The sequence below is a fragment of the Natator depressus genome, chromosome 23 (assembly GCF_965152275.1).
Source record: "Natator depressus isolate rNatDep1 chromosome 23, rNatDep2.hap1, whole genome shotgun sequence".
Taxonomy (NCBI): Eukaryota; Metazoa; Chordata; order Testudines; family Cheloniidae; genus Natator; species Natator depressus.
Window position 1 is genome coordinate 9,994,710 of NC_134256.1, and position 576,716 is coordinate 10,571,425.

The following is a 576,716-nucleotide window of genomic DNA, read 5'->3' on the forward strand; positions in this document are numbered from 1 at the left end:
CCCTGGGTGTTTCTAAGAAGCAATACTTCCTGTCTTGCAAGCACTGAGTCTGTGTGCGACAAAAGAAATATTTTATTAAGGAGAGAAGGAAGAATGGCATTAATTTGAGAAAACATGACAACAATGACTCAAACGTATGCAAACAACAAGTAAATCCCTGGCCCCAAGTGGAGCAGTGGCTTTGCCTCAGTTTCCCCCTTTCTGAAAGACCAGCGGACAAATGTCCCGTTAACACACCACTCCCCTTTCTGTCCATGACACCGCACTCTTAGTTTGCTGTCCACCTTAAGTGAAGTCCTAGGGTCTAGGGGTGCCGTTAGGTGCATTCAGCTCCAGCCTTAGGGGAGGAATGCAGGAAAATCAAATGATGCCTCTGCCCACTCCGGTCACTGCCCACTCTGCCACTGCACACTGCTGTCACCTTCTGAAGTTTCTGCACTGGTCCAGTCCCAAGTGTTCTCAGCTCTTAGGTTATGGCTACATTGCAAAAAATACCAGCAGCCACAAATCTCAAAGCCCAGGTCTACAGACTGGGGCTCTCATTATGGTACAAAAAATAGCCATGTAGTTGTTCCTACTGGGACTGGAGCCCAGGTTTCGGAGCCTGAGTAGGAATGTCTACACAGCCATTGTTAGGGCCGAAGCACAAGCCTGAGTCTGTAGACAAACCCTCAGTGATTTCACTGGGTAGTGCAGAGCTCCAGCTGCTGCTGCCGTTTCTGCACTGTCTGGACAGCAATTCTGTCCAACAATAACGAAGGCTCAGCCCTTAATCTAGCTTCTCTCAGACCAAATCATCACTGAGCAAAACCAAAAGCCCCGTTGATCACTATCAAGTGTTTCTCAAAACACCAGAGGAAAAGAATCACAATTTTCCAAAACCCTAGAAGGAGGGATCACACCACCACACTGACGGAGCGAATTAGGTTCATCTTAAGGTGACCACATCTCTTAGGGAATAGTACATACAGTGCTGCTGGCCTCTAGTCACACTGTGTATTGTGGGCCTAGCATAGTCATGGATTAGAAACACAGACCATGTGCGCACAGTGACTGATTCTGCACTGCATAGAGAAAAAACGTAACCCCTAGAGAACTGCAAATTCAACATAAGCAACTGCTTAGGTGTAACCCTTCTGCCGGGGGGAGTCAGCAGCAACCAGGGCTGGGTTCCTTTTGACAACACAACACAGAACCAGCTCGAGTCCACACCCAGTAATCTGAAAAAAATTACACCCCCCACTTGGTACCTCTAAGAGCCAGTACTTCTCCTCTCACAAGCACTAAGTACATGTATAGAAGAGAAAACTTTGAATAAAAGGGGAAAGGAACCTGGCATTACTTGGGAAAACACCACAAGCATGATTTGAAAACATCTGACCATGAATAAAACACCCACCCCAGAGTACATTGGCAGCATCCGTTTCCTCAGTCTCTCACCTTGCAGTGTGACAGTCCGACAAACAAATGTCCCTTTAACATGCCAGTCCTCTCTCCCTCCACCGCACCCCACTCACAGTTGTCCTTGGTCAGTGAAAACCCAGTGTTTGGAGGTGTGTTTGCGTGAGTTAACCTCCCACCCCGGGGGGGTGGGGGAGCGGGGGGGGGCAGCACTGAGCAGTGATTCAGCAGCCGTCGCTGTGCCGCTGTTCACTCTGCATCGCTGTCTGCCTTTGTTCACTCCATAGCCGGCCACTCCACCATCATTGACTGCACCGCCAGCCACCCCCCAGTGTTCCCTCTGCCACTCTCCGGCGCTCTGCCACCAGTCACCCTGCCACGGCCCTCTCCACTGCAACCTCTGGGATGTTTTGAAGTTCCACCACTTAACTCAGCTCTCAGCAATTCCAGTGCTCAGTGATTCCAGCAGTTAGCGAGGCAACCTCGTTCACCAGAGACACTGTCCCACAACGGACCTAAGGCTTCATATTTAGACTGGGCTATCAGTGATGTCAGCTCGAGTGATCCAAACCAAGAGACTCTCAACTGGGCCTTAAGAAGCTCTGTTATTAAACAGTGCAGAGTCAAATGGCACGTAAAGCCAGATGGGCACAAATACCCTCTCACATCTCCACTGGCCTTTGGCACCCCTACCTCCTGCTTATTGAATGCAGTTAACTTGAGAGTGACCCCCTCATTCATGGCATACCAAGGCCAGTTCTGCTCCCTTTGATTCACAAAAGGATAACCACACTTTATTACCTCTGCCTCCTCAATAACAAAGCGATTTACAATCCAACACCAGACAAAAGTGATCATTTGGGCAAAGCAGCCCCATCATGTTGCTCACCTAGGCAGAGTGGGTGTGACTATTCAAACACGGTCAGTTCCTGATGTCTTCTCCCCAGCTCATCACTGGGTGTTGGGAAAGCTCATTCAGAGCCTGCTTACATAAGAACCTATAACTGCAATTTCACATAAACAGATTGAAAACTCTGCGCAATGCGTTCAAATGCATCACACATCCAATGAGGCTAACAACATTTCCTTATCCCTGGATCCAAGGGGATGCCTAGCTAGGCATGAGATAATATGATGGGTGACTTGTCCAATGAAGGGGGAGCAATAGCTGTTGATTTGGCAGAGGCAGGGGGGAACCCTTCCCCCAGGGGGAGCTGCAGAGCTTCCCAGGAGGATGCTCCTTCTCTGGGGACACACACAGAAGTCAGGCCCCGGTGACTACAGCATCGGCACTGCACCCTCCCTGGAGATTACAGTGACCATAAATCTTGAGCTGTGGGGGGAGAGTCCCAATTGCTGAGTCATTGTTTCCACCTTGTCACTCCCCCTGGGTGCCCATTTCACCCCCTGCCCCAACAGACTCTCATTCTAATCCCACAGGAAGAAACAACTCCAGTGGGCTTGAAACATCACCGACTCCAGCCAGCCTGGGGACCACACACACAGGTAAAGTGGGGCCTTGATGGGGACTCTCTGGAATCACAGATTAATGGGGTACCTTATAGATCTGGGGGAGAGAAGGGGGATCCCTTCCCCCATGGAGAGCTGCAGAGCTTCCCAGGGGGATGCTCCTTCTCTGGGGACACACAGAGAAGTCAGGGCCCAGCGACTGCAGCACCGGCACGGCACCCTCCCCAGCTGATAATATCCACTAACCCCCCTGAATATTACAGGGACCATAAATCCTGAGCTGTGGGGGGGAGAGTCCCAATTGCTGAGTCATTGTTTCCATCTTGTCACTCCCCCTGGGTGCCCATTTCACCTCCTACCCCAACAGACTCTCATTGTACTCACACAGGTAGAAACTACTCCAGTGGGCTTGAAACATCCTCGACTCCAGCCAGCCCGGGGACCCCACACACAGGTAAAGTGGGGCCTCAATGGGGACTTTGTGGAATCACAGACTAATGGGGTACCTTATAGATTTGGGGGGGGAGAGGGAGGATCCCTGCCCCTGGGAGTGCCGCAGAGCAGGGAGGCCTTTCATAGGGGGATGCTTTCCTTGGCTGCTTCTGATCTGGGGATGCATAGAGGAGTCGGGACTTAGGGGCTGCCCAGCCAGCTTCTACCTTGTCAGAGTTGCATTCATTAATAGATCAATAGGTAGGTAGGTAGGTAGGTAGGTAGGTAGAGAGATAGATAGATATGGGGCAATGGATCAGAACCCATCTCTGACCCCACTGCCGTCACGAGGTAACTCCAGATTTTTACTGGCAGAACTGAGATCAGAATCCAGCCCAGATACTTCCAAGAACTCCACAGACCTGTGCTGTTGCTGGGTTTATAATGCAGGGAACATTAGACAAGGGGAGGCAGCTGAATGCCCTAGGGCTGGGCACAGAGAGATCAAATGACAGACAGACAGACTGAGGAGCAAGGGTATATGTCTCCCCCATAGAAGTCCTGTGTCTTTGTGCATGCAGAGTTCTATCCCAAACCCTCCATCTCTGTGAGCCCCAGGGAGGTAATGGCCATGGGGTGCACCGTGACCATCCAGTGTGAGTGTAGGTACCAGGGCTGAGGGTTGTTCTGTACAAAGGAGGAGACCACGCCACGCTGCATCACATGGAAAGTCCTGCAGACATGACTGCGTTTCCCATCCGCAGTGTTATACAGGATGACAACAGGAGCTACACCTGATTTTATGGCAGCACATCACAAGCCTTCATCTGGTCAGATCCCAGTGACCCTGTGGAGCTGGTGGTGAGAGGTGAGGGGCCTGGTTTGGAGTCCCCGCTCTCAGCCCTGTACCCAGCCCAGCCTTCATAGAGTCTATGCCCCAAGGAGATGCTCACAGCCAGGATCTGCCTGGGGCCTTACAGAGGGGATGCCCAGTGTGGGATCAGGAAATCAGTGGATTTGTCATGCAGCCGGGGGAAGCTGCAGCAGCAGCTGTTGATGTAAGGCAGAGGGAAGGGGGAACCCTGCCCCCAGGGCAAGCTGCAGAACAGTGAGGCTTTCCCCAGGGGGATGCTCCCTATCAGAGTATGCCCAGAGAAGTCAGGGCCAGCAGCTGGAGAACCAGTCCCTTCCCCAGCTGATAAAATCCACTAACCCCCTGGAGGTTAGAGTGACCATAAAGGCTGAGTCGAGGGGGGAGGGGCCCAATTGCTGAGTCGCTTTTTCTACCTCTTAGCTCCCCTGATTGCCCATTTCATCCCCTGCCCTGACAGGCTCTCATTCTAAACCTACAGGTGGAAACAACCTCACTGGGCTTGAAACATCACCATATCCAATCAGCCCGGGGACCACACGGACAGGTACCTGAGTGGGGAAATCATGCCTCAGGAATCTACTACAATGCTTTGAAGGGGTCCACAAGCATGTGGACAAGGGTGATCCAGTGGGTATAGTGTAATTAGATTTTGAGAAAGCCTTTCACAAGTTCCCTCACCAAAGGCTTTTAAGCAAAGTAAGTTCTCATGGGATAAGAGGGAAGGTCCTCTCCTGGATCAGTAACTGGTTAAGAGATAGGAAACAAAGGGTAGGAATAAATGGTCAATTATCAGAATGGAGAGAGTAAATAGTGGTGTCTCCCAGGGATGTGTACTGGGACCAATATTATTCAACATATTCATCAATGATTTGGGAAAAGGGGTAAACAGTGAGGTGGCAAAATTTGAAGATGACACAAAACGACTCAAGATAGTTAAGTCCCAAGCGGACCATTAAGAGTTACAAAGGGATCTCACAAAACTGGGTATCTGGGCAACAAAATGGCAGATGAAATTCCATGTTGAGAAATGCAAAGTAATGCTCATTGGAAAACATAATCCAAACTATACATATAAAATGGTGGGGTCTTAATTAACTGTTATCATTCAGGAAAGAGATCGTAGAGTCACTGTGGATAGTTCTTTGAAAATATCCACTCAATGTGCAGCGGCAGTCAAAAATGTGAACAGAATTTAGGGAATCATTAAGAAAGGGATAGATAATAAGACAGAAAATATCATATTGCCCCTCTATAAATCCATGGTATGCCCACATCTTGAATACTGTGTGCAGATGTAGTTGCCCCATATCAAAAAAGATATGCTGGAATTGGAAAAGGTACAGAAAAGGGCAACAAAAATGATTGGGGGGCATGGAACAGTTCCATATGAGGGAAGATTAATAAGACAGGGACTTTTCAGCTTGGAAAAGAGACAACTAACGGGGGGGGTGGTGGTAGAGGTCTGTAAAATCATGACTGGTGTGGAGAAAGTAAATAAGGCAGTGTTATTTACTCCTTCTCATAACACAAGAACCAGGGGTCACCAAATGAAATTAGTAGGCAGCGGGTTTAAAAGAAACTAAAGGAAGTACTTCTTCACACAACACACAGTCAACCTGTGGAACTCTTTGCCAGACGATGTTGTGAAGGCCAAGACTATAACAGGGTTCCAAAAAAAACCCCTAGATAAATTGATGGAGGATAGGCCCATCCATGGCTCTTAGCCAAGATGAGCAGGAATGGTGTCCCTAGCCTCTGTTTGCCAGAAGCTGGGAATGGGTGACATGGGATGGGTCACTTGTTGATTACCTGTTCTGTTCATTCCTTCTGGGGCACCTGGCATTGGCCACTGTCCGAAGACAGGTTACTGAGCTAGATGGACCTTTGGTCTTACATAGTATGGCCACTCTTATGTTCTTATGGGATGGGGACTCTGTGGAATCACAGATTAAAGGGGCAACTCTAGATCTGAGGGAGGCGGAGGCGGGATCCCTGACCCCAGGGTTAGCTGCAGAGCAGAGAGGTCTTTCAGGTCTGTTCCTGTTCTGGGGGCGCACAGAGGAGTTGGGGCTCAGAGGCTGCCCAGCTGGCCTCTTCCATCTATCCTTCATTAAATAGCTAGATGGGTAGCTAGATCCAGGGGTAATGGATCAGAATCCGGCCCTCAACCCATTGCTGTCAGAGGGTGACTCTGGATTAACCCTGGAGGAGCTGAGTTCAGAATCCAGCCCTGATACTTCCAAGAACTCCACAGACCTGTGCTGTCCTTTCACAGCCCTCACGAGGCGCCTGGATTTCACCTGGGGCAACATCCTCCGTCTGGGTCTGGTCTCCGGGGTTCTGCTGGCCCTGGTGCTGATCATGGCCGAGGCTGGTTACTGCTGGAAGGAGACTCCAGGTGACATGACCCCCCTCTCTTATCCCTTCCCCCACCCCAGGACAAGGCCCCCCAAGTCTGCCAAGCCCCTCTGAACATGGGGGTACCTCATCTGCACATAACCCTTGGGCAGCTGGCCCAGCTCCTGTACCACCTGTCAGTGGGGGGAGGAGTCAGACCAGGGTGTCCCCTGCACACACTGAGGCTGCTATGAAGGGTGTGTGATGTCCAGAGATGCCCCTTCCCACTGTGAGCTGGAGCCACCCCAATGCCTGGCCCTACCCCACTCTGAGTGCCCCAGGTGGGTAGGTCTGTGGTGGCGGGGGGGGGGGGGGGGTCAGTGCACACAGACACTAGGTCTCTTTCTGGCCAGCAGCTCCCACCTCTCCAACCCCTGGAAACCTACCCACCCTGGGCAGCTGTCTTGTCCTCCCCTCCCCTCAATCCCATCCCAGTCAGGGGGCTTGGGCCTGTGGGGTGACACTGGCCCTCTAACCCGCCGTCTCTCTGTGCTTACAGGGGAGCCTGGGTCCAGCCATGCAGAGACGAAGATCTCCTTAGGGGAAGAGCCCTATCTGCTTGGAGGGCTCCACAGGGCAGAAAAGCCACTCTCCCTTCCCCCAGGAAATCCCTGCTTCAGGGAATCTCACATTTATTCCATGGTGCTCCCAACTCAACAGCTGGACCCTTGGGAGCAAACTCTCGACCCCCGGCACCAAGCACACCAGCCCCTGTGTCACCAGCTAAGGGAGCACCTGCCAGGGCCCCAGGGGGTGGGGAAGCAGGGCCGTAGCAGAGCCCCGTGCAGGGAAGGTGCTGCCTATGTCTGTGGGAAGCCCAGGGTGGGGTGTGGGGGGCTGGGCGCTGTATAGGGCCCCCTCAGTAAATAACCTCTTCCCTGCCAGATTCCCTGCTCCTCCTGCTCCCTGCTGGGGATATGACCTGAGAAGATGAGGGAAGGCCGTTAGTGCTTCCTTAGCCAGAGCATTTGCTTCCCGACCTCAGGGGATGAGCCGGATCCCTGAGTATGCCCCGGAGCCAATGTCAGACTAGGGGGGTGGAGCAGAGCGAGATTCCCTGATCATAAGAATGGCCATACTGGGTCTGTTCAGCCCAGTGTCCTGTCTGCTGGGGGGAGTGTGGGGCAGGGGATCTGGGTGCAGGGAGATGGGGACAGGAGACACCTCGGGGACATGTTAATGCCGGGGCCATTTCTCCCCAGACTCAGGAATCGCTCTGATACCAGAAAAAAGAAAAGGAGTACTTGTGGCACCTTAGAGACTAACCAATTTCTTTAAGCATAAGCATCCGATGAAGTGAGCTGTAGCTCACGAAAGCTTATGCTCAAATAAATTGGTTAGTCTCTAAGGTGCCACAAGTCCTCCTTTTCTTTTTGCAGATACCGACTGACACGGCTGCTACTCTGAAATCTGATACCAGAAGGGATCTGCTGGCCTGAGCCCGGCACCGTCCAGCCCAACATGTGGCTCTCCGTGCACATGCAGCCAATCTGTCACCTCCAGGGAAAACAGCCACCTCGGCCAATGTGTGAGCACGACCCAGCACCCACTTGGGAATGGGATGGGGCAAAGAAGAGCCGGAGACAGCCCTTCCTGGATGGGCACCGACACTGCCATTGCAGTGCAGGGATTCCAGCACACAACCTGTCCCGCACACAGAGCACCCCAGAACCCTGTAATCCCTCCCTCCGCATTGCCAGGCTGGGCTGGGAGCCAGGACCCCAACCCCCAGGGGAGAAAAGAGCCAGGAGCCTCTGTGTACAGGGGAATTGTCTCCCCCAAAGCAGAGCAGGGTCCCAGCCAGAAGGGGTGGCTCAGAGATGTTATCTCCCAGCAGGGCAAGGCTCCCCAGCACCCCATCCTGCAGAATCCCAGCTCCTGAGATAGAGTGACCGGCCCCCTGTGCATGGAGACATGAGGTCTGGCCCCTGGCACTGAGATAAAGTCATTTACTGCTCCCCCAACCCCGGGGTGTCTGTCCTGGTCTCTCTCTGGAGCTTCAGTTCTCTGTTGCCTCAGTCCCTGCAGTAGGGTCCCCCACTTTATACATCACCCGGCTCCCTCCCCCAGCTCTCACCCCCTCCCCAGTAGCTGATCCCATCTCTGTAGGGATGGACCCTACTGTCCTGGATCCCATCTGCCCCCTTGGACCTTCTCCCCAGCTCTCCTGGCCCCTGCTGGGTCACCAGGAAGATTTTTCTCCACCCCCCCTCCATCACCTCTCCTCAGCCTGGGTGGGAGGGAGTGTCTCTCAGCACCCCAGTCTCTGAAGAGCCCCCAGAATCCTCCCAGAATTTCCAGAGCATTCTCTGCCCTATATATCCCCTGGGTGGCTCCAGCCCCTACCTATGGAGCTGCCCCTCAGGCCATCGGGGGCAGAATTGTTCTTCCCAACCCTGCTGAGCCATGGCAGCACGAGCTGGTGTGTGTGGGGGGTGATGCTCTGTACCTCGGGGGAACATCCTACACCCCCATGTTCATCCTTGTAAAATGACTGTGTGGTATCCAATCCAAAGTTTGTCAGGTCGGCTGTCTTCGGATGGAGAATCCAGTATGTCCTTTGGTCCATTGTTCCAGTGTTAATTACTCTCTCTCTTAACAAATTGTTGCTGTATTTTCAGTCTGAATTTGTTTGGCTTCAACTTCCAGCCAATGCATCTTGTTATACCTTTCAAAAGTGTTGCATTCTAATAGTTGATGTTTAACGTCCTCGCTAGGTGCAACCTGAATAGAAAGTATTTCACTATTACTGTAGGATATGGATACGTCATTCCACTGCTTCCCAAATACAGAGCAGAAATATTTGTAATACTTCTCCTTTTTCTGCATCATGATTTACAGTTGTACCATCCTCATCTCCAACTGCACTAAAACTGATTGCTAGGATATTTTGTTTTCCATATGTTTCAAGAACTCCTTATTGTCCTTATCCTAAAATGCCATAGATTTTTCATTGATATTATTAGATTTTTCTTATCAAGTGTCTACAATTCCTAACTCCTCAGTTGCACCTATTGAGATGAAGTTCCCCATTTCCTAGTTGTTTAATATTATCATTTGTTATTTCTGCTTTCACTTCCACTGATAACCAGGATGGGGGTTTAGCTGAAGAAGCCACTTTCACAATTTGCTGAATTTTGTGTTTTGGGGGCATCTGATACATCTTAAACCACGCCCCAGCATGGGTCACATTTAGGGTTGCCAACTTTCTATTTGCAGACAACCGGACCTCCCTTCCCTGCCTCTTTCCCAAAGTCCCTGCCCCTTTCCCGCCGCTTTTCACAAGACCCCGCCCCTGCCCCATCCTTTCCCTCAAGCCCCTACCCCTGTTCGCTCCTCTCCTCCCCATCCCCCCCCCCCCCCGCTGCTCTCTCTCCTCCCCCTTCCTTGTAGCTGGCCCCTCTCCTCTCCACTTCCCTTCTCCACTCCCACTGGGATCCCTCTGTCAGGGAGCTGCAGCCTGACATGAAGTCTCCTGCCTGCCCAGATGCAGGTAGGAGGCGGCCCCAGCTGAGCGGGGTCTGGCTCGGGTTGATGACCCGGCACCTCTCCCTTCCCGCCCGCAGTAACCAGACTATTGGTGTCTGGTCAGTACATCTGACTGGACACTACCAAGTCCCCTTTTTGACCGGACTTTCTGGTTGAAAATTGGGTACCTGGCAACCCTAGTCACATTTTAATCGGTCAAAACAAGGTCTAATATCCAATTACCCTGACTAGGTTGCAATATTTATTTTTATTTACTCTGGGATGAAAGATGCGAATGTAGCCCCTGATCTAACTGCAGCCGTCAGGGACTCCAGAATGACCTGAGGGGAGCTGAGATCAGAATCTAGCCCTGCTGCCTTTGCAGGCGATGAGTGACTCTGGCTTGACCCCGGGCAACCTGATCAGGGTGCAGGATATTGTTTCCATTTTGGAGTGAAGATTCAGGTCTCAGCTCCTCTTTTCCCTGACTCAGCTCCCCATTATTAATACAAACGTTCCCCCAGCCCTCTGGCCCCTTTGGTACTCAGCTCCCAGCCTCTCAAGCTGCCTGAACAGCCAACTCACCCTTGTCTCCGATCCTGCCCCACGGACACAAGTGCTGGCCTCAGACCCTCGCCCCCAGGCACAAGCTGGCACTCATGGAGAAAAAGGGCAGTGAGCTCACACGACATGATGGGACAGTGAGGGACCCCTCAGTGCTGCTCCAAATACCCCAGTCCCCAGCTCCACGGAGCCTGATGCCCCAGGAGCTCAAATGAGGAACTGAGCAGGGGGCTGCAGGCACAGGGAGCCTGTGATGCTCAGTGAGAGCAAACCAAGGTCCCTGCCACTCCCAACAAACTACATCCCCATAAACTGCTGCCCACATCTCTGTGCTGCACAGGGGACACCCAGGGGAACTGGGGGGATGAGCTGTGTTAATTCCACCAATCTGACCAGACCAGAATCTGGGTGCAAGCTGTTACCCCCAACTCTGCTGGATCTGGGACTGTAGGGGTCTGGTGGTCAGAGCATGTGTTACACTGCCAGACCAGGGATGGTTTTAAAAATGGAATTTTATTAAACTTAATGTCCAGCTCCCCAAACAAACAAACAACTCTCCCGCTGGGTCCCCCGGAGAACAACAGAAACCCTCCTGGGGCTGCAGCTTGCATCCCCACTGTTCCTCTTTAGCCTCGCTAGCAGATCTCCAAACCCTTAAAGGGACAGGGCACAGCCTTAGAGATACAGGATACAGGTATGTAGAACCCTGATATTCCCGTATCAGTGCTACACTCCTCCTGTGGAAATATAATATCCCCCAAATATTCCCATTAACAAAATATAAAACGTTCCGTCCAGCCATTTGGCTTATTAGCAGACACCTACGACTTCCACAAGCTCGTGCTTTCGGTCTCAGATGAGCTTTTGTCTTGCTCCTTTTTCATCAGATCTGGAAACTTTTGCATCTCTCTTTGGTTTAATTCACATTAAGCAGGAAGTGTCTGTGTCAAGGCTTGTTCCATTGCCCAACCAAATAGCCAGTTCTGAACAGTTTAAATCCCCAGAGATCCTCAGATCTTATGAGATACCAGCTCCCACATGGTAAGCGGTATAACCATGTAACACAAAGTCATTAGACATAAAAAACATCTACTCAAGAAACATAAAACTAACTATGTAGCGCTATCGACCCCTTTTGTAGAGCAATATCCAAACCAGAAGCCAATGTCTCTTCATTTACATTAACCTTGGAGAGAATGCAGGAGAAGATACAGGAATAGGTACGAGGTACAGCATGTAAACACAAGGATAAACCCATGGTGCATTCACCAGTAGCTGGAATTAGACACTGATGAGTAGGTTCATAGGTCAGTGTCTGGGGGGCTCTTCCCTCTCTAGTCAGAGGACCTCATGTGACAATGGGTTGTTCTCGAGATCTGTCCTCTTGTGCACTGATGGTTTCCGGGTCCATGGTCACATTTAGCCATTCATGTCTTTCATTGGCTGATGTGGATGTCACATCAGACTAGTCATCTGTCTTCAAGTTTACGAGATCAACAACACCCCCATTTCCCAGCCGTGGAAGGAATGTTTCTGCCTCTGAATTCAGAGTCACCACGCCATGGGTACCATGTTGTTTGTCTTCGCTCTCACTATCAGAATCACTGGAGTCCAAATTCTGTCCTTAGAGAGGCTTGGTCTACACTACAGCCTACTTCAGTATCACTTACGTCCCTCAGGGGTGTGATTAATCCACACCCTCTGAGTGACATAGTTATACCGACCGTAACCCCCTGTGTAGACAGTGCTCTCCCGCCGACATAGCTACTGCCTCTCGCAGGGGTGGACTTATTACGCTGACAGGAGAGCGCTCTCCCATCAGCATAGAGCATCTTCACCAGACGCGCCACAGTGGAGCAGCTGCATCGGTGCCTCTGTGCCGCTGTAGCACTTCTAGCAGAGACTCGCCCTTAGATTCCAGTTTTGCTTATTTCCCTTGATCTCTGCATCTTCTGCCGTGGCGCTGTGCAGCACAGTGTCATCTCCAAGGGCAAGAAAACCCAGAGAAGCAAAAACTTGTGGTGACAAACTCTACCACCTCCTTCTCCACCTTCTGCCTTTACTCTGTGAACTCTCCCCTTTCCTTTCATCTTCTAACATGAATTTTATCTTCCCAATAGGATGTTAGTTTGCCCGGTCCCCTTCCTGACAAGTACTCCTGTCCCCTGGCCAGAGGGCAGCACCGTACACTTTCTGACCATAATGATTCGTACCACGAATAGCAGAGTTTTGAGAACATATTGAGGCCAGTTCATAAACGTCTTTCAATTGCTGTTTCTGTGTCTCAGCATATTCTTTATGGTTCCTAGGTGCAGATTCAGAGTTCATAGGTAGAGCAAATGCAATGACAATAGACAAATGTGATTATCTTCAAGATAATAAATAGAAGGGTGGGAACTCATAGCATCATTTTGTGTACAGTTATAGGCATAGATGGTCTTATGGTCTTATTAAGGGAGTCCTTCCAGTCTGATTTTTGTTCTTCTGGCAAGGTTATCAATGTAGCCAGCAGAATTTGATTCAGCCTTTCTACTTGCCCATTGCCCTGTGGCTGGTATGGGGTTATGGGAGAAGTTTAAATCTTACTGTAGTACTCTACCCTTTGGAAAAAAAAACTATTTTCAAACTCTGCTCCTTATTGATGATGGATTCTTTTGGGGAAATCAAATCTTAAAACAAACTAATTGAAGATCTTGTCTGTCACTGTCTTTCCTGACTTTTTGGTGGTAGGGTAGACTTTGACAAACCAAGTAAAGTGATCCACCGAGGCTCAGATGTATTCCTATCTTTCTTTGCTTCTTCCTAGATGGAAGAAGCCTGTGGATACAAGTACAAATGCTTCTGTTGTAACTAAGTAAATAAGGTGCCGCCAGACTCCTTGTTGTTTTTGTGGATACAGACTAACACGGCTACCCCTGGTACTTGTTGTAACTATGGTAGTTAGATGAAATCTGGTACGCTGGTGAGGTTTCCTTTGCTTGGTGCACACACAAACTCTAGTGACACAATGTTCGATGTACAACATCCTCCTGTGTTCTCTTGGTTATTTGGTTTGTGCCCCAAAAACTTATACTGAAGCATTTTAGCAATAGCTGGATCTTTCTTCTGAGTTGCCAAAATGTCTTCTCCTGGAATAAGTTTTATGGTGGATGTAATGCCCATGAAGGAGACTTCTACTGTCAAAGGATTGGTAGTAACAACTACTAACCTGGACACCTTGCCATCAGTTTGTATATCCAAGGAGTTTGACTGCTTTAACAACACCTGTGTTCGTCTCTTCTGTGCATCCTGTCACTATCAAGGGGAATTCCTGATAAAGCGTTAGATTTCCCTAGATGATATTTAACTACAGTAGAACCTCAGAGTTACGAACACCCTGGGAAAGGAGGTTGTTCGTAACTCTGAAATGTTCGTAATGCTGAACAAAATGTTATGGTTGTTCTTTCAAAAGTTTACAACTGAGCATTGACTTAATAGAGCTTTGAAACTTTACTATGCAGAAGAAAAATCCTGCTTTCCCTTTATTTTTTTAGCAGTTTATGTTTAATACACTACTGTACTGTATTTGTTTTTTCTCTCTCTGTTGCTGCTGCCTGATTGTGTACTTCAGGTTCCAAATAAGGTGCATGGTTGGCTGGTCAGGTCATAACTCTGATGTTCATAACTCAGGTTTTCTACTGTATGAAGTTAAAGTCAGCTAATTCTGCAACCCACGGGTGCACTATGGGGTTCAGCCTGGCAGTGGTGGAGATGTAGGTTAGCACATTATTATCTCTGTTAACTGTGAAGGATTGTGCATCGCAGATTTAGTCTACTAAATAAATAAATGGTCAGTTTTCGGAGTGGAGAGAGGTAAATAGCAAGGTCCCCAGGGATCTGTACTGGGACCGGTGCTGTTCAACATATTCATCAATGATCTGGGAAAGGGGGTACACAATTTTGGCAGGCTCAGCTTAGTTTTTCACTCCAGCTAGCTCCTGAAGCTCAATCCTGGGCAAACTGCCCTGATTACAGTTTCCATTATCTCTGTCTCAGTGGTCCCCTTGGGAACACCATTTGCAATTTGATAAGCCAAACTGCTTTGGTTTAGCCTGTCCTTTTGCAGGGAGTTCCTAAACTGTCCTGTTATTTTAAAGTCTTTCTTTAACACTGGTTTTCTTTTCTGGGATGGGATTGACCGATCTTTTGCTCCTCTTTTGCTGTAGCAATGGCTTGTAAAATCGTCTCTCTTAATGCCAGCAATGTAAGACAATCCCTGATTTTCCAGCGGGTTTGGCTCTTCACTATTGAAATGAATTCTTATATATTTGGGTAAGGTCAAAGAGCTTTTGGCTGCAGTTTCACTGTGATGTGTCCCAGAAATGCCCAGGGAGTCACAGACTTCTCTTAAATGCTCATCCTTTAGCTGGTATCAGAGTCCTCCTACCTCCACTACTGGTCTTTTAACTCTCTCCCAGCCATAGCGCTTGCAACCAATGAAATCTTCCCTGGCAGCTTTCTCTGGAGCAGTCTGCAGCAGTTTGGTGGGTTCATCTCTTGGAGAGGTCAGATCATTGCAATTCAGCCTCTTCTGTCTGGGCTCACCAAATCTTACACTCCCGGAGCAGGGACGGTTTGAATAGTGGAGTCTTATTAAACTTAGTATCCACAGAACAAACAAGAGCTTCAAGCCTTTTCTGGTTCCCTTGGGAGTGCTACACTGCAGCTGAATTGAGCCGAGGGGAACGTATGGCTCCTCTCAGAGAGTGCACTAAAGACACGAAGTGATGGGGCTTGTTTCCCTTCTGGGGAGGTGCATTCACTCAGCTGGGGGGGAGGGATAGCTCAGTAGTTTGAGCATTGGTCTGCTAAACCCAGGATTGTGAGTTCAATCCTTGAGGGAGCCATTTAGGGATCTGGGGCAAAAAGTGGGGATTGGCCCTGCTTTGAGTAGGGGGTTGGACTAGATGGCCTCCTGAGGTCCCTTCCAACCCTGATATTCTATGATGCTAGAACAGGCCAGCAGGGGAGCATCTCCTCTTGTGCAGGGAGTCATCTCAGGAGAAGCACAAGGAACAGAACAGCCTTTGGACTGTACACGTCTGTCCTAGACTACACAACACCTCTTCTCTCCTCCTCGCTTCATCTTCAGTGAGCAGTATTTTCCTGCACGCCGTCTGCTCTGACCCCTTCTGTTGATACACAAAAAGTGTTCATGGGAACACTGCTGGCGCCAGCACTGCCAGGGCACTAGCGCGTGTGCACACTTAATCACCTTTGCCAGCGCTGGGCGTTTCCACAGCAACAGGCTGCGTCGGCAAGAGGTGTGTGGCTCCGGGGTCGTCATCCCAGCATCCCTCATGCCGCCATCAGGCACGTTGTCTTGTGTGGGCTTTTTGCAGTGCATTGTGGGATACGAGCACCCCTCTCAGGGAATTTTAGCGTTTAGGGTGCGGGACAGATATGGCAATGTCCTGGCACATCCTGGGTGAACCTACCTGAATTAAGTGTAAGTCACTTTGGAGTCCATTGTATTAAAAATGCAAAGTTTCTGTATTATTGGGGGTTGTCCAAAATTCCTCTAGGGGGGAAGCGTGGCCAGTGTAAACCTCCAGAAGCATTATGAGCTTCAAAGGACTATTTCAAGCAGCTCGCCAGACAAACAAAGTTACATGGGGTTCTGGGGAAATACCTGGGGGAGACAAATGCACGTTACTAGGCATGGCAGGGTGTAGAGGATTCATGCATGAGTCCCCACTGACAAAAAAAACAACCACTTTGTTGGGAGCTGTTCTTCGTTTGGTCACTGTAAGAGTTGCTTTGGCAGGAAGGACCAGAAGAGCAATGGAGGAATAACCCGGCCATGGCCGAGATAAGAAGCAAAGGCCAATGACCACAAGGGGGGTTCGAATGCAGCCATACAGAGCACAAAGGATTAGCAGTCCATCGCCTTAACCAGTCAGCCAGGCCATCAGTTAAAAGGGCTCTGGTGTCACCAGCTGTCCTTTGATCTGCTGAAGACAGTGCTGAAGCCTGTAATCATGCTAGTGTTGGGGAAGCCTCCTGCAAGATTCCCATTCTCGAGAGGTGGTTGTGAGTCCTGGCGAGTGAAAGACATGCTACGGCAATTGCTCCCTAGCTGCTGCCACCAGAACAAGGAGGAAAGGCCAGAGATAAATGTGGTGTTTGAAATCACATGGGCAGATCACAATGGAAGTGCTGGGACATCAGTTGGGGTGTGTGTGTGGCTGAGTCACATGACCGACCCCATAACATGTGCTGTGTCTCTTTCTGGAGGATGCCCCAGGGTGGCTCCCGCAGGTCCCAGCCCTGGGTTATAAATAGGCTTCGTAGAACTCAAGTTTTAATTTTTTTTCTTTATAATTTTGACAATGTCAATGTTGATTTTTAAGGGTTTTTAAATTTTTGTTATCGGTTTAAATGTCCACTATTGGTTAAAATCATGGGTTTTCGCAACGTTTTTATATTTATTGATTTATATTTCACAGTGGAGGGAATTAAAGGGGGGGTCAGACAATAATTATTTAATGGCAGTAGATGTTGAGATGCAAAAAGTTAAAGCTTTATAACCATTAAGACAAAAATTGGCATAATCACATGTCAAAATATACAGTAAATATCCCAAAATCAACCTCTAACAATGTCTCGAGCAGCATTTCTCTTACTTTGCTTATCTGCAAATGTATGATTATTATTGATGGAAATATTTTCTTGTGGGTTTGTGTGCATGCAGGGAACTTGATGTTTACTGATATTTACCAATAACCATCTCATCCTTCCAAGCCTAGTTCTAAACAGAGCCCCGCGCTGTGCTTGAGATGAGCACGGAGCGTGGGCTGTGGTTGCAGGCTGTGGTCCCTGTTCCCAGCACAGGAGTGTCTCCTCCCCCAACCCCAACCCCATCCCCTCGGCCCTGGCAGTATTTATAGACACACAGCCCCAGGGAGGGCAAGCAAACAGCACCCTTTGGGACAGGCCCACAGCTCTCTCCTGCTGGATCCGGCTCCCTCTCCCCAAGCCAGGCCCTGCAGGAATGAAAATTAAACCCTTTTGAAGTGAATGTGTCACTGCTCACACACAGGGCTGGACTCTGTCCTGGGGACAGGAGCATGATCCCAGAATGACACTGCTGCAAGCCGTGGGGTTCCTCTGTATTTACACACACACAGAGAGCAGTGTGACTGAAGAGCATTGACTGGGGTGTGTGCGGGATGGCCATTTTACATAGTCTCCTCGCAGTCTTTCCAGGACATGGGCACAGAGAGCGGGAGCTGCCATAGCAATGTTCCCTCTAATTTTTTCCATCCACGTGCAGAATAAATTTTGTTATGTGCACCGAGGTATGTGCCTATGTGTGCCATCAGTAGAAACAAAAAAACTAGATATAATACATATTTTTAAAAAGTTACCATAGGGATAATTACTCCAGCCAGGACAGGTTAGGCATTTTAGAACTCACTACTTAAAGCATTAAATTTAAGTGTAAGAGAAATGAAAAATATGAAATGCACAAACCAGTCAAAACACTAAAATCACATACTTTGAAAGAATAAAATTACAGAGAATATATGTGCATTACAGGAAGTACGAAGAAGTAACAACAACAATAATACGAGTATGTGTTGGGAGGTGAGTGTGAAAGAGACTCTGTGTGTGTGTGTGTGTGTGTGTGAGAGAGAGAGAGACAGACAATGTGAGCTGGCTGCTGGGGAAATCTCAGAAACAGTGCACTGTCCCTTTAAGAAAGGCGCTCAGTCACACTCACCGTTCAGGGCTCTGTCTTTAAGGGCTTGTCTACACTGGCACTTTACAGCGCTGCAAGTTTCTCACTCAGGGGTGTGAAAAAACACCCCCCTGAGCACTGCAAGTTTCAGCGCTGTAAAGTGCCAGTGTAGACAATGCACCAGCGCTGGGAGCCGTGCTCCTCCGTGCTATTCCCCTCGTGGAGGTGGGTTTTTTAGAGCGCTTTAACGTTGCCAGTGAAGACACGCCCTCAGATAAAGTTCAGATCTCACCACAGAGGAGCGCCTGCGGGCTGCTTCTTGGAGCTACTTCTTGTTGCCCCATGTTTATCAGTTACCCCCCCCATCTATTCTCATTAGTGAGTTACTCCCCCGGCCCCAAGTCTCATGGACACATCGCTGCACAATTATGCAGCCCACAGACCCTTCTCTAATCCCAGCCGCCCTCTGGTCTGCCCCGGTGACCCAGGAACTTCTTGGTGCCAACTGACGGAGGGCAGAGGGGTGCATAGAGTTTTATGGGATCCCTGGGACAGATATATGCACAATAGCTCACCAAAGGGTGGCCTGAGAGGTCTCTACCAAGAGCCCGTAGCCCACTGGGCATCATCATTGCTGCAAGGTGTTTGTATGGGACATAGCTTAAGAGAGATGTGAAAAGTCAGAGATTAGGCTCCAGAAGTGTTGAAGAAAAGCTCATCTCCTGCGCCATGGCAATCCCTTTGGCGGAGCCAATCAGCACACAGAACAAAGCCCAGCCGTGGAGACAGGCTATCTTCACTGTCTGGGCCAGGTGCGGGCCTGAGAATCTACAAAGGGCTTGGCTACACTTACAGTGCTGCTTAGTGAAGACGCTACCTATGAGAGAGCTCAGCGTAGGTACTCCACCTCCATGAGAGGTGGTAGCTAGGCCAAAGGGAGAAGCCCTCCTGTCGACACAGTGCTGTCTGCACTGTGGGATAGGTCAGTATAACTGCGTAGCTCAGGGATGTGGATTTTCCCCACCCTTGATCGATGTAGTTAGACTGACATACACTGATAGCCTAGGACAAAGGACCCCGAGTGTAAGTCTGCGAAGAGAGACTTCCTCTGGGAAGAGACAATGGTCTGAACCTAGAAAGAAAGAGGAGAAGGGACAAGAGCTCCCTTTCACCCAGGAGATGGCTGACAGTGTTTGTCTCAGGAACAGGAGATCACAGCCAAGCCTGGAGTAAAACCCTGGAAGGACTGTGGGGTGAGCATTGCTCTACCAGACATAAAAATATCTCGTTCAGTGAGTCTAGGCTGTAGTCAAGGTGGTTTGATTTTATTGGCCATGGAACCATTTCTTTCCAACCCTTCTCTTTGCTACTCCTCGAATCTCTACACTCTGTGAAATCACTTGTCCTTGGTGTCACTATGAAGGGATCTAGAGCTGTGCGTTGATCGGGGTGGTGATTGGAGTTGGAGCTGGTCAGCTGGGGGCCCTGTTCCTTTGGGAGCAGCGGATCTGTGACTGCTGTGAGTGCCCTGCGGGACAGGGGCTGGGTGCTGCAGGGGGATGCTCGGAGGGCTGGGGGCTGGAGTGTGCCTATTGCCAACCTGGAGAGAGATCACCCTGTGAGGCCTAGAGGGCACGGCTTGTGTGGCCTGTAGCCGGGGGAATCGGAGAGCTGATCCCTGGTGGGCACAGATAAGGCTTGATCATGCCAGGGGCAGCTGGTAGTGAAGTGCCCCACAGCCCCGGGTGCCCCCAGGGACTGTCATGGGCCCCCAGAACCTCCAAATTCCTCTTCTTACTCCTCCTCCCTGCCATTCCTCTCAGCATATGGGGGCTCTCCCCTGCCATTCCCTGCAGGCCTCTCCTGTTGCTCTGGGTCAGGCTGAGTGACAGCTCTTTTCTCCACGTTGCAGGTGATGATCCGGGCAGATGTCACGAGAAGCAGGACCAGGGTGGAGCGCAGGATCCAGACCCAGAGCAGAACAGCAGGCGCTGGAACATGGGAGAGAGCAAGGTGAGAGATCACGTGCCATGGGGCTGAGTGTGGGAGCAAATGCACAGGACAAGGCCCACTCCCCGCCTGGCTGGACGGGTCTTTGTTGAGTGCTTCCCACCCACACCACATACATGGGGTGTGTGTTGGGGGCATTTCACCCAGCAACGATGCATCCTGGACAAGCCAGGGGGAGGCCTTTGACTGACCCCAGCCCTACTGGTTAGAGGTCTCATGTAACCCTTCCTGGCTCCGCTCCTGCAAGGATCTTCCTCACTGCTTCCTCTTTGCCCCCTGGTATCCTGCCCTAGCACCTGGTCAGCTGGTGTCAGCCCCCTGCTCTGCACCCTTGGGGCCCTTTCTGAGACGCGCCGGCAACTGGAATCTGGGCTGATACATTGGGGACTGAACTGGGGACCTCCAGAGCCGAAAACATCAGCTGCCGTTTCATGAACTAAAGAACCAAGCCTCTGACATCGTCGGCTGTAACAAGCCACAGCCTCTGTGGCTAGGCAGTGAGAGAAACTTGTAACACACTCACCACTGGGTTAGGCTGTCACCCTGGGGCTGCTCCCAATTAGGACAGGCCAAAATTGTCTAATCTCAGTGCAAGGCTTCCCCCTTCTTACAGAGAAATCACACAGAACTAAAGAAAACCGGTTACCTTTGGCAGAAGCTTCCCCTCCAGAGTTGCTGGCCCCAAGTATATCTGTAGGGTAGATGTACAGTAGATTATGGTTCCCTTCAATAATCTGAAACCCGTATATAAATCAGGAGCAAAATGTCAGAAATTACCACAGAAGTACGTGGGCGTGAAAGCAATAGACTAGGGTTTCTTTCTAGGACACAGGTTTCGTAAAATCACCCCATAAATCTTAAATTCTATTCTTCAATGTCTGACTTAAGGAACATTGACATCACACAAAATTTCAGGTGTATATGCCCCCGCCTCCCAGAAAAACCCTGAAACTTTGTGTCATGTCAATGTACTAAACCTAACAACTAAGATAATGCTATATAAACATATTCCCCCTAGATGTGCAGGGGGGAGGGAGGTGCTGGGGGGGGATGGCCTGGGGGGCACTGCGAGTGCTGAGGGGCAGCCCAGGGGGTGCCATGAGTGCTGGGGGGGTGGTCTGTGGGGGCTCCGCGGGTGCTCAGTTGGGAGCAGCCCGGGACCCCCGCTGGTGATGTGGGGGGGATTGGCGGGGCTGACAGGCTCCCTACCCGGCTTCTTGGAAGTGGTGACATGTCCCTCCCTAAGCTCCTCGCTCCGCAGGCTACCAGCTCCGCAGCTCCCATTGGCTGGGAACTACGGCTAATAGGAGCTGTGGAGGCGGCGCCTGTGGGCGGAAGTAGAGCACAGAGCTAAGCGCTGAGAGAGGGAGGGACATGTTGTCGCTTCTGGGGAGCCCCCACAAGGTAAGCCCGGAGCCCTTCCCCTCTCCTATACCCCAACCCTGAGCCCCCTCCACACCCAAACTCCTGCTGCTGCCGGGCTCGGGGGGCAGTGACCCAAGACTGCCCCAGCAGCAGCTGTTGTGTCTGGCCCAGGGGCTGCCTGAGCTGCTCGGGCAGCCCTGGAGCCACCCACACCGGGCGCTGCAGAAGTCACGGCGGTAACTTCCGTGACCTCCATGACAATCTCGCAGCCTTATCTATGACATGTCTTAGATGTTGGGTTCTGAGGTGTATTGAAAACTGTGGCAGAATTGAGGTCTATCACTTTAATTTGTGAGCTAGTTCCTAGTACTGCTTGTGGGCTTGTGGGTTCCGAGGGAAGTCATATGATTTGTGACAGTCTGGATTGTAAGAGCCAGCCCAGAGTAAAGTTGTGTGAGGTGTGTCTCGCTTCCTTAGGGAGCAGCCTGCTTTGTCTCTCTCTGGTTTTGGTGGTGTCATTCTGAATTCTAAGAAATAATCATCCTATTATGCTTTAACCTTCCAACAAGAATACTGATGTTTTTATTTAACTTTTCTATGTATATGCTGGTAACATCACAGGGCAATCACCCATTTGATGGCCAGTCAGTAGGGGAGGAAGCATAGGGCATGATGTCACATGGCTTCTGGAGTTGATGGTTTAGGCAGGGACACCATCTGCCTCCACTTCTAAAGATTCATGGCCCCGCTTCCTCTGGAGTACTTTGACAATTCCACGGCACTGTCCATGGAGTTTTGTCCAATCAGGATTGATTAGGTCATCTTTTTATGACAGATTATTTACTCAATATAGTAAATGTCATGAAGAAATTGGAAGAAATCCAGAAGAATCATTCAATCTATCACTGTACATTGCTGGCTGTCTACTGGAAGTCCCAAAATATCAATCAGCCTCCATGGATCGTGTCACTTTGAGGAAAATGATCGTAAGATCTTCTGATCATGAATGGAGTAAATGGTTAAACAACAAAATTGTTGAGCACTTGATAAAAGGTCTAAGCTAAAAATCTATTAAAATTTGAAAACCACAAATATGTAAAAAAATTCAGAGCTAGAGCTGAATTCTGCAGCTTAATTATTAACACACACATTCAAGCACCCAATCTGACATTTTACACCAAAAAGGTTTACGTCCTCCAGTTTAGGGCAAGCAAACAAACAAAGAATCATAGAATCTCAGGGTTGGAAGGGACCTCAGGAGGTCATCTAGTCCAACCCCCTGCTCAAAGCAGGACCAATCCCCAATTTTTGCCCCAGATCCTTAAATGGCCCCCTCAAGGATTGAACTCACAACCCTGGGTTTAGCAGGCCAATGCTTAAACCACTGAGCTATCCCTCCCCCCAAAAAGTACTTCCTTTTGTTTGTTTGAAACCTGCTGCCTATTAATTTCATTTGGTGGTCCCTAGTTGTTGTGTTATGAGAAGGAATAAATAACACTTCCTTATCTACTTTCCCTACATCAGTCATGATTGTATACACCTCAATCATATCCCCCTTTAGTCGTCCATTTTCCAAGCTGAAAAGTCCCAGTCTTATTAATCTCTCCTCATACGGAAGCTGTTCCATACCCCTAATCATTTTTGTTGCCCTTTCTGAACTAAGTCCAATATATCTTTTCTGAGATCATAGAATCTCAGGAAGTCATTTAGTCCAATCCCCTGCTCAAAGCAGGACCAATCCCCAAATTTGCCCCAGATCCCTAAATGGCCCCCTCAAGGATTGAACTCACAACCCTGGGTTTAGGAGGCCAATGCTCAAACCACTGAGCTTTCCTTCCGCCCCCAAAGATCTCTTTGTAATCAGTAAATTAATTTCCCTTATTTTCCACTGACCTGAGTAAAAGTCAAAATAGTTGTTAAAACACCACTTTTACAGGCAAAAGAGCTTTCTTTATCTCAACACAAAGGTGGGATTTTAAATTCTCCCAGGATCCCACAAATTGTAGAGTCATCACATGTGACTGTTTGAAATCACCATATGGGGACACCAAAAAAATCAATGATCAAATAAATAAAAGAACGTCTTGTGCCACATGCAGACCAGAGGGCTCTAGCAGCTCTACTTTAACGCTTTACTGTTACTCAGAAAGTAGAAAACGGACCAGCTCCTCAGTTGGTCTGAATCTATAGAGTTCCACCAAGGTCCAGGCGAGGAAAGATGAACTCAGAGCCCAAATCCGCATGAGGTGCTGGTTTCCCTCAGCTCCAGTTGGGCCTACTGAGATTTGCAGCTGCTCAGCACCTTGCTTGATTAGTCCTTTAAGCTTTAAAGCATGTGACCAGGAAAACCACTGGTAAACTAAGGGAGTCACTGAAAAATTGAAGCTGATTTGAGAAACCCTAATGTGCTGAATTCACAGGCTATGCAACTGGTGGTGTGAACTGGACATTAGGAATACATTGTCCGGAAAACAGATACTAATTGGAACCCTACTGAACTGGATCCCAAAACTCCTATTGACTTCAGTGGGCTTTGGATCAGACTCTGAGTAATTGATATGCCTTTTTCACCTTGTGCCCGGCCTCACAAAGTAAAATATACAAAACCTAAATTTCTTCCACATGATACTGGGCAGAGACATATATATAAGGGGCTAACTCTGCTCTCACTGAAATCAATGGAAGCTTTTCTCTTGCATTCAAAGGAGTTAGGATCTAGTTGGTACTAGGACTAAAATATTTTAGCTCTATCTATTAATAGATTCATAGACATTAAAGGCCAGAAGGGACTTGATGATTTGACCTCCTGCATAACAGAAGCGATTTCTGTATCTCAAGCCCGCAACTTCTGTTGTGCTAGAACATGTCTTTTAGAAAGAGACATCGAGTCTTGCTTTAGAGACTTCAAGCCATGGAGAATCCACCACATATTAAATGAGTTCCCTGCCTGAGCACCTGTTCCCTTACCATGGAATCTCTAATGAAATAAGCCCCAGAACATAAACGAGAGAGATGGGCCAGAGCTGCAATATTCAAAGGCAGATTTTGAACTTCCTCTTTCCCAGCGCCAAGAAAAGATGGAAGGGATTTTAACTCAGGGTTTTAACCAAGGTCATTAGATAGGGGAGAATTGCAGAATATGGGTCTGGATAATGTGTGCCCAGAACTTAGAGATGCAGCCACAAGTAGTTTATAATTTAGCATCATTTCCTGCAGTGCATGTGCCCGGGGTGTTTTTCAAATGGTCACAACCCGGTGAGTTTACCCCCATCTGCTCTGAACTTCAAGCAAAGTCCATATGGACATTCCTGACAATGCACCTGACAAATTTCTCATTTAAGGATTGATCAATTTTTTGAAGAGGTTAAACCTGTTCTTCACCTGCATAAAACTCAGAAAGGGCTGGTGGAATCTTGTTCAACCATTAAATAAAATAAAACAAAACAATTAGCGTTGAGCTGGACTTCAGGAATGGAGACTTCAGCACGAGAGATGGAAGTTTTGAAACTTTTACTCTAGTTGCCACTGGCTGCTCCCACTGCGCCCCCGCTGCCTGCCCCCTGTGTGCTAAGCAGCCCTCCCTTCATTCAGCGTGTTCCCTGGTGCACTCAGGTACCGGCGGGCACTGGGGAGAGAAGTCTTCTCCTGGTTCCTGTCGTCCTTGTGCTGGTAGCGGCAGAAATACTCCCCTGGGCTCTCTGGAGACACGGGCTGGGCTGACTCAAAGATGAATTTGTTTCTGTCCTTGGGCAGCATTAAAATTTCCTTGCCGTCCTTACAGAAGATGACGCGCATCACTGAGGTGTCCATAGGGACGAAGCACAGCAGTATGATGGTGTCCCCTTGGGGGGTAGGGCCCTTGTTCAGGATCAGTGTCGGGGCAGGGAGGTCACCTTCATGGGGAGGAAACATTATTTGGTGAAACGGCTCCTCTCTCATGGAGATGACATTTGAATTATGGCAGAGACTAGCCAGGCCCTTGTGTGTCACCCTGGACTGGGCTCACCTCAGCCTGGGGCTTTATGCCATGGGGAAGAAGGGTCTCACTCTCACGAGCCGGATTTGTAAATTCAAACCCAGATGCCCCACGTAACTCAGGGGGAGCTGCCCCCTCCTGCTTTACAACCCCGTTAGCTCCCTCCAGCTCTTCTGCTTTTATCCCTCTTGGGCCAGCTCCTCATTGGGGGTAAATTGGCAAAGCTGCCCTGACTCCAACAGGGCTACGCCTGTTTACTCCAGAGCCTTCACCTAGGGAAGGGGACTGGCAGGACACAACCTGGGAAAGCAGCTGGGTGGAGTCACTAGCCTTCACTTGATGACTTATCCCCACCGGCAGCCGTGTCCCTGGGGTCTGGTTCTCCCTGCCTGGCACTTTGCACATTGCAATCCCAAGTTGTGGCTGCAGTACGTGGAGCAGACTCGCGTTGGCTTTGGTCGCACTAGCTTGAGTAGCCATAGGAGTGAAGCCACGGCAGAATGGGGTCGCTGCTTGAGGGTGAACCCAGTGTCTCAGGCTGCCGTGTTGTTACTGCTGTTGTTATCTGAACTAGCCCAGGTGTGTCTACACATGCTCTAATCACACCTCTGATTGCAGGGGGGACACGCCTTGAGTGAGGTCACTGCCATCTGTAAAATGGGTGAGAGAGATGAGCTCAGCCCCTGGTGTGTTGACCAAGGTGGTGTCCATCTTGTAAGTGGGGCTCATCCGGGAGTCAAACTGCTGGGGGCCTCCAATGCTCAGGAGAAGTTTGTTTTTATCAGAGGACTTGTGGGACCCTCTGGGGTGTGTGTGTCCTCTCTGGGCCATTCCACAGGGGGCGGAGGGTCTGTGACTTGAGCTTCAGCTTAAGATGTAAAAACTCATGCCCTGCGTTCCAAGGAACTCTGGGTCTGAAACCCAGCTGAACCCTCATTTACACACCCGTTGTCATGGCCAGAACCCCCAGGACTTCCAGAGCTGAAAGCATAAGTGAGTGAGGCTCTGACACACTCACACCCTCTGTGGACCAGGCCTGGAGTGCGGCATGTACGCACCAAGCAGGGCATTACTGAAGCATGTGGAACTCCACTTGAGTTCAGTGGGAATTGCTCCCATTACGCCGGTGGCCGAACTTGGTCCTCACCTGATGCCAAATTGGTGCAAATTCCACTGCTCTGCCGCGTACAACCTTTCATCTATTTTCAGATCAATTTACACCCGATCCCGTGTGCTGCCATTTACACTCCCATTGGATTCGGGGCCCCCACGCTCATCCCGTGGGTCTGACTCTTCTCCCACTGAAGTCACAAGGAGTCGGGCCCAATGAATCAGCGGCAGGCTTTTTTACAGTCAGTGGCAATATCCAAAGTGTCCCCCATGAGACCTGATTCCTGGTGCTCTGCCCCACCCGCCAGACACACAGGGCCTGCTTCTCATTTACACTAAAGCCCCATCCACGGGTAAAGTGAGTGTGAATTTACACCCTCTGTTAGCCTCCTTACACTGCCCAAGTGCTATTAAGAGGCCTTAGTGTGCCTGAGGATCGGGCCTCTCTGTTCTATAATTAACGTTGTTACATGGCACCGACACTCACCGGGAGAGCGGCAGATTTCCTGACTTGCAGCCAGCGCCCCTGTGCACTAAAATATAAATTCCCATCGTTAGTGCAGCCAGGTCAGTTGGGAGCTTATCAGAGCTACACAAATTTAAAATACATGGAGCTTTTGCCATTATAGTAATGAGCACACGGGGCGTCCTCCTGGTCTCGCGCTGCCGAGCGTCTCTGGTGGGAATCTCGTCCCCAGGCAGGTTTCCTCCACTACAAATTTGTTCTGTCCTCCATCAGTTCTGCCGTCTTCCTAGTCAAGCACCTGCACCTCTCCTCTCAGATCAACAGCCACGCCCACAACCCCAGCCCTTTAGTCACCCTCCTCAGATTTTCCCACTCCCGCCTCCTCTTCTCTCTGCACAGGGTCTCACTAAGGTATTTAGGGGGAAAGCTGGCACAATATGATGTGACCTTCCCACTGCTTCCTTCCTCCCCACATCCTACAGCTCTCTCCTTTTTCTCCCTTTCACAGACACAGAAGTTTCTCATCTACTCATCTCATCCCAGCTTCTAGTCGCTCATCCCCTCCCTCCCTCTTCCGCTTCATCTCTCACTCTCCTCTGGCTCTTTCCCCTCGCAGTACAAACACTCATTAACTCTCCCAATAACCCCTCTCTTGTCCCTACACTTGGGAAGAATCCCCATAAACATCCACAAAGCTACCTCAGTATCCTCCAGAGCCTGCCGTGAAACTCTCCATTGTCACGCTGCCTACAATAGACCTGACAATGAGGAGGCTGCTGGTGAGCTGAGACTGTATCGTCTCACTGGGTCCATCTACACTGCAGCTGGGCAAGAGCTTCCCAGCACGGGGAGATGGACACGCGCTCGCTCTGCTCAAACTAGACTTACAACGAATGAAAATAATCTAAGTTAATATAAAAATATAAATGCTGCAGAAATCCTGCTGTCATCAGTACTAAAACTCATCTTTCTGGGTTACATGACTGCAAACAGAACATATCAGAACAAATCAGACGTCAAGAATTATAACATTCAATAACCAGTCGGAGAACACTTCAATCTCTTTGGTCACTCGATTACAGACCTAAAAGTTCACAAAAAGAAAAGGAGTACTCGTGGCACCTTAGAGACTAACCAATTTATTTGAGCATAAGCTTTCGTGAGCTACAGCTCACTTCATCGGATGCATACTGTTGAAAATACAGAAGATGTTTTTATACACACAGACCATGAAAAAATGGGTGTTTATCACTACAAAAGGTTTTCTCTCCCCCCACCCCACTCTCCTGCTGGTAATAGCTTATCTAAAGTGATCACTCTCCTTACAATCTGTACGATAATCAAGGTGGGCCATTTCCAGCACAAATCCAGGGTTTAACAAGAACGTCTGAGGAACAGTGGGGGCGGGGGGGGGGGAAGGAATACACAAGGGGAAATAGGTTACTTTTTATAATGAATCAACCATTCCCAGTCTCTATTCACGCCTAAGTTAATTGTATCCAATTTGCAAATTAATTCCAATTCAGCAATCTCTCTTTGGTCAAACTGGACAGTCTCTACATAAAAGAATAAATGGACACAAATCAGATGTCAAGAATTATAACATTCATAAACCAGTCGGAGAACACTTCAATCTCCCTGGTCACGCGATTACAGACATGAAAGTTGCGATATTACAACAGAAAAACTTCAGAAACAGACTCCAAAGAGAGATTGCTGAATTGGAATTAATTTGCAAATTGGATACAATTAACTTAGGCTTGAATAGAGACTGGGAATGGTTGATTCATTATAAAAAGTAACCTATTTCCCCTTGTTTATTCCTTCCCCCCCACCCCCCACCCCCACTGTTCCTCAGACGTTCTTGTTAAACCCTGGATTTGTGCTGGAAATGGCCCACCTTGATTATCGTACAGATTGTAAGGAGAGTGATCACTTTAGATAAGCTATTACCAGCAGGAGAGTGGGTTTTGGGGGTGGGGTGGGGTGGGGAGAAAACCTGGATTTGCCCTGGAAATGGCCCACCTCGATTATCGTACACATTGTAAGGAGAGCAATCACTTTAGATAAGCTATTACCAGCAGGAGAGTGCGGTGGGAGGATGCAAGTTTGCAGATGACACTAAACTGGGAGGAGTGGTAGATATGCTGGAGGGTAGGGATAGTATACAGAGGGACCTGGACAAATTAGAGGATTGGGCCAAAAAGAAACTTGATGAGGTTCAAGAAGGACAAGTGCAGAGTCCTGCACTTAGGACAGAAGAATCCCATGCACCGCTACAGACTAGGGACCAAATGGCTAGGCAGCAGTTCTGCAGAAAAGGACCTCGTGGTTGCAGTCGACGAGAAGCTGGGTATGGGTCAACAGTGTGTCGTTGTTGCCAAGAAGGCTAACGGCATTTTGGGCTGTATAAGTAGGGGCATTGCCAGCAGATCGAGGGACATGATCGTTCCCCTCTATTTGAAATTGGTGAGGCCTCATGTGGAGTACTGTGACTAGTTTTGGGCCCCACACTACAAGAAGGATGTGAACAAATGGGAAAGCATCCAGTGGAAGGCAACAAAAATGATTAGGGGACTGGAACACAGGACTTATGAGGAGAGGCTGAGGGAACTGGGATTGTTTAGTCTGCAGAAGAGAAGAATGAGGGGGGATTTGATAGCTGCTTTCAACTACCTGAAAGGGGGTTGCAAAGAGGATGGATCTAGTCTGTTCTCAGTGGTGGCAGATGACAGAACAAGGCGTAATGGTCTCAAGTTGCAGTGCGGGAGGTTTAGGTTGGATATTAGGAAAAACTTTTTCACTAGGAGGGTGGTGAAGCACTGGAATGCGTTACCTAGGGAGGTGGTGGAATCTCCTTCCTTTGAGGTTTTTAAGGTCAGGCTTGACAAAACCCTGGCTGGAATGATTTAGTTGGAGATTGGTCCTGCTTTGAGCAGGGGGTTGGAATAGATAACCTGCTGAGGTCCCTTCCAACCCTGAGATTCGGTGGTTCTATCTCTAGCCATTCAGAATGTGCTTTGTGTCTGTGACCTGTGCTCGTGATTATTTACACCTCACCCTACTTTTTCAGTGATGATTTTATGTTTTTTCTGGGTGTTAATGAAAATGGTAACTAGTTTACAGCCAAGAAGTGATCCCTGTGGGACCCCACTGGAAACACTCCCACTTGATACAGGAGTTCTGAAGGAACTCAAATGTGAAATTGCAGAGCTATTAACTGTGGTATGTAACCTGTTGCTTAAATCAGACTCTGTACCAGATGATTGGAGGTTAGTTAATGTAACTCCGATTTTTTAAAAAGACTTCAAAGGTGACACTGGCAATTACAGGCTGGAAAACCTAGCTTCAGTACCAGAGAAGTAGGTTGAAACTACAGTAAAGAACGGAATTATCAGGAATGTAGATGAACATGAATTGTTGAGAAAGTGTCAACATGGGATTTGTAAAGGGAAACCATGCCTCACCAATCTATTAGAATTCTTTGAGGCGGGTCAACAAACATGTGGACAAAGGTAATCCAGTAGATATAGTGTACTTGGAGTTTCAGAAAGCCTTTCACAAGGTCCCACACCAAAGTCTACAGAGCAAAGTAAGTGGTCATGGGATAAGAGGGAAGGGCCTCTCATGGATCTCACTGGTGAAAAGATAGGAAACAAACAGTAGGAATAAATGGTCAGGTTTCAGAATGGAGAGACATAAATAGAGGTGTTCCCCACGGATTGGTATGGGGACAAGTACTGTTCAGCATATTCAGAAATGATCTGGAAAAGGGGGTAAACTCTGAGGTGGCAAAGTTTGTGTATGATACAACATTTGTCAAGATAGTTAAATCCAAAGCAGACTGCAAAGAGTTACAAAGGGATCTCACAAATATGGGTGAATGGGCAACAAAATGGTAAATGAAATTCAACGTGAATAAATGCAAAGTAATAGACATTAGAAAACATCATCTCAATGACATGTGCAAAATGATGGGATCAAAATTAGCTGTTACCACTCAAGAAAGAGATCTTGGAATTAATACAAGTTCTCTGAAAACATCTGCTCAGTGTGCAGTGGCAGTCAAAAAAGCTAACAAAATATTAGGAACAATTAGGAAAGGGATAGATAATAAGACAGAAATGATCACAAAGCCACTATATAAATATAATAAATAATATGGAACACTCAAGGACATGGAAACTCAAAAATATCACTTTATTGATCCATGGTACGCCCACATCTTAAATACTGCATGGAGTTCTGGTTATTTTATGTCAAAAAGATGTATTAATATTGGGAAAAGGATACAGAAGGACAACAAAAATGAGTAGGGGTATGGGATAGCTTCCAGATGAGCAGAAATTAAAGACTTGGACTGTTCAGTTTAGAAAAGAGATGACTATGGGGGATACGATACAGGGGTATACAATCATTAATGGTGTGGAGAAAGTGAATAGGGAAGTGTTATTTCCCCGTTCACATAACACAAGAAGCCAATGAAATGTATTGCTGTCAGGTATAAAAGAAACAAAAGGAAATACTTCTTCACACAATGCACCATCAACCTGTGGAACTCATTGCCAGGGGATGTTGTGAAAGCCAAAATTATAATGGGGTTCAAAAAACACTTAGATAAGTTCCTGGAGGACAGGTCTGTTAATGGCTCTTAGCCAATATAGCCGGTGACACAACCTCATGTTCTGGGAGTCTTTAAATCCCTGACTGCCGGATGCTGGGACTGGAAGACTGAGGATGGATCACTTGATAATTTCCCTGTTTTTTTCATTCCCTCTGAAGGATCTGGCACCAGCCACTGTCAGATGACAGGATACTGGGCTAGATGGACCATCTGACCCAGTATGGCCGTTCTTACATTCTTATCTTACCCTCCTTTAATTCTAGCCACTCCATTATCTTGCCGGGAAGCCACCTCAGACTGACAGCGCTACAGTTATCTGGGTCATCCCGTTTACCCTTTTTAATATATTGGCACATTAGCTTTCCAATGCTAAGGTCCTGTGCCCAGCCAATTCCCGGCCTTTGTATCACCCCCAACCAAAGGGAGTGCTGTCCACAGACCACGTCCTGGTGTTACCGGCATGGTCCCCGTTTTCCATGTGATGCCAGTGTCTCAGGTCCCCTTCACACGAACACCTGGGGCATGCTGGGTTTTCATTCCTTCCCTCTCCATGGCTGGGTGTTCTACAGGCACAGTGTCTGCCCGAGCCCTATGCCTGGGCCGGGCAGGCCTGGGTCAGTGTGACAGGGACGCACGGCCCCTGGGGGCAGGGCTGAGGGGGCGCAGTGAAGAGGCCAGTGGAGTGAGAGCTCACACTGCCAGAGCAGGCTGGGAGCTCAGAACAGATGTTAATGACCCCTGCGCATCATTTTGTGATAAATTCACCCCCCCACACAAAGCCCGCCCTGGCAGTGGTGCGTGCGGCAGGCTGTGGAGGGTGGAGACGCCGAGACAGACACCAGCTCACACCAACAACATGCCCTGGTGTCTCCCGTCTCAGGGGACAGCTGGAGCTAGTGGTAAAATAGTGGAAATTGTCAAGAGGAATTTGCCCTTTTCCTGGGAATGGATTTAGAAATTCACTAGTTTTGGCTCAGCAGGACTGAGCCTGTCACAGGGAGGTTCCAATGGGAAACCAGGGGGTCCAGCTCTCCCCGATGCAGAGACCAGATGTGTGTGTGTGGGGGGTGGTGAATAATGTTTCCATTCTCATCTCATGAGGGAGGGCCCCTCTGGCCACAGACACATCAGGGCCTCCCTGAGACACGCTACAAGAGCCCAGAGCCTGTACGGGCCAGAAGAAGGAAGGGAGAAGGAGGGACCTGGGGCACAGAGCCCCAGTGGCTGCTCATCAGAGATGTAGACTCGATGCTGCTGTGGGATATTCAGGCTGAGTCGCCGGCTCTCGATCACCCCATGATCCTGCTGTGACTGCTCTGTGAGTTTGCAGTGAGCTCTCTGCCCAGCGGTTTAGGGGCAGGCAGGTTTATAGGTCTGCCTGTGCTGGGGGGACATGGGGAACAGCCTGGAGGGGAAGTTATGGTAAAAATGGTTTAAACGAACAGCTGCACGTTGATGTTATACTGAGCTCTAAGCAGTTATTTCATGTTGGGTTTAAAAACTGGTTTGAAATTCATGGCCAAAGTTTCTTACTAATTTCTGAGAGAATATTTAATGCTCAGAACATTGTTTTGATATCTAGCTATTTTATTTAATATCTAATGTCCCTGTGTGTGTGTATTGTACTCACATATATATTACAACCTATGGCTGAGATTTTCAAAGCTGCCGACGGGATTTGGACACTTTGTTCAAATTCATGGCAACTGAGCATCCAAATCACCTATACAGCTCTGAAAGTCTGAGCCGGTGAGCAGATCTCTAATAGTACATAGAATGGACCTGCATTAAAAGGATGATATTGAGGTTACAAACCTGGAAATGACAGGGTTAGGACTGGCTGTGTGGGGCTTATTTCAGGGACGAGGACAAAGAGTTGAAGCTGATTAGGAAAGTAAAGACAGTGAGAAAATGTTTTGAAGATCATGAATGTTCGTGTTCTTTGTTTTCAGCAGGTTACATGGTGAGGAGTGTTTTAGTATTAGAACAAACATTAAACATTAATGGAAACTTTAATCCTGCCTTGCAAATATTCAAACTTTGTAAGATTCCCACTTGGGGCTTTCCATCGATAGCCATGGTGAGACCCAGGGCCCACAGATGGATCCAATTGTGGGATCGGGGTGTATGGCTCTTGCAACATGATCCTGAGTTGGGATTTTCTGGCTTGTCTTGGCTTAATTATTAATATTAATGTCACCCTAGTGTAGCTGGGGTGACATTAATATAGTTAGAGCTGCTGTGTCTGCCACTCACCCCCTCTCCTGTCTGGTGCAGGTGCTGGGGTCACAGGCCAGGAGCCCTGCAGCTCCCCAGGTAAGCGAGAGCACAAGAGACATGGAAGAAGGGGAGACATAGAAAGGAGTGAAACCCCCAGACAATGGCAACGGGAGGGCGGCTGGGGAGGTGTAGGAGGCGGGTGGGTGGGCAATGCCTCTTGCACGATTCCTGCCTGAAATCCTGGTAATCGCACTGTAAATGGAACTTCCCACAGTGACAGACCATAAACTTTACTGGAAGTGAAACACATCTTGGCCAAATCCTCAGCAGGCATAAATCAGAATACCTCTGTTGACTCCAATGGAGCAGGGCTGATTTACATGAGCCAGGGATCTGGCCCAGTGTCCCTGAGATACATGTTTAACAAACTTTCCATGTGTAAATCTTGGCAGAGTTGGTGCTAATAGAGGAGTGTATTGATGAGCCCAGGGCACTGCACTAGAATGAATTTGCAAAAAGAAAAGGAGTTCTTGTGGCACCTTAGAGACGAATACAGACTAACACGGCTGTTACTCTGAAACCTGTTAGAATGAATTTGTCTTAAATCTCCTGTGTTGCACTGTATTTATTTTAATTCCAACGTGAAGAGAAACGGCTCTTTCAATCAGCCAAGCGTACTTCTCACTAATCTATCACTAATGCTTCGTTCCCTGCCTGGCTCTGCCTTCACTGCAGAGCTAACTCGAGTTATCCGCACACAGTGACTCCTCTCGAGTTAGCCAAGCTCGTGCGAGAACAGGCACCCTGCTGTGCCCACATTGATTCTGCTCTCCCTCGAGTGTGGGGCTACGTACAGCTTCTTGGGGCACGGCCCACGGCTCGGAGAGCTGCAGAAAACTGAGATGTGCTATGAATTCTTTGCCAGTCTGGCGTTTCTGGGCACACGACGGGAACTGTGGGAAGGCATTGGAGGACTAGTGGTACTCGTGGTACTCAGGTGCTGCTAGCCTGTGTCCACACTACAGCGAGAGTGTCTACACTTCAATTTTAGCCCCCTTGCGTGACTCTATGAGTCTGAGTCAGTTGCCCTGTCCTCTGAGACTTGCTGTCACGTTGGGTTTTTGCCATGTAGATGTACCCTTAGTCTCTCTTTCTTGTTGCAGGTGACTTCCCTTCTCCTAAATTGTCTCTGAGCACCTCTTCAGCTCAGGTCGGGGACTCCATTTCGGCTCAGTGTCACCTTCGTCTCAAGACTTTAGCTGCTTTAGTTATTTTCTGTCAGGATGGTAAAGAAATATCAAGCCAAAAGGTCATGCCAGGCCGGTCACTGTATCGACATGACATCTCTGTGCGGAGCTCAGGCCAGTTTCGATGTATGTACCAGTACAGGAACGACCAGAACCAGGTGAAAAATTCTCGTCTCAGTCTCCCCCAGACACTGAATGTACCAGGTGAGTTGTTGGACCCCAACACAATGTGAGGAGGGGGAAGGGAACAGCTGGATGGTGTGAGGCATTTTATAATTGTGTGGGCTTCTGCCATGGAACGTGTGGATGTTGTGAAGGCCAAAAGGATAACTGGGTTGAAAAAAGTATGAGATAAGTTCCTGGAGGTTAGGTCCATCAATGGCTATTAGCCATGATCTGGGTGTTTCTAAACCTCTGACTGCCAGTAGCTGGGAGAGGATGAGAGGGGATGGATCACTCATTAATTGTCCTGTTCTGCTCATTCCCTCTGAAGCACCCGGCATTGGCCCCGGTCAGAAGACAGGATACTGGGCTAGATGGACCATTGGTCTGATCAAGTCTTGCTGTTTTTATGTTCTTATTAGATTTCTAACTCCATTTTCCAACCCCACCTCTTGGCCAGTTTCTCTGTCTCATCCACTCATGATCGTTGTGGGCAGGGATTGACATTTATCTTGTCTGTAAAGCTACCAGCTCAATGAGACCTGACCTGGATTTGACCGTCAGGTGCTAGTGCATTATGATTATTAATTATTATTACACCAGCTGGGAATCTGGCCCACTGATGTCAATGGAGCAGGGCTGATCTGCACCAGCTGGAGATCTGGCCCATTGACTCCAGTAGAGTGGGACCAATTTACCCCAGATGGGATTTGGCCCAGTGTGTCTGAGGCTCCTTTGGAGAGACATGGTCTAGGGATTTGTAGCAGCTGCGTCTCTGGGATGATCTCTGCTTGGCTGGCCACTGAACCGCTGAACGTCCCTGATGTTGTCTGTGTTTTTTGCCCAGGCCAGAAGCTGATCCCGAGCACCGGCCCCAGCCCTGAGGATCCATCGTCTCAGGAAGGTGAGTGACTAGGGTTGCCAACTTTCTAGTTTCAGAAAATTGAACATCCTTGCCCCGCCGCTGCCCCAGAGCCCCTCCCCGTACCCCATCCCTTCCCCACGGCCCCACCCCCGTCACTCCATCCCCCCTCCTCCGTCTCTCACTCTTCCCCACCCTCGCTCACTTTCACCAGGGCTGGGGCCAGAGGATTGGCATTTGTGGGGGAGTGAGGGATCCGGCTGGAGGTGTGGGCTCTGCGATGGGGCTAGGGATGAGGGGCTCAGGGTGTAGGAGGGTGCTCCAGCCTGGGGCCAAGGGGTTCGGAGTGCAGGAGGGAGCTCTGGGCTGGGGCAGGGGGTTGCAGTGTGGGGGGAAAGATGAGGGCTCCAGCTGGGGTGCGGGGTCTGGGGTGGGGCTGCGTATGAAGGGCTTGGGGTGTATGAGGGGGCTCTAGGTTGGGGCCAAGGGATTCGGCGTGTGGGAGAGGGGTGTGGAGTCCTGGAAGGAATTCGGGTGTGGGAGGGAATGTGGGGTGCAGGCTCCAGGAGGGAGTATGGGTGTGTGAGGGGGCTCTGAGTTGTTGCAGGGGGTTGGGGCCCGGGAGGGGGCTTGGAGTGCAGGCTCTGGGTGGCTCTGGCTGGTGTGGTTTGTGGGGGTCTGGGAGGCATTGATGTCAGGTGGCCCCTTAAATAGCAGCCACACCAGCACTGCCCTGGCATTTCCCGGGTGTCAGAGGCTGCTCTAACAGCCATGAATCCTGGACACCTGGCTCGGTGAGGACAAAAGTTTTTCCTGTTCTCTGGAATGTGGGGGGTGGAGAGAATTCCCCGCTAGTGACACACCCACCCCACTGCTGCCCCTGGCTCGCTGCTCCCCCAGCATAGTGCAAATCACAGCAGCTCTAGGGAGAGAGCTGATGCAGGCCCCCCTCCTCCTCCTGCCATTTCCAGTGGCCCCCAACCCCTCTCCTTCATTCTCCCCCACAGCCGGGCCACTGGCTGGGGCCTCCACATTCAGCTGCTGCCCGACTCTGTTCGGACCCGTTCCCAATGGGAGCAGCCCAATTTTACCCCATGCTTCCACGCAGCCCATTCATCCCCGGGAGGAGAGTGACCTGCCCACAGCCCCTTACCTGCTGGCCGCATGGTCCCGAGTTGAACCCAGCACAGTAGCCCCACAGGGAGCAGGTTGTGGGAGCCAGGACAGGTGGCTGACCCCTCCTCTCTCAGCTCCCAACAGCTGGGGAGCAGTGGGCCGGGTAGGGAGGGGGCTGAAGACACTTCCTAAAGGCCACAGTGCCCGCTCTGCAGGGAACCCCTGGCCACCGCAGAGGCTGCTGCTGGGGGTTAACCCTGCCGGCCCCAGCCTGCAGCCGAATGCCTTTCCCAGCCCCTCCGCTGGGATCCACCCCCTGCCAGCAGGGGCTCGCACCGCCCCCGAGCTCCACAGAGAGAGCTGCTGCAGGCCCCCTCCTCATCCCCCTGCCGCCAACCAGACTTTTAACGGCCCAGTTGGCAGTGCTGACCGGAGCCACCAGGGTCTCTTTTCGAAAGAAAAAACCGGATGCCTGGCAACCCTAAGAGTGACTGTGTTCAGGCCTAATTCCCCCAGCACTCAGCACGCTGAGATCACGGTGGGTCTGAACTCTCAAGAATCTCACCCTGAGTCCCTGACCCACAGCCCATCGGCATCCCTGGGACCCTGGCACTGAGTCCAGTGGGCCGGGCTTCTCCTATGTTCAGAACTGGGAGGAGGTGTCCTGTTCTAGGCCGGTCCTTGAGCAGCCCCTCTCCAACCTCCCCCACAGCAGGGTGTGTGGGGAGGGCAACAGCACATATAGAAGCGTCCGCACCTGAGGGAGACCCATCTGTCTCCCCACAGCCATTCCCCCCTCTCACCCTGCAGCTGGCAGCATCTCCTATTAAAGCAGCTTCTGCGTCGTTGCAGCGATGGGAGAGGAAGCAGAGATGGGACCATTTTACACCCCATGGCCAAAGCACCCGGCAGCTTGGGAAAGTGGAAAGAGCCTCCCCTGTGGGCTGGGAGCTGGGGGTGGGGAGAGTTCAGGAATCCCCGTTCTGCACTGTTACAAGAAGGAGCAACCGGGATGGAACCAGAGGACCCCCGGAGGGCAGACTGGAATCCACCCAACAGCCTCAAGAATGGGAGAACCAAAGAACAAGATAAAATCTAGCAGCACGGAGCCGTCAGGAATGTGCTATCTGCTGATTGATTCAGCAACAGCATGATGAAGCAATTCCCATAGACTGGCATAGGAAGAAATTCCAATAAAAATAGACTCTAAAAAGTGAGAACTTTGGGGTCTGATTCTGCAAACCAACTTCCAGGAGCATCAGATGAGCATCTGACAAGGCCCTGCTCCCTCCTCATGTCCAGGCCACCTGGCCAGTGGCTTGGCATGAGCAACTCTAAGGCTGGTAACTATGATAACAACCTTGCAGAACCTGTGTGTGTGTGTTTGTAGGAATGAATGTGTGACTAAATATGAGATTGAATGGAATGTTATAGCTATAACTAACTGCTTACTATGATTCTTTCTGTATTCACAATAAATGTGGTATTTTGCCTTTTTCCCTTTAATGAGATCCTGCTGGTTTTTATTTTATTCGTATAACAGCGGAAGGTCCCTGCCATGACCCCGGTGGGGAAGGACAGGCTCTAAAGCCTTGGCGAGGCCAGAGCAAGTCTGGGCTGGGGCATCCCCGGGCTGGGGAGTCACACAGTGGCTGGTCTGTGACTCGCCTGCCCATTGTGACACGCCCCTGCTGGCTGGCACAGCCTCATCCCCTCACTGCCAGGCTTGGCTCTGGCAGAGCGAGAGCTGGCACGTGCCGCTGGGGAACGCTGAGCCAGCAGTTCCAGCTCCGGCACCGGCAGCAGAAAGTGGGTGGCCCATTTACACGCAGGCTTCTGCCCACTCCTGACTCCAGGTAGGAGAATCTTCTAGTGCCCACCTCTGCTTTTCCATTGCATCGCCAACCACACCGAGCCTTCCCCGAGCTCCTGGCTGGGTGGCGCACGTCTGCCAAGTGCCCCGGTGCCGGCCGTCTAGCCTGGTGCCAGTGAGGAAGCGGGCAGCGGCATGCGCACAGGAGGGAGTCTGGGGCGGCTCGACAGAAGGGGTCGCACCAGTCGAGCCCGGAGGGGACGGAGACAAGGAGGAGGGTTTGGCAGGGCTGGTGGCACGGCACGGGAAGGCGGCACAGGTGGTTAGATGAGGCATTGGGCTGGGACCCAGGAGAGCTGTGTTCAGTTCCCCGCTCCTCTGTAAGTCTTCTGTGTGAGATCAGATGAGTCCCCGCTGCCCCGGGCCTCAGCTAACGAGGGAGAGCACGTCCCTGCTCTGCGGGGGGGTTGAGAGCCTAAATACCACAACACCCGTGTCCTAAGCCACAGGCATGATGGGGCCAGGTAAGTGCCCAGACACTGAGGTTGCCGGGGGAACAGGCATTCTCCGGTTGCCTGGAGCCATTGTTCCATTCACCAGGACAGTCCGATGCCAGGCCAGTCCCCCTGAGCTCTGGAGAGGACTAGAGGTGCCTTAGGACGCCTGCCGTGCAGCTGCTGGGGAGTCAGCAGGAGACACTGGGTGAGGAATGGAGCCCCCCAGGGCACGGGCCATTCAGGAGACCCAGCATGGGGGGAATCAGGCCTGCGATTCTCTGCAGCGGCTGCTCCCACACAGACCTTGGAGAGAGGAGCTGTGAAACCCCCACAAAGCGCTGCCCCGGCACAGAGCTCTGTAGCACTGGGACCCCGTACGCGTGAGCCGCAATCCAGCAGGGCCTTGGGCCAGACCCACCCTCTCCCATTGCCCCGCTCTGGGAGGCCAGGGCACAGTTCACAATTTAGCACGGACCAGCTGCAAGGATCCTGGCAGGCCCTGGTATGGTTGGAGCAGCATTTTCAATGTTCGGGAAGAGCGAGATCTGTGCAATAGGCAACGTAGCTCCATCTGGGCACCAGCCAGCTCCTGTGCCCCAGAGAGCTCCCACAGCTCCCACAGAACCAGGGACGAAGGGGGCAGGAGGTTGGAAGACAAGGTGCCATCCTGGAACCCAGGAGACCCATGTTCATTTCCCAGCTCTGCCACAGATGCTCTGTTTGTCTTCGAGCAAGTCCCTTCTTCCCTCTGTGCTGTAGTTCCCTGTCTGTACAGTGGGGGTAGCTGCCAGACCCTGCCCTGAAGGGGGCAGTTAGAATAAATGCTATTGAGGTTGGGTAGTGCTCGGATGCCAGGGGGATGAGGGCCAGGATGGTGCCTAAGACAGACCGAAAGCAAGGGGGAGCTACAGAGCCGGTGGTGAGAGGGGTTTGGCCTTTGACAATCTGCTCTGAGTGCCTGGGGTGCCAGACCCCAGACAGCCACTGGCATTGCCAGACCTCCCTGATCTACGGTGCTGCTGCTCTCCCTGCTTCTAGGAGTCACTGCCTCCCCCTGGGCCGAGACCCCCATGTCACGGAGTCCCCGGGCAATGCTCTGGAACTGCTCCCTACGAAGTCAGTCAGGACTCTGGGGAAGTCTCCTTTCTGTGAGCAGCCTGTCTGCAGGGCAAACAGCTCACACAGCTTCCACCTTCCTGGGTCTGACCTTGGAGCATTCAGCATCCTCTGCCCCTCCATGAGCTTCCCACAGTGAGTCCGCCCAGGCAGGCTCCTGGGGAAGCCAGAGGGTCCTGCACCCCAACTCCGCCGTCAGACGGGACTCTCAGCCAGCCAGTAAAACAGAAGGTTTATTAGACGACAGGAACATGGTCTAATACAGAGCTTGTAGGTGCAGAGAACCGGACTCCTCAGCTGGGTCCATTTTTGGGGGCAGTGAGCCAGACAACCACGTCTGCCCTTCACTCCATGTCTCCAGCCAGCCCCAAACTGAAACTCCCTCCAGCCCCCCCTCCTCTGGGCTTTGTTCCTTTCCCTGGCCAGGAGGTCACCTGATTCCTTTCTTCTCCAATCCTTTAGCTCTCACCTTGCAGGGGGGAAGGGCCAGGCCATCAGCCCCCAGGAAACAGGGTGTCGGCCATTATCTGTGTCCAGACTCCTGCACATAGCTGCCCTCTTGGGCTCTGCAGTGATCATACACCCTTACCCCACCACCTAGAGACTTAAGAACTGCCTAGGGGAAACTGAGGCACCCCCACACTATTCAGAGGAAACATTAAGAACAGTCCCACTTCGTCACATGCCACAGCAATCATCTCCTGGGGCTGTCATGGCACTGAGCATTAGCAAGATCTGAGACTCAGTTGGGTGGGGGGGGGCAGGGGGGGGTTGCTATTAAAGCAGCTTCTGCGTCATTGCAGTGGTGGGAGAGGAAGCAGAGATGGGACCATTTTACACCCCATGGCCAAAGCACCCGGCAGCTTGGGAAAGTGGAAAGAGCCTCCCATGTGGGCTGGGAGCTGGGGGTGGGGAGAGTTCATGAATCCCCGTTACGAGAAGGAGGAACCGGGATGGAACTGATTCTCCAACTCGGGGATCCAGAGACCCCCTGGCTCCAATAGCATGGACGCAGGGAGGAGCTCTGGCCTGGGGTCTGCAGGAGCTGGGACTAGAGGAGCCCAGCGGTCCCTTCCGGCCTCACGTCTGTGACTGTGGGGAGCGGAAGGTCCCTGCCATGACCCCGGTGGGGAAGGACAGGCTCTAAAGCCTTGGCGAGGCCAGAGCAAGTCTGGGCTGGGGCATCCCATGGCTGGGGAGTCACACAGTGGCTGGTCTGTGACTCGCCTGCCCATTGTGACACGCCCCTGCTGGCTGGCACAGCCTCATCCCCTCACTGCCAGGCTTGGCTCTGGCAGAGCGAGAGCTGGCACGTGCCGCTGGGGAACGCTGAGCCAGCAGTTCCAGCTCCGGCACCGGCAGCAGAAAGTGGGTGGCCCATTTACACGCAGGCTTCTGCCCACTCCTGACTCCAGGTAGGAGAATCTTCTAGTGCCCACCTCTGCTTTTCCATTGCATCGCCAACCACACCGAGCCTTCCCCGAGCTCCTGGCTGGGCGGCACACGTCTGCCAAGCACCCCGGTGCCGGCCGTCTAGTCTGGTGCCAGTCAGGAAGTGGGCAGCAGCATGCGCACAGGAGGGAGCCCGGGGCGGCTCGACAGAAGGGGTCGCACCAGTCGAGCCCGGAGGGGACGGAGACAAGGAGGAGGGTTTGGCAGGGCTGGTGGGAAGGCACGGGAAGGTGGCACAGGTTATTAGATGAGGCATTGGGCTGGGACCCAGGAGAGCTGTGTTCAGTTCCCCGCTCCTCTGTAAGTCTTCTGTGTGAGATCAGATGAGTCCCCGCTGCCCCGGGCCTCAGCTAACGAGGGAGAGCACGTCCCTGCTCTGCGGGGGGGTTGAGAGCCTAAATACCACAACACGTGTGTGCTCAGCCACTGGCATGGTGGGGCCAGGTAAGTGCCCAGACCTGGAGGTAGCTGGTGGCCCTGTCCCTCGTCCTACTCCAGCCCTGCTCTCGCTCCAGCCTCGCTCCACCTACGCCCTGGCCTCCTGAGTCCAGCTCCAACCTCGAGGCCTGACCACCTCCAGCACCTTTGCTGACACCATCACTTCCAGAGGGAATGGCACTGAGGTTGCCGGGGGAACAGGCATTCTCCGGCTGCCCGGAGCCATTGGTCCATTCACCAGGACAGTCCGATGCCAGGCCAGTCCCCCTGAGCTCTGGAGAGGACTAGAGGTGCCTTAGGACACCTGCCGTGCAGCTGCTGGAGAGTCAGCAGGAGACACTGGGTGAGGAATGGAGCCCCCCAGGGCAGGGGCCATTCAGGAGACCCAGCGTGGGGGGAATCAGGCCTGGGATTCTCTGCAGCAGCTGCTGCCACACAGGCCTTGGAGAGACGAGCTGTGAAATCGCCACAAAGCTCTGCCCCGGCACAGCCTGCCTGCCTGCCGCTCTCCCGCCTTCTGCTCCTTCCCCTTCACGGTGGTGTCAGAGCAACTCCTGCTGCTCACCAGCCCGCCCCCGCTCCCCCACCCGGCTTGCCTCCCCCACCTGGGACCTGCCACGGCCCCAAGATTCCTGGGGGAAGGGATCAGGGTAATTTCCCTGGGCAGGAAGAATCCTGAGTGGTTGGATGCAGCCTGTCTGCTGGGCAGTTTGTGAACCAGCAGAAGGAGAGGCGGGAGTGAGCCGGGGGAGGCCGTTTGGCCTGCGGGATGGGCCTGGGAGTCGGGAGACCTGGGTTCTAATCCTGCCTGTACTGCTGACTGCCTGGGTGACTTTGAGGCCATCCACTGGCTTGTTTCCCTGCTGGCTGCCTTGGCTAGTTAGAGTCTGAGCCCTACGGCCCAGGGATTGTCTGCAGCACCTGGGGCAACAGGGCCCTGATCTCAGCTGGCAGCTGTAGGCTCTGGTGGAACGGCAGTACGTGGACTGGCCCTGATGCTGAACGGGGCAGTCGCCTCTCACCCCTCACAAGCAATGCCTTGTCCTGGCTTCTTGCAGGATGGCTGAGGAAGTCCGCAAGGTCCCCTTGAAGCCCATCCGTGCCTGGGAGGAGACGAGACCTCCTCGAAGGAAGAGTCCGCGGAAGAGCCCACAGCAGCGGCAGGAGCTGTGTGTGCCTCAGCCCTTCCATGCTGGTGAGTGGGTGCCTCCTGGGTGGGCGGAGGGGGCTGCAAAAATGGCAGGGGCCATGGCCCTGCATTGCGGTGGGGCTTGGCCCCTCTGGGGGTTGGGGTTGCAAGACCAGGGTGTCAGTGGCGGGAGAAGACTCCATGACCTTTGTACAACTCTGGGCTGCCATGAGATGGAGAGACAGGAAAACCCAGGCAGGGGGGAATGGCCCCTCCTGCTGGCAGCAGCTGCAGCCCCTACATCTGATCGGGGCATTAGGGGCGGCAGCAGAAGCATCAGGTGGAGACTGACCGAATTGCCCACCCCGATCCGTCACACTGCAGGGTCGGAAGATGTTTTCCACCGGTCAAAGGGGATGCTCTGTGCACGGTGGGTTGTTAAGCCTAGGACTGCAGGGCGCCGACCAAAGCATGAGATGCCCCCTGATGTTGCAGCCCCATCTGCTGGCTCCTTTGCAAGGGGGTGACACATGGCACAGCACAGGGCATTTGGGTGGGGGGGTTGATGATGGGAGCCCAGGGCTTGCCCAGGTTACACCCCGTGGCTGTCGATGGCAGGAGAGGCAGTCAGAGGAAGCAGAACGGGCAGGCCCTGGGTCCCCGTATCCCGTGCAGACTGGGTAGCTCCTCCCTCTCCCGCAGCGGGGAGCAGACCGATTCACTGCCAGTCCCTCTGCCCCCTCCAGCAATGGCCCGCAGAGCGGGGACACCACTCATAGCCTGACATCATGCCTCCTTCCAGGTGTGGGGCTCCCCAAGTCCCCAGGCTCAGCCTGCATTCTGGGTGCGGGCGGGGAAGTGGGGTGGCCGCTGGGAACCAGGGCTCTGACTGGATCTTTGCTGGGCTGAGCAGCAAAGAGTTGGGGAAACTAGGGATGGCTGTGCCATACCCTGTTGTGCATCGGGGCTGCTACCCTGCTGGGGCGGGAGCGGGGGGCAAGGGTTTCTGCTAAGATCTCTGTCACCCAGCCTGCAGCTTGGCAGCCCCAGGTATTACCACTGCTCTCTCTTTGATCAGATTCACCATCACCTGGGAATGCCTCCTGCTTTATGGGGCCAGACTCGCAGGAGAAAGAGAGCCTAGAGCACATCAACGCCTTTCTCAAGGGCAATGAACAGGTACCAAGAGCCCTCCTCTGATCTCTCAGCTACTGCCCTGTCCACATGCACCATCCATCCTTCTCCGGATGAGGCATGGATTCTAAGGCCAGACGGGACCACTGTGACCTCCTGTATAACACAGGCCAGAGACCTGCCCCCAAATAATTCCTGTTGAAACTAGAGCATCTTAAAAACATCCTCTCTTGAGTTACAAAAGGCACCCACCATGCCCCTTGCCCACTTGTGCCCACTGGATTTGGCCAGTCCCCAGCGTGATGGGTTGCCCCCCTTTGAGGTGCCACCTGATGTACTGGCTTATCACTGATCCCGCCTGTTCTGCCAGCCTGGGCCCCCGTTACCTTGTCTTGTTGGGCTCGGCTCACAAGCCTCTTCCAGCCACACACACAGGCAGGGCCACACCCAGCTGCAGAAAGACACAGACACTGAGATCAGCTCTGGGAAGACTCAGCTGAAGGGCCTTGTCCCAGTTCTCTGGTGCCCACCTCCTTTGGAGTACAGACCCAAAGGTTTTATGACATTCGCCCCCTCCCTCGATGTGGAGAGAGGTATGAACAACTCTTTGCCCCTCCTCCCACCTACTAATTTATACTACAAACTGGGTTGTGGTGTAAACAAGAAACAAGATGATTAACTACAAGAGGTAGATTTTAAGTGGTTATAAGAGATAGCAAACAGAACAAAGCAGATTACCGTAGTATATAAACAAAACACACAAACGAAGCTTTACACACCAGATAGATAGGATAGACATTAGCAAATTCTCCCTGAGTGATAAACAGGTTGGCAGATTCTTAAGGCAGAAGCTGCCTTGGTTTTGCCGCTTGGATTTCCCGTTTTTTCTTGCACAGGCTAGGAATCTCTCTCTCTAGCCTGGGTCCATTACTTCTCATGGTTCAATCTTTGTCTCTCAGGTGTTTCCAGGTATCTTATTGCAGGGAGTCTGAGGTCCCGTCCCGTCCCCCCCGCGATGTCATTGTTCCCCTTTTATCTTCTCTTCCCACCTGCTGGAAAACTCTTTTGCTGTGACCTGGGTCCAACAGGTCCCGTTGTGTCGCGTTATCTCAGGGAGGTTTCTATTGCACGCAGTTCCTGGGGTAGCCCTAATGCTTGTGCATTTCCTCCAGGAGCCAGTGTTTGGCTTTTTTGCTGTTCTACCTGAAAGGCTGTTTTGAACCTCACAGTGTTTTTCAGGAACACATACACAGCTGAACTTCAGAACGTCACATCCAACGATAGCACATGCAATCCAATGAGACATTAATGTCTAGCAGAGAAAGACTTTTAGACTGATATCTTACAAGACATACTTGGTACCAAACATATCCTAATTATATGACAGTGGCGAATATTGGGGTGTCAGGGTGTCACACCCAGATGTTCCTCCCACTCTATCAAGCCCCCCAGTAAGACTGTCTGGCTGCTTAGCCCCCATCTTGCAGTTCCTCTTTGGACACCTACCCCGTGAGATCTGCTCCCTCTCTGGTCTGGTTTCACACAGAGCTGCCCTGCCCTCCCCACATAGTCACTCCTGTTGGGAGATGAATGGCCTTCTGGCCTTCGGCATATCAAAGCCTGAGCAGCGCTGGGCGGAAGCTTTCTGACATCTCTCCCACTGGCAGCTCCTTTCCACGCTAACCTTCCTGTTTTTGTCTAATCTCTGCGGGGCATAGGAGGAGGCCAAGAAACTTGAATTCTTGGATCGTGTCATCACCATCAGCAGGGCCGCCCTCACGAGGCACCCAGAGAGAAACCTGGCAGCTTTTCTCGGCAAAGCCCTCCTTGTGGAGAAGATAAAGGTGAGAAAAACACACACTCGGGCTATGTTACTTGGCGGGTTTAGTGATTGGCCTGGAGAGCTCTGCAGATTTGTCTACCTTCAACTGCCAATCGCTGGATCGTGTTGGACGTTTGTCTGTTAGACTGAAGAGCCCATTATCAAGCGTTTGCTCCCTGTGTAGGTACTTACACACTGTCATCAAGGCACCCTGTAACCTTCTCTTTGTGAAGCTGAACTGATTGATTTCTGGAGTCTCTCACTATAAGGCATGTTTCCCAGTCCTTCAGTCACTCTTGTGGCTCTTCTCTGACCCCTCTCCAATTTATCAACATTCTCCTTGAATTGTGGGCACCAGACCTGGACAGAGGATCCCAGCAGAGGTCACACCAGTGCCAAATACCGAGGGAAAATAACCTCTCTAACAACTGGAGATTGCCCTGTTTGTACAGCCCAGGATGGCATAATCCCTTTTGGCCCCAGCCTCGCACTGGGTGCTCCTGGTCAGCTGATTACCATGCCTGCCAAGTCTTTTCCAGAGTCACCGCTTCCCAGGTTAGAGCCCCCCATGCTGTGAGTGCGGCCTGCGTTCTTTGGTCCTGAACATGTCACTGTATTGAAACGTAGATTGTTCCCTTGCACCCAGCTTCCCAAGTCACCGGGTCGCTCTGTATACACCAGTCTCCCTGCACAGAGCCCCAGCACTGCGCAGTCAGTGCCCACTAGGGAACTAGCAACAAATCTGCTCTGTAGATTTGGAAAGTCTTTGCTCTGCGGCACTGCAGAAAGCTTTCCGGAGCTTACCTCCCTTCCCTGAACGTGGGACAGCGTGTGCTGGTGGGTGGTCCAGTGGGCTGGGGCCCAGTTCCTCAGTGAGACCTTTGGGCAAATCACTTCCCCCTCTGTGCCTCAGTTTCCCTCCCATGCCTTGTCTCGTCCAGTTCGCTCGTGAGTTCTCTGGGGCAGGGACTGGCTCTCACCGTGTGTGTGCAGCACCTGGCACAAGGAGCCTGGTCTCAGGTGGAGTCCCTGGGTGCTAATGCTGATGGAGCCTTTGCAGTGCACTGGTGCGTGACGCTGGGGCACTGACCACAGGCCCTGCACTGTGCTCCCCAGCTGGAGCCCTGGACACCGTCAGCCCACAGTAGGACGACCTGTCTGCCGAGGCCACGTGTTGCAGGCCCTGCGTTTTGCTCCCCAGTCGGAGCCTTATGGGAGCTCGGAGCCCGGCTGGCACTTCCCCACATTGTCTCCCCAGGAGCTGATTGATCTTGAGTCCGTCGACTCCCTGACCAGCGGGGTGCGTCAGCAAGCGATGCTCGCCATCATGGAGCTGAGGTACCCGGCCTGCCCGCGCAGCCCCAGCTAGTGCTGTGTGCAGCCAGACACGCCAGCCTCTTGGCATGGCCAGTTCTCCAGGGCATTCCCCCCTCTGCTCCTCCCCGTCTTCTGATTCCCCCGGGCACGTGGCACCAGGCCATGGTGCTGGTGCATGTGCGCTGGCACCCGTGGGTTGGTGGTGGAGGATCCTTCGGTGCCTGGCGACCTCTCCAAGTGGCCGTGTGAAGATGTGGGGGAGGGAGCGAGGGGGTGGGACCGGTCCCCTCTGGGACCCGCAGGCGATGGCTCCGGGGGGAGAGGGGCAGTTGGGCACTGCTGGAGCGGCGCCACCGGAGTCGCTGCCAGCTGTGCCAGCTGCATCACACTGGCAGCTCAGCGACTCCCTGTGGCTCAGAGGCTGGGCAGGCTGAGCCCTGGCTCGTGGCACAGCCTGCGCCATGGGGGGCTCTCTCTCAGTGCTGCTGGCACCCTGCTCTCAGCTTCCCAGAAGCCTGCCCGTCATGTCCTGGGAGCCTGAGGCCAACATCAGTGCATCAGTCTCGCCTCAGCCCTCCAATCCGCGCGTGTCTCTTCTCTTAGCAAAGTCAAGCCACTGCTGCGGGGAATGGAGCTATCCAGCCTGCTCAACCTCTGCTTTTCCAGCACCTTCTCCCTGCCTCCAGCAGAGACCAACCAGGGCGTGGAGGCTGCTCTATACAACAACGTAAGCCCCAAACTAGCCATGAGGAGCTGCCCCAAACCGAGAGGGAATCCTGCAAGTCACTTGTGTCCCTGCCCCCTGGGTTACCTGGCGCGGGCATAAGAGTGTAATGATCACAGCTCCTTGGCAGCGCTTCAGCTCAGGACCTGCAGTACCAAAGCACAAGCCCCACCGCCGCAGATAAAGGAGTAACTCCCTCATAGGGTAGCAGTAGTAGGCATTTATCCTTCACAGGCACCAGCAATTAGTGGGGAACAGACACTCCCTTCCCAAGCACATTCATCCCCAGTGCATGGCTGGGGGCACAGGCCTGAGATCGGTTGCTTGAGATGCACACAGGCCAGGGGAAGTGAAGCTTGGCTGGAAATCTCCCCTCCCCCTCAAATGCGGAGTCCTTCCTGACTCTTCTAATGCGTTAGACTGTGTGCAGTGTCCTCCCTGGGGACAGCAAAAGCGGGTGGGGTCCTGTTGCCAGGAGGAGTTTGCAGTAGGTCCCCTGCAGGTACAAGTGAGTGGGTGAGCTGGAATAGCAGGGGCTGCCGTGGCCTGGGGCGTGTCACACGCCAGGGCATTGGTTCGTGGCCTGGCTGGATAACGCCACTTGCTGTGGTTTCTCCTCTGCTCTGCACACAGACTCTGAACACCATGGATGAGCTGCTGAAGGCCTTGGTGTGTGAGGATGAGAAGCCCAACCTTGTGGTGCTGCAAAACATCGTGGAGGTGTGGAGGCATGGGGGCAGGAAGGGGACGAGTCTTGTAGCTGGGGTGGGGCTCTGGGACCAAGGCTCCATTTAATCCCAAGCATGGGACTTCTGCTCCTCAGAGTATGTTTTATAAAAAGGTTCTTGGGCTGGAGGACCAAGTGCCCCCGCTATATCTGAAAAACGTCTGCATGGGGCGGAAGTGGAGGAGTGCGGGATCTGCCGTGTTCTCCACTGAGCCTCATCTGAGCCCGGGATTCATTTGTGTTCACCATGGGCCCCACCAATACTGGCCACAGCCCAGAGCTAGATTCCCCCAATGTTCTAGTTCTGGGGCCACAGGAAGTCGATTCTGTGGGTGGTTTGTGCTCCAAAAAGAGGGAAATGTCCTCGGCAGATATTCAGTCTACTGAATATTCAGATACTGAATATTCTGAATATTCAGTATATTCAGATACTCAGTATCAGTATATTCAGATATTCAGATACTCAGATGTCCCTTGCCAGTTAGAACTCATTTTTGCCTTAGCCTTTCTGATTTTCACTCTATGTGCTTGTGCTATTTTTTGGTACTTCTCCTTCGCAATTTGTCCCAATCTGTTTCTCTCAGGTCCTGCTCCCCTGGACCGCATCCAAGGAGGTGCATGTGCGGCTGAGGGCAGTGGGAAGAATCACCTGGCTGACCAAATTCATCTCTGGTCAACACCAATTCAAGGTGAGCAGCCTGTGACTCTGGCCGTCTCCTAACTGCACTGAGCAGCCTCGCGGTGCAGCGCTCCCTGGCAGGGAAAACCCGGGCCTGGAATAGTGACTCAGCAAGATCCTCGGTAGGAGTCCAATCTAATGAGCCCTGATGTGGACGGTCTGTCCTCTGACTCCAGTGGGCCTTGGGTGGAGCCCCATAATTCTATCTCCAAGGACTCTCCCCGCTGTTCCCCTAGGACCAAAGTCTGCTCCGCAGGGTCAGCGGATTTACACAGGATCGCCCTGAGAGCACCCTCTGAATGCAGGTGTCTGTTCAGCCCCTTTGTCAGTTGCCCCCGGGATGCTTTGGCATCAGCTCCTGCCAGGCTGCCAGATGAACACCCCCTGCTCTGGGTGCTCAGGGCCATTGAGCTGCTCCAGCTGCTCCATCCCTCCTGTGGCAGGGCCTCCCCTCCAGCAGCTGGAGGGGGGCGCTTGGATGATATGCCCCCAGAGGCTGGGGCAGCAGAAGAGAAGGAGGGAGGTGGGAGGGGACACAGTGAAAGGGATGGGAGGGGCCAAAGGAGCCAGAGCAATGGGGAGTGGGTCAGGGGAGGCCGTGCAGACCCCAGGAGAGGAGGGCAAGGGGCTTGGTGCGACGTAGGGAAGAGCAGGGAGCGAGCGCAGGGGCTGCAGGAGGGGCAAGGGAAGGTCTGGCAGGAGGGGGAGGCTAGAGGACGAGGCTGCAGGAGAGAGCCGGCAGGCTGGGTGCGGCGCAGAAAGTGGGGGCTGTGGGGAGCTCCAGGATGGAGTGAGAGAGGTGGAATGCAGAGAAGAGGAGTCCAAGGTGACCTCACGCTCCTGGACCTGAGGTCAGTGGAGGGAGGGGGATGGGAGAAGGGGCTGGGATTAGGAGCTTGCCCTTGAGATGGAGACTGGACGTTAGTTCATTCCTTACCCAGGTCCCCACCTGAGGGCAACATTTGCTGACTTTGCTACCCAGACTTCCCGTCCCTGCTTAGCTTCCCTCAGTCCCTGGTGATGGGCCCCATGGCTCCTCCTGCTCTCATTGTCCCCAGTCTCTCTGCGCTGGGCTCTGCCTCCCCCGGTTCTAGCCCCTTGCTAGTGCAATGCCAGGGGGACATGCTGCGCTGGGCCTGCAGGGGCGAGTGACTCCCCTTGCTCCCTCTCTCCGTCAGGGACTGGAGGAGTTCAGAGTCCTGGGCCAGCTGGTGGGCTGTCTCACTCTGCGCTGTGCTGAGCAGGAGCAGGAGATCTGCCGATCGGCTATGGAGGGACTTCACCACCTCTACGCCTTCCTGCTGTGGCAAAAACGTAAGAGCACTGGAGACCCTTGTCCTTCCTAAATACATTGACATGGGGTTTCCAAACATGGGAAACATATTTATTGAACACTTCTGCCTTTTCTGCATCCTTTTAAACAGTCTCCATCTAGTAATGAGTCTACACCATTGCTAGGATTTCTTTTGTTCCTAATACACTTTTTGAAAAAACCTCCTTAGTGTCCATAGTCCTTCAAGCCATGGAGTTTCCCCTGATGTCTTTAGCTTCCCCTGTCCATATTCTACTCTTCATAACTCACATAAGAATGGACATACTGACTCAGCCCAGTTCATCTAGCCCAGTATTGGGTCTTCTGATAACGGCCAGTGCCTCATGCTTCAGAGAGAATGAACTGAAAAGGGAAATTTGGAGTGATCCATCCCCTCTCATCCAGTCCCAGCTTCTGGTAGTCAGAGGTTTAGGGACATGCAGAGTCTGGGGTTGCATGGCCTAATTATCTTGAACCCAATTATCCTTTTAGGCTTCACAACATCCCACGGCAACAATTGCCACAGGTTGCCTGTGCATTGTGTGCAGAGATACCTTCTTTTCTTTGCTTTTAACTTGCTGCCTATTAATTTCAGAAAGTGACCCCTAGTTCCCGTGTTATGTGCAGGGGTAAATAACACTTCCCTATTCACTTTCTCCACACCAGTCATGATTTTATAGACCTCTGTCATCTCCCCCCTTAGTCAGCTCTGTTCTAAACTAAATGGTCCCAGGTCTACACTGCAGACCTATATTGTTATCACTCCATTGCTCAGGGGTGTGAAAAATCCACACCCCTGTTGGCAGAAGCACCCTCCCACTGACATAGCTAGCGCCTCTCCGGGAGGTGGATTCAGAGCTTGTTGGCAGAGGACCATCTTCTCTTCAACGCGACAGCGCCGGTGCAGCTATGGCGATAGAGTGGTTTAAGTGTAGACTTGCCCCCAGTCTTTTTAATCTTTCCTCAAATGGAAGCTCTTCCATACCCCTAATCATTTTTGTCGCCCTTCTCTGCACCTTTTACAAGTCTGGTATATCTGTTTTGAGATGGGGCGACCAGAACTACACGCGGTATTCAAGGTGTGGGCGCACATTGGATTTGTATCGAGGCATTCTGACATTTTTCTGGTTTATTATCTATCCCTTTCCTAATGGTTCCCAACATTCTGTTGGCTTTTTTAACTGCCACTGCACGGTGAGCGGATGTTTTCGGAGAACTCTTTACGATGACTCCAAAATCTCTTTCTTGAGTGGTAATTTAAACCCCATAATTGTGTATGTATAGTTGGGATTGTGGTGTCCAGTTTGCATTTATCAATATTGAATGTCATCTGCCATTTTGTTGCCCAGTCCCCCAGTTTTGTGAGATCCCTTTGTAGCTCTTCGCAGTCTGCTTTGGATTTAACTATCTTGAGTCATTTTGTATCATCTGCAAATTTTGCTACCTCACTGGTTACCCCTTTTTCTGGATCATTGATGACTATGTTGAACTACACTGGTGTCAACACAGATCCTTGGGGTGCCCCGCTCTTTACCTCTCTCCACTGTGAAAACTGACCATTTATCCCTCTTGTTTGCTTCCTATCTTTTAACCACTGACCCATGAGAGAACCTTCCCTCTTATCCCATGACAGCTTACTTTGGTTGGATTGGTGAGGCATGAGTTCCCTTTACAAAAGCCATGTTGACTCTGCCCCAACAAATTGTGTTCACCTATGTGTCTGATAATTCTGTTCTTTCCTATCATTTCAACAAGTTGCCTGGTGCTGAAGTCAGGCTTGCCAGGGATCACATCTGGAGACTTTTATAAACTTCACTGTCACATTCGCTATCTCGTACAGAGGCCGATTTAAACATTAGCTTACATACCACAGCACTGCACATAAGTTTGTTTGGATGTCTCGTGAGAGCTGCAACCTTTGCACCAGGCAGGCAATTTACCATGCGGTTCTCCCACTCATCACAAACCCAACTGCTTATATGTTTATTGATTGAATCCCCCATTACTATTACCTGGCTTTTCTTTGTAACTGGGCTTCCCGCCTCAGGAGGGGCAGCCTCAGTGTGAGAGGATATCCTGACTTCATCTGGCAGGTGGGTCCCAACTATGGGATCGTCTCCCTCTGCTCCAGCTCGATGTTCTCCTTCCCAGAAACTTTCACCCTCCTCAGCAGCACAGAGGCTGTCAGACTGGGGGTGGGACCACTCTACTGCATCCCTAAAAGTCTCCTCTATGTACCTCGCTGTCTCCCTTGGCTCCACCAGTTCAGATCCTCTGGCCTCCTGGTCTCCGAGGGCAGTAGCTCCTTGGGCCAAATGCCCAGATGTGCTACCTGCCCACAGGGCTGGTAATCCTACATGCTGCATTCAGTGCAATCCACTGGAGAGCCTCACAATGCTGCTGCACTTCTGCCTGGTTTATTTTGACTCTTCCAGGGGGGTTAGTTTGTTTAGTTTTGTTCGGGGGTGGGGGGAGTTTATTGGCCTGAATTTACAGTATGTTTCTTAGACGTACTTGTCTGTAAACTTCCTTGCAAAACTCCCGTTTCCAAAGCTAACCTCTGATTTCTATTGCCTGCTGTCTGTTTCCCCTCCCTGGTTCAGGCACCATGCTGGCAAAGCAGAGTGCAGAGTATCTGCAGGTCTTCAGGGAGTGGCGAGCGGAGAACACCTTCTGGGTCACCTGGTTCACCAACACCAGCAATATCGCCATGGTAACTACTTTCAATGCTTCCTGGGATTGTTGTGCCCAGAGTCCTCAGGAGAGAGAAATTAACACCCTAGGAGTCAGGGGGAAGGGACAGACCCAGGCGTGTGACTGACCCCACCCAGCTGGGCCGGAGCCCTGCCTATGGCCCACTCCACCTCATAGAATCATAGACCTCAGGAGGTATCTAATCCAATCCCCTTCTCATAGCAGGACCAACCCCAACTAAATCATCCCAGCCAGGGCTTTGTCAAGCCTGACCTTAAAAATCTCGAAGGATGGAGATTCCCCACCTCCTTAGGTAACCCTTTCCAATGCTTCACCACCCTCCTAGTGAAATAGTGTTTCCTCATATCCAACCTGGACCTCCCCCACTGCAACTTGAGACCATTGATGCTTGTTCTGTCACCTGCCACCACTGAGAACAGCCGAGCTCCAGCCTCTTTGGAACCCGCCCCCCTGCCCTCCGACCCCAGCAGGTAGTTGAAGGCTGCTATCAAATCCCCCCTCACTCTTCTCTTCTGCAGACTAAATAAGCCCACTTCCCTCAGTCTCTCCTCATAATTCATGTGCTTCAGCCCCCTAATCATTTTCGTTACCCTCTGCTGGACTCTCTCCGATTTCTCCACATCCTTGGGGGGCCAGATGTGACCTCACCAGTGCCGAATAGAGGGGAATAATCACTTCTCTCGATCTGCTGGCAAGGCTTCTACTATGGAGGGCCAATATGCCTCCTTCTGTGCCACATCCCAAGATGCACTGGGTCTCATCCAAACCTGATCCCAGCTCCTTGTCAGGTGTGGTGGGAGCTTCCCCAGAGATTAATGCTCTCCAAGGCATCATTGCGTCCACGCACCAGTGCCAGTCCCTGCTGAGCACTAGAGAGTGTATCCGTGCTGTGCAGTATTGTGCCCCCGTGCACTGCCACGCCGGCCTCTGCCATGTACGACAGCTCCTGATTGCTGGCTGGGTACTGTGCATCCCAGGTGCAGTAACCCAGCCCTGTCCCGGCAGAGCGGGCTTTGCCTGCACTCCTGGCTGGGCCACTCCTGGCTGCTCGGTCCGACTGGAACCGCACTGGGCAGCAAAAGGGGTTTCACTGGCAGGTTTCTTTCAGATGTTTGGGAAGTACTTCAACCCCTCCGAGCGCATGGACTTCCTCCTCACGGCTATCGAGGGCATGAAAGACACCAGCGTCCATGACTCGGTGGCGGCCAGGCACATGCTGCATGTGATCCTGTGGGTCCCCAGCCCAAGCTTGGAGAGGGTAAGAGCTGCAGTGAGAACAGCCTGCTGGGGGAGCCCATCCGTGGGAGACTCTGTCTCTGGGCGCTCGGCATTACTGGGGGGCAGGTCCTGTGCAATGCGGGGGGTCAGTCTAGGTGATCTCCATGGCCGCTTGTGGTCTTGCAGTCTATGAATCGATAGGCCGGGAATTGGCCCTGTGTTCTAGGCCTGGAGCTGGAGAAGAGGATGTGGGAGGGCAGATGGCTCTCAGGTACGGCAGCTCCCTGGCACCCCAGATCAATAGCAGCACGAGGAAGCCAAAGCCCCCATCTCCCCATTTCCCTTCCAGGTGTCGGAGGCTGTGACGAGCATATACCACAACCTGGACTCCATCAGCGAGCCGCTGGCCCAGCAGCAGCTGCTCAAGGCCCTTGTCGTGCTGGGCCACCAGTACAGCGAGGAGGTGGTCACAACCCTGCTGGGCTGCTCGCTGTCATGTGACAGGTACGGGGCTGGGGCTGCTGCCGCTTGCGCTCCGGCTGCCCCGGACTGGTCCCGCTGCCAGGGTCAGGAGCGTGCAGAACCTTCCAGAGACCTCCTGCTCCCTGCAGAGCTTCTGCTTCTTCTGGAGGGTTTTGCAGGCTGACATGCCGTGGAGACAGGCCAGCCTGCAAAACCCCAGATGGCAGCCCTTGACCTCCCCCGGGGCTGACACTCAGACCCGGCCCCCATGCAACCTGCGCCAGGCAGTGGGGGCCCTTGCTGCATCTGGAGGGCAACAAAGGGCCGGCCGGTGGCGGGAGACCCAGCAAGGTGCGGGTGGCGGTGGGTGCAGGAGGCTGGCGGGGCTCTGGCCAGGTGAAATCGGCTCTCTCCCTTTGCAGCATTGCTGTGGAGATGTGGAGGGTGCTGACATCCCACCCCAAGACCGCAGGAAAGGTCCTACGGGAGCTGATCAACACGCTGCAGGAGCGACCGCTGCATCTTCATCACGACGTCTCTCAGCAAGAGGTTGGTGTCGCCCCCTTGGCCATAAGTTCCAGCCCCTGCAGCAAGGGAAGGAGCGCTGTGTTTCCCCTCCACGGCCTGAGGGTGTCTCTTAGTCTCCCACTGGGTATCGTCATTGGGCCGAAGAGAGAGAGCGTGACTCTAGCCAGCGCTATAGTCGAGGCAGAACACACCAAAACCCTCTCCTGGTGCTCTGGGACATCTCTCATTGAACCGCAGGGTGAGAAGGGATCGCAAGGTCAGCTTGTCCAGCCCCCTGCCAAGATGCAGGATTTGTTGTGTCTATCCCAGCCCAGACAGATGGCTCCAGCCTCCTTCTATAAACCTCCAGCACAGGGGCTTCCACAAGCTCCCTAGTTGTCTGTCCCATTGTCCTACTCTTCTTACAGTTAGGAAGGTTTTCCTGAGATTTAATCTAAATCTGCAGTGCTGTCTTTTGAACCCATCACCTCTTGTCCTGCCCTCTGTGGCAAGAGAGAACAACTTTTCGCCATCTTTTTTTTGGCAGCCTTCGAAGAATCTGAAGACCATTAGCACGTCCCCCCTTAATCTCCTCTTTTCCAAACTAAACATAACCAGTTCCTTCAACCTTTGCTCGTATGGCTTGTGTTCCATCCCTCTGATCATCTTTGTCACTCGCCTCTGGATCCATTACAGTTCTCCACATCTTTTGTAGACATTGGTGACCAAAACTGGACACCGTACTCCAGCTGAGGCCTAACCAGCACTGAGTAGAGTGGTACTATCACCTCCCATGACTTGCAGGCTATACCTCTGCTAATGCAACCTAAAATTGCATTTGCTTTTTTTTTTTTTTTTTTTTTGCAACAGCATCGCTTTGCTGACTCATGCTGAGGCTGTGATCCACCGCAGCTCCCAGATCCTTCTCAGCAGTACAACCGGTTATCCCCCATTCTGTTTCTGTGCATTTGCTTTTTCTTCTCTAAATGTAGCACCTCACTTTTGTCTTGGGTGAGTTTGATTTTGTTGTCTAGAGCCCAGTCCTCCAATTTACCATGATCCCTCTGAATTTGAGCTCTTTCCTTCAAAGTCTTGGCAACTCCTTCATCAGGGAGCTGATGCAGGGCTGGGGTCATTGAAAGCTTCCCAGGGGACCTGGCCGTGGCCTGGAGTCAGGAGCCCTGGTTTCTAGTCCTGGCTCTGCCACTGACCTGCTGGGTGACCTTGGGCAAGTCCCTGCCTGGCTTTTGTCTGTTGTTCTGCAGGGCAGGGCCTGGCTCCTGCAGGGTGCGTCTCTGGCTGTGTGATCCAAAGAACCCTAGCACTAGAGTAGCAGCAGAGCTGTGGACTCTAGACCTCCAGGGAATGCTGGTGACACCAGTGATCCGGGACGCCCGGAAAGAGCCATTTTGCTTCAATTGGAACCATTTTTTCCTACGAATCCCCTTTTTGAGCCTTGTAGGTTTTAACTGTTGACGTCACAGCTCTGTCCCGCAGCACTCGCTCCTCTGAAGAGCTCGAGAAGGGCCTTTTGCTGCTCAGACCTCATACCAAGTGTGATAGACACAGCATAGTGAAGGCAGAGAAAACCCTTGGGACTTAAATACACAGATCTGGCAGCCTGGTCAAAGAGGAGACAATCTGAAGGCAACTCTCCCTAATGATAATTTACTTCCCCTGAGAATAGCAGGTGAGTCCGGTTTATTAAACCCGGACGATGAATCGATCAGACATGGAGAGGGCATGACTGTAATTCTCTTTGTTATCCACCATTCCCATTGTTCCATGTCCTCAGCCTGGTTTTCACTTGCTTGTGTTTTATTTTTCCTTCCGGAACCGGTAAGCCTGTATTGGACACTTTTTCCCCTGATCCCGGTTGAGGTTTTGTGGGGCTGTCTTTGAACAGTTCAAAAGCCAAATACAGAAATGATTGAATCTGGCTTTTAGTAACAACCAACCCTACAAAATCGGCTCCCTCGCCGAGGCTGGGCTGTAAGGCCCGGGACTCAGGAGAACCCAAGTTCAGTTTCGGGCTCTGCCAGACTCCCCGGGTGACCATGGGTGAGTCACGTCGCCTCTCTGTGCCTGAGTTCCATGTCTGTACAATGGGGATAGAAATCCTTCCTTTGTGTGTCTAGCCTGTAAGCTCTAGGCCAGGGAATGTCTCTTTCTGTGCCTGGAAAGGCCCCAGCACATGCCCTGATTGCAGATAGGCGCTGGAGGTGCTATTCTAACCCTTATAAGAAGAATACACTTGATTTGTTTGGGGTCAAGGTGTTGTGCAGAGAAGTTTCCACAGATGATACCTGCTAATAAATACCACCCCCTGAGATCGGGGGTACAAGGAAGCAGCTGCTTATGTTGCAGGTAGCCGGCCCCGCTGCCTGCGATCCTAGCTGGGGCTGTGCAAGGGCTTTGAGGCTCTAACATGTCATCTGGAGGAGGGGCGCTAGAAGACTTTTGATAGTGGAGGTGCTGAGCACCCTCTTACACCTGTGCACACACCCCACCACCCCTAGAGCTGGGGTCAGGAGCAGGGCCATGGCTCCAGGGGGGCGGGAGATGGATGGGGCAAGGGGGCCGAGGCTGGGGCCACAGCTGGGAGTTGGCGCAGGGCCGGCAGCTGGGACCTTGTGTGTGGGGCCAGGAGCAGAGCCCCGCGTAAAACCTTGGAGTGCTGCAGCACGCCCTGCACTCCTAGTTCCCGTGGCTCTCTCTGCAGGGGAGGCAGACGTTGTTTTGGAAATGGCTTGTTGGGTCACCGGAGGGTGTTTCGTAAAGCAGCTCCTCCTTTCACACAGATAGGGAAACTCCAGCGCCAACTCCCAGTCGTCGTGGAGCGGCTACACGAGGCAGACAGGGACATCATCTCCAATGCCATCACGGTGCTGAGAGACATCCTCGCTGGCATGGACAGGCAGAGCGCCAGCCCCGTGGCTGTGCAAGTGGCTGAGAAACTCCTGCCCTTCTTTCACGATGTAAGGCCTGGCGGCCCACGGGAGACCCTTCAAGCCACAGACGTGTGAATGGGGGCTGGCGGGTGGGCTAGCGGGACCTATGCTATGGCCCTAGCCAGAAAAAGGATTGTCGTAAATGACATGAACCCATTCCCGCCTTCTTCTGCTACCCCATTGTCCATCAGAGCATATGGCAGTAAGGGTGGGAACCCTGGTGTCCTGCAGGCCTGCTGACAAGGATCAGGGCAGCCTGGGGACGAGGCTCCCCTTGAGGGAAGGACATGCATTCCTGAGCCTGCATGCAGCGAGGGGGCCTCTGCAGCACAGGGTGCCGCAATGCTCCTCCTGGCTTCCAGGGTAACAAGTGATGGTACCCTGGTGAAAATCCTGCCCCTCCCTTCCCTGGCCAGGAATCCCACAGCTGGCCTGTCAGCTCCATAAGGAAACGGCTCCATCTGTAGGTTCTGCAGCTACCGCCCTTTCCTCTCCCCTTCGTTCTCATGGCAGGGCAGCATCAAAGGAGGGGCTAGTTCTCCCCAGGCCTTTTGTAACCACAAACGCCAGCATGTTTGTAACTCCCGCCAGCATGTTCACCAGACTGATGTTCAGTCCCCCACTGCACGGCGAGAGCCAGCAAAGTGGGCGGGAGAAAGGGACCCATCCATTACTGCCTTCCAGGGGTAACGTCCCAGTGGGGGCTCCTGGAGGGACCACCCTCCTCCCCAGCTCTCACAAGGCTAAATCCTACCCTCAGCCCTCCCGAACTCTGCTGGGACCCGGCCGCTCTTTATTTAGTAGTGGCACAGGCCCAGCTAAAGCTGTTCCCAGGGTCTCCTGGATCCCCAGCTGACCGAAGGGACAGGGCAGCCCAGACCGAAGATGCAGGATCTCGCCCTGGGGTGAGCCTTTAAACGAGAACCCTGTGGGGCCCGGGGGGAACAGAACAGGTTTTCTGGCCAAGAAGATACCAGGCCAGACCCTCAGTTGGTGGAAACCTGCATCTCTATTGCCTTCAGTGGCGCTATGCCCATGAGACTCTGGCCCCCAGCTGTGCCTGTATGACTGGGGGTGAGTTAGCAATACCCCCTGCAGGGCAGACATCTCTGTCACAGTGCGCGCTCACCCCGCTGAGTGAGCACGACCGTCACAGCCTCTCCTCCCCACATCCTCTCTTGCAGGAGTCCAGCAAACTCCGGGTGCTCTCCATCGCCCTCTTTAAACACCTGCTGGAGCTTGTAAGGGGGCCCAGCAGGAGGAAGATGAAGGAGCACGTCCTCCGGAGCCTGGTCCCGCTGCTCCTCCTCCTGCATGATGAGCGTCCCAATGTGTCCCAGGTGAGGCCACGAGCTGGAGCCTGCAGCTGAGATCGTTACAGAGTGACCAGTAATTTGTTGGGGGGGGCCAACATGTGACACCCCCCTTTCAAGGGTCTGGCCGGCAGAGGGCAGGTGCTCAGTGCTGTGACAATCAGGTGCTCAAAATCACTTGAACGTTGAGTCCAGTAGCGCCATGACCATGGCGCCCCACCCAACTGCTGAGTCTTCCCTGCCTCCTCTGAGGCCAACACTCCCCCCCTGCAGCCAGGCTGAGAGAATGGGTGGGCGGAGGGGTCAGCTCACCTCTCCTACAGCCACTGGCCTCCGCACATTCCCCTGGCTGTGCTGGTGGGAAGAGCACAACCCTGGCCATGGTCCCTACCCGGAGCAGAGCTACCCAGCCTCCGGATGGTGCCCAAGACCCAATGTACCCTTGGCCAAGCAGCCCGGACAGCTCTTACTAGCCATGACATGCCCAAGCCCCCCCTCCGCCCCGCCCCAGGTGCCTGTGCCCACGCTCGCTCTCATGGTCCCCATCACTTGGGAGCCAAATGCTCCCAGCAGTAATGAATTCACCCTCCTACCCCCCAGGAGGTGGGGAACTAACGCACAGCGTGAGGCCTAGTGCCTCAAAAGTATTGAATGCCCATGGGCATTAGGCACCTAAATCCCTTTGTAGCCCTGGGCCGAAGCAACTTGCCTGAGTTCCTTCAGGAAGAGCTGGGAATTGAGTCAGGTCTCCAGCCATTGCCTTAGCCACACCTCCGCCCTTCCGCAAGCAGTCGCGGGCCGGGAACCGTTCAGCACACACGGCCTCCAGTAACTGTGTTAGTGGCTTCCAGCTGGGCTGTCCCTAGCCATTTGGGTGCCCTATCCAGCCCCCCCGCAGTGGGGCTGTGTGGGGTCCCAGGCCTCCCCCTCCCCCCCACCAGGGTCTGGGAGGCAGGAGCTGTGTGGGGCCACTTTTGGGGGGCCCACAGGCCAGAGTGGCCTGGGGGATTAGCGGAGAACTGGGAGTAGCCCGCTCTGCTTCCCTCGCCCCGGCTCCAGCCGTGTCGCTCGAGGGAGGGGCTTTGGGGAAAGGGATCCCTCCCACACACACACTCACTGACAGCAGCGGGAAGCGGAGCAGCCTGGCCCCAGCCCGCTCTACTCTGCCAGCTCCCAGCCGTGGCACTCTGCTCCCCACCGCCGGTGAGTGCGGGGGGCAATCCTTTGGAGTAAAGCGGGCTGGGACCGGGTTGCTCCACTTCCTGCCACTGCCAGTGAATGTGGGGTCGCTGGGGGAAGAGGCTTGCAGAGAAGAGGTGGAATGGGGGCGGGCTGGGGACGGAGCAGGGGGGAAGGGGAAGAGGCAGGGTGGAGGGAGTTGTCCAGGCCCCCCCAGGGACGGCCCTGCCCTTTGTAGTGGGCGCAGCCCGCGGCGGGGCTGGCCGAGGTATAGGGCGGGTCGCTGGTGCTGGTGCTGCTGCATGTGCAGCATGCAGCCGCCTAGTGGCACCATGAAATTTAGGGCAATTTGGTGCCCCAAATTTCGTGATCCCCTATGCAGCCGCGTATGCCGAGGGACGGCCCTGGCTTCCAGCTCCCGTAACCGTGGCCGGCTCGCCCCGGCCCCTCTTGTTTTGCAGGTGTGTTGGGACACCCTCAGGAGTGCTCTGGAATTCCTCAGTTGGAGCCAGCTCGGTGCTCTCGTCCAGAAGAAGGAGCTTTGGCGAGGCTGTGACTGCCTGGTGAGGGAGTCCTCCATTGCCCGGCTCCGTGCCCACACCGAGCCCCAGCCCCGGGACCACACCTGGCCCTGGCTGTAGTCCCTCTGCATGATCCCCCCGGCACAGGAAAGAGGGCTGAAAGCAGGACACTCCACAGATCTGGAACCTGGCCTGCAGGATGGAAAGGCCTTTAATAACCTTGTGCTCCCTTGTTCTGGCTCCTAGGTGGCGTGCTACAAGGGAAGGGCAGAAACCTTCCTCTGCCAGGCCATGGCCTTTCTGGAAGACCCACAGGATCCCATTAGAGAAGCGGCCATCAGGTTTCTAGGTAACCACAGAGCAGAGGGGTCCCTTAAGCAGAGGGGCTGGATCCAGTCCCAGGCTCTCCTCAGTCCCTGCCGGCAGCGAGAAGTAACCCCTGGGCTCCTGATTGCCGAATGAAGGCTCAGGGGGGTCAGAAACCCGCAGGAGCAAGCTCACCCCAAACTGCCCTGATCGGCTGATGGGCCCCCTCCAACCCCACTGCTCCCCATGCGGTCCCCATCCCCCCCACCCCCACCCCACCATGGGTTCTTGGTAGTGGAACCTCAAGGCGCTATGCTCTCCTTTGGCAACCAGCCCCACAGCCATTCCTGGGGACTCGCCCTTTCCCCTGGGGACTCAGGAGTGCGTCCTGGACAACAAGGGGCAGGGGAAAGCCCCACTGCTTGGAGGGTGACAGAGGCTTTGACACCCTCTCTGGGGACGCAGGGATGTAATGAGCTGTTTGTGTGTGTAGGGCTGACTGCCCGGCAGCTGGACCAGCAGAGCCAGGAGAAGTTAGACGCCATCTGCAATGGTGAGTGGTATCTGCCTTGAGCACTGAGCGCTAGAGGGACGAATGGCCGAGGGCCACGGGCTGGGTTCAATCTCCGACGCCAGCAATGTGATCTTGGGCGAGAGCCACAAAGGGTTGCAAAATGTAGATCCCCAAACCCCCGATCAGCTTCCCCCTCACCCTGTGGTGTCTGCTGGTTGGCATGTGCCCAGGCACTTAGCCCTGACCTCAGAGCTGTGGCCTGGCAAATCCCCAAACTGGGCCTGAGCTGGCTGGCTTTCGCAGACGATTGCCCCCCCCCCCCGCCCCCGCAACACAGCAAGGGTGGGGTCCTGCCTCCCCCCCTTGCACTCACTAGCCCAGGGTTTCTTGCAGTCACCTTCAGGTGGGGTGCCTGGTGTCAAGCCACTGCTCCAAAGGAGACTGAGGTGACGTCCGGTCATCTACCTCCCTGCTGCATGCCCGGACCCCTGGGCCAGCGCAGGGCAGAGCAGCGTCTCCTCCACATTTGTTGGGGAAAAGGGGGACGGGGGGGGTGACATAGCTCAGGCTCCTCACTCCCAGAGCAGTTTCACAGCTGGGCCCCAACCAGAGCTAGAGAATGGCAGAGCTCCCTCCTCGGCATTTCCTGGAGAGCAGCAGGGCACCAGAAGTTAGGCATAGCCTAACAATGCCCAAGCCCCCTTTGTGAATCTCCCCCTCTCTGGGCTTGAGTGCCCATCTGTGCACTGGGGGGAAGGGGGAGCGTAAATACAGGCAGGGATGAGGCCATCAGATCCTGCAGGGACGGGGCAGTCCTGGAAATAGTGAGTGAATGGGGTTCATTGTGACTTCTTGCCTGTGTCTGGGGGCTCCCCCAGCTATGGAAGGCAGTGGGGATGTTAAGTGAGGGTTGGTGGTTGTTCCTGCTAGTCCCCTGCCTCCCGCCTCCCAGCCTGCTGCCTTCTTGTCACGGGCTGAGAGGTACAGCCCTGGCTTGGTGTGCCAGGGCTTTCCAGAGCACCATGGCTCTGACCTCCATTTCCTTCCTTTCAATCTTAGTCCTCAAAGGCTTGCAGCAGGACAGCAAGTCCTCTGTCAGATGCCTGGCTTTGCAGACAATGCTCATCCTCAATGCCTGCAAGAAACATCGTCCAGCCCGCACCAGCCTACGGACACTCTTGCACAGGATGAGACTGATGCATACAAGGGAGAACCCAGTCATTGAAGCTGCCCAGCTGCCTGAGTAAAAGCCAGCCTCCCTACTCTGGGGGTTTGGTGCACCAGAGCCCGCCTGGAGCAGGGTGGAACACATCGTGCCGGACCATGGCTTTCTCCCCATTGGCCGCCTGCCCTGCCCAGCCACGTGAGTAGTTAACCGCTCAATAGCTTTTATCACCATGTACTTTTTGACAGGTTTCCATGCCCCGTGTAGAGTTTACGTCCCGCCCTCCGTCCCCGTTTCCGGTCGTGTACATTTTTGGCACCATCGGCCCTTCTGAACATTTATTTTGTATTATTTTTCTGTGTTTGGCCGGGGGAAGGTTGCGTGCTTGTGCTACAGTCAGGCAGGCAGAGCAGCAGAAGGTCGATTTGCCTGGCCCTTGATCAGGGCGGGGCAGCGATCAAGTAGGCTGCCACTCCTGACGGTGGGGTGGCGGGGATAGGGGAACCCAGGTCCTCCCGCTCCACAGCGTCCCCGCCCAGGGCCCTAACAGCGTGCTGTGTTTTGACATATTTAGAGAAAAAGTATGAAAGAGTAGAAAGAGAGGCTGTAGGGGGTTCGCGGCTCCCTCCCCATCTGTCTGGGCGGGAGACCACGCCCCTCGCTACGATACTTCCGGGGTACCTTGGTTCAGGGGAAATAGCTCAGTGTTCATGGTTCTGGCCTGCAGTCAGGCCGACCAATGGTAGAGAGTCTGTTTGCCCGGGGTCCTCATTCAGGACAGGGCTGCTGTCGAGTAGGGGCTCTGGCCTACAGTCAGGCAGGCAGAGCAGCAGAAGGTCCATTTGCCTGGCCCTTCATCAGGGCGGGGCAGCAATCAAGTAGCGGGGCTCTGGCCTACAGTCCGGCAGAGCCGTCGCAGACTGGGGGAGGTTAGCTCTCTGGTGGGAGAGTCAGCACAACCGTCTGGCATCCTGATTCAGGCGGGTGCCAGACCAATCAGGCCTCCTGACAACCAAGTGGGGAGGCTGCTACTCCTGACGGTGGGGTGGCAGTGGTAGGGGAACCCAGGCCCTCTCGCTCCACTGCGTCCCAGCCCAGGGCCCTAACAGCCGTGGAGCGGTCCGCCACTGCGTCAGTGGGGAAAATCCGACAGCAACACGCTGGCCGGCTTGTAGTCAATATCACAGCTGAACCCAATTCGGCTGTCCTGGGCTCCTTGCTACACGTCATTCCGTGTGTACATGGGTTCAGGGGTGGCAGGTTTGTAGAAATTTTGGTGGTGCACAGAACCCGCCCCTACTTCGCCCCCCACCTGCCCAAGGCTCCAGGAGAGAGTTTGGGTGAGAAAGGACGTCTGGGGTGCAGGCCCTAGGCTTAGGCAGAGTATTGGGGTGCAGGCTGCAGGCTCTGGGAGGGAGTTTGGGGATGGGAGGGGGTGCAGAGGGAGGGGGTGCAGGGCTGAGGGGTTTGGGAGGGGCTCAGGGCAAGAGTCGGGGTGTAGGGGGTGAGGGTTCTGTTTGGGGCTGGGAGGTTTGGGGGGTTAGAGAGGCTCAGGGCTGGGGCAGGGGGTTGGAATGTAGGGAGTGGCAGCCGGTGTCAAGTGGAGTCCCCCAGGGGTCGGTCCTGGGGCCGGTTTTGTTCAATATCTTCATAAATGATCTGGAGGATGGTGTGGATTGCACCCTCAGCAAATTTGCGGATGATACTAAACTAGGAGGAGTGGTAGATATGCTGGAGGGCAGGGATAGGTTACAGAGGGACCTAGACAAATTGGAGGATTGGGCCAAAAGAAATCTGATGAGGTTCAATAAGGATAAGTGCAGGGTCCTGCACTTAGGACGGAAGAACCCAATGCACCGCTACAGACTAGGGACTGAATGGCTAGGCAGCAGTTCTGCAGAAAAGGACCTAGGGGTGACAGTGGACGAGAAGCTGGATATGAGTCAGCAGTGTGCCCTTGTTGCCAAGAAGGCCAATGGCATTTTGGGATGTATAAGTAGGGGCATAGCGAGCAGATCGAGGGACGTGATCGTTCCCCTCTATTCGACATTGGTGAGGCCTCATCTGGAGTACTGTGTCCAGTTTTGGGCCCCACACTACAAGAAGGATGTGGATAAATTGGAGAGAGTCCAGCAAAGGGCAACAAAAATGATTAGGGGTCTGGAACACATGACTTATGAGAAGAGGCTGAGGGAACTGGGATTGTTTAGTCTGCAGAAGAGAAGAATGAGGGGGGATTTGATAGCTGCTTTCAACTACCTGAGAGGTGGTTCCAGAGAGGATGGTTCTAGACTATTCTCAGTGGTAGAAGAGGACAGGACAAGGAGTAATGGTCTCAAGTTGCAGTGGGGGAGGTTTAGGTTGGATATTAGGAAAACCTTTTTCACCAAGAGGGTGGTGAAACACTGGAATGTGTTACCTAAGGAGGTGGTAGAATCTCCTTCCTTAGAAGTTTTTAAGGTCAGGCTTGACAAAGCCCTGGCTGGGATGATTTAATTGGGGATTGGTCCTGCTTTGAGCAGCGGGTTGGACTAGATGACCTCCTGAGGTCCCTTCCAACCCTGATATTCTATGATTCTATGAGATGGGGTCTCTGTCTAGGGCTGGAGATGAGGGGTTTGTGGTGTTGGAGGGGGCTCAGGGCTGGGGCAGAGGGTTGAGGTATGGGGGGATGAGGGCTCTGGCTAGGACTGGGGATAAGGTGTTTGGGGTGTTGGAGGGGCTCAGGGCGAGGGTTGAGGGTGTGGTGGAGAGGTGAAAGCTCTGGCTGGGGGTGTGGGCTCTGGGGTGGGGCAGGGCTGGGGATGAGTTGGGGTGCAGGCAGGCTGCTCCGGGATAGGGGCCAGAGAGGAGGACTCCCCCCAGCCCTTTCCCTGCCGGCAACAGCGAGCTTTGGGGGAGGACAGTGAGTGGCAGCCCCAACAGCTTCTCAGTGTCCCTGGCATCTGGCAGCCCCTCTGGGTCTCTGTCAGGATAGCGCTCTCCGTTAGGTCTGTGCTTCCACAGTGGGGAAGAGACATGCTGCTCATCTGGCAGCTCTCTCCCATCTGAGCTGGAGGCCCGGCCTTTTATAAGGAACTCATTCCTCCAGGTCACACTGCAGTCACTCACAGAGATGGTGCAGCGAGGTAAATCTAGCCATGTACCAATCAGAGGCTAGACTAACCTCCTTGTTCAAATAAGAACAATAACTTAGGTGCACCATTTCTTATTGGAACCCTCCGTGAAGTCCTGCCTGAAATACTCCTTGATGTAAAGCCACCCCCTTTGCTGATTTTAGCTCCCTGAAGCCAACCCTGTAAGCCGTGTCGTCAGTAGCCCCTCCCTCTGTCACAGCAACGGCAGAGAATTGTTCCGCGCCTTTTTTCTGTGCGGACGCCATACCAAGGCAAGCATGGAGGCCGCTCAGCTCACTTTGGCAATTAGGAGCAAATTAAATACCACACGCATTATCCAGCACTATATGCAGCACCAGAACCTGGCAGAGCGATACCGGGCGAGGAGGCGACGTCAGCACGGTCGCGTGAGTGATCAGGACATGGACACAGATTTCTCTGAAAGCATGGGCCGTGCCAATGCATGCATCATGGTGCTAATGGGGCAGGTTCATGCTGTGGAAGGCCGATTCTGTGCTCAGGAAACAAGCACAGACTGGTGGGACCGCATAGTGTTGCAGGTCTGGGACGATTCCCAGTGGCTGCGAAACTTTCGCATGCGTAAGGGCACTTTCATGGAACTTTGTGACTTGCTTTCCCCTGCCCTGAAGCGCATGAATACCAAGATGAGAGCAGCCCTCACAGTTGAGAAGCGAGTGGCGATAGCCCTGTGGAAGCTTGCAACGCCAGACAGCTACCGGTCAGTTGGGAATCAATTTGGAGTGGGCAAATCTACTGTGGGGGCTGCTGTGATGCAAGTAGCCCACGCAATCAAAGATCTGCTAATATCAAGGGTAGTGACCCTGGGAAATGTGCAGGTCATAGTGGATGGCTTTGCTGCAATGGGATTCCCTAACTGTGGTGGGGCCATAGACGGAACCCATATCCCTATCTTGGCACCGGAGCACCAAGCCGCCGAGTACATAAACCGCAAGGGGTACTTTTCAATAGCGCTGCAAGCTCTGGTGGATCACAAGGGACATTTCACCAACATCAGCGTGGGATGGCCGGGAAAGGTACATGACGCTCGCATCTTCAGGAACTCTGGTCTGTTTCAAAAGCTGCAGGAAGGGACTTTATTCCCAGACCAGAAAATAACTGTTGGGGACGTTGAAATGACTATATGTATCCTTGGGGACCCAGCCTACCCCTTAATGCCATGGCTCATGAAGCCGTACACAGGCAGCCTGGACAGTAGTCAGGAGCTGTTCAACTACAGGCTGAGCAAGTGCAGAATGGTGATAGAATGTGCATTTGGACGTTTAAAGGCGCGCTGGCGCAGTTTACTGACTCACTTAGACCTCAGCGAAACCAATATTCCCACTGTTATTACTGCTTGCTGTGTGCTCCACAATATCTGTGAGAGTAAGGGGGAGACGTTTATGGCGGGGTGGGAGGTTGAGGCAAATTGCCTGGCTGCTGGTTACACGCAGCCAGACACCAGGGCGGTTAGAAGAGCACAGGAGGGCGCGGTACGCATCAGAGAAGCGTTGAAAACCAGTTTCATGACTGGCCAGGCTACGGTGTGAAAGTTCTCTTTGTTTCTCCTTGATGAAACCCCCCGCCCCTTGGTTCACTCTACTTCCCTGTAAGCTAACCACTCTCCCCTCCTCCCTTCGATCACCGCTTGCAGAGGCAATAAAGTCATTGTTGCTTCACATTCATACATTCTTTATTCATTCATCATACAAATAGGGGGATGACTACCAAGGTAGCCCATGAGGGGTGGTGGAGGAGGGAAGGAAAATGCCACACAGCACTTTAGGCACAGCACTTTAAAAGTTTACAACTTTAAAATTTATTGAATGCCAGCCTTCTTTTTTGGGGGCAATCCTCTGTGGTGGAGTGGCTGGTTGGCCGGTGGCCCCCCCACCGTGTTCTTGAGCATCTGGGTGTGGAGGCTATGGAACTGGGGGAGGAGGGCGGTTGGTCGCACAGGGTCTGTAGTGGCAGTCTGTGCTCCAGCTGCCTTTGCTGCAGCTCAGCCATACACTGGAGCATACTGGTTTGATCCTCCAGCAGCCTCAGCATTGAATCCTGCCTCCTCTCATCACGCTGTCGCCACCTTTCAGCTTCAGCCCTGTCTTCAGCCAACCACTTACTCTCTTCAGCCTGCCACTTACTCTCTTCAGCCCGCCACCTCTCCTCCCAGTCATTTTGTGCTTTCCTGCACTCTGACATTTTTTGCCTCCACGCATTCGTCTGTGCTCTGTCAGTGTGGGAGGACCGCATGAGCTCAGAGAACATTTCATCATGAGTGCGTTTTTTTTTCTTTCTAATCTTCACTAGCCTCTGGGAAGGAGAAGATCCTGTGATCACTGAAACACAAGCAGCTCGTGGAGAAAAAAAAAGGGACAGCGGTATTTAAAAAGACACATTTTAGAAAACAGTGGCTACAGTCTTTCAGGGTAAACCTTGCTGTTAACATTACATACATAGCACGTGTGCTTTCGTTACAAGGTCGCATTTTGCCTCCCCCCACCGTGTGGCTACCCCCTCAACCCTCCCCCCTCCCCGTGGCTAACAGCGGGGAACATTTCTGTTCAGCAGCAGGCAAACAGCCCAGCAGGAACGGGCTCCTCTGAGTGTCCCCTGAAGAAAAGCACCCTATTTCAACCACGTGACCATGAATGATATCTCACTCTCCTGAGGATAACACAGAGAGATAAAGAACGGATGTTGTCTGAACGCCAGCAAACATACACTGCAATGCTTTGTTGTACAATGATTCCCGAGTACGTGTTACTGGCCTGGAGTGGTAAAGTGTCCTACCATGAAGGACGCAATAAGGCTGCCCTCCCCAGAAACCTTTTGCAAAGGCTTTGGGAGTACATCCAGGAGAGCCGCGAATGCCAGGGCAAATTAATCCTTTCACATGCTTGCTTTTAAACCATGTATAGTATTTTAAAAGGTACACTCACCGGAGGTCCCTTCTCCGCCTGCCGGGTCCAGGAGGCAGCCTTGGGTGGGTTCGGGGGGTACTGGCTCCAGGTCCAGAGTGAGAAACAGTTCCTGGCTGTCGGGAAAACCAGTTTCTCCGCTTGCTTGCTGTGGGCTATCTACAACCTCATCATCATCATCATCATCATCATCTTCTTCGTCCCCAAAACCTGCTTCCGTGTTGCCTCCATCTCCATTGAAGGAGTCAAAGAACACGGCTGGGGTAGTGGTGGCTGAACCCCCTAAAATGGCAGGCAGCTCATCATAGAAGCGGCATGTTTGGGGCTCTGACCCGGAGCGGCCGTTCGCCTCTCTGGTTTTCTGGTAGGCTTGCCTCAGCTCCTTAAGTTTCACACGGCACTGCTTCGGGTCCCTGTTATGGCCTCTGTCCTTCATGCCCTGGGAGATTTTGACAAAGGTTTTGGCATTTTGAAAACTGGAATGGAGTTCTGATAGCACGGATTCCTCTCCTCATACAGCGATCAGATCCCGTACCTCCCGTTCGGTCCATGCTGGAGCTCTTTTGCGATTCTGGGACTCCATCATGGTCACCTCTGCTGATGAGCTCTGCATGGTCACCTGCAGCTTCCCACGCTGGCCAAACAGGAAATGAGATTCAAAAGTTCGCAGTTCTTTTCCTGTCTACCTGGCCAGTGCATCTGAGTTGAGAGTGCTGTCCAGAGCGGAGCACTCTGGGATAGCTCCCGGAGGCCAATACCATCGAATTGTGTCCACAGTACCCCAAATTCGACCCGGCAAGGCCAATTTAAGCGCTAATCCACTTGTCAGGGGTGGAGTACGGAAATCAATTTTAAGAGCCCTTTAAGTCGAAATAAAGGGCTTCATCGTGTGGACGGGTGCAGGTTTACATCGATTTAATGCTGCTAAATTCGACCTAAAGTCCTAGTGTAGACCAGGGCTCAGAGAAGGAGAGTATAGAAAACAGGAAGAGATCCTTTTTGGTTAGTGAGACAAGGAAAGTATAAAGAAAAGAGTCCTTGTGGCACCTTAGAGACTAACAAATTTATCTGAGCATAAGCTTTCATGAGCATCCGATGAAGTGAGCTGTAGCCCACGAAAGCTTATGCTCAAATAAATACATTGGTCTCTAAGGTGCCACAAGTCCTCCTTTTCTTTTTGCGAATACAGACTAACACAGCTGCTACTCTGAAACCTGTCATTATGCAAGGAAAGTATAGCAAGCTGCAGGGGGAGCGGAGGGGAGGGGGAAGAGAACGTACCCTTCATAGAATCATTGAATCATAGAATATCAGGGTTGGAAGGGACCTCAGGAGGTCATCTAGTCCAACCCCCTGCTCAAAGGAGGACCGATCCCCAATTAAATCATCCCAGCCAGGGCTTTGTCAAGCCTGACCTTAAAAACTTCTAAGGAAGGAGATTCCACCACCTCCCTAGGTAACACATTCCAGTGTTTCACCACCCTCTTGGTGAAAAAGTTTTTCCTAATATCCAACCTAAATCTCCCCCACTGCAACTTGAGACCATTACTCCTTGTTCTGTCATCTCCTACCACTGAGAACAGTCTAGAGCCATCCTCTTTGGAACCCGCTTTCAGGTAGTTGAAAGCAGCTATCAAATCCCCCCTCATTCTTCTCTTCCGTAGACTAAACATCCCCAGTTCCCGCAGCCTCTCCTCAAAAGTCATGTGTTCCAGTCCCCTAATCATTTTTGTTGCCCTCCGCTGGACTCTTTCCAATTTTTCCACATCCTTCTTGTAGTGTGGAGCCCAAAACTGGACACAGTACTCCAGATGAGGCCTCACCAATGTCGAATAGAGGGGAACGATCACGTCCCTCGATCTGCTGGCAATGCCCCTACTTATACATCCCAAAATGCCATTGGCCTTCTTGGCAACAAGGGCACGTTGCTGACTCATATCCAGCTTCTCGTCCACTGTAACCCCTAGGTCCTTTTCTGCAGAACTGCTGCCGAGCCATTTGGTCCCTAGTCTGTAGCGGTGCATTGGATTCTTCCATCCTAAGTGCAGGACTCTGCACTTGTCCTTGCTGAACCTCATCAGATTTCTTTTGGCCCAATCCTCCAATTTGTCTAGGGCCCTCTGTATCCTATCCCTACCCTCCAGCGTATCTACCTCTCCTCCCAGTTTAGTGTCATCTGCAAACTTGCTGAGGGTGCAATCCACACCATCCTCCAGATCATTTATGAAGATATTGAACAAAACCGGCCCCAGGACCCACCCTTGGGGCACTCCACTTGACACCGGCTGCCAACTAGACATGGAGCCATTGAGCACTACCCGTTGAGCCCCACAATCTAGCCAGCTTTCTATCCACATTATAGTCCATTCATCCAGCCCATACTTCTTTCACTTGCTGGCAACAATACTGTGGGAGACAGTGTCAAAAGCTTTGCTAAAGTCAAGGAACAACACGTCCACCACTTTCCCCTCATCCACAGAGCCAGTTATCGCATCATAGAAGGCAATTAGATTAGTCATGCATGACTTGCCCTTGGTGAATCCATGCTGACTGTTCCTGATCACTTTCCTTTCCTCTCCTCTAAGTGCTTCAGAATTGATTCCTTGAGGACCTGCTCCACGATTTTTCCAGGGACTGAGGTGAGGCTGACTGGCCTGTAGTTCCCAGGATCCTCCTTCTTCCCTTTTTTAAAGATGGGCACTACATTAGTCTTTTTTCTGTCGTCCAGGAGTTCCCCCTATCACCATGAGTTTTCAAAGATAATGGCCAATGGCTCTGCAATCACATCCGCCAACTCCTTTAGGACTCTCGGATGCAACGCATCCGGCCCCATGGACTTGTGCTCGTCCAGCTTTGCTAAATAGTCCCGAACCACTTCTTTCTCCACAGAGGGCTGGTCACCTCCTCCCCATGCTGTCCTGCCCAGTGCAGTAGTCTAGGAGCTGACCTTGTTCGTGAAGAGAGAGGCAAAAAAAGCATTGAGTACATTAGCTTTTTCCACATCCTCTGTCACTAGGTTGCCTTCCTCATTCAGTAAGGGGCCCACACTTTCCTTGACTTTCTTCTTGTTGCTAACATACCTTAAGAAACCCTTCTTGTTACTCTTAACATCTCTCGCTAGCTGCAACTCCAGGTGTGATTTGGCCTTCCTGATTTCACTCCTGCATGCCCAAGCAATATTTTTATACTCCTCCCTGGTCATTTGTCCAATCTTCCACTTCTTGTAAGCTTCTTTTTTGTATTTAAGATTAGCAAGGATTTCACTGTTAAGCCAAGCTGGTCGCCTGCCATATTTACTATTCTTTCTACACATCGGGACGGTTTGTCCCTGTAGCCTCAATAAGGATTCTTTAAAATACAGCCAGCTCTCCTGGACTCCTTTCCCCCTCATGTTATTCTTCCAGGGGATCTTGCCCATCAGTTCCCTGAGGGAGTCAAAGTCTGCTTTTCTGAAGTCCAGGGTCTGTATTCTGCTGCTTTCCTTTCATCCTTGTGTCAGGATCCTGAACTCGACCATCTCATGGTCACTGCCTCCCAGGTTCCCATCCACTTTTGCTTCCCCTACTAATTCTTCCCTTGAGGCTGCCCCCGGGAAAAGAGGGAGCTCCCAAGGCTCACAGCCCCCAGCATGGTTATCTCTGCCTCTCGGGCGGACCAATCAGAAACTGTTCGACAGCTGCATCATACAATGCATTTTCCTGAACCAATCCTATCAACCCAAGATTTTTAAAGAAGAGCCCTCTCCCTCCCCTCCCCGCCCCTCCCCTCACTACCCACCCCTTTAACTGCCTTATTCTTATCTAAAAAAACAGGCCCCAAGCACCTTTCCCACTAGATAGATAGATAGATAGATAACCCCATTGGCTTTAAGGCCTTTTAAATTTTATGGGACTTTTCCCACTGGGGCTGACAAACAACAAAAATAAGTTTAGGGGTTTTTAGAGAGTGTTCCCTATTTTAAAATTTCACACTTTAATTAGGGCTTGTCTACACTGCCACTTACAGCCCTGAAACTTGCACTGCTCAGGGGTGTGAAAAAACACCCTCCTGAGCTGGAGCCGCGAGGACACTGCCACCTTAAAGCGTTGTCGCGGCAGCGATTTAACGTGGGCAGTGTCGACACCTTCTTAAGAGTTTAAACCAGTTTGTGTTACAAAGGGGCCTCTTTATTTCACTACAGAACAAGGGAGTTCATTTCAAGGGTTACAAATGTGTTAAATAGATTGTGAATGGTAATATTGCTTTCTCTTTACCATTAACGTTCCTGTAAACAGGTGTTGATCTTACTTGTGTTCAGTAAAACTTGGCAGCCCTTTAGGTTTACATTTAGTTTTGATCCTCTGCCTTTGCTGCAAAAGAAATTTAAAAACAGAAGGGCCTGCTTCAAATAGGTCAAATTTGGCCTTTGGTTTACACTTAAAAAATCACTAGAAAAGAAAAATGTGTTTGGGGCGGGCGGGGGGGGCCGGGAAGGGTGGGGACAAATACCTTATCTCTGGTTTAAAAAAAAAAGCTAACTGGTTCACATAAGCTGCTTTTTCTTGTGTTTTGTAGAAATCCATACTTTCAAAACGTGAGGTTTTTAACTGTACCCTGATTTTTAAAGCTTTCTTTACAATTTCAAGGTAACAAAAAAAAAAAAAACCCAACTTTCTCTTTTTGCATTCTTTGATATATTAAGTCCATTTAAACAGTTAAAAAAGAGCTTGTACCTGGGTCTCAGCACACGGACTGCAAACATTTAGAAGCAAAGACAGTCTGATAATGCAACAAACAATCATACTAAAATCCCTAAGTCAATAAAAACTTAATTTAACTTTAACAAATTACTTTTGTAAACTGCCTGTGGTTTTAACCCCGAGATGCTTCTTTATTTTACACTCTTAATAAGTTCAAAGGGTGTCTTTTGAAAAGCAATCTGCTGTGGGTTCTTGTTTGTTTTAAATTCATACATGTTCTGGCCATCTTTACAGTGAAACAACTTTGGTCACAGGACATGCGAGCTAAACAGGGGAAGGGAGCTATTTTTAAATCCTGCTTCATGCAGATTTTATATAACAGGCCTAAAGCAAACTTGTTTGTCCTGGTTTACATTTCAAAAAAACATGAGAAAAGAAGAAGAACGTATGTGTGTGTATGTTGGGAACAGAACAAGCCCCTTATTTCTGTCAGAACTTTTTCACATCAGCTGCTTTTTCTTCTTTTTTCTCTAAATCCAAACCTTAACAACATGAGGGTTTTAACAGTACCCTGATTTTTAAAGCTTTCTTTATAATTTAAAGGTAAAACTGTTTTGGTTTGGGTCTCTTTTTGTATTCTTTTATATAGTAAGTTTATTTAAAGAGTTAATAAAAAGATTTTGTAAATGGTGATCTGGCCATTCCCATTTCTGTAACCAGGAGGCTTTGAAATCTACATGCCTGTTTCCTTTAATTAACGTTACGGCCCTGGCTTTTGCTTAATGGTAACTAGACATCTTTTGAAAACAAACTGGCTAATTCAAAAATGCCCCTGTCAAACTTATTACTAAAATGTTTTTTGTCTTCTTAGAAACACAAAGTACAAATGAAAAAGCCTTTTTGTTTTTATAAAGCATTACTTTTACTACAGCTTCTAGACCCAAAACAAACACAGAAGCATGTATCTATGTCTCAGCCCGTGGGCTGCAAACATTTAAGAACAAAAGCATTCTGATAATGCAACAAAAATCTAAAATGTTTAATAAGCTTAATATAACTTTCATCATGTGTTAAAACTGTTACAGCATTTTTAAAACGTACATTTTTATTCCACTCCAAAACACATCCTTGTTTTTTTCCGGTAAACAGGAGGTTTAAAGTCATGGCACTGTTTCCTTAGGTCCTGTCTACGCTGGCAAGTTGCTGCGGGGTAAAGCAGCTTTCTGCGCTGCAACTGGTGAGGTGTACGCACGGCCACGTCACTCAGGGCGTGGAAACAGGGCAGTTGCAGAGCTTTAAAAAAAGCACTGCACAGTTTAAAAAACTTTCTGCACCGGGGCTACAGGGCTGCGGTGCCAGTGTAGACACCGAGGTCGATTACGGCGCTGCGATTGGCCTCCGGGAGGTGTCCCACAATGCCTGCTCTCGCCTCTCTGGTCATCGGTTTGAACTCTACTGCCCGGCCCTCAGGTGACCATCCATCATCCCCACTCCGTAAACTCCTTTGCCATTTTGAAAGTCCCCTTCCTGTTTGCTCGGTGATGCGTGCAGCGCATCTTTCCAGGTGGCCAGGCCTGCTCCACGCACCAGGCGATCCACCTGCTTGGAGCTCTGCTGAGCTGCTGGACCTCATCAGCATTTGGGGAGAGGAGGCTGTACAGTCCCAGCTACACTCTGGACGTAGCAATTATGATACCTCCTGTGACGTTATTGACTTGAACTGGGACCATATAGATCATTGTTGCAACCAAGGTCCTGTAGTGGCACCAAATCTTCTATAAAGGGGGGTCAAATAAGGTGTCTAAGGGAAGGTTATGGTTTGCTGGTTCTGACTGTGCTATCTATATGCTTGTGTCATTTTTGTATTTTAAGTTATAAGTATTGACTCTATACTGTCTGTGGTTCAAACTTGTACTATGCTTCTGGGTGACATCCCAGACAAGTTCAAAAGGAGGACTTGTGGCCCTTAGAGACTAACAAATTTATTTGAGCATAAGCTTTCGTGAGCTACAGCTCACTTCATCGGATGCAATGCCTAGCCTGCTTGATGGCCGATTAAGGACCATCAGCTACACAATTGACCCATTGAGAGAAGGCAGAGAAGCCTTGGGACTCAGCACGGTGTGCAGGGACCTGCCTATGGACAGAACGCTGAGGTTTTTCCAGGCCACGTGATGGACAGCTTGTCTTGGGACAAAGAAAGAAAGACCACATGGCAAGAGAATATAAAAAGCTGCTGCAGCTCCTCCATCTTGTCTTCAGTCCTGCTTCATCCCTCTGGAGGGACTTTGCTACACTGAAGCTTTGAAAGAAGAACTGAAAGATGCATCCCAGCTGAGGATGTTCTACAGAGACTTGATTTGAACCTGCAGTTTATTCTGTCACTGCTGCAAGCCTGAACCAAGAACTTGGCCATGACTGTATGTCATTGATTCCATTTCACCAATTCTAGCTCTCATCTATAGCTTTTTCCTTTTATGAACAAACCTTTAGATTTTAGATTCTAAAGGATTGGCAACAGCGTGATTTGGGACAAGATCTGATTTGTATATTGACCTGGGTCTGGGGCTTGGTCCTTTGGGATCAAGAGAGCCTTTTTTCTTTTCCTGGGGTATTGGTTTTCATAACCATTTGTCCCCATAACAATTGGTGATACTGGGAAACTGGAGCGTCTAAGGGAATTGCTTGTGTGACTTGTGGTGAGCCAGTGGGGTGAGACCAAAGTCTGCTCTGTTTGGCTGGTTTGGTTTGCCTTAGCGGTGGAAAACCCCCAGCCTTCGGCTGTAACTGCCCTGCTTGAAGGAGTTTGTCCTGAACTGGCACTCTCAGTTGGGTCCCACCAGAACCAGCATCATTACACCTACGGACAGATTTCACGATGCATGACAGAAAGGGGCGATGACCGGGACACACGGCAGTTCAGGATCAAAGTGAAGGAGCTGCGGAACGCCGACCACAGGGCGCGGGAGGCAAACCGCCACTCCGGTGCTGCGCCTATGAGCTGCCGGTTCTCCAAAGAGCTGGACATGATACTCCGCGGCTACCCCACCTCCATTGCGAACACCACTGTGGATACTTGGGTGGCTCGTGTGTCAGTCGAGAGTGGACCGAGCCAGGAGGAGGAAATCTTGGAGGAGGATGTGGAGGGGGACCCAGAGGCAGAAGATGACTCGGAGGTCAGAGATGCATGCGGCCAGGAGCTCTTTTCTACCCCGGATGTTGGCGAAGCGCAAAGAGGAGAGGAGGCCCCTGGTAAGTGGATTTGATTTTGGGACTCGCTGAAGTGGGTTGTTGGGGGCAGGAGGGTTGCAGAAAGCAGGCTTGTCTCCCACCGCATGCCACCCTGTCGGAAGCAGAGGGGCGGGACAGGAAGCGGAACTATAAAAGGCCGCCCCTCCAGCTGAGTTGGGGGAGAGCTGCTGGAGGAGCAGGACGTCTCTTCCCTGCTCCCCTAATGGAGAGCGCGATCCTGACAGAGAGCCAGAGGGGCTGCCGGAGCTGCCAGACGCCGGGGACTCCAAGGAGCTGGTGGGGCTGCCACTAGCCGTCTACCCCAGCGAAGCGAACAACAACCCTGGAACCCCTGTACCCACGGAATGGGTGTGTAGGAAGGAGCCCAGGGCAGCCGAATCGGGTTCAGCTGTGTTACTGACTACAAGCCGGCCAGCGTGTTGTGATCGGATTTTCCCCGCTGACCCAGTGGCGGACCACTCCGCTGCTGTTTAGGGCCCTGGGTGGGGACGCAGTGGAGCGGGAAGGCCTGGGTTCCCCTACCACCGCCACCCCACCGTCAGGAGTGGCAGGCTCCCCACCTGGTTGTCAGGAGGCCTGACTGGTCTGGCACCCGCCTGAATCAGGACGCCAGACGGTTGTGCTGACTCTCCCACCAGAGAGCTAACCTCCCCCCGACTGCGACGGCTCTGCCGGACTGTAGGCCAGAGCCCCCCTGCTTGATTGCTGCCCCGCCCTGATCAAGGGCCAGGCAAATGGACCTTCTGCTTCTCTGCCTGCCTGACTGTAGGTCAGAGCCCCTACTTGACTGCAGCCCTGCCCTGAATGAGGGCCCTCGCCAAACAGACTCTCTACCGTTGCTCGGCCTGACTGCAGGCCTGAACCATTAACACTGGGCTAATTTTCCCCTGAACCAAGGTACCCCGGAAGTATCGTAGCGAGGGGCATGGTCTCCCACCCTGATGGACGGGGAGGGAGCCGCGAACCCCTTACAGCCTTTCTTTCTACTTGTTAATACTTTTTCTCTAAATATGTCAAAACACAAGAACGCAACCTTCCCCCGGCCAAACACAGAAAACAATACAAAAGAAATGTTCAAAAGGGCCAACGGCGCCAAAAACGTACACGACCGGAAACGGGGACGGAGGGCGGGACATAAACCCTACACAGGGCGCGGAAACCTGTCAGAAAGTACACGGTGATGAAAGCTCTCGAGCAGTTAACTAGTCACGTGCAATCCCCCCTGTACATAGCAATCCCCCCTGTACATAGCAATCCTCTCTTTCATTTTGATGCTTTTTGATGTATTGTTCTGCTTTTATTTGATATATTAAATAACTGTATTTACAGTGATACATTGAGGTATAAACGATCTATATGCCTTGTCCTGTACAGAGCACACAGACGGCTCCCCTGGATCCCACAACCCACACAGGGAGAAAGCTGTCGCTAGCGTCGGCATCTCCAAAATCGTATCAGGGCAAGAAAAGGCACCTGCTATTTCCCACCCTTGTACAGTGTAGACACGGGGTGAGAGCGAGACTCAGTGATCCCAGTTAGTCCTGCTCCATCTTTGCCGTCTGGGTTTCCACCGACAGCTGTTCACACTCGAAACGCAGGGCAGGGTGAGGTTCGCCCATCAGCCAAAGAACCTTAATGTAAAGCAGCGCGCTCCTGCCAGTGCCCGTGGCAGATCCCCCATTCGAAGGGTATGATCATTTCCGCCCTGAGACGGACGAGACCTCGTGTCCTGGTGTTAGGGGACGCTGTGCTCTACCCCACATATCCCCCCTCTCCCTTCCCCCCAGCCTGGTGTTAAGGGATGCTGTGCTCCGGATCCTACATATTCCCCCAGCTTCCAGGCCCCCTGGCCAGCGTTAGGGGGCGCTGTGCTCTGTACCCTACACCCCCATCTCTCAGCCCCCCTGCCAGGTGTTAGAGGGCGCTGTGCTCTGTATCATATGCATTTCCCAGCCCTCCTGCCCAGCCTTAGGGGGTGCTGTGCTCTGTACCCTACACATCCCCAGCCCCCAGCCTGGTGTTAGGCAGTTTCTAGTGTCTGTGAACTTACTGCATGTACCGGAGTCTATCAGCGCATGCTGGGTGCCACACGCTGTGGGTATGGACAGGGCCCCAGACTCAGCATAGCACAGGACTTGCGGGGCACCTGCTGGCAAAGTGGCCTCAGTCCCCACCGTACAGGCAGGGGTCATTCAGCTGGTGATAGCCCTTCTCTCAAGCCCCCAAGCACCTGTGTGTCATGGCTGCCTGCAGGAGATCAGGGCCAACAACTGCCTGTGGGGAGGGAACAGGGCCTGGCTAGGCAGGGGCTCAAACCGGGGAGCGTCAGTTTGGATCCCCAGCTAGCCGTAGGGGTGCAACTTGCGGGGGGGGGGAGAAGGGGGAGATCAACTCCAGCCAGTTCATCATAAACCCTGTCTTTGAGGCCTCAGTAGAAATGGGGATGTTCCCCTGGCAGTATGCAGGTGCGAAGGACTTGAGAGGGAGGTGGCAGACGTGCCCTTTTGATGGCGGTCCCTGAGCACACGGGGAGAGCAGGGGGCAAACGTCTGTTGGCAAATGTTCGTTGGCAAACGTCTGCGACTCACGGGCCCTGGGTGCACACACCCCTACAGGGGAACGTGTACAGGCCCAGCCCAGTCTGAAGAACACCAGCTCTTGTGTAGGCGAAGTCACCGTTTTTTTCACAAGAGCGGGAAACTGACGTTGGATAAGCCAGGAACTCCTGATGGGCACTTTCGTCCCTCCGGGAGACCAACCATCTAGCACAGAGAACGGGGGGACATAAAGGCTGAGCTGAAGCTAGATTCATGCTCTCCAGGATGCTGGGGTGCCCTCATGCTTGAGCTGAAGACGGCCTGGGGGTTCCCAGCATTGCCCTCCTGCCGTTTCTCGCTGGGAGCCCTCGCCCTGCACCCTGGCCTGTGTGTTCTCAGGAGGCTGCGTGCTGCCAGGTGCACATCCCCAGTGCGGAGTCCCGGGATTAATGCCAGGGGACGGGGACTGGGAAGGAAATGTACTGCCATGCCAAGACTGGGAACGGGCTGGTGATAATGCCCTGGGGTGCCTGGCATATCAGTAAGTAGGGAGAGCAGGTCCCTGCTCTGCGGGGGAGGTTGAGAGCCTAAAGACGACAACACCCATGTGCTCAGCCACTGGCATGATGGGGCCAGGTAAGTGCCCAGACCAGGAGGTAGCTGGTGGCCAACATGGGCCATGTGGGGGTGCTGAAAGGCAAATGGGAACAAGCATGAGAGGTGAGGGAGTTGAAGAGTCTGTGGGAAACCCCCCTCTCTTGTGAAATCAAACACCCCCAGACAGTGTGGGTCCCTCGCAGGCCTGGGGGTGCTGATCCAGGCTTTGCGTGCTACCCGGAGCTCTGCTCCTGGTTCACCCCAGGAAGCTGGGAGTGTGAGTGGCGGAGCTACCGGCTCTTGGAACCTCCCTTCCCAGCACGGGATTGTCTCTGGGGGAAGTCCACCCCAGGAACTGGCATTTGTTGGCCTCTGTCACAGAGCGCTGGAGTCTCAGCCACTCCAGATCGGGGGGAGAGGCCAGCTGTGAATTGGGAGCCAGATCTGGGTTTAGATGTGAATCCTCCGGCGCTGCAGAGCATTCAGATGTGGGGAGCCAGCTCCCGCCTGCGCCAGATCACAAAGTGCCACTTCAGCCAGCCGCCTGCCAGGCTCTGGCAGCGCCCTGTGTGGAGCTGCAGCTGGGCCCTCCACAGCTGGGTGCTGCTCCTCCTCCCTGCTGGCCAGCCGGCCGCAGCTCCTCAGCACATGCCCCCTCAGCCCCACCTCAGCGCTCCTGCCTCCCCAATGTCCTCCCTGATGCTGCCCCTGGCCCCCTGCACCTGGCCTGTCAGTGCCCAGCGGGGCTGCGAGCCAAGTACCCCCTGGAGCCATGTGTCAGGCCCTGAGTCCCTCCTGTGCCGGGCTCCCGCCAATCCACAAGCCAGGAACAGGCCCGTGACTCCCGGAGCAAGTATTTCAGTCTCACAGCAGCAGCTCAGTCTGCTCAACAGGACTCCAGGGCCAGGAACTCGCTCCTGCCTGACATTAGCAACAGTCTTAGGCTGCTCCAGCCCTGCCCCTCGTCCTGCTCCAGCCCTGCTCTCGCTTCAGCCTCGCTCCACCCAAACCCCGGCCTCCTGAGTCCAGCTCCAACCACGAGGCCTGACCACCTCCAGCACCTTCGCTGACACCATCACTTCCAGAGGGAATGGCACTGAGGTTGCCGGGGGAACAGGCATTCTCCGGCTGCCCGGAGCCATTGTTCCATTTAACCAGGACAGTCCGATGCCAGGCCAGTCCCCCTGAGCTCTGGAGAGGACTAGAGGTGCCTTCGGACACCTGCCGTGCAGCTGCTGGAGAGTCAGCAGGAGACACTGGGTGAGGAATGGAGCCCCCCAGGGCAGGGGCCATTCAGGAGACCCAGCGTGGGGGGAATCAGGCCTGGGATTCTCTGCAGCGGCTGCTCCCACACAGCCTTGGAGAGAGGAGCTGCGAAACCCCCACAAAGCGCCGTCCTGGCACAGAGCTCTGTAGCACTGGTACTCCGTACGCATGAGCCGCAATCCAGCAGACCCTTGGGCCAGCCCCACCCTCTCCCATTGCCCCGCTCGGGGAGGCCAGGGCACAGTTCACAATTTAGCACAGACCAGCTGCAAGGATCCTGGCGGGCCCTGGTATGGTTGGAGCAGCATCTTCAATGTTCGGGAAAAGCGAGATCTGTGCAATAGGCAACATAGCTCCATGTGGGCACCAGCCAGCTCCTGTGCCCCAGAGAGCTCCCACAGCTCCCACTGAACCAGGGACGAAGGGGGCAGGAGGTTGAACGAGAAGGTGGCATCCTGGGACCCAGGAGACCCATGTTCATTTCCCACCTCTGCCACAGATGCTCTGTTTGGCTTCGAGCAAGTCCCTTATTCTCTCTCTGCAGCGGTTCCCTGTCTGTACAGTGGGGGTAGCAGCCAGGCCCTGCCCTGCAGGGGGCAGTTAGAATAAATGCAATCGAGGTTGGGCAGTGCTCGAATGCCAGGGGGATGAGGGCCAGGATGGTGCCTAAGACAGACCGAAAGCAAGGGGGAGCTACAGAGCCGGTGGTGAGAGGGTTTGGCCTTTGACAATCTGCTCTGAGTGCCAGGGCTGCCAGACCCCAGACAGCCACTTGCATTGCCAGACCTCCCTGATCTACAGTGCTGCTGCTCTCCCTGCTTCTAGGAGTCACTGCCTCCCCCTGGGCTGACACCCCCGTAGCAATCATCTCCTGGGGCTGCTGTGGCACTGAGCGTTAGCAAGGCCTGGGACTCAGTTGGGCGTGGGGGGGGGGGGGTCGGGGGGAAGCTGCTATTAAAGCAGCTTCTGCACCGTTGCAGCGGTGGGAGAGGAAGTAGAGACGGGACCGTTTTACACCCCATGGCCAAAGCACCGGCAGCTTGGGACCCTTGGGTTCCATAACCAGCCCTGGAAGGGGAGTAGGTGTGTTGAAGCGGGACTGTTCTTAATGTTTCCTCTGAATAGTGTGGGGTGCCTCAGTTTCCCCTAGGCAGTTCTTAAGTCTCTAGATGGTGGGATAAGGGTGTATGATGATTGCAGAGCCCTAGAGGGCAGGAGTGTGCAGGGGTCTGGACACAGAGAATGGCTGAAACCCTGTTTCCTGGCAACTGATGGCCTGGGCCCTTCCCCCCTGCAAGGTGAGAGCGAAAGGGTTGGAGAACAAAGGAATCCGGTGACCTCCTGGCCTGGGAAAGGGAGAAAGCCCAGAGGAGGGCGGGGGCTGGAGACATTGAGTGAAGTGCAGACGTGGTTCTCTGGCTCACTGCTGCCCAAAATGGATCCAGCTGAGGGGTTCTGTTCTCTGCACCTACAAGCTCTGTGTTAGATCATGTTCCTGTCGTCTAATAAACCTCTGTTTTACTGGCTGGCTGAGAGTCACATCTGACTGCGAAGCTGTGGGGCAGGACCCTCTGACTTCCCCAGGAAGTGCACAGAGGGGCAGAGGATGCTGAATGCTCCGAGGTCAGACCCAGGAAGGTGGAAGTTGTGTGAGCTGTGTGTCTTGAAGACCGGCTGCTCACAGAAAGGAGACTTCCCCAGAGTCCTGACTGGCTTCGTCTGGAGCAGTTCCAGAGCATCGCCAGGGGGCCCCATGACAGTGGGGTCTAGTGGTTAGAATGGGGGGCTGGGAGCCAGGACTCCTGGGTTCTATCCCAGCCCTGGAAAAGGGATAGGAAACCCCTACCTGGATATGTCACCATATCACAAAACCCACCACCCCTGGCTCAGATTGACCGCCCCAGCGTGGATGCTGCCTTGGATTTGCATCACCAGGGTGCCATCTCACCATTATTTTGCACCACTTGCATTTCATAGAATCACAGAATATCAGGGTTGGAAGAGACCTCAGGAGGTCATCTAGTCCAACCCCCTGCTCAAAGCAGGACTAACCCGAACTAAATCATCCCAGCCAGGGCGTTGTCAAGCCAGGCCTTAAAAACTTCTAAGGATGGAGATTCCACCACCTCCCTAGTTAACCCATTCCAGTGCTTCACCAACCTCCTAGTGAAATAGTGTTTCCTAATATCCAACCTAGATCTCCCGCACTGCAACTTGAGACCATTGCTCCTTGTTCTGTCATCTGCCACCACTGAGAACAGCCGAGCTCCATCCTCTTTGGAGCCCCCCTTCAGGTAGTTGAAGGCTGCTATCAAATCCCCCCTCGTTTTTCTCTTCTGCAGACTAAATAACCCCAGTTCCCTCAGCCTCTCCTCGTGCGTCATGTGCCCCGTTTTCATTTTCAATCATTTTCATTGCCCTCTGCTGGACTCTCTCCAATTTGTCCACATCCCTTCTGTAGTGGGGGGATCAAAACTGGACGCAATACTCCAGACGTGGCCTCACCAGTGCCGAATAGAGGGGAATAATCTCTTCCCTTGATCTGCTGGCAACACTCCTACTAATGCAGCCCAATATGCCTTTGACCTTCTTGGCAACAAGGGCACTCTGCTACTCATATCCACTGTAATCCCCAGGTCCTTTTCTGCAGAACTGCCGCTTAGCCAATCGGTCCCCAGCCTGTAGCAGTGCCTGGGATTCTTCCGTCCTAAGTGCAGGACTCTGCACTTGTCCTTGTTGAACCTCATCAGATTTCTTTTGGCCCAATCCTCCAATTTGTCTAGGTCACTCTGGACCCTATCCCTACCCTCCAGTGTATCTACCTCTTCCCCCAGCTTAGTGTCATCTGTGAGTTTGCTGAAGGTGCAATTAATCCCATTATCCAGATCATTGATAAAGATGTTGAACAAAACCGGCCCCAGGACCGACCCCTGGGGCACTCCGCTTGATACCGGCTTCCAGCTAGACATCAAGCTGTTGATCACTACCCATTGAGCCCGACAATCTAGCCAGCTTTCTATCCACCTTATAGTCCATTCATCCAATCCATACTTTTTTAACTTGCTGGCAGTAATACTTTGGGAGACCGTATCAAAAGCTTCGCTAAAGTCAAGATGTATCACAACCACCACTTTCCCCATATCCACAGAGCTAGTTATCTCATCATAGAAGGCATGACTTGCCCTTGGTGAATCCACGTTGACTGGTCCTTATCACCTTCCTCTTCTCCAAGTGGTTCAAAATGGATCCCTTGTGGACCTGCTCCATGATTTTGCTGGGGACTGAAGTGAGGCTGACCAGTCTGTAATTCCCCGGGTTCTCTTTTTTCCCTTTTTTAAAGATGGGCACTATATTTGTCTTTTTCCAATCGTCCGCGACCTCCCCCGATCACCATGAGTTTTCAAAGATAATGGCCAATGTCTCTGCAATCACATCAGCCAAGTCCCTCAGCACCCTTGGATGCATTAGATCTGGACCCATGGGCTTGTGCATGTCCCGCTTTTCTAAATAGTCCTTAATCTGTTCTTTCACCACTGAGCACTGCTCACCTCCTCCCCATACTGTGTTGCCCAGTGCAGCAGTCTGGGAGCTGACCTTGTCTGTGAAGACTGAGGCAAATAAAGCATTGAGTACTTCACCTTCTTGCACATCATGTGTCACTAGGCTGCCTCCCACTTTCAGGAAGGGGCCCACACATTCCCTGACCTTCTTCTTGTTGCTAACATACCCGTAGAAACCCTTCTTCTTACCCTTCACATCCCTTGCTAGCTGCAACTCCAGTTGTGCCTTGGCCTTCCTGATTACACCCCTGCATACCCAAGCAATATTTTTATACTCCTCCCTAGTCATCTGTCCAAATTTCCACTGCTTGTGAGCTTCCTTTTGGAGTTTAAGCACCAGCGCGTAGGGGCAGCCCAAGCAGAAATCCCCTCCCCCCCCGACACACATGAGAGAGGTGCTGGGGGCCATGCTGGGGGCGATGACAATGGGGTCAGGCATCAGGGCACGTGGCTGTTGGGTGCGTTGCTGGATTCTGGAGAGACCTCCCCTTCTGCCACCAACCTGCCCCACTGGAGCCCAGCACAGCGCCCTCTGCTACCCATGGCTGCCACCATCTCTCCGCTCCACGAAGCTCCCACGACCTGCCTGGGGCAGCGACAGACCCTCTTGCTCCCCAGTTATAACACCTGGCCCTGAGCTAGCCCCTTTCTCCAGCAGATCTCAATGCCCTTCACAAAGGAAGTTGGCATCACTATCCCCACTTTATAGATGGGGAAACTGAGGCACACAAGGGGGACGTGACTCAACCAAGGTCACTCCACAGGCCGCCCATGTCTGTATGCAAAAGCCTGAGGACTTTAACTGGACCGGTCTAGTTAAAACATTACAACACCCCCCCACCCCATCCATGGGGATGCCGTTATACCAGTACAAAGGTTTGTTGACTGGTAGAGGCCAAATTACTATCAGACCTCAGGCCAACTGGTGACCCAGACTCCCAAGATGCTTTGGGAATGCTGCTAAACTCTCACAGGCTGTGAAAAATGCCAGTTTGCTAAAATTTGTAGTCTAGCGCCCTGTTATTTGTGTTGCCACGCAACTGTGCGAGAAATGTACTAACCACAAACAAATGGAAATGTATAAATAACATAGTGATGGTAAAAGTTTATGCTTAAGCAGCAGATGTGTGATTGTGTGCTGGGAAGTCTATGATAGTTACCAGACACAAATTTTGCAGGCGACAGACTGATCCCCGTGATGTCTTTTGCCACGGTTTGCATACAGCTTGGACTACTTATAGGTAACTTAGTTCCAGCTTATCTCTTCCTCTTTCCCAATGCAAGGCTGTATGCAAGCCGTGGCAAAAGACATCACGGGGATCAGTCTGTCGTTTACGTCAACGGCTGCAAAATTTGGTTCAGCAGACTTGGTAATGGATCTGCCTTTCTGTTTGAGCGCTGTACTAATAACTAATAAATACTGGCCGGGGCTTGGGTCCTTGAGGTCTCTTTAAGTAGGAAGTAAGATCGAAGCTGAATTGGTAATAAATCTGCTTCCCTGGGGGATCCTCCAACCCAAGTTTACCGGCTGGAACCGGACCGGGCAGGGTCACAACCTCTGTGTCGGGAGTAAAGACCTAGCCGTGTGTGGAGACTCTGGCTGGGACGGTCTAGGGGCCTACAGGGGCGGGGAAAAGTTTGAAGAAGAGATGTCAGACTAGATCCAGCAAAACGTTAACTCCATCAAGAGTAAAATGCGGGCAAAGAATGGCCGAAATAGTAAAGGAGGGCTTGGATTGTTTGTAAAGAAATGTGCTGTTATGCATGGAGGATCTGGGGCCGCACCGCGTCCGGCCGGCCCGTGGGATCACACGTGTGCACTGCTTGTCTCTGAGGCTGACCAGAGAGTGGAGGGGAAAGCGTGACCCGGGGCGGCAGCTCAGCATCGGGCGCACGAGGCTTTTAATCAGAAGCTTAAGAAAGTGACAGAAAATGCTCAGAAAGGGAAGCTGCAGAATGGGGAAGTCAAGGGGCGGCTGGCGAGCGCCGCAAGGAAAGGGGAAGGCGGGCGAGGGGAAGGAGCTGAGGAGACGGTGCAGTCGTGGGGTTGTCAGAAACGGGTGGAGGATGGTGGAAGTGCTCATCATCCAGCACAGGAGCAATTGGCTGTGGAGACACTGGGAGCACCAGGGAAGTCGGCTGAGTGCAAGGAGGATCCGGAGGATGTGATGGAGCAGGACAAGCCTCATCGTTAATAATGCAGCTGAGCCGTGTCAGAAGTTAAGAAAATGAACTGCATGCTGGAAGGAAAAGGTTTGGGGGCACCCTGAGTAAGGAGGGGCGTGGGAGAGATCGGCCCAGGGACTCTAGAGAGAACTGGGGCAGGAGACTGCCAGCCGACCGGGCGGATTTGTGAAGGCCGGGTGCTGGCGTGATGGCAGAATGCTTCTTAAATGCAACGTCAAAACGTGACATTGTGACAGACCATAGCAGAAATGCCAGGCAGAGGAGAAACATGTCCAGACACTAAGTCAATGGGTTCCCCAAGGGTGCCGGACAGCACTTGGTTCCACCCACTTCTGTAGGGGGAGATGGGCCACAGACAGCAGTTTCCTCCCAGACCCTGCACAAAGCAGGTTGGACGAAGTGTGGGTATTTCCGGAGTTCATTGTATTACAAATGCAAATGGGTCTGGAGTCTGGGGGGATGGGACGTGATTCCTCTGGGGGAGACGTGACTCCAGCAAACCCTGGGAAGGGTCAGGACCATCACAGAACACTTGTAAAATGACCGACCAGCCAAGGCGGGGATGCAAATTCCCACCTCTGCCCCCAGCCTTTCGAAGCAACGCCCTGGGGAGCGAGACACTGGCTGCGAATGACCTGTTCCCAGATCGAGGGACCGGCCTGCGGCACTCACAGATTCCCAGGGGTCATGTTCGCAGCAGAAGCTGTGCTGAGCTTGGAAGCACTGAAAAGCCCGTGGGTGGCTTTGACGGGCTGCACCTCGGCCGGAGCCCTGGCTGGAGTCAGGGGAGGGATCCCTGGTAAGCCCATTAGCAGGCGGGTGGGTTCGCTGATTGGTTTAACATGTGTTCTCGGCAGTGCTGTCACCGTAAGCACCGAGGATTGTACCCCCACCGGGGCTGTAATGTGTTAACTAGCCTGGTACAGTTACACTCCTACAGCATTTGTGTGGGGGGCTGGAGCCGTGGCAATGGGGTGGGGTGGGGGCCAGCAAAGGCCTCTGTGACACCGCCCCATGCCGGCGTTATTGACACGTTTCCCTGCAGCCGGCCTGACGCCCCGCAACGAAAACCTGGCCAGAGATTTTGCTCCGTGAAATGTTTTGAGTTGGTGATGTCGGGAGATGGAAACCCAGCTGGGAATTTCCAGCAGGGCAGCGGCTCCCAGTGCTGTTCTCCTGCCCCACATCTGGGCCCACTACAGCCCTCACTCCACCCCCAGCTCTGTCCAGGTGGGGCCCTTGGTGCCTTCCATAAGGGGTGTTACACACAGCGCCACCTAATGGCCAAACAGTGCAATACAGGTTAGGGCCCCTCCATTCCAGTCCTTTTCCTCAGTGGGTCTTTAGCTCCATGGCAGAGGATTGAGCTTCTAGCTCTGATGGTCCAAGGTTCAAACCCGGGCCGGGCCAGCCACGACCCTGGGGGAGCTGCCAAGAACGATGGGGAGGGGAGGGTGCGGCCGACATGCCTGTGCAGATCTCACACTGCGCTCTGCCTGCAGCTTCCTGATTGGCGAAGATGACAGAGTCTAGGAGGGCAGAGGTTGGAGCACCATGGGGGCCCATGCCAAGAATTGGAAAAATAAGTCACTGGGAATCAGCTTCCTGGGCAGCTTCTCCAGTATGTGGTTCCCGTCTGTACGGATTTCCCTGCTAGGCCCCCAGGGGAACTAGGAAGTTCACAGCTGCTCTTGGTTCCACCACGGTGGGGCACTGGGCTGGGGCACAGGGTCAGGAAAGGGAGGGGGAGGGGGAGCGTGGCGAAGCAAATGTGTGTGTGGAGGCGGGGAGACGCATTACCAAACACAATGGTGGGGGGGGGACACTGACATGGCCAATCAAGAACGTGGCTAGAGAGTGTTTATTTACTCAGGCCACATTCACATCCCCTGAGCAGCAGCGAGGGGCCAGGGGCAGGTGTGAAATTAACAGGGGGCTGCTGGTGTCCTGCAGAAACAGCCCCTGACAACACCACCCTGACCGTTGCCAAGAGCCTGATCCAATGTGCTGTCTCCGGGGGCTTCCTGAGTGAAAGCTACACCCTGAAGGGGCATTGCGACGTGAAGTCAACCCAATGCCCTGGGGACGCCCTCTACGAGGCCATAAGCCAGTGGCCTGAGTTTGAAGCCTGAGTCCCTGCAGCCTCGGGGCAGCCCCTGCACCCATCGCTGACCCCGCCCACAGCTTCTGCCTGCTCGAGCAGCACCTCTGCCCCCCAGCAGGGGGCAGCCTCCCGCTTCTCGCCCACCTGCTGCCTCCTAGGGCCCGGAGAGCAGGGCTCTGAGAGTTGGGGTTACGCTCCCGTCTCCCCTGGGCTCTGCTGCCCCCCCCCGCGTTCCCCCGGGGCTCAGATTTCTAATGGCGCCTGGGAGCCACCTGCCTCCCCCAGGCTGCTTCCTTCGGCAGATGCCAGGCCTAGCCCCTCGCTCCCACCCACAACGGGCATGTCAGCTTGGCCCAGGTCCACACACAGCCAGGCCCAGGGTCTTACAGCGTCCAGGGGGGTGGGGCCAAGCCTCAGCCGAGCTCTGTGGCGATGGCCCTGCCAATCCCTGGGCAGCTCAGGAAACGTCGCCTCCATTCCCGTGTGAAACATCTGAGCAATTATCAATTCCAGAGTCAAATCCGCCTCTGCTCCCAGCCCCCCTGAGATCTGCAGTGAAGATTTCATCTGGAATCCCCCAGAAATCGGTCGCTATTTAACCCCCCCACAAAGGGAACCCAAGTGTCCCCGAGCCCTGACACTTGGCTCTGCCTGGCCCCCGCAGGGTCTGGCTCTCAAAGCTTTCAGCCCTCGACCCTTTCGCCCCGACAATCCATTCCCGTGAGCCTCTCTCACCGAGGGGGGCAAAGTGTTTGGATCTTCACACAGCAGGTGCCTGGGAAGTACCCGTAGGGTGGGTCTGTGACGATGTGACGCAGCAGGGAGGGGGGAGTGTTGACCTGGGAATGTGCCCTGGGGACCGGAGACCTGAGAGCCTGTCACCTGAGCCAGGAGGGGGAGGGGGAGGTGACACCTCTGCCCAGGAATGTGGATGGAGGCTGCAGCAGGGAACCTGCTCGGTGGGTTTAGTTTCAGTTTGGGGCTGGGTGGAGGAACACAGGGAACCCCAGGGCTGGGGTCTAAGCTCCCTGCTCCCCCAGAAGGACTTCACTGAGGGGTCCTGGGTGTACCCACAAGCTCTGTTTTGGACTGTGTTCCTGTTGTCCAATAAACCTTCTGTTTTACTGGCTGGCTGAGAGTCTCAGTGAATCCCAGGAAGAGGGGTGCAGGGCCTGGACTCCCCCACACTCCGTGACAGGGTCACAGAGTCCCACAAAGGGGTTTTTAATTCAAGTGCAATTTGCTTTTAACCCAGCGCCCCTGCGGCTTAGCGCTTGCTTTGCTTGGGAGCTACTGAGCAGTGAAAATAAACCAGCTTCTAGCACATGAAAAGTTGAAGCGCCGGGAATCAGTTCATCTCCTGTTAAACCATAACCACCACCACCCTGCCGCTGGGCTGGGCTGGGTGAGCTGAGAGGGTGTGATGATGGTCTGTCAGATTAGCACTAAGAGGCCCCCTTGGGCTAGGTGCTATACACACAGAACATGAGACAGACAGTCCCTGCCCTAAAGAGCTCACAGTCTAATTAGACAAAGGATGGGAGGGGAAACTGAGGCACAGGGAGGGGAAAAGGGTTTTACCCAAACTCACAGGGCCAGTTAGTGGCAGAGAGTGGAACAGATCCCACGGGTGAAGTCAAGTGCTCTGCCCACTAGGCTGTGCTGCCTCTCAATCCAGAGGGAGGAGGTGGAGCGAAACCAAGGGGGCGCTGGTTCCGCATGGCTCACACACAGTCAGGCCCGGCAGCCCTGAGATGAAGGAAGGGGAGGGGAGCTGGGGTTTGCGCCTGCTGATGGGAGCTGGGGCTGCGGCTGGAGACCGGCAGGAGGGGCCGGAGCGGAGGGAACAGCCATGCCAGGAGCAGTGTCCCAGCCCCACAGTGCCCAGGGCTGCCCGGCATGTGGGAAGGGGCAGCAGCACTGACGAGGCAGCTCTTTGTTACGAGAGTCGCTGTGGAGCAGCCCCCGAGCGAGGCTGGGAGCCCAGCACCTCAGGGCTGGATGGGCCCCGTAAACAGGAGCAACCCCTGGTGGGCTGGCAGCTGGAGGCCGCGCTGCAGAGAGTGCAGGTCTGGCCCCCCTGCAGCCCCCGGTGTCCTGCCCCAGCACAGTCCAGGTTCAGCCCAGTTATTCCTGCTTCTGAGCCGTGGACCCCAGGGGACGCGACCAGCTGGGATCCAGGCTCCCCGTTGGGAAGAGGCTAGTCTAGGCCCTGGCGGCTGGAGCTCTGGAGGGCGTGTAAAGCCCAGGACGGGGCTCAAGAGGCGCAAGCAAGAGGTTTCACCCCTGGGCCGGCCACAGCCCCACTGCAGCCCCAGAACAGACTCAGCACAATCTCCCTTCCCATCCTCCCAGTATTGTAACACCTCCCCAAGACCCTGCGGGGCTGCCACAGCCCGGGCCCCCCAAGCCACCTTGCCTGGTCCCTAGGGTGTTTTGGCTGCTGGCCCCATGGAGCTCGGCCCAGGAGGGGCGAAGGATCCTGCGAGGCCCAGGGAGGGGTTGGTTCCCTCCCCAGGGGAGGCTCTGGGTAGTCACAGCCACAGGTACTTGGCCAGGAAGGCAGCCAGGATCTTGCAGAGGTTCTCCACAGTTGGGCGGGGGGTGCAGATTCTGCTCCGTGTCCTCCATCATGTGCCAGACCCACGGGAAAGGGGTGGCGATGAGATGCAGCACCGGCACTCCTGCAGCCAGACAGACACATGGATAGTCAGCAGGGATCCAACCCAGGATCTGCATCACTGCAAGCCCAGCCTCTAAAGAGTAATTCCACTATTGTCAGCAGTAGTAGACTATTATCCCCATGTGGTCCAGCCACTAGAGGGCGACGTGTGACATTCTAAACCCACACACTGTCTCAGTAGATGGAGCCAGGCCCTCAGGCACGACCTGACCTTATATCTAGGAGCCATGTGCTCCCCTGACCTTGTAACGAGCAGCTGTCCAGGTGCATTATGGGAACCAGATTGGCCAGAGACATCAAGCGAGTCAGGGCCAAGTGGCTAGATAGCAATGATATGTTTGTAAAGTCTTTCACCCCCAAGGATCCCAGAGCCTAAGTTCAAAATGCAGCCACCTCTGGGGTGAAGTGTGCCAGGCAGGCAAACATCATCTATAAAGCATTTTACCCCTGTAAATAACACCTAGCTCTTGCATAGCCCTTGTCCTCAGGGGATCCCAAAGCAATTTACAAAGGGGGTCAGAGTGATTCCTCCCACTTCACAGATGGGGAAACTGAGGAAGAGAGCAGCAAAGTCACCCAGCAGGGCAGTGGCAAAGCCAGGATCTGAACCCAGGTCTCAGTCCCTTGCTCCACTCATGAGGCCAGGCTTGTGTGGGAGCCTGGGGGAGTCTCACCACGCTTTGACTGCACACATTCTGCCCTGGCTCCCCCGGGGAGGCCTCCCCAGTTGTCCATCCCACACTGCTCTGCGCCTGGACGCCCGGTAGCAAGGGGCAGGACAGGTACCTTTGCGAAGGAAGGGGACGTGGTCCTCTTCGACAGGCCCACAGGCAGGCTCCCGCTGGAAGTACGTCTGCTCCCGGGGGTGGGACTGCAGCAGGCCCACCCGGTGCAGACGCTTCTCTGGGCAACACAGAGAAGAGAGTGAGGAATGGGCTGGTTCCTGGGACCTGCCAGGCTGGGGGCGTGGCAGGACGAGCCCCACAGGGGGCCACACCTGGCCGCTCACACCAGAGCTCCCTGAGGACACGGAGACGCTGCCGGGGAGGGAGGGGGGATTTCAAACCTGACAAGTCGTGTTTGAGGGAAATAAAGTGTTGGTGAAAGATGCCAGGTCAACAGCCCTGGGGACTGAATCCCCAACTCCCAGCTCTGTCCCACAGCTGGGGATAGAACCCAGGAGTCCTGGTTCCCAGCCCCCCCTTGCTCTAACCACTAGACCCCACTCCCCTCCCAGAGCTGGGGCTAGAACCCAGGCACCTTTATTCATTGTCAGACAGACGCAGGACCATCAGGACTTGGGGGGGGGGGGGGGAGGAAGTAGCTGTCCCACTACAGGTGCCTGGGGGGGCAAGCCCCCTCCCACCCCTGGAAGAAAGGAAGGTTTGGTATCGATGCCAACGAGCCGGTCGAACCAGGAGGCGGTGAAGGGGAAGTGGTTCTGGATGGTCGGGTGGTGGGCCCCCAGCAGGTCCAGCAAGATAAACAGGTTCTGCAAAGAGGCAACGAGGGGTTAAATCTGTAGGGGCCCAGTCACCCCAGGAGGAGCTGAGGTAGGGATTGGTACAAGATCCAGTGCAGACAGATTGAGCCCCCAGCCTACCCCGGACAGGCACCCCCACCATCTCCCTTCGGCTGAAAGATCCCCCAGGCAGAACTCCCCAGAGGGGCAGGCGGGCGGCTCTCACCATAGCCTGGAGCTGGCTGGTGCCCGGCTGGTGCTGAGCCTTGGCCATGGACAGCCCCGTACAGGGAATCCCTCTCACTCCACTCCCCGAAGGCCTCCTTGCTGTCCAGGAACAGCAGCTGCAGCGTCACCTCAGAGCCCTGGGGAGAGACACGGGGCTCGCTCAACACCTGGCACTGCTGGACAGGTGAGGGGACTGCACCCAGGACAGCAGCAGAGCTCGGGATAGAACCCAGGAGTCCTGGCTCCCAGCTCCCCTGCTCTAACCACTAGACCCCATTCCCCTCCCAGAGCCAGAGATAGAACCCAGGAGTCCTGGCTCCCATCCCCCCCGGTTTTACACACTAGACTCCATTCCTTTCCCCAAGACAAGAGTAGAACCCCCAACCTGGGAAGCTCTCACCTGCTCCTTGGCCTTCAGCAGCTTCGCGTCCAAGGCCGTGGCCAGTTCCAGCAGGATGGCACAGGGCACGGCTGAGTCGGTGGCCCCCAGGAAGGTGCGGCCCTGTCTTTCCCAAGCTGCCACCCCACCGGGCTTGTGTAGCCAGACAGCCAGCCCCCCCCCTCAGACCAGCATTGCGGAAGCCAAAACAGGGCACTTAACATGAATTCCAGCACAGCCTTTGAAGCTGTGAGAAGCACAGGTGTGCTGCTACAATGTGCCTCTGGGAACATATACAAGGATTGGGCTCACAGCAGGCAGAGGCGCTGTGACAGACATGGCTCTTAGCCCCTACTAAATAGCATGATGCACACACACCAACATCCCAGGTGGGAAAATATTTACCCTAATAAAAGGAATGTCTGGTAGTCGAAACTTATTGTTTCTCTCCCTTGCAAGTGTGAACTACTCTTGCGAGAGCTGGCGTCGCCCAGACAGACCAGCCCCAATTTGGCATAAGAAAGGAGAAAGAGAATAAAGGAGTACAGAGGTATAAGTAGGGGACCTACAGCACCATGATTTTTGAGTGCTTTTCACTATCTATCTGCTGGTCAGATAAGTGACAGCCTCCCAAGGCTTCTGCAGCTAAGAGGGTCCCTAAGCCTTGTCCCTTATTCGTCTTTCCGCGGAATTGAGTGACCGATCCTGGTTTGGCACCGCTGGAATCGAGAGATGCAAGGAGGGTAAGAAGCACCCACACCTGATCTCCTATCTTTAGTGTACACATATTTTGAAATAGAGCTCTATACTTTGTTTTCTTTCTTTGGGATTGTAGCTTCAGTTTTGTAACTTGTTTGTGTGTGTAACATCTCTACATTTAAATAAGTAGGCACTAGCAATTTTGTAACCACATGATTAGAATCTAGTTTAATAAATTTTGGTAACCATTTGTACATAAGCCTGACTTGTTTCTCTGGTTTACTGTAAAGCAGCCAACACAATTAAAGAACCTCAGCCGTTTTGGCTATAAAGCCTGGCCATTAGGTGAGAGTACTAAGAGCCTAGCGTTGAGTTGTGCCGCCTCCACGGGGCAAACTCTTGGGGCACCTGTCAGTCAGTGTTGACTGCCTGCTGCGAAGGAGCTCTGAGCTCTAGCAGTTAAAGTCACGGGTGTGGAGAGGCTCTTAGTGCTGCCATTGGGGCACCTGTCAGTCAGTGTTGACTGCCCGCTGCGAAGGAGCTCTGAGCTCTAGCAGTTAAAGTCACGGGTGTGGAGAGGCTCTTAGTGCTGCCATTGGGGCACCTGTCAGTCAGTGTTGACTGCCCGCTGCGAAGGAGCTCTGAGCTCTAGCAGTTAAAGTCACGGGTGTGGAGAGGCTCTTAGTGCTGCCATTGGGGCACCTGTCAGTCAGTGTTGACTGCCCGCTGCGAAGGAGCTCTGAGCTCTAGCAGTTAAAGTCACGGGTGGTTAGGACCTTGGGGCATCCGTCAGCCTAGCCCGGGCTGCCCGCCGTGAAGGGACAGTGCGTCCTAGCGGTTAAAGTCACGGATGGTATAAACGGGCATAGCTGGCACCTCACCAAACATCCCTGGTGCCATCGGCTAACAGCTTGAAACATCACCAGCTCCATCCAGCCCAGGGACCACATGGACAGGTACCGGGGCTGGGATGGGGACTCTGTGGAATCTCAGATTAAAGGAGCACCTTTAGATTTGGGATGGAGGGGCTAGCTGCAGAGCAGGGAGGTCTTTCCTAAATTACCCAGGCTTACCCTGATCTGAGGCTGCACAGAGGAGGCTCCCCAGCCAGCAGCTGCCTTATCAGAACTGTGTTCATTAGATAGATAGATAGATAGATAGATAGATAGATTCAGGGTAATGTATCAGAATCTGGCCCTCACCCCATTGCACTCAGCGGGTTTCTCTCGTTTTACCCTGGGGGAGATGAGATCAGAACCCAAGACCGCCAGTTCCAAGAACTCCACAGACCTGTGTTGTCACTGGATTTATTACCAAGGGGACATTAGACAAGGGGAGGCACCAGAATACCCCTCTGTGGGACAGAATGACAGACTGAGGGGCAGGGTTTGTGTCTCCCGCTTTGAAGTCCTGTGTCTTTGTGCATGCAGAGCTCTGTGCAAAACCCACCATCTCTGTGAGCCCCAGGGCGGATGATGGCCCTGGGAGGAGCTGTGACCATCCTCTGAAAGAGTCGGTGCCAGGGCATAAGGGTTGTTCTGTAGAAAGGAGGAGATTAAACTCCTCTGCAATACATATGTAACCCTTCTTCCAGTTCCAGCTCTGGCTTCAATATATAGGGGTTCCTCTCAAAATTACAACACAACACTGGCTTGAGCTCCCACCCAGAAATCTGGGAAAACTAAACACCAGCCCTGGGTGTTTCTAAGAAGCAATACTTCCTGTCTTGCAAGCACTGAGTCTGTGTGCGACAAAAGAAATATTTTATTAAGGAGAGAAGGAAGAATGGCATTAATTTGAGAAAACATGACAACAATGACTCAAACGTATGCAAACAACAAGTAAATCCCTGGCCCCAAGTGGAGCAGTGGCTTTGCCTCAGTTTCCCCCTTTCTGAAAGACCAGCGGACAAATGTCCCGTTAACACACCACTCCCCTTTCTGTCCATGACACCGCACTCTTAGTTTGCTGTCCACCTTAAGTGAAGTCCTAGGGTCTAGGGGTGCCGTTAGGTGCATTCAGCTCCAGCCTTAGGGGAGGAATGCAGGAAAATCAAATGATGCCTCTGCCCACTCCGGTCACTGCCCACTCTGCCACTGCACACTGCTGTCACCTTCTGAAGTTTCTGCACTGGTCCAGTCCCAAGTGTTCTCAGCTCTTAGGTTATGGCTACATTGCAAAAAATACCAGCAGCCACAAATCTCAAAGCCCAGGTCTACAGACTGGGGCTCTCATTATGGTACAAAAAATAGCCATGTAGTTGTTCCTACTGGGACTGGAGCCCAGGTTTCGGAGCCTGAGTAGGAATGTCTACACAGCCATTGTTAGGGCCGAAGCACAAGCCTGAGTCTGTAGACAAACCCTCAGTGATTTCACTGGGTAGTGCAGAGCTCCAGCTGCTGCTGCCGTTTCTGCACTGTCTGGACAGCAATTCTGTCCAACAATAACGAAGGCTCAGCCCTTAATCTAGCTTCTCTCAGACCAAATCATCACTGAGCAAAACCAAAAGCCCCGTTGATCACTATCAAGTGTTTCTCAAAACACCAGAGGAAAAGAATCACAATTTTCCAAAACCCTAGAAGGAGGGATCACACCACCACACTGACGGAGCGAATTAGGTTCATCTTAAGGTGACCACATCTCTTAGGGAATAGTACATACAGTGCTGCTGGCCTCTAGTCACACTGTGTATTGTGGGCCTAGCATAGTCATGGATTAGAAACACAGACCATGTGCGCACAGTGACTGATTCTGCACTGCATAGAGAAAAAACGTAACCCCTAGAGAACTGCAAATTCAACATAAGCAACTGCTTAGGTGTAACCCTTCTGCCGGGGGGAGTCAGCAGCAACCAGGGCTGGGTTCCTTTTGACAACACAACACAGAACCAGCTCGAGTCCACACCCAGTAATCTGAAAAAAATTACACCCCCCACTTGGTACCTCTAAGAGCCAGTACTTCTCCTCTCACAAGCACTAAGTACATGTATAGAAGAGAAAACTTTGAATAAAAGGGGAAAGGAACCTGGCATTACTTGGGAAAACACCACAAGCATGATTTGAAAACATCTGACCATGAATAAAACACCCACCCCAGAGTACATTGGCAGCATCCGTTTCCTCAGTCTCTCACCTTGCAGTGTGACAGTCCGACAAACAAATGTCCCTTTAACATGCCAGTCCTCTCTCCCTCCACCGCACCCCACTCACAGTTGTCCTTGGTCAGTGAAAACCCAGTGTTTGGAGGTGTGTTTGCGTGAGTTAACCTCCCACCCCGGGGGGGTGGGGGAGCGGGGGGGGGCAGCACTGAGCAGTGATTCAGCAGCCGTCGCTGTGCCGCTGTTCACTCTGCATCGCTGTCTGCCTTTGTTCACTCCATAGCCGGCCACTCCACCATCATTGACTGCACCGCCAGCCACCCCCCAGTGTTCCCTCTGCCACTCTCCGGCGCTCTGCCACCAGTCACCCTGCCACGGCCCTCTCCACTGCAACCTCTGGGATGTTTTGAAGTTCCACCACTTAACTCAGCTCTCAGCAATTCCAATGCTCAGTGATTCCAGCAGTTAGCGAGGCAACCTCGTTCACCAGAGACACTGTCCCACAACGGACCTAAGGCTTCATATTTAGACTGGGCTATCAGTGATGTCAGCTCGAGTGATCCAAACCAAGAGACTCTCAACTGGGCCTTAAGAAGCTCTGTTATTAAACAGTGCAGAGTCAAATGGCACGTAAAGCCAGATGGGCACAAATACCCTCTCACATCTCCACTGGCCTTTGGCACCCCTACCTCCTGCTTATTGAATGCAGTTAACTTGAGAGTGACCCCCTCATTCATGGCATACCAAGGCCAGTTCTGCTCCCTTTGATTCACAAAAGGATAACCACACTTTATTACCTCTGCCTCCTCAATAACAAAGCGATTTACAATCCAACACCAGACAAAAGTGATCATTTGGGCAAAGCAGCCCCATCATGTTGCTCACCTAGGCAGAGTGGGTGTGACTATTCAAACACGGTCAGTTCCTGATGTCTTCTCCCCAGCTCATCACTGGGTGTTGGGAAAGCTCATTCAGAGCCTGCTTACATAAGAACCTATAACTGCAATTTCACATAAACAGATTGAAAACTCTGCGCAATGCGTTCAAATGCATCACACATCCAATGAGGCTAACAACATTTCCTTATCCCTGGATCCAAGGGGATGCCTAGCTAGGCATGAGATAATATGATGGGTGACTTGTCCAATGAAGGGGGAGCAATAGCTGTTGATTTGGCAGAGGCAGGGGGGAACCCTTCCCCCAGGGGGAGCTGCGGAGCTTCCCAGGAGGATGCTCCTTCTCTGGGGACACACACAGAAGTCAGGCCCCGGTGACTACAGCATCGGCACTGCACCCTCCCTGGAGATTACAGTGACCATAAATCTTGAGCTGTGGGGGGAGAGTCCCAATTGCTGAGTCATTGTTTCCACCTTGTCACTCCCCCTGGGTGCCCATTTCACCCCCTGCCCCAACAGACTCTCATTCTAATCCCACAGGAAGAAACAACTCCAGTGGGCTTGAAACATCACCGACTCCAGCCAGCCTGGGGACCACACACACAGGTAAAGTGGGGCCTTGATGGGGACTCTCTGGAATCACAGATTAATGGGGTACCTTATAGATCTGGGGGAGAGAAGGGGGATCCCTTCCCCCATGGAGAGCTGCAGAGCTTCCCAGGGGGATGCTCCTTCTCTGGGGACACACAGAGAAGTCAGGGCCCAGCGACTGCAGCACCGGCACGGCACCCTCCCCAGCTGATAATATGCACTAACCCCCCTGAATATTACAGGGACCATAAATCCTGAGCTGTGGGGGGGAGAGTCCCAATTGCTGAGTCATTGTTTCCATCTTGTCACTCCCCCTGGGTGCCCATTTCACCTCCTACCCCAACAGACTCTCATTGTACTCACACAGGTAGAAACTACTCCAGTGGGCTTGAAACATCATCGACTCCAGCCAGCCCCGGTACCACACACACAGGTAAAGTGGGGCCTCAATGGGGACTTTGTGGAATCACAGACTAATGGGGTACCTTATAGATTTTGGGGGGGAGAGGGAGGATCCCTGCCCCTGGGAGTGCCGCAGAGCAGGGAGGCCTTTCATAGGGGGATGCTTTCCTTGGCTGCTTCTGATCTGGGGATGCATAGAGGAGTCGGGACTTAGGGGCTGCCCAGCCAGCTTCTACCTTGTCAGAGTTGCATTCATTAATAGATCAATAGGTAGGTAGGTAGGTAGGTAGGTAGAGAGATAGATAGATATGGGGCAATGGATCAGAACCCATCTCTGACCCCACTGCAGTCACGAGGTAACTCCAGATTTTTACTGGCAGAACTGAGATCAGAATCCAGCCCAGATACTTCCAAGAACTCCACAGACCTGTGCTGTTGCTGGGTTTATAATGCAGGGAACATTAGACAAGGGGAGGCAGCTGAATGCCCTAGGGCTGGGCACAGAGAGATCAAATGACAGACAGACAGACTGAGGAGCAAGGGTATATGTCTCCCCCATAGAAGTCCTGTGTCTTTGTGCATGCAGAGTTCTATCCCAAACCCTCCATCTCTGTGAGCCCCAGGGAGGTAATGGCCATGGGGTGCACCGTGACCATCCAGTGTGAGTGTAGGTACCAGGGCTGAGGGTTGTTCTGTACAAAGGAGGAGACCACGCCACGCTGCATCACATGGAAAGTCCTGCAGACATGACTGCGTTTCCCATCCGCAGTGTTATACAGGATGACAACAGGAGCTACACCTGATTTTATGGCAGCACATCACAAGCCTTCATCTGGTCAGATCCCAGTGACCCTGTGGAGCTGGTGGTGAGAGGTGAGGGGCCTGGTTTGGAGTCCCCGCTCTCAGCCCTGTACCCAGCCCAGCCTTCACAGAGTCTATGCCCCAAGGAGATGCTCACAGCCAGGATCTGCCTGGGGCCTTACAGAGGGGATGCCCAGTGTGGGATCAGGAAATCAGTGGATTTGTCATGCAGCCGGGGGAAGCTGCAGCAGCAGCTGTTGATGTAAGGCAGAGGGAAGGGGGAACCCTGCCCCCAGGGCAAGCTGCAGAACAGTGAGGCTTTCCCCAGGGGGATGCTCCCTATCAGAGTATGCCCAGAGAAGTCAGGGCCAGCAGCTGCAGAACCAGTCCCTTCCCCAGCTGATAAAATCCACTAACCCCCTGGAGGTTAGAGTGACCATAAAGGCTGAGTCGAGGGGGGAGGGGCCCAATTGCTGAGTCGCTTTTTCTACCTCTTAGCTCCCCTGATTGCCCATTTCATCCCCTGCCCTGACAGGCTCTCATTCTAAACCTACAGGTGGAAACAACCTCACTGGGCTTGAAACATCACCATATCCAATCAGCCCGGGGACCACACGGACAGGTACCTGAGTGGGGAAATCATGCCTCAGGAATCTACTACAATGCTTTGAAGGGGTCCACAAGCATGTGGACAAGGGTGATCCAGTGGGTATAGTGTAATTAGATTTTGAGAAAGCCTTTCACAAGTTCCCTCACCAAAGGCTTTTAAGCAAAGTAAGTTCTCATGGGATAAGAGGGAAGGTCCTCTCCTGGATCAGTAACTGGTTAAGAGATAGGAAACAAAGGGTAGGAATAAATGGTCAATTATCAGAATGGAGAGAGTAAATAGTGGTGTCTCCCAGGGATGTGTACTGGGACCAATATTATTCAACATATTCATAGATCGTAGAGTCACTGTGGATAGTTCTTTGAAAATATCCACTCAATGTGCAGCGGCAGTCAAAAATGTGAACAGAATTTAGGGAATCATTAAGAAAGGGATAGATAATAAGACAGAAAATATCATATTGCCCCTCTATAAATCCATGGTATGCCCACATCTTGAATACTGTGTGCAGATGTCGTTGCCCCATATCAAAAAAGATATGCTGGAATTGGAAAAGGTACAGAAAAGGGCAACAAAAATGATTGGGGGGCATGGAACAGTTCCATATGAGGGAAGATTAATAAGACAGGGACTTTTCAGCTTGGAAAAGAGACAACTAACGGGGGGGTGGTGGTGGTAGAGGTCTGTAAAATCATGACTGGTGTGGAGAAAGTAAATAAGGCAGTGTTATTTACTCCTTCTCATAACACAAGAACCAGGGGTCACCAAATGAAATTAGTAGGCAGCGGGTTTAAAAGAAACAAAAGGAAGTACTTCTTCACACAACACACAGTCAACCTGTGGAATTCTTTGCCAGACGATGTTGTGAAGGCCAAGACTATAACAGGGTTCCAAAAAAAACCCCTAGATAAATTGATGGAGGATAGGCCCATCCATGGCTCTTAGCCAAGATGGGCAGGAATGGTGTCCCTAGCCTCTGTTTGCCAGAAGCTGGGAATGGGTGACATGGGATGGGTCACTTGTTGAATACCTGTTCTGTTCATTCCTTCTGGGGCACCTGGCATTGGCCACTGTCCGAAGACAGGTTACTGAGCTAGATGGACCTTTGGTCTTACATAGTATGGCCACTCTTATGTTCTTATGGGATGGGGACTCTGTGGAATCACAGATTAAAGGGGCAACTCTAGATCTGAGGGAGGCGGAGGCGGGATCCCTGACCCCAGGGTTAGCTGCAGAGCAGAGAGGTCTTTCAGGTCTGTTCCTGTTCTGGGGGCGCACAGAGGAGTTGGGGCTCAGAGGCTGCCCAGCTGGCCTCTTCCATCTATCCTTCATTAAATAGCTAGATGGGTAGCTAGATCCAGGGGTAATGGATCAGAATCCGGCCCTCAACCCATTGCTGTCAGAGGGTGACTCTGGATTAACCCTGGAGGAGCTGAGTTCAGAATCCAGCCCTGATACTTCCAAGAACTCCACAGACCTGTGCTGTCCTTTCACAGCCCTCACGAGGCGCCTGGATTTCACCTGGGGCAACATCCTCCGTCTGGGTCTGGTCTCCGGGGTTCTGCTGGCCCTGGTGCTGATCATGGCCGAGGCTGGTTACTGCTGGAAGGAGACTCCAGGTGACATGACCCCCCTCTCTTATCCCTTCCCCCACCCCAGGACAAGGCCCCCCAAGTCTGCCAAGCCCCTCTGAACATGGGGGTACCTCATCTGCACATAACCCTTGGGCAGCTGGCCCAGCTCCTGTACCACCTGTCAGTGGGGGGAGGAGTCAGACCAGGGTGTCCCCTGCACACACTGAGGCTGCTATGAAGGGTGTGTGATGTCCAGAGATGCCCCTTCCCACTGTGAGCTGGAGCCACCCCAATGCCTGGCCCTACCCCACTCTGAGTGCCCCAGGTGGGTAGGTCTGTGGTGGCGGGGGGGGTGGGGGTGGGGGTCAGTGCACACAGACACTAGGTCTCTTTCTGGCCAGCAGCTCCCACCTCTCCAACCCCTGGAAACCTACCCACCCTGGGCAGCTGTCTTGTCCTCCCCTCCCCTCAATCCCATCCCAGTCAGGGGGCTTGGGCCTGTGGGGTGACACTGGCCCTCTAACCCGCCGTCTCTCTGTGCTTACAGGGGAGCCTGGGTCCAGCCATGCAGAGACGAAGATCTCCTTAGGGGAAGAGCCCTATCTGCTTGGAGGGCTCCACAGGGCAGAAAAGCCACTCTCCCTTCCCCCAGGAAATCCCTGCTTCAGGGAATCTCACATTTATTCCATGGTGCTCCCAACTCAACAGCTGGACCCTTGGGAGCAAACTCTCGACCCCCGGCACCAAGCACACCAGCCCCTGTGTCACCAGCTAAGGGAGCACCTGCCAGGGGCCCAGGGGGTGGGGAAGCAGGGCCGTAGCAGAGCCCCGTGCAGGGAAGGTGCTGCCTATGTCTGTGGGAAGCCCAGGGTGGGGTGTGGGGGGCTGGGCGCTGTATAGGGCCCCCTCAGTAAATAACCTCTTCCCTGCCAGATTCCCTGCTCCTCCTGCTCCCTGCTGGGGATATGACCTGAGAAGATGAGGGAAGGCCGTTAGTGCTTCCTTAGCCAGAGCATTTGCTTCCCAACCTCAGGGGATGAGCCGGATCCCTGAGTATGCCCCGGAGCCAATGTCAGACTAGGGGGGTGGAGCAGAGCGAGATTCCCTGATCATAAGAATGGCCATACTGGGTCTGTTCAGCCCAGTGTCCTGTCTGCTGGGGGGAGTGTGGGGCAGGGGATCTGGGAGCAGGGAGATGGGGACAGGAGACACCTCGGGGACATGTTAATGCCGGGGCCATTTCTCCCCAGACTCAGGAATCGCTCTGATACCAGAAAAAAGAAAAGGAGTACTTGTGGCACCTTAGAGACTAACCAATTTCTTTAAGCATAAGCATCCGATGAAGTGAGCTGTAGCTCACGAAAGCTTATGCTCAAATAAATTGGTTAGTCTCTAAGGTGCCACAAGTCCTCCTTTTCTTTTTGCAGATACCGACTGACACGGCTGCTACTCTGAAATCTGATACCAGAAGGGATCTGCTGGCCTGAGCCCGGCACCGTCCAGCCCAACATGTGGCTCTCCGTGCACATGCAGCCAATCTGTCACCTCCAGGGAAAACAGTCACCTCGGCCAATGTGTGAGCACGACCCAGCACCCACTTGGGAATGGGATGGGGCAAAGAAGAGCCGGAGACAGCCCTTCCTGGATGGGCACCGACACTGCCATTGCAGTGCAGGGATTCCAGCACACAACCTGTCCCGCACACAGAGCACCCCAGAACCCTGTAATCCCTCCCTCCGCATTGCCAGGCTGGGCTGGGAGCCAGGACCCCAACCCCCAGGGGAGAAAAGAGCCAGGAGCCTCTGTGTACAGGGGAATTGTCTCCCCCAAAGCAGAGCAGGGTCCCAGCCAGAAGGGGTGGCTCAGAGATGTTATCTCCCAGCAGGGCAAGGCTCCCCAGCACCCCATCCTGCAGAATCCCAGCTCCTGAGATAGAGTGACCGGCCCCCTGTGCATGGAGACATGAGGTCTGGCCCCTGGCACTGAAATAAAGTCATTTACTGCTCCCCCAACCCCGGGGTGTCTGTCCTGGTCTCTCTCTGGAGCTTCAGTTCTCTGTTGCCTCAGTCCCTGCAGTAGGGTCCCCCACTTTATACATCACCCGGCTCCCTCCCCCAGCTCTCACCCCCTCCCCAGTAGCTGATCCCATCTCTGTAGGGATGGACCCTACTGTCCTGGATCCCATCTGCCCCCTTGGACCTTCTCCCCAGCTCTCCTGGCCCCTGCTGGGTCACCAGGAAGATTTTTCTCCACCCCCCCTCCATCACCTCTCCTCAGCCTGGGTGGGAGGGAGTGTCTCTCAGCACCCCAGTCTCTGAAGAGCCCCCAGAATCCTCCCAGAATTTCCAGAGCATTCTCTGCCCTATATATCCCCTGGGTGGCTCCAGCCCCTACCTATGGAGCTGCCCCTCAGGCCATCGGGGGCAGAATTGTTCTTCCCAACCCTGCTGAGCCATGGCAGCACGAGCTGGTGTGTGGGGGGGGTGATGCTCTGTACCTCGGAGGAACATCCTACACCCCCATGTTCATCCTTGTAAAATGACTGTGTGGTATCCAATCCAAAGTTTGTCAGGTCGGCTGTCTTCGGATGGAGAATCCAGTATGTCCTTTGGTCCATTGTTCCAGTGTTAATTACTCTCTCTCTTAACAAATTGTTGCTGTATTTTCAGTCTGAATTTGTTTGGCTTCAACTTCCAGCCAATGCATCTTGTTATACCTTTCAAAAGTGTTGCATTCTAATAGTTGATGTTTAACATCCTCGCTAGGTGCAACTGGAATAGAAAGTATTTCACTATTACTGCAGGATATGGATACGTCATTCCACTGCTTCCCAAATACAGAGCAGAAATATTTGTAATACTTCTCCTTTTTCTGCATCATGATTTACAGTTGTACCATCCTCATCTCCAACTGCACTAAAACTGACTGCTAGGATATTTTGTTTTCCATATGTTTCAAGAACTCCTTATTGTCCTTATCCTAAAATGCCATAGATTTTTCATTGATATTATTAGATTTTTCTTATCAAGTGTCTACAATTCCTAACTCCTCAGTTGCACCTATTGAGATGAAGTTCCCCATTTCCTAGTTGTTTAATATTATCATTTGTTATTTCTGCTTTCACTTCCACTGATAACCAGGATGGGGGTTTAGCTGAAGAAGCCACTTTCACAATTTGCTGAATTTTGTGTTTTGGGGGCATCTGATACATCTTAAACCACGCCCCAGCATGGGTCACATTTAGGGTTGCCAACTTTCTATTTGCAGACAACCGGACCTCCCTTCCCTGCCTCTTTCCCAAAGTCCCTGCCCCTTTCCCGCCGCTTTTCACAAGACCCCGCCCCTGCCCCATCCTTTCCCTCAAGCCCCTACCCCTGTTCGCTCCTCTCCTCCCCATCCCGCCCCCCGCTGCTCTCTCTCCTCCCCCTTCCTTGTAGCTGGCCCCTCTCCTCTCCACTTCCCTTCTCCACTCCCACTGGGATCCCTCTGTCACAGAGCTGCAGCCTGACATGAAGTCTCCTGCCTGCCCAGATGCAGGTAGGAGGCGGCCCCAGCTGAGCGGGGTCTGGCTCGGGTTGATGACCCGGCACCTCTCCCTTCCCGCCCGCAGTAACCAGACTATTGGTGTCTGGTCAGTACATCTGACTGGACACTGCCAAGTCCCCTTTTTGACCGGACTTTCTGGTTGAAAATTGGGTACCTGGCAACCCTAGTCACATTTTAATCGGTCAAAACAAGGTCTAATATCCAATTATCCTGACTAGGTTGCAATATTTATTTTTATTTACTCTGGGATGAAAGATGCGAATGTAGCCCCTGATCTAACTGCAGCCGTCAGGGACTCCAGAATGACCTGAGGGGAGCTGAGATCAGAATCTAGCCCTGCTGCCTTTGCAGGCGATGAGTGACTCTGGCTTGACCCCGGGCAACCTGATCAGGATGCAGGATATTGTTTCCATTTTGGAGTGAAGGTTCAGGTCTCAGCTCCTCTTTTCCCTGACTCAGCTCCCCATTATTAATACAAACGTTCCCCCAGCCCTCTGGCCCCTTTGGTACTCAGCTCCCAGCCTCTCAAGCTGCCTGAACAGCCAACTCACCCTTGTCTCCGATCCTGCCCCACGGACACAAGTGCTGGCCTCAGACCCTCGCCCCCAGGCACAAGCTGGCACTCATGGAGAAAAAGGGCAGTGAGCTCACACGACATGATGGGACAGTGAGGGACCCCTCAGTGCTGCTCCAAATACCCCAGTCCCCAGCTCCACGGAGCCTGATGCCCCAGGAGCTCAAATGAGGAACTGAGCAGGGGGCTGCAGGCACAGGGAGCCTGTGATGCTCAGTGAGAGCAAACCAAGGTCCCTGCCACTCCCAACAAACTACATCCCCATAAACTGCTGCCCACGTCTCTGTGCTGCACAGGGGACACCCAGGGGAACTGGGGGGATGAGCTGTGTTAATTCCACCAATCTGACCAGACCAGAATCTGGGTGCAAGCTGTTACCCCCAACTCTGCTGGATCTGGGACTGTAGGGGTCTGGTGGTCAGAGCATGTGTTACACTGCCAGACCAGGGATGGTTTTAAAAATGGAATTTTATTAAACTTAATGTCCAGCTCCCCAAACAAACAAACAACTCTCCCGCTGGGTCCCCCGGAGAACAACAGAAACCCTCCTGGGGGTGCAGCTTGCATCCCCACTGTTCCTCTTTAGCCTCGCTAGCAGATCTCCAAACCCTTAAAGGGACAGGGCACAGCCTTAGAGATACAGGATGCAGGTATGTAGAACCCTGACATTCCCGTATCAGTGCTACACTCCTCCTGTGGAGATATAATATCCCCCAAATATTCCCATTAACAAAATATAAAACATTCCGTCCAGCCATTTGGCTTATTAGCAGACACCTACGACTTCCACAAGCTCGTGCTTTCGGTCTCAGATGAGCTTTTGTCTTGCTCCTTTTTCATCAGATCTGGAAACTTTTGCATCTCTCTTTGGTTTAATTCACATTAAGCAGGAAGTGTCTGTGTCAAGGCTTGTTCCATTGCCCAACCAAATAGCCAGTTCTGAACAGTTTAAATCCCCAGAGATCCTCAGATCTTATGAGATACCAGCTCCCACATGGTAAGCGGTATAACCATGTAACACAAAGTCATTAGACATAAAAAACATCTACTCAAGAAACATAAAACTAACTATGTAGCGCTATCGACCCCTTTTGTAGAGCAATATCCAAACCAGAAGCCAATGTCTCTTCATTTACATTAACCTTGGAGAGAATGCAGGAGAAGATACAGGAATAGGTACGAGGTACAGCATGTAAACACAAGGATAAAGCCATGGTGCATTCACCAGTAGCTGGAATTAGACACTGATGAGTAGGTTCATAGGTCAGTGTCTGGGGGGCTCTTCCCTCTCTAGTCAGAGGACCTCATGTGACAATGGGTTGTTCTCGAGATCTGTCCTCTTGTGCACTGATGGTTTCCGGGTCCATGGTCACATTTAGCCATTCATGTCTTTCATTGGCTGATGTGGATGTCACATCAGACTAGTCATCTGTCTTCAAGTTTACAAGATCAACAACACCCCCATTTCCCAGCCGTGGAAGGAATGTTTCTGCCTCTGAATTCAGAGTCACCATGCCATGGGTACCATGTTGTTTGTCTTCGCTCTCACGATCACAATCACTGGAGTCCAAATTCTGTCCTTAGAGAGGCTTGGTCTACACTACAGCCTACTTCAGTATCACTTACGTCACTCAGGGGTGTGATTAATCCACACCCTCTGAGTGACATAGTTATACCGACCTTAACCCCCTGTGTAGACAGTGCTCTCCCGCCGACATAGCTACTGCCTCTCGCAGGGGTGGACTTATTACGCTGACAGGAGAGCGCTCTCCCATCAGCATAGAGCATCTTCACCAGACGCGCCACAGTGGAGCAGCTGCATCGGTGCCTCTGTGCCGCTGTAGCGCTTCTAGCAGAGACTCGCCCTTAGATTCCAGTTTTGCTTATTTCCCTTGATCTCTGCATCTTCTGCCGTGGCGCTGTGCAGCACAGTGTCATCTCCAAGGGCAAGAAAACCCAGAGAAGCAAAAACTTGTGGTGACAAACTCTACCACCTCCTTCTCCACCTTCTGCCTTTACTCTGTGAACTCTCCCCTTTCCTTTCATCTTCTAACATGAATTTTATCTTCCCAATAGGATGTTAGTTTGCCCGGTCCCCTTCCTGACAAGTACTCCTGTCCCCTGGCCAGAGGGCAGCACCGTACGCTTTCTGACCATAATGATTCGTACCACGAATAGCAGAGTTTTGAGAACATATTGAGGCCAGTTCATAAACGTCTTTCAATTGCTGTTTCTGTGTCTCAGCATATTCTTTATGCTTCCTAGGTGCAGATTCAGAGTTCATAGGTAGAGCAAATGCAATGACAATAGACAAATGTGATTATCTTCAAGATAATAAATAGAAGGGTGGGAACTCGTAGCATCATTTTGTGTACAGTTATAGGAATAGATGGTCTTACGGTCTTATTAAGGGAGTCCTTCCAGTCTGATTTTTGTTCTTCTGGAAAGGTTATCAATGTAGCCAGCAGAACTGATTCAGCCTTTCTACTTGCCCATTGCCCTGTGGGTGGTATGGGGTTATGGGAGAAGTTTAAATCTTACTGTAGTACTCTACCCTTTGGGAAAAAAAACTATTTTCAAACTCTGCTCCTTATTGATGATGGATTCTTTTGGGGAAATCAAATCTTAAAACAAACTAATTGAAGATCTTGTCTGTCACTGTCTTTCCTGAGTTTTTGGTGGTAGGGTAGACTTTGACAAACCAAGTAAAGTGATCCACCGAGGCTCAGATGTATTCATATCTTTCTTTGCTTCTTCCTAGATGGAAGAAGCCTATGGTTACAAGTACAAATGCTTCTGTTGTAACTAAGTAAGTAAGGTGCCACCAAACTCCTTGTTGTTTTTGTGGATACAGACTAACACGGCTACCCCTGGTACTCGTTGTAACTATGGTAGTTAGATGAAATCTGGTACGCTGGTGAGGTTTCTTTTGCTTGGTGCACATACAAACTCTAGTGACACAATGTTCGATGTACAACATCCTCCTGTGTTCTCTTGGTTATTTGGTTTGTGCCCCCAAAAAGTTATACTGAAGCATTTTAGCAATAGCTGGATCTTTCTTCTGAGTTGCCAAAATGGTCTTCTCCTGGAATAAGTTTTATGGTGGATGTAATGCCCATGAAGGAGACTTCTACTGTCAAAGGATTGGTAGTAATAACTACTAACCTGGACACCTTGCCATCAGTTTGTATATCCAAGGAGTTTGACTGCTTTAACAACACCTGTGTTCTCCTCTCTTCTGTGCATCTTGTCAATATCAAGGGGAATTCCTGATAAAGCGTTAGATTTCCCTAGATGATATTTAACTACAGTAGAACCTCAGAGTTACGAACACCTTGGGAAAGGAGGTTGTTCGTAACTCTGAAATGTTCGTAATGCTGAACAAAATGTTATGGCTGTTCTTTCAAAAGTTTACAACTAAGCATTGACTTAATATAGCTTTGAAACTTTACTATGCCGAAGAAAAATCCTGCTTTCCCTTTATTTTTTTAGCAGTTTATATTTAATACACTACTGTACTGTATTTGTTTTTTCTCTCTCTGTTGCTGCTGCCTGATTTTGTACTTCAGGTTCCAAATAAGGTGCATGGTTGGCTGGTCAGTGCATAACTCTGATGTTCATAACTCAGGTTTTCTACTGTATGAAGTTAAAGTCAGCTAATTCTGTAACCCACCAGTGCACTATGGGGTTCAGCCTGGCAGTGGTGGAGATGTAGGTTAGCACATTATTATCTCTGTTAACTGTGAAGGATTGTGCATCGCAGATTTAGTCTACTAAATAAATAAATGGTCAGTTTTCGGAGTGGAGAGAGGTAAATAGCAAGGTCCCCAGGGATCTGTACTGGGACCGGTGCTGTTCAGCGTATTCATCAATGATCTGGGAAAGGGGGTACACAATTTTGGCAGGCTCAGCTTAGTTTTTCACTCCAGCTAGCTCCTGAAGCTCAATCCTGGGCAAACTGCCCTGATTACAGTTTCCATTATCTCTGTCTCAGTGGTCCCCTTGGGAACACCATTTGCAATTTGATAAGCCAAACTGCTTTGGTTTAGCCTGTCCTTTTGCAGGGAGTTCCTAAACTGTCCTGTTATTTTAAAGTCTTTCTTTAACACTGGTTTTCTTTTCTGGGATGGGATTGACAGATCTTTTGCTCCTCTTTTGCTGTAGCAATGGCTTGTAAAATCTTCTCTCTTAATGCCAGCAATGTAAGACAATCCCTGATTTTCCAGCGGGTTTGACTCTTCACTATTGAAATGAATTCTTATATATTTGGGTAAGGTCAAAGAGCTTTTGGCTGCAGTTTCACTGTGATGTGTCCCAGAAATGCCCAGGGAGTCACAGACTTCTCTTAAATGCTCATCCTTTAGCTGGTATCAGAGTCCTCCTACCTCCACTACTGGTCTTTTAACTCTCTCCCAGCCATAGCGCTTGCAACCAATGAAATCTTCCCTGGCAGCTTTCTCTGGAGCAGTCTGCAGCAGTTTGGTGGGTTCATCTCTTGGAGAGGTCAGATCATTGCAATTCAGCCTCTTCTGTCTGGGCTCACCAAATCTTACACTCCCGGAGCAGGGGCGGTTTGAATAGTGGAGTCTTATTAAACTTAGTATCCACAGAACAAACAAGAGCTTCAAGCCTTTTCTGGTTCCCTTGGGAGTGCTACACTGCAGCTGACTTGAGCCGAGGCGAACGTATGGCTCCTCTCAGAGAGTGCACTAAAGACACGAAGTGATGGGGCTTGTTTCCCTTCTGGGGAGCTGCATTCACTCAGCTGGGGGGGTGGAGGGATAGCTCAGTAGTTTGAGCATTGGTCTGCTAAACCCAGGATTGTGAGTTCAATGCTTGAGGGAGCCATTTAGGGATCTGGGGCAAAAAGTGGGGATTGGCCCTGCTTTGAGCAGGGGGTTGGACTAGATGGCCTCCTGAGGTCTCTTCCAACCCTGATATTCTATGATGCTAGAACAGACCAGCAGGGGAGCATCTCCTCTTGTGCAGGGAGTCATCTCAGGAGAAGCACAAGGAACAGAACAGCCTTTGGACAGTACACATCTGTCCTAGACTACACAACACCTCTTCTCTCCTCCTCGCTTCATCTTCAGTGAGCAGTATTTTCCTGCACGCCGTCTGCTCTGACCCCTTCTGTTGATACACAAAAAGTGTTCATGGGAACACTGCTGGCGCCAGCACTGCCAGGGCACTAGCGCGTGTGCACACTTAATCACCTTTGCCAGCGCTGGGCATTTCCACAGCAACAGGCTGCGTCAGCAAGAGGTGTGTGGCTCCGGGGTCGTCATCCCAGCATCCCTCATGCCGCCATCAGGCACGATGTCTTGTGTGGGCTTTTTGCAGTGCATTGTGGGATACGAGCACCCCTCTCAGGGAATTTTAGCGTTTAGGGTGCGGGACAGATATGGCAATGTCCTGGCACATCCTGGGCGAACCTACCTGAATTAAGTGTAAGTCACTTTGGAGTCCATTGTATTAAAAATGCAAAGTTTCTGTATTATTGGGGGTTGTCCAAAATTCCTCTAGGGGGGAGGCGTGGCCAGTGTAAACCTTCAGAAGCATTATGAGCTTCAAAGGACTATTTCAAACAGCTCGCCAGACAAACAAAGTTACATGGGGTTCTGGGGAAATACCTGGGGGAGGCAAATGCATGTTACGAGGCATGGCAGGGTGTAGAGGATTCATGCATGAGTCCCCACTGACAAAAAAAAAACCACTTTGTTGGGAGCTGTTCTTCGTTTGGTCACTGTAAGAGTTGCTTTGGCAGGAAGGGGCAGAAGAGGAATGGAGGAAGGACCCAATAGCCATCACAGCCAAAACATGGAGTAAAAACAAAGGACAGATTTGTACCCACACATTCAGAACACACGAGATTACCAGTCCATTGCTTTAAGGACTTGGCTAACTCATCATGCGAAAGGACCCCACTGCCACCAGCTGTCCTTTGATCAGCCAAAGTCAGGAATAGAAGACATGGCCGTTAAAGCCTGCGGTGGTGCAGAGATATCTAGTAAGAGTCCCTGTGATAAATGAAGGTGCTGGGAGCTCCTTTTTATGGACACCCAGCCAGCCAGTTAGCTATAAAGTCCCTCTTGGTGGCTGTTCTCTGCTTGCTTTACCTGTAAAGGCTTAAAAAGTCCCCCAGGTAAAGGAAAGGGAGTGGGCAGCTAACCAAAAGAGCCAATGGGAAGGCTAGAACTTTTTAAAATGGGGAAAAAACGTCTGATTTTGTTCTCCAGGAAAGAGGGGGACGGGGAGCAGTTACGCTATGAGAAGCTTTAAGCCAGATATGATCATAGAGCATCAGATCATACCTAGAACAACTTATCTGGAACCCCCAGATGTGTAAGTAGATCAGGATGTTTAGAAAGGCACAATTAGGTTTATTTCTGTTTATATCTTATGGCTAGTGGACTCCTCTGTGCTAACCCCAGGTGCTTTTGTTTGCTTGTAACCTTTAAGCTGAACCCCCAAGAAAGCTATTTTGGGTGCTTAATTTTTGGAATTGCTCTTTTAAAATCTAGCAAAAGCCTAAGCTCCAGATGTATTTTCTTTCTTTTTGTGTCTAATAAAATTTACCTTTTTTAAGAGCAGGATTGAGTTCTTGGTGTCCTAAGAGGTTTGTGCAGGTTGTTTAATTAGCTGGGGGCAACAACTAATTTCCTTTGTTTTCTTTCTCAACTCTTCCCCGGAGTGGGTGGGGTGAAAGGGCTGGAGGGTACCCACAGGAAGGAATTCACAAGTGCGCCTTCCTGGGCTCTCAAAGGGCTTCTGCACTTGGGTGGTGGCAGCATCTATCCATCCAAGGTCAGAGAGAAGCTGGAACCTTGGGAGTTTAATACAAGCCTGGAGTGGCCAGTATTAATTTTTTGAATCCTAGCGGGCCCCCACCTTGTGCCAGAGTGGGGAATCAGCCTTGACAGTCCCAGTCTTTCAAGCAGGATTCAAGTTCCGCTTAGTACAAGCCATGCTACGGCATCCGTTTTGTTGGAAGTTTTTCTTCTGCTGTTTATTGTAAGAGTTGCTTTGGCAGGAAGGACCAGAAGAGCAATGGAGGAATAACCCGGCCATGGCCGAGATAAGGAGCAAAGGCCAATGACCACAAGGGGGGTTCGAATGCAGCCATACAGAGCACAAAGGATTAGCAGTCCATCGCCTTAACCAGTCAGCCAGGCCATCAGTTAAAAGGGCTCTGGTGTCACCAGCTGTCCTTTGATCTGCTGAAGACAGTGCTGAAGCCTGTAATCATGCTAGTGTTGGGGAAGCCTCCTGCAAGATTCCCATTCTCGAGAGGTGGTTGTGAGTCCTGGCGCGTGAAAGACATGCTACGGCAATTGCTCCCTAGCTGCTGCCACCAGAACAAGGAGGAAAGGCCAAAGATAAATGTGGTGTTTGAAATCACATGGGCAGATCACAATGGAAGTGCTGGGACATCAGTTGGGGTGTGTGTGTGGCTGAGTCACATGACTGACCCCATAACATGTGCTGTGTCTGTTTCTGGATGATGTCCCCTGGTGGCTCCCGCAGGTCCCAGCCCAGGGTTATAAATAGGCTTCTCAGAATTCAATTTTTATTATAATTTTGACACATAATGTCGATATTGATTTTAAAGGTTTTTTTTAACATTTGTTATCAATTTAAATGTTCACTATTGGTTAAAATCATGGGGTTTCGGCAACGTCTTTATATTTATTGATTTATATTTCACAGTGGAGGAAATTACAATGAGGGGTCAGACAATAATTATTTAATGACAGTAGACGTTGAGATTCAAAAAGTTAAAGCTTTATAACCATTAAAACACAAATTGTCATATATACACAGTATATATCCTTAAATCAGCCTCTAATAATGTCTCACACAGCATTTCTCTTACTTCGCTTAATTGCAGATTTCTATTAGTATCGATGGAAATATTTTCTCGTCGGTCTGTGTGCGTCCTGGGAAATTGATGTTTGCTGACATTTACCAATAAGAAGCAAATCCATCCAATCCTAGTTCTAAACAGAGCCCCCCGGGCTGTGAGGTGAGTAGAGAGACGGGCCTGTGGTTACTGGCTGTGGTCCTGTTCCCAGCGCAGGAGTCTCTCCCCCGCCCCCTGTGACTCTGTCCCCACAGCCCGGTAGTATTTATAGACACAGTCTCAGAGCGATGCTGCTCTCAAGACACAATGATCCCCCATCACTTGTCTGCCGTGCTCATTTCTGTCTCAGGGATGATTGCAGTGCTGCATTCGCAGCATGGCTGAGGGGCTGGAAGAATAACCCCCAGTCCAGCCCCTGGCAGAGCAGGTGACAGTGCGTATTGTTCAAGGTCTGGCCTGACAGAGTAAAACACCAAACCGCAGCTTATTTTCTGCAACCACTTGGAACGATTTCATATTTAGGCAACAAATATTTCAGCCTCTTTACAGCATAAACTTGTAGCGCACGCCTGTAATGCAGAGCAGAGTGGGACTCGGGGCTGTATGGAACAGGGCTTGTACTTCAATGTCTGCCCCTGTGCTACAATAACCAAGGATAGAAATCACAGCCTCTGGGGAACAGTGTGTGTGTGTGCACGCGCGTGGGGGTGTGTTCAAAGAGTTCAGCCATTGTGAAAATTCCAGCTATCACTGGGAGCTCCCAGCCCTCCCGTCTGTGTGTGTCGTACCGGAGCAGGGCCCACAGCTCTGGCCTGCTGGATCCGGCTCCCTGGCCCCAAGCCTGGCCCAGCAGGAGTGAAAATTAAACCCTTATTAAGCAAATATGTCTCTGCTCAAACACAGGGGCTGGATCCTGGCCTGGTGACATGCACGTGACCCCAGAGTAAAGCTGCTGCAGGCCATGAGGTTTTCTGGATTTACACACACACACACTGGTGTGACTGAAGGGCAGGGCAGTGTGAGGAGATGGGCCATGCTCACCACTGCTGCCCCAGGATACAGGCACAGAGAGCAGGAGCTGGCCTAGCCACCGGCCAGGGAAGAGGGGCAAATGGGTGTGTCTGGAGTTAAGCTAACTTTCATATCCCATGTAAGGGGAACTTACGGGGGCTGCTTGGTGTCACACATTTATCAGGGACCTCCCCTCCCGCCCCCCCCAAGTCTGATCAATGAGTTACTCCCCCTGAGCCTCATGGACAGGTTTCTGCACAAAAGCATAAACCACAGACCTCTCTGAAATCCCAGACAACCCTCCAACCTGCCCAGGACAGGGGAGACATCCAGAGCCATCGGTCACCTCTCCTTCCTTCTTCTCCCTGCCATTCCACCCAGAGCCCTCCGGATCGTACTGAGCGATGGCTCTTTTCCTCTGGATGCAGGTGACGATCGGGGCAGAAGTCAGCAGGAGCAGGACCAGGGCAGAGCAGAGGATCCAGACCCAGAGCGGGATAGCAGGCCCTGGGACAGGGGATGGAGCAGGGTGAGTGGTCTGAAGGTGGAGGTGAACTTGCAACGTGAGTCCTGCTCACAGACTGTCTGGAGGGGCCACTGCTGAGTGCTGGCCCTTCTGCACAGGGGACATTGCACCTGGCCTTGATACGTCCCTAACGAGCCTCGGGGAGCCTGTGAATGCCCAAGCCCAGCTGTTTAGAGACCTCATGCCTGGCTCCTAACCCCGCAGGGATCTCGCTCTGCCCTGGTTCTTTGCTGCTCTGTACCCAGCACCAAGGCAGGGGCATCTGGGGTCAGCCCCTCACCTGTGCCATGGAGCCCGTTGCAAGGGGCAGCACTGACACCATGGTCTGGGGTTACCATGTTTCAAGTTCCCAAATACAGGACACTACTGGGGGAAGGGGAAGCTGAAAGGGGAGAGAAGGTACAAAGATTCTTTCTGCTTTGAATGGGAAGGGGGCAGAGCCCTGCAGTGGGCTTAGCATTGCCTTCAGAGCAGCGCAAAAACAAGGGAGGACCAAAAGAGAGGTCATGTCCAGGGAAACCCGGATGTATGGGAACCCTGCCAGGGTCTGCTGCTGACCGGCACGGGGCAGGATCGCAGCCCGGCAGCCACTGACTCCCTGGCCAGATGTTTGTGCCTGATGCTGCCTCACAAAGCCAGAGCCCACACGGACCCTGCCTCCTTCCCAGGCCCCTGCCCCATGGACACACGTCCGTCCAGGCCATCGCTAGGGGCTCTGTGATAGGAGAACTGGCTAGTTCGTTTATCTCCTGGCTCCGCTGCCTGCGGAATCCGAACCCCTGTCTCTGCCCCCGCCAGGCTCTGCACAGCTGTGACCTCCATCGCCCTGGGGTAAGAGCCCAGCTCCCTCCACACCGCCAGCCACAGCATGGGGACATGGCAGCCCCCAGCCTCCTGGGGAGCAGACTGTAGCATGTGGGGCTGCCTGGACATTTTACATTCCCCACACGGAGGTGAGCCCCTGAGGCCTCCTGCCCCCCCCCCCCCGCAGGCACCTGCGGTGGGGTAAAGTCTCCCCATTGAGATTGGCATGTGGTCCCCCCTCATCCCAGCCCAGCCCTCCCGCTTTCCTACAGGGAAATCCCACAGCAGGGAGCAAAACCATTTACCTTGGAGCAATGTCCCCTCTCCAGAGCCGTCACCGTCTGTGGGGCAGATACACAGCGATTACACATCACTTCAAACGCCAAAAGCCTCATACCAATGAGGTGTAGAATAGCAGCCTCAAGAAGGTTTTTTTTCCAACTTTTTGATTCACTGAAAATTTTGAAAAAAATTGTTTTCAAGTGAGTCCGAAACAATTCCCCCCCACCCAATTTTTTGAAATAGCCAGTGAGCCGAAAAAATCAGTTAGTCATGCTGCTCTGTTCCGTACTTGTACTTCATGAAGGTTTTAGTAAAGTAGACCATGATGACAATAAAACTGCTGAATATCTGTGACAGTTTGTCCATTTTCACACTCTGCCCTTCAGAGAAGATCACGATCTTTTGTCTTTTAATTAGTGGGAAAAACCTGCTCTTCCCCTTGATTATCATGCACATTGTAAGGAGAGTGATCACTTTAGATAAGCTATTACCAGCAGGAGAGTGGGGTGGGGGGAGTTATTTTTTCATGCTTTGTGTGTATAAAAAGATCTTCTACACTTTCCACAGTATGCATCTGATGAAGTGAGCTGTAGCTCACGAAAGCTTATGCTCAAATAAATTGGTTAGTCTCTAAGGTGCCACAAGTCCTCCTTTTCTTTTTGCAAATACAGACTAACACGGCTGTTACTCTGAAACCTGTCAGGATGAGAGGATGGTTCTTCATCACTAAAAACATGTAACCATTGCCCCAGGGACAGAGTTCTCACCTGGGAAATGTCAGGGAACGAGGGGGAAGTTTTACATCTTAACTCTAGATATCACAGTGTGTCCCCAGCCCGTCCTGGCTCCCTGACCCTCCACACCAAGCCCACCATTAGTGCTTTGCATTACCATCCACGTGTAGGTACCGGGCGTCACTGGGGAGAAAACTGTTCTCCTGGTTGTTGTCATCCTTGAGCTGGTAGCGGCAGGAAAAGGTCCCTGCACTCTCCCTGGACACTGTATAGGGTGAGTCCCATCTTTGCAGAGGACAATGCGGGTCATGGAGGCGTCCAAAGGGACTAAACACGACAGCACGGCTGTGTCCCCTTGGCGAGCAGACAGTCTGTCCAGGAACAGCCGCGGGGCGGGGAGAGTGCCTGGGGAGCAAACACATCTCTGTTAAACACCTGGGGCCAGATCCCCCGCTGGTGTCAATCAGCAAAGCTCCATTCACTCCATTGGAGCAGGGCCAATTTACACCTGCTGGGGACCTGACTCACTCACTCCAGTGGAACGTGTCTGAACCCGAACCCTCCAATCCCTGCTGTGCTCCCAGGACCAGTCACTCACCGGGAGAGCTGCAGATTTCCTGGCTTGTGACAAGGGAGCCTGTGAAATAAACACAAAGGGTCTCAGTGCAGGAGGGGAGGTGGAACAGGGAATTATAGTGACTGGAGCTGGAAATACAGTCGCATCCTCTAAAGGAAAGTGAGCATCTCTGGCTTTCGCAGGCCCAGGCAAATCTAGCTCCAGCCAGTAGAAAGAAATTCAGTCCCAGAAAAATGATGGGCCATGTTCTGCCCCTTTGTTTATCCCCTCGCCAGGGACAGAATGAATTTGCTGTTAAGCTCCCTGGAGCCAATTTCCTCTCAGCACAGTGGGGGATTTTCACAAGCACAAAGTGCAGCTTGGTGTCCAGCTCCCAGTGTGGATCGGCCCCTGGAGGATCCCAGCTAGGGATCTGCCCCTTTTGGAGCAATGGAGCCAGGTGCATTTACACCAGCCAGGGATCTGACCCACAGTCCATAACTTGTTATTTGCCCGGGGAGAAGTCCGGGATTTGCTGGTGCGTTTCAGTCTCAGTGCGGATAACGAACGGCTCCCTGTACCAGCATGTAGAGCTCGCTGGACCCCAGACCCATGGCTGAAGGCTGGTGTGAGCATGCCAGAGACTCGCTGGAGATGGGTTAGGCCAACAGCTGACCCTGACCCCATGTCATGTTATGGGCCAGATCCTGCACGATTGGGGTCACTGAGAGCTCTCCCATTCATTCCAGTGGGAGCAGGGTCAGGGCTGACATGTCTATGGCCCTGATCCTGCAGGCCGATGATCCATCCCTTCCACTCGCATAGACATCCCTTGACTTGAATAGACTCTGGGCAGGCGTCAGGGCCTATACCAGAAAAACAATCTGCAGGATCAGGCCCATGAGCACATACACGCTGGGGAAACGCAGCTGGGAGAGTCAGTGGGAGGCTGAACACAGGTTTGTCTCCTGATCCTCAGCTCTTTAGCTCAGCAAAGAGCCAGGAGCAATTCACAGAACCCCCCGTGCAGCAGGCAGAGCTGGTATCCCCTTTGTACCGAACGGGTAAGTGACTGGCCCAGGGTCACCCAGGAAGTTTGTGGCAGAGCAGGGAATTCATCCCTCGCCTCTAAAGTCCCAACCATGGACCAGCCTTCTGGTACTGGTAATGATCACAGTGATTAATGATTAACTGCTATTTTCATAGAATAGTAGAATCAGAGAATATTTTAATTAATTTCAGCTGGGCTTTTCAGATCCCAGGGAAATCCCATCGTTACCCCATAAAATCTAATCACATTTGGCCGCATATGCGGCATTTCTGCTATTTGCGCCCGTGTGCGAGGTGAACATGTAGCATTTTCCCTTCCTGGACGTCATCTCCAGTTTAGGTTTCATCAAACGAAATGTCTGTCATCTTGAGCCAGTGATTTCATGCATGCCAAGATTTACACCTGAATCCGAGTGTGCAAAACAGCATCCCAGTGTGAAAATGGGCATCCCCTTCTGTGTCCAGCCCAGCCAGCTCGCACGGGCTAGTACCTTTTGTGTGTGCAGCGAGTGGGATGGTGCAAATCCGTTGTGCTCACAGACATCTGCACCCCATGTGCCATGCTGTGGGTGTGAAGGTGGCAAACACACCCACACGCTGGCAGTCTTGGGGTGTGAGTGCAGGGTGGTGTGTGCGGGCTCAGGGCCAGGGTGCAGCCCTTGGAAAACGACAGAGCATTTCGGGGTGACCCAACGACCTCGTTGCTGAGGTTCAGAGCTGGAATCTAACCAGCGATTTCCATCGTCCTTAACCCTGAGTCAGGTGATGCTAATTAAACATGCAGTTGCTATTATTAAATCCCTTGGAAGCTTCGGTGCGAGGTGGCAAGCTCTGATCCCATCCCGGGCAGTGTTGGCACTTTCAGGTCCACACAGCATGTGACCAGAGGGCTCAGAACCTCACAGGATTGGAGCCTAATTAAGCAAACGATCCTCTGCCCCGTGATCTCACGCTTCCAGCTAAACCCGGCCAGTGCTGGCCATACTCACAGAGAAGCCAGAGACCCAGCGTCGGGATGCTCAGGGGACAAGGTGATAACAGCATGGTCTGGCGATGCAGCAGGGAAGGCCTGTCTGTCTCTGCTCCTCAGAGTCTCAGTGAGCTTTGTCTTTCTCATCTGACCACTCCTTGGAGTTCAGGTTATGTTTTAAAAAAACAGGCCCTTTGACTGTGGATTTTTGGGTCCCAGGCATTGTGTTAAGGATTGAAAGACACACACAGGGGACACTGCACTTTACACACACTGATTGCCAGGGCAAAACCACACACCAGCAGTAACAGCTGCGCTGCCAAGTGTGTTTCATTCCAAGACTGAGGATCTCCAGTGGAGGAGGCCTGAGAATGTGAAGCCAGAATCCGAGGGGCACCGGCAGAGCTGTGGGTGGGTGGCTGGGAGCCCAGCTCTGGGACAGCAGGGCACTGACTGTTAGGGTTGAGAAGAGAAAATATAAGATGAGAAGAAATCGCAGGAAGAAAGATCAGAGCCACAAGCCACCTATAAATAAGCCCAGCCTGAGCTGTGGTCAGGAAGCGAGTTTGTGCGACTCTGGAGACACGTGCTGCTGGTGCAATGCACAAACACAGAGACCCGGCCGCAGGCCGCCCCTGGGCTGTGGTCACTGTATTACCAGAGGCATCTCCAGTGCAGAGTTCCTCCCCCCGCCCCTGCCGGGCCCAGCTTTGCTAGCAGCTCGTAGCCCTTTGTACCACGGCACTGAGGAGTATTTTTAACAACACAGACCCGGAGCGAGGCTGCTCCTGTGACACAGAGGCCCCTCCTCTGGGGTATCATAGAATCATAGAATATCAGGGTTGGAAGGGACCTCAGGACGTATCTAGTCCAACCCCCTGCTCAAAGCAGGACCAATCCCCAACTAAATCATCCCAGCCAGGGCTTTGTCAAGCCTGACCTTAAAAACTTCTAAGGAAGGAGATTCCACCACCTCCCTAGGTAACGCATTCCAGTGTTTCACCACCCTCCTAGTGAAAAAGTTTTTCCTAATATCCAACAGTAGGTGGAGCCCAGACCCTGAGTCCCTGTGATTCATTCCCTGGTGATACCTAGCCCCTGTCACTGGCTACTCACAGAAATTCCAGAGCCTCTGCCCCCCACAGGAGCAAGGTACCCCAATTTACTGGTTTTACCTTAACCACCCATGCCTGTAAACCACACAGCGCTCATGAGCACTTACAATAAAACCCAGGCAGGGTTATTTAAGAAAGGATAAAGATTGAACTAGAAACAAGAGAAAGTAATGGCAACAAATGGTTATACCAGAGAACAAAATCATAAACGACAAACCCGGGTCTACACTGATTAAGTTACCTTTCCTAGCTAATAAAGTAGGCTCCCCTTATCTGAATGGGCCATTACCGAGACATATTCTCCCCTGGTGACTAGTTTCTACTCCAAGTCTGGAAATAAATTCATTATTCCTTAAAGATTACCCGTACAAACATCTCACAATGATTATGAGTCGTGACAAGTTACTCGCTCTCTGTAGCTATCTTACACATTACTCTTTATGGATAATATCCTCTAAGATGTATGTTCAGTGTTGTGAGTTTGTCTGAGTTGAGGGTTGTTTGCAAAGAACAAGGAACCCTTTGCCCAGAAGTCTCTGTGTCTCTGCTCTGTCTTTGCCCTTTGGGGCTCTGGGTGTATCCACAGGGCTAGACTGTGAGAAAAATCAGTGTGAGAGGCAGGGTGTTCCTTTAACCTGGCTCTGTCACACCTGGGGGACCCTGTGCCTGTCACATCCAGGAGGCCCTGCCCCTGTCACTCCTGGGGGACCCTGCATCTGTCACATGGGGGAGACCCTGTGCCTGTCATATCTGCATGGAGGGGGGTGGTGGTGTCCTGCATCTGTCACATGGGGGAGACCATGCGCCTCTCATACCTGGGGGATCCTGTGTCTGTCACATCCAGGGGGGTCCTTCCCCTGTCACACCGGGGGGACCATGTGCCTGTCATACAGGTGGCCCTGCCCCTGTCACATCTGAGGGGCCCTGCCCCATCACACAGGGGGGACCCTGCCCCTATCACACCTGGGGGATCCTGTGTCTGTCACATCCAGGGGGCCTTGCCCCCTCACACCTGGGGGACCCTGTGCCTGTCATATGGGGTAGGGCTGTCTCTGGGGAAGCAGCGTGTCTGACACTCCAAGACACAGCCCATCCTGAGCCTCACAAGAGAAGCATCTGAGAGTCGTTTCCATCTTGCCTCAGTGGGGGAGGGCCCCTCTGGCCACAGACACACGTCAGGGCTGCTCCCAGACACACTGCTAGAGCCCACAGCCCATCCAGTTCCTCTGCTCCCCACCCCGTGGTGAGCCAGTCCCCAGCTGGTGGAAGTCCATGCTGATGTCGGTGCCGTGTGCCCATTTCCACCAGTCGAGGCTCAGCCCCTGTATTGTTATATTTGTATTGATATTGTCTCAATTGCAACGGTATCTGCACTGGTGTGGGGGCTCCAATGGCAGGGTTAGGGCCAATTAAGTGACTGATCTTTCAATCAAATCCACATGTCCTGTTGAAGGATTGGGGCCTACAAATCTTGCAATCTCCTTAACTTGGGGTTTTCTGGCTTTTATTTGCTTAACTATCAATGTTAACTTTGCCCCAGAGTAGCTGTGTGTATTGTCAGAGCCGCGGGGACTGCCACTCACCGCTCTCTTGCTGTCTGGTGCAGGTGCTGGGGTCACAGGCCAGGAGCCCTGCAGCTCCCCTGGTGAGTGAGAGCATAAGAGACGTGGAAGAAGGGGAGACACAGAAAGGAGTGAAACTCCTGACAATGGCAACAAGAGGGCAGATGGGAAGGTGTAGGAGGGGGATGGGTGGGGAATGCCTCTTGCATGATTGCTGCCTGAAATCCTCTTAATCAAACAGTAAATTGGACTTCTCACAGTGCCACACCATAAACATGACTGGAAATGAAGCACACTTGGGCCAGATCCTCAGCAGGTATAAATCAGCGTAGCTCTGCTGACTCCAATGGAGTGGTGCCAATTTACAGCAGCCGGGAATCTGGCCCAATGTCACTGGGATACATATCTAACAAACTTTCCATCTGTAAATCTTGGCAGGCTTGGAGCTAATACAGGAGTGTATTAATGAGACCAGGGTACTGCACTAGACTGAATTAGTCTTAAATCTCCTGCTTTGCACCATATTTATTTTAATTTCAATGAGAAGAGAGACAGCTCGTTCCGTCAGCCAAGCGTGTTTCTCATCTAATTCATCACGGATGCCTAGTTCCCTGCCTGGCAGAGTTAAGTTATTCACCTCTGGTGACTCCCCGCGAGTTAGCCGAGCTCCTGCGAGAACAGCCACACTGCTGTGCGCCCACTGGCTCTGCACTCGCTCACACGTGGGGCTGTGGATTCTGGGGGCCTGTCCCGTCGCTCTGAGCGATGAATTGTGGGAGAGCTTCTCTGTCCTTTCTGGGCACTCTAGGGGAACGGTGGGAGGGCACCGGAGGACTGGTGACACGCAAGTGGCACATGCCTGGATCCACGCTACAGAGGGGTTGGGTTGACAACTGATAAGTTGATTTCACTTGAGTTTTCCCTGTACCCCCTCTTGGACAGGCCAGCTCCAGGTAACAGCACCACCACACTTGAGTTAAGGGATTTTTATGTGGATGGGATTCAAGTTACAGGCACATCGGAGATATAACTTGAGTTAATGCTGCGGTGAAGACAAGCCCTTCGTCTCCTCTCAGAGGCATATTTCAATCTATTCTTTTTGTTGCAGGTGACTTCCCATCTCCTACACTGTCCCTGAGCACCTCTTCAGCTCAGGCGGGGGACTCCGTCTTGGCTCAGTGTTCCCTTCATCCCAACAATGTAGCTGCTCTAGTTATTTTCTGTCAGGATGGCAAACAAATCTCAAGCCAATTGACCACGTCAGGCCGGTCACTGCCTGTATTGACATGACATCTCTGTGCGGAGCTCAGGCCAGTTTAGATGTATGTACCAGTACAGGATCAACCAGAACCAGGTGAACAATTCTCATCTCAGTCTCCCCCGGACCTTGAATGTACCAGGTGAGTTGTTGGACTCCTACACAATGTGAGGAGAGGGAAGGGAACAGCTGGCTGGTGTCAGACATTTTAAAATTTTGTGGGCTTCTGCCACAGGAACCTGTTCATGGCGAGGCAGGTGGTGAGCTGTGATCATTACCGAGCTGGACTGGGATTGTGCACAGCCTGTTAAATCTGAGGGTCTGTCCCAGATCAAGGTGTCAATTGATGAGGCTTTGGATAAAATGGATAAATTAAACAGTAATAAGTCCCCAGGAGCAGATGGTCTTCACCCAAAAGTTCTGAAGAAATACAAATATGAAACTGCAGAATTACTAGCTGTGATATGTACCCTATTGCTTAAATCAGCCTCTGGACCAGATGACTGGAGGGTAGCTAATATAATGCTGATTTTTTAAAAAAGGCTCTGAAGGCGATCCTGGCAATTACAAGGTGGTAAGCCTGACTTCGGAACTAGGCCAAATGGTTGAAACTATAGTAAAGAACAGAATTATCAGACACATAGATGAACACAATATGTAGGGGAGAATCAACACAGCTTTTATAAAGGGAAATGAGGCCTCATCAATGTGTTAGAAGGTCTATAAAGTCATGAATGGTGTGAGGAAAGTGAGTAAGGAAGTGTTATTATCCCTTCACATAACAGAAGAACTAGGGGTCACAAGATGAAATTAATAGACAGCAGATTGAAAACAAACATAAAGTATTTCTTCACACAACATACAGTCAACCTGTGGAACTTGTTCCAGGGAGGTTGTGAAGGCCAAAAGGATAACTGGGTTGAAAAAAAGTATGAGATAAGTTCCCGGAGGTTAGGTCCATCAATGGCTATTAGCCATGATCTGGATGTTTCTAAACCTCTGACTGCCAGTAGCTGGGACTGGATGACGGGGGATGGATCACTCATTAATTGTCCTGTTCTGCTCATTCCCTCTGAAGCACCCGGCATTGGCCCCGGTCAGAAGACAGGATACTGGGCTAGATGGACCATTGGTCTGATCAAGTCTGGCTGTTTTTATGTTCTTATTAGATTTCTAACTCCATTTTCCAACCCCACCTCTTGGCCAGTTTCTCTTTCTCATCCACTCATGATCGTTGTGGGCAGGGATTGACATTTATCCTGTCTGTAAAGCTACCAGCTCAATGAGACCTGACCTGGATTTGACCGTCAGGTGCTAGTGCATTATGATTATTAACTATGATTACACCAGCTGGGAATCTGGCCCACTGATGTCAATGCAGCGGGGCTGATCTGCACCAGCTAGAGATCTGGCCAATTGACTCCAGTAGAGCGGGGCCAATTTACACCAGATGGGATCTGGCCCAGTGTGTCTGAGGCTCATCTGGAGAGACGTGGTCTAGGGATTTGTAGCAGCTGCGTCTCTGGGATGATCTCTGCTTGGCTGGCCACTGAACCGCTGAACGTCCCTGATGTTGTCTGTGTTTTTTGCCCAGGCCAGAAGCTGATCCCGAGCACCGGCCCCAGCCCTGAGGATCCACCATCTCAGGAAGGTGAGTGACTAGGGTTGCCAACTTTCTAGTTTCAGAAAATTGAACATCCTTGCCCCGCCGCTGCCCCGAAGCCCCTCCCCCTACCCCATCCCTTCCCCACGGCCCCACCCCCACTCACTCCATCCCCCCTCCTCCGTCTCTCACTCTTCCCCACCCTCGCTCACTTTCACCAGGGCTGGGGCAGGGGATTGGCGTTTGTGGGGGAGTGAGGGATCCGGCTGGAGGTGTGGGCTCTGGGATGGGGCTAGGGACGAGGGGCTCAGGGTGTAGGAGGGTGCTCCAGCCTGGGGCCAAGGGGTTCGGAGAGCAGGAGGGAGCTCTGGGCTGGGGCAGGGGGTTGCGGTGTGGGGGGAAAGATGAGGGCTCCAGCTGGGGTGCGGGGTCTGGGGTGGGGCTGCGTATGAAGGGCTTGGGGTGTATGAGGGGGATCTAGGTTGGGGCCAAGGGGTTCGGCGTGTGGGAGAGGAGTGTGGAGTCCTGGAAGGAATTCGGGTGTGGGAGGGAATGTGGGGTGCAGGCTCCAGGAGGGAGTATGGGTGTGTGAGGGGGCTCTGAGTTGTTGCAGGGGGTTGGGGCCCGGGAGGGGGCTTGGAGTGCAGGCTCTGGGTGGCTCTGGCTGGTGTGGTTTGTGGGGGTCTGGGAGGCATTGATGTCAGGTGGCCCCTTAAATAGCAGCCACACCAGCACTGCCCTGGCATTTCCCGGGCGTCAGAGGCTGCTCTAACAGCCATGAATCCTGGACACCTGGCTCGGTGAGGACAAAAGTTTTTCCTGTTCTCTGGAATGTGGGGAGGGGGGGAGAGAATTCCCCGCTAGTGACACACCCACCCCACTGCTGCCCCTGGCTCGCTGCTCCCCCAGCACAGTGCAAATCACAGCAGCTCTAGGGAGAGAGCTGATGCAGGCCCCCCTCCTCCTCCTGCCATTTCCAGTGGCCCCCAACCCCTCTCCGTCATTCTCCCCCACAGCCCGGCTGCTGGCTGGGGCCTCCACATTCAGCTGCTGCCCGACTCTGTTCGGACCCGTTCCCAATGGGAGCAGCCCAATTTTACCCCATGCTTCCACGCAGCCCATTCATCCCCGGGAGGAGAGTGACCTGCCCACAGCCCCTTACCTGCTGGCCGCATGGTCCCGAGTTGAACCCAGCACAGTAGCCCCACAGGGCGCAGGTTGTGGGACCCAGGACAGGTGGCTGACCCCTCCTCTCTCAGCTCCCAACAGCTGGGGAGCAGTGGGCCGGGTAGGGAGGGGGCTGAAGACACTTCCTAAAGGCCACAGTGCCCGCTCTGCAGGGAACCCCTGGCCACCGCAGAGGCTGCTGCCGGGGGTTAACCCCGCCGGCCCCAGCCTGCAGCCAAATGCCTTTCCCAGCCCCTCCGCTGGGATCCACCCCCTGCCAGCGGGGGCTCGCACTGCCCCCGAGCTCCACAGAGAGAGCTGCTGCAGGCCCCCTCCTCATCCCCCTGCCGCCAACCAGACTTTTAACGGCCCAGTTGGCAGTGCTGACCGGAGCCGCCAGGGTCTCTTTTCGAAAGAGAAAACCGGATGCCTGGCAACCCTGACAGTGACTGTGTTCAGGCCTAATTCCCCCAGCGCTCAGCACGCTGAGATCACTTTGGGTCTGAACTCTCAAGAATCTCACCCTGAGTCCCTGACCCACAGCCCATCGGCATCCCTGGGACCCTGGCACTGAGTCCAGTGGGCCGGGCTTCTCCTATGTTCAGAACTGGGAGGAGGTGTCCTGTTCTAGGCCGGTCCTTGAGCAGCCCCTCTCCAACCTCCCCCACAGCAGGGTGTGTGGGGAGGGGAACAGCACATATAGAAGCGTCCGCAGCTGAGGGAGACCCATCTGTCTTCCCACAGCCATTCCCCCCTCTCACCCTGCAGCTGGCAGCATCTCCTATTAAAGCAGCTTCTGCGTCGTTGCAGCGATGGGAGAGGAAGCAGAGATGGGACCATTTTACACCCCATGGCCAAAGCACCCGGCAGCTTGGGAAAGTGGAAAGAGCCTCCCCTGTGGGCTGGGAGCTGGGGGTGGGGAGAGTTCGTGAATCCCCGTTCTGCACTGTTACGAGAAGGAGGAACCGGGATGGAACCAGAGGACCCCCGGAGGGCAGACTGGAATCCACCCAACAGCCTCAAGAATGGGAGAACCAAAGAACAAGATAACATCTAGCAGCACGGAGCCGTCAGGAATGTGCTATCTGCTGATTGATTCAGCAACAGCACGATGAAGCAATTCCCATAGACTGGCATAGGAAGAAATTCCAATAAAAATAGACTCTAAAAAGTGAGAACTTTGGGGTCTGATTCTGCAAACCAACTTCCAGGAGCATCAGATGAGCATCTGACAAGGCCCTGCTCCCTCCTCATGTCCAGGCCACCTGGCCAGTGGCTTGGCATGAGCAACTCTAAGGTTGGTAACTATGATAAGAACCTTGCAGAACCTGTGTGTGTGTGTTTGTAGGAATGAATGTGTGAATAAATATGAGATTGAATGGAATGTTATAGCTATAACTAACTGCTTACTATGATTCTTTCTGTATTCACAATAAATGTGGTATTTTGCCTTTTTCCCTTTAATGAGATCCTGCTGGTTTTTATTTTATTGGTATAACAACGGAAGGTCCCTCCCATGACCCCGGTGGGGAAGGACAAGCTCTAAAGCCTTGGCGAGGCCAGAGCAAGTCTGGGCTGGGGCATTCCATGGCTGGGGAGTCACACACTGGCTGGTCTGTGACTCGCCTGCCTGCCCATTGTGACACGCCCCTGCTGGCTGGCACAGCCTCATCCCCTCACTGCCAGGCTTGGCTCTGGCAGAGCGAGAGCTGGCACGTGCCGCTGGGGAACGCTGAGCCAGCAGTTCCAGCTCCGCCACCGGCAGCAGAAAGTGGGTGGCCCATTTACACGCAGGCTTCTGCCCACTCCTGACTCCAGGTAGGAGAATCTTCTAGTGCCCACCTCTGCTTTTCCATTGCATCGCCAACCACCCCGAGCCTTCCCCGAGCTCCTGGCTGGGCGGCGCACGTCTGCCAAGTGCCCCGGTGCCGGCCGTCTAGCCTGGTGCCAGTCAGGAAGCGGGCAGCGGCATGCGCACAGGAGGGAGTCTGGGGCGGCTCGACAGAAGGGGTCGCACCGGTCGAGCCCAGAGGGGACGGAGACAAGGAGGAGGGTTTGGCAGGGCTGGTGGCACGGCACGGGAAGGCGGCACAGGTGGTTAGATGAGGCATTGGGCTGGGACCCAGGAGAGCTGTGTTCAGTTCCCCGCTCCTCTGTAAGTCTTCTACGTGAGATCAGGTGAGTCGCTCCGGGCCTCAGCTAACGAGGGAGAGCACGTCCCTGCTCTGCGGAGGGGGCGTTGAGAGCCTAAATACCACAACACGTGTGTGCTCAGCCACTGGCATGATGGGGCCAGGTAAGTGCCCAGACACTGAGGTTGCCGGGGGAACGGGCATTCTCCGGTTGCCTGGAGCCATTGTTCCATTCACCAGGACAGTCCGATGCCAGGACAGTCCCCCTGAGCTCCGGAGAGGACTAGAGGTGCCTTAGGACGCCTGCCGTGCAGCTGCTGGGGAGTCAGCAGGAGACACTGGGTGAGGAATGGAGCCCCCCAGGACAGGGGCCATTCAGGAGACCCAGCGTGGAGGGAATCAGGCCTGGGATTCTCTGCAGCGGCTGCTCCCACACAGCCTTGGAGAGAGGAGCTGTGAAACCCCCACAAAGCGCTGCCCCGGCACAGAGCTCTGTAGCACTGGGACCCCGTACGCGTGAGCCGCAATCCAGCAGGGCCTTGGGCCAGCCCCACCCTCTCCCATTGCCCCGCTCGGGGAGGCCAGGGCACAGTTCACAATTTAGCACGGACCAGCTGCAAGGATCCTGGCAGGTCCTGGTATGGTTGGAGCAGCATTTTCAATGTTCGGGAAGTGCGAGATCTGTGCAATAGGCAACGTAGCTCCATCTGGGCACCAGCCAGCTCCTGTGCCCCAGAGAGCTCCCAGGAGGTTGAAAGAGCAGGTGCCATCCTGGAACCCAGGAGACCCATGTTCATTTCCCAACTCTGCCACAGATGCTCTGTTTGTCTTCGAGCAAGTCCCTTCTTCCCTCTGTGCTGTAGTTCCCTGTCTGTACAGTGGGGGTAGCAGCCAGGCCCTGCCCTGCAGGGGGCAGTTAGAATAAATGCTATTGAGGTTGGGTAGTGCTCGGATGCCAGGGGGATGAGGGCCAGGATGGTGCCTAAGACAGACCGAAAGCAAGGGGGAGCTACAGAGCCGGTGGTGAGAGGGGTTTGGCCTTTGACAATCTGCTCTGAGTGCCTGGGCTGCCAGACCCCAGGCAGCCACTGGCATTGCCAGACCTCCCTGATCTACGGTGCTGCTGCTCTCCCTGCTTCTAGGAGTCACTGCCTCCCCCTGGGCCGAGACCCCCGTGTCACGGAGTCCCCGGGCGATGCTCTGGAACTGCTCCCTACGAAGTCAGTCAGGACTCTGGGGAAGTCTCCTTTCTGTGAGCAGCCTGTCTGCAGGGCAAACAGCTCACACGGCTTCCACCTTCCTGGGTCTGACCTCGGAGCATTCAGCATCCTCTGCCCCTCCGTGAGCTTCCCACAGCGAGTCCGCCCAGGCAGGCTCCTGGGGAAGCCAGAGGGTCCTGCACCCCAACTCCGCCGTCAGACGTGACTCTCAGCCAGCCAGTAAAACAGAAGGTTTATTAGATGACAGGAACATGGTCTAACACAGAGCATGTAGGTGCAGAGAACAGGACCCCTCAGCTGAGTCCATTTTGGGAGGTAGTGAGCCAGACAACCAAGTCTGTACTTCACTCCATGTCCCCAGCCAGCCTCAACTGAAACTCTCTCCAGCCCCTTCTCCTCTGGGCTTTGTCCCTTTCCCGTGCCAGGAGGTCACCTGATTCCTTTGTTCTCCAACCCTTTAGCTCTCACCTTGCAGGGGGGAAGGGCCAGGCCATCAGCACCCAGGAAACAGGGTGTCGGCCATTCTCTGTGTCCAGACCCCTGCACATACCTGCCCTCTAGGGCTCTGCAATGATCATACACCCTTACCCCACCACCTAGAGACTTAAGAACTGCCTAGGGGAAACTGAGGCACCCCCACACTATTCAGAGGAAACATTAAGAACAGTCCCACTTCCTCACACACCACAGCAATCATCTCCTGGGGCTGTCATGGCACTGAGCATTAGCAAGATCTGAGACTCAGTTGGGCGGGCGGGCGGGGGGGCTGCTATTAAAGCAGCTTCTGCGTCGTTGCAGCGATGGGAGAGGAAGCAGAGATGGGACCATTTTACACCCCATGGCCAAAGCACCCGGCAGCTTGGGAAAGTGGAAAGAGCCTCCCGTGTGGGCTGGGAGCTGGGGGTGGGGAGAGTTCATGAATCCCTGTTCTGCACTGTTACGAGAAGGAGGAACCCGGATGGAACTGATTCTCCCACTCGGGGATCCAGAGACCCCCTGGCTCCAATAGCATGGACGCAGGGAGGAGCTCTGGCCTGGGGTCTGCAGGAGCTGGGACTAGAGGAGCCCAGCGGTCCCTTCCGGCCTCACGTCTGTGACTGTGGGGAGCGGAAGGTCCCTGCCATGACCCCGGTGGGGAAGGACAGGCTCTAAAGCCTTGGCGAGGCCAGAGCAAGTCTGGGCTGGGGCATCCCAGGGCTGGGGAGTCACACAGTGGCTGGCCTGTGACTCGCCTGCCCATTGTGACACGTCCCTGCTGGCTGGCACAGCCTCATCCCCTCACTGCCAGGCTTGGCTCTGGCAGAGCGAGAGCTGGCACGTGCCGCTGGGGAACGCTGAGCCAGCAGTTCCAGCTCCGCCACCGGCAGCAGAAAGTGGGTGGCCCGTTTACACGCAGGCTTCTGCCCACTCCTGACTCCAGGTAGGAGAATCTTCTAGTGCCCACCTCTGCTTTTCCATTGCATCGCCAGCCACCCCGAGCCTTCCCCGAGCTCCTGGCTGGGCGGCGCACGTCTGCCAAGTGCCCCGGTGCCGGCTGTCTCGCCTGGTGCCAGTCAGGAAGCGGGCAGCGGCATGCGCACAGGAGGGAGCCCGGGGCGGCTCGACAGAAGGGGTCGCACCAGTCGAGCCCGGAGGGGACGGAAACAAGGAGGAGGGTTTGGCAGGGCTGGTGGGAAGGCACGGGAAGGTGGCACAGGTTATTAGATGAGGCATTGGGCTGGGACCCAGGAGAGCTGTGTTCAGTTCCCCACTCCTCTGTAAGTCTTCTGCGTGAGATCAGATGAGGGAGAGCAGGTCCTTGCTCTGCGGGGGGGTTGAGAGCCTAAATACCACAACACATGTGTGCTCAGCCACTGGCATGGGGGGCCAGGTAAGTGCCCAGACCGGGAGGTAGCTGGTGGCCCTGCCCCTCGTCCTACTCCAGCCCTGCTCTCGCTCCAGCCTCGCTCCACCCACGCCCTGGCCTCCTGAGTCCAGCTCCAACCACGAGGCCTGACCACCTCCAGCACCTTTGCTGACACCATCACTTCCAGAGGGAATGGCACTGAGGTTGCCAGGGGAACAGGCATTCTCCGACTGCCCGGAGCCATTGTTCCATTCACCAGGACAGTCCGATGCCAGGACAGTCCCCCTGAGCTCTGGAGAGGACTAGAGGTGCCTTAGGATGCCTGCCGTGCAGCTGCTGGAGAGTCAGCTGGAGACACTGGGTGAGGAATGGAGCCCCCCAGGGCAGGGGCCATTCAGGAGACCCAGCGTGGGGGGAATCAGGCCTGGGATTCTCTGCAGCAGCTGCTCCCACACAGGCCTTGGAGAGAGGAGCTGCGAATTCGCCGCAAAGCTCTGCCCTGGCACAGCGTGCCTGCCTGCCGCTCTCCCGCCTTCTGCTCCTTCCCCTTCACGGTGGTGTCAGAGCAATTCCTGCTGCTCACCAGCCCGCCCCCGCTCCCCCACCCCGCTTGCCTCCCCCACCTGGGACCTGCCACGGCCCCAAGATTCCTGGGGAAAGGGATCAGGGTAATTTCCCTGGGCAGGAAGAATCCTGAGTGGTTGGATGCAGCCTGTCTGCTGGGCAGTTTGTGAACCAGCAGAAGGAGAGGCGGGAGAGACCCGGGGGAGGCCGTTTGGCCTGCGGGATGGGCCTGGGAGTCCGGAGACCTGGGTTCTAATCCTGCCTGTACTGCTGACTGCCTGGGTGACTTTGAGCACATCCATTGGCTTGTTTCCCTGCTGGCTGCCTTGGCTAGTTAGAGTCTGAGCCCTACGGCCCAGGGATTGTCTGCAGCACCTGGGGCACCAGGGCCCTGATCTCAGCTGGCAGCTGTAGGCGCTGGTGGAATGGCAGTACGTGGACTGGCCCTGATGCTGAACGGGGCAGTCGCCTCTCACCCCTCACAAGCAATGCCTTGTCCTGGCTTCTTGCAGGATGGCTGAGGAAGTCCGCAAGGTCCCTTTGAAGCCTATCCTTGCCTGGGAGGAGACGAGACCTCCTCCAGGGAAGAGTCCACAGAAGAGCCCACAGCAGCAGCAGGAGCTGTGTGTGCCTCAGCCCTTCCATGCTGGTGAGTGGGTGCCTCCTGGGTGGGCGGAGGGGGCTGCAAAAATGGCAGGGGCCATGGCCCTGCATTGCGGTGGGGCTTGGCCCCTCTGGGGGTTGGGGTTGCAAGACCAGGGTGTCAGTGGCGGGAGAAGACTCCATCACCTTTGTACAACTCTGGGCTGCCATGAGATGGAGAGACAGGAAAACCCAGGCAGGGGGGAATGGCCCCTCCTGCTAGCAGCAGCTGCAGCCCCTACATCTGATCGGGGCATTAGGGGCGGCAGCAGAAGCATCAGGTGGAGACTGACTGAATTGCTCACCCCCATCCATCACACTGCAGGGTTGGAAGATATTTTCCAATGGTCGAAGGGGATGCTCTGTGCACGGTGGGTTGTTAAGCCTAGGATTGCTGGGCGCCGGCCAAAGCATGAGATGCCCCCTGATGTTGCAGCCCCATCTGCTGGCTCCTTTGCAGGGGGGTGACGCATGGCACAGCACAGGGCATTTGGGTGGCGGGGTTGTTGATGGGAGCCCAGGGCTTGCCCAGGTTACACCCCGTGGCTGTCGATGGCAGGAGAGGCAGTCAGAGGAAGCAGAACGGGGAGGCCCTGGGTCCCCGTATCCCACGCAGACTGGGTAGCTCCTCCCTCTCCCAGAGCTGGGAGCAGACCGATTCACTGCCAGTCCCTCTGCCCCCTCCAGCAATGGCCCGGAGAGCGGGGACACCACTCATAGCCTGACATCATGCCTCCTTCCAGGTGTGGTGCTCCCCAAGTCCCCAGGCTCAGCCTGCATGCTGGGTGCAGCGGGGAAGTGGGGTGGCCGCTGGGAACCAGGGCTCTGACTGGATCTTTGCTGGGCTGAGCAGTAAAGAGTTGGGGAAACCAGGGATGGCTGTGCCAGACCCTGTTGTGCATCGGGGCTGCTACCCTGCTGGGGTGGGAGCGGGGGGCCAGGGTTTCTGCTAAGATCTCTCTCACCCAGCCTGCAGCTTGGCAGCCTCAGGTATTACCACTGCTCTGTCTTTGATCAGATTCACCATCACGGGGGAATGCCTCCTGCTTTATGGGGCCAGACTCGCAGGAGAAAGAGACCCTAGAGTACATCAACGCCTTTCTCAACGGCAAGGAACAGGTACCAAGAGCCCTCCTCTGATCTCTCAGCTACTGCCCTGTCCACATGCACCATCCGTCCTTCTCCGCATGAGGCATGGATTCTAAGGCCAGATGGGACCACTGTGATCTCCTGTATAACACAGGCCAGAGACCTGCCCCCAAATAATTCCTGTTGAAACTAGAGCATCTTAAAAACATCCTGTGTTACAAAAGGCACCCACCATGCCCCTTGCCCACTTGTGCCCACTGGATTTGGCCAGTCCCCAGCGTGATGGGTTGCCCCCCTTTGAGGTGCCACCTGATTTACTGGCTTATCACTGAGCCCGCCTGTTCTGCCAGCCTGGGCCCCTGTTACCTTGTCTTGTTGGGCTCGGCTCACAAGCCTCTTCCAGCCATACACACAGGCAGGGCCACACCCAGCTGCAGAAAGACACAGACACTGAGATCAGCTCTGGGAAGACTCAGCTGAAGGGCCTTGTCCCAGTTCTCTGGTGCCCACCTCCTTTGGAGTACAGACCCAAAGGTTTTATGACATTCGCCCCCTCCCTCGATGTGGAGAGAGGTATGAACAACTCTTTGCCCCTCCTCCCACTTACTAATTTATACTACAAACTGGGTTGTGGTGTAAACAAGAAACAAGATGATGAACTACAAGAGGTAGATTTTAAGCAGTTATAAGAGATAGCAAATAGAACAAAGCAGATTACCGTAGTAAATAAACAAAACACACAAACAAAGCTTTACACACCAGATAGATAGGATAGACATTAGCAAATTCTCCCGGAGTGATAAACAGGTTGGCAGATTCTTAAGGCAGAAGCTGCCTTGGTTTTGCAGCTTGGATTTCCCAGGTTTTCTTGCATAGGCTAGGAATCTCTTTCTCTAGCCTGGGACCATCACTTCTCATGGTTCAATCTTTGTCTCTCGGGTGTTTCCAGGTATCTTATTGCAGGGAGTCTGAGGTCCCGTCCCATCCCCCCCGCGATGTCATTGTTCCCCTTTTATCTTCTCTTCCCACCTGCTGGAAAACTCTTTTCCTGTGACCTGGGTCCAACAGGTCCTGTTGTGTCGCCTTATCTTGGGGAGGTTTCTATTGCACGCAGTTCCTGGGGTAGCCCTAATGCTTGTGCATTTCCTCCAGGAGCCAGTGTTTGGCTTTTTTGCTGTTCTACCTGAAAGGCTGTTTTGAACCTCACAGTGTTTTTCAGGAACACATACACAGCTGAACTTCAGAACGTCACATCCAACGATAGCACATGCAATCCAATGAGACATTAATGTCTAGCAGAGAAAGACTTTTAGAATGTTACCTTACAAGACATACTTGGTACCAAACATATCCTAATTAGATGACAGTGGCGAATATTGGGGTGTCAGGGTGTCACACCCAGATGTTCCTCCCACTCTATCAAGCCCCCCAGTAAGACTGTCTGGCTGCTTCGCCCCCATCTTGCAGTTCCTCTTTCGACACCTACCCCGTGAGATCTGCTCCCTCTCTGGTCTGGTTTCACACAGAACTGCCCTGCCCTCCCCACATAGTCACTCCTCTTGGGAGATGAATGGCCTTCTGGCCTTCGGCATATCAAAGCCTGAGCAGCGCTAGGGGGAAGCTTTCTGACATCTCTCCCACTGGCAGCTCCTTTCCATGCTAACCTTCCTGTTTTTGTCTAATCTCTGCAGGGCATAGGAGGAGGCCAAGAAACTTGAATTCTTGGATTGTGTCATCACCATCAGCAGGGCCGCCCTCACGAGGCACCCAGACAGAAACCTGTCAGCTTTTCTCGGCAAAGCCCTCCTAGTGGAGAAGATAAAGGTGAGTAAAACACACACTCGGGCTATGTTACTTGGCGGGTTTAGTGATTGGCCTGGAGAGCTCTGCAGATTTGTCTACCTTCAACTGCCAATCGCTGGATCGTGTTGGACGTTTGTCTGTTAGACTGAAGAGTCCATTTTCAAGCATGTGCTCCCTGTGTAGGTACTTACAGACTGTCATCAAGGCACCCTGTAACCCTGTCTTTGTGAAGCTGAACTGATTGATTTTTGGAGTCTCTCACTATAAGGCATGTTTCCCAGTCCTTCAGTCACTCTTGTGGCTCTTCTCTGACCCCTCTCCAATTTATCAACATTCTCCTTGAATTGTGGGCACCAGACCTGGACAGAGGATCCCAGCAGAGGTCGCACCAGTGCCAAATACCGAGGGAAAATAACCTCTCTAACAACTGGAGATTGCCCTGTTTGTCCAGCCCAGGATGGCATAAGCCCTTTTGGCCCCAGCCTCGCACTGGGCGCTCCTGGTCAGCTGATTACCATGCCTGCCAAGTCTTTTCCAGAGTCACCGCTTCCCAGGTTAGAGCCCCCCATGCTGTGAGTGTGGCCTGCGTTCTTTGGTCCTGAACATGTCACTGTATTGAAATGTAGATTGTTCCCTTGCACTCAGCTTCCCAAGTCACCAGGTCGCTCTGTATACACCAGTCTCCCTGCACAGAGCCCCAACACTCCGTAGTCAGTGCCCGCTAGGGAACTAGCAACAAATCTGCTCCGTAGATTTGGAAAGTCTTTGCTCTGCGGCGCTGCAGAAAGCTTTCCGGAGCTTACCTCCCTTCCCTGAACGTGGGACAGCGTGTGCTGGTGGGTGGTCCAGTGGGCTGGGGCTCAGTTCCTCAGTAAGACCTTTGGGCAAATCACTTTCCCCTCTGTGCCTCAGTTTCCCTCCCATGCCTTGTCTCGTCCAGTTCGCTCGTGAGTTCTGTGGGGCAGGGACTGGCTCTCACTGTGTGTGTGCAGAACCTGGCACAAGGAGCTTGATCTCAGGTGGAGTCCCTGGGTGCTAATGCTGATGGAGCCTTTGCAGTGCACTGGCGCGTGACGCTGGGGCACTGACCACAGGCCCTGCCCTGCGCTCCCCAGCTGGAGCCCTGTACACCATCAAGCCCACAGTAGGACGGCCTGTCTGCCGAGGCCACGTGTTGCAGGCCCTGCGCTTAGCTCCCCAGTCGGAGCCTTATGGGAGCTCGGAGCCCGGCTGGCACTTCCCCACATTGTCTCCCCAGGAGCTGATTGATCTTGAGTCCGTCGACTCCCTGACCAGCGGGGTGCGTCAGCAAGCGATGCTCGCCATCATGGAGCTGAGGTACCCGGCCTGCCTGCCCAGCCCCAGCTAGTGCTGTGTGCAGCCAGACACGCCAGCCTCTTGGCATGGCCAGTTCTCCAGGGCATTCCCCCCTCTGCTCCTCCCCGTCTTCTGATTCCCCCGGGCACGTGGCACCAGGCCATGGTGCTGGTGCATGTGCGCTGGCACCAATGGGTTGGTGGTGGAGGATCCTTCGGTGCCTGGCGACCTCTCCAAGTGGCCGTGTGAAGATGTGGGAGAGGGAGCGAGGGGGTTGGACCGGTCCCCTCTGGGAACCGCAGGCGATGGCTCCGGGGGGAGAGGGGCAGTTGGGCACTGCTGGAGCGGAGCCACCGGAGTCGCCGCCATCTGTGCCAGCTGCATCACACCGGCAGCTCAGCGACTCCCTGTGGCTCAGAGGCTGGGCAGGCTGAGCCCTGGCTCGTGGCACAGCCTGCGCCATGGGGGGCTCTCTCTCAGTGCCGCTGGCACCCTGCTCTCAGCTTCCCAGAAGCCTGCCCGTCATGTCCTGGGAGCCTGAGGCCAACATCAGTGCATCAGTCTCGCCTCAGCCCTCCAATCCGCGCGTGTCTCTTCTCTTAGCAAAGTGAAGCCACTGCTGCGGGGAATGGAGCTATCCAGCCTGCTCAACCTCTGCTTCTCCAGCGTCTTCTCCCTGCCTCCAGCAGAGACCAACCAGGGCCTGGAGGCTGCTCTATACGACAATGTAAGCCCCAAACTAGCCATGAGGAGCTGCCCCAAACCGAGGGGGAATCCTGCAAGTCACTTGTGTCCCTGCCCCCTGGGTTACCTGGCGCTGGCATAAGAGTGTAATGATCACAGCTCCTTGGCAGCGCTTCAGCTCAGGACCTGCAGTACCAAAGCACAAGCCCCACCGCCGCAGATAAAGGAGTAACTCCCTCATAGGGTAGCAGTAGTAGGCATTTATCCTTCACAGGCACCGGCAATTAGTGGGGAACAGACACTCCCTTCCCAAGCACATTCACCCCAGTGCATGGCTGGGGGCACAGGCCTGAGATCGGCTGCTTGAGATGCACACAGGCCAGGGGAAGTGAAGCTTGGCTGGAAATCTCCCCTCCCCCTCAAATGCGGAGTCCTTCCTCACTCTTCTAATGCATTAGACTGTGTGCAGTGTCCTCCCTGGGGACAGCAAAAGCGGGTGGGGTCCTGTTGCCAGGAGGAGTTTGCAGTAGGTCCCCTGCGGGTACAAGTGAGTGGGTGAGCTGGAATAGCAGGGGCTGCCGTGGCCTGGGGCATGTCACACGCCAGGGCATTGGTTCGTGGCCTGGCTGGGTAACGCCACTTGCTGTGGTTTCTCCTCTGCTCTGCACACAGACTCTGAACACCATGGATGAGCTGCTGAAGGCCTTGGTGTGCGAGGAGGAGAAGCCCAACCTTGTGGTGCTGCAAAACATCGTAGAGGTGTGGAGGCATGGGGGCAGGAAGGGGACGAGTCCTGTAGCTGGGGTGGGGCTCTGGAACCAAGGCTCCATTTAATCCCAAGCATGGGACACCCCTGTGCCTTCTGCTTCTCAGAGTACGTTCTATACAAAGGTTCTTGGGCTGGAGGACCAAGTGCCCCTGCTATATCTGAAAAACGTCTGCATGGGGTGGGAGTGGAGGAATGCGGGATCTGCCGTGTTCTCCACTGAGCCTCATCTGAGCCTGGGATTCATTTGTGTTCACCATGGGCCCCACCAATACTGGCCACAGCCCAGAGCTAGATTCCCCCAACGTTCTAGTTCTGGGGCCACAGGAAGTTGATTCTGTGGGTGGTTTGTGCTCCAAAAAGAGGGAAATATCCTCGGCAGATATTCGGTCTTCTCGATCCCAGAGCTTGGGAAGAGGGAATCACAGAAGTGCAGGGCTGGAAGGGATCTCAAGAGGTCATCTACTCCACCCCCTGCACTGAGGCAGGGCCAGGCATTCCTCGACCGTCCCTGAGGAGTGTTTGTTCAGCCTGTTTTTTAAAAACGTCCATGATGGGGAGTCCACCACTTCCCTAGGTTCCAGTGCTTAGCCACCCTTAGACTTTTTCCGAATATTTAACCTCAATCTCCCTTGCTGCAGATTAAGCCCATTTCTTCTTGTCCTACCTTCAGGGGACGTGGAGAACATAGAATCATAGAATCATAGAATATCAGGGTTGGAAGGGACCTCAGAAGGTCATCTAGTCCAACCCCCTGCTCGAAGCAGGACCAAGTCCCAGTTAAATCATCCCAGCCAGGGCTTTGTCAAGCCTGATCTTAAAAACCTCTAAGGAAGGAGATTCTACCACCTCCCTAGGTAACGCATTCCAGTGTTTCACCACCCTCTTAGTGAAAAAGTCACCATCCTCTGTAAAAGAGCCCTTAACGTATTGGAGCCCTCCCAGTTTGCCAGCGAGTCAGTGATAACTCCTCTTTGAGGATTGCCTTTCCATCAGTTGTGCGCCCACTTTAGAGTAGTCTCATCTGGAGCATATTGGCTTAGTTTGCTTATGAGAATGTCTTATGGACCTGTGTCAAAAGCCTTACGAAACTTCATATACATCATCATATACTGCCTCCCTCCATCCACTAGGCAAGTAACCCGGTCAAAGAAGGAAGTTACATTTGTTTGGCATGGTTTGTTGTGGACAAGTCCATGGTGCTATTCCTTATCACCCTATTATCTCCTCTAGGTTCTTACAAACTGTTTAATAATTTGTTCAATAATCTTTCTGGGTACCAAAGATAGGCTGACAGGTGGATAATTCCTTGGGGCCTCCTTGTTCTCCTTTCTGAAGATAGGCTCTGTGGCTGCCCTTCTCCAGTCCTCTGGGACCTCAGCCCTCCGAAAGGTTCAGAGATTGCTTTGTCGAGCTCCATCTCGTGTGAATATCATGAGGCTCTGCCAACTTGAATACATCTAACTGACCTAAATTGTCTTTTATCTGTTCTCTCCCTAGGCTGGCCTGTATTCCTTCCCCCTTGTTGTTAATATTGTCTTCATCATCTAGTCGCCATTAACCTTTTTAGTGAAAACTGAAGCAAAAAAGGCATTAAACACCTTGGCTTTGTCTGTATCATCCATTATTTGCTCTGCTTCCCTGCTGAGTAGTCGCCCCACACTTTCCTTTGTCTTTCTCTTGCTCCTAATGCATTTACAGAGCTGCTTCTGATTGCCTTTTATGTCCCTTGCCAGTTAGAACTCATTTTTGCCTTAGCCTTTCTGATTTTCACTCTATGTGCTTGTGCTATTTTTTGGTACTTCTCCTTCGCAATTTGTCCCAATCTGTTTCTCTCAGGTCCTGCTCCCCTGGACTGCATCCAAGGAGGTGCATGTGCGGCTGAGGGCAGTGGGAAGAATCACCTGGCTGACCAAATTCATCTCTGGTCAACACAAATTCAAGGTGAGCAGCCTGTGATTCTGGCCGTCTCCTAACTGCACTGAGCAGCCTCGCGGTGCAGCGCTCCCTGGCAGGGAAAACCCGGGCCTGGAATAGTGACTCAGCAAGATCCTCGGTAGGAGTCCAATCTAATGAGCCCTGATGTGGACAGGTCTGTCCTCTGACTCCAGTGGGCCTTGGGTGGAGCCCCATAATTCTATCTCCAAGGAATCTCCCCGCTGTTCCCCTAGGACCAAAGTCTGCTCCGCAGGGTCAGCGGATTTACAGAGGATCGCTCTGAGAGCACCCTCTGAACCCAGGTGTCTCTTCACCCCCTTTGTCAGTTGCCCCCGGGATGCTTTGGCATCAGCTCCTGCCAGGCTGCCAGATGAACACCCCCTGCTCTGGGTGCTCAGGGCCATTGAGCTGCTCCAGCTGCTCCATCCCCCCTGTGGCAGGGCCTCCCCTCCGGCAGCTGGAGGGGGGCGCTTGGATGATATGCCCCCAGAGGCTAGGGCAGCAGAAGAGAAGGAGGGAGGTGGGAGGGGACACAGTGAAAGGGATGGGAGGGGCCAAAGGAGCCAGAGCAATGGGGAGTGGGTCAGGGGAGGCTGTGCAGACCCCAGGAGAGGAGGGCAAGGGGCTTGGTGCGATGTGGGGAAGAGCAGGGAGCGAGCGCAGGGGCTGCAGGAGGGGCAAGGGAAGGTCTGGCAGGAGGGGGAGGCTAGAGGGGGAGGCTGCAGGAGCGAGCCGGCAGGAGAGAGCCGGCAGGCTGGGTGCGGTGCAGAAAGTGGGGGTTGTGGGGAGCTCCAGGATGGAGTGAGAGAGGCGCAATGCAGAGAAGAGGAGTCCAAGGTGACCTCACGCTCCTGGACCTGAGGTCAGTGGAGGGAGGGGGATGGGAGAAGGGGCTGGGATTAGGAGCTTGCCCTTGAGATGGAGACTGGACGTTAGTTCATTCCTTATCCAGGTCCCCACTCGAGGGCAACGTTTGCTGACTTTGCTACCCAGACTTCCCATCCCTGCTGAGCTTCCCTCAGTCCCTGGTGATGGGCCCCATGGCTCCTCCTGCTCTCATTGTCCCCAGTCTCTCTGCGCTGGGCTCTGCCTCCCCCGGTTCTAGCCCCTTGCTAGTGCAATGCCAGGGGGACATGCTGCGCTGGGCCTGCAGGGGCGAGTGACTCCCCTTGCTCCCTCTCTCCGTCAGGGACTGGAGGAGTTCAGAGTCCTGGGCCAGCTGGTGGGCTGTCTCACTCTGCTCTGTGCTGAGCAGGAGCAGGAAATCTGCCGATCGGCTATGGAGGGACTTCACCACCTCTACGCCTTCCTGCTGTGGCAAAAACGTAAGAGCACTGGAGACCCTTGTCCTTCCTAAATACATTGACATGGGGTTTCCAAACATGGGAAACATATTTATTGAACACTTCTGCCTTTTCTGCATCCTTTTAAACAGTCTCCATCTAGTAATGAGTCTACACCATTGCTAGGATTTCTTTTGTTCCTAATACACTTTTTGAAAAAACCTCCTTAGTATCCATAGTCCTTCAAGCCATGGAGTTTCCCCTGATGTCTTTAGCTTCCCCTGTCCACATTCTACTCTTCATAACTCACATAAGAATGGACATACTGACTCAGATCAGTTCATCTAGCCCAGTATTGGGTCTTCTGATAACGGCCAGTGCCTCATGCTTCAGAGAGAATGAACTGAAAAGGGAAATTTGGAGTGATCCATCCCCTCTCATCCAGTCCCAGCTTCTGGTAGTCAGAGGTTTAGGGACATGCAGAGTCTGGGGTTGCATGGCCTAATTATCTTGAACCCAATTATCCTTTTAGGCTTCACAACATCCCACGGCAACAATTTCCACAGGTTGCCTGTGCATTGTGTGCAGAGATACCTTCTTTTCTTTGCTTTTAACTTGCTGCCTATTAATTTCAGAAAGTGACCCCTAGTTCCCGTGTTATGTGCAGGGGTAAATTACACTTCCCTAGTCACTTTCTCCACACCAGTCATGATTTTATAGACCTTTGTCATCTCCCCCCTTAGTCAGCTCTTTTCTAAACTAAATGGTCCCAGGTCTACACTGCAGACCTATATTGTTGTCACTCCATTGCTCAGGGCTGTGAAAAATCCACACCCCTGTTGGCAGAAGCACCCCTCCCACTGACATAGCTAGCGCCTCTCCGGGAGGTGGATTAAGAGCTTGTTGGCAGAGGACCATCTTCTCTTCAATGCTACAGCGCCGGTGCAGCTATGGCGATAGAGTGGTTTAAGTGTAGACTTGCCCCCAGTCTTTTTAATCTTTCCTCATATGGAAGCTCTTCCATACCCCTAATCATTTTTGTCGCCCTTCTCTGCACCTTTTACAAGTCTGGTATATCTGTTTTGAGATGGGGCGACCAGAACTACATGCGGTATTCAAGATGTGGGCGCGCACACTGGATTTGTATCGAGGCATTCTGACATTTGTCTGGTTTATTATCTATCCCTTTCCTAATGGTTCCCAACATTCTGCTGGCTTTTTTAACTGCCACTGCACGGTGAGCGGATGTTTTCCAAGAACTCTTTACGATGACACCAAAATTTCTTTCTTGAGTGGTAATTTAAACCCTATAATTGTGTATGTATAGTCGGGATTGTGGTGTCCAGTTTGCATTTATCAATATTGAATGTCATCTGCCATTTTGTTGCCCAGTCCCCCAGTTTTGTGAGATCCCTTTGGAGCTCTTCGCAGTCTGCTTTGGATTTAACTATCTTGAGTCATTTTGTATCATCTGCAAATTTTGCTACCTCACTGGTTACCCCTTTTTCTGGATCATTGATGACTATGTTGAACTACACTGGTGTCAACACAGATCCTTGGGGTGCCCCGCTCTTTACCTCTCTCCACTGTGAAAACTGACCATTTATCCCTCTTCTTTGCTTCCTATCTTTTAACCACTGACCCATGAGAGAACCTTCCCTCTTATCCCATGACAGCTTACTTTGGTTAAGAGCCTTTGGTGAGGGACCCTCTCAAAGGCTTTCTGAAAGTCCAAGTACACTATATCCACTGGATCACCCTTCTCCACATTCTTGTTGACCCCCTTCAAAGAATTCTAGTAGATTGGTGAGGCATGATTTCCCTTTACAAAAGCCATGTTGACTCTGCCCCCAACAAATTGTGTTCACCTATGTGTCTGATAATTCTGTTCTTTCCTATCATTTCAACAAGTTGCCTGGTACTGAAGTCAGGCTTGCCAGGGATCACATCTGGAGACTTTTATAAACTTCACTGTCACATTCACTATCTCGTACAGAGGCCGATTTAAACATTAGCTTACATACCACAGCACTGCACAGAAGTTTGTTTGGATGTCTCGTGAGAGCTGCAACCTTTGCACCAGGCAGGCAATTTACCATGCGGTTCTCCCACTCATCACAAACCCAACTGCTTATATGTCTATTGATTGAATCCCCCATTACTATTACCTGGCTTTTCTTTGTAACTTGGCTTCCCGCCTCAGGAGGGGCAGCCTCAGTGTGAGAGGATATCCTGACTTCATCTGGAAGGTGGGTCCCAACTATGGGATCGTCTCCCTCTGCTCCAGCTCGATGTTCTCCTTCCCAGAAACTTTCACCCTCCTCAGCAGCACAAAGGCTGTCAGACGGGGGGTGGGACCACTCTACTGCATCCCTAAAAGTCTCCTCTATGTACCTCGCTGTCTCCCTTGGCTCCACCAGTTCAGATCCTCTGGCCTCCTGGTCTCCGAGGGCAGTAGCTCCTTGGGCCAAATGCCCAGATGTGCTACCTGCCCACAGGGCTGGTAATCCTACATGCTGCATTCAGTGCAATCAACTGGAGAGCCTCACACTGCTGCTGCACTTCTGCCTGGTTTATTTTGACTCTTCAAGGGGGGTTAGTTTGTTTAGTTTTGTTGGGGGGGGAGTTTATTGGCCTGAATTTACAGTGTGTTTCTTAGATGTACTTGTCTCTAAACTTCCTTGCAAAACTCCCGTTTCCAAAGCTAACCTCTGATTTCTATTGCCTGCTGTCTGTTTCCCCTCCCTGGTTCAGGCACCACGCTGGCAAAGCAGAGTGCAGAGTATCTGCAGGTCTTCAGGGAGTGGCGAGCGGAGAACACCTTCTGGGTCACCTGGTTCACCAACACCAGCAATATCGCCATGGTAACTACTTTCAATGCTTTCTGGGATTGTTGTGCCCAGAGTTCTCAGGAGAGAGAAATTAACACCTTAGTCAGGGGGAAGGGACAGACCCAGGCGTGTGACTGACCCCATCCAGCTGGGCCGGAGCCCTGCCTATGGCCCACTCCACCTCATAGAATCATAGACCTCAGGAGGTATCTAATCCAACCCCCTTCTCATAGCAGGACCAACTCCAACTAAATCATCCCAGCCAGGGCTTTGTCAAGCCTGACCTTAAAAATCTCTAGGGATGGAGATTCCCCACCTCCCTAGGTAACCCTTTCCAGGGCTTCACCACCCTCCTAGAGAAATAGTTTCAGAGTAACAGCCGTGTTAGTCTGTATTCGCAAAAAGAAAAGGAGTACTTGTGGCACCTTAGAGACTAACCAATTTATTTGAGCTTAAGCTTTTGTGAGCTACAGCTCACTTCACGAAAGCTTATGCTCAAATAAATTGGTTAGTCTCTAAGGTGCCACAAGTACTCCTTTTCTTCTAGTGAAATAGTGTTTCCTCATATCCAACATTGGACCTCCCCCACTGCAACTTGAGACCATTGATGCTTGTTCTGTCACCTGCCACCACTAAGAACAGCGGAGCTCCAGCCTCTTTAGAACCCGCCCCCCGGCCCCCGCAGGTAGTTGAAGGCTGCTATCAAATCCCCCCTCACTCTTCTCTTCTGCAGACTAAATAAGCCCACTTCCCTCAGTCTCTCCTCATAATTCATGTGCTTCAGCCTGCTAATCATTTTCATTAGCCTCTGCTGGACTGTCTCCGATTTGTCCACATCCTTTCTCTTGTGGGGGGCCAGATGTGACCTCACCAGTGCCGAATAGAGGGGAATAATCACTTCCCTCGATCTGCTGGCAAGGCTTCTACTATTGCGGGCCAATATGCCTCCCTACATGCCACATCCCAAGATGCACTTGGTCTCATCCAAACCTGATCCCAGCACTGGGTCTCATCCAAACCTGATCCCAGCTCCTTGTCAGGTGCTGTGCAGTATTGTGCCTCCGTGCACTGCCACGCCGGCCTCTGCCATGCACAACAGCTCCTGATTGCTGGCTGGGTACTGTGCATCCCAGGTGCAGTAACCCAGCCCTGTCCCGGCAGAGCGGGCTTTACCTGCACTTCTGGCTGCTCGGTCCGACTGGAACTGCACTGGGCAGCAAAAGGGGTTTCACTGGCAGGTTTCTTTCAGATGTTTGGGAAGTACTTCAACCCATCCGAGCGCATGGACTTCCTCCTCACTGCTATCGAGGGCATGAGAGACACCAGCGTCCATGACTCGGTGGCGGCCAGGCACATGCTGCATGTGATCCTGTGGGTCCCCAGCCCAAGCTTGGAGAGGGTAAGAGCCGCAGTGAGAACAGCCTGCTGGGGGAGCCCATCCGTGGGAGACTCTGCCTCTGGGCGCTCGGCATTACTGGGGGGCAGGTCCTGTGCAATGCGGGGGGTCAGTCTAGGTGATCTCCATGGCCGTTTGTGGTCTTGCAGTCTATGAATCGATAGGCCGGGAATTGGCCCTGTGTTCTAGGCCTGGAGCTGGAGAAGAGGATGTGGGAGGGCAGATGGCTCTCAGGTACGGCAGCTCCCTGGCACCCCAGATCAATAGCAGCGCGAGGAAGCCAAAGCCCCCATCTCCCCATTTCTCTTCCAGGTGTCGGAGGCTGTGACCAGTATATACCACAACCTGGACTCCATCAGCGAGCCGCTGGCCCAGCAGCAGCTGCTCAAGGCCCTTGTCGTGCTGGGCCACCAGTACAGCGAGGAGGTGGTCACAACCCTGCTGGGCTGCTCGCTGTCATGTGACAGGTACGGGGCTGGGGCTGCTGCCGCTTGCGCTCCGGGTCCCCCGGACTGGTCCCGCTGCCAGGGTCAGGGGCGTGCAGAACCTTCCAGAGACCTCCTGCTCCCTGCAGAGCTTCTGCTTCTTCTGGAGGGTTTTGCAGGCTGACATGCCGTGGAGACAGGCCAGCCTGCAAAACCCCAGATGGCAGCCCTCGGCCTCCCCCGGGGCTGACACTCAGACCCGGCCCCCATGCAGCCTGCCCCAGGCAGTGGGGGCCCTTGCTGCAGCAGGAGGGCAACAAAGGGCTGGCCGGTGGCGGGAGACCCAGCAGGGTGCGGGTGGCGGTGGGTGCAGGAGGCTGGCGGGGCTCTGGCCAGGTGATATCGGCTCTCTCCCTTTGCAGCGTTGCTGTGGAGATGTGGAGGGTGCTGACATCCCACCCCAAGACCTCAGGAAAGGTCCTACGGGAGCTGCTCGACAGGCTGCAGGAGCAACCGCTGCCCCAGCATCACGACGTCTCTCAGCAAGAGGCTGGCGTCGCCCCCTTGGCCGTAAGTTCCAGCCCCTGCAGCAAGGGAAGGAGCGCCGTGTTCCCCCTCCACGGCCTCAGGGTGTCTCTCAGTCTCCCACTGGGTATCGCCATTGGGCCGAAGAGAGAGAGCGTGACTCTAGCCAGCGCTATGGTCGAGGCAGAACACACCCAAACCCTCTCCTGGTGCTCTGGGACAGCTCTCATAGAACCGCAGGGTGAGAAGGGATCGCAAGGTCAGCTTGTCCAGCCCCCTGCCAAGATGCAGGATTTGTTGTGTCTATCCCAGCCCAGACAGATGGCTCCAGCCTCCTTCTATAAACCTCCCGCAAAGGGGCTTCCACAAGCTCCCTAGTCGTCTGTCCCATTGTCCTACTCTTCTTACCGTCAGGAAGGTTTTCCTGAGATTTAATATAAATCTGCCATGCTGTCGTTTGAACCCATCCCCTCTTGTCCTGCCCTCTGTGGCAAGAGAGAACAACTTTTCGCCATCTTTTTTTTGGCAGCCTTCGAAGAATCTGAAGACCATTAGCACGTCCCCCCTTAATCTCCTCTTTTCCAAACTAAACATCGCCAGTTCCTTCAACCTTTGCTCCTATGGCTTGTGTTCCATCCCTCTGATCATCTTTGTCACTCGCCTCTGGATCCATTACAGTTTCTCCACATCTTTTGTAGACATTGGTGACCAAAACTGGACACCGTACTCCAGCTGAGGCCTAACCAGCACAGAGTAGAGTGGTACTATCACCTCCCATGACTTGCAGGCTATACCTCTGTTAATGCAACCTAAGATTGCATTTGCTTTTTTTTTTTTTTGCAACAGCATCGCTTTGCTGACTCATGCTGAGGCTGTGATCCACCGCAGCTCCCTCTCAGATCCTTCTCAGCAGTTCAACCGGTTCTCCCCCATTCTGTTTCTGTGCATTTGCTTTTTCTTCTCTAAATGTAGCACCTCACTTTTGTCTTGGGTGAGTTTCATTTTGTTGTCTATAGCCCAGTCCTCCAATTTACCATGATCCCTCTGAATTTGAGCTCTTTCCTTCAAAGTCTTGGCAACTCCTTCATCAGGGAGCTGATGCAGGGCTGGGGTCATTGAAAGCTTCCCAGGGGACCTGGCCGTGGCCTGGAGTCAGGAGCCCTGGTTTCTAGTCCTGGCTCTGCCACTGACCTGCTGGGTGACCTTGGGCAAGTCCCTGCCTGTCTTTTGTCTGTTGTTCTGCAAGGCAGGGCCTGGCTCCTGCAGGGTGCGTCTCTGGGTGTGTGATCCAAAGAACCCTAGCACTAGAGTAGCAGCAGAGCTGTGGACTCTAGAGCTCCAGGAATTGCTGGTGACACCAGTGATCCGGGACGCCCGGACAGAGCCATTTTGCTTCAATTGGAACCATTTTTTCCTACAAATCCCCTTTTTGAGCCTCGTAGGTTTTAACTGTTGACGTCACAGCTCTGTCCCACAGCACTCGCTCCTCTGAAGAGCTCGAGAAGGGCCTTTTGCTGCTCAGACCTCATACCAAGTGTGATAGACACAGTCTAGTGAAGGCAGAGAAAACCCTTGGGACTTAAATACACAGATCTGGCAGCCTGGTCAAAGAGGAGACAATCTGAAGGCAACTCTCCCTAATGATAATTTACTTCCCCTGAGAATAGCAGGTCAGTCCGGTTTATTAAACCCGGACGATGAATCGATCAGACATGGAGAGGGCATGACTCTAATTCTCTTTGTTATCCACCATTCCCATTGTTCCATGTCCTCAGCCTGGTTTTCACTTGCTTGTGTTTTATTTTTCCTTCCGGAACCGGTAAGCCTGTATTGGACACTTTTCCCCCTGATCCCGGTTGAGGTTTTGTGGGGCTGTCTTTGAACAGTTCAAAAGCCAAATACAGAAATGATTGAATCTGGCTTTTAGTAAAAGACCAACCCTACAACTCGTACAAAATCGGCTCCCTCGCCCAGGCTGGGCTGTAAGGCCCGGGACTCAGGAGAACCCAAGTTCAGTTTCGGGCTCTGCCAGACTCCCTGGGTGACCATGGGTGAGTCACGTCGCCTCTCTGTGCCTGAGTTCCATGTCTGTACAACGGGGATAGAAATCCTTCCTTTGTGTGTCTAGCCTGTAAGCTCTAGGCCAGGGAATGTCTCTTTCTGTGCCTGGGAAGCCCCCAGCACACGCCCTGATTGCAGATAGGCGCTGGAGGTGCTATTCTAAGCCTTATAAGAAGAATACACTTGATTTGTTTGGGGTCAAGGTGTTGTGCAGAGAAGTTTCCACAGATGATACCTGCTAATAAATACCACCCCCTGAGATCGGGGGTACAAGGAAGCAGCTGCTTATGTTGCAGGTAGCCGGCCCCGCTGCCTGCGATCCTAGCTGGGGCTGTGCAAGGGCTTTGAGGCTCTAACATGTCATCTGGAGGAGGGGCGCTAGAAGACTTTTTATTGTGGAGGTGCTGAGCACCCCCTTACACCTGTCCACACACCCCACCACCCCTAGAGCTGGGGTCAGGAGCACGGCCATGGCTCCAGGGGGGCGGGAGAGGGATGGGGCAAGGGGGCCGAGGCTGGGGCCACAGCTGGGAATTGGCGCAGGGCCGGCAGCTGAGACCTTGTGTGTGAGGCCAGGAGCAGAGCCCCGCGTAAAACCTTGGAGTGCTGCAGCACGCCCTGCACTCCTAGTTCCCGTGGCTCTGTCTGCAGGGGAGGCAGACGTTGTTTTGGAAATGGCTTGTTGGGTCACCGGAGGGTGTTTCATAAAGCAGCTCCTCCTTTCACACAGGTGGGGAAACTCCAGCGTCAGCAGCCAGTCATTGTGGAGCGGCTACACGAGGCAGACAGGGGCGTCATCTCCAATGCCATCACCGTGCTGAGAGACATCCTCGCCGGCATGGACAGGCAGAGCGCCAGCCCTGTGGCTGTGCAAGTGGCTGAGAAACTCCTCCCCTTCCTTCATGATGTAAGGCCTGGCGGCCCGCGGGAGACCCTTCACGCCACAGACGTGTGAATGGGGGCTGGCGGGGGGGCTAGTGGGAACTATGCTATGGCCCCAGCCAGAAAAAGGATTGTCGTAAATGACATGAACCCATTCCCGCCTTCTTCTGCTAGCCCATTCTCCATCAGAGCATATGGCAGTAAGAGTGGGAACCCTGGTGTCCTGCAGGCCTGCTGACAAGGATCAGGGCAGCCTGGGGACGAGGCTCCCCTTGAGGGAAGGACATGCATTCCTGAGCCTGCATGCAGCGAGGGGGCCTCTGCAACACAGGGTGCTGCAATGTTCCTGCTGGCTTCCAGGGTAACAAGTGATGGTACCCTGGTGAAAATCCTGCCCCTCCCCTCCCTGGCCAGGAATCCCACAGCTGGCCTGTCAGCTCCATAAGGAAACGGCTCCGTCTATAGGTTCTGCAGCTACCGCCCTTTCCTCTCCCCTTCGTTCTCATGGCAGGGCAGCATCAAAGGAGGGGCTAGTTCTCCCCAGGCCTTTTGTAACCACAAATGAGCCCCCGCCAGCGTGTTCACCAGACTGATGTTCAGTCCCCCACTGCACGGCGAGAGCCAGCAAAGTGGGTGGGAGAAAGGGACCCATCCATTACTACCTTCCAGGGGTAACGCCCCAGTGGGGGCTCCTGGAGGGACCACTCACCTCCCCAGCTCTCACAACGCTAAATCGTACCCTCAGCCCTCCCAAACTCTGCTGGGACCCGGCCGCTCTTGATTTAGCAGTGGCACAGGCCCAGCTAAAGATCAACACCAAGAGCAGCTCCTGCATCTAGTCCAGCACCCGCTCCTGATGGAAAGACAACTGAGAACTACTGTTCCAAGAACCTGTCTCCAAAGTGGCCAGACAGGAGAGCGCAGCCAAATAGATAAACAGACTAAAAGAACTTATGAACACTTTTACAACAGATGTCACTCAGAGAACTGCCTGGTCTAGAACCTGGTGCCCAGAGGCGACACGTAACTGCTGGTTGGGGGGGCACCATTTAAAGGTTCAACCACTCTCAGAACAGCTCAAGTCAACCCGCCCCCCCAGGCTGCCCCCCCTTACCCTCAGCCTCACCTCCCAGAAAGCAGTGGCCCCTCCCTACAGCCCCCAGCTATTGCTCCTGTTTCTCCCTGCTGGGCACAGCTCGCCCGGCCTCCCAGGTCACTGGACTGGTCCGGCTCTGCCAGCTGCCATGCAGCGAGGGGGCATCATGTGACCAAGTGGGGCCGACCCTGAGTTAACAAGAAACCCATGTGTAGGAGTGGGGCAGCCCTTGCTGAACCCCAAGCCCCTGGAGGCTGGGTGGTTTCCAGTCATGGCTTCCAAGGCCCCCTATCTGGGAGCTCCTGCACATTTACCACCCCTTGCTCCTGCTTAAATCCCCCCCAGGTCCCTGCGCATGGCCCGAACAAACAGCAGTGTAGGAATTTGCCCCCCATGCCTGGCCCCCTTGGCCTCGCTAGAGGGTTGCTGTGGGTGAGCACCAGTGTGAGTGGGGTACGCAAAGCGGGAGGACAAAGTACACACATCCCTTCGCTCTTTGAATCTTTCCTCATCGCTCCCTCTCTGCCGCCCCTGTCCTGGTGCTGCTCTGCCCTGAGCGTTTCCCCTTGGCTTGACAGGCGGGTGCTGATGTCAGTGTGCCCAGAGCTGGCTATGAGATCCCAGGGGCTGTCTCACCCCACCTTACTGCTCTCTCTGGCCAAGAAGTTGCCAGGCCATCCCCTAAGCTGGTGGAAACCTGCATCTCTATTGCCTTCAATGGCGCTATGCCCATGAGACTCTGGCCCCCAGCTGTGCCTGTATGACTGGGGGTGAGTTAGCAATACCCCCTGCTGGGCAAACATCTCTGTCACAGTGAGCGCTCACCCCGCTGAGTGAGCACGACCCTCACAGCGTCTCCTCCCCACATCCTCTCTTGCAGGAGTCCAGCAAACTCCGGGTGCTCTCCATCGCCCTCTTTAAACACCTGCTGGAGCTTGTAAGGGAGCCCAACAGAAAAAAGATGAAGGAGCTCGTCCTCCGGAGCCTGGTCCCGCTGCTCCTCCTGCTGCACGATGAGTGTCCCAATGTGTCCCAGGTGAGGCCACGAGCTGGAGCCTGCAGCTGAGATTGTTACAGTGACCAGGAATTTGTTGGGGGGGGCCAACATGTGACACCCCCCTTTAAAAGGTCTGGCCGGCAGAGGGCAGGTGCTCAGTGCTGTGACAATCAGGTGCTCAAAATCACTTGAACGTTGAGTCCAGTAGCGCCATGACCATGGTACCCCACCCAACTGCTGAGTCTTCCCTGCCTCCTCTGAGCCCAACACTCCCCCCCTGCAGCCAGGCTGAAAGAATGGGTGGGCGGAGGGGTCAGCTCACCTCTCCTACAGCCACTGGCCTCTGCACATTCCCCTGGCTGTGCTGGTGGGAAGAGCACAACCCTGGCCATGGTCCCTACCCGGAGCAGAGCTACCCAGCCTCTGGATGGTGCCCAAGACCCAATGTGCCCTTGGCCAAGCAGCCTGGACAGCTCTTACTAGCCATGACATGCCCAAGCCCCCCCTCCGCCCCGCCCCAGGTGCCTGTGCCCACGCTCGCTCTCATGGCCCCCATCACTTGGGAGCCAAATGCTCCCAGCAGTAATGAATTCACCCTCCTACCCCCCATGAGGTGGGGAACTAAGGCACAGCGTGAGGCCTAGCGCCTCAGAAGTATTGAATGCCCATGGGCATTAGGCACCTAAATCCCTTTGTAGCCCTGGGCCGAAGCAACTTGCCTGAGTTCCTGCAGGAAGAGCTGGGAATTGAGTCAGGTCTCCAGCCATTGCCTTAGCCACACCTCCGCCCTTCCGCGAGCAGCCGCGGGCCGGGAACCGTTCCGCACACACGGCCTCCGGTAACTAGGCTAGTGGCTTTCAGCCAGGCCGTCCCTAGCCATTCGGGTGCCCTATCCAGCCCCCCCACAATGGGGCTGTGTGGGGTCCCAGGCCTCCCCCTCCCCCCCACCAGGGTCTGGGAGGCAGGACCTGCGTGGGGCCACTTTTGGGGGGCCCACAGGCCCAGAGTGGCCTGGGGGATTAGCAGAGAGCTGGGAGTAGCCCGCTCTGCTTCCCTCGCCCCGGCTCCAGCCGTGTCGCTCAAGGGAGGGACTTTGGGGAAAGGGATCCCTCCCACACACACACTCACTGACAGCAGCGGGAAGCGGAGCAGCCTGGTCCCAGCCCGCTCTACTCTGCCAGCTCCCAGCCACGGCACTCCGCTTCCCACCGCCGGTGAGTGCGGGGGGCAATCCTTTGGAGTAGAGCGGGCTGGGACCGGGTTGCTCCACTTCCTGCCACTGCCGGTGAGTGTGGGGTTGCTGGGGGAAGACGCTTTCGGAGAAGAGGTGGAATGGGGGTGGGCCAGGGGCGTAGCAGGGGGGAAAGGGAAGAGGCAGGGCGGAGGGAGTTGTCCGGGCCCCCCCCAGGGACGGCCCTGCCCTTTGTAGTGGGCGCAGCCAGCGGCGGGGCTGGCCGAGGTATAGGGCGGGTCACTGGGGCTGGGGCTGCTGCATGTGCAGCATGCAGCCGCCTAGTGGCACCATGAAATTTGGGGCAATTTGGTGCCCCATATTTCGTGGTCCCCTATGCAGCCGCCTATGCCGAGGGACGGCCCTGGCTTCCACCTCCTGTAACCGTGGCCGGCTCGCCCTGGCCCCTCTTGTTTTGCAGGTGTGTTGGGACGCCCTCAGCCGTGCTGTGGAATTCCTAAGGTGGAGCCAGCTCAGTGCTCTCGTCCAGCGAAAGGAACTTTGGCGAGGCTGTGACTGCCTGGTGAGGGAGCCCTCCATTGCCTGGCTCCGTGCCCACACCGAGCCCCAGCCCCGGAACCACACCTGGCCCTGGGTGTAGTCCCGCTGCGTGATCCCCCCGGCAGAGGAAGGAGGGGGGAAAGCAGGACACTCCACAGATCTGGAACCTGGCCTGCAGGATGGAAAGGCCTTTAATAACCTTGTGCTCCCTTCTTCTGGCTCCTAGGTGGCGTGCTACAAGGAGAGGGCAGAAACCTTCCTCTGCCAGGCCATGGCCTTTCTGAAAAACCCGCAGGCTCCCATTCGAGAAGCGGCCATCAGGTTTCTAGGTAACCATAGAGCAGAGGGGTCCCTTAAGCAGGGGGGCTGGATCCAGTTTCAGGCTCTCCTCAGTCCCTGCCGGCAGCGAGAAGTAACCCCTGGGCTCCTGATTGCCGAATGAAGGCTCAGGGGTGTCAGAAACCCGCAAGAGCAAGCTCACCCCAAACTGCCCTGATCGGCTGATGGGCCCCCTCTAACCCCACTGCTCCCCATGCAGTCCCCATCCCCCCTCCCCCCACCCCACCATGGGCTCTTGGGAGTAGAACCTCAAGGCGCTATGCTCTCCTTTGGCAACCAGCCCCACAGCCATCCCTGGGGACTCGCCCTTTCCCTGGGGACTCAGGAGTCCGTCCTAGGCAGCAAGGGGCAGGGGAAAGCCCCGCTGCTTGGAGGGTGACAGACTCTTTGACACCCTCACTGGGGATGCAGGGATGTGATGAGCTGTTTGTGTGTGTAGGGCTCACTGCCCGGCAGCTGGACCAGAAGACTCAGGAGAAGTTGGATTCCATCTTCAACGTTTAGTAGTACCCGCTTTGAGCCCTGAGCGCTAGAGGGATGAATGGCCCAGGTCTGCGGGCTGTGTTCAATCTCCGACACCAGCAATGTGATCTTGGGCAAGAGCCACAAAGGGTTGCAAAATGTAGATCCCCAAACCCCTGATCAGCTTCCCCCTCACCCTGTGGTGTCTGCTGGTTGGCATGTGCCCAGGCACTTAGCCCTGACCTCAGAGCTGTGGCCTGGCAAATCCCCAAACTGGGCCGAAGCTGGCTGGCCTTCGCAGATGATTTCCCCCCGCCCCCCAACACAGCAAAGGTTTGGTCCTGCCTCCCCCCCTTGCACTCACTAGCCCAGGGTTTGTTGCAGTCACCTCCAGGTGGGGTGCCTGGTGTCAAGCCACTGCTCCAAAGGAGACTGAGGTGACATCCGGTCATCTACCTCCCTGCTGCGTGCCCGGACCCCTGGGCCAGCGCAGGGCAGAGCAGCGTCTCCTCCACATTTGTTGGGGAAAAGGGGGCGGGGGGGTGACATAGCTCAGGCTCCTCACTCCCAGAGCAGGTTCACAGCTGGGCCCCAACCAGAGCTAGGGAATGGCAGAGCTCCCTCCTCGGCATTTCCTGGAGGGCAGCAGGGCACCGGAAGTTAGGCATAGCCTAACAATGCCCAGCCCCCTTTGTGAATCTCCCCCTGTCTGGGCTTAAGTGCCCATCTGTGCACTGGGGGGAAGGGGGAGCTTAAATACAGGCAGGGATGAGGCCATCAGATACTGCAGGGGTGGGGCAGTCCTAGAAATAGTGAGTGAATGGGGTTCATTGTGGCTTGGTCTGCCAGGGCTTTCCAGAGCACCATGGCTCTGACCTCCATTTCCTTCCTTTCAATCTTAGTCCTCAAAGGCTTGCAGGAGGACAGCAAGTCCTCTGTCAGGTGCCTGGCTTTGCAGACCACGCTAATCCTCAATGCCTGCAAGAAACACCGTCCAGCCCGTGCCAGCCTACGAACACTCTTGCAAAGGATGAGACTGATGTGCACAAGGGAGAGCCCAGTCATTGAAGCTGCCCAGCTGTCCGAGTAAAAGCCAGCCTCCCTACTCTGGGGGTTTGGTGCACCAGAGCCCGCCTGGAGCAGGGTGGAACACATCGTGCCGGACCATGGCTTCCTCCCCATTGGCCGCCTGCCCTGCCCCGCCACGTGAGTAGTTAACCACTCAATAGCTTTTATCACCATGTACTTTTTGACAGGTTTCCATGCCCCATGTAGCGTTTACGTCCCGCCCTCCGTCCCCGTTTCCGGTCGTGTACATTTTTGGCACCATCGGCCCTTTTGAACATTTATTTTGTATTATTTTTCTGTGTCTGGCCGGGGGAAGGTTGCGTGCATGTGCTACAGTCAGGCAGGCAGAGCAGCAGAAGGCCTCCTGACGACCACATCGGGAGGCTGCCACTCCTGACGGAGGTGTGGCGGGGATAGGGGAACCCAGGTCCTCCCGCTCCACAGCGTCCCCGCCCAGGGCCCTAACAGCGTGCTGTGTTTTGACATATTTAGAGAAAAAGAATGAACGAGTAGAAAGAGAGGCTGTAGGGCGTTCGCGGCTCCCTCCCCATCCATCTGGGCGGGAGACCATGCCCCTTGCTACGATACTTCCGGGGTACCTTGGTTCAGGGGAAATAGCTCAGTGTTCATGGTTCTGGCCTGCAGTCAGGCCGACCAACGGTCAAGAGTCTGTTTCCCCAGGGACTTCATTCAGGGGGAGCTGCTGTCGAGTAGGGGCTCTGGCCTACAGTCAGGCAGGCAGAGAAGCAGAAGGTCCATTTGCCTGGCCCTTGATCAGGGTGGGGCAGCAATCAAGTAGGGGGGCTCTGGTCTACAGTCCGGCAGAGCCGTCGCAGTCTGGGGGAGGTTAGCTCTCTGGTGGGAGAGTCAGCACAACCGTCTGGCGTCCTGATTCAGGCGGGTGCCAGACCAATCAGGCCTCCTGACAACCAAGTGGGGAGGCTGCTACTCCTGACGGTGGGGTGGCGGTGGTAGGGGAACCCAGGCCCTCCCGCTCCACTGCGTCCCAGCCCAGGGCCCTAACAGCCGTGGAGCGATCCGCCACTGCGTCAGTGGGGAAAATCCGACCGCAACACGCTGGCCGGCTTGTAGTCAATAACACAGCTGAACCCCATTCGGCTGCCCTGGGCTCCTTGCTACACACCCATTCTGTGTGTACATGGGTTCAGGGGTGGCAGGTTTGTAGAAATTTTGCTGCTGCCCAGAACCCGCCCCTACTTTGCCCCCCCACCTGCCCAAGGCTCCAGGAGGGAGTTTGGGTGGGGAAGGACGTCTGGGGTGCAGGCCCTAGGCTTAGGCAGAGTATTGGGGTGCAGGCTGCAGGCTCTGGGAGGGAGTTTGGGGATGGAAGGGGGTGCAGAGGGAGGGGGTGCAGGGCTGAGGGGTTTGGGAGGGGCTCAGGGCAAGAGTAGGGGTGTAGAGGGTGAGGGTTCTGTTTGGGGCTGGGGGGGTTGGGGGGTTAGAGAGGCTCAGGGCTGGGGCAGAGGGTTGGAGTTCAGGAGGATGAGGGCTCTGTCTAGGGCTGGAGATGAGGGGTTTGTGGTGTTGGAGGGGGCTCAGGGCTGGGGCAGAGGGTTGGGGTATGGGGGGGGATGAGGGCTCTGTCTAGGGCTGGAGATGAGGGGTTTGTGGTGTTGGAGGGGGCTCAGGGCTGGGGCAGAAGGTTGGGGTGTGGGGGGATGAGGCCTCTGGCTAGGACTGGGGATAAGGTGTTTGGGGTGTTGGAGGGGCTCAGGGCGAGGGTTGAGGGTGCGGTGGGAGGTGAAAGCTCTGGCTGGGGGTGTGGGCTCTGGGGTGGGGCAGGGCTGGGGATGAGTTGGGGTGCAGGCAGGCTGCTCCGGGATAGGGGCCAGAGAGGAGGACTCCCCCCAGCCCTTTCCCTGCCGGCAACAGCGAGCTTTGGGGGAGGACAGTGAGTGGCAGCCCCAACAGCTTCTCAGTGTCCCTGGCATCTGGCAGCCCCTCTGGGTCTCTGTCAGGATAACGCTCTCCGTTAGCTCTGTCCTTCCGCAGCAGGGAAGAGACATGCTGCTCATCTGGCAGCTCTCTCCCATCTGAGCTGGAGGGCCGGCCTTTTATAGTGCCGCTTCCTGCCCCGCCCCTCTGCTGCCATGGGTGTCCCGGTTCTGCCCACCAGGGGGCGTTCGCGGCTCCCTCCCAGCCTGTCAGGGCAGGAGACCATGCCCCCTCGCGACAGAGGCCTTAAAGGAAAGGAGTTTTAACAAAAGAAAAATTGCTTAGCCTCAGAAGAAAAAAGGAAAGAAAGGTTATTTTAAATAGAAGGAAGAGGGGAAACTATAGAAAGCAACAAGAGAGAGGAGTGTTTTTGATAGATTAGTAAGAATGTGATAAAAGGTTATTTTTGTTGGGACTAAAAAATAATAAGAGTAAAAAAATTGAAATATATTTTAAAAAGCAAAGGCTCATTAAAGAAAAGAGGAAACTCTAAAGGAAGGTTGAGAAGGTCGGGTGAAAGAAATCACACGGCCGAAAAATGAGCTAGAGATCCTGTGTCAGTGACACAGGGCTGTGTAAAGTACAGAAAACAGAAAGAGAGAGAAAGATCCTTTTTTGTTAGTAAGCAGAACACAGAGCTGTGCAAAAGAGAGAAAGATCCTTTTTTTGGTTAATTAGCGAAGGAGAGTATAGAAAACAGGAAGAGATCCTTTTTGGTTGGTGAGACAAGGAAAGTATAAAGAAAAGGAGTCCTTGTGGCACCTTAGAGACTAACAAATTTATCTGAGCATAAGCTTTCGTGAGCATCCGATGAAGTGAGCTGTAGCTCACGAAAGCTTATGCTCAAATAAATGTGTTAATCTCTAAGGTGCCACAAGTCCTCCTTTTCTTTTTGCCAATACAGACTAACACGGCTGCTACTCTGAAACCTGTCATTATGCAAGGAAAGTATAGCAAGCTGCAGGGGGGCGGACGGGGAGGGGGAAGAGAACTTACCCTTGCGGCTGCCCCTGGGAAAAGAGGGAGCTCCCAAGGCTCCCAGCCCCCAGCATGGTTATCTCTGCCTCTCGGGCGGACCAATCAGAAACTGTTCGACAGCTGCATCATCGAATGCATTTTCCTGAACCAATCCTATCAACCCAAGATTTTTAAAGAAGAGCCCTCTCCCTCCCCTCCCCGCCCCTCCCCTCACTACCCATCCCCTTTAACTGCCTTATTCTTATGTAAAAAAACAGGCCCCAAGCACCTTTCCCACTAGATAGATAGATAGATAGATAGATAGATAGATAACCCCATTGGCTTTAAGCCCTTTTAAATTTTATGGGATTTTTCCCACTGGGGCTGACAGACAAACAACAAAAATGATTTCAGGGTTTTTTAGAGAGAGTTCCCTGTTTTAAAATTTCAGTTTAATTAGGGCTTGTCTACACTGCCACTTACAGCGCTGAAACTTGCACCGCTCAGGGGTGTGAAAAAACACCCTCCTGAGCTGGAGCCGCGAGGACACTGCCACCTTAAAGCCTTGTCGCGGCAGTGATTTAACGTGGGCAGTGTAGACACCTTCTGAACAGTTTATACCAGTTAGTATTAAAAGGGGGCCTCTTTATTTCACTACAGAACAAGGGAGTTCATTTCAAGGGTTCAAAAGGTGTTAAATAGACCGTGAATGGTAATATTGCTATGTCTTTACCATTAACGTTCCTGTAAACAGGTGTTGATCTTATTAGTCTTCAGTAAAACTTGGCAGCCCTTTAGTTTTAATCCTCTGCCTTTGCTGCAAAAAATTTTGAAAAGCAGAAGGGCCTGCTTCAAATAGGTCAAATCTCTTAGAAACTTTATTTGATATGATTAAACACTGTATGTTTAGCAAGTGTTAAGTGGCGGGGGAAAGGTCAGGAAAGGGGTGGGGTGGGGGTTTTCCAAAATCACCGGCAGGCAGGCCGGTGGCCTCATCACTGTGTGCTGGAAAACAAGTGTACCTAGTCAGAGGGCTGTTTCTTGTGCCTATCTGCTACCAGTAGATATAACAACTTATGACCACAGGCTATACAATGTGCTGTAGTAGGGTCCTCTCCCAGTAGAAAGCAGCATTCAGAGGAGAAGTACACACAGAATGCTGGATGCTTCTCTCCTAACAGTTGTGAAATTCGTGGGCTTGGACCATGAAAAAGTTCAAGGAGCTGAGTTTACAGAATCTAATTAAACTGTGACATTTTAAAACAGGGAACTCTCTCTAAAAACCCCCCAAATCATTTTTGTTGTTCGTCTGTGAGCCCCAGTGGGAAAAGTCCCATAAAATTTAAAAGGGATTAAAGACATTGGGGTTCTATAGACATCATGCTAAAGAGGTAAGGGGTTTAATAAAGAGTGTGAGCCTTTTTGTAGGTTTTTAAAAAATACAGCCTACAAAATTTGGTAGCCAGGATAAAAATTAGCATTCAATTCTATCAGGAGTTTAAAAAACCTCTGGAAAGGTTTCTTAAATTCATTAGGAATTTTCATAAGGGGCAGGAGCCACTGCATTGCTTGGTCACATATTCAAGAAATCATAGAAAAGTATTCGTAGGCAAATGCTTTAAAAAGAAACTAACGCTAGATTTTTGTACTCTGGTCAATTGACTTTCTCTTTTTGCATTCTTTGATATATTAAGTCCATTTAAACAGTTAAAAAAGAGCTTGTTCCTGGGTCTCAGCACACGGACTGCAAACATTTAGAAGCAAAGACAGTCTGATAATGCAACAAAAAATCATACTAAAATCCCTAAGTTAATAAAAACTTAATTTAACTTTAACAAATTACTTTTGTAAACTGCCTGTGGTTTTAACCCCGAGATGCTTCTTTATTTTACACTCTTAATAAGTTCAAAGGGTGTCTTTTGAAAAGCAATCTGCTGTGGGTTCTTGTTTGTTTTAAATTCATACATGTTCTGGCCATCTTTACAGTGAAACAACTTTGGTCACAGGACATGCGAGCTAAACAGGGGAAGGCAGCTATTTTTAAATCCTGCTCCATGCAGATTTTCTATAACAGGCCTAAAGCAAACTTGTGTGTCCTGATTTACATTTCAAAAAAACATGAGAAAAGAAGAAGAACGTATGTGTGTGTATGTTGGGAACAGAACAAGCCCCTTATCTCTGTCAGAACTTTTTCACATCAGCTGCTTTTTCTTCTTTTTTCTCTAAATCCATACTTTAAAAACATGAGGGTTTTAACTGTACCCTGATTTTTAAAGCTTTCTTTACAATTTAAAGGTAAAGCTGTTTTGGTTTGGGTCTCTTTTTGTATTCTTTTATATAGTAAGTTTATTTAAACAGTTAATAAAAAGATTTTGTAAATGGTGATGTGGCCATTCCCATTTCTGTAACCAGGAGGCTTTGAAATCTACATGCCTCTTTCCTTTAATTAACTTTATGGCCCTGGCTTTTGCTTAATGGTAGCTAGACATCTTTTGAAAACAAACTGACTAATTCAAAAATGACCCTGTCTAACTTATAACTAAAATGCTTTTTGTCTTCTTAGAAACACAAAGTACAAATGAAAAACCCTTTTTGTTTTTATAAAGCATTACTTTTACTACAGCTTCTAGACCCAAAACAAACACAGAAGCATGTATCTATGTCTCAGCCTGTGGGCTGCAAACATTTAAGAACAAAAGCAGTCTGACAATGCAACAAAAATCTAAAATGTTTAATAAGCTTAATATAACTTTCATCATGTGTTAAAACTGTTACAGCATTTTTAAAAGGTGCATTTTTATTCCACTCCAAAACACAGCCTTGCTTTTTCCGGAAAACAGGAGGTTTAAAGTCATGGCACTGTTTCCTTAGGTCCTGTCTACGCTGGCAAGTTGCTGCGCGGTAAAGCAGCTCTCTGCTCTGCAACTGGTGAGGTGTACACACGGCCACACCACTCAGGGCGCGGAAACAGGGCAGTTGCAGCGCTTTAAAAAAAGCACTGCACAGTTTAAAAAACTTTCTGCACCGGGGCTACAGGGCTGCGGTGCCAGTGTAGACACCGAGGTCGATTACGGCGCTGCGATTGGCCTCCGGGAGGTGTCCCACAATGCCTGCTCTCGCCTCTCTGGTCATCGGTTTGAACTCTACTGCCCGGCCCTCAGGTGACCATCCATCATCCCAACTCTGTAAACTCCTTTGCCATTTTGAAAGTCCCCTTCCTGTTTGCTCGGTGATGCGTGCAGCGCATCTTTCCAGGTGGCCAGGCCTGCTCCACGCACCAGGCGATCCACCTGCTTGGAGCTATGCCGAGCTGCTGGACCTCATCAGCGTTTGGGGAGAGGAGGCTGTACAGTCCCAGCTGCACTCTGGATGTAGCAATTATGATACCAACTGTGACATTATTGACTTGAACTGGGACCATATAGATCATTGTTGCAACCAAGGTCCTGTAGTGGCACCAAATCTTGTATAAAGGGGGGTCAAATAAGGTGTCTAAGGCAAGGTTATGGTTTGCTGGTTCTGACTGTGCTATCTATATGCTTGTGTCAGTTTTGTATTTTAAGTTATAAGTATTGGCTTTATACTGTCTGTGGTTCAAACTTGTACTATGTTTCTGGGTGACACCCCAGACAAGTTCAAAAGGAGGACTTGTGGCACCTTAGAGATGAACAAATTTATTTGAGCATAAGCTTTTGTGAGCTACAGCTCACTTCATCGGATGCAATGCCTAGCCTGCTTGATGGCCGATTAAGGACCATCAGCTACACAATTGACCCATTGAGAGAAGGCAGACAAGCCTTGGGACTCAGCAAGTTGTGCAGGGACCTTGTGCCTATGGACAGAACTCGGAGGTTTTTCCAGGCCACGTGATGGACAGCTTGTCTTTGGGACAAAGAAAGAAAGACCACATGGCAAGAGAATATTAAAAGCTGCTGCAGCTCCTCCATCTTGTCTTCAGTCCTGCTTCATCCCTCTGGAGGGACTTTGCTACACTGAAGCTTTGAACCAAGAACTGAAAGACGCATCCCAGCTGTGGATGTTCTCCAGAGACTTGATTTGAACCTGCAGTTTATTCTGTCGCTGCCGCAAGCCTGAACCAAGAACTTGGCCATGACTGTATGTCATTGATTCCATTTCACCAATTCTAGCTCTCTGCTATAGCTTTTTCCTTTCATGAACAAACCTTTAGATTTTAGATTCTAAAGGATTGGCAACAGCGTGATTTGGGACAAGATCTGATTTGTATATTGACCTGGGTCTGGGGCTTGGTCCTTTGGGATCAAGAGAACCTTTTTTCTTTTCCTGGGGTCTTGGTTTTCATAACCATTTGTCCCCATAAGAAGTGGTACTGTTAGGGATACTGGGAAACTGCAGTGTCTAAGGGAATTGCTTGTGTGACTTGTGGTGAGCCAGTGGGGTGAGACCAAAGTCTGCTCTGTTTGGCTGGTTTGGTTTGCCTTAGAGGTGGAAACCCCCCAGCCTTTGGCTGTAACTGCCCTGCTTGAAGCAGTTTGTCCTGAACTGGCACTCTCAGTTGGGTCCCACCAGAACCAGCCTCATTACACCTATGGACAGATTTCACGATGCATGACAGAAAGGGGCGATGACCGGGACACACGGCAGTTTAGGATCAAAGTGAAGGAGCTGCGGAACGCCGAACACAGGGCGCGGGAGGCAAACGCCACTCCGGTGCTGCGCCTATGAGCTGCCGGTTCTCCAAAGAGCTGGACATGATACTCCGCGGCGACCCCACCTCCATTGCTAACACCACTGTGGATACTTGGGTGGCTCGCGTGTCAGTTGAGAGTGGACCGAGCCAGAAGGAGGAAATCTTGGATGAGGATGTGGAGGGGGACGCAGAGGCAGAAGATGACTCGGAGGTCAGAGATGCATGCGGCCAGGAGCTCTTTTCTACCCCGGATGTTGGCGAAGCGCAAAGAGGAGAGGAGGCCCCTGGTAAGTGGATTTGATTTTGGGACTCGCTGAAGTGGGTTGTTGGGGGCAGGAGGGTTGCAGAAAGCAGGCTTGTCTCCCACCGCATGCCACCCTGCCGGAAGCAGAGGGGCGGGACAGGAAGCGGAACTATAAAAGGCCGCCCCTCCAGCTGAGTTGGGAGAGAGCTGCTGGAGGAGCAGGACGTCTCTTCCCTGCTCCCCTAATGGAGAGCGCTATCCTGACAGAGAGCCAGAGGGGCTGCCGGAGCTGCCAGACGCCGGGGACTCCAAGGAGCTGGTGGGGCTGCCACTAGCCGTCTACCCCAGCGAAGCGAACAGCAACCCTGGAACCCCTGTACCCACGGAATGGGTGTGTAGGAAGGAGCCCAGGGCAGCCGAATCGGGTTCAGCTGTTTTATTGACTACAAGCCGGCCAGCGTGTTGTGATCGGATTTTCCCCGCTGACCCAGTGGCAGACCACTCCACTGCTGTTTAGGGCCCTGGGTGGGGACTCAGTGGAGCGGGAAGGCCTGGGTTCCCCTACCACCGCCATGCCACCATCAGGAGTGGCAGGCTCCCCACCTGGTTGTCAGGAGGCCTGATTGGTCTGGCACCCCCGCCTGAATCAGGACGCCAGATGGTTGTGCTGACTCTCCCACCAGAGAGCTAAGCTCCCCTAGACGGCGACGGCTCTGCCGGACTGTAGGCCAGAGCCCCCCTACTTGATTGCTGCCCCGCCCTGATCAAGGGCCAGGCAAATGGACCATCTGCTTCTCTGCCTGCCTGACTGTAGGCCAGAGCCCCAACTTGACTGCAGCCCTGCCCTGAATGAGGGCCCTAGGCAAACAGACTCTCTACCATTGCTCGGCCTGACTACAGGCCTGAACCATTAACACTGGGCTAATTTTCCCCTGAACCAAGGTACACCGGAAGTATCGTAGCAAGGGGCGTGGTCTCCCACCCTGATGGACAGGGAGGGAGCCGCGAACCCCTTGCAGCCTTTCTTTCTACTTGTTCATACTTTTTCTCTAAATATGTCAAAACACAAGAACGCAACCTTCCCCCGGCCAAACACAGAAAACAATACAAAAGAAATGTTCAAAAGGGCCGACGGCGCCAAAAATGTACACGACCGGAAACGGGGACGGAGGGTGGGTCGTAAACCCTACACAGGGCGCGGAAACCTGTCAGAAAGTACACGGTGATGAAAGCTCTCGAGCAGTTAACTAGTCACGTGCAATCCCCCCTGTACATAGCAATCCCCCCTGTACATAGCAATCCTCTCTTTCATTTTGATGCTTTTTGATGTATTGTTCTGCTTTTATTTGATATATTAAATAACTGTATTTACAGTGATACATTGAGGTATAAACGATCTATATGCCTTGTCCTGTACAGAGCACACAGACGGCTCCCCTGGATCCCACAACCCACACAGGGAGAAAGCTGTCGCTAGCGTCGGCATCTCCAAAATCGTATCAGGGCAAGAAAAGGCACCTGCTATTTCCCACCCTTGTACAGTGTAGACACGGGGTGAGAGCGAGACTCAGTGATCCCAGTTAGTCCTGCTCCATCTTTGCCGTCTGGGTTTCCACCGACAGCTGTTCACACTCGAAACGCAGGGCAGGGTGAGGTTCGCCCATCAGCCAAAGAACCTTAATGTAAAGCAGCGCGCTCCTGCCAGTGCCCGTGGCAGATCCCCCATTCGAAGGGTGTGATCATTTCCGCCCTGAGACGGACGAGACCTCGTGTCCTGGTGTTAGGGGGCGCTGTGCTCTACCCCGCATATCCCCCCTCTCCCTGCCCCCCAGCCTGGTGTTAGGGGATGCTGTGCTCCGGATCCTACATATTCCCCCAGCTTCCAGGCCCCCTGGCCAGCGTTAGGGGGCACTGTGCTCTGTACCCTACACCCCCCATCTCTCAGCCCCCCTGCCAGGTGTTAGAGGGTGTTGTGCTCTGTATCATATGCATTTCCCAGCCCTCCTGCCCAGCCTTAGGGGGTGCTGTGCTCTGTACCCTACACATCCCCAGCCCCCAGCCTGGTGTTAGGCAGTTTCTAGTGTCTGTGAACTTACTGCATGTACCGGAGTCTATCAGCGCATGCTGGGTGCCACACGCTGTGGGTATGGACAGGGCCCCAGACTCAGCATAGCACAGGACTTGCAGGGCACCTGCTGGCAAAGTGGCCTCAGTCCCCACCGTACAGGCAGGGGTCATTCAGCTGGTGATAGCCCTTCTCTCAAGCCCCCAAGCACCTGTGTGTCATGGCTGCCTGCAGGAGATCTGGCCAACAACTGCCTGTGGGGAGGGAACAGGGCCTGGCTAGGCAGGGGCTCAAACCGGGGAGCGTCAGTTTGGATCCCCAGCTAGCCGTAGGGGTACAACTTGCGGGGGGGGGGGAGAAGGGGGAGATCAACTCCAGCCAGTTCATCATAAACCCTGTCTTTGAGGCCTCAGTAGAAATGGGGATGTTCCCCTGGCAGTATGCAGGTGCGAAGGACTTGAGAGGGAGGTGGCAGACGTGCCCTTTTGATGGCGGTCCCTGAGCACACGGGGAGAGCAGGGGGCAAACGTCTGTTGGCAAATGTTCGTTGGCAAACGTCTGCGACTCACAGGCCCTGGGTGCACACACCCCTACAGGGGAACGTGTACAGGCCCAGCCCAGTCTGAAGAACACCAGCTCTTGTGTAGGCGAAGTCACCGTTTTTTTCACAAGAGCGGGAAACTGACCTTGGATAAGCCAGGAACTCCTGATGGGCACTTTCGTCCCTCCGGGAGACCAACCATCTAGCACAGAGAACGGGGGGACATAAAGACTGAGCTGAAGCTAGATTCATGCTCTCCAGGATGCTGGGGTGCCCTCATGCTTGAGCTGAAGACGGCCTGGGGGTTCCCAGCATTGCCCTCCTGCCGTTTCTCGCTGGGAGCCCTCGCCCTGCACCCTGGCCTGTGTGTTCTCAGGAGGCTGCGTGCTGCCAGGTGCACATCCCCAGTGCGGAGTCCCGGGATTAATGCCAGGGGACGGGGACTGGGAAGGAAATGTACTGCCATGCCAAGACTGGGAACGGGCTGGTGATAATGTCCTGGGGTGCCTGACATATCAGTAACTAGGGAGAGCAGGTCCCTGCTAACTAGAGAGAGCAGGTCCCTGCTCTGCAGGGGAGGTTGAGAGCCTAAATACGATAACACCCATGTGCTCAGCCACTGGCATGATGGGGCCAGGTAAGTGCCCAGACCAGGAGGTAGCTGGTGGCCAACATGGGCCATGTGGGGGTGCTGAAAGGCAAATGGGAACAAGCATGAGAGGTGAGGGAGTTGAAGAGTCTGTGGGAAACCCCCCTCTCTTGTGAAATCAAACACCCCCAGACAGTGCGGGTCTCTCGCAGGCCTGGGGGTGCTGATCCAGGCTTTGCGTGCTACCCGGAGCTCTGCTCCTGGCTCATTCCCAGGAAGCTGGGAGTGTGAGTGGTGGAGCTGCCGGCTCTTGGAACCTCCCTTCCCAGCACGGGATTGTCTCTGGGGGAAGCCCACCCCAGGAGCTGGCATTTGTTGGCCTCTTCCACAGAGCGCTGGAGTCTCAGCCACTCCAGATCGAGGGGAGGGGCCAGCTGTGAATTGGGAGCCAGATCCGGGTTTAGATGTGAATCCGCCGGCGCTGCAGAGCGTTCGGATGTGGGGAGCCAGCTCCCGCCTGCAACAGATCACAAAGTGCCACTTCAGCCGGGCCCTCCACATCTGGGTGCTGCTCCTCCTCCCTGCTGGCCAGCCGGCCGCAGCTCCTCAGCACCTGCCCGCTCAGCCCCACCTCAGTGCTCCTGCCTCCCCAGTGTCCTCCCTGGTGCTGCGCCTGGCCCCCTGCACCTGGCCTGTCAGTGCCCAGCGGGGCCGGGAGCCAACTGCCCCCTGGAGCCATGTGTCAGGCCCTGAGTCCCTCCTGTGCCGGGCTCCCGCCAATCCACAAGCCAGGAACAGGCCCGTGACTCCCGGAGCAAGTATTTCAGTCTCACAGCAGCAGCTCAGTCTGCTCAACAGGACTCCAGGGCCAGGAACTCGCTCCTGCCTGACATTGGCAACAGTCTTAGGCTGCTCCAGCCCTGCCCCTCGTCCTGCTCCAGCCCTGCTCTCGCTCCAGCCTCGCTCCACCCAAACCCCGGCCTCCTGAGTCCAGCTCCAACCACGAGGCCTGACCACCTCCAGCACCTTCGCTGACACCATCACTTCCAGAGGGAATGGCACTGAGGTTGCCGGGGGAACAGGCATTCTCCGGCTGCCCGGAGCCATTGTTCCATTTAACCAGGACAGTCCGATGCCAGGCCAGTCCCCCTGAGCTCTGGAGAGGACTAGAGGTGCCTTCGGACACCTGCCGTGCAGCTGCTGGAGAGTCAGCAGGAGACACTGGGTGAGGAATGGAGCCCCCCAGGGCAGGGGCCATTCAGGAGACCCAGCGTGGGGGAAATCAGGCCTGAGATTCTCTGCAGCGGCTGCTCCCACACAGCCTTGGAGAGAGGAGCTGTGAAACCCCCACAAAGCGCCGTCCTGGCACAGAGCTCTGTAGCACTGGTACTCCGTACGCATGAGCCGCAATCCAGCAGACCCTTGGGCCAGCCCCACCCTCTCCCATTGCCCCGCTCGGGGAGGCCAGGGCACAGTTCACAATTTAGCACAGACCAGCTGCAAGGATCCTGGCGGGCCCTGGTATGGTTGGAGCAGCATCTTCAATGTTCGGGAAAAGCGAGATCTGTGCAATAGGCAACATAGCTCCATGTGGGCACCAGCCAGCTCCTGTGCCCCAGAGAGCTCCCACAGCTCCCACTGAACCAGGGACGAAGGGGGCAGGAGGTTGAACGAGAAGGTGGCATCCTGGGACCCAGGAGACCCATGTTCATTTCCCACCTCTGCCACAGATGCTCTGTTTGGCTTCGAGCAAGTCCCTTATTCTCTCTCTGCAGCGGTTCCCTGTCTGTACAGTGGGGGTAGCAGCCAGGCCCTGCCCTGCAGGGGGCAGTTAGAATAAATGCAATCGAGGTTGGGCAGTGCTCGAATGCCAGGGGGATGAGGGCCAGGATGGTGCCTAAGACAGACCGAAAGCAAGGGGGAGCTACAGAGCCGGTGGTGAGAGGGGTTTGGCCTTTGACAATCTGCTCTGAGTGCCAGGGCTGCCAGACCCCAGACAGCCACTTGCATTGCCAGACCTCCCTGATCTACAGTGCTGCTGCTCTCCCTGCTTCTAGGAGTCACTGCCTCCCCCTGGGCTGACACCCCCGTAGCAATCATCTCCTGGGGCTGCTGTGGCACTGAGCGTTAGCAAGGCCTGGGACTCAGTTGGGCGTGGGGGGGGGGGTCGGGGGGAAGCTGCTATTAAAGCAGCTTCTGCACCGTTGCAGCGGTGGGAGAGGAAGTAGAGACGGGACCGTTTTACACCCCATGGCCAAAGCACCGGCAGCTTGGGACCCTTGGGTTCCATAACCAGCCCTGGAAGGGGAGTAGGTGTGTTGAAGCGGGACTGTTCTTAATGTTTCCTCTGAATAGTGTGGGGTGCCTCAGTTTCCCCTAGGCAGTTCTTAAGTCTCTAGATGGTGGGATAAGGGTGTATGATGATTGCAGAGCCCTAGAGGGCAGGAGTGTGCAGGGGTCTGGACACAGAGAATGGCTGAAACCCTGTTTCCTGGCAACTGATGGCCTGGGCCCTTCCCCCCTGCAAGGTGAGAGCGAAAGGGTTGGAGAACAAAGGAATCCGGTGACCTCCTGGCCTGGGAAAGGGAGAAAGCCCAGAGGAGGGCGGGGGCTGGAGACATTGAGTGAAGTGCAGACATGGTTCTCTGGCTCACTGCTGCCCAAAATGGATCCAGCTGAGGGGTTCTGTTCTCTGCACCTACAAGCTCTGTGTTAGATCATGTTCCTGTCGTCTAATAAACCTCTGTTTTACTGGCTGGCTGAGAGTCACATCTGACTGCGAAGCTGTGGGGCAGGACCCTCTGACTTCCCCAGGAAGTGCACAGAGGGGCAGAGGATGCTGAATGCTCCGAGGTCAGACCCAGGAAGGTGGAAGTTGTGTGAGCTGTGTGTCTTGAAGACCGGCTGCTCACAGAAAGGAGACTTCCCCAGAGTCCTGACTGGCTTCGTCTGGAGCAGTTCCAGAGCATCGCCAGGGGGCCCCATGACAGTGGGGTCTAGTGGTTAGAATGGGGGGCTGGGAGCCAGGACTCCTGGGTTCTATCCCAGCCCTGGAAAAGGGATAGGAAACCCCTACCTGGATATGTCACCATATCACAAAACCCACCACCCCTGGCTCAGATTGACCGCCCCAGCGTGGATGCTGCCTTGGATTTGCATCACCAGGGTGCCATCTCACCATTATTTTGCACCACTTGCATTTCATAGAATCACAGAATATCAGGGTTGGAAGAGACCTCAGGAGGTCATCTAGTCCAACCCCCTGCTCAAAGCAGGACTAACCCGAACTAAATCATCCCAGCCAGGGCGTTGTCAAGCCAGGCCTTAAAAACTTCTAAGGATGGAGATTCCACCACCTCCCTAGTTAACCCATTCCAGTGCTTCACCAACCTCCTAGTGAAATAGTGTTTCCTAATATCCAACCTAGATCTCCCGCACTGCAACTTGAGACCATTGCTCCTTGTTCTGTCATCTGCCACCACTGAGAACAGCCGAGCTCCATCCTCTTTGGAGCCCCCCTTCAGGTAGTTGAAGGCTGCTATCAAATCCCCCCTCGTTTTTCTCTTCTGCAGACTAAATAACCCCAGTTCCCTCAGCCTCTCCTCGTGCGTCATGTGCCCCGTTTTCATTTTCAATCATTTTCATTGCCCTCTGCTGGACTCTCTCCAATTTGTCCACATCCCTTCTGTAGTGGGGGGATCAAAACTGGACGCAATACTCCAGACGTGGCCTCACCAGTGCCGAATAGAGGGGAATAATCTCTTCCCTCGATCTGCTGGCAACACTCCTACTAATGCAGCCCAATATGCCTTTGACCTTCTTGGCAACAAGGGCACTCTGCTACTCATATCCACTGTAATCCCCAGGTCCTTTTCTGCAGAACTGCCGCTTAGCCAATCGGTCCCCAGCCTGTAGCAGTGCCTGGGATTCTTCCGTTCTAAGTACAGGACTCTGCACTTGTCCTTGTTGAACCTCATCAGATTTCTTTTCGCCCAATCCTCCAATTTGTCTAGGTCACTCTGGACCCTATCCCTACCCTCCAGTGTATCTACCTCTTCCCCCAGCTTAGTGTCATCTGTGAGTTTGCTGAAGGTGCAATTAATCCCATTATCCAGATCATTGATAAAGATGTTGAACAAAACCGGCCCCAGGACCGACCCCTGGGGCACTCCGCTTGATACCGGCTTCCAGCTAGACATCAAGCTGTTGATCACTACCCATTGAGCCCGACAATCTAGCCAGCTTTCTATCCACCTTATAGTCCATTCATCCAATCCATACTTTTTTAACTTGCTGGCAGTAATACTTTGGGAGACCGTATCAAAAGCTTCGCTAAAGTCAAGATGTATCACAACCACCACTTTCCCCATATCCACAGAGCTAGTTATCTCATCATAGAAGGCATGACTTGCCCTTGGTGAATCCACGTTGACTGGTCCTTATCACCTTCCTCTTCTCCAAGTGGTTCAAAATGGATCCCTTGTGGACCTGCTCCATGATTTTGCTGGGGACTGAAGTGAGGCTGACCAGTCTGTAATTCCCCGGGTTCTCTTTTTTCCCTTTTTTAAAGATGGGCACTATATTTGTCTTTTTCCAATCGTCCGCGACCTCCCCCGATCACCATGAGTTTTCAAAGATAATGGCCAATGTCTCTGCAATCACATCAGCCAAGTCCCTCAGCACCCTTGGATGCATTAGATCTGGACCCATGGGCTTGTGCATGTCCCGCTTTTCTAAATAGTCCTTAATCTGTTCTTTCACCACTGAGCACTGCTCACCTCCTCCCCATACTGTGTTGCCCAGTGCAGCAGTCTGGGAGCTGACCTTGTCTGTGAAGACTGAGGCAAATAAAGCATTGAGTACTTCACCTTCTTGCACATCATGTGTCACTAGGCTGCCTCCCACTTTCAGGAAGGGGCCCACACATTCCCTGACCTTCTTCTTGTTGCTAACATACCCGTAGAAACCCTTCTTCTTCCCCTTCACATCCCTTGCTAGCTGCAACTCCAGTTGTGCCTTGGCCTTCCTGATTACACCCCTGCATACCCAAGCAATATTTTTATACTCCTCCCTAGTCATCTGTCCAAATTTCCACTGCTTGTGAGCTTCCTTTTGGAGTTTAAGCACCAGCGCGTAGGGGCAGCCCAAGCAGAAATCCCCTCCCCCCCCGACACACATGAGAGAGGTGCTGGGGGCCATGCTGGGGGCGATGACAATGGGGTCAGGCATCAGGGCACGTGGCTGTTGGGTGCGTTGCTGGATTCTGGAGAGACCTCCCCTTCTGCCACCAACCTGCCCCACTGGAGCCCAGCACAGCGCCCTCTGCTACCCATGGCTGCCACCATCTCTCCGCTCCACGAAGCTCCCACGACCTGCCTGGGGCAGCGACAGACCCTCTTGCTCCCCAGTTATAACACCTGGCCCTGAGCTAGCCCCTTTCTCCAGCAGATCTCAATGCCCTTCACAAAGGAAGTTGGCATCACTATCCCCACTTTATAGATGGGGAAACTGAGGCACACAAGGGGGACGTGACTCAACCAAGGTCACTCCACAGGACGCCCATGTCTGTATGCAAAAGCCTGAGGACTTTAACTGGACCGGTCTAGTTAAAACATTACAACACCCCCCCACCCCATCCATGGGGATGCCGTTATACCAGTACAAAGGTTTGTTGACTGGTAGAGGCCAAATTACTATCAGACCTCAGGCCAACTGGTGACCCAGACTCCCAAGATGCTTTGGGAATGCTGCTAAACTCTCACAGGCTGTGAAAAATGCCAGTTTGCTAAAATTTGTAGTCTAGCGCCCTGTTATTTGTGTTGCCACGCAACTGTGCGAGAAATGTACTAACCACAAACAAATGGAAATGTATAAATAACATAGTGATGGTAAAAGTTTATGCTTAAGCAGCAGATGTGTGATTGTGTGCTGGGAAGTCTATGATATTTACCAGACACAAATTTTGCAGGCGACAGACTGATCCCCGTGATGTCTTTTGCCACGGCTTGCATACAGCTTGGACTACTTATAGGTAACTTAGTTCCAGCTTATCTCTTCCTCTTTCCCAATGCAAGGCTGTATGCAAGCCGTGGCAAAAGACATCACGGGGATCAGTCTGTCGTTTACGTCAACGGCTGCAAAATTTGGTTCAGCAGACTTGGTAATGGATCTGCCTTTCTGTTTGAGCGCTGTACTAATAACTAATAAATACTGGCCAGGGCTTGGGTCCTTGAGGTCTCTTTAAGGAGGAAGTAAGATCGAAGCTGAATTGGTAATAAATCTGCTTCCCTGGGGGATCCTCCAACCCAAGTTTACCGGCTGGAACCGGACCGGGCAGGGTCACAACCTCTGTGTCGGGAGTAAAGACCTAGCCGTGTGTGGAGACTCTGGCTGGGACGGTCTAGGGGCCTACAGGGGCGGGGAAAAGTTTGAAGAAGAGATGTCAGACTAGATCCAGCAAAACGTTAACTCCATCAAGAGTAAAATGCGGGCAAAGAATGGCCGAAATAGTAAAGGAGGGCTTGGATTGTTTGTAAAGAAATGTGCTGTTATGCATGGAGGATCTGGGGCCGCACCGCGTCCGGCCGGCCCGTGGGATCACACGTGTGCACTGCTTGTCTCTGAGGCTGACCAGAGAGTGGAGGGGAAAGCGTGACCCGGGGCGGCAGCTCAGCATCGGGCGCACGAGGCTTTTAATCAGAAGCTTAAGAAAGTGACAGAAAATGCTCAGAAAGGGAAGCTGCAGAATGGGGAAGTCAAGGGGCGGCTGGCAAGCGCCGCAAGGAAAGGGGAAGGCAGGCGAGGGGAAGGAGCTGAGGAGACGGTGCAGTCGTGGGGTTGTCAGAAACGGGTGGAGGATGGTGGAAGTGCTCATCATCCAGCACAGGAGCAATTGGCTGTGGAGACACTGGGAGCACCAGGGAAGTCGGCTGAGTGCAAGGAGGATCCGGAGGATGTGATGGAGCAGGACAAGCCTCATCGTTAATAATGCAGCTGAGCCGTGTCAGAAGTTAAGAAAATGAACTGCATGCTGGAAGGAAAAGGTTTGGGGGCACCCTGAGTAAGGAGGGGCGTGGGAGAGATCGGCCCAGGGACTCTAGAGAGAACTGGGGCAGGAGACTGCCAGCCGACCGGGCGGATTTGTGAAGGCCGGGTGCTGGCGTGATGGCAGAATGCTTCTTAAATGCAACATCAAAACGTGACATTGTGACAGACCATAGCAGAAATGCCAGGCAGAGGAGAAACATGTCCAGACACTAAGTCAATGGGTTCCCCAAGGGTGCCGGACAGCACTTGGTTCCACCCACTTCTGTAGGGGGAGATGGGCCACAGACAGCAGTTTCCTCCCAGACCCTGCACAAAGCAGGTTGGACGAAGTGTGGGTATTTCCGGAGTTCATTGTATTACAAATGCAAATGGGTCTGGAGTCTGGGGGGATGGGACGTGATTCCTCTGGGGGAGACGTGACTCCAGCAAACCCTGGGAAGGGTCAGGACCATCACAGGACACTTGTAAAATGACCGACCAGCCAAGGCGGGGATGCAAATTCCCACCTCTGCCCCCAGCCTTTCGAAGCAACGCGCTGGGGAGCGAGACACTGGCTGCGAATGACCTGTTCCCAGATCGAGGGACCGGCCTGCGGCACTCACAGATTCCCAGGGGTCATGTTCGCAGCAGAAGCTGTGCTGAGCTTGGAAGCACTGAAAAGCCCGTGGGTGGCTTTGACGGGCTGCACCCCGGCCGGAGCCCTGGCTGGAGTCAGGGGAAGGATCCCTGGTAAGCCCATTAGCAGGCGGGTGGGTTCGCTGATTGGTTTAACATGTGTTCTCGGCAGTGCTGTCACCGTAAGCACCGAGGATTGTACCCCCACCGGGGCTGTAATGTGTTAACTAGCCTGGTACAGTTACACTCCTACAGCATTTGTGTGGGGGGCTGGAGCCGTGGCAATGGGGTGGGGTGGGGGCCAGCAAAGGCCTCTGTGACACCGCCCCATGCCGGCGTTATTGACACGTTTCCCTGCAGCCGGCCTGACGCCCCGCAACGAAAACCTGGCCAGAGATTTTGCTCCGTGAAATGTTTTGAGTTGGTGATGTCGGGAGATGGAAACCCAGCTGCGAATTTCCAGCAGGGCAGCGGCTCCCAGTGCTGTTCTCCTGCCCCACATCTGGGCCCGCTACAGCCCTCACTCCACCCCCAGCTCTGTCCAGGTGGGGCCCTTGGTGCCTTCCATAAGGGGTGTTACACACAGCGCCACCTAATGGCCAAACAGTGCAATACAGGTTAGGGCCCCTCCATTCCAGTCCTTTTCCTCAGTGGGTCTTTAGCTCCATGGCAGAGGATTGAGCTTCTAGCTCTGATGGTCCAAGGTTCAAAGCCGGGCCGGGCCAGCCACGACCCTGGGGGAGCTGCCAAGAACGATGGGGAGGGGAGGGTGCGGCCGACATGCCTGTGCAGATCTCACACTGCGCTCTGCCTGCAGCTTCCTGATCGGCGAAGATGACAGAGTCTAGGAGGGCAGAGGTTGGAGCACCATGGGGGCCCATGCCAAGAATTGGAAAAATAAGTCACTGGGAATCAGCTTCCTGGGCAGCTTCTCCAGTACGTGGTTCCCGTCTGTACGGATTTCCCTGCTAGGCCCCCAGGGGAACTAGGAAGTTCACAGCTGCTCTTGGTTCCACCACGGTGGGGCACTGGGCTGGGGCACAGGGTCAGGAAAGGGAGGGGGAGGGGGAGCGTGGCGAAGCAAATGTGTGTGTGGAGGCGGGGAGACGCATTACCAAACACAATGGTGGGGGGGGGACACTGACATGGCCAATCAAGAACGTGGCTAGAGAGTGTTTATTTACTCAGGCCACATTCACATCCCCTGAGCAGCAGCGAGGGGCCAGGGGCGGGTGTGAAATTAACAGGGGGCTGCTGGTGTCCTGCAGAAACAGCCCCTGACAACACCACCCTGACCGTTGCCAAGAGCCTGATCCAATGTGCTGTCTCCGGGGGCTTCCTGAGTGAAAGCTACACCCTGAAGGGGCATCGCGACGTGAAGTCAACCCAATGCCCTGGGGATGCCCTCTACGAGGCCATAAGCCAGTGGCCTGAGTTTGAAGCCTGAGTCCCTGCAGCCTCAGGGCAGCCCCTGCACCCATCGCTGACCCCGCCCACAGCTTCTGCCTGCTCGAGCAGCACCTCTGCCCCCCAGCAGGGGGCAGCCTCCCGCTTCTCGCCCACCTGCTGCCTCCTAGGGCCCGGAGAGCAGGGCTCTGAGAGTTGGGGTTACGCTCCCGTCTCCCCTGGGCTCTGCTGCCCCCCCCCCCGCGTCCCCCCGGGGCTCAGATTTCTAATGGCGCCTGGGAGCCACCTGCCTCCCCCAGGCTGCTTCCTTCGGCAGATGCCAGGCCTAGCCCCTCGCTCCCGCCCACAACGGGCATGTCAGCTTGGCCCAGGTCCACACACAGCCAGGCCCAGGGTCTTACAGCGTCCAGGGGGGTGGGGCCAAGCCTCAGCCGAGCTCTGTGGCGATGGCCCTGCCAATCCCTGGGCAGCTCAGGAAACGTCGCCTCCATTCCCGTGTGAAACGTCTGAGCAATTATCAATTCCAGAGTCAAATCCGCCTCTGCTCCCAGCCCCCCTGAGATCTGCAGCGAAGATTTCATCTGGAATCCCCCAGAAATCGGTCGCTATTTAACCCCCCCACAAAGGGAACCCAAGTGTCCCTGAGCCCTGACACTTGGCTCTGCCTGGCCCCCGCAGGGTCTGGCTCTCAAAACTTTCAGCCCTCGACCCTTTCGCCCCGACAATCCATTCCCGTGAGCCTCTCTCACCGAGGGGGGCAAAGTGTTTGGATCTTCACACAGCAGGTGCCTGGGAAGTACCCGTAGGGTGGGTCACAGAGTCCCACAAAGGGGTTTTTAATTCAAGTGCAATTTGCTTTTAACCCAGCGCCCCTGCGGCTTAGCGCTTGCTTTGCTTGGGAGCTACTGAGCAGTGAAAATAAACCAGCTTCTAGCACATGAAAAGTTGAAGCGCCGGGAATCAGTTCATCTCCTGTTAAACCATAACCACCACCACCCTGCCGCTGGGCTGGGCTGGGTGAGCTGAGAGGGTGTGATGATGGTCTGTCAGATTAGCACTAAGAGGCCCCCTTGGGCTAGGTGCTATACACACAGAACATGAGACAGACAGTCCCTGCCCTAAAGAGCTCACAGTCTAATTAGACAAAGGATGGGAGGGGAAACTGAGGCACAGGGAGGGGAAAAGGGTTTTACCCAAACTCACAGGGCCAGTTAGTGGCAGAGAGTGGAACAGATCCCATGGGTGCAGTCAAGTGCTCTGCCCACTAGGCTGTGCTGCCTCTCAATCCAGAGGGAGGAGGTGGAGCGAAACCAAGGGGGCGCTGGTTCCGCATGGCTCACACACAGTCAGGCCCGGCAGCCCTGAGATGAAGGAAGGGGAGGGGAGCTGGGGTTTGCGCCTGCTGATGGGAGCTGGGGCTGCGGCTGGAGACCGGCAGGAGGGGCCGGAGCGGAGGGAACAGCCATGCCAGGAGCAGTGTCCCAGCCCCACAGTGCCCAGGGCTGCCCGGCATGTGGGAAGGGGCAGCAGCACTGACGAGGCAGCTCTTTGTTACGAGAGTCGCTGTGGAGCAGCCCCCGAGCGAGGCTGGGAGCCCAGCACCTCAGGGCTGGATGGGCCCCGTAAACAGGAGCAACCCCTGGTGGGCTGGCAGCTGGAGGCCGCGCTGCAGAGAGTGCAGGTCTGGCCCCCCTGCAGCCCCCGGTGTCCTGCCCCAGCACAGTCCAGGTTCAGCCCAGTTATTCCTGCTTCTGAGCCGTGGACCCCAGGGGACGCGACCAGCTGGGATCCAGGCTCCCCGTTGGGAAGAGGCTAGTCTAGGCCCTGGCGGCTGGAGCTCTGGAGGGCGTATAAAGCCCAGGACGGGGCTCAAGAGGCGCAAGCAAGAGGTTTCACCCCTGGGCCGGCCACAGCCCCACTGCAGCCCCAGAACAGACTCAGCACAATCTCCCTTCCCATCCTCCCAGTATTGTAACACCTCCCCAAGACCCTGCGGGGCTGCCACAGCCCGGGCCCCCCAAGCCACCTTGCCTGGTCCGTAGGGTGTTTTGGCTGCTGGCCCCATGGAGCTCGGCCCAGGAGGGGCGAAGGATCCTGCGAGGCCCAGGGAGGGGTTGGTTCCCTCCCCAGGGGAGGCTCTGGGTAGTCACAGCCACAGGTACTTGGCCAGGAAGGCAGCCAGGATCTTGCAGAGGTTCTCCACAGTTGGGGGGTGCAGATTCTGCTCCGTGTCCTCCATCATGTGCCAGACCCACGGGAAAGGGGTGGCGATGAGATGCAGCACCGGCACTCCTGCAGCCAGACAGACACATGGATAGTCAGCAGGGATCCAACCCAGGATCTGCATCACTGCAAGCCCAGCCTCTAAAGAGTAATTCCACTATTGTCAGCAGTAGTAGACTATTATCCCCATGTGGTCCAGCCACTAGAGGGCGACGTGTGACATTCTAAACCCACACACTGTCTCAGTAGATGGAGCCAGGCCCTCAGGCACGACCTGACCTTATATCTAGGAGCCATGTGCTCCCCTGACCTTGTAACGAGCAGCTGTCCAGGTGCATTATGGGAACCAGATTGGCCAGAGACATCAAGCGAGTCAGGGCCAAGTGGCTAGATAGCAATGATATGTTTGTAAAGTCTTTCACCCCCAAGGATCCCAGAGCCTAAGTTCAAAATGCAGCCACCTCTGGGGTGAAGTGTGCCAGGCAGGCAAACATCATCTATAAAGCATTTTACCCCTGTAAATAACACCTAGCTCTTGCATAGCCCTTGTCCTCAGGGGATCCCAAAGCAATTTACAAAGGGGGTCAGAGTGATTCCTCCCACTTCACAGATGGGGAAACTGAGGAAGAGAGCAGCAAAGTCACCCAGCAGGGCAGTGGCAAAGCCAGGTTCTGAACCCAGGTCTCAGTCCCTTGCTCCACTCATGAGGCCAGGCTTGTGTGGGAGCCTGGGGGAGTCTCACCACGCTTTGACTGCACACATTCTGCCCTGGCTCCCCCGGGGAGGCCTCCCCAGCTGTCCATCCCACACTGCTCTGCGCCTGGACGCCCGGTAGCAAGGGGCAGGACAGGTACCTTTGCGAAGGAAGGGGACGTAGTCCTCTTCGACAGGCCCACAGGCAGGCTCCCGCTGGAAGTACGTCTGCTCCCGGGGGTGGGACTGCAGCAGGCCCACCCGGTGCAGACGCTTCTCTGGGCAACACAGAGAAGAGAGTGAGGAATGGGCTGGTTCCTGGGACCTGCCAGGCTGGGGGCGTGGCAGGACGAGCCCCACAGGGGGCCACACCTGGCCGCTCACACCAGAGCTCCCTGAGGACATGGAGACGCTGCCGGGGAGGGAGGGGGGATTTCAAACCTGACAAGTCGTGTTTGAGGGAAATAAAGTGTTGGTGAAAGATGCCAGGTCAACAGCCCTGGGGACTGAATCCCCAACTCCCAGCTCTGTCCCACAGCTGGGGATAGAACCCAGGAGTCCTGGTTCCCAGCCCCCCCTTGCTCTAACCACTAGACCCCACTCCCCTCCCAGAGCTGGGGCTAGAACCCAGGCACCTTTATTCATTGTCAGACAGACGCAGGACCATCAGGACTTGGCGGGGGGGGGAGGAAGTAGCTGTCCCACTACAGGTGCCTGGGGGGGCAAGCCCCCTCCCACCCCTGGAAGAAAGGAAGGTTTGGTATCGATGCCAACGAGCCAGTCGAACCAGGAGGCGGTGAAGGGGAAGTGGTTCTGGATGGTCGGGTGGTGGGCCCCCAGCAGGTCCAGCAAGATAAACAGGTTCTGCAAAGAGGCAACGAGGGGTTAAATCTGTAGGGGCCCAGTCACCCCAGGAGGAGCTGAGGTAGGGATTGGTACAAGATCCAGTGCAGACAGATTGAGCCCCCAGCCTACCCCGGACAGGCACCCCCACCATCTCCCTTCGGCTGAAAGATCCCCCAGGCAGAACTCCCCAGAGGGGCAGGCGGGCGGCTCTCACCATAGCCTGGAGCTGGCTGGTGCCCGGCTGGTGCTGAGCCTTGGCCATGGACAGCCCCGTACAGGGAATCCCTCTCACTCCACTCCCCGAAGGCTCCTTGCTGTCCAGGAACAGCAGCTGCAGCGTCACCTCAGAGCCCTGGGGAGAGACACGGGGCTCGCTCAACACCTGGCACTGCTGGACAGGTGAGGGGACTGCACCCAGGACAGCAGCAGAGCTCGGGATAGAACCCAGGAGTCCTGGCTCCCAGCTCCCCTGCTCTAACCACTAGACCCCATTCCCCTCCCAGAGCCAGAGATAGAACCCAGGAGTCCTGGCTCCCATCCCCCCCGGTTTTACACACTAGACTCCATTCCTTTCCCCAAGACAAGAGTAGAACCCCCAACCTGGGAAGCTCTCACCTGCTCCTTGGCCTTCAGCAGCTTCGCGTCCAAGGCCGTGGCCAGTTCCAGCAGGATGGCACAGGGCACGGCTGAGTCGGTGGCCCCCAGGAAGGTGCGGCCCTGTCTTTCCCAAGCTGCCACCCCACCGGGCTTGTGTAGCCAGACAGCCAGCCCCCCCCCTCAGACCAGCATTGCGGAAGCCAAAACAGGGCACTTAACATGAATTCCAGCACAGCCTTTGAAGCTGAGAGAAGCACAGGTGTGCTGCTACAATGTGCCTCTGGGAACATATACAACGATTAGGCTCACAGCAGGCAGAGGCGCTGTGACAGACATGGCTCTTAGCCCCTACTAAATAGCATGATGCACACACACCAACATCCCAGGTGGGAAAATATTTACCCTAATAAAAGGAATGTCCAGTAGTCGAAACTTATTGTTTCTCTCCCTTGCAAGTGTGAACTCCTCTTGCGAGAGCTGGCGTCACCCAGACAGACCAGCCCCAATTTGGCATAAGAAAGGAGAAAGAGAATAAAGGAGTACAGAGGTATAAGTAGGGGACCTACAGCACCATGATTTTTGAGTGCTTTTCACTATCTATCTGCTGGTCAGATAAGTGACAGCCTCCCAAGGCTTCTGCAGCTAAGAGGGTCCCTAAGCCTTGTCCCTTATTCGTCTTTCCGCGGAATTGAGTGACCGATCCTGGTTTGGCACCGCTGGAATCGAGAGATGCAAGGAGGGTAAGAAGCACCCACACCTGATCTCCTATCTTTAGTGTACACATATTTTGAAATAGAGCTCTATACTTTGTTTTCTTTCTTTGGGATTGTAGCTTCAGTTTTGTAACTTGTTTGTGTGTGTAACATCTCTACATTTAAATAAGTAGGCACTAGCAATTTTGTAACCACATGATTAGAATCTAGTTTGATAAATTTTGGTAACCATTTGTACATAAGCCTGACTTGTTTCTCTGGTTTACTGTAAAGCAGCCAACACAATTAAAGAACCTCAGCCGTTTTGGCTATAAAGCCTGGCCATTAGGTGAGAGTACTAAGAGCCTAGCGTTGAGTTGTGCCGCCTCCACGGGGCAAACTCTTGGGGCACCTGTCAGTCAGTGTTGACTGCCTGCTGCGAAGGAGCTCTGAGCTCTAGCAGTTAAAGTCACGGGTGTGGAGAGGCTCTTAGTGCTGCCATCGGGGCACCTGTCAGTCAGTGTTGACTGCCCGCTGCGAAGGAGATCTGAGCTCTAGCAGTTAAAGTCATGGGTGTGGAGAGGCTCTTAGTGCTGCCATTGGGGCACCTGTCAGTCAGTGTTGACTGCCCGCTGCGAAGGAGCTCTGAGCTCTAGCAGTTAAAGTCACGGGTGGTTAGGACCTTGGGGCATCCGTCAGCCTAGCCCGGGCTGCCCGCCGTGAAGGGACAGTGCGTCCTAGCGGTTAAAGTCACGGATGGTATAAACGGGCATAGCTGGCACCTCACCAAACATCCCTGGTGCCATCGGCTAACAGCTTGAAACATCACCAGCTCCATCCAGCCCAGGGACCACATGGACAGGTACCGGGGCTGGGATGGGGACTCTGTGGAATCTCAGATTAAAGGAGCACCTTTAGATTTGGGATGGAGGGGCTAGCTGCAGAGCAGGGAGGTCTTTCCTAAATTACCCAGGCTTACCCTGATCTGAGGCTGCACAGAGGAGGCTCCCCAGCCAGCAGCTGCCTTATCAGAACTGTGTTCATTAGATAGATAGATAGATAGATAGATAGATAGATAGATAGATAGATAGATAGATAGATAGATAGATAGATAGATTCAGGGTAATGTATCAGAATCTGGCCCTCACCCCATTGCACTCAGCGGGTTTCTCTCGTTTTACCCTGGGGGAGATGAGATCAGAACCCAAGACCGCCAGTTCCAAGAACTCCACAGACCTGTGTTGTCACTGGATTTATTACCAAGGGGACATTAGACAAGGGGAGGCATCAGAATACCCCTCTGTGGGACAGAATGACAGACTGAGGGGCAGGGTTTGTGTCTCCCGCTTTGAAGTCCTGTGTCTTTGTGCATGCAGAGCTCTGTGCAAAACCCACCATCTCTGTGAGCCCCAGGGCGGATGATGGCCCTGGGAGGAGCTGTGACCATCCTCTGAAAGCGTCGGTGCCAGGGCATAAGGGTTGTTCTGTAGAAAGGAGGAGATTAAACTCCTCTGCAATACATATGTAACCCTTCTTCCAGTTCCAGCTCTGGCTTCAATATACAGGGGTTCCTCTCAAAATTACAACACAACACTGGCTTGAGCTCCCACCCAGAAATCTGGGAAAACTAAACACCAGCCCTGGGTGTTTCTAAGAAGCAATACTTCCTGTCTTGCAAGCACTGAGTCTGTGTGCGACAAAAGAAATATTTTATTAAGGGGAGAAGGAAGAATGGCATTAATTTGAGAAAACATGACAACAATGACTCAAACGTATGCAAACAACAAGTAAATCCCTGGCCCCAAGTGGAGCAGTGGCTTTGCCTCAGTTTCCCCCTTTCTGAAAGACCAGCGGACAAATGTCCCGTTAACACACCACTCCCCTTTCTGTCCATGACACCGCACTCTTAGTTTGCTGTCCACCTTAAGTGAAGTCCTAGGGTCTAGGGGTGCCGTTAGGTGCATTCAGCTCCAGCCTTAGGGGAGGAATGCAGGAAAATCAAATGATGCCTCTGCCCACTCCGGTCACTGCCCACTCTGCCACTGCACACTGCTGTCACCTTCTGAAGTTTCTGCACTGGTCCAGTCCCAAGTGTTCTCAGCTCTTAGGTTATGGCTACATTGCAAAAAATACCAGCAGCCACAAATCTCAAAGCCCAGGTCTACAGACTGGGGCTCTCATTATGGTACAAAAAATAGCCATGTAGTTGTTCCTACTGGGACTGGAGCCCAGGTTTCGGAGCCTGAGTAGGAATGTCTACACAGCCATTGTTAGGGCCGAAGCACAAGCCTGAGTCTGTAGACAAACCCTCAGTGATTTCACTGGGTAGTGCAGAGCTCCAGCTGCTGCTGCCGTTTCTGCACTGTCTGGACAGCAATTCTGTCCAACAATAACGAAGGCTCAGCCCTTAATCTAGCTTCTCTCAGACCAAATCATCACTGAGCAAAACCAAAAGCCCCGTTGATCACTATCAAGTGTTTCTCAAAACACCAGAGGAAAAGAATCACAATTTTCCAAAACCCTAGAAGGAGGGATCACACCACCACACTGACGGAGCGAATTAGGTTCATCTTAAGGTGACCACATCTCTTAGGGAATAGTACATACAGTGCTGCTGGCCTCTAGTCACACTGTGTATTGTGGGCCTAGCATAGTCATGGATTAGAAACACAGACCATGTGCGCACAGTGACTGATTCTGCACTGCATAGAGAAAAAACGTAACCCCTAGAGAACTGCAAATTCAACATAAGCAACTGCTTAGGTGTAACCCTTCTGCCGGGGGGAGTCAGCAGCAACCAGGGCTGGGTTCCTTTTGACAACACAACACAGAACCAGCTCGAGTCCACACCCAGTAATCTGAAAAAAATTACACCCCCCACTTGGTACCTCTAAGAGCCAGTACTTCTCCTCTCACAAGCACTAAGTACATGTATAGAAGAGAAAACTTTGAATAAAAGGGGAAAGGAACCTGGCATTACTTGGGAAAACACCACAAGCATGATTTGAAAACATCTGACCATGAATAAAACACCCACCCCAGAGTACACTGGCAGCATCCGTTTCCTCAGTCTCTCACCTTGCAGTGTGACAGTCCGACAAACAAATGTCCCTTTAACACACCAGTCCTCTCTCCCTCCACCGCACCCCACTCACAGTTGTCCTTGGTCAGTGAAAACCCAGTGTTTGGAGGTGTGTTTGCGTGAGTTAACCTCCCACCCTGGGGGGAGCGGTGGGGGCAGCACTGAGCAGTGATTCAGCAGCCGTCGCTGTGCCGCTGTTCACTCTGCATCGCTGTCTGCCTTTGTTCACTCCATAGCCGGCCACTCCACCATCATTGACTGCACCGCCAGCCACCCCCCAGTGTTCCCTCTGCCACTCTCCGGCGCTCTGCCACCAGTCACCCTGCCACGGCCCTCTCCACTGCAACCTCTGGGATGTTTTGAAGTTCCACCACTTAACTCAGCTCTCAGCAATTCCAATGCTCAGTGATTCCAGCAGTTAGCGAGGCAACCTCGTTCACCAGAGACACTGTCCCACAACGGACCTAAGGCTTCATATTTAGACTGGGCTATCAGTGATGTCAGCTCGAGTGATCCAAACCAAGAGACTCTCAACTGGGCCTTAAGAAGCTCTGTTATTAAACAGTGCAGAGTCAAATGGCACGTAAAGCCAGATGGGCACAAATACCCTCTCACATCTCCACTGGCCTTTGGCACCCCTACCTCCTGCTTATTGAATGCAGTTAACTTGAGAGTGACCCCCTCATTCATGGCATACCAAGGCCAGTTCTGCTCCCTTTGATTCACAAAAGGATAACCACACTTTATTACCTCTGCCTCCTCAATAACAAAGCGATTTGCAATCCAACACCAGACAAAAGTGATCATTTGGGCAAAGCAGCCCCATCATGTTGCTCACCTAGGCAGAGTGGGTGTGACTATTCAAACACGGTCAGTTCCTGATGTCTTCTCCCCAGCTCATCACTGGGTGTTGGGAAAGCTCATTCAGAGCCTGCTTACATAAGAACCTATAACTGCAATTTCACATAAACAGATTGAAAACTCTGCGCAATGTGTTCAAATGCATCACACATCCAATGAGGCTAACAACATTTCCTTATCCCTGGATCCAAGGGGATGCCTAGCTAGGCATGAGATAATATGATGGGTGACTTGTCCAATGAAGGGGGAGCAATAGCTGTTGATTTGGCAGAGGCAGGGGGGAACCCTTCCCCCAGGGGGAGCTGCGGAGCTTCCCAGGAGGATGCACCTTCTCTGGGGACACACACAGAAGTCAGGCCCCGGTGACTACAGCATCGGCACTGCACCCTCCCTGGAGATTACAGTGACCATAAATCTTGAGCTGTGGGGGGAGAGTCCCAATTGCTGAGTCATTGTTTCCACCTTGTCACTCCCCCTGGGTGCCCATTTCACCCCCTGCCCCAACAGACTCTCATTCTAATCCCACAGGAAGAAACAACTCCAGTGGGCTTGAAACATCACCGACTCCAGCCAGCCTGGGGACCACACACACAGGTAAAGTGGGGCCTTGATGGGGACTCTCTGGAATCACAGATTAATGGGGTACCTTATAGATCTGGGGGAGAGAAGGGGGATCCCTGCCCCCATGGAGAGCTGCAGAGCTTCCCAGGGGGATGCTCCTTCTCTGGGGACACACAGAGAAGTCAGGGCCCAGCGACTGCAGCACCGGCACGGCACTCTCCCCAGCTGATAATATGCACTAACCCCCCTGAATATTACAGGGACCATAAATCCTGAGCTGTGGGGGGGAGAGTCCCAATTGCTGAGTCATTGTTTCCATCTTGTCACTCCCCCTGGGTGCCCATTTCACCTCCTACCCCAACAGACTCTCATTGTACTCACACAGGTAGAAACTACTCCAGTGGGCTTGAAACATCCTCGACTCCAGCCAGCCCGGGGACCCCACACACAGGTAAAGTGGGGCCTCAATGGGGACTTTGTGGAATCACAGACTAATGGGGTACCTTATAGATTTTGGGGGGGAGAGGGAGGATCCCTGCCCCTGGGAGTGCCGCAGAGCAGGGAGGCCTTTCATAGGGGGATGCTTTCCTTGGCTGCTTCTGATCTGGGGATGCATAGAGGAGTCGGGACTTAGGGGCTGCCCAGCCAGCTCCTACCTTGTCAGAGCTGCATTCATTAATAGATCAATAGGTAGGTAGGTAGGTAGGTAGGTAGGTAGGTAGAGAGATAGATAGATATGGGGCAAAGGATCAGAACCCATCTCTGACCCCACTGCAGTCACGAGGTAACTCCAGATTTATACTGGCAGAACTGAGATCAGAATCCAGCCCAGATGCTTCCAAGAACTCCACAGACCTGTGCTGTTGCTGGGTTTATAATGCAGGGAACATTAGACAAGGGGAGGCAGCTGAATGCCCTAGGGCTGGGCACAGAGAGATCAAATGACAGACAGACAGACTGAGGAGTAAGGGTATATGTCTCCCCCATAGAAGTCCTGTGTCTTTGTGCATGCAGAGTTCTATCCCAAACCCTCCATCTCTGTGAGCCCCAGGGAGGTAATGGCCATGGGGTGCACCGTGACCATCCAGTGTGAGTGTAGGTACCAGGGCTGAGGGTTGTTCTGTACAAAGGAGGAGACCACGCCACGCTGCATCACATGGAAAGTCCTGCAGACATGACTGCGTTTCCCATCCGCAGTGTTATACAGGATGACAACAGGAGCTACACCTGACGTTATGGCAGCACATCACAAGCCTTCATCTGGTCAGATCCCAGTGACCCTGTGGAGCTGGTGGTGAGAGGTGAGGGGCCTGGTTTGGAGTCCCCGCTCTCAGCCCTGTACCCAGCCCAGCCTTCACAGAGTCTATGCCCCAAGGAGATGCTCACAGCCAGGATCTGCCTGGGGCCTTACAGAGGGGATGCCCAGTGTGGGATCAGGAAATCAGTGGATTTGTCATGCAGCCGGGGGAAGCTGCAGCAGCAGCTGTTGATGTAAGGCAGAGGGAAGGGGGAACCCTGTCCCCAGGGCAAGCTGCAGAACAGTGAGGCCTTTCCCAGGGGGATGCTCCCTCTCAGAGTATGCCCAGAGAAGTCAGGGCCAGCAGCTGCAGAACCAGTCCCTTCCCCAGCTGATCAAATCCACTAACCCCCTGGAGGTTAGAGTGACCATAAAGGCTGAGTCGAGGGGGGAGGGGCCCAATTGCTGAGTCGCTTTTTCTACCTCTTAGCTCCCCCTCATTGCCCATTTCATCCCCTGCCCTGACAGGCTCTCATTCTAAACCTGCAGGTGGAAACAACCTCACTGGGCTTGAAACATCACCATATCCAATCAGCCCAGGGACCACACGGACAGGTACCTGAGTGGGGAAATCATGCCTCAGGAATCTACTACAATGCTTTGAAGGGTGATCCAGTGGGTATAGTGTAACTAGATTTTGAGAAAGCCTTTCACAAGTTCCCTCACCAAAGGCTTTTAAGCAAAGTAAGTTCTCATGGGATAAGAGGGAAGGTCCTCTCCTGGATCAGTAACTGGTTAAGAGATAGGAAACAAAGGGTAGGAATAAATGGTCAATTATCAGAATGGAGAGAGTAAATAGTGGTGTCTCCCAGGGATGTGTACTGGGACCAATATTATTCAACATATTCATCAATGATTTGGGAAAAGGGGTAAACAGTGAGGTGGCAAAATTTGAAGATGACACAAAACGACTCAAGATAGTTAAGTCCCAAGCGGACCATTAAGAGTTACAAAGGGATCTCACAAAACTGGGTGTCTGGGCAACAAAATGGCAGATGAAATTCCATGTTGAGAAATGCAAAGTAATGCTCATTGGAAAACATAATCCAAACTATACATATAAAATGGTGGGGTCTAAATTAGCTGTTATCATTCAGGAAAGAGATTGTAGAGTCATTGTGGATAGTTCTTTGAAAATATCCACTCAATGTGCAGCGGCAGTCAAAAATGTGAACAGAATTTAGGGAATCATTAAGAAAGGGATAGATAATAAGACAGAAAATATCATATTGCCCCTCTATAAATCCATGGTATGCCCACATCTTGAATACTGTGTGCAGATGTCGTTGTCCCATATCAAAAAAGATATGCTGGAACTGGAAAAGGTACAGAAAAGGGCAACAAAAATGATTGGGGGGCATGGAACAGTTCCATATGAGGGAAGATTAATAAGACAGGGACTTTTCAGCTTGGAAAAGAGACAACTAACGGGGTGGGGGTGGTGGTAGAGGTCTGTAAAATCATGACTGGTGTGGAGAAAGTAAATAAGGCAGTGTTATTTACTCCTTCTCATAACACAAGAACCAGGGGTCACCAAATGAAATTAGTAGGCAGCGGGTTTAAAAGAAACAAAAGGAAGTACTTCACACAACACACAGTCAACCTGTGGAACTCTTTGCCAGACGATGTTGTGAAGGCCAAGACTATAACAGGGTTCCAAAAAAACCCCCTAGATAAATTGATGGAGATAGGCCCATCCATGTCTCTTAGCCAAGATGGTCAGGAATGGTGTCCCTAGCCTCTGTTTGCCAGAAGCTGGGAATGGGTGACATGGGATGGGTCACTTGTTGATTACCTGTTCTGTTCATTCCTTCTGGGGCACCTGGCATTGGCCACTGTCCGAAGACAGGTTACTGGGCTAGATGGACCTTTGGTCTTACATAGTATGGCCACTCTTATGTTCTTATGGGATGGGGACTCTGTGGAATCACAGATGAAAGGGGCAACTCTAGATCTGAGGGAGGCGGAGGCTGGATCCCTGACCCCAGGGTTAGCTGCAGAGCAGAGAGGTCTTTCAGGTCTGTTCCTGTTCTGGGGGCGCACAGAGGAGTTGGGGCTCAGAGGCTGCCCAGCTGGCCTCTTCCATCTATCCTTCATTAAATAGCTAGATGGGTAGCTAGATCCAGGGGTAATGGATCAGAATCCGGCCCTCAACCCATTGCTGTCAGAGGGTGACTCTGGATTAACCCTGGAGGAGCTGAGTTCAGAATCCAGCCCTGATACTTCCAAGAACTCCACAGACCTGTGCTGTCCTTTCACAGCCCTCACGAGGCGCCTGGATTTCACCTGGGGCAACATCCTCCGTCTGGGTCTGGTCTCCGGGGTTCTGCTGGCCCTGGTGCTGATCATGGCCGAGGCTGGTTACTGCTGGAAGGAGACTCCAGGTGACATGACCCCCCTCTCTTATCCCTTCCCCCACCCCAGGACAAGGCCCCCCAAGTCTGCCAAGCCCCTCTGAACATGGGGGTACCTCATCTGCACATAACCCTTGGGCAGCTGGCCCAGCTCCTGTACCACCTGTCAGTGGGGGAAGGAGTCAGACCAGGGTGTCCCCTGCACACACTGAGGCTGCTATGAAGGGTGTGTGATGTCCAGAGATGCCCCTTCCCACTGTGAGCTGGAGCCACCCCAATGCCTGGCCCTACCCCACTCTGAGTGCCCCAGGTGGGTAGGTCTGTGGTGGCGGGGGGGGGGGGGCAGTGCACACAGACACTAGGTCTCTTTCTGGCCAGCAGCTCCCACCTCTCCAACCCCTGGAAACCTACCCACTCTGGGCAGCTGTCTTGTCCTCCCCTCCCCTCAATCCCATCCCAGTCAGGGGGCTTGGGCCTGTGGGGTGACACTGGCCCTCTAACCCGCCGTCTCTCTGTGCTTACAGGGGAGCCTGGATCCAGCCATGCAGAGATGAAGATCTCCTTAGGGGAAGAGCCCTATCTGCTTGGAGGGCTCCACAGGGCAGAAAAGCCACTCTCCCTTCCCCCAGGAAATCCCTGCTTCAGGGAATCTCACATTTATTCCATGGTGCTCCCAACTCAACAGCTGGACCCTTGGGAGCAAACTCTCGATCCCCGGCACCGAGCACACCAGCCCCTGTGTCACCAGCTAAGGGAGCACCTGCCAGGGCCCCAGGGGGTGGGGAAGAGGGCCGTAGCAGAGCCCCATGCAGGGAAGGTGCTGCCTATGTCTGTGGGAAGCCCAGGGTGGGGTGTGGGGGGCTGGGCGCTGTATAGGGCCCCCTCAGTAAATAACCTCTTCCCTGCCAGATTCCCTGCTCCTCCTGCTCCCTGCTGGGGATATGACCTGAGAAGATGAGGGAAGGCCGTTAGTGCTTCCTTAGCCAGAGCATTTGCTTCCCGACCTCAGGGGATGAGCCGGACCCCTGAGTATGCCCCGGAGCCAATGTCAGACTAGGGGGGTGGAGCAGAGCGAGATTCCCTGATCACAAGAATGGCCATACTGGGTCTGTTCAGCCCAGTGTCCTGTCTGCTGGGGGGCACATGGGGCAGGGGATCTGGGTGCAGGGAGATGGGGACAGGAGACACCTCGGGGACATGTTAATGCCGGGGCCATTTCTCCCCAGTCTCAGGAATCACTCTGATACCAGAAAAAAGAAAAGGAGTACTTGTGGCACCTTAGAGACTAACCAATTTATTTAAGCATAAGCATCCGATGAAGTGAGCTGTAGCTCACGAAAGCTTATGCTCAAATAAATTGGTTAGTCTCTAAGGTGCCACAAGTCCTCCTTTTCTTTTTGCAGATACCGACTGACACGGCTGCTACTCTGAAATCTGATACCAGAAGGGATCTGCTGGCCTGAGCCCGGCACCGTCCAGCCCAACATGTGGCTCTCCGTGCACATGCAGCCAATCTGTCACCTCCAGGGAAAACAGTCACCTCGGCCAATGTGTGAGCACGACCCAGCACCCACTTGGGAATGGGATGGGGCAAAGAAGAGCCGGAGACAGCCCTTCCTGGATGGGCACCGACACTGCCATTGCAGTGCAGGGATTCCAGCACACAACCTGTCCCGCACACAGAGCACCCCAGAACCCTGCAATCCCTCCCTCCGCATTGCCAGGCTGGGCTGGGAGCCAGGACCCCAACCCCCAGGGGAGAAAAGAGCCAGGAGCCTCTGTGTACAGGGGAATTGTCTCCCCCAAAGCAGAGCAGGGTCCCAGCCAGAAGGGGTGGCTCAGAGATGTTATCTCCCAGCAGGGCAAGGCTCCCCAGCACCCCATCCTGCAGAATCCCAGCTCCTGAGATAGAGTGACCGGCCCCCTGTGCATGGAGACATGAGGTCTGGCCCCTGGCACTGAGATAAAGTCATTTACTGCTCCCCCAACCCCGGGGTGTCTGTCCTGGTCTCTCTCTGGAGCTTCAGTTCTCTGTTGCCTCAGTCCCTGCAGTAGGGTCCCCCACTTTATACATCACCCGGCTCCCTCCCCCAGCTCTCACCCCCTCCCCAGTAGCTGATCCCATCTCTGTAGGGATGGACCCTACTGTCCTGGATCCCATCTGCCCCCTTGGACCTTCTCCCCAGCTCTCCTGGCCCCTGCTGGGTCACCAGGAGGATTTTTCTCCACCCCCCCTCCATCACCTCTCCTCAGCCTGGGTGGGAGGGAGTGTCTCTCAGCACCCCAGTCTCTGAAGAGCCCCCAGAATCCTCCCAGAATTTCCAGAGCATTCTCTGCCCTATATATCCCCTGGGTGGCTCCTGCCCCTACCTATGGAGCTGCCCCTCAGGCCATCGGGGGCAGAATTGTTCTTCCCAACCCTGCTGAGCCATGGCAGCACGAGCTGGTGTGTGGGGGGGGTGATGCTCTGTACCTCGGGGGAACATCCTACACCCCCATGTTCATCCTTGTAAAATGACTGTGTGGTATCCAATCCAAAGTTTGTCAGGTCGGCTGTCTTCGGATGGAGAATCCAGTATGTCCTTTGGTCCATTGTTCCAGTGTTAATTACTCTCTCTCTTAACAAATTGTTGCTGTATTTTCAGTCTGAATTTGTTTGGCTTCAACTTCCAGCCAATGCATCTTGTTATACCTTTCAAAAGTGTTGCATTCTAATAGTTGATGTTTAACATCCTCGCTAGGTGCAACTGGAATAGAAAGTATTTCACTATTACTGCAGGATATGGATACGTCATTCCACTGCTTCCCAAATACAGAGCAGAAATATTTGTAACGCTTCTCCTTTTTCTGCATCATGATTTACAGTTGTACCATCCTCATCTCCAACTGCACTAAAACTGACTGCTAGGATATTTTGTTTTCCATATGTTTCAAGAACTCCTTATTGTCCTTATCCTAAAATGCCATAGATTTTTCATTGATATTGTTAGATTTTTCTTATCAAGTGTCTACAATTCCTAACTCCTCAGTTGCACCTACTGAGATGAAATTCCCCATTTCCTAGTTGTTTAATATTATCATTTGTTATTTCTGCTTTCACTTCCACTGATAACCAGGACGGGGGTTTAGCTGAAGAAGCCACTTTCACAATTTGCTGAATTTTGTGTTTTGGGGGCATCTGATACATCTTAAACCACGCCCCAGCATGGGTCACATTTAGGGTTGCCAACTTTCTATTTGCAGACAACCGGACCTCCCTTCCCTGCCTCTTTCTCAAAGTCCCTGCCCCTTTCCCGCCGCTTTTCACAAGACCCCGCCCCTGCCCCATCCTTTCCCTCAAGCCCCTACCCCTGTTCGCTCCTCTCCTCCCCATCCCCCCCCCCCCCGCTGCTCTCTCTCCTCCCCCTTCTTTGTAGCTGGCCCCTCTCCTCTCCACTTCCCTTCTCCACTCCCACTGGGATCCCTCTGTCATGGAGCTGCAGCCTGACATGAAGTCTCCTGCCTGCCCAGATGCAGGTAGGAGGCGGCCCCAGCTGAGCGGGGTCTGGCTCGGGTTGATGACCCGGCACCTCTCCCTTCCCGCCCGCAGTAACCAGACTATTGGTGTCTGGTCAGTACATCTGACTGGACACTGCCAAGTCCCCTTTTTGACCAGACTTTCTGGTTGAAAATTGGGTACCTGGCAACCCTAGTCACATTTTAATCGGTCAAAACAAGGTCGAATATCCAATTACCCTGACTAGGTTGCAATATTTATTTTTATTTACTCTGGGATGAAAGATGCGAATGTAGCCCCTGATCTAACTGCAGCCGTCAGGGACTCCAGAATGACCTGAGGGGAGCTGAGATCAGAATCTAGCCCTGTTGCCTTTGCAGGCGATGAGTGACTCTGGCTTGACCCCGGGCAACCTGATCAGGGTGCAGGATATTGTTTCCATTTTGGAGTGAAGGTTCAGGTCTCAGCTCCTCTTTTCCCTGACTCAGCTCCCCATTATTAATACAAACGTTCCCCCAGCCCTCTGGCCCCTTTGGTACTCAGCACCCAGCCTCCCACGCTGCCTGAACAGCCAACTCACCCTTGTCTCCGATCCTGCCCCACTGACACGAGTGCTGGCCTCAGACCCTCGCCCAAGCTGGCACTCATGGAGAAAAAGGGCAGTGAGCTCACACCACATGATGGGACAGCGAGGGACCCCTCAGTGCTGCTCCAAATACCCCAGTCCCCAGCTCCACGGAGCCTGATGCCCCAGGAGCTCAAATGAGGAACTGAGCAGGGGGCTGCAGGCACAGGGAGCCTGTGATGCTCAGTGAGAGCAAACCAAGGTCCCTGCCACTCCCAACAAACCACATCCCCATAAACTGCTGCCCACGTCTCTGTGCTGCACAGGGGACACCCAGGGGAACTGGGGGGATGAGCTGTGTTAATTCCACCAATCTGACCAGACCAGAATCTGGGTGCAAGCTGTTACCCCCAACTCTGCTGGATCTGGGACTGTAGGGGTCTGGTGGTCAGAGCATGTGTTACACTGCAGACCAGGGATGGTTTTAAAAGTGGAATTTTATTAAACTTAATGTCCAACTCCCCGAACAAACGCAGGCTGCAACCCGCTGGGTCCCCCGGAGAACAACAGAAACCCTCCTGGGGGTGCAGCTTGCATCCCCACTGTTCCTCTTTAGCCTCGCTAGCAGATCTCCAAACCCTTAAAGGGACAGGGCACAGCCTTAGAGATACAGGATGCAGGTATGTAGAACCCTGACATTCCCGTATCAGTGCTACACTCCTCCTGTGGAGATATAATATCCCCCAAATATTCCCATTAACAAAATATAAAACATTCCGTCCAGCCATTTGGCTTATTAGCAGACACCTACGACTTCCACAAGCTCGTGCTTTCGGTCTCAGATGAGCTTTTGTCTTGCTCCTTTTTCATCAGATCTGGAAACTTTTGCATCTCTCTTTGGTTTAATTCACATTAAGCAGGAAATGTCTGTGTCAAGGCTTGTTCCATTGCCCAACCAAATAGCCAGTTCTGAACAGTTTAAATCCCCAGAGATCCTCAGATCTTATGAGATACCAGCTCCCACATGGTAAGCGGTATAACCATGTGACACAAAGTCATTAGACATAAAAAACATCTACTCAAGAAACATAAAACTAACTATGTAGCGCTATCGACCCCTTTTGTAGAGCAATATCCAAACCAGAAGCCAATGTCTCTTCATTTACAATAATCTTGGAGAGAATGCAGGAGACGATACAGGAATAGGTACTAGGTACAGCATGTAAACACAAGGATAAAGCCATGGTGCATTCACCAGTAGCTGGAATTAGACACTGATGAGTAGGTTCATAGGTCAGTGTCTGGGGGGCTCTTCCCTCTCTAGTCAGAGGACCTCATGTGACAATGGGTTGTTCTCGAGATCTGTCTTCTTGTGCACTGATGGTTTCCGGGTCCATGGTCACATTTTGCCATTCATGTCTTTCATTGGCTGATGTGAATGTCACATCAGACTAGTCATCTGTCTTCAAGTTTACAAGATCAACAACACCCCCATTTCCCAGCCGTGGAAGGAATGTTTCTGCCTCTGAATTCAGAGTCACCATGCCATGGGTACCATGTTGTTTGTCTTCGCTCTCACGATCACAATCACTGGAGTCCAAATTCTGTCCTTAGAGAGGCTTGGTCTACACTACAGCCTACTTCAGTATCACTTACGTCACTCAGGGGTGTGATTAATCCACACCCTCTCAGTGACATAGTTATACCGACCGTAACCCCCTGTGTAGACAGTGCTCTCCCGCCGACATAGCTACTGCCTCTCGCAGGGGTGGACTTATTACGCTGACAGGAGAGCGCTCTCCCATCAGCATAGAGCATCTTCACCAGACGCGCCACAGTGGAGCAGCTGCATCGGTGCCTCTGTGCCGCTGTAGCGCTTCTAGCAGAGACTCGCCCTTAGATTCCAGTTTTGCTTATTTCCCTTGATCTCTGCATCTTCTGCCGTGGCGCTGTGCAGCACAGTGTCATCTCCAAGGGCAAGAAAACCCAGAGAAGCAAAAACTTGTGGTGACAAACTCTACCACCTCCTTCCCCACCTTCTGCCTTTACTCTGTGAACTCTCCCCTTTCCTTTCATCTTCTAACATGAATTTTATCTTCCCAATAGGATGTTAGTTTGCCTGGTCCACTTCCTGACAAGTACTCCTGTCCCCTGGCCAGAGGGCAGCACCATACGCTTTCTGACCATAATGATTCGTACCACGAATAGCAGAGTTTTGAGAACATATTGAGGCCAGTTCATAAACGTCTTTCAATTGCTGTTTCTGTGTCTCAGCATATTCTTTATGGTTCCTAGGTGCAGATTCAGAATTCATAGGTAGAGCAAATGCAATGACAATAGACAAATGTGATTATCTTCAAGATAATAAATAGAAGGGTGGGAACTCATAGCATCATTTTGTGTACAGTTATAGGCATAGATGGTCTTATGGTCTTATTAAGGGAGTCCTTCCAGTCTGATTTTTGTTCTTCTGGCAAGGTTATCAATGTAGCCAGCAGAATTTGATTCAGCCTTTCTACTTGCCCATTGCCCTGTGGGTGGTATGGGGTTATGGGAGAAGTTTAAATCTTACTGTAGTACTCTACCCTTTGGAAAAAAAACTATTTTCAAACTCTGCTCCTTATTGATGATGGATTCTTTTGGGGAAATCAAATCTTAAAACAAACTAATTGAAGATCTTGTCTGTCACTGTCTTTCCTGACTTTTTGGTGGTAGGGTAGACTTTGACAAACCAAGTAAAGTGATCCACCGAGGCTCAGATGTATTCATATCTTTCTTTGCTTCTTCCTAGATGGAAGAAGCCTGTGGATACAAGTACAAATGCTTCTGTTGTAACTAAGTAAGTAAGGTGCCACCAGACTCCTTGTTGTTTTTGTGGATACAGACTAACACGGCTACCCCTGGTACTTGTTGTAACTATGGTAGTTAGATGAAATCTGGTACGCTGGTGAGGTTTCCTTTGCTTGGTGCACATACAAACTCTAGTGACACAATGTTCGATGTTCAACATCCTCCTGTGTTCTCTTGGTTATTTGGTTTGTGCCCCAAAAACTTATACTGAAGCATTTTAGCAATAGCTGGATCTTTCTTCTGAGTTGCCAAAATGTCTTCTCCTGGAATAAGTTTTATGGTGGATGTAATGCCCATGAAGGAGACTTCTACTGTCAAAGGATTGGTAGTAATAACTACTAACCTGGACACCTTGCCATCAGTTTGTATATCCAAGGAGTTTGACTGCTTTAACAACACCTGTGTTCGTCTCTTCTGTGCATCCTGTCACTATCAAGGGGAATTCCTGATAAAGCGTTAGATTTCCCTAGATGATATTTAACTACAGTAGAACCTCAGAGTTACGAACACCCTGGGAAAGGAGGTTGTTCGTGACTCTGAAATGTTCGTAATGCTGAACAAAATGTTATGGTTGTTCTTTCAAAAGTTTACAACTGAGCATTGACTTAATAGAGCTTTGAAACTTTACTATGCCGAAGAAAAATCCTGCTTTCCCTTTATTTTTTTAGCAGTTTATGTTTAATACACTACTGTACTGTATTTGTTTTTTCTCTCTCTGTTGCTGCTGCCTGATTGTGTACTTCAGGTTCCAAATAAGGTGCATGGTTGGCTGGTCAGGTCATAACTCTGATGTTCATAACTCAGGTTTTCTACTGTATGAAGTTAAAGTCAGCTAATTCTGCAACCCACCGGAGCACTATGGGGTTCAGCCTGGCAGCGGTGGAGATGTAGGTTAGCACATTATTATCTCTGTTAACTGTGAAGGATTGTGCATCGCAGATTTAGTCTACTAAATAAATAAATGGTCAGTTTTCGGAGTGGAGAGAGGTAAATAGCAAGGTCCCCAGGGATCTGTACTGGGACCGGTGCTGTTCAACATATTCATCAATGATCTGGGAAAGGGGGTACACAATTTTGGCAGGCTCAGCTTAGTTTTTCACTCCAGCTAGCTCCTGAAGCTCAATCCTGGGCAAATTGCCCTGATTACAGTTTCCATTATCTCTGTCTCAGTGGTCCCCTTGGGAACACCATTTGCAATTTGATAAGCCAAACTGCTTTGGTTTAGTCTGTCCTTTTGCAGGGAGTTCCTAAACTGTCCTGTTATTTTAAAGTCTTTCTTTAACACTGGTTTTCTTTTCTGGGATGGGATTGACAGATCTTTTGCTCCTCTTTTGCTGTAGCAATGGCTTGTAAAATCTTCTCTCCTAATGCCAGCAATGTAAGACAATCCCTGATTTTCCAGCGGGTTTGGCTCTTCACTATTGAAATGAATTCTTATATATTTGGGTAAGGTCAAAGAGCTTTTGGCTGCAGTTTCACTGTGATGTGTCCCAGAAATGCCCAGGGAGTCACAGACTTCTCTTAAATGCTCATCCTTTAGCTGGTATCAGAGTCCTCCTACCTCCACTACTGGTCTTTTAACTCTCTCCCAGCCATAGCGCTTGCAACCAATGAAATCTTCCCTGGCAGCTTTCTCTGGAGCAGTCTGCAGCAGTTTGGTGGGTTCATCTCTTGGAGAGGTCAGATCTCTCCTGTCTGGGCTCACCAAATCTTACACTCCCGGAGCAGGGGCGGTTTGATTAGTGAAGTCTTATTAAACTTAGTATCCACAGAACAAACAAGAGCTTCAAGCCTTTTCTGGTTCCCTTGGGAGTGCTACACTGCAGCTGAATTGAGCCGAGGCGAACGTATGGCTCCTCTCAGAGAGTGCACTAAAGACACAAAGTGATGGGGCTTGTTTCCCTTCTGGGGAGCTGCATTCACTCAGCTGGGGGGGAGGGATAGCTCAGTAGTTTGAGCATTGGTCTGCTAAACCCAGGATTGTGAGTTCAATCCTTGAGGGAGCCATTTAGGGATCTGGGGCAAAAAGTAGGGATTGGCCCTGCTTTGAGCAGGGGGTTGGACTAGATGGCCTCCTGAGGTCCCTTCCAACCCTGATATTCTATGATGCTAGAACAGGCCAGCAGGGCAGCATCTCCTCTTGTGCAGGGAGTCATCTCAGGAGAAGCACAAGGAACAGAACAGCCTTTGGACTGTACACGTCTGTCCTAGACTACACAACACCTCTTCTCTCCTCCTCGCTTCATCTTCAGTGAGCAGTATTTTCCTGCACGCCGTCTGCTCTGACCCCTTCTGTTGATACACAAAAAGTGTTCATGGGAACACTGCTGGCGCCAGCACTGCCAGGGCACTAGCACGTGTGCACACTTAATCACCTTTGCCAGCGCTGGGCGTTTCCACAGCAACAGGCTGCGTCGGCAAGAGGTGTGTGGCTCCGGGGTCGTCATCCCAGCATCTCTCATGCCGCCATCAGGCACGTTGTCTTGTGTGGGCTTTTTGCAGTGCATTGTGGGATACGAGCACCCCTCTCAGGGAATTTTAGCGTTTAGGGTGCAGGACAGATATGGCAATGTCCTGGCACATCCTGGGCGAACCTACCTGAATTAAGTGTAAGTCACTTTGGAGTCCATTGTATTAAAAATGCAAAGTTTCTGTATTATTGGGGGTTGTCCAAAATTCCTCTAGGCGGGAGGCGTGGCCAGTGTAAACCTCCAGAAGCATTATGAGCTTCAAAGGACTATTTCAAACAACTCGCCAGACAAACAAAGTTACATGGGGTTCTGGGGAAATACCTGGGGGAGGCAAATGCACGTTACGAGGCATGGCAGGGTGTAGAGGATTCATGCATGAGTCCCTACTGACAAAAAAAACAACCACTTTGTTGGGAGCTGTTCTTCGTTTGGTCACTGTAAGAGTTGCTTTGGCAGGAAGGGGCAGAAGAGGAATGGAGGAAGGACCCAATAGCCATCACAGCCAAAACATGGAGTAAAAACAAAGGACAGATTTGTACCCACACATTCAGAACATACGAGATTGCCAGTCCATTGCTTTAATGACTTGGCTAACTCATCATGCGAAAGGACCCCATTGCCATCAGCTGTCCTTTGATCAGCCAAAGTCAGGAATAGAAGATATGGCCGTTAAAGCCTGCGGTGGTGCAGAGATATCTAGTAAGAGTCCCTGTGATAAATAAAGTTGGGGGGAGCTCCTTTTTATGAACACCCAGTCAGCCAGTTAGCTATGAAGTCCCTCTTGGTGGCTGTTCTCTGCTTGCTTTACCTGTAAAGGCTTAAAAAGTCCCCCAGGGAAAGGAAAGGGAGTGGGCACCTGACCAAAAGAGCCAATGGGAAGGCTAGAACTTTTTAAAATGGGGAAAAAACGTCTGATGTTGTTCTCCAGGAAAGAGGGGGACGGGGAGCAGTTACGCTATGAGAAGCTTTCAGCCAGATATGATCATAGAGCATCAGATCATACCTAGAACAACTTATCTGGAACCCCCAGATGTGTAAGTAGATCAGGATGTTTAGAAAGACACAATTAGGTTTATTTCTGTTTATTTCTTATGGCTAGTGGACTCCTCTGTGCTAACCCCAGGTGCTTTTGTTTGCTTGTAACCTTGAAGCTGAACCCCCAAGAAAGCTATTTTGGGTGCTTACTTTTTGGAATTGCTCTTTTAAAATCTAGCAAAAGCCTAAGTTCCAGGTGTATTTTCTTTCTTTTGGTTTCTAATAAAATTTACCTTTTTTAAGAGCAGGATTGAGTTCTTGGTGTCCTAAGAGGTTTGTGCAGGTTGTTTAATTAGCTGGGGGCAACAACTAATTTCCTTTGTTTTCTTTCTCAGCTCTTCCCCGGAGTGGGGGTGAAAGGGCTGGAGGGTACCCACAGGAAGGAATTCACAAGTGCGCCTTCCTGGGCTCTCAAAGGGCTTCTGCACTTGGGTGGTGGCAGCATCTATCCATCCAAGGTCAGAGAGAAGCTGGAACCTTGGGAGTTTAATACAAGCCTGGAGTGGCCAGTATTAATTTTTTGAATCCTAGCGGGCCCCCACCTTGTGCCAGAGTGGGGAATCAGCCTTGACAGTCCCAGTCTTTCAAGCAGGATTCAAGTTCCACTTAGTACAAGCCATGCTATGGCATCCGTTTTGTTGGAAGTTTTTCTTCTGCTGTTTATTGTAAGAGTTGCTTTGGCAGGAAGGACCAGAAGAGCAATGGAGGAATAACCCGGCCATGGCCGAGATAAGGAGCAAAGGCCAGTGACCACAAGGAGGGTTCGAATGCAGCCATACAGAGCACAACGGATTAGCAGTCCATCGCCTTAACCAGTCAGCCAGGCCATCAGTTAAAAGGGCTCTGGTGTCACCAGCTGTCCTTTGATCTGCTGAAGACAGTGCTGAAGCCTGTAATCATGCTAGTGTTGGGGAAGCCTCCTGCAAGATTCCCATTCTCGAGAGGTGGTTGTGAGTCCTTGGCGAGTGAAAGACATGCTACGGCAATTGCTCCCTAGCTGCTGCCACCAGAACAAGGAGGAAAGACCAGAGATAAATGTGGTGTTTGAAATCACATGGGCAGATCACAATGGAAGTGCTGGGACATCAGTTGGGGTGTGTGTATGGCTGAGTCACATGACTGACCCCATAACATGTGCTGTGTCTGTTTCTGGAGGATGCCCCAGGGTGGCTCCCGCAGGTCCCAGCCCTGGGTTATAAATAGGCTTCGTAGAACTCAAGTTTTAATTTTTTTTCTTTATAATTTTGACAATGTCAATGTTGATTTTTAAGGGTTTTTAAATTTTTGTTAGCGGTTTAAATGTCCACTATTGGTTAAAATCATGGGTTTTCGCAACGTTTTTATATTTATTGATTTATATTTCACAGTGGAGGGAATTAAAGGGGGGGTCAGACAATAATTATTTAATGGCAGTAGATGTTGAGATGCAAAGAGTTAAAGCTTTCTAACCATTAAGACACAAATTGGCATAATCACATGTCAAAATATACAGTAAATATCCCAAAATCAACCTCTAACAATGTCTCGAGCAGCATTTCTCTTCCTTTGCTTATCTGCAAATGTATGATTATTATCGATGGATATATTTTCTTGTGGGTTTGTGTGCATGCAGGGAACTTGATGTTTACTGATATTTACCAATAACAATCTCATCCATCCAAGCCTAGTTCTAAACAGAGCCCCGCGCTGTGCTTGAGATGAGCACGGAGCGCGGGCTGTGGTTGCAGGCTGTGGTCCCTGTTCCCAGCACAGGAGTGTCTCCTCCCCCAACCCCAACCCCATCCCCTCGGCCCTGGCATATTTATAGACACACAGCCCCAGGGAGGGCAAGCAAACAGCACCCTTTGGGACAGGCCCACAGCTCTCTCCTGCTGGATCCGGCTCCCTCTCCTCAGGCCAGGCCCTGCAGGAATGAAAATTAAACCCTTTTGAAGTGAATGTGTCACTGCTCACACACGGGGCCGGACTCTGTCCTGGGGACAGGAGCATGATCCCAGAATGACACTGCTGCAAGCCGTGGGGTTCCTCTGTAGTTACACACACACACAGAGCAGTGTGACTGACAAGCAGGGACTGGGGTGTGTGCGGGAGGGCTATTTCACATAGTCTCCTCGCAGTCTCTCCAGGACATGGGCACAGAGAACGGGAGCTGCCATAGCAATGTTCCCTCTAATTTTTTCCATCTATGTGCAGAATAAATTTTGTTATGTGCACCGAGGTATGTGCCTATGTGTGCCATCAGTAGAAACAAAAAAACTAGATATAATATATATTTTAAAAAAGTTACCATAGGGATAATTACTCCAGCCAGGACAGCTTAGGCATTTTAGAACTCACTACTCAAAGCATTAAATTTAAGTGTAAGAGAAATGAAAAATATGAAATGCACAAACCAGTCAAAACACTAAAATAACACACTTTGAAAGAATAAAATTACAGAGAATATATGCGCATTACAGGAAGTACGAAGAAGTAACAACAACAATAATACGAGTATGTGTTGGGAGGTGAGTGTGAAAGAGACAGTGTGTGTGTGTGAGAGAGAGAAAGAGAGACAGACAATGTGAGCTGGCTGCTGGGGAAATCTCAGAAACAGTGCACTGTCCCTTTAAGAAAGGCACTCAGTCACACTCACCATTCAGGGCTCTGTCTTTAAGGGCTTGTCTACACTGGCACTTTACAGTGCTGCAAGTTTCTCCCTCAGGGGTGTGAAAAAACACCCCCCTGAGCACTGCAAGTTTCAGCGCTGTAAAGTGCCAGTGTAGACAGTGCACCAGCGCTGGGAGCCGTGCTCCTCCGTGCTATTCCCCTCGTGGAGGTGGTTTTATTAGAGCGCTTTAACGTTGCCAGTGAAGACACGCCCTCAGATAAAGTTCAGATCTCACCACAGAGGAGCGCCTGCGGGCTGCTTCTTGGAGCTACTTCTTGTTGCCCCATGTTTATCAGTTACCCCCCCCCCCATCTATTCTCATTAGTGAGTTACTCCCCCAGCCCCAAGTCTCATGGACACATCGCTGCACAATTACGCAGCCCACAGACCCCTCTCTAATCCCAGCCGCCCTCTGGTCTGCCCCGGTGACCCAGGAACTTCTTGGTGCCAACTGACCGAGGGCAGAGGGGTGCAGAGAGTTTTATGGGATCCCCTGGGACAGATATATGCACAATAGCTCACCAAAGGGTGGCCTGAGAGGTCTCTACCAAGAGCCCGTAGCCCACCGGGCATCATCATTGCTGCAAGGTGTTTGTATGGGACATAGCTTAAGAGAGATGTGAAAAGTAAGAGATTAGGCTCCAGAAGTGTTGAAGAAAAGCTTGTCTCCTGCGCCATGGCAATCCCTTCGGCTGAGCCAATCAGCACAAAGCACAGCTGTGGAGACAGGTTATATGCACTGTCTGGGCCAGGTGTGGGCCTGAGAATCTACAAAGGGCTTATAGATCATAGAATATCGGGGTTGGAAGGGACCTCAGGAGGTCATCTAGTCCAACCCCCTGCTCAAAGCTGGACCAATCCCCAATTTTTGCCCCAGATCCCTAAATGGCCCCCTCAAGGATTGAACTCACAACCCTGGGTTTAGCAGGCCAATGCTCAAACCACTGAGCTATCCCTCCCCCCAGCTACACTTACAGTGGCTTGGCTACACTTACAGTGCTGCTTAGAGAAGACACTACCTATGAGAGAGTTTCTCAGCGTAGGTACTCCACCTCCATGAGAGGTGGTAGCTAGGCCAAAGGGAGAAGCCCTCCTGTGGACACAGTGCTGTCTGCACTGTGGGTTAGGTCAGTATAACTGCGTAGCTCAGGGATGTGGATTTTCCCCACCCTTGATCGATGTAGTTAGACTGGCATACACGGATAGTGTAGATCAAGCCTAGGACAAAGGACCCCGAGGGTAAGTCTGCGAAGAGAGACCTCCTCTGGGAAGAGACAATGGTCTGTACCTAAAAAGAAAGAGGAGAGGGGACAAGAGCTCCCTTTCACCCAGGAGGCGGCTGACAGTGTTTGTCTCAGGAACAGGAGATCACAGCCAAGCCTGGAGTAAAACCCTGGAAGGACTGTGGGGTGAGCGTTGCTCTACCAGACAAAAAAGAATCTCGTTCAGTGAGTCTAGGCTCTAGTCAAGGTGGTTTGATTTTATTGGCCATGGAACCGTTTTTTTCCAACCCTTCTCTTTGCTACTCCTTGAATCTCTACACTCTGTGAAATCACTTGTCCTTGGTGTCACTATGAAGGGATCTAGAGCTGTGTGTTGATCAGGGCAGTGATTGGAGGTGGAGCTGGTCAGCTGGGGGCCCTGTTCCTTTGGGAGCAGCGGATCTGTGACTGCTGTGAGTGCCCTGCGGGACAGGGGCTGGGTGCTGCAGCAGGACGCTTGGAGGGCTGGGGGCTGGAGTGTGCCTATTGCCAACCTGGAGAGAGGCCACCCCACGAGGCCTAGAGGGCACGGCTTGTGTGGCCTGTAGCTAGGGGAGTCGGAAAGCTGATCCCTGGTGGGCACAGACAATGCTTCCTCATGCCAGGGGCAGCTGGTAGTGAAGTGCCTCACTGCCCCGGGTCCCCCCAGGGACCATCACGGGCCCCCAGAACCTCCAGCCTCCTCTTCTTTCTCCTCCTCCCCACCATTCCCCTCAATATATGGGGGCTCTCCCCTGCCCTTCCCCGCAGGCCTCTCCTGTCGCTCCAGGTCAGGCTGAGCGACGGCTCTTTTCTCCATGATGCAGGTGATGATCGGGGCAGACGTCACGAGGAGCAGGACCAGGGTGGAGCGCAGGATCCAGACCCAGAGCTGAACAGCAGGTGCTGGAACATGGGAGAGAGCAGGGTGAGAGGTCACGTGCCATGGGGTTGAGTATGGGGACAAATGCACAAGACAAGCCTCACTCCCTGCCTGGCTGGAGGGGTCTTTGTTGAGTGCTTCCCCCCCACACCACACACTCTGGGCGTGTGTTGGGGAATTTCACCCAGCAATGACACATCCTGGACAAGCCAGGGGGAGGCCTTTGACTGACCCTGGTCTTACTGGTTAGAGACCTCATGTAATCCTGCCTGGCCCCGCTCCTGCGAGGATCTTCCTCACTGCTTCCTCTTTGCCCCCTGGTATCCAGCCCTAGTACCTGGTCAGCTGGTGTCAGCCCCCTGCTCTGCACCCTTGGGGCCCTTTCTGAGACATGCTGGCAACTGGAATCTGGGCTGATACATTGGGGACTGAACTGGGGACCTCCAGAGCCGAAAACATCAGCTGCCGTTTCATGAACTAAAGAACCAAGCCTCTGACATCGTCGGCTGTAACAAGCCACAGCCTCTGTGGCTAGGCAGTGAGAGAAACTTGTAACACACTCACCACTGGGTTAGGCTGTCGCCCTGGGGCTGCTCCCAATTAGGACAGGCCAAAATTGTCTAATCTCAGTGCAAGGCTTCCCCCTTCTTACAGAGAAATCACACAGAACTAAAGAAAACTGGTTACCTTTGGCAGAAGCTTCCCCTCCAGAGTTGCTGGCCCCAAGTATATCTGTAGGGTAGATGTACAGATTATGGTTCCCTTTAATAATCTGAAACCCGTATATAAATCAGAAGCAAAATGTCAGAAATTACCACAGAAGTACGTGGGCGTGAAAGCAATAGACTGGGGTTTCTTTCTAGGACACAGGCTTCGTAAAATCACCCCATAAATCTTAGATTCTATTCCTCAATGTCTGACTTAAGGAACATTGACATCACACAAAATTTCAGGTGTATATGCCCCCCCCCCAAAAAAAACCTGAAACTTTGTGTCATGTCAATGTATTAAACCTAACAGCTAAGATAATGCTATATAAACATATTCCCCCTGGGTGTGCAGGGGGGACAGAGGTGCTGGGGGGAGTGTGGCCTGGAGGGCACTGCGAGTGCTGAGGGGTAGCCCAGGGGGTGCCATGAGTGCTGGGGGGGTGGTCTGTGGGGGCTCCATGGGTGCTCAGGTGGGAGCAGCCCGGGACCCCCGCTGGTTATGTGGGGGGGATTGGCGGGGCTGACAGGCTCCCTACCCGGCTTCTCGGAAGTGGTGACGTGTCCCTCTCTAAGCTCCTAGCTCCGCAGGCTACCAGCTCCGCAGCTCCCATTGGCTGGGAACTACGGCTAATAGGAGCTGTTGAGGCGGCGCCTGCGGGCGGAGGTAGAGCACAAAGCTAGGCGCTGAGAGAGGGAGGGACATATTGTCGCTTCTGGGGAGCCCCCACAAGGTAAGCCCAGAACCCTTCCCCTCTCCTGTGCCCCAACCCCAAGCCTTGAGCCCCCTCCACACCCAAACTCCTGCTGCTGCGGGGGGCGGGGGGGAGGGGGCGGTGACCCAAGACTGCCCCAGCAGCAGCTGTTGTGTCTGGCCCAGGGGCTGCCTGAGCTGCTCGGGGAGCCCTGGAGCCACCCACACCGGGCGCTGCAGAAGTCACGGCGGTAACTTCCGTGACCTCCATGACAATCTTGCAGCCTTATCTATGACATGTCTTAGATGTTGGGTTCTGAGGTGTATTGAAAATTGTGGCAGAATTGAGGGCTATCACTTTAATTTGTGAGCTAGTTCTTAGTACTGCTTGTGGGCTTGTGGGCTCCGAGGGAAGTCATTTGATTTGTGACAGTCTGGATTGTAAGAGCCAGCCCAGAGTAAAGTTGTGTGAGGTGTGTCTCGCTTCCTTAGGGAGCAGCCTGCTTTGTCTCTCTCTGGTTTTGGTGGTGTCATTCTGAATTCTAAGAAATAAAGTTGTATTATGCTTTAACCTTCCAACAAGAGTACCGATGTTTTTATTTAACTTCTCTATGTATATGCTGGTAACAACACAGGGCAATCACCCATTTGATGGCCAGTCAGTAGGGGAGGAAGCATAGAGCATGATGTCACATGGCTTCTGGAGTTGATGGTTTAGGCAGGGACACCATCTGCCTCCACTTCTAAAGATTCATGGCCCCGCTTCCTCTGGAGTACTTTGACAATTCCACGGCACTGTCCATGGAGTTTTGTCCAATCAGGATTGATTAGGTCATCTTTTTATGACAGATTATTTACTCAATATAGTAAATGTCATGAAGAAATTGGAAGAAATCCAGAAGAATCATTCAATCTATAACTGTACATTGCTGGCTGTCTACTGGAAGTCCCAAAATATCAATCAGCCTCCATGGATCATGTCACTTTGAGGAAAATGATCGTAAGATCTTCTGATCATGAATGGAGTAAATGGTTAAACAACAAAATTGTTGAGCACTTGATAAAAGGTCTAAGCTAAAAATCTATTAAAATTTGAAAACCACAAATATGTAAAAAAATTCAGAGCTAGAGCTGAATTCTGCAGCTTAATTATTAACACACACATTCAAGCACCCAATCTGACATTTTACACCAAAAAGGTTTACGTCCTCCAGTTTAGGGCAAGCAAACAAACAAAGAATCATAGAATCTCAGGGTTGGAAGGGACCCCAGGAGGTCATCTAGTCCAACCCCCTGCTCAAAGCAGGACCAATCCCCAATTTTTGCCCCAGATCCTTAAATGGCCCCCTCAAGGATTGAACTCACAACCCTGGGTTTAGCAGACCAATGCTCAAACCACTGAGCTATCCCTCCCCCCAAAAAGTACTTCCTTTTGTTTGTTTTAAACCTGCTGCCTATTAATTTCATTTGGTGGCCCCTAGTTGTTGTGTTATGAGAAGGAATAAATAACACTTCCTTATCTGCTTTCCCTACATCAGTCATGAGTGTATACACCTCAATCATATCCCCCTTTAGTCGTCTATTTTCCAAGCTGAAAAGTCCCAGTCTTATTAATCTCTCCTCATACGGAAGCTGTTCCATACCCCTAATCATTTTTGTTGCCCTTTTCTGAACTAAGTCCAATATATCTTTTCTGAGATCATAGAATCTCAGGAATTCATTTAGTCCAATCCCCTGCTCAAAGCAGGACCAATCCCCAAATTTGCCCCAGATCCCTAAATGGCCCCCTCAAGGATTGAACTCACAACCCTGGGTTTAGGAGGCCAATGCTCAAACCACTGAGCTTTCCTTCCGCCCCCAAAGATCTCTTTGTAATCAGTAAATTAATTTCCCTTATTTTCCACTGACCTGAGTAAAAATCAAAAGAGTTGTTAAAACACCACTTTTACAGGCAAAAGAGCTTTCTTTATCTCAACACAAAGGTGGGATTTTAAATTCTCCCAGGATCCCACAAATTGTAGAGTCATCACATGTGACTGTTTGAAATCATCATATGGGGACACCAAAAAAATCAATGATCAAATAAATAAAAGAACGTCTTGTGCCACATGCAGACCAGAGGGCTCTAGCAGCTCTACTTTAACGCTTTACTGTTACTCAGAAAGTAGAAAACGGACCAGCTCCTCAGTTAGTCTGAATCTGTAGAGTTCCACCAAAGTCCAGGCGAGGAAAGATGAACTCAGAGCCCAAATCCGTATGAGGTGCTGGTTTCCCTCAGCTCCAGTTGGACCTACTGAGATTTGCAGCTGCTCAGCACCTTGCTTGATTAGTCCTTTAAGCTTTAAAGCATGTGACCAGGAAAACCACTGGTAAACTAAGGGAGTCACTGAAAAATTGAAGCTGATTTGAGAAACCCTAATGTGCTGAATTCACAGGCTATGCAACTGGTGGTGTGAACTGGACATTAGGAATACATTGTCAGGAAAACAGATACTAATTGGAACCCTACTGAACTGGGTCCCAAAACTCCTATTGACTTCAATGGGCTTTGGATCAGATTCTGAGTAATTGATATGCCTTTTTCACCTTGTGCCCAGCCTCACAAAGTAAAATATACAAAACCTAAATTTCTTCCATATGATACTGGGCAGAGACATATATATAAGGGGCTAACTCTGCTCTCACTGAAATCAATGGAAGCTTTTCTCTTGCATTCAAAGGAGTTAGGATCTAGTTGGTACTAGGACTAAAATATTTTAGCTCTATCTATTAATAGATTCATAGACATTAAAGGCCAGAAGGGACTTGATGATTTGACCTCCTGCATAACAGAAGCGATTTCTGTATCTCAAGCCCGCAACTTCTGTTGTGCTAGAACATGTCTTTTAGAAAGAGACATCGAGTCTTGCTTTAGAGACCTCAAGCCATGGAGAATCCACCACATATTAAATGAGTTCCCTGCCTGAGCACCTGTTCCCTTACCATGGAGTCTCTAATGAAATAAGCCCCAGAACATAAACAAGAGAGATGGGCCAGAGCTGCAATATTCAAAGGCAGATTTTGAACTTCCTCTTTCCCAGAGCCAAGAAAAGATGGAAGGGATTTTAACTCAGGGTTTTGACCAAGGTCATTAGATAGGGGAGAATTGCAGAATATGGGTCTGGATAATGTGTGCCCAGAACTTAGAGATGCAGCCACAAGTAGTTTATAATTTAGCATCATTTCCTGCTGTGCATGTGCCCGGGGTGTTTTTCAAATGGTCACAACCCGGTTAGTTTACCCCCATCTGCTCTGAACTTCAAGCAAAGTCCATATGGACATTCCTGACAATGCACCTGACAAATTTCTCATTTAAGGATTGATCAATTTTTTGAAGAGGTTAAACCTGTTCTTCACCTGCATAAAACTCAGAAAGGGCTGGTGGAATCTTGTTCAACCATTAAATAAAATAAAACAAAACAATTAGCGTTGAGCTGGACTTCAGGAATGGAGACTTCAGCACAAGAGATGGAAGTTTTGAAACTTACTCTAGTTGCCACTGGCTGCTCCCACTGCACCCCTGCTGGCTGCCCCCTGCGTGCTAAGCAGCCCTCCCTTCATTCAGCGTGTTCCCTGGCGCACTCAGGTACCGGCGGGCACTGGGGAGAGAAGTCTTCTCTTGGTTCCTGTCGTCCTTGTGCTGGTAGCGGCAGAAATACTCCCCTGGGCTCTCTGGAGACACGGGCTGGGCTGACTCAAAGATAAATTTGTTTCTGTCCTTGGGCAGCATTAAAATTTCCTTGCCGTCCTTACAGAAGATGACACGCATCACTGAGGTGTCCATAGGGACGAAGAACAGCAGTATGATGGTGTCCCCTTTGGGGGGTAGGGCCCTTGTTCAGGATCAGTGTCGGGGCAGGGAGGTCACCTTCATGGGGAGGAAACATTATTTGGTGAAACGGCTCCTCTCTCATGGAGCTGACATTTGAATTACGGCAGAGACTAGCCAGGCCTTTGGGTGTCACCCTGGACTGGGCTCACCTCAGCCTGGGACTTTCTGCCATGGGGAAGAAGGGTCTCACTCTCACGAGCCGGATTTGTAAATTCAAACCCAGATGCCCCACGTAACTCAGGGGGAGCTGCCCCCTCCTGCTTTACAGCCCCGTCAGCTCCCTCCAGCTCTTCTGCTTTTATCCCTCTTGGGCCAGCTCCTCATTGGGGGTAAATTGGCAAAGCTGCCCTGACTCCAGCAGGGCTACGCCTGTTTACTCCAGAGCCTTCACCTAGGGAAGGGGACTGGCAGGACACAACCTGGGAAAGCAGCTGGGTGGAGTCACTAGCCTTCACTTGATGACTTATCCCCACCGGCAGCCGTGTCCCTGGGGTCTGGTTCTCCCTGCCTGGCACTTTGCACATTGCAATCCCAAGTTGTGGCTGCAGTACATGGAACAGACTCGCGTTGGCTTTGGTCGCACTAGCTTGAGTAGCCATAGGAGTGAAGCCACGGCAGAATGGGGTCGCTGCTCGAGGGTGAACCCAGTGTCTCAGGCTGCCGTGTTGTTACTGCTGTTGTTATCTGAACTAGCCCAGGTGTGTCTACACATGCTCTAATCACACCTCTGATTGCAGGGGGGACACGCCTCGAGTGAGGTCACTGCCATCTGTAAAATGGGTGAGAGAGATGAGCTCAGCCCCTGGTGTGTTGACCAAGGTGGTGTCCATCTTGTAAGTGGGGCTCATCCGGGAGTCAAACTGCTGGGGGCCTCCAATGCTCAGGAGAAGTTTGTTTTTATCAGAGGACTTGTGGGACCCTCTGGGGTGTGTGTGTCCTCTCTGGGCCATTCCACAGAGGGCGGAGGGTCTGTGACTTGAGCTTCAGCTTAAGATATAAAAACTCATGCCCTGCGTTCCAAGGAACTCTGGGTCTGAAACCCAGAGTGAGGCTCTGACACACTCACACCCTCTGTGGACCAGGCCCGGAGTGCGGCATGTACGCACCAAGCAGGGCATTACTGAAGCATGTGGAACTCCACTTGAGTTCAGTGGGAATTGCTCCCATTACGCCAGTGGCCGAACTTGGTCCTCACCTGATGCCAAATTGGTGCAAATTCCACTGCTCTGCCGCGTACAACCTTTCATCTATTTTCAGATCAATTTACACCCGTGTGCTGCCATTTACACTCCCATTGGATTCGGGGCCCCCGCACTCATCCTGTGGGTCTGACTCTTCTCCCACTGAAGTCACAAGGAGTCGGGCCCAATGAATCAGCACCAGGCTTTTTTACAGTCAGTGGCAATATCCAAAGTGTCCCCCATGAGACCTGATTCCTGGTGCTCTGCCCCACCCGCCGGACACACAGGGCCTGCTTCTCATTTACACTAAAGCCCCATCCACGGGTAAAGTGAGTGTGAATTTACACCCTCTGTTAGCCTCCTTACACTGCCCAAGTGCTATTAAGAGGCCTTAGTGTGCCTGAGGATCGGGCCCCTCTGTTCTATAATTAACGTTGTTACACGGCACCGACACTCACCGGGAGAGCGGCAGATTTCCTGACTTCCTGATTTATATTTTATTGCCCCTGTGCACTAAAATATAAATTCCCATCGTTAGTGCAACCAGGTCAGTTGGGAGCTTATCAGAACTACACAAATTTAAAATACATGGAGCTTTTGCCATTATGGTAATGAGCACACGGGGCGTCCTCCTGGTCTCGCGCTGCCGAGCGTCTCTGGTGGCAATCTCGTCCCCAGGCAGGTTTCCTCCACTACAAATTTGTTCTGTCCTCCATCAGTTCTGCCGTCTTCCTAGTCAAGCACCTGCACCTCTCCTCTCAGATCAACAGCCACGCCCACAACCCCAGCCCTTTAGTCACCCTCCTCAGATTTTCCCACTCCCGCCTCCTCTTCTCTCTGCACAGGGTCTCACTAAGGTATTTAGAGGGAAAGCTGGCACAATATGATGTGACCTTCCCACTGCTTCCTTCCTCCCCACATCCTACACCTCTCTCCTTCTTCTCCCTTTCACAAACACAGAAGTTTCTCATCTACTTATCTCATCCCAGCTTCTAATCGCTCATCCCCTCCCTCCCTCTTCCGCTTCATCTCTCACTCTCTTCTGGTTCTTTCCCCTCGCAGTACAAACACTCATTAACTCTCCCAATAACCCCTCTCTTGTCCCTATACTTGGGAAGAATCCCCATAAACATCCACAAAGCTACCTCAGTATCCTCCAGATCCTTCCGTGAAACTCTCCATTGTCACGTTGCCTACAATAGACCTGACAATGGGGAGGCTGCTGGTGAGCTGAGACTGTATCGTCTCACTGGGTCCATCTACACTGCAGCTGGGCAAGAGCTTCCGAGCACGGGGAGATGGACACGCACTCGCTCTGCTCAAACTAGACTTACAACGAATGAAAATAATCTAAGTTAATATAAAAATATAAATGCTGCAGAAATCCTGCTGTCATCAGTACTAAAACTCATCTTTCTGGGTTACATGACTGCAAACAGAACATATCAGAACAAATCAGACGTCAAGAATTATAACATTCAATAACCAGTCGGAGAACACTTCAATCTCTTTGGTCACTCGATTACAGACCTAAAAGTTCGCAAAAAGAAAAGGAGTACTCGTGGCACCTTAGAGACTAACCAATTTATTTGAGCATAAGCTTTCGTGAGCTACAGCTCACTTCATCGGATGCATACTGTGGAAAATACAGAAGATGTTTTTATACACACAGACCATGAAAAAATGGGTGTTTATCACTACAAAAGGTTTTCTCTCCCCCCACCCCACTCTCCTGCTGGTAATAGCTTATCTAAAGTGATCACTCTCCTTACAATGTGTACGATAGTCAAGGTGGGCCATTTTCAGCACAAATCCAGGGTTTAACAAGAACGTCTGAGGAACAGTGGGGGCGGGGGGGGGGGAGGAATACACAAGGGGAAATAGGTTACTTTTTATAATGAATCAACCATTCCCAGTCTCTATTCACGCCTAAGTTAATTGTATCCAATTTGCAAATTAATTCCAATTCAGCAATCTCTCTTTGGTCAAACTGGACAGCCTCTACGTAAAAGAATAAATGGACACAAATCAGATGTCAAGAATTATAACATTCATAATCCAGTCAGAGAAAACTTCAATCTCCCTGGTCACGCGATTACAGACATGAAAGTTGCGATATTACAACAGAAAAACTTCAGAAACAGACTCCAAAGAGAGATTGCTGAATTGGAATTAATTTGCAAATTGGATACAATTAACTTAGGCTTGAACAGAGACTGGGAATGGTTGATTCATTATAAAAAGTAACCTATTTCCCTTGTTTATTCCTCCCCCACCCCCCATTCCTCAGACGTTCTTGTTAAACCCTGGATTTGTGCTGGAAATGGCCCACCTTGATTATCATACACATTGTAAGGAGAGTGATCACTTTAGATAAGCTATTACCAGCAGGTGAGTATGGTGGGGGGAGAGAAAACCTTTTGTAGTGATAAACACCCATTTTTTCATGGTCTGTGTGTATAAAAACATCTTCTGTATTTTCCACAGTATGCATCCGATGAAGTGAGCTGTAGCTCATGAAAGCTTATGCTCAAATAAATTGGTTAGTCTCTAAGGTGCCACAAGTCCTCCTTTTCTTTTTGCGAATACAGACTAACACGGCTGTTACCTGAGACCTAAAAGTTGCAATTCTTCAACAAAAAAACTTCAAAAACAGACTCCAAGGAGAGACTGCTGAATTGGAATTAATTTGCAAACTGGATACAACTAACTTAGGCTTGAATAAAGACTGGGAGTGGATGGGTCATTACACAAAGCAAAACTATTTCCCCATGTTTATCCCCACCCCCAACCCAACTGTTCCTCACAGGTTCTTGTCAACTGCAGGAAATGGCCCACCTTGATTATCACTACAAAAGGTTCCCCCACCACCACCCCTGCCACTCTCCTGCTGGTAATAGCTCACCTTACCTGATCACTCTTGTTACAGTCTGTATGGTAACACCCATTGTTTCATGTTCTCTGTGTATATAAATCTCCTCACTGTATTTTCCACTGCATGCATCCGATGAAGTGAGCTGTAGCTCACGAAAGCTTGTGCTCAAATAAATTTGTTAGTCTCTGAGGCGCCACAAGTACTCCTTTTCTTAGAACATACTTGGTGGCATTTGCCTCTGAATCAAAGCCAGCAGCAGAAATATGAGTTGGAATGAAGCATTGAAATCATTTTACAGTAGCTAAACATTGTGATTATCTAGTAGTGATGCTCAGCACAGTCCAGAGAACTTCCCTGAAATAATTCCTAGAACAGATCTGTTAGAAAAATGTCCAGTCTTGATTTGAAAATTGCCAGTGATGGAGAATCCACCGCAACCCTTGGTAACACGTGTCAATGGTAATTGATGGAGCTGTGGAAGCTAAAAAGAGGAGACCTTGAACATTCCTCCTAGAAATAATTAAGTGACTCATTAGCAGTTCTCAGTCCTCCCTTAAAGCCAAGCTAAACCCAGCCAGTTGTGTCCATACTCACAGAGCAGCCAGAGGCCCAGCGGCAGGAGCATTGGGAGAAGTGGTGAGAATCGCAGCAGCCCCTCAGGGATTCCGCAGAAGGGAAGGCCTGTCTCTCTCTGTTCCTCAGTGTCTCAGAGAGAGACGTCTCTGTGGCTTTCTGATCTGACCTCTCCCCTTCTGATCTGCAGGGAGCATAGAAGCTGCAGGCACTCTCTGATCTGCCACGTGCTCCCCGCGGTTCAGAGAGAAGAAAAGCCACAGACCTTTGAGAGACATGGCCGTGTCTGCTACCGGCCTTGCTGCGGCCAGAGGGACGCTGCTCTCCCAGCTCTTGTCACAGGCCTTACGCTGAACATTGTGGTTTTAACATTGAAACCAGACCCGAGCCAGGGTCACACCGGAGAGGAATGACAGCTGGGTGGTGAACCTCTCCAGAGTTCAAGTTGCAGATGTGTCCCTGCTTAAAGCTGAATTTGGCACCTTTTTTAAACCCCTATGAAAAGTCAGAGTGGTCTGAAAATTGGTAAATCAGGTCAGGGACTGGGGTAGAGATTGTGAGAAAATTGGAAGGGAATTTAACAAGACATTCCTCAGATAGCATCCATTCCAAAGCTGCAAAGTCCTTCTAGCAGCTACTAGACAAAAATTGTCAAAACCTTGAGACTAGGGAGGGTCTGTGATGGTGAGAACTTCCACTGATGCCCATGGCCAAGCTCTCACTGGCAGCTGTCAGATCAGGCCCTTTCTTTGAAACTTAGCAGAAGCGTTCAGTGTCCCTTCAACTTCAGTAAAGTCTCACTTATGCTTAAATACTACACCCTGGGCAGCATTTCTTATTGGCATTGCACTGTGGGTTTAGCCACACATCCTTGTGTTTACAAGTTATTGAAGTCCTCTCCAATTGCTTGCCTACAGATTTAAAGTCTTTACGTGAAATGATCTTAGTGGCCTAGGAAAGAGAGAGCTCCCAAATCACTTCCCTTACGAATTTGCACTTACCAGGGCAATTCTGGGCAACTGCACCTGTATTCTCCCACTGTGGTCCATTAAGAGCACCTGCTCTAGGCTTCTGACTCCTGAACCATCACCTTTCATGCGTGGAGATCCCAGTGTCCCTCCTTGCTGCACAGTTCTCTGCCTACACTGTGCTACCCCCAGCAAGCCAGACTCCCTAAAAGGCCAATGTTTGAGCTCTGCTTTCTCTCCGAGGGCTATGGCCAGTGTCTCACCTGCAGTTACAAGTTGCCACACAGCTACTTCTAAACCACCACATTTATTCTGAAGCTGAAAGAGAGAAAACAGATTAAAACAATAAATGAACCTACACACAGGTTAAAAAGTTTAACAGAGATCAACCCCAGCTCCAAGCTAAGAAGAATATTATCAACCACCTAACTAGGGTGGTGATGGTGACTATGAAATGTTCCAGGAGATTACAGAAGGTATAAACATAGTAAACTCAATAATAATGGGGGATTTCAACTTTCCCATATTGACTGGGTGCATGTCACCTCAGAACAGGATGCAGAGATATAGTTTCTTGATACCATAAATGACTGCTTCTTGTAGCAGCTAGTTCTGGAAATCACAAGGGGAGAGGCAATTCCTCATTTTGTCCTAAGTGAAGAACAGGACCTATTATACTAGAGGACTACAGCTGAACTGCTTGGTAATAGCAACCATAATATAATTCAATTTAACATTCTTGTGTGTTGTGGGGCAGAGGGGGACACCAAAGAAACCCACCACAGTAGCATTTAACTTCAGAAAGGGGAACAATACAAAAATGAGGGAGCTAGTTAAAGGGAAATTAAAATATACAGTCGCAAATGTGGAATGCCTGCAAGCTGCACGGAAACTATGTAAAAACACTGTAATAGAGGCTCAAATTCAATGTATACACCAAATTTAAAAAAAAACATAGTAAGACCACCAGAAAAGTGCCACCGTGGCCAAACAACAAAGTAAAAGAAATGGCTAGAGGCAAAAAGACATCCTTTAAAAATTGGAAGTTCAATCCTACTGAGGAAAATAGAAAGGAGCATAAACACTGGCAGGTCAAGTGTAAGAGTAGAATTAGATAGGCCAATAAAGAATCTGAAGAGCAACTATCCAAAGATTCAAAACCTAGCAGCAATTAAGATTCCCACATCTGAGCCATTATTTTTAGGGGACAAATCTGAGGAACTGTCCCAGACTGAAGTGTCACTAGAGGAGGTATTGGAACAAATGGATAAATTAAAGAGTAACAAATCACCAGGACCAGATGATTTCACCCAAAAGTTCAGAAGTAACTCAAATGTGAAACTGCAGAACTACTAAGTGTGATCTGTAACCTGTCATTTAAATCAGCTTCTCTACCAGATGACCAGAGGATAACTAATGTGATGCCAATTTTTTAAAAAAGGCTCCAGAGCCAATACTGGCAATTACAGGCTGGTAAGCCTAATTTCACTACCAGGGAAATTGGTTGAAACTATAGGAAAGAACAGAATTGTCAGACAAGTAGACAAACGCGATTTGTTGGAGAAGAGTCAACATGGCTTTTGTAAAGGGAAATAGTGCCTCATTAGTCTATTAGAATTCTTTGAGGGGTCAAGAAAAATGTGTACAAGGGGGATCCAGTGGATATAATGTACTTGAAGTTTCAGAAAACTTTTGATAAGGTCCCTCACCAAAGGCACTTAAGCAAAGTGAGTGGTCATGGGATAAGAGGGAAAGTCCTCTCATGGATCAGGAATTGGTGAGAAGCTAGGAAACAAAGGAATGGAGAGACATAAATAGAGGTGTTCCCCTGGGATTGGGACTGGGACCAGTGCTGTTCAACATATTCATAAATGATCTAGAAAAGGGGGTGAATTGTGAGGTGGCATAATTTGCAGACAATACAAAATTACTCCGGATCGGGAAATCCAAAGCAGACTGCGAAGTGTTACAAAGGGATCTCACAAAACTGGGAAACTGGGCAAAAAAATGGAAGATAAAATTCATTGTTGATAATTGCAAAGTAATTCACATTGGAAAACTAATACCAACTATACATACAAAATGATGGAGTCTAAATTAGTCTAAATTAGAAAAAGATCTTGGAGACATTTGGATGGTTCTCTGAAATCATCTGCTCAGTGTGCAGCAGCAGTCAAAAAGGTGACCAGAATGTTGGGAACTACCAGGGAAAATATCACAATGCCTGGATATAAATCCATGGTACGCTCACATATTGAATACTGCGTGCAGTTCTGGTCATCCCATCTCAAAAAAAGATCTTTTAGAATTGGAAAAAGTACAAAAAAAGGACAACAAAAATTATTAAGAGTGTAGAACAGCTTTCATATGGGGAGAGATTAAAACGACTGGGCCTTTTCAGCTTAGACAAGAGATGACTGAGAAGGGATCTGATAAAGGTCTACAAAATCATGACTAGTGTGGAGAAAGTGAATAAGGAAATGTTATTTATTCCTTCAAATGACACAAGAACCAGGGACCACCCAATGAAATTAATAGGCAACAGGTTTAAAACAAACGAAAGGAAGTACGTCTTCACACAGCACACAGTCCATCTGTGGAACTCGTTGCCAGGGGTGTTGTGAAGGCCAAAAGTATAATGGGTTTCAAAGAATCATTAGATAAGTTCCTGGAGGATCGGTCCACCAATATTAGCCAAGATGGTCAGGGATGAAACCCGATGCTCTGTGTCTCACTAGCTTCTGACCACCAGCAGATGGGAGTGGATGACAGGGGACGTATCACTCACAAATTGCCTGCTCTGTTCAGAAAACAGGACACTGGGCTAGACGGAGCATTGTTCTGACCCAGTCTGGCTGTTCTCATGTTCTGATGTTCACCTCAGGCTGCAGAAGGTGTCAGTGCTTCCAAACTCACAACTGGATTTTCCCTGAGGTTACGAATTTTTAACTGTTTCATAACCAGAACCTAGACTGGGCAGATCAGCCTGTTTCTTTATGCAGATTGGGCCTTCGATTTCAGATTCCAGTAACAGATAATCAGTATATAATCATCTTCTCCTCAGCACGTAGATGCCACTTTCCCACCCCTCATCATCTGCTGACTCTAGTGCCCATTATATAATATAGCCGCCTGTTACAACATCCGGTTCCCTATGCTTTGGGGTTATGTATCTCCTGCCACCACCAAGCTTCACAAGTGGAAATTTTACTTGTGTCTTCCCCCACTGTTCTACCTTATCCAAGACCCCTACCCCCAGGAGTGGGATACTCGCTGATGAACATGGTAGGTGCTCTTCAAAGCCCGGGCAGAAACAGACAGTCACCATAATGCTACTCTGGGCTTGTTTAACAAACTCTTACTTGATTACTTGCACGTAAAGCCAGGAGAGAACTCAGTGACTGTCCATCTAGAGGTGCCCTCTTTACCCTCTTGAACACGGGAAAGTCTCACTGCAGATCCCAGGGCAGACGTCCTTCTCAGAAACTCCTGGGTCTTACGTCCTCAGAACTTGGTCTCAGTGCCGCCTTCCCAGTTGCCTGGACCATACAGCCCCCCATGGACTAGTCTCTGGTGTCTTGAGCATCCCTTCCTGGCACCTTCAGCCAGGCCCCAGAAAAAAACCATCTCTAGCCATCAACCCTCAACTCTCTCTTTGCACATTCCTTGCCCACCCGCTGGAACTGGCATGAACGTGCTACGGGGGCTCCTAGCAACCCAATCAACCTTTCCAGAGTCATCAGATATTAAATTGCTGTCTCTTGTCCAAACCCAGGTTTTAATTCCCACAGCTCCAGCCCCAGTAACATGAATTCACCACATTATTCGTTTGTCAGGCTTGTCAGTTCTGTGGCTGGCTTGCCCGGGTTGCCCGACTGAGGCTGCTTTTCTCTCTGGAACGGGGAGACGGCATTCTGTCTTGGCCGTGTCTAGCTAGGTGCCCTCACCGCTGTAGCATCTCAGCTCCTCCCAATCATACCTGGATTTCTCCCTCCCCACACCTCTGGCAGGCAGGGGAGAATTATTCCCATTTTATCAGGCCCAAGGAGATGACGCCACTTGCCCCAGTTCCCCCAGTCGGTAGCTGATTCTAGCAGGAATTCTCCCCCATGACAGGGGAACACAACACCTGCTCTGGGGGTGTCTGCAGAGAAGCTGCTTTAGCGGCATAGAACAGGGGAGGACACACTTGTGAGAGCTGCTTCTGGATCAGTCACTGACAAAACACGCTGGTAACGCAGGGTTCAGGGGCCCGGCGATAGCTCCTGCCCTGCCAGGGCACTGAGTCCAGCACCGCTCAGATTGTCAACCCCAGGAAATGCAAGGTTAAGGTTAACGCCCACGCACCTCACCTCTGCTCCCCTGGAGCTGGCAGCAGCCACTGGGAACCATGGGCCTGTGCTCCGGCTGCGTTCCCTGCGCTAGGTGCGGCTGTGTGAATGGTGGAGGGGTTTGTCTGAGAAGCGTGGCAGGGCTGTGATGAGCTTGGAGTCCACGGGGGACAGGTGGTGAGCGAAGGCCCAAGAGGTGTTTGTACTTGAGAGACCCAGTTTGCCCTGTGCAGCGCTGCGCTCTGCAGGCTGTGCCAGTCGCTGGGCTCGGGGGTGTTCTCGGCCCGGGGACTGTCAGCAGGGAGGTGGGGGTGGGGCTGCTCTGTGGGTTTGCTGAAGGGCGAGGGAAAGTCGAGCATTAAATGGCATCGTGCGCGTAGGAGTGAGGGGCTGGGGGAAGGGATGTAAATGTAGCAGAGGCGGAGTTCTTGGGGTGGAGCAGGCTGGGTCTGTGAGCGGAGAGCGGGTGCCTCTAGCTCCTGTTTGCTACAGCGCGAAGGCAGAGCCTGGGCGTATTGGGGCATCGATCAATGAGGGCAGAGTTAAGGTTGCACAGGCCTGACCCTTCCCTCGGTTTCCTGGTTTTAGGAAGCCTGAGTGTGAAATACCTGAACTCGGAATGTTCTGGGTTTCAGACGTGTGAGTTTGGCTGGTCTCAGCGTTCTGGACGGGAGCGAGATACCCCGGGGCAGCCTTGACTCTGTGCTAATGAAACTGTTTGTCAGAGTGTGTGTGTGTGTGTGTGTGTGTGTGTGTGAGAGAGAGATGGGGGGGAGCGGGGAGGAGGGAAAGGAGAGGGGAAGAGAGAGAGAGAGAATGTGTGCGTGTGAGAAAGAGGGAGAGTGTGTGTGTGAGTGTGTGTGTGCGTGTGTGAGAAAGAGAGATCAGGCCCTGTCCCCCTCAGTCAGAGATGTTCATGACTCTCTGTATCTGGGAGTCTCTGCGGCCCCTGTGGGGATGAGAAAACGTGGCTTGAACCGAGTCTGTGTAACCGCAAAGTTTCCGTGGGGCCCCAGCGGACTCGGGGAGGCAATTGCCGCATGTGTGTCTCACCGTAATGCCTGGCCCCAGGTGATGCTGTACGATGCTCCCAGGAGGCAGGCTGGGCAGAGAGAAGGCAAATCACTTTATTCATTGCACAGGAGCCAGCTCAGACCCAGCCTGCCAGAGACTCCTTGGGACCAGGTCTTTAAAGTGACTCAGGCACCTAACTCTCATTGACATCCATGGGAGTTAGGCACTTCAATACCATCAAAAATCTGCAGCCTTTTTCACCCTGGACATGCTCAGAGTCTCAGCCCAGACCCCAGCACATCCCCCGATAGCAACATTCCAGCGTGTCGCTGGCACAGCTACGCCCACGCAGGCATCCCCGCGCTGCCCCTCTCCCCACCCCCACCATCAGGCCGGCACCAGAGAGACTTGGCTCAGCATCTGCTTCCTGGACCCTCAGTAAATGCAGGAGCCATTTGGGTCCACATTTTGAACCCATTTGGGACCCTGCATTTGCATTTCCCACAAACAGGTGTGCATGTCAGGTGTCCCTCCACATGAACAGTCTCTGAGGGTGGGAACTTCAGCCAGGAAGGTTCTGCCATAACGAGAACAACGGGCTGTGACGCGAAGTCTAACCTTGGCCACACCCAAGAAGAGTCGGAGCTTCCCCCGTGTCATCGATTGATCCAAACACTGGTTCTTGCTGGCTGGTTAACAGGTTCCATCACCATCTCCTTCCCTGGGGCTCCAATCAGGCTGGCAGCGAGTGTGGGGCTCATGCAGGCTTGTGGGGCACTGGGAATCCTGTGGGGAAGTGAGAGGGAATCCCAGTGACCAGCTCAAATGCAGCTGCTGCCCACCCCTTCCCCAGTAGCTCCCTGAGCGCTGGGCAGGGAAGCATTCCCCAGCAATGGGCTGGGGACAGCCCTGGGCATACTGTGTTATCTGCCTGTCCCCATATCTGCAAGGAGAGCTGGGGGAGTTCCCTGCTGTTGAGCCCCCCTGCTCAGATGCTGCTCACTCCCCAGTCTGAGCCCCTGGTCTTTGGGGTTATAAAATGCTGGGGAAGAGCAGGGGCTCAGGCTCCAGGTGAGTGAGCTCTGGGGCCTGGCAGGTGGAGCCAGTGAGTGGTCTCAACACAGATCTTGGTAGCAGGTGTGGGAGATGGAAGCTCTGTGTTGGCAGGGAGGCTGGCTTAGATCCTGCACCCCCAACCAGTCCCTGCACTGGCTTTGTGGGGAGAACAACCCCCATCCCACGTGGGACTATTCACAGAGTGTCGCCCTTACCCAGTGCTACGGAGCCGTCCGGGTGTCCCGCACTTGAGAGTGACCCTTTCCTGCCACCGCGTACGTCACTGCACCATCCCCGTCCATTCTGGGCTGCTGGGACATCAATACATTTACACAGTTAAACATTTACACCCTGTTTCCAGTCTGAATTTGTCTACAAGGGAACACCAGGGAGGGAGCCCTGAGCAGGGCCCAGGGACATGGTGAAGGGGAGGGGGAGGAACAGCTCCTCCTTAGACCTGGGGCAAGGGAGCGCCATGCTCAGGAGGCTGCTGGAGCACAGGTCTTAACTTTAACCACCTGCCTCAGTCCTATTGGAATCAATGGGAGGGATGCAAGCGCTTGGAGTCCCCATAGGATCAAGGGCTCCCATCAGCTGGGGCTTCCGGGGATGAGACAAGCCATGGGTCAGTCAGGGAAACTCCCCCAGCTGAGCTGGGATGTCATCAGGGACCAACAGACAAACCCTTCTCCTTTCTTCTATTGCATGTATGGGGCCAGATCCCCAGCTGGTGTAAATCAGCATCACTCCATTGCTGTCACAGGCGTGAGGCTGATTTACACTCACTGGGGATTTGGTTCATTGACATCAACGAAGCTACAGCTGATTTACACCAGTGCGGGATCTGATCCCATTGACTCCAATGGAGCTACAGTGGTATGAAACTGGCTGGAGAATTAAACTCAGATTCTTCAATTCTTTCTTCCTTCATGCCAAGACGGTCACTATTTATTCCCCAGGGCTAGGGTCACCCCACAGCGACCCTCACTACTGGCCAGACCAGGGGTGCTGGCACTGGGATCAGCCCAGGGGGTTCCCAGGTTTAGCTGTAACTCCTGGTGCCTCTTTCCATGGGAACGTTCTGCCCAAACCTGGCAAACTGCGGGCACCGGCACGGCGACTCACCTGGTCAGCGCGGGCTCCAGTGACCACGGTGTCTGGGGGAGAGAACCGAGGTCAGTGCATCCTCACCAGCCACCCCATGCCCCGGAGAGACACTGCCCCATGTCCCCCAGGGCCCCAGACCCTGACCCCAGCAGGGCCCATTGAGGAGAGACAGCGGCGGGCACCGCAGTGTGAGCACTAACGGGCTGGCTGGCCCAATGGACACTGGGTACCCAGCTTGCTGCCCGTGTTGGATAGGGTTGCCAGGTGTCTGGTTTTCGCTTGGAACGCCCGGTTGGAAAGCGACCCTGGTGGCTCCAGTCAGAACTGCCGACCAGGACATTATAAGTCCGGTCAGTGGCACAGCAGGGCTAAGGCAGGCTCCCTACCTGCCCTGGCTCCGTGCAGCATCTGGAAGCAGCGGCATGTCCCCTCTATGACTCCTATGCATAGGGGCAGCCAGGGGGCTCCGCACGCTGCCCCTGCCCCAAGTGCCAGCTCTGCAGCTCCCATTGGCTGGGAATTGCAGCCAGTGGGAGTTGTGGGGGTGGCACCTGCAGACGGGACAATGCACAGAGCCGCCTGGCAATGCCTCCACATAGGAGCTGGAGTGGGGACATGCCACTGCTTCCGGGATCTACTTGAAGTAAGCGTCACCTGAAATCTGCATCCCTGCCCCCCTGCAAGCCCCAACCCTTTGCCCCAGCCCAGAGCCCCCTCCTATACTCTGAACCCCTCGGATCCATCCCCCAGCCCGGAGCCCCCTCTTGCAACCCTAAACCCTCATCCCCTGCCCCACCCCAGAGCCCACATGCCCTGCCAGAGCCTTCACCCCTCTCACATCCCAATCCACTGCCTCAGCCCAGAGACCCCCACTCCACCATGAACTCCTCATTTCTGGCCCCACCTTGGAGCCCGCAACCCCCAGCCAGAGCCCTCACCCCCACCCCAATCCCCCTGAGCCAGCCCAGTGAAAATGACCTAGTGAGTGAGGGTGGGGAGAGTGACAGAGGGAGCGGGGATGGACTGAGCTGGGGCGGAGCCTCGGAGAAGGGGAGGGCTTCAGAGGAGGGGCAGAGCAGGGGTGGGGCAAGGGTGTTCGGTTTTGTGTGAGTAGAAACTTGGCAACCCTAATGTTGGGGGAGAGGAGAGGAGAACTGGGCCAGGCCCCATGGATGCTGGGTGCCCAGACTGCTCCCCATATCAGCAGGGTGAGAACTGGGACAGGTCCCATGGACACTGGCTAACCACAGATAACGGGGCGATGCTGTTTGTTCCTGTCATGTGTCTCCTTTCTCCCCACACAGGGAGGTGTCTGCCCAAGTCCCTGCGCCCACCCTGCAGTTTGTGGCAGAAGCTGCCAGGCTCCAGCCAGTCCCGTTCCTGCCCACGGCCGACGGCTCCTGTCACCTTGTCATTGGGTTGGGCAGAGGCTGAGGAGACAGGGAGAACAGTCCCCATCAGGACAGGACTCTCTGGCCTGGCTACCCAGGGCCCCTTCTGGCCCCAACACCCCGGACTCTGACACCAGCCAACAGATGGACAAAAGGCAGGAGCCGAACTCCCCCCAGGGCAGTGCCGGAACAACAGGCTCTTACACTGGATCTGATCTTCAGCAGCCGGGCTGCTCCGCTCTGGGCCGGGTTCCCTGTGTGGAACGAGAGCTGCGTCAGTCCCACGTGCGGCAGCTGGGGCTGGGGCTGGGGCCCTGCTGCCGTTAGTGATGGGGCAGCAGCACCATCGCCATCACTAGGGCGGGGGGGTTACGAGGCTTCCAGAAAAGGGTCAGGCCCCGCAGAACCCCAGGAGAATTTGCACTGTGGGTAGCCGGGGGATACGGCCCAGGTCAGCTCCCCAGGGTGGAGTCCCAGACAGGGCAGCAATGGTCCCCCCCAGACCTGGGCATCACCTGGGGGAGCAACCCCAGAATGGAGCTGGGGGTCAGGGCGAGGTTCCCTCCTCCCTGTGAGTCCTGCAGCATGACACAACTACCGAGAGAAAGAAAAGAGCGTCAGGGAAGCTCAGCGCACATCACGGCCTGGGGCGACTGTCGGGGCCTGGCGGTGTGCACCTCTGCCCCCGATGTGCTGCACCTCCCCGCTGGTCTGTGGGGTCTAGCTACCCACAGAGCCCTGCAGCCGCAGATCCACGGAGGCAGCACAGGGCAGTGGTTAGTGCCGGGGACAGATGCCCAGAGACCTCAGTGCTGGGCGATCTCAGACCAGTCAGTTCTGCTCCCCGTGCCTCAGCCAGGTTACAGCTGGGTTACAGCCTCTCACTGCCATTGGAGTGAGATTTAAGATTTCAGAGCGATGCTCTGGAACAGCCGCCCATCTCAGCTCATGCTCCACCCCACCGGCACCTACCTGTCTTCATGAGAAAACAGCCCAGCAATGCCAGAGCGAGGCCGGCCATGATGGCGAGTCCCACAATGGGTCCCAGTCCTAGAAAACCATTGGAACAGCCGGGAACAGAGAGAAAAGCAAGGGATTAGGCTGGGGCAGAGGAGCCCAGGGACTGACGTGGGTGGGGCTGGGAGCATCCAGAACACAGAGGCAACACAAAAGGGATCGAGGATGACGGGTGAACCCCAGGGGTGGGGATACAGGATGGGGGAGGGGGGTGAGCCCCACGGGCAGGGATCCAGGACCAGGGATGAGCCCCACGGGCCAGGGACACTCGAACCAGGACCCCTCCTCCCTTTATGGGATCTCATTGATTAGATCTCTTACAGGGCACCAAATTTCTCCATCCCTGGTTCTGCTTTGATTCAAGGTTCCCACAGGCCTCCTTCTGTGGCCTGCGGAAGCTGCCTGTAACTTTCCCCCTTAGGAGAGGAATATTACAGCCCTTTTTCTGGGCTCTGAGCTGACATCTTGGGGAGCGAGTTCCCGTCCTGGGAGTCAGGAGTCCCACAGCCCTCGTTGCCGTGGCTGCAAGGGATCATTGAGGCCAACTTCAGCCCTCGCTCAGCTTCTCTGCGCCAGCCCCTTTTAACCCAGGCCAGCCATCTAGGATGACCAGATAGCAAGTGTGAAAAATGGGGACACTTTTTTTCCCCCCGGTGAGGGGGAGGGGGAGTATATTGGCCTATATAAAACAAAGCTCCAAATATCAGGATGGTCCTGATAATATCAGGACTTCTGGTCACCCCACATCCATCCATCTTCTCCTCCCGCCTTTGACTCCCTGGAGGCTTCTGTTATCCCAAGACTGGACTGACTTAGCCACATAGCCGACCTGGCACAGGGCTGCGATAATGTTCCCTAGCAGGGGAGAAATGCAGAGAGGGGCAGGACCAGTCACCTCATCACGGGGCCAGTCACCCTGGGACACCTGGGCTGCCATCACATTTCACAGTGAGATAACGAGTTGGCTTTAGCCATCTCCTTGTGAAACACCCTATTGCTCCTCATGGATTCTTACCCTGCAGCCCCTGCCCATCCAGGTGCCTACAGCAGGGTAATGGTCTTGCCACTGAGAGTGGTGGGTGCTCTCCTGTAATTTCAGATCAGCTCCCCCTCTCTCCTCCCCCACACACAGGGAAATCCCGCAGCCAAACCCTTTATCTTGGGGACATGCCTCCCCTCCAGAGGTGTCACTTCCCGAAGGGCTGGGTCCATCTGTGGGGCAGACACAGAGCGATCACAGATCCCCTCAAACAGCTGATACCCCAGTGTAGCATGGCAATGATTGCCAGTGAAATACGTGCGACCAGCTCTGGAGCCATCACACAGGGACATGGGAACATTCGATTAACAAAGTAATAAAGCACTCAGTAGAGTGGATAAAGCACTGGACTTGTATTCAGGAAACCCAGGTCCTATTTCAAGTTCTGCAGCTAGGTAACCTCGGGTAAATCATTTCCTCGCCCCATGCCTCAGTTTCCCCATCCGTAGAATGGGGATGATGATGCTACTGACCTACTCGGTAAAGGGCTTTGCGATCTATTCATTGAAAGAATTGATTGGCCTGAGTACAGCGCTGCGGGTGTGACATTTTTCACAGCCCTGCACGGCATAGCTAGGTCAGTCTAATATTTCAGCTTATACCAGGCCTCGAACTGCACTTGGGTCTGGGTTGATTTTCAAATGTTAAAAAAAGTGGGGGGAAACCCCAGTTTCACAAAAAAAATTCAGACTATTGATGTTTCTGTTTTACAGGATTCAAATAGAGTAATTAAAACAAATATTTCAGAACATATGCAATAGTGACACCTCGGTGGGTCGTCACCAGTGGGGCTTAAACCTGGGACCTCTTGATCTTAATGCATGAGCATGTACTGCCCTAGCTGAAAAGATAAAAGCCTGTTTACCTGCCAGGAACTAGGCCCCTCACGGTCTCGCCGGCGTGTCCACCACTAGAGGGGGACAAAGTGCCAGACCGGGCAGGCAGGGCTTACACATATTTGTTCAAATCATAGAATCATAGAATATCAGGGTTGGAAGGGACCTCAGGAGGTCATCTACTCCAACCCCCTGCTCAAAGCAGGACCAATCCCCACCTAAATCATAAATAAATAAATGCTGAATGCTTGATTTTGCATTTCCCCCCCTTTTTCTATTTCCCCCATTTTTGGTTTTGCATTTTCCCCCATTCCCCCCCCCCCATTTTTCTAATTTCAAACTTTTTCTCTTCTTTCCCCCCCTCCCCCTTTTTGCCATAGAGTGTGATAATATAAATCATGGCCAGGGTAGGATTTTTGCTTTTCTCCTCTGCTTTTTCTGGGTCCCCCCCCACACACTTCTGCTCTGTAACTTTTCAGAATGGCTCCACGTTTGGAATAGTTACCCAGGGGCCAAAGGGAAAATGAGAGTTGGGCCCAGACCCTCCAAGGTATTTAGGCACCTAACTCCCACTGAAATCACTGGGCCCTTAGCGACCACCTGTGCAGATAACCCCCTCAGCGTAGCTTCAGATATAGCGGGGGGAAGAGTGTTTCTGTCGATGTAGCTAACACTGTCTGGGGACATGGTTTCCTCCACAGGGAGAACAACTGCTTCCGTCGGTGTACGCTGTGTGTCCACGCGGAGACTATGTTGGTAATGGTTCTGTAGTGTAGCCAGAGCCACGCTTTCGTTTTCCCGTTCAGTGAGTTTGCCGGCGTTGGAGATGTTTTGAAAAGTTACAGAGCAGAAAAAAGAGAAAAATAAAAAGGTAAAAATGAAAACAAAAAACCACCCCAGTCATCACTCATTCTGCTGCACTCGGGCAAAAAAAGGGGAATAGGGAGGCAGGGGCAGGGGAAAGAAATTTCAAAAAAAGCTGTGATTTTTTAAAATGGAAATAAAAAAAAATTCCATTAGGAATGAAACATTTTTGGCTATTTTGGAAAGTTCTCATTTAAAGCAAAATAAAAATGTCAAAAATAACATTTTTCAGTGAAATTTTTTTTTATTAAATCCTATTTTTTGGGTGGAATGTTTTTCAGGAGACATACTTCCAGCAATTCTAGTTTGGCATCGGTTAGTTCACAGCTTTGTTTTCTGAACTCCAGCAAAGCACGTGCAGGAGCAGCTGAATCGCAGCCAAACTGACAAGAATCACACCTGCCACTAGCACCTGTGCAGCAACCACGCTCCGGGCGCAAAGGTTCCTCTATTTACCTGCTACGCCCCCAAAACCCCTTCGCCCTGGGACAGAGGCAAGCATGGAAAATGTCCGCACAAGAGATGGAAGTTTCCCGGAGTGAGGAGTGACTGACGACAGGGGGTTATAACAGAAAGTGATTTCCCCGATTCACCCTTGTGTGATGCCAGCTTGACACCAGGGCAACACACTGATTGCAACAGATGACTGCGATGGAGTGACACCGATGGCAATCTGTGAGGGCACAGAGGTGACCTGAGCCCCCCGACTCTAGCTGGTGCTGCATTAACGGCCACTATCTGAATCCTCGTCACTTGGGCTGAGATTCTGTGCGAGGGCCAGGACAGGGCACCGGCTCAGTCCCTCTTTGCCCCTCTGCCCAGCAGGGTCTTCACCCTTTGTTAACACTAGCTGAGAGCATTACTGGCCACGAGCACATACCGGGGCTCACTGGGGAGCAGATGGTGGCATGTGGGGCTGCCTGGACATTTTACATTCCCCACATGGAGGTGAGCCCGTGGCCTCCTGCCCACCCAGGCACCTGTGGTGGGGTAAAGTCTCCCCTCTGAGATTGGCATGTGCTCCCCCCTTATCCCAGCCCAGCCCTCCAGCTTTCCTACAGGGAAATCCCACAGCACAGAGCAAACCCATTTACCTTGGGGCGATGCGTCCCCTCCAGAGCCATCACCACCTGTGGGCCAGGTACACAGCGATTACACATCACTTCAAACAGCCAAAAGCCTCATACAAAGGAGGGGTAGAAGACCAACCTCAAGCAGGTTTTTCTCAACTTTTTGATTCACTGAAAATTTTGGGGAAAAAAATTGTTTTCAAGTCAATCTGAAACAAGTTTCCCCACCCCCGGATTTTGTGAAATAGCCAGTGAACCAAAAAAATCAGCTAGTCTTTTGCTGCTCTGTTCCGTACTTGTATTTCATGAAGGTTTTAGTAAAGTAGACCATGATGAAAAGAAGTACTTGTGGCACCTTAGAGACTAACCAATTTATCTGAGCATGAGGTTTCGAGAGCTACAGCTCACTTCATCGGATGGATACTGTGGAAACTGTGGAAACTGTCACGAAAGCTCATGCTCAAATAAATTGGTTAGTCTCTAAGGTGCCACAAGTCCTCCTTTTCTTTTTGCAAATACAGACTAACACGGCTGTTACTCTGAAACCAAATATCTGTGTATCACACTCTGCCCTTCAGAGAAGATTGCGATATTTTGTCTTTTAATTAGTGGGAAAAACATCTCTCCCTCACCATGAAGCTCAGCAATGGCTAAGAGGATGGTTCTTCGTCACCCAAAAACATGTAAACATTGCCCCAGGGACAGAGTTCTCATCTGGGAAATGTCAGAGAAGGAGAGGGAAGTTTTACATATTAACTCTAGATATCATGGTGTGACCCCAGCCCGTCCCAGCTCCCTGACCCCTCTGCACCAAGCCCACCATTAGTGCATTGCATTACCATCCACATGCAGGTCCCAGGGGTCACTGGAGAGAGAATTGTTCTCCTGGTTATTCTCATCCTTGAGCTGGTAGCGGCAGGAAAAGGTCCCTGCACTCTCCCTGGACACTGTATAGGGTGAGTCGTAGACGAGTTTGTTTCCTTCCTTGGGCTGGACAGAAATCTCCTTCCCATCTTTGCAGAAGACAATGCGGGTCATGGGGGCGTCCAAAGGGACTAAACACGACAGCACGGCCATGTCCCCTTGGTGGGCAGACAGCCTGTCCAGGAACAGCCGCGGGGCAGGGAGAGTGCCTGGGGAGCAAACACATCAGTGTTAAACACCTGGGGCCAGATCCCCCGCTGGTGTCAATCAGCAAAGCTGCATTCACTCCTTTAGAGTGGGGCCAATCAACACCAGCTGGTGATCTGGCTCCATTGACTCCAATGAAGCAATGCTGATTTACACCAGCTGGGATCTGGCCCCTTGGTGGTGTCACTCCCTGAGGCTGTGGTGTCTGGAGGAAAGGACAGGATGCACTGGGAGTGTGCAGAGATTTTAGCCTTTGTTTGTCCCACTTTGGGGCCTGATGTCTCTGTGCAGGCTTCCCTTCCATGCCAGTGCAATGCTATGGATTACAAGGGTTCAGCCAGGAGACAGGCAGAGGGGCAGAGATTGCTATTTGCCCCCATTTGGGCAATCATCTCCAGGCTGTGTGCAAGGAAAAGCAGCCACCCCCACCCCCCAAATAGCCTGTCTCTCCACCTACACTGGTGTAAATCAGCAGTAACTCCCCTCAAGCCAGTGAAGTCCCACCCAAGAAAGGGGAGTCAGGCCCCAAGACACTTACACTGATGCTGCACCGACCCCAATACTCTGAGTCCTCAGGGTCAAACCCAGCTCTGGTCTAAGCAGGACAGGCACCCGCTTACGCCAGTGGCTGAATTCAGTCCCCACTGAATACCAAATGGGTGCAATTTCCACTGCTCGGCAAGGTTTGATCTATCACCTCTTACTGGCCACCTCACGCCCCTCATGTGTCACAGTGCTGTCGACACGGCCACTGGATTTGGCCCTCATTGGTTTAAATTAGGTGCTTTAACTTGATGGAACAAATTCTCAGTTGGTGTAAATGGATGCAGCTCCTTTGACTTCAGTGGAGATGCACCTGTTTACACCAACAGAGGATTTGTTCTGATCTTGTTCCCAATGAAGTTACAAGGAATTCTGCCACAGGAAGCAGGTTTGGGCTTTGTGTGTCAGAGTTAAAAATGGAACCCAGGAGTCCTGACCCCGCAGTGATCTGCTCTAACCCACTAGACCCCACTCCCCTCGCCGAGTCCTCACTCCCAGCCCACTGCACTCCTTATTAGGCACCTTCTCTTCTTCTAATGTAGCCAACACTCACCTGGAGAGCTACAAATTTCCTGGCTTGCAGCAAGCCAACCTTTTAAATAAAAGACACCACATTCCTGTTAGTAGCGCAGACAGATGTGCTGTAGAACACTTAATTCAGTTTAAAATCAATGGACATTCTCCCAGCAAGGCAACATACAGACACAGGATGGTGACAGCTGTGGAATCCCCTCCTTTAAATCTCTCCTGTGCAATAAACTGCATTTGTTAATCGCACTCTTCCAACTAATCCCTCTCCCTTGCAACGGCTTCTCACCCACCGAACTGCACTGCTGAGTAAAGGGGTCCCTAGGCTCATGGATTCTCAGGCCAGAAGGGACTATTGTGATCATCTGGTTCTGACTTCCTGCAAAGGACTCTACAGAGAACCTGACAAGATGATTCCTGCATCTAGGCAAGCACCTGTGTTTGAGCTAGACAGCATCTCTTAGAGACACATCCACTCCTCATTTATTAACTCCAAGTGACAGACAATCTAAATGCTTCCCTTATTAATCTGATCCAATGGTAAATGAGCCACCCTCCCTACGTGGGCCTTATTCCAGTTTGAATTAGTCTGACTTCACTTTCCAGCCGTTGGCTCTCATTCAGCCTTTGTCTGATCGATTCAAGAAATCTACCTCTGCTGTCAGAAATCTCCCTGCAGAGGGGCTTCTATGCTGTAATCTAGTCACCTTTTAACTTTCTCTCCCACCAGCTAACCAGACTGAGCTCCGTCAGCCTCTCACTGTCAGGCAGCTGTTCCAGACCTCGCATCATTCCTGTAGCTCTTCCCTGAACTCTCACCTTTCCCCCACGTGTGGATCAGGTGAATGAGTGATTTAAAACGGCCCTGGCAATATTCAGTGCTGGGTCCGTGCTAGGGCCAGGGCCTGAGATCGCACAGACATTGCAGCTGCTAAAATATGTGGATTTTGCTGGAAGGGTTGAAAGTGCTTTAAATCCCCTGATATAGAAAACAATAAGCAGGGAAAAGTGACAGTGTGTGGCAGTGCTAGGGATGTACTGGAGACCAGGGGTGTGTGAGCGGGGTGGGGGGTTGGCATAGGCCTCTGTCGGGTCTAGGGCAGTGATGCTAGTCTAATAGCCCACCTGGAACATGTCTCTCAGGACTATTTAAGCAAACAATTCTCTGCCTGTCTCATCTCAGCCTTCTCCTAAAACCCAACCAGGCCCGTTGTGCCCATACTCACAGAGAAGCCATAGGCCCAGCGGCAGGATCATGGGGAGAAGCCGTGATAACCCCACAGGCTGGCAATGCCACAGCAGCATCTGCCTCTCGGGGATCCAGGCGCCATCTCTCAGGCTCTGCTCCTTAGTGTCTCAGTGAGAGAAATGCCGTGGCTCTCTGATCTGGCCTCTCCGCTGCTGATCTGCAGGGACCAGAGAAGCCGCAGGTGCTCTCTGATCTGCCACGTGCTCCCCAAGGTTCAGAGAGAAGAAAAGCCACAGCCCCTGTGAGAGACGGGGCCGTGTCTGCTACCGGCCTCGCAATGGCCAGGGACCTCACTCCCTGGTGAGAGGGGGAGGTTGTTTGCACAGCTCCTCTCTCATGGGCTGGGCAGTTTCTCTGTTGTTCCCAAATGCCGAGGATTGAGGGGTTGATACCCGATCAGACCAGCCCCTCTGAGCCCAATTCTCTACCTTTGGGGTTTGATAATGGATCAGACCAGCCCATCTGAACCCAACTCTCCACCTTTGGGGTTTGATACTGGACTAGACCAGCCCCCCTGAGCCCAACTCCCAGGCGAGCCCAGAGTGAGAATTACAGAGCAATGGTGGCTTCCCATAGTTATTGCAGCAACAAAGTTTCTGTTTAAAGCAGAATTTTAAACTTTGCCTAAAATCCACAAGACAAGTCAAATCCACCTGAAAAGTGGAAGCCTGGGTGAGTGGCTGAGGCAGAGTGTGTGAAGGAAATCTGAGGCCCTTTGAGAAAGAGGTTCTCCAGATAAAGCCCCTAAAAATGGAGCTGTTTCCACAATAACAACATTATTTTAGGGTTAGGTGTTGAAAAGGCCCCAAAGGAGTCAGGCACCGCTCACTCCTGGGCTTTCATGGCAGTCAGCGCCTCAGACACTCAAGCCCCTTTGGAAATTCCTCCCTGCATGTCCTGCGCTCACAAATGGCAGCCATCTTTACTAAGGGCAGCTTCCCTTTCACATCCCAAGGGTATAGCAACATGGCAGCTATCTGTCTAGAGGGAAGCCTGAGACTTTAATGCCATTATAGAAAAAGCCTGAAGCTGCCCATGGGGAAGATGGCTGCCATGACACTATGGCCTTGGAATGTGAAATGGAAGTTGCCCCTAGGCAGGTTGCCCCTAGTAAAGATGGCTGCCATTTTCCATTGTTTCCGCTAGGACTGAAGATGTAGGCTGCCCTCTGGGTAATGGTTATCATTTCCCTAAAGCCTTGGGAGGCTGCCCATGGCATAGATGTCCAATTTCCTCCTTGTTTTCAAATGGAAGTGAAGCCATAAGCTGCCCTCAGAGAAGATGGCCACCCATGTCCCTGATGTGGCAGAGAGGTTGCCCTAGGTAAAAATGGCCACTCTTTCTTTTTGTGGCCTGCAGGATTGAAGACTGTGGCTTCATTCCCCTTAGAAACAATGGGAAATGGTGGCCATCTTTACTTGGGGCACCCTCCCTCTCATACCCTAAGGTATCACTGACATGGCAGTGCAGCTTCCCATTGTTTCCAATGGAAGCGGTGGCCATCCTCATAATGGTGGCCTCCATGTCCCCTCATGCATGAGTACCATCTGCTCCTGCCCTCCCCCCCGAGAATTCATCCCATTCCCCAGTTTGTTCCATTTCCCCAGCAGGGCTCTCCAGGGCTCTTCATAAAGAAGCAATCACCCCCCTTCCCCCCCGCCACCGGACAATCCCCTTGTCCCTTTTCTAGCCATGTGGGGGTGACACTGTGCCCTCTCTCCACACTGCCCCCGTGCCCTGGGAGAGGCCCCTGTTGAGCGTTTGCCTCCATCTAATTGCCAGGGTGCTGGATCCAGAGCACCCCATGTCCCATCCCTCTCTGTATGCTTAGTTGCCCATGGGCAGATCACAATGGGGGTCCTGGGACATCACTTGGGGGTGTGACTGAGTCACATGACTGACCCCATAACATATGCTGTGTCTGTTTCTGGATGACGTCCCCTGGTGGCTCCTGCAGGGTTATAAATAGGCTTCTCAGAATTCAATTTTTATTATAATTTTGACACATAATGTCGATATTGATTTTAAAGGTTTTTTTAACATTTCTTATCAATTTAAATGTTCACTATTGGTTAAAATCATGGGGTTTCGGCAACATTTTTATATTTATTGATTTATATTTCACAGTGGAGGAAATTACAACGGGGGGGTCAGACAATAATTATTTAATGACAGTAGACATTGAGATTCAAAAGGTTAAAGCTTCATAACCATTAAAACACAAATTGTCATAATCTTATGTCAAAATATACACAGTAAATATCCTTAAATCAGCCTCTAATAACGTCTCACACGGCATTTCACCTCCTTTGCTTAACTGCAAATTTCTATTATTATCAATAGAAATATTTTCTTGTGGGTTTGTGTGCGTGCTGGGAAATTGATGAGACCAGGACCATCCTGATATCTGGAGCTTTGTTTTATATAGGCCAATATACTCCCCCTGCCCCCCGACCAGGGGAAAAAAAGTGTCCCCATTTTTCACACTTGCTATCTGGTCATCCTAGATGGCCGGCCTGGGTTAAAAGGGACTGGCGCAGAGAAGCTGAGCGAGGGCTGAAGTTGGCCTCAATGATCCCTTGCAGCCCCGGGAACGAGGGCTGTGGGACTCCTGACTCCCAGGAGGGGAACTCCCTCCCCAAGATGTCAGCTCAGAGCCCAGAAAGAGCCAATTAAGCTCCCTGGAGCCAATTTCCTCTCAGCACAGTGGGGGATTTTCACAAGCACAAAGTGCACCTCGGTGTCCAGCTCCCAGTGTGGATCGGCCCCTGGAGGATCCCAGCTAGGGATCTGCCCCTTTTGGAGCAATGGAGCCAGGTGCATTTACACCAGCCGGGGATCTGACCCACAGTCCATAACTTGTTATTTGCCCGGGGAGAAGTCCAGGGTTAGCTGGTGCGTTTCAGTCTCAGTGCGGATAAGGAATGGCTCCCTGTACCAGCATGTAGAGCTCGCTGGACCCCAGACCCATGGCTGAAGGCTGGTGTGAGCATGCCAGAGACTCGCTGGAGATGGGTTAGGCCAACAGCTGACCCTGACCCCATGCCGTGTTATGGGCCAGATCCTGCACGATTGGGGTCACTGAGAGCTCTCTCGTTCATTGCAGTGGGAGCAGGGTCAGGGCTGACATGTCCATGGCCCTGATCCTGCAGGCCGATGATCCGTCCCTTCCACTCCTATGGGCATCCCTTGACTTGAATAGACTCTGGGCAGGCGTCAGGGCCTATACCAGAAAAACAATGTGCAGGATCAGGCCCATGAGCACATACACGCTGGGGAAACACAGCTAGGCGAGTCAGTGGGAGGCTGAACACAGGTTTGTCTCCTGATCCTCAGATCTTTAGCTCAGCATATTTTGCATTCACCATAAATATCAGCAAAGAGCCATGAGCAATTCATAGAACCCCCCATGCAGCAGGCAGAGCTGGTATCCCCTTTGTACGGAGCGGCTAAGTGACTGGCCCAGGGTCACCCAGGAAGTTTGTGGCAGAGCAGGGAATTCAGCCCTCGCCTCTAAAGTCCCAACCATGGACCAGCCTTCTGGTACTGGTAATGATCACAGTGATTAATGATTAACTGCTATTTTCATAGAATAGTAGAATCAGAGAATATTTTAATTAATTTCAGCTGGGCTTTTCAGATCCCAGGGAAATCCCATCGTTACCTCCTAAAATTTAATCACATTTGGCCGAGTATGCGGCATTTCTGCTGTTTGCGCCCGTGTGCGAGGTGAACATGTAGCATTTTCCCTTCCTGGACGTCATCTCCAGTTTAGGTTTCATCAAACGAAATGTCTGTCATCTTGAGCCAGTGATTTCATGCATGCCAAGATTTACACCTGAATCCGAGTGTGCAAAACAGCATCCCAGTGTGAAAATGGGCATCCCCTTCTGTGTCCAGCCCAGCCAGCTCGCACGGTCTAGTACCTTTTGTGTGTGCAGCGAGTGGGATGGTGCAAATCCGTTGTGCACACAGACATCTGCACCCCCATGTGACATGCTGTGGGTGTGAAGATGGCAAACACACCCACACGCTGGCAGCCTTGGGGTGTGAGTGCAGGGTGGTGTGTGCAGGCTCAGGGCCAGGGTGCAGCCCTTGGAAAACGACAGAGCATTTCGGGGTGACGCAACAACCTCGTTGCTGAGGTTCAGAGCTGGAATCTAACCAGCGATTTCTATCGTCCTTAACCCTGAGTCAGGTGGTGGTAATTAAACATGCAGTTGCTATTATTAAATCCCTTGGAAGCTTCGGTGCGAGGTGGCAAGCTCTGATCCCATCCCGGGCAGCGTTGGCACTTTCAGGTCCACACAGCACGTTACCAGAGGGCTCAGAACCTCACAGGATTGGAGCTTAATTAAGCAAACGATCCTCTGCCCCGTGATCTCACCCTTCCAGCTAAACCCGGCCAGTGCTGGCCATACTCACAGAGAAGCCAGAGACCCAGCGTCGGGATGCTCAGGGGACAAGGTGATAACAGCATGGTCTGGCGATGCAGCAGGGAAGGCCTGTCTCTCTGCTCCTCAGAGTCTCAGTGAGCCGTGTCTCTCTCATCTGACCTCTCCCCTTCTGATCTGCAAGAAGCAGAGAGCAGAGAAGCGGCAGGCGCTCTCTAGTCTGGATCTTGGCCCTAAGATTAATGTATGAAAAGCCACAGACTCTCTGCTAAGGTGGGGCTGTGTCTGCTATGGGCCTGGCTGCGGCCAGGGGGACACTCGCTCCCTTGTGCGGGTGGAAGTTGCTCTCCCAGCTCTTCTCTCACAGGTGCTGGGCAGGCTCTCTGCTGTCCCCAAGCTCTGAGTGTTGGGGGTTTGGGTACTGGGTCAGACCAGCCCTTCTGAGCCTAGCTCCCAGCCTTTGGGGTCTGATGCTGGATCAGATCAGCCCCTCTGAGCTGAACTCCCAGCATTGCAATTTTCATACAGACTGGATTTCCTCTGTATCAGACCCCAAACCCTCCGAGAACCCCAAAGACTGGGAGCTGCGTTCAGAAGGGCTGGTTTGATCCAGGATCAGATCCCTTCAGTAATCACTGGGCCTATCAATTTATCCTACTATGGGCCCAACTCTGGGAAAGAGGATAAACGTTTATGTAGTGCCACAAGACAGGCTGATGGGAAAAGCTGAAAAGGGGACACAGGAAGATTGAATTAAGCCAAATAAAAAGGCCTAGTGACAGAATTCAAGGTCTGTATTAAGAGCATGCTTGATAAACAGGAGATGTGTGGGATGGGAAATTAATTAATCAAAATTGGTGTGTCAGAAATCAGGCCTGTTGGATAAGAATATGAGAACGGTCATACTGGGTGAGGCCAATGGTCCATCTAGCCCAGTATCGTGTCTTCTGACAGTGGCCAATGCCAGGTCCTTCAAAGGGAATGAACAGAACAGGCAATCAACGATGGATCCATCCCTTGTCATCCACTCCCAGCTTCTGGCAAGAAGCGGCTAGGGACACCCAGTGCATGGGATTGCATCCCAAACTATCTTGGCCAATAGCCATTGATAGACCTATCCTCCAGGAATGTATCTGTGTTGTTGTTTTTTTTTTTAACCCTGTAATAGTTTTGGCCTTCACAGCATCCCCTGGCAACAAGTTCCAAAGATGGACTGTGCGCTTTATGAAGAAATACTTCCTTTTGTTTGTTTTAAACTTGCTGCCTATTAATTTCATTGGGTGATTCTTGGTTCTTGTGTTATGTAAAGGAATAAATAACACTTCCTTATTCACTTTCTCCACATCATTCATAATTTTATAGACCTCTATCACGTCCCATCTTACTCTTCTCTTTTCCGAGATGAAAAGTCCCACTCTTTTTAATCTCCCCGCATATGGAAGCTGTTCCATACCCTTATTCAACTTTGTTGCCCTTCTCTGCACCTTTTCCAATTCTAATATATCTTTTTTGAGGTGGGACAACCGGAACTGCATGCAGTGTTCAAGATGTGGTCATATCATGGATTTATATAATGGCATTGTGATATTTTCTATCCCTTTCCTAATGGCTCCTAACATTCCCTTAGCTTTTTTGACTGCTGCTGCACATTGAGCAGATGTTTTAGAGAACTACCCACAATGACTCCAAGATCTCTTTCTTGAGTGATCACAGCTAATATAGACCCCATCATTTTGCATGTAGAATTGTGATTGTGTTTTCCAATGTGCATTACTTACAGAGGTGACATACAACTGTGGCTCATGGGGGAGCACAAATGAAATGTTCTGGGGGAGTCATGTGTCGTCCCCCCTGCATTTCTCAGCACACCGCTGGTGGGGATGCCTAGCAAGGAGGAGGCCGCACTCCCCCTGGCAGTGGCAGTCTCCCTGTGTCCATGCAGAGCGGGGAAGGGAGGAAGCAGCAAGGTGGCTGGCTGCTGACTGAGCCCCTCCCCTCCACATGGGGCTGCTTCATCTTCCCTGCTGCTGGAGTTCCACACCTTGCCTCTGCCTCTGCCCCCGACTCCGCGCATGGTCTGCAGAGCAGGCAGCATCGCTGGGACTCCAGCAGCGGGGAAGGAGAAGCAGCAGCTGTGAAGGGGGGGAGAACAAGGCCTAATTGGTGAACAAAATAGCGAGGGGGTGGGCTATGCTGCCCACCACACACTTTTGTGATCTTTTAAAGGCAGGGGTGGCAGGGGAGAATCAAGCTGTCTGTAGGCTACAACGCTGTCTGACGGAAGACCTGGAAGAAGCAAGCTTCACTGCTACAGCCGCTTACCCAGGGTGCCCGAAGTGGCGTGTTACTTTCGGGGACTATATGGGCCTAAAGCGTTAACATGCTGATGTGACTCGGTCACTGTTTAATATTAGAGCGTGACCGAGCCATGTCAACTCCTTGAGCCCTTTGGGCCCCTTTGCTGGAGCCCAACGCCCAGGCCATAGGCTGTGATATTGGATCACGTTAGCTCCTCTGGGCTGAGCTCTTGGGCTGTGGAATTTGAAACTGGAGAGGTGACTATTTCCAGACCAAACTGCAGCTCAGGGGCCAGCCATTTGGGGCCAGTCCCTGCAACGAACCCCACTCAGGTGCCTCCCTGGGAGCAGAGCACTGTGGAAACCCTGGCCCTGTGTCTATGGGGCAGCTCGAATAATGGCAGCGAGAATAGTTTGATCATTGGGGAATGAGCATTTTTCCATTTTCCTCCCACTCCAAAGCAGATCAGCTGTTTTTGCTCAAACTTTTATCTCTGGGCAGCGACCATGCCTGGTAATTTTCACCCCCACCGCCAAATTCTGAGCGAAGCTACAACCCCCTGAAAACAAGATTTACAGCAAAGCTGTTTTGGAAGGTACTCCTGCCGCGAGTTCTGACTGCACCGCGTCACACCTGATTGTGCAGTGTGGGAAAGTCACTGCCACCTCGTCCGTAACCAGGGCAGCTGGGGTTATAATACACTGGCAGGGCTGTATCAGATGTGCCCCTAGATTGCAGCAAAACAAGTCTAATGGGGATTCATCTCTGGAGAGGCAGCGCCTGACCCAGAAGGATGTCTATGGAGAGAGTGAGGGGGGAGAGTGGAGAGAGAGCAGGACATTTTGATGCCTTTAATAAAACATACACATGCAGCAGATGCTACCCCTTACAAATGCATCTAACCTACTGCCATGTGATGGCAGAGGGGTGCGACTGAGCTGGCATTGTATCAAAGACAGGGACTCTCAGAGTTACGGCACCTGCTTTAGCTGGAAGGAGGGTTCTTTGCTTTGATTTGGGGGGTTGGGGCTCATGTTTTGTAAATAAATAGAAATTTGGGGCTGGGTGTTAACAGGGGAGATGCTGAGAAATTTTTACTGTAGGATCAAAATATGGAATCTATAACCAGAGTTATTTTCATGATGCTGTTTTGGCAGCAGTCACCAGGTAGTGACACTACATAGTCTGACAAGTTCTTTTGCATGCAAGCTGTCCGCAGTCATTGAGGATGTGCTATATTGTTGTCAGCTTTATGATGCACGTTGCTTTGGGGTGAGCTGTGGCAAGTGGCGGGAGAATTTGCCCTTTGCCTTTATCTTTCTACATATTTGATTCTTGGAGCGGAGCTGGTCCCTGGAAACCAGGCACTGGTGTTGAACTGAGATCCCTGAAAGAAGGGTTTGTCTGTGTGCCATTTATGGCCATCTCTGTTCCAGGACTGGTGCATAGAGTGTAACTTAGCAAGCTGCACTAAGGCTCCGTACAAAGTCGACATCTCTGAATTCTCCTCCAATAAGAAACTGATATGCATGGCCCTGAGACCTGCCATCAGTTTCCAAAGGGCCACACTACGATGAAGCCTCACCGGCCAGCTGGGAATACAGTGCCCCCAATATGGAGCAATCACAGTTGGGTCACACTTGGGTCAAATCCGGAGCCTATTGAAGTCAAGGGCAAAACTCCTGTTGATTTTAATGGGGCCAAGATTTACCCCCTAGCTTTGGAGCTAGATTGCGTGCTGACTAATAGCAATGCTCTCACCAGAACCCCTCCTGATGGTGTTTAGTTGTTAGCGGGTTTTGTCAGCTGCAGATTGATGGACACCGGGGGTGCTGGAGTCACTTTAGAGGTCTCCTCTGAACTGGCAGGACTTGGAGATCAGGTTTTGTTTTAAAAAAACAGGCCCTTTGACTGTGGATTTTTGGGTCCCAGTCATTGTGTTAAGCATTGAAAGACACACACAGGGGACACTGCACTTTACACACATTGATTGCCAGGGCCAAACCACACACCAGCAGTAACAGCTGCGCTGCCAAGTGTGTTTCATTCCAAGACTGAGGATCTCCAGTGGAGGAGGCCTGAGAATGTGAAGCCAGAATCCGAGGCGCACCGGCAGAGCTGGGTGGGTGGGTGGCTGGGAGCCCAGCTCTGGGACAGCAGGGCACTGACTGTCAGGGTTGAGAAGAGAAAATATAACATGAGTAGAAATCGCAGGAAGAAAGAGCAGAGCCACAAGCCACCTATAAATAAGCCCAGCCTGAGCTGTGGTCAGGAAGCGAGTTGGTGCGACTCTGGAGACACGTGCTGCTGGTGCAATGCACAAACACAGAGACCCGGCCGCAGGCCACCCCTGGGCTGTGGTCACTGTATTACCAGAGGCATCTCCAGTGTAGAGTTGCTCCCCCCGCCCCTTCCGGGCCCGGCTTTGCTCGCAGCTCGTAGCCCTTTCTACCACGGCACTGAGGAGTATTTTTAACAACACAGACCCGGAGCGAGGCTGCTCCTGTGACACAGAGACCCCTCCTCTGGGGTATCATAGAATCATAGAATATCAGGGTTGGAAGGGACCTCAGGATGTATCTAGTCCAACCCCCTGCTCAAAGCAGGACCAATCCCCAACTAAATCATCCCAACCAGGGCTTTGTCAAGCCTGACCTTAAAAACTTCTAAGGAAGGAGATTCCACCACCTCCCTAGGTAACGCATTCCAGTGTTTCACCACCCTCCTAGTGAAAAAGTTTTTCCTAATATCCAACAGTAGGTGCAGCCCAGACCCTGAGTGATTCATTCCCTGATGATACCTAGCCCCTGTCACTGGCTACTCACAGAAATTCCAGAGCCTCTGCCCCCCACAGGAGCTAGGTACCCCAATTTACTGGTTTTACCTTAACCACCCATGCCTGTAAACCACACAGCGCTCATGAGCACTTACAATAAAACCCAGGCAGGGTTATTTAAGAAAGGATAAAGATTGAACTCGAAACAAGAGAAAGTAATGGCAACAAATGGTTATACCAGAGAACAAAATCATAAATGACAAACCCGGGTCTACACTGATTAAGTTACCTTTCCTAGCTAATAAAGTAGGCTCCCCTTATCTGAATGGGCCATTCCCGAGACATATTCTCCCCTGGTGACTAGTTTCTACTCCAAGTCTGGAAATAAATTCATTATTCCTTAAAGATTACCCGTACAAACATCTCACAATGATTATGAGTCGTGACAAGTTACTCGCTCTCTGTAGCTATCTTACACATTACTCTTTATGGATAATATCCTCTAAGATGTATGTTCAGTGTTGTGAGTTTGTCTGAGTTGAGGGTTGTTTGCAAAGAACAAGGAACCCTTTGCCCAGAAGTCTCTGTGTCTCTGCTCTGTCTTTGCCCTTTGGGGCTCTGGGTGTATCCACAGGGCTAGACTGTGAGAAAAATCAGTGTGAGAGGCAGGGTGTTCCTTTAACCTGGCTCTGTCACACCTGGGGGACCCTGTGCCTGTCACATCCAGGAGGCCCTGCCCCTGTCACTCCTGGGGGACCCTGCATCTGTCACATGGGGGAGACCCTGTGCCTGTCATATCTGCATGGAGGGGAGTGGTGGTGTCCTGCATCTGTCACATGGGGGAGACTCTGCACCTCTCATACCTGGGGGATCCTGTGTCTGTCACATCCAGGGGGGTCCTTCCCCTGTCAGACCAGGGGGACCATGTGCCTGTCATACAGGTGGCCCTGCCCCTGTCACATCTGAGGGGCCCTGCCCCATCACACATGGGGCACCCTGCCCCTATCACACCTGGGGATCCTGTGTCTGTCACATCCAGGGGGCCCTTCCCCCTCACACCTGGGGGACCCTGTGCCTGTCATATGGGGGAGGGCTGTCTCTGGGTAACCAGCGTGTCTGACACTCCAAGACACAGCCCATCCTGAGCCTCACAAGAGAAGCATCTGAGAGTCATTTCCATCTTGCCTTAGTGGGGGAGGGCCCCTCTGGCCACAGACACACGTCAGGGCTGCTCCCAGACACACTGCTAGAGCCCACAGCCCATCCAGTTCCTCTGCTCCCCACCCCGTGGTGAGCCAGTCCCCAGCTGGTGGAAGTCCATTCTGATGTCGGTGCCGTGTGCCCATTTCCACCAGTCGAGGCTCAGCCCCTGTATTGTTATATTTGTATTGATATTGTCTCAATTGCAACGGTATCTGCACTGGCGTGGGGGCTCCAATGGCAGGGTTAGGGCCAATTAAGTGACTGATCTTTCAATCAAATCCACGTGTCCTCTTGAAGGATTGGGGCCTACAAATCTTGCAATCTCCTTAACTTGGGGTTTTCTGGCTTTTATTTGCTTAACTATCAATGTTAACTTTGCCCCAGAGTAGCTGTGTGTATTGTCAGAGCCGCGGGGACTGCCACTCACCGCTCTCTTGCTGTCTGGTGCAGGTGCTGGGGTCACAGGCCAGGAGCCCTGCAGCTCCCCTGGTGAGTGACAGCTCAAGAGACGTGGAAGAAGGGGAGACACAGAAAGGAGTGAAACTCCTGACAATGGCAACAGGAGGCCAAATGGGAAGGTGTAGGAGGGGAATGGGTGGGAAATGCCTCTTGCATGATTGCTGCCTGAAATCCTCTTAATCAAACAGTAAATTGGACTTCTCACAGTGCCACACCATAAACATGACTGGAAATGAAGCACACTTGGGCCAGATCCTCAGCAGGTATAAATCAGCGTAGCTCTGCTGACTCCAATGGAGTGGTGCCGATTTACAGCAGCCGGGAATCTGGCCCAATGTCACTGGGATACATATCTAACAAACTTTCCATCTGTAAATCTTGGCAGGCTTGGAGCGAATACAGGAGTGTATTAATGAGACCAGGGTACTGCACTAGACTGAATTAGTCTTAAATCTCCTGCTTTGCACCATATTTATTTTAATTTCAATGAGAAGAGAGACAGCTCGTTCCGTCAGCCAAGCGTGTTTCTCATCTAATTCATCACGGATGCCTAGTTCCCTGCCTGGCAGAGTTAAGTTATCCACCTCTGGTGACTCCCCGCGAGTTAGCCGAGCTCCTGCGAGAACAGCCACACTGCTGTGCGCCCACTGGCTCTGCACTCGCTCGCACGTGGGGCTGTGGATTCTGGGGGCCTGTCCCGTCGCTCTGAGCGATGAATTGTGGGAGAGCTTCTCTGTCCTTTCTGGGCACTCTAGGGGAACGGTGGGAGGGCACCGGAGGACTGGTGACACGCAAGTGGCACATGCCTGGATCCACGCTACAGAGGGGTTGGGTTGACAACTGATAAGTTGATTTCACTTGAGTTTTCCCTGTACCCCCTCTTGGACAGGCCAGCTCCAGGTAACAGCACCACCACACTTGAGTTAAGGGATTTTTATGTGGATGGGATTCAAGTTACAGGCACATCGGAGATATAACTTGAGTTAATGCTGCGGTGAAGACAAGCCCTTCGTCTCCTCTCAGAGGCATATTTCAATCTATTCTTTTTGTTGCAGGTGACTTCCCATCTCCTACACTGTCCCTGAGCACCTCTTCAGCTCAGGCGGGGGACTCTGTCTTGGCTCAGTGTTCCCTTCATCCCAACAATGTAGCTGCTCTAGTTATTTTCTGTCAGGATGGCAAACAAATCTCAAGCCAATTGACCACGTCAGGCCGGTCACTGCCTGTATTGACATGACATCTCTGTGCGGAGCTCAGGCCAGTTTAGATGTATGTACCAGTACAGGATCAACCAGAACCAGGTGAACAATTCTCGTCTCAGTCTCCCCCGGACCTTGAATGTACCAGGTGAGTTGTTGGACTCCTACACAATGTGAGGAGAGGGAAGGGAACAGCTGGCTGGTGTCAGACATTTTAAAATTTTGTGGGCTTCTGCCACAGGAACCTGTTCATGGCGAGGCAGGTGGTGAGCTGTGATCATTACCGAGCTGGACTGGGATTGTGCACAGCCTGTTAAATCTGAGGGTCTGTCCCAGATCAAGGTGTCAATTGATGAGGCTTAGGATAAAATGGATAAATTAAACAGTAATAAGTCCCCAGGAGCAGATGGTCTTCACCCAAAAGTTCTGAAGAAATACAAATATGAAACTGCAGAATTACTAGCTGTGATATGTACCCTTTTGCTTAAATCAGCCTCTGGACCAGATGACTGGAGGGTAGCTAATATAATGCTGATTTTTTTAAAAAGGCTCTGAAGGCGATCCTGGCACTTACAAGGTGGTAAACCTGACTTTGGTACTAGGCCAAATGGTTGAAACTATAGTAAAGAACAGAATTATCAGACACATAGATGAACACAATATGTAGGGGAGAATCAACACAGCTTTTATAAAGGGAAATCAGGCCTCATCAATGTGTTAGAAGGTCTATAAAGTCATGAATGGTGTGAGGAAAGTGAGTAAGGAAGTGTTATTATCCCTTCACATAACAGTAGAACTAGGGGTCACAAGATGAAATTAATAGACAGCAGATTCAAAACAAACATAAAGTATTTCTCCACACAACATACAGTCAACCTGTGGAACTTGTTCCAGGGAGGTTGTGAAGGCCAAAAGGATAACTGGGTTGAAAAAAAGTATGAGATAAGTTCCCGGAGGTTAGGTCCATCAATGGCTATTAGCCATGATCTGGATGTTTCTAAACCTCTGACTGCCAGTAGCTGGGACTGGATGACGGGGGATGGATCACTCATTAATTGTCCTGTTCTGCTCATTCCCTCTGAAGCACCCGGCATTGGCCCCGGTCAGAAGACAGGATACTGGGCTAGATGGACCATTGGTCTGATCAAGTCTGGCTGTTTTTATGTTCTTATTAGATTTCTAACTCCATTTTCCAACCCCACCTCTTGGCCAGTTTCTCTTTCTCATCCACTCATGATCGTTGTGGGCAGGGATTGACATTTATCCTGTCTGTAAAGCTACCAGCTCAATGAGACCTGACCTGGATTTGACCGTCAGGTGCTAGTGCATTATGATTATTAATTATTATTAAACCAGCTGGGAATCTGGATCACTGATGTCTATGCAGTGGGGCTGATCTGCACCAGCTAGAGATCTGGCCCATTGACTCCAGTAGAGCGGGGCCAATTTACACCAGATGGGATCTGGCCCAGTGTGTCTGAGGCTCATCTGGAGAGACATGGTCTAGGGATTTGTAGCAGCTGCGTCTCTGGGATGATCTCTGCTTGGCTGGCCACTGAACCGCTGAACGTCCCTGATGTTGTCTGTGTTTTTTGCCCAGGCCAGAAGCTGATCCCGAGCACCGGCCCCAGCCCTGAGGATCCACCATCTCAGGAAGGTAAGTGACTAGGGTTGCCAACTTTCTAGTTTCAGAAAATTGAACATCCTTGACCCGCCGCTGCCCCGAAGCCCCTCCCCCTACCCCATCCCTTCCCCACGGCCCCACCCCCACTCACTCCATCCCCCCTCCTCCGGTCTCTCACTCTTCCCCACCCTCGCTCACTTTCACCAGGGCTGGGGCAGGGGATTGGCGTTTGTGGGGGAGTGAGGGATCCGGCTGGAGGTGTGGGCTCTGGGATGGGGCTAGGGACGAGGGGCTCAGGGTGTAGGAGGGTGCTCCAGCCTGGGACCAAGGGGTTCGGAGGGCAGGAGGGAGCTCTGGGCTGGAGCAGGGGGTTGCAGTGTGGGGGGAAAGATGAGGGCTCCAGCTGGGGTGCGGGGTCTGGGGTGGGGCTGCGTATGAAGGGCTTGGGGTGTATGAGGGGGCTCTAGCTTGGGGCCAAGGGGTTCGGAGTGTGGGAGAGGGGTGTGGAGTCCTGGAAGGAATTCGGGTGTGGGAGGGAATGTGGGGTGCAGGCTCCAGGAGGGAGTATGGGTGTGTGAGGGGGCTCTGAGTTGTTGCAGGGGGTTGGGGCCCGGGAGGGGGCTTGGAGTGCAGGCTCTGGGTGGCTCTGGCTGGTGTGGTTTGTGGGGGTCTGGGAGGCATTGATGTCAGGTGGCCCCTTAAATAGCAGCCACACCAGCACTGCCCTGGCATTTCCCGGGTGTCAGAGGCTGCTCTAACAGCCATGAATCCTGGACACCTGGCTCGGTGAGGACAAAAGTTTTTCCTGTTCTCTGGAATGGGGGGGGGGGGGGGGAGAGAATTCCCCGCTAGTGACACACCCACCCCACTGCTGCCCCTGGCTCGCTGCTCCCCCAGCACAGTGCAAATCACAGCAGCTCTAGGGAGAGAGCTGATGCAGGCCCCCCTCCTCCCCCTGCCATTTGCAGTGACTCCCAACCCCTCTCCTTCATTCTCCCCCACAGCCCGGCTGCTGGCTGGGGCCTCCACACTCAGCTGCTGCCCGACTCTGTTCGGACCCGTTCCCAAGCAGAGAAGCCCAATTTTACCCCATGCTTCCACGCAGCCCATTCATCCCCGGGAGGAGAGTGACCTGCCCACAGCCCCTTACCTGCTGGCCGCATGGTCCCGAGTTGAACCCAGCAGAGTAGCCCCACAGGGAGCAGGTTGTGGGACCCAGGACAGGTGGCTGACCCCTCCTCTCTCAGCTCCCAACAGCTGGGGAGCAGTGGGCCGGGTAGGGCGGGGGCTGAAGACACTTCCTAAAGGCCACAGTGCCCCCTCTGCAGGGAACCCCTGGCCACCGCAGAGGCTGCTGCCGGGGGTTAACCCCGCCGGCCCCAGCCTGCAGACAAATGCCTTTCCCAGCCTCTCCGCTGGTATCCACCCCCTGCCAGCGGGGGCTCGCACCGCCCCCGAGCTCCACAGAGAGAGCTGCTGCAGGCCCCCTCCTCATCCCCCTGCCGCCAACCAGACTTTTAACGGCCCAGTTGGCAGTGCTGACCGGAGCCGCCAGGGTCTCTTTTCGAAAGAGAACACCGGATGCCTGGCAACCCTAAGAGTGACTGTGTTCAGGCCTAATTCCCCCAGCGCTCAGCACGCTGAGATCACGTTGGGTCTGAACTCTCCAGAATCTCACCCTGATTCCCTGACCCACAGCCCATCGGCATCCCTGGGACCCTGGCACTGAGTCCAGTGGGCCGGGCTTCTCCTATGTTCAGAACTGGGAGGAGGTGTCCTGTTCTAGGCCGGTCCTTGAGCAGCCCCTCTCCAACCTCCCCCACAGCAGGGTGTGTGGGGAGGGGAACAGCACATATAGAAGCGTCCGCAGCTGAGGGAGACCCATCTGTCTTCCCACAGCCATTCCCCCCTCTCACCCTGCAGGTGGCAGGATCTCCTATTAAAGCAGCTTCTGCGTCGTTGCAGCGATGGGAGAGGAAGCAGAGATGGGACCATTTTACACCCCATGGCCAAAGCACCCGGCAGCTTGGGAAAGTGGAAAGAGCCTCCCCTGTGGGCTGGGAGCTGGGGGTGGGGAGAGTTCGTGAATCCCCGTTCTGCACTGTTACGAGAAGGAGCAACCGGGATGGAACCAGAGGACCCCCGGAGGGCAGACTGGAATCCACCCAACAGCCTCAAGAATGGGAGAACCAAAGAACAAGATAACATCTAGCAGCACGGAGCCGTCAGGAATGTGCTATCTGCTGATTGATTCAGCAACAGCATGATGAAGCAATTCCCATAGACTGGCATAGGAAGAAATTCCAATAAAAATAGACTCTAAAAAGTGAGAACTTTGGGGTCTGATTCTGCAAACCAACTTCCAGGAGCATCAGATGAGCATCTGACAAGGCCCTGCTCCCTCCTCATGTCCAGGCCACCTGGCCAGTGGCTTGGCATGAGCAACTCTAAGGCTGGTAACTATGATAACAACCTTGCAGAACCTGTGTGTGTGTGTTTGTAGGAATGAATGTGTGACTAAATATGAGATTGAATGGAATGTTATAGCTATAACTAACTGCTTACTATGATTCTTTCTGTATTCACAATAAATGTGGTATTTTGCCTTTTTCCCTTTAATGAGATCCTGCTGGTTTTTATTTTATTGGTATAACAGCAGAAGGTCCCTCCCATGACCCCGGTGGGGAAGGACAGGCTCTAAAGCCTTGGCGAGGCCAGAGCAAGTCTGGGCTGGGGCATCCCATGGCTGGGGAGTCACACAGTGGCTGGTCTGTGACTCGCCTGCCCATTGTGACACGCCCCTGCTGGCTGGCACAGCCTCATCCCCTCACTGCCAGGCTTGGCTCTGGCAGAGCGAGAGCTGGCACGTGCCGCTGGGGAACGCTGAGCCAGCAGTTCCAGCTCTGCCACCGGCAGCAGAAAGTGGGTGGGCCGTTTACACGCAGGCTTCTGCCCACTCCTGACTCCAGGTAGGAGAATCTTCTAGTGCCCACCTCTGCTTTTCCATTGCATCGCCAACCACCCCGAGCCTTCCCCAAGCTCCTGGCTGGGCGGCGCACGTCTGCCAAGCACCCCGGTGCCGGCCGTCTAGTCTGGTGCCAGTGAGGAAGTGGGCAGCAGCATGCGCACAGGAGGGAGCCCAGGGCGGCTCGACAGAAGGGGTCACACCAGTCGAGCCCAGAGGGGACGGAGACAAGGAGGAGGGTTTGGCAGGGCTGGTGGGAAGGCACGGGAAGGTGGCACAGGTTATTAGATGAGGCATTGGGCTGGGACCCAGGAGAGCTGTGTTCAGTTCCCCGCTCCTCTGTAAGTCTTCTGCGTGAGATCAGATGAGGGAGAGCAGGTCCTTGCTCTGCGGGGGGGTTGAGAGCCTAAATACCACAACACATGTGTGCTCAGCCACTGGCATGGGGGGACAGGTAAGTGCCCAGACCGGGAGGTAGTTGGTGGCCCTGCCCCTCGTCCTACTCCAGCCCTGCTCTCGCTCCAGCCTCGCTCCACCCACGCCCTGGCCTCCTGAGTCCAGCTCCAACCATGAGGCCTGACCACCTCCAGCACCTTTGCTGACACCATCACTTCCAGAGGGAATGGCACTGAGATTGCCGGGGGAACAGGAATTCTCCGACTGCCCGGAGCCATTCTTCCATTCACCAGGACAGTCCGATGCCAGGACAGTCCCCCTGAGCTCTGGAGAGGACTAGAGGTGCCTTAGGATGCCTGCCGTGCAGCTGCTGGAGAGTCAGCAGGAGACACTGGGTGAGGAATGGAGCCCCCCAGGGCAGGGGCCATTCAGGAGACCCAGCATGGGGGGAATCAGGCCTGGGATTCTCTGCAGCAGCTGCTGCCACACAGGCCTTGGAGAGAGGAGTTGCGAATTCGCCACAAAGCTCTGCCCCGGCACAGCCTGCCTGCCTGCCGCTCTCCCGCCTTCTGCTCCTTCCCCTTCACGGTGGTGTCAGAGCAACTCCTGCTGCTCACCAGGCCGCCCCCGCTCCCCCACCCCGCTTGCCTCCCCCACCTGGGACCTGCCACGGCCCCAAGATTCCTGGGGGAAGGGATCAGGGTAATTTCCCTGGGCAGGAAGAATCCTGAGTGGTTGGATGCAGCCTGTCTGCTGGGCAGTTTGTGAACCAGCAGAAGGAGAGGCGGGAGTGAGCCGGGGGAGGCCGTTTGGCCTGCGGGATGGGCCTGGGAGTCCGGAGACCTGGGTTCTAATCCTGCCTGTACTGCTGACTGCCTGGGTGACTTTGAGGCCATCCACTGGCTTGTTTCCCTGCTGGCTGCCGTGGCTAGTTAGAGTCTGAGCCCTACGGCCCAGGGATTGTCTGCAGCACCTGGGGCACCAGGGCCCTGATCTCAGCTGGCAGCTGTAGGCGCTGGTGGAATGGCAATACGTGGACTGGCCCTGATGCTGAACGGGGCAGTCGCCTCTCACCCCTCACAAGCAATGCCTTGTCCTGGCTTCTTACAGGATGGCTGAGGAAGTCCGCAAGGTCCCCTTGAAACCCATCCTTGCCTGGGAGGAGACGAGACCTCCTCGAAGGAAGAGTCCACAGAAGAGCCCACAGCAGCAGCAGGAGCTGTGTGTGCCTCAGCCCTTCCATGCTGGTGAGTGGGTGCCTCCTGGGTGGGCGGAGGGGGCTGCAAAAATGGCAGGGGCCATGGCCCTGCATTGCGGTGGGGCTTGGCCCCTCTGGGGGTTGGGGTTGCAAGACCAGGGTGTCAGTGGCGGGAGAAGACTCCATCACCTTTGTACAACTCTGGGCTGCCATGAGATGGAGAGACAGGAAAACCCAGGCAGGGGGGAATGGCCCCTCCTGCTGGCAGCAGCTGCAGCCCCTACATCTGATCGGGGCATTAGGGGCGGCAGCAGAAGCATCAGGTGGAGACTGACTGAATTGCCCACCCCGATCCGTCACACTGCAGGGTCGGAAGATGTTTCCACCGGTCGAAGGGGATGCTCTGTGCACTGTGGGTTGTTCAGCCTAGGATTGCAGGGCGCCGGCCAAAGCATGAGATGCTCCCTGATGTTGCAGCCCCATCTGCTGGCTCCTTTGCAGGGGGGTGACGCATGGCACAGCGCAGGGCATTTGGGTGGGGGGGTCGATGATGGGAAACCAGGGCCTGCCCAGGTTACACCCGGTGGCTGTCAATGGCAGGAGAGGCAGTCAGAGGAAGCAGAACGGGCAGGCCCTGGGTCCCCGTATCCCACGCAGACTGGGTAGCTCCTCCCTCTCCCACAGCGGGGAGCAGACCAATTCAGTGCCAGTCCCTCTGCCCCCTCCAGCAATGGCCCGGAGAGCAGGGACACCACTCAAAGCCTGACATCATGCCTCCTTCCAGGTGTGGCGCTCCCCAGATCCCCAGGCTCAGCCTGCATGCTGGGTGCGGGAGGGGAAGTGGGGTGGCCGCTGGGAACCAGGGCTCTGACTGGATCTTTGCTGGGCTGAGCAGCAAAGAGTTGGGGAAACCAGGGATGGCTGTGCCAGACCCTGTTGTGCATTAGGGCTGCTACCCTGCTGGGGTGGGAGCGGGGCGCAAGGGTTTCTGCTAAGATCTCTGTCATCCAGCCTGCAGCTTGGCAGCCCCAGGTATTACCACTGCTCTGTCTTTGATCAGATTCACCATCACCTGGGAATGCCTCCTGCTTTATGGGGCCAGACTCGCAGGAGAAAGAGACCCTAGAGTACATCAACACCTTTCTCAAGGGCAAGGAACAGGTACCAAGAGCCCTCCTCTGATCTCTCAGCTACTGCCCTGTCCACATGCACCATCCGTCCTTCTCCGGATGAGGCATGGATTCTAAGGCCAGACGGGACCACTGGGACCTCCTGTATAACACAGGCCAGAGACCTGCCCCCAAATAATTCCTGTTTAAATTACAGCATCTTAAAAACATCCTGTCTGGAGTTACAAAAGGCACCCACCATGCCCCTTGCCCACTTGTGCCCACTGGATTTGGCCAGTCCCCAGCGTGATGGGTTGCCCCCCTTTGAGGTGCCACCTGATTTACTGGCTTATCACTGAGCCCGCCTCTTCTGCCAGCCTGGGCCCCCGTTACCTTGTCTTGTTGGGCTCGGCTCACAAGCCTCTTCCAGCCATACACACAGGCAGGGCCACACCCAGCTGCAGAAAGACACAGACACTGAGATCAGCTCTGGGAAGACTCAGCTGAAGGGCCTTGTCCCAGTTCTCTGGTGCCCACCTCCTTTGGAGTACAGACCCAAAGGTTTTTTGACATTCACCCCCTCCCTCGACGTGGAGAGAGGTATGAACAACTCTTTGCCCCTCCTCCCACTTACTAATTTATACTACAAACTGGGTTGTGGTGTAAACAAGAAACAAGATGATTAACTACAAGAGGTAGATTTTAAGCGGTTATAAGAGATAGCAAACAGAACAAAGCAGATTACCGTAGTAAATAAACAAAACACACAAACGAAGCTTTACACACCAGATAGATAGGATAGACATTAGCAAATTCTCCCTGAGTGATAAACAGGTTGGCAGATTCTTAAGGCAGAAGCTGCCTTGGTTTTGCAGCTGGATTTCCCAGGTTTTCTTGCACAGGCTAGGAATCTCTTTCTCTAGCCTGGGACCATCACTTCTCATGGTTCAATCTTTGTCCCTCAGGTGTTTCCAGGTATCTTATTGCAGGGAGTCTGAGGTCCCGTCCCGTCCCCCCTGCGATGTCATTGTTCCCCTTTTATCTTCTCTTCCCACCTGCTGGAAAACTCTTTTGCTGTGACCTGGGTCCAACAGGTCCCGTTGTGTCGCGTTATCTCGGGGAGGTTTCTATTGCACGCAGTTCCTGGGGTAGCCCTAATGCTTGTGCATTTCCTCCAGGAGCCAGTGTTTGGCTTTTTTGCTGTTCTACCTGAAAGGCTGTTTTGAAGCTCACAGTGTTTTTCAGGAACACATACACAGCTGAACTTCAGAACGTCACATCCAACGATAGCACATGCAATCCAATGAGACATTAATGTCTAGCAGAGAAAGACTTTTAGAATGATACCTTACAAGACATACTTGGTACCAAACATATCCTAATTATATGACAGTGGCGAATATTGGGGTGCCAGGGTGTCACACCCAGATGTTCCTCCCACTCTATCAAGCCCCCCAGTAAGACTGTCTGGCTGCTTAGCCCCCATCTTGCAGTTCCTCTTTGGACACCTACCCCGTGAGATCTGCTCCCTCTCTGGTCTGGTTTCACACAGAGCTGCCCTGCCCTCCCCGCATAGTCACTCCTGTTGGGAGATGAATGGCCTTCTGGCCTTCGGCATATCAAAGCCTGAGCAGCGCTGGGGGGAAGCTTTCTGACATCTCTCCCACTGGCAGCTCCTTTCCACGCTAACCTTCCTGTTTTTGTCTAATCTCTGCGGGGCATAGGAGGAGGCCAAGAAACTTGAATTCTTGGATTGTGTCATCACCATCAGCAGGGCCGCCCTCACGAGGCGCCCAGAGAGAAACCTGGCAGCTTTTCTCGGCAAAGCCCTCCTTGTGGAGAAGATAAAGGTGAGTAAAACACACACTCGGGCTATGTTACTTGGCGGGTTTAGTGATTGGCCTGGAGAGCTCTGCAGATTTGTCTACCTTCAACTGCCAATCGCTGGATCGTGTTGGACGTTTCTCTGTTAGACTGAAGAGCCCATTTTCAAGCATTTACTCCCTGTGTAGGTACTTACAGACTGTCATCAAGGCACCCTGTAACCTTCTCTTTGTGAAGCTGAACTGATTGATTTCTGGAGTCTCTCACTATAAGGCATGTTTCCCAGTCCTTCAGTCACTCTTGCGGCTCTTCTCTGACCCCTCTCCAATTTATCAACATTCTCCTTGAATTGTGGGCACCAGACCTGGACAGAGGATCCCAGCAGAGGTCGCACCAGTGCCAAATACCAAGGGAAAATAACCTCTCTAACAACTGGAGATTTCCCTGTTTGTCCGGCCAAGGATGGCATAAGCCCCTTTGGCCCCAGCCTCGCACTGGGCGCTCCTGGTCAGCTGATTACCATGCCTGCCAAGTCTTTTCCAGAGTCACCGCTTCCCAGGTTAGAGCCCCCCATGCTGGGAGTGCGGCCTGCGTTCTTTGGTCCTGAACATGTCACTGTATTGAAACGTAGATTCTTCCCTTGCACCCAGCTTCCCAAGTCACCAGGTCGCTCTGTATACACCAGTCTCCCTGCACAGAGCCCCAGCACTGCGCAGTCAGTGCCCACTAGGGAACTAGCAACAAATCTGCTCCATAGATTTGGAAAGTCTTTGCTCTGCGGCACTGCAGAAAGCTTTCCGGAGCTTACCTCCCTTCCCTGAACGTGGGACAGCGTGTGCTGGTGGGTGATCCAGTGGGCTGGGGCTCAGTTCCTCAGTGAGACCTTTGGGCAAATCACTTCCCCCTCTGTGCCTCAGTTTCCCTCCCATGCCTTGTCTCGTCCAGTTAGCTCGTGAGTTCTGTGGGGCAGGGACTGGCTCTCACTGTGTGTGTGCAGCACCTGGCACAAGGAGCCTGATCTCAGGTGGAGTCCCTGGGTGCTAATGCTGATGGAGCCTTTGCAGTGCACTGGCGCGTGACGCTGGGGCACTGACCACAGGCCCTGCACTGCGCTCCCCAGCTGGAGCCCTGCACACCGTCAAGCCCACAGTAGGACGACCTGTCTGCCGAGGCCACGTGTTGCAGGCTCTGCGCTTTGCTCCCCAGTCGGAGCCTTACGGGAGCTCGGAGCCCGGCTGGCACTTCCCCACATTGTCTCCCCAGGAGCTGATTGATCTTGAGTCCGTCGACTCCCTGACCAGCGGGGTGCGTCAGCAAGCGATGCTCGCCATCATGGAGCTGAGGTACCCGGCCTGCCCGCGCAGCCCCAGCTAGTGCTGTGTGCAGCCAGACACGCCAGCCTCTTGGCATGGCCAGTTCTCCAGGGCATTGCCCCTCTGCTCCTCCCCGTCTTCTGATTCCCCCGGGCACGTGGCACCAGGCCATGGTGCTGGTGCATGTGCGCTGGCACCTGTGGGTTGGTGGTGGAGGATCCTTCGGTGCCTGGCGACCTCTGCAAGTGGCCATGTGAAGATGTGGGGGAGGGAGCGAGGGGGTTGGACCGGTCCCCTCTGGGACCCGCAGGCGATGGCTCCGGGGGGAGAGGGGCAGTTGGGCTCTGCTGGAGGGAGCCACCGGAGTCGCCGCCAGCTGTGCCAGCTGCATCACACCGGCAGCTCAGCGACTCCCTGCGGCTCAGAGGCTGGGCAGGCTGAGCCCTGGCACGTGGCACAGCCTGCGCCATGGGGGGCTCTCTCTCAGTGCCGCTGGCGCCCTGCTCTCAGCTTCCCAGAAGCCTGCCCAGCATGTCCTGGGAGCCTGAGGCCAACATCACTGCATCAGTCTCGCCTCAGCCCTCCAATCCGCGCGTTTCTCTTCTCTTAGCAAAGTGAAGCCACTGCTGCGGGGAATGGAACTATCCAGCCTGCTCAACCTCTGCTTTTCCAGCACCTTCTCCCTGCCTCCAGCAGAGACCAACCAGGGCATGGAGGCTGCTCTATACAACAACGTAAGCCCCAAACTAGCCATGAGGAGCTGCCCCAAACCGAGGGAGAATCCTGCAAGTTGTTCGTGTCCCTGCCCCCTGGGTTACCTGGCGCTGGCATAAGAGTGTAATGATCACAGCTCCTTGGCAGCGCTTCAGCTCAGGACCTGCAGTACCAAAGCACAAACCCCACCACCACAGATAAAGGAGTAACTCCCTCATAGGGTAGCAGTAGTAGGCATTTATCCTTCACAGGCACCGGCAATTAGTGGGGAACAGACACTCCCTTCCCAAGCACATTCATCCCCAGTGCATGGCTGGGGGCACAGGCCTGAGATCGGCTGCTTGAGACGCACACAGGCCAGGGGAAGTGAAGCTTGGCTGGAAATCTCCCCTCCCCCTCAAATGCGGAGTCCTTCCTGACTCTTCTAATTCGTTAGACTGTGTGCAGTGGCCTCCCTGGGGACAGCAAAAGCGGGTGGGGTCCTGTTGCCAGGAGGAGTTTGCAGTAGGTCCCCTGTGGGTACAGGTGAGTGGGTGAGCTGGAATAGCAGGGGCTGCCGTGGCCTGGGGCGTGTCACACGCCAGGGCATTGGTTCGTGGCCTGGCTGGATAACGCCACTTGCTGTGGTTTCTCCTCTGCTCTGCACACAGACTCTGAACACCATGGATGAGCTGCTGAAGGCCTTGGTGTGTGAGGATGAGAAGCCGAACCTTGTGGTGCTGCAAAATATCGTGGAGGTGTGGAGGCATGGGGGCAGGAAGGGGATGAGTCCTGTAGCTGGGGTGGGGCTCTGGGACCAAGGCTCCATTTAATCCCAAGCATGGGACTTCTGCTCCTCAGAGTACGTTCTATAAAAAGGTTCTTGGGCTGGAGGACCAAGTGCCCCCGCTATATCTGAAAAACGTCTGCATGGGGCGGGGGTGGAGGAGTGCGGGATCTGCCGTGTTCTCCACTGAGCCTCATCTGAGCCCGGGATTCATTTGTGTTCACCATGGGCCCCACCAATACTGGCCAGAGCCCAGAGCTAGATTCCCCCAACGTTCTAGTTCTGGGGCCACAGGAAGTCGATTCTGTGGGTGGTTTGTGCTCCAAAAAGAGGGAAATGTCTTCGGCAGATATTCGGTCTTCTCGATCCCAGAGCTTGGGAAGAGGGAATCACAGAAGTGCAGGGCTGGAAGGGATCTCAAGAGGTCATCTACTCCACCCCCTGCACTGAGGCAGGGCCAAGCATTCCTCGACCGTCCCTGAGGAGCGTTTGTTCAGCCTGTTTTTTTAAAACCTCCATGATGGGGAGTCCACCACTTCCCTAGGTCACCTGTTCCAGTGCTTAGCCACCCTTAGACTTTTTCTGAATATTTAACCTCAATCTCCCTTGCTGCAGATTAAGCCCATTACTTCTTGTCCTACCTTCATGGTACGTGGAGAACAATTAGTCACCATCCTCTGTAAAACAGCCCTTAACGTATTGGAAGAGTGTTAGGAGGTGCCCCCTCCGTCTTCTCAAGACGAAACATGCCCAGGTCATTCACCCTTTCTTCATAGGTCAGGTTTTCTAAACCGCTGATCATTTTTGTCGCTGTCCTCTGGATGGGCCCCAGTTTGTTCACATCTTTCTTAAAGCGGGGTGCCAAGAACTGGACACAGTGCTCCAAGCTAATACACCTCAGAATGACATTTCCCTCTTTCACAACAGCATCACACTCTTGATTCCTATTCAGTGTGAGATTCACGATAACCCCCAGATCCTTTTCTGCAGTCCTGCCACCTAGCCAGTTATCCTCCACTTTGTTTTTAATGCATTTCATTTTTCCTTCCTAAGTGCGTTACGTCACATTGGTTTTGACTGAATTTCATCTTGTTGACTTCAGACCAACTCTCCAATTTGGCAAGCTCATTCTGAATTCTAATCTGTCCTCCAAAGTGCTTGTAACTCTCCGCAGCTTGGTGTCATCCGCCAACTTGACAAGCATACTCTCCTCTCTGTTAACCAAGTTCTTCATGAAAATATTGAGCAGTACTGGACCCAGGCACACCCCTGGGGGACTCCACTTCAGACACCCTCCCAGTTTGCCAGTGAGTCAGTGATAACTCCTCTTTGAGGATTGCCTTTCCATCAGTTGTGCGCCCACTTTAGAGTAGTCTCATTTGGATCATATTGGCTTAGTTTGCTTATGAGAATGTCTTGTGGACCTGTGTCAAAAGCCTTACGAAACTTCATATACATCATCACATACTGCCTCCCTCCATCCACTAGGCAAGTAACCCGGTCAAAGAAGGAAGTTACATTTGTTTGGCATGGTTTGTTGTAGCCAAATCCATGGTGCTATTCCTTATCACCCTATTATCTCCTCTAGGTTCTTACAAACTGTTGAATCATTTGTTCAATGATCTTTCTGGGTACCAAAGATAGGCTGACAGGTGGATAATTCCTTGGGGCCTCCTTGTTCCCCTTTCTGAAGATAGGCTCTGTGGCTGCCCTTCTCCAGTCCTCTGGGACCTCAGCCCTCCGAAAGGTTCAGAGATTGCTTTGTCGAGCTCCATCTCATGTGAATATCATGAGGCTCTGCCAACTTGAATACATCTAACTGACCTAAATTGTCTTTTATCTGTTCTCTCCCTAGTCTGGCCTGTATTCCTTCCCCCTTGTTCTTAATATTGTGTTCAGCATCTAGTCGCCATTAACCTTTTTAGTGAAAACAGAAGCAAAAAAGGCATTAAACACCTTGGCTTTGTCTGTATCATCCATTATTTGCTCTGCTTCCCTGCTGAGTAGTGGCCCCACACTTTCCTTTGTCTTTCTCTTAATGCATTTACAGAGCTGCTTCTGATTGCCTTTTATGTCCCTTGCCAGTTAGAACTCATTTTTGCCTTAGCCTTTCTGATTTTCACTCTATGTGCTTGTGCTATTTTTTGGTACTTCTCCTTCGCAATTTGTCCCAATCTGTTTCTCTCAGGTCCTGCTCCCCTGGACCGCATCCAAGGAGGTGCATGTGCGGCTGAGGGCAGTGGGAAGAATCACCTGGCTGACAAAATTCATCTCTGGTCAACACCAATTCAAGGTGAGCAGCCTGTGACTCTGGCCGTCTCCAAACTGCACTGAGCAGCCTCGCGGTGCAGCGCTCCCTGGCAGGGAAAACCCGGGCCTGGAATAGTGACTTCAGCAAGATCCTCGGTAGGAGTCCAATCTAATGAGCCCTGATGTGGACGGGTCTGTCCTCTGACTCCAGTGGGCCTTGGGTGGAGCTCCATAATTCTATCTCCAAGGACTCTCCCCGCTGTTCCCCTAGGACCAAAGTCTGCTCCGCAGGGTCAGCGGATTTACAGAGGATGGCCCTGAGAGCACCCTCTGAACCCAGGTGTCTCTTCACCCCCTTTGTCAGTTGCCCCCGGGATGCTTTGGCATCAGCTCCTGCCAGGCTGCCAGATGAACACCCCCTGCTCTGGGTGCTCAGGGCCATTGAGCTGCTCCAGCTGCTCCATCCCCCTGTGGCAGGGCCTCCCCTCCGGCAGCTGGAGGGGGGCGCTTGGATGATATGCCCCCAGAGGCTGGGGCAGCAGAAGAGAAGGAGGGAGGTGGGAGGGGACACAGTGAAAGGGATGGGAGGGGCCAAAGGAGCCAGAGCAATGGGGAGTGGGTCAGGGGAGGCTGTGCAGACCCCAGGAGAGGAGGGCAAGGGGCTTGGTGCGACGTGGGGAAGAGCAGGGAGCGAGCGCAGGAGCTGCAGAAGGGGCAAGGGAAGGTCTGGAAGGAGGGGAAGGATAGAGGACAAGGCTGCAGGAGAGAGCCGGCAGGAGAGAGCCGGCAGGGTGGGTGCGGCGCAGAAAGTGGGGGCTGTGGGGAGCTCCAGGATGGAGTGAGAGAGGTGGAATGCAGAGAAGAGGAGTCCAAGGTGACCTCACGCTCCTGGACCTGAGGTCAGTGGAGGGAGGGGGATGGGAGAAGGGGCTGGGATTAGGAGCTTGCCCTTGAGATGGAGACTGGACGTTAGTTCATTCCTTACCCAGGTCCCCACTCGAGGGCAACGTTTGCTGACTTTGCTACCCAGACTTCCCGTCCCTGCTTAGCTTCCCTCAGTCCCTGGTGATGGGCCCCATGGCTCCTCCTGCTCTCATTGTCCCCAGTCTCTCTGCGCTGACCTCTGCCTCCCCCGGTTCTAGCCCCTTGCTAGTGCAATGCCAGGGGGACATGCTGCGCTGGGCCTGCAGGGGCGAGTGACTCCCCTTGCTCCCTCTCTCCGTCAGGGACTGGAGGAGTTCAGAGTCCTGGGCCAGCTGGTGGGCTGTCTCACTCTGCTCTGTGCTGAGCAGGAGCAGGAGATCTGCCGATCGGCTATGGAGGGACTTCACCACCTCTACGCCTTCCTGCTGTGGCAAAAACGTAAGAGCACTGGAGACCCTTGTCCTTCCTAAATACACTGACATGGGGTTTCCAAACATGGGAAACATATTTATTGAACACTTCTGCCTTTTCTGCATCCTTTTAAACAGTCTCCATCTAGTAATGAGTCTACACCATTGCTAGGATTTCTTTTGTTCCTAATACACTTTTTGAAAAAACCTCCTTAGTGTCCATAGTCCTTCAAGCCATGGAGTTTCCCCTGATGTCTTTAGCTTCCCCTGTCCATATTCTACTCTTCATAACTCACATAAGAATGGACATACTGACTCAGCTCAGTTCATCTAGCCCAGTATTGGGTCTTCTGATAACGGCCAGTGCCTCATGCTTCAGAGAGAATGAACTGAAAAGGGAAATTTGGAGTGATCCATCCCCTCTCATCCAGTCCCAGCTTCTGGTAGTCAGAGGTTTAGGGACATGCAGAGTCTGGGGTTGCATGGCCTAATTATCTTGAACCCAATTATCCCTTTAGGCTTCACAACATCCCACGGCAACAATTGCCACAGGTTGCCTGTGCATTGTGTGCAGAGATACCTTCTTTTCTTTGCTTTTAACTTGCTGCCTATTAATTTCAGAAAGTGACCCCTAGTTCCCGTGTTATGTGCAGGGGTAAATAACACTTCCCTATTCACTTTCTCCACACCAGTCATGATTTTATAGACCTCTGTCATCTCCCCCCTTAGTCAGCTCTGTTCTAAACTAAATGGTCCCAGGTCTACTCTGCAGACCTATATTGTTATCACTCCATTGCTCAGGGCTGTGAAAAATCCACACCTCTGTTGGCAGAAGCACCCTCCCACTGACATAGCTAGCGCCTCTCCGGGAGGTGGATTCAGAGCTTGTTGGCAGAGGACCATCTTCTCTTCAACGCGACAGCGCCGGTGCAGCTATGGCGATAGAGTGGTTTAAGTGTAGACTTGCCCCCAGTCTTTTTAATCTTTCCTCAAATGGAAGCTCTTCCATACCCCTAATCATTTTTGTCACCCTTCTCTGCACCTTTTACAATTCTGGTATATCTGTTTTGAGATGGGGAGACCAGAACTACACGCGGTATTCAAGGTGTGGGCGCACACATTGGATTTGTATCGAGGCATTCTGACATTTTTCTGGTTTATTATCTATCCCTTTCCTAATGGTTCCCAACATTCTGCTGGCTTTTTTAACTGCCACTGCACGGTGAGTGGAAGTTTTCCAAGAACTCTTTACGATGACTCCAAAATCTCTTTCTTGAGTGGTAATTTAAACCCCATAATTGTGTATGTATAGTTGGGATTGTGGTGTCCAGTTTGCATTTATCAATATTGAATGTCATCTGCCATTTTGTTGCCCAGTCCCCCAGTTTTGTGAGATCCCTTTGTAGCTCTTCGCAGTCTGCTTTGGATTTAACTATCTTGAGTCATTTTGTATCATCTGCAAATTTTGCTACCTCACTGGTTACCCCTTTTTCTGGATCATTGATGACTATGTTGAACTACACTGGTGTCAACACAGATCCTTGGGGTGCCCCGCTCTTTACCTCTCTCCACTGTGAAAACTGACCATTTATCCCTCTTGTTTGCTTCCTATCTTTTAACCACTGACCCATGAGAGAACCTTCCCTCTTATCCCATGACAGCTTACTTTGGTTGGATTGGTGAGGCATGACTTCCCTTTACAAAAGCCACGTTGACTCTGCCCCAACAAATTGTGTTCACCTATGTGTCTGATAATTCTCTTCTTTCCTATCATTTCAACAATTTGCCTGGTGCTGAAGTCAGGCTTGCCAGGGATCACATCTGGAGACTTTTATAAACTTCACTGTCACATTCGCTATCTCGTACAGAGGCCGATTTAAACATTAGCTTACATACCACAGCACTGCACAGAAGTTTGTTTGGATGTCTCGTGAGAGCTGCAACCTTTGCACCAGGCAGGCAATTTACCATGCGGTTCTCCCACTCATCACAAACCCAACTGCTTATATGTTTATTGATTGAATCCCCCATTACTATTACCTGGCTTTTCTTTGTAACTGGGCTTCCCGCCTCAGGAGGGGCAGCCTCAGTGTGAGAGGATATCCTGACTTCATCTGGCAGGTGGGTCCCAACTATGGGATCGTCTCCCTCTGCTCCAGCTCGATGTTCTCCTTCCCAGAAACTTTCACCCTCCTCAGCAGCACAGAGGCTGTCAGACTGGGGGTGGGACCACTCTACTGCATCCCTAAAAGTCTCCTCTATGTACCTCGCTGTCTCCCTTGGCTCCACCAGTTCAGATCCTCTGGCCTCCTGGTCTCCGAGGGCAGTAGCTCCTTGGGCCAAATGCCCAGATGTGCTACCTGCCCACAGGGCTGGTAATCCTACATGCTGCATTCAGTGCAATCCACTGGAGAGCCTCACACTGCTGCTGCACTTCTGCCTGGTTTATTTTGACTCTTCCAGGGGGGTTAGTTTGTTTAGTTTTGTTCGGGGGTGGGGGGAGTTTATTGGCCTGAATTTACAGTATGTTTCTTAGACGTACTTGTCTGTAAACTTCCTTGCAAAACTCCCGTTTCCAAAGCTAACCTCTGATTTCTATTGCCTGCTGTCTGTTTCCCCTCCCTGGTTCAGGCACCACGCTGGCAAAGCAGAGTGCAGAGTATCTGCAGGTCTTCAGGGAGTGGCGAGCGGAGAACACCTTCTGGGTCACCTGGTTCACCAACACCAGCAATATCGCCATGGTAACTACTTTCAATGCTTCCTGGGATTGTTGTGCCCAGAGTCCTCAGGAGAGAGAAATTAACACCCTAGGAGTCAGGGGGAAGGGACAGACCCAGGCGTGTGACTGACCCCACCCAGCTGGGCCGGAGCCCTGCCTATGGCCCACTCCACCTCATAGAATCATAGACCTCAGGAGGTATCTAATCCAACCCCCTTCTCATAGCAGGACCAACCCCAACTAAATCATCCCAGCCAGGGCTTTGTCAAGCCTGACCTTAAAAATCTCGAAGGATGGAGATTCCCCACCTCCTTAGGTAACCCTTTCCAGTGCTTCACCACCCTCCTAGTGAAATAGTGTTTCCTCATATCCAACCTGGACCTCCCCCACTGCAACTTGAGACCATTGATGCTTGTTCTGTCACCTGCCACCACTGAGAACAGCCGAGCTCCAGCCTCTTTGGAACCCGCCCCCCTGCCCCCCGACCCCAGCAGGTAGTTGAAGGCTGCTATCAAATCCCCCCTCACTCTTCTCTTCTGCAGACTAAATAAGCCCACTTCCCTCAGTCTCTCCTCATAATTCATGTGCTTCAGCCCCCTAATCATTTTCGTTACCCTCTGCTGGACTCTCTCCGATTTCTCCACATCCTTGGGGGGCCAGATGTGACCTCACCAGTGCCGAATAGAGGGGAATAATCACTTCTCTCGATCTGCTGGCAAGGCTTCTACTATGGAGGGCCAATATGCCTCCTTCTGTGCCACATCCCAAGATGCACTGGGTCTCATCCAAACCTGATCCCAGCTCCTTGTCAGGTGTGGTGGGAGCTTTCCCAGAGATTAATGCTCTCCAAGGCATCATTGCGTCCACGCACCAGTGCCAGCCCCTGCTGAGCACTAGAGAGTGTATCCGTGCTGTGCGGTATTGTGCCCCCGTGCACTGCCACGCCGGCCTCTGCCATGTACGACAGCTCCTGATTGCTGGCTGGGTACTGTGCATCCCAGGTGCAGTAACCCAGCCCTGTCCCGGCAGAGCTGGCTTTGCCTGCACTCCTGGCTGGGCCAGTCCTGGCTGCTCGGTCCGACTGGAACCGCACTGGGCAGCAAAAGGGGTTTCACTGGCAGGTTTCTTTCAGATGTTTGGGAAGTACTTCAACCCCTCCGAGCGCATGGACTTTCTCCTCACGGCTATCGAGGGCATGAAAGACACCAGCGTCCATGACTCGGTGGCTGCCAGGCACATGCTGCATGTGATTCTGTGGGTCCCCAGCCCAAGCTTGGAGAGGGTAAGAGTTGCAGTGAGAACAGCCTGCTGGGGGAAACCATCCGTGGGAGACTCTGTCTCTGGGCGCTCGGCATTACTGGGGGGCAGGTCCTGTGCAATGCGGGGGGTTCAGTCTAGGTGATCTCCATGGCTGCTTGTGGTCTTGCAGTCTATGAATCGATAGGCCGGGAATTGGCCCTGTGTTCTAGGCCTGGAGCTGGAGAAGAGGATGTGGGAGGGCAGATGGCTCTCAGGTACGGCAGCTCCCTGGCACCCCAGATCAATAGCAGCGCGAGGAAGCCAAAGCCCCCATCTCCCCATATCTCTTCCAGGTGTCGGAGGCTGTGACGAGTATATACCACAACCTGGACTCCATCAGCGAGCCGCTGGCCCAGCAGCAGCTGCTCAAGGCCCTTGTCGTGCTGGGCCACCAGTACAGCGAGGAGGTGGTCACAACCCTGCTGGGCTGCTCGCTGTCATGTGACAGGTACGGGGCTGGGGCTGCTGCCGCTTGCGCTCCGGCTCCCCCGGACTGGTCCCACTGCCAGGGTCAGGGGCGTGCAGAACCTTCCAGAGACCTCCTGCTCCCTGCAGAGCTGCTGCTTCTTCTGGAGGGTTTTGCAGGCTGACATGCCGTGGAGACAGGCCAGCCTGCAAAACCCCAGATGGCAGCCCTCGGCCTCCCCCAGGGCTGACACTCAGACCCGGCCCCCATGCAGCCTGCGCCAGGCAGTGGGGGCCCTTGCTGCAGCAGGAGGGCAACAAAGGGTCGGCCGGTGGCGGGAGACCCAGCAGGGTGCGGGTGGCGGTGGGTGCAGGAGGCTGGCGGGGCTCTGGCCAGGTGAAATCGGCTCTCTCCCTTTGCAGCGTTGCTGTGGAGATGTGGAGGGTGCTGACATCCCACCCCAAGACCGCAGGAAAGGTCCTACGGGAGCTGCTCAACACGCTGCAGGAGCGACCGCTGCACCCTCATCACGACGTCTCTCAGCAAGAGGTTGGCGTCGCCCCCTTGGCCGTAAGTTCCAGCCCCTGCAGCAAGGGAAGGAGCGCCGTGTTTCCCCTCCACGGCCTCAGGGTGTCTCTCAGTCTCCCACTGGGTATCGCCATTGGGCCGAAGAGAGAGAGCGTGACTTTAGCCAGCGCTATGGTCGAGGCAGAACACGCCAAAACACTCTCCTGGTGCTCTGGGACAGCTCTCATAGAACCGCAGGGTGAGAAGGGATCGCAAGGTCAGCTTGTCCAGCCCCCTGCCAAGATGCAGGATTTGTTGTGTCTATCCCAGCCCAGACAGATGGCTCCAGCCTCCTTTTATAAACCTCCAGCAAAGGGGCTTCCACAAGCTCCCTAGTCGTCTGTCCCATTGTCCTACTCTTCTTACAGTTAGGAAGGTTTTCCTGAGATTTAATCTAAATCTGCAGTGCTGTCTTTTGAACCCATCACCTCTTGTCCTGCCCTCTGTGGCAAGAGAGAACAACTTTTCGCCATCTTTTTTTTGGCAGCCTTCGAAGAATCTGAAGACCATTAGCACGTCCCCCCTTAATCTCCTCTTTTCCAAACTAAACATAGCCAGTTCCTTCAATCTTTGCTCGTATGGCTTGTGTTCCATCCCTCTGATCATCTTTGTCACTCGCCTCTGGATCCATTACAGTTTCTCCACATCTTTTGTAGACATTGGTGACCAAAAGTGGACACCGTACTCCAGCTGAGGCCTAACCAGCACTGAGTAGAGTGGTACTATCACCTCCCATGACTTGCAGGCTATACCTCTGTTAATGCAACCTAAGATTGCATTTGCTTTTTTTTTTTTTTTTTTTTTTTGCAACAGCATCGCTTTGCTGACTCATGCTGAGGCTGTGATCCACCGCAGTTCCAAGATCCTTCTCAGCAGTACAACCGGTTATCCCCCATTCTGTTTCTGTGCATTTGCTTTTTCTTCTCTAAATGTAGCACCTCACTTTTGTCTTGGGTGAGTTTCATTTTGTTGTCTAGAGCCCAGTCCTCCAATTTACCATGATCCCTCTGAATTTGAGCTCTTTCCTTCAAAGTCTTGGCAACTCCTTCATCAGGGAGCTGATGCAGGGCTGGGGTCATTGAAAGCTTCCCAGGGGACCTGGCCGTGGCCTGGAGTCAGGAGCCCTGGTTTCTAGTCCTGGCTCTGCCACTGACCTGCTGGGTGACCTTGGGCAAGTCCCTGCCTGGCTTTTGTCTGTTGTTCTGCAGGGCAGGGCCTGGCTCCTGCAGGGTGCGTCTCTGGGTGTGTGATCCAAAGAATCCTAGCACTAGAGTAGCAGCAGAGCTGTGGACTCTAGAGCTCCAGGGATTGCTGGTGACACCAGTGATCCGGGACGCCCGGACAGAGCCATTTTGCTTCAATTGGAACCATTTTTTCCTACGAATCCCCTTTTTGAGCCTCGTAGGTTTTAACTGTTGACGTCACAGCTCTGTCCCGCAGCACTCGCTCCTCGAGAAGCTCGAGAAGGGCCTTTTGCTGCTCAGACCTCATACCAAGTGTGATAGACACAGTCTAGTGAAGGCAGAGAAAACCCTTGGGACTTAAATACACAGATCTGGCAGCCTGGTCAAAGAGGAGACAATCTGAAGGCAACTCTCCCTAATGATAATTTACTTCCCCTGAGAATAGCAGGTGAGTCCGGTTTATTAAAGCCGGACGATGAATCGATCAGACATGGAGAGGGCATGACTGTAATTCTCTTTGTTATCCACCATTCCCATTGTTCCATGTCCTCAGCCTGGTTTTCACTTGCTTGTGTTTTATTTTTCCTTCCGGAACCGGTAAGCCTGTATTGGACACTTTTCCCCCTGATCCCGGTTGAGGTTTTGTGGGGCTGTCTTTGAACAGTTCAAAAGCCAAATACAGAAATGATTGAATCTGGCTTTTAGTAACAGACCAACCCTACAACTCGTGTACAAAATCGGCTCCCTCGCCAAGGCTGGGCTGTAAGGCCCGGGACTCAGGAGAACCCAAGTTCAGTTTCAGGCTCTGCCAGACTCCCCGGGTGACCATGGGTGAGTCACGTCGCCTCTCTGTGCCTGAGTTCCATGTTTGTACAATGGGGATAGAAATCCTTCCTTTGTGTGTCTAGCCTGTAAGCTCTAGGCCAGGGAAAGTCTCTTTCTGTGCCTGGAAAGGCCCCAGCACACGCCCTGATTGCAGATAGGCGCTGGAGGTGCTATTCTAACCCTTATAAGAAGAATACACTTGATTTGTTTGGGGTTAAGGTGTTGTGCAGAGAAGTTTCCACAGATGATACCTGCTAATAAATACCACGCCCTGGGATGGGGGGTACAAGGAAGCAGCTGCTTATGTTGCAGGTAGCCGGCCCCGCTGCCTGCGATCCTAGCTGGGGCTGTGCAAGGGCTTTGAGGCTCTAACATGTCATCTGGAGGCGGGGCGCTAGAAGACTTTTGATAGTGGAGGTGCTGAGCACCCCCTTACACCTGTGCACACACCCCACCACCCCTAGAGCTGGGGTCAGGAGCAGGGCCATGGCTCCAGGGGGGCGGGAGATGGATGGGGCAAGGGGGCCGAGGCTGGGGCCACAGCTGGGAGTTGGCGCAGGGCCGGCAGCTGGGACCTTGTGTGTGGGGCCAGGAGCAGAGCCCTCCGTAAAACCTTGGAGTGCTGCAGCACACCCTGCACTCCTAGTTCCCGTGGCTCTGTCTGCAGGGGAGGCAGACGTTGTTTTGGAAATGGCTTGTTGGGTCACCGGAGGGTGTTTCGTAAAGCAGCTCCTCCTTTCACACAGATAGGGAAACTCCAGCGCCAACTCCCAGTCGTCGTGGAGCGGCTACACGAGGCAGACAGGGACATCATCTCCAATGCCATCGCGGTGCTGAGAGACATCCTCGCTGGCATGGACAGGCAGAGCGCCAGCCCCGTGGCTGTGCAAGTGGCTGAGAAACTCCTGCCTTTCTTTCATGATGTAAGGCCTGGCGGCCCGCGGGAGACCCTTTAAGCCACAGACGTATGAATGGGGGCTGGCGGGTGGGCTAGCGGGACCTATGCTATGGCCCTAGCCAGAAAAAGCATTGTCGTAAATGACATGAACCCATTCCCGCCTTCTTCTGCTAGCCCATTCTCCATTAGAGCATATGGCAGTAAGAGTGGGAACCCTGGTGTCCTGCAGGCCTGCTGACAAGGATCAGGGCAGCCTGGGGACGAGGCTCCCCTTGAGGGAAGGACATGCATTCCTGAGCCTGCATGCAGCGAGGGGGCCTCTGCAGCACAGGGTGCCGCAATGCTCCTGCTGGCTTCCAGGGTAACAAGTGATGGTACCCTGGTGAAAATCCTGCTCCTCCCCTCCCTGGCCAGGAATCCCACAGCTGGCCTGTCAGCTCCATAAGGAAACGGCTCCATCTGTAGGTTCTGCAGCTACCGCCCTTTCCTCTCCCCTTCGTTCTCATGGCAGGGCAGCATCAAAGGAGGGGCTAGTTCTCCCCAGGCCTTTTGTAACCACAAACGAGCCCCCGCCAGCGTGTTCACCAGACTGATGTTCAGTCCCCCACTGCACGGCGAGAGCCAGCAAAGTGGGCGGGAGAAAGGGACCCATCCATTACTGCCTTCCAGGGGTAACGCCCCAGTGGGGGCTCCTGGAGGGACCACCCACCTCCCCAGCTCTCACAACGCTAAATCCTACCCTCAGCCCTCCCCAACTCTGCTGGGACCCGGCCACTCTTTATTTAGCAGTGGCACAGGCCCAGCTAAAGCTGTTCCCAGGGTCTCCTGGATCCCCAGCTGACCGAAGGGACAGGGCAGCCCAGACCGAAGATGCAGGATCTCGCCCTGGGGTGAGCCTTTAAACCAAAACCCTGTGGGGCCCGGGGGGAACAGAACAGGTTTTCTGGCCAAGAAGATACCAGGCCAGCCCCTCAGCTGGTGGAAACCTGCATCTCTTTTGCCTTCAGTGGCGCTATGCTCATGAGACTCTGGCCCCCAGCTGTGCCTGTATGACTGGGGGTGAGTTAGCAATACCCCCTGCAGGGCAGACATCTCTGTCACAGTGAGCGCTCACCCCGCTGAGTGAGCACGACCGTCACAGCGTCTCCTCCCCACATCCTCTCTTGCAGGAGTCCAGCAAACTCCGGGTGCTCTCCATCGCCCTCTTTAAACACCTGCTGGAGCTTGTAAGGGGGCCCAGCAGGAGGAAAATGAAGGAGCACATCATCCGGAGCCTGGTCCCGCTGCTCCTCCTCCTGCATGATGAGCGTCCCAATGTGTCCCAGGTGAGGCCACGAGCTGGAGCCTGCAGCTGAGATCGTTACAGAGTGACCAGTAATTTGTTGGGGGGGCCAACATGTGACACCCCCCTTTCAAGGGTCTGGCCGGCAGAGGGCAGGTGCTCAGTGCTGTGACAATCAGGTGCTCAAAATCACTTGAACGTTGAGTCCAGTAGCGCCATGACCATGGCGCCCCACCCAACTGCTGAGTCTTCCCTGCCTCCTCTGAGCCCAACACTCCCCCCCTGCAGCCAGGCTGAGAGAATGGGTGGGCGGAGGGGTCAGCTCACCTCTCCTACAGCCACTGGCCTCCGCACATTCCCCTGGCTGTGCTGGTGGGAAGAGCACAACCCTGGCCATGGTCCCTACCCGGAGCAGAGCTACCCAGCCTCCGGATGGTGCCCAAGACCCAATGTACCCTTGGCCAAGCAGCCCGGACAGCTCTTACTAGCCATGACATGCCCAAGCCCCCGCTCCGCCCCGCCCCAGGTGCCTGTGCCCACGCTCGCTCTCATGGTCCCCATCACTTGGGAGCCAAATGCTCCCAGCAGTAATGAATTCACCCTCCTACCCCACAGGAGGTGGGGAACTAACGCACAGCGTGAGGCCTAGTGCCTCAAAAGTATTGAATGCCCATGGGCATTAGGCACCTAAATCCCTTTGTAGCCCTGGGCCGAAGCAACTTGCCTGAGTTCCTGCAGGAAGAGCTGGGAATTGAGTCAGGTCTCCAGCCATTGCCTTAGCCACACCTCCGCCCTTCCGCAAGCAGCCGCGGGCCGGGAACCGTTCAGCACACACGGCCTCCAGTAACTATGTTAGTGGCTTCCAGCTGGGCTGTCCCTAGCCATTTGGGTGCCCTATCCAGCCCCCCCGCAGTGGGGCTGTGTGGGGTCCCAGGCCTCCCCCTCCCCCCCACCAGAGTCTGGGAGGCAGGAGCTGTGTGGGGCCACTTTTGGGGGGCCCACAGGCCAGAGTGTCCTTGGGGGATTAGCGGAGAACTGGGAGTAGCCCGCTCTGCTTCCCTCGCCCCGGCTCCAGCCGTGTCGCTCGAGGGAGGGGCTTTGGGGAAAGGGATCCCTCCCACACACACACTCACTGACAGCAGCGGGAAGCGGAGCAGCCTGGCCCCAGCCCGCTCTACTCTGCCAGCTCCCAGCCGTGGCACTCCGCTTCCCACCGCCGGTGAGTGCGGGGGGCAATCCTTTGGAGTAAAGCGGGCTGGGACCGGGTTGCTCCACTTCCTGCCACTGCCAGTGAATGTGGGGTCGCTGGGGGAAGAGGCTTGCAGAGAAGAGGTGGAATGGGGGCGGGCTGGGGACGGAGCAGGGGGGAAGGGGAAGAGGCAGGGTGGAGGGAGTTGTCCAGGCCCCCCCAGGGACGGCCCTGCCCTTTGTAGTGGGCGCAGCCCGCGGCGGGGCTGGCCGAGGTATAGGGCGGGTCGCTGGGGCTGGTGCTGCTGCATGTGCAGCATGCAGCCGCCTAGTGGCACCATGAAATTTAGGGCAATTTGGTGCCCCAAATTTCGTGATCCCCTTTGCAGCCGCGTATGCCGAGGGACGGCCCTGGCTTCCAGCTCCCGTAACCGTGGCCGGCTCGCCCCGGCCCCTCTTGTTTTGCAGGTGTGTTGGGACACCCTCAGGAGTGCTCTGGAATTCCTCAGGTGGAGCCAGCTCGGTGCTCTCGTCCAGAAGAAGGAGCTTTGGCGAGGCTGTGACTGCCTGGTGAGGGAGTCCTCCATTGCCCGGCTCCGTGTCCACACCGAGCCCCAGCCCCGGGACCACAGCTGGCCCTGGCTGTAGTCCCTCTGCATGATCCCCCCGGCACAGGAAAGAGGGCTGAAAGCAGGACACTCCACAGATCTGGAACCTGGCCTGCAGGATGGAAAGGCCTTTAATAACCTTGTGCTCCCTTGTTCTGGCTCCTAGGTGGCGTGCTACAAGGGAAGGGCAGAAACCTTCCTCTGCCAGGCCATGGCCTTTCTGGAAGACCCACAGGATCCCATTAGAGAAGCGGCCATCAGGTTTCTAGGTAACCACAGAGCAGAGGGGTCCCTTAAGCAGAGGGGCTGGATCCAGTCCCAGGCTCTCCTCAGTCCCTGCCGGCAGCGAGAAGTAACCCCTGGGCTCCTGATTGCCGAATGAAGGCTCAGGGGGGTCAGAAACCCGCAGGAGCAAGCTCACCCCAAACTGCCCTGATCGGCTGATGGGCCCCCTCCAACCCCACTGCTCCCCATGCGGTCCCCATCCCCCCCACCCCCACCCCACCATGGGTTCTTGGTAGTGGAACCTCAAGGCGCTATGCTCTCCTTTGGCAACCAGCCCCACAGCCATTCCTGGGGACTCGCCCTTTCCCCTGGGGACTCAGGAGTGCGTCCTGGACAACAAGGGGCAGGGGAAAGCCCCACTGCTTGGAGGGTGACAGAGGCTTTGACACCCTCTCTGGGGACGCAGGGATGTAATGAGCTGTTTGTGTGTGTAGGGCTGACTGCCCGGCAGCTGGACCAGCAGAGCCAGGAGAAGTTAGACGCCATCTGCAATGGTGAGTGGTATCTGTCTTGAGCACTGAGCGCTAGAGGGACGAATGGCCCAGGGCCACGGGCTGGGTTCAATCTCCGACGCCAGCAATGTGATCTTGGGTGAGAGCCACAAAGGGTTGCAAAATGTAGATCCCCAAACCCCCGATCAGCTTCCCCCTCACCCTGTGGTGTCTGCTGGTTGGCATGTGCCCAGGCACTTAGCCCTGACCTCAGAGCTGTGGCCTGGCAAATCCCCAAACTGGGCCTGAGCTGGCTGGCTTTCGCAGACGATTGCCCCCCCCCCGCCCCCGCAACACAGCAAGGGTGGGGTCCTGCCTCCCCCCCTTGCACTCACTAGCCCAGGGTTTCTTGCAGTCACCTCCAGGTGGGGTGCCTGGTGTCAAGCCACTGCTCCAAAGGAGACTGAGGTGACGTCCGGTCATCTACCTCCCTGCTGCATGCCCGGACCCCTGGGCCAGCGCAGGGCAGAGCAGCGTCTCCTCCACATTTGTTGGGGAAAAGGGGGACGGGGGGTGTGACATAGCTCAGGCTCCTCACTCCCAGAGCAGTTTCACAGCTGGGCCCCAACCAGAGCTAGAGAATGGCAGAGCTCCCTCCTCGGCATTTCCTGGAGGGCAGCAGGGCACCAGAAGTTAGGCATAGCCTAACAATGCCCAAGCCCCCTTTGTGAATCTCCCCCTCTCTGGGCTTGAGTGCCCATCTGTGCACTGGGGGGAAGGGGGAGCGTAAATATAGGCAGGGATGAGGCCATCAGATCCTGCAGGGACGGGGCAGTCCTGGAAATAGTGAGTGAATGGGGTTCATTGTGACTTCTTGCCTGTGTCTGGGGGCTCCCACAGCTATGGAAGGCAGTGGGGATGTTAAGTGAGGGTTGGTGGTTGTTCCTGCTAGTCCCCTGCCTCCCGCCTCCCAGCCTGCTGCCTTCTTGTCACGGGCTGAGAGGTACAGCCCTGGCTTGGTGTGCCAGGGCTTTCCAGAGCACCATGGCTCTGACCTCCATTTCCTTCCTTTCAATCTTAGTCCTCAAAGGCTTGCAGCAGGACAGCAAGTCCTCTGTCAGATGCCTGGCTTTGCAGACAATGCTCATCCTCAATGCCTGCAAGAAACATCGTCCAGCCCGCACCAGCCTACGGACACTCTTGCACAGGATGAGACTGATGCATACAAGGGAGAACCCAGTCATTGAAGCTGCCCAGCTGCCTGAGTAAAAGCCAGCCTCCCTACTCTGGGGGTTTGGTGCACCACAGCCCGCCTGGAGCAGGGTGGAACACATCGTGCCGGACCATGGCTTTCTCCCCATTGGCCGCCTGCCCTGCCCAGCCACGTGAGTAGTTAACCGCTCAATAGCTTTTATCACCATGTACTTTTTGACAGGTTTCCATGCCCCGTGTAGAGTTTACATCCCGCCCTCCGTCCCCGTTTCCGGTCGTGTACATTTTTGGCACCATCGGCCCTTCTGAACATTTATTTTGTATTATTTTTCTGTGTTTGGCCGGGGGAAGGTTGCGTGCTTGTGCTACAGTCAGGCAGGCAGAGCAGCAGAAGGTCGATTTGCCTGGCCCTTGATCAGGGCGGGGCAGCGATCAAGTAGGCTGCCACTCCTGACGGCGGGGTGGCGGGGATAGGGGAACCCAGGTCCTCCCGCTCCACAGCGTCCCCGCCCAGGGCCCTAACAGCGTGCTGTGTTTTGACATATTTAGAGAAAAAGTATGAAAGAGTAGAAAGAGAGGCTGTAGGGGGTTCGCGGCTCCCTCCCCATCTGTCTGGGCGGGAGACCACGCCCCTCGCTACGATACTTCCGGGGTACCTTGGTTCAGGGGAAATAGTTCAGTGTTCATGGTTCTGGCCTGCAGTCAGGCCGACCAATGGTAGAGAGTCTGTTTGCCCGGGGTCCTCATTCAGGACAGGGCTGCTGTCGAGTAGGGGCTCTGGCCTACAGTCAGGCAGGCAGAGCAGCAGAAGGTCCATTTGCCTGGCCCTTCATCAGGGCGGGGCAGCAATCAAGTAGCGGGGCTCTGGCCTACAGTCCGGCAGAGCCGTCGCAGACTGGGGGAGGTTAGCTCTCTGGTGGGAGAGTCAGCACAACCGTCTGGCATCCTGATTCAGGCGGGTGCCAGACCAATCAGGCCTCCTGACAACCAAGTGGGGAGGCTGCTACTCCTGACGGTGGGGTGGCAGTGGTAGGGGAACCCAGGCCCTCTCGCTCCACTGCGTCCCAGCCCAGGGCCCTAACAGCCGTGGAGCGGTCCGCCACTGCGTCAGTGGGGAAAATCCGACAGCAACACGCTGGCCGGCTTGTAGTCAATATCACAGCTGAACCCAATTCGGCTGTCCTGGGCTCCTTGCTACACGTCATTCCGTGTGTACATGGGTTCAGGGGTGGCAGGTTTGTAGAAATTTTGGTGGTGCCCAGAACCCGCCCCTACTTCGCCCCCCACCTGCCCAAGGCTCCAGGAGAGAGTTTGGGTGAGAAAGGACGTCTGGGGTGCAGGCCCTAGGCTTAGGCAGAGTATTGGGGTGCAGGCTGCAGGCTCTGGGAGGGAGTTTGGGGATGGGAGGGGGTGCAGAGGGAGGGGGTGCAGGGCTGAGGGGTTTGAGAGGGGCTCAGGGCAAGAGTCGGGGTGTAGGGGGTGAGGGTTCTGTTTGGGGCTGGGAGGTTTGGGGGGTTAGAGAGGCTCAGGGCTGGGGCAGGGGGTTGGAATGTAGGGAGTGGCAGCCGGTGTCAAGTGGAGTCCCCCAGGGGTCGGTCCTGGGGCCGGTTTTGTTCAATATCTTCATAAATGATCTGGAGGATGGTGTGGATTGCACCCTCAGCAAATTTGCGGATGATACTAAACTAGGAGGAGTGGTAGATATGCTGGAGGGCAGGGATAGGTTACAGAGGGACCTAGACAAATTGGAGGATTGGGCCAAAAGAAATCTGATGAGGTTCAATAAGGATAAGTGCAGGGTCCTGCACTTAGGACGGAAGAACCCAATGCACCGCTACAGACTAGGGACTGAATGGCTAGGCAGCAGTTCTGCAGAAAAGGACCTAGGGGTGACAGTGGACGAGAAGCTGGATATGAGTCAGCAGTGTGCCCTTGTTGCCAAGAAGGCCAATGGCATTTTGGGATGTATAAGTAGGGGCATAGCGAGCAGATCGAGAGACGTGATCGTTCCCCTCTATTCGACATTGGTGAGGCCTCATCTGGAGTACTGTGTCCAGTTTTGGGCCCCACACTACAAGAAGGATGTGGATAAATTGGAGAGAGTCCAGCAAAGGGCAACAAAAATGATTAGGGGTCTGGAACACATGACTTTTGAGAAGAGGCTGAGGGAACTGGGATTGTTTAGTCTGCAGAAGAGAAGAATGAGGGGGGATTTGATAGCTGCTTTCAACTACCTGAGAGGTGGTTCCAGAGAGGATGGTTCTAGACTATTCTCAGTGGTAGAAGAGGACAGGACAAGGAGTAATGGTCTCAAGTTGCAGTGGGGGAGGTTTAGGTTGGATATTAGGAAAAACTTTTTCACCAAGAGGGTGGTGAAACACTGGAATGTGTTACCTAAGGAGGTGGTAGAATCTCCTTCCTTAGAAGTTTTTAAGGTCAGGCTTGACAAAGCCCTGGCTGGGATGATTTAATTGGGGATTGGTCCTGCTTTGAGCAGGGGGTTGGACTAGATGACCTCCTGAGGTCCCTTCCAACCCTGATATTCTATGATTCTATGAGATGAGGGCTCTGTCTAGGGCTGGAGATGAGGGGTTTGTGGTGTTGGAGGGGGCTCAGGGCTGGGGCAGAGGGTTGGGGTATGGGGGGATGAGGGCTCTGGCTAGGGCTGGAGATGAGGGGTTTGTGGTGTTGGAGGGGGCTCAGGGCTGGGGCAGAGGGTTGGGGTATGGGGGGATGAGGGCTCTGTCTAGGGCTGGAGATGAGGGGTTTGTGGTGTTGGAGGGGGCTCAGGGCTGGGGCAGAGGGTTGAGGTATGGGGGGATGAGGGCTCTGGCTAGGACTGGGGATAAGGTGTTTGGGGTGTTGGAGAGGCTCAGGGCGAGGGTTGAGGGTGTGGTGGAGAGGTGAAAGCTCTGGCTGGGGGTGTGGGCTCTGGGGTGGGGCAGGGCTGGGGATGAGTTGGGGTGCAGGCAGGCTGCTCCGGGATAGGGGCCAGAGAGGAGGACTCCCCCCAGCCCTTTCCCTGCCGGCAACAGCGAGCTTTGGGGGAGGACAGTGAGTGGCAGCCCCAACAGCTTCTCAGTGTCCCTGGCATCTGGCAGCCCCTCTGGGTCTCTGTCAGGATAGCGCTCTCCGTTAGGTCTGTGCTTCCACAGCGGGGAAGAGACGTGCTGCTCATCTGGCAGCTCTCTCCCATCTGAGCTGGAGGCCCGGCCTTTTATAAGGAACTCATTCCTCCAGGTCACACTGCAGTCACTCACAGAGATGGTGCAGCGAGGTAAATCTAGCCATGTACCAATCAGAGGCTAGACTAACCTCCTTGTTCAAATAAGAACAATAACTTAGGTGCACCATTTCTTATTGGAACCCTCCGTGAAGTCCTGCCTGAAATACTCCTTGATGTAAAGCCACCCCCTTTGCTGATTTTAGCTCCCTGAAGCCAACCCTGTAAGCCGTGTCGTCAGTAGCCCCTCCTTCTGTCACAGCAACGGCAGAGAATTGTTCCGCGCCTTTTTTCTGTGCGGACGCCATACCAAGGCAAGCATGGAGGCCGCTCAGCTCACTTTGGCAATTAGGAGCAAATTAAATACCACACGCATTATCCAGCACTATATGCAGCACCAGAACCTGGCAGAGCGATACCGGGCGAGGAGGCGACGTCAGCACGGTCGCGTGAGTGATCAGGACATGGACACAGATTTCTCTGAAAGCATGGGCCGTGCCAATGCATGCATCATGGTGCTAATGGGGCAGGTTCATGCTGTGGAAGGCCGATTCTGTGCTCAGGAAACAAGCACAGACTGGTGGGACCGCATAGTGTTGCAGGTCTGGGACGATTCCCAGTGGCTGCGAAACTTTCGCATGCGTAAGGGCACTTTCATGGAACTTTGTGACTTGCTTTCCCCTGCCCTGAAGCGCATGAATACCAAGATGAGAGCAGCCCTCACAGTTGAGAAGCGAGTGGCGATAGCCCTGTGGAAGCTTGCAACGCCAGACAGCTACCGGTCAGTTGGGAATCAATTTGGAGTGGGCAAATCTACTGTGGGGGCTGCTGTGATGCAAGTAGCCCACGCAATCAAAGATCTGCTAATATCAAGGGTAGTGACCCTGGGAAATGTGCAGGTCATAGTGGATGGCTTTGCTGCAATGGGATTCCCTAACTGTGGTGGGGCCATAGACGGAAGCCATATCCCTATCTTGGCACCGGAGCACCAAGCCGGCGAGTATATAAACCTCAAGGGGTACTTTTCAATAGCGCTGCAAGCTCTGGTGGATCACAAGGGACATTTCACCAACATCAGCGTGGGATGGCCGGGAAAGGTACATGACGCTCGCATCTTCAGGAACTCTGGTCTGTTTCAAAAGCTGCAGGAAGGGACTTTATTCCCAGACCAGAAAATAACTGTTGGGGACGTTGAAATGCCTATATGTATCCTTGGGGACCCAGCCTACCCCTTAATGCCATGGCTCATGAAGCCGTACACAGGCAGCCTGGACAGTAGTCAGGAGCTGTTCAACTACAGGCTGAGCAAGTGCAGAATGGTGATAGAATGTGCATTTGGACGTTTAAAGGCGCGCTGGCGCAGTTTACTGACTCACTTAGACCTCAGCGAAACCAATATTCCCACTGTTATTACTGCTTGCTGTGTGCTCCACAATATCTGTGCGAGTAAGGGGGAGACGTTTATGGCGGGGTGGGAGGTTGAGGCAAATTGCCTGGCTGCTGGTTACGCGCAGCCAGACACCAGGGCGGTTAGAAGAGCACAGGAGGGCGCGGTACGCATCAGAGAGGCTTTGAAAACCAGTTTCATGACTGGCCAGGCTACGGTGTGAAAGTTCTCTTTGTTTCTCCTTGATGAAACCCCCCGCCCCTTGGTTCACTCTACTTCCCTGTAAGCTAACCACTCTCCCCTCCTCCCTTCGATCACCGCTTGCAGAGGCAATAAAGTCATTGTTGCTTCACATTCATGCATTCTTTATTCATTCATCACACAAATAGGGGGATGACTACCAAGGTAGCCCAGGAGGGGTGGTGGAGGAGGGAAGGAAAATGCCACACAGCACTTTAGGCACAGCACTTTAAAAGTTTACAACTTTAAAATTTATTGAATGCCAGCCTTCTTTTTTGGGGGCAATCCTCTGTGGTGGAGTGGCTGGTTGGCCGGTGGCCCCCCCACCGTGTTCTTGAGCATCTGGGTGTGGAGGCTATGGAACTGGGGGAGGAGGGCGGTTGGTCGCACAGGGTCTGTAGTGGCAGTCTGTGCTCCAGCTGCCTTTGCTGCAGCTCAGCCATACACTGGAGCATACTGGTTTGATCCTCCAGCAGCCTCAGCATTGAATCCTGCCTCCTCTCATCACGCTGCCGCCACATTTGAGCTTCAGCCCTGTCTTCAGCCCGCCACTTACTCTCTTCAGCCTGCCACTTACTCTCTTCAGCCCGCCACCTCTCCTCCCGGTCATTTTGTGCTTTCCTGCACTCTGACATTATTTGCCTCCACGCATTCGTCTGTGCTCTGTCAGTGTGGGAGGACCGCATGAGCTCAGAGAACATTTCATCATGAGTGCGTTTTTTTTTTCTTTCTAATCTTCACTAGCCTCTGGGAAGGAGAAGATCCTGTGATCATTGAAACACAAGCAGCTCGTGGAGAAAAAAAAAGGGACAGCGGTATTTAAAAAGACACATTTTAGAAAACAGTGGCTACAGTCTTTCAGGGTAAACCTTGCTGTTAACATTACATACATAGCACGTGTGCTTTCGTTACAAGGTCGCATTTTGCCTCCCCCCACCGTGTGGCTACCCCCTCAACCCTCCCCCCTCCCCGTGGCTAACAGCGGGGAACATTTCTGTTCAGCAGCAGGCAAACAGCCCAGCAGGAACGGGCTCCTCTGAGTGTCCCCTGAAGAAAAGCACCCTATTTCAACCACGTGACCATGAATGATATCTCACTCTCCTGAGGATAACACAGAGAGATAAAGAACGGATGTTGTTTGAACGCCAGCAAACATACACTGCAATGCTTTGTTGTACAATGATTCCCGAGTACGTGTTACTGGCCTGGAGTGGTAAAGTGTCCTACCATGAAGGACGCAATAAGGCTGCCCTCCCCAGAAACCTTTTGTAAAGGCTTTGGGAGTACATCCAGGAGAGCCGCGAATGCCAGGGCAAATTAATCCTTTCACATGCTTGCTTTTAAACCACGTATAGTATTTTAAAAGGTACACTCACCGGAGGTCCCTTCTCCGCCTGCTGGGTCCAGGAGGCAGCCTTGGGTGGGTTTGGGGGGTACTGGCTCCAGGTCCAGAGTGAGAAACAGTTCCTGGCTGTCGGGAAAACCGGTTTCTCCGCTTGCTTGCTGTGGGCTATCTACAACCTCATCATCATCATCATCATCTTCTTCGTCCCCAAAACCTGCTTCCGTGTTGCCTCCATCTCCATTGAGGGAGTCAAAGAACACGGCTGGGGTAGAGGTGGCTGAACCCCCTAAAATGGCATGCAGCTCATCATAGAATTGCCATGTTTGGGGCTCTGACCCGGAGCGGCCGTTCGCCCCTCTGGTTTTCTGGTAGGCTTGCCTCAGCTCCTTAAGTTTCACACGGCACTGCTTCGGGTCCCTGTTATGGCCTCTGTCCTTCATGCCCTGGGAGATTTTGACAAAGGTTTTGGCATTTCGAAAACTGGAACGGAGTTCTGATAGCACGGATTCCTCTCCCCATACAGCGATCAGATCCCGTACCTCCCGTTCAGTCCATGCTGGAGCTCTTTTGCGATTCTGGGACTCCATCATGGTCACCTCTGCTGATGAGCTCTGCATGGTCACCTGCAGCTTCCCACGCTGGCCAAACAGGAAATGAGATTCAAAAGTTCGCAGTTCTTTTCCTGTCTACCTGGCCAGTGCATCTGAGTTGAGAGTGCTGTCCAGAGCGGTCACAATGGAGCACTCTGGGATAGCTCCCGGAGGCTAATACCGTCGAATTGTGTCCACAGTACCCCAAATTCGACCCGGCAAGGCCAATTTAAGCGCTAATCCACTTGTCAGGGGTGGAGTACGGAAATCAATTTTAAGAGCCCTTTAAGTCAAAATAAAGGGCTTCATCGTGTGGACGGGTGCAGGTTTACATCGATTTAATGCTGCTAAATTCGACCTAAAGTCCGAGTGTAGACCAGGGCTCAGAGAAGGAGAGTATAGAAAACAGGAAGAGATCCTTTTTGGTTAGTGAGACAAGCAAAGTATAAAGAAAAGGAGTCCTTGTGGCACCTTAGAGACTAACAAATTTATCTGAGCATAAGCTTTCATGAGCATCCGATGAAGTGAGCTGTAGCCCACGAAAGCTTATGCTCAAATAAATACATTGGTCTCTAAGGTGCCACAAGTCCTCCTTTTCTTTTTGCGAGTACAGACTAACACAGCTGCTACTCTGAAACCTGTCATTATGCAAGGAAAGTATAGCAAGCTGCAGGGGGAGCGGAGGGGAGGGGAAAGAGAACGTACCCTTCATAGAATCATAGAATATCAGGGTTGGAAGGGACCTCAGGAGGTCATCTAGTCCAACCCCCTGCTCAAAGGAGGACCGATCCCCAATTAAATCATCCCAGCCAGGGCTTTGTCAAACCTGACCTTAAAAACTTCTAAGGAAGGAGATTCCACCACCTCCCTAGGTAACACATTCCAGTGTTTCACCACCCTCCTAGTGAAAAAGTTTTTCCTAATATCCAACCTAAATCTCCCCCACTGCAACTTGAGACCATTACTCCTTGTTCTGTCATCTGCTACCACTGAGAACAGTCTAGAGCCATCCTCTTTGGAACCCCCTTTCAGGTAGTTGAAAGCAGCTATCAAATCCCCCCTCATTCTCCTCTTCCGTAGACTAAACATCCCCAGTTCCCTCAGCCTCTCCTCAAAAGTCATGTGTTCCAGTCCCCTAATCATTTTTGTTGCCCTCCGCTGGACTCTTTCCAATTTTTCCACATCCTTCTTGTAGTGTGGAGCCCAAAACTGGACACACTATTCCAGATGAGGCCTCACCAATGTCGAATAGAGGGGAACGATCACGTCCCTCGATCTGCTGGCAATGCCCCTACTTATACATCCCAAAATGCCATTGGCCTTCTTGGCAACAAGGGCATACTGCTGACTCATATCCAGCTTCTCGTCCACTGTAACCCCTAGGTCCTTTTCTGCAGAACTGCTGCCGAGCCATTCGGTCCCTAGTCTGTAGCGGTGCATTGGATTCTTCCATCCTAAGTGCAGGACTCTGCACTTGTCCTTGCTGAACCTCATCAGATTTCTTTTGGCCCAATCCTCCAATTTGTCTAGGGCCCTCTGTATCCTATCCCTATCCTCCAGCGTATCTACCTCTCCTCCCAGTTTAGTGTCATCTGCAAACTTGCTGAGGGTGCAATCCACACCATCCTCCAGATCATTTATGAAGATATTGAACAAAACCGGCCCCAGGACCCACCCTTGGGGCACTCCACTTGACACCGGCTGCCAACTAGACATGGAGCCATTGAGCACTACCCGTTGAGCCCCACAATCTAGCCAGCTTTCTATCCACATTATAGTCCATTCATCCAGCCCATACTTCTTTAACTTGCTGGCAACAATACTGTGGGAGACAGTGTCAAAAGCTTTGCTAAAGTCAAGGAACAACACGTCCACCACTTTCCCCTCATCCACAGAGCCAGTTATCGCCTCATAGAAGGCCATTAGATTAGTCAGGCATGACTTGCCCTTGGTGAATCCATGCTGACTGTTCCTGATCACTTTCCTTTCCTCTCCTCTAAGTGCTTCAGAATTGATTCCTAGAGGACCTGCTCCACGATTTTTCCAGGGACTGAGGTGAGGCTGACTGGCCTGTAGTTCCCAGGATCCTCCTTCTTCCCTTTTTTAAAGATGGGCACTACATTAGCCTTTTTCTTGTCGTCCGGGACTTCCCCCGATCGCCATGCGTTTTCAAAGATAATGGCCAATGGCTCTGCAATCACATCCGCCAACTCCTTTAGGACTCTCGGATGCAACGCATCCGGCCCCATGGACTTGTGCTCGTCCAGCTTTTCTAAATAGTCCCGAACCACTTCTTTCTCCACAGAGGGCTGGTCACCTCCTCCCCATGCTGTGCTGCCCAGTGCAGTAGTCTAGGAGCTGACCTTGTTCGTGAAGACAGAGGCAAAAAAAGCATTGAGTACATTAGCTTTTTCCACATCCTCTGTCACTAGGTTGCCTCCCTCATTCAGTAAGGGGCCCACACTTTCCTTGACTTTCTTCTTGTTGCTAACATACCTGAAGAAACCCTTCTTGTTACTCTTAACATCTCTCGCTAGCTGCAACTCCAGGTGTGATTTGGCCTTCCTGATTTCACTCCTGCATGCCCAAGCAATATTTTTGTACTCCTCCCTGGTCATTTGTCCAATCTTCCACTTCTTGTAAGCTTCTTTTTTGTATTTAAGATTAGCAAGGATTTCACTGTTAAGCCAAGCTGGTCGCCTGCCATATTTACTATTCTTTCTACACATCGGGACGGTTTGTCCCTGTAGCCTCAATAAGGATTCTTTAAAATACAGCCAGCTCTCCTGGACTCCTTTCCCCCTCATGTTATTCTTCCAGGGGATCTTGCCCATCAGTTCCCTGAGGGAGTCAAAGTCTGCTTTTCTCAAGTCCAGGGTCCGTATTCTGCTGCTTTCCTTTCATCCTTGTGTCAGGATCCTGAACTCGACCATCTCATGGTCACTGCCTCCCAGGTTCCCATCCACTTTTGCTTCCCCTACTAATTCTTCCCTTGCGGCTGCCCCCGGGAAAAGAGGGAGCTCCCAAGGCTCACAGCCCCCAGCATGGTTATCTCTGCCTCTCGGGCGGACCAATCAGAAACTGTTCTACAGATGCATCATACAATGCATTTTCCTGAACCAATCCTATCAACCCAAGATTTTTAAACAAGAGCCCTCTCCCTCCCCTCCCCGCCCCTCCCCTCACTACCCACCCCTTTAACTGCATTATTCTTATCTAAAAAAACAGGCCCCAAGCACCTTTCCCACTAGATAGATAGATAGATAGATAGATAACCCCATTGGCTTTAAGGCCTTTTAAATTTTATGGGACTTTTCCCACTGGGGCTGACAAACAACAAAAATAAGTTTAGGGGTTTTTAGAGAGAGTTCCCTATTTTAAAATTTCACACTTTAATTAGGGCTTGTCTACACTGCCACTTACAGCGCTGAAACTTGCACCACTCAGGGGTGTGAAAAAACACCCTCCTGAGCTGGAGCCGCGAGGACACTGCCACCTTAAAGCCTTGTCGCGGCAGCGATTTAACGTGGGCAGTGTCGACACCTTCTGAAGAGTTTAAACCAGTTCGTGTTACAAAGGGGCCTCTTTATTTCACTACAGAACAAGGGAGTTCATTTCAAGGGTTACAAATGTGTTAAATAGATTGTGAATGGTAATATTGCTTTCTCTTTACCATTAACGTTCCTGTAAACAGGTGTTGATCTTACTAGTGTTCAGTAAAACTTGGCAGCCCTTTAGGTTTACATTTAGTTTTGATCCTCTGCCTTTGCTGCAAAAGAAATTTAAAAACAGAAGGGCCTGCTTCAAATAGGTCAAATTTGGCCTTTGGTTTACACTTAAAAAATCACTAGAAAAGAAAAATGTGTTGGGGGGGGGCGGGAAGGGGGGCGACAAATACCTTATCTCTGGTTTAAAAAAAAAAGCTAACTGGTTCACATAAGCTGCTTTTTTTTGTGTTTTGTAGAAATCCATACTTTCAAAACATGAGGTTTTTAACTGTACCCTGATTTTTAAAGCTTTCTTTACAATTTCAAGGTAACCAAAAAAAACCCCAACTTTCTCTTTTTGCATTCTTTGATATATTAAGTCCATTTAAACAGTTAAAAAAGAGCTTGTACCTGGGTCTCAGCACACGGACTGCAAACATTTAGAAGCAAAGACAGTCTGATAATGCAACAAACAATCATACTAAAATCCCTAAGTCAATAAAAACTTAATTTAACTTTAACAAATTACTTTTGTAAACTGCCTGTGGTTTTAACCCCGAGATGCTTCTTTATTTTACACTCTTAATAAGTTCAAAGGGTGTCTTTTGAAAAGCAATCTGCTGTGGGTTCTTGTTTGTTTTAAATTCATACATGTTCTGGCCATCTTTACAGTGAAACAACTTTGGTCACAGGACATGCGAGCTAAACAGGGGAAGGCAGCTATTTTTAAATCCTGCTTCATGCAGATTTTATATAACAGGCCTAAAGCAAATTTGTTTGTCCTGGTTTACATTTCAAAAAAACATGAGAAAAGAAGAAGAACGTATGTGTGTGTATGTTGGGAACAGAACAAGCCCCTTATCTCTGTCAGAACTTTTTCACATCAGCTGCTTTTTCTTCTTTTTTGTCTAAATCCAAACCTTAACAACATGAGGGTTTTAACAGTACCCTGATTTTTAAAGCTTTCTTTACAATTTAAAGGTAAAACTGTTTTGGTTTGGGTCTCTTTTTGTATTCTTTTATATAGTAAGTTTATTTAAAGAGTTAATAAAAAGATTTTGTAAATGGTGATCTGGCCATTCCCATTTCTGTAACCAGGAGGCTTTGAAATCTGCATGCCTCTTTCCTTTAATTAACGTTACGGCCCTGGCTTTTGCTTAATGGTAACTAGACATCTTTTGAAAACAAACTGGCTAATTCAAAAATGCCCCTGTCAAACTTATTACTAAAATGCTTTTTGTCTTCTTAGAAACACGAAGTACAAATGAAAAACCCTTTTTGTTTTTATAAAGCATTACTTTTACTACAGCTTCTAGACCCAAAACAAACAGAGAAGCATGTATCTATGTCTCAGCCCGTGGGCTGCAAACATTTAAGAACAAAAGCAGTCTGATAATGCAACAAAAATCTAAAATGTTTAATAAGCTTAATATAACTTTCATCATGTGTTAAAACTGTTACAGCATTTTTAAAAGGTGCATTTTTATTCCACTCCAAAACACATCCTTGTTTTTTTCCGGTAAACAGGAGGTTTAAAGTCATGGCACTGTTTCCTTAGGTCCTGTCTACGCTGGCAAGTTGCTGCGCGGTAAAGCAGCTTTCTGCGCTGCAACTGGTGAGGTGTACGCACGGACACGCCACTCAGGGCGCGGAAACAGGGCAGTTGCAGAGCTTTAAAAAAAGCACTGCACAGTTTAAAAAACTTTCTGCACCGGGGCTACAGGGCTGCGGTGCCAGTGTAGACACCGAGGTCGATTACGGCGCTGCAATTGGCCTCCGGGAGGTGTCCCACAATGCCTGCTCTCGCCTCTCTGGTCATCGGTTTGAACTCTACTGCCCGGCCCTCAGGTGACCATCCATCAACCCCACTCCGTAAACTCCTTTGCCATTTTGAAAGTCCCCTTCCTGTTTGCTCAGTGATGCGTGCAGTGCATCTTTCCAGGTGGCCAGGCCTGCTCCACGCACCAGGCGATCCACCTGCTTGGAGCTCTGCTGAGCTGCTGGACCTCATCAGCGTTTGGGGAGAGGAGGCTGTACAGTCCCAGCTGCACTCCGGACGTAGCAATTATGATACCTCCTGTGACGTTATTGACTTGAACTGGGACCATATAGATCATTGTTGCAACCAAGGTCCTGTAGTGGCACCAAATCTTCTATAAAGGGGGGTCAAATAAGGTGTCTAAGGCAAGGTTATGGTTTGCTGGTTATGATTATGCTTTCTATATGCTTGTGTCATTTTTGTATTTTAAGTTATAAGTATTGACTCTATACTGTCTGTGGTTCAAACTTGTACTATGCTTCTGGGTGACACCCCAGACAAGTTCAAAAGGAGGACTTGTGGCCCTTAGAGACTAACAAATTTATTTGAGCATAAGCTTTCGTGAGCTACAGCTCACTTCATCGGATGCAATGCCTAGCCTGCTTGATGGCCGATTAAGGACCATCAGCTACACAATTGACCCATTGAGAGAAGGCAGAGAAGCTTTGGGACTCAGCACGGTGTGCAGGGACCTGCCTATGGACAGAACGCTGAGGTTTTTCCAGGCCACGTGATGGACAGCTTGTCTTGGGACAAAGAAAGAAAGACCACATGGCAAGAGAATATAAAAAGCTGCTGCAGCTCCTCCATCTTGTCTTCAGTCCTGCTTCATCCCTCTGGAGGGACTTTGCTACACTGAAGCTTTGCACCAAGAACTGAAAGACGCATCCCAGCTGTGGATGTTCTCCAGAGACTTGATTTGAACCTGCAGTTTATTCTGTCACTGCCGCAAGGCTGAACCAAGAAAATGGCCATGACTGTATGTCATTGATTCCATTTCACCAGTTCTAGCTCTCATCTATAGCTTTTTCCTTTTATGAACAAACCTTTAGATTTTAGATTCTAAAGGATTGGCAACAGCGTGATTTGGGACAAGATCTGATTTGTATATTGACCTGGGTCTGGGGCTTGGTCCTTTGGGATCAAGAGAACCTTTTTTCTTTTCCTGGGGTCTTGGTTTTCGTAACCATTTGTCCCCATAACAATTGGTGATCCTGGGAAACTGGAGCGTCTAAGGGAATTGCTTGTGTGACTTGTGGTGAGCCAGTGGGGTGAGACCAAAGTCTGCTCTGTTTGGCTGGTTTGGTTTGCCTTAGAGGTGGAAAAGCCCCAGCCTTCGGCTGTAACTGCCCTGCTTGAAGGAGTTTGTCCTGAACTGGCACTCTCAGTTGGGTCCCACCAGAACCAGCATCATTACACCTACGGACAGATTTCACGATGCGTGACAGAAAGGGGCGATGACCGGGACACACGGCAGTTTAGGATCAAAGTGAAGGAGCTGCGGAACGCCGACCACAGGGCGCGGGAGGCAAACCGCCACTCCGGTGCTGCGCCTATGAGCTGCCGGTTCTCCAAAGAGCTGGACATGATACTCCGCGGCGACCCCACCTCCATTGCTAACACCACTGTGGATACTTGGGTGGCTCGCGTGTCAGTTGAGAGTGGACCGAGCCAGGAGGAGGAAATCTTGGAGGAGGATGTGGAGGGGGACCCAGAGGCAGAAGATGACTCGGAGGTCAGAGATGCATGCGGCCAGGAGCTCTTTTCTACCCCGGATGTTGGCGAAGCGCAAAGAGGAGAGGAGGCCCCTGGTAAGTGGATTTGATTTTGGGACTCGCTGAAGTGGGTTGTTGGGGGCAGGAGGGTTGCAGAAAGCAGGCTTGTCTCCCACCGCATGCCACCCTGCCGGAAGCAGAGGGGCGGGACAGGAAGCGGAACTATAAAAGGCCGCCCCTCCAGCTGAGTTGGGAGAGAGCTGCTGGAGGAGCAGGACGTCTCTTCCCTGCTCCCCTAATGGAGAGCGCTATCCTGACAGAGAGCCAGAGGGGCTGCCGGAGCTGCCAGACGCCGGGGACTCCAAGGAGCTGGTGGGGTTGCCACTAGCCATCTACCCCAGCGAAGCGAACAGCAACCCTGGAACCCCTGTACCCACGGAATGGGTGTGTAGGAAGGAGCCCAGGGCAGCCGAATCGGGTTCAGCTGTTTTATTGACTACAAGCCGGCCAGCGTGTTGTGATCGGATTTTCCCCGCTGACCCAGTGGCAGACCACTCCACTGCTGTTTAGGGCCCTGGGTGGGGACTCAGTGGAGCGGGAAGGCCTTGGTTCCCCTACCACCGCCATGCCACCATCAGGAGTGGCAGGCTCCCCACCTGGTTGTCAGGAGGCCTGATTGGTCTGGCACCCCCGCCTGAATCAGGACGCCAGATGGTTGTGCTGACTCTCCCACCAGAGAGCTAAGCTCCCCTAGACGGCGACGGCTCTGCCGGACTGTAGGCCAGAGCCCCCCTACTTGATTGCTGCCCCGCCCTGATCAAGGGCCAGGCAAATGGACCATCTGCTTCTCTGCCTGCCTGACTGTAGGCCAGAGCCCCAACTTGACTGCAGCCCTGCCCTGAATGAGGGCCCTAGGCAAACAGACTCTCTACCATTGCTCGGCCTGACTACAGGCCTGAACCATTAACACTGGGCTAATTTTCCCCTGAACCAAGGTACACCGGAAGTATCGTAGCAAGGGGCGTGGTCTCCCACCCTGATGGACAGGGAGGGAGCCGCGAACCCCTTGCAGCCTTTCTTTCTACTTGTTCATACTTTTTCTCTAAATATGTCAAAACACAAGAACGCAACCTTCCCCCGGCCAAACACAGAAAACAATACAAAAGAAATGTTCAAAAGGGCCGACGGCGCCAAAAATGTACACGACCGGAAACGGGGATGGAGGGTGGGTCGTAAACCCTACACAGGGCGCGGAAACCTGTCAGAAAGTACACGGTGATGAAAGCTCTCGAGCAGTTAACTAGTCACGTGCAATCCCCCCTGTACATAGCAATCCCCCCTGTACATAGCAATCCTCTCTTTCATTTTGATGCTTTTTGATGTATTGTTCTGCTTTTATTTGATATATTAAATAACTGTATTTACAGTGATACATTGAGGTATAAACGATCTATATGCCTTGTCCTGTACAGAGCACACAGACGGCTCCCCTGGATCCCACAACCCACACAGGGAGAAAGCTGTCGCTAGCGTCGGCATCTCCAAAATCGTATCAGGGCAAGAAAAGGCACCTGCTATTTCCCACCCTTGTACAGTGTAGACACGGGGTGAGAGCGAGACTCAGTGATCCCAGTTAGTCCTGCTCCATCTTTGCCGTCTGGGTTTCCACCGACAGCTGTTCACACTCGAAACGCAGGGCAGGGTGAGGTTCGCCCATCAGCCAAAGAACCTTAATGTAAAGCAGCGCGCTCCTGCCAGTGCCCGTGGCAGATCCCCCATTCGAAGGGTGTGATCATTTCCGCCCTGAGACGGACGAGACCTCGTGTCCTGGTGTTAGGGGGCGCTGTGCTCTACCCCGCATATCCCCCCTCTCCCTGCCCCCCAGCCTGGTGTTAGGGGATGCTGTGCTCCGGATCCTACATATTCCCCCAGCTTCCAGGCCCCCTGGCCAGCGTTAGGGGGCACTGTGCTCTGTACCCTACACCCCCCATCTCTCAGCCCCCCTGCCAGGTGTTAGAGGGTGTTGTGCTCTGTATCATATGCATTTCCCAGCCCTCCTGCCCAGCCTTAGGGGGTGCTGTGCTCTGTACCCTACACATCCCCAGCCCCCAGCCTGGTGTTAGGCAGTTTCTAGTGTCTGTGAACTTACTGCATGTACCGGAGTCTATCAGCGCATGCTGGGTGCCACACGCTGTGGGTATGGACAGGGCCCCAGACTCAGCATAGCACAGGACTTGCAGGGCACCTGCTGGCAAAGTGGCCTCAGTCCCCACCGTACAGGCAGGGGTCATTCAGCTGGTGATAGCCCTTCTCTCAAGCCCCCAAGCACCTGTGTGTCATGGCTGCCTGCAGGAGATCTGGCCAACAACTGCCTGTGGGGAGGGAACAGGGCCTGGCTAGGCAGGGGCTCAAACCGGGGAGCGTCAGTTTGGATCCCCAGCTAGCCGTAGGGGTACAACTTGCGGGGGGGGGGAGAAGGGGGAGATCAACTCCAGCCAGTTCATCATAAACCCTGTCTTTGAGGCCTCAGTAGAAATGGGGATGTTCCCCTGGCAGTATGCAGGTGCGAAGGACTTGAGAGGGAGGTGGCAGACGTGCCCTTTTGATGGCGGTCCCTGAGCACACGGGGAGAGCAGGGGGCAAACGTCTGTTGGCAAATGTTCGTTGGCAAACGTCTGCGACTCACAGGCCCTGGGTGCACACACCCCTACAGGGGAACGTGTACAGGCCCAGCCCAGTCTGAAGAACACCAGCTCTTGTGTAGGCGAAGTCACCGTTTTTTTCACAAGAGCGGGAAACTGACCTTGGATAAGCCAGGAACTCCTGATGGGCACTTTCGTCCCTCCGGGAGACCAACCATCTAGCACAGAGAACGGGGGGACATAAAGACTGAGCTGAAGCTAGATTCATGCTCTCCAGGATGCTGGGGTGCCCTCATGCTTGAGCTGAAGACGGCCTGGGGGTTCCCAGCATTGCCCTCCTGCCGTTTCTCGCTGGGAGCCCTCGCCCTGCACCCTGGCCTGTGTGTTCTCAGGAGGCTGCGTGCTGCCAGGTGCACATCCCCAGTGCGGAGTCCCGGGATTAATGCCAGGGGACGGGGACTGGGAAGGAAATGTACTGCCATGCCAAGACTGGGAACGGGCTGGTGATAATGTCCTGGGGTGCCTGACATATCAGTAACTAGGGAGAGCAGGTCCCTGCTAACTAGAGAGAGCAGGTCCCTGCTCTGCAGGGGAGGTTGAGAGCCTAAATACGATAACACCCATGTGCTCAGCCACTGGCATGATGGGGCCAGGTAAGTGCCCAGACCAGGAGGTAGCTGGTGGCCAACATGGGCCATGTGGGGGTGCTGAAAGGCAAATGGGAACAAGCATGAGAGGTGAGGGAGTTGAAGAGTCTGTGGGAAACCCCCCTCTCTTGTGAAATCAAACACCCCCAGACAGTGCGGGTCTCTCGCAGGCCTGGGGGTGCTGATCCAGGCTTTGCGTGCTACCCGGAGCTCTGCTTCTGGCTCATTCCCAGGAAGCTGGGAGTGTGAGTGGTGGAGCTGCCGGCTCTTGGAACCTCCCTTCCCAGCACGGGATTGTCTCTGGGGGAAGCCCACCCCAGGAGCTGGCATTTGTTGGCCTCTTCCACAGAGCGCTGGAGTCTCAGCCACTCCAGATCGAGGGGAGGGGCCAGCTGTGAATTGGGAGCCAGATCCGGGTTTAGATGTGAATCCGCCGGCGCTGCAGAGCGTTCGGATGTGGGGAGCCAGCTCCCGCCTGCAACAGATCACAAAGTGCCACTTCAGCCGGGCCCTCCACATCTGGGTGCTGCTCCTCCTCCCTGCTGGCCAGCCGGCCGCAGCTCCTCAGCACCTGCCCGCTCAGCCCCACCTCAGTGCTCCTGCCTCCCCAGTGTCCTCCCTGGTGCTGCGCCTGGCCCCCTGCACCTGGCCTGTCAGTGCCCAGCGGGGCCGGGAGCCAACTGCCCCCTGGAGCCATGTGTCAGGCCCTGAGTCCCTCCTGTGCCGGGCTCCCGCCAATCCACAAGCCAGGAACAGGCCCGTGACTCCCGGAGCAAGTATTTCAGTCTCACAGCAGCAGCTCAGTCTGCTCAACAGGACTCCAGGGCCAGGAACTCGCTCCTGCCTGACATTGGCAACAGTCTTAGGCTGCTCCAGCCCTGCCCCTCGTCCTGCTCCAGCCCTGCTCTCGCTCCAGCCTCGCTCCACCCAAACCCCGGCCTCCTGAGTCCAGCTCCAACCACGAGGCCTGACCACCTCCAGCACCTTCGCTGACACCATCACTTCCAGAGGGAATGGCACTGAGGTTGCCGGGGGAACAGGCATTCTCCGGCTGCCCGGAGCCATTGTTCCATTTAACCAGGACAGTCCGATGCCAGGCCAGTCCCCCTGAGCTCTGGAGAGGACTAGAGGTGCCTTCGGACACCTGCCGTGCAGCTGCTGGAGAGTCAGCAGGAGACACTGGGTGAGGAATGGAGCCCCCCAGGGCAGGGGCCATTCAGGAGACCCAGCGTGGGGGAAATCAGGCCTGAGATTCTCTGCAGCGGCTGCTCCCACACAGCCTTGGAGAGAGGAGCTGTGAAACCCCCACAAAGCGCCGTCCTGGCACAGAGCTCTGTAGCACTGGTACTCCGTACGCATGAGCCGCAATCCAGCAGACCCTTGGGCCAGCCCCACCCTCTCTCATTGCCCCGCTCGGGGAGGCCAGGGCACAGTTCACAATTTAGCACAGACCAGCTGCAAGGATCCTGGCGGGCCCTGGTATGGTTGGAGCAGCATCTTCAATGTTCGGGAAAAGCGAGATCTGTGCAATAGGCAACATAGCTCCATGTGGGCACCAGCCAGCTCCTGTGCCCCAGAGAGCTCCCACAGCTCCCACTGAACCAGGGACGAAGGGGGCAGGAGGTTGAACGAGAAGGTGGCATCCTGGGACCCAGGAGACCCATGTTCATTTCCCACCTCTGCCACAGATGCTCTGTTTGGCTTCGAGCAAGTCCCTTATTCTCTCTCTGCAGCAGTTCCCTGTCTGTACAGTGGGGGTAGCAGCCAGGCCCTGCCCTGCAGGGGGCAGTTAGAATAAATGCAATCGAGGTTGGGCAGTGCTCGAATGCCAGGGGGATGAGGGCCAGGATGGTGCCTAAGACAGACCGAAAGCAAGGGGGAGCTACAGAGCCGGTGGTGAGAGGGGTTTGGCCTTTGACAATCTGCTCTGAGTGCCAGGGCTGCCAGACCCCAGACAGCCACTTGCATTGCCAGACCTCCCTGATCTACAGTGCTGCTGCTCTCCCTGCTTCTAGGAGTCACTGCCTCCCCCTGGGCTGACACCCCCGTAGCAATCATCTCCTGGGGCTGCTGTGGCACTGAGCGTTAGCAAGGCCTGGGACTCAGTTGGGCGTGGGGGGGGGGGGTCGGGGGGAAGCTGCTATTAAAGCAGCTTCTGCACCGTTGCAGCGGTGGGAGAGGAAGTAGAGACGGGACCGTTTTACACCCCATGGCCAAAGCACCGGCAGCTTGGGACCCTTGGGTTCCATAACCAGCCCTGGAAGGGGAGTAGGTGTGTTGAAGCGGGACTGTTCTTAATGTTTCCTCTGAATAGTGTGGGGTGCCTCAGTTTCCCCTAGGCAGTTCTTAAGTCTCTAGATGGTGGGATAAGGGTGTATGATGATTGCAGAGCCCTAGAGGGCAGGAGTGTGCAGGGGTCTGGACACAGAGAATGGCTGAAACCCTGTTTCCTGGCAACTGATGGCCTGGGCCCTTCCCCCCTGCAAGGTGAGAGCGAAAGGGTTGGAGAACAAAGGAATCCGGTGACCTCCTGGCCTGGGAAAGGGAGAAAGCCCAGAGGAGGGCGGGGGCTGGAGACATTGAGTGAAGTGCAGACATGGTTCTCTGGCTCACTGCTGCCCAAAATGGATCCAGCTGAGGGGTTCTGTTCTCTGCACCTACAAGCTCTGTGTTAGATCATGTTCCTGTCGTCTAATAAACCTCTGTTTTACTGGCTGGCTGAGAGTCACATCTGACTGCGAAGCTGTGGGGCAGGACCCTCTGACTTCCCCAGGAAGTGCACAGAGGGGCAGAGGATGCTGAATGCTCCGAGGTCAGACCCAGGAAGGTGGAAGTTGTGTGAGCTGTGTGTCTTGAAGACCGGCTGCTCACAGAAAGGAGACTTCCCCAGAGTCCTGACTGGCTTCGTCTGGAGCAGTTCCAGAGCATCGCCAGGGGGCCCCATGACAGTGGGGTCTAGTGGTTAGAATGGGGGGCTGGGAGCCAGGACTCCTGGGTTCTATCCCAGCCCTGGAAAAGGGATAGGAAACCCCTACCTGGATATGTCACCATATCACAAAACCCACCACCCCTGGCTCAGATTGACCGCCCCAGCGTGGATGCTGCCTTGGATTTGCATCACCAGGGTGCCATCTCACCATTATTTTGCACCACTTGCATTTCATAGAATCACAGAATATCAGGGTTGGAAGAGACCTCAGGAGGTCATCTAGTCCAACCCCCTGCTCAAAGCAGGACTAACCCGAACTAAATCATCCCAGCCAGGGCGTTGTCAAGCCAGGCCTTAAAAACTTCTAAGGATGGAGATTCCACCACCTCCCTAGTTAACCCATTCCAGTGCTTCACCAACCTCCTAGTGAAATAGTGTTTCCTAATATCCAACCTAGATCTCCCGCACTGCAACTTGAGACCATTGCTCCTTGTTCTGTCATCTGCCACCACTGAGAACAGCCGAGCTCCATCCTCTTTGGAGCCCCCCTTCAGGTAGTTGAAGGCTGCTATCAAATCCCCCCTCGTTTTTCTCTTCTGCAGACTAAATAACCCCAGTTCCCTCAGCCTCTCCTCGTGCGTCATGTGCCCCGTTTTCATTTTCAATCATTTTCATTGCCCTCTGCTGGACTCTCTCCAATTTGTCCACATCCCTTCTGTAGTGGGGGGATCAAAACTGGACGCAATACTCCAGACGTGGCCTCACCAGTGCCGAATAGAGGGGAATAATCTCTTCCCTCGATCTGCTGGCAACACTCCTACTAATGCAGCCCAATATGCCTTTCACCTTCTTGGCAACAAGGGCACTCTGCTACTCATATCCACTGTAATCCCCAGGTCCTTTTCTGCAGAACTGCCGCTTAGCCAATCGGTCCCCAGCCTGTAGCAGTGCCTGGGATTCTTCCGTTCTAAGTACAGGACTCTGCACTTGTCCTTGTTGAACCTCATCAGATTTCTTTTCGCCCAATCCTCCAATTTGTCTAGGTCACTCTGGACCCTATCCCTACCCTCCAGTGTATCTACCTCTTCCCCCAGCTTAGTGTCATCTGTGAGTTTGCTGAAGGTGCAATTAATCCCATTATCCAGATCATTGATAAAGATGTTGAACAAAACCGGCCCCAGGACCGACCCCTGGGGCACTCCGCTTGATACCGGCTTCCAGCTAGACATCAAGCTGTTGATCACTACCCATTGAGCCCGACAATCTAGCCAGCTTTCTATCCACCTTATAGTCCATTCATCCAATCCATACTTTTTTAACTTGCTGGCAGTAATACTTTGGGAGACCGTATCAAAAGCTTCGCTAAAGTCAAGATGTATCACAACCACCACTTTCCCCATATCCACAGAGCTAGTTATCTCATCATAGAAGGCATGACTTGCCCTTGGTGAATCCACGTTGACTGGTCCTTATCACCTTCCTCTTCTCCAAGTGGTTCAAAATGGATCCCTTGTGGACCTGCTCCATGATTTTGCTGGGGACTGAAGTGAGGCTGACCAGTCTGTAATTCCCCGGGTTCTCTTTTTTCCCTTTTTTAAAGATGGGCACTATATTTGTCTTTTTCCAATCGTCCGCGACCTCCCCCGATCACCATGAGTTTTCAAAGATAATGGCCAATGTCTCTGCAATCACATCAGCCAAGTCCCTCAGCACCCTTGGATGCATTAGATCTGGACCCATGGGCTTGTGCATGTCCCGCTTTTCTAAATAGTCCTTAATCTGTTCTTTCACCACTGAGCACTGCTCACCTCCTCCCCATACTGTGTTGCCCAGTGCAGCAGTCTGGGAGCTGACCTTGTCTGTGAAGACTGAGGCAAATAAAGCATTGAGTACTTCACCTTCTTGCACATCATGTGTCACTAGGCTGCCTCCCACTTTCAGGAAGGGGCCCACACATTCCCTGACCTTCTTCTTGTTGCTAACATACCCGTAGAAACCCTTCTTCTTCCCCTTCACATCCCTTGCTAGCTGCAACTCCAGTTGTGCCTTGGCCTTCCTGATTACACCCCTGCATACCCAAGCAATATTTTTATACTCCTCCCTAGTCATCTGTCCAAATTTCCACTGCTTGTGAGCTTCCTTTTGGAGTTTAAGCACCAGCGCGTAGGGGCAGCCCAAGCAGAAATCCCCTCCCCCCCCGACACACATGAGAGAGGTGCTGGGGGCCATGCTGGGGGCGATGAAAATGGGGTCAGGCATCAGGGCACGTGGCTGTTGGGTGCGTTGCTGGATTCTGGAGAGACCTCCCCTTCTGCCACCAACCTGCCCCACTGGAGCCCAGCACAGCGCCCTCTGCTACCCATGGCTGCCACCATCTCTCCGCTCCACGAAGCTCCCACGACCTGCCTGGGGCAGCGACAGACCCTCTTGCTCCCCAGTTATAACACCTGGCCCTGAGCTAGCCCCTTTCTCCAGCAGATCTCAATGCCCTTCACAAAGGAAGTTGGCATCACTATCCCCACTTTATAGATGGGGAAACTGAGGCACACAAGGGGGACGTGACTCAACCAAGGTCACTCCACAGGCCGCCCATGTCTGTATGCAAAAGCCTGAGGACTTTAACTGGACCGGTCTAGTTAAAACATTACAACACCCCCCCACCCCATCCATGGGGATGCCGTTATACCAGTACAAAGGTTTGTTGACTGGTAGAGGCCAAATTACTATCAGACCTCAGGCCAACTGGTGACCCAGACTCCCAAGATGCTTTGGGAATGCTGCTAAACTCTCACAGGCTGTGAAAAATGCCAGTTTGCTAAAATTTGTAGTCTAGCGCCCTGTTATTTGTGTTGCCACGCAACTGTGCGAGAAATGTACTAACCACAAACAAATGGAAATGTATAAATAACATAGTGATGGTAAAAGTTTATGCTTAAGCAGCAGATGTGTGATTGTGTGCTGGGAAGTCTATGATAGTTACCAGACCCAAATTTTGCAGGCGACAGACTGATCCCCGTGATGTCTTTTGCCACGGCTTGCATACAGCTTGGACTACTTATAGGTAACTTAGTTCCAGCTTATCTCTTCCTCTTTCCCAATGCAAGGCTGTATGCAAGCCGTGGCAAAAGACATCACGGGGATCAGTCTGTCGTTTACGTCAACGGCTGCAAAATTTGGTTCAGCAGACTTGGTAATGGATCTGCCTTTCTGTTTGAGCGCTGTACTAATAACTAATAAATACTGGCCGGGGCTTGGGTCCTTGAGGTCTCTTTAAGTAGGAAGTAAGATCGAAGCTGAATTGGTAATAAATCTGCTTCCCTGGGGGATCCTCCAACCCAAGTTTACCGGCTGGAACCGGACCGGGCAGGGTCACAACCTCTGTGTCGGGAGTAAAGACCTAGCCGTGTGTGGAGACTCTGGCTGGGACGGTCTAGGGGCCTACAGGGGCGGGGAAAAGTTTGAAGAAGAGATGTCAGACTAGATCCAGCAAAACGTTAACTCCATCAAGAGTAAAATGCGGGCAAAGAATGGCCGAAATAGTAAAGGAGGGCTTGGATTGTTTGTAAAGAAATGTGCTGTTATGCATGGAGGATCTGGGGCCGCACCGCGTCCGGCCGGCCCGTGGGATCACACGTGTGCACTGCTTGTCTCTGAGGCTGACCAGAGAGTGGAGGGGAAAGCGTGACCCGGGGCGGCAGCTCAGCATCGGGCGCACGAGGCTTTTAATCAGAAGCTTAAGAAAGTGACAGAAAATGCTCAGAAAGGGAAGCTGCAGAATGGGGAAGTCAAGGGGCGGCTGGCGAGCGCCGCAAGGAAAGGGGAAGGCGGGCGAGGGGAAGGAGCTGAGGAGACGGTGCAGTCGTGGGGTTGTCAGAAACGGGTGGAGGATGGTGGAAGTGCTCATCATCCAGCACAGGAGCAATTGGCTGTGGAGACACTGGGAGCACCAGGGAAGTCGGCTGAGTGCAAGGAGGATCCGGAGGATGTGATGGAGCAGGACAAGCCTCATCGTTAATAATGCAGCTGAGCCGTGTCAGAAGTTAAGAAAATGAACTGCATGCTGGAAGGAAAAGGTTTGGGGGCACCCTGAGTAAGGAGGGGCATGGGAGAGATCGGCCCAGGGACTCTAGAGAGAACTGGGGCAGGAGACTGCCAGCCGACCGGGCGGATTTGTGAAGGCCGGGTGCTGGCGTGATGGCAGAATGCTTCTTAAATGCAACGTCAAAACGTGACATTGTGACAGGCCATAGCAGAAATGCCAGGCAGAGGAGAAACATGTCCAGACACTAAGTCAATGGGTTCCCCAAGGGTGCCGGACAGCACTTGGTTCCACCCACTTCTGTAGGGGGAGATGGGCCACAGACAGCAGTTTCCTCCCAGACCCTGCACAAAGCAGGTTGGACGAAGTGTGGGTATTTCCGGAGTTCATTGTATTACAAATGCAAATGGGTCTGGAGTCTGGGGGGATGGGACGTGATTCCTCTGGGGGAGACGTGACTCCAGCAAACCCTGGGAAGGGTCAGGACCATCACAGGACACTTGTAAAATGACCGACCAGCCAAGGCGGGGATGCAAATTCCCACCTCTGCCCCCAGCCTTTCGAAGCAACGCGCTGGGGAGCGAGACACTGGCTGCGAATGACCTGTTCCCAGATCGAGGGACCGGCCTGCGGCACTCACAGATTCCCAGGGGTCATGTTCGCAGCAGAAGCTGTGCTGAGCTTGGAAGCACTGAAAAGCCCGTGGGTGGCTTTGACGGGCTGCACCTCGGCCGGAGCCCTGGCTGGAGTCAGGGGAGGGATCCCTGGTAAGCCCATTAGCAGGCGGGTGGGTTCGCTGATTGGTTTAACATGTGTTCTCGGCAGTGCTGTCACCGTAAGCACCGAGGATTGTACCCCCACCGGGGCTGTAATGTGTTAACTAGCCTGGTACAGTTACACTCCTACAGCATTTGTGTGGGGGGCTGGAGCCGTGGCAATGGGGTGGGGTGGGGGCCAGCAAAGGCCTCTGTGACACCGCCCCATGCCGGCGTTATTGACACGTTTCCCTGCAGCCGGCCTGACGCCCCGCAACGAAAACCTGGCCAGAGATTTTGCTCCGTGAAATGTTTTGAGTTGGTGATGTCGGGAGATGGAAACCCAGCTGGGAATTTCCAGCAGGGCAGCGGCTCCCAGTGCTGTTCTCCTGCCCCACATCTGGGCCCGCTACAGCCCTCACTCCACCCCCAGCTCTGTCCAGGTGGGGCCCTTGGTGCCTTCCATAAGGGGTGTTACACACAGCGCCACCTAATGGCCAAACAGTGCAATACAGGTTAGGGCCCCTCCATTCCAGTCCTTTTCCTCAGTGGGTCTTTAGCTCCATGGCAGAGGATTGAGCTTCTAGCTCTGATGGTCCAAGGTTCAAACCCGGGCCGGGCCAGCCACGACCCTGGGGGAGCTGCCAAGAACGATGGGGAGGGGAGGGTGCGGCCGACATGCCTGTGCAGATCTCACACTGCGCTCTGCCTGCAGCTTCCTGATTGGCGAAGATGACAGAGTCTAGGAGGGCAGAGGTTGGAGCACCATGGGGGCCCATGCCAAGAATTGGAAAAATAAGTCACTGGGAATCAGCTTCCTGGGCAGCTTCTCCAGTACGTGGTTCCCGTCTGTACGGATTTCCCTGCTAGGCCCCCAGGGGAACTAGGAAGTTCACAGCTGCTCTTGGTTCCACCACGGTGGGGCACTGGGCTGGGGCACAGGGTCAGGAAAGGGAGGGGGAGGGGGAGCGTGGCGAAGCAAATGTGTGTGTGGAGGCGGGGAGACGCATTACCAAACACAATGGTGGGGGGGGGGACACTGACATGGCCAATCAAGAACGTGGCTAGAGAGTGTTTATTTACTCAGGCCACATTCACATCCCCTGAGCAGCAGCGAGGGGCCAGGGGCAGGTGTGAAATTAACAGGGGGCTGCTGGTGTCCTGCAGAAACAGCCCCTGACAACACCACCCTGACCGTTGCCAAGAGCCTGATCCAATGTGCTGTCTCCGGGGGCTTCCTGAGTGAAAGCTACACCCTGAAGGGGCATTGAGACGTGAAGTCAACCCAATGCCCTGGGAACGCCCTCTACGAGGCCATAAGCCAGTGGCCTGAGTTTGAAGCCTGAGTCCCTGCAGCCTCGGGGCAGCCCCTGCACCCATCGCTGACCCCGCCCACAGCTTCTGCCTGCTCGAGCAGCACCTCTGCCCCCCAGCAGGGGGCAGCCTCCCGCTTCTCGCCCACCTGCTGCCTCCTAGGGCCCGGAGAGCAGGGCTCTGAGAGTTGGGGTTACGCTCCCGTCTCCCCTGGGCTCTGCTGCCCCCCCCCGCGTCCCCCCGGGGCTCAGATTTCTAATGGCGCCTGGGAGCCACCTGCCTCCCCCAGGCTGCTTCCTTCGGCAGATGCCAGGCCTAGCCCCTCGCTCCCACCCACAACGGGCATGTCAGCTTGGCCCAGGTCCACACACAGCCAGGCCCAGGGTCTTACAGCGTCCAGGGGGGTGGGGCCAAGCCTCAGCCGAGCTCTGTGGCGATGGCCCTGCCAATCCCTGGGCAGCTCAGGAAACGTCGCCTCCATTCCCGTGTGAAACATCTGAGCAATTATCAATTCCAGAGTCAAATCCGCCTCTGCTCCCAGCCCCCCTGAGATCTGCAGCGAAGATTTCATCTGGAATCCCCCAGAAATCGGTCGCTATTTAACCCCCCCACAAAGGGAACCCAAGTGTCCCCGAGCCCTGACACTTGGCTCTGCCTGGCCCCCGCAGGGTCTGGCTCTCAAAGCTTTCAGCCCTCGACCCTTTCGCCCCGACAATCCATTCCCGTGAGCCTCTCTCACCGAGGGGGGCAAAGTGTTTGGATCTTCACACAGCAGGTGCCTGGGAAGTACCCGTAGGGTGGGTCACAGAGTCCCACAAAGGGGTTTTTAATTCAAGTGCAATTTGCTTTTAACCCAGCGCCCCTGCGGCTTAGCGCTTGCTTTGCTTGGGAGCTACTGAGCAGTGAAAATAAACCAGCTTCTAGCACATGAAAAGTTGAAGCGCCGGGAATCAGTTCATCTCCTGTTAAACCATAACCACCACCACCCTGCCGCTGGGCTGGGCTGGGTGAGCTGAGAGGGTGTGATGATGGTCTGTCAGATTAGCACTAAGAGGCCCCCTTGGGCTAGGTGCTATACACACAGAACATGAGACAGACAGTCCCTGCCCTAAAGAGCTCACAGTCTAATTAGACAAAGGATGGGAGGGGAAACTGAGGCACAGGGAGGGGAAAAGGGTTTTACCCAAACTCACAGGGCCAGTTAGTGGCAGAGAGTGGAACAGATCCCATGGGTGAAGTCAAGTGCTCTGCCCACTAGGCTGTGCTGCCTCTCAATCCAGAGGGAGGAGGTGGAGCGAAACCAAGGGGGCGCTGGTTCCGCATGGCTCACACACAGTCAGGCCCGGCAGCCCTGAGATGAAGGAAGGGGAGGGGAGCTGGGGTTTGCGCCTGCTGATGGGAGCTGGGGCTGCGGCTGGAGACCGGCAGGAGGGGCCGGAGCGGAGGGAACAGCCATGCCAGGAGCAGTGTCCCAGCCCCACAGTGCCCAGGGCTGCCCGGCATGTGGGAAGGGGCAGCAGCACTGACGAGGCAGCTCTTTGTTACGAGAGTCGCTGTGGAGCAGCCCCCGAGCGAGGCTGGGAGCCCAGCACCTCAGGGCTGGATGGGCCCTGTAAACAGGAGCAACCCCTGGTGGGCTGGCAGCTGGAGGCCGCGCTGCAGAGAGTGCAGGTCTGGCCCCCCTGCAGCCCCCGGTGTCCTGCCCCAGCACAGTCCAGGTTCAGCCCAGTTATTCCTGCTTCTGAGCCGTGGACCCCAGGGGACGCGACCAGCTGGGATCCAGGCTCCCCGTTGGGAAGAGGCTAGTCTAGGCCCTGGCGGCTGGAGCTCTGGAGGGCGTGTAAAGCCCAGGACGGGGCTCAAGAGGCGCAAGCAAGAGGTTTCACCCCTGGGCCGGCCACAGTCCCACTGCAGCCCCAGAACAGACTCAGCACAATCTCCCTTCCCATCCTCCCAGTATTGTAACACCTCCCCAAGACCCTGCGGGGCTGCCACAGCCCGGGCCCCCCAAGCCACCTTGCCTGGTCCCTAGGGTGTTTTGGCTGCTGGCCCCATGGAGCTCGGCCCAGGAGGGGCGAAGGATCCTGCGAGGCCCAGGGAGGGGTTGGTTCCCTCCCCAGGGGAGGCTCTGGGTAGTCACAGCCACAGGTACTTGGCCAGGAAGGCAGCCAGGATCTTGCAGAGGTTCTCCACAGTTGGGCGGGGGGTGCAGATTCTGCTCCGTGTCCTCCATCATGTGCCAGACCCACGGGAAAGGGGTGGCGATGAGATGCAGCACCGGCACTCCTGCAGCCAGACAGACACATGGATAGTCAGCAGGGATCCAACCCAGGATCTGCATCACTGCAAGCCCAGCCTCTAAAGAGTAATTCCACTATTGTCAGCAGTAGTAGACTATTATCCCCATGTGGTCCAGCCACTAGAGGGCGACGTGTGACATTCTAAACCCACACACTGTCTCAGTAGATGGAGCCAGGCCCTCAGGCACGACCTGACCTTATATCTAGGAGCCATGTGCTCCCCTGACCTTGTAACGAGCAGCTGTCCAGGTGCATTATGGGAACCAGATTGGCCAGAGACATCAAGCGAGTCAGGGCCAAGTGGCTAGATAGCAATGATATGTTTGTAAAGTCTTTCACCCCCAAGGATCCCAGAGCCTAAGTTCAAAATGCAGCCACCTCTGGGGTGAAGTGTGCCAGGCAGGCAAACATCATCTATAAAGCATTTTACCCCTGTAAATAACACCTAGCTCTTGCATAGCCCTTGTCCTCAGGGGATCCCAAAGCAATTTACAAAGGGGGTCAGAGTGATTCCTCCCACTTCACAGATGGGGAAACTGAGGAAGAGAGCAGCAAAGTCACCCAGCAGGGCAGTGGCAAAGCCAGGATCTGAACCCAGGTCTCAGTCCCTTGCTCCACTCATGAGGCCAGGCTTGTGTGGGAGCCTGGGGGAGTCTCACCACGCTTTGTCTGCACACATTCTGCCCTGGCTCCCCCGGGGAGGCCTCCCCAGCTGTCCATCCCACACTGCTCTGCGCCTGGACGCCCGGTAGCAAGGGGCAGGACAGGTACCTTTGCGAAGGAAGGGGACGTGGTCCTCTTCGACAGGCCCACAGGCAGGCTCCCGCTGGAAGTACGTCTGCTCCCGGGGGTGGGACTGCAGCAGGCCCACCCGGTGCAGACGCTTCTCTGGGCAACACAGAGAAGAGAGTGAGGAATGGGCTGGTTCCTGGGACCTGCCAGGCTGGGGGCGTGGCAGGACGAGCCCCACAGGGGGCCACACCTGGCCGCTCACACCAGAGCTCCCTGAGGACACGGAGACGCTGCCGGGGAGGGAGGGGGGATTTCAAACCTGACAAGTCGTGTTTGAGGGAAATAAAGTGTTGGTGAAAGATGCCAGGTCAACAGCCCTGGGGACTGAATCCCCAACTCCCAGCTCTGTCCCACAGCTGGGGATAGAACCCAGGAGTCCTGGTTCCCAGCCCCCCCCTGCTCTAACCACTAGACCCCACTCCCCTCCCAGAGCTGGGGCTAGAACCCAGGCACCTTTATTCATTGTCAGACAGACGCAGGACCATCAGGACTTGGGGGGGGGGGGGGGAGGAAGTAGCTGTCCCACTACAGGTGCCTGGGGGGGCAAGCCCCCTCCCACCCCTGGAAGAAAGGAAGGTTTGGTATCGATGCCAACGAGCCGGTCGAACCAGGAGGCGGTGAAGGGGAAGTGGTTCTGGATGGTCGGGTGGTGGGCCCCCAGCAGGTCCAGCAAGATAAACAGGTTCTGCAAAGAGGCAACGAGGGGTTAAATCTGTAGGGGCCCAGTCACCCCAGGAGGATCTGAGGTAGGGATTGGTACAAGATCCAGTGCAGACAGATTGAGCCCCCAGCCTACCCCGGACAGGCACCCCCACCATCTCCCTTCGGCTGAAAGATCCCCCAGGCAGAACTCCCCAGAGGGGCAGGCGGGCGGCTCTCACCATAGCCTGGAGCTGGCTGGTGCCCGGCTGGTGCTGAGCCTTGGCCATGGACAGCCCCGTACAGGGAATCCCTCTCACTCCACTCCCCGAAGGCCTCCTTGCTGTCCAGGAACAGCAGCTGCAGCGTCACCTCAGAGCCCTGGGGAGAGACACGGGGCTCGCTCAACACCTGGCACTGCTGGACAGGTGAGGGGACTGCACCCAGGACAGCAGCAGAGCTCGGGATAGAACCCAGGAGTCCTGGCTCCCAGCTCCCCTGCTCTAACCACTAGACCCCATTCCCCTCCCAGAGCCAGAGATAGAACCCAGGAGTCCTGGCTCCCATCCCCCCCGGTTTTACACACTAGACTCCATTCCTTTCCCCAAGACAAGAGTAGAACCCCCAACCTGGGAAGCTCTCACCTGCTCCTTGGCCTTCAGCAGCTTCGCGTCCAAGGCCGTGGCCAGTTCCAGCAGGATGGCACAGGGCACGGCTGAGTCGGTGGCCCCCAGGAAGGTGCGGCCCTGTCTTTCCCAAGCTGCCACCCCACCGGGCTTGAAACATCACCAGCTCCATCCAGCCCAGGGACCACATGGACAGGTACCGGGGCTGGGATGGGGACTCTGTGGAATCTCAGATTAAAGGAGCACCTTTAGATTTGGGATGGAGGGGCTAGCTGCAGAGCAGGGAGGTCTTTCCTAAATTCCCCAGGCTTACCCTGATCTTAGGCTGTACAGAGGAGGCTCCCCAGCCAGCAGCTGCCTTATCTGAACTGTGTTCATTAGATAGATAGATAGATAGATAGATAGATAGATAGATAGATAGATAGATAGATTCAGGGTAATGTATCAGAATCTGGCCCTCACCCCATTGCACTCAGCGGGTTTCTCTCGTTTTACCCTGGGGGAGATGAGATCAGAACCCAAGACCGCCAGTTCCAAGAACTCCACAGACCTGTGTTGTCACTGGATTTATTACCAAGGGGACATTAGACAAGGGGAGGCACCAGAATACCCCTCTGTGGGACAGAATGACAGACTGAGGGGCAGGGTTTGTGTCTCCCGCTTTGAAGTCCTGTGTCTTTGTGCATGCAGAGCTCTGTGCAAAACCCACCATCTCTGTGAGCCCCAGGGCGGATGATGGCCCTGGGAGGAGCTGTGACCATCCTCTGAAAGAGTCGGTGCCAGGGCATAAGGGTTGTTCTGTAGAAAGGAGGAGATTAAACTCCTCTGCAATACATATGTAACCCTTCTTCCAGTTCCAGCTCTGGCTTCAATATATAGGGGTTCCTCTCAAAATTACAACACAACACTGGCTTGAGCTCCCACCCAGAAATCTGGGAAAACTAAACACCAGCCCTGGGTGTTTCTAAGAAGCAATACTTCCTGTCTTGCAAGCACTGAGTCTGTGTGCGACAAAAGAAATATTTTATTAAGGAGAGAAGGAAGAATGGCATTAATTTGAGAAAACATGACAACAATGACTCAAACGTATGCAAACAACAAGTAAATCCCTGGCCCCAAGTGGAGCAGTGGCTTTGCCTCAGTTTCCCCCTTTCTGAAAGACCAGCAGACAAATGTCCCGTTAACACACCACTCCCCTTTCTGTCCATGACACCGCACTCTTAGTTTGCTGTCCACCTTAAGTGAAGTCCTAGGGTCTAGGGGTGCCGTTAGGTGCATTCAGCTCCAGCCTTAGGGGAGGAATGCAGGAAAATCAAATGATGCCTCTGCCCACTCCGGTCACTGCCCACTCTGCCACTGCACACTGCTGTCACCTTCTGAAGTTTCTGCACTGGTCCAGTCCCAAGTGTTCTCAGCTCTTAGGTTATGGCTACATTGCAAAAAATACCAGCAGCCACAAATCTCAAAGCCCAGGTCTACAGACTGGGGCTCTCATTATGGTACAAAAAATAGCCATGTAGTTGTTCCTACTGGGACTGGAGCCCAGGTTTCGGAGCCTGAGTAGGAATGTCTACACAGCCATTGTTAGGGCCGAAGCACAAGCCTGAGTCTGTAGACAAACCCTCAGTGATTTCACTGGGTAGTGCAGAGCTCCAGCTGCTGCTGCCGTTTCTGCACTGTCTGGACAGCAATTCTGTCCAACAATAACGAAGGCTCAGCCCTTAATCTAGCTTCTCTCAGACCAAATCATCACTGAGCAAAACCAAAAGCCCCGTTGATCACTATCAAGTGTTTCTCAAAACACCAGAGGAAAAGAATCACAATTTTCCAAAACCCTAGAAGGAGGGATCACACCACCACACTGACGGAGCGAATTAGGTTCATCTTAAGGTGACCACATCTCTTAGGGAATAGTACATACAGTGCTGCTGGCCTCTAGTCACACTGTGTATTGTGGGCCTAGCATAGTCATGGATTAGAAACACAGACCATGTGCGCACAGTGACTGATTCTGCACTGCATAGAGAAAAAACGTAACCCCTAGAGAACTGCAAATTCAACATAAGCAACTGCTTAGGTGTAACCCTTCTGCCGGGGGGAGTCAGCAGCAACCAGGGCTGGGTTCCTTTTGACAACACAACACAGAACCAGCTCGAGTCCACACCCAGTAATCTGAAAAAAATTACACCCCCCACTTGGTACCTCTAAGAGCCAGTACTTCTCCTCTCACAAGCACTAAGTACATGTATAGAAGAGAAAACTTTGAATAAAAGGGGAAAGGAACCTGGCATTACTTGGGAAAACACCACAAGCATGATTTGAAAACATCTGACCATGAATAAAACACCCACCCCAGAGTACATTGGCAGCATCCGTTTCCTCAGTCTCTCACCTTGCAGTGTGACAGTCCGACAAACAAATGTCCTTTTAACATGCCAGTCCTCTCTCCCTCCACCGCACCCCACTCACAGTTGTCCTTGGTCAGTGAAAACCCAGTGTTTGGAGGAGTGTTTGCGTGAGTTAACCTCCCACCCCGGGGGGGTGGGGGAGCGGGGGGGGGCAGCACTGAGCAGTGATTCAGCAGCCGTCGCTGTGCCGCTGTTCACTCTGCATCGCTGTCTGCCTTTGTTCACTCCATAGCCGGCCACTCCACCATCATTGACTGCACCGCCAGCCACCCCCCAGTGTTCCCTCTGCCACTCTCCGGCGCTCTGCCACCAGTCACCCTGCCACGGCCCTCTCCACTGCAACCTCTGGGATGTTTTGAAGTTCCACCACTTAACTCAGCTCTCAGCAATTCCAATGCTCAGTGATCCCAGCAGTTAGCGAGGCAACCTCGTTCACCAGAGACACTGTCCCACAACGGACCTAAGGCTTCATATTTAGACTGGGCTATCAGTGATGTCAGCTCGAGTGATCCAAACCAAGAGACTCTCAACTGGGCCTTAAGAAGCTCTGTTATTAAACAGTGCAGAGTCAAATGGCACGTAAAGCCAGATGGGCACAAATACCCTCTCACATCTCCACTGGCCTTTGGCACCCCTACCTCCTGCTTATTGAATGCAGTTAACTTGAGAGTGACCCCCTCATTCATGGCATACCAAGGCCAGTTCTGCTCCCTTTGATTCACAAAAGGATAACCACACTTTATTACCTCGGCCTCCTCAATAACAAAGCGATTTACAATCCAACACCAGACAAAAGTGATCATTTGGGCAAAGCAGCCCCATCATGTTGCTCACCTAGGCAGAGTGGGTGTGACTATTCAAACACGGTCAGTTCCTGATGTCTTCTCCCCAGCTCATCACTGGGTGTTGGGAAAGCTCATTCAGAGCCTGCTTACATAAGAACCTATAACTGCAATTTCACATAAACAGATTGAAAACTCTGCGCAATGCGTTCAAATGCATCACACATCCAATGAGGCTAACAACATTTCCTTATCCCTGGATCCAAGGGGATGCCTAGCTAGGCATGAGATAATATGATGGGTGACTTGTCCAATGAAGGGGGAGCAATAGCTGTTGATTTGGCAGAGGCAGGGGGGAACCCTTCCCCCAGGGGGAGCTGCGGAGCTTCCCAGGAGGATGCTCCTTCTCTGGGGACACACACAGAAGTCAGGCCCCGGTGACTACAGCATCGGCACTGCACCCTCCCTGGAGATTACAGTGACCATAAATCTTGAGCTGTGGGGGGAGAGTCCCAATTGCTGAGTCATTGTTTCCACCTTGTCACTCCCCCTGGGTGCCCATTTCACCCCCTGCCCCAACAGACTCTCATTCTAATCCCACAGGAAGAAACAACTCCAGTGGGCTTGAAACATCACCGACTCCAGCCAGCCTGGGGACCACACACACAGGTAAAGTGGGGCCTTGATGGGGACTCTCTGGAATCACAGATTAATGGGGTACCTTATAGATCTGGGGGAGAGAAGGGGGATCCCTTCCCCCATGGAGAGCTGCAGAGCTTCCCAGGGGGATGCTCCTTCTCTGGGGACACACAGAGAAGTCAGGGCCCAGCGACTGCAGCACCGGCACGGCACCCTCCCCAGCTGATAATATCCACTAACCCCCCTGAATATTACAGGGACCATAAATCCTGAGCTGTGGGGGGGAGAGTCCCAATTGCTGAGTCATTGTTTCCATCTTGTCACTCCCCCTGGGTGCCCATTTCACCTCCTACCCCAACAGACTCTCATTGTACTCACACAGGTAGAAACTACTCCAGTGGGCTTGAAACATCATCGACTCCAGCCAGCCCCGGTACCCCACACACAGGTAAAGTGGGGCCTCAATGGGGACTTTGTGGAATCACAGACTAATGGGGTACCTTATAGATTTTGGGGGGGAGAGGGAGGATCCCTGCCCCTGGGAGTGCCGCAGAGCAGGGAGGCCTTTCATAGGGGGATGCTTTCCTTGGCTGCTTCTGATCTGGGGATGCATAGAGGAGTCGGGACTTAGGGGCTGCCCAGCCAGCTTCTACCTTGTCAGAGTTGCATTCATTAATAGATCAATAGGTAGGTAGGTAGGTAGGTAGGTAGAGAGATAGATAGATATGGGGCAATGGATCAGAACCCATCTCTGACCCCACTGCAGTCACGAGGTAACTCCAGATTTTTACTGGCAGAACTGAGATCAGAATCCAGCCCAGATACTTCCAAGAACTCCACAGACCTGTGCTGTTGCTGGGTTTATAATGCAGGGAACATTAGACAAGGGGAGGCAGCTGAATGCCCTAGGGCTGGGCACAGAGAGATCAAATGACAGACAGACAGACTGAGGAGCAAGGGTATATGTCTCCCCCATAGAAGTCCTGTGTCTTTGTGCATGCAGAGTTCTATCCCAAACCCTCCATCTCTGTGAGCCCCAGGGAGGTAATGGCCATGGGGTGCACCGTGACCATCCAGTGTGAGTGTAGGTACCAGGGCTGAGGGTTGTTCTGTACAAAGGAGGAGACCATGCCACGCTGCATCACATGGAAAGTCCTGCAGACATGACTGCGTTTCCCATCCGCAGTGTTATACAGGATGACAACAGGAGCTACACCTGATTTTATGGCAGCACATCACAAGCCTTCATCTGGTCAGATCCCAGTGACCCTGTGGAGCTGGTGGTGAGAGGTGAGGGGCCTGGTTTGGAGTCCCCGCTCTCAGCCCTGTACCCAGCCCAGCCTTCACAGAGTCTATGCCCCAAGGAGATGCTCACAGCCAGGATCTGCCTGGGGCCTTACAGAGGGGATGCCCAGTGTGGGATCAGGAAATCAGTGGATTTGTCATGCAGCCGGGGGAAGCTGCAGCAGCAGCTGTTGATGTAAGGCAGAGGGAAGGGGGAACCCTGCCCCCAGGGCAAGCTGCAGAACAGTGAGGCTTTCCCCAGGGGGATGCTCCCTATCAGAGTATGCCCAGAGAAGTCAGGGCCAGCAGCTGGAGAACCAGTCCCTTCCCCAGCTGATAAAATCCACTAACCCCCTGGAGGTTAGAGTGACCATAAAGGCTGAGTCGAGGGGGGAGGGGCCCAATTGCTGAGTCGCTTTTTCTACCTCTTAGCTCCCCTGATTGCCCATTTCATCCCCTGCCCTGACAGGCTCTCATTCTAAACCTACAGGTGGAAACAACCTCACTGGGCTTGAAACATCACCATATCCAATCAGCCCGGGGACCACACGGACAGGTACCTGAGTGGGGAAATCATGCCTCAGGAATCTACTACAATGCTTTGAAGGGGTCCACAAGCATGTGGACAAGGGTGATCCAGTGGGTATAGTGTAATTAGATTTTGAGAAAGCCTTTCACAAGTTCCCTCACCAAAGGCTTTTAAGCAAAGTAAGTTCTCATGGGATAAGAGGGAAGGTCCTCTCCTGGATCAGTAACTGGTTAAGAGATAGGAAACAAAGGGTAGGAATAAATGGTCAATTATCAGAATGGAGAGAGTAAATAGTGGTGTCTCCCAGGGATGTGTACTGGGACCAATATTATTCAACATATTCATAAATGATTTGGGAAAAGGGGTAAACAGTGAGGTGGCAAAATTTGAAGATGACACAAAACGACTCAAGATAGTTAAGTCCCAAGCGGACCATTAAGAGTTACAAAGGGATCTCACAAAACTGGGTATCTGGGCAACAAAATGGCAGATGAAATTCCATGTTGAGAAATGCAAAGTAATGCTCATTGGAAAACATAATCCAAACTATACATATAAAATGGTGGGGTCTTAATTAACTGTTATCATTCAGGAAAGAGATCGTAGAGTCACTGTGGATAGTTCTTTGAAAATATCCACTCAATGTGCAGCGGCAGTCAAAAATGTGAACAGAATTTAGGGAATCATTAAGAAAGGGATAGATAATAAGACAGAAAATATCATATTGCCCCTCTATAAATCCATGGTATGCCCACATCTTGAATACTGTGTGCAGATGTAGTTGCCCCATATCAAAAAAGATATGCTGGAATTGGAAAAGGTACAGAAAAGGGCAACAAAAATGATTGGGGGGCATGGAACAGTTCCATATGAGGGAAGATTAATAAGACAGGGACTTTTCAGCTTGGAAAAGAGACAACTAACGGGGGGGGGGGGTGGTAGAGGTCTGTAAAATCATGACTGGTGTGGAGAAAGTAAATAAGGCAGTGTTATTTACTCCTTCTCATAACACAAGAACCAGGGGTCACCAAATGAAATTAGTAGGCAGCGGGTTTAAAAGAAACAAAAGGAAGTACTTCTTCACACAACACACAGTCAACCTGTGGAACTCTTTGCCAGACGATGTTGTGAAGGCCAAGACTATAACAGGGTTCCAAAAAAAACCCCTAGATAAATTGATGGAGGATAGGCCCATCCATGGCTCTTAGCCAAGATGGGCAGGAATGGTGTCCCTAGCCTCTGTTTGCCAGAAGCTGGGAATGGGTGACATGGGATGGGTCACTTGTTGATTACCTGTTCTGTTCATTCCTTCTGGGGCACCTGGCATTGGCCACTGTCCGAAGACAGGTTACTGGGCTAGATGGACCTTTGGTCTTACATAGTATGGCCACTCTTATGTTCTTATGGGATGGGGACTCTGTGGAATCACAGATTAAAGGGGCAACTCTAGATCTGAGGGAGGCGGAGGCGGGATCCCTGACCCCAGGGTTAGCTGCAGAGCAGAGAGGTCTTTCAGGTCTGTTCCTGTTCTGGGGGCGCACAGAGGAGTTGGGGCTCAGAGGCTGCCCAGCTGGCCTCTTCCATCTATCCTTCATTAAATAGCTAGATGGGTAGCTAGATCCAGGGGTAATGGATCAGAATCCGGCCCTCAACCCATTGCTGTCAGAGGGTGACTCTGGATTAACCCTGGAGGAGCTGAGTTCAGAATCCAGCCCTGATACTTCCAAGAACTCCACAGACCTGTGCTGTCCTTTCACAGCCCTCACGAGGCGCCTGGATTTCACCTGGGGCAACATCCTCCGTCTGGGTCTGGTCTCCGGGGTTCTGCTGGCCCTGGTGCTGATCATGGCCGAGGCTGGTTACTGCTGGAAGGAGACTCCAGGTGACATGACCCCCCTCTCTTATCCCTTCCCCCATCCCAGGACAAGGCCCCCCAAGTCTGCCAAGCCCCTCTGAACATGGGGGTACCTCATCTGCACATAACCCTTGGGCAGCTGGCCCAGCTCCTGTACCACCTGTCAGTGGGGGAAGGAGTCAGACCAGGGTGTCCCCTGCACACACTGAGGCTGCTATGAAGGGTGTGTGATGTCCAGAGATGCCCCTTCCCACTGTGAGCTGGAGCCACCCCAATGCCTGGCCCTACCCCACTCTGAGTGCCCCAGGTGGGTAGGTCTGTGGTGGCGGGGGGGGGGGTCAGTGCACACAGACACTAGGTCTCTTTCTGGCCAGCAGCTCCCACCTCTCCAACCCCTGGAAACCTACCCACCCTGGGCAGCTGTCTTGTCCTCCCCTCCCCTCAATCCCATCCCAGTCAGGGGGCTTGGGCCTGTGGGGTGACACTGGCCCTCTAACCCGCCGTCTCTCTGTGCTTACAGGGGAGCCTGGGTCCAGCCATGCAGAGACGAAGATCTCCTTAGGGGAAGAGCCCTATCTGCTTGGAGGGCTCCACAGGGCAGAAAAGCCACTCTCCCTTCCCCCAGGAAATCCCTGCTTCAGGGAATCTCACATTTATTCCATGGTGCTCCCAACTCAACAGCTGGACCCTTGGGAGCAAACTCTCGACCCCCGGCACCAAGCACACCAGCCCCTGTGTCACCAGCTAAGGGAGCACCTGCCAGGGCCCCAGGGGGTGGGGAAGCAGGGCCGTAGCAGAGCCCCGTGCAGGGAAGGTGCTGCCTATGTCTGTGGGAAGCCCAGGGTGGGGTGTGGGGGGCTGGGCGCTGTATAGGGCCCCCTCAGTAAATAACCTCTTCCCTGCCAGATTCCCTGCTCCTCCTGCTCCCTGCTGGGGATATGACCTGAGAAGATGAGGGAAGGCCGTTAGTGCTTCCTTAGCCAGAGCATTTGCTTCCCGACCTCAGGGGATGAGCCGGATCCCTGAGTATGCCCCGGAGCCAATGTCAGACTAGGGGGGTGGAGCAGAGCGAGATTCCCTGATCATAAGAATGGCCATACTGGGTCTGTTCAGCCCAGTGTCCTGTCTGCTGGGGGGAGTGTGGGGCAGGGGATCTGGGTGCAGGGAGATGGGGACAGGAGACACCTCGGGGACATGTTAATGCCGGGGCCATTTCTCCCCAGACTCAGGAATCGCTCTGATACCAGAAAAAAGAAAAGGAGTACTTGTGGCACCTTAGAGACTAACCAATTTCTTTAAGCATAAGCATCCGATGAAGTGAGCTGTAGCTCACGAAAGCTTATGCTCAAATAAATTGGTTAGTCTCTAAGGTGCCACAAGTCCTCCTTTTCTTTTTGCAGATACCGACTGACACGGCTGCTACTCTGAAATCTGATACCAGAAGGGATCTGCTGGCCTGAGCCCGGCACCGTCCAGCCCAACATGTGGCTCTCCGTGCACATGCAGCCAATCTGTCACCTCCAGGGAAAACAGCCACCTCGGCCAATGTGTGAGCACGACCCAGCACCCACTTGGGAATGGGATGGGGCAAAGAAGAGCCGGAGACAGCCCTTCCTGGATGGGCACCGACACTGCCATTGCAGTGCAGGGATTCCAGCACACAACCTGTCCCGCACACAGAGCACCCCAGAACCCTGTAATCCCTCCCTCCGCATTGCCAGGCTGGGCTGGGAGCCAGGACCCCAACCCCCAGGGGAGAAAAGAGCCAGGAGCCTCTGTGTACAGGGGAATTGTCTCCCCCAAAGCAGAGCAGGGTCCCAGCCAGAAGGGGTGGCTCAGAGATGTTATCTCCCAGCAGGGCAAGGCTCCCCAGCACCCCATCCTGCAGAATCCCAGCTCCTGAGATAGAGTGACCGGCCCCCTGTGCATGGAGACATGAGGTCTGGCCCCTGGCACTGAGATAAAGTCATTTACTGCTCCCCCAACCCCGGGGTGTCTGTCCTGGTCTCTCTCTGGAGCTTCAGTTCTCTGTTGCCTCAGTCCCTGCAGTAGGGTCCCCCACTTTATACATCACCCGGCTCCCTCCCCCAGCTCTCACCCCCTCCCCAGTAGCTGATCCCATCTCTGTAGGGATGGACCCTACTGTCCTGGATCCCATCTGCCCCCTTGGACCTTCTCCCCAGCTCTCCTGGCCCCTGCTGGGTCACCAGGAAGATTTTTCTCCACCCCCCCTCCATCACCTCTCCTCAGCCTGGGTGGGAGGGAGTGTCTCTCAGCACCCCAGTCTCTGAAGAGCCCCCAGAATCCTCCCAGAATTTCCAGAGCATTCTCTGCCCTATATATCCCCTGGGTGGCTCCAGCCCCTACCTATGGAGCTGCCCCTCAGGCCATCGGGGGCAGAATTGTTCTTCCCAACCCTGCTGAGCCATGGCAGCACGAGCTGGTGTGTGTGGGGGGTGATGCTCTGTACCTCGGGGGAACATCCTACACCCCCATGTTCATCCTTGTAAAATGACTGTGTGGTATCCAATCCAAAGTTTGTCAGGTCGGCTGTCTTCGGATGGAGAATCCAGTATGTCCTTTGGTCCATTGTTCCAGTGTTAATTACTCTCTCTCTTAACAAATTGTTGCTGTATTTTCAGTCTGAATTTGTTTGGCTTCAACTTCCAGCCAATGCATCTTGTTATACCTTTCAAAAGTGTTGCATTCTAATAGTTGATGTTTAACATCCTCGCTAGGTGCAACCTGAATAGAAAGTATTTCACTATTACTGTAGGATATGGATACGTCATTCCACTGCTTCCCAAATACAGAGCAGAAATATTTGTAATACTTCTCCTTTTTCTGCATCATGATTTACAGTTGTACCATCCTCATCTCCAACTGCACTAAAACTGATTGCTAGGATATTTTGTTTTCCATATGTTTCAAGAACTCCTTATTGTCCTTATCCTAAAATGCCATAGATTTTTCATTGATATTATTAGATTTTTCTTATCAAGTGTCTACAATTCCTAACTCCTCAGTTGCACCTATTGAGATGAAGTTCCCCATTTCCTAGTTGTTTAATATTATCATTTGTTATTTCTGCTTTCACTTCCACTGATAACCAGGATGGGGGTTTAGCTGAAGAAGCCACTTTCACAATTTGCTGAATTTTGTGTTTTGGGGGCATCTGATACATCTTAAACCACGCCCCAGCATGGGTCACATTTAGGGTTGCCAACTTTCTATTTGCAGACAACCGGACCTCCCTTCCCTGCCTCTTTCCCAAAGTCCCTGCCCCTTTCCCGCCGCTTTTCACAAGACCCCGCCCCTGCCCCATCCTTTCCCTCAAGCCCCTACCCCTGTTCGCTCCTCTCCTCCCCATCCCCCCCCCGCTGCTCTCTCTCCTCCCCCTTCCTTGTAGCTGGCCCCTCTCCTCTCCACTTCCTTTCTCCACTCCCACTGGGATCCCTCTGTCAGGGAGCTGCAGCCTGACATGAAGTCTCCTGCCTGCCCAGATGCAGGTAGGAGGCGGCCCCAGCTGAGCGGGGTCTGGCTCGGGTTGATGACCCGGCACCTCTCCCTTCCCGCCCGCAGTAACCAGACTATTGGTGTCTGGTCAGTACATCTGACTGGACACTACCAAGTCCCCTTTTTGACCGGACTTTCTGGTTGAAAATTGGGTACCTGGCAACCCTAGTCACATTTTAATCGGTCAAAACAAGGTCTAATATCCAATTACCCTGACTAGGTTGCAATATTTATTTTTATTTACTCTGGGATGAAAGATGCGAATGTAGCCCCTGATCTAACTGCAGCCGTCAGGGACTCCAGAATGACCTGAGGGGAGCTGAGATCAGAATCTAGCCCTGCTGCCTTTGCAGGCGATGAGTGACTCTGGCTTGACCCCGGGCAACCTGATCAGGGTGCAGGATATTGTTTCCATTTTGGAGTGAAGATTCAGGTCTCAGCTCCTCTTTTCCCTGACTCAGCTCCCCATTATTAATACAAACGTTCCCCCAGCCCTCTGGCCCCTTTGGTACTCAGCTCCCAGCCTCTCAAGCTGCCTGAACAGCCAACTCACCCTTGTCTCCGATCCTGCCCCACGGACACAAGTGCTGGCCTCAGACCCTCGCCCCCAGGCACAAGCTGGCACTCATGGAGAAAAAGGGCAGTGAGCTCACACGACATGATGGGACAGTGAGGGACCCCTCAGTGCTGCTCCAAATACCCCAGTCCCCAGCTCCACGGAGCCTGATGCCCCAGGAGCTCAAATGAGGAACTGAGCAGGGGGCTGCAGGCACAGGGAGCCTGTGATGCTCAGTGAGAGCAAACCAAGGTCCCTGCCACTCCCAACAAACTACATCCCCATAAACTGCTGCCCACATCTCTGTGCTGCACAGGGGACACCCAGGGGAACTGGGGGGATGAGCTGTGTTAATTCCACCAATCTGACCAGACCAGAATCTGGGTGCAAGCTGTTACCCCCAACTCTGCTGGATCTGGGACTGTAGGGGTCTGGTGGTCAGAGCATGTGTTACACTGCCAGACCAGGGATGGTTTTAAAAATGGAATTTTATTAAACTTAATGTCCAGCTCCCCAAACAAACAAACAACTCTCCCGCTGGGTCCCCCGGAGAACAACAGAAACCCTCCTTGGGCTGCAGCTTGCATCCCCACTGTTCCTCTTTAGCCTCGCTAGCAGATCTCCAAACCCTTAAAGGGACAGGGCACAGCCTTAGAGATACAGGATACAGGTATGTAGAACCCTGATATTCCCGTATCAGTGCTACACTCCTCCTGTGGAAATATAATATCCCCCAAATATTCCCATTAACAAAATATAAAACGTTCCGTCCAGCCATTTGGCTTATTAGCAGACACCTACGACTTCCACAAGCTCGTGCTTTCGGTCTCAGATGAGCTTTTGTCTTGCTCCTTTTTCATCAGATCTGGAAACTTTTGCATCTCTCTTTGGTTTAATTCACATTAAGCAGGAAGTGTCTGTGTCAAGGCTTGTTCCATTGCCCAACCAAATAGCCAGTTCTGAACAGTTTAAATCCCCAGAGATCCTCAGATCTTATGAGATACCAGCTCCCACATGGTAAGCGGTATAACCATGTAACACAAAGTCATTAGACATAAAAAACATCTACTCAAGAAACATAAAACTAACTATGTAGCGCTATCGACCCCTTTTGTAGAGCAATATCCAAACCAGAAGCCAATGTCTCTTCATTTACATTAACCTTGGAGAGAATGCAGGAGAAGATACAGGAATAGGTACGAGGTACAGCATGTAAACACAAGGATAAACCCATGGTGCATTCACCAGTAGCTGGAATTAGACACTGATGAGTAGGTTCATAGGTCAGTGTCTGGGGGGCTCTTCCCTCTCTAGTCAGAGGACCTCATGTGACAATGGGTTGTTCTCGAGATCTGTCCTCTTGTGCACTGATGGTTTCCGGGTCCATGGTCACATTTAGCCATTCATGTCTTTCATTGGCTGATGTGGATGTCACATCAGACTAGTCATCTGTCTTCAAGTTTACAAGATCAACAACACCCCCATTTCCCAGCCGTGGAAGGAATGTTTCTGCCTCTGAATTCAGAGTCACCATGCCATGGGTACCATGTTGTTTGTCTTCGCTCTCACGATCACAATCACTGGAGTCCAAATTCTGTCCTTAGAGAGGCTTGGTCTACACTACAGCCTACTTCAGTATCACTTACGTCCCTCAGGGGTGTGATTAATCCACACCCTCTGAGTGACATAGTTATACCGACCGTAACCCCCTGTGTAGACAGTGCTCTCCCGCCGACATAGCTACTGCCTCTCGCAGGGGTGGACTTATTACGCTGACAGGAGAGCGCTCTCCCATCAGCATAGAGCATCTTCACCAGACGCGCCACAGTGGAGCAGCTGCATCGGTGCCTCTGTGCCGCTGTAGCGCTTCTAGCAGAGACTCGCCCTTAGATTCCAGTTTTGCTTATTTCCCTTGATCTCTGCATCTTCTGCCGTGGCGCTGTGCAGCACAGTGTCATCTCCAAGGGCAAGAAAACCCAGAGAAGCAAAAACTTGTGGTGACAAACTCTACCACCTCCTTCCCCACCTTCTGCCTTTACTCTGTGAACTCTCCCCTTTCCTTTCATCTTCTAACATGAATTTTATCTTCCCAATAGGATGTTAGTTTGCCCGGTCCCCTTCCTGACAAGTACTCCTGTCCCCTGGCCAGAGGGCAGCACCGTACGCTTTCTGACCATAATGATTCGTACCACGAATAGCAGAGTTTTGAGAACATATTGAGGCCAGTTCATAAACATCTTTCAATTGCTGTTTCTGTGTCTCAGCATATTCTTTATGCTTCCTAGGTGCAGATTCAGAGTTCATAGGTAGAGCAAATGCAATGACAATAGACAAATGTGATTATCTTCAAGATAATAAATAGAAGGGTGGGAACTCATAGCATCATTTTGTGTACAGTTATAGGAATAGATGGTCTTACGGTCTTATTAAGGGAGTCTTTCCAGTCTGATTTTTGTTCTTCTGGAAAGGTTATCAAAGTAGCCAGCAGAACTGATTCAGCCTTTCTACTTGCCCATTGCCCTGTGGGTGGTATGGGGTTATGGGAGAAGTTTAAATCTTACTGTAGTACTCTACCCTTTGGAAAAAAAACTATTTTCAAACTCTGCTCCTTATTGATGATGGATTCTTTTGGGGAAATCAAATCTTAAAACAAACTAATTGAAGATCTTGTCTGTCACTGTCTTTCCTGAGTTTTTGGTGGTAGGGTAGACTTTGACAAACCAAGTAAAGTGATCCACCGAGGCTCAGATGTATTCATATCTTTCTTTGCTTCTTCCTAGATGGAAGAAGCCTGTGGATACAAGTACAAATGCTTCTGTTGTAACTAAGTAAGTAAGGTGCCACCAAACTCCTTGTTGTTTTTGTGGATACAGACTAACACGGCTACCCCTGGTACTCGTTGTAACTATGGTAGTTAGATGAAATCTGGTACGCTGGTGAGGTTTCTTTTGCTTGGTGCACATACAAACTCTAGTGACACAATGTTCGATGTACAACATCCTCCTGTGTTCTCTTGGTTATTTGGTTTGTGCCCCCAAAAAGTTATACTGAAGCATTTTAGCAATAGCTGGATCTTTCTTCTGAGTTGCCAAAATGGTCTTCTCCTGGAATAAGTTTTATGGTGGATGTAATGCCCATGAAGGAGACTTCTACTGTCAAAGGATTGGTAGTAATAACTACTAACCTGGACACCTTGCCATCAGTTTGTATATCCAAGGAGTTTGACTGCTTTAACAACACCTGTGTTCTCCTCTCTTCTGTGCATCTTGTCAATATCAAGGGGAATTCCTGATAAAGCGTTAGATTTCCCTAGATGATATTTAACTACAGTAGAACCTCAGAGTTACGAACACCTTGGGAAAGGAGGTTGTTCGTAACTCTGAAATGTTCGTAATGCTGAACAAAATGTTATGGTTGTTTTTTCAAAAGTTTACAACTAAGCATTGACTTAATAGAGCTTTGAAACTTTACTATGCCGAAGAAAAATTCTGCTTTCCCTTTATTTTTTTAGCAGTTTATATTTAATACACTACTGTACTGTATTTGTTTTTTCTCTCTCTGTTGCTGCTGCCTGATTTTGTGCTTCAGGTTCCAAATAAGGTGCATGGTTGGCTGGTCAGTGCATAACTCTGATGTTCATAACTCAGGTTTTCTACTGTATGAAGTTAAAGTCAGCTAATTCTGTAACCCACCAGTGCACTATGGGGTTCAGCCTGGCAGTGGTGGAGATGTAGGTTAGCACATTATTATCTCTGTTAACTGTGAAGGATTGTGCATCGCAGATTTAGTCTACTAAATAAATAAATGGTCAGTTTTCGGAGTGGAGAGAGTTAAATAGCAAGGTCCCCAGGGATCTGTACTGGGACCGGTGCTGTTCAGCGTATTCATCAATGATCTGGGAAAGGGGGTACACAATTTTGGCAGGCTCAGCTTAGTTTTTCACTCCAGCTAGCTCCTGAAGCTCAATCCTGGGCAAACTGCCCTGATTACAGTTTCCATTATCTCTGTCTCAGTGGTCCCCTTGGGAACACCATTTGCAATTTGATAAGCCAAACTGCTTTGGTTTAGCCTGTCCTTTTGCAGGGAGTTCCTAAACTGTCCTGTTATTTTAAAGTCTTTCTTTAACACTGGTTTTCTTTTCTGGGATGGGATTGACAGATCTTTTGCTCCTCTTTTGCTGTAGCAATGGCTTGTAAAATCTTCTCTCTTAATGCCAGCAATGTAAGACAATCCCTGATTTTCCAGCGGGTTTGGCTCTTCACTATTGAAATGAATTCTTATATATTTGGGTAAGGTCAAAGAGCTTTTGGCTGCAGTTTCACTGTGATGTGTCCCAGAAATGCCCAGGGAGTCACAGACTTCTCTTAAATGCTCATCCTTTAGCTGGTATCAGAGTCCTCCTACCTCCACTACTGGTCTTTTAACTCTCTCCCAGCCATAGCGCTTGCAACCAATGAAATCTTCCCTGGCAGCTTTCTCTGGAGCAGTCTGCAGCAGTTTGGTGGGTTCATCTCTTGGAGAGGTCAGATCATTGCAATTCAGCCTCTCCTGTATGGGCTCACCAAATCTTACACTCCCGGAGCAGGGGCAGTTTGAATAGTGGAGTCTTATTAAACTTAGTATCCACAGAACAAACAAGAGCTTCAAGCCTTTTCTGGTTCCCTTGGGAGTGCTACACTGCAGCTGACTTGAGCCGAGGCGAACGTATGGCTCCTCTCAGAGAGTGCACTAAAGACACGAAGTGATGGGGCTTGTTTCCCTTCTGGGGAGGTGCATTCACTCAGCTGGGGGGGAGGGATAGCTCAGTAGTTTGAGCATTGGTCTGCTAAACCCAGGATTGTGAGTTCAATGCTTGAGGGAGCCATTTAGGGATCTGGGGCAAAAAGTGGGGATTGGCCCTGCTTTGAGCAGGGGGTTGGACTAGATGGCCTCCTGAGGTCCCTTCCAACCCTGATATTCTATGATGCTAGAACAGGCCAGCAGGGGAGCATCTCCTCTTGTGCAGGGAGTCATCTCAGGAGAAGCACAAGGAACAGAACAGCCTTTGGACAGTACACATCTGTCCTAGACTACACAACACCTCTTCTCTCCTCCTCGCTTCATCTTCAGTGAGCAGTATTTTCCTGCACGCCGTCTGCTCTGACCCCTTCTGTTGATACACAAAAAGTGTTCATGGGAACACTGCTGGCGCCAGCACTGCCAGGGCACTAGCGCGTGTGCACACTTAATCACCTTTGCCAGCGCTGGGCGTTTCCACAGCAACAGGCTGCGTCGGCAAGAGGTGTGTGGCTCCGGGGTCATCATCCCAGCATCCCTCATACCGCCATCAGGCACGATGTCTTGTGTGGGCTTTTTGCAGTGCATTGTGGGATACGAGCACCCCTCTCAGGGAATTTTAGCGTTTAGGGTGTGGGACAGATATGGCAATGTCCTGGCACATCCTGGGCGAACCTACCTGAATTAAGTGTAAGTCACTTTGGAGTCCATTGTATTAAAAATGCAAAGTTTCTGTATTATTGGGGGTTGTCCAAAATTCCTCTAGGGGGGAGGCGTGGCCAGTGTAAACCTTCAGAAGCATTATGAGCTTCAAAGGACTATTTCAAACAGCTCGCCAGACAAACAAAGTTACATGGGGTTCTGGGGAAATACCTGGGGGAGGCAAATGCATGTTACGAGGCATGGCAGGGTGTAGAGGATTCATGCATGAGTCCCCACTGACAAAAAAACAACCACTTTGTTGGGAGCTGTTCTTCGTTTGGTCACTGTAAGAGTTGCTTTGGCAGGAAGGGGCAGAAGAGGAATGGAGGAAGGACCCAATAGCCATCACAGCCAAAACATGGAGTAAAAACAAAGGACAGATTTGTACCCACACATTCAGAACACACGAGATTACCAGTCCATTGCTTTAAGGACTTGGCTAACTCATCATGCGAAAGGACCCCACTGCCACCAGCTGTCCTTTGATCAGCCAAAGTCAGGAATAGAAGACATGGCCGTTAAAGCCTGCGGTGGTGCAGAGATATCTAGTAAGAGTCCCTGTGATAAATGAAGGTGCTGGGAGCTCCTTTTTATGGACACCCAGCCAGCCAGTTAGCTATAAAGTCCCTCTTGGTGGCTGTTCTCTGCTTGCTTTACCTGTAAAGGCTTAAAAAGTCCCCCAGGTAAAGGAAAGGGAGTGGGCAGCTAACCAAAAGAGCCAATGGGAAGGCTAGAACTTTTTAAAATGGGGAAAAAACGTCTGATTTTGTTCTCCAGGAAAGAGGGGGACGGGGAGCAGTTACGCTATGAGAAGCTTTAAGCCAGATATGATCATAGAGCATCAGATCATACCTAGAACAACTTATCTGGAACCCCCAGATGTGTAAGTAGATCAGGAATGTTTAGAAAGACACAATTAGGTTTATTTCTGTTTATATCTTATGGCTAGTGGACTCCTCTGTGCTAACCCCAGGTGCTTTTGTTTGCTTGTAACCTTTAAGCTGAACCCCCAAGAAAGCTATTTTGGGTGCTTAATTTTTGGAATTGCTCTTTTAAAATCTAGCAAAAGCCTAAGCTCCAGATGTATTTTCTTTCTTTTTGTGTCTAATAAAATTTACCTTTTTTAAGAGCAGGATTGAGTTCTTGGTGTCCTAAGAGGTTTGTGCATGTTGTTTAATTAGCTGGGGGCAACGACTAATTTCCTTTGTTTTCTTTCTCAACTCTTCTCCGGAGTGGGTGGGGTGAAAGGGCTTGAGGGTACCCACAGGAAGGAATTCACAAGTGCGCCTTCCTGGGCTCTCAAAGGGGTTCTGTACTAGGGTGGTGGCAGCATCTATCCATCCAAGGTCAGAGAGAAGCTGTAACCTTGGGAGTTTAATACAAGCCTGGAGTGGCCAGTATTAATTTTTTGAATCCTAGCGGGCCCCCACCTTGTGCCAGAGTGGGGAATCAGCCTTGACAGTCCCAGTCTTTTCAAGCAGGATTCAAGTTCCGCTTAGTACAAGCCATGCTATGGCATCCGTTTTGTTGGAAGTTTTTCTTCTGCTGTTTATTGTAAGAGTTGCTTTGGCAGGAAGGACCAGAAGAGCAATGGAGGAATAACCCGGCCATGGCCCAGATAAGAAGCAAAGGCCAATGACCACAAGGGGGGTTCGAATGCAGCCATACAGAGCACAACAGATTAGCAGTCCATCGCCTTAACCAGTCAGCCAGGCCATCAGTTAAAAGGGCTCTGGTGTCACCAGCTGTCCTTTGATGGCTGAAGACAGTGCTGAAGCCTGTAATCATGCTAGTGTTGGGGAAGCCTCCTGCAAGATTCCCATTCTCGAGAGTTGGTTGTGAGTCCTGGCGGGTGAAAGACATGCTACGGCAATTGCTCCCTAGCTGCTGCCACCAGAACAAGGAGGAAAGGCCAAAGATAAATGTGGTGTTTGAAATCATATGGGCAGATCACAATGGAAGTGCTGGGACATCAGTTGGGGTGTGTGTGTGGCTGAGTCACATGACTGACCCCATAACATGTGCTGTGTCTGTTTCTGGAGGATGCCCCAGGGTGGCTCCCGCAGGTCCCAGCCCTGGGTTATAAATAGGCTTCGTAGAACTCTAGTTTTAATTTTTTTTCTTTATAATTTTGACAATGTCAATGTTGATTTTTAAGGGTTTTTAAATTTTTGTTATCGGTTTAAATGTCCACTATTGGTTAAAATCATGGGTTTTCAGCAACGTTTTTATATTTATTGATTTATATTTCACAGTGGAGGGAATTAAAGGGGGGGTCAGACAATAATTATTTAATGGCAGTAGATGTTGAGATGCAAAAAGTTAAAGCTTTATAACACAAATTGGACATAATCACATTAAGACACAAATTAAGACACAAATTGGCATAATCACATATCAAAATATGCAATAAATATCCCCAAATCAACCTCTAACAATGTCTCGAGAAGCATTTCTCTTACTTTGCTTATCTGCAAATGTATGATTATTATCGATGGAAATATTTTCTTGTGGGTTTGTGTGCATGCAGGGAACTTGATGTTTACTGATATTTACCAATAACAATCTCATCCATCCAAGCCTAGCTCTAAACAGAGCCCCGCGTTGTGCTTGAGATGAGCACGGAGCGCGGGCTGTGGTTGCAGGCTGTGGTCCCTGTTCCCAGCACAGGAGTGTCTCCTCCCCCAACCCCAACCCCAACCCCATCCCCTCGGCCCTAGCAGTATTTATAGACACACAGCCACAGGGAGGGCAAGCAAACAGCACCCTTTGGGACAGGCCCACAGCTCTCTCCTGCTGGATCCGGCTCCCTCTCCCATTCCTGTTACATTACAGGAAACAGCACATATAGGAGCGTCCGCAGCTGAGGGAGACCCATCTGTCTCCCCACAGCCATTCCCCCCTCTCACCCTGCAGCTGGCAGCATCTCCTATTAAAGCAGCTTCTGCGTCGTTGCAGCGATGGGAGAGGAAGCAGAGATGGGACCATTTTACACCCCATGGCCAAAGCACCCGGCAGCTTGGGAAAGTGGAAAGAGCCTCCCCTGTGGGCTGGGAGCTGGGGGTGGGGAGAGTTCATGAATCCCCGTTCTGCACTGTTACGAGAAGAAGGAACCAGGATGGAACCAGAGGATCCCCGGAGAGCAGACTGGAATCCACCCAACAGCCTCAAGAATGGGAGAACCAAAGAACAAGATAACATCTAGCAGCAGGGAGCTGTCAGGACTGTGCTATCTGCTGATTGATTCAGCAACAGCATGATGAAGCAATTCCCATAGACTGGCATAGGAAGAAATAGACTCTAAAAAGTGAGAACTTTGGGGTCTGATTCTGCAAATCAACTTCCAGGAGCATCAGATGAACATCTGACAAGGCCCTGCTCCCTCCTCATGTCCAGGCCACCTGGCCAGTGGCTTGGCATGAGCAACTCTAAGGCTAGTAACTATGATAACAACCTTGCAGAACCTGTGTGTGTGTGTTTGTAGGAATGAATGTGTGAATAAATATGAGATTGAATGGAATGTTATAGCTATAACTAACTGCTTACTATGATTCTTTCTGTATTCACAATAAATGTGGTATTTTGCCTTTTTCCCTTTAATGAGATCCTGCTGGTTTTTATTTTATTCGTATAACAGCGGAAGGTCCCTGCCATGACCCCGGTGGGGAAGGACAGGCTCTAAAGCCTTGGCGAGGCCAGAGCAAGTCTGGGCTGGGGCATCCCCGGGCTGGGGAGTCACACAGTGGCTGGCCTGTGACTCGTCTGCCTGCCCATTGTGACACGCCCCTGCTGGCTGGCACAGCCTCATCCCCTCACTGCCAGGCTTGGCTCTGGCAGAGCGAGAGCTGGCACGTGCCGCTGGGGAACGCTGAGCCAGCAGTTCCAGCTCCGCCACCGGCAGCAGAAAGTGGGTGGCCCATTTACACGCAGGCTTCTGCCCACTCCTGACTCCAGGTAGGAGAATCTTCTAGTGCCCACCTCTGCTTTTCCATTGCATCGCCAGCCACACCGAGCCTTCCCCGAGCTCCTGGCTGGGTGGCGCACGTCTACCAAGCGCCCCGGTGCGGGCGGTCTAGTCTGGTGCCAGTCAGGAAGCGGGCAGTGGCATGCGCAAAGGAGGGAGCCCAGGGCGGCTCGACAGAAGGGGTCGCACCAGTCGAGCCCGGAGGGGACGGAGACAAGGAGGAGGGTTTGGCAGGGCTGGTGGGAAGGCACGGGAAGGTGGCACAGGTTATTAGATGAGGCATTGGGCTGGGACCCAGGAGAGCTGTGTTCAGTTCCCCGCTCCTCTGTAAGTCTTCTGTGTGAGATCAGATGAGTCCCCGCTGCCCCGGGCCTCAGCTAACGAGGGAGAGCAGGTCCTTTCTCTGCGGAGGCAGGGTTGAGAGCCTAAATACCACAACACCCGTGTGCTAAGCCACTGGCATGGGGGGCCAGGTAAGTGCCCAGACCGGGAGGTAGCTGGTGGCCCTGCCCCTCGTCCTACTCCAGCCCTGCTCTCGCTCCAGCCTCGCTCCACCCACGCCCTGGCCTCCTGAGTCCAGCTCCAACCTCGAGGCCTGACCACCTCCAGCACCTTTGCTGACACCATCACTTCCAGAGGGAATGGCACTGAGGTTGCCGGGGGAACAGGCATTCTCCGGCTGCCCGGAGCCATTGGTCCATTCACCAGGGCAGTCCGATGCCAGAACAGTCCCCCTGAGCTCTGGAGAGGACTAGAGGTGCCTTAGGACGCCTGCCGTGCAGCTGCTGGAGAGTCAGCAGGAGACACTGGGTGAGGAATGGAGCCCCCCAGGGCAGGGACCATTCAGGAGACCCAGCGTGGGGGGAATCAGGCCTGGGATTCTCTGCAGCAGCTGCTCCCACACAGGCCTTGGAGAGACGAGCTGTGAAATCGCCACAAATCGCCGTCCCGGCACAGTCTGCCTGCCTGCCGCTCTCCTGCCTTCTGCTCCTTCCCCTTCACAGTGGTGTCAGAGCAACTCCTGCTGCTCACCAGCCCGCCCCCCGCTCCCCTACCCCGCTTGCCTCCCCCACCTGGGACCTGCCACGGCCCCAAGATTCCTGGGGGAAGGGATCAGGGTAATTTCCCTGGGCAGGAAGAATCCTGAGTGGTTGGATGCAGCCTGTCTGCTGGGCAGTTTGTGAACCAGCAGAAGGAGAGGCGGGAGTGAGCCGGGGGAGGCCGTTTGGCCTGTGGGATGGGCCTGGGAGTCGGGAGACCTGGGTTCTAATCCTGCCTGTACTGCTGACTGCCTGGGTGACTTTGAGGCCATCCACTGGCTTGTTTCCCTGCTGGCTGCCGTGGCTAGTTAGAGTCTGAGCCCTACGGCCCAGGGATTGTCTGCAGCACCTGGGGCACCAGGGCCCTGATCTCAGCTGGCAGCTGTAGGCTCTGGTGGAATGGCAATACGTGGACTGGCCCTGATGCTGAACGGGGCAGTCGCCTCTCACCCCTCACAAGCAATGCCTTGTCCTGGCTTCTTGCAGGATGGCTGAGGAAGTCCGCAAGGTCCCCTTGAAACCCATCCGTGCCTGGGAGGAGACGAGACCTCCTCCAGGGAAGAGTCCACAGAAGAGCCCACAGCAGCAGCAGGAGCTGTGTGTGCCTCAGCCCTTCCATGCTGGTGAGTGGGTGCCTCCTGGGTGGGCGGAGGGGGCTGCAAAAATGGCAGAGGCCATGGCCCTGCATTGCGGTTGGGGTTGCAAGACCAGGGTGTCAGTGGCGGGAGAAGACTCCATCACCTTTGTACAACTCTGGGCTGCCATGAGATGGAGAGACAGGAAAACCCAGGCAGGGGGGAATGGCCCCTCCTGCTGGCAGCAGCTGCAGCCCCTACATCTGATCGGGGCATTAGGGGCGGCAGCAGAAGCATCAGGTGGAGACTGACCAAATTGCTCACCCCCATCCATCACACTGCAGGGTCGGAAGATATTTTCCAACAGTCGAAGGGGATGCTCTGTGCACGGTGGGTTGTTAAGCCTAGGATTGCAGGGCGCCGGCCAAAGCATGAGATGCCCCCTGATGTTGCAGCCCCATCTGCTGGCTCCTTTGCAGGGGGGTGACGCATGGCACAGCACAGGGCATTTGGGTGGGGGGGTTGATGATGGGAGCCCAGGGCTTGCCCAGGTTACACCCCGTGGCTGACGATGGCAGGAGAGGCAGTCAGAGGAAGCAGAACGGGCATGCCCTGGGTCCCCGTATCCCGCGCAGACTGGGTAGCTCCTCCCTCTCCCGCAGCGGGGAGCAGACCGATTCACTGCCAGTCCCTCTGCCCCCTTCAGCAATGGCCCGGAGAGCGGGGACACCACTCATAGCCTGACATCATGCCTCCTTCCAGCTGTGGCGCTCCCCAAGTCCCCAGGCTCAGCCTGCATGCTGGGTGCGGGCGGGGAAGTGGGGTGGCCGCTGGGAACCAGGGCTCTGACTGGATCTTTGCTGGGCTGAGCAGCAAAGAGTTGGGGAAACCAGGGATGGCTGTGCCAGACCCTGTTGTGCATCGGAGCTGCTACCCTGCTGGGGTGGGAGCAGGGGACAAGGGTTTCTGCTAAGATCTCTGTCACCCAGCCTGCAGCTTGGCAGCCCCAGGTATTACCACTGCTCTGTCTTTGATCAGATTCACCATCACCTGGGAATGCCTCCTGCTTTATGGGGCCAGACTCGCAGGAGAAAGAGACCCTAGAGTACATCAACGCCTTTCTCAAGGGCAATGAACAGGTACCAAGAGCCCTCCTCTGATCTCTCAGCTTCTGCCCTGTCCACATGCACCATCCGTCCTTCTCCGGTTGAGGCATGGATTTTAAGGCCAGACGGGACCACTGTGACCTCCTGTATAACACAGACCAGAGACCTGCCCCCACATAATTCCTGTTTAAACTACAGCATCTTAAAAACATCCTCTCTTGAGTTACAAAAGGCACCCACCATGCCCCTTGCCCACCTGTGCCCACTGGATTTGGCCAGTCCCCAGCGTGATGGGTTGCCCCCCTTTGAGGTGCCACCTGATGTACTGGCTTATCACTGAGCCCACCTGTTCTGCCAGCCTGGGCCCCCGTTACCTTGTCTTGTTGGGCTCGGCTCACAAGCCTCTTCCAGCCATACACACAGGCAGGGCCACACCCAGCTGCAGAAAGACACAGACACTGAGATCAGCTCTGGGAAGACTCAGCTGAAGGGCCTTGTCCCAGTCCTCTGGTGCCCACCTCCTTTGGAGTACAGACCCAAAGGTTTTATGACATTCGCCCCCTCCCTCAATGTGGAGAGAGGTATGAACAACTCTTTGCCCCTCCTCCCAGTTACTAATTTATACTACAAACTGGGTTGTGGTATAAACAAGAAACAAGATGATTAACTACAAGAGGTAGATTTTAAGCGGTTATAAGAGATAGCAAACAGAACAAAGCAGATTACCGTAGTAAATAAACAAAACACACAAACGAAGCTTTACACACCAGATAGATAGGATATACATTAGCAAATTCTCCCTGAGTGATAAACAGGTTGGCAGATTCTTAAGGCAGAAGCTGCCTTGGTTTTGCAGCTTGGATTTCCCGGGTTTTCTTGCACAGGCTAGGAATCTCTCTCTCTAGCCTGGGACCATCACTTCTCATGGTTCAATTTTTGTCTTTCAGGTGTTTCCAGGTATCTTATTGCAGGGAGTCTGAGGTCCCGTCCCGTCCCCCCCGCGATGTCATTGTTCCCCTTTTATCTTCTCTTCCCACCTGATGGAAAACTCTTTTGCTGTGACCTGGGTCCAACAGGTCCCGTTGTGTCGCGTTATCTCGGGGAGGTTTCTATTGCACACAGTTCCTGGGGTAGCCCTAATTCTTGTGCATTTCCTCCAGGAGCCAGTGTTTGGTTTTTTTGCTGTTCTACCTGAAAGGCTGTTTTGAAGCTCACAGTGTTTTTCAGGAACACATACACAGCTGAACTTCAGAACGTCACATACAACGATAGCACATGCAATCCAATGAGACATTAATGTCTAGCAGAGAAAGACTTTTAGAATGATACCTTACAAGACATACTTGGTACCAAACATATCCTAATTATAGGACAGTGGCGAATATTGGGGTGTCAGGGTGTCACATCCAGATGTTCCTCCCACTCTATCAAGCCCCCCAGTAAGACTGTCTGGCTGCTTAGCCCCCATCTTGCAGTTCCTCTTTGGACACCTACCCCGTGAGATCTGCTCCCTCTCTGCTCTGGTTTCACACAGAGCTGCCCTGCCCTCCCCACATAGTCACTCCTCTTGGGAGATGAATGGCCTTCTGGCCTTCGGCATATCAAAGCAAGAGCAGCGCTGGGGGGAAGCTTTCTGACATCTCTCCAACTGGCAGCTCCTTTCCACGCTAACCTTCCTGTTTTTGTCTAATCTCTGCGGGGTATAGGAGGAGGCCAAGAAACTTGAATTCTTGGATCATGTCATCACCATCAGCAGGGCCGCCCTCACGAGGCGCCCACACAGAAACCTGTCAGCTTTTCTTGGCAAAGCCCTCCTTGTGGAGAAGATAAAGGTGAGTAAAACACACACTTGGGCTATGTTACTTGGCGGGTTTAGTGGTTGGCCTGGAGAGCTCTGCAGATTTGTCTACCTTCAACTGCCAATCGCTGGATCGTGTTGGACGTTTGTCTGTTAGACTGAAGAGCCCATTATCAAGCGTTTGTCCCTGTGTAGGTACTTACCGACTGTCATCAAGGCACCCTGTAACCTTCTCTTTGTGAAGCTGAACTGATTGATTTCTGGAGTCTCTCACTATAAGGCATGTTTCCCAGTCCTTCAGTCACTCTTGTGGCTCTTCTCTGACCCCTCTCCAATTTATCAACATTCTCCTTGAATTGTGGGCACCAGACCTGGACAGAGGATCCCAGCAGAGGTCGCACCAGTGCCAAATACAGAGGGAAAATAACCTCTTTAACAACTGGAGATTGCCCTGTTTGTACAGCCCAGGATGGCATAAGCCTTTTTGGCCACAGCCTCGCACTGGGTGCTCCTGGTCAGCTGATTACCATGACTGCCAAGTCTTTTCCAGAGTCACCGCTTCCCAGGTTAGAGCCCCCCATGCTGGGAGTGCGGCCTGCGTTCTTTGGTCCTGAACATGTCACTGTATTGAAACGTAGATTGTTCCCTTGCGCCCAGCTTCCCAAGTCACCGGGTCGCTCTGTATACACCAGTCTCCCTGCACAGAGCCCCAGCACTGCGCAGTCAGTGCCCACTAGGGAACTAGCAACAAATCTGCTCCGTAGATTTGGAAAGTCTTTGCTCTGCAGCGCTGCAGAAAGCTTTCTGGAGCTTACCTCCCTTCCCTGAACGTGGGACAGCGTGTGCTGGTGGGTGGTCCAGTGGGCTGGGGCCCAGTTCCTCAGTGAGACCTTTGGGCAAATCACTTCCCCCTCTGTGCCTCAGTTTCCCTCCCATGCCTTGTCTCATCCAGTTAGCTCGTGAGTTCTGTGGGGCAGGGACTGGCTCTCACCGTGTGTGTGCAGCACCTGGCACAAGGAGCCTGGTCTCAGGTGGAGTCCCTGGGTGCTAATGCTGATGGAGCCTTTGCAGTGCACTGGCGCGTGACGCTGCAGCACTGACCACAGGCCCTGCCCTGCGCTCCCCAGCTGGAGCCCTGCACACCATCAAGCCCACAGTAGGATGACCTGTCTGCCGAGGCCACGTGTTGCAGGCCCTGCGCTTTGCTCCCCAGTCGGAGCCTTACGGGAGCTCGGAGCCCGGCTGGCACTTCCCCACATTGTCTCCCCAGGAGCTGATTGATCTTGAGTCCGTCGACTTCCTGACCAGCGGGGTGCGTCAGCAAGCGATGCTCGCCATCATGGAGCTGAGGTACCCGGCCTGCCCGCGCAGCCCCAGCTAGTGCTGTGTGCAGCCAGACACGCCAGCCTCTTGGCATGGCCAGTTCTCCAGGGCATTGCCCCCTCTGCTCCTCCCCCGTCTTCTGATTCCCCCGGGCACGTGGCATCAGGCCATGGTGCTGGTGCATGTGCGCTGGCACCCGTGGGTTGGTGGTGGAGGATCCTTCGGTGCCTGGCGACCTCTCCAAGTGGCCGTGTGAAGATGTGGGGGAGGGAGCGAGGGGGTTGGACCGGTCCCCTCTGGGACCCGCAGGCGATGGCTCCGGGGGGAGAGGGGCAGTTGGGCACTGCTGGAGGGAGGCACCGGAGTCGCCACCAGCTGTGCCAGCTGCATCACACCGGCAGCTCAGCGACTCCCTGCGGCTCAGAGGCTGGGCAGGCTGAGCCCTGGCACGTGGCACAGCCTGCGCCATGGGGGGGCTCTCTCTCAGTGCCGCTGGCACCCTGCTCTGAGCTTCTCAGAAGCCTGCCCAGCATGGCCTGGGAGCCTGAGGCCAACATCAGTGCATCAGTCTCGCCTCAGCCCTCCAATCCGCGCGTGTCTCTTCTCTTAGCAAAGTCAAGCCACTGCTGCAGGGAATGGAGCTATCCAGCCTGCTCACCGTCTGCTTCTCCAGCGTCTTCTCCCTGCCTCCAGCAGACACCAACCAGGGCTTGGAGGCTGCTCTATACAAGAACGTAAGCCCCAAACTAGCCATGAGGAGCTGCCCCAAACTGAGGGGGAATCCTGCAAGTCACTTGTGTCCCTGCCCCCTGGGTTACCTGGCGCTGGCATAAGAGTGTAATGATCACAGCTCCTTGGCAGCGCTTCAGCTCAGGACCTGCAGTACCAAAGCACAAGCCCCACCGCCACAGATAAAGCAGTAACTCCCTCATAGGGTAGCAGTAGTAAGCATTTATCCTTCACAGGCACCGGCAATTAGTGGGGAACAGACACTCCCTTCACAAGCACATTCATCCCCAGTGCATGGCTGGGGGCACAGGCCTGAGATCGGCTGCTTGAGACGCACACAGGCCAGGGGAAGTGAAGCTTGGCTGGAAATCTCCCCTCCCCCTCAAATGCGGAGTCCTTCCTGACTCTTCTAATGCGTTAGACTGTGTGCAGTGGCCTCCCTGGGAACAGCAAAAGTGGGTGGGGTCCTGTTGCCAGGAGGAGTTTGCAGTAGGTCCCCTGCAGGTACAAGTGAGTGGGTGAGCTGGAATAGCAGGGGCTGCCATGGCCTGGGGCGTGTCACACGCCAGGGCATTGGTTCGTGGCCTGGCTGGGTAACGCCACTTGCTGTGGTTTCTTCTCTGCTCTGCACGCAGACTCTGAACACCATGGATGAGCTGCTGAAGGCCTTGGTGTGTGAGGATGAGAAGCCCAACCTTGTGGTCCTGCAAAACATCGTGGAGGTGTGGAGGCATGGGGGCAGGAAGCGGACGAGTCCTGTAGCTGGGGTGGGGCTCTGGGACCAAGGCTCCATTTAATCCCAAGCATGAGACTTCTGCTCCTCAGAGTATGTTCCATACAAAGGTTCTTGGGCTGGAGGACCAAGTGCCCCCGCTATATCTGAAAAACATCTGCATGGCATGGGGGTGGAGGAGTGCGGGATCTGCCATGTTCTCCACTGAGCCTCATCTGACCCCGGGATTCATTTGTTTTCACCATGGGCCCCACCAATACTGGCCAGAGCCCAGAGCTCGATTCCCCCAACGTTCTAGTTCTGGGGCCACAGGAAATCTATTCTGTGGGTAGTTTGTGCTCCAAAAAGAGGGAAATGTCCTTGGCAGATATTCGGTCTTCTCGATCCCAGAGCTTGGGAAGAGGGAATCACAGACGTGCAGGGCTGGAAGGGATCTCAAGAGATCATCTACTCCACCCCCTGCACTGAGGCAGGGCCAAGCATTCCTCGACCATCCCTGAGGAGTGTTTGTTCAGCCTGTTTTTTTAAAACGTCCATGATGGGGAGTCCACCACTTCCCTAGGTCACCTGTTCCAGTGCTTAGCCACCCTTAGACTTTTTCCGAATATTTAACCTCAATCTCCCTTGCTGCAGATTAAGCCCATTACTTCTTGTCCTACCTTCAAGGGACGTGGAGAACAATTAGTCACCATCCTCTGTAAAACAGCCCTTAATGTATTGGAAGAGTGTTAGGAGGTGCCCCCTCTGTCTTCTCAAGACGAAACATGCCCAAGTCGTTCACCCTTTCTTCATAGGTCAGGTTTTCTAAACCGCTGATCATTTTTGTCGCTGTCCTCTGCACGGGCTCCAGTTTGTTCACATCTTTCTTAAAGCGGGGTGCCAAGAACTGGACACAGTGCTCCAAGCTAATACACCTCAGAATGTCATTTCCCTCTTTCACAACAGCATCACACTCTTGATTCCTATTCAGTGTGAGATTCACGATAACCCCCAGATCCTTTTCTGCAGTCCTGCCACCTAGCCGGTTATCCCCCACTTTGTTTTTATGCATTTGATTTTTCCTTCCTAAGTGCGTTACGTCACATTGGTTTTGACTGAATTTCAGCTTGTTGACTTCAGACCAACTCTCCAATTTGGCAAGCTCATTCTGAATTCTAATCTGTCCTCCAAAGTGCTTGTAACTCTCCCCAGCTTGGTGTCATCCGCCAACTTGACAAGCATACTCTCCTCTCTGTTAACCAAGTTCTTCATGAAAATATTGAGCAGTACTGGACCCAGGCACACCCCTGGGGGACTCCACGTCAGACACCCTCCCAGTTTGCCAGCGAGTCAGTGATAACTCCTCTTTGAGGATTGCCTTTCCATCAGTTGTGCGCCCACTTTAGAGTAGTCTTATCTGGATCCTATTGGCTTAGTTTGCTTATGAGAATGTCTTGTGGAACTGTGTCAAAAGCCTTACGAAACTTTATATACATCATCACATACTGCCTCCCTCCATCCACTAGGCAAGTAACCCGGTCAAAGAAGGAAGTTACATTTGTTTGGCATGGTTTGTTGTGGACAAATCCATGGTGCTATTCCTTATCACCCTATTATCTCCTCTAGATTCTTACAGACTGTTTAATAATTTGTTCAATAATCTTTCTGGGTACCAAAGATAGGCTGACAGGTGGATAATTCCTTGGGGCCTCCTTGTTCCCCTTTCTGAAGATAGGCTCTGTGGCTGCCCTTCTCCAGTCCTCTGGGACCTCAGCCCTCCGAAACGTTCAGAGATTGCTTTGTCGAGCTCCATCTCATGTGAATGTCATGAGACTCTGCCAACTTGAATACATCTAACTGACCTAAATTGTCTTTTATCTGTTCTCTCCCTAGTCTGGCCTGTATTCCTTCCCCCTTGTTGTTAATGTTGTGTTCATCATCTAGTCGCCATTAACCTTTTTAGTGAAAACTGAAGCAAAAAAGGCATTAAACACCATGGCTTTGTCTGTATCATCCATTATTTGCTCTGCTTCCCTGCTGAGTAGTGGCCCCACACTTTCCTTTGTCTTGCTCCTAATGCATTTACAGAGCTGCTTCTGATTGCCTTTTATGTCCCTTGCCAGTTAGAACTCATTTTTGCCTTAGCCTTTCTGATTTTCACTCTATGTGCTTGTGCTATTTTTTGGTACTTCTCCTTTGCAATTTGTCCCAATCTGTTTCTCTCAGGTCCTGCTCCCCTGGACCGCATCCAAGGAGGTGCATGTGAGGCTGAGGGCAGTGGGAAGAATCACCTGGCTGACCAAATTCATCTCCGGTCAACACAAATTCAAGGTGAGCAGCCTGTGACTCTGGCCGTCTCCTAACTGCACTGAGCAGCCTCGCGGTGCAGCGCTCCCTGGCAGGGAAAACCCGGGCCTGGAATTGTGACTCAGCAAGATCCTCGGTAGGAGTCCAATCTAATGAGCCCTGATGTGGACGGGTCTGTCCTCTGACTCCAGTGGGCCTTGGGTGGAGCCCCATAATTCTATCTCCAAGGACTCTCCCCGCTGTTCCCCTAGGACCAAAGTCTGCTCCGCAGGGTCAGCGGATTTACACAGGATCGCCCTGAGAGCACCCTCTGAACCCAGGTGTCTGTTCAGCCCCTTTGTCAGTTGCCCCCGGGATGCTTTGGCATCAGCTCCTGCCAGGCTGCCAGATGAACACCCCCTGCTCTGGGTGCTCAGGGCCATTGAGCTGCTCCAGCTGCTCCATCCCCCCTGTGTCAGGGCCTCCCCTCTGGCAGCTGGAGGGGGGCGCTTGGATGATATGCCCCCAGAGGCTGGGGCAGCAGAAGAGAAGGAGGGAGGTGGGAGGGGACACAGTGAAAGGGATGGGAGGGGCCAAAGGAGCCAGAGCAATGGGGAGTGGGTCAGGGGAGACCGTGCAGACCCCAGGAGAGGAGGGCAAGGGGCTTGGTGCGACGTGGGGAAGAGCAGGGAGCGAGCGCAGGAGCTGCAGAAGGGGAAAGGGAAGGTCTGGAAGGAGGGGAAGGATAGAGGACAAGGCTGCAGGAGAGAGCCGGCAGGAGAGAGCCGGCAGGGTGGGTGCGGCGCAGAAAGTGGGGGTTGTGGGGAGCTCCAGGATGGAGTGAGAGAGGCGGAATGCAGAGAAGAGGAGTCCAAGGTGATCTCACGCTCCTGGACCTGAGGTCAGTGGAGGGAGGGGGATGGGAGAAGGGGCTGGGATTAGGAGCTTGCCCTTGAGATGGAGACTGGACGTTAGTTCATTCCTTAACCAGGTCCCCACTCGAGGGCAACTTTTGCTGACTTTGCTACCCAGACTTCCCGTCCCTGCTGAGCTTCCCTCAGTCCCTGGTGATGGGCCCCATGGCTCCTCCTGCTCTCATTGTCCCCAGTCTCTCTGCGCTGGGCTCTGCCTCCCCCGGTTCTAGCCCCTTGCTAGTGCAATGCCAGGGGGACATGCTGCGCTGGGCCTGCAGGGGCGAGTGACTCCCCTTGCTCCCTCTCTCCGTCAGGGACTGGAGGAGTTCAGAGTCCTGGGCCAGCTGGTGGGCTGTCTCACTCTGTGCTGTGCTGAGCAGGAGCAGGAGATCCGTCGATCGGCTATGGAGGGACTTCACCACCTCTACGCCTTCCTGCTGTGGCAAAAACGTAAGAGCACTGGAGACCCTTGTCCTTCCTAAATACATTGACATGGGGTTTCCAAACATGGGAAACATATTTATTGAACACTTCTGCCTTTTCTGCATCCTTTTAAACTGTCTCCATCTAGTAATGAGCCTACACCATTGCTAGGACTTCTTTTGTTCCTAATACACTTTTTGAAAAAAAACCTCCTTAGTATCCATAGTCCTTCAAGCCATGGAGTTTCCCCTGATGTCTTTAGCTTCCCCTGTCCATATTCTACTCTTCATAACTCACATAAGAATGGACCTACTGACTCAGATCAGTTCATCTAGCCCAGTATTGTGTCTTCTGATAACGGCCAGTGCCTCATGCTTCAGAGAGAATGAACTGAAAAGGGAAATTTGGAGTGATCCATCCCCTCTCATCCAGTCCCAGCTTCTGGTAGTCAGAGGTTCAGGGACATGCAGAGTCTGGGGTTGCATGGCCTAATTATCTTGAACCCAATTATCCTTTTAGGCTTCACAACATCCCACAGCAACAATTTCCACAGATTGCCTGTGCATTGTGTGCAGAGATACCTTCTTTTCTTTGCTTTTAACTTGCTGCCTATTAATTTCAGAAAGTGACCCCTAGTTCCCGTGTTATGTGCAGGGGTAAATAACACTTCCCTATTCACTTTCTCCACACCAGTCATGATTTTATAGACCTCTGTCATCTCCCCCCTTAGTCAGCTCTTTTCTAAACTAAATGGACCCAGGTCTACACTGCAGACCTATATTGTTATCACTCCATTGCTCAGGGGTGTGAAAAATCCACACCCCTGTTGGCAGAAGCACCCCTCCCACTGACATAGCTAGCGCCTCTCCGGGAGGTGGATTAAGAGCTTGTTGGCAGAGGACCATCTTCTCTTCAACGCGACAGCGCCGGTGCAGCTATGGCGATAGAGTGTTTTAAGTGTAGACTTGCCCCCAGTCTTTTTAATCTTTCCTCATATGGAAGCTCTTCCATACCCCTAATCATTTTTGTCGCCCTTCTCTGCACCTTTTACAATTCTGGTATATCTGTTTTGAGATGGGGCGACCAGAATTACACGCGGTATTCAAGGTGTGGGCGCGCACATTGGATTTGTATCGAGGCATTATGACATTTGTCTGGTTTATTATCTATCCCTTTCCTAATGGTTCCCAACATTCTGCTGGCTTTTTTAACTGCCACTGCACGGTGAGTGGATGTTTTCGGAGAACTCTTTACGATGACTCCAAAATCTCTTTCTTGAGTGGTAATTTAAACCCCATAATTGTGTATGTATAGTTGGGATTGTGGTGTCCAGTTTGCATTTATCAATATTGAATGTCATCTGCCATTTTGTTGCCCAGTCCCCCAGTTTTGTCAGGTCCCTTTGTAGCTCTTCGCAGTCTGCTTTGGATTTAACTATCTTGAGTCATTTTGTATCATCTGCAAATTTTGCTACCTCACTGGTTACCCCTTTTTCTGGATCATTGATGACTATGTTGAACTACACTGGTGTCAACACAGATCCTTGGGGTGCCCCGCTCTTTACCTCTCTCCACTGTGAAAACTGACCGTTTATTCCTGTTGTTTGCTTCCTATCTTTTAACCACTAATCCATGAGAGAACCTTCCCTCTTATCCCATGACAGCTTACTTTGGTTAAGAGCCTTTGGTGAGGGACCCTGTCAAAGGCTTTCTGAAAGTCCAAGTACACTATATCCACTGGATCACCCTTCTCCACATTCTTCTTGACCCCCTTCAAAGAATTCTAGTAGATTGGTGAGGCATGATTTCCCTTTACAAAAGCCATGTTCACTCTGCCCCAACAAATTGTGTTCACCTCTGTGTCTGATAATTCTGTTCTTTCCTATCATTTCAACAATTTGCCTGGTACTGAAGTCAGGCTTGCCAGGGATCACATCTGGAGACTTTTATAAAATGCACTGTCACATTCGCTATCTCGTACAGAGGCCGATTTAAACATTAGCTTACATACCACTGCACTGCACATAAGTTTGTTTGGATGTCTCATGAGAGCTGCAACCTTTGCACCAGGCAGGCAATTTACCATGCGGTTCTCCCACTCATCACAAACCCAACTGCTTATATGTCTATTGATTGAATCCCCCATTACTATTACCTGGCTTTTCTTTGTAACTGGGCTTCCCGCCTCAGGAGGGGCAGCCTCAGTGTGAGAGGATATCCTGACTTCATCTGGCAGGTGGGTCCCAATTATGGGATCGTCTCCCTCTGCTCCAGCTCGATGTTCTCCTTCCCAGAAACTTTCACCCTCCTCAGCAGCACAGAGGCTGTCAGACTGGGCGTGGGACCACTCTACTGCATCCCTAAAAGTCTCCTCTATGTACCTCGCTGTCTCCCTTGGCTCCACCAGTTCAGATCCTCTGGCCTCCTGGTCTCCGAGGGCAGTAGCTCCTTGGGCCAAATGCCCAGATGTGCTACCTGCCCACAGGGCTGGTAATCCTACATGCTGCATTCAGTGCAATCAACTGGAGAGCCTCACACTGCTGCTGCACTTCTGCCTGGTTTATTTTGACTCTTCCAGGGGGGTTAGTTTGTTTAGTTTTGTTGCGGGGGGGGGGGGGGGAGTTTATTGGCCTGAATTTACAGTATGTTTCTTAGATGTACTTGTCTGTAATCTTCCTTGCAAAACTCCCGTTTCCAAAGCTAACCTCTGATTTCTATTGCCTGCTGTCTGTTTCCCCTCCCTGGTTCAGGCACCACGCTGGCAAAGCAGAGTGCAGAGTATCTGCAGGTCTTCAGGGAGTGGCGAGCGGAGAACACCTTCTGGGTCACCTGGTTCACCAACACCAGCAATATCGCCATGGTAACTACTTTCAATGCTTCCTGGGATTGTTGTGCCCAGAGTTCTCAGGAGAGAGAAATTAACACCCTAGGAGTGAGGGGGAAGGGACAGACCCAGGCGTGTGACTGACCTCATCCAGCTGGGCCGGAGCCCTGCCTATGGCCCACTCCACCTCACAGAATCATAGACCTCAGGAGGTATCTAATCCAACCCCCTTCTCATAGCAGGACCAACCCCAACTAAATCATCCCAGCCAGGGCTTTGTCAAGCCTGACCTTAAAAATCTCAAAGGATGGAGGTTCCGCACCTCCCTAGGTAACCCTTTCCAGTGCTTCACCACCCTCTGAGTGAAATAATGTTTCCTCATATCCAACCTGGACCTCCCCCACTGCAACTTGAGACCATTGATGCTTGTTCTGTCACCTGCCACCACTGAGAACAGCCGAGCTCCAGTCTCTTTGGAACCCGCCCCCCCCCGACCTCCGCAGGTAGTTGAAGGCTGCTATCAAATCCCCCCTCACTCTTCACTTCTGCAGACTAAATAAGCCCACTTCCCTCAGTCTCTCCTCATAATTCATGTGCTTCAGCCCGTTAATCATTTTCGTTACCCTCTGCTGGACTCTCTTTTGCGGGCCAATATGCCTCCCTCCATGCCACATCCCAAGATGCACTGGGTCTCATCCAAACCTGATCCCAGCTCCTTGTCAGATGTGGGGGGAGCTTCCCCAGAGATTAATGCTCTGCAAGGCATCATTGCGTCCACGCACCAGTGACAGCCCCTGCTGAGCACTAGAGAGTGTATCCGTGCTGTGCAGTATTGTGCCCCCGTGCACTGCCACGCTGGCCTCTGCCATGCACGACAGCTCCTGATTGCTGGCTGGGTACTGTGCATCCCAGGTGCAGTAACCCAGCCCTGTCCCGGCAGAGCGGGCTTTGCCTGCACTCCTGGCTGCTCGGTCCGACTGGAACCGCACTGGGCAGCAAAAGGGGTTTCACTGGCAGGTTTCTTTCAGATGTTTGGGAAGTACTTCAACCCATCCGAGCGCATGGACTTCCTCCTCACTGCTATCGAGGGCATGAGGGACACCAGCGTCCATGACTCGGTGGCGGCCAGGCACATGCTGCATGTGATCCTGTGGGTCCCCAGCCCAAGCTTGGAGAGGGTAAGAGCTGTAGTGAGAAGAGCCTGCTGGGGGAGCCCATGCGTGGGAGACTCTGTCTCTGGGCGCTCGGCATTACTGGGGGGCAGGTCCTGTGCCATGAGGGGGGTCAGTCTAGGTGATCTCCATGGCCGTTTGTGGTCTTGCAGTCTATGAATCGATAGGCCGGGAATTGGCCCTGTGTTCTAGGCCTGGAGCTGGAGAAGAGGATGTGGGAGAGCAGATGGTTCTCAGGTACGGCAGCTCCCTGGCACCCCAGATCAATAGCAAAAGCCAAGGCTCCCATCTCCCCATTTCCCTTCCAGGTGTCGGAGGCTGTGACGAGCATATACCACAACCTGGACTCCATCAGCGAGCCGCTGGCCCAGCAGCAGCTGCTCAGGGCCCTTGTCGTGCTGGGCGACCAGTACAGCGAGGAGGTGGTCACAACCCTGCTGGGCTGCTCGCTGTCATGTGACAGGTAGGGGGCTGGGGCTGCTGCCGCTTGCGCTCCGGCTCCCCTGGACTGGTCCCGCTGCCAGGGACAGGGGCGTGCAGAACCTTCCAGAGACCTCCTGCTCCCTGCAGAGCTTCTGCTTGTTCTGGAGGGTTTTGCAGGCTGACATGCCATGGAGACAGGCCAGCCTGCAAAACCCCACATGGCAGCCCTCGGCCTCCCCCGGGGCTGACACTCAGACCCGGCCCCCATGCAGCCTGCGCCAGGCAGTGGGGGCCCTTGCTGCAGCAGGAGGGCAACAAAGGGACGGCCGGTGGCGGGAGACCCAGCAGGGTGCGGGGTGGCGGTGGGTGCAGGAGGCTGGCGGGGCTCTGGCCAGGTGAAATCGGCTCTCTCCCTTTGCAGCGTTGCTGTGGAGATGTGGAGGGTGCTGACATCCCACCCCAAGACCGCAAGAAAGGTCCTATGGGAGCTGCTCAACAGGCTGCAGGAATGGCCGCTGCCCCAGCATCACGACGTCTCTCAGCAAGAGATTGGCGTCGCCCCCTTGGCCGTAAGTTCCAGCCCCTGCAGCAAGGGAAGGAGCACCGTGTGTCCCCTCCTCGGCCTGAGGGTGTCTCTCAGTCTCCCACTGGGTATCGCCATTGGGCCGAAGAGAGAGAGTGTGACTCTAGCCAGCGCTATTGTCGAGGCAGAACACGCCAAAACCCTCTCCTGGTGCTCTGGGACAGCTCTCATAGAACCGCAGGGGGAGAAGGGATCGCAAGGTCAGCTTGTCCAGCCCCCTGCCAAGATGCAGGATTTGTTGTGTCTATCCCAGCCGAGACAGATGGCTCCAGCCTCCTTCTATAAACCTCCAGCAAAGGGGCTTCCACAAGCTCCCTAGTCGTCTGTCCCATTGTCCTACTCTTCTTACAGTTAGGAAGGTTTTCCTGAGATTTAATCTAAATCTGCAGTGCTGTCTTTTGAACACATCACCTCTTGTCCTGCCCTCTGGGGCAAGAGAGAACAACTTTTCACCATCTTTTTTTTGGCAGCCTTCGAAGAATCTGAAGACCATTAGCACGTCCCCCCTTAATCTCCTCTTTTCCAAACTAAACATAGCCAGTTCCTTCAACCTTTGCTCGTATGGCTTGTGTTCCATCCCTCTGATCATCTTTGTCATTCGCCTCTGGATCCATTACAGTTTCTCCACATCTTTTGTAGACATTGGTGACCAAAAGTGGACACCGTACTCCAGCTGAGGCCTAACCAGCACTGAGTAGAGTGGTACTATCACCTCCCATGACTTGCAGGCTATACCTCTGTTAATGCAACCTAAGATTGCATTTGCTTTTTTTTTTTTTTTTTTTTTTTGCAACAGCATCGCTTTGCTGACTCATGCTGAGGCTGTGATCCACCGCAGTTCCCAGATCCTTCTCAGCAGTACAACCGGTTATCCCCCATTCTGTTTCTGTGCATTTGCTTTTTCTTCTCTAAATGTAGCACCTCACTTTTGTCTTGGGTGAGTTTCATTTTGTTGTCTAGAGCCCAGTCCTCCAATTTACCATGATCCCTCTGAATTTGAGCTCTTTCCTTCAAAGTCTTGGCAACTCCTTCATCAGGGAGCTGATGCAGGGCTGGGGTCATTGAAAGCTTCCCGGGGGACCTGGCCCTGGCCTGGAGTCAGGAGCCCTGGTTTCTATTCCTGGCTCTGCCACTGACCTGCTGGGTGACCTTGGGCAAGTCCCTGCCTGGCTTTTGTCTGTTGTTCTGCAGGGCAGGCCTGGCTCCTGCAGGGTGCGTCTCTGGGTGTGTGATCCAAAGAACCCTAGCACTAGAGTAGCAGCAGAGCTGTGGACTCTAGACCTCCAGGGATTGCTGGTGACACCAGTGATCCGGGACGCCCGGACAGAGCCATTTTGCTTCAATTGGAACCATTTTTTCCTATGAATCCCCTTTTTGAGCCTCGTAGGTTTTAACTGTTGACGTCACAGCTCTGTCCCGCAGCACTCGCTCCTCTGAAGAGCTCGAGAAGGGCCTTTTGCTGCTCAGACCTCATACCAAGTGTGATAGACACAGTATAGTGAAGGCAGAGAAAACCCTTGGGACTTAAATACACAGATCTGGCAGCCTGGTCAAAGAGGAGACAATCTGAAGGCAACTCTCCCTAATGATAATTTACTTCCCCTGAGAATAGCAGGTCAGTCCGGTTTATTAAACCCGGACGATGAATCGATCAGACATGGAGAGGGCATGACTGTAATTCTCTTTGTTATCCACCATTCCCATTGTTCCATGTCCTCAGCCTGGTTTTCACTTGCTTGTGTTTTATTTTTCCTTCCGGAACCGGTAAGCCTGTATTGGACACTTTTTCCCCTGATCCCAGTTGAGGTTTTGTGGGGCTGTCTTTGAACAGTTCAAAAGCCAAATACAGAAATGATTGAATCTGGCTTTTAGTAACAGACCAAGCCTAGAACTCGTGTACAAAATCGGCTCCCTCGCCAAGGCTGGGCTGTAAGGCCCGGGACTCAGGAGAACCCAAGTTCAGTTTCGGGCTCTGCCAGACTCCCTGGGTGCCCGTGGGTGAGTCACGTCACCTCTCTATGCCTGAGTTCCATGTCTGTACAACGGGGATAGAAATCCTTCCTTTGTGTGTCTAGCCTGTAAGCTCTAGGCCAGGGAATGTCTCTTTCTGTGCCTGGAAAGGCCCCAGCACACGCCCTGATTGCAGATAGGCGCTGGAGGTGCTATTCTAACTCTTATAACAAGAATACACTTGATTTGTTTGGGGTCAAGGTGTTGTGCAGAGAAGTTTCCACAGATTTTACCTGCTAATAAATACCACCCCCTGAGATCGGGGGTACAAGGAAGCAGCTGCTTATGTTGCAGGTAGCCGGCCCTGCTGCCTGCGATCCTAGCTGGGGCTGTGCAAGGGCTTTGAGGCTCTAACATGTCATCTGGAGGCGGGGCGCTAGAAGACTTTTGATAGTGGAGGTGCTGAGCACCCCCTTACACCTGTGCACACACCCCACCACCCCTAGAGCTGGGGTCAGGAGAAGGGCCATGGCTCCAGGGGGGCGGGAGATGGATGGGGCATGGGGGCCGAGGCTGGGACCACAGCTGGGAGTTGGCGCAGGGCTGGCAGCTGGGACCTTGTGTGTGGGGCCAGGAGCAGAGCCCCACGTAAAACCTTGGAGTGCTGCAGCACCCCCTGCACTCCTAGTTCCCGTGGCTCTGTCTGCAGGGGAGGCAGACGTTGTTTTGGAAATGGCTTATTGGGTCACCGGAGGGTGTTTCGTAAAGCAGCTCCTCCTTTCACACAGATAGGGAAACTCCAGCATCAACTGCCAGTCGTCGTGGAGCAGCTACAGGAGGCAGACAGGGACGTCATCTCCAATGCCATCACGGTGCTGAGAGACATCCTTGCCGGCATGGACAGGCAGAGCGCCAGCCCCGTGGCTGTGCAAGTGGCTGATAAACTCCTGCCGTTCTTTCATGATGTAAGGCCTGGCGGCCCGCGGGAGACCCTTCAAGCCACAGATGTGTTAATGGGTGCTGGCAGGTGGGCTAGCGGGACCTATGCTATGGCCCTAGCCAGAAAAAGGTTTGTCGTAAATGACATGAACCCATTCCCGCCTTCTTCTGCTAGCCCATTCTCCATCAGAGCATATGGCAGTAAGGGTGGGAACCCTGGTGTCCTTCAGGCCTGCTGACAAGAATCAGGGCAGCCTGGGGACGAGGCTCCCCTTGAGGGAAGGACATGCATTCCTGAGCCTGCATGCAGCGAGGGGGCCTCTGCAGCACAGGGTGCCGCAATGCTCCTGCTGGCTTCCAGGGTAACAAGTGATGGTACCCTGGTGAAAATCCTGCCCCTCCCCTCCCTGGCCAGGAATCCCACAGCTGGCCTGTCAGCTCCATAAGGAAACGGCTCCATCTGTAGCTTCTGCAGCTACCGCCCTTTCCTCTCCCCTTCGTTCTCATGGCAGGGCAGCATCAAAGGAGGGGCTAGTTCTCCCCAGGCCTTTTGTAACCACAAACGAGCCCCCGCCAGCGTGTTCACCAGACTGATGTTCAGTCCCCCACTGCACGGCGAGAGCCAGCAAAGTGGGCGGGAAAAAGGGACCCATCCATTACTGCCTTCCAGGGGTAACGCCCCAGTGGGGGCTCCTGGAGGGACCACCCACCTCCCCAGCTCTCACAACACTAAATCCTACCCTCAGCCCTCCCGAACTCTGCTGGGACCCGGCCGCTGTTTATTTAGCAGTGGCACAGGCCCAGCTAAAGATCAATACCAAGAGCAGCTCCTGCATCTAGTCCAGCACCCGCTCCTGATGGAAAGACAACTGACAACTACTGTTCCAAGAGCCTATCTCCAAAGTGACCAGACAGGAGAGCGCAGCCAAATCAGATAAACAGACTAAAAGAACTTATGAACACTTTTACAACAGACGTCACTCAGAGAACTGCCTGGTCTAGAACCTGGTGCCCAGAGGCGACACGTAACTGCTGATTGGGGGGCACCATTTAAAGGTTCAGCCACTCTCAGAACAGCTCAAGTCAACCCCCCCCCAGGCTGCCCCCCCCTTACCCTCAGCCTCACCTCCCAGAAAGCAGTGGCCCCTCCCTACAGCCCCCAGCTATTGCTCCTGGTTCTCCCTGCTGGGCACAGCTCGCCCGGCCTCCCAGGTCACTGGACTGGTCCGGCTCTGCCAGCTGCCATGCAGCGAGGGGGCATCATGTGACCAAGTGGGGCTGACCCTGAGTTAACAAGAAACCCATTTGTAGGAGTGGGGCAGCCCTTGCCGAACCCCAAGCGCCTGGAGGCTGGGTGGTTTCCAATCATGGCTTCCAAGGCCCCCTATCTGGGAGCTCCTGCACATTTACCACCCCTTGGTACTGGTTAAATCCCCCCCAGGTCCCTGTGCGTGGCCCGAACAAACAGCAGTGTAGGAATTTGCCCCCCATGCCTGGCCCCCTTGGCCTCACTAGAGGGTCGCTGTGGGTCAGCACCAGTGTGAGTCGGGCACGCTAAGCGGGAGGACAAAGTACACACATCCCTTCGCTCTTTGAATCTTCCCTCATCGCTCCCTCTCTGCCGCCCCTGTCCTGATGCTGCTCTGCCCTGAGCGTTTCTCCTTGGCTTGACAGGCGGGTGCTGATGTCAGTGTGCCCAGAGCTGGCTGTGAGATCCCAGGGGCTGTCTCACCCCACCTTACTGCTCTCTCTGGCCAAGAAGTTGCCAGGCCAGCCCCTCAGCTGGTGGAAACCTGAATCTCTATTGCCTTCAATGGCGCTAGGCCCATGAGACTCTGGCCCCCAGCTGTGCCTGTATGACTGGGGGTGAGTTAGCAATACCCCCTGCAGGGCAGACATCTCTGTCACAGTGAGCGCTCACCCTGCTGGGTGAGCACGACCGTCACAGCGTCTCCTCCCCACATCCTCTCTTGCAGGAGTCCAGCAAACTCCGGGTGCTCTCCATCGCCCTCTTTAAACACCTTCTGGAGCTTGTAAGGGAGCCCAACAGGAGAAAGATGAAGGAGCACGTTCTCCGGAGCCTGGTCCCGCTGCTCCTCCTGCTGCACGATGAGCGTCCCAATGTGTCCCAGGTGAGGCCACGAGCTGGAGCCTGCAGCTGAGATTGTTACAGAGTGACCAGGAATTTGTTGTGGGGGGCCAACATGTGACACCCCCCTTTAAGAGGTCTGGCCGGCAGAGGGCAGGTGCTCAGTGCTGTGACAATCAGGTGCTCAAGAACACTTGAACGTTGAGTCCAGTAGCGCCATGACCATGGCGCCCCACCCAACTGCTGAGTCTTCCCTGCCTCCTCTGAGGCCAACACTCCCCCCCTGCAGCCAGGCTGAGAGAATGGGTGGGCGGAGGGGTCAGCTCACCACTCCTACAGCCACTGGCCTCCGCACATTCCCCTGGGTGTGCTGGTGGGAAGAGCACAACCCTGGCCATGGTCCCTACCCGGAGCAGAGCTACCCAGCCTCCGGATGGTGCCCAAGACCCAATGTGCCCTTGGCCAAGCAGCCCGGACAGCTCTTACTAGCCATGACATGCCCAAGCCCCCCCTCCGCCCCGCCCCAGGTGCCTGTGCACACGCTCGCTCTCATGGCCCCCATCACTTGGGAGCCAAATGCCCCCCACAGTAATGAATTCACCGTCCTACCCCCCATGAGGTGGGGAACTAAGGCACAGCGTGAGGCCTAGCGCCTCAGAAGTATTGAATGCCCATGGGCATTAGGCACCTAAATCCCTTTGTAGCCTTGGGCCGAAGCAACTTGCCTGAGTTCCTGCGGAAGAGCTGGGAATTGAGTCAGGTCTCCAGCCATTGCCTTAGCCACACCTCCGCCCTTCCGCGAGCAGCCGCGGGCCGGGAACCGTTCAGCACACACGGCCTCCAGTAACTATGTTAGTGGCTTCCAGCTGGGCTGTCCCTAGCCATTTGGGTGCCCTATCCAGCCCCCCCGCAGTGGCGCTGTGTGGGGTCCCAGGCCTCCCCCTCCCCCCCACCAGGGTCTGGGAGGCAGGAGCTGTGTGGGGCCACTTTTGGGGGGCCCACAGGCCCAGAGTGGCCTGGGGGATTGGCGGAGAGCTGGGAGTAGCCCGCTCTGCTTCCCTCGCCCCGGCTCCAGCTGTGTCGCTCGAGGGAGGGGGTTTGGGGAAAGGGATCCCTCCCACACACACACTCACTGACAGCAGCGGGAAGCAGAGCAGCCTGGCCCCAGCCCGCTCTACTCTGCCAGCTCCCAGCCGCGGCACTCCGCTTCCCACTGCCGGTGAGTGCGGGGGGCAATCCTTTTGGAGTAGAGCGGGCTGGGACTGGGTTGCTCCACTTCCTGCCACTGTCAGTGAGTGTGGGGTCGCTGGGGGAAGAGGCTTGCGGAGAAGAGGTGGAATGGGGGTGGGCCAGGGGCGTAGCAGGGGGGAAAGGGAAGAGGCAGGGCGGAGGGAGTTGTCCGGGCCCCGCCCAGGGACGGCCCTGCCCTTTGTAGTGGGCGCAGCCCGCGGCGGGGCTGGCCGTGGTATAGGGCGGGTCACTGGGGCTGGGGCTGCTGCATGTGCAGCATGCAGCCGCCTAGTGGCACCATGAAATTTGGGGCAATTTGGTGCCCCAAATTTCAATGTCCCCTATGCAGCCACGTATGCCGAGGGACGGCCCTGGCTTCCAGCTCCCGTAACCGTTGCCGGCTAGCCCCGGCCCCTCTTGTTTTGCAGGTGTGTTGGGACACCCTCAGGAGTGCGGTGGAATTCCTAAGGTGGAGCCAGCTCATTGCCCTTTTCCAGAAAAAGGAGCTTTGGCGAGGCTGTGACTGCCTGGTGAGGGAGCCCTCCATTGCCCGGCTCCGTGCCCACACCGAGCCCCAGCCCTGGGACCACACCTGGCCCTGGCTGTAGCCCCTCTGCGTGATCCCCCCAGCACAGGAAAGAGGGCTGAAAGCAGGACACTCCACAGATCTGGAACCTGGCCTGCAGGATGGAAAGGCCTTTAATAACCTTGTGCTCCCTTGCTCTGGCTCCTAGGTGGCGTGCTACAAGGGGAGGGCAGAAACCTTCCTCTGCCAGGCCATGGCCTTTGTGGAAAACCCGCAGGCTCCCATTGGAGAAGCGGCCATCAGGTTTCTAGGTAACCACAGAGCAGAGGGGTCCCTTAAGCAGAGGGGCTGGATGCAGTCCCAGGCTCTCCTCAGTCCCTGCCGGTAGCGAGAAGTAACCCCTGGGCTCCTGATTGCTGAATGAAGGCTCAGGGGTGTCAGAAACCCTCAGGAGCAAGCTCACCCCAAACTGCCCTGATCGGCTGATGGGACCCCTCAAACCCCACTGCTCCCCATGCAGTACCCATCCCCCCACCTCCACCCCACCATGGGCTCTTGGTAGTGGAACCTCAAGGCGCTATGCTCTCCTTTGGCAACCAGCCCCACAGCCATCCCTGGGGACTCGCCCTTTCCCCTGGGGACTCAGGAGTGCGTCCTGGACAGCGAGGGGTAGGGGAAAGCCCCGCTGCTTGGAGGGTGACAGATGCTTTGACACCCTCGCTGGGGACGCAGGGATGTGATGAGCTGTTTGTGTGTGTAGGGCTCACTGCCCGGCAGCTGGATCAGCAGAGCCAGGAGAAATTGGATGCCATCTGCAACGGTGAGTGGTACCTGCTTTGAGCACTGAGCGCTAGAGGGACGAATGGCCCAGGGCCGCGGGCTGCGTTCAATCTCCGACGCCAGCAATGTGATCTTGGGAGATAGCCACAAAGGGTTGCAAAATGTAGATCCCCAAACCCCTGATCAGCTTCCCCCTCACCCTGTGGTGTCTGCTGGTTGGCATGTGCCCAGGCACTTAGCCCTGACCTCAGAGCTGTGGCCTGGCAAATCCCCAAACTGGGCCTGAGCTGGCTGGCCTTCGCAGATGATTGCCCCCCCCCCCGCCCCCGCAACAAAGCAAGGGTGGGGTCCTGCCTCCCCCCCTTGCACTCACTAGCCCAGGGTTTGTTGCAGTCACCTCCAGGTGGGGTGCCTGGTGTCAAGCCACTGCTCCAAAGGAGACTGAGGTGACGTCCGGTCATCTACCTCCCTGCTGCGTGCCCGGACCCCTGGGCCAGCGGAGGGCAGAGCAGCGTCTCCTCCACATTTGTTGGGGAAAAGGGGGACGGAGGGGTGACATAGCTCAGGCTCCTCACTCCCAGAGCAGGTTCACAGCTGGGACCCAACCAGAGCTAGAGAATGGCTGAGCTCCCTCCTTGGCATTTCCTGGAGGGCAGCAGGGCACCGGAAGTTAGGCGTAGCCTAACAATGCCCAAGCCCCCTTTGTGAATCTCCCCCTCTCTGGGCTTGAGTGCCCATCTGTGCACTGGGGGGAAGGGAGAGCGTAAATACAGGCAGGGATGAGGCCATCAGATACTGCAGGTATGGGGCAGTCCTAGAAATAGTGAGTGAATGGGGTTCATTGTGACTTCTTGCCTGTGTCTGGGGGCTCCCCCAGCTGTGGAGGGCAGTGGGGATGTTTAGTGAGGGTTGGTGGTTGTTCCTGCTAGTCCCCTGCCTCCCGCCTCCCAGCCTGCTGCCTTCTTGTCGTGGGCTGAGAGGTAAAGCGCTGGCTTGGTCTGCCAGGGCTTTCCAGAGCACCATGGCTCTGACCTCCATTTCCTTCCTTTCAATCTTAGTCCTCAAAGGCTTGCAGCAGGACAGCAAGTCCTCTGTCAGGTGCCTGGCTTTGCAGACAATGCTCATCCTCGATGCCTGCAAGAAACATCGTCCAGCCCGCACCAGCCTACGGACACTCTTGCACAGGATGAGACTGATGCATACAAGGGAGAACCCAGTCATTGAAGCTGCCCAGCTGCCCGAATAAAAGCCAGCCTCCCTACTCTCGGGGTTTGGTGCACCACAGCCCACCTGGAGCAGGGTGGAACACATCATGCCGGACCATGGCTTTCTCCCCATAGGCCGCCTGCCCTGCCCAGCCACGTGAGTAGTTAACCGCTCAATAGCTTTTATCACCATGTACTTTTTGACAGGTTTCCATGCCCCGTGTAGAGTTTACGTCCCGCCCTCCATCCCCGTTTCCGGTCGTGTACATTTTTGGCACCATCGGCCCTTTTGAACGTTTATTTTGTATTATTTTTCTGTGTTTGGCCGGGGGAAGGTTGCATGCTTGTGCTACAGTCAGGCAGGCAGAGCAGCAGAAGGTCCATTTGCCTGGCCCTTGATCAGGGCGGGGCAGCGATCAAGTAGGCTGCCACTCCTGACGGTGGGATGGCGGGGATAGGGGAACCCAGGTCCTCCCGCTCCACTTCGTCCCCGCCCAGGGCCCTAACAGCGTGCTGTGTTTTGACATATTTAGAGAAAAAGTATGAACGAGTAGAAAGAGAGGCTGTAGGGGGTTCGCGGCTCCCTCCCCATCCGTCTGGGCGGGAGACCACGCCCCTCGCTACGATACTTCCGGGGTACCTTGTTTCAGGGGAAATAGCTCAGTGTTCATGGTTCTGGCCTGCAGCCAGGTCGACCAACGGTAGAGAGTCCGTTTGCCCAGGACCCTCATTCAGGGGGGGCTGCTGTCGAGTAGGGGCTTTGGCCTACAGTCAGGCAGGCAGAGCAGCAGAAGGTCCATTTGCCTGGCCCTTGATCAGGGCAGGGCAGGAATCAAGTAGGGGGGCTCTGGCCTACAGTCCGGCAGAGCCGTCGCAGCCTGGGGGAGGTTAGCTCTCTGGTGGGAGAGTCAGCACAACCGTCTGGCGTCCTGATTCAGGCGGGGGCCAGACCAATCAGGCCTCCTGACAACCAAGTGGGGAGGCTGCTACTCCTGACGGTGGGGTGGCGGTGGTAGGGGAACCCAGATCCTCTCGCTCCACTGCGTCCCAGCCCAGGGCCCTAACAGCCGTGGAGCGATCCGCCACTGCGTCAGTGGGGAAAATCCGATCACAACACGCTGGCCGGCTTGTAGTCAATAACACAGCTGAACCCAATTCGGCTGCCCTGGGCTCTTTGTTACACGCCCATTCCGTGTGTACATGGGTTCAGGGGTGGCAGGTTTGTAGAAATTTTGGTGGTGCCCAGAACCCGCCCCTACTTTGCCCCCCACCTGCCCAAGGCTCCGGGAGGGAGTTTGGGTGAGGAAGGACGTCTGGGGTGCAGGCCCTAGGCTTCGGCAGAGTATTGGGGTGCAGGCTGCAGGCTCTGGGAGGGAGTTTGGGGATGGGAGGGGGTGCAGAGGGAGGGGGTGCAGGGCTGAGGGGTTTGGGAGGGGCTCAGGGCAAGAGTCGGAGTGTAGGGGGTGAGGGTTCTGTTTGGGGCTGGGAGGTTTGGGGGGTTAGAGAGGCTCAGGGCTGGGGCAGAGGGTTGGAATGTAGGGAGATGAGGGCTCTGTCTAGGTCTGGAGATGAGGGGTTTGTGGTGTTGGAAGGGGCTCAGGGCTGGGACGGAGGGTTGGGGTGTGGGGGGATGAGGGCTCTGTCTAGGGCTGGAGATGAGGGGTTTGTGGTGTTGGAGGGGGCTCAGGGCTGGGGCAGAGGGTTGGGGTATGGGGGGATGAGGGCTCTGTCTAGGGCTGGAGATGAGGGGTTTGTGGTGTTGGAGGGGGCTCAGGGCTGGGGCAGAGGGTTGAGGTATGGGGGGATGAGGGCTCTGGCTAGGACTGGGGATAAGGTGTTTGGGGTGTTGGAGGGGCTCAGGGCGAGGGTTGAGGGTGTGGTGGAGAGGTGAAAGCTCTGGCTGGGGGTGTGGGCTCTGGGGTGGGGCAGGGCTGGGGATGAGTTGGGGTGCAGGCAGGCTGCTCCGGGATAGGGGCCAGAGAGGAGGACTCCCCCCAGCCCTTTCCCTGCCGGCAACAGCGAGCTCTGGGGGAGGACAGTGAGTGGCAGCCCCACCAGCTTCTCAGTGTCCCTGGCATCTGGCAGCCCCTCTGGGTCTCTGTCAGGATAGCGCTCTCCGTTAGGTCTGTGCTTCCACAGCGGGGAAGAGACGTGCTGCTCATCTGGCAGCTCTCTCCCATCTGAGCTGGAGGCCTGGCCTGTTATAGTGCCGCTTCCTGCCCCGCCCCTCTGCTGCCATGGGTGTCCCGGTTCTGCCCACCAGGAGGCGTTCGCAGCTCCCTCCCAGGCTGCCAGGGCAGGAGACCATGCCCCCTCACGACAGAGGCCTTAAAGGAAAGGAGTTTTAAAAAAAGAAAGATTGCTTAGCCTTAGAAGAAAAAAGGAAAGAAAGGTTATTTTAAATAGAAGGAAGAGGGGAAACTATAGAAAGCAACAAGAGAGAGGAGTGTGTTTTATAGATTAGTAAGAACGTGGTAAAAGGTTATTGTTGTTGGGACTAAAAAATAATAAGAATAAAAAAATTGAAATCAATTTTAAAAAGCAAAGGCTCATTAAAGAAAAGAGGAAACTCTAAAGGAAGGTTGAGAAGGTCGGGTGAAAGAAATCACACGGCCGAAAAATGAGCTAGAGATCCTGTGTCAGTGACACAGGGCTGTGTAAAGTACAGAAAACAGAAAGAGAGAGAAAGATCCTTTTTTGTTACTAAGCAGAGCACAGAGCTGTGCAAAAGAGAGAAAGATCCTTTTTTTGGTTAGTGAGAGAAGGAGAGTATAGAAAACAGGAAGAGATCCTTTTTGGTTAGTGAGACAAGGAAAGTATAAAGAAAAGGAGTCCTTGTGGCACCTTAGAGACTAACAAATTTATCTGAGCATAAGCTTTCATGAGCATCCAATGAAGTGAGCTGTAGCCCACGAAAGCTTATGCTCAAATAAATGCGTTAGTCTCTAAGGTGCCACAAGTCCTCCTTTTCTTTTTGCGAATACAGACTAACAGGGCTGCTACTCTGAAACCTGTCATTATGCAAGGAAAGTATAGCAAGCTGCAGGGGGGGCGGAGGGGGAGGGGGAAGAGAACTTACCCTTCATAGAATCATAGAATATCAGGGTTGGAAGGGACCTCAGGAGGTCATCTAGTCCAACCCCCTGCTCAAAGCAGGACCGATCCCCAATTAAATCATCCCAGCCAGGGCTTTGTCAAGCCTGACCTTAAAAACTTCTAAGGAAGGAGATTCCACCACCTCCCTAGGTAACACATTCCAGTGTTTCACCACCCTCCTAGTGAAAAAGTTTTTCCTAATATCCAACCTAAATCTTCCCCACTGCAACTTGAGACCATTACTCCTTGTTCTGTCATCTGCTACCACTGAGAACAGTCTAGAGCCATCCTCTTTGGAACCCCCTTTCAGGTAGTTGAAAGCAGCTATCAAATCCCCCCTCATTCTTCTCTTCTGTAGACTAAATATCCCCAGTTCCCTCAGCCTCTCCTCAAAAGTCATGTGTTCCAGTCCCCTAATCATTTTTGTTGCCCTCCGCTGGACTCTTTCCAATTTTTCCACATCCTTCTTGTAGTGTGAGGCCCAAAACTGGACACAGTACTCCAGATGAGGCCTCACCAGTGCCGAATAGAGGGGAACGATCATGTCCCTCGATCTGCTGGCAATGCCCCTACTTATACATCCCAAAATGCCATTGGCCTTCTTGGCAACAAGGGCACACTGTCGACTCATATCCAGCTTCCCGTCCACTGTCACCCCTAGGTCCTTTTCTGCAGAACTGCTGCCGAGCCATTCGGTCCCTAGTCTGTAGCGGTGCATTGGATTCTTCCGTCCCAAATGCAGGACTCTGCACTTGTCCTTGCTGAACCTCATCAGATTTATTTTGGCCCAATCCTCCAATTGGTCTAGGTCTCTCTGTATCCTATCCCTACCCTCCAGCATATCTACCTCTCCTCCCAGTTTAGTGTCATCTGCAAACTTGCTGAGGGTACAATCCACACCATCCTCCAGATCATTTATGAAGATATTGAACAAAACCGGCCCCAGGACCGACCCTTGGGGCACTCCACTTGATACCGGCTGCCAACTAGACATGGAGCCATTGAGCACTACCCATTGAGCCCGGCAATCTACCCAGCTTTCTATCCACCTTATAGTCCATTCATCCAGCCCATACTTCTTTAACTTGCTGGCAACAATACTGTGGGAGACAGTGTCAAAAGCTTTGTTGAAGTCAAGGAACAACACGTCCACCGCTTTCCCCTCATCCACAGAGCCAGTTATCGCGTCATAGAAGGCAATTAGATTAGTCAGGCATGACTTTCCCTTGGTGAATCCATGCTGACTGTTCCTGATCACTTTCCTCTCCTCTAAGTGCTTCAGAATTGATTCCTTGAGGACCTGCTCCATGATTTTTCCAGGGACTGAGGTGAGGCTGACTGGCCTGTAGTTCCCAGGATCCTCCTTCTTTCCTTTTTTAAAGATGGGCACTACATTAGCCTTTTTCCAGTCGTCGGGGACTTCCCCGATTGCCATGAGTTTTCAAAGATAATGGCCAATGGCTCTGCAATCACATCCGCAAACTCCTTTAGGACTCTCGGATGCAACGCATCTGGCCCCATGGACTTGTGCTCGTCCAGCTTTTCTAAATAGTCCCGAACCACTTCTTTCTCCACAGAGGGCTGGTCACCTCCTCCCCATGCTGTGCTGCCCCATGCAGTAGTCTAGGAGCTGACCTTGTTCGTGAAGATAGAGGCAAAAAAAGCATTGAGTACATTAGCTTTTTCCACATCCTCTGTCACTAGGTTGCCTCCCTCATTCAGTAAGGGGCCCACACTTTCCTTGACTTTCTTCTTGTTGCTAACATACCTGAAGAAACCCTTCCTGTTACTCTTAACATCTCTTGCTAGCTGCAACTCCAGGTGTGATTTGGCCTTCCTGATTTCACTCCTGCATGCCCAAGCAATATTTTTATACTCCTCCCTGGTCATTTGTCCAATCTTCCACTTCTTGTAAGCTTCTTTTTTGTATTTAAGAGCAGCAAGGATTTCACTGTTAAGCCAAGCTGGTCGCCTGCCATATTTACTATTCTTTCTACACATCGGGATGGTTTGTCCCTGTAGCCTCAATAAGGATTCTTTAAAATACAGCCAGCTCTCCTGGACTCCTTTCCCCCTCATGTTATTCTTCCAGGGGATCTTGCCCATCAGTTCCCTGAGGGAGTCAAAGTCTGCTTTTCTCAAGTCCAGGGTCTGTATTCTGCTGCTTTCCTTTCTTCCTTGTGTCAGGATCCTGAACTCGACCATCTCATGGTCACTGCCTCCCAGGTTCCCATCCACTTTTGCTTCCCCTACTAATTCTTCCCTTGAGGCTGCCCCCGGGAAAAGAGGGAGCTCCCAAGGCTCACAGCCCCCAGCATGGTTATCTCTGCCTCTCGGGCGGACCAATCAGAAACTGTTCGACAGCTGCATCATACAATGCATTTTCCTGAACCAATCCTATCAACCCAAGATTTTTAAAGAAGAGCCCTCTCCCTCCCCTCCCCGCCCCTCCCCTCACTACCCACCCCCTTTAACTGCCTTATTCTTATATAAAAAAACAGGCCCCAAGCACCTTTCCCACTAGATAGATAGATAGATAGATAGATAGATAGATAGATAGATAGATAGATAACCCCATTGGCTTTAAGGCCTTTTAAATTTTATGGGACTTTTCCCACTGGGGCTGACAAACAACAAAAATAATTTTAGGGGTTTTTAGAGAGAGTTCCCTGTTTTAAAATTTCACACTTTAATTAGGGCTTGTCTACACTGCCACTTATGGTGCTGAAACTTGCACCGTTCAGGGGTGTGAAAAAACACCCTCCTGAGCTGGAGCCGCGAGGACACTGCCACCTTAAAGCCTTGTCGCGGCAGCGATTTAACGTGGGCAGTGTCGACACCTTCTTAAGAGTTTAAACCAGTTCGTGTTACAAAGGGGCCTCTTTATTTCACTACAGAACAAGGGAGTTCATTTCAAGGGTTACAAATGTGTTAAATAGATTGTGAATGGTAATATTGCTTTCTCTTTACCATTAACGTTCCTGTAAACAGGTGTTGATCTTACTAGTGTTCAGTACAACTTGGCAGCCCCTTAGGTTTACATTTAGTTTTAATCCTCTGCCTTTGCTGCAAAAGAAATTTAAAAGCAGAAGGGCCTGCTTCAAATAGATCAAATTTGGCCTTTGGTTTACACTTAAAAAATCACTAGAAAAGAAAAATGTGTGTGTGTGTGGGGGGGGGGGGGGGGGCGGGGGGACAAATACCTTATCTCTGGTTTAAAAAAAAAAGCTAACTGGTTCACATAAGCTGCTTTTTCTTGTGTTTTGTAGAAATCCATACTTTCAAAACATGAGGTTTTTAACTGTACCCTGATTTTTAAAGCTTTCTTTACAATTTCAAGGTAACAAAAAAAAAAAAACCCAACTTTCTCTTTTTGCATTCTTTGATATATTAAGTCCATTTAAACAGTTTAAAAAAAGCTTGTACTTGGGTCTCAGCACACGGATTGCAAACATTTAGAAACAAAGACAGTCTGATAATGCAACAAAAAATCATACTAAAATCCCTAAGTCAATAAAAACTTAATTTAACTTTAACAAATTACTTTTGTAAACTGCCTGTGGTTTTAACCCCGAGATGCTTCTTTATTTTACACTCTTAACAAGTTCAAAGGGTGTCTTTTGAAAAGCAATCTGCTGTGGGTTCTTGTTTGTTTTAAATTCAGACATGTTCTCGCCATCTTTACAGTGAAACAACTTTGGTCACAGGACATGCGAGCTAAACAGGGGAAGGCAGCTATTTTTAAATCCTGCTTCAGGCAGATTTTCTATAACAGGCCTAAAGCAAACTTGTTTGTCCTGGTTTACATTTCAAAAAAACATGAGAAAAGAAGAAGAACGTATGTGTGTGTATGTTGGGAACAGAACAAGCCCCTTATCTCTGTCAGAATTTTTTCACATAAGATGCTTTTTCTTCTTTTTTGTCTAAATCCAAACCTTAACAACATAAGGGTTTTAACTGTACCCTGATTTTTAAAGCTTTCTTTACAATTTAAAGGTAAAGCTGTTTTGGTTTGGGTCTCTTTTTGTATTCCTTTATATAGTAAGTTTATTCAAAGAGTTAATAAAAAGATTTTGTAAATGGTGATATGGCCATTCCCATTTCTGTAACCAGGAGGCTTTGAAATCTACATGCCTGTTTCCTTTAATTAACTTTACGGCCCTGGCTTTTGCTTAATGGTAACTAGACATCTTTTGAAAACAAACTGGCTAATTCAAAAATGCCCCTGTCAAACTTATTACTAAAATGCTTTTTGTCTTCTTAGAAACACAAAGTACAAATGAAAAAGCCTTTTTGTTTTTATAAAGCATTGCTTTTAATACAGCTTCTAGACCCAAAACAAACACAGAAGCATGTATTTATGTCTCAGCCCATGGGCTGCAAACATTTAAGAACAAAAGCAGTCTGATAATGCAACAAAAATCTAAAATGTTTAATAAGCTTAATATAACTTTCATCATGTGTTAAAACTGTTACAGCATTTTTAAAAGGTGCATTTTTATTCCACTCCAAAACACAGCCTTATTTTTTTCCGGTAAACAGGAGGTTCAAAGTCATGGCACTGTTTCCTTAATTCCTGTCTACGCTGGCAAGTTGCAGCGCGGTAAAACAGCTTTCTGCGGTGCAACTGGTGAGGTGTACACACGGCCACACCACTCAGGGCGCAGAAACAGGGCAGTTGCAGCGCTTTAAAAAAAGCACTGCCCAGTTTAAAAAACTTTCTGCCCCGGGGCTACAGGGCTTCGGTGCCAGTGTAGACACCGAGGTCGATTACGACGCTGCGATTGGACTCCGGGATGTGTCCCACAATGCCTGCTCTCGCCTCTCTGGTCATCGGTTTGAACTCTACTGCCCGGCCCTCAGGTGACCATCCATCATCCCCACTCCGTAAACTCCTTTGCCATTTTGAAAGTCCCCTTCCTGTTTGCTCGGTGATGCGTGCAGCGCATGTTTCCAGGTGGCCAGGCCTGCTCCACGCACCAGGCGATTCACCTGCTTGGAGCTATGCTGAACTGCTGGACCTCATCAGCATTTGGGGAGAGGAGGTTGTACAGTCCCAGCTGCACTCCGGACGTAGCAATTATGATACCTACTGTGACGTTATTGACTTGAACTGGGACCATATAGATCATTGTTGCAACCAAGGTCCTGTAGTGGCACCAAATCTTGTATAAAGGGGGGTCAAATAAGGTGTCTAAGGCAAGGTTATGGTTTGCTGGTTCTGACTGTGCTATCTATATGCTTGTGTCAGTTTTTTATTTTAAGTTATAAGTATTGACTCTGTACTGTCTGTGGTTCAAACTTGTACTATGCGTCTGGGTGACACCCCAGACAAGTTCAAAAGGAGGACTTGTGGCCCTTAGAGACTAACAAATTTATTTGAGCAGAAGCTTTCATGAGCTACAGCTCACTTCATCAGATGCAATGCCTAGCCTGCTTGATGGCCGATTAAGGACCATCAGCTACACAATTGACCCATTGAGAGAAGGCAGACAAGCCTTGGGACTCAGCACGGTGTGCAGGGACCTGCCTATGGACAGAACGCTGAGGTTTTTCCAGGCCACGTGATGGACAGCTTGTCTTGGGACAAAGAAAGAAAGACCACATGGCAAGAGAATATAAAAAGCTGCTGCAGCTCCTCCATCTTGTCTTCAGTCCTGCTTCTTCCCTCTGGAGGGACTTTGCTACACTGAAGCTTTGAACCAAGAACTGAAAGACGCATCCCAGCTGTGGATGTTCTCCAGAGACTTGATTTGAACCTGCAGTTTATTCTGTCGCTGCCACAAGCCTGAACCAAGAACTTGGCCATGACTGTATGTCATTGATTCCATTTCACCAATTCTACCTCTCATCTATAGCTTTTTCCTTTTATGAACAAACCTTTAGATTTTAGATTCAAAAGGATTGGCAACAGCATGATTTGGGACAAGATCTGATTTCTATATTGACCTGGGCCTGGGGCTTGGTCCTTTGAGATCGAGAGAACCTTTTTTCTTTTCCTGGGGTCTTGGTTTTCATAACCATTTGTCCCCATAACAAGTGGTACTGTTGGTGATACTGGGAAACTGGAGTGTCTAAGGGAATTGCTTGTGTGACTTGTGGTGAGCCAGTGGGTTGAGACCAAAGTCTGCTCTGTTTGGCTGGTTTGGTTTGCCTTAGAGGTGGAAAACCCCCAGCCTTCGGCTGTAACTGCCCTGCTTGAAGCAGTTTGTCCTGAACTGGCACTCTCAGTTGGGTCCCGCCAGAACCAGCCTCATTACACCTACGGACAGATTTCATGATGCATGACAGAAAGGGGCGATGACCGGGACACACGGCAGTTTAGGATCAAAGTGAAGGAGCTGCGGAACGCCGACCACAGGGCGCGGGAGGCAAACCGCCACTCCGGTGCTGCGCCTATGAGCTGCCGGTTCTCCAAAGAGCTGGACATGATACTCCGCGGCGACCCCACCTCCATTGCTAACACCACTGTGGATACTTGGGTGGCTCACATGTCAGTTGAGAGTGGACCGAGCCAGGAGGAGGAAATCTTGGACGAGGATGTGGAGGGGGACCCAGAGGCAGAAGATGACTCGGAGGTCAGAGACGCATGCGGCCAGGAGCTCTTTTCTACTCCAGATGTTGGCGAAGCGCAAAGAGGAGAGGAGGCCCCTGGTAAGTGGATTTGATTTTGGGACTCGCTGAAGTGGGTTGTTGGGGGCAGGAGAGTTGCAGAAAGCAGGCTTGTCTCCCACCGCATGCCACCCTGCCGGAAGCAGAGGGGCGGGACAGGAAGCGGAACTATAAAAGGCCGCCCCTCCAGCTGAGTTGGGAGAGAGCTGCTGGAGGAGCAGGACGTCTCTTCCCTGCTCCCCTAATGGAGAGCGCGATCCTGACAGAGAGCCAGAGGGGCTGCCGGTGCTGCCAGATGCCGGGGACTCCAAGGAGCTGGTGGGGTTGCCACTAGCCATCTACCCCAGCAAAGCGAACAACAACCCTGGAACCCATGTACACACGGAATGGGTGTGTAACAAGGAGCCCAGGGCAGCCGAATCGGGTTCAGTGTTATTGACTACAAGCCGGCCAGCGTGTTGTGATCGGATTTTCCCCTCTGACCCAGTGGCGGACCACTCCGCTGCTGTTTAGGGCCCTGGGTGGGGACGCAGTGGAGCGGGAAGGCCTGGGTTCCCCTACCACCGCCACCCCACCGTCAGGAGTGGCAGGCTCCCCACCTGGTTGTCAGGAGGCCTGATTGGTCTGGCACCCGCCTGAATCAGGACGCCAGACGGTTGTGCTGACTCTCCCACCAGAGAGCTAACCTCCCCTAGACGGCGACGGCTCTGCCGGACTGTAGGCCAGAGCCCCCCTACTTGATTGCTGCCCCGCCCTGATCAAGGGCCAGGCAAATGGACCATCTGCTGCTCTGCCTGCCTGACTGTAGGCCAGAGCCCCTACTTGACTGCAGCCCTGCCCTGAATGAGGGCCCCGGGCAAACAGACTCTCTACCATTGGTCGGCCTGACTGCAGGCCTGAACCATTAACACTGGGCTAATTTTCCCCTGAACCAAGGTACCCCGGAAGTATCGTAGCGAGGGGCATGGTCTCCCACCCTGATGAACGGGGAGGGAGCCACGAACCCCTTACAGCCTTTCTTTCTACTTCTTCATACTTTTTCTCTAAATATGTCAAAACACAAGAACGCAACCTTCCCCCGGCCAAACACAGAAAACAATACAAAAGAAATGTTCAAAAGGGCCGTCGGCGCCAAAAACGTACACGACCGGAAACGGGGACGGAGGGCGGTACGTAAACCCTACACAGGGCGCGGAAACCTGTCAGAAAGTACACGGTGATGAAAGCTCTCGAGCAGTTAACTAGTCACGTGCAATCCCCCCGGTACATAGCAATCCCCCCTGTACATAGCAATCCTCTGTTTCATTTTGATGCTTTTTGATGTATTGTTCTGCTTTTATTTGATAAATTAAATAACTGTATTTACAGTGATACATTGAGGTATAAACGATCTACACGCCTTGTCCTGTACAGAGCACACAGACGGCTCCCCTGGATCCCACAACCCAGACAGGGAGAAAGCTGTCGCAAGCGTCGGCATCTCCAAAATCGTATCAGGGCAAGAAAAGGCACCTGCTATTTCCCACCCTTGTACAGTGTAGACACGGGGAGAGGGCGAGACTCAATGACCCCGGTTAGTCCTGCTCCATCTCTGCCGTCTGGGTTTCCATCGACAACTGTTCACACTCGAAACGCAGGGCGGGGTGAGGTTCGCCAATCAGCCAAAGAACCTGAATGTAAAGCAGCGCGCTCCTGCCAGTGCCCGTGGCAGATCCCCCATTCGAAGGGTGTGATCATTTCCGCCCTGAGACGGACGAGACCTCGTGTCCTGGTGTTAGGGGACGCTGTGCTCTGTACCCCACATATCCCCCCTCTCCCTGCCCCCCAGCCTGGTGTTAGAGGATGCTGTGCTCCGGATCCTACATATTCCCCCAGCTTCCAGGCCCCCTGGCCGGCATTAGGGGGTGCTGTGCTCTGTACCCTACACCCCCCATCTCTCAGCCCCCCTGCCAGGTGTTAGAGGGCGCTGTGCTCTGTATCATATGCATTTCCCAGCCCTCCTGCCCGGCCTTAGGGGGTGCTGTGCTCTGTACCCTACACATCCCCAGCCCCCAGCCTGGTGTTAGGCAGTTTCTAGTGTCTGTGAACTTATTGCATGTACCGGAGTCTATCAGTGCATGCTGGGTGCCACACGCTGTGGGTATGGACAGGGCCCGACGCTGGAACCTGACCTGAAGGTGGATTGGCCACTGTCCTGGTGGTTAGGACACAGGCAGGTAGTAGAGGGGCTCTATGCAGGGACCCGATTCTGCCTTTCTGTCTGGCCGATCCCTTCTAATGAGACTGAACCTGCCCATCTCCCCAGACTCAGCATAGCACAGGACTTGGGGGGCACCTCAGTCCCCACCGTACAGGCAGGGGTCATTCAGCTGGTGACAGCCCTTCTCTCAAGCCCCCAAGCACCTGTGTGTCATGGCTGCCTGCAGGAGTCCAGGGCCACCAACTGCCTGGGGGGAGGGAACAGGGCCTGGCTAGGCAGGGGCTCAAACCGGGGAGTGTCAGTTTGGATCCCCAGCTAGCCGTAGGGGTGCAACATGCGGGTGCGGGGGGAGAGGGGGGAGATCAACTCCAGCCGGTTCATCATAAGCTAACAAAATAGTAGGAACAATTAGGAAAGGGATAGATAATAAGACAGAAATGATCACAAAGCCACTATATAAATATAATAAATAATATGGAACACTCAAGGACATGGAAACTCAAAAATATCACTTTATTGATACATGGTACGCCCACATCTTAAATACTGCATGGAGTTCTGGTTATTTTATGTCAAAAAGATATATTAGAATTGGGAAAAGGATACAGAAGGACAACAAAAATGAGTAGGGGTATGGGATAGCTTCCAGAGGAGCCGAGATTAAAGACTTGAACTGTTTAGTTTAGAAAAGAGATGACTATGGGGGATACGATACAGGGGTATACAATCATTAATGGTGCGGAGAAAGTGAATCGGGAAGTGTTATTTATCCCTTCACATAACACAAGAACCCAATGAAATGTATTGCTGTCAGGTATAAAACAAACAAAAGGAAATACTTCTTCACACAATGCACCATCAACCTGTGGAACTCATTGCCAGGGGATGTTGTGAAAGCCAAAAGTATAATGGGGTTCAGAAAACTTCCTTAGATAAATTCCTGGAGGACAGGTCTATTAATGGCTATTAGGCAAGATAGCCTGTGACACAACCCCATGTTCTGGGAGTCTTTAAATCACTGACTGCCGGATGCTGGGACTGGAAGACTGAGGATGGATCACTTGATAATTTCCCTGTTTTGTTCATTCCCTCTGAAGGATCTGGCACCAGCCACTGTCAGATGACAGGTTACTGGGCTAGATGGACCATTGAGCTGACCCAGTATGGCCGTTCTTATATTCTTATCTTACCCTCCTTTAATTCTAGCCACTCCATTATCTTGCCGGGAAGCCACCTCAGACTGACAGTGCTACAGTTATCTGGGTCATCCCGTTTACCCTTTTTATATATTGGCACATTAGCTTTCCAATGCTAAGGTCCTGTGCCCAGCCAATTCCCGGCCTTTGTATCACCCCCAACCAAAGGGAGTGCTGTCCACAGACCACGTCCTGGTGTTACCGGCGTGGTCCCCGTTTTCCATGTGATGCCAGTGTCTCAGGTCCCCTTCACACGAACACCTGGGGCATGCTGGGTTTTCATTCCTTCCCTCTCCATGGCTGGGTGTTCTACAGGCACAGTGTCTGCCCGAGCCCTATGCCTGGGCCGGGCAGGCCTGGGTCAGTGTGACAGGGACACACGGCCCCTGGGGGCAGGGCTGAGGGGGCGCAGTGAAGAGGCCAGTGGAGTGAGAGCTCACACTGCCAGAGCAGGCTGGGAGCTCAGAACAGATGTTAATGACCCCTGTGCATCATTTTGTGATAAATTCACCCCCACACACAACGCCCGCCCTGGCAGTGGTGCGTGCGGCAGGCTGTGGAGGGTGGAGACGCCGAGACAGACACCAGCTCACACCAACAACATGCCCTGGTGTCTCCCATCTCAGGGGACAGCTGGAGCTAGTGGTAAAATAGTGGAAATTGTCAAGAGGAATTTGCCCTTTTCCTGGGAATGGATTTAGAAATTCACTAGTTATGGCTCAGCAGGACTGAGCCTGTCACAGGGAGGTTCCTATGGGAAACCAGGGGGCCCAGCTCTCCCCGATGCAGAGACCAGATGGGGGTGTGGTGGGGGGATGGTGAATAATGTTTCCATTCTCATCTCACGGGGGGAGAGCCCCTCTGGCCACAGACACATCAGGGCCTCTCTCAGACACGCTACAAGAGCCCAGAGCCTGTCCGAGCCGGAAGAAGGAGGGGAGAAGGAGGGACCTGGGGCAGAGAGCCCCAGTGGCTGCTCATCAGAGATGTAGACTCGATGCTGCTGTGGGATATTCAGGCTGAGTCGCCGGCTCTCGATCACCCCATGATCCTGCTGTGGCTACTCTGTGAGTGTGCAGTGAGCTCTCTGCCTAGGGTTTTGGGTGGGGGAGGCAGGTTTATAGGTCTGCCTGTGCTGGGGGGCATGGGGAACAGCCTGGAGGGGAAGTTATGGTAAAAATGGTTTAAACGAACAGCTGCACGTTGATGTTGTATTGAGCTCTAACCAGTTATTTCATGTTGGGTTTAAAAACTGGTTTGAAATTCATGGCCAAAGTTTCTTACCAATTTCTGAGAGAATATTTAATGCTCAGAACATTGTTTTGATATCTAGCTATTTTATTTAATATATGTCCCTCTGTGTGTGTATTGTACTCACATATATATTACAAGCTATGGCTGAGATTTTCAAAGCTGCCTATGGGATTTGCACACCTTGTTCAAATTCATGGCAACTGAGCATCCAAATCACCTATACAGCTCTGAAAGTCTGAGCCGGTAAGCAGATCTTTAATAGTACATAGAATGGACCTGCATTAAAAGGATGATATTGAGGTTACAAACCTGGAAATGACAGGGTTAGGACTGGCTGTGCGGAGCTCATTTCAGGGACGAAGACAAAGAGTTGAAACTGATTAGGAAAGTAAAGACAGTGAGAAAATGTTTTGAAGATCATGAATGTTCGTGTTCTTTGTTTTCAGCAGGTTACATGGTGAGGAGTGTTTTACTATTAGAACAAATTTCTTCAACATTAATGGAAACTTTAATCCTGCCTTGCAAATATCCAAACTTTGTAAGATTCCCACTTGGGGTTTCCATCGATAGCCATGGTGAGACCCAGGGCCCACAGATGGATCCAATTGTGGGATCGGGGCGTATGGCTCTTGCAACATGATCCTGAGTTGGGGTTTTCTGGCTTGTCTTGGCTTAATTATTAGTATTAATAGTGTAGCTGGGGTGACATTAATATAGTTAGAGCTGCTGTGTCTGCCACTCACCCCCTCTCCTGTCTGGTGCAGGTGCTGGGGTCACAGGCCAGGAGCCCTGCAGCTCCCCAGGTGAGTGAGAGCACAACAGACGTGGGAGAAGGGGAGACATAGAAAGGAGTGAAAGCCCCAGACAATGGCAACGGGAGGGCGGCTGGGGAGGTGTAGGAGGCGGATGGGTGGGCAACGCCTCTTGCACGATTCCTGCCTGAAATCCTGGTAATCGCACTGTAAATGGAACTTCTCACAGTGACAGACCATAAACATTACTGGAAAAGAAACATATTTTGGCCAGATCTTCAGCAGGCATAAATCAGCAAAGATCTGTTGACTGCAATGGAGCAGGGCTGATTTACACGGGCTGGGGATCTGGCCCAGTGTCCCTGAGATACATGTGTAACAAACTTTCCATGTGTAAAACTTGGCAGACTTGGCGCTAATAGAGGAGTGTATTGATGAGACGAGGGCACTGCACTAGAATGAATTTGTCTTAGAGTTCCTGTGTTGCACTGTATTTATTTTAATTCCAATGTGAAGAGAAACAGCTCTTCCATCAGCCAAGCGTACTTCTCACTAATCCATCACTAATGCTTAGTTCCCTGCCTGGCTCTGCCTTCACTGCAGAGCTAACTTGAGTTACTCCTCTCGAGTTAGCTGAGCTCGTGCGAGAACAGGCACACTGCTGTGCCCACACTGATTCTGCGCTCCCTCGAGTGTGGGGCTACATACAGCTTCTTGGGGTGCAGCCCACGGCTCGAAGAGCTGCAGGAAACTGAGCTGCTCTATGAATTCTTTGCCAGTCTGACGTTTCTGGGCAGACGACGGGAACTGTGGAAGGCACTGGAGGACTAGTGGTACTCGTGGTACTCAAGTGGTGCTAGCCTGTGTCCACACTACAGTGGTTGTTGTAACAACTGAAGCTTTGTGCTCACACATTTTAGCATATACCCCTATAGGGCTGGCCAACTCCAGAGAAGAGCATCACCACACTTGAGTTAAGGGATTTCTTTCTGAACAGGACTCATGTTATAATTCAAGTTAATGCTGCAGTGAAGACAAGCCCTTAGTCTCCTCTCAGAGGCCTGTTTTAGAGCACATCTACGCTGTAGATAAAAACCCCACAGCAGTGAGTCTCAGAGCCCAGCTTAATTCACTTGGGCTTGTGGGGCTTGTGCTACAGGGCTAAAGATAGCAGTGTAACATTCCTGCCTTGGCCTAGCTCCAGCCAAAGTGGAAGTGTCCACACTTCAATTTTAGCTCCCTCGCGTGACTCTATGAGTCTGAGTCAGTTGCTCTGTACTCTGAGACTTGCTGTCACGTTTTGCCATGTAGATGTACCCTTAGTCTCTCTTTCTTGTTGCAGGTGACTTCCCTTCTCCTAAATTGTCTCTGAGCACCTCTTCAGCTCAGGTCGGGGACTCCATTTCGGCTCAGTGTCACCTTCGTCTCAACACTTTAGCTGCTTTAGTTATTTTCTGTCAGGATGGCAAAGAAATATCAAGCCAAAAGGTCATGCCAGGCCGGTCACTGTATCGACATGACATCTCCGTGCGGAGCTCAGGCCAGTTTCGATGTATGTACCAGTACAGGAGTGACCAGAACCAGGTGAAAAATTCTCGTCTCAGTCTCCCCCAGACATTGAATGTACCAGGTGAGTTGTTGGACCCCAACACAATGTGAGGAGGGGGAAGGGGACTGTGGCTGGTGTCAGGCATTTTATAATTGTGTGGGCTTCTGCCACGGGAACCTGGTAATGGCGAGGCAGGTAGTGAGCTTGTAGGTTTGTTACCCAATTTTCCAACCCCACCCCTTGACCTGTTTGTCTTCTCATCCACCCACCTTGTTTTGAGTTTGGAGCACGGACTGACCTTTTTCACCTCTGTAACACTCCCAGCACAATGAGACCCGACCTGGATCTGGCCTTCAGGTGCTAGTGCATTATTATTATTTGTTATTATTATAACCCCAGCTGGGGATCTGGCCCATTGATTCCAACGGAGTGACACTGATTTACACTAGATGGGGAGCTGGCCCATTGACACAAGTGAAGTGATGCTGATTTACACCAGCTCATTGATGTCAAAATTCCCCCAGAATGATCAGCTCTGGGAGTTACTGCATATCTGATTCACTGTATCTTCAGATTTGGCTGAAAGGTGCCGAAATGTTGTGATTCTTTGTGTGTTTATGTCCCAGACAGGAGTGTTCACTCCAGTAACACCGATCACAGCAATAGCAGCAACTCTGAGAAAAAATCAGTTCCTGATGGTAAATAATTTGTATTCTCTAAAGGCCAGTTTCCCAACCCACTGGAGGCACTGGGACGATTTCCATTGAATGCTTTGGGCGTTGCATGAGGCACTAATTCAGCGTTTCTCCAGCATGCCGATCTAGAAGGGGGAGTCCTTGAGGAGCCCCAGCTAAGTGTCTCCCTCTAATCTATCCCACAGCAGAAGTTTGGGGGAGTTCAGGGAAAACAGGGGTAGCCAGGAGTGCAGGACACTATTGGCTTTTCTCCCCACAGCTCCTTCTGCCTCTGATCCTGCAGCTCCCAGGCTTGGCATCATCTCTCAGGGCTGGCATGAGGGGAGGGCTGCACAGGAGAACTATTAGGAATTCCATCAACACTTTTTTCCAAAATTGATTTTTTTAACAAATCAAGAGTTTGGTGGCAAAATTTGACTTTCCTGGGAAATTTCTTTTCTTTTCTTTTTGGTCAGTAAATTGAAAAGTGAAAACATTTCAGTCTTTGGCTGACAATTTGTTGTTTTTTGGTGATTTTCTGACTCCCTGAAAACAAAACAATTTTTTTTTCCGGTGTTTGGTGAAAAGTTTAACTTTTCCCACCAAAATTGTTGACAAAACCAAACTTTTTTTTTTCATTTTAATCAAAAATTTTCCATAGAAAAAAGCCAAATCATTTTCTAACCAGCTCTGCAGCCTAAGTGTTCAGGCCTGCTCCTACCCAGCTGACCTTCCCACCAGCCAGGACAGCTACGGAGCGCTGCCCCTCTGAAGACCCCTCACTCTGTGGAAATAGCAATGAGAGCTGGCCTAGGAGTTGCGTCCAGTGCTGCTCGAGCCCAGCCCTTCCCCCTAACCAGCCAGGAAGTCTCAGTCAGGAATGTAATCATAGTGTCATAGAAATGTGGGGCTGGAAGGGATCTCAAGAGGTCACCTGGTCCAGCCCCCTGAGCTGAGGCAGGGCCAAGTCAGCTTAAACCATCCCTGACAGGGGTTTGTCTGACCTGTTCTTCAAAACCTCCCATGAGGGTATTTCACAGCCTCCCTTGGAAGCCTGTTCCAGCGCTCAACTGTCCTTAGAGTTGCAAGGTGCATCTACCAACCCTGCCTGAGGAGCTATGGTCCAAGGCCCAGAATATGCAGCACTGGCCATGGGTCTATACAGCTGTCTGTACTGTCCGGAGTCACATTCAGCATTCCTGCCCCCAGGCAGTAGCTCCTAGCTCCTTCCCATCTCCCCTCATTCTGCCCCTCCTGGAGAATGGCCAAGGGGGTGCTGGTTCTGGGAACGACAGCCGCTGCTGTGTAGTTCTGAAGGTCCCCATCCCAGTGCGTTAGTTTCCCCGTGTCCACTCTGCTCTGAATATGCCCCGTGTCTCTCACATACCCTAACTCTCTCTGGCCATGGTTACTCCCAGGTTTCCGTCACTCCCTGATTGTCTCTTGCGGTGGCTTTGCTGTCAGGAGTTGGCCTGGGCAGGAGCAGGGAGAACAGACAGGCCCGTGTGGGCCCAGCCATGGCTGGAACTGTCCTAGCCATAACCCAGAAGTGACACACAGCCAGCACGACCCCTGGCGCGGGGAAACCTGCATCATGAACTCTTCAGCGCTGGCTCCTGCAGGAATGTTCACATCTGTTTGATTTTCCCAGGAGGACGATTGGGACTGGAGGCCATCTGGGGAATCACAGGGCTCTCTGTCCTGTGTCTGGCTCCACTGATTTATCTGCTGGTGAAGAAAGGTAGGCGATGGGGACCTCAGCCCGAGGCTGTGAGTGAACAGTGGTCATGCTAGGGAGAGACCAAGGGGAGCATTTTCCAATGAGCCTATGTAACGAAGGCAGCTACATTCAATGGCTTTCAATGGGATTCAGGCATCTAGGTCACTCTGGTGCTTTCAGAAACGCTGCCCCAAAAGCCTAGGAGATGGTTTCAAAATCTGCTACGGAAAGTAGGAGCCGAAGTGCTTACAGTGGGGCATGAGCTCCCTATTCCCATGGGCACTTTGGCAAATACCACATCCTGGTCCCCAAAGGCGGGATGGATACATCATACAGGAGGCAGCTGCTCACAGAAGCCTGCTCGGCTCCAGGAGGCTATTTGAATGAGCTATGTTAAGGCCAAGATTGCCAACACTTCCCAGGGGATTTGGATACACTAATTTCACAGCTAGGCCTATGAATCCCTTGGGCCACTATGAAAAACCCACCCTAACCATGGTGCAGAGACCAGCCCCTGTCCACAGCATCACAGAGCTCATCTCTTGGTCGGACAGGGAGGGACGGACGGCTGGGACCCTGAAAACTGTAATTTTCTTCCTTTTTGTTTCAGTTGCATCTAAACGGAGATGTCCAAGGTAGGAAGGAGGATGACTTAGCTTGGGGTTGTTGTGAGTCTGGACGTGGCCCCAGGGTGTGATGCAGCAAGGTGCGGGTGGGGGAGGCGGTGAGGAGGAGAGGGGAACTGAGTTCTCAGTCGCCCTGGTATGTTCCCAGGTGAGCAGGACAGGGACTGAATGTGGGTAGGTCACCTGAGGATCCACTGGGATTCCCCGGCCTCTCTCTTGGGGTCAGCGTCTAATGCAGTCTGAGATACACCTGCTGGGAAGGGAGGCTTGTGCGTCACTCAGTGCCCAGTGGCAGCGTGTGCACCACAAACACAGAGTAATACCACCCACACTGACGGGTTTCACGCTCGCTTTCGACAGGGAACAGCTCCCAAACCGCAGCACCGAGAACACTCCCACGGACGAGCAGATCCACTGTAAGTACTTGTTCTTCCCCCTTACTACTTGTGTGTGGGTAAGGCCTAGTGCCCTCCGTGCCTGCGGAATGGTGTGCCAGGTGCTGTACACAATCCCCCAGCACAGTGCCACGCCTGGCTTCCTGGTCCAGCTGGCGTCTGATCGGGCCGTTTCCACTGGCCCCAATTCACTGGCTAGGGTCTGAGGAAGGGGGAGGGCTACACGTCTGAAAGGCAAGGTTACAGGATCAGAGAGCTGTAGGGCGGGAAGGGGCCTCAAGGGGTTGTTGAGTCCAGCCCCCTGCACTGAGGGTGGGTTAAAACTATCCTTGTGCTGTAATTCACAGACCATCAGGGACCCTTGATATCATCTAGTCTGACTATCTATAGAGAACAGGCCAGCGCCTTACACTAATCTACAGTGCCTGGCACTGTGGGTCCCAGCCTGCTGTGGTCTTTAGGAGCTACCCCCATAGACATGTTAAATAATAATAACAATAACTGGCATCCACATCTCAGCTCTCACTCACACCTTGCAGCTGCAATGACACAATTAGAGCTGACACCTCAGTGAAACCCTGATGTGGTCCCCCAGCCCCAGCCTGTGCTTATTTTGGGCTGTCTCAGGCTGCTGCTGCTGCTGTGTTTATTTCACTGCAGTTTCCATTTCAAACCCAGCCCCAGATAGAACAAACCGCCCCGGTGAAATGTGTCCATTTAAAGAACCGGTCGGGTCTGGGTGGGGAATTTCTCATGCTCAGCAAGAGAGCAGGTGCTGTGACCGCAAGCCAGCGCTGCGCTGGTCGTGCTCGGGGAGCAGGGTTTCAATAGAGCCTCCCAGTGTATACTCTAAAGCTGTGGCCGGACATCGGGATCAGTGCTAGGGTGTGTTATTTGTGAACACCTATATCATGCAATAGATAAACCTCTCCCCTTGCGAGGTCGGCACTTCCCCTTGCTGGGCTGGTGCCGAGACAGCATTAAGTGTTAGGCGAGTGACAGCAGGATACTGAAAGAAGACTGTGCTAGGTGTTATCATGCGCCCAGTCCATGGACTCCAGGGGAGCAGCAGTATGCCCCTGCCCAGGGGGATCTGCGTGTGCTGGGTCGGGGCGGGAGCGCTGGGCAGGCTCAGCCTAGGGGACATTCCCCAGGGGGTCCCGTCAATCCTTGGCAGATCCCACTGATCTGTGGATCCGAGTCCCAGCTACAAGGCCCGGCAGAGGGACCGGCTGGTCTCGTGGTTGGGTCGCTGGGACTTGGGAGATCTGGATTTAATTCCTGGCTCTGCCGCAGGCTCCCTGGGTGACCTTGGGTAAGCCACTTAGGACCAGGTGGTTCCATCTTTGCTCATGGTGAAGAATACCTCACTCCGTGAGCTCTCCCCTGGCACTCAGTGTGGTGAGGGGCTGTTCAGCTTGAGTAAGGGGGGTGCACTCCAGCTTTAGCTCTGTCTGTACTGCCGCTCCCCATGTGTAACCATGGGCTAGTCTGACTGCACAGGGCGGGGTTGGGAGAATAACCCCATGAGTGGAGGGAATGCTAGGGGCCGTGTAAGTAGATGCAGAACTAGAACTTAGATCCACTGATGTCCCCAGGGGGACCCCGCTGCTGGCGAAGTGGGGGCAGGAGGTGATGGCTCACCTGGGGGTGGGGTTGGTCCTGTATGTCCTCTACCCCCTTGGGTTAGTGCTCAGCAGGCTGCTGGGATGTGGGGCTTGTACCAAAGCACAGCATGGTACTGAGCTGAACACAGGTTCCTGGGGCAGCTGGGCCCACGTGAGAATCACAGCAGCTCCTCAGACCCCTTTGCTGAAGTGGGAATGGCCCATACCCTTGCCCTAGGCCTGCAGGTGCTGGAGAGATACAGAACAAGTCATCCCCAGCCAGGATAGCCTCTCTCCTGCCCCTCCGGCCCTGGCCCCTCCGTGGCGCTGGCTGTGTGGGGATGGGAGAGGAGGGGGGGCTGGGTGGGTGTCCCCCACGGGTGCTGGGTGCCTAGCAGGGGTGGGCTGTGGGTGGCTCTCCCAGGGAGCAGCACTTACCCCCGTACTCTCTGCTAACTCTCTCCCCAGATGCCGCCATTGGCCAGTTTGGTGCAGCCAGGGTGAGTCGTGGTGTTGGCTGAATCCTGACCCTGAATTTCAGGCTCAAGATCTGGGACGTCACAGTGGGAATTTGCACCATGAGACACTGTCCAATGCTGGAGCACAGCAGTGCTGAGCCCAGCGCTGGGTGTGTGAGCAGGGAATTGCATCCCTCTCTCTGCCCTGCTGTGTGTAGAGAGCAGCCTCAGACATTGTAATGCAGCAGGGATCGCTGTGATGGCCTGGTCTGCGCTCCTGCAGAGTCTCATCCAGCGATTCCTGCGTCCCACCCAGAACTTCTGCCACTGCAATTGTTGCTTTTAACTACCCAGGGAAAAGACAAGATTTCTCTCTCCTTCTGCCCAGTTTTCTATCTCTACCTGCCCCTGCCTCTGTGTTTGAGCGGATTGAAAATTTTTGAACAAAAAGATTTTTTTGTAGAAAAATGAGGATATTTTCTAAAATGAAAATTTTCACCCAAAATTGCAGGATTCCTTTGAAATTTTCTATTCTGTTTGCAAAAATGTGGTGAACATTTATATCAAAGTGGTTGCTAAAATTGTTTGTTTACTGAGAACTGGGCTTTCAGTAAATAAATAAATTATAATGATTTTGATAACATTTGTTGATAATTCTGATAAATTAATGGGAAATTGTGCAAAATAAAAAACGGATCCATCTGGAACCAGAGAGATGCAACCAAATCCACACGTTTTTTGCAGAATTGTTTCTCCATAGTCTAACCAGCAGTTTTGCATGTAGCTCCCTTCAAAGAGCTATTCTGCTGCGGTGTCAGTCTCTCTCTGTTGGGGTTTGGAGGTTAGCAGAGGACTAACAGGATTTTATTTTTGTTTTAAAGCTTCCTCGGGTGCAGGAAAACGAGACTGCAACATACGCCGTCGTAGGGAAAGTCCGTGACAGGCCCAGCTAACGCTCTGGCTTCTGAAACACAGCACAGCCTGCACCTCCCGTCTGCACTGACTCTGAAATGGCGGGCGCCGAAGAGCCCTGTGGCTCCTGTAGGGGCTAGTCGCTGAGTAGCCTTAGAACTTTGTCAGGTTTTAGGGAAAGTCTTTCTGCTCCATGTCTCTGTCTTCAGATTCCTCTGTGCTCTTACCCGCTCCCCAACATGTCGGTGCTGTCTGTGTGCATTTCGCTTAGCCGCCCCATCCCTGCTCCCCTCTGTTGTCTGGAGTTTTATAGACACCAGGGCAGATGTCAGTGTGTTTATTCCAATTGCAATAAACCTGCAGTGTGAATTTGTGCAATGCTGATTCTTTCTTGGAGGCTCAGGACTTCTGCTCCCCTCAAGAACAATGGAGTTCTGCCAAGCCATGAACTTCGCGCTCCCCACAGGCCTAGGCTGGCCAGGAAGGGGCTGGGTACAGCGCACGGGGGTGGGCCTCCACCCTGCAGCTGGGGTCAGTTCCCCCCTTCCTGGGCCCAGACAGCCCCTTTTTACTGCCTGCCCCCATCACCAGGGCTGCAGCTCCCCCTGTCCCTGGCCTGCCTCTGCAGGGTGCATGTTCAGTGGGGGAGCCACTGATCCCCTGGCTAGGGCCAGGCTGTGGGTTTGCCGGGGATCTTCCCAGGATATTTCTGCCCTGGCCCAGCTGCCCCAGGGCTGGGGTTACAGCCATACGGGCTTCGAGCTGGGCTTCCCTCTCCCCTCTAGATGACGCCAGAGCCCCACTGCCCTCCTGCCCGTTGTTTGTTCTGGTCATCCCCTCCCCCTCTGGGTTCCTGGTCAGGGCTTGTCTGAATCTCTGGTGTGATTTGGCCGGTTTCCCTCCCTTTGTATCACAGGGCTCTGCCTGGACAGGCGCCTCTCACCCCCCAGCCAGAGATCTTAGGTCTGAGCTTTCACCTCAGGCCCACAGACCCCACTTGCCTCCCAGACCTGGGATAGAACCCAGGAGTCCTGACTCCCAGCCCCCTGCTCTAACCACCAGACCCCACTCCCCTGCAACTGCCAGAGCTAGAGTTAGGGGCTGTCTTTAAATTACATAAGACATTTTTTGGTGATTTTCAAGACCCACCAACACTCTGTACCACTGAAACAAACATCCAAAGTTAAGGACTTCCCCTGCAAAGCATTATGTAATTTATGAACAGCCCCATGGGCCCCAGGAACCCATGGAACCCTGACTCCCAGGCCCCCTCTTCTAACCCACGGGGTCTCCCTCCCTCCCTCCCTTGAGCCAGGGATAGAACCCAGGAGACCTGGCTCCCACCCCTGCCCCGCTCTGGCCATTAGACCCTACTCCCCTCCCAGAGCCAGGAGCGGGGCCAGGTTGCTGTATTCAGAATGCTAACTGTGACACCATGGAAGCAAGCTTAGCATCCATTTCAGTGGCTTCTCTGAAGCCAAGATGTGAAGGAGGAAAAAGCTACAAGACACAAACTGTGGTCAGTAATAGAAAGGAGAGTATGAAGCGTTAGAGACAATGAGACAGGATACTGGGCCCGGGGAAGACAGTGGGAAGATAATAGAATCATAGAAGATTAGGTTGGAAGGGACCTCAGGAGGTCATCTAGTCCAACCCCCTGCTCAAAGCAGGACCAATCACCAACTAAATCATCCCAGCCAGGGCTTTGTCAAGCCAAGCCTTATAAACCTCTCAGAATGGAGATTCCACCACCTCCCAAGGTAACCCATTCCAGTGCTTCAGCACCCTCCTAATGAAATAGTGTATCCTAATATCCAACCTAGACCTCCCCCACTGCAACTTGAGACCATTGCTCCTTTTTCTGTCATCTGCCACCACTGAGAACAGCCAAGCTCCATCCTCTTTGGAACCCCCCTTCAGATAGTTGAAGGCTGCTATCAAATCCCCCCTCACTCTTCTCTTCTGCAGACTAAATAACCCCAGTTCCCTCAGCCTCTCCTTGTAAGTCATGTGCCCCAGTCCCCAAATCATTTTTGTTGCCTTCCACTGAACTCTCCCCAATTTGTCCACATCCTTTCTGTAGTGGAGGGTCCAAAACTGGATGCAGTAATCCAGATACGGCCTCATAAGTGCCAAATAGTGGGGAATAATCACTTCCCTCGATCTGCTGGCAATGGTCCTACTAATGTAGCCCAATATGCCTTTGGCCTTCTTGGCAACAAGGGCACACTGTTGGCTCATATCCAGCGTCTGTAGGGAATTCTCCATCACTTGATGTCTTTAAGTCAAGACTGGGTCTCGTTTTCTAACATCTGCACTAGCTCAAACAGAATCTACGGGCCTGATGAAGGGAACAGGTGGTGAGTTTCTCTGGTTTGTGCTATGAAGGAAATCAGACAAGATTATTATAAGATTTGCTTCTCGTATCTCTTATTTCAAGTGGTCACATGTGGAGACTGGGCACCACTCATTATTAGCAAGTCTTGCCGAATTAGGCTATTGATAATAATGAGTGTAATAATAATAATCGATAATATTAATAATAATTGATAATAATACCCTTTTTTTATACTGCCCTTTTTTCCTCCATAGATCTCAAAGCTCTTTACATATGAGTAAAATATTACCAGCCCTAATTTATAGAAAGAGAAATTGAGGCACACAGTAGGGAAGTGGCTTGTCCTAAATTGCACAGTACCATGGCAGTGGCTGGGATAGAACCAAGATCCCCCAACCAGTGCACTATTCACTAGCTTACACTGCATTAGTAAAGTCAACGTAATGTCAGACATTAAACATGGAAATTACTATCTCCCATAAACTGTGTATTTTTCATGTACTGTTTGCTACAAAAACAAACCATCAAAATATCAATTTATTGGTCTGAGTTACTGACTGCTAAGGAACAGATTTCGTTGGAAACCTGAATTGTGTATTTTGCAGGAACATGTTACCTAAAGAAAGAAAACAGTGATGTACAAAAAGGGAAACGAATCCAAAGAATTTGCGAGAGTCTGAGCCCTGGTCCAGGAGTTGCTGAAAGGTCGCATCAGTAACCAAAACCTGCAAGGAGCAGGAGAGAGAAAATTAACATAAATATAAATTAAAATTCACAGCCACTGAAAGGAACAACTTGAAACCCAACTTTTCAGAGGGAACATGGAAAACCTTAATTTCTTCTGCAACATGAGACTAGATGGGCCAAGTCCCTCAGGGACTTACTCTGAATGATCTTCTGGGACGGACTTCATTTAATGCCCTGTTTTATGTGCTACAGTGTCCTAAATAGATGCAGCTAGAGTTAGAGTTAGACATGCCTCTAGCTTTCACGCAGACCACACCACACAATCCATTGTCTACAGCCAAGCTCTACGATACAACTGCATTTGCTCCAACCCCTCAGACAGAGACAAACACCTACAAGATCCTTATCAAGCATTCTTATAGCTACAGTACCCACCTGCTGAAGTGAAGAAACAGACTGACAGAGCCAGGCGAGTACCCAGAAGTCACCTACTACAGGACAGGCCCAACAAAGAAAATAACAGAACGCCACTAGCCATCACCTTCAGCCCCCAACTAAAACCTCTCCAACGCATCATCAAGGATCTACAACCTATCCTGAAGGATGACCCATCACTCTCACAGATCTTGGGAGACTGGCCAGTCCTTGCTTACAGACAGCCCCCCAACCTGAAGCAAATACTCACCAGCAACCACACACCACACAACAGAACCACTAACCCAGGGACCTATCCTTGCAACAAAGCCCGTTGCCAACTGTGTCCACATATCTGTTCAGGGGACATCATCCATCATAGGGCCTAATCACATCAGCCACACTATCAGAGGCTCATTCACCTTCACATCTACCAATGTGATATATGCCATCAGGTACCAGCAATGCCCCTCTGCCATGTACATTGGTCAAACTGGACAGTCTCTACGTAAAAGAATAAATGGACACAAATCAGATGTAAAGAATTATAACATTCAAAAACCAGTCGGAGAACACTTCAATCTCTCTGGTCACTCGATTACAGACCTAAAAGTTGCAATTCTTCAAAAAAAAAAAAAAAACCTTCAAAAACAGACTCCAGCGAGAGACTGCTGAATTGGAATTAATTTGCAAACTGGATACAATTAACTTAGGCTTGAATAGAGACTGGGAGTGGATGGGTCATTACACAAAGTAAAACTATTTCCCCATGTTTATTCCCCCCTTCCACCCCACACTGTTCCTCAGATGTTCTTATCAACTGCTGGAAATGGCCCACCTTGATTATCACTACAAAAGGTCCCCCCCCCCCCGCGCTCTCCTGCTGGTAATAGCTCACCTGAAGTGATCACCCTCTTGTTACAGTGTGTATGGTAACACCCATTGTTTCATGTTCTCTATGTATATAAATCTCCCCACTGTATTTTCCACTGAATGCATCCGATGAAGTGAGCTGTAGCTCACGAAAGCTTATGCTCAAATAAATTGGTTAGTCTGTGAGGTGCCACAAGTCCTCCTTTTCTTTTTGTGAATAAAGACTAACACGGCTGCTACCCTGAAATCTGTTTCAGTGTTATCTAGTTCTACTGCCAGGTTGGCAAAGCCAAAGTGATTTATTAGAACAGCTGCGTTTAGCAGATTCTCAACTTTAGACAGTAAATACATTCCTATACTTGATCAAACTGTTGTGTTAACTTTTAACAGCTAAGTACGTTACAGGTGTAATTTTTGTACAACACAGCTCCAGGAGAGTTTGCCTGGGGGTAGCTATACGTCAGATCTGCTCTTCTGTGGACTAGGCTGCAGAGTGTACTTTACAGCTGAGTTTACCAAGCCACTTAAGGGATTTGAACACCAACTCCCATTAAAATCCTTTGAGATTGAGCCTCCAAATCCCATGGACAGCTTTGACAATCTCAGCCAACATGTCCAAGACACAGCATAGATATACACTAGCCCATCCTCAGAGCAGCCCTGTGAGGTAAAACTGGTAGGTTGAAACTTGGAATTTCCATTCCACGGGAAATACCAACAGTTAAAAAACCCCATTTGTTCTAGACCAGCACAAAATTTGAAATTTTGAAATTGCAAAAAAAATTGCAGGAAAACAATCTTTTCATCAATCAAAATTTTTATATTGATATATTTGCAATCATACATTTGCAATACATTGCAATCTTGATTTTTTATTTTATTTTATTTTGATATTATTGTTCTTTTATTGTATTTTGATATTTTATGTTCCTTTCTTTTATTTTATATTTATTATTTTGTTAATTTAGGTTATATTATTTTTATTTTTGTATATAAATTGATCATTGTTTTTGAAATAATTGTCCCAATTTTTAACAGGTATTCTAATTTGTTTTGGAATTGGTTTTTGGATTGCTCAATTGATATAGTAACTGGTCATTTGTAATTGTTATTCTTATTGAAAATTGTTTGATAATTGATTTAGTAATTGGTTTTGTAACTGATAATTAGTTTTCTAAATTGGTATTCTAACTGGTAATAATATAATATAATATAAATGACAGTCAAAATGAAATATTTCAATAAGTTTGAATGGATAGTTTCAATAATTTTTCATCTAAATCTTAAACTAAATTGATACACTTCCATGTGATATTTCAATTTTCTTGAATCAGCATTTTCTTGTGGAAATGTTTTTTGTTGGAAATTTTTTGACCAACTCTGCAGTGAGATAGATGGGGCTGACTTTTGCCATTATCTAGGGCTGGGATTTTCAAAGATGCCTAAGTGAGTTAGGAACCCACTTCTCCTTGACATTAAATAGGAGTTATGTGCCTAAATTCCAGACTATTTTAAAAATCCCACACTAGACAAATAGAACCTTAGTTGGTGTATATACATGCTACCCCTTCCCCCTCCAATTTTCAATATTAATTACATTAATTAATAAATAACATTCACATTAATTATTAACAGAAGAGCACCATATCTACATTTGTGCTTGGTATTTGTTAGCTGAAATGCTGAATTATGATGCAAGTGGTTGTTCATTGCTGAGCAGGATTTAAGCACTAAATTGGTTTTAAATCCTTATGCAACTTTTACACCTATTTTTCACCATCTGTTTATGCAGTTATGGACAATGATGAATGTAATTGTTACCTCTTGTCACCAGAAGGGAGCACAGTGCAACTAGGACCAGGATAGAAGGAATGGTAATTCCCAGTACCGACTTAGAGGACAATCCTAGGAAAGAAATTGTATAATGTCAGCACAAAGGAGGCACCAGAGAAAAAATAAGAAATTAGCAGGGAGATAAAGAGTGAAATAGCTCTTGACATCTATTAATATTATCAGCTGCCTTTTTGGGAGAGTCTCTTAACTGTAATGAGTATTGAGGAGGGATCTGAATATGAGGTGGCAGGTGCATTGGCAAGCGGCAAGGGGACGGCATTCCTAACATTATGGGCAACCGAGGGAAAGGCATGGAATTGGAAAAAGGATGCAGTGACAAGGTCGGCCACTTTTTTATGTAGAACCAGAGCTGGCTGGGAATTTTCCATTCAAATGGCTTTTGGATGGGAAATGTGATTTCTACAAAATCAATAGCTTCTGTATGAAAATGTCAATTTTGCTGATTTTTTTTTCAATTTCCCAGCCAGGAAAATTCAAATTGAGAAGTTTCATTTCATGTCAGGTCAACATTAATCTTTTCATCTGCCTGAGCTGCTGCACTGCTTCATGGGAGCTGTAGTGTACGTGTCTCGTGCCTCTATTCTCCCCTAAGAGCTGGAATTCCTGTCCAGACTACATTTCCCATGGTTCCCCTTGGTCACAGTACTTCCATGATGCACCATGAAAATAAGTGGATGCAGAAATGAATGTCAAAGTGAAACATTTAATGTCAGGCCAACCAACCACAATGGAACACTTCAGTTCAGGAATGTTAATACATTTTATTTCTATTGCAAACATCAAAATGGAACATATCGGCATTCCAAAATTGATTTTTTTTCCAATTCTGGATGAAATCAAATGCCAGAATGTTGGAATTTCCCATGGAACAGAAATTCCAGTTGATGATCAGCTCTCTGTATAATTTACACGCCTTCCCTGAGCTTGATCATGCACATGTTTAGCTGCTGTGAGAGTGCAGATAGTTTATGTATGGGGAATGGTATATACTTTCTGGGAGGTGACTGGTACATATTTTAGGGGGAATCAATATTACTTTTGCTCATCTCCTTACAGCTGAAATTCAAACTGGAGGCTGGCTGCCAACGACAGGCGAGACAGGCGAGACTCATCAAGCCCTCGGATCGCTACCCCTTCCTGCTTCTCCACGTGGGCACCAATGATACTGCCAAGAATGACCTTGAGCGGATCACTGCAGACTACGTGGCTCTGGGAAGAAGGATAAAGGAGTTTGAGGTGCAAGTGGTGTTCTCGTCCATCCTCCCCATGGAAGGAAAAGGCCTGGGTAGAGACCGTCGAATTGTGCAAGTCAACGAATGGCTACGCAGGTGGTGTCGGAGTGAAGGCTTTGGATTCTTTGACCATGGGATGGTGTTCCAAGAAGGAGGAGTGCTAGGCAGAGACGAGCTCCACCTAACGAAGAGAGGGAAGAACATCTTCGCAAGCAGGCTGGCTAACCTAGTGAGGAGGGCTTTAAACTAGGTTCATCGGGGGAAGGAGACCAAAGCCCTGAAGTAAGTGGGGAAGTGGGATACCAGGAGGAAGCACGAGGAGGAGCATGCGAGAGGGCAGGGCTCCTGCCTCATACTGAGGAAGAGGGACGATGAGCGAGTTATCTCAAGTGCCTATACACAAATGCAAGAAGCCTGGGAAACAAGCAGGGAGAACTGGAAGTCCTGGCACAGTCAAGGAATTATGATGTGATTGGAATAACAGAGACTTGGTGGGATAACTCACATGACTGGAGTACTGTCTTGGATGGATATAAATTGTTCAGGAAGCACAGGCAGGGCAGAAAAGGTGGGGGAGTTGCACTGTATGTAAGGGAGCAGTATGACTGCTCAGAGCTCAAGTAGGAAACTGCCGAAAAACCTGAGAGTCTCTGGATTAAGTTTAGAAGTGTGAGCAACAAGGGTGATGTCGTGGTGGGAGTCTGCTATAGACCACCAGACCAGGGGGATGAGGTGGACGAGGCTTTCTTCCGGCAACTCACGGAAGTTTCTAGATCGCAGGCCCTGGTTCTCATGGGAGACTTCAATCACCCTGATATCTGCTGGGAGAGCAATACAGCGGTACACAGACAATCCAGGAAGTTTTTGGAAAGTGTAGGGGACAATTTCCTGGTGCAGGTGCTGGAGGAACCAACTATGGGCAGAGCTCTTCTTGACCTGCTGCTCACAAACCGGGAAGAATTAGTAGGGGAAGCTAAAGTGGATGGGAACCTGGGAGGCAGTGACCATGAGATGGTCGAGTTCAGGATCCTGACACAGGGAAGAAAGGAGAGCAGCAGAATACGGACCCTGGACTTGAGAAAAGCAGACTTTGACTCCCTCGGGGAACTGATGGGCAGGATCCCCTGGGAGAATAACATGAGGGGGAAAGGAGTCCAGGAGAGCTGGCTGTATTTTAAAGAATCCTTATTGAGGTTGCAGGGACAAACCATCCCAATGTGTAAAAAGAATAGTAAATATGGCAGGCGACTAGCTTGGCTTAACAGTGAAATCCTTGCTGATCTTAAACACAAAAAAGAAGCTTACAAGCAGTGGTAATCATCAAATTCCTACAGTTCATAAACAACAGTATTCCTGAGCCATTCATAGGCAGGCTGGATGGGCCTCTTTGGTCTCACTTGCTCTCCATTATTTCAAACCAGCACCTCTAGTAAGCTGGCCCTGCTGGAGAGAGAGGAGTCTGCTGCTGAGTTCTTTGCTCCCTCCGCAGACCCACTGCTGGAGAGGGTGAGAGGGACAAGCCCTGAATTGCGGAGCCTGCATGGGATGCAGGGCCTGCAATCTGCAAAGCCCCAAGTAGCCCACTGAGTGTTTGCTCTGAATTCACTCCATTTAGCTGCTCCACCAAAGCTTGGCTCAAAGAATGACTAAAAGCCAACGTTGGGTCTGACACTTCTATCCCTTGAGTGATGCTGCTGTCCCATGGGAGTTTAATTGTCTCCATGGGGATGGGATTTTTCCTTATGCTGCATCATCAACAATTATAAAGATTCTGCAAGTCAAATTAAGAAATCAGTGACACTTGTGCATCCCCCATTGCCTGCAATATGAGTTTGCCCAGCGGATGGATTAATAAACACTATTTTTGATAAAAAGAACGAGGAGTACTTGTGGCATCTTAGAGACTAACACATTTATTTGGGCATAAGCTTTCGTGGGCTAAAACCCACTTCATCAGATACATGCAGTGGAAAATACAGTAGGAAGATATATATATATATATACATAGAGAACATGAAAAAATGGGTGCTGCCATACCAACTATAATGAGAATAATCAATTAAGATGGGCTATTATCAGCAGGAGAAAAAAAACTTTTGTAGTGATAATCAGGATGGCCCATTTCCAACAGTTGACAAGAAGGTGTGAGTAACAGTAGGGGGAAAATTAGCATGGGGAAATAGTTTTTACTTTGTGTAATGACCCATCCACTCCCAGTCTGTATTCAAGCCTAATTTAATGGTGTCCAGTTTGCAAATTAATTCCAATTCTACAACCGCATTTGCTCCAATCCCTCAGACAGAGACAAAGACCTACAAGATCTCTATCAAGTATTCCTCGTTCTTTCTGCTGATACAGACTAACACGGCTACCACTCTGAAACCTGTCACTATTTTTGATGATGCACTAGAGGAACTCTCCATTAGCTGGGCTGGCTCTGCAGGGCTTACGAGAGTAAATGGGAGGAGAAAATGTAGGTCGGGTCACTAAAGTCAGCAGGTCCAATGTACACAGGGAATAAAACTGACAAGCAAGAGGACGTCTGGTTTATGTAGTCACTCTTTACAATACAACTGCTATTTTGAAAACTGACAATTTGAACAGTAACTTATTCATCTGGATTCTGCCCTAGCAATAGAGAATTTTTGTATAGACAAGGTGAGTTTAGTGTCTTACCTGTTACACTCAGATGCTGGGCAGTACTTAGACGAGAAAGAGTCTTATGATTAAGATTGTCCTTGTGCTCGTATAAACAGTAAAAGTTTCCTGAGCTGCTAGTGGATACTTCATAAGGCAGGTCGTAGGCAAATTTGCTTTCCTTCATTGGCTGGATTGCAATCTCCTTCCCATCTTTACAGAAAATAACACGGGTAAAAGGGGAAAGTGAAGGTATTTTACACTTCATCACCACTGTATCCCCTTGGGAACTGGATGCTTTGCCAAGAAACATCTTTGGAGCAGGGAGGTCTCCTACATAGGACAAAATATGAAATTAAACACACTTGACTCCATTTCCTTCTGGTGTTAACTGGCACTGCTCCAAGGTTTTCAGCAGGGGCTTTGGCTTAGTATGGCAGCTATTCCCATTCCCATGCTAAGATTTTTGTTAAACTAAGGCAATTCCTAGAGAAAAGCATTGTGAAGCTAGAGTTAAGGTTGAGAGCAGATATTAGTGACCTATGGGTAAAAATCCATGTAGACAATTATAGTCAGTAAAGGAACAGACACTGAAAAGCCAGGAAATTCAGAGCTGAGAGTAAACATGAGAGACATCAAACATTTGAAAGTACTGAAAATTGATTATTAAGGTATCCAGACAAACTTAACTCTGTCCTCCTGAGACATTCAGCACGACTTATCAATCCATGGCAATCACTTCTTAACAATTGAAATAACAGAGACTTGATGGGGTAACACACATGACTGGAGCACTGTCATGGATGGATATAAACTGTTCAGGAAGGACAGGCAGGGGAGGAAAGGTGGAGGAGTTGCACTGTATGTAAGGGAGCAGTATGATTGCTCAGAGCTCCAGTATGAAACTGGAAAAAAGCCTGCTGAGAGTCTTTGGGTTACGTTTAGAGGTGAGAGCAACAAGGGTGATGTCGGTGGGCATGTGCTATAGACCACCGGACCAGGAGAATGAGGTAGACGAGGCTTTCTTCAGACAACTAACAGAATTTTCCAGATCACAGGCCCTGGTTCTCATGGGGGATTTCAATCACCCTGAGATCTGCTGGGAGAGCAATACAGCACTGGACAGACCATCCAGGAAGTTTTTGGAGAGAGCTGGGGACAACTTCCTGGGGCAAGTGCTGGAGGAGCCAACTGGGGTCATGCTCCTTTTGACCTGCTGCTCACAAACAGGGAAGAATTGGTAGGGGAAGTAGAAGTAGGTGGCAATCTGGGCAGCAGTGACCATGAGATGGTTGAGTTCAGGACCTGACAAAAGGAAGAAAGGAGAGCAGCATAGGGGAGAGCAGCATAACACAGAAGCCCAAATGCCTAAGCTTAGGCAAAACTCCCACTGAATCATTTTTTATGACTATTTATTATTTTTATTGCTATCTACCTCATGGTTTACCTTTTGATTTTACTGCAATCCTTTTCTATCTGTTTAAACTAAAGAGCACTTGTTGACTTTCAATTCACATGGGTCACTAGTGAGGGTTGTACAGCAGTGATTTTCACCCTATGGTCCACGGACCTCCGGGGGTCAGCAGAGTATGTCGAAGGTCTCCTGAAAGGGTGTTGTTACCATAGAACAGTGGTTTTCCGCCTGTGGTCTGCAGACGCATGGGGGTCCGCAGACTGTGTCTAAGATTTCCAAAGGGTCTGCACATCCATTAGAAATTTTTTAGGTATCGGCAAATGAAGAAAGGTTGAAAACTACTGTTGCACAGAGTTCAGTGACTATGCTATTTGACAGATTATGCCCTTGCTATCACATACATTATTTATCAAAGATATTTTGCATAAAGTTCATACCACTCTATAGACAGTCCTGTGCTATTGGGAAAATAAATAATTGACCCATTATAGTGAATTTCATCTAATAATCATTGAGTTTTTATCATAATCATAATGAATCATAATCATTTTTCCTTCTCTGTGGCCAAATACATTTGTATTCCCAAAAGTAATTCCTCATCTTCCACAGATTGCAGATGTTTTTTCTGTCATCTCATTTCTGCTCTAGGTATGTGGAAAAACTACTCACCTGGAGAGGAGCAGGTCTCTTGGTTTGTGAAATGAATACCTTTAAAATAAATGAACAATAGATTGATTTTAGTATTAGGTCAATGTAGAGGCTCAGATTTTGATCTCAGCTGCTTGTGTCACCCACTGATTCCAACCCTAGATTCACACAAAGGTCCCAGTCCTGAGTTCACTGAGGTTCTGTATAAGTAGAGAGATTTGTTCGGTGGGAGCTCATTGCAGAATCAAGGCCTTAGCATGCAGCTAGGCTGTGTGTTCCCTTATCATAATTAAATTCTTGTGTAACTCCTTCCATGCTCTTTTTTGAAAAGCTAAGCCGTTCTGAAATGGCTACATATCAGATGGAGGACTGGTCACCTCAAAAATTGCAGCTTCTGAAGTCCCACTGCATATGAGCTCTCCATGTGACTATTAGTCAATTATATGTGGTTTTATTGCCTGGAGAGAAATATATTTTTTCTGTGCTCACATAAATAGTTTTAAGGGGCTCAAACAATTAAAACTAAAAATTGCACTTCTGGGCTGTGAATAAGCATAGAAATTTGCATTGAAAAGGAGACTTTTTTGAGAAATTCAGAGCATATCAAAATAGGACTTTTTAATGTTATGTTTTTTTTAAATGAAATCAGAACAGAATCTCAACTACTGCAACTTTCACAACCAAAAAAAGTCCTGATTCTGCTCCCTTTAAACTCAGCAGCTAACCTCACAGTCCTCGCTAGCTAGAATACTTAAAGTGTGTAAAAGGAAAATACTTGCACATATTAAATAATACAATTTAGCTATGACAATCTAATATTAGTTCAAATGATTTAAATAAGTATTTATCCTGTATTTTTCTTATCTGACAACTAAAACAGATCAGACAATTCATTGCAAATAATTAACCTGTTTCACTGTGACATTTTTTCTTAAACCACAAATACAATTGAACTCAGCCACCCCTCTACCAGCTGTGACTCCTGTTCCTTACAACTAGAATGATTTGAGTGGATTTCATGTTCTCCATTGGGTTTGTAAGATCCAGGCATCACTTGTATATTCCTAATGGAATGTAAGCTCTAGGACTGATAAAACATTTAATGACTAAAAATATCTCTTTTATTTAAAGTTCCGTAACTGTCCAAAGTATGTTCCTTTTCCATAGCAGTTAATTCTTAACCCAAGATATGTTACCTAAGCAAATGGCATTTATTTAGGGCCAGGTTCTACTCTCAGCTACACAGGTATAAATCAATCTGATATATAAATACATCTGTTGAGGTTGGTGGAGTTATCCTGGATTTACAATGGTGCCATTAAGAGGAAGAATTAGATCTTTAATAAAAAAATTGTTTTTTAAATAAGGCTGAGATTTTCAGAGCCACCTAAAAAATCTCAAAGCCTAATTCCTATTAAAATTAATAGGAACTGGATGTCTAATTCCCGTAGGGGCTTGGAAAATCTCAGTTTTACTGGCTAGTTAGACCTGTCATTAAAATGTTCCTGGTTAATTAAGGGAACAACTCTTTACTATTTTGTCCTGTCTCTTCTTAAAGTGAAATGCAGAATATCTGTAACATACTCACAGCATAGCCAGAGAACCAGCAGCAGAATCATTGGGAGAATCAGGAAGAATTTAGCCTTGAAATTTCTGCAGAGCCTTCTGCTGCTTTGGGTATGAGTTGGGAGACCAGCCCTGGGTCTCTGCTCTAAGCGTCCTTCTGCCCAGTGGGTTTCATAGAAGATCAGACACAGTCACTCTCATCTGAACTGCAATGTGCTCTTGGGTTGCAAATACTGGAGACCCTGCTGTCCCTTGGCTCAGAGCCTTCCTTTGCTCCTCAGGTTCAAACAGCAGTCAGGTTGATGATGCTTTCTCCTGCGGCTTGTGTCACTGCTCTCTGTATACAATAAGTGTTCACTTCATTCTGCTCTATGCCAGCCCTCAGCCCCAACTTCCTACAAGAAAAGTTAAGGCGTTGCCCTTGATCTGCACCTCAGACAATAGTAATGGATGGTCTACTCTTAGCTGTACCTACTGAATGGAAATAAACAGGAAAAGAGACATTTCAGCAAACTCAAACCTTTAAGCGATGTGTCTTTCAGTGGGTGTATAGGGCGTTTTAAGGTCACTGCTCTGTCGCACTCCCTAGCATGCACTAGACCATAAGAAAGTCTTTCACCATGTTTGAAGTAAGCAAGCTAAATAACCTCCCTTATACCAGTGTAAACCCAAGTAGTCACTACTAGACTAATACCAGTGGAAAAAAGAGAAGTAACATGACAACGCTCAGCAGAGTGACCCAGGATTTATGTGAGTGTAGGGGAGAGTAGAATTCGATTGAGAATGTTTATCTGTGGTTCTAGCAGACACCAAACACAGCAAGTGAGTCAAAAAGCTAAGGGGCTGAAAAGGCTGCAGAGAAAGCACAGATTTTATGTGTCAGATTTTATGGTAGATGATGGGGAAGTTCCTAACCACAGAACATCTTTAGGGGGAACAATTAGTGGGGGGGAAATTGGGAAATATTGTGAATAGCTGGAGATTCTTAACATCCTCCAGAAGTTTGAGAAGAAATGGGGGGCATGGGACAAGTTAGTGATAAAACTGGCTGAAGTTAGTCAGAAGTTCAAAAATTTCGAAAAAGCAGAAATGAAAATTTAATAAAATATGTGTGATGCCCCCCCCCCGGCCCGGCCGCCATTTTTGACCATTTCTAGATACTCACCTTGGGCAGGTTTTGTCCCTGATATTTGTCAGCCAAATCATCATCTAGATCTCAATTTGAAGTGCCGATTTTCTCTTGGCTTAAACTTGATTGTGGAGAGTAAAACACTGAAATTGCTAGAAGAACCAGGCCCTGACTTTGTGTCTCACACTGAACATTGTTTTATTTCATCCATCTGCAGGTGTATCAGTGATGTGCTGTTTTCCTGATTTTAACGGATTTTCACATTAATCCAACTGTAAATAGTTATATTCAGCACTTCTTAACCTTCCCAAAATATAAACAGTGAATTCTAACACCTAGCACTACCTTCGTCCCAAAGTGACCAAAGGATGGGGGGTAACTCACTCGAGCGTCCAACAGATCCTTTTGTTGCCGCCTAGGCCAGCGTCCTGTGTTCCTGTTTAGGCTGGGCTGGATTTGTCCCATACATGCCCTGATGAGGTGTAAACTGCCCTTCTGCTTCTGGAGAGTTTTTGTCTGGGCTTGCTTTAAGCCATGAGGACACATTTGCAGCCTCAAAGCTATATACATGAAATTACAACATGTAAGATTACAGTAACAACAATGCTCAATACATCATGAGCCTTCCGAAGACACCCAACATGACAGACTTTGCATTAGATACCACACAATCATATTATAAGGATGAACATGGGGGTGCTGGGTGTTCTCTGAGGTACAGAATGCCACACTCTGCCTTTCCTCCCAAGCCCCAAGGCCTAAATCTCTTGGGTGGTTCTGCTCAGAAATTCAGCTGGGTAATTCCAGCAGCAATGTCTCGGATCAGCCCATTCCCTGCTTCTGGCAAACAGAGGCTAGGGACACCATCCCTGCCCATCCTGGCTAATAGCCATTAATGGAACTATCCTCCATGAATTTATTTAGTTCTTCTTTGAACCCTGTTATAGTCTTGGCCTTCACAACATTCTCTGGAAAATTGTTCCTCAGACTGACTGTGTGTTGTGTGGAGAAATACTTCCTTTTGTTTGTTTTAAACCTGCTGCCTAGTAATTTCAGTTCGTGACCCCTACTTCCTGTGTTATGAGAAGGAGTAAATACAAATTCCTTATTTACTTTTTCCACAACAGTCATGATTTTATCGTATCTATCATATCCCTCCTTAGTTGTCTCTTTTCCAAGCTGAAAAGTTCCAGTCTTATTAATCTCTCCTCATATGGAAGCTGTTCCATACCCCTACTCATTTTTGTCGCCCTTTTCTGAACCTTTTCCAATTCCAATATATCTTTTTTGAGATGTGGCAACCACATTTGCATGCAGTATTTAAGATGTGGGTGTACCATGGATTTATATAGAGGCAATATGATATTTATTTATTATTATCTATCCCTTTCTTAATGATTCCCAACATTCTGTTAGCTTTTTTGGCTGCCGCTGCACATTGAGTGGATATTTTCAGAGAGCTATCCACAATGACTCCAAGATCTCTTTCCTGAGTGGTAACAGCTAATTTAGACCTGATCATTTTATATGTGTAGTGGGCTCCACGGGGAGCCATCAGCATTTAATGGTGCTTACAGTTAAAAACCTTTCTAGGTGACCCCTCAGTTTTAGCACAGCTCCAGATGCCCCACAGCATGCTCCCTTCCCTTGCCACAGTCCAATTGCTGGGATGCATGTGAGATCTACTAAGTATGTCAACAGGCCCCATCAGAAGGGACCCCAGCACTATTCTGCCTTCATGGAGGCAGGATGACCGGAAGTCAGAGCAGCCTGGCCCAGGATCACAGCCCAACTCCCTGAGTTGCTCCTCAGACACTGCAAGGTGGGAAACTGAGGCAAAGGACACTGCCCAATGTACTTTTACCAACACACTGTAGGGCACCCACCTTTACCCAGTTCCCAGGGCTCAAAACATAACCCAGTTCATTTAAGTACCCACCTTTACCCAGTTCCCAGGGCTTCGGGCATATGCTTTTACAAGACTCATAGACTCATAGACTTTAAGGTCAGAAGGGACCATTATGATCATCTACTTTGACCTCCTGCACAACACAGGCCACAGCATCTCACCCACCGACTCCTGTAATAAACCCCTAACATATATCTCAGCTACTGAAGTTTTCAAATCATGGTTTAAAGACTTCAAGGTACAAAGAATCCTCCAGCAAGTGACCCGTGTCCCACGCTGCAGAGGAAGGTGAAAAACCGCCATTGCTTCTGCCAATCTGTCCTGGGGGAAAATTCTTTCCTGACCCCAAATATGGCGATCAGCTAAACCCTGAGCATGTGGGCAAGCCAGACATCCAGGAAAGACTTCTCTGTAGTAAGTCAGATCCCACCCCATCTAACCTTCCATCACACGCCAGTGGGCATATTTACTACTAATAGTCAAAGATCAATTAATTGTCAAAAATTAGACTATCCCATCATACCATCCCCTCCATAAACTCATCAAGCTTCGTCTTGAAGCCAGATATGTCTTTTGCCCTCACTGCTCCCCTTGGAATTGTGGAAGAAAACAAGATAATATAGCTTCCTGCAGTAGTGGTAAGATTAAAATGTATCTCTTGCAAAAGGAAGCTCTTAGCATATACATAACTGTCATTAGCCTGAAAGATCGGGTGCCCTGCCAGGGTTGTTCCTAGTCACATGCCTTCCCAAAAAACATTGTCATGAACCGTGACAACCTCTCCTTGTTTCAACTTTCATGTACACTGAAGCTGCGGGGTTTCTAGAGGCCAACGTGTCCATTGGCTTCCTATCAGTATCCAAATATTGGGTATTAGTCCAGCAGCACCGACTATAAATCGGCTAGGCTCACCAGGTGAATTTCCCAATCCCACATGCATCCTCCCCACGGACCTGGCAGGATTAGGTATGTGGGAGCCCACACCCCTCCGACTGGCCCGTATGCTTGGAAGGAGCACTGCGAGCATCTTCATTTCCACCCTGAAACCCTCCAAGTATGTCTCCAAGGCCACAACTCAGATGGCACCCCCGAAGCATTAGTAAGGGCAGTGGGCCAAGTCTGATGCTCAAGATCAATCCGAATGGCCATGAGCTGGTCATTCAGAAAATCCTGAATCTCTGAACAGGCCAAATCCCACTGCAATACCTTCCCGCCTCAGTGATGTTTAATACCATCCTTGTCATTAGTTCCTGGGTTATTGAGCTAAGGGCAGAGATAACATGCAATTCACCAATTCTGTGCTCCAGTAATAAGGCCCGTGGCTTTCTCCAGCTGCCCTAGTTTTTCCTCGTGTTGTTGGCCCTTGTAGATATTCCAGATTGCCGCTGCGCTATTAGCACCATCCCATAGGCATTCGTTCAAGTGCCTTTTCCTTCTAGAGAAGACCCATGCCCTTTGCTCTGCTAACCGAATGGCAGCCCCCTTGGAGCAATTTGGGTATAAAGAGGTAACCTGAAAACTGGATAATGTCAGTGTGAATTTTACAATCCCTAGCGTGGCATTAACTATTGTCCATCGATATCCGAGCACATCTCTCTTTCATACAGTGTCATACCACATCTGTTGGTTAACAATTCTCATATAGCTCTGGGAAACATCAACATTAATGGCATAGGAAGGAGAATATTTCAATATGGTACAGGTTAAGTTATTGGTTATCGGGATTAATTCAGTACAGGTAAAATTTCCGTTAGTGGAATGCACTTTCTGAGTATGAGTTTGATTATTTACTAATTGGGTAACCAAATAACAATAAGGACCCCTTCCTTCCAACATACTGCATGCTCTGGAATGGCCATCATATCAACCCCGCTATGAAACCCACTAATCTAAATGACGGATTCTTGAAACTCATTTGTAGTTATATCATACACTTCTATCTCTACTGACCCGTCTGTTTTCCACTCAATTTTTTGCCTGTATGACATATTCTGAACCTTAAAGAATAAATTTTCCAAGCAATATTTAAATAAATCACTAAGATGTGAAGGCCTTGGCCATTGGTTTTCATCAGAATATATGGTATTATTGATATTTGGGTAAGTTACAGGAGTGGTAGTGGTGGTGGAGGAGCTGGCGGGGGCAGTGCTCGTGGCAGCAAGGCGCCTTTGGTATTTGTCCTCTGGAAGCCAATTAGGGAGGGCAGTGCATTCTGATGGTACTTGTCCATAAGTACAGAGCCCAGCCCCCGGAAGAAACCCAAACCACCACTCAACCCCGCAACATTCCCAAGAACGGTCCCCTGCCAATGTATTCCGTTCCCGCCACCAGGGCCAATTCTTAATGTCTTTTGTAGTCAGGAATCCATGGACTTTGGTGGTTTTGGCGGAGCGAGTGTTCCTTCGTCTTTCCCGGAGTAGTCATGGTGCAGGATCATGCAGGGGAGAGGATACCAGCACATCCCCCTGCAGTGGTTTGGTTCCTTAAACAGATGCTGGATATATGGTGGTTCCATTAGTGGACAAGGGAGCGGTTACTAGCACTTCACCTTGTCTTTGTTTCCTGCTGTCCAGGAGGTGGGAAAGAGGTACCAGAAGGAGAGATAGGCTGATCAGCAGTTGGAGTAGAATCATCTTGAGGTGGTGAGGCCTTTTTGCAGTGAGAAGCATGGGTCCAGGCAGTCAGTCCTTGGTACTTCACGGTGGTGTTGGTAGTCAACAGAACTTGATAAGCGCCTTTCCAGAGCGGGGTTAGAACAGTCCTTCGTTGATGGACCTCTATGTAGACCCAGTCTCCTGGTTCCAATGAATGACAGGGTTGCTCAGGATCCTTGGGTAGTGCTTCTTTCACCTGTGAATAAAGAGACCTAACACATTTCATTAATGCCTGGCAGTAATTAAGCATTGTATCATCCATCAAATGAATGTCTGTCTGGGCGAGGGCCAGAGGAGGCACTGCTGGAAGTTGCATTGGGTTCCCTGTCAGGATTTCATGAGGGCTAAGTCCAGTCTTTTGGTTGGGGGTGGCCCTCATGCTCATTAATGCTAACGGAAGGGCATCTGGCCATTTTAAGTTTGTTTCTGCACAGATCTTGGCCAGTTTGTTTTTCAGAATCCCATTCTGGCATTCTACTGTCCTGGCAGACTGAGGGTGGTGGGGACAGTGGAGGTTGTGTTGGATCTGCAAGGCTGCACATAACTCTTTTACAATCTGTCCAGTAAAATGAGTACCCCGATCACTGTTGATACCAACAGGTACGCCAAATCATGGTACAAGATCCTTAAGAAAAATGTTCACAACAGACTTGGCGTCTGCCCTCCTTCAAGGGAAGGCTTCAACCCAGCTTGAAAAAACATCAACTAATACTTATTCACATACTCATAATTACAACATTTAGACATTTGAATAAGATCAATCTGAATATTTACAAAAGGTCCCCAAGGAGGGGGATGCGCTGCCTTTCTAACTTTGACTGCTTTTCCAACACTATGTTGCTTGCAGATTGCACACTGTTGACAGTAATGTTGGGCTACAGAGGAAAAATTTTGTGAATACCAGTCTTGTTTAACTGCAGCAATCATCCCTCCCTTTGCTCATGTGTGCCATTGTGTGGTGCACGCGAGCAAAGTAGGGCAAGAGCACCTTCAGTGCAACCAGGCGGCTGTCCAGGTAGCGCCACAGGTGATCAGGGAGCAAAGTGCACCCAGCAACACTCCAAGAACATTTTTCGGCTTTCGGTGCCACGTCCTAGATCTTGGCAAGGTCCTCAGGGGAGGCCAGCAGAGGTTGCTCAATCATGGCAAGAGTGTACACAGCCTGAGAGGGAGAAAGGGCCACAGTTTTGGCTGCTGAATCAGCTAAAGCATTTCCACGTGTAACTTCATCATGAGGGGCTGGTGAGCAATACATTTTACAACACCAACAGCTTTGGGCAACAGAAGGGCATCCAAAAGAGCAGACACATATGTGCCATTTTTAATAGGGGAACCAGAGGATGTAAGGAAGCCTCTGTGTTTCCACAGTTCACCATAATCATGTACTACTCCAAAAGTGTAGCAGGAATCAGTATAAATAGTAACAGCTTGATCCTGTGCCAAAATACAGGCTCGGGTCAAGGCAACGAGTTCGGCAACCTGGGCTGAAAATACAGAGGGAAGGAGGGCACTTTCAATGACAGAATACAAAGAGCATACTGCATAGCCAGCAACCATATTTCCCTTAGATTTTCGCAAACAAGAGCCATCTACAAAATAAATGAGTTCAGGGGTCTATAAAGGCACATCCATGAGGTCTTCCCTTGGATGGGTAAGGATAGAAATCACAGACACACAATCATGGGGCTCTCCATCCTCTGGCAATAAGGAAGCAGGATTTAAAATGGGACATTGAGTCTGGGTAATATGAGACAAGGATAGCAGAACAAGTTCGTATTTGGTGAGGTGAGAAGTAGACAGATGTTGAGTCTCAGATTTTAACAGAAGAGCAGCCACAGCATGAGGTACTGCAACAGTCAAGGGTGACCCTAGGACTATGGATTCAGACAACTGCACAGACAGAGCAACTGCCGCTACAGCCTCTTCCCCCTGAGGCCCCACCTGCACTCAGCACTGAGGCCTCATCCTGCTCGGTCTCTTTCGCCCCGAGGCCCTGTCCACCGCTCACATGGGGGAGGAGGGGGCAGAGAGGAGCAAGCGGTGGGCAGTGCCTGGGGGGAAAGAGGTTGAGTGTGGGTGGAGCTGGGGGGAGGGTCACGATATGGGTGCCGCTGCCATTGTAAACCCAGTACTGCCCCGCGTGCCTCTAAGAGGCAATACTTTCCACTCGCAAGCATGGAGTTTGTGTATAACAAAAAGAAAACTTTTATTAAAAGGGAACCCAGCATTAATTTGGGGAAACAACACAACCCTGATTTGAAAGAATGCAACCATAAGCAAATCTCTCTCTCTTTCTCTCTCTCTCTCTCTCTCTGGTATCGGTGCCACTAGATGGGACACAACACCGCACCCGGGAGGTCTGTGGGTTACACAAACACCCGCCCACCCCACAGCACTGTGAGGTCTGAGGCCTTTTCCGGCAGCCATATTAGGAGAGCAGCAGCCATGAACCAAGCAGCAGAAAGTCACATCCTCACATTCCATCTAAATTACATTAAAACAATGTAATATTGTTCTGTTAAGAAGGAGATTCTGTCCTAATAGTGCCCACCCTCACTAGATAATGAAACAGATCTTAAGATGTTTAAAGAAAACTTTGTTTGACAGCATTCTGTCTGACAAGGAAACACTTATCAACGGTTGTGGGTGTGAAATCTCTACTTCTTTATTGTTTTGTCTTTATGGACCCCGCTTCTCTACTGTTTTTCTGTATGGCTTCTGTCTGGTTCTTTGTTTCTGTCTGTTATATAACTAATTTTGCACGTTTTAAATCAACTAAGAAGATGGAGTATGATTGGTTAAAGAAATGTTTCACAAAATGTTAGGATTGGTCAAAGAATTATTTTGTAATAGTTTAGTAAAATGCTTGAGGTAGAGCTAAGTGGGACTCAAAGTTTCACTATAAAAACTGAGATCCAAGAAGGAGACCATCTGGGGAAAAGAAAGGGAAAGGAAAAGAAGAATAAGAAGGAAAGACCTGGAAGAAGAAGAACTCACAACCTTGGTGTGTAGCAACCAGAACCCAGATGAGATGAACCTGGCCTGGCCAACAGGGAAAGTCCGCCTGTGTGTCAGCATTGTATGCTTAGCGTGTGTATTCTGCTTGGTGACTGTTAATAACTAGAGGGTAAGGATATTATTGTGTAAGACTCTTTCACTGATAAAAGGTCTTGTAAAAGAGTATGCCCCGAGCTCTGGGAACTGGGTAAGGGTGGGTGCCATACAGTGTGCGGGCAGTGTCCTTTGCCTCAGTTTCCCACCGTGCAGTGTCTGAGAAGCAAACATCCCTTTAATATGCCCCTCCCCTTGCCCTTTGCTTCACCCCACTCACAGTTGGCTGTCCTTGGTCAGGGAGGGCCCAGAGTTCAGAGGTGTGTTCACGTGGGTTCACCTCCCACCCCTGAAAGCGTGGGCGGGGGGCTCTGAGCATCATGATGCAGCCATGCACCTCGGCAGCGGGGTCACGGCCACTGCTAACTCTGCCACCGAACTCTGCTACAGTTGTTGTTATCTCTGTCACCACTCAGCTCTGCTGTTGCTGCTTACTACCTCTTCTGCAGCACCACGGTCCAAGGGCCCCCACCTAGCCCCGCTCTCAATGATTTCAACAGGAGACTTTTCATCATCTTCACTGCAGCACTGTCCCCACACTGGGTCTCAGGCCTAACCCCTCAACCTACTCACCAGTGACTTCTGCTCTAGCAACCAGAAACAAGAACTCTCTACTGAACCCAATCATCTCTGTTGCGGACAACACAAAACAACCCCTCCCCTCCCTTTTACAGGGATTTGGCATCCCTACCTCATGGTTGGCAGGTGAGGTTCAGTGTAAGGGGACCCCCCTTTAATCAGGGCAGACTAAGTTCCTTTACTGCCCCTTACTCATGGAATAAGGAAAGAACATTTCAACATTCAATACGAAAGTGAATTATAACTCCAAACCAGCCAAAACTGATCCCTTTGGCAGAGCAGGTTTGTCTGCTGATCCCCCAGGGGAAGTAGGGGTGCCTATGCCAGCAGTTCTCAAACTGGGGGGTCACAACTCCTGAAGGGGTTGTGAGTTTATTACGCGGGGGTTGTGAGTAACTGGGCGAAACAGAGAGCAACTTCTATAAAATATATAATTTAAAACTAGCGTTTTAGAACAATTACATACACCTTTCTCTCACAAGGTAGTGTATTTACTTCAAAATGTATTGTAGATGTATTATGCAGTGATCCTTGTTCCTAAATGAAATATACATTTGTATTATCACCACTGTAAGGAAATTGGGGATTGCAGTCTCGTACATGCAGGTTTGTTGTCTTGAGATTTAAAGGTGGGTCAGAGACAACATTAGAGGGCTCGATCGTTCAGCAGCTGAAGAGCTGCATTAAATCACAGACAAATCAGAACATTGAGACTGGCCCACCCCCAAAAAAGCAATTTATAATTTAACAGTCAGACACACAGGTGGGGCAGCACTGGTGGGAGCTATAGCCATCCCAAAATTTGTCTTAGCCCCCCCACAGCCACCTCTCCTAGTGCAAAGGTTAAACATTATGCAGATGTGTGGGTAGCATGGTAGAGCACTGCCACCCTTACTTCTGCAGTTCTCCGCTGCAGCTGGCGGTGGTGCTGCCGTCCGAGCTGGGTGCCCGGCCAGTAGCCGCCGCTCTCTGGCTGCCCAGCTCGGAAGGCAGCGCCGCTGCCAGCAACAGCACAGAAGTAAGGGTGGCAATGGCGTGTCAATCTAAGAACACAAGAACAGCCATACTGGGTCGCACCAAAGGCCCATCTCGCCCAGTATCCTGTCTTCCGACAGTGGCCAATACCAGGTGCCTCAAAAGGAATGAACAGAACACGTAATCATCAAGTGACCCATCCCCTGTCGCCCATTCCCAGCTTCTGGCAAACAGAGGTGTTGCTGGCACCCAGTGCCAGAGGCAAGCAACAGCAGGGGTTCGTTGCCCGGTATGCGTCACCCAATAAACACAACGGGGTGGAGAAGCAGAAAAGTTTATTTGAAGTTCCAAAGAAGGTACAGGGAGAAAAGAATCTCAAATCCTGCACACTGAGCAGGCAGAGTCACATACCTTTATACTTCTTATCTTTATTGCATTACGCATCAGCCAAGTAAAACTGCTTTGCCTTATATGGGTTACAACAATACTTTTTCCGGCAACCTTTAACAAGCATTTTAGCAATTCAAAACAACAGCACAGCCTGCTTAACCTTGCGATTAATGAGGCAAATAAGCGGTTATGGCCTTGTAGCTGATTCTTGCCGTTATCCTAACTTGGCGCCAGCAAAACCTACACGAAACAGCTCTATCTGCAGCTGCAGCATTATTTTGGGAATACAAGGGCTTTCTCAGGCCAGCCAGGACTGAATTCTGTGAAGGGGGGTTGAGAAGGGCACCTGGGCCTAGAGCGAAGAGACTTCCTCAACACTCATGGTCTTCCATCCCCTCGACTTAACTAGTGGCCATGCCCTGGGACCCCAACAGAGGTTAGGGACACTATCTCTGCCCATCATGGCTAATAGCCATTGATGGACCTATCCTCCATGAATTTATCTCGTTCTTTTTTGAATGCTGGTTATAGTCTTTGGCCTTCACAACATCCTCTGGAAAATTGTTCATCAGACTGACTGTGTGTTGTGTGGAGAAATACTTCCTTTTCTTTGTTTTAAACCTGCTGCCTACTAATTTCATTTGGTGACCCCTAGTTCCTGTGTTATGAGAAGGAGTAAATACAAATTCCTTATTTACTTTTTCCACACCAGTCATTTTATAGACCTCTACCATATCCCCCCTTAGTTGTCTCTTTTCCAAGCTGAAAAGTCCCTGTCTTATTAATCTCTCCTCATATGGAAGCTGTTCCATACATTTTTGTTGCCCTTTTCTGAACCTTTTCCAATTCCAATATATCTTTTTTGAGATGGGGGCAACCACATTTGCATGCAGTATTTAAGATGTAGGCGTACTATGGATGTATATAGAGGCAATATGATCTTTTCTGTGGGTGCAATTATGGACTCCTCAGAGCTTGGCCCTGCATTCGGTGATGGCCGCCTTTGTCCCTGTGCAGTGGACATCATTCAGCCAGGTGGGGTCAGAGCCTTGTCCAAACTGCGCTCTTCCTGGGGCTGATAATGCCGTCCCGCAGCCCAGCTGCCTGCACACAACTCCGGCATCACATAGGTCCCAGCTGTAATCACACACGGTTCCCCATTATTGGTTATGAAGCACTTTGACTCTTCCTGTGTAGTGACTCTGGCTGTTCACCAGTCTGAGCTGGGAGTGCTCTGAAATGGTCAAATCCACCAATGCACCACAGGCATTACCACGGAGCTGTACCGAGGCCAGAGCGAAAAGGAAAAGGTGGCCGCTACCTTTGCGGGAGTGTCGGACGATGATTTTTTTAAAGGAAGGATGAAAAAGTGGCAATGAATGAAACTTAGAAATGATAATGTGCCAGGTAGTTGAAATGCTGATGTCGGTTTGCAGCAGCTCAGTGTCAGACACATAGCAGAGCAGCTCTTCAAAAATTGCCTCTTTTCATTACTGTTAATGGCGTGTTTCCCATTTTTAGCCTTTTTTGGCACCTGTTTCCAAGAATCTTGGGTTCTGAATCACTTCCCACACTGCTGTACATTAGCCAAGATGGGCAGGCATGGTGACCCTATCCTCTGTTTGCCAGAAGCTGGGAATGGGCGACAGGGCATGGATCACTTGGTGATTCCCTGTTCTGTTCATTTCTTCTGAAGCAGTTGGCATTGGCCCCTGTCGAAAGACGGGATACTGGGTTAAATGGACCTTTTGTCTGACCCAGTCTGGCCGTTCTTATGTTCTGACATATGCTAATGAGGACAACAGCAATTGGATGTCGGTACATCTCTTTATTAATTTAGAAAATAATATTTTAAAATGACTCTTGATAAAGATGATAGCATGAAACTGACGTATTTCTGAGTGACACGAGTATTCTTAGCCTAAAAGTTCCTCTAGGGGGCTCGTCACACCCACAGCCGGCTCTCTATGCCAGTTCCTCATAGCGCTTGGTTGAGGGTCTTAGTCCTGCTCTTTGTCCTGGGCCCAGCAGATCTAATCTAACCTAAAGCTCCAGAATGAGGATCAGCTTCCCTCGCAACATGGAGCTCTCTCCCATAGGGGTAAAGCTGGAGACAGAACTTGCTCGGGCTGTAGAGTAAACTGCCTCAGGAACTAAGAACCATCACAGACCTTAACACCCTCCACTCTCAGTGCCAGCAGCACACCTCTGACCCGCCTTCTCCAGCACAAACACAGGGGAGTGTGGCCATCGGCTAGCGCAAGGCGTTCCGCCACATCAGCGATGAGGACAGGATGAGAACTACAGGTGGCTGAAACTGGAAAATTCCAGTTTGCAGGACCAAACCAAATCATTTTGAAATTTCCCATGAATTGTAAATTCTGAAAAAATTCAGTTTCAGAAAATTCTCATTTTCTTATTCTGTTTTGGAATTTCAAACTTTTGTTTCAAATTCTGCCTGATGCGGTTATATTCATGTGCATATTATTTGTATGTTATTTTTTGACTTGTCAGTAGTACAAGTGACTAATATGCACTACTACCACTGACAAGTCAGGATCTGACATAATAGTTGAAATATTCTGTTATTGTTATATTATTATATGTTCTATTGCTGGTCTATTGTTTCTTTTTAAAACCATTGGGGCAGCTGCTACTTAGTATTGATTAAGAATATTATCTTTTATTTTATGTCACAGTTGTAATGAAAGACTTTGAGCTGCAGCCCTGCTCCCTGCAGCACAGCGCCACCTAGGCCCAGCACTGACTGCGAAGGGAGAGTGCCCCTCAGTGAGCTCACCCACCCCATTCTTTGCAAACCAGGCCCACTGATGCCAGGCTGGGTCACTGAGGCCAGCACTGACTGTGAGGGGAGAGCGCCCCCTGCGGAACCACCACCCCTGCAGTACAGGCCCCCATCACCATGCAGGAAATTACATATGTGAGGGTTACCTGAGCACACAACACTGGCATCTTCTTCATGAGTTATGGTCTCCCTAAAGTCTAGCCCTGCACTCGGTGAGGAAAGCTTCTGCTCCTGTGCAGTTAATCTCATCCAGCCAGATGGGGTGAGCCCCTTCTCCAAACCAAGCTTTGTCTGGGACTGATACTGCCCCACACGCCAGCTGCCTGCACACGACTTTGGCATCATTAATATCCCAGCTGTGATCACACACGGCTCCCCACTGCTGGTCATGAAGCACTTCGAGTCGGCCAGCGCAGTGACTTGGGCTGTTCACCAGGCGGAGCTGAGTGTGTTCTGAAATGGTCAATGGTCAAACCTACAAACACCCCAGGAGAAAAAAAAGACTAACCAGTAAAATCCACTCCAGGGGGATGCTGTAATTATCCCCCCAACCAAGTGCACTAACCCAGGAAATTCAATGTTAAGGTGAAACTGCAAAGAACCCTCAGCATGTTACGATCTGGGAGGTCACAGCTAAGCACTAATCAACCTTAACTCTGCCCTGCAGTGACTGCGGGGTTTGGACAGCACTGGTCTCTCAGGTGCATGTGTGGCCCAGTGGGCATGTTACAGAGCTGGGAATTCTGTGGATTGTATGGAGCCAGATTGAGGGCTTGTGAAAAGCCCCTTCCAGCCCCCCAACAGTCAGCAGCACAGGGCAGAGTTGAGGCTGCCTAGCTTGGCTGTGCTTGAGATGCCCGTGCCCATGGGGATGGGACCAGGAACCCAACGAACAAGCCACATCACCAGCTGCAGGGCCCAGAGATCCCACCCATGCTGGGAGCACCCCTACTGCCGTCGGGGGAAGACCTGCCTGCATGGGACAGCCCCTCTGCAACAGGAGCTAGGAGCGGGCAGGGACCCACTCCATCCAGTGGGGAGAGCTGTCGACCTCCCAGCAAAGGGCCCCCTCCTGCCATTGTCCCCCAGCTCTTCTGACCAGCCGAGGTGGGTGGAGGGCTGTGGGGGAGCGTGTGTTGTGCCTGCGTGGTTGTGGGCAGACAGTGGTTATTGCTGTGGCATGGTGGGGTGACTCCATTATCCAACCTCCATGTCGACTCCCCTGCTCCAATCCTACCCGGCGATGAATCGTGGTTTCCCCTTCTCACGGGCTGGCCCTTGGCTCCGTACGATGCCCTAGAGATCACAGGGGCTGTCTGGCCCTTCATGCACCTGGCCACGAGGTGGAGGCACTGAGTGCAGAGAACACAGGGCCCGCTGGACCAAAGGTGGGACACCCCAGAACGGGGAGAGCATTGGGAGTGCTCCCGAGGGGCCTGAACATGGTTTCCTTAGAGGGAGTGGGGGATGTCCCAGGCCAGCACATGGACCATGTGACCATGTGGGAGCTCAGCATAGGGAGCAGGGCTGCGGTGGGGCTGTCTAGCCTGAGAGCAGAGTCCCAGAGGGGACCGTGATGCTGGGGAAAGGGACCAGAGAGGACATGGGAAGCCCAGAAGGGGAGACTTCATTTGAAACACCAGTTGAGAGATGTATGAGTATCCCCAGGTCACACCCAGAAGGGAAACTGAGTCCCCATAGCACACCTCAGTGTGGCAGCTTTGTTGGACATGTTACAGTCATTCACCCCACTCCCAGCAGCACAACACCTCCAGTGCTGCTCTGGGGCATTGGGGCGAGAACTGACTATGGTGGGGGGGAGAACGCCTCCACCTCCTGCACAATAAGACAGGGGTTAATATTACCTGAGCAGTCAACACCAGCATCTTCTCTGTGGGTACAGTTCTTGCCTCCCCAAGGACTAGCTCTGCATTCAGAGAGGGAAGTTTCTGTTCCAGTGCACTTAACCTCAGGCAGCCAGATGGGGTCAGACCCTTCTCCAAACTCAGCCAGCCCTGGGGCTGATAACGCCGTCCCACAGCCCAGCTGCCTGCACACGACTCCGGCATCCTGTAAGTCCCAGCCCTCATCACACATGGTTCCCCACTGCTGGTTATGAAGCACCTCGACTTTCCCAGTGCAGTGACTCGAGCCATTCACCAGCTGGAGCTGAGCGTGCTCTGAAATGCTCAAACCTACAAGTGCAACGTGGGAATAAAGACTCAGAGAGGGGAAGATCAGGTCTGAGCCATGAACGTCCTTTCTAGCATCCTCCATGTCTATGTGTCTTTACAGCGGGATGTTCCCTGTCTCCTGGGAGCCTGGAGGCAACCAGACCTTTGCCCCTGAGCCAGGGCTTAGGACGTGAGTTTCAACAGCGGAAAAGCCTAACTGCATAAAGGTAACAAATTCCCTGCAGCCCAGACTATTTACAACAAGATCTTCACAAGAAATATGAAGATTTCCTTCTTGAGAACATACCTCCCTTTGGAAGGACATAGGTGAGTGGCAGAAGCCCTACCCATAATGCCGTAATTGATGGGCAAATGGGGGTGTGGCTTTTGCTACATGTGGGTTACACCAGTTTGACTGAATTTGGTTAACCCTGTGCAAAATCCCGTGGAGACACTCTTATTTTGGATTTGGCCTTTCTGGGGTTAGCTTCCCCACTGTCAGAACAGGGACGAAGCAGAACCAAGATAAGTGTAGACACGCCAACCAGCACGGTTTTCTCTCTGTTTGCAAACAGCACTTTAGTTAACCCAGTGCTGGTTTACACCTCAGGAACTGACTGATGCTAAACCACAGTGGGTACCCAGGTCAGGACTGGAAGGGAGCTCCTGGGTCATCTGGTCAAATCCCCAGCTATTGCAAATCCCCCATCATATCATCCCATTCTTAAACACGTCAAGCTCCATCTTTAAACTAGTTAGAGTGTTTGTCCCCCACTCCTCCTATTGGGAGGCTACTCCAGAATCTCCTTCCTCTTATGGTTAGAACCCATCTCCTAATTTCCAGCCTCAACTTATTCCTGGCCAGTTTATCCCCATTTGTTCTGGTGCCAGGATTGTCCATTAGCTTAAATAGCTCTTCTCTCCCCCGACCCCTGAGGTATGTGAAGAGAACCATCAGATCCCCTGTCAACCTGCGTTTGCTAGGCTAAACAAGCAAAGATCTCCAGTCTCCTCTAGTAAGAACAGCTCTCCATTCTCCTGGTCATCCTAGAAGCCCATCTCTGCACCTGGGCCTGTTTGAATTCACACCCCAGTAAGGCTGGGCAGGGCTGTTAACCCCTTGGGCTGGATGGGTAATGGAGATCCAGAGTGACTAAGTGATTTGCCCAAGGTCACAAAGTAAATCTGTGCCAGAACAGGGACTTGAACCACAGCCCAGAGTTATAGAGTTTAGGGCCAGAAGGGGCCACCAGATAATCTAATCTCCTGTGTATCACAGGCCACCAACACCACCCAGCACCTGCACACTATACCCTACAATGGAAATTGTATCATGGCCCTCGGGAGACTAGACTATTGTGTGCCATAGGCAGAGACTAGGAGGGACTGAGGTGCACCAAGGCTCGAGGCCCCTGCCATGGCAGGGAATTGATTAAATGAGATACACCCATATGATCCCGGCATGTGACCCATACCCCACACTGCCAAGGAAAGTGAACCCCCCTAAGGTCACTGCCAGTCTGATCTGGGGAAAATTCTTTCCCGACCCCACAGGTGGTGATCAGTTAGACCCTGAGCATATGAGCAAGAACCAGCCAGCCAAGCTCTGTGAGAGAGAAGCTCGGTGTCACTCAGAGCCCTGGCCCACCCTGTCCTGTGTCCCATCCCCAGCCATGCCCAGTCCTGATGCTTCAGAGGAAGAAGACCAAAAAAACCCTACAACCCTGCCACCCCCCAAAATACCCCCAAATAAACCACCCAACCAACCAAAACTACATTGGGGGGAAAATTCCCTTCCTGACCCCCTGCAGGTGACCAGCTGAAGCCCTGAAATTGGAGATTTTAGGATCATTGCAACAGAAGAGGCTGCCGAGCTCTGCCTCTCACCACCACAATCAATCCTGTCATACAATCCTACTAAACAATTTGTCCAGCTCACTCTTAAAACAATAACTAAGTTGTTGGTCCCCACAACTCCTCTTGGGAGGCTGTTGCAGAACCTGCCTCCTCTGATGGTTAAAAACCTTCCTCTAATTTCCAGCCTGAATTTGTTCATGGCCAATTTATATCCATTTGCTTTTGCACCAACATTGTCCTTTGTCTTCAATAGCTCTTCACCCTCCCTGGTATTTACCCCGCAGTGTTTTTACAGAGAACAATCAGATCCCCTCTCAGCCTTCTTTTTGCTAAATGAAAAAGCCACACTCTTCCAGTGTCTTTTCATAAGATCGCCACTCCAAACCCTGATCATCCTAGTAGCTTTTGTCTGCACCTGCTCCAGTTTGAATGAATCTTCCTTGAACATGGGTGACCAAATCACACTCCGTATTCCAGATGGGGCCTTACCAATGCCTCGTACAATGGCATGAATACTTTTCTCTCTTTACTGGAAACGCCTCGCCTGATACACCCTAGGATCATATTTGTCTTTTTTGCAGCCTCATCACATTGGTGGCTCAGAGTCATCCCGTGATCAAGCCGCACTCCCAGGTCTTTCTCCTCCTCCATTGTTTCCAACTGATAAGCCCCAATCTGTAGTAGAAATTCTTATTATTAGACTCTAAGTGCATGACGTTGCATTTTGTACTATTGAATTTCATCCCATTTCTGTTATTCCTGTCTTCAAGGTCATCCAAATCTTTCTGTAGAATACTCTGATCCTCCTCTGTACTGATCACATCTTCCAACTTTGTGCCATCAGCAAATTTCATTAGTGCACTCCCACTTTTTGTGCCAACGTCATTAATAAGAATATTGAATAAGACTGATACCAAGACTGATCCTTGAAGAACTCCATTAGTAACCTCCCTTAGCCTGATAGTTCACCTCTTGGCACAACCTGTTGCCTTCTTCCCTTTATCCAGTTCCTCACCCACCTTACAATGCTTGTACCAATCCCCATCTTCCCTAATTTAACTAATAATTTCCCACGTGATACAGTGACAAAAGCTTTACTGAAAGTCCAAGTATATTAGATGTACTGCACTTCCCTTATCTAAAGAATCAGATGCATCCGATCTGTAGCTCACGAAAGCTTATGTTCAAATAAATTTGTTAGTCTCTAAGGTGCCACAAGTACTCCTTTTCTTTTTGTCTCAAAGAAGGAAATCGGGTTAGTCTGGCACAATCTACCATTGGTAAACCCCAATTGCATTACAGCCCCTTTTCCATTTACCTCCACGAATTTAAGTATTCTTTCCTTCACAATTTGTTCTAAAACCTTTCCTACTATTGAGGTCAGATTAATGGGTCTGTAATTGCTTGAATCACTTTCCCCCCCACTTTCTTAAATGTAGTTACGACATTAGCTATTCTCCAGTCATATGGTACTGCTAGTGGACTAGCAATCTCATGTACCAGTTCTTTCAGTATTCTGGGATGGATGTTAGCTGGCCTTCCCAATTCGGATGTGTTAAGCACTTTTAAATTTTTCTTCCACCTTAGATGTGGTAATTTCCATGTGTGTACACTCATGCCAGCAGATCGAGGGACGTGATCATTCCCCTCTATTCGGCATTGGTGAGGCCTCATCTGGAGTACTGTGTCCAGTTTTGGGCCCCACACTACAAGAAGGATGTGGAAAAATTGGAAAGAGTCCAGTAATTACCTCCCTAATTCAACAAGGAGTTATTATTCCGACAGTCAGTGAATGTAACACCCCCATTTTACCTGTAAGGAAACCTGGCAAGCAGACGTGGCACTTTGTCCAGGATCTCCATGCTGTCAATGCTGCTGTTCTCCCTACCTACCCAGTTGTCCCGAACCCTGCTATTATTCTCTCCTATATTCCTCCCTCTGCCGTTTATTTCACGGTTGTCGACCTCTGCTGGGCTTTCTTCTCTATCCCTGTACACAAAGATAGTCAATATCTGTTCGCTTTCACCTACCAAGGGTGTCAATACACTTGGACCAGGTTACCCCAGGGTTACACCGAATTGCCCACCTTGTTCTCGCAGATCCTCAAAAGGGATCTGGATGATATTGAATTCAAAATGGGGTCCACTCTAGTCCAATACGTAGATGACCTACTGTTGGCATCACCATCTTTAGAGGCCTCTAAAACTGATTCCCTTACACTATTGCAAGCTCTAGCCGAGAAGGGTCATAAAGCCTCCAAGTCTAAACTACAGCTCTGTCTGCCCAAGGTCCATTATTTGGGACATGATATTTCAGCTGCAGAGAGATGCTTGTCCTCTGTGCGAATACAAGCCATCCTCCAGGTCCTTAAACCAACCACAAAAAACAAATGTGCGGCTTCATAGGTATGGCCGGGTATTGTCGAGAGTGGATCCTTGGGTATACAACTATTGTTAGGCCTCTGCAAGAATTAACCCTTGACAAGGATAATTTACTAAAATTAAGGAGGTTCTTACCAGGTCCCCCGTCTTGGGTTTACCTGACTACCAGAAGCCCTTCACCCTCTACTGCCATGCGAAGGACGGAATAGCCTTGGGGGTCCTTACTCAAACTCATGGTGACAAACGACACCCCGTAGCGTATTATAGCTCACCTTTGGACCCTGTAGCAGCTGGACTCCCTCCTTGCCTTTGGGCGGTAGCTGCAGCCACTTCCCTTGTGGAGGCTTCTGCTACTCTCATTTTGGGTTCCCCCTTATGTGTTGCCTTCCCGCATGCTGTGACCACTCTGCTTCTGAAAAGCAGAACCCAGCACCTCTCCAACTCTAGACTAACTAAGTATGAAATGCTGCTTTTAAATGCTTCAAATGTAACCCTTACTCGCTGCCCTGTCCTTAACCCCACTTCCCTACTTCCCGCGGCAACTGAGGGACAACCTCATGACTGTTTAGCTGAGACAGCAGAACTCTCCACTCCTAGAATTGATCTAAAGGATACCCGGCTTCATAATCCTGATCTACTATTCTATGTAGATGGGTCCTGCCTCAGAAATCCTGCGGGCCTGCTAGTGGCCGGCTATGCTGTTTGTTCCCAACACGAGTCTGTGGAAGCCCACTCCCTTCCAGGAGCACACTCAGTCCAAGTCACAGAACTTGTCGCCCTTACCGATGCTTGTACTTTAGCCAAGGACAAGTCTGTTACCATCTACACAGACTCTTGATATGCCTTTGGGGTGGTTCATGATTATGGGCAACTATAGAAACACCAAGGATTTCTCACTTGGGGTGGGCAAAGATTAGTAATGGGCCCTTTGTTGATGCTCTTCTCTCTGCCCTTCAACTCCCTTCTGCCATTGACTCCTTGAAGTCTTTAAACCACAATTTGAGGACTTCAATAGCTCAGACATAGGTGAGAGGTTTTTCGCAGGAGTGGGTGGGTGAGATTCTGTGGCCTGAGTTGTGCAGGAGGTCAGACTAGATGATCATAATGGTCCCTTCTGACCTTAGTGTCTATGAATTTATGAAAATGTACTGCTCACCAAAAACCTTATCATGATGTTACTAGAGGAAATGCACTTGCAGATGCTACTGCCAGACAGGTGGCCCTTTCCGGGTCTCCGGCTCCATTTGATTTTATTTTCCTCAGTTCACAGTTTCCCTCCAAGCCTGCCTCTTTCCACGATTTAGCTCTTATGCAAAATTCGTCCCCAGAACCAGAGAAGGACAGATGGAGGCGGGATGGATGTACTTTGCAGCCGGATGTCTTGTGGTGCTCCCCAGATGGCCACTTGGTGGCGCCCAAATCAGTGCTCCCCTATCTCGCTCGTATGTCCCATGGATTGGCGCATGTGAGCAAAGGCGGGATGATCGCTTCAGTACTGCATCATTGGTATTCCCCAAATTTCTCTATTATGGCACAGCAGTACTGCAATTCTTGTCCGACCTGCCTAGCCCACAATAGTGGCAGACCAGTTCGGACAAAACCAGCTGTGCACCCCACCCCGTGGGGACCTTCTGTAAATATCCAGATCGATTTTATCAATATGCCAAAGTGTTGTTCTTATGAATATGTTCTCATTTGTGTTTGTATGTATTCCGGATGGGTAGAGGCCTACCCTTGTGCCAAGGCCAATTCCCTCACTGTACCAAAAAAATTGTTAAGGGATTTTATTCCCCGGTTTGGTCTACCTCTCTCTTAAAAAGGGGAATTAGCTCAAATGGTGGAGCGCTCACTTAGCATGCGAGAGGTAGCGGGATCGTTGCCCGCATTCTCCAATGGGTATTTTTTTGGGGGGAGGCATAGCTCAGTGGTTTGAGCATTGGCCTGCTAAACCCAAGGTTGTGAGTTCAATCCTTGAGGGGGCCATTTAGGGATCTGGGGCAAAAATTGGGGATTGGTCCTGCTTTGAGCAGGGAGTTGGACTAGATGATCTCCTGAGGTCCCTCCAACCCTGATACTCTATGATTCTATGACTCTATGATTCTCTATTAACAGTGACCGAGGCACCCATTTCACAGGCCACATCATTCAACAAATTTGCAAGGCTCTTAACATCACCCAACACTTACATTGTGCTCATCACCCTCAAAGTGCAGGGGGGGTTGAGCACAAAAATGGGGAACTAAAGAACAAAATCTAAAATCTGTGCTGAAACCAGCCTTAAATGGCCTGATGCCCTACCTCTTGCTCTCATGTATATGAGGAGCACACCTGAACGCAAACATGGCTTGCCCCCATATGAAATCCTTATGGCCAGACCCATGCATATGCCAGAATCCCCTCCCCCACTCCCTTGCCAATTGGACCTGCAACTAAACGATGATACTGTTATGACATACTGTCAGACTCTAATTCGTTGCATTAGGTCTATCAACTCACAGGTCCAAAGTGCTCTGGTGGAACCAGCTGACACACCATGCCATCCTCTTCAGTCTGGGGACTGGGTTTATATTAAGGTATATCAGAGGAAAACTTCTTTGGAACCTCACTGGAAAGGCCCCTACCAGGTCCTACTGACCACCCGTACAGCGGTCAAGTGCAAGGGACTCGCCAGCTGGATCCACGCCTCCCACTGCAAGAAAACAATGTCATCTCTAGACCCAGATGCTGCAGATTTCCAACCGGCAGATCCAGTTCCCAAAAACAACCAAAGTGGTCATGATGACAACCCTGCTTCGGGCCCCGAAAGGGAACCTAGGTACAACCTGAGGAAGAGACAGTGATACCTCCAGTGATTCACCTTTATAGCCAGCTAAGGCTTCAGGCCTGCTGGTAAAGGGGACACCAGAGATCAAAGGCCAGAATAAAGCCTTTAGAAGTCCAGTGGAGAGCCTAGCGCTCACTGGCACCTGACTGCCATGACTGACCCCGTGGTTAGAATAAAGGAGTCAGCCATGGAGCGAAAATGACTGATGCCTTCCATTTGGTTCATATATGTAACTATGTTCTTGCTACTATTGCTGAATTTTCCCGATACTGTTATGTTCTTTTGGATGCACAAAGCCACCAGCAATTTGTCAATAAATAACCCCTCTGAAGGACCGAATAAAGTGCCAGTAACCTCTCCCTTTTATGATGCCAAACCATGGACGTTCCAAAAGAAGAAGAGGAACATCTGCTCTGCTAAAGCCAAGGCACAAGAATTCCTGACTACTAAAGACATTAAGAATTTACCCTGGTACAGAAGACGGAACATTGTACATTGGCAGGGAGGAACTTGTGGGTCCCATTCTTGGGAATGTGGCATTGATTGGGTATTGGGGTTTATTCCACAGGCTGCACCCTGTGTTTTTGGACAAGTGGCTTCACCATGCACTGCCCTCGCTAATTGGCTTCCAGACAATGAATATCAAAAACACCTTGCTACCACAACCATCACCACCACCATCCCTTCCTCCATTAACCTCACCACCGCCCCCACAACCTACTCAAATGTAGACGATACCGTATATTCAAATGAAGCCCAAAGGCCAAAGCCTTCATATTTAAGTGATTTATGGAAATTTTGCTTGGAAAAACTATTTTTTAAGGTTCAGGACCGTTCATAAGAGTGAATGATTGAGTGGAGAACCGATGGGTTGGTGGAAATAGAAATATATGATGTCACTGCAACTGAGCCCAAAAGTCAGAAATTGATGGGGCCCATAGTGGGACAGATATGATGGCTATTCCTGGAGTTTGTAGCATGATAAATAAAAAAGGCCCTTATTGTTATTTGGTCACCCAACTAGTAAATAATCAAACAAATATCCAGAAAGTTTGCTCCACTGCTGAAAAAGTTACCTGTACTGAAAATGTCCCAATAACTAATAATTTAAACTGCACCATATTGCAGTACACCCCATCCTATGATATTGATGTTGAGGCCTCTCAAGAGTATATGAGGGTGTTCAGCCATCAAATGTGGTATAATACTTCCTCAAAGAGAGATGGGTTGGAGTTTTGATGGTCTGTAATTAATGCTACACCAGGGACTGTAAAATTTACACTACCCTTATCTAGTTTTCAGATTACCTCTATATATCCTAATTGTTCAAAGGGAGCTGCCATTCGGTTGGCACAGCAACGGACATGGGTTTCCGCTAGAAAGAAGAGGGACTTGGCTGGACACCTATGGGATGGGGCAAATAGCATAGCTGCAATCTGGAATATCTATAAAGGTCAGCAACCTGAGGAAAAATTGGGACAGTTGGAAAAAGCCACGGGCCTTATTACTGGAGCACAGCAAGCCCAAGTTCACGCTGGTGTTGGTGAATTATACGTTATCTCTGGCCTTAGTTCAATGACCCAAAAGCTGTTAACAGAAATGGTACTGGGTATCACCAGCGCTGGAAAGGTATTGCAGTGGGATCTGGCTTGTTCGGAGGTACAGGATTTTCTGAATGACCAGCTTACGGCCATTCAGAGGGATCTTGAATATCAGGCATGGCCTACTGCACTTACAAATACCTCAGGAGTTCCATCCAATCTGTGGCTGTGGAGACATACTTGGAGATTTTCTGAATGGAGAGGCAGATGTTCACAGTGCTCCTTCCAAGTATACGGGCTGGTCGGAGGGGTATGGGCTCCCACCCACCTAATCCTGCCGGGTCCGTGGGGAGGATGCATGTGGGATTGGATAATTCACCAAGACATTTGGGAACTTAAATTACCTGGTATGCCCAACCAATTTGTAGTCAGTGCTCCTGGAGTACCGCCTGAAATTTGGGTAGTGATTGGAAGCCAATGGACACTCTGGCCATTAGAACCCCCTCAACTTCAGTGTATACATAGACTAAAACCAGGAGAGGTTTTCACTGTTCATGACAACATTTGTTGGGAGGGTATGGGACACGGGACTACCCTGACAGGACGCCTACTTTTCCAAGCTAATAATAGCTGTGTGCATGTTGAGACCACCACCTTGAATGACGTACGTTTTAATTTCACCACAGGCGCAGACAATCATATAATTTATTGGCCTGTGGATAAAACTCTACAATTAGCACTCAGGTTCCAGATACCCTTTAACTGGACTGCTTTAGTACCTGACTGATTCCAAAATTTGCTTTCAATCCTACCAGAGGTTCAGAAAATTTCCGAATTACAGGGACAAATTCACATGCTCCAAAATATATATCAAGCCAAAAAGAATGCCTTTTATACTGCCTATAGAATGTCTACTTTGTGTACCCAGACTGATGTATTGTGTTTTGTGACTAAAGCTATACAACAATCCCAGCCGCATCATATTATCACCATGGGAATGCTGTTGCTTTTACTGCTGTTTATCATAGGGTTATGCTATTGTTGCTATAAGAAATGTATTTATCATTGCCCATCCAGCCCCAGACCTGCCAACCTTGGTGCAAGGAATCAGGTGGCAATAATGATTGTAAATGAAATGTGTGACACAGTTTGGGCAAAAGAACAGGAGGACAAAAAGGAGGAAATTAACAAGCTCATGGCTATAGAAGTTTAGGCCCAATCAGTGGTGCCAAAAAAGGCACCAAATGGGGGAATGTAAAGGAAAATCTAGTATGCCTAAACTTCTAGGCCTAAAACTTTGGTCAAGCTAACGGTGTATATGAAGCATAAGAAGAGAGTGTGGAAAATTCCATTGAGGGTCGATTACAAACAGCACAGCTTAAGAAATGTAACCATAACCGCTAGAAGTTAGAAAAACCGTTAACCACAAAGGAAAACACTTGTGAATAACAGGAAAAGCTTGTTTTTGCTAAACTTTAAATAAGGCAAAGCTACTGTTGAAGCTTGCACTATATGCCAAATAAGGAAAACACTGTTGAAGGAAGTGGGTTTAACAAATTGTGGTTTTCAGCAATATAAGCTCCTGTATCTCTGTTTACGAAAGAGCAGCTCCAGCTGACTCTCCCTGTATGCGCATGCTTGAATAAAGTTGGCTTTCAGGCTTGTTCTGAACCAAACGCAATGCGTGGTGATTTTTCCACGACAATATCATGAGCAGAGAGATGGGAGGAGAGGTGAGTTGGAGGTCACTGTCTCTAATATTTATATCCCTCTCCCTTCTTCAAGGATTACCCCCAGCTGGGGTGCAGGTGACAAGCTGTCTCTTGTGGACATGAGGTTTGAAAGGTTCCTGTGATGCAATGTAAATTTCTTGTTTACCCTTTCCAATTGCTGGAGAATGGCCACGTAAGTAGGTGATGGCCCTTTAACACCTGAGTGGGGTTCTAGTATGTCCTTGTCTCTGAAAACCTAGTTTGTGACTGCTTGTCTTAATCTAATAACTTCTCATACAATATTGATACACACATTTTACCAGTACAATAATATTCAGCAGATTATGAGTTTTCAAATCTGTGCTCAATGCTTTTTTTGCCTCCGTCTTCACTAACAAGGACAGCTACCAGACTGCTGCGCTGGGCATCGCAACATGGGGAGTAGATGGCCAGCCCTCTGTGGAGAAAGAGGTGGTTAGGGACTATTTAGAAAAGCTGGACGTGCACAAGTCCATGGGGCCGGACGAGTTGCATCCGAGAGTGCTAAAGGAATTGGCGGATGTGATTGCAGAGACATTGGCCATTATCTTTGAAAACTCGTGGCGAACGGGGGAAGTCCCAGATGACTGGAAAAAGGCTAATGTAGTGCCAATCTTTAAAAAAGGGAAGAAGGAGGATCCTGGGAACTACAGGCCGGTCAGCCTCACCTCAGTCCCCGGAAAAATCATGGAGCAGGTCCTCAAGGAATCAATCCTGAAGCACTTAGACGAGAGGAAAGTGATCAGGAACAGTCAGCATGGATTCAGCAAGGGAAGGTCATGCCTGACTAATCTAATTGCCTTCTATGATGAGATTACTGATTCTGTGGATGAAGGAAAAGCAGTGGATGTATTGTTTCTTGACTTTAGCAAAGCTTTTGACACGGTCTCCCACAGTATTCTTGTCAGCAAGTTAAAGAAGTATGGGCTGGATGAATGTACTATAAGGTGGGTAGAAAGTTGGCTAGATTGTCGGGCTCAACGGGTAGTGATCAATGGCTCCATGTCTAGTTGGCAGCCAGTGTCAAGTGGAGTGCCCCAGGGGTCGGTCCTGGGGCCGGTTTTGTTCAATATCTTCATAAATGATCTGGAGGATGGTGTGGATTGCACTCTCAGCAAATTTGCGGATGATACTAAACTGGGAGGAGTGGTAGATACGTTAGAGGGCAGAGATAGGATACAGAGGGACCTAGACAAATTGGAGGATTGGGCCAAAAGAAACCTGATGAGGTTGAATAAGGATAAGTGCAGGGTCCTGCACTTAGGACGGAAGAACCCAATGCACAGCTACAGACTAGGGACCGAATGGCTAGGCAGCAGTTCTGCGGAAAAGGACCTAGGGGTTACAGTGGACGAGAAGCTGGATATGAGTCAGCAGTGTGCCCTTGTTGCCAAGAAGGCCAATGGCATTTTGGGATGTATAAGTAGGGGCATTGCCAGCAGATCGAGGGACGTGATTGTTCCCCTCTATTCGACATTGGTGAGGCCTCATCTGGAGTACTGTGTCCAGTTTTGGGCCCCACACTACAAGAAGGATGTGGATAAATTGGAGAGAGTCCAGCGAAGGGCAACAAAAATGATTAGGGGTCTGGAACACATGACTTATGAGGAGAGGCTGAAGGAACTGGGATTGTTTAGTCTGCAGAAGAGAAGAATGAGGGGGGATTTGATAGCTGCTTTCAACTACCTGAGAGGTGGTTCCAAAGAGGATGGTTCTAGACTATTCTCAGTGGTAGAAGAGGACAGGACAAGGAGTAATGGTCTCAAGTTACAGTGGGGGAGGTTTAGGTTGGATATTAGGAAAAACTTTTTCACTAGGAGGGTGGTGAAACACTGGAATGCGTTACCTAGGGAGGTGGTAGAATCTCCTTCCTTAGAAGTTTTTAAGGTCAGGCTTGACAAAGCCCTGGCTGGGATGATTTAATTGGGGATTGGTCCTGCTTTGAGCAGGGGGTTGGACTAGATGACCTCCTGAGGTCCCTTCCAACCCTGATATTCTATGATTCTATGATTCTATGAAATGATATCTCACAAGGCATACTTTGTAGAAAATGTATCATAGCTTTATAAAAGTGGTGACCATAGCAGTATAGACCATCACACTCCCTCATAACTTCTAGCCCACCAGTGAGGGTACTCATCTGGGATGCAGGAGACCCCTAGTTCAAGTCCTCACTCTACCGGACGAAAAGATTTGAACAAGGATCTGCCATATCTTAGGCGAGTGCCCAAACCACTAGGTCATGGACATTCTGGCATGGGGCTTCCTCAGTTTCTCCTGTTGAAGATGTTCCACTGTGGCTAAATAAGGAAACAGGCATTTGCACGTACAGACTGGGTCCTCAATCTCCCACATCGTCAGAGAGTGCCCTAACCACGAAGCTGCAACAACCTTTGCACAGGTTTTGCTCTCAGTCTTTTCATAAATGATACCCTTTTTGTTAACTCCTGTAACTCCTTCCGAATTTAGGGTATGGCATGTAGATGAATTAAAGAGATTAAACTTGAATTTACTAAAGAAAATAAAAACAGCAATGGCGTATTAGAAAAACCTGTATTTATGAATGTTCTTCTTAAGATTCAATGTTTCTTAAACAATTTAGCAGTAAATGTTTCACATTATTAACCTATTTGGCACATTTAGCAAAATACAAAAAAAGAAATGAAAAAAACATGAAATGGACCTACCCACACATACACACATACAGAGAAACGCAGACTTTTAAAGGTAACATGAAAACACAGGGCATGAGGATAAAAAAACTTGGAGGGGCATTTTAACAAATGTTTGAAATCTTTATTTAGCAAAACAGCCTGTATGTATTTTTATTAGATATCAAGGTTTAACATTGGTAAGCATGTGTCAGACAGAAACCCTTCTCAACCTCATGAGGCATTATATTCCCACTTTTGTTTTTCCAGTGTTTCTAATCACTTTTTCAGAGGGGAGTTCATAGAATCATAGACTTTAAGGTCAGAAGGGACCATTATGATCGTCTAGTCTGACCTCCTGCACAACGCAGGCCACAGAATCTCACCCACCCACTCCTGTAACAAACCCCTAACTTATATCTGAGCTATTTAAGTCTTCAAATTATGTTTAAAGACTTCAAGGTGCAAAGAATCCTCCAGCAAGTGACCCGTGCCCCATGCTGCAGAGGAAGGCGAAAAACCCTCAGGCCTCTGCGAATCTGCCCTGGAGGAAAATTCCTTCCTGACCCCAGATATGGCGATCAGCTAAACCAGGGGTCGGCAACCTATGGCACGCGAGCCGATTTTTAATGGCACGCTGCTGCCTGCCGGGTCCCAGCCGCCGGCCCTGCTCAGCCCGCTGCCGAACCCAGGCCAGGACCCCGGCAGGCAGCAGCGTGCCATTAAAAATCCTGCCCGCCCCGGCCTGCTCTTCTCCGTCCCGCCCCCCGCGGGGGCAGGGTGAAGAAGCTTGGTCCTGCCAGCTGCTGCTGCAGGGCAGGCAAGTTCCCCCTGCCCCCACCTCTTCCCCCAGTGTGCTGGATTCCTGCCCCTCCTCCCCTCCCTCCGTGCCACCGATCAGCTGATGGCCCTTGAGAGGGAGGGGGAGAAGTGGAGCCTCAGCGCGCTCGGGAGGAGGCGGAGATGAGGTGGGGACGGGTCCTTGGGGAAGGGAGGTGGAATCAGGGCATATCCCCTCCAGCCCCCTTCCGTGAGACTCTCTGAGCAGGGGGCTGAGAGCACCCCCACGACCCCAGCCCACACCCCCAGCCCTCTTCCCTGACCCTTACACCCCCCTCACACACACCCCAGCCCCCTGCCCTGACCCCTGCACACCCCCACACACCCTCCCAGCCCTCTGCCCTGACCCCTGCACCTCCCCACACACCCTCCCAGCTCTCTGCCCTGACCCCTGCACCCCTCCCACACACTCCAGCCTTGTGCACTGACCCCTGCAACCCCCGACCCCAGCCCTGACTCCAGCACTCCCCACACATACCCAGCCCCCCCACACTCCATGCCTTGACTCCTGCACCCCACTCACATGCCCCCAGCCCTCTGCCCTGACTCCTGCACCCTCCTCACACACCCCCACACCTCATGCCCTGACTCTTGCACCCCCCACATTCCCACCCCCCCCCCGAGCACCAAATGGGAGCTCCTGCAACCCACCCCCCCACATTCCCACCTGCATCCCTCGCACCAAATGGGAGCTGCCCAGGTAAGCACTCCACACCCAAACCTCCTGCCCCAACCCTGAGCCCCCTCCCTCATTCTAGCTCCTGGCCAGACCCTACACCCCAACCCCCAGCCTGCTCCTTCACCCCCAGCCCTGTGCTCAGTGCACTCCCACCCTCAGCTCAGTGCAGAGAGAGAGGAAGAGAATGGGCTAGAACCAGGGAGAAGGTAGGTACCCACTCTATGTGGGCAGGGCCGGGATCCCAGACCGGCAGCGGGCTGAGCGGGGCTGGCTGGCAGCCGGGACCCTGGCTGGCAGGAGCCGGTGGACGAAATCCCAGACCAGCAGTGGGCTGAGTGGCAGCAGGCTGAGCTGCTCAGCCCACTGCTGGTCTGGGGTCCTGGCCACCGGCCCTGCTCAGCCCACTGCCGGTCTGGGGTTCTGGCTGCCGGCACCTTGCCAGCCGGGGTCCCGGCCGCAGGCCCTGCCCATCCTGCTGCCGGCCTAGGTGAACGGAACCCTGGGCCGGCAGCAGGCCGAGCGGGCCAGTGGCATAAGATCAGCATTTGAATTTAATTTTAAATGAAGCTTCTTAAACATTTTGAAAACCTTGTTTACTTTACATACGACGTATAGTTTAGTTATATAATATATAGACTTATAGAGAGAGACCTTCTAAAAAATTTTAAAATGTATTACTGTCACGCGAAACCTTAAATTAAAGTGAATAAATGAAGACTCGGCACACCACTTCTGAAAGGTTGCCGACCCCTGAGCTAAACCCTGAGCATGTGGGCAAGACTCACCAGCCAGACACCCAGGAAAGACTTCTCTGTAGTAACTCAGATTCCACCCCATCTAACATCCCATCACAGGCCATTGGGCATATCTACCGCTAACAGTTGAAGATCAATCAATTGCCAAAATTAGGCTATCCCATCATATCATCCCCTCCATAAACTTACCAAGCTTAGTCTTGAAGCCAGATAGGTCTTTTGCCCCCACTGCTTCCCTTGGAAGGCTGTTCCAGAACTTCACTCCTCTGATGGTTAGAAACCTTCGTCTAATTTCAAGACTAAACTTCCTGATGGCCAGTTTATATCCATTTGTTCTTGTGTCTACATTGGTACTGAGCTTAAATAATTCTTCTCCCTCCGTGGTATTCATCCCCCTGATATGTTTATAGATAGCAATCATGTCTCCTCTCATGAGTCAGTAAATAAACACTTCCAAAGGCGTCAGGTGGAATGGGTACACATGCAGAGGCTGGTCATCTCTGACTGGGATGACAAACAATGTAACATAATCACAATGCTTGTCTTTACATCTTTAGTGATATTTTACAGAAGTACTTCAAAAGCAACAACAATTTTTGTTCATTAATATCCTAAGACACATATTGGACTCTAAAAGAACAGCAATGACGAAACATGAAACCTAAAAGGGGTAGAGGAGTAAAGTCATTGTTAGCACTGTGCAGCTCACTGCGTCAAAACCCCCAACTCAGACATGCTAAAAAAGCCCTGTGTTATAATCAAAATGCACCAACATCTTTACTTTTGTAGCAATATTTTATACAGCTGTATGACAATTACTTTTTTCCATTTTTATCATCAATTGGAGTGGCCCCAAAATATTAATTTCTCTGTTATTTTATCAAAATGCACATTGCATAGTGCCTTTAAAACTTTAACCTCTTAGCAACTTCTTGCCTCCACCATACCTCTGATAAACATCATGGTTTTGTGTTAAGCAAAGAGAAAGAAGTCTGGTGAAATAAAAATTACATTGTAATATTTAAAAGCAAGACTATCCCAACCTTTTAAATAAGAGCATAAACTTGTTCTTAAGAATGAATTACCCAGCACGCAAACCCCCATAAAAAACAAACCCACAAACAAAAGACTCCTCTAAAGGCAGATTACAAAGATGGGACATAAATCTCTTAATAAACCTCGTTTGTAAATTGTGAAGAAAATGTTAGATTCCAGGGTACAGTTTAATTCCCACTGTCATTTGCAGATAAAAAATATCAAATTTGAAAAGCTTTGTAACTGCATGTAGGAGAGAGATAAAGTCTGTAGCCTGTTATCTGAAAAAACATCCCCCACCCCACAGCCGATCCCCATGCACCGTGACAAAATTATTAGCAATTTGGCAAAATGATGTGGGGCAATAAAGCCTTCTGAAGTTCAGTGAATGTTTCTGTATGACAAAGGCTGGCCCTCTCTAAAGCAAGGCAACTAACAAAGAATGGATATAAAACTGTTACACTAAACAAAAAAAGATTTCAGTCCATAGTCAAACCGCCCCACAAATCTATGTCAGGTCTTTTATTCCTAGGTCCCTGTTTTTTTCATATTCAGCTTTGAAAAGTTTATGATAGTTTATTTTGTAAAATGCTGCTTGATGTGATTAAAAACAGTGAGTTTAGCTGCAGGAGAAGGAGATGGCTGTTTCAGATAAAAAAAGGGTCAGGAAAAGAGGCATGGGGTAGGGTGTGGGGTGACAAGCTTTTTCAGACAGTGTCAGATGCTACAGACTTTATCTCTCTCCTTTATGCCATTACAAAGCTCTGGGTTGGCTTTGCAGGGTTGATATTTTTATTGTAAAACCTCTTGGTGAATGATCAAAGGTTTATGTAACCTGGAAACTTTCTTCACAATTTACAATTGATGAGTTTATATCATATCCTTGTAAACTGCCCTTAGAGAAGATTGTTGTTGTTGGGTTTTTTTTGCATGTTGAGTAATTCATGTAGGTATCACTTCAAAAACAAGCGAATGCTTTTATTGAAAAAGTCGAGCTAGTTTCTCTTTTCAGCATTGTAATGTACATTTTATTTCACCTCTTTGGTTAGGACAAAACAGTAACATTTATGAGAGGTGGGGTGGAGGCATGGGGAGGGAGTGTTAGAGCAGTGGTGGGAGCTGCGGGGGGCCATGCCTGCGGACGTTAGCAAAATGTCTTGCAGCCCGCAATCAGATTACTCTGATGGGCTGCATGCGGCCCATGGGCCGCAGGTTGCCCACCACTGCATTAGAGGTTATGGTTTTAAAGGCATCATATGTGAGGCTGGCAGACCAGGTGCCAGCTCATGCCAAAGCCCCAGGACTCACTGAGTGTTTATAAATCCATAGTTGGAAGGCAGACCAATTCACTTGTGTATTAATACAGATCCAAATGATTGGTAAATGAGAGTGTTTTTGGTGTTTAAACTTCATGAAAACTACTGGGATGTTACATGCATTGTTTTCACTTATCTGTATCCTGTTATAATGTAATAGCAAACATCCACAGTGTATATCCCTGTAACTAAATAACCCATCAAACGAAAAAGAAGCCTTGTGGAATGCAAATGAAGAACTTTAACAGAAAAGTGCTAATTTTAAGGCAAGTGATCATTGTGTGTGGTGATCAGAGGTCAAAGATGCTAAGTGCATTCCTCACTCTGTGTAATCAAAGGAAGAGCCCTCATGGGTAGTGACCCTGTGAGTTTGCTTGCTGTGAGAAGAAGCTATAAGTATGGAGTTAGGGAAAGATCCTTCATCTCTGGGCTGTTTGGATTCTAACAGCTGGAATAACCAGAGTTAATTTGGGTAGCCCCGAGATCCTTTTGGGAAACTGGCTGGTTATTACATCTCTGCCACCATTTGGAATTATAGACTGTGATTCACCTCTTATTATATTTTACCTGCTTTAACCTCTCAATAACTGTCATTTCCTTTTCTTTGCTAATAAAACTTTAGTTAGTTTACTATAGAATTGGCTGCCAGCATTGTCTTTGGTGTAAGATCTAGGATACCAACTGATCTGGGTGAGTGACTGGCCTCTTGGGACTGGGAGTAACCTAAAATATTTGTGATTTTTGGATTAAGTGACTGTTTTATCACAAAGTCCAGTTTGTCTGGGTGGCAAGATAGGCTGGAGAGTCTAAGGGAACTGTCTGTGACTCCATGGCACGACTGGTATAGTGATCCAGGAGTTCACATTTGTTATTGGTTTGGTGAAAACTAATTATAGAACACGCCACCAGCTTGGGGTGTCTGCCCTGTTTTCTGGCAGTCTGCCCTGAGGTAGCATTCACAGTCGTGAGCCACTCCAGACAGCGTGACATGATACAATATTTTTTTTTTATTAGAGAGAGAACATTAATACCTTGGTGCTGCTTCAGTGTGATGATAAATAAAATGAAAAAATTTAACGGTTTTTCAGATCGCTCTGATTATCAGATAACTCTGTGTACCAGTGTGTGTGTGCGCATATCTAAGTGTTTAGTGATTGTTAATCTCTTTTGTGTATGTTGCTAAATGTGCCAAATACGTTATTAATGCAAAATATTTACTGCTAAATCTTAAGAATAAAATGTTGTTTGTAGCTATTGTCTCTCAAATACTAACATATAGGGTTCCCAAATATTCCATTGCTGTTTTTATTTTACTTAGTACACACAACTTTAATTAATCCACATTTCAGATCTTACCAAAAAGGGCATAGTTTGAGGACAGAGGAATAAAAAAGTAGCTAAAACTAGGCCTGCATTTTCTCTCACGAATGGACATATTAATGAATTTTCACCATTAGATTTCCTTTGAGCGAGGTATTGTGTGTGTTTTATATGAAACAATGCTGAAAAACAAGCGTGTGTGAGAAAGACACATCTATAAAATAATATAAAACTACTTTGAATGTATGTTTAAAGGGGTTATCTATAAAGAGTGAACAAGCTGGCTTGAACATACACTTATTTGGGGTTGGGAGTGATGGGTGTGTGTTGCATGTTTTCCTACTTTTTTTTAAAATGTATCTGTTTGTCAAAAACTTTACAAAAATTAAGTGGCCCCTAATACATCTTAAACCAATAGGTGCTAATTTCCAATAAATATAAAAGCTTAGGAAGAAATACATTATTTGAGTATATGGAATAAGGGAAATTGGAATAAAATTTAGGCATGTAATTCCATTAGGGTCAGCCTACCAGTTTTTAAAGACAAATGCTAAAAGAATTATGGAGAAAGAGGACATTTTATTCCCGGTCCAAATTAAGAAACAAATAAGGTTAACTGCTGAATTTACATAGGTATTGTAAAAAAATTGATAAAGAAACCTACATACATACTCATTGGAATTGGTATTTTATCTTTAATTTACAATTTAATATGCTCTGCTGAATAATTCCGTCAAAATCCATGGGGTTAGAAAATCCTTCTGATTGGTTTAGGAAACTGTGATGCAATTTACTGTTCAGTGACGTGTGATTCCACAAAAAAAATCACGTGGTTAAAGAATCCCTTCTGATTGGCTCACCAGTGATGGGTGGTTTGCTATAAGACTCCAGAGCAGGGGGTTCTGCAGTTTGGTTGGTGACAATCTGTGGTGTGAAATGCTTTTCTCTTCTCTCTGTGCCTTTTAAAAAACTTTCTTGAATGTCTCTGTAATGATCTCCACTTCTGGTACCACTGTAACAGGCTGGCACCCACCTCTCGCAAGCACCCTCTGGTCAAGTGCGTGGGTGCCAGCAGTTTTTCTCAGCTCATGGTGCCCCCATTGGCTGCTGCACTTGTCAGGCAGGTCTTCAGTGAGCCAAGTCTGTGTGCGAAACAAACAAACCTCTTCTGGGGTACACAATCCAAAATGTCCTGCAGCTCTCCCTGGGCTCAGTCTTTAACAGTCCAATAGGGCCCGTCATGATACCCTCTCCACTGGTATCAACCTCTAACCCTTCCTGGGCTGACACCCCTAATTAGTCCAATGGTGGCCTATCTCAGTCCCCCTTCAGCTGGTGCATCTTCCTATATCCCTCCCTGGGCTCAGTCTTTAAGCAACACAACGGGGCCCATCACGGTACCCTCGCTCGGTCTGGCTAGGTTGCAAGGTTCCTACTCTGGAATTGAGCAGCTCCCCAAGGGCTTCTTCCCTGGGACTCCTTGCCTCTACTTGCGCCACCCCTCTTGGACTCAGTTCACTGACCACAGCTCCCCGCTGAGCCAGTCCCAGGGCAGCCCCCTTCCCTGCGGTGCCACCATTCTAATTCCCTTCCTTAGGGCATAGCCACTTCCCCCAGAGGCTGGTAGGGGACCTGGTCCCACCCACTGCTTTGGGTCCAAAACCAGGGATCCTTGAAGTATAGCAGCCTTGTGGTGCGCCCCTTAACTAATTGCTGCTCTACATTTCCTTGGGCCACTTCCCCATAGCTCATCTTAGTTGAGCCCTGGCAGCCAGCCAGAAGCTATTCTCCAGCTTCCAGGCCCTGCAGACAACTGCTTGCTTCAGCCTCAGCACCCAGCAGTCAGCCAGGAACTCTTTCCTCGCTCCTCGAGTCCCTGCCAGGACAGGGTTTGCATGACAGCATGAGTGAAACACTGACCATCTGCCCCCTTGGTTGGGAGGAGCAGGTGCAGAGGCAGCGGGAAGGACTGGGGGGCACCAGCAGGTGCAGAGATAGGGGGAGAGATTATGCAGCGCATGCGGGGGGGCTGCAAGCAGATGCAGAGAGGGGAAGATGGGAGTGGGCGACGTTTACCAAGCTAAGCCCCGCCAGATGGTGCCTGAGGCTGTCCCTGCAGTGAGATGCATGGGGCATGAATTGTAGCAGTTGCCATGGGGTGCAGGGTCTTGCCAGGAGACTCATTTCATACCCCCCTGGGCTCTGCACAGGTGCCTCCTCACACCCCTTCCTGTACTCGCGAGTCTGGCGCATCAAGCATCTCATGCAGGAAAACAGCAGCTGCAGCTTTGGCCAGCCTGAGAAGTGAAACCCACTGATTGGAGAAGCCCAGAACCAGGCCCTCCCTTCCCCACTGAGCAATCCTCACTGGGGGGCCACGCAGCTCACAGCGAGGGCTCTGGAGATGGTCGCCAGGGGTTATGGGACTGGTAACACAGTGCTGCTCGCCCTGCTGGGCTGGCTCTGGGGTGAGTGCCCTTTTCTCCAGGTGTTCGGCTGCACAGAGATTTTAAAAGCCTCATAAATAATGTTTCTCTGACATCTTTTACTCCAGAGACTTTTGAAGACTTAGGTGTTGGATTTCCCTGGGAATCCAGCCACCTGGGTTTATTCCTAATGTTGGGGGGGGGGGGAGTGGAGTCTAGTGGTTAGAGCAAGGGGTGCTGGGAGTCGGGACTCCTGGATTCTGTCCCCAGCTCTTGGGAGGAAGTGGGGTCTAGTGAGTTAGAGTGGGGAGGGGACTGGAGGGAAGTGGGGTCTAGTGGGTTGGGGGGGGCGGAGGGAAGTAGGGTCTAGTGGGTTAGAGCATGGGAGGCTGGAAGCCCAGACTCCTGGATTCTATCACTGGCTCTGGTAGGGGAATGGGGTCTAGCGATTAGAGCAGGGGGGCTGGGAGCCTGGATTCCTGGGTTTGATTTCCAGTTCTGGGATGGAAGAGATGACCAAGAATGCACGGGGGAGCAGGAATAGTCCAGCAGCTAAGAATGACTGTGCTCCCCCTACCAAAAAAACTGCACAACTAGGCCTGGGAAAGGAGGTTGGTTGTGTGTGCTGGGGGGGGGGGGGGGGGAGTAAAAATTCCTTGAAGCTGCTCCCCTGGGTGAAGAGCTTCACAGCTGCAGAAGGGGCGGGTGTGGGGCTGGGGGTCAAAGCAGAGGTATTTCCAGTCGAGAGAGGGAAGGGTTAATGCCATAGTACAAGGCGCTGGGAAGGCCTCATCTGGAAAACTGTTCACGACTCTGGTCAGCCATGTACTAGAAATATGAATTCAGGCTGGACCAAGTGCAGAGAAGAGCTGCTAGGATGACCAGGGGTTGGAGGACAGTCTTATGAGAGGGGACTGGAAGAGCTTGACTTGTTCAGCATGGTGAATCGCAGGCTGAGAGGGGATCTGAATGCTCTCTATAAATACATTGTGCGGGGGAGGGAGGACACCAGAGAGGGTGAAGAGCTACAGAAAATGAAAGAGGAGGAGGCAGGTTCTGGAACCTCCTCCTAACAGGAGGAGTGGGGCGCAAACCCGCACTGGGTTAACTAAAGTGCTGTTTGCAAGCTGAGTGAAAACCATGCCAGCTGGCGTGTCTACACTTATCTTGGTTCTGTTTGTTCCTGTTCTGGCAGGGGGAAGCTAATCTCAAAACTGCCAAATTCAAAATGAGAACATCTACATGGGGTTTGCACAGGTTCAATAAATTGGTTTTTGAAGTGGTTTCAACTGCTCTAGTGCAATCCATGTATAGTGCGGGTCACACACAGCCTCACCCACCTGTGAAGGATGGAATTATGGGTAGAGTTTCTACAAATAGCTTAGGCAATTTGAAAGGAAGGTATATGTTCAACTGGGAAATCTTCATATTTTTTGTGAAGCCCTTGCTGCAAATAGTCTGAGCTGAACAGAACTCATTACCTTTATACAGTTAGGATTTTCAGCTGTTGAAATGTATATTCTAAGCCCTACCTCAGGGCAAAGAGCTGGTCAGCTCCAGGTCCTCAGGAGATAGGGAACATCCCACTGTAAACATATGTGAATATAAAGGATGCTAGAAAGGACATTCATGGGTCAGACCTAATCTCCCCTTCTCTATGTCTTTATTCCCATGGTTCACTTGTAGGTTTGACCATTTCAGAGCAAGCTCAGCTCCGACTGGTGAATGGCTCAAGTCACTGCGCTGGGAAAGTCGAGGTGCTTCACAACCAGCAGTGGGGAAGCGTGTGTGATGTTGACTGGGACATAAACAATGCTGGAGTTGTGTGCAGGCAGCTGGGTTGTGGGATGGTGTTGTTAGCCCCAGGGTGGGCTGAGTTGTGTGCACGCAGCGGGGTTGTGGGATGGCGTTGTTAGCCCCAGGGTGGGCTGAGTCTGGAGAAGGGTCTGACCCCATCTGGCTAGCTGAGGTTACTGCACAGGGAGAGAAGCTGCCCTCACGGAATGCTGGAGTGGGTCTTGGGGAGACCATAACTGTAACCACAGAGAAGATGCCGGTGTTGTGTGCTCAGGTAACCCTCACCCATGACACATATGGCACTGTGTGGTGAGTACCGTGCTGCAGGGAGTAGAGCAGCATGTGTTACTCAACAGGGGTCATTCCCCCTCTGAATCAGCCCTGACTCTGATGTCCCAGACTGTCCTGAGCTGGGTCTTTCCTGCTGAGAGCTAAAACTGAGGCCCTGTCCATTCTCTCTCTCGGCACTTTCTCAGCAGTCCGGGAGTTAATGCTGGGTATGAATTCCAGGTGGGGTGAATCCATTTGCCTTCCTTCAGCCTGAAATCCTGGCATGTGCTTTCAGCTGGACACAGGATTCTCCTCACTTCCTGGCCCAAAGTTCTTTTTTGCTTCAATCCCCAATGTCTAAGGGAATACCAACGCTGAGAGTCGCTGGGCAGGTCCCACAAGGTGTTGAGATGTCAGTGGGATAGGAGAGCTCCCAGAGTTTCTCAGGGGGTGCTCAACACTCTTCAGGGCCCAAATGTAGCCAAACAGCACATGCTCTCAATACTAGTTTCCCCATCAATCTGTGTCACTGGGCAGAATATTCCCACCCTCCCAGCCCCCCAGCTGCCTGTTCAAATAGGAATTAGTTCAGGGGCATCCTGTGGCCTGTTTTATGTAAGAAGGCAGACAAGGTGATCACAGTGGTCCCTTCTGGTGTTAAAACCTATGGCACAGCCCTACCTCTGCCTTTCCTCCCACACCCCAGGGCCTGGTATGTCCCTTGGAGTCTGGCTTCTCCGCTCTGCCCTGGTTCTGCTCCTGCTGGTGTCTGCCCTGACCATCACCTGCATCCTGAAGAAAGGAGCCTCCACCCTCCCTGAGCCACTGAGAACTGGCAATGGCAGCAAGGGGCAGCCTGAAGAAGACCCAGCGATGGGAGAGGAGTCGGTTATATATGCCAGTGAGTAACTGTCATTTATGGGTGGTTCTGCTCAGACATTCAGCTGGGTAATTCTGGCAGCAATGTCTCTGGTCAGCCTGAAAACATAAGTCTGAGTCCACCCCCCAGACTCAAGGACACAAAGAAACCTTGGACATCTTTCATTACTAGTATCCAGAAAAATGTTCCACTTCCTTGAAATTGGCAGGGGGAGATAGGGGAATCCCATCTCTGGCTGATAATTGGCCTCTAAATGGTGAAATCCCAGAATCATGTGGTGCTACAAGGATGGGCAAAAATCATCCTCAGAGTAGGATACTGTTTGTGACCTAAATCATGCGTAGATTGTCTATCTGCGAGCAGGAGGAAATTTGTCATGATCTGTCGCTCAAAGGCAGCTTAAGCCATTCTCTTCAGACTTTGCAAAATACAATCCTTTCTTTCCCTTCGAGGTGAATCTGCCTATTGGCTGGACTCACTGATTTTCCCAGGCAAAGCAATGGACTGGGGGCATGAGCTGTACAGTTACATGGAAGCAGGATGCGTGGATTGCAGCATGGTTCAGCTGTGAGGAGGGGGTTCTGGAATCTAAAACGAGATCTTAAATCTCCACTGGCCCAGAACAGAGACCGGACAGCTTAAAATCTGGCCTGTTTGAGTCTGGGTCTACTTTTGTGGCTCTGGCCTGTCGCTCTCCAAGAGCCACTGTCAAACTGTCCTGCATCTGGGAATCAGAAATGATGCTTCCGAAGTCCCTGCTATTGCTGTAGGATTTGTCCAGTATTTTCAGAGCTGAGATTCCTCTGCTCCCCAGATGCCTCCCTGTGCCATAGGGAGAGTGTGCTCTGCAGCTGCTGAGATGTATGTGGGGATTATTGGAGAAAGCGGTTAGAGTGTGAGCAGGACTCTGTGCCTCAGGGGGCGGGGGGAGGCGGGGGGGGGGTTGCCAGGAGGATTATCACTGTAATGATTTAACTAATTCCATGGTGTCCTTGGTTCAGCTCCCTTTGCTTCTCAGTCTCCATCGTCACTCCCTTTCACATTGTTTCATTCACAAACGTCTCACGTTTTGTGGGCACCCACAGACCTCAGCGAGAGATGTACTGACTAGGAGGATGCCAGCAAGACAGGGCTGCAGGGGAGGCTGGCCTGGATTGGGGAGATGGAAACTTCACCTCCTAGCATGCAAACGTTCCACCCTCCCTGTCTCTTGCACTAGTGCGTGTGAGGGGCACGCGCTGGATGGCTGTGACTATCCTTCGGGGTGGGGAGGGCTGTGCTAGCAGCAAATATCCTGACTGTCGTTTAATGGCAGGGCACATTCTGAACAGGACTTATTTTAAATAAATTTAGGAAACACCTGGAACAGCCACTTTTATCAGCTGTGTCACCTCCTTGTTACAGGATCATGAGTTAGCCTGTGTGCACCACTCCCTCCAGTGGAGAGACTCGCGTCTCAGCTGCGTGCCGTAAACCCAGCCCTGGGAGGAACTGACAGCTCCTCTTTTAGCTCAGAGAGTTGGTGTTGCCCTTCCTCCCCAGCCAGGTACTCTGTGCACCTCCCATTCCTCCCCCCCGCAGGCCATGGGCTCTGGGTGCCCCCAACTCTCCCTTCTCCCGTGACTTACTGTGGAGGTCATTGCCAGGGGCTGTTGTTTGTGTTGCTGCTGGGAACGGAGACACACACACACACAGAGATGGAGAGCCCCTATGGATCTCGGCAGAGCACGGACCGTGACTTGAGCTAGGCTGCGTTATGCCAGCAGATCTGCCCCTGGCTCTCCCCCTTCCCTGCCAGCATGAAGCACCCCCCCCCCCAGCGATGTGGGCGCTGCAGGCCCCGAGGGCATCGCTCCAGCTGGCCGAGCCCCAGGGAAGAAGAGGAGCAGGTGGGGGCAGCGAAGAGGTGGAAGCCCCCCTCGGGGCAGCCCCTGGCCCCTGAGAGGCTTGGAGGCCCTAGGGCTTGTGGGGCCCTGAGCAGGGGCCCATCATGCTCCCCCCACTATGGCGGAGTCCCCCCAGCTCCCTGAGCCCTGCCCCGGCCCCCGACTGGCTGGCTCCCGGCTTCCACGGCAACGTGCTGAACTGAACAAGGGTCGCTGCCCCTGCGCCCCCGTCCCCTTCCGGCCCCTCGCTGCCCCCGCCCAGTGGCAGCGTCTCCGGGGTCAGGCCGTGCTGGGCCCAGCGTTAGCGACATGGCCGCTCCCGCCGGGCCACTCACCTGGGGGCTGGGGCCGCTGGAGGGACCGTCGGGCTGTACCACTCACCTGCGGGGGTGGCCCAGAGGGCCTGTGGCCGCTGGAGGGACCGTCGGGCTGTACCACTCACCTGAGGGGGTGGCCCAGAGGGGCTGTGGCCGCTGGAGGGACCGTCGGGCTGTACCACTCACCTGGAGGGGTGGGCCAGAGGGGCTGTGGCAGCTGGAGGGACCGTCGGGCTGTACCACTCACCTGCGGGGGTGGACCAGAGGGGCTGTGGCAGCGGGAAGGACCGTCGGGCTGTACCACTCACCTGAGGGGGTGGGCCAGAGGGGCTGTGACAGTTGGAGGGACAGTTGGGTTGTACCACTCACCTGAGGGGGTGGGCCAGAGGGGCTGTGGCGGTTAGAGGAGGTGTTGGGCCTTATCACTTGTATGGCCCCTAGAGGGGAAAGGACTCATGTCCCATTCCCCATCATCAGAGGTTTGGCTGCGTGTGCTCTTTCAGCGTGTGTCCCAGCTCTGTGCAGAGAGCAGAGACCCAGGCCCTGATGGAGTGACCCAATAAATCCACAGACTTGGCTCCTAGCGAAGGCACCTGCTCAGTTTATTGCCGACGAAGCAGGGTGCTAATGCCTCGGATCAATGGTTACAACTACACTGACACATGTGTGCTGGTCACAATGGACCGGCTCAGTTAGTGGCGGGACTCTCCACTATCCCCTAGGCCAGACAAAGACACTCCCTCTGTGACACATCTTTATACACCACTGCAAACAAGTTACCTATCATCCGTGAGGTATTAGGAAGCCACTCATTGCCTTGTACCTGTAGGTGCGATCAGAACATCTCTATTCATCATGCTGTCATCCTGACCTTAGCCTTAAGATGGGTCAGCGTGTTCCTGTTATCTCTGGGGGATGTGTTTATCGGGGTGTTCTGCTACCGCCCTTCTGAAATGTGCCTGCGTGAGTGCTTTGTGTGTGTATATAGAAACTTTTGATTGGTTTTAAATCTCTCCCCTTTCAGCCTCACTGAATGCCCCCTTTTTCTTGTAATATAAGGGTGGGTGAATCTACGTTCCCCATGCACTTCACACTTGGCCAGATGAGAGGCCTCCAAACTAGGGGGACATGGAGTACGCTTGTACAGCCATATAGGGGGAAATCTTTTGTTTAGTTCGGGGATCGGCAATCTTTGGCACGCTGCCTGTCAGAGAAATCCACTGGCGGGCTGGGCCAGTTTGTTTACCTGCAGCGTCCACAGGTGTGGCCGATCACAGCTCCCACGCGCTGCGGTTTGCTGTTCCAGGCCAATGGGGGCTGTGGGAAGCGGCAGCCAGCACATCCCTCAGCCCATCCCACTTTCCGCAGCCCCCATTGGCCTGGAACAGCGAACTGCAGCCAGAGAGAGTTGCAATCGGCCGAACCTGTGGACGCTGCAGGTAAACAAACCGTCCCGGCCTTCCAGCGGATTTCCCTGATGGGCCGCGTGCCAAAAGTTGCCGATCCCTGGTTTAGTTCTTTAATGTTGTTTATTCATTCTTCCTGCATCTTGTCCTGAATTATTCTTCATAAAATATTATTCTTGACAACCAGCTGTCAAGGTTCCTTCCCCACTCTAAACTCTAGGGTACAGATGTGGGGACCTGCATGAAAGACCCCCTAAGCTTATTCTTACCAGCTTAGGTTAAAACTTCCTCAAGGTACAAACTTTGCCTTCTCCTTGAACCCTATGCTGCCACCACCAAGCGTGTTAAAGAACAGAGAAAGAGCCCACTTGGAGACGTCTTCCCTCCAAAATATCCCCTAAGCCCTACACCCCCTTTCCTGGGGAAGGCTTGATAAAAATCCTCACCAATTTGTACAGGTGAACACAGACCCAAACCCTTGGATCTTAAGAACAATGAAAAACAATCAGGTTCTTAAAAGAAGAATTTTAATTAAAGAAAAGGTAAAAGAATCACCTCTGTAAAATCAGGATGGTAAATAGCTTACAGGGTAATCAGATTCAAAACACAGACAATCCCTCTAGGCAAAACCTTAAATTACAAAAAGACACAAAACCAGACACAAAAAAACATTCCATTCAGCACAGCCTATTTTACCAGCCATTAAACAAAAGAAAATCTAACACATTTCTAGCTAGATTACTTACTAACTTTTTACAGGAGTTCTGAGCTGCATTCCTGATCTGTTCCTGGCAAAAGCATCACACAGACAGACAGACAGGCCCTTTGTTCCCGCCCCGCCCTCCAGCTTTGGAAGTATCTTGTCTCCTCATTGGTCATTTTGGTCAGGTGCCAGCGAGGTTACTTTAGCTTCTTAACCCTTTACAGGTGAAAGGGTTTTGCCTTTGGCCAGGAGGGATTTTATAGCACTGTATACAGAAGGGTGGGTACCCTTCCCTTTATATTTATGACACCAGCCAATCAAGCACACCCTTTGCTTTCTGTTTTCCTCAGAGAGAGACAGGTGCAATGACTAGAAGGCAAGTAGTAGCCACTAGTAGGAAGGTTTCTTGCCTGGTCAGGTCATGTGTCAGATTAATAATTTTCTAGACCCAGATTGATTCCATCCACCTCAGACATTAACATCAGAAAGGTGACATGAAATTGCAACAGGTATGAGCCTGCAGTGAAAACATTCCCGGCAGCAATATCTGAATTCTTGTATCTATAGGGATGCCCTTTCAGTTTGATTTTTGCTTTTTCATATCATAGTGGAGTGTCTTAATTGTATACACAAATATACTTCACCAAGTTGATGGACTTTGCTCATGTGCTATCTGGAAGCTTGTTTATCTTTACACACACTGAATGGTCAAAGTTTCCTTCTCCCGACTTCCTGCCCAAACCATCAGAATCAGCTGCCCCTCAGAAGCAGCGTACCAGTCTCCAGCACGATGAACACCCAGGCTGGAATGCAAGACAGCCTGGAGACTTACTTCGAGAGGAGTGTGGAAATTGAGATAACCAACGAATCACGGGATGTGACCCTCCATTCCCCCAGGTAAACACCCCCTGCAGCACCTGCCTCAGAGCACCCACAGGCTCTCTGCATACTATATCCTGCTTCTTCCAGATACTGAGTCCCCAAGTTCAGCATTGTCCCCAAAATATTCTTACCCCACTCCCTGTTCCTCCAAAGCTCTCTAATTCATTAAAATCTCCATGGTTTGGAAATTTTGATGCAGAAATGAATGCAACATGGAGAAAGATTTTCAATGCAGGAAAGGTGGGAAATCAAGAGCTAAGAAGCCAGATTCAGTTTTCTTTTACAAAGATGTAAATCTGGTGTCACTACAATGCACTCACTGGGCAGACTCTGGGGGGACAGATCAGAATCTGGCCCTGACCACGTTGCAGACAGTGGGTGACTCTAGATTTACCACCTGGGAACTGAGATCAGAATCTGGCCCTGACCCCATGGCAGTCAGTGGTTGACTCCAGATTTACCCCAGGGTAACTGAGATCAGAGTTCAACCCTGACCCCATTGCAGGTGGTGGGCGACTCCAGATTTAACACATGGAAATTGAGATGAGAATCTGACCCTGACCACATTGCAGCCAGTGGCTGACTTGAGATTTACCCCAAGGAAGCTGAGCTCAGAAGCTGAAATTCCCTGGCAGCGTTATTATCCAGCCAATTCTTACCCACAGCGAAGGGACTCAGAGTATCAGCTCATGAGCCGGGCAAAAGGCTAATAATAGTCCATGTGATTCTTTATACACAAGGAGCAATTAACACACTCCACTCTGTCTATATCTTTATGAAGCTGTAAACTCCATTTTGCCAATGCATCCTTTTGCCTTCTCTATGGTCCCTTTGCCTCCATGTTGTGCTGCGATTCAAAGGCTGGTGGCAAATGAAGAATACAACAGAGTTTCTGAAGAGAGTCTCTGAAACCTGACCTGTGAGGAAAAGTTAAAAAAAGTTGGCATGTTTAGTGCTGAGAAAAGAAGACTAGGGGGGACCAGATAACAGTCTGCAAATATGTTAAGGGCTGTTATAAAGAGGATGGTGATCAATTGTTCTCCATGTCTGTTTGAGGTAGGGCAAGAAGCAATCAGCTTAATGTGCAGCAAAGGAGGTTTAGGGTAGATATTAGGAAAACTTTCTAAATATAAGGGTAGTTAAGTTCTGGAATAGGCTTTCAATGGAAGTTGTGGAATTGCAGTCACTGGAGGTTTTTTGGAACAGGTTGCACAAACCCCCATTAGGGATGGTCTAGCGCAAAGGATTGGACTTGATGACTTCCCAAGGTCCCTTCCGGCCCCACATTTCTATGATTATATAAGAAGTGGAGCAGGTTGTCACCTGCCAAAGAGGGCAGAATTTATAAAAAGGGCATGGACAGCCAAAGGGGAAGAAGACAATCTAGGGAAGATGACTCCATGAGGGTGAAGCAACCCAGAAGGTAGACATTTGGTGGGCAGGGTCCTAAAGCTGAGTAGCTAAGGTACTTGACAACAGCCCTTGGGGGGTTGAGACTTGCTTGATCTCCCCCTAAAAAGCCCCCCACCAATTCACCCAGCTGTGAAATAGGTACCTGATCCATTGGGTTAGGGTGATCAAAGATGGTCAGATGTGATATTGGCTGCATCACTCCTTTGTGTTCCACTGGCTAGGAAACTCGTGTGCTGTAACTACATCAGCCTGATCAGCTAATGCCTCAGGTGCACTTTGACCCTGTCTGCCTCCCTGAGCCCAGATGGCATCAAGGGAAGGGTGATCTAGCCAGGGGCATTGTGGTCAGGAAGTTTATTGTGTTCTCTCTGATCTGCACTCCCATGTGCTTTCCCTGTTAAGTATAAAAGAGCAATGGTAGAATCCTGTGTAAAGTGTCTGTGGGTACGTCTACACTGCAAAAAAACCCTCATGGGGCTTGCGCTATGGCTCTAAAAATAGCTGTGTAGATAGCACTTTGAACTTGTGGCTGGGGCTGGAGCTCTGAGACCCACCCTCCTACCAGGGCTTCAGAGCCTGAGCTCCAGACCAAGCCAGAACATTTATAAGGCTACTTTTAGCACCATAGCATGAGCCCTGCAAGCCCAAGTCTGTTGACCCGTGCGCTGCCTTGGACGTTTGTCTGCAGCTAGACACACCCTCAGTGTGTTCTCTGCTTTACAATTACTGCCTGCCTCCTGAGAGAGTTAGACTGTCACCAGAAGGCTCTCACTTCTAAGTGGAGTTCTGGGAGATGGTGTGCTAAGCAACAGGGGCGTCTGAAGGGTCAGCACTGAGACCCAGGGCTAGGCATGTGCACAGTTCTCAGAAGGGGGTGCTAGATAGAGGGACTGCACCCCAGGAGTGTGCCGAGGGACCCCAAGACTAGACCAGTGTCTGGACTCCTTTCAGGCTCCAGAGGCTTAAAACACCCAAGATCCAGGGGCCAGGATTCGCCTCTCAGCTGTCTAGTGAGCACCTGAGTGGGGGCACTCAGCTCGGATCTGTGACACCAGTAACACCGGGTTTAAGCAGGCACATCTCCATTAGAGTCAACAGATTTTCATTTGTTTGCCTCAGTCCTAAAATATTTGCAAATACAGTGCACAAACCTCTTCTAACCCCTCCCTGTTTGATTCCCACCACCCCCATGCTGTTCCCAAGTAGCTAGCACTGCACCATGGAAGTCAGACTATGCTCATCTCAATCCCTCTCTTCCCACAGGAGTTACTGCTTCAGCGGCCACAGCCTCCTGCCTCCTTCCCCCCGAATCCTGCCAGGATCCAAGGAGAGCTGTCTGTTCACAAAGGGACAGTACAGCTTTCGTGGGAGCGTGGGATTGCTGGTGTACAACTCAGATGCCTTCACCCTTGCCATCATGTTCTCCAACCCCTTTGACTACAACCTCCACTATGTTGAGTTTGGCCTCGAGATCTGCCCAGGCAAAGAGCACCTTGGTGACATGGAGGAAGTCTATGCAAGGATGTACGATTATATGCCTGCCAACAGCTGCACAACGTTCAAGAAAGCCAAGCTGGGCCAATGCCAGGAAGCACTTGTGGTCTCCGCAGGGAATATCCGTGTCATGGCCACCATGTCCAATGCTGCCAAAGCAGTCATTAAAGTGCTTGTAGAGGAAAAAGGAAACCCACCTCCCTACTCAAAGAACCGATTTACTACAAGATACACTCCTAGAGTAAGGACTGCTGCTACGACTGACATCCAGCCTAAGACATGAAATGACTCCGCATGGGCCCGATCTACAGGCAGAAATAACCCACCACTGCGTAGACACCAGCTAGTGCAGGAACCTGCCTAGGGACAGAACTGGCCCTCACTTATCATAGTGCTTGGAAAGAGCATAGACACTGCAAGAGGTGTCTAAAGCCAGAAGGGACCATTGTGATCAATTAGTCATATATCCTGTATAATACAGTCCAGAAAACTCCCCCCAGATAATTCCTCTTGAACTAGATCATCTCTAATAAAATAAATAACGTCTCAAAGACAATCTTGTGACCCTGGCTTTGAATTGGCTCCATGTTGTTCACATTGTGTGAGCCGCAGGTGGGAAAGTGAATTCATAACAGGCATAAATAATGTCTGATTCATCCACTGCCCTTTTAGAATGGTGTAAACCCATTGCACGCAGTAGGTGACTCTGAATTGACTCCCGGGGAACTGAGATCAGAATCTGGCCCAGACCCCATTGCAGGCAGTGGGTGACTCCAGATTTACCCTAAGGGAACTGAGATCTGAATATGGCCCAGTACAGAATCAATAATATTTTCATTCTAGGTTCCATTTATTTCAGACTAAGGAAAAAATAACAAAGAATGAATATAAAATCCAGTGTGAGAACGGGGTCAAAGTGACTCTGTGTAACACGCTCCCTCTTGAGCTACCCGCTCTCTGGGCTGGAGATGTCTCCCAGCAGTGCTCTGCAGGGAGGCAGCCAGATGCCTAAAGAAGCAGGACAAGAAAAGAGAATGACAATGTCTTCTTCCAGTTACACACCCAGATGCATTACAGAAATTCGTTAGAATGTAAATCCTGCAAGCAATGAAGGGAGCTCGCCAGTTCCAAGAAGAAGCAAGCTCCTGTGGCTTTGTAGAGTAGCATGGCTAGAGTTCCAGAGAGATGTGCCTTGAGAGCAGAATATAGAGCGGGGTGGGCAAACTTTTTGGCCCGAGGGTCACACTGGGGTTGCAAAACTGTATGGAGGGCTGGATAGGGAAGGCTGTGCCTTCCCAAACAGCCAGGCCCCTGCCCCCTATCCAACCCCTCCCACTTCCCGCCCCCTGACTGCCCCCCTCACAACCTTCCACCCATCCAACCCCCCTGCTCATTGTCCCCTGACCACCCCCTCCCGGAACCCGTCTCCCCTGTCCAACCCCACCTGCTCCCTGTCCCCTGACTGCCCCACCTCCTATCCACATCCCCGCCCCCTAACAGGCCCCCCAGGACTCCCACGTCTATCCAACCTCCCCTGTTCCCCGTCCCCTGACCGCCCCCCCCAGAACCTCCGCCCCATCCAACCGCCCCCTGACAGGCCCCCCAGGACTCCCACACCTATCCAACCGCCCCCTGCTCCCCGTCCCCTGACTGCCCCCTGGGACTCCCCGCCCTGGCCCTGGCCCCCTTACCATGCCGCTCAGAGCAGCATGTCTGGCAGCCGCACCGCTTGGCAGGGCCGCCCATAGGATTCAGGGCCTGGGGTCTTCGGCGGCGGGGGCCCTTCCACTCTGGGGCTTCGGGGCACTTCGCTGAAGACCCTGAGCGGAAGACGCGGCGGTGGGTCTGCGGCAGCGGGTCCTTCAATCCAGGTGTGTTCGGCAGCACCTGAAAACTCTCGTGGGGGCCTCTGCAGGGCCTGGGTCCTGCGGCAAATTGCCTCACTTGCCCCCTCCATGGGCGGCCCTGCCATTTGGCCGGAGCCAGACACGCTGCCGTGCTGCCCTGCAGGAGCGCGCAGCCCCGCCGCCCAGAGTGCTGCCAACGCGGCGGCATGGCTGCGGGGGAGGAGGGACAGCAGGGCTGGGGCAGGGGCTAGCCTCCCTGGCGGGGAGCTCAAGGGCCGGGCAGGATGGTCCTGAGGGACAGACGTGGCCCGCGGGCCGTAGTTTGCCCACCTCTGGTATAGAGCATTATGGAGAAGCAGTAGCAACTTCCATAGTTTTATTTAAGATCCTGTTTTCAAAATGCTATAAAATCTCTAAGCACATTCTTATTGTTTTGAAAATTGCTGTGTCAGTTTAGGGTCCAGATTAGAGTTTGGGGTACAAATGTGGGGTTATTTGGGCAAAGGGTTTCTGAGACACAGCCCCTCAAAACAGCATTATTTTAAAATTTGTTGGTTCTTATCATTTCCACCCCCTCAGATCTAGGGAAAATACTACAGGCTGTATCCCCATAAAGCTCATATCACTGTACAACCCCTAGCTGTCCTAGTGTCTGGCACTGCGATCCAATTTCAAAACCTAATTATTCAAAAGTTATTAGACCTTCATTCTGGTTCCATAAGGTAGCCCACACATTGATCCAAGCCATAAATACTAACACACATGCAGATCGAGCAAAATTTCTGTATCAATGCAAAATTTCAAAGTGCTCTACAATTGACAAGAAGAGTCAGTCCAGCTTGAAAGTTGGCATGCCAAAGCAGCAGCTGGAGTAGATCTTGTGGTGCTAATTTGGGGTCCTTTCGTCTACAGGTTCCCAAGAAGCGTCTCCCCCCAAATGACCTTTTAATTTCCAAAGTGTTCAAAAATCAACATGCATAGGGCAATTGTCTTGACAACAGGTATGCCACAGCAAGGCCTGGGGTAGGGTTTGTGGTTCAAATTTGGGGACACTTGGTTGACGGTTCTTTGAGATACAGCCCCTTCCCACATGAGGTGCTTTTAAATTTTTCAGATTCCCATAATTTTTTTTTTTATACAGAGCGGCTCTGAGCCTCATTTAGTGACAAGGATGATTTAGTTGGGGATTGGTCCTGCTTTGAGCAGAGGGTTGGACTAGATGACCTCCTGAGGTCCCTTCCAACCCTGATATTCTATGATTCTATGAGTCTCATGAAACTGCTATCACTGGACTGTTCTGAGCTCTGCTATTCAATGGGGCCAAGGTCTGGTTCAGAAACCCAATCCTTCAAGAGTTATTGCACTACAAATACTTTATCACCTCGGATTACAGACTGTTCACACTGCTGTGAGCTGTGGTTTCCTCAGAGACTCCTGGGTGAGTGATCCACTGAAGTACCACACTCAGGAGCTATGGGCAACCTGCATGAGCCCGTGAGCCCAAAGCACATGAGTGTGAATCCTCTTCACAAGAGATTTGCATACCGTGAACTTTATTGCTCCCAGCCTGCCTTTTGCTTGGTCCCTGCCCCAGATAATTTCCCCTCCATCCCTGTTCTTGGTTCATTTTAAATGAGTCACTTTTTATTGCAGTCACTCTGCTCTGCCCCATTTGGTTTATAGACTAAGAGCGAGATAAAGCCCCCTATGGGACTGGCCCTCCCTTGGTGTGATGGTGCAGGAATGGTCACACAGTGTGTGGCACTGTGCAGCGTTAGGAGATCATGCAATGAAAGACCCTGCTACAACATTTAGGCCAGAGAAGATGGACTTCTGGCTATTGTGGGCTCCCTAGCTCTGAATTCACCAAGGGGGGTTGTAAATTCTCAGCCTCAGTGCTGTGCTGACACCTGTTTTATTCTAATATATACCCCAGACTTTGCCCTAAGTAAAGGAGAACAGATAACAAGCGTGCCCTGCCCTATACAGCTGCTGGAGAATGGCCCGAGGCACCAGCCTGCAGCCTGTGTCTGCCTCTTGTTTTACTTCCATTGTAAGCTCTTTTGGGGGCAGTGACTGGCTCTTTGTTCTATGTTTGTACAGCACCTAGCACAGTGGGGCCCTGGCCTCTGGTTGCTTCAGAAACAGAAATAAATAAATAACCCCTTAGACAATCTTTGCATGCGGTAAAACCGCTTCTATGTGCAAGGACTGCACAGCCACAGCCCCTGTCTGGGGGCACACAGCCCCACACCCTTTTCTGCAGGAATGCCAGGGCAGCAGCCACAACCTCCTGGTCATGAATCACAAGGATGGCATGTGCCTGGAGCCAACAGGCACTTGACGCTCCAGAGAGGTCCATGCGAGGAGAGATTCCATCTTGTCTGGGGGGTTTTTCCTCCTTATTATGTTGTACCTGAGTCTATGTGAGTATTACTGTTTTGCACAAATACTGTGTGTGCCTCAGTTTCCCTGTGTATTGCATCAATGCCTAGATGATGGGAATAAGGGTGTGTGACTTTTGCTGAGATCCTCAGGGGCAGGTGAGGTGGCTCCAGCTGCCTGCGGTTATGCGATGGCTGATACGCTTTGTAACCTGAGACCCAGGTGGGGGATGTGACCAGGTGACACTTTGCCCAGGAAGTGAGACAAAGACCAGGAGGAGGGGCAATTGGCATGTTGGAGGTCGGGTCAGGAAGTTGGGCAGTCTGCTGTTGGGGACTCGGAGAGGGAGGAGTCCAGAGTGACCGGCCCAGGATCCACTCAAGATGGACTTTCTTGAAAGTCACTGATTTCTGTGTTTAACAAGCTCTGTTCTATGCTGTGTTCCTGTCGACTAATAAGCCTTCTGTTTTACACGCTGGCTGAGAGTAAGGGCTGACTGTGGAGTTGGGGTGCAGGGCTCTCTGTGTTCCTCTGGGGTCCCGTCCAGGTAGACCCGCCAAGGGGAAGTGTATGGTGTGAACAGGGATGCTGAATGCTCTGAGGTCAGACCAGGAAGTCCATAGCCTTTCGGCTGAGAGTAATGTGCCCTGGACAGGCGTGCCATGAGGGGAGTCACGCTACCCAGAGTCCTGTCTGACTTCATACAGAGCAGTTCCAGAGCATCAGACCTGTGACTCCATCACACCAGGAAAGCTGGAATGCACACTGCACCCTTAGAAAAGAAAATGCAATACCTGCCATGTCATATGCTTAGCTAGTGCCATTCAGCCTGTCCTGTGCTGTGCAGCCCCAGCGTAGAATCTACCTATCTAGTCTGTCGGTCATCATGCAATTATATCAGTAGAGAGGGGTGCAGCTACTCCGGTATGGAAGGGCAGTAATCTATACAGCTATAAGGCACCTGTCATAACCATAGGGGTAGCCTAAATTTCTCCTTACCTGTAAGGAGTTAAGAAGCTCAAATATATCCAAAACAATTTTTTTCCATGCAGATTTGTGAAATGTACTGGTCTCGTTCTTAATTTGAATGAACACAAAAGTCAAAATCTCAAAATGTTTTGGGAAATAGAATTTCCATCCTCCACACAGCTCTAAAGAAAAATCACTGCTGAGCCAGTACAACCTGCGTATTGGGAACAGCATGTAGGGAACAGCCCCAAGAGCAAAGTTACTTCTATTCTGCTGACTTCTCCAACATTTCACTGTTAGCAATGGAGGAAAGACCAGCCAGGAGCTGTGAACATGCATTGCTGTCTTTCTTCTGTGGAGAACAACTTTAGTTTGTGTGAATTAAAATGACTTGAGTCCACATGATGAAATTATTTAAGTGTACTAACTGTCGGGTTAATACATAGTCTATAATCCCCTTTGAAAGTGGATTAAAATAATTGCTGATTGAGTTAGTATGGACTAATGTTTATGTGGGTGCATCTCTACCTCTCAGTAGCTTGGCAGTCCTCCCACTGCTATCCCACACTGCTTTGCATGATGTCAGGACTAGCCTGTCTATGCACCTGTGTCCCCTCCACTGCTCTGGGATCATCTTGACTGGATGTCACCTCCCTTTACCCCTTACTCTATACATTGCTATGACAGCACTATTCCACGCCTCATGCAGCCACCTGGAGTGTGCAGAGGTCCTGGATCTCCTAGCTCTCTGGAGAGAGCTGAAGGCGCAGCAACACTTGCCAAGCATCAACGCAATAAAGAGGTTCATGAAGCCATCTCTAAGGAGGTGGCAGAGAAGGGTCACAGTCGGGATGCTATGCAGCACCAAAACAAAAGCAAGAAGTTCAAAAGTGCTTATAAGAAAGTTCAGGACAAAAACAGGACCTCCAGCGGTGCTCCTGATGCCTGTCTAGTATTCTGAGCTATAGTCCACAAAAATTATCAGCATCAGCACTGAGGCAAATCCCAAAAGGATGTAGCCTCCTTGTAGAGCTACACAAAAATGCCGAGGTTAGTTAAACAGAAATTAAAAGGTACAGCACCAAAAGTAAAATCCTTGCAAGCTGCATGGAAATTTTTTAAAGACCGTAATAGAGGCTCAACTTAAATGTATACCCCCAAATTAGAAAAAACATAGTAACAGAACCAAAAAAGAGCCACCGTGGCTAAACAACAAAGCAAAATAAGCAGTGAGCAGCAAAAATACACCCTTTAAAAAGTGAAAGTTAAATCCTAATGAGGAAAATAGAAAGGAGCATAAACTCTGGCAAATGAAGTGTGAAAATATAATTAGGAAGGCCAAAAAAGAATTTGAAGAACAGCTAGCCAAAGACTCAAAAAGTAATAGCAAATTTTTTTTAAGTACATCAGAAGTAGGAAGCCTGCTAAACAACCAGTGGGATCACTGGATGATCAAGATGATAAAGGAGCACTCAAGGATGATAAGGACATTGCAGAGAAACTAAACTAATTCTTTGCATCAGTCTTCATGGTTGAGGATATGAGGGAGATTCCCAAACCTGAGCCATTCTTTTTAGGTCTGAGGAACTGTCCCTTATTGAGGTGTCATTAGAGGAAGTTTTGGAACAAATTGATAAACTAAACAGTAATAACCACCAGGACCAGATGGTCTTCACCCAAGACTTCTGAAGGAACTCAAATGTGAAATTGCAGGACTACTAAATGTAGTTTGTAACCTATCATTTAAATCAGCTTCTGTACCAAATGACTGGAGGATCGCTAATGTGACCAATTTATAAAAAGGGCTCCAGAGGAGACCCCCGGAAAATACAGGATGGTAAGCCTGACTTCAGTACCGGGCAAACTGGTTGAAACTATAGTAAAGAACAAAATTGTCAGACATAAAGATGAACATAATTTGTTGGAGAATAGTCAACATGGCTTTTGTAAAGGGAAATCGTGCCTCACCAATCTCCAAGAATTCTTTGAGGGAGTCAACAAGCATGTGGATAAGGGGATCCAGTGGATGTAGTGTATTTAGATTTTCAGAAAGCCTTTGACAAGGTCCTTCACCAAAGGCTCTTAAGCAAAGTAAGCAGTCATGGAATAAGAGGGAAGGTTCTCTCATGGATTGGTAACGGGTTAAAAGTTAGGAATAAATGGTCAATTTACAGAATGGAGAGAGGTAAATCGTGGTGTCCCCCAGGGGTCTGTTCTGGGACCAGTCCTATTCAACATATTCATAAATGATCTGGAAAAAGAGGTAAAACAGTTAGGCGGCAAAATTTGCAGATGATACAAAACTAATCAAGATAGTTAAGTCCCAGGCAGACTGTGAAGAGCTACAAAAGGCTCTCACAAAACTGGGTGACTGGGCAACAAAATGGCAGATGAAAATCAATGTTGATAAATGCAAAGTAATGAACATTGGAAAACATAATCTAAACTATACATATAAAATAATGGGGTCTAAATTAGCTGTTATCACTCAAGAAAGAGATCTCGGAGTCATTGTGGATACTTCTTTGAAAACACCCACTCGGTGTGCAGCGGCAGTCAAAAAAGTGAAGAGAATGTTGGGAATCATTTAGAAAGGGATAGATAATAAGACAGAAAATATCGTATTGCATCTATATAAATCCATGGTACACCCACATCTTGAATACTGCATGCAGATGTGGTCACCCAGTCAGGGTGGGGGGGAGAGCGGAAGCATAGCTCAGTGGTTTGAGCATTGGCCTCCTAAACCCAGGGTTGTGAGTTCAATCCTTGAGGGGGCCATTTAGGGATCTGGGGCAAATTTGGGGATTGGTCCTGCTTTGAGCAGGGGGTTGGACTAGATGACTTCCTGAGATTCTATGATCTCAGAAAAGATATATTGGACTTAGTTCAGAAAAGGGCAACAAAAATGATTAGGGGTATGGAACAGCTTCCGTATGAGGAGAGATTAATAAGACTGGGACTTTTCAGCTTGGAAAATAGACGACTAAAGGGGGATATGATTGAGGTGTATACAGTCATGACTGATGTAGGGAAAGTAGATAAGGAAGTGTTATTTATTCCTTCTCATAACACAACAACTAGGGGCCACCAAATGAAATTAATAGGCAGCAGGTTTAAAACAAACAAAAGGAAGTACTTTTTCACACAATGCAGAGTCAACCTGTGGAACTCCTTGCCAGAGGATGTTGTGAAGGCCAAGACTATAACGGTTCAAAAAAGAACTAGATAAACTCATGGAGGATAGGTCCACCCATGGCTATTAGCCAGGATGGGCAGGAATGGTGTCCCTAGCCTCTGACTGCGAAAATCTGGGAATGGGCGACAGGGGATGGATCACTTGATGATTACCTGTTCTGTTCATTCCCTCTAGGGCACCCGGCATTGGCCAGTGTTGGAAGACAGGGTACTGGGCTAGATGGACCTTTGGTCTGACCCAGTATGGCTGTTCTTGTGTTCTTAGATTGAGCACCACAAGGATCAATCTCTAGCTAGGTCCTTAATATGGTCTGGGTGGCTGTTTAGTCGATGTGCATCATAGCCAATCTTATCACTCCACTGAAGCTTCTGGCGACCACCTGATTTCCGGCCATGTAGCGGCATTCCTTGGTAAACACGTTTCATAATTCATTGGTCTTCCATCCTAATAATATGTCCGTACCAAGAGAGACACCACAACTGAACCAGTGCTGATGAAGGCAGTTGGTGGGTTCAGCTCTGAATAACTTCATGGCTGATCTTTGCCTGCTGCTTAACCTGGAGCAGCTGGCGAAGACGATGAGAAAGAAACATGTCAATCCACAACCGTTAGTGCCCAGAACCTCAGCGTGAAATAGCCCCCTGCCTAGACAAGGCCTGAGTGTGTGTGTGTGTGTGTGTGTGTGTCTGGTGTGTGTGTTATCTCTGCAGGAACGTGAATGCCCAGCTAGCACTGTAAATACAAACCAGATGTTCTATAGCAGTTTCCCATTAAAGACGGTGGAACATTTTCATTCCCTCACTTAACGTTTCTTCCCACATCTGGCAGTCCATTTCACCGTAGCGGTTTTGTTCTATTTGGCTCTAGGTTTGAAATGGAAATGAATTAAGTCTAGCAGCATGTGCTGGACCAGTTTCACTTATATCTGTGCCATGCTTTTCATTTCACTGGGGCTTTGTGGGAGGAACTGAGAGCATAAGTAGACCCATCATGTTTACTGAAATGCATGGGGAAGAAACAGGCATTTCTGAGATGCCTCCCTTCCCCTTCTGCGGGTGAGTTGGACCCCAGTGGTAAAGACAGGGGACAATTCAGACATGGGGGCAAACTGCCAGAGCAGGGAGCCAGGGATGGGTGCTCTGCAGTGGGAACATGTCTGGGGTGAGTCACAGCTCAGATGTGCAGACTTCATTGCTGGAGATACTGACAGGGGGCAAAGGCAGGGCAGTGAGTGCCTCTGCTCTTCCAAACTCAGTCACCCCTGCTACTCTGGTCTCTTTATTTTCACCTGGGTCACAGAATCATAGAATTGTAGGACTGGAAGGAACCTCAAGAGGTCATCTCGTCCAGTCTCCTACACTCAAGGCAGGACTAAGTATTATTAGACAAGGGGTTCTCAACCTTTTTCTTGATAAGGCTGCCCTCAACACGCTATAAAAATGCCAGGGCCTGGCAGGGCCCAGCGAGCACGGGGCTACAGGCCGTGGGCCGTGGGGGGACCCTTGGGCATAGGCATACTTGTATGTATATTTTGGGAGGGCAAGGGCTGGCGGGGCTCAAGCCAGCTCTGCACAGCAGGGTTCAGGGAGGGAGCACCACCTCCACCCCCTGACTCACTCAGGAGGCCACCCAGCCTGTCTGGACTGTGTGGGGACACAACCAAAAAATATAACTCAAAGGGGGAACTCAGTTCAAAAAGTTTGAAAACCTCTCAGGGTGCAGGGAGGGGGTAGCTAGAGGCTGTGTGAAGTGAGGGGAGTAGCTCAGGGTGCAGGGAGGGAGTAGCTAGGGGCTGTGTGCAGACAGGGGGTAGCTCAGGGTGCAGGTAGGTGGTAGCTAGGGGCTGTGTGTGGGCCGGGGGTAGCTCAGGGTGCAGGCAGGAGGTATCTAGGGGCTGTGTATGGGTGGGGAGAGGGTTTCCAGTGCGGCTCCCAGCTTCAGTGGAAGGGGGTGCTGGGTGCTTCTGGCTTCAGCTCCCCACTGCTCCTGGCTTGGGGGTGGGAGGATGTTTGCTGGGTTCAGCCCCACATTGCTCCCATCTTAGGGGGAGGCACCGGCTTAAGCCCTGTGCCGCTCCCAGCTGGGGGGGGGGCAAGGGGCACCAGCTTCGGCCACGGGGCTCCGTGTCCCCCCTGAAAGGGCTTGGGTACCCTCATGGGGCCGCGGTCCCCAGTTGAGAACCGCTGATCTAGATCATCCCTGACAGGTGTTTGTCCAACCTGGTCTTAAAAATCTCCAATGATGGAGATTCCACAACCTCCACAATTTATTCCGGTGCTTAACCACCGTGACAGTTAAGCCCGTTTTCTTCTTGTCCTGTCCTCAGAGGTTAAGCAGAACAATTTACCTTCCTCCTCTTTGTAACAACCTTTTATGTACTTGAAAACTGTTATCATGTCCCCTCTCAGACTTCTCTTCTCCAGACTAAACAAACCCAGTTTTTTCAATCTTCCCTCATAGGTCATGTTTTCTAGACCTGAATCAGTTTTGTTGCTCTTCTCTGGACTTTCTCAAATTTCTACATCTCATCTTTCCTGAAATGTGGCGCCCAGAACTGGACACAATACTCCAGTTGAGGCCTAATCAGCAAGGAGTAGAGTGGAAGAATTACTCCTCGTGTCTTGCTTATGTAACCCTTCTGCGAGGTGGAGCCAGCAGCAACAAGGGCCGGGTTCAGTATCTAGGGGTTCCTTTTCAACAACACAACACAAAACCAGCTCAAGCCCTCACCCAGTGACCTGGGACAATTACACACCACCCCTGGGCGCCTCTAAGAGGCAATACTTCCCCTCTGCAAGCACAGAGTATGAGTGTAGCAAAAACTTTTAATAAAAGGAGGGAATTAACTCAACATTAATTTGGGAAAACACCACAACTAGGGTCCATAAACACAAACCATGAGCAAAAGACCCACCCCCAAATAAGTTGGGCAGTGTCCTTTTCTCCACAGGATCTTAAGTCCAGCAACCCAAAAGTCCCTTTAACGTGCCTGTCCCTTCTCTGTACCCAACTCACAGTTGCTGTCCTTGGCTAGTGCAGTCCCAGAGTTCAGAGGTTCATCTGCAGAGTTCACCTCCCACCCTGTGTGGAAGGCGGGGGGAGGGAGGGCGGGGAGGAGGCTGCACAGCTCGGGCACTCGCTCATTGTCCCAATGGCCGATTGCCACGCCTTTGCAGGGCTCTGCTCTGGCCCTCTCCACGAGCTTCTCTGCTGGCCGCTTGCCACGTCTCTCTGCCAGCCGCTCTTCTGGCTGCTCCCCTCCACCAGCCACCCTGCTGGCTGCTTGTCATGCCTCTCCGCCAGCCGCCCTGTTGGCCACGCCTCTCCGCTAGCTGCCCTGCTGGCTCTACCTCTCAACCAGCTGCCCACTCGCCAAGATGTCTTAATATAAGAAAATAAGAATGGCCCTACTGGGTCAGACCAAAGGTCCATCTAGCCCAGTATCCTGTCTTCCGACAGTGGCCACTGCCAGGTGCCCCAGAGGCAATGAACAGAACAGGTAATCATCAAGTGATCCATCCCCTGTTGTCATTCCCAGCTTCTGGCAAACAGGGGCTAGGGACACCATTCCTGCCCATCCTGGCTAATCACCATTGATGGACCTATCCTCCATGAATTTATCTAGTTCTTTTTTGAACCCTGCTATGGTCTTGGCCTTCACAACATCCTCTGGCAAGGAGTTCCACAGGTTGACTGTGCATTGTGTAAAGAAATACTTCCTTTTATTTGTTTTAAACCTGCTGCCTATTAATTTCATTTGGTGATCCCTAGATCTTGTGTTATGAGAAGTAGTAAACAACACTTCCTGGTCTACTTTCTCCACACCAGTCATGATTTTATAGACCTCAATCATATCTCCCCTTAGCCGTCTCTTTTCCAAGTTGAAGAGTCCCAGTCTTATTAATCTCTCCTCATACGGAAGCCATTCCATACCCGTAATAATTTTTGTTGCCCTTTTCTGAACCTTTTCCAATTCCAGCATATCTTTTTTGAGATGGGGTGACCACATCTACACACAGTATTCAAGATGTGGGTGTACCATGAATTTATATAGAGACAACATGATATTTTCTGTCCTATTATCTATCTCTTTCTTAATTATTCCCAGCATTCTGTTCACTTTTTTGACTGCCGCTGCACGAGTGGATGTTTTCAGAGAAGTATCCACAATGACTCCAAGATCTCTTTCTTGAGTGGTAACAGCTAATTTAGACCCCATCATTTTATATATATAGTTGGGATTATGCTTTCCAATGTGCATTACTTTCATTTATCAGCATTATATTTCATCTGCCATTTTGTTGCCCAGTCATCCAGTTTTGTGAGAGCCTTTTGTAGCTCTTCACAGTGTGCCTGGGACTTAACTATCTTGATTAGTTTTGTATCATCTGCAAATTTTGCCACCTCACTGTTTACCCCTTTTTCCAGATCATTTATGAATATATTGAATAGGACTGGTCCCAGAACAGACCCCTGGGGGACACCATTTACCTCTCTCCATTCTGTAAATTGACCATTTATTCCTATCTTTTAACCCATTACCAATCCATGAGAGAACCTTCCCTCTTATTCCATGACTGCTTACTTTGCATAAGAGCCTTTGTTGAGGGACCTTGCCAAAGGCTTTTTGAAATCCTAAATACTCTATATCCACTGGATTCCCTTGGGCCACATGCTTGTTGACTCCCTCAAAGGCATGATTTCCCTTTACAAAAACCAGGTGGACTCTTCCTCAAAAAATTATGTTCATCTATGTCTGACAATATTGTTCTTTATTATAGTTTCAACCACTTTGCCCGGTACTGAAGTCAGGCTTACCAGCCTGTAATTGATGGGATCACCTCTGGAGCCCTTTTAAAAAATGGGCATCACATTAGCTCCCCTCCAGTCATCTGGTGCAGAAGCTGATTTAAATGACAGGTTACAGACAACAGTTAGTAGTCCTGCAATTTCACATTTGAGTTCCTTCAGAACTCTTGGGTGAATCCCATCTGGTCCTGGTGACTTATTGCTGTTTAATTTATCAATTTGTTCCAAAACCTCCTCTAATGACACCTCAGTCTGGGACAGTTCCTTAGATTTGTCACCTAAAAAGAATGGCTCAGGTTTGGGAATCTCCCTCACATCCTTAGCCATGAAGACCAATGCAAAGAATTCATTTAGTTTTTCCGCAATGGCCTTATCCTCCTTGAGTGCTCCTTTAGCACCTTGATTGTCCAGTGGCCCCACTGGTTGTTTAGCAGGCTTCCTGCTTCTGATGTACTTAAAAACATTTTGCTATTACTTTTTGAGTCTTTGGCTAACTGTTCCTCAAATTCTTTTTTGGCCTTCCTAATTGTATTTTTATACTTCATTTGCCAGTGTTTATGCTCCTTTCTATTTCCCTCACTAGAATTTAACTTCCACTTTTTAAAGGATGCCTTTTTGCCTCTCACTGCATCTTTTACTTTGTTCTTTAGCCACGGTGGCTCTTTTCTGGTTCTGTTACTATGTTTTTTTTAATTTGGGATATACATTTAAGTTGAGCCTCTATTATGGTGTCTTTAAAAAGTTTCCATGCAGTTTGTGGAGATTTCACTTTTGGCACTGCACCCTTTAATTTCTGTTTCACTAACCTCCTCATTTTTGCATAGTTCCCCTTTCTGAAATTAAATGCTACAGTGTTGGGCCACTGTGGTGTTTTTCCTGCCACAGGGATATTAAATTTAATTATATTGTGGTCACTATTACCAAGTGGTCCTGCTATATTCATACCTCTGGGACCAGATCCTGTGCTCCACTTAGGACTAAATCAAGAATTGTCTCTCCTCTGGTGGGTTCCAGACCAGCTGCTCCAAGAAGCAGTCATTTAAGGTGTCAAGAAACTTTATCTCTGCATACTGTCCTGAGGTGACATGTACGCAGTCAATATGGGGACAATTGAAATCCCCCATTATTATTATTGAGTTTTTTATTTTAATAGCCTCTCTAATCTCCCTGAGCATTTCACAGTCACTATCACCATCCTGGTCAGGTGGTTGGTAATATATCCCTAACGCTGTAATCTTATTATTAGAGCATGGAATTTCTATCCATAGAGATTCTGTGGTACAGTTTGATTCATTTACAATTTTTATTTCATTTGATTTTACTCTTTCTTTCACATATAATGCCACTCCCCCACCAGCACGACCTCTTCTGGCCTTGTGATATATTTTGTACCCTGATATTACTGTGGCTCATTGAGTGTCCTCATTCCACCAAGTTTCTGTGATGCCTATTATCTGAACATCCTCATTTAAGACAAGGCACTCTAGTTCACTCATTTTATTATTTAGACTTCTAGTATTGGTATATAGGCACTTTAAAATGTGTCTCCTTTTAGCTGTCATTACATGATATAATTGAATGGGACTCTTTTTTATTTGATCAGACCCTGCCTGTATTTTATCTTCATCCCCCCCACCATCTTAACACAGCTCTCAGGGATTTCACATGTTATTAGGGGAGCCCCACTGCTGGTGTACACTGGGCAGTCTATTGCAATAGAGACACTGTCCAAAGTAGGTCTAATACTTAGGTATCAGTGATTTCAGCTCTGCAGCAGGTAACAAGACTCTCAATTGAGTCTAAATTAGTTCTTTTATTATACCATGGAGAGAGGAGGGGTCAAATGGTATCTAGGATCCTTAAACAGGGCCCACACCACTAAGTAAAAATACCTCACACCACCCTCTTTCAAGTCATTGGGTTTCGGAACCCATGTCCCCTGCTTAGCAAGTGCTGTTCAGTTGAGGGTGAGTCCTTCCATTGGGGTATGCCAGGTTCAGTTCTGCTGCCCTCAGTTCACACAACAAGGATAGCAATGCTTTATTACTCCTGTCCCAATAACAAGGAGACTGGGGATCCAACACCAGCCACAAGTGATCATTTGGGCAAGCAGTCCCATCATGCTGAGCACGTAGGCAGGTGGGTGTGTCCATGCAAACAAGATCAGCTTCTGAAGTCTTTTTCCACAGCTCAACACTAGATGTCAGGGGAGAGCTCATTCAGACTCTGCTTACATCCTCCCCCCAGCCAAGAATTTGTTGTCCCGACAAATCACACTCCATATTATACCAAATTCATTAGTTCCCCCCAAAAGGCCTCAGGAAACCCACTATGGCTTCCACAAGCCTGTGTACTAAGTGTATTGGTTCTTCACTAGCCACCCCAGGTGCATCATAAGTTAACTGTCTTACTGGCCTTATAACCCTGTCCCTCCTATTGAGAGTGGGCATGGCAGGGGCAGGGGAGACATCTTCTTGGGCAATGGGTGGTGAGGTTTCCTTTGAGGATCCCTCGGCTACAGGCATAGGCCCCTGCATTTCTGATTCTAATTCTGGGAGGTCCAAGGCATCTGGGACACCTTCTACCTGTATGTCTCCACTGTACAATAACCTAGATGTATCATCACAGGGTGGTCTCATTTGTGGCACAGGTGTGCCAGCAATGGGCCTAAATACTTCCGCCATGGGGTTTAGGGCTGAAGAAGTGGCACTCTCCCTCAGTTCAGCTGATCAAGACTGAAATCTCGTCTCCATTCTAGGATACACCATGGTAGTGTCTTCCTTCTCAGACTCACTCTCAGATGTGCTGAGCAGGGGTAGGTTAGCCACAGGGGGCCCACTGTCCATGTTGGATGGAGGAGGCTTTCGCAGTACTGTGTGGACTGTGGACCTTTTACAGGTTCCAAGCGAGATAGCAGTGGAAGATGGTGCATGGAAGCTAATAGCCACGGGGAGCCAGTCCCCACCAGCTCCTGCCTCCAATGTGGGGTTTTTAAAGAAAATGTTGGCCTTCTTGGGGAAAGAGGGAAAGACCTTGGCTGACATGCCGGGTCTGTTGGGCTTTGATACAAGAGCCTCACGCCTGGGGGCTGCTCCCTCACCTGATGAGTGGGCAAAGGCTTTGGGGCAAGCATTAGAAAAGGATGTGCAGCCCAACCCTGAGTCAAGCCCCTATCATACATTAAGGTTATTTTCTGGGGGTCCCACCCCAATAACAGGAGAAGAAGGGTTTGAACCCTGGCTGGAACACACCACTGAAATGTTGCAGGAGTGGGCAATACCTGATGCTGAAAAGAGAAGGTGTCTAGTAGAGTGCCTCAGGGGTCCAGCCCTAGATGTAATTCACACCCTGAAGCTCAGCAACCCTGGAGTCCAGGTGAAGGACTGCCTAGAGGCCCTTGATCACGCCTTTGGAAGAACCAAGGGCTTGGAGGACATTTATTGCAAGTTTCTTAATGCCAGACAACAAAAGGGTGAGAAGGTTTCTGCCTATATCCAGAGGTTGGAGAAATTATTACAGAGAGCCATCACGAGGGGAGCAGTGGCAGTTGAGCAAATGGACTGGATTAGACTGGCTCAGATTGTGAGAGGAGTTCAATATCAGAACCCAATCCTACTCCACCTTCGATTAAGGGCACAACAAGAAAACCCACCGTGTTACTCTTGGCTGATAAAAGAGGTCCGAGAGGAGGAGGAGAGGCAGGCAGCTGGTGAGGTTTGGGAGGTTCAGTCACACCAGGAAGCTGGCACAGCATCCATGCAAATGCCCAAGGCACTGATGGTGAATCCCCAAGAGGAAATTATCCAACGAGTGCAGGTCCTGACACAGAAGGTGGCTGAACTAGAGAATACCATCAATCCAGCAAAGACTTCAAGGTACAAGGAACCCCCGGCTGCCATGGTACAGAAGACTACATTTAGAGCTACTGCCCCACCCAGGCAACAAGGGAGAGGACAGTCCTTCTTCTGCTACAGGTGTGGCCAAGATGGACACACTGCTGCAAGGTGTCAGAATGCAGAGAATCCCACGCTAGTATATCAAAAGCTGAGGACCACTTGGGGAAATTCGGGAAACAACCGTGGGGCTTGGAAGGGAGCCGCCTAGGCCAGCAGGAGTTGGAGGATCCCCTGGAAAGAACCACACAGCCAGAATCCCACCAGGATTGATAGGACCTCGAGCGGAGGTCACTGTGAAGATTGAAGGGACAGAATGTAAAGCAGTGCTTGACACCGGGTCCCAGGTGACTCTCATATTTCAATCCTTCTACCAGCAGATGCTTAGGCATCCGCCTATACACCCCCTGACAGGACTCGGCCTGTGTGGCCTTAGCATGAATGAGTACCCCTATCAAGGGCATGTCATAGTGCGCCTGGAATTTCCAGAGGAGATCGCTGGGGTAAGACAAGAGGTGGACACTGCTGCCTTAATATGCCCTGACCCTAAAGGGGTCTCTGATGTGTCCGTGCTAATAGGCACCAACTCCAGCCTCTTTAAGGTACTCACAGATTACTGCAGACAGCAAACTGGGGATCCAATACCAGCCACAGGTTATCATTTGGGCAAGCAATCCCATCATGCTGAGCACCTAGGCAGGGTGGGTGTGTCCATGCAAACGAGATCAGCTTCTGAAGTCTTTTTCCACAGCTCACCACTAGATGTCAGGGGAGAGCTCATTCAGACTCTGCTTACACTTACAATGCTCCTGCTAATACATCCCAGAATGATGTTTGCTTTTTTTGCAACAGTGTTTGCCAGGGTTCCCTCCCCACTCTGAACTCTGGGGTACAGATGTGGGGACCTGCATGAAAGACCCCCTAAATTTATATTCCACCAGTTTAGCTTAAAAACTTCCCCAAGGCACAAATTCCTTTTCTTGGCCTTGGACAGTATTGCTGCCACCATCAAGTGATTTAAACAAATATTCAGGAAGGGGCCACTTGGAGCCCTATCCCCCTCAAAATATCCCCCAAGCTCCTTCACTCCCCTTTCCTGGGGAGGCTTGAGAATAATATAACAACCGATAGGTTAACAAAGTGAGCACAGACCAAATCCCTGATTTTTAGGACACTGAAAATCAATCAGTTAATAAAAGAAGAATTTTATTAAAAAAAAAAAGTAAAAGAATCACACCTGCAAAATCAGGATGGAAGATAACTTTACAGGGTAAATAAAAAGATTTAAAACCCAGAGGATTCCTCTCTGATTCTGCTTCCCAGTTACAAAACAGGAATAAAATTACCTCTTAGCATAGGGAAAATTCACATGCTAAAACAAAAGATAATCTAACACATTGCCTTGCTATTACTTACAATTTCTGTAATTTTTGATGTATCACTCAGGATCTTGTTAGGAGCTGGTTTACCTGCTTGGTCTCTCTCTTTGTCCCAAGAGAGAACCAACAAAGAGAGCACAGACAAAACCTTCTGCCCCCTGAGATTTGAAAGGATCTTCTTTCCCCATTGGTCCTTCTGGTCAGGTGCCAACCAGGTTAATTGAACTGATTAACCCCTTACAGGTAAGTGATTCTGTACCTCTGGCCAGAAGGGATTTATGTTACTGCATACATAAAGGTTGTTACCCTTCCCTTTATATTTATGGCAGTGTTACACTGTTGACTCATATTTAGCTTGTGATCCACTGTGACCCCCTGGTCCTTTTCCGCAGTCAGATGCTAAGATTGTAGCTCTTTGGGGAGAGGACTATCTTCTGAGTTCATGCTCGTACAGCACCGAGCACAATGAGGCTGTCTCAGAAATTATAAATAATATGGTATAAATTACAATAAAGGAGCTGGCCAGGACAATCGCTTATATTTAAAGTGTATTTATGGGCAGAAACGCGTCAATTTGCTCACATTCATTTCTCCTCTGAGTACACTGAGTACACTGTTTCCTTTATGTCTTGTGCATTGTCAACACCACTGCAATTAAGTCACTCTTTCTTTTCATTGTTGCAAACATTCTGTGAGGCAGATAAAAAAATACACAGCTCAGTTTTCAGACAGCAGGACAGGTTTGATTTTTTAACCTGATCAGATTCCACCTAGGTTCTATTCTCCCCTCCCTCCACCCCCGGTTGGTGGGGAATGAACATGGAAGATCAAGGGACTGTCTTTTGATAATTATCACACCTCCAGCCCGGTGGAATTGGCAAAGGCAAATAACTTGATTCACTAGCAGCCTGCAGTGGGTGATCAGGAATCGTAGCTTATAGAGATCATGCTTGCTTATGTTATATAGAAATGTGTTGAAATGTAAGGAGTAAGTAATGGAAAAATCCATTTCCTAAAAATAGGCTTGACAATAGTCAAGCGAGGCCTGGTAAAATATGAATGAAGTAAACTGAGACAGCTCAGAGACAAGCTAGATATAAGTTAGGACATAACCCCAGGTTATGTTGTAAACAGTTTTGGTTTTAACTGGTTTTTACAAGTGTTTCAGATAAAATGTTAATGCTTTGATGTTAATGCTATCTATGTTGATAGCTATTGGTGTTGCATTTACACAGATGTTAATTAACATGCTGCTTAATATTAGATGTCCAACAAGAAAGTAGAAAATATTTAAGTATGGTAAAAAGGTTGATTGAATGCTAATTAATTAAGGGGTGTCATTGTGATTATAAAAAGGGTAGAATGCTGATTTTAGGTAGGAGTGCCCGTCCACCATCAAGGTATGGTTAGAGAAAGGACAATAAACCCATTTCTCCCATCCAAGGACTGGTCACCCCAGATGCACCACTGCATCTCAGAACATAAGCATCAATGCAGTGGATGCCTATATTGTAATGCCTGTTTGCTTTAACTACTTTATTTTAAATAAAGTCTTTAATTTGATCTCTCGCTGTGTCATTCACTGAATCCACTGAATTGAATTGCCTGTAACTGCCCTGCAGGCTTGAACCTTACAGAGGTCTGTTTGGTTTTATTCCTTATCTTTAAACTACTAACTGGGAACTCATAAAGCAAAGGTTACAGAATGGCATTGGCCATGGGGGATAGGTGGCTGTGTCTCTACACACGGCCGCCTCAATTCTGATCTTGGCTTTGTTCATGTGAATCTGGAGTAGCTCTGTTTATTTCAATGGAGTTACTCTGGATTTATCCCGAATCTGGCCGTAGATCAGCCCCTGACTCTGAATTAGGTCAGAGGGCAGAGGGAACCCAGAATAGGACTTGCCATTGTGCTGAACTTAACCCCTTCGCTGCCGCTCTTTCAAACAGACACTCAGCCTGTGAATACCAAGGATCAGAGAGAAGTCAGTTCTCAGCATCTGCCCATGTCATGAGCTCCATGCAGGGGCAGCCCTGTGCCATGCGGAAGTCTGCTGCATTGAGGGGGGCTTCACATGGGAGCAGAGTCACTTCCACAGAGCTCAGTGCTGGGTCTGGGTCTCCCAGCTACGTAAGGGATACTGCCACAATGACCCCATTGTATGTGGCCTGTTTAGAAAGGGGGCGATTGTAAAAATCCTGTCCCCCAGTCTTGCCCCCTCTTCCCCCTCCCGCCTCTGCGATGCATGGTGTCCTGCAGCCAGGAAATGGAAACCTTGGGCTCAGATGCGGGGCCCAATTTCCTACATCCAGCACCAAGCAGGTGGGCTAAGGAGGCTTTCAGGGACCCCAGGCTCCAGGATACTGATTCTGAGGCCTTATTAAATTCTCTCTCTCGATGGGAGCTTCTCCAACAAGATCTTTGGAGTGACTGCTCTTCTGTGGCCAGGCAGATGCTGCTTAACCTGTAGAAAGCAAAAGTGAAATGCATCAGTGCAGCTGGGCATCTCGCTGCGTTTATGGAGCACACTGCTTTTGGGCAGTGAGTGACGCAAAAAGATCCTGTTCCCACGGGGGCACCTGTTGCTAAGGCTGACACCAAAGGAAACTCAGGGCAATATTCCAGTGGATACCCAGGGGATCTACCATACAGTGGCCCTGCCATTCACCAGGGGAAATCCCAGTGCGGCTGAGAACTCAGTTTCCTGCCCACCCAGCACCCTGCATCACACAGTGTCCAGAATCCCAGCGACCCAGGGTAAGGAATTATTCCTTCCTACCCTTGACAGCTCTGTTGGAGACACCAGGGCGTGGCCACTAGTTAACTCGAGGGGTTGGAAGGCCATAAGGGTTGAGGAAGTCTTCCTGCTGAAGGCCTAAGGGCTTCTTCTTAACCCCCCTTAATAGAATTCAGGCCTGGCTGGTTTGAGTAAGTTCTTTTGCTCTTAAAACAATGTTGCAGCCGCAGATAATGCCTTATAGTGTAAGGTTTGCTGATGCCAAGTTAAAAATAATAGGAGGTAGTTACAAGGCCAGACAGAATGTGCTGGTTGTTTAAGTTGCTAGGAATGCTTGTTACAGGTTGCAGGAAATAAACATTGTTGTAACCCATATAAGGAAGGCAGAGTATTTGTGCAAAGTTTTAATTGGCTGATGTGTAGTGCAGTAGCATTAAGGAATATAAAAGTGTGTGTAATGACCTGCTCTGTGTGCAGGATTTGAGATTCTATTCTCCCTGTACCTTGTTTGCAGCTGCAAATAAACTTTTCTGCTTCTCCACCCCGTTGTGATTACTGAGTGAAGCACACCGGGTAACGAACCCCTGCTGTTGTTTTGCCTCTCAGCACTGGGTGCCGGCAACAGCTCTGTTTAGATGCAACTGCAACAAAAAGGAAGAAAAATGTTATTGGAAACCCTTCCCTCGCTCCGTGCCAGGCCTTCAGGGGTGGCAGGTTTGTATAATTTTTGGTGGTGTCCAGAACGGCTCCAAGTCCCGCCCCACCCCCCACAGCTGCCTTGTACGCCGATATATATTTTTAAAAATAATGTAAAAATGGACTGGAAATAGTAAGCATTTAACAGTTTCCCTATATTACACAATGTGTGTGGGGGGGTGAGGGCTCTGGCTGGGGGTGCAGGCTCTGGGGTGGGGTGGGGCTGGGGATGAGGAGTTTGGGGTGTGGGAGGGTCTCAGGGCTAGGGCAGAGGGTTGGGGTGCAGGGGTGAGGGCTGTGGGGTGGGGCTGGGGATGACGGGTTCACGGTGCAGGAGGAGGCTCAGGGTAGGGCAGAGGGTTAGGGTACATAGGGGTGAGGGCTCTGGCTGGGGGTGCAGGCTCTGGGTTGGGGTGGGGCTGGGGATGAGGAGTTTGGGGTGCAGACAGACTGCCCTGGGGCTAGGGCCAGAGAGAAGGAGGCACGTGGGGGTGGCAGGCAGGGCCGGGGGAGAGACTGGTGGAGCTGGGCCCCCGGGCCCTGAATATTCCTGGATCCTGGGCATCATGGGCCCATACAACTTGCCACCCCTGCCTTCCCCTGCTACAGGCTTCCTGTGCGACCTGTGGCCAGTCACTCAGCCCATTTGGGTATGTCTGCTCTGCAATAAAATGGCACCAGCTGGCTCCAGCTCACGGGGCTGAAAAGAGCAATGTAGAAGCTCAGGCTCTGAGATCCCAGAAAGGGTCTTGCAGCATCTACATTGCTAATTTTAGCCCTGCAAGCCTGAGTCAGCTGACCCAGGCTCTGAGACTCCGTAAGTTTTTTTATCACGGTGTAGATGTCTCCTTTGTGCCTTAGTTTCCCCTCTGTACAATGGGAACAACTACCCTGCCCTGCACAGCTGCCGGGGGGGGGGGGTAAGTGTCTTAAAAATAGTGAATTGCTCAGCTTACTGCAATGATGGGGGCCAGATAAGCCAGAGACTGCAGGGCCAGATGGGACCACCAGCTTGTTTAGCACGGAGGCTTGGCAGAATTAGATTTTTATTTTTGACCGATAATATTGAGGTTTATTTTTAAGCATTTTTACATTTCTTTATCCATTTAAATGCTCACCATTGTGGGAAATTATCTGGGTGGGGAGTCAGCTAAGGGGAGTGTGTCAAACAATAATTGTTTAGTGACAATACACATTGAGATTCAAAAAGTTAAAGCTTTAGCACTGTTAAAACACCAACTGTCAATGTCACACATCAAAACATGCAGCGTCAATATCCTCAAATCAAACTCTAACGAGTTCCCAAGCAGCACGTTTCTTACTTTGCCTAGCTGTAAATCTCGATTGTTATCAACAGATCTATTTCTTCCAGGTTTGTGTGTGTCTGGTGACAGTATTGTAAGCAGTGTAGTTGTATCCATGTGGGTGCCAGCTTATTAGAGAGACAAGGTGGGTGAGGTTATCCCTTTTATTGGATCAACTTCTGTTGGTGAGAGAGACGAGCATTCGAGTCATGAAGCAGAAAAGCTCTGTGTAGCTCTAAAGTGTGTCTCTCTCTCTCACCAACAGAAGTTGGTCCAGTAAAAGATATGACCTCACTTACCTTCTCTCTCTACTGTGAAATTGACAACGAAGGGCTAAAATCCGTATGCTGTTTATGTTACAATCTGATATATAGACTGTGTCAGCTCTTTTTAGAGGCCTAAAATCCAGAGTTTGGTCAAGAAAACAGAGGCTTAGCAAATAGTGAACAATATTAGCTAAGAAGCAGAACAAAGGACAACCTTGCTTTTTGCTAAGATAAGCTTGGTCAGCAAGAAGCCAGGTGGAAATTATAATTGTGGGCTTTATCTCAAAGTTGAGAACAGACCATGGGAATGAAAGGAGCCCTGTTTCTTCTGTAGAAGAGGTGCCTTCCTACACACCAGCCTTGAGTTTATGGAAGAAGTTCAAACATATCAGTATGAGATATGATATCCTTCCTCTCACAGATGTGTACCTCTCCTCCAAGCCATTGTCAGCCATCTGGCCTTAGAAACACAAATGAATAATTAAAAGACAATCTTTATTGCTATATACTTTTCATTTGTCCTTTTGCTTTAACTCCTAGGTGTGTACCCGTTGGACAATCAAGGGAGCTACTTCATTATCTATGGATCCCAAATCAGAATTCAACATACATATATTTTATACTAACACACTCTATATATTGTTTAATGGAAAACACCTGTGTACTAATTAAGTGTCATGTGTTAACCTGAAACCATGGGCGGAGACATTATGTAACCTTTTGACCATTGGCTACTGAGCTTATCTTGTCTTGCTGCTAGACCTATCCAGGGGTTTGGGATTGCCTACCCCATCATTTCCCTCCACCCATGGAAAATCCATATAATCCACTGTAATCAATTGTTTGACAGTTGTGCCCCTGCTTACTCTGTCCATGCCCCACCAGGGAGCTGGGGCCAGGAGTGGAGCTGCGGCTCCTGGGGATGTGGGTGGACAGGGATAAGGGCCAAGGCTGGGACCGCAGTTGGGGGCAGAGCTGGGGCTGGGAATGGAGCCATGGCCAGGCTTGGGGCTGGGGGCAAGTCCAGAAGCAGAGCTGCAATTGGGCCGGGGTGGGGGCTGGCAGCCGGGACCGACAGCCACTGGGAACTATGGGCCTGCACTTGGCTGTGTTCCCTGAGCTACGTGAATGGTGGAGGGGTTTGTCTGAGAAGCGTGGCAGGGCTGTGATGGGCTCCGAGTCCACGGGGGAGGGGTGGTGAGCGAAGGCCCAAGAGGTGTTTGTATTTGAGAGACCCAGTTTGCCCTGTGCAGCACTGCCTTGTGCAGGCTGTGCCAGTCGCTGGGCTCGGGGGTGTTCTCGGCCCGGGGACTGTCAGCAGGGAGGTGGGGGTGGGGCTGCTCTGTGGGTTTGCTGAAGGGCGAGGGAAAGCCGAGCATTAAATGGCTTCATGCGCGTAGGAGCGAGGGGCTGGGGGAAGGGGTGTAAATGTAGCAGAGGCGGAGTTCTTGGGGTTGTTGGGGACACCGGGGCATGGCCACTAGGTAACTCGAGGGGATGGAAGACCACGAGCGTCAATGAAGCCCCCTCGCACTAGGCCCAAGTGTCCTTGGCCCCCACTCCCGCCTGGAGGCACTCGCAGCAGCTCTGCGTACTAGGCCCAAGTGTCCTTAGCCCCCCCACCTGGAAGCACTCACAGCAGTTATGCTGAGGATCTGCAACAATATGTTGCAGAGTCAGACTGCCTGAAACTAAACAAGGCCAAACAGGGCAGATATGGAAGAAAAATGCTGAATAAAGCAGCTTTATGTATAGTTTAACAAATGATATAAAAAACAAGGGAACTAGCTGGTAACTGGATTGGCTGGCTATATGGATACTTAGGGCAGCTTGCTATTTGATAAGTATGCTGAAGAAAGGATGTATAAAAGCCTGTGTAACTTCCTGCTTTGTGTGGAGGATTTGAGATTCTATTCTCCCTGTACCTTTTTGAAGCTTCAAATAAACTTTTCTGCTTCTCCACCCCGTTGTGATTATTGGGCGAAGCACACTGGGTAGCAAACCAACCCCAGCTGTTGTTTTGCCTCTCAGCACTGGGTGCCGGCAACAGGGTGGAGCAGGCTCAGTCTGTGAGCAGAGGGCAGGTGCTCGTAGCTCCTGTTTGCTACAGTGCGAAGGCAGAGCCTGGGTTTATTGGGGCATCGATCAACGAGGGCAGAGTTAAGGTTGCGCGGGCCTAACCCTTCCCTCAGTTTCCTGGTTTTAGGAATCCTGAGTGTGAAATACCTGAACTCGGAATGTTCTGGCTTTCAGACGTGTGAGTTTGGCGGGTCTCAGAGCTCTGGACGGGAGCGAGATACCCCAGGGCAACCTCGACTCTGTGCTAATGAAATTGCTTTTGTGTGTGTGTGTATGTGTGTGTGTGTGTGTGTGAGAGAGAGAGAGAGAGAGAGAGAAATCAGGGCATAAATGATTTATTCTCACATCCCTGCCCCCTCGATCTGTGATGTTCACGACTCTCTGCATCTGCGTGTCTCTGCGGCCCCATGGGGATGAGAAAACACTGCTTGAACCTAACCTGTGTCACTGCCAAGTTTCCCCAGGTCCCCAGTGGACTCAGGGAGGTAACTGCTCCATGTGTGTCTCATCGTAACACCTGGCACTAGTTGATGCTTAGCGACGCTCCCAGGAGGCAGGTTGGGCAGAGAAAAGGCAAAGCACTTTATTCACTGCACAGGAGCCAGCTCAGACCCAGCCTGCCAGAGACCCCTTGGGTCACTATTTAAAGGGGCTCAGGCACCTAACTCTCACTGACATCCATGGGAGTTAGGCACTTCAATACCTTCAAAAATCTGCCCCCTTGTTCACCCTGCACATGCTCAGAGGCTCAGCACAGACTCCAGCACATCCCCCCATAGCAGCATCACAGCGTGTCTCTGACACACCTACACCCAACCAGGCATCCCCGCACTGCCCCTCTCCCCACCCCCTCCATGAGGCTTACACCAGAGACATTTGGCTCAGCATCTGCGTCCTGGATATTCAGTAAACGCAGGAGCCGTTTCAGGCCACATTTAAACCCGTTTGGTACACTACATTTGCATTCCCCACGACCAGGTGTGCACGTCAGGCAGCTGCTTTCGCAAATGGCTTGTGGCCGCCTGTCGCTCTGCCTGTCGCTCTGCATGCACAGTCACCGAGGGGATTTTATGTGCAGGCCTCCGGGGTGGGAACTTCGGCCAGGAAGGTTCTGCTGTAACTATAACAACGGGCTGTGACGCGAAGCCCGGCCTCGGCCACACCCGGCTCCCGCTGCCCACGAAGTGTCGGAGCTTCCCCTGTGCCATGGACTGACCCAAACGCTGCTTCTCGCTGGCTGGTTAACAGGCTCCATCACTGTCTCCTTCCCGGGGCTCTGCTCAGGCTGGCAGCGAGTGTGGGGCTCACGCAGGCTTGTGGGGCACTGGGAATCCTGTGGGGAAGTGACAGGGAATCCCAGTGACCAGCTCGCATGCAGCTGCCCCCCACCCCCTCCCAGGGTGACAGCGCTGAGTGCTCTAGGTTATCAATCTGTCTCCCCCCCCGTCATCTACAGGGAGAGCTGGGCAGTGGGGGAAGGGCAGCGACTCAGGCTCTAGGCGAGTGAGCCCTGGGGCCTGGCAGGGGGTGCCGGTGAGGGGTCCCAGCACAGACCACACCCTTGGTAGCAGGTGGGGGAGATGGAGGCTCTGAGGTGGCAGGGAGGTTGGGATGGATCCTTTTCCCACTGACCAGTCCCTGCACTGGCTTTGTGGGGAGAACAGCCCCCATCCCACATGGGCCCATTCACAGAGCGTTGCCCTTACCCAGTGCTATGGAGCCGGCCGGGTGTCCTGTACTCGAGAGCCGCCCTGTCCCACCACCGCGTATGTCACTGCCACGTTCCTGTCCACGCTGGGCTGCTGGGACACCAGTACAACACAGACAGGGTGAGAGCCCTGGTGGGCTGGCTGGGGAATGCCTCCCCTCCCCGCCACGCAGACAGGCCGGCTGGGAATCCTGGGTTCATGGATTCCAAGGGCAGAAGGGACCATTGTGATCCCCTCGTCTGACGCCTGTGTGACGTCGTCCGGAGACGTCCCCACAATAGCTCCTCGAGCTGTTAGATGCACGTCCAATCCTGAGGTATAAATTGTCAGGGATGGAGACTCCCCCATGTCCCCTAGGGAATGGTCCCAGTGGTTAATCGCTCTCCCCATTAAACACTTACACCCTGTTTCCAGTCTGAATTAGTCTCCTGAGGAGTACCAGGGCAGGAGCCCTGAGCAGGGCCCAGGGATGAGGGGAGGGGGAAGAACAATCTCTCCTTAGAGCCAGGGCTGGGGAGTGCCATGCTCAGGAGGGTGCTGGAGCACAGGTCTTAACTTTAACCACGTGCTCCAGTCCTACTGGAATCAATGGGATGGATGCAGGAACTTGGAGTCCTCCATACAATTGAGGGCTCCCCTCAGCCGGGGCTTCCGGGGGTGAGATAATCCATGGGTCAGCCAGGGAAACTCCCCCAGCTGAGCCAGACATGATCACAGACAAACGTTCTCCTTTCTTCTATTGGATTTATGGGGCCAGAATCCCAGAAGGTGTAAATCAGTGTTGCTCCACTGTGGTCACAGGAGTGAGGCTGATTTACACCCGCTGGTGATTTGGTTCATTGGCTTGAATGGAGCTACAGCTGATTTACACCAACTGGGGATCTGGCCCATTGACACCAACAGAGTGACACCAATTTACATCAGTGGGGGGTCTGGCCCCATTGACTCCAGTGGAGCTACAGTGACATGAAACTGGCTGGAGAATTAAATCCAGACTCTTAAATTCTTTCTTTCACCACGGGCAAGTCATGGCTGACCAACCTGATTGCCTTCTATGAAGAGCTAATTGGCTCTGGGGATATGGGGGAAGCAGTGGATGTGATCTATCTTGACTTTAGCAAAGCTGTTATACAGACCAGGGGCTGGTTTTATTCAACATCTTTATTAATAAAAAGAAAAGGAGTACTTGTGGCACCTTAGAGACTAACCAATTTATTTGAGCATAAGCTTTCGTGAGCTACAGCTCACTTCATCGGATGCATACTGAGGAAAGTGTAGAAGATCTTATTATATACACACAAAATTATGAAAAAATACCTCCTCCCACCCCACTCTCCTGCTGGCAATAGCTTATCTAAAGTGATCACTCTCCTTACAATGTGTATGATAATCAAGTTGGGCCATTTCCAGCACAAATCCAGGTTTTCTCACCCACCCCCCCCAAACTCACTCTCCTGCTGGTAATAGCTTATCTAAAGTGATCACTCTCCTTACAATGTGTATGATAATCAAGGTGGGCCATTTCCAGCACAAATCCAGGTCCCCCCCCCCCGACACACACACAACTCACTCTCCTGCTGGTAATAGCTTATCCAAAGTGACCACTCTCCTTACATTGTGCATGATAATCAAGGTGGGCCATTTCCAGCACAAATCCAGGGTTTAACAAGAACGTCTGGCGGGGGGGGGGGGGGGGGGGGGTAGGAAAAAACAAGGGGAAATAGGCTACCTTGCATAATGACTAAGCCACTCCCAGTCTCTATTCAAGCCTAAGTTAATTGTATCCAATTTGCAAATGAATTCCAATTCAGCAGTTTCTCGCTGGAGTCTGGATTTGAAGTTCTTTTGTTGTAAAATAGAGACTTTCATGTCTTTAATCGCGTGACCAGAGAGATTGAAGTGTTCTCCGACTGGTTTATGAATGTTATAATTCTTGACATCTGATTTGTGTCCATTTACTCTTTTACGTAGAGACTGTCCAGTAGAGACTGCATTTAGCCGTATGGAGTGGAAATCTATCAACTGCATGAAAAAACTTGTACAGATACAGACAGACATCATCTTCCTTTCCAAATGCAAACAGATGGACATCGTACCAAAAGGACTGAAGGTAAAAAATCCATTACAATCTACATACCACACAGACTATGCTGACAGCTTGTGCCACACGCTCTCAAAGAAACTGCGGAATCACCTGATCAACATCCTCTACAGCAAACAGGGAAAGATTAAGAATGAGCTCTCAAAAATGGATACTCTCATAAAAAACCAACTTTCCACACAGACTTCCTCGTGGCTGGACTTTACTAAAACTAGACAAGCCATTTACAACACACACTTTGCTTCTCTACAAAAGAAAAAGGACACTAAACTTTCTAAACTACTGCATGCCACAAGGGGCTATAGCAATGGTTCCCTCAACCCACCCAGCAATATTGTTAACCTATCCAACTATACTCTCAGCCCAGCAGAAGCAGCTGTCCTATCTCGGGGCCTCTCCTTCTGCCCCTCCACCCCCACGAACATGATACAGTTCTGTGGTGACCTGGAATCCTATTTTTGACGTCTCCGACTCAAGGAATATTTCCAACATACCTCTGAACAACATACTAATCCACAGAGACCTCCCTACCAACACTACAAAAAGAAGGATTCTAGGTGGACTCCTCCTGAAGGTCGAAACAGCAGACTGGACTTCTACATAGAGTGCTTCCGCCGACATGCACGGGCTGAAATTGTGGAAAAGCAGCATCACTTGCCCCATAACCTCAGCCGTGCGGAACACAATGCCATCCACAGCCTCAGAAACAACTCTGACATCATAATCAAAAAGGCTGACAAAGGAGGTGCTGTCGTCGTCATGAATAGGTCGGAATATGAACAAGAGGCTGCTCGGCAGCTCTCCAACACCACTTTCTACAAGCCATTACCCTCTGATCCCACTGAGAGTTACCAAAAGCAACTACAGCATTTGCTCAAGAAACTCCCTGAAAAAGCACAAGATCAAATCCGCACAGACACACCCCTGGAACCCCGACCTGGGATATTCTATCTACTACCCAAGATCCATAAATCTGGAAATCCTGGGCGCCCCATCATCTCAGGCATTGGCACCCTGACAGCAGGATTGTCTGGCTATGTAGACTCCCTCCTCAGGCCCTATGCTACCCGCACTCCCAGCTACCTTCGAGACACCACTGACTTCCTGAGGAAACTACAATCCATCGGTGATCTTCCTGATAACACCATCCTGGCCACTATGGATGTAGAAGCCCTCTACACCAACATTCCACACAAAGATGGACTACAAGCCGTCAAGAACACTATCCCCGATAATGTCACGGCTAACCTGGTGGCTGAACTTTGTGACTTTGTCCTTACCCATAACTATTTTACATTTGGGGACAATGTATACCTTCAGATCAGCGGCACTGCTATGGGTACCCGCATGGCCCCACAGTATGCCAACATTTTTATGGCTGACTTGGAACAATGCTTCCTCAGCTCTCGTCCCCTAATGCCCCTACTCTACTTGCGCTATATTGATGATATCTTCATCATCTGGACCCATGGAAAAGAAGCCCTTGAGGAATTCCACCATGATTTCAACAATTTCCATCCCACCATCAACTTCAGCCTGGTCCAGTCCACACAAGAGATCCACTTCCTGGACACTACAGTGCTAATAAACGATGGTCACATAAACACCACCCTATACCGGAAACCTACTGACCGCTATTCCTACCTACATGCCTCCAGCTTTCACCCTGACCACATCACACGATCCATCGTCTACAGCCAAGCTCTGCGATACAACCGCATTTGCTCCAACCCCTCAGACAGAGACAGACACCTACAAGATCTCTATCAAGCATTCTTACAACTACAATACCCACCTGCGGAAGTGAAGAAACAGATTGATAGAGCCAGAAGAGTTCCCAGAAGTCACCTACTACAGGACAGGCCTAACAAAGAAAATAACAGAACGCCACTAGCCGTCACCTTCAGCACCCAACTAAAACCCCTCCAACGCATTATTAAGGATCTACAACCTATCCTGAAGGATGACCCAACACTTTCACAAATCTTGAGAGACAGGCCAGTCCTTGCCTACAGACAGCCCCCCAACCTGAAGCAAATACTCACCAGCAACCACACACCACACAACAGAACCACTAACCCAGGAACCTATCCTTGCAACAAAGCCCGTTGCCAACTGTGCCCACATATCTATTCAGGGGACACCATCACAAGGTCTAATAACATCAGCCACACTATCAGAGGCTCGTTCACCTGTACATCCACCAATGTGATATATGCCATCATGTGCCAGCAATGCCCCTCTGCCATGTACATTGGTCAAACTGGACAGTCTCTACGTAAAAGAGTAAATGGACACAAATCAGATGTCAAGAATTATAACATTCATAAACCAGTAGGAGAACACTTCAATCTCTCTGGTCATGCGATTAAAGACATGAAAGTCTCTATTTTACAACAAAAGAACTTCAAATCCAGACTCCAGCGAGAAACTGCTGAATTGGAATTCATTTGCAAATTGGATACAATTAACTTAGGCTTGAATAGAGACTGGGAGTGGCTTAGTCATTATGCAAGGTAGCCTATTTCCCCTTGTTTTTTCCTACCCCCCCCCCCCCCGCCAGACGTTCTTGTTAAACCCTGGATTTGTGCTGGAAATGGCCAACCTTTATTATCATGCACATTGTAAGGAGAGTGGTCACTTTAGATAAGCTATTACCAGCAGGAGAGTGAGTTTGTGTGTGGCAGGGGCCGCGGGTGAGAAAACCTGGATTTGTGCTGGAAATGGCCCAACTTGATAATCATACACATTGTAAGGAGAGTGATCACTTTAGATAAGCTATTACCAGCAGGAGAGGGGGTGGGAGGAGGTATTTTTTCATAATTTTGTGTGTATATAATAAGATCTTCTACACTTTCCGCAGTATGCATCCGATGAAGTGAGCTGTAGCTCACGAAAGCTTATGCTCAAATAAATTGGTTAGTCTCTAAGGTGCCACAAGTACTCCTTTTCTTTTTGCGAATACAGACTAACACGGCTGTTACTCTGAAACCTATCTTTATTAATGATCTGGATGATGGGATGGATTGCACCCTCAGCAAGTTCACAGATTACACTAATCTTGGGGGAGAGGTAGATATGCTGGAGGATAGAGATAGGGTCCAGAGTGAGCTAGACAAATTGGAGCACTGGGCCAAAAGAAATCTGATGAGGTTCAACAAGGACAAGTGCAGAGTCCTGCACTTAGGATGAAAGAATCCCATGCACCGCTACAGGCTGGGGACCGATTGGCTAAGCAGCAGTTCTGAAGAAAAGGACCTGGGGATTATAGTGGAAGAGAAGCTCGGTATGAGTCAACAGTGTGTCCTTGTTGCCAAGAAGGCTAACGGCATATTGGGCTGTATTAGTAGGAGCATTGCCAGCAGATATTCGGCACTGCTGAGGCCACATCTGGAGTATTGTGTCCAGTTTTGGGCCCCCCACTACAGAAAGGATGTGGACAAATTGGAGAGAGTCCAGCAGAGGGCAAAGGAAATAATTAGGTGACTGGGGCACATGACTTATGAGGAGAGGCTGAGGGAACTGGTCTTATTTAGTCTGCGAGAGAGAAGAGTGAGGGGGGATTTGATAGCAGCCTTCAACTACCTGAAGGGGGGTTCCAAAGAGGATGGAGCTAGGCTGTTCTCAGTGGTGGCAGATGTCAGAACAAGGAGCAATGGTCTCAAGTTGCAGTGGGGGAGGTCTAGGTTGGATATTAAGAAAAAATATTTCACTAGGAGGGTGGTGAAACACTGGAATGGGTTACCTAGGGAGGTGGTGGAATCTCCATAGAATCATAGAATATCAGGGCTGGAAGGAACCTCAAGGGGTCATCTAGTCCAACCCCCTGCTCAAAGCAGGACCAATCCACAATTTTTGCCCCAGATCCCCTAAATGGCCCCCTCAAGGATTGAACTCCCAGCCCTGGGTTTAACAAGCCAATGCTCAAACCACTGAGCTATTCCTCCCCCTGCCCAAACCTCCATCCTTAGAGGTTTCTAAGGCCCAGCTTGACAAAGCCCTGGCTGGGATGATTTAGTTGGGGGTTGGTCCTGATTTGAGCAGGGGGTTGGACTAGATGACCTCCTGAGGTCTCTTCCAACCCTAATCTTGTATGATTCTATGATTCTTTTTTCATGCCAGGACTCCCCCATGACTGGGATCACTCCTTGGTGAACCTCACTCCTGGCTAGGCCAGAGCCGCCGGTCCTGGGATCAGCCCAGGGGTTTTCCCAGGGTTTAGCCATATCTCCTGGTGCCTGTTTGCTTGGGAACTTTCTGCCCAGACCTGGCTCTCTGGGCCCTGTCTGCCCTGCGGGCACTGGCACACCAACTCACCTGGGCAGTTCCGACTCTAGTGACCTCGGCATCTGGGGGAGAGAACCAAGGTCAGTGCGTCCTCACCAGGCTCCCCACACGCTGGAGAGATGCCAATCCACGTCCCCCAGGGACACAGACCCGTCCCTGACTCCATCTGGAGCCACTGGGGAGAGAGTGCCAGGCACTGCCTGGCTAATGTGAGCCCTAATGGGCTGGCTGGCCCCATGGATGGTGGCTGCCCACTGATAAGGGGTGAATCTCTGGCTGTTGCTGGTGTGTGTCTCCTTTCTCCCCATACAGGGAGGTGTCTGCCCAAGGCCTGACGCCCACCCTGCAGTTTCCAGCAGGAGCTGCCAGGGCTCCTCCCAGTCCAGCCCCTGCTTATGGCCAGGGGCTCCCATCGCCCCATCATTGGTCTGGGCAGAAGCTGGGGCAGCAGGGAGAACAGACCCCATCAGGGCAGGACTCTCTGGCCTGGCTACCCAGGGCCCCTTTTGGCCCCAACACCCTGGACTCTGACGCCCAGCCAACAGACGGACAAAGGGCCGAATTCTCCCCTCCAGGGTGGTGCCGGAACAACAGGCTCTTACACTGGATCTGATCTTCAGCAGCCAGGCTGCTCCGGTCTGGGCTGGGATCCCTGTGTGGAACGAGAGCTGTGTCAGTCCCATGTGCAGCATCAGGCGCCGGGGGCAGGGCCCTGCTGCCATTTGCCATGGGGGCAGGAAGGCAGCAGCACCATCGCCATCACTAGGGCAGGGGGAGACGACGTTCCCAGACAAGGGTCAGGCCCCTCAAAACCCCAGGAGCATTTGCATTGTGGGTAGCTGGGGGGTATGGCCCAGGTCAGCTCCCCAGGGCAGAGTCCCAGGCAGGACAGCAATGAGCCCCCCTCCCAGACCTGGGCATCACCTGGGGGAGAAACCCCAGAAGGGTGCTGGGGATCAGGGTGAAGTTTCCTCCTACCTGTGAGTCCTGCAGCACGACACAACTACCGAGAGAAAGAAAAGAGCGTCAGGGAAGCTCAGTGCACGTCACGGCCTGGGGCGACTGTCGGGACCTGGCGGTGTGCACCTCTGCCCCCGATGTGCTGCACTTCCCCGCTGGTCTGTGGGGTCTAGCTACCCACGGAGCCCTGCAGCCGCAGATCCCCGGAGGCAGCACAGGGCAATGGTTAGTGCAGGGGAAGATGCCCAGAGACCTCAGTGCTGGGCGATCTCAGACCAGTCAGTTCTGCTCCCCATGCCTCAGCCAGGTTACAACCAGCAAACGTGCCCTTCACTGCCATTGGAGTGGGATTTAAATTAGCTGTTACCTCTCATGAAACAGATCTTGGAGTCATCATGGATAGTTCACTGAAAACATCTGCTCAGTGTGCAGCAGCAGTCAAAAAAGCGAACAGAATGCTGGGAACCATTAGGAAAGGGATAGATAAGAAGAAACAAAATACCATAATGCCACTATATAAATCCATGACACACCCACACCTGGAATACTGTGTGGAGTTCTGGTTGCCCTATGTCACAAATGATATATTAAAATTGGAAAAGGTACTGAGAAGGGCAACAAAAATGATGAAGGATGTGGAATAGCTTGTGTATGAGGAAAGATGAAAAAGTTTGGGACTTTTCAGCTTGGAAAAGAGACAACTAATAAGGATATGATAGAGGTCTATGAAATCGTGACTGATGTGGAGAAAGTGAACAAGGAAGTGTTGTTTACTTCTTCACACAACACAAGATCTAGGGGGCACCCAATGAAATTAAATAGGCAGCAGCTTTAAAACAAACAAAACTTCACCCAACGCACAGTCAGCTTGTGGAACTCGTTGCCAGTGGATGTTCTGAAGGCAAAAAGTAAAATGGGGTTTAGAAAGAACTGGATAAGTTCACAGAGGAAAGGTCCATCAATGGATATTAGCCAAGGTGGCCGGGGACAAACACCATGCTCTGGGTGTCCCTAGTCTCTGACTGCCAGACGCTGGGGCTGGACGACAGGGGATGGATCACTCACTAATTGCCTGAAGAAAGGATGTTGGGCTAGATGGACCATTGGTCTGACCCAGCATGGCTATTCTTATAACCTTACGATTTAAGGTGTCAGAGCGACGCCCTGGAACAGCCGCCCATCCCAGGGCATCCTCCACCCCACCAGCACCTACCTGTCTTCATCAGAAAACACCCCAGCAGGCCCAGAGCCAGGCTGGCCGTGACGGCGAGTCCCACAATGAGTCCCAGTCCTGGAAAACTGTCACAGCAGCTGGGAACTGAGAGGAAAGCAGGGGATTAGGCTGGAGCCCAGGGACTGATGCTGGTGCGGCTGGGAGCATCCAGAACACAGAGGGGGAACACAAAAGGGATCCAGGATGGGGGGTGAGACCCAGGGGACATGGATCCAGGACAGGGAAGCCCCCGTACATCATCTTACATCCCACCAAAACCTGGTGCACACTGTGAGACGCTGGGGGTGGCTATAACATGACAGCTGACATGAGAGGCCTCGCTCAGTTAAACTCTTGCCTTGCAGCACAGGCAATGGTCTCATGGCGCCCTTTTGTGGCACAATGTGGCCCTGCAGGTGCCTTACGCACAGCCTCCTCTTGCATCTTACAAGACCTTTCTCCAAGGTCGGGACACATGAAACAAGACTGCCCCTTTGCGGGGGTCTCATTTATTAGATCTCTTGCAGTGCATCTAATTAGTCCATCTCTGGTTCCACTTTGATTCAGGAGTCACTCAGGCCTCCTTCTGGTGCCTGCGGATACTGTCCATAACTTCCCCTATTTCATAGAATCGTAGAATATCAGGGTTGGAAGGGACCTCAGGAGGTCATCTAGTCCAACCCCCTGCTCAAAGCAGGACCAATCCCCAATTTTTGCCCCAGATCCCTAAATGTCCCCCTCAAGGATAGAACTCACAACCCTGGGTTTAGCAGGCCAATGCTCAAACCACTGAACTATCCTTCCCCCCATCACATTCTCCTTCTGAAAAAAGAAAAGGAGTACTTGTGGCACCTTAGAGACTAACAAATTTACAGCTCACGAAAGCTTATGCTCTAATAAATTTGTTAGTCTCTAAGGTGCCACAAGTACTCCTTTTCTTTTTACGGATACAGACTAACATGGCTGCTACTCGAAAACTCTCCTTCTGGGCTCTGAGCTGGCATCTCAGGTGGGTTCCCCTCCTGGAGTCAGGAGTCCCACAGTCCTCCTTCCTGGAACTGTGTGGGATAAATGAGGCCAAGTTCAGCCCTCACTCAGCTTCTTTGCATGGGCCCCTTTTAACCCAGGCCAGCCACCGAGGGTGACCCCAAATAGTACGTGTGAAAAATCGAGACACTTTTTTTTCAGGCAGGCAGTGGGGAGGTGGGGTATAGTTGCCTGTATATCCAGATGGTTCAGATAATATTGGGGTGTCTGGTCACCCCACATCCACCCTTCTTTGGCTCTGTGGATACTTCTCTCTTATCACAAGGCCTGGACTAACTTAGCCACATGGCCGACCTGGCACAAGGCTGTGCTAAAGTTCTCTGCCAGGGAAAAGTGCAGAGTGGGGCTGCCCCTGTCACCTCATCATGGGGTCAGTCGCCCTGGGACACCTGGGCTGCCATCACATTTCACAGTGACGTAATGAGTTGGCTTTAGCCATCTCCTTGTGAAACACCCCATTGCCCCTCATGGATTCTTACCCTGCAGCCCCTGCCCATCCAGATGCCTACGGCAGGGTAACAGTCTCTCCACTGAGAGTGCTGGGTGCTCTCCCCTAATCTCAGACCAGGCCACCCCCGTTCCCTATAGGGAAATCCCCCCGCACTGAGCGAATCCATTTACCTGGGGGCGATGGCTCTCCTCTGGAGGTGTTACTCACAGAAGGGCTAGGATGACCTATGGGGCAGACACACAGCGATCACAGATCTCCTCAAACAGCCAGAACCCCGCCGTGAAATGGCAGTGACTGCCAGTGAAATACGTGTGAGTGTCTCTGGGAGCGTCACACAGCGACATGGGAACTTTTGATTAGCAAAGCAACAAGCTGCTCAAGGGAGGCAGTATTGCCTTGTGGCTAGAGCACTGGGTGTGAACTCAGGAGATGTGGATCCTAATCCCACCTCTTTGGCTGGGCGACCTTTGGTAAATCATCATCTCTCTGTGTGCCTCAGTTTCCCTGGAGGGTGTTTTGATTTCTACCCATGTGTCAGCAGGTGCTGAATGAGCTCTCCCTTGATGGCTATTGATGAACTCGGGGAAAAGGCCTCAGCAGCCGGCTGTATTTTCGCGTGCAGACCTGCTTTGCCTAGGAGGTCAGCAGAGGGACCTGCTTTGCCAACGGGGTCAGTTTTGGGTTAAAATTCACTTTAATCTTGAATGCAGGGCATTGAAATGTTATTATTCTTATTGTGTGAGTTAAGGGCAGCGGAACTGTACTGAGCATGCCCTGATCGAGGGGGGTCACCCTCCCGTAACCTTGTTCGCAAAGGAGGGGATATTGATGCCAAATCCAAGCAGAAGTCAGAGGTGGGTGGGGGTGGGGGTTCTCTCTCTGTCGGGGTGGATTCTGTAGGGAGCAGCACATTACAAAACCTCAGTTACTTCTGTGTGATACCCAGGAGAGAAATGCTCACAGGGCAGGCTCTGCTCCCCCTGAAATCAGTGAAAACCTTTCTACTGAATTCAAAGCAATTAGGATCTGGCTAGTCCTGGTACTACAATATTTTGCTCCGTCTCATGAATAGATTCACAGTCATTGAAAGGATTGTTCTGATCATCTGGTCTGACTTCTGCATAACAGGATCCAGTCCCATATCTCCAGCCCATAACATCTCTGGCACAAGAACCCAGAATTCAGAAAGAGTCTCGCCCTAGAGACATCAAGTGATGGAGAATCCACCACCTCTGAAAAGAGTCCCCTTCAGTGCCTGTCCCTTTCCCATGCTGTCTGTAAGGAAATCAGCCCGAAAACATGAATGAGAGAGATGGTCCGGGGCTGCCGTATTGAGTCCAATTTGGAACTTCCCCTTTTCTTGCACCAAGCACATATGGCACGGTTTTTAAACCCAGCGTTTTGATCAGTCTCACTAGACAGGGTCGAACTGCAAGATCTGGATGTGGATAATGTGTATCCAGAACTTATATATGCAGCCACAAGTAGTTTCTAATTTGCAACATTCCCTGCTGTGTATGCGCCCAGCAGGAGTTTCAAATCGTTTCAACTGCATTAATTTACCCCCATCTGTTCTGAACTTCAAGCAAAGCCTGTGTAGACATTAACGACAATACACCTGCCAAATTTCACATGTAAGGATTTGCCCATGTTTTGAACGGTCAGTCCTGTTCTTCACCTTCATAACACTGCAAAAGGGCAGATGGAATCTTGCTCAACTAAACTAAACTAACGAGCTGGAGTTCAGGCACAGGGAGTTCAGAACAAGAGATGGAAGTTTAGAAATTTTTACTCTAGCTGCCACTGGCTGCTCCCACCGCACCCCCGCTGCCTGCGCCTTGTGTGCTAGCAACCCTCTGTTCATTCAGCGTGTTACCTGGCGCACTCAGGTACCGGCGGGCACTGGGGAGAGAAGTCTTCTCCTGGTTCCTGTTGTCCTTGTGCTGGTAGCGGCAGAAATACTCCCCTGGGCTCTCTGGAGACACTGGCTGGGCTGACTCAAAGATGAACTTGTTTCTGTCCTTGGGCAGCATTAAAATTTCCTTGCCGTCCTTACAGAAGATGACGCGTGTCACCGAGGTGTCCATAGGGACGAAGCACAGCAGTATGATGGTGTCCCCTTGTGGGGTAGAGCCCTTGCTCAGGATCAGTGTCGGGGCAGGGAGGTCACCTACGTGGGGAGGAAACTTTATTTGATTAAATGGCTCCTCTCTCCTGGAGCTGACTTTTGAATTACAGCAGAGACTAGCCAGGCCCTTGTGTGTCACTCTGGATCGGGCTCACCTCAGCCTGGGCCTTTATGTGATGGGGAACAAGGGTCGCCCTCTCACCAGCCGGATTTGTAAATTCAAACCTATCTGTCCTACGTGGGTCGGGGGGAGCTGCCCCCTCCTGCTTTACACCCCGTCAGCTCCCAACGGCTCCTCTGCTTTTATCCCTCTTGGGCCAGCTTCTCAACGGGGGTAAATCAGCAAAGCACAGGCTCTTTGCACAGGGTCTCAGGCTGTCGTGTCTTCACTGCTGTTGTTATTTGAATTAGCTCAGATGCGTCTACATGCTCCAGTCACAAACTGGTGCAAGTTCCACTACATTGCCACTTACAACCTCTTACCCGTTTTCCGAACAATTTATCACCACTCCCATTTAAACTGAGCCACCATTTACACTCCCACTGGATTCGGGCCCCTTGCACTCATCCTGTGGGTCTGACTCTGGTCCTGCTGAAGTCAGACTGAGTCGGGCCCAGTGAAACAGCACCAGGCTTTTTATACAGCCAGTGGCAGTATCCAAAATGTCCCCCATGAGACCTGATCCTCAGGCCTCTGCTCCAGCCGCTGGACACACAGGGCCTGATTCTCATTTACACTAAAGCCCCATCCACTGGTAAAGTGAGTGTGAATTTACACCCTCTGTTAGCCTCCTTACACAGCCCAAGTGTTATCAACAGGCCTTAGTATGCTCGAGGATCGGGCCCCTCTGGTCTATAATTAACATTCTTACAAGGCACCGACACTCACCGGGAGAGCTGCAGATTTCCTGGCTTGCAGCCATCGCCCCTGTGCAATAAAATATAAATTCCCATCATTAGTGCAGCCAGGTCAATTCAGAGCTTATCAGAACTATGCAAATTTAAAATACATGGAGATTTTGGGATCATGGTAACGAGCACATGGGGCCTCCTCCCAGTCTTGCACTGCCAAGTGCCTATGGTGGGAATCCCGCCCTTTCCTTCTTTTCCTGAAATGGGGATCAGGTAAATCAGGCATTTAAAGTGACTCTGGCAAAATTCAGTCCTGGGTCAGAGACCGGGCTAAGGCTGGTATCGCAAAGATAATTGGGGCTAGAAATTCTTCGTGTCCCATTGCAGCTCTTCTGGATGGTTGTTGCCATGTGACTGCAGATTTTGTTTGCTGTGTCCTGCAGCTCTAAACTCCTGACGGTCTGCTCTGCTCTTGCCTACTCTGAGGAAATTGAGAAAAAAATCTGACCAGTACCAGCCCCCGTTCAGCTGAATGGATGTTAGCACTAGTATGGACATGGGTGCTACAACTGGGGCCATATCGATCATCACTTTGTGGACGCTAACTTCATTTAACTAAAACAGCGATAAAAACAGTTCCTGCCACAGAAGTCTTATCTACAATACGGTTTGTATGGTCTTAATGCTCTTATAGGACTTTTGGGTAAAATTTTCCAGTGTAGACACACACACACACACGCACACATTGTGCCCTCTCCTGGATATTTTAGTTTAGTTCTTTCTTGATTTGCTGTCCTTCCCTTAGGCCGTGTCTTCACTGAAAACAATGTATTTTGATAGCTAAATTGGCATAAAATCCTGGTGGAGAGAAGACATTGAGAGTTTTTACTGCAGTGTGTCCCTGCAAGGTCAACCCCAGCTGCAGGGGTTAGAGTTTACATCAACTTGCTATTATGAGGTAACAACTTGCTGTGCCTTGTGTCCACTAGGACTGTACAGGGAGGTTGTACAAAAAACCTCTTTTTGCAGTGAAAATGTAGCTTTAGTCTAAAATGAAGGGAATTCTGGCTGGCAGTGTATGATTTGTGGACAAAAAACAAATATTGTTCACTTTACAATTTTTCTTCCTTTGGCACTTCTTGTGATATTAGATCTTAAAATTACAGCTCTGTGACTCATAGATGAGTTAACTTTAGATACATTTTAGGATTTTTGAAAATGTCTTGGTTGGAATTTTCTTTTACTTGAGGTTGTATTTGGCAGTTTCACTGATCCTGACATTACAGAAAGGGTGATTTGGGGTGATATGTGCATGGAAGGTTATTGAAGGAAGTACCGTTCAAACAACAATCAAAAGTAGAAATTCAGTTGGCAGCAAATTTGTGATTGAGCTGCATTCTCAGATTCAATAGAAAATCCAGTACAGAGCCATACACAGAGTGAAAAACTTTAAGTTCATATAAAAATGTAAATCCTGCATAAATCCTGCTGTCTTCCTGGGTCAGTGTTGAAGCTCAGCTTCACGTATTACCCTGCTGCAAACGGAACATATTTCACAACATTTCCCTTGAATTGAAACGTGCAGCAGAAAGGAGAGTTGGAAGAAAGAGTTGGAAGCATTTTGCAGTTGCTAACCGTGATGGCAATACAGGGCTGTGCTCTACGGGACAGCGCTTAGAGGCTACTGAACACCGCGCCTTTGCTGGGGCTGGCATGGATGCACACGGTTCCTAGATCCACAGAGTCCAAGACCAAAGGGACCATTGTGATTGTCTAGAGTTTCCTGGTTGAACAGAGCAAATCTGCTAGAAAAACACCCAATGTTGATTTAAAAACTGCCAGTGATGGAGAATCCACCACAACCCTTGTGAAATTGTTCCAGTGTAACTGGTGGAGCTGCGGATGCCAAGAAAGCAGACCCTGAACGTACCTCCTAGGAGGGGCTCATTACGCCCTACAGGGTTAGACTTAATTAACTGACTCGTTAGCTGTCCTCAGTCTCCCTTAAAGCCAAGCTAAACCCAGCCAGTTGTGTCCATACTCACAGAGCAGGCAGAGGCCCAGCGGCAGGACCATTGGGAGAAGTGAGAATCGCAGCAGCCCCTCAGTGATTCAGCAGCAGGGAAAGCCTGTCTCTCTCTGTTCCTCAGTGTGTCAGGGAGAGAAGTCTCTGTGGCTGTCTGATCTGACTTCTCCCCTTCTGATCTGTAGGGAGAAGGGAACAGAGAAGTCGCAGGCACGCTCTGATCTGCCACGTGCTCCCTGAGGTTAGAGAGAAGAAAAGCCACAGCCCCTGTGAGAGACGGGGCCATGTCTGCTACCTGCCTTATGACTAGGGGGATCTCGCTCCCTGGCGGGAGCGAGATGCTGCTCTCCCAGCTGGTCTGTGACAGGCCATATACTGAACGTTGTGCTTACTGGGATGACGTCCATTCCAACATTGCCACAGAGCGGGGTGATGTGTTTCCTTTAACCTATCCCATTTTTCCTTATTCTTTTTAAAATTAATTGTTGATTAAATAACTTGCATTTGTTTTAAATTGTATGTAATTGTCAGTGGGTCAGAGAAGTGCCCCGTGCAGAGAAAGTACCCCGGAATGGGGACACCCTAGCCCCTGTCCTAGGTGACCACAGCAGGGTTGGGGGTCGAGCCGCCCAGGAATCCTGGGCCCAGCCTTGTTGGGGTTACGAGGACTCTGCCAGACAGGAGAGTGGAAGGGCAGGGAGGCCACTGGGTAAAGGAAGTGGGAGCGAGGACTCAGATCTTTTTGCTAGCCCACTTCACCGGGGTAGTGCAGAAGCCAGGAAAGTTCCCCACAATAGCGGGACTATTCCCCTGCTTACACATGGAAGGGCTGGGGGCAGTACAGCCATGCCAGAGGAGCTGCCGGCTGTTCTGCTCCTCCTGTGTCTTTCCAGTGTGGAGAACCAGCTATAAATATCCCACTGGTACAGCGTACCGGAGTTTATCGCCCTATTGGCATCATTCTTCTCACTTGTGGTTAATTTTCTTATTGGCATTGAACCAGGGATTTCCCCACCCACCCCTGTGTTTAGAAGAGATTGAAGTCCTCTCCAGCGGTTTCTCTACAGATTTAAAGCTCTTATGTGAAATGAACTGAGTGGCCTAGGAAGGAAAGAGCTCCCAGATCTCTTCCCTTACAGATATGCAGCTATGATAACATAGGTCAGGGCAAATGCACTTGTATTCCCCCCATCATGACCCACAAAGGGCATCTGCCCTCAATTCCCATCTCCTCAGCTGTCACCTTTCTTGGACGAAGACCTGAGTGTCTCTCCCACCTGACTGGGGTTTTTCCAGGCTGCACAGTTCCTTGCCTAACGCTGTGATATCCTCAGCAAGCCAGACTGGGCCTAAAAGGCCAGTGTCTGCACTCTGCTTTCTCTCTGCGGGCTGTGAGAGAATTGTAATTGCCAGCAGTTAACACACAGCCCCTTCTAAGCCCCTTCTAAGCCTGCACATTTATTGTGAAGATGAAAGTGTTACAGAGAAAACATTAAAACAATATGGAACCTACACACAGGCTAAATAGTTTAAATAGATCAACCCCCAGCTCCAGCCGTGGGCTGTGGTAGGTTTCAGTTCTTCAAAACCCACCACTGGGTTTTCCCTGAGGTTACCAGTTTGTAACTGTTTCAGAACCAGAACCCAGACTGTGCAGATCATCCTGTTCCTTTATAGAGCTCAGGCCTTTGATCTTGAACCTCCAGGAAGAGGGAATCACCTCTTCTCATGGCCTAGCTCCTCTTTTCGCGACCTTCACCTCTGGTGGTCCCAGTACCCATTGTACAGCACAGCCACCAGTCATAACCTCTGGTTTCCTAGGACTTGGGCTTACGTAAATCTTGCCACTACTGAGCTTCATGCTGGGAAATTTTGCTTGTGTCTCCCCTCACTCTGCTCCCTTATTCCCAGGCCCCTGGTGCCAGGAGTGGGACGCTCATAATAAACACGGTAGGTGGTTTTCGAAGGCTGCGGCAGGAACAAATAGTCACCACAGCTCCACTCCAGGCTTGTTTAACAAACTCTTACTTTATTACTTACATGTAAAGCCAGGAATGAACTCAGTGACTGTCCATCCAGGGGTGTCCTCTTTACCCTTTCAAGTCAGGAAAGTCTCACTGCAGATCCCAGGCCAGACGTTCTTCTCAGAAGCTTGTCTGGCCCTTACATCCTCCCAACCTGGTCTCAGTGCCGCCTTCCCAGTTGCCTGGACCATACAGCCCCCCATGGACTAGTCTCTGGTGTCTTGAACGTCCATTCCTGGCACCTTCAGCCAGGCTCCAGGAAAACCCCACCTCTAGCCATCAACCCTCAACTCTCTCTTCCCATTCTCCTCTGCCGCCTGCTGGAACTGGCATAGAATCATAGAATTATAGAATATCAGGGTTGGAAGGAACCTCAGGAGATCATCTAGTCCAACCCCCTGCTCAAAGCAGGACCAATCCCCAACTAAATCATCCCAGCCAGAGCTTTGTCAAGCCTGACCTTAAAAACTTCAAAGGAAGGAGATTCCACCACCTCCCTAGGTAACACATTCCAGTGCTTCACCACCCTCCTAGTGAAAAAGTTTTTCTTAATATCCAATCTAAACCTCCCCCACTGCAACTTGAGACCATTACTCCTCGTTCTGTCATCTGCTACCACTGAGAACAGTCTAGATCCATTCTTTTTGGAACCCCCTTTCAGGTAGCTGAAAGCCGCTATCAAATCCCCCTTCATTCTTCTCTTCCGCAGACTAAACAATCCCAATTCCCTCAGCTTCTCCCCATAAGTCATGTGTTCCAGTCCCATAATCATTTTTGTTGCCCTCCGCTGGACATTTTCCAATTTTTCCACATCCTTCTTGTAGTGTAGGGCCCAAAACTGGACACAGTACTCCAGATGAGGCCTCACCAATGTCCAATAGAGGGGAACGATCACGTCCCTCCATCTGCTGGCAATGCCCCGACTTATATATCCCAAAATGCCATTGGCCTTCTTGGCAACAAGGGCACACTGTTGACTCATATCCAGCTTCTCGTCCACTGTAACTCCTAGGTCCTTTGCTGCAGAACTGCTGCTTAGCCATTCAGTCCCTAGTCTGTAGCGGTGCATGGGATTCTTCCATCCTAAGTGCAGGACTCTGCACTTTTCCTTGTTGAACCTCAACAGATTTCTTTTGGCCCAATCCTCTAATTTGTCTAGGTCCCTCTGTATCCTATCCCTACCCTCCAGCGTATCTACCTCTCCTCCCAGGTTAGTGTTATCTGCAAACTTACTGAGGGTGCAATCCACGCCATCCTCCAGATCATAAATGAAGATATGAATGTGCCATGTCATCTAGCATCTGCTAGACAAGAATTGTGAAAATCTGAAGACTAGGGAGGATCTGTGCTGGTGAGAACTTGCATTGACGTCATGGCCAAGCTCTCACTGGCAGCTGTTGGATCAGGCCCTTTCTTTGTAACTTAGTGGAATCGTTCAATGCACTGATTGTCCCTTCACCTTCAGTAGAGTCTCACTCAGTGGTGCTCACTCATTCCTTACTGGTACACTGCTCTCATGGGAGGGACACAAAGGGTGAGGCACAAGCTAAAGGGGACATGTGACCTCCCCACGTGGCATCTCCCCACCTTGCCCCCAGCTCGTGCCCCCGCGCTTTCCCCATCCCTTCCCCATGATCCATCCCCCGTTACCTGGGGGGACTCTTCTCCTCCCGCTGCGGGAAAGAAGCAGAATATGGGGCCACTGTGTGGCCCCATGCTGGCAGCTCCTCCAGCGCAGCTGTACCGCCCCCAGCCCTGTCCTCCGGCGAGGCTGCTGTACAGACCCTGGACAGGACTCAGCAGATTCAACTGCATGGAAGGGCTGGGGGCAGGGCTGGGGGCAGAACAGCCACTCCAGAGGAGCTGCCGGCCGTTCTGCTCCTCCTGTGCCTTTGTCTGTCGGGCTTGTCAGTACTATGGCTGAGCTACAGCAGGCCAGCGGTCGCCTGGGCTGCCCGACTGAGGCTGCTTTTCTCTCTGGAACGGGGAGATGGCATTCTGCCTTGGCCGTGTCTAGCTAGGTGCTCTCACCGCTGTAGCATCTCAGTTCCTGACAATCATACCTGGATTTCTCCCTCCCCACACCTCTGGCAGGCAGGGGAGAATTATTCCCATTTCACCAAGCACAAGAAGATGAAGCCACTTGCCCCAGTTGCCCTAGTCAGTAGCTGACGGTAGCAGGAATTCTCCCCCATGACAGGGTGTCTGCAGAGAAACTGTTTTAGCGGCACAGAACTGCAGAGGACAGACTTGAGAGAGATGCTTCTACAATAGTCATGGACAAAACCCTTTGGTAACGCAGAGTTCAGGTGCCCGGTGATAGCTCCTGCCCTGCCAGAGTGTGGAGTCCAGCAAAGCTCAGACTTGTGAACCCCAGGAAATGCAAGGTTAAGGTTAACGCCCACGCACCTCACCTCTGCTCCTCGGGAGCTGGTGGCAGCCACTAGGAACCATGGGTCTATGCTCCAGTTGCATTCCCTGCACCAGGTGCGGCTGTGTGAATGGTGGAGGGGTTTGTCTGAGAAGTGTGGCAGGGCTGTGATGGGCTCTGAGGCCATTGGGGAGGGTTGGTGAGCGAAGGCCCAAGAGGTGTTTGTACTTGAGAGACCCAGTTTGCCCTGTGCAGCGCTGCGCTCTGCAGGCTGTGCCAGTCGCTGGGCTCGGGGGTGTTCTCGGCCCGGGGACTGTCAGCAGGGAGGTGGGGGTGGGGCTGCTCTGTGGGTTTGCTGAAGGGCGAGGGAAAGTCGAGCATTAAATGGCATCATGCGCGTAGGAGTGGGGGGCTAGGGAAAGGGTGTAAATGTAGCAGAGGCGGAGTTCTTGGGGTGGAGCAGGCTCAGTCTGTGAGCGGAGGGCAGGTGCCCATAGCTCCTGCTTGCTACAGTGCGAAGGCAGAGCCTGGGCGTATGGGGCAGTGCTCAACGAGGGCAGAGTTAAGGTTGCGTGGCCCTGGCTCTTCCCTCAGTTTCCTGGCTTTAGGAATCCTGAGAGTGAAAAACATGAACTCAGAATGTTCTGGTTTTCAGACATGTGAGTTTGGCTGGTCCCAGAGTTCTGGAAGGGAGTGAAATACCCGGGGGCAGCCTCGACTCTGAGCTAATGAAACTGTTTGTCAGTGTGTGTGGGTGTGTGTGTGAGAGAGAGAGAGATCAGGGCATAAATGATTTATTCTCACATCCCTGTCCCCCTCGATCTGTGATATTCACGACTCTCTGCATCTGGGTGTCTCTGCAGCCCCTCTTGGGATGAGAAAAAGCTGCTTGAATTGATTCTGTGTCACTGCGAAGTTTCCCCAGGGCCTCAGTGGACTCGGGGAGGCAATGGCTCCCTGTGTGTCTCACCGTAACACCTGGCACTAGTTGACGCTTAGCGATGCTCCTAGGAGGCAGGTTGGGCAGAGAGAAGGCAAAGCACTTTATTCACTGCATAGGAGCCAGCTCAGACCCAGCCTGCCAGAGAACCCTTGGGCCAGGTGTTTAAAGGAACTCAGGCACCTAACTCTCATTGACATCCATGGGAGTTATACACTTCAATACCTTCAAAAATCTGCCCCCTTGTTCACCCTGCGCATGCTCAGAGGCCAGGGCCGGCCCACAACATTTTGGCACCTGAGGTGGGGAGCTCAAATTACACCCCCATGCCCCCTCGCTTGGGCCAAAACTTTGAAAGGTCTCAATTCTGCCTTCTTCCTGTTCTACTCCTCTCATGGTACTGCTCTGCTACCTACCCCAAAAAAGGAGAATTAACAACTTAAAATGCCTTGTTCAAAAATTTTAAGTAACACTTAACTTTCAAACTCCTGAACAGGAAATGTAACTTTTCTTGTCTGCATAGTAAACACTGAGAATTTTATCTGTTTGAATAATCAAAGTGGTGCTTTGCGTGCCTTCTTGGTTGCAAAGATTTGAACTGCTTCCTGCTGAAGGTCCACAGTCTGGGACCAGCTCATGCTCTACTGAGACGGTTGCAAGGCCGACCAGCTTCTCCTGCGTCATTGTGGAGCATAGATGTGTTTTTATTAACTTCAGCTTGGCAAAGCTGCGTTCTGCACTGGCAACTGTTACAGGAAGTGTTAGAAGTATGCGCAGAGCAACAAAAGCATTTGGAAAGAGGGTGGTCATCTTATTTGTGCACATATATTCCAGAACAGCCTTTGGAGTTGATCCTGTTGAAATGTATCTTGAAAGGGCTCTCAGTTCATCACCTAAATCAGTCGCATCAATATAGCGCATGTCATCATGTGTCAACACTGTCTCTAGTGCCCTGCATTGCTGGTTTAGGTCTTCTTCAGGTACAGTGAGGAGTTTTGGAATATCATATAACATCCCAAATATATTGCTGTGTTCCTTGAGCTGCATGAAACGTTCTTCAAATGACTGTATTGCACAATCTAGCACCTGGTTAAAGAATTCAACTTTGAATTGTTGTTTGGGTCTCTTATGGGATTATCCTGTGCCTCGTAATCAAAATGTCGCCTTCTTCAGTGACTCTTGTATTCTTGAATGGGTAGGAAAATAGCTTCAGTGTGAAGTTCCTCTGCCTACTTCTGTGCACTCTTCAGAACATTTTGAAATCCCTCATCTGACTGGTAAGACTGTAGGTCTGACTTTGCTTTGTCCAGTTGTTCCATTGCTCCAGATATATCAAGGTCAACACCTTGGAGTCTCTTGCTTACAACATTTATTTCAAACAGTATGTCATGCCACAACACTAAACCACACAGAAATTTGAAGTTATGTATGTTTCTGGTGATTCCATTTCCCTCTGCCACTGTTCTCCCACAGACAGTTCCTGTCAGAGCATTATCCTCCATAATGGCAACTATAGCATCATCTGTCTTCCCAATTTGGTGTTTGATAGGCTTTATCGACTCCACTCGACTTTCCCATCATGTGGCACTCAGTGGGTTCAGTGTCAGAGAGGATGTTCCCAGATGTTGCTTCAAAATTTGTCATCGGTGAGTTGATGCAGAGAAAAATACAAAGATGCTTCAAATTACATTAAAAAATTCAGCAGCCTCACTAGAAGCTGATGCTGCATCACTGACCACCAAGTCCAATGAATGAGAACTGCATGCGACAAAAAAAGCTCGAGGGTTTAACTCTTCGATCCGTGTCTGCACTCCTCTGTTCTTTCCTCTCATGTTGGCACCATCATCATAGCCCTGACTCTCATGTCAGCTGTCGCAATTCCCGTATCTTCCAGCTTTTTAAGAAGCACATTTGTCATACCAGCTCCTGTAGTATCATCAATGTCAATAAATTCTAGAAAATGCTCTCTGGCAGTCATCATTGCCGGGACATTTTCACTAGGTTCTGTTGTTGTTACAAAACTCACCATTAAAGTCGTTTGTTCCATATGGCTGATGTCAGGTGTGCAGTCCAGAATAACAGAGTAATAGCTTGCTGACTTCAGATCTGCCACAATCTTTTGTTTGACTTTTGTTGCCAGTAACTGTATGATCTCATTTTGAATTGTTTTTCCAAGGTAGTGGTGCGTGTACGTTTCTTGGGTGGTGACTCTTCTTAGATGCTCCTGGAGTACAGCATCAAACTCAGGCATCAGCTCCACAATTTTAAGGAAGTTTCCATTGTTTGGCACATACAGCTGATCTGAAGTGCCACGCAGTGCTTGGTTTTGGGTAGCAAGCATTCTCACAATGTCAATAAGCCTTTTCAGAACATTTTGCCAGTAAAGAGACTCTGATGCAATCTTCTCTTGATGCTGATCATCTATGGTGGCCTTTAACCTTAGTCTCATCTCAAGCTCTTTCCACCTATGGAATGAATGCTCTCTGGTGATTTGCTGTCTTCTTATGGCATTCCAGATTTCTAGCCAGATTTTTCCAGTCCTTTGTTCCTGTAGAACCCAATATGGCTGTGTCATAAATATAAAGGGAAGGGTAACCACCTTTCTGTATACAGGGCTATAAAATCCCTTCTGGCCAGAGGCAAAATCCTTTCACCTGTAGAGGGTTAAGAAGCTAAGGTAACCTCACTGGTACCTGACCCAAAATGACCAATGAGGGGAGGGGGGGAAAAAGGCTTTTTCTGTCTGTGTGACACCTTTGCCGGGAACAGAGCAAGGATGCAAGCCTTCCAACTCCTGTAAAGTTAGTAAGTAATCTAGCTAGAAAATGCGTTTTTCTGTCTTTTTGTAACTTAAGGTTTTGCCTAGAGGGATTCTCTATGTCTTGAATCTGACTGCCTGTGAGATTATCTTCCATTCTAATCTTACAGAGTATTTCTTTTATCTTTGTTTTGTTCTTCTAATAAATTTCTGTTTTTTTAAGAATCTGATTGGGTTTTTATGGTCCTAAGGAACCCAAGCTGGTCTGTACTCATCTTGTTTATTCTCAAGCCTCCCCAGGAAAGGGGGTGTAAGGGCTTGGGGGGATATTTTGGGGGAAGACATCTCCAAGCGGATTCTTTGTTAAATCACTTGGTGGTGGCAGCGTACTAGGTTTTAACCTAAGCTGGTTCCCAAGGCAAGAAAGAAATCTGTGCCTTGGGGAATTTTTAACTTAAGCTGGTAAGAATAAGCTTAGGGGGTCTTTCATGCGGGTCCCCACATCTGTACTCTAGAGTTCAGAGTGGGGAAGGAACCTTGACAGGCTGGAACATTAGACTGGAAGAGTTTGCAACAAAAACGGTATGCAGCATTCTGGGTTTTTGAGTACATAAGCCATGACCTCTCCACTTTGTCACCATTGGGGATTTCACGCCAGTAATGTGTTGGATGTGTTGCCGGCACCCAGTGCCGAGAGGCAAAACAACAGCAGGGGTTTGTTACCCGGTGTGCTTTACCTAATAATTATAACGGGGTGGAGAAGCAGAAAAGTTTATTTGAAGCTTCAAAAAGGTACAGGGAGATTAGAATCTCAAATCCTGTACACAGAGCAGGAAGTTACACAGGCTTTTATACATTTTTTAAGCATATTTATTCAATAGCAAGCTGCCCTAAATATCCATATAGCCAGCCAATCCAGTTACCAGCTAGTTCCCTTGTTTTTTGTATTATTTGTTAAACTATATATAAAGCTGCTTTATTTAGCATTGCTTTTTTATATTTGTCCTGTTTGGCCTTGTTTAGTTTCAGGCAGTTTGACTCTGCAACATATTGTTGCAGATCCTCAGCATAACTGCTGCGAGTGCCTCCAGGCGGGGGGGGGCAAGTACGAGGGGGCTTCATCGACACTCGTGGTCTTCCATCCCCTCGAGTTACCTAGTGGCCATGCCCCAGTGTCCCCAACAGATGGAAACTTCTATTTTCATTGTCTTTGGGGAACATGAAATTTTTCACTTGCTGTGGCCCATGAGGTACAAGGAAGTCCCTCAGGCTACTGCTCAAGTGGGTCCACAGTCCTGGATCATCTAGACTTAAGGAACTAAACTCAGCAGCAGCTGTTTCTTGTGCCTCCACCACACTCTTCTCTGATCTACACTTTTCTTCAGGAATGTGCATGGATGCATCCATTTGAGATGGAGATATGGATGCTGCAGTAGCTGCCAGGTCACCTGCACTCTGACTAACTGGAAGATCAGGCATCTCCTCACCACTCACATCCTCACTGGGGCCGGAAGGCTCACCATGAACATTTGCGTCTATGTATCTCAGGAGAGCTTCTTCCTGCTTAGATAGAAAAGCTTCCTTTGCTTTATTTCTTTTTCTGAATGCTGCCTCAGAGGGGCGTTTTCTTCTTTCACTCATGACTGCTGTTCTGTGCCAGCTACAGTGGCTCTCAACACTCAGTTGAAGGGGACAAATAAGCAGGCTGGTAGCAGGGCCTGAGTGAGGGAAGATATCAGCGTCTCAAGGGCCTAACTGGCTCCTACTACTTCAGTTGACTGCCTGTTCTCCTCAAGTGGGTTCAGGGAAGGAGCAGGAAACAGGAAGCTCCCTGAGGAGCTGGTGTTAATCAGTCCAGGCTCCTGGGGGTGCTAGAGAGGGACATAAGAGGCTCCTTCTCCTCTCTCTCCCTGCAGCTCCTGCTACTTTCTGTTATTCCCTCTCACCGTTCCTCCTGCCGGCCTGTTATGTTTCTTGTGCCCTCCTTCCTCCAGCACAGCACTCCACCAGCTCTGTGCATCTAGAGCAGAGAGAATCCATATGCACCAGCAGCAGAGACAATTGTCTACATTCTGGGTCCTAGTGGAACCCTCCCCCCACAACCTGGTGCACGCCAGAAAAAACAGAGCGTGGCTATAAGACATCAGCAAATGTGCATCACCTCACCCAGTTAAACCTGCCTATTGCCCTGCGGGATGGCAATTATCTCAGGGCGACCCCTTGTGTCACAATGTGGCCCTGAAGGTCCCTCGCCCAGAGGCGCCTCTTGGGTCTCACAAGACCCTACTCCAAGGCTGGGACACTCGAAACAAGGCTCCCCCTTTGTGGGGTCTCATTTATTAGAGCTCCTTAAGAGCATCAAATGAGTCCTTAGCTCCTCAAGTCCAACCCTGGTTCCCCCTTGATTCAGGGTACCCACAGGCCTCTTCTGTCCTGTGGATGCTGCCCATAACTTCCTCCCGAGGAGAGGAATATCACAGCTCTGCTTCTGGGCTCTGAGATGACATCTCAGGGGGGTTTCCTTCCGGGGGTCAGGAGTCCCACAGACCTCCTTCCCGGGGCTGAGTGGGATCATTGAGGCCAACTTCAGCCCTCGCTCAGCTCCTCTCTGCGCTGGCCCCTTTTAACCCAGACTGGCCCTCCATCCCCCTTTGTCTCCCTGGAGGGTTCTCTTCTATCCTGAAGCCTGGACTGACTTAGCCACATGGCCTACCTGGCTCATGGCTGTGAGAATGTTCCCCACCGGGGGAGGAGCGCGGAGTGGGGCTGGACTCATCACCTGGAAATAAAGGGGAAAAGAACTTGCAAAAAAAGTCTTTTGCTTTTTGAAAAAAAAATTCACCGAGGAATGAAACTTTTTTGTCTATTTTTAAAATTTCTCATTTGAAATAAAAAAACTGTTAAAAATGAGATCTTCCAGTGAAAAATTCTTTTTTATTAAATCCTACTTTTTGGTGAAAATATTTTCCAGGTGAAATATTTCCAGCAGCTCTAGTCAGACCCAGGTTAGTTCACAGCTTTGTTTTCTGAACCTCAGCAAAGCGTGTGCACGAGCACCTGAATCACAGCCAAACTGACAAGGATCACACCTGCCACTAGCACCTGTGCAGCAGCCACATGGCGGATTCAGTGATTCCTCCATTTTCATGCTACGCCCCCGGAAATCATTCGCCCTGGGACAGAGGCAGCCGTGGAAAAAGTCAGCACAAGAGACGGAAGTTCCCCAGAGTTAGGAGTGACTGAAGAGAGGAGGTTATAACTAGGGCCCTACCAAATTCATGGTCCATTTTGGTCAATTTCACAGTCATAGGATTTAAAAATCGTAAATTTCATGAGTTCAGCTATTTAAATCTAAAATTTCATGGAGTTATAATTGTAGGGGTCCTGAGCAAAAAAGGAGTCGTGGGGGGGCGTTGCAAGGTTATTGCAGGTGGGTTGTGGTACTGCTACCCCTACTTCTGCACTGCTGCTGATGGCGGTGCTGCCTTCAGAGCTGGGCAGCTGGAGAGCGGCGGCTGCAAGCAGGTAGCCCAGCACTGGAGGAAGAGCCACTGTCAGCCGCAGCGCAGAACTAAGGATGGCATGGTATGGTGTTACCACCCTGACTTCTGTTCTGCTGCCTGCAGAGCTGGGCCCTCAGTCAGCAACTGCCACTCTCCGGCTGCCCAGCTCCGAAGGCAGCGCAGAAGTAAGGGTGGCAATACTGTGACACCCCTAAAATAACCTTGTGACCTCCCCTGCAACTCCCTTTTAGGTCAGGGCCCCCAGTTTGAGAAACACTGGTCTCCCCCTGTGAAATCTGTATAGTGCAGGACAAAAGCACACGAACGACCAGATTTCAGTGGTGGAGGAGATCAAATTTCACGGTCCGTGACGCATTTTTCAGGGCCGTGAATTTGGTAGGGCCCTAGTTATAACAGAAAGTGATTTGCCAGATTCACCCTTGTGTGACGCCAGCTTGACACTGGGGCAACACCACTGATTACAATAGCTGATTGCGATGGAGTGACACCGATGGCGATCCGCGGGAGCACAGAGGTGAGCTGGGCCCCTCAACTATAGCTGGAGCCTCATTAATGGCCACTATCTGAATCCTTGTCACTTGGGTTGAGATTCTGTGCGGGGGCTAGCACAGGGCATCAGCTGAGTCCCTCTTTGCCCTTCTGCCCAGCAGGGTCTTCACCCCTTGTTAACAGTAGCTGAGTGCATTACTGGCCACGTGCAGGTGCCAGGAGTCACTGGGGAGAGAATTGTTCTCCTGGTTATTGTTATCCTTGAGCTGGTAGCGACAGGAAAAGGCCCCTGCGCTCTCCCTGGACACGGGGTGGGGTGAGTCATAGATGAGTTTGTTTCCTTCCTTGGGCTGGACAGAAATCTCCTTCCTATCTTTGCAGAAGACAATGCGGGTCATGGGGGTGTCCAAAGGGACTAACATGACAGCGCGGCGGTGTCCCCTTGTCAAATCCACCTGAAAAGTGGACGCCTGGGTCAGTGGCTGAGGTAAAGTGTGTGAGGGAAATTTGAAGCCATTTGAACAAGAGGCTCCCAAACAGAGCCCTTAAAAATGGCGCTGTTTCCAAAATAGCAAAATTCATGTAGGGTTAGGTGTTGAAAAGGCCCCAACGGGAGTCGGGCACGCCTCATGGCTTTCATGGCAGTCAGAGCCTTAGATGCTCAAGCACCTTTGGAAATTCCTCCCCTTATGTTCTGCTGTTGGAAATGGCAGCCATCTTTACTAAGGGCAGCCTCCCTTACACATCCCAAGGGTATAGTAACATGGCAGCTGTCTCTCTAGAGGGAAGCTTGTGACTATAAATAAAGCCTGAAGCTGCCCATGGGGAAGATGGTTGCCATGACACTACAGCCTTGGAATGTGAAAGGGAAGTTGCCTCCATAAAGATGGCTCCCATGTCCCATTGTTCCCAATAAGATTGAAGTTACAGGCTGCCTTCAGGGAAAATGGCTACTGTGCCATTAAATAATGTGACTGTGAAAGGGAGATTACCCCCAGTAAAGATGGCTGCCATTTCCCATTGTTTCCGCAGATTGAAGTTGCAGGCTGCCCTCTGGGTAATGGTTATTATTTTGCAAAAGCCTTGGGAGGCTGCCCATGGCATGGATGTCCAATTTCCCCCTTGTTTCAAATGGAAGTGAAGCCAAAAGCTGCAGAAGATGGCCACCATGTGCCTGATGGGGCAGAGAGGTTGCCCCAAGTAAAAATGGCCACTCTTCCTTATTGTGGCCAGCAGGATTGAAGCCAGAGGCTTCCTGCTGGGAAATGGTTGCTATTCCCGAAGGGCAGACTGTGGCTTCATTCTCCTTGGAAACAATGGGAAATGGTGGCCATCTTTACTAGGGGCATTTTCCCTGCCACACCCCAAGGCATCACCGACATGGCAGCGTCAGACCCATTGAAACAATGGGAAGCAGTGGCCATTGTTATGAGGGTGGCCTCCATTTCCCCACATGCATGAGTGCCATATATCCCCCTCCCCCGCAATAATTCATCCCATTCCCCAGTTTGTTCCATTTCCCCAGCAGGGCTCTCCTGGACTCTTCATACAGAAGCAACCAGCCCCCTCTTCCCCACCACCAGACAATCCCTTTGTCCCTCTTCTAGCCACGTGGGGGTGTCGCTGTGCCCCTCCCCACACCGCCCCCGTTCCCTGGGAGAGGCCCTTATTGAGTGTTGTGGCTCCATCTAGTTTCCAGGATGCTGGATCTGCAGCACCACATGTCCCATCCCTCTCTGTGTGCAGCCCACGCTGTGCCCGGCTGCTCATGGGCTCACCCGGAGAGGGGGCCAGGACCCTGCCCGAGCGGGCAACGGGGGGAAATTTTCAGATCCCCTCCCCCATCCTCTGCAGACTGGGACTGGCTTTGAGGTGCTGATAGAGATTTCTCTGTCCCCAATGAGCTGCACACCTGGGGAGTGGGGGCACCCAGGCCGTGGCCTAACCGCTTTTTGGGCAGGCCAAGCCTGAGTGGTGCTTCAACGCCACATGCCAGGTCACCATGGCACTCACTCAAGCTTGGCCCAGCCGCCCCTCTGTCAAGATGGAGGGGTGGCCAGGCCAAATTGGAGTGAGTGACGTTATGACGCAGCGCTGCTCACTCAGATTTGGAGGGGGTGGGAATATGGGCTCATGGGCAGGCAATCAGACGGCTGGGGGAGGGACTGCCTGACGGGGAAGAGAAGGATCTGCTGGGGGAACCGATGCCCGCCCCCAATCTAAGTGGCACTCTGCAGCCCCTGCTGTCCCCGCACTGCACCCCTCTCCCCTCCCAGAATTTCAGGCTGTAGCAATCAGCAGAGGGAGAACTTGGTCTTTTCACTTGAGCTCTTTATTGGAGTTTGCACATTCACAAGACACTCCATTCCCTAGGTGCAACCTCAGCCTCTCTCTGCTCTCCAGGAGGCTGGGGGCTGCCATGTCCTCATGTTCTGGTTGGCGGTGTGGAGTGAGCCAATGGCAATGGAGGCCATGGCTGTGCAGAGCCTGGCGGGGGCAGAGACGGGGGTTCGGTTTCCGCAGGCAGTGGGGCTAGGAGTGAACTCAGTGACTGTCCGTCTAGAGGTGTCCTCTTTATAAATTCTCACTGCAGATCCCAGGCCAGATGTTCTTCTCAGAAGCTCCTGGGTCTTACATCCTCCAAACTTTTTTCTCAGTGCCGCCTTCCCAGTTGCCTGGACCATACAGCCCCCCATGGACTAGTCTCTGGTGTCTGGTGACAGCCGACAGGCAGAGCTGGGAGCAGGGAACACTAGTGCAGGGGAGCACAGGAGCAGGCACAGCTCAGGCTGGGGGCGCCGGGACATCACTCGGGGTGTGTGGCTGAGTCACATGACTGACCCCGTAACATCTGCTGTGTCTCTGTCTGGATGACGACGCTCCCAGGTGACTCCCGCAGGTCCCAGCCCTAGGTTATAAATAGACTTGGCAGAATTCCATGTTTACTTTTTATAATTTTGATGAATCATAGCGATGTTTATTTTAAAGATTTTTTTTTATTTTTATCAATTTAAATTTTTCCATTGGAGGAAATTACTGGGGGTGGGGAGGGGGAAGGGGGTTAGACAATATTTATTGAAATTAGATGTTAAGATTCAAAAAGTTAAATCTTTATAACCATAAAACACAAATTGTTATCATCACATGTCAAAATATACACAGTAAATATCCTTAAATCAGCCTCTAATAATGTCTCAAGCAGCAATTCTCTTACTTTGCTTAGCTGCAAATTTCTATTATGATGGATGGAAATATTTTCTCATGGGTTTGGGCATGTTTGGGGAAATTGCTGTTTACTGATATTTACCAATAACAAGTGAATCAGTCCAAGCCTAGTTCTAAACAGAGCCCCCCGGCCTGTGAGGTGAGCAGAGAGACGGGGCCATGGTTACTGGCTGTGGTAACAGTTCCCCGCGCAGGAGTCTCTCCCCCACGACCCTGTCCCCACAGCACGGCAGTATTTATAAACACAGTCTCAGAGTGATGCTGCTCTCAAGACACAATGATCCCCTATCACTTGTCTGCCGTGCTCATTTCTGTCTTGGGGATGGTTGCTGTGCAGCATTCTCAGCATGGCTGAGGGGCTGGAAGAATAACCCCCGGTCCAGCCCCTGGTAGAGCAGGTGACAGTGTGTATTGTTCCAGGACTGGCCTGACACAGAGTAAAACACCAAACTGCAGCTTATTTCTGTAGCCCCTTTGAACCACTTCATATTTAGCCACTAAATGTTTTAAACTCTTTACTGCGCAAACTTTTAGCACAGGTCTGTAATGCAGAGCAGAGAGGGACTCGGGGCTGTATGGAAAAGGACTCCTGTTAAAATGTCTGCCCCTAAGCCTCAACAACCAGCAAGGGTAGAGAGTGTCTAGGAATCACAACCTCCAGGGAACACAGTGCGGGGGCGGGGGGTGGTGGGGTCCAAAGAGTTCAGCCATTCTGAAAATTCCAGTTATCACTCCCAGCGCTCCCTTCTGTGTGTGCCGTACTGGTGCAGGGCCCACAGCTCTGGCCTGCTGGATCTGGCTCCCTTGCCCTGAACCTTATTAAGCAAAAATGTCTCTGCTCACACAAAGGAAGCTGCTGCAGGCCATGGGGTTCTTCTGGATTTCCTCTCATCCACCCACCCACCCCGGTGTGACTGAAGGGCAGGACAGTGTGAGGAGGTCGGCCGTGCTCACCACAGCAGCCCCAGAATACAGGCACCGAGAAGATCACAACATTTTTTTCTTTTAATTAGTGGGAAGAGCCTGCTCTGCTTCATCGTGGCGCTCGGCTGTGGCTCAGAGGATGGGGCTTAGTCACTAAGAACACGTGAACGTTCCCCCAGGGACAGAGTTCTCACCTCGGCAATGTCGGGGGAGAAGGGGGAAGTTTTACATCTTAACTCTAGATATCACAGTGTGTCCCCAGCCTGTCCCAGCTCCCTGAGCCCTCTGCACCAAGCCCACCATTAGTGCAGTGCATTACCAGCCACGTGCAGGTACCGGGCGTCACTGGGGAGAGAATTGTTCTCCTAGTTATGGTCGTCCATGAGCTGGTAGTGGCAGGAAAAGGCCCCTGAGCTCTCCCTGGACACTGGGTGGGGTGAGTCGTAGATGAGTTTGTTTCCTCCCTTGCGCTGGACAGAAATCTCCTTCCCATCTTTGCAGAAGACAATGCGGGTCATGGGGGCATCCCCAAAGGGACTAAACACGACAGCACAGCTGTGTCCCCTTGGCGGGCAGACACCCTGTCCAGGAACAGCCGTGGGGTGGGGAGAGTGCCTGGGGAGCAAATACACCAGTGTTAAACACCTGGGGCCAGATCCCCCGCTAGTGTCAATCAGCAAAGCTCCACTCTCAGCAATGGAGTGGGGCCGATTTATACCAGCTGGGGATCTGACCCTCTGACTCCAGTGGAGCGTGGTTGAACCCAAGCCCTCCAATCCCTGCTGCACTCACAAGGACCAGTCACTCACCGGGAGAGCTGCAGATTTCCTGGCTCATGACACTGGAACCTGTATAATAAACACAAAGTGCAGGAGGGGAGGTGGAAAGGGGAATTAGAGTGACTGGAGCTGGAAATACAGTCGCATGCTCTAAAGAAAAGTGAGTTTCTCTGGCCTTCGCGGGCCCAGGCAAATCTAACTCCAGCCAGTAGAGAGAAAGTCAGTCCCAGAATAACGATGGGCCACGTTCTTCCCCTGGGTTTATCCCCTCGTCAGAGTCAGAATTAATTTGCTGGTAAGCTCTTTGGAGCCAATTTCCTCTCAGCACAGGGGGGATTTTCTCAGGCACAAAGTGCAGCTTGGTGTCCAGCTCCCAGTGTGAATCAGCACCCAAGGATCCCAGCTATGGATCAGCCCCTTTTGGACAAAGGAGCCAGGTGCATTTACACCAGCCAGGGATCTAACCCACAGTCTATAACTTGTTATTTGCCCAGGGAGAAGTCTGGGGTTAGCTGGTGCGTTTCAGTCTGAGTGCGGATAAGGAACGGCTCCCTGTCCCAGCATGTAGAGCTCGCTGGACCCCAGACCCATGGCTGAAGGCTGATGTGAGCATGCCAGAGACCCGCTGCAGATGGGTTAGGCCAATAGCCGACCCTGACCCCATGTCATGTTATGGGCCAGATCCTGCACTATTGGGGTCACTGAGAGTTCTCCCATTTATTGTAGTGGGAGCAGGGTCAGGGCTGACATGTCCATGGCCCTGATCCTGCAGGCCGATGAACCGTCCCTTCCACTCGCATGGGCATCCCTTGACTTGAATGGGCTCTGAGTAGGCGTCAGGGCCTACACCAGCAAAGCAATGTGCAGGATCGGGCCCATGAGCACATACACACTGGGGAAATGCAGCTGGGAGAGTCAGTGGGAGGCTGAACACAGGTTTGTCTCCTGATCCCCAGATCTTTAGCTTGGCACATTTTGCACTCACCATAAATATCAGCAAAGAGCCAGGAGCAATTCACAGAACCCCCCGTGCAGTAGGCAGAGATGGTATCCCCTTTGTACAGGTGGGGAACTGAGGCACGGAGCGGCTAAGTGGCTGGCCCAACCCCACCCAGCAAGTGTGTGGAAGAGCAGGATGGTCTCTAAAGTCCGAATCATGGACCAGCCTTAGGTACGGTTAATGATCCCAGTAATTAACGAATAATTGCTATTTTAATTAATTTCAGCTGGGCTTTTCAACTTCCAGGGAAATCCCATCGTTACCCCTTAAAATCTAATCATATTTGGCCGCGTATGCGGCATTTCTTCTGTTTGCGCCCGTGTGCAAGGTGAACACGTAGCATTTTCTATCCTTGGACGTCATCTCCAGTTAAGGTTTCTTCAAACAAAATGTCTGTCATCATGAACCGGTGATTATGCGCATGCCAATATTTACACCTGAATCCGAGTGTGCAAACCAGCATCCCAGCGTGCAAATGGGCATCCACTTCTGTGTCCAGCCAATCACAGTTTGCCCCTGTACATCATTTTACATCCCACCAAAACCTTGTGCACACTATGAAAAATCTGGGGTGGCTATAACGTGATAGCTGACATGAGACGCCTCACCCAGTTAAACCTGCCTCTTGCCCTGTGTGGGGCAGGTACAATGTGGTACAATGTGGCCCTGCTGGCCCTGCTGCAGGGACAGTTTGTCAGTTTGACCCTGTGCTTGATTGTTTGTTTGAAAAGTGTGAATTGGGAGTGCTTTGTTCCAGGTGAGCCTTGAGTGGGCCTGACTGTTATAAAAAGCCAGTCAGCTGCGAACCAGCGAACAGCAGAGAGGCTAACAGAGGGAGTTTGCCTGGGAGTTCACCCGGGGAGAGCCCACCGAGGCTTAAATCTTGCCGGCTTCTCTGAGTAGTCACTACAACTCCTGAGGAAGCTCGTAGAAGGAAGGTAATATGGATGGTGAGCGTTCAGCTGTTGTGACCTGCACTGGATGTGCCATGTTTGTCTTTCTTCCACAGGACAGAAGCGACTTTGTCTGTACAAAGTGCAAGCCGGTCTCCATATTGGAAGAGAAGGTTCAAGGTCTGGAGAAACAAGTATCGACCCTGCGTTGCATAAGAGAAACTGAAGATTTCCTGGACAGACGTCAGGATATGCTTCTACAGACACAACGTTCTGAAGATTCAGAGCAGGCTGCACATTGGGGACAGAAAGACGGTGAAGAAATTTGGCAGCATGTGACCTCCAGAAGAAGAAAGGGGAACGTTCATGTACCAGGTAAGTAACGGTTTTCATGTTCTCTCCACAGGTACTAATGCGGAGAGAGGACTAGATGATACATGTGTAAGCAGAGTCAGGATGAGCTCCACCCTGACATCTGGTGGTGAGGTGTGGCAAGTTGTGGAAAAGAACTTCAGGGGCCGATCTCATTTGCATAGGTACACCCACCCCGCCTAGAATGAGGCCATAGCTGCCCAAATGGTCACTTTGGCTGTTGTGGGATCCCCAGTGTCTCTGTTATTGGGGAAGGAAGAATAAATTGTTATTACCCTGATTATGGGAACTGTGCTTGGAACTGTACTTGGCCTTTTGTTATGATGGAGGGACTCACCATCAACTAAGTAGCACTCGCTAGGCAAGGGACATGGGTTCCAAAACTCTGTGAATTGAGAGAGGCTTGGGGTAGGTATTAGTACCTGGTGGTGTGGGCCCCTTCGTGAGGGCCTGAAACACCAATTGCACCTCTGTCTCTCTCCACTGTGGAATGTCAGAGCTAATTTTGGGTCTATTAAGAGTCTTGCTACAGGTACTGTGCTGAATTCACTTTGGTCTTATGGTGCACCAGCACTAAGGCTCCCACTACTATGAGCTGAAATCACTGAGCACTGTGTCAAGTAGGGGGAAGCCAGAAGATCTAGGGTGCAGTGCTGCTGTTCGTGGATAGGCTGGTGGAGCGTTCGTGAGACACTGAGCTGTGCAGAACGGAGCCCTGTGGGGCAGTCAGCTTCAGGTCACGTAAGGTGCCCCTTACCTTTCCCCCCCCCACACACAGGCACATTTTAGCCAGACTGGGGAGTAACACTCTGCAGATGAACTTTTGAACTCTGGGGCTGGACTTTTTGGACTTTGGGTGATTTGTGGATTGCTGGACTCAAGAGACGTTTGGGTTCTGGGACTCAAGAACCTGAGGGAAAGGATGTGGCCCAATTTGCTGGGGTGGGTCTTTGCTCATGGTTTGGTTAATGAACGCTAGTTGTGGTGTTTCCCCAATTTAATGCTGATGTCGTTTACCTCATGTTATTAAAGATTCTCTGCTACAACGAGACTCTGTGCTTGCGAGAGGGGAAGTATTGCCTCTTTGAGGCGCCCAGGGGGTGTGTAAGATTTTCCCAGGTCACTGGGTGGGGGCTCGAGCCAGTTTCGCATTTGCTTTGATGAGAGGGAACCCCTGTGTACTGAACCCAGCCCTTGCTGCTATCAACTTGGCCTTGCAGAAGGGTTACACATGTGAGGGAAGGGAACAGAAGGAGACTCCACTGATTGGAAGGCATGAGATGCACTGTCCTAGGGATAGGGGTTCCATGACCACCACTCCCAAGAGAAGGAGGAGGGTGGTGGTGGTCGGGGACTCTCTCCTCAGGGGGACTGAGTCATCTATCTGCCGCCCCGACCGGGAAAACCGAGAAGTCTGCTGCTTGCCAGGAGCTAGGATTCACGATGTGACAGAGAGACTGCCGAGACTCATCAAGCCCTCGGATCACTACCCCTTCCTGCTTCTCCATGTGGGCATCAATGATACTGCCAAGAATGACCTTGAGCGGATCACTGCGGACTACATGGCTCTGGGAGAAGGATAAAGGAGTTGGAGGCACAAGTGGTGTTCTCGTCCATCCTCCCCGTGGAAGGAAAAGGCCTGGATAGAGACCATTGAATCGTGGAAGTCAACAAATGGCTACGCAGGTGGTGTTGGAGAGAAGGCTTTGGATTCTTTCACCATGGGATGGTGTTCCAAGAAGGAGGAGTGCTAGGCAGAGACAGGCTCCACCTAACGAAGAGAGGGAAGAGCATCTTCACAAGCAGGCTGGCTAACCTAGTGAGGAGGGCTTTAAACTAGGTACACCGGGGGAAGGAGACCAAAGCCCTGAGGTAAGTGAGGAAGTGGGATACTGGGAAGAAGCATGAGCAGGAGAGCGCGAAAGGGGAGGGCTCCTGCCTCATACTGAGAAAGAGGGACGATCAGCGAGTTATCTCAAGTGCCTACACAAAATGCAAGAAGCCTGGGAAACAAGCAGGGAGAACTGGAAGTCCTGGCACAGTCAAGGAATTATGATGTGATTGGAATAACAGAGACTTGGTGGGATAACTCACATGACTGGAGTACTGTCTTGGATGGATATAAACTGTTCAGGAAGGACAGGCAGGGCAGAAAAGGTGGGGGAGTTGCATTGTATGTATGACAGCAGTATGACTGCTCAGAACTCAAGTATGAAACTGCAGAAAAACCTGAGAGTCTCTGGATTAAGTTTAGAAGCGTGAGCAACAAGGGTGATGTCATGGTGGGAGTCTGCTATAGACCACCGGACCAGGGGGATGAGGTGGACGAGGCTTTCTTCCAGCAACTCACGGAAGTTACTAGATCGCAGGCCCTGGTTCTCATGGGAGACTTTGATCACCCTGATATCTTCTGGGAGAGCAATATAGCGGTGCACAGACAATCCAGGAAGTTTTTGGAAAGTGTAGAGGACAATTTCCTCGTGCAAGTGCTGGAGGAACCAACTAGGGGCAGAGCTCTTCTTGACCTGCTGCTCACAAACCGGGAAGAATTAGTAGGGGAAGCAAAAGTGGATGGGAACCTGGGAGGCAGTGACCATGAGATGGTCAAGTTCAGGATCCTGACACAGGGAAGAAAGGAGAGCAGCAGAATACGGACCCTGGACTTCAGAAAAGCAGACTTTGACTCCCTCAGGGAACTGATGCGCAGGATCCCCTGGGAGAATAACATGAGAGGGAAAGGAGTCCAGGAGAGCTGGCTGTATTTTAAAGAATCCTTTTTCGGGTTACAGGGACAAACCATCCCGATGTAAGGATAGTAAATATGGCAGGCGACCAGCTTGGCTTAACAGTGAAATCCTTGCTGATCTTGAACACAAAAAGGAAGCTTACAAGAAGTGGAAGATTGGACGAATGACCAGGGAGGAGTATAAAAATATTGCTCAGGCATGCAGGAGTGAAATCAGGAAGGCCAAATCACACTTGGAGTTCATAGAATCATAGAATCATAGAATATCAGGGTTGGAAGGGACCCCAGAAGGTCATCTAGTCCAACCCCCTGCTCGAAGCAGGACCAATTCCCAGTTAAATCATCCCAGCCAGGGCTTTGTCAAGCCTGTCCTTAAAAACCTCTAAGGAAGGAGATTCTACCACCTCCCTAGGTAACGCATTCCAGTGTTTCACCACCCTCTTAGTGAAAAAGTTTTTCCTAATATCCAATCTAAACCTCCCCCATTGCAACTTGAGACCATTACTCCTCGTTCTGTCATCTGCTACCATTGAGAACAGTCTAGAGCCATCCTCTTTGGAACCCCCTTTCAGGTAGTTGAAAGCAGCTATCAAATCCCCCCTCATTCTTCTCTTCTGCAGACTAAACAATCCCAGCTCCCTCAGCCTCTCCTCATAAGTCATGTGCTCTAGACCCCTAATCATTTTTGTTGCCCTTCGCTGGACTCTCTCCAATTTATCCACATCCTTCTTGTAGTGTGGGGCCCAAAACTGGACACAGTACTCCAGATGAGGCCTCACCAGTGTCGAATAGAGGGGAACGATCACGTCCCTCGATCTGCTCGCTATGCCCCTACTTATACATCCCAAAATGCCATTGGCCTTCTTGGCAACAAGGGCACACTGTTGACTCATATCCAGCTTCTCGTCCACTGTCACCCCTAGGTCCTTTTCCGCAGAACTGCTGCCTAGCCATTCGGTCCCTAGTCTGTAGCGGTGCATTGGATTCTTCCATCCTAGGTGCAGGACCCTTGCAGCTAGCAAGAGATGTTAAGAGTAACAAGAAGGGTTTCCTCAGGTATTTTAGCAACAAGAAGAAAGTCAAGGAAAGTGAGGGGCCCCTTACTGAATGAGGGAGGCAACCTAGTGACAGAGGATGTGGAAAAGCTAATGTACTCAATGCTTTTTTTGCCTCTGTCTTCACGAACAAGGTCAGCTCCCAGACTACTGCACTGGGCAGCACAGCATGGGGAGGAGGTGACCAGCTCTCTGTGGAGAAAAAAGTGGTTCGGGACTATTTAGAGAACCTGGACGAGCACAAGTTCATGGGGTCAGATGCGCTGCATCCAAGAGTGCTAAAGTAGTTGGCAGATGTGATTGCAGAGCCATGGGCTATTATCTTTGAAAACTCATGGCGATCGGGGGAGGTCCCGGACGACTGGAAAAAGGCTAATGTATTGCCCATCTTTAAAAGAGGGAAGAAGGAGGATCTGGGGAACTACAGGCCAGTCAGCCTCACCTCAGTCCCTGGAAAAATCATGGAGCAGGTCCTCAAGGAAACAATTCTGAAGCACTTAGAGGAGAGGAAAGTGATCAGGAACAGTCAGCATGGATTCACCAAGGGCAAGTCATACCTGACTAATCTAAATTGCCTTCTATGATGAGATAACTGGCTCTGTGGATGAGGGGAAAGCAGTGGACGTGTTATTCCTTGACTTTAGCAAAGCTTTTGACACGGTCTCCCACAGTATTCTTGTCAGCAAGTTAAAGAAGTATGGGCTGGATGAATGGACTATAAGGTGGATAGAAAGCTGGCTAGATTGTCGGGTTCAACGGGTAGTGCTCAATGGCTCCATGTCTAGTTGGCAGCCAGTATCAAGTGGAGTGCCCCAAGGGTCGGTCCTGGGGCCGGTTTTGTTCAATGTCTTCATTAATGATCTGGAGGATGGCGTGGACTACACCCTCAGCAAGTTTGCCGATGACACTAAACTGGGAGGAGAGGTAGATACGCTGGCGGGTAGGTGTTAGGGGGCTTATTCCTTCACCCACTTACTTCCCTGGTTCTTCTCGCATGAACAGAGAGCAACAATACCCAAAGTCCAAAGGTGCAAACAATTAGATGTTTATTGGGGTGAACTTCCAGCAAGCATGATTCCAGTTTCCTTCCTTAGTGTCCCCTTTCCCAGCTCTGACACCACAGAGCCTTACACCTGTGTCCCTGTTCCCATTCCTGCCCTTAGCCAAGCATGATTCCAATTTCCCCATCCTCATTCCCTGTTCCCATTTCCCCCTTTAGGAAAACATTATTCCAATTTCCTTACCCCCATTCCCTGTTCCCATTTCCCCCCCACCCACACACCCACCCACCCCTCTCACTTCCTGATTGACTGCAGACTATATAGTGAAACTTGAGTTCTGCTTTGCTATACCTTAACCAATCATTTTACTGAAATTTAACTAACCAATTCTAACATATTGTAACATGATTATGTAACCAATTATATCCCACCTTAATTAGTTTACACCCAGCAAAATTAATTATACAGCAGACAGAAACAATCACAGAACCAGACAGAGATTATACAGACAAACAATGGCAAAGTGGGAACTATAATGACAAAACAATACAGAAGTGAGGATTTCACATCCCAACTATTGATAAGTGAGTTCTTGCCAGACAGGATGCTATCAAACTAAGTTTCCTTTTACATTTTCTAGGCACTTCCCTTTCTCTGGAGGTGAAAGACACTATCAGGACAGGATTGTATTCCTAACAGCCCAATAGCACCTTCTTTCAATGTGACTAGTTTGGAATGTGAGGATGTGACCGGTGGCTTCCCAGCTTATGGCTGCCTCTGGTGCTTAGCCAAAGGCCTTAGCCTAAGCACAGGGCCTCAGACTGTCACAGTAAGAGAAGGACATTACACTGGCAGACAGTGATTTTGATTCTTTCTTTTATACCTCTATAACTAGCCAAGTGATAAGAATACATCTAAATTCTAAGAGTATAGGCCTTTACAGACAGGCCTGAATATCTATATCCTAACAGTAGGGATCGGATACAGAGGGACCTAGACAAATTAGAGAATAGGGCCAAAAGAAATCTGATGAGGTTCAACACGGACAAGTGCAGAGTCCTGCACTTCGGACGGAAGAATCCCATGCACCGCTACAGACTAGGGGAACCAGGGGAACTAACTTACACTGTGCCCCGAGACGCGGCTGGCTCCCCCTGCCTACCACTTGCTCCTCTCGGCATGTCCGCAGGCTGGCCGAGGGCATCTCTCCACCCCCTGACGCCACCCCTTGCTCCTCTAAGCCCCCTGGCTGGAACCTAGTGCACCTCCGGCTCTGGGAAGTCTCTGCTTCCCACCATCTGTGGGGCCCCACCTGTCCCCCCGGAGCTGAGCTACCTGGGACTGGTGCAGAAGCCTGGCCAGTCTCAGCCAGGTGTGTTTGTGGGGGGGAACAGTGTGGAGGGCTTGGCTGGGCCCCTCCAGGCAAGTGCATCTTGAGGGACCCCAGCCAGGGCAGGTCCTGGCCTGGCTAATCACACCACTCCCGAGGGGCCGGAGCGATTCCCGGCCCTGGGACCAGCCCTGGCTGCACTGCCAGCTCAGCCCGGCAGACATAGTCGCCTCCCAGCAGGGCCGGTGAGTGCGGCCAGGAGGCAGGGCTTGGGGGAGGGGGTCTGTGGGGAGTATGAGGGGTGCTGGGCTGTGAAGGGGCGGGAGGATCTGTGTGTGTTGGGGCACTAGAGAGTTGGGCGTCTGTGGGGGGTGCTGGGTAGTTGTAGTAGAGCTGTGGGCAGGGGTGGTGTTGTGCAGGGCGCTGTGCATTGGTGGCTGGGTCTGGGGGGGCGCTGGGCATAGGGAGTCAGGGGGTGTCATAAATATAAAGGGAAGGGTAAACCCCTTTAAAATCCCTCCTGGCCAGAGGAAAAATCCTCTCACCTGTAAAGGGTTAAGAAGCTAAAGGTAACCTCGCTGGCACCTGACCAAAATGACCAATGAGGAGACAAGAGACTTTCAAAAGCTGGGAGGAGGGAGCAAAACACAGGGTCTGTGTCTGTCTGATGATTTTGCTGGGGACAGAACAGAAATGGAGTCTTAGAACTTAGTAAGTAATCTAGCTAGGTATGTGTTAGATTAGGATTTCTTTAAATGGCTGAGAAAATAGCTGTGCTGGATAGAATGAATATTCCTGTCTGTGTGTCTTTTTTGTAACTTAAGGTTTTGCCTAGAGGGATTCTCTATGTTTTGAATCTAATTACCCTGTAAGGTATCTACCATCCTGATTCCTTTTTACTTCTATTAAAAGTCTTTTTGTAAGAGAACTGAATGCTTTTTCATTGTTCTAAGATCCAAGAGTTTGGGTCTGTGGTCACCTATGCAAATCGGTGAGGATTTTTACCAAACCTTCCCCAGGAAGTGGGGTGCAAGGGTTGGGAGGATTTTTGGGGGAAAGACGTGTCCAAACTACATTTTTTCAGGAACCCAGATAAAGTTTGGTGGTGGCAGTGGAAGTCCAAGGGCAAAGGGTAAAATAGTTTGTACCTTGGGGAAGTTTTAACCTAAGCTGGTAAAACTAAGCTTAGGGGGTTTTCTTGCAGGTCCCCACATCTGTATCCTAGAGTTCAGAGTGGGGAAGGAACCTTGACAGGGGGTGTTGGGTGGGGCAGGGCTGTGTGGTGTGGCATAGGCCCGCCTCCGAGGGGAAGGGGCTTGCTGGCAGCACAGGGCCGGGCAGGCCACTGTGCATCTGGAAACTGCCGGTTTGTAAATAGTGCCCTTGCACTGGGCGGAGCAGTGCTGCCCCTCCCATGCCATGCCCCTTTGCCTCCATGGGGCCCACAAATATGTTTGGCGCCAGGCCCCCAAAAGGTTCATCCGGCCCTGTGACCCGGTTCCTTTACCCCCGTTGGTTCTGAGCTTCAAACAAAGCCTGTGTAGACATTAATGACCATGCACCTGCCAAATTTCACACTTAAGGATTTGCCCATGTTTTGAACAGGTCTGTTCTGTTCTTCACCTTCGTAACACTCTGAAAGGGCTGGTGGAATCTTGCTCAACTGAACTAAACTAATGGGTGTTGAGCTGGAGTTCAGGCACGAAGAGTTTAACACAAGAGATGGAAGTTTATAAATCTTTACTCTAGCTGCCACTGGCTGCTCCCACCGCACCCCCGCTGCCTCCGGCCTGCGTGCTAAGCAGCCCGGTGTTAGTTCAGCGTGTTACCTGATACCGGCGGGCACTGAGGAGAGAAGTCTTCTCCTGGTTCCTGTCATCCTTGTGCTGGTACTGGCAGAAATACTCCCCTGCGCTCTCTGGAGATGCTGGCTGGGCTGACTCAAAGATGAATTTGTTTCTGCCCTTGGGCAGCATTAAAATTTTCTTGCCGTCTTTACAGAAAATAACATGAGTCACCAAGGTGTCCATAGGGATGAAGCACAGCAGTATGACATTATCCCCTGGGCGGGAAGAGCCCTTGTCCAGGATCAGTGTCGGAGCAGGGAGGTCACCTAGGTGGGGAGGAAACATAATTTGGTGAAATGGCTCCTCTCTCATGGAGCTGACGTTTGAATTACGGCAGAGACTAGCCAGGCCCTTGTGTGTCACCCTGGATTGGGCTCACCTCAGCCTGGGACTTTATGCGATGGGGAACAAGGGTCTCCCTCTCACCAGCTGGATTTGTACATTTAAACCCATTTGACCCACGTGGGGCAGAGGGAGCTTCCCCCTTCTGCTTCACACCCCGTCAGCTCCCAACGGCTCCTCTGCTTTTATCCCTCTTGGGCCAGCTTCTCAGCGGGAGTAAATCAGCAAAGCACAGGCTCTTTGCACAGGGTCTCAGGCTGTCGTCTCTTCACTGCTGTTGTTTATTTGAATTAACTCAGGTGCGTCTACATGCTCTAGTCACAAACTTGTGCAAATTCCACTGCTTTGCCACTTACAAATTCTTACCTGCTTCCCAATCACCATCACAGCTCCGCTTCGGGCTTGTTTAACAAACTCTTACTTTATTACTTGCACGTAAAGCCAGGAGTGAACTCAGTGACTGTCCATCTAGGGGTGTCCTCTTTACCCACTCAAGTCAGGAAAGTCTCACTGCAGATCCCAGGCCAGACGTTCTTCTCAGAAGCTCGTCTGGCCCTTACATCCTCCGAACTTGGTCTCAATGCCACCTTCCCAGTTGCCTGGACCATACAGCCCCCCATGGACTAGTCTCTGGTGTCTTGAGCATCCATTCCTGGCACCTTCAGCCAGGCCCCAGGAAAACCCCACCTCTAGCCATCAACCCTCAACTCTCTCTTCCCACTGTCCTCGGCTCCCTGCTGAAACTGAATGTCATGAATGTGCCATGTCAGCTCCTACCAACCCAATCGACCTTTCCAGAGTCCTCACATGTTAAATCGCCATCTCGTGCCCAAACCCAGGTTTTACTTCCCACAGCTCCAGCCCCAGTAACATGAATTCACCACATTATTTGTCTGTCAGGCTTGTCAGTTCTATGGCTGAGCTACAGCAGGCCTGGAGTTGCCTGGGCCGCCCGACTGAGGCTGCTTTTCTCTCTGGAACGGGGAGACAGCATTCTGTCTTGGCCGTGTCTAGCTAGGTGCCATCACCACTGTAGCATCTCAGCTCCTCCCAATCCTACCTGGATTTCATCCTCCCAACAGCCCTCGGAGGCAGGGGAGAATTATTCCCATTTCACCAGGCACAAGGAGATGAAGCCACTTGCCCCAGTTCCCCCAGTCGGTAGCTGACTGTAGCAGGAATTCTCCCCCATGACAGGGGAACACAACACCTGCTCTGGGGGTGGCTGCAAAGAAACTGTTTTAGCGGCACAGAACCGCAGAGGACAGACTTGAGAGAGATGCTTCTACAATAGTCATGGACAAAACCCTTTGGTAACGCAGAGTTCAGGTGCCCGGTGATAGCTCCTGCCCTGCCAGAGTGTGGAGTCCAGCAAAGCTCAGACTTGTGAACCCCAGGAAATGCAGGGTTAAGGTTAACGCCCACGCACCTCACCTCTGCTCCCCGGGAGCTGGTGGCAGCCACTAGGAACCATGGGTCTGTGCTCCAGTTGCATTCCCTGCACCAGGTGCGGCTGTGTGAATGGTGGAGGGGTTTGTCTGAGAAGTGTGGCAGGGCTGTGATGGCCTCGGAGTCCACGAGGGAGGGTTGGTGAGCGAAGACCCAAGAGGTGTTTGTACTTGAGAGACCCAGTTTGCCCTGTGCAGCGCTGCGCTCTGCAGGCTGTGGCAGTCGCAGGGCTTGGGGGTGTTCTCAGCACGGGGACTGTCAGCAGGGAGGTGGGGGTGGGGCTGCTCTGTGGGTTTGCTGAAGGGCGAGGGAAAGTCGAGCATTAAATGGCATCGTGCGCGTAGGAGTGGGGGGCTAGGGAAAGGGTGTAAATGTAGCAGAGGCGGAGTTCTTGGGGTGGAGCAGGCTCAGACTCTGAGCGGAGGGCAGGTGCCCGCAGCTCCTGTTTGCTACAGTGCGAAGGCAGAGCCTTGGTGTATAGGGGCATCGATCAGTGAGGGCAGAGTTAAGGTTGCGCGGGCCTGTCCTTTCCCTCGGTTTCCTGGTTTTAGGAAGCCTGAGTGTGAAATACCTGAACTCAGAATGTTCTGGTTTTCAGACTTGTGAGTTTGGCTGGTCTCAGAGTTCTGGGCGGGTGCGAGATACCCCGGGGCAGCCTCAACTCTGTGCGAATGAAACTATTTGTCAGTGTGTGTGCGTGTGTGAGTGTGTATGACAGAGAGCGATCAAGGGTTAAAGAATTTATTCTCACATCCCTGTCCCCCTCAATCTGTCATATTCACGACTCTCTGCATCTGTGTGTCTCTGTGGCCCCGTTGGGATGAGAAAACGCTGCTTGAACCAAACCTGTGTCACTGCGAAGTTTCCCCAGGTCCCCAGTGGACTCAGGGAGGTAATTGCTCCATGTGTGTCTCATCGTAACACCTGGCACTAGTTGACGCTTAGCGACGCTCCCAGGAGGCAGGTTGGGCTGAGAGAAGGCAAAGCACTTTATTAGCTGCACGGGAGCCAGCTCAGACCCAGCCTGCCAGAGACCCCTTGGGCCAGGTGTTTAAAGGAACTTAGGCACCTAACTCTCATTGACATCCATGGGAGTTAGTCACTTCAATACCTTCAAAAATCTGCCCCTTGTTCACCCTGCACGTGCTCAGCGGCTCAGCACAGACCCCAGCACATCCCCCCATAGCAGCTTTACAGCGTGTCGCTGGCACAGCTTGGCCCACGCAGGCCTCCCTGTGCTGCCCCTCTCCCCAACCCCACCGTGGGGCCAGCATCAGAGAGATTTGGCTCAGCATCTGAGTCCCGGATATTCAGTAAATACAGGAGCCGTTTGGAGCCACATTCTGAACCCATTTGGGACCCTGCATTTGCATTCCCCACGACCAGGTGTGCACGTCAGGCAGCTGCCTGTGCAAATGGCTTGTGGCCGCCTGTCGCTCTGCCTGTCGCTCTGCATGCACAGTCACCGAGGGGATTTTATGTGCAGGCCTCCGGGGTGGGAACTTCGGCCAGGAAGGTTCTGCTGTAACTATAACAACGGGCTGTGACGCGAAGCCCGGCCTCGGCCACACCCGGCTCCCGCTGCCCACGAAGTGTCGGAGCTTCCCCTGTGCCATGGACTGACCCAAACGCTGCTTCTCGCTGGCTGGTTAACAGGCTCCATCACTGTCTCCTTCCCGGGGCTCCACTCAGGCTGGCAGCGAGTGTGGGGCTCCCGCAGGCTTGTGGGGCACTGGGAATCCTGTGGGGAAGTGACAGGGAATCCCAGTGACCAGCTCGCATGTAGCTGCCCCTCACCCCCTCCCAGGGTGACAGCGCTGAGTGCCTTAGGTTATCAGTCAGTCCCCTGACCTACAGGGAGAGCTGGGCAGTGGGGGAAGGGCAGCGACTCAGGCTCTAGGCGAGTGAGCCCTGGGGCCTGGCAGGCAGGTGCCGGTGAGGGGTCCCAGCACAGACCACACCCTTGGTAGCAGGTGTGGGAGATGGAGGCTCTGAGGTGGCAGAGAGGTTAGGTCGGATCCTTTCCCCACTGACCAGTCCCTGCACTGGCTTTGTGGGGAGAACAGCCCCCATCCCACATGGGCCCATTCACAGAGCGTCGCCCTTACCCAGTGCTATGGAGCCGGCCGGGTGTCCTGTACTCGAGAGCCGCCCTGTCCCACCACCGCGTATGTCACTGCCACGTTCCTGTCCACGCTGGGCTGCTGGGACAACAATACAACACAGACAGGGTGAGAGCCCTGGTGGGCTGGCTGGGGAATGCCTCCCCTCCCCGCCACGCAGACAGGCTGGCCGGGAATCCTGGGTTCATGGATTCCAAGGGCAGAAGGGACCATTGTGATCCCCTCGTCTGACCCCTGTGTGACGCCGACCAGAGACGTCCCCACAATAACTCCTCGATCGGTTAGACGCACGTCCAATCCTGAGGTGTAAATTGTCAGGGATGAAGAATCCCCCATGGCCCCTAGGGAATGGTCCCAGTGGTTAATCATTCTCCCTGTTAAACGTTTACACCCTATTCCCAGTCTGAAGTAGTCTATGGGGGAGCACCAGGGTGGGAGCCCTGACTAGGGCCCCAGGATGTGGTGAGAGGGGAGGGGGAGGAATGGCCTCTCCTTAATCATAGAATCAAAGAATATCAAGGTTGGAAGGGACCTCAGGAGGTCATCTAGTCCAACCCCCTGTTCAAAGCAGGACCAATCCCCAACTAAATCATCCCAGCCAGGGCTTTGTCAAGCCTGACCTTAAAAACCTCTAAGGAAGAAGATTTCACCACCTCCCTTGGTAACCCATTCCAGTGTTTCACCACCCTCCTGATGAAAAAGTTTTTCCTAATATCCAACCTAAACCTTAGAGCCGGGGCTGGGGAGTGCCATGCTCAGGAGGGTGCTGGAGCACAGGTGTTAACATTAACCACGTGCTCCAGTCCTATTGGAATCAATGGGATGGACTCAGGTGCTTGGGATCCCCCATACAATCGAGGGCTCCCCTCAACTGCGGCTTCCGGTGGTGAGACAATCCATGGGTCAGCCAGGGAAACTCCCCCAGCTGAGCCGGACTTGATCACAGACCCACAGAGAAACTTTCTCCTTTCTAATATTGCAATTTTGGGGCCAGATCCCCAGCTGGTGTAAATCAGCGTCACTCCATTGCGGTCACAGGAGTGAGGCTGATTTACACCTGCTGGTGATTTGGTTCATTGGCTTGAATGGAGCAACAGCTGATTTACACCAGCTGGGGATCTGGCCCATTGACACCAACAGAGTGACACCAATTTACGTCAGTGGGGGGTCTGGCCTCATTGATTCCAGTGGAGCTACAGTGACATGAAACTGGCTGGAGAATTAAATCCAGACTCTTAAATTCTTTCTTTCACCACGGGCAAGTCATGGCTGACCAACCTGATTGCCTTCTATGAAGAGCTAATTGGCTCTGGGGATATGGGGGAAGCAGTGGACGTGATCTATCTTGACTTTAGCAAAGCTTTTGATACAGTCTCCCACAGTATTCTTGCCAGCAAGTTAAAAAAGTATGGATTGGATGAATGGACTATGAGGTGGATAGAAAGCTGGCTAGATCGTTGAGCTCAACGGGTAGTGATCAACGGCTTGATGTCTAGTTGGCAGCCAGTATCAAGTGGAGTGCCCCGGGGTCTGTCCTAGGGCTGGTTTTGTTCAATATCTTCATTAATGATCTTGATGATGGGACAGATTGCACCCTCAGCAAGTTTGTGGATGACACTAATCTGGCGGGAGAGGCAGATACGCTGGAGGGTAGAGATAGCGTCCAGAGTGAGCGAGAGAAATTGGAGGATTGGGCCAAAAGAAATCTGATGAGGTTCAACAAGAACAAGTGCAGAATCCTGAATTTAGGATGAAAGAATCCCATGCAGTGCTACAGGCTGGGGACCGACTGGCTAAGCAGCAGTTCTACAGAAAAGAACCTGGGGATTACAGTGGACGAGAAGCTGGATATGAGTGAGCAGTGTGACCTTGCTGCCAAGAAGGCTAATTGCATATTGGGCTGCATTAGTAGGAGCATGGCCAGCATGTCAAGGGAAGTGATTATTCCCCTTTATTTGGCACTGGTGAGGCCACATCTGGAGTATTGTGTCCAGTTTTGGCCCTCCACTACAGAAAGGATGTGCACAAATTGGAAAGAGTCCAGCAGAGGGCAACGGAAATGATTAGTGTGCTGGGGCACATGACTTATAAGGAAAGACTGAGGGAATTGGGATTATTTAGTCTGCAGCAGAGAAGAGTAATGGGGGATTTGATAGCAGCCTTCAACTACCTGAAAGAGGGCGGGGTCCAAAGAGGATGGAGCTCGGCTGTGGTGGCAGATGACAGAACAAGGAGCAATGGTCTCAAGTGGCAGTGGGGGAGGTCCAGGTTGGATATTTGGAAAAACTATTTCACTAGGAGGGTGGTGAAGTACTGGAATGGGTTACCTAGGGAGGTGGTGGAATCTCTATCCTTAGAGGTTTCTAAGACCTGGCTTGACAAAGCCCTGGCTGGGATGATTTAGTTGGTGTTGGTCCTGCTTTGAGCAGGGGGTTGGACTAGATACCTCCTGAGGTCTCTTCCAACCCTATCTTCTATGATTCTCCTTTCATGACAGGACGGTCACTATTTATCCCCCAGGGCTGGGATCAGCCCTTGGTAAACCTCACTCCTGGCTAGGCCAGAGGCGCTGGCACTGGGATCAGCCCAGGGGGTTTTCCATGGTTTACCCATATTTCCTGGTGCCCGTTTGCATGGGACCATTCTGCCAAACCCAGCTCCCTAGGCGATGTCTGCCCTGCGGCACCAGCACAGCGACTCACCTGGGCAGTTCTGACTCTGGTGACCTCGGCATCTGGGGGAGAGAACCAAGGTCAGTGCGTCCTCATCAGCCTCCCCACACCCTGGAGAGATGCCAACCCATGTTCCCCAGGGACACAGACCAGTCCCTGACCCCAGCTGGGCCCACTGGGGAGAGACAGAGCTGGGCACTGCCTGGGCAGTGTGAGCACTAATGGACTGGCCGGCTCCATGGACACCAGATGCCTATGGATCTTGGGGTGATGCTCTGGCTGTTCCTTCTGTGTGTCTCCTTTCTCCCCATACAGGAAGGTGTCTGCCCAGGCCCCTGCGCCCACCCTGTAGTTTGCAGCAGGAGCTGCCAGGGCTCCCACCAGTCCTGTCTCTGCCCACGGCCGGGGGCTCCCATCACCCCATCATTGGTCTGGACAGAGGCTGGGGCAGCAGGGAGAACAGTCCTGGTCAGGTCAGGGCTCTCTGGCCTGGGTACCCAGGGCCCCTTCTGGCCCCAACACCCTGGATCCTGACGCTAGCCAACAGATGGACAAAGGGCCGAGTCCCCCCCCCGTCCCCCCCCGGGGTGGTGCCGGAATAACAGGCTCTTACACTGGATCTGATCTTCAGTGGCTGGGCTGCTCCGCTCTGGGCTGGGATCCCTGTGTGGAATGAGAGCTGAGTCATTCCCATGTGCAGCTCCCGGCGCCGGGGGCAGGGCCCTGCTGCCATTTGCCATGGGGGCAGGAAGGCAGCAGCACCATCGCCATCACTAGGGCAGGGGGACACTATGCTCCCAGACAAGGGTCGGGCCCCTCAAAACCCCAGGAGCATTTGTGGGTAGCTGGGGGGTATAGCCCAGGTCAACTCTCCAGGGCAGAGTCCCAGGCAGGGCAGCATTGAGCCCCCCTCCCAGACCTGGGCATCACCTGGGGGAGAAACCCCAGAAGGGTGCTGGGGATCAGGGTGAAGTTCCCTCCTACCTGTGAGTCCTGCAGCGTGACACAACTACTGAGAGAAAGAAAAGAGGGTTAGGGAAGCTCAGGGCACGTCACGGCCTGGGGCGACTGTCAGGACCTGGCGGTGTGCTCCTCTGTCCCCGATGTGCTGCACCTCCCCGCTGCTCTGTGGGATCTAGCTACCCACAGAGCCCTGCAGCCGCAGATCCACGGAGGCAGCACAGGGCAGTGGTTAGTGCAGGGGACAGATTCCCAGAGACCTCAGTGCTGGGCGATCTTAGACCAATCAGTTCTGCTCCCCGTGCCTCAGCCAGGTTACAACCAGCAAAAGTGCCCTTCACTGCCATTGGAGTGGGATTTAAATTAGCTGTTACCTCTCATGAAACAGATCTTGGAGTCATCATGGATAGTTCTCTGAAAACATCTGCTCAGTGTGCAGCAGCAGTCAAAAAAGCGAACAGAATGCTGGGAACCATTAGGAAAGGGATAGATAATAAGACACAAAATACCATAATGCCACTATATAAATCCATGGCACACCCACACCTGGAATACTGTGTGAAGTTCTGGTTGCCCTGTGTCACAAATGATATATTAGAGTTGGAAAAGGTACAGAGAAGGGCAACAAAAATGATGAAGGGTGTGGAATAGCTTGTGTATGAGGAAAGATGAAAAAGTTTGGGACTTTTCAGCTTGGAAAAGAGACAACTAATAAGGATATGATAGAGGTCTGTGAAATCGTAACTGATGTGGAGAAAATGAATAAGGAAGTGTTATTTACTTCTTCACACAACACAAGATCCAGGAGCACGCAATGAAATTAAATAGGCAGCAGCTTTAAAACAAACAAAACTTCACCTGACGCACAGTCAGCTTGTGGAACTTGTTGCCAGTGGATGTTCTGAAGGCAAAAAGTAAAATGGGGTTTAGAAAGAACTGGATAAGTTCACAGAGGAAAGGTCCATCAATGGATATTAGCCAAGGTGGCCGGGGACAAACACCATGCTCTGGGTGTCCCTAGTCTCTGACTGCCAGAAGCTGGGGCTGGACGACAGGGGATGGATCACTCACTAATTGCCTGAAGAAAGGATGTTGGGCTAGATGGACCATTGGTCTGACCCAGCATGTCCGTTCTTATAACCTTACGATTTAAGGTGTCAGAGCGACGCCCTGGAACAGCCGCCCATCCCAGGGCATCCTCCACACCACCAGCACCTACCTGTCTTCATCAGAAAACACCCCAGCAGGCCCAGAGCCAGGCCGGCCGTGATGGCGAGTCCCACAATGAGTCCCAGTCCTGGAAAACTGTCACAGCAGCTGGGAACTGAGAGGAAAGCAGGGGATTAGGCTGGAGCCCAGGGACTGACGCTGGTGCGGCTGGGAGCATCCAGAACACAGAGGGGGAACACAAAAGGGATCCAGGATGGGGGGTGAGACCCAGGGGACATGGATCCAGGACAGGGAAGCCCCCGTACATCATCTTACATCCCACCAAAACCTGGTGCACACTGTGAGACGCTGGGGGTGGCTATAACATGACAGCTGACATGAGAGGCCTCGCTCAGTTAAACTCTTGCCTTGCAGCACAGGCAATGGTCTCATGGCGCCCTCTTGTGGCACAATGTGGCCCTGCAGGTGCCTTACTCACAGCCTCCTCTTGCGTCTTACAAGACCTTTCTCCAAGGTCGAGACACATGAAACAAGACTGCCCCTTTGCGGGGGTCTCATTTATTAGATCTCTTGCAGTGCATCAAATTAGTCCATCCCAGGTTCTCCTTTCATTCAGGAGTCCCACAGATCTGGGGCCTGTGGATACTGCCCGTACCTTCTCCCCTTAGGAGAGGAATATCACACTCTCTTTCTGGGCTCTGAGCTGGCATCTCAGGGGGGTTCCCCTCCTGGAGTCAGGAGTCCCATAGTCCTGCTTCCCAGAACTGCGTGGGATAAATGAGTCCAACTTCAACTACAGAGGGACCTAGACAAATTGGAGGATTGGGCCAAGAGAAATCTGATGAGGTTCAACAAGGACAAGTGCAGAGTCCTGCACTTAGGACGGAAGAATCCCATGCACCGCTACAGACTAGGGACCGAATGGCTAGGCAGCAGTTCTACAGAGAAGGACCGAGGAGTGACAGTGGACGAGAAGCTGGATATGAGTCAGCAGTGTGCCCTTGTTGCCAAGAAGGCCAATGGCATTTTGGGGTGTATAAGTAGGGGCATTGCCAGCAGATCAAGGGATGTGATCGTTCCCCTCTATTCGACATTGGTGAGGCCTCATCTGGAGTACTGTGTCCAGTTTTGGGCCCCACACTACAAGAAGGATGTGGAGAAATTGGAGAGAGTCCAGCGAAGGGCAACAAAAATGATTAGGGGACTGGAACACATGAGTTATGAGGAGAGGCTGAGGGAACTGGGATTGTCTAGTCTACGGAAGAGAAGAATGAGGGGGGATTTGATAGCTGCTTTTAACTACCTGAAAGGGTGCATAGCGGTGCATGGGTAGTTTGGACGGATTCTTCCGTCCAAAGAAGATGGATCTAGACTATTCTCAGTGATAGCAGATGACAGGACAAGTAGTAATGGTCTCAAGTTGCAGTGGGGGAGGTTTAGGTTGTATATTAGGAAAAACTTTTTCACTAGGAGGGTGGTGAAACACTGGAATGCGTTACCTAGGGAGGTGGTAGAATCTCTTTCCTTAGAAGTTTTTAAGGTCAGGCTTGACAAAGCCCTGGCTGGGATGATTTAGTTGGAATTGGTCCTGCTCTGGGCAGGGTGTTGGACTAGATGGCCTCCAGAGGTCCCTTCCAACTCTGTTATTCTATGATTCTATGATTCTACGATTCTTTGCATGGGCCCCTTTTAACCCAGGCTAGCCATCAAGGGTGACCAAATAGTACGTGTGAAAAATCGAGACACTTTTTTTTTCAGGCCAGGGGGAGGATATAGTTGCCTGTATATCCAGATGGTTCAGATAATATTGGGGTTTCTGGTCACCCCACATCCATCCATCCATCCACCCTTCTTTGGCTCCCTGGATGCTTCTCTCTTATCACGAGGCCTGGACTAACTTAGCCACGTGCCCGACCTGGCACAGGGCTGTCCTAATGTTCCCTGCCAGGGAAAAGCACAGAGTGGGGCTGCCCCGTCACCTCATCATGGGGTCAGTCGCCCTGGGACACCTGGGCTGCCATCACATTTCACAGTGACGTAACGAGTTGGCTTTAGCCATCTCCTTGTGAAACACCCCATTGCTCCTCATGGATTCTTACCCTGCAGCCCCTGCCCATCCAGGTGCCTATGGCAGGGTAACGGTCTCTCCACTGAGACTGGTGGGTGCTCTCCTCTAATCTCAGACCAAGGCCCCCCCTTTCCTGCAGGGAAATCCCCCCAAACTGAGCGAATCCGTTTACCTGGGGGCGATAGCTCTCCTCTGGAGGTGTAATTCCCAGAAGGGCTGAGACCATCTGTGGGGCAGAGACACAGCGATCACAGATCCCCTCAAACAGCCAGAACCCCCACGTGAAATGGCAGCGACTGCCAGTGAAATATGTGTGAGTGTCTCTGGGAGCGTCACACAGCAACATGGGAACATTTGATTAGCAAAGCAACAAGCTGCTCAAGGGAGGCAGTATTGCCTTGTGGCTAGAGCATTGGGTGTGAACTCAGGCGATGCAGATCCTAATCCCACCTCTGCGGCTGGGCGACCTTTGGTAAATCATCATCTCTCTGTGTGCCTCAGTTTCCCTGGAGGGTGTTTTGATTTCTACCCATGTGTCAGCAGGTGCTGAATGAGCTCTCCCTTGATGGCTATTGATGAACTCGGGGAAAAGGCCTCAGCAGCCGGCTGTATTTTCGCATGCAGACCTGCTTTGCCTAGGAGGTCAGCAGAGGGACCTGCTTTGCCAACGGGGTCAGTTTTGGGTTAAAATTCACTTTAATCTTGAATGCAGGGCAATGAAATGTTATTATCCTTATTGTGTGAGTTAAGGGCATCAGAACTGTACTGAGCATGCCCTGATTGGGGGGGGTCACCCTCCCATAATCTCACCTAATAAGCAGAGGATATTGATGCCAGATCGAAGCAGAAGTTAGAGGTGGGTGGGAGTGGGGGTTCTCTCTCTGGCAGGGTGGATTCTGTAGGGAGCGGCACATTACAAAACCTCAATTACTTCTGTGTGATACCGTGGAGAGAAATACACACAGGGCGGGCTCTGCTCCTCCCTGAAATCAATGAAAACCTCCTACTGAATTCAGAGCAATTAGGGTCTTTCTGGTCCTGGTACTACAATATCTTGCTTTGCCTCATAAATAGATTCACAGACACTGAAACCCAGAAAGGATTGTTCTGATCATCTGGTCTGACCTCTGTGTGACAGGATCCAGTCCCGTATCTCCAGCCCATAATGTCTATGACACAGGAGACCAGAATTCAGAAAGAGCCTCGCCCTAGAGATATCAAGTAATGGAGAATCCACCACCTCTGAAGTGAGTCCCCCTCAGTGCCTGTCCCTTTCCCATGCCGTCTGTAAGGAAATCAGCCCGAGAACATGAATGAGAGAGACGATCTGGGGCAGCCACGTTCAGAGTCAGATTTAGAACTTCCCCTTTTCTAGCACCAAGCAAACATGGCAGGGTTTTTAATACCACTGTTTTGATCAGGCTCATTAACGGAGAACTGCAAGATCTGGATGTGGATAATGTGTATCCAGAACTTAGATATGTAGCCAGAAGTAATTTCTGATTTGCAACATTCCCTGCTGTGTATGCGCCCAGGAGGATTTTCAAATGGTCACAACTACACTAGTTTACCCCACTCTGTTCTGAACTTCAAGCAAAGCCTGTGTGGACATTAATGACGATGCACCTGCCAAATTTCACATGTAAGGATTTGCCCATGTTTTGAACAGGTCAGTCCTGTTCTTCACCTTCATAACACTGCAGAAGAGCTGATGGAATCTTGCTCAACTAAACTAAACTAACGGGCGTTGAGCTGGAGTTCAGGCACAGGGAGTTCAGCACAAGAGATGGAAGTTTTGAAACTTTTACTCTAGCTGCCACTGGCTGCTCCCACCGCACCCCCGCTGCCTGCCCCCTGTGTGCTAAGCAGCCCTCCCTTCGTTCAGCGTGTTACCTGGCGCACTCACGTGCCGGCGGGCACTGGGGAGAGAATTCTTCTCCTGGTTCCTGTTGTCCTTGTGCTGGTAGCGGCAGGAATACTCCCCTGGGCTCTCTGGAGACGCTGGCTGGGCTGACTCATAGATGTAGATGAATTTGTTTCCATCCTTGGGCAGTATTGAAATTTCCTTGCCACCCTTACAGAAGATGATGCGTGTCACCGAGGTGTCCATAGGGACGAAGCACAGCAGTATGATGGTGTCCCCATGGCGGGCAGAGCCCTTGTCCAGGATCAGTGTCGGGGCAGGGAGGTCACCTAGGTGGGGAGGAAACATTGTTTGGTGAAACGGCTCCTCTCTCATGGAGCTGACATTTGAATTACGGCAGAGACTAGCCTGGCCCTTGTGTGTCACTCTGGATCGGGCCCACCTCAGCCTGGGCTTTTATGTGATGGGGAACAAGGGTCACTCTCTCACCAGCCGGATTTGTAAATTCAAACCCATTTGACCCACCTGGGTCAGGGGAAGCTGCCCCCTCGTGCTTTACACCCTGTCAGCTCCAACCGGCTCCTCGGCTTTTATCCCTCTTGGGCCAGCTTCTCAACGGGGGTAAATCAGCAAAGCACAGGCTCTTTGCACAGGGTCTCAGGCTGTCGTGTCTTCACTGATGTTGTTACTTGAATTAGCTCAGATGTGTCTATATGCTCCAGTCACAAATTGGTGCAATTCCACTGTTTTGCTACTTACAAATTCTTACCTGCTTCCCGATCAATTTACCCCCACTCCCGTGTAAACTGGGCCACCATTTACACTGCCATTGGATTTGGGCCCCTTGCACTCATCCTGTGGGTCTGATTCTGGTCCTACTGAAGTCAGACTGAGTCTGGCCCAGTGAAACAGCACCAGGCTTTCTTTAGAGTCAGTGACAATATCCAAAATGTCCCCCATAAGACCTGATCCTCAGGCCAATGCTTCACCCACTGGACACACAGGGCCAAATTCTCATTTACACTAAAGCCCCGTCCACGGGTAAAGTGAGTGTGAATTTACACCCTCTGTTAGCCTCCTTACACGGCCCAAGTGTTATCAACAGGCCTTAGTATGCTCGAGGATCGGGCCCCTCTGGTCTATAATTAATGTTGTTAGACGGCACCAACACTCACCGGGAGAGCGGCAGATTTCCTGACTTGCAGTCAGCGCCCCTGTGCAATAAAATATAAATTTCCATCATTAGTGCAGCCAGGTCAGTTGGAAGTTTATCAGAGCTACACAGATTTAAAATAAATGGAGCTTTTGCCATCATGACAATGAGCACACGCAGAGTCTCTGGTGGGAATCCCGTCCCCAGGCAGGTTTCCTCCACTACCCATTTGTTCTGTCTTCCATCAGTTCTGCCATCTTCCTAGTCAAGCAACTGCACCTCTCCCCTCGGATCAATAGCCACGCCCGCAACCCCAGCCCTTTATTCACCTTCCTCAGACTTTCCCGCGTCTCTGTGAGCCCTTTGGAGTAGGGAGAGTCTGTTTGTTGTGGGTTTGTACAGTGCCTCACACAATGGCGTGCTGGACCATGACTGGGATTCGTAGGGGCTACTGTAATACACCTGCTCAATCATCTCAGTCAACATCCTAACCACAGAATAAATTCCTACAATTCTGCCACCGTGCAACGAACTAATTTGGTTTTTATTAGTTGCCTTTTGCCCCTAGTACCTCCCCCTCAGGCTGCTTGTAATATTCCAGACAGCCCCTTTCCTCCTTTTGCTGAAATGGGGATCAGGTTAATGAGGCATTTAAAGGGACTCAGGCAAAATTCAGTCCTCGGTCAAAGACCGGGCTAAGGCTGGTATAACAAGATCGCTTTGTGGAGGCTATCTTCATTTGACTAAAACAGCGATAAAAACGGTTTCTGCCACAGAAGTCTTATCTATACTACTGTTTGTATGGTGTTAATGCACTTATAGGACTTTTGGGTTACATTTTCCAGTGTACACAGGGTTACCATGTACAGTTCAGACACAGCCCACAGTAAACACACACACGCACACACACACATTGTGCACCTTCCGGGATATTTTAATTTAGTTCTTTCTTGCTTTGCTGTCTTTCCCTCAGGCCGTGTCTTCACTGAAAACAATGTATTTTGACATGAAAATAGCTAAATTGGCATAAAATCCTGGTGGAGACAAGACACTGGGAGTTTTTACCGCAGTGCAGCTCTGCAAGGTCAACCCCAGCTGGGAGCGTTTACATTGACTTGCAATTATGAGGTAACAAGTAGCTGTACCTTGTCTCTCCTAGGACTGTACAGGGAGGTTGCCTTCTCGATGTACAAACAAACCCCTTTTTGCAGTGAAAATGTCGCTTTAGTCTAAAATGAAGGGAATTCTGGCTGGCAGCGTGCGATTTGTGGACAAATAAAGATTGTTTACATTACAATATTTTTTCTTGTTTTGGAACTTTATGTGATATTAGATCTTAAAATTACAGCTCTGTGACTCATAGAGGAGTTAACTTTAGATACATTTTAGGATGTATGAAAATGTCTTGGCTGGAATTTTCTTTTACTTGAGGCTTGTACTTGGCAGCTTAACTGATCTTGACATTACAGAAAGGTCGTCAGTGTTGAAGCTCAGCTTCACGTATTACCCTGCTGCAAACGGAACATATTTCACAACATTTCCCTTGAATTGAAACGTGCAGCAGAAAGGAGAGTTGGAAGAAAGAGTTGGAAGCATTTTGCAGTTGCTAACCGTGATGGCAATACAGGGCTGTGCTCTACGGGACAGCGCTTAGAGGCTACTGAACACCGCGCCTTTGCTGGGGCTGGCATGGATGCACACGGTTCCTAGATCCACAGAGTCCAAGACCAAAGGGACCATTGTGATTGTCTAGAGCTTCCCCACAATAGTCCTGGTTGAACAGAGCAAATCTGCTGCAAAACCACCCAATGTTGATTTTAAAACTGCCAGTGATGGAGAATCCACCAGACCCTTGTGAAATTGTTCCAATGGTAATTGGTGGAGCTGCGGACGCCAAAAAGCAGACCCTGAACATACCTCCTAGGAGGGGCTCATTACACCCTACAAGGTTAGACTTAATTAACTGACTCGTTAGCTGTCCTCAGTCTCCCTTAAAGCCAAGCTAAACCCAGCCAGTTGTGTCCATACTCACAGAGCAGGCAGAGGCCCAGCGGCAGGACCATTGGGAGAAGTGGTGAGAATCGCAGCAGCCCCTCAGTGATTCAGCAGCAGGGAAGGCCTGTCTCTCTCTGTTCCTCAGTGTGTCAGGGAGAGACGTCTCTGTGGCTGTCTGATCTGACTTCTCCCCTTCTGATCTGCAGGGAAAAGGGAACAGAGAAGCCGCAGGTGCTCTCTGATCTGCCACGTGCTCCCTGAGGTTAGAGAGAAGAAAAGCCACAGACCCTGTGAGAGACGGGGCCATGTCTGCTACTGGCCTCATGACTGGGGGACCTCTCTCCCTGGCAGGAGGAGGATGCTGATCTCCCAGCTGTTCTGTCACTGCCCTTACACTGAACGTTGTGGTTTTAATATTGCACTCAGACCTGAGCCGGGGTCACACAGGAGAGGAATGGCAGCTGGTCGGTCGCCTCTCCAGAGTTCAAGTTGCAGATGCGTCCCTGCTTAAAGCTGAATTTGGCTCCCTCTTTAAACCCCTGTGAAAAGTTAGAGTGGCCTGAAAATCGGTAAATCAGCTCAGGGACATGGTTAGAGATTGTGAGGGAAATTGAAAGTTAATTTAACAAGACATTACTGAGATAACGTCCGTTCCAACGATGCAAAGTCCCTCTAACATCTGCTAGATAAGAATTGTCAAAAGCTTGAGTCTAGGGAGGGTCTGTGTTGGTGAGAACTTCCACTGATGTCCATGGCCAAGCTCTCACTGGCAGCCGTCGGATCAGGCCCTTTCTTTGTAACTCAGTGGAAGGGTTCAATGTGCTGATTGTCCCTTCACCTTCCGTAAAGTCTCACTCAGTGGTGCAAGTAGAATTAATTTCTTATTGGCACGCTGCCCTCATGGGAAGGACACAAAGGGGGGGCACAAGCTAAAGGGAGGCATGTGACCTTCCCACATGACACCTCCCTGCCCTGCCCCCAGCCCGGGATCCCTGTGCTCTCCCCGTCCCCTTCGCATGATCCATCCCACGTTACCTGGCAGGGGGGTGGCGGTGGCTCTGTCCTCCTCCCGCTGCAGGGAAAGGAGCATAATGTGGGGCTGCTGTACAGACCCCGGACAGGACTCAGCAGACGCAGCTGCGTGGAAGGGCTGGGGGCAAGGCTGGGGGCAGTACAGCCATGCCGGAGGAGCTGCCAGCTGTTCTGCTCCTCCTGTGTCTGTTCCGTATGGAGAACCGGTTATAAATATCTCACTGGTATGGCGTATCGGAGCATACCACCCTACTGGTACCACTGCTCTCACTTGTGGTTAAATACCAGGCCCTGGGCACCATTTCTTATTGGCATTGCACCAGGGATTTTCCCACCCACCCCTGTGTTTAGAAGTGATTGAAGTCCTCTCCAGCAGCTTGTCTACAGATTTAAAGCTCTTGTGTGAAACGAACTGTGTGGCCTAGGAAGGAGAGAGCGCCCAGATCTCTTCCCTCACAGATATGCTTATATACGAATGCACAAAGCCTTGGAAACAAGCAGGGAGAACTGGAGGTCCTGGTGATGTCAGGGAATTATGACGTGATTGGAATAACAGAGACTTGGTGGGATAACTCACATGACTGGAGTACTGTCATGGATGGTTATAAACTGTTCAGGAAGGACAGGCAGGGCAGAAAAGGTGGGGGAGTAGCACTGTATGTAAGGGAGCAGTATGACTGCTCAGAGCTCCGGTACGAAACTGCAGAAAAACCTGAGTGTCTCTGGATTAAGTTTAGAAGTGTGAGTAACAAGAGTGATGTAGTGGTGGGAGTCTGCTATAGACCACCGGACCAGGGGGATGAGGTGGATGAGGCTTTCTTCCGGCAACTCGCAGAAGCTACTAGATCGCACGCCCTGGTTCTCATGGGTGACTTTAATTTTCCTGATATTTGCTGGGAGAGCAATACAGCGGTGCACAGACAATCCAGGAAGTTTTTGGAAAGCGTAGGGGACAATTTCCTGGTGCAAGTGCTAGACGAGCCAACTGGGGGGGAGCTTTTCTTGACCTGCTGCTCACAAACAGGGAAGAATTAGTGGGGGAAGCAAGTGTGGATGGGAATCTGGGAGGCAGTGACCATGAGATGGTCGAGTTCAGGATCCTGACACAGGGAAGAAAGGTAAGCAGCAGGATACGGACCCTGGACTTCAGGAAAGCAGACTTAGACTCCCTCAGGGAGCGGATGGGTAGGATCCCCTGGGGGACTAACATGAAGGGGAAAGGAGTCCAGGAGAGCTGGCTGTATTTCAAGGAATCCCTGTTGAGGTTACAGGGACAAACCATCCCGATGAGTCGAAAGAATAGTAAATATGGCAGGCGACCGGCTTGGCTTAATGGTGAAATCCTAGCGGATCTTAAACATAAAAAAGAAGCTTACAAGAAGTGGAAGATTGGACGAATGACCAGGGAAGAGTATAAAAATATTGCTCGGGCATGTAGGAATGAAATCAGGAGGGCCAAATCGCACCTGGAGCTGCAGCTAGCAAGAGATGTCAAGAGTAACAAGAAGGGTTTCTTCAGGTATGTTGGCAACAAGAAGAAAGCCAAGGAAAGTGTGGGCCCCTTACTGAATGAGGGAGGCAACCTAGTGACAGAGGATGTGGAAAAAGCTAATGTGCTCAATGCTTTTTTTGCCTCTGTCTTCACTAACAAGGACAGCTCCCAGACTGCTGCGCTGGGCATCGCAACATGGGGAGTAGATGGCCAGTCCTCTGTGGAGAAAGAGGTGGTTAGGGACTATTTAGAAAAGCTGGATGTGCACAAGTCCATGGGGCCGGACGAGTTGCATCCAAGAGTGCTAAAGGAATCGGCGGATGTGATTGCAGAGACATTGGCCATTATCTTTGAAAACTCGTGGCGAACAGGGGAAGTCCCGGATGACTGGAAAAAGGCTAATGTAGTGCCAATCTTTAAAAAAGGGAAGAAGGAGGATCCTGGAAACTACAGGCCAGTCAGCCTCACCTCAGTCCCCGGAAAAATCATGGAGCAGGTCCTCAAGGAATCAATCCTGAAGCACTTACACGAGAGGAAAGTGATCAGGAACAGTCAGCATGGATTCACCAAGGGAAGGTCATGCCTGACTAATCTAATCGCCTTCTATGATGAGATTACTGATTCTGTGGATGAAGGGAAAGCAGTGGATGTATTGTTTCTTGACTTTAGCAAAGCTTTTGACACGGTCTCCCACAGTATTCTTGCCAGCAAGTTAAAGAAGTATGGGCTGGATGAATGGACTATAAGGTGGGTAGAAAGTTGGCTAGATTGTCGGGCTCAACGGGTAGTGATCAATGGCTCCATGTCTAGTTGGCAGCCGGTGTCAAGTGGAGTGCCCCAGGGGTCGGTCCTGGGGCCGGTTTTGTTCAATATCTTCATAAATGATCTGGAGGATGGTGTGGATTGCACTCTCAGCAAATTTGCGGATGATATTAAACTGGGAGGAGTGGTAGATACGCTGGAGGGCAGAGATAGGATACAGAGGGACCTAGACAAATTGGAGGATTGGGCCAAAAGAAACCTGATGCGGTTCAATAAGGATAAGTGCAGGGTCCTTCACTTAGGACGGAAGAACCCAATGCACAGCTACAGACTAGGGACCGAATGGCTAGGCAGCAGTTCTGCGGAAAAGGACCAAGGGGTTACAGTGGACGAGAAGCTGGATATGAGTCAACAGTGTGCCCTTGTTGCCAAGAAGGCCAATGGCATTTTGGGATATATAAGTAGGGGCATAGCGAGCAGATCGAGGGACATGATCGTTCCCCTCTATTCGACATTGGTGAGGCCTCATCTGGAGTACTGTGTCCAGTTTTGGGCCCCACACTACAAGAAGGATGTGGATAAATTGGAGAGAGTCCAGCGAAGGGCAACAAAAATGATTAGGGGTCTGGAACACATGACTTATGAGGAGAGGCTGAGGGAACTGGGATTGTTTAGTCTGCAGAAGAGAAGAATGAGGGGGGATTTGATAGCTGCTTTCAACTACCTGAGAGGTGGTTCCAGAGAGGATGGTTCTAGACTATTCTCAGTGGTAGAAGAGGACAGGACAAGGAGTAATGGTCTCAAGTTGCAGTGGGGGAGGTTTAGGTTGGATATTAGGAAAAACTTTTTCACTAGGAGGGTGGTGAAACACTGGAATGCGTTACCTAGGGAGGTGGTAGAATCTCCTTCCTTGGAAGTTTTTAAGGTCAGGCTTGACAAAGCCTTGGCTGGGATGATTTGATTGGGGATTGGTCCTGCTTTGAGCAGGGGTTGGACTAGATGACCTCCTGAGGTCCCTTCCAACCCTGATATTCTATGATTCTATGATTCTATGATATGATAACATAGGTCAGGGCAAATGAACTTGTATTCCGCCCATCATGGCCCACAAAGGGCATCTGCCCTCGGTTCGCATCTCCTCAGCTGTCACCTTCCTTGGGCGGAGACCTGTGTGTCTCTTCCACCTGACTGGGTCTTTCCAGGCTGCACAGTTCCCTGCCTAACACTGTGATATCCTCAGCAAGCCAGACTGGGCCTAAAATACCAGTGTCTGCACTTTGTTTTCTCTCTGGGGGCTGTGACCAGTGTATTGCCAGCAGTTACCACACAGCCCCTTCTAAGCCTGCACACTTATTGTGAAGGTGAAAGTGTTACAGAGAATACATATTAAAACAATACAGAACCTACACGCAGGTTAAATAGTTTAAATAGATCAACCCCCAGCTCCAGCCGTAGGCTGTGGTAGGTTTCAGTTCTTCAAAACCCACCACTGGGTTTTCCCTGAGATTCCCAGTCTGTAAATGTCTGAGAACCAGAACCCAGACAGGGCAGTTCATCCTAGAATCATAGAATCATAGAATATCAGGGTTGGAAGGGACCTCAGGAGGTCATCTAGTCCAACCCCCTGCTCAAAGCAGGACCAATCCCCAACTAAATCATCCCAGCCAGGGCTTTGTCAAGCCTGACCTTAAAAACTTCCAAGGAAGGAGATTCCACCACCTCCCTAGGTAACTCATTCCAGTGTTTCACCACCCTCCTAGTGAAAAAGTTTTTCCTAATATCCAACCTAAATCTCCCCCACTGCAACTTGAGACCATTACTACTTGTTCTGTCATCAGCTACCACTGAGAAGAGTCTAGATCCATCCTCTTTGGAACCCCCTTTCAGGTAGTTGAAAGCAGCTATCAAATCCCCCCTCATTCTTCTCTTCCGCAGACTAAACAATCCCAGTTCCCTCAGCCTCTCCTCATAAGTCATGTGTTCCAGTCCCCTAATCATTTTTGTTGCCCTCCGCTGGACTCTTTCCAATTTTTTCACATCCTTCTGGTAGTGTGGGGCCCAAAACTGGACACAGTACTCCAGATGAGGCCTCACCAATGTCGAATAGAGGGAACGATCACGTCCCTTGATCTGCTGGCAATGCCCCTACATATACATCCCAAAATGCCATTGGCCTTCTTGGCAACAAGGGCACACTGTTGACTCATATCCAGCTTCTCATCCACTGTAACCCCTAGATCCTTTTCTGCAGAACTCCTGCCTAGTCATACAGTCCCTAGTCTGTAGCGATGCATGGGATTCTTCCGTCCTAAGTGCAGGACACTGCACTTGTCCTTGTTGAACCTCATCAGATTTCTTTTGGCCCAATCCTCTAATTTGTCTAGGGCCCTCTGTATCCTATCCCTACCCTCCAATGTATCTACCTCTCCTCCCAGTTTAGTGTCATCTGCAAACTTGCTGAGGGTGCAATCCACACCATCCTCCAGATCATTTATGAAGATATTGAACAAAACCGGCCCCAGGACCGACCCTTGGGGCACTCCACTTGATACCGGCTGCCAACTAGACATGGAGCCATTGATCACTACCCATTGAGCCCGACAATCTAGCCAATTTTCTACCCACCTTATAGTCCATTCATCCAGCCCATACTTCTTTAACTTGCTGGCAAGAATACTGTGGGAGACCGTGTCAAAAGCTTTGCTAAAGTCAAGAAACAATACATCCACTGCTTTCCCTTCATCCACAGAATCAGTAATCTCATCATAGAAAGCGATTAGATTAGTCAGGCATGACCTTCCCTTGGTGAATCCATGCTGACTGTTCCTGATCACTTTCCTCTCGTGTAAGTGCTTCAGGATTGATTCCTTGAGGACCTGCTCCATGATTTTTCCGGGGACTGAGGTGAGGCTGACTGGCCTGTAGTTCCCAGGATCCTCCTTCTTCCCTTTTTTAAAGATTGGCACTACATTAGCCTTTTTCCAGTCATCCGGGACTTCCCCCGTTCGCCACGAGTTTTCAAAGATAATGGCCAATGTCTCTGCAATCACATCCGCCAATTTCTTTAGCACTCTTGGATGCAACTCGTCCGGCCCCATGGACTTGTGCACGTCCAGCTTTTCTAAATAGTCCCGAACCACTTCTTTCTCCACAGAGGGCTGGTCACCTCCTCCCCATGCTGTGCTGCCCAGTGCAGCAGTCTGGGAGCTGACCTTGTTCGTGAAGATAGAGGCAAAAAAAGCATTGAGTACATTAGCTTTTTCCACATCCTCTGTCACTAGGTTGCCTCCCTCATTCAGTAAGGGGCCCACACTTTCCTTGACTTTCTTCTTGTTGCTAACATACCTGAAGAAACCCTTCTTGTTACTCTTAACATCTCTTGCTGGCTGCAATTCCAAGTGTGATTTGGCTTTCCTGATTTCACTCCTGCTTGCCCGAGCAATATTTTTATACTCCTCCCTGGTCATTTGTCCTATCTTCCACTTCTTATAAGCTTCTTTTTTGTGTTTAAGATCAGCAAGGATTTCACTGTTAAGCCAAGCTGGTCGCCTGCCATATTTACTATTCTTTTTACACATCGGGATGGTTTGTCCCTGCAACCTCAATAAGGATTCTTTAAAATACAGCCAGCTCTCCTGGACTCCTTTCCCCCTCATGTTATTCTCCCAGGGGATCCTGCCCATCAGTTCCATGAGGGAGTCAAAGTCTGCTTTTCTGAAGTCCAGGGTCCATATTCTGTTGCTCTCCTTTCTTCCCTGTGTCAGGATCCTGAACTTGACCATCTCATGGTCACTGCCTCCCAGGTTCCCATCCACTTTTGCTTCCCCTACTAATCCTTCCCGGTTTGTGAGCAGCAGGTCAAGAAGAGCTCTGCCCATAGTTGGTTCCTCCAGCACTTGTACCAGGAAATTGTCCTCTACACTTTCCAAAATCTTCCTGGATTGTCTGTGCACCGCTGTATTGCTCTCCCGGCAGATATCAGGGTGATTGAAGTCTCCCATGAGAACCAGGACGTGCGATCTAGTAACTTCCGTGAGTTGCTGGAAGAAAGCCTCATCCATCTCATCCCCCTGGTCCGGTGGTCTATAGCAGACTCCCACCATGACATCACCCTCGTTGCTCACACTTCTAAACTTAATCCAGAGACTCTCAGGTTTTTCTGTAGTTTCATACTTGAGCTCTGAGCAGTCATACTGCTCCCTTACATACAGTGCAACTCCCCCACCTTTTCTGCCCTGCCTGTCCTTCCTGAACAGTTTACATCCATCCATGACAGTACTCCAGTCATGTGAGTTATCCCACCAAGTCTCTGTTATTCCAATCACATCATAATTCCTTGACTGTTCCAGGACTCCCAGTTCTCCCTGCTTGTTTCCCAGGCTTCTTGCATTTGTGTATAGGCACTTGAGATAACTCGATGATCGTCCCTCTTTCTCAGTATGAGGCAGGAGCCCTGCTCTCTCGCGCGCTCCTGCTCGTGCTTCCTCCCGGTATCCCACTTCCTCACTTACCTCAGGGCTTTGGTCTCCATCCCCCGGTGAACCTAGTTTAAAGCCCTCCTCACTAGGTTAGCCAGCCTGCTTGTGAAGATGCTCTTCCCTCTCTTCGTTAGGTGGAGCCCGTCTCTGCCTAGCACTCCTCCTTCTTGGAACACCATCCCATGGTCGAAGAATCCAAAGCCTTCTCTTCGACACCACCTGCGTAGCCATTCGTTGACTTCCACGATTCGATGGTCTCTACCCAGGCCTTTTCCTTCCACGGGGAGGATGGACGAGAACACCACTTGCACTTCAAACTCCTTTATCCTTCTTCCCAGAGCCACGTAGTCCGCAGTGATCCGCTCAAGGTCATTCTTGGCAGTATCATTGGTGCCCACGTGGAGAAGCAGGAACGGGTAGCGATCCGAGGGCTTGATGAGTCTCGGCAGTCTCTCCGTCATATCGCGAATCCTAGCTCCTGGCAAGCAGCAGACTTCGTGGTTTTCCCGGTCGGGGCTGCAGATAGATGACTCAGTCCCCCTGAGAAGAGAGTCCCTGACCACCACCACCCGCCTCCTTCTCTTGGGAGCAGTGGTCGTGGAACCTCCATCCCTAGGACAGTGCATCTCATGCCTTCCAATCGGCGGAGTCTCCTTCTGTTCCCTTCCCTCACATGTATCATCTAGTCCACTCTCCGCATTAGTGGAGAGAACATGAAAACGGTTACTTACCTGTATCTGCGTTGCTGGTACATGGACGCTCACCTTTCTTCTTCTGGAGGTCACACGCTGCCAAATTTTTTCACCGTCCTCCTGTCCCCGCAGTGCAGCCTGCTCTGAATCTTCAGAACGTTGTGTCTGTAGAAGCATATCCTGAAGTCTGTCCAGGAAATCTTCAGTTTCTCTTATGCAACGCAGGGTCGATACCTGTTGCTCCAGACCTTGAACCTTCTCTTCCAATATGGAGACCAGCTTGCACTTTGTACAGACAAAGTCGCTTCTGTCCTGTGGAAGAAAGACAAACATGGCACATCCAGTGCAGGTCACAACAGCTGAACACCCCCCATCCATATTACCTTCCTTCTACAAGCTTCTTCAGGAGTTGTACTAACTACTCTGAAAAGCCAGCATGATGTAAGCCTCAGCGGGCTCTCCCCGGGCGAACTCCCAGGCAAACTCCCTCTGTTAGCCACTCTGCTGTTCGCTTCTCCTGTTCCTTTATAGAGCTCAGGCCTTTCATCTTCAACCTCCAGGAAGAGGGAATCACCTTGTCTCATGGCCTAGCTGCACCTTTCCCACCCCTCATCCTCTGGGGTCCCAGTGCCCATTGTATAGCATAGCCACCAGTCATAACTTCTGGTTTCCTAGGCCTTCGGCTTACGTAAATCCTGCCACTACTGAGCTTCATGCTAGGAAATTTTACTTGTGTCTCCCCTCACTCTGCTCCCTTTTTTCCAGGGCCCTGACCCCAGGAGTAGGACCCTCGCAATAAACACGGTAATTGGTTTTCAAAGGCCACGGCAGGAACAAATAGTCACCACAGCTCCACTCCAGGCTTGTTTAACAAACTCTTACTTTATTACTTGCATGTAAAGCCAGGAGTGAACTCAGTGACTGTCCATCTAGAGGTGTCCTCTTTATAAATTCCCACTGCAGATCCCAGGCCAGACGTTCTTCTCAGAAGCTCCTGGGTCTTACATCCTCCAAACTTTTTTCTCAGTGCCGCCTTCCCAGTTGCCTGGACCATACAGCCCCACATGGACTAGTCTCTGGTGTCTGGTGACAGCCGACAGGCTGAGCTGAGAGCAGCGAACACAAGTGCAGGGGAGCACAGGAGCAGGCACAGCTCAGGCTGGGGGTGCCGGGACATCACTCGGGGTGTGTGGCTGAGTCACATGACTGACCCCGTAACATCTGCTGTGTCTGTGTCTGGATGATGACGCTCCCAGGTGACTCCCGCAGGTCCCAGCCCTGGGTTATAAATAGACTTGGCAGAATTCCATGTTTACTTTTTATAATTTTGATGGATCATAGCGATATTTATTTTAAAGATTTTTTTATTTTTATCAATTTAAATAAATTTTCCCATTGGAGGAAATTACTGGGGGGAGGGGGAGGGGGAAGGGGGTCAGACAATATTTATTGAAATTAGATGTTGAGATTCAAAAAGTTAAATCTTTATAACCATAAAACACAAATTGTCATCATCACATGTCAAAATATACACAGTAAATATCCTTAAATCAGTCTCTAATAATGTCTCAAGCATCATTTCTCTTACTTTGCTTAGCTGCAAATTTCTATTATGATGGATGGAAATATTTTCTCGTGGGTTTGGGCATGTTTGGGGAAATTGCTGTTTACTGATATTTACCAATAACAAGTGAATCAGTCCAAGCCTAGTTCTAAACAGAGCCCCGCGCTGCCTGTGAGGTGAGCAGAGAGACGGGGCCGTGGTTACTGGCTGTGGTCACAGTTCCCAGCGCAGAAATCTCTCCCCCATGACCCTGTCCCCACAGCACGGCAGTATTTATAGACACACAGTCCCAGAGCGATGCTGCGCTTGTGATGTAATGACCTCCCCGTCACTCATCTGCCGTGCTCATTTCTGTCTTGGGGATGGTCTCTGTGCTGCGTTCTCAGCATGGCTGAGGGGCTGGAGGAATAACCCCTGGTCCCGCCCCTGGTAGAGCAGGTGACAGTGCGTATTGTTCCAGGACTGGCCTGACACAGAGTAAAACACTAAACCGCAGCTTATTTCTGTAGCCCCTTTGAACCACTTCATATTTAGACACTAAATGTTTTAAACTCTTTACAGCGCAAACTTTTAGGACAGGCCTGTAATGCAGAGCAGAGAGGGACTCGGGGCTGTATGGAAAAGGGCTCCTACTAAAATGTCTGCCCCTAAGCCACAAGAACCAGCAAGGGTAGTGAGTGTCTAGAAATCACAACCTCCGGGGAACACAGTGCGCGGGGGGGGGGGGGGGGGGGGAAGAGAGCTGGGGGGTGGTGGGGTCCAAAGAGTTCAGCCATTGTGAAAATTCCAGTTATCACTCCCAGCCCCCGCTTCTGTGTGTGCCGTACTGGTGCAGGGCCCACAGCTCTGGCCTGCTGGATCTGGTTCCCTTGCCCTGAACCTTATTAAGCAAATATGTCTCTGCTCACACACAGGGGGTGGATCCTGCCCTGGGGCCATGAGTGTGGCCCCAGAGTAAAGCTGCTGCAGGCCATGGGGTTCTTCTGGATTTACACTCATCCACCCACCCACCCACACACCCACCCCCAGCCTCCTGGGGAGCAGATGGTGGCATGTGGGGCTCCCTGGACATTTTACATTCCCCAGACGGAGGTGAGCCCCTGCGGCCGCCTGCCCACCCAGGCACCTGCGGTGGGGTAAAGTCTCCCCCTTGAGATTGGCATGTGCTCCCCCCGTAATCCCAGCCCAGCCCTCACACTTTGCTACAGGGAAATCCCACAGCAGGGAGCAAAACCATTTACCTTGGAGCAATGCCCCCTCTCCAGAGCCGTCACCATCTGTGGGGCAGATACACAACGATTACACATCACTTCAGACGCCAAAAGCCTCATACCAGTGAGATGTAGAACGGCAGCAGTCGCCAGTGAAACACACAAGAGCGTGTCTAGAGCTGGGCGCAAGTTTTCGACTGAAAATTTTTTTCATCAAAAAAATGTAAACTCAGCAGCACAGAAGCGATTAGTGAAGTTGTGTTGATTTTGCCGAATTGTTTTGCTTGGAAAGAAACGCCTGGACAAGAGTCAGAAACAATCAAACCGGCTCGTTCTGACGTATCCAAAACAAAACGTTTCAATTTTTCCAGTTGCAACAACTTTTTCTTTAGAACTTGCCTTTAATCGTTCAAAGCTGAAAATATCAGCAGAGCGTTGTGCTGTGGGTCCAACAAAATATTTCATTCGACCTGAAATGATTCATTTTTTTACTTTTCAATTCGCCGAAACTTTTGAAAAATTTCATTTTCAGTCCGGGCCAAAATAATCCCCCCCAGTATTTGTAAATTGCTGCTGATCCAAAAAAATCTGTTATTTGTCCAGCTCTGACTGTTCTGCAGTTAACATACAGGGAAATGGGAGAAAATCTACTAAGGAGAAAACCATATAAAAACAAATTATGACATAATAATATGGAGAGAATCACACAATGAAACCAGATTTAGCTCCATTGTGTGATTTTCCCTGGAGTTCTGTGGAGCAGATGGTGGCACATGGGGCTGCCTGGACATTTTACATGATCCCACAGGGAGGTGAGCCCCCGTGGCTTCCTGCCCACCCAGGTACCTACGACAGGGTAAAGTCTCCTCACTGAGATTGGCATGTGCTCCCCAATAATCCCAGACCAGCCCCCACCTTTCCTATAGGGAAATCCCGCAGCACCAAGCAAAACCATTTACCTTGGAGCAATGCCACCTCTCCAGCACCATCACCATCTGTGGGGCAGATACACAGCAGTCACAGATCACTTCAAACAGCTGACAGTCTCATACCAGTGAGATGCAGCCATCACCAGTGAGATACACAAGGACATGTCTAGAGCAGGGCTAAATCTTTTGACCGAAACATTTTTTCAACACAAAATGTAAATTGGGTGATGCTGAAACAACGAGTGTATTCCTTTGATTCTGCTGAATTGTTTTGGTCAAAGAAAAAAACATTAAAAAAATCAGAACGTCTTCCTCTAACCCTCTCCTCCCCTGTTCCTTTCCCCCCCTATGACTGTAGGGGTGTTAACAGATCCTGCAGTTTGAATGGTCCCTTGAAATATGTGTTAACTGCTTATGTCAAACAATCTGGTGCACCTTGCATTTAGCTGTGACACGCTGAGTATGTGTCCAGACCTGCAGAAAAACTCTGTGTAAGCTCAAAAGTTTGTCTCTGACCAACAGAGGAAGGTCAAATGAAAGATATTACCTCATCCACCTTGTCTCTCTAACATTTCGTTTTGACATTTTCAAAACAGAGCTAAATCTGGCTTCATTGAAGTTCATGGAAGGTTTGCCAGAGAGTTCAATGGGATAAGAATTCAATTGGCACTAGGAGGAGAATATTTCAATTCCACGAGAAACAAATTCCCTCCAAGGGCCGTCCCTTTACTATTGAGTTCTTGAACAAACAAGCTGTGTAACCTACATGAGAGAGACAGGAGAGAGCTGATACATATTGAGAACCAAATTTGGAATTTTCTCTCTTGGTATTTGGGGTTTCCAGAGGGATCAGGTTAGAATCAAGGAAGAGCTGCTATACAACATGTAAATGGACACATGGGACATCAGATAACTTAGCAGCATCACTGCCTGGGCATCTTTTCAAATGGCCATCGCCCTGTCACGTCACACTACAAATGAGAGAAAATTTCCAGCTATTTTTTTCCTATAAAAATGCAGATTTGGTGGCACCAAAACATTTTCTGAATTTGTGTCAGTTTGGCTGAATTATTCATCGCAGAAAAACAAAACAAACAAACCCAGCCCCCACCCCCAAACGATTTCAAAAAAGTCAAAATGTCAATACCTTTAAAACCAAGCATTTCAATTTTTGTATTCAAAATGACTTCAAGTTTTGTTCAACCAAAACCAATATTTTTTTCAACTTTGTGATTCACTGAAAATTGTGAAAAAACCCATTCTGTTCAGGTCAGCCTGAAACAATCCCCCCCCCCCCGGCCCCAAGATGTTTTGGAATTGCCAGCGAACTGAAAAACCGTTATTCTCGCAGCTCTGTTCCACACCTATGTTTGCTGATGGCTTTAGTAAAGTAAAGCAGACCATGACGCCAAGCAACCCGGTGAATTTCAGCGTGACGGTTTGTCTATTTTCATGCTTTGCCCCACAGAGAAGATCACAACATTTTTTTCTTTTAATTAGTGGGAAGAGCCTGCGCTGCTTCATCGTGGAGCTCGGCCGTGGCTCAGAGGATGGGGCTTAGTTACTAAGAACACGTGGACGTTCCCCCAGGGACAGAGTTCTCACCTGGGCAATGTCAGGGGAGGAGGGGGAAGTTTTACAACTTAACTCTAGATATAATGGTGTGACCCCAGCCTGTCCCAGCTCCCTGAGCCCTCTGCACCAAGCCCACCATTAGTGCAGAGCATTACCGGCCACGTGCAGATACCGGGCGTCACTGGGGAGAGAATTGTTCTCCTGGTTATTGTCGTCCATGAGCTGGTAGTGGCAGGAAAAGGCCCCTGAGCTCTCCCTGGACACTGAGTGGGGTGAGTCGTAGACGAGTTTGTTCCCTCCCTTGGGCTGGACAGAAATCTCCTTCCTCTCTTTGCAGAAGACAATGAAGGTCATGGGGGCGTCCAAAGGGACTAAAAATGACAGCACGGCCGTGTCCCCTTGGCGATGTGATATATGCCATCATGTGCCAGCAATGCCCCTCTGCCATGTACATTGGTCAAACTGGACAGTCTCTACGTAAAAGAATAAATGGACACAAATCAGACGTCAAGAAATATAACATTCAAAAACCAAGTCAGAGAACACTTCAATCTCTTTGGTCACTCGATTACAGACCTAAAAGTGGCAATTCTTCAACAAAAAAACTTCAAGAACAGACTCCAACGAGAGACTGCTGAATTGGAATTAATTTGAAAACTGCATACAATTAACTTAGACTTGAATAAAGACTGGGAGTGAATGTGTCATTACACAAAGTAAAACTATTTCCCCTTGTTTATTTCCCCTCCCACTGCTCTTGTCAACTGCTGGAAATGGCCCACCTTGATTGTCACTACAAAAGGTCCCCCCCATCCCCCTGCTCTCCTGCTGGTAATAGCTCACCTTTCCTGCTCACTCTTGTTACAGTCTGTATGGTAACATCGTTTGTTTCATGTTCTCTGTGTATATAAAATCTCCCCACTATATTGTCCACAGTATGCATCCGATGAAGTGAGCTGTAGCTCACGAAAGCTTATGCTCTAATAAATTTGTTAGTCTCTAAGGTGCCACAAGTCCTCCTTTTCTTTTTACGGACACAGACTAACACGGCTGATACTCTGAAACCTGTCAAAAATGATTAGGGATATGGAACAAGTTCCATATAGGGAGAAATTAAAAAGACTAGAACTGTTCATCTTAGAAAAGAGATGACTAAGGAGGGATTTTATAGAGGTCTATAAAATCTTGAATGGTGCAGAGAAAGTGAATAAGGAAGTGTTATTTGTCCATTAACATAACAGAAGAACCAGGGTTAACCAATTAAATTAATAGGCAATAGGTTTAAAACAAACAAAAGGAAGTACTTTTTTACACAACACACAGTCAGCCTGTGGAACTTGTTGCCAGGGGATGTTGTGAAGGCCAACAGGATAATGGGGATCAAACAAGAACTAGATAAATTCATGGAGGTTAGGTCCATCAATGGCTATTAGCCAAAATGGTCCGGGATACAACCCCATGCTCTGGCTGTCCCTAACCTCTGACTGCCAGACAGTGGACAGGGAATGGATCACTCTCTAATTGTCCTGTTCTGTTCATTCCTTCTGAAACATCTGGCACTGGCCATTGTTGGAAGACAGGATACTAGGCTAGATGCTCTCTTGGTCTGACCCAGTATGGGCATTCTTATTAGATTTATAATCCCATTTTCCAACCCTACCTCCTTGACCTGTTTTTCTGTTTCATCGACCACAATGTCTTGACTTTGGGACAAGAACTGATATTTATCGTGTCTGTAAAGCTTCCAGCACAATGAGATCTGACCTGAATTTGGCCTTCAGGTGCTAGTGCATTATTATTATGAATTGTTATTATGATTACACCAGCTGTGGATCTGATCCATGGACTCCAGTGGAGCAGGGCTGATTTACACCAGCCAGGATATGGCCCAGTGTGTCTGAAGCTCCTCTGGAGAGACATGATCTTGGGATTCATAGCAGCTCTGTCTCTGGGATGGTCTCTGCTTGGTCGGCCACTGAGAGGCTAAATGTCCCTGACGTTGTCTGTGTTTATTGCCCAGGCTGGAAGCTGATCCCTAGCACCAGCACCAGCCCTGAGGAGCCACTGTCTCAGGCAGGTGAGTGGCTGTGTTCAGGCCTGATTCCCACAGCGCTCAGCATGCTGAGAGCATGTTGGGTTCTGAGCTCTCGAAAATCTCATCCTGAGCACCTGACCCACAGCCCATTGGAATCCCTGGGACCCTGGCACTGAGTTGGGGGCTGTGGTTCAGGCCTGAATGCCGGGCTTCTCCCATGTTCAGAGGTGGGAGATCATGTCCCAATCTAGGCTTGTCCCTGAGCAGCCCTGCTCCAACTTGCCCCATGCAGGGCATGTGGGGGAGGTGGGGGACTAGCACAAACAAGTGGCCAGGGCTGAGGGAGATTGGACCTGTCTGTCTCCCCGCAGCAGCTCCCCACTCTCACCCTGCAGCTGGCAGCATCTCCCTGGGCTAACATGAGGGGCTGGGTGCATGGGGTAATATCTTTTACGGAACTGCTGCTCCACAGCTCCCCACCACCACCAGCAATGGGGTGGAGGTCATGATCCGTCATAGTCCTGTACCAGATATGGAATGAATACAGAGCTTCCTTCTTAGTGAGGTATGCACCAGACGTGTTCATCAAAAGATACTTTTATGCTCTGCTCAGTGTGGCTAAGGTTGGCTTAAACAAGGTATTTTACACACAGAGCCACTGAGTGGCTGAACGGTATCATACAGTTTAGCATCCATTACGTCTCCTCCTTTAAGTTCTATATTCCTACCATTTACAATATTCATATTATCACTCTGTCTTTGAAGTTCAGGACTGATCAGTCCATCAAATGTCTCTGAATCATGCTGTTTTTTTAATTACATGACCCTAACCCATTACAACTTAGCCATCTGGCTGTCCATTAGTTGCAACGACTGGCTGTGGTTAGTCTGGAATGCTTGATTTGTACTCTTGTTCTGCATCTGCCATCCGCAGAGTTTGCTCTGTTGATTGTTCTTTTTCAGAAACAAACTGTAGCTGTTGACGGTTTCTGTTGAACTCCCCATGGTTGGTCTTGATCACATCGAATTCTGTGCCAAAGTCATTTTTCTTTACAACAGCTGGAGTTGTCCAGCATTTTTCTCTTTCCAGTTTGATATGAACACAGTCACCAGGTTCTAGAGCCAACAGTTCTCTAACTGAGTGATGTGAGTTGTAAAAAAGCCCATAAGCTCTTTTAGCCCATTTTTATCTGATTTGGCGACTCGCGTCATGTCTGGTCACTTTGGAGATTGAAAAAGAATCTAAGTTGGAACAGTCCTTCTCAGTTGTCTTCCCATCAGGAGTTGTCCTGGACTATATCCAGTAGCTGCTATTGGCATTGATCAGTAACTCAGAAGGGACAAGGAATGGATCTTCCTGCTGTAAGATTTTCTTTTCTGTCTGTACAGCTCTCTCAGCCTCTCCATTCACTTGTGGATAATGTAGGCTGCTAGTAATATACAAACAAAATATGATTTTGATCAATGATTTGGCTTCTGCTGCAGTGAGTTGTGTTCCATTGTCCATCAGTAGTGGCTTTGGAATACCAAAGTGAGCAAAAGTGCACTTCAGTTTCTCGATAACATTGCAACACCTTATGTCTTTCAAGTACATTATTTCTATATACCTGGACAAATAGTCCACTACGACCAGGTAATGATGTCCTCTGAATTTGCATAAACCTGCAGCTAGTCTCTTCCAAGGTCTATCTGGTAGAGGTGTTGCTGTTAAAGGTTCTTTGTGTTGTGTTGACTTGTTAGTTCTGCAATAACCATATGTCCTTGCTGATGTGCGGCCCATTTATGGCCCATCTGACTGGTTGGCCCATCTATGAAGGATATCAATAATTAACGAAATGCCATAAATGAGGTTTAGGATTTCTCCTCTTATTTCATTTGGAAGTAAGAAGCAATTGCCTTTAATCATGAGTTCCTTGGAGTTGCTTAATTGTGTACACACCACAAAGTATTCTTCAGTGTCCTTTAGATACTTGTACCAGGTGGCCCTAATGTAACTTAGAACTTCCTGAAGTTGCATTTCCCTCAAGGTTGCTTTTTGTAGCTGGAGTAGCCTCTTTTCTGACACTGGTTTGTGTGCAAACACAACATCCGCGTATGCCTTTATGTTATCTTTGAGTTAATGGGTAGTGGAGTGCAATGCTGGGCTCTGTAACAGAGTGTCTGCTACTACCAGATTTTTCCCAGGAACATATTTAGCAATTGGGTTAAATCTTATTAACTTTATCAATAGAAGTTGACATCTTAGCAGTGTTTGATCCAGGTCATTTCCACTGATGAGGGTTACAAGCCATTTATGGTCTGTTATCAGTGTGAATGAATCCAATCCACAGAGTTATCTGTAAAAGATCTCACATGCCCATACACTTGCCAGGCACCCATTGTTTCACGTTCTCTATGTATATAAATCTCCCCACTGTATTTTCCACTGAATGCATCTGATGAAGTCAGCTGTAGCTCACGAAAGCTTATGCTCAAATAAATGTGTTAGTCTCTAAGGTGCCACAAGTCCTCCTTTTCTTTTCATGACACTGGGATTCCTCTTCTCAGAGCATGGCCCCGGGAGTTCAGGAGGGACACAGCTGCCCAGCTGGAGGCAGAGCTGCTTTGTGGAGGCCCCACTCTGAGCCTGCACACTCTAGAGCCATTTGCCTGCACCCCAGCCACCCATGAAATGTCCCTTTGTATATTCCAGGCCAGACCGTGTCTCCCTTCATCGGGATCCTCCACTCTGCCGCGGTTCTTCTCCTCCTGTTGTCTGCTCCAATCATCACCATTGTCCTGGAGAGAACAAGCCATTGCTCTGCCTGAGCCGCCAGACTGGAGTCCCCAGGGGATGTAACATGGCCCCATCCTTCCTCTGGCCTGTGCCCTCAGCCTTGTCCATCCATCTCCCAGGTCCACAACACAGTCCTCTCTGCGCTGCCTCCCATACACCCTCTGTGCTCCTCCCCACAGCCCTCCCCTCTCCATGTCTCAATCCCGCTGAGCAATCCCATTGCTCCACCTGCCTAGAGCGAAACATGGGGATTTGCACAGGAAATCCTTGTCTTGTTCCCCTGCCCCTCTTCTGTCTATCTGTCCATCCTCAGACTGCGAGCTCTTCAGTGACTGTCCCCTCTTCAGGGCATTGGAGGCACCTGGCATATTGTGGGCGCTGCCCCAAATAACCAATAATAACAATGTCCCGGGTGGGCATGTGGCTCAGAGAGTCCAACAAACAGGCCCAGGTGGCTGAGCCCCAGGGTTCTCACTGGGATGTACGGCCTCTGGGGGCATGGGACTCATGTGAAATATGCTCATTCCCTTCCCTTATGCAGAAGGAGACAGCTGAATTTCCCCAGCATGCACCCCAGGCCAAGTGCACTGCAGGAGTGGGGTTACCCTGGTGATGGCCAAGTCTGAGGCCTTGTCTCTTGTTCAAACCCCAAGGAAAAGGATGTTTGTAAAGCCTGACACAACCCAGGAGTCCCTGAGGAGGGAGGAGTTTGGCCATGCCCCACACAGCAAACCCCAGGGACAATCACCAGGCAGGGTACCAGTTTATATTTTGCACACTGGACACTACACACAGCTAGTGAGGCATAGACCCTGCCCCAAAGGTCTCATCATCTAGGTAGACCAGGAAGACAAAGGATGGGAGATGTAACTGAGGCACAGAGCAATGAGGTGACTTGCCCACAGATACCATGAAGAGCTAGGACTAGAACCCAGCTCTGCTGTTTCCCATGCCTGTGTCTTAGTCACCAGACTCCACTGCCTCTTCCTTATGTTTACAGGCTGTCCGTGCCACTTGGTGTAGGAAAGGGCAGGTCACTCTCTGGGGTCGTTCCTATGTCCACATTCCTGCTAGGCTCAGAAACGGTCCATCTGCTGCGTTCCGTGGAGGGGATGATGTTATCCCATAAAAAAGGGCTGCCTCGGTCCATGTCAGACAGCGACCAAACCAAGAAGGTCTCTGCTTGGCTCACACCTCATTCTGGGCTTCTCAAGACAAAGTGAAAGACTTTTCCCAGAAATTCCCAATTGTTCACTCTCCTCCATAAATGTTGGTCTCTACCAGTTGCACTGCTCCAGGCCTGGGCTTCTGGCTCAGCCAGGGGAGATGGGAAGAGCTGCTGGGAGAGCCTCCAAGAGACAGACTGTTGCCGAATGTGGAGCTGGTGACTCAGCAGGGTCATCCCTGAGAGCCAGCCCCGAGCCCAGGTGTCTGTGCAGTGTTAGGGGGTGGCTGGTCTGTCTGAGGAGACACTCACGCTTGGGCCTGGAGCCTTTGCAATTGGGGACATGGGGGATGCTCCAACACTCAGTGGTTGTAAATCAAGACTGTTGTTACTAGAAGATACTCTCCAGCTCCACCACAGAGATGGGCTTGACTCAGGGATCGCTGCATGCAATTCTCTGGCCTGGGTGATGCAGGGGGCCAGACAAATAAACACAATGGTCCCCTCTGGCTTTAAGATCCATGGTTCTGTGTAGCCCAGGCTGTGGAAACCCCCCAACAGGTTTCCCTAAATCCCTAAATCCAAGGCACATTTTTCTGAAATTGAATCAATAAAATGAGAAAAATATAGACGGAGGAAAGAGTCAAAATGGGAGCGGCCTGTACGTTAATATAGACTGATCTGTGGATACTGACCTGTCTGGGGACCTGCCCTGTCTGTTCTATGTACAGAGCCAGACACCCAGCTACAGGCCCCACCCAGACTGTGCTCACTGCATTATCAGAAGTCTCTCCAGTGCAGGCACCTCTCCCCCCACTGACCCCATCCCCATGACCCAGCATCACTTGCAGCTCAGAGCAGCACATGCCACATGGCTCAATGGGGTATATATAAATCATAGAATCATAGAATATGAGGGTTGGAAGGGACCTCAGGAGGTCATCTAGTCCAACCCCCTGCTCAAAGCAGGACCAATCCCCAACTAAATCATCCCAGCCAGGGCTTTGTCAAGCCTGACCGTAAAAACTTCTAAGGAAGGAGATTCCACCACCTCCCTAGGTAACACATTCCAGTGCTTCACCACCCTCCTAGTGAAATAGTGTTTCCTAATATCCAACCTAAACCTCCCCGACTGCAACTTGAGACCATTACTCCTCGTTCTGTCATCTGCTACCACTGAGAACAGTCCAGATCCATCCTCTTTGGAACCCCCTTTCAGGTAGTTGAAAGCAGCTATCAAATCCCCCCTCATTCTTCTCTTCCGCAGACTAAACAATCCCAGTTCCCTCAGCCTCTCCTCATAAGTCATATGTTCCAGTCCCCTAATCATTTCTGTTGCCCTCCGCTGGACGTTTTCTAATTTTTCCACATCCTTCTTGTAGTGTGGGGCCCAAAACTGGATTGTCCCCTCAACAGGGTCTGGGCAGTGCCTGGCGCATTGTGGTCACCACCCTGAATAACCAATAATAACAATGTCCCAGGTGGGCATGTGGCTGAGAGAATCCAACAAACATTCCAAGGTGGCTGAGCCTTAGGGTTCTCACTGGGATGTACGGCCCATGAGGGACGCGGGGCTCACATGTAATATGCTCATTCCCTTCCCCTATGCAGAAGGGGGCAACTGCATTTCCCAGCCTGCACCCCAAGCCAAGTGCACTGCACTGCAGGAGTGAGGTCCAGGTCTGAGGCCTTGTCTCTCTCTCAAACCCCAAGGAAAAGGATGTTTGTGGAGCCTGACACAATCAGGAGTCCCTGAGCAGGGAGGAGTTTGGCCAGGCTCCACACAGCAAACTCCAGGGACAATCACTGAGCAGGGTCCCATTTTATATTTTGCACAGTGAGCACTGCACACACAGCTAGTGAGGCATAGGTCCTGCCCCAACCCTTGGGGCACTCCGCTTGATACTGGCTGCCAACTAAACATGGAGCCATTGATCACCACCCATTGAGCCCGACAATCTAGCCAATTTTCTATCCACCTTATAGTCCATTCATCCAGCTCACACTTCTTTAGCTTGCTGGCAAGAATACTGTGGGAGACCGTGTCAAAAGCTTTGCTAAAGTCAAGGAACAACACGTCCACTGCTTTCCCCTCATCCACAGAGCCAGTTATCTCATCACAGAAGGCAATTAGATTAGTCAGGCATGACTTGCCCTTGGTGAATCCATGCTGACTGTTTCTGATCACTTTCCACTCCTCTAAGTGCTTCAGAATTGTTTCCTTGAGGACCTGCTCCATGATTTTTCCAGCGACTGAGGTCCGGCTGACTGGCCTGTAGTTCCCTGGATCCTCCTTCTTCCCTTTTTTAAAGATGGGCACTACATTAGCCTTTTTCCAGTCGTCCGGGACTTCCCCTGATCGCCATGAGTTTTCAAAGATAATGGCCAATGGCTCTGCAATCACATCTGCTAACTCCTTTAGCACTCTCGGATGCAGCGCATCCGGCACCATGGACTTGTGCTCGTCCAACTTTTCTAAAATAGTCCCGAATCACTTCTTTCTCTACAGAGGGCTGGTCACCTCCTCCCCATGCTGTGCTGCCCAGTGCAGTAGTCTGGGAGCTGACCTTGTTCGTGAAGACAGAGGCAAAAAAGCATTGAGTGCGTTAGCTTTTTCCACATCCTCTGTCACTAGGTTGCCTCCCTCATTCAGTAAGGGGCCCACACTTTCCTTGACTTTCTTCTTGTTGCTAACATACCTGAAGAAACCTTTCTTGTTACTCTTAACATCTCTTGCTAGCTGCAACTCCAAGTGTGATTTGGCCTTCCTGATTTCACTCCTGCATGCCTAAGCAACATTTTTATACTCCTCCCTGGTCATTCGTCCAATCTTCCACTTCTTGTAAGCTTTCTTTTTTGTGTTCAAGATCAGCAAGGATTTCACTGTTAAGCCAAGCTGGTCGCCTGTCATATTTACTATCCTTTCTACACATCGGGATGGTTTGTCCCTGTAACCTGAAAAAGGATTCTTTAAAATATAGCCAGCTCTCCTGGACTCCTTTCCCTCTCACGTTATTCTCCCAGGGGATCCTGCCCATCAGTTCCCTGAGGGAGTCAAAGTCTGCTTTTCTGAAGTCCAAGGTCCATATTCTGCTGCTCTCCTTTCTTCCTTGTGTCAGGATCCTGAACTCGACCATCTCATGGTCACTGCTTCCCAGGTTCCCATCCACTTTAGCTTCCCCTACTAATTCTTCCTGGTTTGTGAGCAGCAGGTCAAGAAGAGCTCTGCCCCTAGTTGGTTCCTCCAGCACTTGCACCAGGAAATTGTCCCCTACACTTTCCAAAAACTTCCTGGATTTTCTGTGCACCGCTGTATTGCTCTCCCAGCAGATATCAGGGTGATTGAAGTCTCCCATGAGAACCAGGGCCTGCGATCTAGTAACTTCCGTGAGTTGCCGGAAGAAAGCCTCGTCCACCTCATCCCTCTGGTCCGGTGGTCTATAGCAGACTCCCACCACGACATCACCCTTGTTGCTCACGCTTCTAAACTTAATCCAGAGACACTCAGGTTTTTCTGCAGTTTCATACCAGAACTCTGAGCAGTCATACTGCTCTCTTACATACAATGCAACTCCCCCACCTTTCCTGCCCTGCCTGTCCTTCCTGAACAGTTTATATCCATCCATGACAATACTCCAGTCATGTGAGTTATCCCACCAAGTCTCTATTATTCCAATCACATCATAATTCCTTGACTGTGCCAGGACTTCCAGTTCTCCCTGCTTGTTTCCCAGGCTTCTTGCATTTGTGTATAGGCACTTGAGATAACTTGCGGTTTGTCCTCCTTTCTTAGTATGAGGCAGGAGCCCTCCCCTCTCATACTCTCCTGCTCATGCTTCCTCCCAGTATCCCACTTCCCCACTTACCTCAGGGCTTTGGTCTCCTTCCCCCGGTGAACCTAGTTTAAAGCCCTCCTCACTAGATTAGCCAGCCTGCTTGCGAAGATGCTCTTCCCTCTCTTCATTAGGTGGAGCCCGTCTCTGCCTAGCACTCCTCCTTCTTGGAACACCATCCCATGGTCAAAGAATCCAAAGCCTTCTCTCTGACACCACCTGTGTAGGCATTCGTTGACTTCCACGATTCGACTGTCTCTACCCAGGCCTTTTCCTTCCATCCGGGGAGGATGGACGAGAACACCACTTGCGCCTCAAACCCTTTTATCCTTCTTCCCAGAGCCACGTAGTCTGCAGTGATCCGTTCAAGGTAATTCTTGGCAGTATCATCGGTGCCCATGTGGAGAAGCAGGAAGGGGTAGCGATCCGAGGGCTTGATGAGTCTCGGCAGACTCTCTGTCACATCGTGAATCCTGCAGAGACCAGATGCGGTGGTGGTGGTGTTGAATAATGTTTCCATTCTTATCTCACGGGGGAGTGCCCCTCTGTCCAAAGACACATTAGAGCCTCCCTCAGACACGCTACAAGAGCCCAGAGCCTGTCCGGGCCGGAAGAAGGAGGGGAGAAGGAGGCACCTGGGGCACAGAGCCCTGGTGGCTGCTCATCAGAGACCTAGACTAGATGCTGCTGTGGGATATTTGGGCTGAGTCGCTGGCTCTCAATCCCCTCATGATCTTGCTTTGGCTGCTCTGTGAGTGTGCAGTGAGCTATCTGCCTCGGGGCTTGGGGGGTGGCAGGTTTATGGCTCTGCCTGGGTTCAGAGGATGTGGGGACCAGCCTGGCGGGGGAGTTATGATAAAAATGGTTTAAACGAACAGCTACACGTGGATATTATACTGAGATCCAAACAGATATTTCATGTTGGGTTTAAAAGCTGGTTTGAAATTCATAGACCAAAGTTTCTTACCAATTGCTGAGAGAATATTTAATCCTCAGAACATTATTCTGATAACTAGCTATTCTACTTTATATATAATGCCCCTGTGTGTGTGTATTGTAGTTGCATACATACTATACTCTGTGGCTGAGATTTTCAAAGATGCCTGAGGGATCTGAACACCTTGTTCAAATTCATGGCAACTGAGCATCCAAATCACCTACACAGCTTTGAAAGTCTGAGTCTGTGAGCAGATCTTTAATAGTACACAGAATGGACCTGCATTAAAATGATGATGTTCAGGTTACAAATCAGGAGATGACAGGATTAGGGCTGGCTGTGTGGAGCTCATTTCAGGGAAAAGGACAAAGAGCTGAAGCTGATTAGGAAAGGTTTTTCAGCAGGTTACATGGTGAGGAGTGTTTTACTATTAGAACAAATTTCTTAAACTTTAATGGAGACTTTAATCTTGCCTTGCAAATATCCAAACTTTGTAAGATTCCTGATTGGGGCTTTCCATTGATAGCCATGGTGAGACCCAGAGCACATAGATGGTGTCCCTGATGTACCGAGACCTTTCAGAGGGATTAATTAAGTCAGGGTAAAATACAGGACTCAGAACTGCTCAAAATGTCCAGGCAAGTTCAAAATTCACAAATAAAATCAGGATAACTTTCCTACTGAATTTCCCCACACTCCAGTTTTTTGATCAATTACATAATTGGTTGAAATGTTTCAAATTTCCAAATTCTGAAGTAAAAAAATGAGGGAAATTTTTTTGTAAAGATTTTTGCAAAATTGCTTTTCCCCAACCAATTCTAACGTTACTATCTGATTCTTGAATGAACTTATCCACGCATTCTTGGAGGTTTCTAAGCACAGAAAGAGGCTTTTGCGTTTAAGAGGTCAATTTTCATCTCTTGCTTCGGACTTGTTTCCATCTAAGTAAGGCAGGTGAAAATGATTGATTTTTATTGTGACAAAGCAAAGGTGGATTCTCTGGCTAATGATGAGTTAGGCAAGGAGGCTGATTTATTGGTATTACTTGCTTCAGCATTTCTCTTAGTAGCATCCACTGCAATCCAGGCAATAATGCAGATGACATGGGCTGGCAATGTATGCCGGTTTTGGTGTCATAGGGATCATGTGGTACAATGGGCCAGATCCTCAGCTAGTTTAAAGCAGCTCCACTGATGTCGATGGAGAACACTAACTTATGCCTGCTGAAGATCAGGCTCTATATTGTTATTGAGGTAGCCTGAGTCCTACAGCTGGATCTGCCTGGTCACCAGGAGTTCAACTGCAGGATTAGGGCCAATGGCACTTATTCACGAAGGGTTTATTAACCCATTATAACCCTCAGACACTTGTTTTTGTCTTTGTCTTTAAAGCTCTAGACAATTCTTATTATTTGCTTGATTGGGATATAAAAGCCTCAGTTTAGACTCCAGATGTGTTTGAAATAATAATAAATACTTTAGACACATACATTTCTCACTGAGAAACGTACACTAGGATTTGTTAGAACAAATAACACAAATACTGGGTGAACTTTAAAACATCAGACTTGGCATGGAGCTAAACCCCATGTGGAACAGCAGTTCTGTTTGTTTGGAAGAGAAACACCCTAGAAATACTAAGGCTTTTTGCTGGCATAGAGTCCTATAACTCAAGTGAATTTAATGGAGCTATGCTAATTTACACCAACTCTGGCTATTCCCCTAAAACCCCAATCTTGTACATGCATAACTTTGCTCATGTGAGCAGTAACATTGAAGTCAACAGGGCTACTCTCACAAATATAGTTATGTGTATGCTTAATTGTTTGCAAGATCAGGATCTAAGGTTATACATTATTAAACACTCCATTTTAATCATGTAGAATATTGATATTACTATAAAATCCAGTTCAAACTCCTCCTCACGCTAGCCACATTCCTTTCAACAGTGCAGACATTACACAATATGTCCCCACTCCATCCCGTCACAGATAGAGCGTAACTCTGAGAAAAAGCAACATTTTATTACCTAATACAATATTTTTGTCAGAAATGTGATGTTAGCATGGACTAAGTGGCTGTGGGTGGGATTTTCAAAACTGCTTGAGTGATGTAGGAGCACAAAGGCCATTGAAAGTCCCTGGGGTTTATGTTCCAAAATGGAGCTGTATAAAAACATGCAAAAACACTCTTATTAAACATATTAAATATCAAAGTTGTTGACATTTAATGGGGGTCCAAATCAAAGGAATGTTTGCTTTTGTTTTAAAAAAATGGAATATTTTGGAAAGCTTTTGAAATTTAGAAATAAAATTTTTTTTGATTGTTCATTTGACCCAGTTTTCCTTTTTTCTTTCATCTGAATGCAACAACATGAACAATGCTCCATTTATTATATGCAACCCTGGTCACCCCACCTGGGTATGGTGTGCAGCACCCTTCACCCCACCTTGGCACCATAGGCAGCCCTGGTCTCCCCACCTGCAACAGAAGAAAGAGTGGCCAGGTTTTTCCCTCTTTTCTCATTTTTACATTTTTCATGTTTCCTTTGACCACTCTGTAATTTTTCTGAGCTTCCTCAACTTTGAGGATTAAATAACCAGGGCAGCACACGGTACCCAGGCGGGGTGACCAGGACTGCACACAGTACCCAGGTGGGGTGACAGGGATTGCCCATGGTACCCAGGTGGGGTGACTTGGGCTATGCAGTGACCGGGTGGGTGACTGGGACTATACACGATGCCCAGATGAAGCCTTACCACTGATACCAAAACTTTTCATTTTCTAAAAAAGGCCTTTAAAAAAAAAGTTTTGAACACTTTTTTCTTTCCAGCTCTGTCCCTTAGGTGCTTACAAAAGTCCCGCCAGGCATTGCCACAGACATGCACCAGGACAGTGCTCAGATTGTGCATTCCACCTTAGCCCGACCTACTCTGGGTCCAGGGTGTCTGCAAGCTCCTGGGGGAAGGGGAGTGAACCCCAGCATATGGGATCTTTAGAACATCTTGGATTGAAAGCAGAGGTTTTGTGACTAAGGTGCTGGAATTGGTCTCAAAGGGCCATGGCCCCAGTCCTGCCACTGACTTCCAGAGGCAAACCACTCAGTCTGTACCTCACTTCCCCACCAGGGAAATGGGGATAATAACCCTCTCCCATCCTCTGGGAGCTCTGAAAGGCTAAATTCATGGCTGTGTAGAGGTGCTCAGATACTGCAGCCATGGGAATTTTACAAGGACTTACAGGATGATAAGGGACCCTAGAAAATAGTCTGTGTTGGCCTGTCAGAGAGATGGGCTGATCGAATAGGGGATGTCTTGTAACTTCTGGGATTAGCATGGGATCTTGTAAATTACACAGTAACCGATGGGTAGAGTGAAGGGTCTTGATCTTGGGCTTGAATCTACATGGATCTGATTGCGGGATTGGGGCCTAGGGCTCTTGCATTACCCCTAATTTGGGATTTCCTGGCTTGCTTTGGCTTAATTATCAAGGTTAATGTCACCTCAGCGTAGCTGTGTGTATAGTTAGAGCTGCTGTGTCTGCCACTCACCTCTCTCTTGCTCTCTGGTGCAGGTGCTGGGGGTCAAAGGCCAGGAGCCCTGCAGCTCCCCAGGTGAGTGAGAGTACAAGAAACATGGAAGAAGGGGAGACATAGAAATAAAATGGCAATGAGAGGGCAGATGGGGAAGTGTTGGAAGGAGATGGGTGGGGAATGCCTCTTGCATGATTCCTGCCTGAAATCCTGGTAATCACACTGTAAATGGAATTTCTCACAGTGACAGACCATAAACATTAATGAAAATTAAAGACACTTGGCAAGTATAAATCAGCTTAGCTCTGTTGACTCTAATGGAGCAGGTTTAACAAATGTTTAACATGCTTTCCATGTGTGAATCTTGGCAGACTTGGTGCTAACAGAGGCGTGTATTGATGAGATCCGGGCACTGCACTAGCATGAATTTGTCTTAAATCTCCTGCATTGCACCGTATTTAGTTTTATTCCAATGTGAAGAGAGATGGCTCGTTCCATCAGCCAAGTGTATTTCTCATTAATTCATCACTAATGCTTGGGTCTGCCTTCACTGCAGAGCTAACTTGAGTTATCCGCACTCCAGTGACTCCTCTCGAGTTAGCCGAGCTCATGTGAGAACAGCCATGCTGGCGCTGCTGTGCCCACGCTGGTTCTGCACTTCCCCGAGTGTGGGGCTATGGCTTCTGGGGGCCTGTCCCACGGCTCTGAGAAATGAATAGTGGGAGAACTTGTCTGTCCTTTCTGGGCACACTAGGGGAACTGTGGGAAGGCACTGGAGGACTATTGGTACTTGAGTGGTGCTAGCCTGTGTCCACACTACAGTGGTTGTGATAACAGCTGAAGCTTTGTGTTCACTCTCATTTTAGCATATACCCCTCTTGGGCTGGCCAGCACCAGATAAGAGCATCACCTCACTTGAGTTAAGGGATTTGTATATGAACGGGACTCAAGATATGAGCAACCTTTGAGTCATAACTCGAGATAACGCTGCAGTGAAGAGAAGATCTTAGTCTCCTTTCAGATGCATGTTTTTAGAGTACATTGTGACAAAGTTCATGCTCTACCTTGGTGGGTCTTGCGCTTTTTGGTGGATTTGCTCGCCTTGGAGCATCACGGCAGCCCTCAGCTTGGCCGTTTTTCTGAATTCACAGTCCAGGTCGACTCCTCCTGTGTCTGACCAGGAGTTGGGAGGATTTGGGGGGAACCCGGGCCCACCCTCTACTCCGGGTTCCAGCCCAGGGCCCTGTGGAATGCAGCTGTCTAGAGTGCCTCCTGGAACAGCTGTGCGACAGCTACAACTCCCTGGGCTACTTCCCCATGGCCTCCTCCCAGCACCTTCTTTATCCTCACCATAGGACCTTCCTCCTGGTGTCTGATAATGCTTGTACACCTCAGTCCTCCAACAGTCCGCATTCTCACTCTCAGCTCCTAGTGCCTCTTGCTCCCAGCTCCTCACACGCACACCACAAACTGAAGTGAGCTCCTTTTTAAAACCCAGGTGCCCTGATTAGCCTGCCTTAATTGATTCTAGCAGCTTCTTGATTGGCTGCAGGTGTTCTAATCAGCCTGTCTTAATTGTCTCCAGAAGGTTCCTGATTGTTCTGGAACCTTCCTTGTTACCTTACCCAAGGAAAAGGGACCTACTTAGCCTGGGGCTAATATATCTGCCTTCTATTACTCTCCTATAGCCATCTGGCCTGACCCTGTCACAACATCTACACTGCAAAAAAACCCCAAGGCAGTGAGTCTCAGAGCCCAGCTCAATTGACTCAGGCTTGTGGGGCTTGAGCTACGAGGCTAAAAATAGCAGTGTAGATATTCCTACTTTGGCTGGGGCCAGGCTCTGAAGCCCTCCCTGCTTGCTGGGTCATAGAATCATAGAATATCATGGTTGGAAGGGATCTCAGGAGGTCATCTAGTCCAACCCCCTGCTCAAAGCAGGACCAATCCCCAATTAAATCATCCCAGCCAGGGCTTTGTCAAGCCTGACCTTAAAAATTTCTAAGGAAGGAGATTCCACCACCTCCCTAGGTAACTCATTCCAGTGTTTCACCACCCTCCTAGTGAAAAAGTTTTTCCTAATATCCAACCTAAATCTTCCCCACTGAAATTTGAGACTATTACTCCTTGTTCTGTCATCTCCTACCACTGAGAAAGGGTCTAGAGCCATCCTCTTTGGAACCCCCTTTCTGGTAGTTGAAAGCAGCTATCAAATCCCCCCTCATTCTTCTCTTCCGTAGACTAAACATCCCCGGTTCCCTCAGCCTCTCCTCATAACTCATGTGTTCCAGTCCCCTAATCATTTTTGTTGCCCTCTGCTGGACTCTTTCCAATTTTTCCACATCCTTCTTGTAGTGTGGGGCCCAAAACTGGACACAGTACTCCAGATGAGGCCTCACCAGTGTCGAATAGAGGGGAACAATCACGTCCCTCGATCTGCTGGCAATGCCCCTACTTATACATCCCAAAATGCCATTGGCCTTCTTGGCAACAAGGGCACACTGTTGACTCATATCCAGCTTCTCGTCCACTGTAACCCCTAGGTCCTTTTCCGCAGAACTGCTGTCGAGCCATTAGGTCCCTAGTCTGTAGCGGTGCATTGGATTCTTCCGTCCTAAGTGCAGGACTCTGCACTTGTCCTTGTTGAACCTCATCAGATTTCTTTTGGCCCAATCCTCCAATTTGTCTAGGTCCCTCTGTATCCTATCCCTACCCTCCAGCGTATTTACCTCTCTCTGAGCCTGAGGTCCAGTCTAAGTGGAAATGTCTACACTGCAATTTTTAGCCCCTAGAGTGTCCCCATGAGTCTGATCCAGTTGACCTGGACTCTGAGAAACACTGCTGTGTGAGGGTTGTGAGGTGTATTCATACCCTTAGTATCTCTTTCTTGTTGCAGGTGACTTCCCTTCTCCTACATTGTCCCTGAGCACCTCTTCAGCTCAGGTCAGGGACTCCGTCTGGGCTCAGTGTTCCCTTCATCCCAACAGTTTAGTTGCTCTAGTTATTTTCTTTCAGGATGGCAAACAAATCTCAAGCCAATTGGCCACGCCAGGCCAGTCACTATATCAGTATGGCATCTCTGTGCGGAGCTCAGGCCAGTTTAGCTGTATGTACCAGTACAGGAACAACCAGAGCCAGGTGAACAATTCTCGTCTCAGTCTCCCCCGGACCTTGAATGTAACAGGTGAGATGCTGGACTCCAACACAATGCAAGGAGGGGAAGGGAACAGCTGGCTGGTGTCAGGCATTTTAAAATTATGTGGGTTTCAGCCATGGGAACCAGGTAATGATGAGGCAGGTAGTGAGCTGTGATCACTGCTGAAGTGGCTCAGGATTGTGCACAGCCTATTAGGTTTGTTACCCCATTTTCCAATCCCATCCCTTGGCCCGTTTGTCTGTCTCATCCACCAGGATGTTTTGACTTTGTAGCATGGACTGACATTTATTATCTCAGCAAAGCTACCAGCACAATGAGACCTGAATTTGGCCTTCAGGTGCTAGTGCATTCTTATTGATTGTTATTATTATTACACCAGCTGGAATCTGGCCCATTGACTCCAAGGGAATGACACCAATTTACACCAGATGGGGAATCAGGCCCAATGACACAAGTGCAGTGTCGCTGATTTACACCAGCTCATTGATGGCAAAGTTCCACCAGACCCGGAGTGATCAGCTCTGGGAGTTATCGCGTATCTGATTCACTCTATCTGCAGATTTAGCTAAAAGGGGCTAACATGTTGTGATTCTTTGTGTGTGTATTTGCCAGACAGGAGTGTTCACTCCAGTGATGCTGATCACAGCAGTAGCAGCAGCTCTGAGAAAAAATCAATTCCTGATGGTAAATAATTTGTATTCGGTAATGGCCAGATTCCCAACCCACTGGAGGCAGTGGGAAGATTTCCACTGAGCAACTTCGGTTGTGCATGAGGCACTAATTTGGCGTCTCTCTAACATGCCGAGCTAGAACGGGGTGTCCTTGAGGCACCCCAGCTAAGCGTCTCCTTGTAACCTGCCCCACAGCAGAGAGTTTGGGGAAGTCCAGGGCAAAGATGGGTGACCCCACAGCTCCTCCCGCCTCTGATCCTGCAGCTCCCAGCTGGCATCATCTCCCATTGCTGGCGTAAGGTGTGGGCTGCACAGGAGAACTATTAGGAATTCCATCAACATTTTTTTCCAATGAAAAATTGAGGCTTTGACCAAATGAAGAGTTTTGTGGCACAATTCAACTTTTCTTGGAAATTTTCCATTTTTATTTTTGGTCACTAAATTGAAAAGTGAAAATATTTCAGTCTTTGTTTGACAATTTGTTGGGTTTTTTTTTTTTTTTTTTTTGGTGATTTCTGACTCCCTGAAAACAAAAAAAAAATTTTTGGTGTTTGGTGAAGATTTGAATTTTTCCACCAAACCAAGCTATTTTTTTTTTTAATTTTTATCACAATTTTCTGCAGAGAACAAAAAAACCCAAAACATTTTCTAACCATGTTGGGGGTCAAAGTTTTCAGGGCTGTTCCTACCCAGCTGACCTTCCCACCAGCCAGGACAGCTACGGAGCGCTGCTCCTCTAAAGACCCCTCACTCTGTGGAAATAGCAGAGAGAGATGGGCTTGGCAATGTGTCCAGTGCTGCTCCAGTCCAGGCCTTCTGCCTACCAGTCAGGAAGCCTTTGTCAGGTCTGTAATCATAGTGTCATAGAAATGTGGGGCTGGAAGGGACCTCGAAAGGTCACCTGGTCCAGACCCCTGAGCTGAGGCAGACCAAGTCAACCTAGACCATGCCTGACAGGGGTTTGTCCAGCCTGTTCTTAAAAACCTCCCACAGCCTCCCTTGAAGCTTGTTCCAGAGCTGAATTAGCCTTAGAGTGAGCAACCCTGTCTGAGGAGCAATCGCCCAAGGCTCAGAGTATGCAGCACTGGCCATGGGTCTGTACAGCTGTCTCACATTCTGAACAGGAATACTGTTCAGACTCCCATTCAGTATTCCTGCTTCCATATCCTCACACTCCCCTGCCTCCAGGCAGTAGCTCCTAGCTCCTTCCCATCTCCCCTTACTCTGCCTCTCCTGGAGAATCGCCAAGGGGGCTCTGGTCCTGGGAACGACAGGCCCTGCTATGTAGTTCTATAGGTCCCCATCCCAGTACATTAGTTTCCCTGCGTCTGCTCTGCGTTGAATAACTCTCTCTGGGCATGGTTACTCCGAGGTCTCTGTCACTCCCTGGTTGTCTCTAGCGGTGGCTTTGCTGTCAGGAGTTGGCCTGGGCAGGAGCAAGGAGAACAGACAGGCCCATGTGGGCTCAGCCATGGCTGGGACTGTCCTAGCCATAACCCAGAAGTGACACACAGCCAGCATGACCCCCAGCGCAGGGAAACCTGCAGCACGAAATCTTCAGCACCAGCTCCCGCAGATTGTTCACATTTGTCTGGTCTTCTCAGGAGGGCCATTGGGACCAGAGACCATCTGGGGAATCGCAGGGCTCTCTGTCCTGTGTCTGGCTCCACTGGTTTATCTGCTGGTGAAGAAAGGTAGGCAACATCTTTATTCATGATCTGGATGATAGGATAGATTGCACCCTCAACAAGTTCGCAGATGACACTAACCTGTGGGGAGAGGTACATATGCTGAAGGGTAGGGATAGGGTCCAGAGTGACCTAGACAAATTGGAGGATTAGGCCAAAAGAAATCTGATGAGGTTCAACAAGGACAAGTGCAGAGTCCTCTACTTAGGATGGAAGAATCCCATGTACCGCTATAGGCTGGGGACCCACTGGCTAAGCAGCAGTTTTGCAGAAAAGGACCTGGGGATTACAGTGGGTGAGAAGCTGGATATGAGTGAGCAGTGTGCCCTTGTTGCCAAGAAGGCTAATGGCATATTGGGCTGCATTAGTAGGAGCATTGCCAGCAGATCGAGGGAAGTGATAATTCCCCTCTATTTGGCTCTGGTTAGGCCACACCTGGAGTATTGCATCTAGTTTTGGGCCCCCCACTACAGAAGGGATGTGGACAAATTGGAGAGAGTCCAGTGGAGGACAATGAAAATGATCAGGGTGCTGGGGCACATAACTTATGAGGAGAGGCTGAGAGAACTGGGGTTATTTAGTCTGCAGAAGAGAAGAGTGAGGGGGGATTTGATAGCAGCCTTCAACTACCTGAAGGAGGGTGGGGTCCAAAGAGAATGGAGCTCGGCTGTTCTCAGTGGTGGCAGATGACAGAACAAGAAACAATGGTCTTAAGTTGCAGTGGGGGAGGTCTAGGTTGGATATTAGGAAACACTATTTCACGAAAAGGGTGGTGAAACACTGGAATAGGTTACCTAGGGAGATGGTGGAATCTCCATCCTCAGAGGTTTTTAAGGCCTGGCTTGAAAAACCTTGGCTGGGATGATTTAGTTGGGGATTGGTCCTTCTTTGAGCAGGGGGTTGGACTTGAAGACCTCCTGAGGTCTTCTTCTAACCCTAATCTTCTATGATTCTATGATTCTATGACAGGGACCTCAGCCTGAGGATGTGAGCGGACAGTGGCCATGTCAGGGAGAGACCAAGGGGAACATTTTCCAACAAGCCTGTAACAAAGACAGCTACATTCAATGGCTTTCAATGGGACTTAAGTGGCCCGGTCACTCTGGTGCTTTCAGAAATGCTGCCCCAAATACCTAGGGGGACATTTCAGAAGCTGCCAAGGAAAGTAGGAGCTGAAGTGCCAGGGCCTTACAGTGGGGCGTGAGCTCCCTAATCCCGTGGGCACTTTGTCAAATACCACCCCTAGTCCGTCCTGGGCCCTGCATGAGGGATGGATACATCATACAGGAGCAGCTGCTGGCCACTCTCCTGGCTGAGCCAGAAGCTTGCTCAGCTCCAGGGACTATTCAGGAGAGCTACGTTAAGGCTGAGATTGCCAAAGCTACCCAGGGGATTTGGATATAATAACTTGACACCTGGGCCTCCGAATCCCTTGGGCAGCTCTGAAAAACCCACCGTAACCATGGTGCAGAGTCCAGTCCTGACCACAGCATTGCAGAGCCCATCTCTTGGTCGGGCAAGGAGCAAGGGGTGGCTGGGACCCTGCCACCTGTAATATTTTTCCTTTTTCTTTCAGTTGCAGCTAAATGGAAATGTCCAAGCAGGGTGGCTCCAGGCACCAGGGTTCCAAGCAGGTGCTTTGGGCTGCAGTTCGAAAGGGGCAGTGTTACCGCCGCGGCGGCAATTCGGCGGCAGCTTCTCCATTCCGCTGGCCGCGGCGGCAATTCAGCGGCAGGTTCTCCCTTTTGCTGTCCATGGGAACAGTTTTTTTCACTGCTTGGGGGGGCAAAAACTATAGAGCCAGCCCTGTGTCCAAGGTAGGAAGGATGATACCTTCGCCTGTTGTTGTGATTCTGGATGTGTCCCTAGGGTGTGATGCAGGGAGGTGCGGAGGTCGGGGGTCAGTGGGGGAAAACTGAGCTCTCAGCTGCCTGGTATGTTCCCTGGTGAGCGGGACAGGGACTGAATGTGAGTAGATCCCCTGAGGATCCATTGGGATTGCCCAGCCTCTCTTTCTCTGTCAGTATCTAATGCTGTATCCCAGGGGCAGTGTGTGCACCACAAACACAGAGCAATACTCACTCACACTGACACGTTTCATATTTGCTTTCGACAGGGAACAGCTCCCAAAGCACAGCACTGAGAACACACCCACGGAGGAGCGGATCCAGTGTGAGGACCTATTCTTCCCCCTTACTACTTGTGTGTGGGTAAGGCCTGGTTCCCTGCATGCCTGGGGCATGGTGCCCCAGGTGCTGAACAGACACAGAGTCAGAAGACAAACCCTGTGCCAACCCTCAGAGTTTGTTTAGGCTCCTAACTTTATGTCAGTGGAAGTTTGGAACCTCAGGACCTTTGAGGATCTGGGCCTAAGGGTTTGATGACCGAACACACCTGGGAAAAATCCAAGCCGAAGGAGGAAGGGGTGTGACAAGCAGCAGACACACAAACCGCCCAGCCATTGACCCCTGCTGATATCCCAAAAGCTGCATGGCTGAGCTGTGACTCACCTCAACATGCTCCCCCTGCACAGTGCCCAGCCGGGCTCCCTGCTCCAGCCCCTGTCTGATCTGGCTGTGTTTCCACTGGCCCCAATTCACTGCCCAGGGTCTGATGAACAGGGAGGGCTACGCATCTGAAAAGCAAGATCAGAGGATTATAGAGCTGGAGGGCTGGAAGGGGCCTCAAGGGGTTGTTGAATCCAGCCCCCTGCACTGAGGGAGGGTTAAAACTACCCTTGTGCTATAATTCATAGATCCTAAGGCCAGCAGGGACCCCTGTGACCATCTAGTCTCATCTCCTGTATAGACAGGTCAGAGACTTCCCCTGTGTCTTACACTAACCTCCAGTGCCTGGCACCATGGGACCTGACCTGCTGTGATCTATAGGAGCTACCCCCATAGACATGTTAAATAATAACAATAATTGGCGTCCACATCTCAGCTCTCACTCACACCCTTGCAGCTGCAATGACACAATTAGAGCTGACACCTCAGTGAAACCCTGATGTGGTCCCCCAGCCCCAGCCTGTGCTTATTTTGGGCTGTCTCAGGCTGCTGGTGCTGCCGCTGTGTTTAGGTCACTGCAGTTTCCATTTCACGCCCAGCCCCAGATAAGAACGAACCACCCCAGTGAAATGTGTCCATTTAAAGAACCGGTCGGGTCTGGGAGTGGAATTTCTCATGCTCAGCAAGAGAGCAGGTGCTGTGACCGCAAGCCAGCGCTGCGCTGGTCATACACGGGGAGTGGGGTATGAACAGGCGTATAGTCTAAAGCTGTGACCGGACATTGGGGTCAGTGCTAGGGTGTGTTATTTTTGAACACCTAGATCAAGCAATAGATAAATCTCTGTTGGGGGCTTTCCCAGGGAGCAGCACTTACCCTTCTGCTCTCTGCTAACTCTCTCCTCAGATGCTGCCATCAGCGAGTTCGGCCCAGCCAGGGTGAGTCGTGGTGTCGGTTGAATCCTGACCATGAATTTCAGGCTCAGGATCTGGGACATTCCAGCGAGTATATGCACCTAGAGACACTGTACAATGATGAAGCGCAGCAGGGCTGACCTCAGCGCTGGGGGTCTGAGCCAGGATTTGAATTCCTCCCTCTGCCCTGCTGGGTGTAGGGAGCAGCCTCAGACATTGTAATGCAGAAGGGATCGCTGTGATGGTCTGTGCTCCTACAGAGTCTCGCCCAGCGATTCCTGCGTCCCACCCAGAACTTCTGCCATGGCAGTTGTTACTTTTAACTACCCATGAAAAAGACAAGATTTCTCTCTCTTTTTGCCCAGTTTTCTATCTCTACCTGCTCCTGCCTCTGTACTTGAGCTGATTGAAAATTTTTGAACAAAATGATTTTTTGTAGAAAAATTAGCTTTTTTTCTAAAATGAATTTTTTTACAAAAACCTGCAGGAATCTTTTGAAATTTTCTATTCTGTTTTCAAAAATTTGGTGAACATTTATATCAAAGTGGTTGCTAAAACTGTTTACTGAGAACTGGGCTTTCAATAAATAAATAAAAAGTATAATGATTTTGATAACATTTGTTGAGAATTCTGATAAAAAATTAATGGCAAATTGTGCAAAAATAAAAAATGACTCCATCTTGAACTAGTGAGATGCAAAAAAATCCACATATATTTTGCAAAACTGTTTCTCCATATTCTGAGCAGCTGCCCAAAGGGCTATTCTGCTGCGGTGTCATTTTCTAGATGTTGGGGTTTGGGAGTTAGCAGAGGAATAACAGGATTTTATTTTTGTTTTAAAGCTTCCTCGGGTGAAGGAAAACAAGACTTCAACATACGCCGTCATAGGGAAAGTCTGTGGCAGGCCCAGCTAATGTTCTAGCTTCTGAAACACACAGACCAACCTGCACCTGCTGCCTGCATTGACTCTGAAAGGGTGGGCGCAGAAGAGGCCAGTGGCTCCTATATGGGCTAGTCGCTGAATAGCCACAGAACTTTGTCAAGTTTTAGGAAAAATCTTTCTGCTCCGTGTCTCTGTCTTCAGATTCCTCTGCGCTCTTACCCACTCCCCAACGTGTCGGTGCTGTCTGCGTGCATTTCTCTTAGCCTCCCCCATCCCTGCTCCCCTCCGTTGTTTGGGATTTTCTGGACACTAGGGCAGATGTCAGTGTGTTTATTCCCATTGCAATAAACCTGCAGTGTGAATTTGTGATGATGCTAATTCCTTCTTGGATGCTCAGAAGCTCGGCTCCCCTCGAGAATAATGGAGTTCTGCCAAGCCATGGACCCCGCGCTCCCGACAGGCCTGGACTGGCCAGGCGGGGCTGGATACAGCGCACAGGTGGCAGATGAATTTTTCTAAACACCTCCTGATCCTCAATGTGTGAAACTCAAACACACGGGCCCTAGCATTTGTCCCCCCGCAGTACGGCTCAGCCAGCCAGCACATGGACAGCAGGGGCCTAATCTCAGAGCTCTCATCCGCCCAGCCGGAAACTTCCTCGTGGGACCCAGAGCAGAGCCAGCCTGGACTGAAATAGTGCCCAGAGCAGGCCCCATAGGCAGGGATGCTGCACAGCCCAGCAGCCTGGCAATAACAGGAAGCAGCAGCCTCTCCCCTGTCAGTCTCTCTCCCTGCCCCCCAACTGGGGCATCCCTAGGGCCTCCGTGCTGCAACTGGGGTCAGTTCCCCCCTTCCTGGGCTCAGGCAGCCCCTCGTCACTTCCTTTCCCCCCATTAGCCAGGGCTGCGGCTCCCCCAGTCCCTGGCCTGTCTCTGCGGGGTGCATGTGCAGCAGGGGAGTTGCTGATCCCCTGCCCAGGCCCAGGCTGTGAGGTTGCTGGGGAACCTCCCAGGACATTTTTGAGGTTAGGGCCATGCTGGCTCCCAACTGGGCTTCCCTCTCCCCTCTAGATGGCGCTAGAGGCCACTGCCCTCCTGCCGGCTGTTTGTTCTGACCGTCCCCTCCCCCTCTGGGTTCCCTGTCAGGGCTTGTCTGAATCTGTTGTGTGGTTTGGCCATTTTCCCTCCCTTTTTGTCAGGCGATGATTCTCTGCTTGGACAGGCACCTCTCACCCCGGCCAGAGATCTTATCTCTGAGCTTTCCCCTCAGGCCCACAGACCCCACTCCCCTCCCAGAGCCGGGGGTAGAACCCAGGAGTCCTGACTCCCAGCCCCCCACTCTAACCACCAGACCCCACTTTCCTGCAAGTCCCAGAACTAGAGTTAGGAGCTGTCCATAAATTACATAACATTTTTTGGTGATTTTCAAGGTTCAAAAAGCTAACAATGTTGGGAACCATTAGGAAAGAGATAAATAATAAGAAAATATCATCTTGCCTGTATATAAATACATGTTATGTTCACACCTTGAATACTTTGTGCAGTTCCGGTTACCCTATCTCAAAAAAAAAGAAAGAAAAAAAAAAGATATATTAGAATTGAAAATGTCCAGAGAAGAGCAACAAAAATATCCAGAGTCCAAGCTTTAATTTTTTTGAGAAAAAGCTGAAATTTTCTGCTAAAACTGTTGATGCATAAGAATTTGTGTGTATGTGTGTGAAAGCTCCATAGGCAAGGGGAACATTTTCCAAAAGCTTTAATGGTGAATAACTTTCTTCTTCAGAGACCTGCAACTTTTCAAAATGGCCACCAGCTTTCATCATTGTCAACAGGAATGAGGCTAAAGCTGCCTTTAAGCAAAGAGGTCCTCTTTCAATATGACCACCACCTGCCATTATTTCCAACAGCAGTAAACTCAAGCAGCCCTCACAGAAGCTGGTGGCCCATGTCCCCAGCACAGAGAGCTATTATCTTTCAAAGGTCATATGCACCTTGCCGTCCTTGAGAACAATAGAAGATGCAAGCTGTTTTGAACGAGGGCAGTTCCTCTTGTTATCTTCTGAAGAAGAACTTTTACTCTGGAAATTTTTGATTCAAATCGGGGGGTTGGGGAGAGTGAGTCACCAGCTTTGCAACTCGCTTCTGCTTTGGTACACAATCCTTTGGATGTGTTAACATTCTGGGAATGCTGTCAAGCACATCTTCTTTCCCAGGCTAGATTTGGGATGATGTGTGGATGAGCTGTTGCCTCCAGCATGTCTTTGGTTGAAGCTTGTAGGTTACTTTTATAGTTACAAAAGACAATTCTCTAACTTAGGACTTGTCTTTCAGATCTTCAGTTTTTATGTATGTGTTTCAAATTAGGAAGAGCACCTACAGCCTGTGATACAGGGGGAGGGTGGGGGAGAATGGAGAAATCTAATTGGAAAGTTAATGTATAGAACTGGTTGAAAAAAATTTGACTAAACTATTTTCTGTTGAAAAATGCCAGTCAGCCTAAACTGAAATGTTTCTAGGAAACATATTGGTTTTACAAACTTTTTTGTCATATGTGACTCAAAGATGGATGTTCCCATTCTGTAACCATTCCTGCTGCTTTTTGAAAAATGCCCCCTGAGGCTACATTTAATTCAGGTATCATTTTATGTGTCTGTTTTATAAAGAGGAACTGCACATCTTGAATGACATTCATACCATCTATCTTCTGGGATGTTCCCATCTGAGGATGATGATTTTGGCCAGCCCTAGTTCAGAGCTTTCAGTCATCTCAACCAGTGATTCTCTGGCACAGTTGATCTAAAGTAGCTGAACTTTTCAGGCCCTGCCCCAATCTCTGAAACCCCTTGTACCTCACCATTGGCTTCTAACAGCCCTTTGTCCCTTCTCTTGATCCCTGCCAACCCCAAATACAGAGCCTAGCTCACACTCCTCCTCTCTTAGACCTCTCCTTACACTATCCTTCCCTACCTTTGACAAACTGATCACTGTGCCCTTCCCCAGCTACTGGAGGAATCATGGCTCCTCAGGACAACCTGGGAATGGGTGGGTCCTACCTCCATGTGGGATAAGTGGTTTTCCATCTAAGCATCACTGCACTGGCTCAATTTTACCAGATGAGATCATCTCTCCCCAATCTGGGCCAGCTGCACACTGCATTGCTGTAGGCAACATGGACAGATCCCAGAGCCTGGAAGACAGAGGGGGAGGAAGCCCCAGCTTATTTCCCATTCAGAACCCCCTTCGAAGAAGGGCCAAGAGGGGCAGAGAGAACAAAGGGCAAAAAGCGAAGCTGCCCCTGTGGGGAGAGCACTACTGTAGAACTCAGTCCAGTTCATAGAATATCAGGGTTGAAAGGGACCTCAGGAGGTCATCTAGTCCAAACCCCTGCTCAAAGCAGGACCAATCCCCAATTTTTGCCCCAGATCCCTAAATGGCCCCCCTCAAGGATTGAACTCACAACCCTGGCATTAGCAGACCAATGCTCAAACCACTGAGCTATCCCTCCCCCCATATCTCCCCCACATTTCTAGGTGTGACCTTGGAGATGTCACTTCATCACCTCCATTCCCTGTCTGTAAAATGGGGGTAGTAGTCCCCCCCCCCGCCCAGCCCTGCCCTGCCCAGCCCAAGGAGGAGAGAGGTGGCCAGTCCCATCGCCTGTGAGGGGCTCGGACATTCTGGGCACAGATTGTGCCACAGTTAGGGAAAGGACCCAGAGTTTGCTCCCTAGAGCCAGGGGAGGAGGATAGGATCAGAAGGTCAGCCAAGGGTGATGGATCTGGAACTGCTGCCACAGACGGGGCTTAGGGATTCAGTCAGTGCCAGGGGCTCGGTACCTCCCTTCAGCATTCCCTACTGAAAAGACTGGCCCCTCTTGAAATCAGCAATCTGCATACTATTTGAAGTCCTTCCTGGTGTCCTCAAGGGGCTCCCTTCGTTCTTCTTGAATGTGGTGGATTCGTTGAACCAGGTCGACAGCCGGGAAGTACGGAGAGGCCATTGGTAGTGTGGCATGGAATCAGGGGGAAATCTATAGTTAGCAAAATAAAGGTGTCATCGGCATTTTGGTTTTGGAAGTTCAGAGCTGATCTGTCCTCTCAGCTGAAGGTACACGTTCACAGGGGGATGAAGTGTGCCCTCTTGGTCAGGTGATCTATGAGAGTCAGTTCCACCATAGGGCCATTTGATTCAGGGAGTTCAACAGTGAAATTCCATGACAATGGCTGCCCATGTCCGGGGCAGGATCTCCAAAGGCATGAGATGCCAAGAAGTTTGGTGCATGGTGCATTGGTGCAAGGGCAGAAGTCACGTGAGTCAAGCTAAGTCTGAATTTCAGCCTGCATATGGCACCACCAAACAAAGCAGGCCCTGATGGTCATAGTAGATGCGTCTACTTCCATGATGAATGCTGTGCCTCAGAATAGAGGCAGTGGTGAAGGCAATTCTGAGCTGTTTGAGGGCTGTTGGGCCTTGGGCGACCACACAAATGTGGCTGTCTTGTGGGGGAGAGCTCTTGTGGGGGTTACCAGCTCTGAGAACGCTGGGCTGAAGCAGTGATAAAACTTGTGAAGCCTAGGAAGCACTGCTCTTCTTGAGGACTTCAAACTTCCTCCCACTTGTGAAGGACTTCCCCCTTCTTTGGATCAATCGTGACACCTTCTGGGGAGAGGATGTACCCCAAAAACTCTGTGGAGAGTTGGCTGGAGGTTTGCTTTTCCAATTTTGTGTAGAGACCATGCTGCCGAAATCTCTCCAGGTTCGGGTGTGGTACACGTGATGCTCTGGGTTCTCCAAAAAGAGAGGTATGTCACCTGAATAGGTGACAATGTATGGATCCACTATGTCCCCAGCTACATCACTGATGAAGTGTTGCAAGGTCGAGGACCGTTAGTTAGCCCAAATAGCATACCAGACAGTTAAAATGTCCCTAGTGTGTTTTGAAATTCGTCTTCCATTTGTCCCCTGCTCAAATGAGTGTTAGATTGGAAATCCTTGCAGATGGAGTTTGATGAAAAACTTTGCAGATTTCCTGTGAGCCAACAATTGTGGGATTCACAGCAGGGGGTAATGGTTCCAAACTATCACTTTGTTCAGTGGCTGATTGTCTAAACAGAAGTGTAGTAGAGTCCCACATTTCTTCTTCCCAAAAAGGGCCTGGGCACCCGTGGGAAATGCTTAATAAACCCTTTGGACCAGTTTTCACGACTGTATGCATGGAGATCCACAAATTCTTGTTCTGACAATGTGTAAATACAGCCAAAGGCAACTTTCAACCAAGGTTGTAGGTCCATAGGGCAGTCATAGTCCCGGTGCAGAGGCAATGAATCCACATTTCTTTGAAAGGTATCCGTGTAATCCGGGTATTTATCAGGAATGCCGGGTGTCCAAGTCAAGAATGATGGAGTAGGTCCAGGGGCGGAGGTTAGTTAGAGAAACCCCTACATTTTCAGCCCTTTCCATTGTACAACTCCAATATGGGCAGCACCGGGCCAGGCTCATGTAGTGAGGCCATGGTTCACACCTGGTGTGATGTGTCCCCTGTTGCATATGGGCCACTTACTTGCGGAGAGCCTGCTTTTCTGCAAAAAGGTGCACCACCTGATGTCACATGCTGCATCTGATAATTAGGTCCAGTGGTTGGAGCATAGGTTGCAGCGAGGTGCAGGATTGTGCCTAGGCTAAGAGTGGTGCGAGAATAAAGGTCCAGGGACACACCAGGATCAAAACCAAGATCAGAGTCCATTGACAAAGTAGAAGCAGAACCAGAGCCAGAGTCCAAGTCCAAGCCAGAGGTGAAGCCAGGTGGTCAAAGACCAAAGATCAGCCAAGTCGATGTCAAGCCAGAGTCCAGATACAGGTCGAAGGTCAAAGCCGGGTAGTCAAAATCTGAGGACTTGGGGAAGATCAGGAGGAGGAGGCAATGCTGGAGCGGGTTGGTGGAGGGCCTGGAGCGAGGCTACAGGAGGGCAAGCAGAATACTGAGTCAAGGTTGGTAGCCAACATCTTGAGCCAAGAGTCACGCCAAAGTCACAGCCAGAGACCAGAGCCAAGGGTCAAGCCAGAGTCAATAGCGAGGAACCGGAGGGCAGGGCAGGGGAGGGTGGTGCGTGCAGGTGGGAACCAGGATGACTTATACGTACTCCTAGGCACTGCCCACCTGGAGCCCTAGAGACTCCTCATCGGGGGACTCCCTTCCTAGGAATAAAAGAAGGACAGCAGGATGACAAAGATGTCTCTGACCCTGGGGTCCAAGCCAAGGGGAGCTCCCACCCAGGCTATGTGCCAGGACCCCATCACTCTCCCTGTTCATTTCACACTCAGAGACCCCCTAGCAGGAGGGGAGAATAAAGGGCAGAAAGTGAAGGTGCCCGTGGGGGAAAGACACTAGCCTGGGACCCAGTCCAGTTCCCAGATCTCTACCCAGGATTCTGTGACCAGGACCACAGCCCTTCCTCTGTGTCTCAGTCCCCACCTGCCAGATGGGGAGGATCCTTCCCTGCCCCAGGGTGCTAGCAGGGAGTTTCATTCCTGCCTGGGAAGGTTTCAGATACCAGGTGGGTGGCTTGGGCCCCAGGTGGGGGGATGGTCAGACATTCACTGCATCAGGGGTGACACAGGCCATGGGGAGGTCTGAGCAGTGACAGCAGGGGAGGGGCTCCACATCAGGCCACCACTCCCAGACTGCAATGGCTATTTAGGATAAACCCTGCTTCTGCGGATGCTCCCATTTCTGGGCCAGCCCCATGGACCTAACAGCCTGATGCTTCTGAAACTGGCCTCTGGACATGGGGGCAGGGACAGTATCTGGCCTGGCCCCAGCTCCAGGGGTCTGGGTGGGGCAGGGTGGTGAGAGCGAGGTGCTCGGCCTGGGTTTCTCTCAGTGCTGTGGGCTGTATGTCCGCTCCCCCCAGGCCTTCTCCCCCATGCACAGTGAGAAAGGGCAGTACCTGCGGCAGGGAGTGGGAGCTTCTGGTCATGCGAAGGGGGGGGCCCTTCAAGGGTGTCCCACGGAGCACAGTCCCTGCAATACTTTGGGCACCTGGCGCAAGCACCTGATGTAGAAGAGGTGGGTCATGACCTTAGCTGTAACATCCTCCTGCTGCAAGGGAACAAGGATCAGTCAGAGACTTGGACACGCCTGGTAACGAAGGGCATTAACGGAGCCAGCAAAATTTCCCCCCACCCCCCCCACACATCCGAGGGACAGATTCCCCCACCCAACCCCCGAGACGAAATCTTGTCTCCTCTCTAGTGACTTCCAACCCCATTCCCACCATTGTGAAATGAACTCCTGCCCCCATTCCTCTCAGTCCCGCCATGAGAGCTGTTCTACCTCCAAATCCAGCTGGGGATTCAGCACAACTCCCCAGAATCCCCTCAGCCACCCTCTCCCCCTCCAGCTGTGGGGTTGGGAGGCTTTGGGCAGTTGTGCAGTGGGGTGAGAGGAAGTGGACACCTTTCCCCAAGGGACCCCCCCCATCCTTGAAGTGACGCCATGGACAGTAACACTGGTGAATGGGGCACTTGAGCAGCCTCTGCTGACTGAATCCTCCAGTTCTCCCAGAGCAGGTGGTGGCTGGGATAACATGATACCAGAGCACTAGGAACCGGCCTGAGGCCCCGAGGGGTATGAAAGGCTCACAGAGGTTGTTAGGGGAGTTTGCAGCCCCTAGCATGAGCAATGGCAGCGTGTTGTGTTGATGTGATGCCTGTTAGGAAATAGCCTTGCTGGAGAGCTGGGTCTGCACTACTTTGAGCTGCTCAGGGAACAAGTTGGCACCTACCAATGGCACCTGCCTGGATTCTTCCTCTTCTTGCTCCCTGGTCAGTGAATGGGGATGGGATGGGAGTGATTTTCAATGGCCTGGAGGTGAAAGGCCCTGAGGGTCCCTCCCCAATTGATCCTTCTTTGGTTACCTCATCTCCTGTCAGCTGGCCGGCTTCCCCCAGGATGGAATACTCAGCACCAGCCCAGCCTGACTGACACAGAGCTGGGGGTTGTGTATGGCCAGCAGCGCTGCCTGGAGGAAAGTTCTTCTTTGGCCTTCTGTGAAGATCTCTCCAAAGACCTAAAACCAACAGCACAAGAGCCCTTGGCAATTGCCCAGAACCAGGCTCCAAATCCCTCTAGTGGCTCACAAGGAGGATAAGAGTCCTGCTGCAGCCAACCTTTGGGGTCCCATGGACCAAGGAACCCCCTTCAGTAAGAGGTTGCAGGCACCGAGGCCTCGAATAGCTCTTTCTGGAGCAGGATTCACCACAGGTACCATGACATGCTGGGAATGTGTCTGTGTGCATGAGCTTGGAGAGCTCTGGTATGCAGCCCACAAAGACAACACAGGACCCCCTACTGCTCCCAGCAGCGATATCTCCTGCAGCTCACCCGCTAGAGGTAGGGGCCTTTTAGATCTGCTTCTATTCCCGCTCCCCACCCCACTGACATTCCACAAGCCTCACATACAGTGCAGTAATTCAGCCCAGGGTAATAGTTCAGTGTCCCTAACCCAATGCCCAGTGCAGGGGCAGGTTCTGCTTCCTGATTCGCAATGGTGCTGGACAAACCCCACACCCTGCCTGTGCTCCCAAACGGTGCAGGGAATCCAGCGAGGATCTGGTCCGGCAATAGCTGGTGTGAGCTTCCCAACTCACTGACACAGTGGCTCCCCTCTCAGATGCTAAAGTGTCAGCCAGGGAGACAGTGAGTGGAGCCTGATCCCCCGAGATACAACCCTCTATTAATTCAAACCCCCAGGGGAATCCCTTTTATGCCACGTAGCCATGAATCCATGGAACACACACAAACCGGGGCTGTTAGCAAGGCTTCAGCCCAAGATCCTCAGCCTCTTGCAGTCGAACACTGTCAGTTGGAAATAAGTAGCAGGCTCTTGCCCTGTATCCATAACACACTCACTGCAGGGAGAGACAGCTCCACACCTGAGCTGCTGCTATGCACCGATGGAGAGTCCTTACCTCCCTCACCCTGGCCATGTTCCTATAGCCCAGGTGCTCGGTGTCCTGGAGCCCGACCCAACACCACAGCTCACTTGCCTCTCTGATGTTCAGCCCTGGGGAGAAAGACAAACCAATTGGTGAGGTTTGGCATTCTGGTTTCAATGCCTGTTTCCTTCTGTTCCCTTTGCTGGGTGCACACTGGAATTGCCGGGTCCCCACCAGGCAGCTTAGTACCTGAAGGGAGATTTGTCTCATTCATCACAGTAATCATGTGACCCTTACTGTCATTGTGCTCTGCGAGTGGGTGCCTGTTAATGGTGGCGTCTAATACTGAGACCCCTCCATGCCCACTGAAGTCAGGATCTGGCCCTAGCTGGGGATCAAAGGACACTTACGTCAAATCCGGGGAGGGAAGTGGCAAATCGGAGCAGGGCAGCGCTGCTCCATATGGCCCTAGCTCTCTCCTGGGTCTCTCTGGAGTGGAGCCAGAAATGGACGTGCTGTGGGAGAAGGAGGCAGGGGACGGTCAACGGGCAGGCGTACATGCTCCACAAACGAGCCTCTCCTTCTCCCCAAGGGGATGAGACATGGTGCTCAGGGTAGAATAGCTGACCCCTGGTCACAGAGATTAAAAAAGGGGGTTCATGACACTGCCCACATCTTGCTGGGTACAAGCTGTCATTTTCTCTTCAGCCTGGGACAATGTTCAGCCCCACTGGGACAATGTTCAGCCTTGGGACTGGTCTACTTGCTCTGAACCCGTGATCCATGAACAGCTGGAAAGGCCTTGGTAGGATGGATGGAGTGGCCATGAGGACAATCACTCTGGGAACTGCAGTGTGCGTAGGACAGAAGAGCTGATTCCCTGGGGCTCCTCCTGTATCTCAGGGTCTCCCTAGAAAGGAGCCAGTGACTTTTCTCAGAGGCCCATGTCCTGGATCACACTGGGGTTTCAGTCTCTCAGTCCCCAGCCAGGCCTGGTGCTCACTGTTAGTGCTTAATGGAACTATGCAGAGCTCTGGTTTACAGTCCCAGTTCCTTCCCTCTGCCTCCTCCCCCCACCAACTTCCCGCAAGGCACTGCTCTGCTCTGGGAAAGTGTGGCCGGCTGGGTTCAAGCTGGGAGCACACAATGGAAACATGGCTCTTCTAGTCTCTCCTTTGCAGCCCTCCCATGGGGTTAAGGGGAAATTCCATCTCAGACCCTCCCATTCTGCTCACCTCCAAGAAGTGCTGCAGCTTGTCCATGGTGGGGGTCTCTGTCAGTAAGCTCCTGAGCATGGTGTCCAGGCTCTGTGAATAGGTTTTGTGCAGCACCTGCAAGAAGAGGGAGCACCCATCAGTCATTCTATCTGGGGCTACACCAGTCAGGGGACAATTAGGGGGGTTCTCTGGGGAGCCCTGGCAATACCCAAAAGGCACATCCTGGCCTCTCCCATTCACATCACTCCAGGGACACTTAGCAAGAGTTCATGACTGGATGCCTGCTGGCTCTCCAATCCTTGCCCTCAGCTGTTCTCTGCACAGGGCTGGTACCCAGCAGAGTATGGAACAGCCAAACTGCAATGGGTGGGAGGTAGGATCCCCAGGAGAATCCAGGCAGCAGAGCACAGAATGAGGAAGGCTCCTGCTCCTGGGACAGAGAAGTAGGATATGACCTACCCAGAAGTGGGTGGTGTCCTTCCCAGTGCCCATTGTAAAAATGCCGTAAAGAACAGCCTGCAGGAGGTGTGATTCCAGCTCCAATGCAAGCGGTGGCTTCAATTTGCTGGCAGGAGAGAGGAGTCTGTCTTACATTTTGCAGCACCAGAGTGGCATTGGCAGTACCATGGACATGACCCCCTTCCCCTGCAGTGATCCCCTCCATAAGGCCACTGTAACATTATTGGAGTGAAATCAACCACCCAGCCAGGAAAGAGGAGACGTTCCCGCCTCCTCTTCTGGGGGATGCGAACAGCCACAACTGGGGGTAACCTAGGCTGGGGAGGATTTGTGACTCCCTGCTCGGGGCCTGATCAGAACCAAGGTTAGGGCAGCTGGATGGGAGGGTCCTGGTACCTGAGGTTGCAAACTGCGGCCATGGAGCTGGTCAGGATAGAGCTTGGCTCGGACTCCATGGTGAGATCTTCAATCAGCTCCTGGGAGACCCCCAAGGTTACAAATCCTCAGGCCTCGCAGACCCACAGGTGCTTCCCAGGGAGGAGGCCAAACTGCTCTGCAGAAACAGCCAGTGTCACCCTCACCCCCAACCAGCTGGGCCCTCCTATTCCTCCCACCCATCAAACTTACTCTTTCCTTCCCCCTCTCCCACCCAATTCCTCCCTCCCCTCAGCCTCAGCTGTCCCTCCGGCCTTACAATTCCCCCACTGCCAGCTCCTGATCAGTGTTAGAAGCTTCCCCTTCCCTGATTCCCAGCCCTCAGCCCCAGGAATCCCTGTCCTCTGCTTCCCCTTCCAGCCCCACAAACTCTTCCTCCCATGTCTGGCTTCCTCACCGCAGGGGCCGGGCACGGGGTCCCACTCACCGCAGTGCTCTCTACAAAGGCCACTTTCAAGAAGTGAGGCTCCAGTGTGTTCCGCCCCTGCCTCTGTGCCGAGAAGCACAGACTCGGGACAGCATGGAGGAAGCGGAGCTGTTTGGCCATGTCCTGCACCCACTAGGAGTGGGATTGGGGGAGAGAGAGAGAGACTGTTAAATAGGGACCTCCCCGCCCCACCCAAACCAGCTCCAGGGCTCAGGACCTCTATGGGGTTGGTCAGACAAAGCCCCCCCCCTTCCCAAAACCACAGTGTCACCCTACACAGACTGGGGTTGTAACTGGGACAGTGTGTGTGGGGAAAGGACACCTTGGCCTATGTGGGACAAACACTCCCACTTTGGGGTCTCAGGTAACAGAGAAGAAGTGCCCCCCATTAGGGTGACGGTTTCTCTGGGACAAGACCCCCCTGCATAGGTGGGGATGGAACAAGGGGCAGGACAGACTCGGTGGCGCTGCAGCTGTGGAATTTTTGTACCTCTTCTCTGCCCTGGAGCTGCTGCTGGATGACCCTGGTGGTGGCTTGTTCTGGGGACACATCCTCCTCCTCCAGCTGGCCACTGGGGGTCTCTGCCCCGGGGAGAGAAGGTAGAAAGGATCATTCCTGCTGCTGCTGGGGGGATGCAGTGGAGAGAGAAGGCTCATTGTTCCCCCCTCCTCTGCAAGGAACCCCATGGCAGAGAGGGCCCCACCCTGTCCCTCCCAGAGACACCCTCAGCCCCATCAGCCTCAGGGCCCCGTGGCAGTCAGCTCCCCACCATCATCATCAGGGGAGGCTGGGGCTCCCACAACTCCACCCAGCATCCCGTGCCACAGGGCGTGGCTGTGTCACTCCCACTGGTGTCAGTGGGGCTCACGTGGCTCAGTCCTGGTGCCTTGGCGAGCCCATGGGCACAGAGTGTTACTAGTCCCCCACCGCCCAGTCCTCCTCCCTTTCCCTTGGGTCTTCCCTCACCTGCAAAGAGGGAGCCTTCAGCCTCAGGGCTGGTGAGACCCCACTGAGGGGCTGCTGGCCCCTTGGGAGTAGGTGGAGCTGCTGGTGCCAGAGTCTCCCATCTTCTGCTCTGGGCTGGCTGGGGCCTCTTCCTTGGCCAGGCTGGTGGATGGCTCCCGCTGGGCCCTGGGGCTGGGCTCCTGGCTCCTCTGCTTCCTGTAAAGGAAGCCCCAGAGCCATCTTGCCTGGCTCCCACCCTCCCCTGCATAGCTTCACCCTGGGCCACCTCCATTTGGGTGCAGGCCCTAAGGCACTGCTATGGGAGCTAGTGTCTTCCTCCTCCTCCAGAACACAAGGCAGCTCCTCCTCTTTGCCTGGCCACAAGCCTCTTCCCCGCTCGTGGGGACAAAGGGTCCACACTCCTCCTGGGCAAACCAGCCGCTGTTTCCCATGGGCTCTGGAGCCACCTGCCCAGCCTTCCTCCTCAGCATCTGCTTCAGCCTCTCCATCCTGGAACTGAGTGGGGAGCAACCATGAATCTGGGCTCAAGGCAGCCTCTCATTAATGGGCCCGACTGCTCCCCTGCCCACCTCCCCTCCGCTGAGGCAACTCCCCCACACCGCACACCCCATGCCAGAGCACGGGGGCTGCCATCCACACACACACAGTGACTTCACAAAGGCCTTTGGCAGGAACTTAGCCTATTGGGACAAGGTGGTGAGGCAGCTGTGACCTCACAGAGGTCCCTTGACAACAGCCAGGAAGGATAGGGATGAGAGGCAGGAGGAACCTCGGAGACCCTTATAGCCTTGCTGCAGCAAGCCTCCATCTCGCGGTCTCTCTGTGAGGACAAAAAGAGGATTGGTGTGGAGGAGATTCTTTGAGAGTTTTTACATTTCTCTGTGGATTTTGTTGAAAGAAGTCATCATCTGCGTAGAAGGTAAGAAAAAATATAGGCTATATGTACATGATGGGGCGGGAGGGCGGAACTCTATCCTGGGAAGCAGTGACCCTGAAAAAGACTTGGTGTTATAGGGGATAATCAGCTGACCATGAGCTCCCAGTGGGATTCTATGGCCAAAGGGGCAAATGTGACCCTTGGAGCAGTACATAGAATCTCAGGTAGAAGTAGAGAGGTTCTATATCTCTGTACTGGGCACTGGTGCAACCACTCCTGGAATATTGTGTCCATTTCTGGTGTCCACAATTTGAGACAGATGCTGATAAATTGCAGAGGGTTCACAGAAGAGCAACATGAATGATGAAAGGATTAGAAAACATTCCTTGTGGTGACAGACTACAGGAGCTCAATCAAAGAGAAGGTTAAGGGATGAGCCTAAGGGAATGAATATTTACTAATGGGCTCTTCACTTTAGCAGATAAAGGTGATGAGCAGACAATGGCCACAAGCTGAAGCTAGACCAATTCACACTGGAAATAAGGTCAGGGTTTGGAGCAATTCACCGAGGGTTGAGCTTGATCCTCCACAACTGACCTTTTTTAAAATCCAGATTGGGTGTTTTTTCTAAAAAATCCCCTCTAATTCCTGTGCAGATTATTTTGAGAGAAGTTCTATGGCTGATGTGAAACAGAAAGTCAGACCAGAGTGGTTCCTTCTGGGCTTGGAATTTATGAATCTGTGACTCGCTGGAGATGTTTGAAATTTGTCTCTTTTTGCTTCCCTCTTCCTCCTTCCCTCTTGTCTCTTCTTCTCTTTTCTCTACTACTCTTCTTCCTGAGGAGGGTGGGGCTGTGCTCCAGCTGTCATTGTAGGAGGCCCTCACGAAGATGTGGGGCTGGAATTGTGTGCTGATGGTCATCTCTACTAGAGTGATCTCCTGTGGTGACTAGTGCTGTCTTTTGTCCGTCTGTTGAGAATGCTCAGCTTCCAGGCCCTGAGAGTCTCCGCACTGATTGGCCAAGTTTGGGGTTATTGCTGAGTTAATCAGGAGGAGACTCAGGCCTTGTTGGCTGAGTGTAGTGAGGCCTAAGGCTCAATTCAGTGGCATTTCTTTGTCTGTCTGTAACATAATAATTTTTGAAGACTGCGTCCAATTCCAAAATTTCAGGGAATTTCTGAATATTTTTCACTTTGTTAGATGCCCCTAAATGTGTTGTATTTCAAAATTAAAATTTTGGAGAGCTAAACTCCACCAAAGAAGTTTTTTGTTATTTTCCTTGATGGTATGAAGCCACTTCAGCACAGCATGGTCGGTTTGCAGGTGGAAACGCCATCTCCAAACGTATGCGAGTAGCTTTTCCAGAGCATACACAATGGTGAAACATTCCTTTTTGGTGATTGACCAGTGGCTTTCCCTCTCAGACACAGTGGGGGGCAAACACGGTAACTGGTTTGAAGACAGAGCTTGGTAAGCTTATGAAGGGGATGATAAGATGGGGTTACCTGCAGTAGCAGGGGCTAGATTTGCTGTGGAAGGAGGCCCCTTCTAGTCCTGTGCCCCGTGTTCCTATGAGTGACCCTCCTTGGAAATGCTGAAACAGCCCCTTAATCCTCTCTTTATCTTAATGGGGGTGTTTCCAGATGAGACAGGGAACTGAAGAAATGTTTTGTAGCTTCAGGTCATATTAACTTTGTGCTGGATTTCCCACAGGGCTCAGAGCAACAGGGGGAACTGCCCCCTCAGCTCAGGAGAGTCAGGGTTGCCGGAATGGGCTAGATTTTCAAAACAGCACAGCTCCCATTTAGACACGATAATAAGTGGCCTGATTACCAAAAGACTGAAGCTCATTGGGAGCACACTGGGTGCTCACCTGTCCCCATGTTACCAAAGTATGCCTATAAGCATCCACATTTACTACATGTTAGAGCTGCTGTAATGTTTTTCCCTGAAAATATTTTTCTTCATGAAAAATGCCTTTGTGACCAAAGTGAATATTTTGAAAGTGAATTATTTCTTCGTTTTCCAATGAAAATTTCAGTAATCATGTTTGAGTTTTGGTAAAAATGGGCATTATTTGGTAAAAACAACTAAAACCCAAAAATGTTACCCAGAAAATCTTTGGTTTCTGTTTTTTTTCATGAAAGAAACTGGAAAAGTTTCACAGGAAATTTTGGAAGAACTGAAAAGTATTCAAAACTGCTTGTAAAAAGTAGTTCACAGTTTTTTGGCTCCATTCATTTTAATTTCTGATAACAAACAAGTGCAATGTTTTATCCTTTAAGTAAGGAGTACTGTCTTACTTGTGACCTTCAGATACCGAGTGATGCTTAGCAGAGAATTTCACACCTGGTTATTGTCATTTTTGTACATGTATCCACAGGAAATATTGCCTGAACTGCCAGTCATGCTGTAAGCTAATTCATAAGAGAATTTTCCTCTCCTGGCTTGCAGCCTTGAAATTTCCATCCCATCCTGACAAAAGAAAACATTGGAGACAGGGGCTCCTACGGGGATTAAACATCTGCTGCTAACAGTGTCCCCCACATTAGCAGAGATTGTCCCCAGGAACATCTCAGTGGCAGGAAGTGTGCCTGGAAAAATGAAAACTCAGTGACTCATCCTCCTTAAGTGGTTCATTTGCACATAATCAAGGGCCCATTGACATGAGTGAGTGCAGGATCAGACCCTGCTAGAATTACCAAGCTAATTGTCAAAGACAAAAAATTTTGACTGAGATTTTCAGAGTAGCTTAAAGGAGTTAGGCGCTCAAATTGCCTTCAAATGGACTGGCAAGGTCCCTTTAATGGGATTTCCTATGATAGCAGGGGATTGGATTCCATGACCCAGGAGGATCTTTCCAGTACTATGTCCAGTGGTAAAAAATACCTTTGCAGATTGGGCCCTTAGGTTCTTTTGGAAATGTAAAATTCTAGTTTAGTTTTATGTCCCGATCTCGCAATGAGCTGTGCAGGGGCAGCCTTCTGTACCTGTGTGAGGTCCATTGACATTAATGGGACTCCATGAACTACACAGAGTTCACTGCAGGATCCAGAGCTTGCCTGCTCCTCAGTCAAATTTTACTTTCACACTGGAGAAACCTCACTGAGGTTAACTGAGTTTCATTAGTTGGTTTTATTTCTGCAGCTGCTTTGAGCAAACACTCACCAGAAGAAGTGCAGCTGGAATCCTGCCATTGCTGCAAGGCAAAGCTCAGAGCTTGGGAAAGAAAAGCAAATGTATTTTAGGGAAAGGAAATGAAACAAAAGAAAAAACATTTTATTTGATTTTGCAAGGTAGAACTTCCCTGAAGTGCAAATGAAATAAAGTTTATGAGTGGAAAAGATATTTCACCCCCACTGTCTGCTCTTTAGGAAGTGTAGCTATTAAACTAGATCTAGAATTGGTCACATTTTATACATGATCTTTTAAATTAAATGTTCAGTCTTGTTTTTTAGAAAGAGAAATGCAACGTTTCTCCTCATCTTTGTCAACAGCAAATTTCTCGTGATAATGTCCAGTAAGTTAATCACATTGTCAGTTAAACTGAAAAGACTTTAACTGAATAAAAGGAAAGATAAGAATGATACCACATCTGTGTCGGTACTTAGGTTGAAAAATTTCCATCAAAACTGTTCAATGGAAAATTGGAATTTTAGCTCAGTGCAATTTTCTGCAGAAAATGTGATCTTTCAGTGGAAAATTTTGACTTTCATGAAAAACTCCAAAACCTGAAAACCCAAACACTTTCAGATAAACCTTTTGGGTGTTGGTGTTTTGTTTTTCAATGAAAAGGTAACATTTTACATGGA

General features: G+C 51.3%; 1 protein-coding gene across 1 annotated transcript; it reads left to right on the forward strand.

Annotated features, from left to right (window-relative positions):
- The first annotated feature begins 433,262 nt into the window (after nt 1-433,262).
- On the forward strand, nt 433,263-436,854 carry LOC141976564 (DELTA-thalatoxin-Avl1a-like). The gene is made up of 2 exons (XM_074937586.1): nt 433,263-433,451; nt 436,113-436,854. The coding sequence occupies exons 1-2, from the start codon at nt 433,345-433,347 to the stop codon at nt 436,624-436,626; spliced, it is 621 nt and encodes a 206-aa protein (XP_074793687.1). The 5' UTR covers nt 433,263-433,344; the 3' UTR covers nt 436,627-436,854.
- Nucleotides 436,855-576,716: the final 139,862 nt, after the last annotated feature.

Bases quoted from the DNA above. Each gene is read 5' to 3' on its own strand.
- LOC141976564 (XM_074937586.1), top strand. From the start codon at position 433,345: ATGAACACCCAGGCTGGAATGCAAGACAGCCTGGAGACTTACTTCGAG. The intron at 433,452-436,112 runs GTAAACACCCCC...CTCTTCCCACAG, and splicing joins GTGACCCTCCATTCCCCCAG to GAGTTACTGCTTCAGCGGCC.